Here is a 576716-nt window from a genome sequence, read left to right on the forward strand (position 1 = left end):
TTTGGAATATGCCTGTAAATGTATCTATACAGTTTCAAGCTTCCTGCATTTTACATGAAGTGGTATAATATTATTATTTGTTTCTATGTAATTCCATTGTGGTCGGAGGACATACTCTGCATGATTTCAGTCCTTTGTTAAAAATTTATTAAGATTTGTTTTAATGCTCAGCATCCAGTTTATCTTGGAGTAAATACCTTGTTTTCCCTCTAATATCAGGAATTAGACAAGGATGTCCATTCCCACTACTTGTATTAAACATTGTACTAGAGGCACTAGCTAATGCAATAAGGCAAGTAAAAGAAATAAAAGATATGCAGATCAGAAAGGAAGAATCAAACCTATCTCTTTTTTCAAATGACATGATTGTATTTTACATAGAAAATTCTTACCTAGAACTCTGTAAAACAATGACAAGGATTTAAAAGTTAATTTAGCAAGATCACACAATATAAGTCAGTGTGCAAAGAGTTGGAAATTTAAATGAAAATACATTCCAAGTATACCATCAAAAGGTGTATAATACTTAGGAGTGAATTTAACCAAAGATGTGCAAGACCTGGATCAGTGGAGAGACATATCAGTGTCATTAGGGAAAGACTCAATATTGTTAAAATGTCAGTTCTTAGATTTGTCTATAGATCCAATGTAGTCTCTATCTCATTAGGCTTTTTATTTTCTAGAAATTGACAAACTGATTCTAAAATCTGTATGAAAATCCCAAGGACCCAGCATATCTAAAACAGTCTTGAAAAAGAGGAACAAAATGGATGGACTTCATACTACCTGACCTCAAGATTCACCATATGCTTTAGTAACCAGGTCAATGAGATACAGGCATGAGGATCAGATGTCATGGAACCCAGACATAGACCCACATTTACTCAGTCACTTGATTTCCAACAAGCAGTATCCTCTTCTGTAACTATTCCCTTAAGAAACCAATTTTGCTCTGGTTAAGAGTGAATACCTAGGGGACACCAGATGACCGTGACCATGAAACTGAGCTGCCCAACATGAGCTGGAGGTTGTCAGATCATCCCACCATCAAATGGATAGAATTGGGCTCATGCAAGTCCTGGAAGCACAAGGAAGGCACACGAGCAGCTGGCTCACCCACCCACTAGCAATCTCTCCCTCAACCCACCCTAAGACCAGTTGAGGAAAGCACTGAAGCCCCGTTCAGATGGCCCTGAACAATATGTGGCAGCCAGCTGAAGATAAACCCCCGAGGAGCGACAGCCCAGCTCAGTGGTGTGCTGAAAGACAGTGGCAATGGGACATCCTCCCAAGGCCAAAACTCCAACCAGTACATCATTGCACGATCCTATAGATGATGTGAAGTGAGGATCCCTCCCGATTTGTAGGTGGTAGTTAAGGTCAGGGTAAGGAATTTGGAAGTAGCTAGATGAAAAACTGATAGCAAGGTTAGAGAAAGAATGGGCCCATCATGTGACAATATTTGTGTCTTATGTGAACGCTTCCCATTCTGAATACCCATTGCAGAGGAGGTTTTTAGTCATCCCTCTCTTTCCCCAGCCAGCACTTACTCATTGACAAAGTGGAACAGAGATGGCAGAGGTGGAGGTTGAATGTTGGCACAACAGCATGGAATTGATCACTCTAAAACTGTTTTATTTACAAAACAGAAACAGACTCACAAACTTAGAGAATGAATTTATGGTTACCAGGGGGAAGGGTGGTGGAGAGGGATAGATTGGGAGTTTGGGATTGACATGTACACACTGCTATATTTAAAATAGATAACCAGGGCTTCACTGGTGGCACAGTGGTTAAGAATCCGCCTGCCAATGCAAGGGACATGGCTTCGAGCCCTGGTCCAGGAAGATCCCACATGCCACAGAGCAACTTAAGCCCATGCGCCACAACAACTGAGCCTGTGCTCTAGAGCCTGTGAGCCACAACTACTGAGCCCACATGCTACAACTACTGAAGCCTGCGTGCCTAGAGCCCATGCTCTGCAACAAGAGAGGCCACCACAATAAGAAGCCCGCACACCGCAACGAAGAGTAGCCCCCGCTCGCTGCAACTAGAGAAAGCCCGCACGCAGCAACAAAGACCCAACACAGCCAAATAAATAAATAAAATAAATAAATTTTAAAAATAAATAAAATAGACAATCAACAAGGACCTACTGTATAGCACAGGGAACTCTGCTCAATATTATGTAATAACCTAAATGGGAAAAGAATTAGAAAAAGAATAGATATATGTATATATATAACTGAATCACTTTACTATACGCCTGAAACTAATATAACGTTAATCAGCTATACTCCAGGAAAAAATAAAAACTTAAAAAAAAGGGGCTTCCCTGGTGGCGCAGTGGTTGGGAGTCCGCCTGCCGATGCAGGGGACACGTGTTCATGCCCCGGTCTGGGAGGATCCCGCATGCCGTGGAGCGGCTGGGCCCATGAGCCATGGCCGCTGGGCCTGCGCGTCCGGAGCCTGTGCTCCACAACGGGAGAGGTCACAACGGTGGGAGGCCGCGTACTGAAAAAAAAAAAAAAAAAAACTTAAAAAAAAAGAGGATATATTAAAAAAATATATTTACTTAATTTATTTATTTGTTTGCACCAGGTCTTAGTTGCGGCAGGCAGTCTCCTTAGTTGTGGCATGTGTGCTCCTTAGCTGTGGCCATTGGCTCCTTAGTTGCAGCTTGCTGGCTCCTTAGTTGTGGCATGCTAACTCTTAGTTGCAGCAAGCATGTGGGATCTAGTTCCCTGACCAGGGATCAAACCCAGGTCCCCTACACTGGGAGCATGGAGTCTTAACCACTGTGCCACCAGGGAAGTCCCAAGAGGATAGATCTTAAATTGAATTTGCTCACACACAAAAAAACCCCTGATTTGGCTACTGTCATTCCCAATTCCTCAATATGGCTCCATACCCTCAGGGACCAGTCTTCCACCTGGTTGGTTGCATTGGTCGCCCTCCATCATGGTGGTGGCAGTGATTTTTCCTTATTAGGTTAGACAGTTCTTCAAAGGGATTTTTCTTCCCTATCTGCCTTGTTTCTACTGGCAGTATCATCTGTGGACTTACTGGAGCCCTTAGTCACTCAACATTGCTACTGATCAAGTAACTTATTTCACAACCTAAGAAAAGTAAGACAATGGGTTAATAATACCCATGGGATTCATGGGTTTTTACCATGTACCTGTTCACTCCAAAGCAGTTGACCTTATAGGACAGTGGGATGGCCTATTAAAGACCCCGTTATAGCACCAGATAAGAGACAACGCCTCACAAAAGTTTCTATTCTACACTGTACAATCGATGTCCTGAATCAGTTATCAATACATTGTCATGTTTCTTCCTCTTAGGCAGCATACCTGAGTCCAGGAGTTGAAGAGCTAGTCACCTCCCTCATAATGTTAATGACTAACACAGGTTTTTTGTCTTTATAACCCCATGATTTTGGGCTCCATTATTTAAGTAGTCTTGGTAACTCGAGGAAGGAAGGAATGTATCCACTAGAATAATTAAGCTAAATTAAATTAGAAGATGAGACCCTCACCTGGCTATCTGGGGATCCTCATGTCAATGAACAAACAAGAAAAAAGAGAGTTAAAATGTTGCATAGCACAGGGAGAGCAGCTTGGTGGTTTGTGACCACCTAGAGGGGTGGGATAGGGAGGGTGGGAGGGAGGGAGACGCAAGAGGGAAGAGATATGGGAACATATGTATATGTATAACTGATTCACTTTATTATAAAGCAGAAACTAACACACCATTGTAAAGCAATTATACTCCAATAAAGATGTTAAAAAAAAATGTTGACTAGTGAGATTGAGCTTAATTTTCAAGAGGAGATATCATTACTGCTACACAATGGGGGCAGGAAATCCTCAGGAACTGTCCCTGGTACAGCTATGTCCAAAGGTAAGATTAATGGATGACATAGTAATCCAACATAAACAAGATCACTAAGAGCTCAGATCCCTCAGGAATGGTTTTGGGTCACGTCATTGTGTAAAGAACCTTTTGGGGTGAGAATAAGAAGACCTTGGGTAAATGGCCAAGTGTCTGCTTTGGGGTCCATTTGAGGGGATGAATGGGGGTCACCCACTCTCTCCATTCCACATACCCCCCTCCACCAACGTTTTCATCCCCTCTCACGCTGCTGCCCCTTAGCACACACTGGTCCCCCTGTCTGGAGGGTCTGCGTAGATGTCAACATTCAGTTGAAGCCATACTCCAAGGAACGTTCCATCCTTGCCTCCCAACCTTCCTCACCCCCAGGTTGGATGGTGTTCCCTCCTCAGGGTCCTGGGTTCCTCTGGCCTTGTGCTCCTAATGCTGCAACATCACACCACAGATATGTCCGTGCTTGTCTCCTTCCAGAGGATAGGAACTTTTGACCTATCTCTCATGCCTGGTGCCTGCCCAGTGGCCAGCACCGCAAAGGAGCTCAGAAGCCAGCTGACAATGGAGCCCAGGAGGCAGAGGTGGCATGGGCATTGGCGGGGGAGATGGCATGGCCAAGGAACATGGTGGTCCCAGGGGAGGCTGTGAGGATTCTGCCAGAGCTGCAGCCCAGGGGCTCTAGCTGTCCACCAGGGAGGCCGACCGCAGCTGCATGGTGCTCTGATGCTACCAAACCCCCAACCCCCTTGTAGAACAAACAGAGATACTAGGTCCAAAGAGCAGCAGAAGAGCTGTAACCCGGAATCAGAGGCTAGGAGCCTGGTGGATACAGCTCCAAACGGGGACGGGTCAGGAGGGAAGCAAGCCTCTTTGTACTGAGAGGTAGGTAAGCAGCAATGACAGCGAAATATTGAATAATAACAATACAATTCCATGTTGAGTCCCCTGCCCAGAGCCACGCACTCTGCTGAACAATTCACATTTCCATTTTGCAAATGAGTCTGCGAAAGCCCTGAGGATGTGAGCGCTTTCCCAAGGAGGCACAGCTACTCAGTGGCCTCACCAATGTATGACGAACTGTATGCGTCTCCACTGCCTGTCCTCTTAGCTACCATGCCATCCTGTAACTACATAAGAACCAGAAAATATTTAGGGGAAGAAATCCACATTTGGGCTCTTGGATCAATGTTACAGGGTGTATAAATTATTGCTGCATCACAGATTGCTCCAAAACTTAAAAAATTAAAATAACCAACATCTTTATCCTCACACACACGTAGGTGATGCTGGCTCAGGGTCGCTCGTGATCTTGCAGGCTGGTGGTCAACATGGCTGTGGGCACTGAAGGCTGGGCTGGGGTTGGGGAGCTGCTTCCAAGATGGTGCACTCGTGTGGCTGTTGGCTGGGGGCCTCAGTCCTCACCATGTGACCTCTCCACAGGGCTGTCTGAGTGTCCTGTCAACGTGGCGGCTGACTCCTTCCAGAATGAGCGATCCGATAGAGCATAAGGAGGACGTTTCAGTGCTTTTTCTGATCTAGTCTCCGAAGTCCAACACGGTCACTTTCACTTTATTCTATTCATTAGGAGTGAGTCATTAGATCCAGCCCGTACCCAGGGGGAAGGGAATTAGGTTCCATCCCTCTCTTTTTTAATCCCAAAGGTTTTATTTTATTTTATTGAAGTCTAGTTGATTTACAATGTTGTGTTAATTTCTGCTGTATAGCAAAGCGATTCGGTTATACATATGCATATACATTCTTTTTCATATTCTTTCCCACTGTGGTTTATCACAGGATATTGAATATAGTTCCCTGTGCTATACAGTAGGACCTTGTTTTTTATCCATTCTCTATATAATAGTTTGCATCTGGTAATCCCAAACTCCCAATCCATCCCTCCCCTACCCAACTCTCCCTTGGCAACCACAAGTCTGTTCTCTATGTCTGTGAGTCTGTTTCTGTTTTGTGGATAGGTTCCTTTGTGTCGTATTTTAGATTCAACATATAAGTGATATCATACGGTATTTGTCTTTCTTTTCTGATTTACCTCACTTAGTATGATAATCTCTAGGTCCATCCATGTTGCTGCAAATGGCATTATTTCATTCTTTTTTATGGCTGAGTAATATTCCATTGTGTCTATGTACCACATCTTCTTTATCCATTCATCTGACATTTAGGTTGTTTCCATTTCTTGGCTATTGTAAACAGGCTCCATCTCTTAAAGGGAGGAATATCAATGATTTTATGGACATATATTAAAACCACAACAAAGGATGAGATTAAGTGTGTTTGTATTTCATCATGAGACTTTAATCCTGCCCTGACACCAATTCACTGACACCAACTGGGTGTCCTTCCATTTAATTTTGACACTACCCAAGTTAGCAGAGACCCCACAGATTAAGGGCAAAGTTCTCCATAAGACTGCTCCCACTTCAGATGTCCACTGCAAGTCTCAGGAGCCTCCTGCCCTTCTGACTGACCAGTTATACATTTAGGGGTCCCCAGGCTCCCTCAGCTTTGAGAATTCACAAGAACAACCCATTGAAACTCTCTGAAAGCGTTATACTTACGATTACAGGTTTATTGTAAAGGGTGCAACTAAGGAATGGCCAAATGGAAGAGACCCATAGGGCAAGGTCTAAAAAAGTCCCATATGTGGAGTCAGAGCATGACACTCGCCCAGCACATAAATGTGTTCACCCGCTAGGAAACTCCTTGAACTTTGGGTGTCCAGAGTTCTCCTGGCATCTTTTTACATCATTGGTCGTGTGACTGAGCTGTCTTGAGCTCCTGGAAGGTTGGGGGCTGAGGCTGGATATTCCAACCCTATAATCACGAGCTTGATCTTTCTGATGTAGCTAGCCCCTCCCTTGAAACTATCTAAAGGCCCACCTTAGCATAAAAACAGGTGTGGTGAAAGGGCTTGATACGAATAACAAAAGACCCTCCTATCACTCAGGAAATTCCCAGTGTTTTTTGGTTTTGTTTTGGTTTATTTATTTATTTTGCCACTCTGCAGGAGCTTGCAGTATCTTAGTTCCCCAGCCTGGAAGCGAATCCGGGCCCTGGGCAGTGAAAGTGCGGAGTCCTAACCACTGGACCTCCAGGGAATTCCCTCCAAGTGTTTTTGAACTCTGTGCCTAGAGCTGGAGGAAAAGACCTGATATATTTTTTATTATTTCACAGATCCATATACGTAGGTTTCACCATGGAATTTTAATCCTACACTTCCAATGCACCAATACTTCAGTGAAGGTACAGGGCATTCCTACCAGTAAACTAATAACTGGGTCCGAAACTGCCAAACTATCTTCCGAAGTACCGGTACCATTTTGCCATTCTAATAGATTTGTCGTGGTTTCTTGTTTTAATTTTTATTTCCCTGATGACATATGCCATGGAGCATCTTTTTATATGCTCACTTGCCATTTGTATACCTTCTTTGATGGGGTATCTGTTAAAGTCTTTGACCCACTTCTTTGTTTAAATATTTATGTATTTGGCTGCACCAGGTCTCCGTTGTGGCATGTGGGATCTTGTTCCCTGACCAGGGATCAAACCCATGCCCCCTGCATTGGGAACATGGAGTCTTAACTGCTGGACCACCAGGGAAGTCCCTGACCCATTTTTTCATTGGTTGTTTTCTTTTATTTATTTATTATTTATTTATGGCTGTGTTGGGTCTTTGTTTCTGTGCGAGGGCTTTCTCTAGTTGTGGCGAGCGGGGACCACTCTTCATCGCGGTGCGCGGGCCTCTCACTGTTGCGACCTCTCGTTGTGGAGCACAGGCTCCAGATGCACAGGCTCACTAGCTGTGGCTCACGGGCCTAGTTGCTCCGCGGCATGTGGGATCTTCCCAGACCAGGGCTCGAACCGATATCCCCTGCATTGGCAGGCAGATTCTCAACCACTGCGCCACCAGGAAAGCCCTAATTGGTTGTTTTCTTATTGTCATGTTTTAAGGGTTCTTTGTGTATTTTGGATAACATTCCTTTATCAGATGTGTCTTTTGCAAAATAGTTTCTCCCAATCTGTAGCTTGTTTTCTCATTCTCTTGACATTGTCTTTCACAGAGCAGAAGTTTTAAATTTTAATGGAGTCCAGCTTATCAATTATTTCTTTCATGGATTGTGCCTTTGGTGTTGTATTTAGAAAGTCATTGCCATAGGCAAGGTCATCTAGGTTTTCTTCTATGTTATCTTCTAGGTGTTTTATACTTTTAAGTTTTACTTTTAAGTGTGTGATCCATTCTGAGTTAATTTTTGTGAAAGGCATATGGTCTGTGTCTAGATTCATTTTTTTGCATGTAGATGTCCAATTGTTCCATCACCATTTGTTGAAATATTATCTTACGCCACTGTATTGCCTTTGCTCTTTTGTCAAAAGTCAGTTGATGATACTTATATAGGTCTGTTTCTGGGTTCTCTATTCTGTTCCACTAATCTATTTGTCTCTTCTTTCAACAATGCCATGTTATATTGGTTATTGTAGCTTTATAGTAAGTCTTAAAGTTGGGTAGCATCAGTCCTCCAACTCTGTTCTTCTCCTTCAATATTTTTTTGGCTATTCTGGATCTTTTGCCTCTCCATATAAACTTTTTTTTTTAACATCTTTATTGGAGTATAATTGCTGTACAATGTTGTGTTATTTTCTGCTGTATAACAGAGTGAATCAGCTATTTGCATACATATATCCCCATATCCCCTCCCTCTTGCGTCTCCCTCCCACGCTCCCTATCCCACCCCTCTAGGTCATCACAAAGCACCGAGCTGATCTTCCTGTGCTATGCAGCTGCTTCCCATTAGCTATCTATTTTACATTTGGTAGTGTATATATGCCAATGCTACTCTCTCACTTGTCCTAGCTTACCCTTCCCCCACTCCGTGCCCTCAAGTCCGTTCCCTATGTCTCTGTCTTTATTCCTGTCCTGCCTCTAGGTTCATCAGAACCATTTTCTTTAGATTCCATATATATGTGTTAGCATACAGTATTTGCTTTTCTCTTTTTGACTTACTTCACTCTGTATGACAGACTCTTGGTCCATCCACCTCACTACAAATAACTCAATTTCATTTCTTTTTATGGCCAAGTAATATTCCATTGTATATATGCACCACATCTTCTTTATCCATTCCTCTGTTGATGGACATTTAGGTCGCTTCCATGTCCTGGCTATTGTAAATAGTGCTGCAATGAACATTGTGGTACATGTCTCTTTTTGAATTATGGTTTTTTCAGGGTATATGCCCAGCAGTGAGATTGCTAGGTCATATGATAATTGTATTTTTAATTTTTAAGGAACCTCCATACTGTTCTCCATAGTGGCTGTATCAATATACATTCCCATCAACAGTGCAGGAGGGTCCCCTTTTCTCCACACACCCTCCAGCATTTATTGTTTGTCGATTTTTTGATGATGGCCATTCTGACCGGTGTGAGGTGATACCTCATTGTGGTTTTGATTTGCATTTCTCTAATTCCATATAAACTTTTGAATCAGTTTGTCAATATCTACAAAATAACTTGCTGGGCTTTTGATTGGAATTACATTGAATCTAAACACCACGTTGAGAAAAACGAACATCTTGACAATATTGAGCCTTCCTATCCATGAAAATGGAATGTATCGACTTAGTTCTCTTTGATTTCTTTCATCAGAGCTTTGCAGTTTTTCTCATATAGATCTTGTACGTATTTTGTTAGTATTTAATTTTGGCAGTGCTAATGTAAATGGTATTGTGTTTTTAATTTTAAATTCCACTTGTTCATTGCTGGTATATAGGAAAGTGATTGGCTTTTGTATATTAACCTTGTATCCTGCAACTTGTTATAATTGCTTATTGGTTCTAGGAGTTTTTTGGTCAAATCTTCCAAGTTTTCTACATAAATGATCATGTCATCTGTGAACAAAGACAGTTTTATTTCTTCCTTCTGAAGAAGCAGAAAAATCATCCAGGTTCCCACCCTTTGAAGGCAGCTGCACATTTCATTATGGTATCTTTCTTTATACATGTACATAATTTCATAGTTGAGATTATATAGTATATGCAGCTCATATCTTTTTAAAATGCACAGAACAGTGCATAGACCATAAGTGTTCAGCTTCATGAATCATTACAAAGTTAACATCCACGTAACTATCAAAGAACAAAAATAGGGCTTCCCTGGTGGCTCAGTGGTTGGGAGCCCCCCTGCCAATGCAGGGGACACGGGTTCAAGCCCTGCTCCGGGAGGATCCCACATGCCATGGAGCAGCTAAGTCCGTGCGCCACAACTACAGAGCCTGCGCTCTAGAGCCCACGAGCTACAGCTGCTGAGCCCATGTGCCGCAACTGCTGAAGCCTGTGCACCTGGAGCCCGTGCTCCACAACAGGAGGGGCCACCGCGGTGAGAGGCCTGCGCACCGCAGCAAGGAGTGGTCCCCGCTCGCCGCCGCTGGAGAGGGCCTTCACGCAGCAACGAAGACCCAACACGGCCAAAAATAAAAACAAATTAAAAAAAAAAAAGTAGAACCTACCAGCACCCTAGAGACAACCATAGTCCCTTCCCAGTCATGGCTCTCTTTGCCTGCCTAAAGATAATCATTGTCCTGATTGAATGGTAATCTCTCCCTTGATTTTCTCTACTTTTAAGTGTTTGTCAATAAACACTATAGGTTAGTTGCACCAATTATAGCACTTATATTTTTTGTGTCTGGATTCTTTGGCAAATTGATAGATGTAGTCTGTTTATTTTTATTGCTGTGAATTATTGCATTGCGAGAATACACCACAATTCATCCATTCTGCTGCTGATAGATATTTGTGTTGTTTACAGGGTTTTAGGTTTTTTGGGCGAGGGGGTGGAGAATATTATAAATAATGCTTCTTTTTTTTTTTGGCTACACCCTGCGGCATGTGGGATCTTAGTTCCCCTACCAGGGATTGAACCCATGCCCCCTGCTGTGGAAGCGTGGAGTCCCAACCACTGGACCCCCAGGGAAGTCCCTAAATATTGCTTCTATGAACATTGTTTTGTTTCCTAGCACCCCCAAACTTTTCTGTTGGGTGTAAAGATGGAGTGAAATTGCTGCATTGTAGAATGTGCCTTATTCAACCTCAGAAGTGCTGTCTGGGTTCCCAAATTCTTAACATGAGAATGCCCATTACTCCATTCTTGGCATTGTTTGTCTTTTTAATTTCAGCCATCTGGTGGGTATGTGTTGAAGCGTCTCACTGTGGTTTTAATCTGCATTTCCCTGACCACTAATGATGCTGAACACGTTTTCTTAACTCTCATTTGGATTTCTAGTTTTGCAAACTGCTAGCCTATCACCCACTTGTCTTCTAGGGTGTTTCTTTCTTATTGATTTACCAGAGTTTTCCTTTTTTACATTTTGATATTGAGCCCTTTAAATATATTGCAAATATGTTTGTACTCTCTAGCTTATCTTTTCACTCTTTTGATTATTCTTTTGAATCCATTACTTTATGATAATTTCTCTGTGTCCTGCTTAAGAAACCTTCCATATCTTGAAGTCATGAAGATATTCTCAATTATCTTCTCGAGGATTTATTGTTTTGCCTTTAATGCTTAGGCCTCCAATCCCCCTGGAATTAACTTTTGTGCATGGTGTGAGGTAGGGATCAAGCTTCTCTTCTTTTCCCCCCACATTTATGACCTAGTGTACTTATCGAAAATACTTTCCTTTTGCCACTGCTTGGCAGTGTCTGTCACCTTTGTCATAAACCAAGTGTCCAAATATGAATGGGTCTATTTCTGGGCTCTTTATTTGTTCTCATCATCTATTTGCAGTTTTTCTATTGCTGCAGAAAAATGAATTATTGTGGGCTTTGTAAAAATTCTTGATTCCTGGTAGAACAAATCTTCCCACCTTGTTTTTCTTCTTCAAGAATGTCTTGTCTATTTTTGTCCCTTTACATTTCCATATACAGTTTAAAATAAGCTTTCCAAGATACATAAAAACACTTATTGCAAATTTTATTAGAATTGTATTAACTACATAGATCATTTGGGAGAGAACTGATAACTTTACAATACTATGTCTTCTGCTGAACATCTGTTCATTTAGTTAAATTTTTCTTTCAATAATGTTCTTATAGTTTTCTTCAATGAGGTGTTGCCCATTTTTGTTGTTGTCAGATTTATTTCTAGGTATTCAAAATTTTTATTCTGTTGTAAACAGTACCTATTTAAAATTTTCGTTTTTTGTTTGTTGCTGACATATAGAAATACAGTTTATTTTTTTTTTAGTTTAATTTATTTGGCTGCATTGGGTCTTCGTTGCTGCACACGGGCTTTCTCTAGTTGCGGCGAGTGGGGGCTACTCTTCGTTGCGGTGCACAGGCTTCTCGCTGTGGTGGCTTCTCTTGTTGCAGAGCACGGGCTCTAGGCGTGTGGGCTTCAGTAGTTGTGGCTCACTGGCTCTAGAGCACAGGTTCAGTAGTTGCGGTGCACGGGCTTAGATGATCTGCGGCATGTGGGATCTTCCCGGACCAGGGATCGAACCTATGTCCCGTGCATTAGCAGGCAGATTCTCAACCACTGTACTACCAGGGAAGCCCCAATACCGTTTATTTTTACTGGGTTTTATCCAGCAACAGTGCTGAACTCATTATTTATTGGAATAATCTATCTGTAAATTCTCTGGATTTCCTATTTACATCATCATTTCTCCCATGAATTATGAGTTTTATTTCTTCTTTCCCAATCCTTATGAATTTAGTGGCTATTTTTCTTGCCCTTCTACACTGGCCAGGGCCTGTAGCACAACTTTCAGTAGAGTTAGCAATGATATGCATCCTTGCCTTGCTGCAGCTCTCAGAGGGAAAGCTTTCAATACCTCATCATTAAGTATGGTATTTTTCCCTAGCTTTTTTTAATAGGCAATCTTTATCAGATTAAGAAAATTTTCTTCTATTCTGAGTTTTCTAAAAGTATGTTTAAAATCATGAATAAATGTTGAATTTCATCAAATGCTGTTTCTAGATTTATTAAGATGATCATGTTTTTTCCCCTATACTCTGTTCATGTGTTGAATTACATTGACTTTCTAATGTTGAAACAACCTTGGAGTAAACACTACTTGACCTTATATGTTACAAGATTCCGTTTGCTAATATTTTGTTTAGGACTTTTGCATCTGTAATGAGTGAGATTGGCTTGTACTTTTCCTTTCTCATAAGGTCTTATCAGGTTTGGTATCAAGGTTATGTTGACCTGATCAGGTAGTGTTCCTTCTTATTCTATTCTCTGGAGGAGTTTGTGTGGGACTGATTTTTTTTTTTTTCTTCCATAAATGTTTGGTAAAATGCACAAGTGCAGCCATCTGAGTTTGGAGTTTTGTGCAAAGGTTTAAAATTATGTATTCAGATGGCCAAGAGACACATGAAAAGATGCTTGACATCACTAATTATTCTTTTTCATAAATTTATTTATTTTAGTTATTTATTTTTGGCTGTGTTGGGTCTTCGTTGCTGTGTACGGGCTTTCTCTAGTTGCAGCGAGCGGGGGCTACTCTTCATTGTGGTGCACGGGCTTCTCATTCCAGTGGCTTCTCTTGTTGTGGAACACAGGTTCTAGGTGCGTGGGCTTCAGTAGTTGTGGCATGTGGGCTCAGTAGTTGTGGCTCGCGAGCTCTAGAGCACAGGCTCAGTAGTTGTGACAGACGGGCTTAGTTGCTCTGCACCATGTTGGATCTTATTGGACCAGGGATTAAACCCATGTCCCCTGTATTGGCAGGCAGTTCTTAACCACTGAGCCACCAGGGAAGGCCCAACATCACTAATTATTAGAGAAATGCAAATCAAAAACACAATGAGGTATCACCTTACACCGGTCAAAATGACCATCATCAAAAAATCTACAAACAATAAATGCTGGAGAGGTTGTGGAGAAAAGGGAACCCTCTTGCACTGTTGGTGGGAATGTAAATTGTTACAGCCACTATGGAGGTTCCTTAAAAAACTAAAAATAGAATTACCATATGACCCAGCAATCCTACTACTGGCCATATACCCTGAGAAAACCATAATTCAAAAAGACGCAAGATGGGGGAGATATGGGGATATATGTATATGTATAGCTGATTCACTTTGTTATAAAGCAGAAACTAACACACCATTGTAAAGCAATTATACTCCAATAAAGATGTTAACAACAACAACAAAAAAAGACACGCACACCCCAATATTCACTGTAACACTATTTACAATATGCAGGTCATGGAAGCAACCTAAATGCCCATCGACAGACGAATGGATAAAGAAGATATGGTACATATAAACGATGGAATGTTAGCCATAAAAAGGAACGAAACTGGGTCATTTGTAGAGACATGAATGGACCTAGACACTATCATACAGAATGCAGTAAGTCAGAAAGAGAAAAAAAATCGTATATTAACGCATATATGTGGAATCTAGAAAAACAGTACAGATGAGCCTGTTTGCAAGGCAGAAATAGAGACACAGATATAGAGAACAAACGTATGGACACCAAGTGGGGAAAGGCGGGGGTGGGATGAACTGGGAGATTGGGATTGATATGTATACACTAATATGTATAAAATAGATAACTAATGAGAACCTACTGTATAACACATGGATCTCTACTCAGTGCTCCGTGGTGACTAAATGGGAAGGAAATCCAAAAAAGAGGGGATATATGTATATGTATAGCTGATTCACTTTGCTGTACAGAAGAAACTAATTGAACATTGTAAAACAACTATACCCCAATTAAAAAAATAAGTTAGAGGTCAAAATAAATAAAATTATCTATCCAATTTCATTAACAGCTCTAAGACTATTAACAATTTCTTTTTCTCTTGTATCAGTTTTGGATTGTTGGATTTTTTCTACGATTTGTCAATTTCATCTACGTTTTACCATAATATTGTTATCATTATATTGTATATACTCAGCCTTTTTGTTTATTTTTATTTGTTTATTATTTATCTACTCATCAGCTGATGGACATTAGTGTTTACACTTTGGGGTTATTACGAATAGTGTTGCTATAAACATTATTTCATAAGTTTCTGTGTGGACATGTATTTTCAATTCTCTTGGGTAAATATCCAGGTTTGAAATTACTGCGTCATTTGGTAACTATGTTTAGATTTTTGAAGCACTGTCAGACTTTTCCAAAGTGGCTGCACCATCTTGCATTCCTACCAACAATGTATAAGGTTCCAATTTCTCCACATCTTCCCCAGAACTGTTCTTGTCTGCTTTTTGATGCTAGCCATTCTAGTGGGTATGAAGTGATATCTCGTTGTGGTTTTAGTTTGCATTTCTTTAATGACTAAAAGTGTTGATCATTTTTATGTACTAGCTGGCCATATATTTTTTTTTCTGAGAAATGTCTATTCAGATTCTTTGCCCATTTTTAAATTGAGTTATTTGTCTTTTATTGTTGACTGTAAGATTTCTTTATATATTCTGAATATGTCTTTTATTAGATACATAATTTACAAATATTTTCTCCCATCCTCTGGGTGTTTTTTTGTTGTTGTTTTCTTTTCTTTTTTCTTTTTTTTTTTTTTTTGCGGTACGCGGGCCTCTCACTATTGTGGCCTCTGCCGTTGCAGAGCACAGGCTCCGGACGCTCAGGCTCAGCGGCCATGGCTCACGGGCCTAGCCGCTCCGCGGCATGTGGGATCTTCCCAGACCAGGGCACAAACCCGTGTCCCCTGCATCGGCAGGCGGACTCTCAACCACTGTGCCATGAGGGAAGCCCTTTTCTTTTTTTTTTTTTACTTTCTTGATGTTTTACTGAAACACAAAAAACTTTTTTTTTTTAAAGTTTTCACTTTGGTGAAGTTCAAGTTATCTATTTTTTTCTTTTGTTGCTTGTGTTTGCTGTCATATTGCCTAATAAAAGCTCATGAAGATTTAACATATGTTTTCTTCTAAGAGTTTTATAGTTTTAGCTCTTCCATCTGGACCTTTGATCCATTTTGAGTTAATTTTTTGTATATGGTGGAAGTAGAGATTCAGATTTATTCTCTTGCATGTGTTTTCCAGTTGTCTCTGATTATCTTTTTAACACCTATAAGATCTTTGATGATGTTCCTTTTTTCATTCCTGATATTAATAATTTGTGCCTTTTCCTTTTTATCTCAATTAATCTTGCCAAAGGTTTATCGATTTTGAGGTGTTGTTATGTATTAGTCTTTCCAAATAGTCAGCTTTTGGCTTTATTGATCCTCCCTATTACATATTGTTTTTTATTTAATTGATTTCAGCATTATATTATTTTTTCTTCTACTTCGTGTTTATTTTGCTATTCTTTTTCTAACATCTTGAGACAAATGGTTAAGTTATACATTTTCAGCTTTTCCTTTTTTCTAACATATGCATCCAAGGCTAAAATTTTCCTCTGAGCTTGGCTTTAGCTGCATTTCCAAAATATCAAAATAGTTGATATTTTCATTTAGTTCATATTTTTTCTAATTTTTGCAATAATTTCTCTTCAACCATTGGGTTATTTAGAAGTGTATTTTAAATATTGTGCTTGCATGGTATATCTTTTTCCTACCTGATTTTCAACTTACCTATATACTTATGTTTAGACGTGCCTCTTGGAAACAACATATACTTGTGGTTTTTTAAAATCCAGTCTAAAATTTTTGTCATTTCATCATCATATTCTGTCCATTTGTATTTAATGTAATTGGTAGGACATAGGCTTAAATCTAACATCTTACTATGTGCTTTCTATTTGTCCCTTCTGCTCTATTCTTTTTCTATTAGTTTTTGCCTTTTTTTTCAATGGATTGTTTTTATTATACAATTTCCCCCTTTTAGTAGTTTGAAAGGTACACGTTGTTGTAACTTTATTTTTAAGTTTTTCTTAGAGTTTCAAAATACATGTTTGACTTTTCAAAACCAAATATTAATCAGTACTTCTATTTTCTTCTGTACAACACTTAAACCTCATTTGGATCCCTATTTATTTATGCACCATTGTTGTTATGAATTTTAATTCCATATACATTTTAAACCCCATAGGACTTTTTTTGGGGGGGGGCCATGCCACGTGGCTTGTGCGATCTTAGTTTCCCAACCAGGGATTGAACCTGTGCCCCCAGCAGTGGAAGCATGGAGTCCCAACCACTGGACTGCCAGGGAAGTCCCTGTGGGACATTATTGTTGTTTTTTCCACACAGAATCTTTTGGATTTGCCTTCGAAATTACCATTTCAATCAATCTGTATTCCTTTCTGTAACAACAACCTAATATTTGGGATAATTTCTTTCTGCCTGGAGAAATCCCTTTGACACTTTTTTAAAATGCAGGTCTGCTCACAAAGAATTTTATTGTTTTTTGTTTGTCTGAAATTTTATTTATTTCATTTACTGCCTGACAGGATGTTTTTGTTAGGTACAGAATTCCATTATCTTGTTTTCTATTGTTTCTGCTGAAAAGTCAGCTGACAGTCTCATCATTGCTTCTTTGAAAATAATCTTTGTTTTTCTGTAGCTGCTTTCAAGATTTTCTCTTTGTCTTGTTTTAATGAAGTTTTATTATGATGTACCTACATTTGCTTATTTTATTTGCCCGAAATGGTAGGATCAGGGCTAGAGTGAGGCAATGAGATGCTTAGGGCACAAAATTTGAGGATGTACTCAATATCAGGGTCATGCAAGTGTACCTTCAACCCAACCTTGCTTACTGGACTTCATTAGACTTTGTAATTTGCAGTTTGATGTCTTTAGTCATTGAAAAATTCTCAGCCATTATTTTTCAACATATTCCTTCTGCTCAAATCTCTTTCTACTCCCCTCTAAGATTCTCATTACATGGATTTTTACATCTTTTATGGCTTCTTTGCTTCTTACTATTGCTTCTGTATCTTCCATTGTTTTATATTCCTGTGATTCATTCTTGATATTGTCTTCTGGTCTGCCTTCCAGTTCATTAATCATCTTTTAAGCTATGTCTAATCTTGTGTTATATTTACCTCTAGAGTTCTTAATTGCAGTTAATGTGTTTTTCAATTCAAGAATTTTTAAAAATTCTACTATATTCTTTTTAAAAATATGATATTGATTTTTTTTTAAGTTTCCAGTTCTCTGCAGAAATTCTCAATCTTGTCTTTTATCTCTCTGAACATGTTAAATAAGGTTATTTTAAAGTCTATGTTTGATAACTCAACTGTTGGAGGCCTTGTGGGTATTTATGCATTGTCTGTTGTTTCTGTTGGTCTTTGCCCATTCATGCGGCAGGTTACTATTTATTGTTATATTTGAAAAGTTGTATAAATATTTTTGTCCCCTAGATGATGTTATCTTCCTCCAGAGAAGTCTTATGTTTGTTTCTGCCAGGAACTTGGGGCATCTGCAGTTTGGATCATGTTACTTCTTTCTTTTTTAAAAAAATTTTATTTAATTTTTGGCTGTGTTGGGTCTTCGTTGCTGTGCACAGCTTTTTTTCTCTAGTTGTGGCGAGCGGGGGCTACTCTTCATTGCGGTGCACGAGGTTCTCATTGTGGTGGCTTCTCTTGTTGAGGAGCATGGGCTCTAGGTGTGCGGGCTTCAGTAGTTGTGGCACACGGGCTTAGTTGCTCCACAGCATGTGGGATCTTCCTGGACCAGGCCTCAAACCCGTGTCCCCTGCACTGGCAGGTGGACTCCTAACCACTGCACCACAGGGAAGCCCCGGGTCATGGTACTTCTGTCCACATCTCCATTGCCTCGGCTTTCCCTTCTGAATTGGGAAACACTCCCAGGACACAAGGGGCCCTAAACACAAGGCTCGTCTCTCCAGATTTCCATCACTTCCTGCTAATTCCAGGTAATTTTTCACTACTTTATTAAATCTCTGATGTCTTTAATCAGATTCTCAAACTATTTTGTCCAGATTTTTTTAGTTACCTTCTGCAGAAGGTAATACCAATTTGTCTGGTATACCATTATTAGATAAGGGAATCCTTCCTATCTTTTCCTTTTCCACTTAACTTTGTGGGCATTACTCCACATCTTTAAGCATTTTTTTGGACATACACTTTTACATGACTGGATAGTATTTCGTCAAAAGGCTGAACCGTGGGCTTCCCTGGTGGCGCAGTGGTTGAGAGTCCGCCTGCCGACGCAGGGGACACGGGTTCGTGCCCCGGTCCGGGAAGATCCCACATGCCGCAGAGCGGCTGGGCCTGTGAGCCATGGCCGCTGAGCCTGCGCGTCCGGAGCCTGTGCTCCGCAACGGGAGAGGCCACAACAGTAAGAGGCCCGCGTACCGCAAAAAAGAAAAAAAAAAGGCTGAACCGTAATTCACTTTGTTGTTTTGGCTTCAGCTGGACATTTGTCTGTCTCGCTATTGCTCAGGGCTCTCTGTTACAAGTGATGGAGTCCCCTCCAGTTACTTTAAGCAGAAGGGGATTTCTTACAGAGAGCTACGACGTAGTGGACATTATCTTTGGGAGAGCCAGGGGAACAGGTTGGGTGCCACTCAGCCAGGAACAAGAGCAGACAGGGAAAATTCCTTCCCAGATAAAGGGATAAACCTTGGTGGTCCAGCCGGCAGTTGGTAGCTATGACACTGGGGAGAATCTAGAACGTGTACCTGGTTTGCCCCTCTCCCCACCGGTGTGTCCATCCTCAGTGAAAGCTGCTTCCCTCCTTGACAAGGCACATCTCCTTGGCAGAGCCCAGGGACACGTGGAACCCAGCACCGAGGGAGTTTGGCCCAGCAGTAGAGGAAGGCATGCTAGGAGGGAAAGGCGTGAAGCACACCAGTCCTTCTCAGACTCAGCATCTCTCCTCTCTGGGTGTGTCCCTCTTGGAGCATGTCTCACACAGAGTAGAAGGCACCTCAGACTTGACTGAAGAAGCAGGCCCCTCTGTCATCCATAACAACTTGGACAACATCAGAACCATGTCTCCTTTTGGCTTTTATTAGGAGGTATAACCGGGCGGGAGAGGAGTGAGCTGAGGAGGGGGCCCAAGGGGCTGTGAGAAACTGGTGCTAAGAAGGAGATCTTCCATGCTTACCCCTCCCCCATTACCTTGTGAAGAGAGGATATTCTTTAGGGTGAGGATGTCCATATCCAGAGCCTCTGTTCAGACACAGGCCTGTTAGGACCATGGATGGTCCCATGTAGTATAGCATTCCTTGAATGGTGGTCTCTAGATGTATTCTCAAGGGTCTGCAAATTCTCTACGAGAATTTAAAATGGGGCCGTTTCCATCTCTATACTAATCCAAAGGATTAATAGACTCACCTCAATCACCTTATTTTTTAAAAAAATATTTCATTAATTTATTTATGTATTTGGTTGCACCGGGTCTTAGTTGTGGCACGTGGGCTCCTTCCTTGCGGCACGGCGGATCTAATTCTCTGACCAGGGATCGAGCCCGGGCCCCCTGCATTGGAAGCGCAGAGTCTTAACCACTGCGCCACCAGGGAAGTCCCCTCAGTCACCTTATAACTTAGTATGTTCACACATTTTTTGTTTTTAAATTATGCAATGTTTGATACTATGGAAGAAAACATATATAATATATAGGTTACTTACAAGCTATAAAAAGAAGACACCTGTGAACCCACCACCCAAATTGTGATCTAAAACATCATCACCACGAGCTACCCTGTGCTATGGAAAATGCCCTGAGCAGACAGAACAATGGAAGCTCCGTAAATCTAACTTATTTCATAAACATAAGTGAAACACTTAGCTGGTTTCTTATAAATGCCTCTGACAGTCATAAAAGAAATTTGTCCTCTTCCTAAAATGGTATAAGATAATCACTTTTAACCAGTTCCCTGCCGTCTGGAAACCCCCATTGTAATCGCCAATCTCTGTAAAGGTTAAACAATTTCCCTATTTTCACCTTAGAAACCGTCCTGTAACACGAGCATATCAGTCTGGGGTTTGAAAGCTCCCAGTTTGCGAACTGTTCTTTCCTGCACGATAAACCCTGACTAAATATGATTTTACTGGTCTGGTTTCCACTGTCGCTGTTCTAGATTTTTGACGCCTCCCAAATCACACAATGGTCTCATAAGCTTGTTTCATATCCACTTACTTTGTGGAATTTTATCACTGCCTATGTGTCTCTAAAAGATGTATGGTTATTTCGTTTTGGTTATTTTCACCTTAAAAAATTAAGACACTACGAATTCTTCTGCAACTTTCTGTTTTCCCTCAAAATGGTTTTCCTAAGAGTGGTCACGTTGATAAACCCCACCTGTCGTTCACTCATTTTCACTTCCGTATCAGATCCCATTACGTGAATGGCCCACTAATTCTTTAACGACCCCCCTCCGGGGCCCCCTTGGGCTGTGCCTTTTTAGGGCTTTAGGAACCCTGCCTGCCGGAGTCTTTGCTGGGCTCGTCCAGAGCCTGCCCCACGAGGGGGGCTGATGGGTTGTAAGGTATACGAACCTTCAGTCTTATCGGAGAATGTCAAACTGCTTTCCACATTGGCCGTGCTGCCTCGTAACGTTAGGGCTGATAGAAGCCAAGAGAGATCACAGTCGGCCCTCTGTCTCTGCAGGTTTCACATCCCTGGACACAGAGGGTCGACTACACAGAAATACGGATGACAACATGGGAACCCAGGCCCAGCTCTAAGGCCAAGTTCTCTCTCCCACTTAATTGGTCTAACTGACCACTGAATACAAAGTAATGGCCCATAAACAACAAGGTCCTACTGTAGAGCACAGGGAACGATATTCAATATCCTGTTATAAACCACAGTGGAAAAGAATATGAAAAAGAATACACACGTGTATAACGGAATCACTTTGCTGTACAGCAGAAATTAACACAACATTGTAAATCAACCATACTTCAATCAAAAAACCCCAAAAAACCCAAAGTAATGGCTTTGCAATGCCAGGCAGTGTCCAGGGTGCCTTTCTTTTTAAGGGATTTACAGATATCCTATGAGGAAGGTACAGCTGCCGACTGGCATTCTGTCCATTCAGAGGAAGAAACTGAGGCAGGAAGAGGTTAGAGCCCAAGGTCAAATGAGAGCTGGGATTTGAACCCAGGTGGTATAGCAGTGGCGGCTGCATTCTTAGGTACCATGGCAGGGCTCCTCTAGATCATGAGGCACGCCACTGAGATCGCATCCTACTTGGGGAACTGCAAACCAGCCATTCACTCATTTATTCATTCATTCATTTGGCACCAGCCACGGGCCAGGCACATGAGCCGAATGCTATGAACGCAGAGGGAAATGAGACAGGCCTGGTTCTTGCCCCAAGATCTAGGTAAATCAACCAAACAATTTCACAGATGGATATACAGTATGTGATGAGCGTTAGAAAGGAAAAGTGAAGGAACGGATTTAGATATTTCTCCAAAGAAGTAATGACCTGGCATTTAAGCTGAGACCTAGAACATCTACAGAAGTCAGCCAAGGGAAGTCCACATATAGGGGTGTGTGTGTGTGTGAGTGTGTGTGTGTCTGTGTGTGCAGAGGGGGTGAGGGGAGGGGTCAGACAGTGGGAGCAGAGATACAAAGGCCCCTGAGGCAGGGAAGGTTACTGGGGTGCAGCAACACAGAATGGGGTGAAAGAGGAAGGCGGGGCCGGGAGGGAGGGGGTGGCCTTGTGCGCCATGATCAAGAGTTTGGAACTGTGTCCTCGTGTGTCCGCGTGAGTGTGTGAAGCCACTGCAGGTTTGAAAGCAAAGGGATGATAGACCAGATGGGCATTTTCTTTTTTTTTTTTTTTGCGGTACGCGAGCCTCTCACTGTTGTGGCCTCGCCCGTTGCGGAGCACAGGCTCCGGACGCGCAGGCTCAGCGGCCATGGCTCACGGGCCCAGCCGTTCTGCGGCACGTGGGATCTTCCCGGACCGGGGCACGAACCCGTGTCCCCTGCATCGGCAGGCGGACTCTCAACCACTACGCCACCAGGGAAGCCCGATGGGCATATTTTTACAAAGCAGCCGTGAACTTTGAGGAGGGAGAATAGAAGCGGGAGGGTGAGGGGCAGAAGAGGGTCCAATCAGGCCCTCGTGGGCGGCAGTGCAGGTGCGAGCGGTGGGGAGGGCTGGGCCAGGGGGCAGCCGGGGGTCGGGGAGGGGGGAGGGCTCAGGGGGGTCGGAGGTGGGATGCAGAGGACTCGGGCAGGAGTGGAGGATGAGGGAAGGGACCCGGCGTCAGCATCTGGGAGGGTGAGCTCCCATCTTCCATACTGGAGAGTAGCAGGTCTGGGGGACCAGCTCACGCGTCGGTTGTGGAAAGACTCCATGTGAGCAGCCCTGAGACTCCCGCGTGGAGAAGTCGAGCAGGCCGGGGAGTGGGGTGGGGTGTGTGTGTGTGTGAATCTGGAGCCCAGAGGAGATAAACAAAGGTGAACAGTGCACAGTGGGTGTGGAGGATGCCCCGGGAGCAGCTGGAGGCCCGGGACGGGGTGGGGGTGGGGGCGGTCAATAGGCAGGACAGGGGACTTCCCTCGTGGTCCAGTGGTTACAACTCTGTGTTTCCACTGCTGGGGGCACAGGTTCCAGCCCTGGTTGGGGAACTGGATCCTGCATGCTGAGCGGCGCGGCCTAAAAATAAAATAAGCAGGACATTGGGGCAGCCCCCTTCTCTCCCGCCTCTTGCAACCTGCTCATCTCCCGTGGACGGAAGAGCACTGGTGAGCTCTCAGGGCGTGTGCTGAACTCTCCCACCGGGAAGGACCAGGGTCTTCAGGGGACAGACACTCATTCTCTCCATCGTTTGTCCAAACATTTATTGAGCGTCGCCTGTGTCAGAAATTGGGGTAGTCATCGTAATAGTAATAATATAAGAATTCCAAGAGCTGATGTTTGTTGAGTGTCGAAGAACTGTACGCTGATCCTTATGTGCTCCCACAACCCCTCCCAGGTCCCCACCCCTGGGCTTCTAGAGGAAGAAGCCAAGGTCATCCTAAGCTGGAGTCATTCGGCTAAAGTCATAGACCCTGAAACAGAGCGGGATTCAGGACCCAGACATCCTGCACCCAACTGAGCCCTTCCCCCCTTGCCAGGCCTGGGGAGCAGGACCCCAGAGGGGTCCCAGAAATGTTACCATGAGTGTAATGTCAAACAGCTCAGCAGGCCTGTGACCAGGGACCACCCGAACTTGCTAACATGAGTCGGGTGGATAGGATACAAAACAGAAGCTCAGAGAAGGGACAGAGACACAAGGCAAAACTCCGGTTCAGGCTAGAGCTGGACTTCCTGGGTGTGAATCTCCCCTATGACTCTTGTTGGCTCTGTGGCCCTAGGCAAGTTGCTCAGCCTCTCTGTGCCTCTACTTCCCATCTGCCAAAGGGGAATAATCATAGCACCTACCTCTCAGGGTGGTTACGAGGCTTCAAACAGACAACTCCGCAAAGCCTTCCAAGCTCTCCCAAGCAAAGGGGCCTGGCGGCCGCGGAGGCAAGAGCCTGAACCCGTTGCTGGGGAAGGTGGGATCCCGGAGCTGCGGGGAATCTGCCTGGAACGCTGCCCCTGGAGAGGGGCCCGGAGCCCCACCGAATCAACCTCCGGGGCCTCAGCGGGGGCAGCAGGCCCGGCGTCTGTGGAGAGCACTGTTGTGGAAGTATTGTAATGTTTTAAAAATACATAATCTGGGATTAGATGCCGATTCACATGACCTTTCTCCGATTTCGCCCGGAGCCACTGAAGCAGGAGTGAATAAATACCGGAGATGGAGAGGCCCGGCCCTGAGCAGGGAGATTTATGCCCTGAGGGGCCGTATGTCCCCTTTGCCCGAGACGCTCGGCTTTCCCTCTGCTCACGGCACCCCGTTTCCCTTTCAGAAGTCCTAGTCTGGATGCTAAACTGGAAACGGCAGGGATGGTCTGGCTGAGGTTCCCGAAGCCCAGCGCTGTTTACTGTAACAGCTTGCCTCAAGGAGCATCCCGAAGCTGAGGACCAAACCGCCTGTCGTACTTTACGGGGAATGTTCTACAATGGTTCTCCAGCGGCGCCCGCAGCCTGTCAGCATCTGCAGCACCCGGGAACTGGTTAGAAATGCCCATCCCCACGCCCCACCCCAGCCCTGCAGAATCAGCAACACCAGGGCGAGACTCCGCCTTCCGCTTCACCAGCTCCCCAGGGGATTCTGAGGTGCCCCCCGGAAAGTCAGGAAGGCTGTGTGAAGCGTGGGGAAGAGCCTGGGGTCTGGCCCCGAGTCCCTTCATCCCCATCTAGCTGGTGCTCTGCCCGGCTCTCAACTTCCCCACCTGGAAAGGCGACACGAGGGCAAGTTCCTCACCTGCATCTCAGGATTGGTATGAAAATCAGAAAGCTGCCACGGGGCTTCCCTGGTGGCGCAGTGGTTAAGAATCTGCCTGCCAATGCAGGGAACAGGCGTTCGAGCCCTGGTCCAGGAAGATCCCACATGCCGCGGAGCAAGTAAGCCCGTGCGCCACAACTACTGAGCCTGCGCTCTAGAGCCCGTGCTCCACAACAAGAGAAGCCACCGCAATGAGAAGCCCGCGCACCGCAGCAAAGAGTAGCCCCCACTCGCCGCAACTAGAGAAAGACCGTGTGGAGCAACGAAGACCCAACGCAGCCAAAAATAAAAATTAATTAAAAAAAAAAACTGCCACGGATGAGAGTACTTCAGAAGTCTAAGTGCGTCGCCCATGACGTTATTTAAGGCTGCCTGTCAGCCGCTGTCCCCACCCCCTCCCCCTCCACTCATGACCCAAGAACGTCAAGAGCATTGGTCCGTAGGCAGTTTTCACCTTGGAACCCCTGGACATCTGCAGGGAGTCCTGCAACCTTTACAACTGAGTGCAAAACTGTGAGTGGAAAGGGGCACCTTCCGGAGAGAAGACCGTTCAGATCCCCCCGAGTCAAGCTCCGCTGCTTGTGGTGGGCATCTCCCCCTCCCCCCAACACACACACAGCCATCAGCAGGGGCTTCCTGGCCGCCCTGGGATAAGGAGGATGGTGGCGGCAGGGGTTAGAGACCCCAATACAGAGAGTGCACCGCCAACCCCGCCTGAGCGCAGCACATCCACGGGGGCTTCCGCATCTGCTCCGGAGTAACGGTCGGACGGTGCGCCAGGCCCGGAGGTGGGGTGGGGTGGTGACAGCCTCGCACTTGTGTGTCGCCCTCACACACAGCAGGCGTCAGGGCCGCGGCCTCACCTACATCACCCGCGGCCCCTCCCAGCACCTCCACGAGGTCCGTCTCACTCTGGTGGTTTATCCGTGAGAACACTGGCCCGAGGGGGTGAGGGGGGAAGCCGGGATTTGAACCCAGCCTCTGTGATCACGCCGAGCTCACGTGTCAAACGGGCAGGAGGCGGTGGGCCATGGGGGAAAGGGGCTCAAGGTCACCAGTCAGGGATACTGAGATGCCTCATGGAACGCGATGTAAGAGTCAAAATCGTTCCAAAAGCAAAAGTAAGGCTCCAAAGAGACGGACCAGCACCCCTGGGGGCCGTGCACGGGTTCCTTGCAGACCAGCTCCACGGCTCCGCTCGCCAGGCCCTTCCCCTTCCCCCAGGTTCCATCCTGACACCCGCCTGATCCCGGCCCTGGGCCCTGGGCCCCCTGCAGTCCGACCTGCTGACCTCACGAGCTCCTCCATGTAGCCCCTCGATCCTTCAGAAATGTGGCCTCGTTCTGACGTCAGAGAGACGGGATAAGCTACCTACAAGCACTGTGACCAAAAAAAAAAAAAAAAAAAAAAAAAAAACCACTCGGACGTCAGAAACTGAATTAAGTCTCATTTATTCTAGAGCAAACTCAAAAGGATTTTTTTTCTTGTTTTCTTTTTTAGCAAATCCTAGCACATTATTAACAACAACAAAAAATCTGTACATTTGCCATGATACACTTGAAAGTGAAACAAATAAGATATAAATACAGATATGGATGTAACATGAAAAAGCCCAAAAAAACCAAAAACCAAAACCAAAAACCCAACCTGGGGGCGTGGGGACCATGCGTGTGAACAGTGCCGACAAAACTATTTTGGTGGCTGACATTTTTCAGAGCATTTTCATCATCTCCAAATATCATGGTTAGCAAAGTCCTGGTGGGATTCTACAGAGTTCTTATTCGCTGTTCTTTAACGTGTAATATTATGCTTGATAAATTAAGGGCGGTAGGGCAAGAAAAAGATTCAGGAGACAGGTCAGGTGCAGCTGCATGACTGAGAAGCTAGTGGGGCCGTGGCGGGCGGCCCGTGGCTGCAGTGGCTCCAGGAAGGCCGCGCGCCTCCCCCGGGGCCTCAGCAGCGGGAGGGGAAGCGGGAGCCCGGCGATCTGGCCCCGGCGGTGGCGTTGGGGCTTTTCGGGGCCCTGGACAGTCAGGCCAACGCGGGAGGCGGACCGAGTCTCGGGTGCTCTGCTCGCCTGTGTTCTACCGTTTCATCCAAACACGACGCCTGCAGGGAGGCGGCGAGGCAGGGCAGCTGCAGCTGTCGGTTGGGAGTGGGCGGGCCCCGCTGGGTCAGGACATCAAGGCTGGGCAAGTGACGTTCAAGGCTAGCCCTTTGTGAGCGCCAGGAGGACGCGCGCGGCCACGTTCAAGGTCCTTCCCGACTGCGGGCGGGGCTGCGGCCACCTGGGCGTCCACGAGCTGAAGGAGAGAGGCCTTTCCACACGCGCTCGCCAGGAAGGACTCGGAAATAACCCGGCGGAACACAGGTGCCGCTTCAGAGGAATCATCAGACGCTGACGATGGTAGAGGGCAAGAAAGCGACCCCGCGAGTGCCGTAAGAACAAACAGCAATGGCTGTTCTGAGCCGAAAAGAAGCCAATAACGTTCGACCACGTAAAACGCGCCCCTGACGTTCCCTCAACGGCAGCAGCGCGGCCCCTCACGCACGTGCAGGATACCCGCTACGTGCACGCACGCACTTAGCACACGCACGCAGTGAAGGCGCCCCGGCCTCTGCTCCCGGACCTCTGTCTTCAGTGCCTATTTCCGCATAAAGTATCTGAAGTCGATTCTGCATGAAAACAAGCTACGTTCGGGGCTGTGCAGCTCTGGGGTGAGAGCCACACAGCCTGGCAGCTGCAGGGACTGGACGCCAGAGCAGCAAACACCTCATTAACAATATGGAAAAGTCAGTTCCATTTACAGGGGCTACGGTGAAATCTAAGAGACGACAGACGCCTTCCTGACCGCATTAAGAACTTCCATTTGGCTTGAAGCCTTTTACTCCAAACTTCGTTAACCAGGGTCCTGATCCGGAGTTGCTTTCACTGAAGCAGTGCAACCCTCAAGAAGAAATTTTAAAGGGGTAAGTTTCTCACTGAAGAACTTGATTCTAAAACTCTGTTTCCAATCCTGTTTTTCTGCGATCCGCCACACACCACAATTACTTTTTCCTTAAAACCATGATTCTCTCAGCAGAGGATCAAGGAAGTACTTCAGTCCATAAAATTACAAAAAAAAAAAAAAAAAAAAAATCCTGATACCTGGTCTCTCTAGATTTTTCTTTGATCTCAATCCCAAATTAAACAGAGAATTCAAAACTGAGATGGTGGAGCTGCCATTGACCAGACTAACCGAGAACATCTTAGAATCGAGCCGCTCAGGCGCGGGTTCGGGAAGGGAAGCGAGGGGGCCCTAAATCTGCACCACCAGGGGCCAGGGTCACGGGGGAAGCGCTGTTAAATAGTGTTTCCCAGGATCTCGGCAGTAAAACGAGCAGCTTCTCCGGTATCTTCGACGCTGCACGAAGGGCCATTTCAAGCACACGCTAACCAAGGCTGTCGATTTACCTTGATTTTTGTGTTTGGATTTCATCTCTAAGAAGCCCCTCAAGTGGCAGCTCTGGGGCAGGGGCGGCATCGGTGGGGTTGTTCAGAGGGGCAGGAGCCCGTCCTGGAAGGAGACCGCGCAGGGCGTCAGCCTCCGGTCCGGAGACGGTGAGCACGATCACTACATGTTCGTTGAAAGACCATCTTCAGGCTTTTCTCCCACTTCTTGCCAAGACTTGATTCGTATTCTTAGCAGGTCTCAAAACACAACTTACAACGTACAAACCCTTCCATGGTGTCAGTTGTGGAAGGCGTGGGGCTTTGCCCCACACAGGCCACATCCAAAACCAAGGAGGCCGAGATGAAAGAGAAACACAACGTAACCCAACCTCCTCCAATCTTATTAACTGAAGAGAAAATGCTGCTTTCTACCAGGTATCGGCTAGAGAGCTCCGATTTTTAAAAACTGCAGCCCACACACACGGTTTTACGACCTCAGCAGGCGGGATGAGACGGTTTAAGTATGGCTCTTCTTTTCTTACTCCTTTTGTTTTGTTTTGTAGGAAGATGCAATGCAGGCCTTGCTTCCTTTACATTCAATACCAGTATGATTCTACACAAAAGCTGGAAGGGATCAAAATACTGATTGTAATAAATATTTGCGGGCCTCCTGGTACTGACTGGGCAGCCGATGGGGGGAGGGGGAGTTCTCTGAGAGGCACCACCGATTGCTTCCAGGGCTACACGGGGACTCTGGCGCCGCATTAGCTATGCGTGGAGACGTCGGATGAGGAGCTGCTGTTGCTGTTCGTGGTCTGCGCCCTCTTTATGTATAAGTTGAGCAGCTTCATCTGCAAGGAGAAGATACAAACGGGTGAGCAGGAGGAGAAAATCAGAGAGCAGGAAAGAAAACCCAGGTGACAACAAAACAGCACGTCCGGGCTTCCCTGGTGGCGCAGTGGTTGACAGTCCGCCTGCCGATGCAGGGGACACGGGTTCGTGCCCTGGTCCGGGAAGATCCCACATGCCGCGGAGCGGCTGGGCCCGTGAGCCATGGCCGCTGAGCCTGCGCGTCCGGAGCCTGTGCTCCGCAACGGGAGAGGCCACAACAGTGAGAGGCCCGCGTACCGCAAAAAAACCACACCAAAAAACAAAAAAACAGCACGTCCCTTAGTGGAGAAATTCACTGCACAGACATTTACTGAGTGCCCACCACTGGTCCAAGCCATCTGCCCGGGGCCAGGGCCACCGCGATTGGGAGGTCAGACTAGAGGAGGGGGCGCGAGGGGTTATCACGGAAAGAGGGAAACATGTGACCACGAGGCGGGCCTCAGGGCTGCAGATCCACACACTTCAGGGGCAAGGCAGCCACCGGCTCCACCCAACCCAGCGGGAAGAGAGGGTGCAAGCCACACTCCATCGGCATGAAGAAGCAAGCCAAGGTCAGAGGTCACGTTTTCTAACCCTCACATGTGTGCAGAAGCTGCTTCTTCCCCACTGCACACCTCCCGAGGCGCGTGGAATCTGAGGCCGCCCCCATGTGCCCCATGGCCTTCCCGCACCCCGGGCCCCAGCCCCGCCCACTGTGGCTCAGCACAGGCCACCTCCTGCTGCAGGGAGCAGTGGGCTGGATCTTTCCAGCAAGACTCAACTTCCCTGAGGCCAGACGCTGCGTCACTAAACAACGTGCCCTCAGTCAGGCACAGTGCTTGACGGCGAAAGGGCTTCCAAGCCTGACATCTCATTTAGTTCTAACTCAAGCCCCTTGGACTCTCAAAATACCTAAAGCACCATGTAACACGGTAGGTTCTTAAATATTTGCTGAATGCCGCTAACTTCGTATGTTGATAGTGTGCCTGATCATATTAAAAATTAAAAGAAACAGGTATTTGTAGAAGCAGAGTGCCCATAAAAATCTACGCAACACACGACTGGTAAGATTAAGGGAATATTTACTATCCACAGCTCTTCCACAGCTCTTTAGCTGCTGTCTCTGAACAGGCTGTGAGGCCAAGTATACGGCTGCCTAGGGAGGAGCGGCTGGTCCCCGGGGAACCCACGAAGAGATGCTCCGAGTGGAGCGTGTGGCACAGGAGAAAGCGGGGCCCTCGGATGATGGGTGGGAACAGGACCAGCAACCAGCAGAGCCCCCGTGAGGCAGTGTCTCCCTGACCCCCAGCAAGGCGCGCTCAGTCACATGGCTGTGGAGCCTGGGACGTGCAGCTGGCGGGAGGGCTCTGCCCGAGTGTCTTCACGCAGCAGCCCACCGGGGGTCCCCCCCCAGATCAGGACTTGTAATGCCTCTTACTCTTTTCAGCTGCAGGGAGTGTGTCGGGAATTCACGCTACGTATCCCAGTCTGTTTTCATCCCACACCTTTCAAAATCTGAAACCTTTCAATAGAACAGTCAGTGCGGTGATCAAAGTGCCATCACTGGACCTCCCTGGTGGCGCAGGGGTTAAGAGTCCGCCTGCCAATGCAGGGGCACGGGTTCGAGCCCTGGCCCGGGAAGATCCCACATGCCGCGGAGCAACCGAGCCCATGCGCCACAACTACTGAGACCGCCCACAGCTACTGAAGCCCACGCGCCTAGAGCCCGCGCTCTGCAACAAGAGAAGCCACCACAATGAGAAGCCCGTGTGCAACAACGAAGACCCAATGCAGCCAAAACTAAAATAAATTTATTAAACAGAAAAACAAAACCCCAAGTGCCATCATGTTACACAAGGTTCCTAAATGCTCTAAGGCTCAGGAGGATACGGCCAGGGCCAGCCAGGTGCAAGGGAAGCCGTGGCACATTCAACAGAGCACTGGCCTGAAGCTCAACAGGTCCAGCAGAACTCTAGCACCAACTCCAACACTAACTAGTTCTGCGACCTCAGGCAAACATTTCTTGAGCCTCGACTTTCCCATCTGCAAAATGCAGAGCAGTGACACTTGCAAGGTGCTTCCTGCAGCTCCCTGCTCGGAGAACGTGTCCTCTGAGCACCCCACTCCTACTCCTACCTGAGCTGTTCACACTGTTCCTCCCTGCAGTCCACTCCTTCCCTCCCTGTGCAGCTCCCCAATCCTGCCAAGCCCAGCCCAATCTGGTCCCACTTCCTCCAGGCCCCTGACCCAGCAATCAGAGCCCGTCCCACCATGTCCACTGGTCACTCCTGGGCAGCTGTACAAGTTTCCTCATGTGTCAGTCCTGTCAGGGCAGGACGAGTTCTTGCTCTTCCCATGTGCCTTAGCATAGTGTGCTGAAGATAGCAGGTTCCTAACATGTACTTGTTGAATCAGAGGTTGTTTTTTTTTTAAATACATCTTATTGGAGTATAATTGCTTTACAACGCTATGTTAGTTTCTGCTGTACACCAAAGTGAATCCGCCATATGCATACATATGTCCCCATATCTCCTCCCTCCTGAGCCTCCCTCCCACCCTCCCCAATCCCACCCCTCTAGGTCATTGCAAAGCACCGAGCTGATCTCCCTGTGCTATGCTGCTGCTTCCCACTAGAGTTTTTAAAGAAGAAAAAAGTGATCTAGAAAGCAGGATAGTTATATTTCTATGAAAGCCTGGTTAAAAATGAGCTGCTAAACATTGCTAATAGTTATTTACAACTCAGAACCCCTACTGTATCTACCTAGTCAAGTCTAGAACATAATTGCAAGTACAAGGAAAAGATGACGGTAATAGAGTGAACGATGTGTATATGTCCAATGGTTTACAAGCTTTACACTGATTATCACATTTGGGCCTCAAAACAATCCTTTGAGGTAGGCAGAACAGGTTCTCCTATTTTACAAATGAAAAGGCCAGGGTTCAGAAAGCTTGCTCAATGAGCTGGTATAAATTCAAATTAGAGGATTATAACTTTAGGATGTCAAATGTAATCCACAAAGAAAACAGGTATAGAATATACACAAAAGGAAATGAGAAGGGAATTAAAACGTTTCAGTACAAAAAGCAAACAAACACAAAAGAGTAGTGTAGAAAATGAGGGACAAAAAAGCTATAAGGCACATAGAAAACAAATACCACGATGACAGAAATCTCTTCCTTATCAGTAATTGCTTTAAATGTGAATGAGTTAAATTCTCCAATCAAAAGACAAAGATTGGCAAAATGGATAAAAAGAAAACCATGATTCAACTATATGTTGTCTACTAGAGACTCACTTTCGATCCAAAGACACAAATAGGTTGAAAGTGAAAGAATGGAAAAGGATATTCCATGCAAACAGTAACCAAGAGTATGGGGTAGCTACACTAATATCAGACAAAATAGAGTTTAAATCTAAAAAGGTTACAAGAAACAGATGGACATTACATATTAATAAAAGAGCAATACAGCAAGAAAATTTAATATTTATAATTACACATCTAAGAACATGCCATCAAAATATATGAAGCAAAAACTGACAGCATGGAAGGGAGAAACAGTTTTATAGTAATAGTTGGGAGACTTCAATATTCCACTCTAGAGGACTTGAACAACACAATAAATCAACTAGATCTAAAAGACATATGCAAAACATTCTACACAAGAATACACATTCTTCTCAAGTGCACATGAGACCTTCCCAAGATAGACCATATGTTAGGCCACAGATTAAACCTCAATACATTTTAAAAGATAAATATGATACAAAGTACCTTTTCTGACCAAAACAGATGAACTCAGAAATCAGTAACAGAAAGAAAACTGAAAAATTCACAAATCTGTGGAAATTGAACAGCACACTCTTAAACAACCATTGGGTTAAAGAAGAAATCACAAAGGAAATAGGAAAATACCTTGAGACAGACAAAAACAACATACCAAAACTTATGGGATGCAGCAAAAGCAGTGTAAAGAGAGAAATTCATAGCTATATAAAAAAGAAGGAAGATTTGTATCAACAACCTAACTTTATATATCTTAAGGAACTAGAAAAAGAATAATAAATTAAACCCCAAGCTAGCAGAAAGAAGATAATATAGATTAGAGCAGAGATAAATGAAACAAAAAATAGAGGTAACAAAACCAAAACTTGGTTCTTTGAAAAAGAATCAACAAAATTGACAAAGCTTTAGCTAAGTTAACTAACAAAAAAAGAGAGAAGACTCAAATTGTTAAAATCAGAAACAAACGTGGGGACATTATGACTGATTCTACAGAAATCAAAAAGATCATGAGAATACTATTAGTAACTGTACACCAACAAATTAGGTAACTTAGATGAAATGGACAAACTCCTAGAAACACAAAACCTATCAAGAAGAAAAGAGAAACCTGAACAGACCCATAACTAGTAAAGAGATTGAATCAGTAATCAAAAATCTGACAAAGAAAAGCCCCTGACCAGGTGGCTTCATTGGTGAATTCTACCAACATTTAGAGAACTAACACAATCCTTCTCAATTTTTTCTAGAAAACTGAAGAGGAAGGAACACTTCTGAATTCATGCTATGAGGTCAGCATTCTCCTGATATCTAAGCCAGTTGAAGACATAACAAGAAAACTACAGATCCATAGCCCTTATGAACACTGATGCAAAAAATCCTCAAGAAAAGACTGGCAAACCAGATTCAACAGCACATTAAGAGGCTTTAATACCATGACCAAGTGGGATTTATTCCTGAAATGCAAGGATGGTTCAACATACAAAAATTGATAAATATAATACACCACATTAACAGAATGAAGGAAAAAACAAAAACAAACAAACAAACCCCCAGGGACTTCCCTGGTGGCGCAGTGGTTAAGAATCCGCCTGCCAATGCAGGGGACATGGGTTTGAGCCCTGGTCCGGGAAGATCCCACATGCCGTGGAGCAGCTAAGCCTGTGAGCCATGGCCGTTGAGCCTGCGTGTCCGGAGCCTGTGCTCCGCAACGAGAGAGGCCACAACAGTGAGAGGCCCGCATGCCGCAAAAAGAAAAAAAAAAGTACAAAAAACTAAAAACAAACAACAACTCATCACAGTATGGAGGTTAAAAAAAAAAAAAAAGACATCCTGTGTTCATGGATTGGAAGTCAATACTGTTAGGATGTCAATACTACCCAAAGCTATCTATAGATTCAATGAAACCCCTATCAAAATTCCAATGAGGTTCTCTGAAGAAACAGAAGGTCTTTTCAACAAATGGTATTGGAAAAACAATATCCACACACAAAAGAATGAAGTTGGACCCTTACCTAACACCATACACAAAAATTAACTCAAAATGGATCAGAGACTTGCATTAAAAGCTAAAATTTTTAAATTGTTAGAAGAAAACACAGGGCAAAAGCTTCGCAACACTGGGTTTGGAAATGGTTATTGAATACGACACCACAAGCACAGGCAAAAAAATAATAGACAAATTGGATTTCACGAAAACTAAAACATTTTGTGCATCAAAGGTCAAGGGATTAATATCCAGAATATAGAGAGAACTTCTGTAACTCAACAATAACAAAAAAACAAACATAATTCAAAAATGGGCAAAGGACCTGAATAGACATTTCACTGAAGAAGATATACAACTGGCCAACAAGCATATGAAAAGATGCTCAACATTACCAATCATTAGGGAGATGCAAATCAAAACTACACTGAGATATCGCCTCACACCACCCATGAGGATGGCTATTATCAAAAAAGAAGAGAAAATAACAAGTGCTGGCGAGGATGTGGAGAAACTGAAACCCTTGTGCGTTGGTGGTGGGAATGTGAAATGGTGCAGCTGCTGTGGCAAACAGTTTGGCAGTTATCATATGATCCTGCAACTCCACTCCTGGATATATACGCAAGAGAATTGAAAGTGGGGTCTCAGAGAGGTATCTGTACCACCATGTTCATAGCAGCGTTACTCGTAATAGCCAACAAGTGGAAACAGCCCACAAGGCCATTACCAAGAAATGGATAAGCAAAATGCTGCATGTACATTCAATGAACTGTTATTCAGCCTTAAAAAGAAGGGAAGGGGCTTCCCTGGTGGCACAGTGGTTAAGAACCCTCCTGCCAATGCAGGGGACATGGGTTCGAGCCCTGGTCCGGGAAGATCCCACATGCCGCAGAGCAACTAAGCCCGTGAGCCACAACTACTGAGCCCGCGTGCCACAACTACTGAAGCCTGTGTGCCTGGAGCCTGCGCTCCGCAACAAGAGAAGCCACCGCAATGAGAAGCCCGCGCACCACAGCCAAGACTAGACCCCGCTCGCCTCAACTAAAGAAAGCCCATGTGCAGCAATGAAGACCCAACGCAGCCAAAAATAAATAAGTAGGAAATTCTGACACCTGCTACAACATGGGTGAACCTAGGAACATTATGCTCAGTGAAATAAGCCAGTCACGAATAGACAAATACTGTATGATTCCACTTATACACTCACAGAGACAGAAAGTAGAATGGTGGTTGCCAGGGGCCAGGGGGGAGGGGGAATATTACGGATTTCAGTTTTCCAAGGTGCAAAGAGCTCAGGAGGTGGATGGTGGTGATGAATATGCATAATATGAATGTACTTAGTGTCTGTGAACTGTACACTTACAAATGGTTAAGACAGTAAATTTTATGTTACTGTATTCTACAGAGAGAGAGAGAGAGAGAGAGAGCACGCGCAGAAAGGAAAGGTTGCTCAAAGTCATACAGCTAGTCAGCGGGGGACAGGTTTTCTGATCCTAAAGCCAGTACTGCTGCCATGGCAACAGGACACTTCTCAAAGGCACCTCACAGGTTCCTTGCACCAGCCTTTCTCTGCAGAACCTGATGTCATTTATTAACTTCATTTAAGTAGTGGAAGGAGAGTCTGATAGGCTTGGTGACACACAGAAACTGGAAGCCATGGCTTGATTCTCTGTTTCTAACTTAGCACCATGTGCTGTCAGCTACCCATTTTGGGGAGCTGGGTGGGAGGGTGTTTGTTTTAGGAGATGTGCGCTGGAGTCTACCAGGTTCACGTTAACACACCGGAGTTCTCACCTATAAAAACTGTAACGGCCGGAAGCTCTGCGCTGCCCCAGTGGACAGCTGTGCAGCCAGCCTCCCCAAGCCCTCCGAGCCGACTGACATCATCAGCGGGGAGATGGGAATACTGGCTCCAATGAGGACTGGGCTCCAGACCCGAGACCACCGCTGCAAGGGGCAGCAGGTCAACCGCAGGACAGGGACGAGAAGACACCTGCGTTTCCTCAGCCCCTTGCTGGAGGGGGCACATGAGATGGCAGGGCAGCTCCCTTACTCATGAGAGTAGAAAGTACCAGAAAACCGAGGTCTGGCTAATATTACTTCTGGGTGAATTTCCCATTTTACGAATCTAATTCCTTTTGTGAAGACTGTCTGTGCCATCCCCACCGCTGCCAGGGACCATCCACGGCCCCCGACGATGGCCACAGAGGGAGGGGGGCTCCCGGCCCAGCGCACTGCTCGGCACTCTCGGCTCAGGGTCCTGCAGGCCATGGCCAGGAGGGCTGGACGGGGACCTCGGGAAGTGGAATCAGGGGAAGTGGCCTCCACACCTGCCAGCCCCGCTGCTGGTTTCTGTCTGCGGGAAGAGTCAAGTGTCTCCTTCTGGACCAGTCGTTCTCCACCAGGGCTGATTCTGCCCCGAGAGGACACCTGGCCAGGTGTGGGGACATCAATTGAGGGTGGGGTGCGCTCCTGGGACCCCAGGGGTGGCGCCTCCACCAGGAAGTGGCCCGAGGTGTCGGCAGTGCTGAGGGTGCGAGCCCTGCTCGGGCGAAGGCAGCAGAGCCAGAACGCGGTGAGCGGTGATGCTCGCCAACTGTGTCAAAGGAACAGCCCTACTGAGAAGCCACGAGCATCACCTCTGCTCCCTTCTTTTCTAAGGAGGAAGGCCAGGCGCTGCAGGCTTCGCGCTCGCGGATCTGCACCCCTGCCCAGGGCCTCTGTAACTTCACGGTGACACGTTGGCCCCGCGGCCCAGGCCCTGGCCTCTCCAGCCAGAGCTCGAGGGTGGCCACCTGCTCTCCCCTGGCAGTTCATCAGATGTGAGTCTGTTTTTCAACCAACAAGCACTCCAGCCCCCGTCACCTTCCATGAGCCCATCGTCCTTTTGTCCCATTTTCTGGCCCTGAGTCTAGAAGGAAGGTGAGAGGCAGCCCAGGGAATAAAAAGCCCGGCTTCCAGAGTGAGATCACTGTGGGCCCCCGGGCGGGTCACGTGCAGGGTCACCGTCCTCACCCCACAGGGACCTGGAGCCCCCCAGCCTTGTGTGAAGCCAGCAGGTAAACGTCCTTAGTGTTTCGGGGGGAGAAAACAAGCTGGTTTCTAAAGACAGTCATCTTCCTTTTTGGGATAAACTAGAAGTTCAAAGCTATCGTTTCAAAAACTGGAGCGACGACAGACCACGTTGTACCTTAATGACTTCACTAAACGGCCGGTCATTTCGTCTTTAGAGAAACGCCTCTGGAGAATAAGGCCCAGCTAGAACGCACGTGCTGAGGAAGCCCGTGCGGAGCCCAGAGCTGCAGGGCAGCAAGTCTGCGATGCGCCAGCAGGCCCAGGTGTACGACCCGCCCGGGTAACGCTATACACACCTTGCTGCCTGTGAGCTGTGCCAGGTGAGGTTTCAACTCTTCTCCGATTACGGAATAAATCGCCACTAAGCAAAACACGCTGGCCTTACGCACGCTGCTCTCGGTGTTGTCGTAACCCTGCAGTCAGAGAGGGACACAGAAAGGAAACGAGATCAAAGCTTTGCCTGACTGTCAATATTTCATCAACGTTTCCACAAATGCCCTCTCGGTTCAACCTCGACCTTGTCAGGAGCGGCCTGGATACACCTGAGCTCTGCCTGTGAACCCCGAGAGCTCTCGCCCCAGAGAGGCCACATGTAAGAGTGCCAAAGAGTGAGCGGCTTCCGGGGTGGGAGGCTGGAGGCCGGCGAGCTGGTCTCCTCCACACAGATAGATGCTGTATCACGAGCTGCCAGGCAGCACCAGCCAAGAGACGTCACGAGAGAACAGAATGAGAAAAGGAAGTTAAGGGGAAAAATACCTGGCTTCTTTCCTACTTCTCGCCATGGTAAAGCAAACCTCACACGTGCAAACCCCTTTCAAGAAATGAGAACCACGTCGCTCACTCTTGTGGGCAAAACTCCACTGTCCACGGACTGCGGGGAACATCCGCCCGCAGCCAGACCTCCGCATCCTTCTCCAGCTGGACCACAACCTGCCTGTGGGCCTCCCCCCGCCCCACACCCAGGTGGGACTGTCTGCTCTCCTCCGAACAGCCCTCTGGACCTTTCTGCTTTTGTGTCTTTCCCTCTGCCTGGAATAAGCCAGTGCCCGGCTGTATGTGTTTAAATTTCTGAGCCCAGCACTCAGCAAACAGCAGCATTTATTAAGTGTAAAGCTGATGTCTCTCTACCCTTCCCCACTGAAATCTCTCCCTAGGGCCCAACTCTAAACCACTTCTTCTCTGAGCCCGTCTCTCTCTGACACCCCAACCCAGAGGTCAGCCCCCACCCCGATCTCAGAAACCCCTACCTGCACCCCCGTGGCAGCAACTCAGCACACGGCACCCGCCCTCACCCACGGCCGTCTGTACGGCTGTACCGGGTCCTGGAGCGGGCTGGAGACTCCGTGAGGTAGGGTCCCAACAGTGGAAAACACCTCGTCTTCCGTAGTCTACTTAATTCAACGCCTCATGCTCACGAGGGTTTTCAATTAATATTAGCTGGACGGATGAGAGCCAGGACCACTGTTTGATGCTGGGCTCCACGGCCCACCCTGCCCAGGGCTGGGCCCACTGCCGTGCAGTAAGGAAGGAACAACGAAGAAAGATCAAAACATGTTCACAGTAAAGTTCCTTCTGTGAGCCACAGGGCTGGGCTGCCAGGAAGATCTTCCTGTGCGTTCAGCAGAGGGTGGGCCAGAAGAGGCAGGGGCTGCACCGCCCGGTTGTCCCGCCCACCCCTCGGGGGCCCACCTGCAGCAGGCCCGGGATGATGTCCGCGAGGAGCTGCAGCAAGGCCTCCTTGGCGATCCTCTCGACGACTTTGGTCTGCATCTTGATGGCGGCCAGGTTGATGGGGTAGTCGGCCGTCTGGATGATGGGGCACAGCACTTTGATGCACTGCTCCGGGTGGATGGAGCTGGCCAGCGTGGAGGCGGCCTCCTCGGCAGCCCTCACCACCTGAAACACGGCCCGTGCGTGGGTGAGCTCCAGCCACGCCAGACAGCACTGCCGCCCGAGTTCACAGGCCCAGGGACAGGCTCGCGTCGCTCCGCGCTGGGCGGTCCCCGGCCCCGGCCCGGCTGCGCTTTCGCTCCAACAGCGTCAGCCGGGTGGGCTGGCCGTAGGGGGCAGCCGTACTCCAGAAGAGCCATGTCCTACCCTCCGGCTCCTAAGGACCTTAGAAACCTGACAGCCTGGGCCGTCTTCCCCTACTGCCCTCCCCCCGCTCCATCTGTGCTGTGTGTGTTCGCGCACTCCTGTGTGGCAGCAGCTGAGCTGAGCTCAGGGCCTGTCAGGGCCGGCTGGTCCACGTGGGGCGGGCACAGGAGGAGGCAAAGGCTCAGGAGGTGGCTGGTGAGGGACAGGAAGCAGGAGGCTTCTCTGGTGGCCCACGGGGCTCCTAAGGCTCCAGCCCCACCAGCAAGCGGTCACTAGTCACCAGTCATGCTCAGGGCCTCTCACTCCCCACACAGACACACACACGCAGACACACACACACACACACACACAGACACACACACACACAGACACAAAGACATACACACACAGACACAGACACACATATACACACTCAGACACACATACACATATATATACAGACACACATATCATACACACACATACACACACACACACACACATATACACACAGACACACGCACATATACATACACACAGACACACACACACATACCCAGACACACGCATACACATATATACACACACACATATATATACACACACAGACACACACACATATATACACACACAGACACACACATATACAGACACACATATACACACACAGACACACACAGAAACACATATACATACACATGCACACACTCACATGCACACATATACACACAGACAAGCATACACACATACACACACACATATATACATACACATACATATATACATACACACACATATACACACAGACATATACACAGACACAAACACACACCCACACACACACATATACACACACACACACATATACATACATATACATACACACACACATATATATACACACACAAACACACACAGATACACACACACATATACACAGACATAGATATACACACACAGATACACACACACATACAGACACAAACACAGCACACACACATATACACACAGATACACAGATATACACACATATACACACACATACACAAAGACACACAGATATACACAGACACACATACACAGATACACACACACATATACACAGACACAGATATACACACACATATACACAATACACACACACAGACACACACATATATAGACACACACATATACAGACACATATGCATACATACATATGCACACACACATATAAACACATACACGTATACAGACACAGATATACACAGACACACATAACACACACACATATACACACATATGTACACACATATATAAAGACACACATACATACACACATACATACACAAACATATATACACACACACATATACACACAGACACACAGACACACACACGGAAATGAGACTAAAGGAAGCCCATCGCGATGTTTCTCCTACCAACTCTGTCGCCTACGAACAGCGGTTTGTCCCACTCAGGTCCCCTGACAGCAGAGAGTCTGCTGTGCCTACATGACCTTTAACCTCTCACCCCAAGAAGGGCAGAGTCAGACAGACACACGCTCAGCCTCTTGAGAGCAGCGCAGCAGACGCACCTCAGTTCATTCCTCTACCAAGAGGAGCCTCAATTTTTAAAAATTCCATAGCGGGGATTAACAAAACACCTACTTTTACAGCTATCTGGATTAAGAAAGATGACACAGCAACGACTGTAGCTGCAGAGCCCGTGTGGCTCCGAGCTCGGCCTTGGTGGAGGAACAGCAGAGAGGTGGGGCTGGGCCACTGAGGTGCCCCGCAAGGCTCCAGGGCTCGGTCCAGAGGCCCAGGGCCTACGCCCAGGGGTCTGCCCGGTCCAATACTCACTCCAAAGGGCCACCCCGATGACCAGGCACGCAAGGAAACGAGGCCTGTGCAGGAACACTGGGCAAAGATGCACCCCGCCAGCCGCTGTGGGGCCCCGCCAGCTCCCTTCACTCTTCCTGAAAGTTGCTCACTTGCGCTAGTGACCTGGCCGGGCAGGTCCCCCTCACCCCCACGGAACCCCCGGGGCACCCTGATCACTGCACTTCATTGCTCTGCTGACACCGTCTCCCCACTAGACTCAGGGCTCCTTGAAGGCAAGCTCCCATGTTGGCCACTCTTCTGTCCCCATGCCCAGCAGTGTCCATCATCATGCACTAGGTGCTCAGAGTCTGTCCAACCCATTTCCCCACTCTGTGTGTGTGTGTGTGTGTGTGTGTGTGTGTGTGTGTGTGTGTGTGTGTGTGTGTGTGTGTGTGTGTGTGTGTGTGTGTGTTTAAATGCTCAGTGATCGGTCTGTTTGGAGAGCGACAGCATATTGCTTAGAAGGGCTCCATCACGCAACAATTACTAGATGAAGTGCTGTGCTTCCTCCTGAGCTCAGGCATGTCCCTGAGAGTGCGGTCAGTCCACGGCGGACCTGGCAGAGCCAGGCGTCTGGCGTGTTACACACGGCCAGGCAGACGGTGGAAGAGGGGGCCCGTCCCTTCTCCAATCGGGTCCCGCAGTGGGACACCAATGCCCTTCTACTGTAAGAAACCACTGTTTACAGGTGTCACAACATACTGGTCAGAAAGCTGAGTGATAGTAACTAACTGACGAAACCTGAGGTCTTAGTTTTTAAACATGGAAAAAAAAAATGAAATGAAATACTGGATGATTTCATAGACAATATTCAAGTTGGAAAACACTGATGTAGGGGAATTCAGGAGACCACCAGGAGGTGGGCACAGCTCAGTGGGCGGGAAGACACTGGCTTGGGAGACAGACTGGGGTTCAAGTCCCAGCAGCGCCACTTAAGTCTCGAGAGGAGCAAACTAGAAACCTCCCGGCACCTCTCAGGGAAATAAATGGCCAGGTTCACAGCGAGACTCTAACACGAGGGGTCCCCTCCTCCCCCCAACCTCCCCACTCTCTGCTATCATCCAGGTCACAGGAGTTACCCTGCAGGGAGCTGCTGGGAAACAGACCTTCTCAGGTCTGCTGAGCTGAAACCCAAACCCAAGGGGAACTTTGTCATATAAAACTCCACGAATTCTTGACGTCGCTTGCAGGAAGCATTTAATCAAATGTAGGTTTTCTGAAAATGCCTGAAAAGAAAATGCCAGAAGCTGCGCTTTAAGAAGGCCCATCTGAGGCCCCCTCTTTCACTGAGGTTAGAACAAGTTTCCCAAGACAGATGCTGTTTTTGGCAAGGCGGGTCGGCGTTCTCAACTTCCCTCTACATGCCAAGCTCCCAGCGGCTGGCCTGCTGCCTGATTCAGGGTGAACTTTAGGTTTTGCCCCTGTGTTCTGTGTAACATAAGAAGCAAAGATTATAAGTGTAAGCAAACAGAGAGCAAAAGTAAACACGGGCAGCAGAGAGGAAGGAGAACAGTACTGTCTAGCAGACAAGGTGGCCAGAGGCGGCAAAGATGTTTTCCAAGGGGGCAGGGATGCTGATGAGAGCAAGGGGGATCAGGCAGCCTTCCGGGCTGTCATCTACCCCAAGTGACCAAGACTGTTCTAGTTCTGCTGACTTTGCTGCAGTCTGGTAGGGAACACAGGAATTCTGCTTTTTCAAAGTTAGTGAAATAACAGTGTCTAGCTAGGAAAAGCATAATTTCCTTATCTAACTTTTTAAAAAATGAGATCATTACTCAGAATATTGATGAATGTTTGCTTAAAGATAAGGTTTCTTTGAGAGCACAGAGCCTGTCAAAATTTGGACTGCGTGTTTTAAGTTCACAGGGTTTGACTGGGCTCTGTCACCGATGCGGCAGCCTAACTGGCTGACTAAAAGCCAGCCAGCCAGCCAGCGGGTGCTCAGGAACCGTGCCTCCCGAAGGGAGAGGCTGGCGCCACCTTCTGGGGAAGGCCGGGGAGGCCTCACCAGACAGGCCAGGTGCCCGGCGTGTGCCCACCAGCGTGGTGCGCCCACCGTGGAGGGGCGGCTGTGTCTCTGGTGGGGCGGGGCAGGGGTGTGGGCAGCACTGCTCTGCCTGCTGCCAGCTCAGGCGGGCGCCACCGGGGACCTGAACCCAGCATGCGAGTCCCCTGTCTGCCGGACCCGGCACCACGGGACGGGGGGGGGAGGAAAGGAACAACCTTCAGGGTCCAAGTTCGGGGACCTGGCTCTGCCATCAACTAGTGAGGTGAACGTGGGAGGAGTTTCTTCTACTGTCTGGGCCTCAGTTTCCCTCATCAGTAAAATGAGGGGGGATGCGAATCTAGAATGCTTACATCAGTTTGGAGCGTGAAACCTTATCTCCCAGACCTCGCTGATGAGGACTTTCTCCCGGAAAACGCACACGTACAATTTCAGATGGTATAGCCTGCACGGATGGTCTCTAACCACACGGCCATCACAGCCCCCGCCCTGGAGAAGCGCATTCAGGGCAACACCGTCTCGAACGCGGAAAGGCTCCGAGGTGGGAGACTTATTCTGTCCCACCCCAAGGGGTAGAATCAGGGCCGATGGGGGACAATGCCACAGAGTCACAGGGTGGGCGCCCAGGAGGGGGCCGTGTCCCCACCCTGGAGGACGCCTCCGACGCCGGGATGGCTGGCCCCTCGGAAGAGCCTGGGAGGCGGAAGGTGGGCCGCGCACAGAACTCCTCTTCCGCGCCTCCCAAATCCATCAACTCCTGGTGTTCCCGGACTCAAGTGTGGGAGTGTGACGGCCCCTCCAGTGGAGATGCCGAGAGATTCAGCCGACGCGGGAGCCCAGAGACACAGCCCAAAGTTTATTCACCCAAATTTCGATAGCCTTCTGAGATATAGTTCGAGAAATGCGGTTATGTCTGCTTTACGTAAAACTGAAAAACCTCAGGCACAATTCTACTCAGAACCGGTCTATTTCTTCACTGGAAGAGGATAAAAGACAGTGTCTTCAGTGTTCACAGTGCCAGCCTCCTCGCCGCCCGACTCTGAGGCCAGCCCTGCAGGGCAGGCCTCGCAGGGCGTCCCAGGTCACCCCGGGTGCCAGCACTTCCGGCGTCCAGAGCTGCGTCCCGTCCCCAGCCACGTGACTGGCCAAAGTAGGATGAGGACCCAAGTTTCCAGACTCCAGGGTTCTGACATTAAACAAGGGCCCCCCGACTGCTTTCTGCAGACAGGGTTTCCTCTCTTAGTAAGACGCTCTGAGGCTACGGGAGCTAAAGGGCAGGTGTCACGTCTGGTCTTAGGAGGCTGGGCCCATCAGAGAGGAGGGGCCGTGTCCCCTCACCCTGAGTAACCGTGGGGCAGCGGCCGCCACCACTCAGGACTGGACACCATGCTTGGCATGTCCCAACCACCCAGCAGGGTGGGCAATGGGACCTCCACTTGTGGCGGGGTGGGTCCAGCCGGTCCAGCCCAGCTGTGTCCTCCCAGCCCACGGCCCTGGGCCTCGCTGCTTGGCTCACCGCCAGCATCCTCCCGAACTGCCCCAGACTCCCAGCGCACTTCTCTATGGACCCCACGTGGATTCCTCTGCTCTAACGTCACCTAAGCCATGTAAGTTCCTTTAGGTCTGAGCACCGCCCTGCGACCCGCCCAATAATGGGACATTTACCAGTTTGTGCTACGAGTGTCAGACTGTCTGGCTCAGCAACTTTGACCTTTTAAATGACTATACAGGTCTCTGGTTTTGTCTTTTTGTTAAAAGGCTGAAGGTTACAAAGGAAATAGGGCCTCTGGCTATATCCCAAGACTGGGCCCAAAGAAGACTGGAGACTTAGAATCTAGAAAAGTTGAGGTTTGTTACTCAGCAGCCTCCTCCATTATCCTGAGGCCGGATGACACACAGATAAGCATGCAGTCCACTCCCTGGGCTAACAGATTAGAAACCCAAGGTCCAGAGAGGTGAAATAATCTTTCTACGCTCACACAATGCACTGTTCTTCAGAACCCACTGACACACGGCCGCTGCCCCGAGAGGCTTCTCAGGGCCACTCCAGATGCACGGGGCCTGGGTGAGCCATGGTCAGAGAGTGATTCTAATTGGTATTTGAAGCACAACGTCAGCTCGCTAAAGTGCTTTCTCTCTGACACGCCGCTGCTTTGCTCAGGCTGTGATATTTGCCAAGAGGTCCCCGAAAAGTTCTATTGTAAAAATAAATTTAGTCTGGCTTTGCTTTTTTAATTCCTTGCAATCATAAAACTAATTAGAAATGATTTCAAAATAAAACCCCGGGAGACGTAACAGTGGTTGTTTCATATTTACCTGAGACTCAAACTTCCCCAAACAAGCCAAACCACCTGAGGCTGGATTCTGATGCCTTAAACACCAAGGCTGCTGTGGGGCAAGAAATGTCTGGTGACCTCCTGCAGTGACATAAAACGAAGCTGGTATTTTCCTCTTTTTAACAGGAAAATGTAATGGAATATTCATTAACGTGGCCGAGGTCAGCAAAAAGTCTCAAGTATAGAACATCTTCAAAGAAACAGAGTTGGTGCTCCTCTCAAGTTTAAACAGAACGGCGAGCAAGGACCCCAGCACTCTGGGTACCGCGTGTAAGCCGCAGTGCCTGGGAGCAGCAGCTACTGAAACGAGTGCCTCTGAGACGGTACGGATGTCTGAAGACGGCTTTACGTAGCAATACTGGTACAGTGCCTGACAGTGTTAGAAGCATGCTTCCATGTCCCGTGTCTGATTCTCGAGGCGGCCACGCTACACAGGCTTAGACAGAAGGGATCAAACCGACAGCTGGGCTGGAGGTCGGATGCTGGACCGAAAACCAGGCTTTCCCCCTCTAGATTCGCGCTCCCACTGACCCCAGAATCGCATGCGGAGTATCAGTGCTCTTCTTAGCTCTAAATCTTCTCATAATCATTGAAGGAGAGGTTCTGTACCAGCCCCAACAAACGGATTTCAAGTTCTCAGATAAAAAGTGTTAACATTAATGGAGTTGTTTCTTGAAAAACAGAAAAGGGGGCGTAAGATTTTAAAAGGTCACTATCAAGCCCTTCGCCCCTTCGGATGTTTGCTAAAAGCTAACACTATGGTATACCATAGTAACTTCATTAATGAGCTACTGAAACGCAAAAGCAAATTTTATTTACTAAAAAGATAAAAATAAGGAGCTAGACAATGAAAGAGATTTACTTATTCAAATAGGAAATATGAAAACTGTCTAACCGGACAAACACCAACTTTTAATTATTTATTTAATTACTTTTTGGGCCACGCTGCGAGGTTTATGGGATCTTAGTTCCCCACCAGGGATCAAACCCAGGCCCTCGGCAGTGAAAGCGCTGAGTCCGAACCACTGGACCACCAGGGAATTCCCAATACCAACTTTTAAAATAAAAACTTTAAACCGGTACCCGAATCCTCTATCTTGCTTATTGTAAAACACCTCTGTTAGCTTATGATGAACGATGCCTGAGACAGATGTAGTGCCCGGCACGTTTCAGCGTGTGACAAAAGTGTCTTGCACTCATAGCTCCTGTTAAAGACCCTGGGAACACAGTCCCTGGCTTATCGGTGACAAACAAGCCATCTTATCCTCAGCCCTGCTTTATGCATCTTCCCTAAGGGCCTTATGACACCTTTCAACTTATAGAAACTGCATTTCAAGAAGTGCTTCATTGCTACAGCCCCGCGGCCAGAACTACAGTGCGCACGCTGGCGGGGCCCCGGCCACAGCGGCCAAGGAGAGACATGTCTGGTGACAAGCGCTCTCACAGCCGCTCTGTGTCCACCTGCCGGTCCAACTCCTTCATCTGCCAAAGCCTGGGTTTTGCCTGTGGACACAAAACCAACTAGCTGTAACGAGAAGGAGGTGCCCAGAGCTGTCGCCGGGAGGAGCACACTTTGAGAGTGCCGATTTAGACGGGAAGAGAGACTGGCCCCTGTCTGACTAGTAACCGGGTCTAGAAACACTTCGGCTCCTTTCCAGTCAATAAATGTGGGAATGATGTTTGAATGTGCAGACGAGAAAACGTAGCAACCAGAGACATACTGTGTGGGATATGCCAGCACAACGGCTACCACACAGACCCTGTGCGTCTAACTATCCGGTCTAAAAACAAACGCGGATTGGCAAAGCCAGAGAAAGACCACATGGAAGAGTTTTAAAGGAAAAGAAAAACAAAAACGAAAACGATACCTAACACCAAAACATACAGGTGCCCAAGTTAGAAGCTTCGGGCAAAGTGACAGCGTGAAGTTTCATAAGGAAAACGACAAGGGCACCAAGTCAAGGTGAGTCTGAAAGCATGCAAAGCAGGGGAGGCCTGCCAGTAACCGCACTCATTTCAGAACACAGTGTTTCCTCAACCAGCTTATCAGGAAATCAGTGACAGCCGCGTGGAGACCCTTGGGTTACAAGAATTCCACGGCAACTGAGTGCTGCTACGTTTGCTTTAAGCAGCAGGTGTTTTCTGCTTGTGTCCCTTACGCAACCTAAAGGACTTCAAAGCGAAGAACGTTCTCTCCTCAGTCTCTCGCTTTGCAGGGGAAAACAACAAGATCTCTCACGTAAACAGTAAAGAGCAACTTCTGGTAACGTATACTTCTCCGGGTCCACCGTCCAAATCCTGGAGGTTACGATCAGGACGGCCACTGTAAAGACAGACGTCTGCCAAGGGGATGGCTAGTGACCGCCACACCGTGCAGGTGGCTTTGTTTCACCTCAGAGTCACAGTCTCAATATGTCCTCCCCTCTGAAAACAACTGACATCGTATGTATGTAAAAGAACGTCCATTTCATGTCATTTTTTTCATCATGCATTCTCATTAAGGAGAAGCTATTGTGGTTAAAAAAAAAAAAAAAAGAGTCAGCACAGACCAGTTGCCCCTTAAAAGACACACGACCTGGTTCACATCTTGGTTCTGCCAGGAACTGCCACGTGTGCACCACCTGACAAAGGATGGGACCTCCTGGACCTTCTTCCTCACCTGGGAATAATTACGGTGACTACTGTTAGCTTACCTGGTCCTCACATTTTTCAAATGAGTTATCTGAAGTGGAAAGCGTTTTGTTCAAACACGAGTAGGTGCTGTCGCCATCAGGCAACCAAGTTGGATCCCGGAAGTGTGAGTGAGTGGTTTGCACACACACCCATCATTCATGCACCTGTGTGGCACTAGGACTGCTGGGTGGAGAGATGCCCGGCCAGAGGGACGCCCTCAACCTCGCTGAGCCTGCAGTTGTGGTGGGAACCTGAGGGGGCCAGACCGGTCTCTGTTCAGTAGCCACGTAACTGCTGAACAGAGGAAAAAGCCATGATTCAGGGTCTGATTCTCGCTGTGAAGAGAAGAACTGCTCTAATCACAGTTCCTTTAATCCACAGCTGTGCTCGCGAGAGTCACACGGGAGCCAAAAGATTGAACTGACACATGCTTATGTCTCACTTCGGGGTCAGACCCACTGTTTCGCCAAGTTAAGTTTTCCAAACCTGGAATTAGACGGTTGTTTGCCACAGTGCCTTTCACTGGCAGGCGTCCCTGAAACCATCTCCCTTTAGGGCGCTCCACCCACCCCACCTCCCATCTCTCGATACGCAGAGGACTGTGGGCGGCAGGCCCCAGGACAGTCCAGCAAGCAACTGGACGAGGACGCACAGACTGGCCTCTGCGTGCACACGCGTCGGGCCCAGAACCGCGCCCTCCCTGCCCCGTGACGGGAGCCCGACGAGAGTGCGGATGCCTCACGCGTCTGGAGCCCACAGAGCGGGCGGGCCGCCTCCAGTCCTTCAAGCCTGTAGGGGGAGCCCGCCCGCACGCTCCGGCCTCACCTAGCTCTCCTGTGGGCGGCGGTGGGGTGACAGCCCCCCGAGGAGAGCGGGGCTCTGCGGGTGAGGGAGCCTGGCCGAGGGCCCAGAGCGAGGCTTGCACGTCTCCATCCCCACCCTGACCGCAGGGGCACTGGGCCCGCAGCGCTGCTCAGACCCCGCGGCGGCAGGGCTGTGCGCCAGAGGCTGGCTCACCTCCTTGTGGGAGTCTTTGTGGGCTTCCAGCGTCTTCATGATCGTCAGCTCCGCGTAGTGTTTAAACCTTGCTGGCTGGCTTCTCAAGGTCTCCCGCAGCACCCTGAGTGCCAGCGCGCGGATGGAGTGCTGGGACAGAGGAGAGACAGACATCAGCAAACGCCTCGCGGAGCCTCTCTGCGCACACGGCCAGCGGGGCCCCGAGACCGGCTCCCAGGCCTGGGTCCCTGGCGCCCTGCAGGCACTGCGACATGGACGCCAGGCTTCCTGGACGGAGGCTCCCAGATGGCCAGCTCCACGAGGGTGGGCGCTGTGCCTGCGGGGACATCCCGGGACCTGGCACCTGAGAGGGACCCCAGGAAGGCTTCCTGAACGAGACCAAATGAGGATGACTGCTAGGTTCACTATCAGTCTCCCGGGGGGCGGCTCCGGATTTTCTGAGGCTCAGGTGTGTATCTGTAAACTATGTAAAAGGACAGCCCTATGCCCTATGTAAAGGGCACCTACATGTTTCATCGACACGACCTGTCAGACAGTGGACTCTCTCAGGACAGTGGGAGACCTGCCGATATTCCTGACCTTCTACGTGAGCAGGTCATGGGGGAGGGGAACGTGTACAGAACTCCAGCTACTTGAGGCCTGGGTCATGAGTATGGAGGAAAGCCATTCCAAACAGACCCCTAATCTCAACAACAGAGAATGGGGTTTACACCAGACAGAACATTCTGATTCTCTGCCACTCACCTGCACCAGCCACAGGCTCACACACCACCCCCTGCCCTCTCCATGACATCGTTTCTCCTCCTGACAAAGCCAACCACTAGAAGCGCTTCAGGTGCCAACAGGTACTTTGTCTTAAGAAAAGCGAATACAGATCTTTCATCGCCGTTCTTCTACCTTGATTAACCCCACACCAAACCATGCGTCCCTAAGCACCAGACAGCAACTGGAGTCACCATGACATTTGCCAGCCTCTGCTCACCTGTCTTCCATTAAGATCACCATCAACGTGACCTGGGCACGACCTCTGCCCTGGGCCGTGCCCAACTTCCTCGAAATCTGTCTGGTCCTACCCCTTGAGCTGTTCACCACACTTACTGTACTTGTGCTTCTGCTGACCTACACGAAGCCCGGAGCACAGAGATGGAGTTTTACTTCTAGACTTTAATCCAGGGAAGTCCTAACATTTACTCCTGCTGCCACACACACAAGGGAGCGACTGCACAGCAGGCGGGGGGGTGGGGGTGGGGGGGGTGGGCCTCTGATCAGGGTGCTCACCCGTTGAAGAGTCACATTCAAGTGTCACCGCGTGGAGACAGCTTTCTACGTTAAAAATAATAATGGACGATAACAGAAAACAGTACTGATCTCTGCTTCTGGGATCTGTCGCTGGAACTGTTAACAGTGCAGGGGTGAACCAACACAGAGCCTCAGGGAAGGCGCCTTTAGTAGGGTTTAGTATGGTCTTCCAAAAGTGAGCCTCTGATCTCTCAACTGCATGTGAAGCATAAATAAAACTCCTAAGGAAGAAAACCCCATCATAAAACAACAAGCCACATTCCTACACTAGCAAAGTCTTAAGAAATTTTGTGAAAGGGACCAAAGAGGGAGCACGTCTCCCTCAACGACTACAAACCCAATTACAGAAAAAACTTGGGTAGAGGCCAGGGTGGGGCCTGTGTCCGCTAACTGACTGGGTCCAGAAAACCTGAAAGCTGTCTTGGTGCCAACAGGAAGCACAGCACAGGAGTGGAGGGGAGCTGTGGGCCCAGGCCTGGCCACCCAGGAGGGGAGGGGGGAGGGAGTGGGAGGGAGGGGGAGAGAGGGAGGGGAGGGGAGAGGGGGAGGGGAGGGGGATAGAGGGGATAGGGGGAAGGGAGGGGGAGGGGAGAGGGGGAGGGGGAGAGGAGGGAGGGGGAGGGGAGAGGGGGAGAGAGAGGGAGGGGAGGGAGGCGGGGGAGGGGAGAGGGAGGGAAGGGGAGGGAGAGAGCGGAGGGGGAGGGGAGGGAGGAGGGAGGGGAGGGGAGAGAGGGTGGAGGGGAGGGGGAGGGAGAGAGGGGAGTGAAAGGGAGGGAGAGGGGGGAGGGGGGAGGGGGGTCACTCACGTCCTTGTCCCCCAGCGTCTCCAGCAGCAGTAGCAGGACAGTCTTGAAGTGCTCCTCCCAGACACCCAGGCTGTCCTCGCGCGCGATCTTGAGCAGCTCCAGCAGGGCGCCCTTGCGCTCCTCCACCCGCTCGTTGTGGTTGGACAGCTCTTTCAGGAGGTCCGCCACCAGGTCCGAGTGGTCAATGGGCACTTGGGGGACACAAGACAGATGCTCAGCACCCCCGCCCTCCTGACTCCAGGAGGTGGGCCGCGCTGGGTGCTGGCCTCACGTCACACCCCCAGCAGGTCACCTAGCCAGGTTAACTGTGAGAACGGGTGAGAACAGGTGTCTAGTGCTCCGGGACCGACACGCAGCGCCCTTCCCGACCTGACCGGCCTCTTTCCCTCCTATTTCAGACAAAGAGGAGGAACCCCCCCAAGCCCCTCCTGCATCGTCTTCTTCCCAACTCCGCTCCCTGCAACCATCCTCAGCCAGGCCCTGCCAGGAACACCCTCACTACTCTCAGACCCACTGGGCACAGTTTCCTCCAGGCCCCCCACCACCGTGTCTGACCCACTCATCCCCATTCCCTTCTTGAGCGTCCAGAGTGTAAACAAACACGGATCGCGGCGTCTAGGCTACCCACGGACTGTCCATTCACCGACGGCCAGGCCTGCCAACATCACGTAGCATAACTGCTTGCAGGGACTTGGGTGTGGTTTATATGGAAGAGGGGCATATCCCTTCTCTTTCTGTGTTCTTTTAAGACAGTGGTCCCCAACCTTTTTGGAACTGGGGACCGGTTTCGTGGAAGACAATTTTTCCCCGGACCGGGGCTGGGGGTGGGGGATCGTCCAGGCGGTGACGTGAGCGACGGGAAGCAGATGAAGCCTCGCTCGCTCGCCCGTCGCTCACGTGTCCTACTGTGCGGCCCGGTTCCTAACAGGCCACGGACTGGTACCGGTCCACGGCCCAGGGGGTGTGGACCCCCGTTTTAAGAGACCTCAACTCTGAATATTCACTTTAAGTAGAAAGGATGAAAAAACAAAGACAAATCATTAGGAACCTAAATTTGTACTCACATATTTCTTTAGCTTCTAAGAATGAGAAAGTTGACGTCTTCAAGAACCCTCTCATCTCCGCCCCTGCCATCCTACCTTTTCCTTTACGCCTTTTAGCATATGGTTAGTGGATAAATTACAGCCAACATCCCAATCTCCAGTCTGTCTTAAACAAGACCAACAACTGGGTAAGTTAAACGCTGTGCCAGCTCTATGAGCAAAGAAAGGCAATGGTCCACAACTCCTAGGCAGCGCAAGTCCAAGTCAACCCTCCACCACCAGCCTCCTGCCCAGCAGACGGACGGCTGGGTACAGACCGACCTGCTCCCCACTGGCAAGTAGCAATCAACAGCCAAGGGGTCACGCTCTCAAGCCCCAAAGCTACTTGTGCTTTCAGACCGTGAAAGGCCTTCCCTTCTGTCTTAGGGTCCCATCACTGCCTGATCCACCGAGAGCGCAGTTTTCTTCCTTTCATGTTCCCCTGGATCCAGCAGCCACTGCTAACATGGCCCTCGCCTCTACGCCTGCCACCACGATGAGCCTGTTTCCCCTGACGGGGCCTTGCACACTGGGGCCGGGGGCTGTGTCTCGTTTCCCTGCACAGCCAGCCCTGGCAAGCCACAACCTTTGCGACACACAGTAGGCCTTCACTGAATGTTAACTGCTTAGAATTCTGATTTAAGGTCCTAATATAATTCTTCATTCAAAATTGAAAACAACATAAAATAGCAGACTTGGAAACAAAGTATACATATATAAGATTTTTTAAATTAATTATTAAGTTGAAATAAACCAAAACACATGAACACGCCAGTGAGGTGAAAAGAGAAAAAAATAACTTCCAGATAAAAATACTTCATAGCAATAGGTACTCACTCGTTACTCAGTAATGGGCACTGGTCTTAACACAAGTGTCAGAAAAAAACCCAGACCAGTTCTGCTCCATATCAAGTGTGTTATTATACCTGGGGCAGTAACTTCACCTTTCTGGACCTCAGTTTCCTAACCCGTATGATGGGAATGATCCCTGTCTCAGCAGCCAGCACACGCCACGCAGGTGCCCAGGGCAGGTTAGATCCCCTCCCCACCTACAGGACCGAAGGTGACATGAGCAGCTCGGGAGACCTGGCTCAAATGCTGCTGAGAGAGCAGAGGGAAGCCACCCAACAGGGCTCCGGGCCTCCCGGCCACAGAGCGGGACGGGGAAGCGCACACCAGAGGCTGCACCCGGGCGCCCCATTGCCCACGCCCCGCTCTTACCACCGCCCGGGTCGTGGTTCCTCACAAGGCCTTCCCCATGGATCCTCTGTGTGACCCCGCGCCCAGGCACACAGACGACTGAGCAGAGCAGGCCCCCAGTCCACCCTCGCGTGCCCGGAGCTGCCCTGGTTGGGGGGTGGGGGGTGGGAGTGGCACCAAGAGAGACAGACCGTCTCGCAGCTGCTCCATGTCATCGTCGAACACAGCCTCCTTCAGGGCCGTCTTGTCGTAGCTGCTGATGGTGTCCGAGTAGGGGTAGGGGCTGTAGTCCCGCGCCCGTGGCCCCGGGAAGGCACGCGGGGGCTGGGTGTTGAGGAGGGAGGTCTTGTTGTCCAGAGCCGTCCGGCCTCCTTCCACTGCGTCGCTGCCGCCCCGGCCCTCTGTGGCGGGGGAGGTGATGCCACCGTCGCGGGACACCTGGGGCACAACACACTGTCAGTTCCTTTTCAGTGCTTGTCTCAAACTTTTCCTTTAAATCTTCACAATTATTAGGAGAGCCAGAGATTTCTCACTTGAAGTCTGGCCACTGACAAAAGGACGGTTGTTAGTGCCTCCATTTGTAAATACCTAGCTCATAAGCTACCTCAGAGGGGACAGAACACGCTGATGTTCTCATCTATTCATTCATTAGTTTACAAGGAATGTCTGTTTTACTTTGCATTTGCTGACTAATTTGACTCATTTTTGACAGATTAGTGACATGAAATTCTGAGGAGCCCTTGAGAAGGCAGTCTGCACACCTGGCACCCCCAGTTCCCCAGGAACCTCAGGTGCCCACAACACCCCAGCCAACTTCCTTCACCACCGACAGGACGGGTTTTCTCACTGACACCCTGACACAACGCCATGGACAAACGCTCCCCCGATGACCCTCTCGAGACCTACAGTGGTCCCACCACCCACAAGTCCCCTGCTATATTCCCCTCAAGTGGTGAAACGTCTCACTATGGAGAACATGACATCCCCCAGGCAGATGGCTTTTCCTTTGGGGATTTCTGACTCTCAGAACTGGTCTTTACACTGGTCAAAGAACAGGTCTTTAATATTGTCTGAAAATGTTTTTCCTGATATGTGCTGAGTTTTGTCTTCAACTAGTGAAACCTCTGGGCCCCTGGCCCTTGTGTCATGTTTCTGACCCCCTTCTCTCCCCGAGGTCCTTTCTTCTGTGCACACTGGCCTGTCTGGCTCCCTTTGCAGGGAACAGAGCAAGTGTGGCTGACTGAAGGGGACAGAGCAAAACGGTCACTTCCCTCATCTCAGACGCGTGACTACAGGACAGTGGGGGAACCACTTCCAGGCAGCCAGACCACCCTGGTGAGCCCTGTGGCACCTTTTACTTGTGCTGCTGACAAGGTGCACCGCTGTCACCCACGCTTATGCCTTTGTGCGGTTTTTATTGTAGTTTTATATATGTATGTTAAAAAGTCAATCATGTAATTCATACGCGTATAATCCAGTGACATTAAACATGTTCACAATGTGGTGTAACCATTACCACTATGTTATACTTTGGGCAAAACTTTTTCATCTTCCCCAACCGAAACTCTGTACCTATTAAATAATAACTCCCTGCCCCTTCCAGCCCTGGAAACCTCTGTTCTACTTTCTGTCTCTATGAATTTGACTGTTCTAGGGACATCATATAAGTGGAATCACACAGTGTTTGTCTTTCTATGTCTGGCTTATTTCACTTAGCATAATGTTTTCAAGGTCCATTCACGTTGTAACATGTGTCAGTATTACATTCCTTTTTATGGCTGAATAATATTCTATTGCATGTGCACACTACGTTTTGTTTATCCGTTTATTTGTTGATGGACACTCGGGCTGCTTCCACCTTTGGGCTACTGTGCCTAACACCACTCTGAACACTGGTACACAAATATCTGTTCAAGTCCCTTCTTTCATTTCCTTTGGATATACACCTAGTGGAACTGCTGGGATGCGTTTGGTTCTTACACATCCCACCCAGAAGATTTTGTCCTAATATAACTGTTAGGATATAAAAGAATATATAATATGTGTACAGACATGAACAAAATGAGACTTAACAGGGGTTTTCTCTCGGTATAAGATGATTCATGGATGATTTTAATTTTTTTCTCTTTGTAACTCTCTTCTAAAAGTAAAACGTATATGATTAATATAATGAAAAGATTATTTATAAAAGGAGAAAGGGTTTAAAAACTTCAGACATTCAAAAAAGAAAGCTAGGGCTTCCCTGGTGGCGCAGTGGTTAAGAATCCGCCTGCCAATGCAGGGGACGTGGGTTGGAGCCCTGGTCCAGGAAGACCCCACAGGCCACGGAGCAACTAAGCCCGTGCGCCACAACTACTGAGCCTGAGCTCTAGAGCCCACAAGCCACAGCTACCGAGCCCACGTGCCACAACTACTGAGCCTGCACTCTAGGGCCCGAGAGCCACAACTACTGAAGCCCTTGTGCCTAGAGCCTGTGCTCCGCAACAAGAGAAGCCACCGCAGTGAGAGGAAGCCCGTGCACCGCAACCAGAAGGAGCCCCCGCTCGCCACAACTAGAGAAAGCCCACGCGCAGCAGCGAAAATCCAATGCAGCCAAAAATAAATAAAATAATTTATTTAAAAAAAGAAAAATAGAAAACTAAACTCCTAATACTAATCACTTTTAACAACAAAATCGTACTTTCTTAACTCGGTATATTATATTACCCCAGTCTTAGTCTGCATGCAGATTTTATAGAGTGGGAATCACAGTGCACAGAACAGCATATATTTTGCTTTCCTCAAAGGATCAGCACGTCCCACGTAAATAAAAACTTTGCAGCCATAATGTTTAATCACACCACTATTTCTTGTGTTTTAATAAGATTTACTGCCTGATTCCCCTTCTGTGTTTTCCTTAATGTTTTTGTTTCTTGCTATTATAAATAATGCTGAAATAAGCTACTTTGTGTAAATAACGTCTTTCTTCCCTTTTGTCAAGTTTGTTACTCGGCGCAGATTGCCAGAAGTTAGACTTTTGGATAAAGGATATGAAACTTAAAATCGCTTTTGCTGAATATGCCTTTTCACTGAGCTCCAAAAGAGCCGCATCAATTTTCCAGGCCATCAGTACTACACTCGTTCCCGATGTCCCTTCTGGCATCAAGTGCTCTAATTTCTACTTGAAACAAAGAAATGGAACCTCAGAATCTGCCTGTGGGATTTCTGTAACTGCCCGGAAGGCTGGACATGCACGCGTTTGTGTCTGTCTCTGCCTGTGTGACCCACCCTCCCCCTGGATGTGACCTGCGCCCTGACGGACTCTGTCTGACCAGACTGGGCCCGCTGGTCAAGCTTGAGCAGAGAGATGCGGGTGCCTGACTCTTCCACACTTAGTGCACTTTTATAGCGGCTTCTTAGCTAACATTTGGTGACGAGTGGCGAAGATGCTGACTTTGGACTTCCTCAACTCTTCCTTTTCCCCTCCCCGCCCCTCTGAGCCGAGACCCGTCAGCGCCCCGTCTGCCACCCCCTGCCAGTCCCGCAGCCCCTCCTGGCCCCCCGCTTCCCCATCCTGGTACGGGCCTGCTCTCTCCACCTTCCCCCCACTCCTTTCAACATCTGGCATGGTGTTTTTTCATACTTTGAAAAGTTGGAAACAACTTAAACGTTCCCAAATAGGGCACCGAGGACATCCTTACGCTGAACTATCATCCAGCCACAAGAAGGCACATGAAAGATGACACCACACAGGAGGCACCCTATGAAGTCAGCTTTACCTTAAAGAACACACTCCATACACCCCTGCACACACAGACATGTGCAGGTACACCTAAGGGGACAGAAAGATGCACACCCAAGTGTTAATGGTGGCTCTCTCTAAAGGTGTTTTTTCTTCCTTCTTTTCTTTACATGCTGGCTATACACCTCCGTCATCCAGCTTCTCCTGGGGCCTCTGCTGTTCCTGGCAGGACTTCTGTTTCCCTGATCAGAACCACACCCGACCCCAAGTTCCTCGCATGCACTTCAGAAGCCTTTCCCGTCTCCTCAGCACAAGCGCTGCCCGTGGACAGCAGAGCTGCCAGCGTGGACACCCTCCAAGTCCTGCTCCCACAGGCCCACTCCTCTCCCGGCTAAGGCCAACCCGCTCCCGGTTGGCTAAGGCCAACCCGCTCCCCCAGGGCCCCCGTCTCGCCACCTCCCCACGTCCTTAAGGACCCGTGTCCATGAATCGTCCACTGCCCCCACTGCAGAGCCAACACCTTTCTCGCCACACGGGCCAGGTCTCTCCCACTGCACACCCGCCGTCGGCCCCTCCTCGCTCCAGCCTGTGCTCGAGTCGGCCCTCGGCCCACTGTGACCTCGTGTCCACTCCCAGCTCTGCTCTCAGCTCTGCTCACAACACCCAATGGACTCCCGGAGAAACTAACCCTGGAAACTGCAGACTGTGATTAGGTCTAAAAGCTATTTAAGAAAAAGAAGATGGAAGTCCAGACGGGGGCCCAATCTCAAAGAAAAGGTCTTGGCCCTACATCCAAACACCGGTGAGTAACTGTGTGTGGTTTAAATATTCTAGATTAAAATAGACTATTTAATGCAGACAGTAAAAAAAAGATCCAGTGGAGCCCTTTCAGTCCACGTCTGACTCGAGACCCCTTTGGCTGGAACATCCTTCCCGACAGCCCCCCTCAAATTCCAGGACGCCACATTCTCCTCTGCTCTCCTTCTTGAGCCCGCTTCTTCTGTCTTTCCCTTCGTGGTGATGCTCCTGAGGATTCGGCCCTTACCCTCCTCCACTTGGCTGATTTCACTTACTTTTCTTCAGTTACCATCAAGCATCTAGTCAGTGTCCCTCAAACCTCCACCTGCAGCCCAAATCGCCAGCCTCAACTCCAGGCTGCGCACCCGAAGGCCCATGGCTGCGTCTGCTTGGATGTCTCACTGCGCTCCACAGGGGTCCACACCGCCTCTTCTCCCCGTGACATCACCTCACTGCGGTGCAGCAGCACTTCCTCAACAGTCCCTGCCGGACTCTCCGGCTCTCCCGCTTCTGCTCACGCGCTACACGACCCAGCTCCCTCCTGGGGCACTCCCCATCGCAGAGTGACAGCGACCCTCCTCAGACGTGCGTGGGACCATGGCTCTTCCCTGGTTAAAAACCCTTCAGATTCTTCAGGGACCCCAGAGTAGTCTGGACGATGGCTGTGCACCCCCTGGTGTGAGGGCCCTTCTCTTCCCAGGGCCTCCCCAACACCAGGGCACGCCCACCCTCTCCCTCCCCCCGTGCCCACTCCCATCCCTCTGCCTTCTCACAGGCCCCTCTCAGACGACAACCTCCTACTTGACCCGACAAGTGCCTCGTGACCTCGTGGCCTCCGTGCTCAGAGGGTGACATCGTCTCCTCTGCAGATCTGTCCTGCGCCACTCTGCCCCTCTGCAGGAGGCTGCAGCTCACGGAGAGCCACGCTGGCGTCGGGCGCAGGCTCACTGTTTTTATCATATCAGAGGAACAAAAACGTGTCCAGGACAAATGAAAGCCAGCTGAGAAAAAGGGCATTTAACATTCTTCACCAAGATAGCTGAGGGCTGCTGCAATTTCGTAAAGTTGCCTTGGGCCTCTTAAAATCATACCATTCTAACTACGAGATAAAAATAATGTTGGAGTTCAGTAATCCCCGCGGTCAGCGTTCAGGAGTATCCCTTAAGGGACACACAGCTCTCTACCGGCCTGGGTGGTGACCGCCCCCTCACTGATGAATGGCCCTGTTAGCCTGCGGGTACTCACGACATCACAGTCCTTCCTGCCGTCTCTTTTAATGGGCTCATTCAGATCCTCCTGGCTTCGAAAACTAAACTTTTCGATGGCTTCTGTCACTCCACGCAAAGAACTATAGATTTCTTCAGAGTTCAGGTTCTCGGTATCATAGTCCAGCATGCTAAAGAGCAAAAATATTTCATTTCTTAAATTAAGGCACATGCATAAAATTGAGGTATGGGTAAAAATGACTTCTAATCATTTACGGAGTAAGACATAATTATAGTTTCTTTAGGTGATTTGGAATGATAAGGAAGACATCTTTTGTTAAGAGTACCACCACTGGACAATTGAATCATACAGCTTCCTTGTCAGATCTGGTCCCAAACACATGACATCAGCACTCAATAAGAGCCAGTGGGAAACAAGAACCACGAGAATGCAGGAACTCAAAGAGTGACAACTGGTGACGATGCACGAGGTTAATGGACGTGGAAAAATAACTTTCGTATCTTGAAGATGGAAAAAAGCAGTTTGGTTGTTACTGGTCTCAAATGTACAAATAAATGAAAAGAAAGCTAGTTATTACACACAAATTTTAAAGGAGCAAAGTGCATGACCTCAGAAAGCTGGGTTATGCTCACCAGTATCAGAAACCTATGAAATAAAACCCCAGAGTAGAAAATGCCTCGAAGTCAGATCCACCAACGGACTCCTGAAAGCCTCTCAGGCCATCTAATCCAGGAATTGGCTTGAATAACCAAATTCTTCTAGACGCGGATAGTGGGAGTTTTACAGTGAAAGCAGATCTTATAAAGATGAGTCACACTTCCAGATGAATATCTAAAAGCACTCCAAAAAGCAAGAGATATTTGTCCCTTACAGAAAAGTGACGTCAACTGTCGTCCTTTCAGACATTTAGCGTACACAGCAAAACACAAAGTAAAGCAAAAATCCTCAACAGCCTTCTGGCGTAACGCAGTGTATCAACAAGTGACCTTTAGATGTTTGAAAAGTACAATGAAACAGACAGAAGATCCTAAGAACAAAAACCATTACCTTCCCTCAAAAAGAATAAACCGTCACTTGCTCCAAGAAAGTATTCAAGAAAAAATCGGATGAGTCGGTCTAATTTTATCTCCAGACAGTCCTGAGCTATACTGAGAACTGCCAAGGACATTAAAAGAATCCTTGGCTGTATATAAGTAAGCATTCAACAACATTCACTCTTAAGGACTAAAGAAGACCGATCTTTCTCTTCTTCCAAAGAGAAATAACTGAAACCAGTCACCCACTGGTGGGAACCCCGGCTAAGGGCAACCCAGCCAGGCCTGTGCATTCTGTTGAGAGGAAACTTCCCTGTAACTTAAAAACAAAAAATGTTTACCAACCTCCCCCTCAACACACACACTTTTTTTTTTTTTTTTTAAAGGTTTGGGCAGATGAACAAGACAAGATTTGAACAGCGCTCACTTGGAGTAGCCAGACCTCTACTGGCTGGAGGCTGTAACGACCCGAGTGTTTTCTAAGGCCGGATGGGTCCTGCCAGAGTACAAGATCTGAATTCATTCACCCTGCGAGATGAATTCACTCTCCTGTTGCAAACCTGGCCCAGGTAGAACCCATTCTTCTCTTCTGATGAATGAAAGAACACAGACACCCCAACTGCACTTGGAGAGCTCACAAAAACACACGCCAACTCAAAGACTGGCTCTGGCCATCAAACAAAAAGCAATGTGAGCTTCAACACGTTTACAGCTAAGACTCCGTGTATACGCTGGCAGGAAGCAGAATCAAAAAACCTGAACAGAATTCAAGATTTCAACCCCTTCTAAGTTCATAACATTATCTAATACTCCTTTGGCATGAAGAAAGCGTGACTGGGGAGCACTGGGGCCCCCTGACCGCTCCCCTCCCCGGCCCCTTCTAGAACAGCACAGCACCAGCTTATGTGTGAGCAAAGGCATTTATACATCTGGCCAGTACACCGTTTTTCATAAATAAAGGTTGAATGTGACTTAAACAAAAAATATGTATACGAGATGTAAAAAGATGCCTGAAAATACTATTAATCACAACAACCAAAAAGAGTAACATAGCCCATGCAAAAGGGAAAAAACCAAACAAAACAGGAAGGATGGAGGGACGGACAGGAGGAAGTCTGGGGGACGTTCAGCTTTTAAGGGATGTCACAATATTATTCTCCATGTCGCTTCAGAAGATGTTAGGTTTCATGTAGTTCATCCCATTATTCCTACCCTGAACTTTCTTAAAATACCTCATTTCGGTTCACATAACTTTAGCATGATAGCAGCCTCTCTTTAAAATAGGAAAATAAAGGATTCTGCCAGTTAATGTTCCTCCTTCTTACGTTCAATTAATAAACCAACTCAGACTTCCAATTTAGGAGAACGTGCGCACGGCCAGGCACAATCTATTGGGGACACTTCTTTTAGACTCACTAGCTTGAGCTTTGAAGCATCTCCTTGGTATGAAGTGGAAACTGTGAGCTCCAGGTGAGAGAGAGCATTATTTTCCTCTAAAGGGAAGCAGACAGTGTTGCTTTCCTTGCCATTTCACGTTCTGGCGTTTGCGTTTTTTCCAGTCAATACCCGTGAGCCCATATTTCATAGGGAAAAAGGGACACTCCCGTGGATGCCGTCATCAGGGAATCACAGGTGATGTGGTCCCGACAAGCAATACCCACAAGGGAACAGCAAGGGGGAGGCAGCAGCTCTGCTTAGAAGAGACCTGGTTGGGTGAACCCCAATCTGCCACCCGCCCTCACATTCTGTCTTGTTTTAGCTCGGAGGTATAATCCCTTAGGTTAAAGGCCAGGTCCTAGGCGTCTGTAAACACTGTGATTAGACTCCAGAAAGGTTTCCATAGGGTTCTTTAGATTAGGAAGAGTTGCTCAATCGGTCAATACTCACTGACCTGAGGTCAGGCCAGGGCACCCAATACCGGGGCAGAAGGCGGCTCTGGCCTCACCCTGCAGAAAGGCTGCACAGCGCAGGCGGGGAGATGCGTGAGGTCAGGTCACCAAGGAAAGAAAAGCCGGAGACAGGAAGTGTGCCTTCTGAGAGCGTCTTCTTTGTCATTTTGTAGGGAAAAGATACTAGGTGTGGAATGAGGATAATTGTTCCTTCTCATGAATCGATAGGGTTTTGGTGAAGAGCAAAGAGAAAAGATACAGATTTCCTCTTAGTTTTATGTAACCGATAGGTTCTCTAAGTGCAAAGGTCGCTGGGTCCACTCTCTCTCCCTCCGACAGTTAACAGAAGTGATAGTTGTTTGTGAAGCGCTAGCTGTAGCATTGTACACACGCGTAAAAGGTGATTCTGGGAACAGATGTCCTCTGGAGGGTGGTCTCAGTGGCCGGATGGGAAGACTGGCTGGGGGTGAAGCTTGGTGCCCAGTAAGGCACACAGGTCAGTGTACTGGGAGACGGTCAATCAACCGGTCTGATACGTTGAGGCATGACTAACCTTTAAGACAAATGCAGTGGCACGCTTTATTAACACTGAGGACGCAGCCGTGTCACTGTCGACGTGCCCGTGCCCCAACCTGCATCTGGACAGTCACCACAGGCGTCTCTGCACGCTTTAGAAGCTACTTTCAGAACTGGGAGAGTTTCCGAAGGAAGATGCTGTTAAAACACTTAGCTGGCTTGTTTACTACATACAGTCTCACTGTGTCGAGGACATAAAGTAAGAATGTAAATCTTCTGTGCAAAAGCTATCTCTGAGGCATTCAAAAGTAACAGACTTCTGTTTTTTGTTTTGTCTTTACCCTCGTCCTATCACAGAGGGTTCAAAGTCATCTCACACCGCAGAGGCAGCTGGACTGCTCCGTCCTCTGCTCATGTAATCACAGGGCTCCAGGGAAGGGATCCTCTGATCTTTGGACGTTTATAAAAAGCACCTAAGAGACCCTCAAACATGAATCCGTAGGAGCCCATGGAGCCTCCTTTGTAAAGCACTGTCGCATTCAGCCGGAAGCCTGTGGGGACCCCACGGCTCTCCCGCCCGGTGCTGGGCCCCCTATATGGGATGTCACAGGGAGGGCACCTCTCGGGGCTGCCTTTGTGGATCTGAGTCCTCAGACTATCAGCACATGCGGGACATCAGGACGGGACATCAGGAAGGACACTGGCCCACACCACTGACAGCCGGACTCAGGACCTCAGGTTCGGGAGGAAGCAGCCCTGTGCGGTCGAGCAGAAGGCTGGGGACACCGCGCCCGGTCGCGGCCCTGACGGCATGCGTCGCCCGAGCCCCTTCCAGGGCCCGAGCGCTGCAACCACAGATGTCGGTGGATGTGGCCAGTTGATGCAATGGTCCCCTCTCCTGGGGGCACCGTAGGAGCGTCCTCGAGAGGTCTGGCCGAGGCCACGCCCCTGGCTCACACTTCTCACCAAGGCTCTAGCCCCGCTGGTCTCAGCCGGAGGCGGCGGAGAGGCTTCCCCAGAGACCTGAGGCGACGTTGGAAGTGCAATAATATTGTGACACCTCAGAGAAGTGGAACAGGTAGCTCATTACCTGGGAGAGTAAGGGCGCCTGAGAGTCTTGTGGGAGGGAGCGGTGGGGATGGAGCTAGGCTGAGGAAAGGGAGCTGGCTGCTTCGACCACCCATCGGCACTGCAACCCCACAACCGACTGTGGTGATCAGAAGACGAGAGTCAGAGAAAGAGACAAGACAGGCAAGGGCGGCACTACACTCTGTGTCCTAGAGCCCCTCTCCCTGACAAAGCTCTACCCAGAGTCATGCTGTACCATCCGGGGGCAAGAACCAGTTCTGAGTCCTGCATTTATGTTTTTAAATCACATGAGATTCCAACTACAGGACTGTGTGTGTGTAAAGGAAATTACAAGCACTTACATGCAAAAAACACAGATGTACTTGCAGATAATGCAATCAGTTATTTCAGAAAGAACCAAAGAAGGATTCATGGGCCTTAATTCAAATGGGACCAAAGGGACGAGAGCAGGAAGCCTCAGGGAAGGTGCCACCCGGCCAGATCACTCAGGCAGGGGACAACGCGTCCCCCCACCAGGACGACCCTCAGATGGGTATTTCCTTCTGTGAAAACAACAGCACCACTGGGGGGGCGGGGGGCGGGCCATGGCCCACAGGCTGGCTCCGAGAGGGGGGAATGCTCACGTGACCTGATATGAGGACTAAAGTGCGCCTGAGAACACAGGCTCTCCTGACCTGGCAGGTGTCCCTAAGTGACCTGGGTGTGCAAAGGCCCCGCCAGAGTTCTAACAACTGTTGCAGTTCAACAGACCCAGAGACACGGGACGGGCGTGAACTGAGCTGACCGCAAATGGGACACCAGGCCAAGGGGTCCACAGGACCAGGGTCCCTACGGAGCAGCGCGCCTGCCCCGGCACTCATGGCGGTTCTGAGAGCAGTGGTCCAGAGCTGGTCTTCACCTGAGGACAGCGAAGGCCCCATTTTATAAGGAATACAAGGTGTGGAGGGGAGCAGTCACCGTGGCACAGAAGGGCCAAAGGCCTCCTCTAGGCCACACACTGAGTCAGCGGCACAAGAGGACACGGGAGACCCCCTCAACTGGGGCCCTGCCAGTAGGGGGAGGACCAAGAGGATGCGCCAGCACCTCCCTGTGGGAGGGGGTCTCCAGCTTGATCCCCACCTTGAGTCTGTGCACACGCTTGATCGTCTGGCGGGATGAGTGTAAAATCCACCTAAAATTGCCTTTTGTTGTTGGGTTACCAGAGGTTATCTGCTGAGCGCTCCACGGCATGTTTGTCAAGAATGCACAGCAGACCAGAGTGAGGACGGCCACGTGCTTTTCCTATCTTAAAGGGAACGGACTGCACGTAATTGCTGAAGCCCCTTGCAACTCTGTTTTTCAATTAGCATCGATCACACTCGGTAAGATGAGCTGAAAGGCAAATGTGTGTTTAATGATGGAACACTCCAGGCCATTCGTCTTCTCCCCGAAGACTTGGAGCATCTGTTTGCTCGCTGGGAAGAAGCAGGACTCCTCTCTCCCACAGAAATGATGACTGATGGATGGAACTTCCACAGAAGTCTAACTTGTTTGCTACGGCTTCTCTAATGTTACTGGGTGGACAAAAATGAATTCCTCACTAGCGATTTTTTTTAAACTATCAAATTAAATGTGTCCATCATGTTAGAGTATTTTCTTATTCCCAGCATAATCTGAGTGTAGAATTTTTGGACTAAAAAAAAAGTAACTGGTTTATTTTGATACTCAAAGTTAGATTAAAAACAAACAACTCAGTAACTCTTCCCCTTAAGGACAAAAAGCTAACATCCAATGGGAAAGATAAAATAGCGGGTCACAGAAAATAAATGTTTCAAGAGCACCGCTCAGAAAAATAGCTGAGATTATATCCTGTAGAATTGGTCTATCCCTACTTAGAATGTGGCAACCCAGTACATTCTCCTCTTTAGTGCAAGAGTTCATTCCTTTCATAAATTTCCTGGTAGAACGTTATGTAGCCCATTTGAATATTTCCCGTGATATGATGACATGCGGGCAGCTTTTCCCACTTCTGGACAGTTCTGGTTGTGAGAAAAATTATTTCTCCTGTTGAATTCAAGTTGGCTAAGGCCATTCTGGCTACTTATGCACTGACTGAAGGCATATTGTGTTTAAAAAGAAAGAAAGAAATTACACAACTAAATAATCCCTTTAAGAAGAATTGCTTGATAAGAAAATATTTAGGTCACACTTGGACTTTTTAAGATTGAAAATAAGTCTCCCCATTTCTTCCACTCACCTGTAACCCTAACAGTAAACATTTAGGCCAGGCTAGTTAAGAATGAATATGGTGACGTGGAAAACTAAATTAGAATTTTTAAATAATCTGGACATCCATGAAGCTTAATACCTAGCCAAGTCTTAGCTCTGCTGGATTATGCTAGCAGCTCCCACCAATCTTTTACTTAGACCATGAGCACATATAACAAAATACTTCATTTGAATTTTACCTTTTGTTTATTACCTAAAGAATGTGCCACCCTATTAATGAAATAACTAAAAAATAAGAAGTATGAACTGTGTGTTATGGAGGAAAAGATTTCCCAATGTTGCAGCAGTACCATTTCTAAACAAAGGCAACAATTTACAGAGAAGACAACTTCTCCATAAACTTCTCTCCTACCGAGGAGGAGAACTCCATGATTTTACTGCCAACACTGGGGTCACTTTAGACAAACCGTTTGTTTTGATACAGATGGTAACATTTAAAAAACAAGTGCGCTGAGCCACAGACACACTTGGGGAAAGTCAGACATGTTTCCATTAGTTTTTGGTCTCAAGCGTCTAATTATACCAGCCTGCTGAAACCATGACCACACAGACCAAATCTGGAAACATAACGCTATGCTTCATTCTACCTACGTACAGTACCAGGGGACCTTAGGAGGATGAAACATAAAGCAATATAAACACTAGGATACTCTAAGTATACAAAATATTTCGTTTCTCCAAGAGAAAAACACAAATTTGACATTTTCCAAAATATTTATATGATAACTTGAGAAACTGAAGACAACTTCAGTGGTAAGGATGGAGGAGTTTGGAAGAGTCTTGAGCATTAAAAAAATCTAAATTTGAAGGCACTTACATTTTGCTATCTTCCAGCTGAAGAGGTAACTCTTAAAAGGGTATGGCACACGGCATACTTGTGACATTTTCCTCCAATTTTAAGATTGTGGTGTCAGCAACCCTTAAGACACAGCCTCCTGATTCTTGTTAGTGATCTCAAAGCCCTGCATTTCTTGAAGCCAAACACACATGCATGACCCCTGCAGGTCCAGCCTCTGGCTCCTTCCTAAAAGCTGTGGCCTATAGGGTCACCACTCTGAGTGGGGCCATGAGAAACTCCAACACCTGCCAGGGGGTCATGAAAGCCGCCGTGCAGGGACTTCTAAGGGCTCTGGCCAGATGGGAAATGTTATCCAAAGATCTCAAGGCAAACTCTCTTCTCTTTCTAAGTCACTGCCCCAGACTCTGTTAGGCCAATGTTCACATGGTCCCAACAGGAGTCTGAAAATGCTGATCCAGTTTTAGTTCTCAGGTTCTCAATCCCTTCTCAGAGCAGCATTCGCCTTCAAACGTGAGTCCAGAATGGCCACTTGGGTGGAAACTACCCCAGACCATGTGTGGACTGATTATAAAGGGTTTAGTTAGACGATCCAATACCCGTAGGTGCTCCTATCGCTGACAGAGTAGGTGATGAGTTCCTAAATGCTTTCTACATGAAACAGGGCTCTAAACATAACTTTCAGTTTTAAAATCTTTAAGGTACTAGAAGAAAGCATTTAGAGCTAGAAGAACCTCAGAGACCATTCAGCAGAAACCGCTCATTTCACCATAGAAGCTAACCACTTTGCCCCAAGTGACACGGTTAAGATTTGTGTGAGGGCTATAGGAGCCGTGGGCTCCTGGTACCCATACACTTTCCGGTATTAAGCTTGGTCTAACAACCTAGAAGGAAACTAGACAGTCATCGGGGTGCCTTAGTGTCTTCACTTCTGTTGAAATGGCATTACCTTGGAGACAGGCCCCCATGGGAGCAGTTGGTAGGGGAGGTCAGGGGGCTGGTCCGGCTGCTGGGATGTCGAGAGGGAGTCCGGCCAATGGTGTTGCTCGGAGAGCCCTGGGGGAAGGCAGAAGAGCTCCATCATGCGAGGGATAAATACAGGACACAGTTCCGCTTGCCCCTCGGCCCTTGAACCCCCGTGCAAATAAATGGGCAGATTCTGCATAATCAGGGTGATTTTTTCCAGAATCATAAGGTCAATTTTAAGTGCATACAAACCCAAAATGGATAACTGTCCTGCAGGCATTCCCAAAGCTGAGTGACTGCTGTCAGCTGGAGCAGACAGAGTGGCAGACACAACTGAGCATCTGCTCTACACGGGGACGGGTAAGTGGAGGCCACCAACCGTGACCCAAGCGCTCACCACACTGGTGTTACTGGAGTTCTTGAGGTGGTTATGCAGGAGTTTGGTGGCACCATCCTGGAATGTTTTTGGCAAGGCACCAAGTAACATGGTAAATTCAGGAGTGTTCAATTCAAACAGAGAGATGAGCACAATCTGTGCTGCCTAGAAACGGAAGAGATGGTTAATTTACGTCACGTACAATGGCCTGTCTTGGTCAAAATGCTCGTTAAAGTTGTTTTACTTTATTTTATTTATTTATTTATTTTGGCCGCACCACGCGACTCGCGGGACCTTAGCTCCCTGACCAGGGATTGAACCCGGGCCCCCAGCAGTGAAAGCACAGAGTCCTAACCACTGGACCACCAGGGAATTCCCAAAATTGTTTTCAAAAGAAATCTGTTTTGTATGAGTAGAATAAATAATAAGAGGACATCTGTGCCATAAAAAAAACAAACAGCACTGAGAGGAAATACCATCATCAACTATAAACAGCCAAACTTCAATATGGGAAATCAGCCCTGGTTTCACTGAACACCCTGGCCTTGGAGTTTACAACAGCACATTAACAATAAATTCCGGAAACTTTTTTCCTCTGCTGTCCAACACTAGGGACAAAGCTGGTGAGTACATCAATGAAACAATCAGAACATTTGAAAAGGCTTAAGATTGTCCATTCTAGTAAGTCAGAACCGGACAAGCTCCTAGCACACCCTGGAAAGAACAAGTTTCTGAACAAGCTACCACTGTGTTATCTTGAAAAACCACTTTTCCTAGCGACTAAGAAACGTTAGAAATAGAGTTCAAATACATCTGAAAAACTCCTACTTTTACATCTATGAATTGAGGACAGAGACAGTCTTTGGGAAGCAAACTAGATTTACATGGTACGAATTAAAAAGTTATTACTCTTCTGCCTTTTGGAAAATGTTCTACTTTTCTTTATTAGAGACAACATATGCTCGTAGTGGCTATAGCAGCAGAGTGGGGAAGAGCAAGCAGCTAGAACACCAGCAGTGAGACCCAGGCTTCCCCGGAAAGCTACGTGCCTGCTATGGTGCTCGAGCTTCGAAAACAGTGCCCTCGGAGTTAGTTACAAGGGTTTTGATTTAGAAGAACTATTCCAAAAGAAAATTTTAGTTAGTACTAACAGGCATTTCTTACAAATTTCTAAGAGTCAAAAGAAAGGAAAACATATTATGAAAATCTTTCGACTAGAAGCAAACATTTATTTTTCCAAAGACTGTAATATTTAGGATTGCAGTAATTATCCTAAATTTTTTTCCACTATATAGAATATTACATAGAAACATGTTTGCTGAGAAATTTTTTGGAAAGAAACACCCACAAAAAATCCCACTTCAATGCTTTTATAATGTTAAAATTAATTCTAGGTCCAGTTAATATAAAATTACTATTTTGTACCTGCAGAAGGAAAAAAAACAAATCCAAAGACCCAAATGTATTTAACCAAAATGAAAACTTAATTACAAATTTTGAAATATCAGTAGAATAACATATTTTACACAATAAAAAATTATCTTTCATAATGTCATAAGCATTTATTAAGCACAGCATTGGGCAAAAGGATCTTACTTTTACCCTTGACTTCCAAATATGGTCATTAATAGCCTCTCTAACCAAATTAAATCATAAGGGCCAGTGTGCTTTCACAAGACAGGCAAAAAACATTATTATTGATTGTACTAAAACACACATTTCTACATGTCATTATTGGAACAGTTTTAACAAATTGTTATCTGAAGAAATCTATTTCACCATCAGTTTAACACACTGTTAATATGATTTGTATAAAAGCAAATTCCCCAAATCATGCAAAGTAACCTGTGCATTAAAAAAAATTTTATTAGATGTTGGAAAAAAATGCATGCAGAAAACACTGCACTTCAAAGAGAAGCAAAGAAGCAGACTTGAGTTTTGGCCAAGGGAAAAAAAAATCAGCATCACCAATTTAATAAGAAAGTTGAAAATGCTGAAAATGGCATTAGAAAACTATTAAATGTATTATCACATTTTGAATAGCATGTTTTTATGTGAAATGTGCCACTGTCTTTAGACCTAATTTCTTCCCAGAATGACAAGATACCTGATACTAAAAATTTACTTGGGGTTTTCCATGAAGCAAATTATAAAACTGGTAGGATCTTTTAAGAACAAGAGGGCTGCAAGGTGACAGGCCTAGAGACTGTGCTAATTCGTGGCTACTTAACATTAGTGACTTTTCGTCATATGGGAAAAGAAAGCGCAGCAGACTTCAACTTCTACCCACTGAAGAACCTTCTCTCAATAACCCTAAAGTTGAATTTTGATAAGAAATCAAATAGAAAGACAGGGAATTCTGAAAATAACTCGTTGGACAGATGGTATGTGTGTGACTTACGCATATAAGTGAATATAATTTGTTTTTGCATTTTCCAAAATATAAAATGTAAATGATTTTATTAGTTTTCAAAAGTAACCCTTTGGCCTAAAGCTGTTTTCAAAGTAAAATCTTTTTCTGAAACCCAAGCTCCAGAAATGGATGGAAAGTATCATTTAAGTATATTATTTTTAAAAGATTTCACATCAAAGTTTTAAAAGGAATGAGACTGTTATGATCCTGAAACATTTTATCTACAACTCTCTGTATCAGTGAGGAGTCTGAATACCAGAATGTCCAGGCAAGGATGACAACTGGGTTATATTTATCGTTACCATCAATATGCTCTCACTGCAGGAATAATTCCAAATATGGGCATGGGCTGGAGAGATTCATTTTAAAAAGCCTGGGGCAGAGCTCGTGTTCAATAATGAGCCCAAAACCAGAGGGTGTCGCTGTCCCAACTTGGAGCTCCTGCCCCACGTGAGGAAGGGCCATTGAAAAGCCAGACCAAACCAAAACCTCTGCTGCTGACGTTTTCTAACGGGCAACTCTGGGGCGACATACTTTAACGACCAAGTGGCGACCTAAAAGGAAATGACTCCCACTTGTGCCCCTACAGTAGAACTTGGGCGGTGAGGGTAAAAGGGCCTTCAAATCTCACTGCTAGTGTCTGAAAAGAACCTGCAGGCTATCGATGGCCTTGAATGCCATGTGCCTCACAGCAGAAAAGGATTCTTCCAGACAGGAGATCAATAAAACTTTGACAAATGTTTCAGTGTCAGTATTAATTATGGAGAACTTAAAATTTGGGGAGAGGACTTTTTAAATTTATTAAACAAATATTACTGCTCCCTTCAGACTGTGATTAAAATTGCTTTAGAAAAACCACCAAAGAGAAGGTATTTCAAAACCTTCAGACATTTTAAATTTAGTATCTCTCCATTGCTATTTTGTTAAAATATGGTAGAAGCCTGTCTGCAACGTGGCTATTTCTTTGGGAAGGCAGTTAATCATAAAACATACCAAAACACAACATTTACACAGGTGCACGCACGCACGCGCACGCACGCTCTGGCTCACGTAGTATTATGTTAATTTTAGGGTTCTTCAAAATCTTCTGTGTCTTCACAAGGGTAATCAGGATTAACAATCTCAATGCAAACACTGAAGTGTCTTTTTGCAAGTTAGCACACAGTTTTAAATCTACCTGTTTACAATTTTCTTCCAAGTTTCCTTCTCCAGGCCCAGAGCAGGTGGAGGCTGACCTAGTGGGGAAATCCTCACCTATTCGACTACGCTGAAGCGGGGACGGACAAACAGGAAAGGGGTAGGGTTTAATCAGAGACAAGAAGCACGCGCTCAAAACCATGGTTATTGGTAAGCTGTACAGGTATTTGGCTTCTTTTCTAAAGTCATATATATAGAGAGAGATTATACAATCTAAAAGTCTGTGAATAATAACGGAACAGTAACAGTATCCTTAAGAATAATAACAGGAACTGCCAATGTTAAACCACCATCATTGGCTAAGTCCTTCATAATCATCACAACGCCTCCTGGAAGTAACAGTGTTCTTGAAAACAGATCAAAATGAGACTTGAGCGAGGCAGTCATATTCAGCTGAAGTTCAAATCTTATTTGATGGTAAAACTCTGAGCTTTTAGATTAGGACATGCTGCCTATGTATAATCAGAGATTTAAAATTTTTTTCAAATAGAAATGTCGACTTTTGAAGGCTATTTATATATACTTTTCCTGCTCCAGGCAACAGCACCTTTATAATCTCTAATTTTCTTTGCCATGCCTTTACTTCTCGCCTTTCTCAAAACAACATTTGGGGGCTAATAAATCTGTTAGTTCACTTGACAAAGCAGGTGCTCAATGTTAGAGAATCACGTATGATAAGGAAACATACAGGGATTCTGAACCCTAAAATATAAACATACCATTAAAATTTCTATTGTCATTACCGCATTCCCTTTGCCTGATGGGAAAAAAAAATCTTCCTAACGCTGGAAAAAATTTGGACCAGCAGCAAAACCAAAGCAACCCTCAAGCAGTAATAGCTGAAGCTACAACAACAAACAGAGTAGTATCTATCTAGGTTTTTATATGCTTTATTGCAGTTGGTCCTCCCAACAGTGCCTAAAGCAAATATCATGATTCCCATTTCATGGATAATAAACAAGGATTCAGAGGTTAAACTACTTGTTCACACTGCTAAAAAGTAGCAGAGGCAGAAGTCAACAGAGGTCAACTCTAGAATACACTGTATTATCCTAATACAGACACAGTGCATTAAGAAAGGTCTAGTGATTTCTCCAGAGAAGATATACAGGCTGCCAACAAACACATGAAAGGATGCTCAACATCACTAATCATTAGAGAAACGCAAATCAACACTACAATGAGGTATCACCTCACACCAGTCAGAATGGCCATCATCAAACAGTCTACAAACAATAAATGCTGGAGAGGGTGTGGAGAAAAGGGAACCCTCTTGCACTCTTGGTGGGAATGTAAACTGATACAGTCACTATGGAGAACAGTATGGAGGTTCCTTAAAAAACTAAAAATAGAACTACCATATGACCCAGCAATCCTGCTACAGGGCATATACCTGAGAAAACCATAATTCAAGAAGAGTCAAGTACCACAACGTTCACTGCAGCTCTATTTTCAATACCCAGGACATGGAAGCAACCTAAGTGTCCATCAACAGATGAATGGATAAAGAAGATGTGGCACGTGTATACAATGGAATATTACTCAGCCATAAAAAGAAACGAAACTGAGTTATTTGTAGTGAGGTGGATGGACCTAGAGTCTGTCATACAGAGTGAAGTAAGTCAGAAAGAGAAAAACAAATACCATATGCTAACACACATATATGGAATCTAAAAAAAAAAAGATTCTGAAGAACCTAGGGGCAGGACAGGAATAAAGATGTAGACGTAGAGAATGGACTTGAGGACATGGGGAGGGGGAAGGGTAAGCCGGGATGAAGTGAGAGAGCAGGACGGACATATATACACTACCAAACATAAAATAGATAGCTAGTGGGAAGCAGCCGCATAGCACAGGGAGATCAGCTCAGTGCTTTGTGACCACCTAGAGGGGTGGGATAGGGAGGGTGGGAGGGAGACGCAAGAGGGAGGGGATATGGGGGTATATGTATATGTATATGTATAGCTGATTTACTTTGTTATACAGCAGAAACTAACACACCACTGTAAAGCAATTATACTCCAATAAAGATGTTAAAAAAAGAAAAAAGAAAGGTCCAGCGTATGTCTGTGTAGTTTGGTCAACACAACTCTCAGGACTCCCATACTTAAAAAATGGAAAAGGTTACTCTGGGAATAAAGCAGGCCAGTTAAAGCTGGGTGGGGCTTTTCCATCCATCCCAGTCAGTCCAAGCCAGGCAAGCGCGCCTCCTGACGACTGGGTCGTGTTTTGGTTTAGGTTGTGTTTCCTCCCTCCTCAACATCTTAAATATTCAAACACCCGACTCCCTCTGAGAGGAAACACCCCAGAACACTGACATAAAAAGAGAAACAAAATATCAAAAACACTGAAGTCAGTGAATCAAGAGTTTTGTCAGCTTAAAATGTGTCTAAAGTTGTTTCCCAAATAGGAGATATACCGAGGAGGCGCTGCACTGCCTGCAAACTTCCCGAGTACTGTTTGTATAAAATTAATATTCTCTAAGGATAGGGTCAATATGAGAGTTTACTGCATAGATTTCAGACTGTAGGGCTCTTCTAGTATTTAGAATGTAACCTTGCCCTACTCTTAGGAAATTAAGTCAGCACCAACAGGAGAACTTGGTTCATGATCAGAAAGTGCTTTTCTGATCATGAAAATCACCAAGACTTCCCTAGCACCTGATACAACCTTTTAATAACTCTGCAGATTACAGGCAAGGCAAAACATATGTCTACTTAGAAGAGATAAGCAAGCAAGTCTTTAGTGCACTAAATTATCCAGATGAAAATGCTGCCTGTTTTCTTTCCTTGCAGATTTAAAATAACAGTGATGACAATTTAAAATCTTAGCACAGAGTGATATATACCATATCACAATTTCTAAGCATTTTAATTTACTTAGGCACTATATTCATTTAGACAATCTTTAGAACACATCTCAAATTCTTGGATAAGGCGGGTGCATCACTGACAACAGCATGTACATTTATATAAATATCCAGTGGATGGAACCGCAAAACAGAGCATTTAAATAAAAGCGGCTCTATCTCCAGGAAGGATTCACCTGTATGGGGCAAAAGAACACGTATTTGAATACTGTGCTTTAACAAGCCTATCCTAGTGAGTGCTCGATGGATACAACTGAAAGCCAAACAATCAAATCCACGAATATCTTCGAGGATGAAAAAAAAATTTCACCGGGTGCTCAGAATGCAGAGATGCACCTGCTAACATGAACCTCATTACAATTTGCATAGTTAGGTAAAAAAGCTCCCTATTCAGGTAAGAGCTAAGGAACTACCGAATAACTAACTATGGAAGACTCATGCCAGGCCGCCGAAAACCAAAGCCTTGGTAGGCAGAGCGTAAGGTGGGCCCCAGGGTCCCCGTCTTCTGGTGGGTAAGCCTTACAGCCCTTCCCCAGGGTGAGCGGGACTTGCGCATGTGATGGACTTCACTCCCATAATTACGTTACATGGCAGAAGGGGTTCTGCAGGTATAATTAAAGTCCCTCCCTAATTGGCTGACTTAAAGGGCAGATTATCCTGTGTGGTGATAATCAGGTGAGCCCTTTTTAAAGAGGCAGAGAGGTTAAAATGAGAGTCTCCTGCTGGCTTCATTTTAATTTATCTTTCATTTTTGACGAATAGTTTTGCTGAATAGAGATTTTGGGTTTTTTTGTTTGTTTTTTTGCGGTACGCGGGCCTCTCGCTGTTGTGGCCTCTCCCGCTGCAGAGCACAGGCTCCGGACGCGCAGGCTCAGCGGCCATGGCTCACGGGCCCAGCCGCTCCGCGGCATGTGGGATCCTCCCGGACCGGGGCACGAACCCGCGTCCCCTGCATCGGCAGGCGGACCCTCAACCACCACGCCACCAGGGAAGCCCTCTCTTTGGGTATTTATCATTCATTAATTCACTGAAAATACTTACTAAATGCCTACTTTGTTTTACAGGTCTTGTGCTAGGTGCTGAGCATGCAGGGTGAACAAAAGCGGAGAGGTGGAGGAGGCACGGGGAACGGCAGGGCCAGGCCTCGCCCTGAAGACACCCAGGGCCCAGGCTGGGCCCCGAGAGAATTAGCGGCAACCAGGTCAAGACTACGTCAGCAGCCTGCGTGCCTGAGGTTCAGTCCCAGGGGAACGGTCTAAACTGATGGGCCTCAACACTGCATTAAAGATCAGCCAAGAGTGGAAGGAGCCCCGACCAGACACAGAGCAACGTCCACGCTCCACTCTGTACCAGTGAAGTCAGGTGACTGCGGGGAGAGCACAGCCATCTAGGTTAGTTTTCATTGCAGCCAGGACTGAGAACTACTGACGTAAAGCTTTTCAGCTACCTCTGAGGGGCCGGGATTACTGTCCCGGAGGCCAGGTTCGACCTCAGCCTGAAGGTGGGGTGTTTGGCAGTCCTCACAATGGGGAAGGGGAAGAGAAGACGTGCGGGCAGACACTGGAGGCAGTGTTTTGATGCCCCAGGCTAGATAACTCAAGGAAAAACATTCCTCTAGTGTCCTGATTAGAAAGGTTAGGACAATAAATCCGAGCTCAAATGTTTAATGTGCATGTCCAGAGAAAGTAGCCATAATGACCAAAGCTGGCTGTTCCCATACAGGCCCTAATCATGATAATAACGTGCATGTCTAAAACATCTTCCAGCCCCATGGGAAGGAACGCTTCAGTGACCTTCAATTACAAAAACACATACTCATATAGACACACGTACTCAACGTGTTATGACTAAAGATAGGAAGTTGTACTTGGGCTCTTGTATTTCTTGGTTGATCTGTGACTTTGAAAACTGTAACACAAATATCTTTCTGACGTTCCAATCAACCAAATCATGCCACCACCTCCCAAGTCCCAAAGAGGCTTAATGGTTAAATTAAAGGTTGCCAGTGAAATGCTCTTTCAATAAATATTGAAACATTTTACAAACAGATCATAAATCAAAAATATTATTTTACTATTTACTATTAGAACAGTAATTTTGAATGAGTGCTTTAATAAAATTCATCCTTGTTTCTTTGACCTTGGACAACTTAGTTTATTACTGTACAATGGCTGGAGAATTACACTGGCTGTGACCTTCCCAAAGAAACCCTGCAGGTGGTTCTTTGGTTCCCTTCCTTGGATTCCATTAGAGCAGGAGCTAGGTGTTCAGGGGCATTTGGAACCACAACAACCTCGCTAACTACCTCTTGGAATCATCCTTAACCCTGCCTCGACCCAAGTGGTCCACGTTACCAACTCTACCCCAAGGCCAAAGGACTATTTTGGCACGGATGGCGGTGGAAGGAGTATACTACGGGGAAAAAAGAAAAGAAAAAAAAAAAAAAGCAAGGTTCATGATTACATACAAATAACCAAAATCAAGTACTTTTAGTCTGAAACCAGAAATAAGAAATCTGGTTCTTATCAGTAACTTTGAAAGGCTAGCTTGTTTATATATAAAGTAAAAGAACAATGGCCATGTGTGAAACTCAAGTGTAGAAGAACAGGACACTGACAGGAAGAGAATAATAGAAACAACGAAGAGAGTGATAACTTACACTTCCTGTGTGCTTATAACCTGTCAGGAATGGATCATGCTTTTAACATATACGAATTCATGTTCATAGTAGTCCTAAGGCAGAATACTACCTAAGAATAGAAATAACAGGATCCCGTGCTCCCTCCACTGTGTTATATGCCTTTCAACGTGCCATTTCAGAAGAAAATAGCAAATATTTCTCTTCAGGTGATTGAAAAAAAAAAAAAAAAAAAGCAACAACACAACATCTTGGTATCAGGGTGTCTCCCATGATACAAGATTTCAGATTTTCATTTTGATCTTCAAAGGCTGCAACTAGACGGAGCTGGAGGGACAGGAGCAGAGCCTTGGTTTCCTAGAAAAGGAGCGATAGTGGTTTGCGTGTAGGCTTGTGGGTGGTTTACAAGTTCCCATAAATGCCTCTTCGTGACACGTGCCTAAGGACATACCTTTCTCACGTCTGAACTCTTTGGTTCTGTCGTCCAGGTTATAATTCTAGAAACAGCAAGCCTTGTCTCACTAGAGTTTATGAAATCTGTTGGGTCCATCTGCCTAGCGAGAGACTCGATGTACTTCAGGATTGCAACTTTGACCTGAAAGATCCAGCAATTATAAACAGTAGGTACACTTTATAAATCTTTGAACAGAACTCTTAACTGGTGCTCAGAGAAAAGAACACACTACTGAGGGGACACCACCTTTCTCCTGGATTTATGTTCCTACATGCAGGGGCCCTCCAGCAGTGAAAAAGCATGAGATGACTGACAGGGAAGCTTGGGAACAGAAGGGAGGCCTGCAGCCTAATCCCCTTCCCTCTGTGACTGCCGGGCCTGCAGAGAAGGCAGGCTCTGCTCCTCACAGACGCCGCAAGACACGTGCCGGGCAGGAGCCCCCGCTGGGGTGAGGGGTGGAGGCACCAGGGGGACCTCCAGCTCTGCCACCGACCGCGGGGCAAGTACAACTCTGTGTGAGTTTTATTTTTCAGCCACTCTAGGCCAGGTCTTGCAAGGCAGCACTGAAGGTAATTCAATAATTACCTTCAATAATTCAATACTTCTGCTCTAACTTCCCCACCAAGGTCTCACTTGGTTTTGACATCAGGAGAAAAGGGTTATTATTTATTGGGCCTCTCCTAAAAACCTCAGCAAAATTAGTGATCAAAGAACAGACAATGTACCTGATGTCATTCAAAGGAGCATATCCTCCTTCAAATACCATTAGTTCATTCTTATGGGTATGATGTTTATAAAACATGCCAATTCATTTTTCATGTGTTACGACGTTAATATTAAAAACATTCCAATAAGATACCTATTCTAACACACCAAAATTCTCTACATTAAATATTAATGTGAAACACTGTAATAATGCCCAAATGTTGGTAAGGATGTGGAGCAACTGGAGTTCTCAGACACCGCTGGTAGGAATATAATCTGATATAACCATTTCGGCAGTTTAAAATAAAGTTAAGCATGTCCCTACCCAATAAACCAGCAACTTCTCTACTATGTACTGAACCAAGAGAAATGGAAACATGTTGCTTACAGCAGATTTACTCACAATAGCCAAATATGAGTCATGTATAAACAAGTATATTTTAAGCAAATTTGACTTCTAGAGGTTGAATTATAACGACAAATAGTTACCGACCTTGAGGTTAGGAGTTTGGGTTTGATCCACAATAAATCTCATCAAAATGTTAAATTGCTGATCAAATGGAAAGGAGTCCCTAGGTTTAAAAAAAAAAAGGTATTTTAAAAGAAAGACTTATTACAAAAAACAATGTAAAATCATATAAGAAACAAAAATACACTATTATAGATTCCTCTAACATATGTAAAAAGCAAGCATGTTTATATTTTTTAAATATTACTTTTCATTTCATGTAAATACTAAAGTAATACACAGAAAACTTATTTCTTTGTTTTGTTTTTTGGTTTTTGTTTGGCTGCACCGCATGGCACACGGGATCTTAGTTCCCGGAACAGGGATGGAACCCGGGCCGAGCGCTTGAGAGCACCGAGTCCTAACCACCAGACCGCCAGGGAATTCCCTAGAAAATTTAGAAAAGGGGAAATCTTGTTAAAAGTCTTGAAACACATAAACTGAGCAATGAATGTCTGCTTGCCTTCTTGGCATCTGCTCGTCTTCTTTCCAGGTACCTTTCGGAATACTGCTCACATGAGAAACACTTCCATCGCCCAAATCTAACGTTTACATCCCGATGAGGCTGCTTGCAGCTGCCCTTGCTGAAGCTGCCTGCACAGCTCCTGGGGTCCTCGCTGGGTAACCGCCCGTAAGCTAGCTTTGTGCGGTCACCACAGAAGAGCGCCCGTGGGACACTCACCCAGAGACACCCCTCTCCAGCTACAGACACACACAGGAGCCTGGGACCCTAGGAGCCCCACTCCGGCTCCACTTCTCGCCTGTGACTCATCTCATTTCTCGTGGTCCTCTCACATTTTTGATCCAACTGAGTAACCCTGAGGGCTCTTGGCGAGCGAAAGTCAGCGCCCTCTCCCTTAAAAAGCCACAATTACTAGCATGAGTTTACAATTGCCTGAAGGAGCCCTTGTGCCTAACGCAGAGGTCCCTTCCATGCTAACAGGAAAGATAATGCAACGCAAAGATCTATTCCAATTGAGGCTGAGTGACTGCATCACTTTCTTTTAGACTCCCTCAGAGACGATTCTCAGTGTACGTAAGGATAGTAGAAAGAAAAGGGACGCAGGTTCAAATCTTTCAGGTTACAGAACTGATTTGAAATTTAAATGAAATAATACAAGAAAAACATAAAGTGTGTGGCACGTACTGTTACTAGTAGTACCACCATCATAATTACTAATAAAAAGTAAACCTGACCAACAGCACATCCTTTTCTCCCACATCTATTTGTATCCAGGAAGCTCTGAGGACCACCTCTGGAAGCAAAGCGCATCTTAGTATATATGATTTAAGTGACTCATACTGGCCACACATCAAAGAAACAAACCACACACAGAACACCTCTCCTTTCTTCTACAGCAAAGGGAGGATGGAGAATACATCTGAGCAATGGGTGTATTTAAGCTGGAGCTGCGCCCTGCTGTCGAGCGCAGCCAAAGGAAAGGAAACTGAGGCAGATTCACAATCAGTTCTATCACCTGAGGAACAGCTCTCAGCCACCACTGAGACGCCCTCGGTACTCACAATCCTAGATAAGCTGAAAGAGCTAAATATCCCAGCTGCCGAGAAAAAGGGACATATGCCTTAGGGACCTAGGCCAGGGAATTCCCCAGAAGAGGGTTCTTAAAGGAATGAGGCATCCGGAAAACTAATAGGAGGGCACAATTATTTCCCTTAATCACCAAAGATCAGAAATATAATCGTAATATTTCCATCATCCCTAAAAATCTGAAATGGATCTTCTGTCATTCATAAATTCACCTAAATTAAGGAAGCAATCTACAGGCTAAAGTCTGGCTTACAAATGTTTTCCTTGGCTTTCACAGTGTCATTTTAAAAAAATATATCTTGGAATATCTTGCCTTAATCCACATTTCTGACCTTTCTTGAAAAGCCTGGACCACTGGGCCCACATCCCCTGTGACCACAACTCACCGCAGCTCCCCAGCCTCTCGCGTAACAGCCCTGCTGTTTACATCGCTTGTGTATCATCAGCTGCGTCAGCTCAGCCTCTCTAGTCAACCTCTGGCCAAACTGTGAGGAATCCACTGGTGTAGAGGACTGTCCCCCAACTGCACTACACAGGAGGGATGGTGCCTGAAAGCCTTACTGCAAATACAGTACATTACACTGAGTCCACTGAAAATCTAAAGGGAAATCTACTTGGATAATAAAATTCTATAGCAGCACAAATTACACAGATCTCCAGGGTCGGGGACCAAAAGAAAAGCTGGCATCACAGTGTAGAGGAACAAATGTAGGCTTGGCAGCCAGAGACATCTAACAGATGCAAGCGCAGGGGACAATGACGGGGCAGTGTGATGCCCTCCACACTCCTGCAGGCCACACAACAGAGTGACAGCCGGCTCTCCTGGATGCTGGCTCTCGGTCTGCCACGCGCAGGAAGTGGGGCTCCGGGTGTGTCAAGGTGCTCTCTGTTTCCTAATTCTATAATGAAATGAGAAAGGTCCTTCCATTTTGACAATTCTATGATACCTACTCATATCCCAGTTTGCAGTAACGGGTCATATAAAAGTTACTATGCTGATGATGATTTTCTGAGTGACCTGGAGACATCTGTTTATTCTTTTAAAGATTCAGCAGTCTGACACATTCCCCTCCGTCATCCACCAAATCACAACCAAGACATTACTGCGAACCATCTTCTGAGATCCTTCAATTTCTATCACTCGTGTGTCGAGGATTTACTATTGCACAGGCAAAGGTCAGAAGTTTGTTTCCAAACAATAATGGCACAGAGTCAGCTTTTTTACACTTTTTCTGAGTCTCAGTAGCTTTTCTTTTCTCATAAAGGCCAGATGGGCTACAAATATTGTAAGTGTGTTATCATCTCTAGCCAATGAACTGTTAATAGAAACTATTCCTGGATGAACAGGAACCCTATACCACACATGAACAGAAATATTCCTCGTGTGCCTTACAAGAGGCTGAAGTCGTAAAAACACTAAGGTCTTCAGAAGGATGCTCATAAATATTCTAAAGTGTTTTTTAAAGAGAAGAGAACCAATTTTCAATGTTTTTTTTTCTTTGTTTTACATTTGTCTTAGGCATTCACAAAAATAATGTCAACTCGAGGAAGATATGGGCATTTCATCTCATGGATTGTTGGAATATTTCAACATATATGTTAATAAGAGAATGTGGGAATTAAGTAAGAAAGTAGATATTCAACTGGGTGACAAAAGCCACAGGTAACAAAATGACAAGAAACCACCTACAAAGACTCTCTTAGTATCAAAATGGTCTAGTGCCCCCGCCCCACCAGTAGACATTTTCCCAAAGAGGACATACAAATGGCCAACAAGTACATGAAAAGGTGCTCAACATCACTAATTACTAGAGAAATGCAAATAAAAACTACAATGAGGTATCACCTCACACCTGTTAGAATGGCCATCATCAAAAAGACAAGAGACAACAAATGCTGGTGGGAATGAAAATTGGTGCAGCCGCTATGGAAAACGGTATGGAGGTTCCACAAAAAAATTAGAACTAGCGAATTCCCTGGTGGCCTATCGGTTAGGACGCAGCACTTTCACTGCTGTGGCCCACGTTCAACCCCTGGTCAGGGAACTGAGATCCCGCAAGCCACGTGGCGCAGCCAAAAAAAAGAAAAAAAAAGAAAAAAAAAATAGAACGACCATATGAGCCAGCAACCCCACTGCTAGGTATATACCCAAAGGAAATGAAATCAGTATCTCAAAGAGATATCCGACCCCACGTTCACTGCAGCAAGTGAACCCCATATTCACAACAGCCAAGACATGGAAACAACCTAAGTGTGTTGATGGATGAACGGATAAAGAAAATGTGGTGTACATATAAATGGAATAGTATTCAGTCATAAAAGAGAAGGAAATCATGCCACTTGTGACAACATGGATGAAACTTGAGGGCATCGTGCTAAGTGAAACAAGCCAGATAGAGAAAGACAAATACTACATATCACTTATATGTGGAATCTTAAAAAAAAAAAAGTCAAACCCATGGAAACAAAGAGTAGAATGGTGGCTGCCAGAGCCTAGTGGGGTGAGGGAAATGGGGAGATGTTGGTCAAAGGGTACAAACTTCCCGTTACAGTTACAACACTTGCTAAGAGAACATATCTTGACTGCTTTTACCGCATAAGCAACAAAAAATGGTAATTATGTGAGGTGAAGGATGTGTTAACTGACACTGCAGTAATCATTTAGCAATATACACATGTATCAAATGCTCACATTATACACTTAAAACTTACACAATGTTGCATGTCAGTTTTACCTCAAAAGGTGGGAAAAAACGATCTTGCCCCCAAACACTTGCCTTGTGACATCGAGAGCCTTCTGAACTTTCGCTTGCACAGATCCAAGCAAATCTGCTCCCATTTTCTTAAGCAGTTGTGTGAGAAGAACAAAAAGCCAGTCTTGCAAGTCATCCTTATGAATTATTATAAAGTCCACAAGAGTCTCCAAAAACATACTGAAAACCTAGACACAAATGGAGACCAAGTATTTCACATACTTAATTCATGATTTCCTCCCACGTCTCCAACATGATAAAAATGCCCATCTTGGCTTTGTCCAGAATCATAACTGGGGTTGACACTGTCCACAACTGGACATGGCATAGGAGGCAGACGCAGTAACAAGAACAGATAAAGGAAAAGGGGTCGGAACTTACTCTCTGGTGTGAATTCCACCGCAAACCAGGCCATGCAACGAAACAGATTCCATGTTAGTCCACAGTGAAGTCATACAAGTTTCATGCAGTTTCTTAAAAGGCCTGAAAAGGCTACAAACTGACGAAATAACTCTCCCCTCCCTCTACATGCCTTTAAAATTCAGTACAGAGAGAAATTAACTTTGCTGAAAATATGAGTCTAATCCTGGAGGTCTTTCCTTCCTTTCCTTTCCTTTTTCCTTTCCTTCCTTCCTTCCTTCCTCCCTCTCTCCCTCTCTCTCTCTTTCCTTTTTCTCTCCCTCTTTTTCTTTAAAAAACCTTTCAACCATCATAATTCTATACTATTATTGCTCATCACCTAGCATTCAACAAAAACTATTACAGGATGAGGGGAAAAAAAACTTGCATATGTATTGCTTTTCATTTCAGTCATCTATTTTGATGTATGCCCGGTCAGATATTATAAAGTATTATCTTTATGAAAAGATATTACAAGAGCCATACCAATCCTTATAAAAGATTATGGCTTGGGATGAAAGACACCGACAGTTGACATAATCCTCACGCTGCTGTGTGATCACCACTGCTCCCTACGGTGAGACAGAGCTCACGGTGGATCACCCCTGAACCAGTCTCAGAGAGGTTAGCGGTGGCACTGCGCACCCTACTTGGTAAATGCGTCCTGCTCTCCTGGGACAACCCGGCTATCGCAGACCTACTCAGTTCTAGCTCAGCAACATTAACCACCAGGGGTCTCCCGTGAGACAGCTCAGAAAGAAGTCAATGAGCCCCAGCTGTGGGATTCCTGGCTTAGCACAAAGGCAGCTAGCAAATATTTACTAAACTGAGACCTGCAAACTCACTGTACAAGAGCCTTCTGATGGAAACAAATTTCCTTCTTTATCCTCACATTCTGGTTCTGAATCAGCAATCTAGAGGTGACAGGTAATAGAAATTTCATCAATGTCCAAATCCATCTAATATCCCTGATGCTATACATCTTACAAACCTTATGCTTATGCTTTAAATCTTACTGCTTTTAATACTATCTTAGAGAAAATCTTGATAATTATATCTTTGGATATCTACCTGGTCCTTAAACTTAACGTTTGTGAATGTCAACCTTGCTGTGAGGGTCATAACAGGAATTTTAAGACATGCTTTAAGACCAATATTGAGGAGAACTGTTGCCCCCGCCCCAAAAAGGAGCACCCCTGCATTCATTCTCCTATGCTCCCGTGAGCATTTCAAGAGGCAGGGAGGGGTCCTGTGTTGTTTTCTGTATCCCTAGCCCAGAGTGGGTGCTCAGTGAATGCTGAATGACTGCACGGATGGATGGATGATTGACACTTCACGGACAATTCCTGAGAGGACGAAAGTGTAGGAAAAGAAGGGGGATCACAGTAACTGGCTAGACTTTCTGGCCACCACAGATTTCTTTCTCCCAGGAGGATTTATTTAGAAGAGGCCATTTTTACTAGGAAAATGATAGTGTAAGACAGTTAAGTCTTGCACATCAAGCATTTAAGATTTGCTGGTGCTGATTTCTGGTTCCCTCAATTTCTACTTTAGTTTCTGTCCTTTACCCTTTAACTTTCCCGATATCTTCATTCCTCTGTTTTTTCTTTCTCTAAAACCATCGAACAGCAACAGCCTGCAAAGCCTTCCTCCCAAAAAATGGTATTTATTTACAATCTAAACTCCAAGTGAACTTTTGTCAAGGGTCCCGCTCTCAGCTCCACTCCTAGAAAGGGCCTGTCCCTCACTCCTGGGTGCTCTCCCCTCAGCAGGGAGTCCTTGTCAAAAGGCAGTCCTCCTCCGGTCCCCAGGAGGTGTAGGCACCAGCTAAGTGACCACCACCCAGCAAATTCTTAGAGGCGGCAATTCTATTGGTGTCTGGAGAAATACTTAATGTGGTTCTTCAGTAAATCCATTTTATAAATGCTTCCATTTGTCTATCTTGTCCCATATAGACAAATTCTACATGGGTACCCAAAAAAAAAAAAAAAATTACATAACTTGATTATTTTCTTCACTACTGTAACTTTTTTCAGGAAGGCATTATATTATAACACACTGTTACATCCTAGCACCCAGCCCACCATTTGGCTAAGTATGCAAAAATATTTGCTGAATAAGTAAAAGACTACATCTCATTCTCTCCACGGTAACCCTTACTTGAAACACACTTTATTTAACTTGATGTCGTATGGACATTGGAAGTTTCTAAGAATTCTGTTTTCAAAAGCCATAACAAACTATTGCTGAAATTGGGGTTCAGTCTGTAAGGTCTACACTGTGCTGCGGGTCTGGTATCCCACTCTGAAGTCGTGTATTATGCGGCCCACACAGACATGCAGAGAGGAACACAAGTGGGCAGGTTCCCCAGACCTTACCTTGCTGTGAGGGTCAGCAAACATTCGGGTGAAAATCTCACACAATCTTTTCAACTCCACCCGACTAGAGGAAACAAAATAGAAATAAATAAATTTAATATTTAATAAGCCTGTACTGAAATTAGTTACAGCTTCTCAAAATCCTTTTATTTCGTTCCACTACATAAATTTTATATAATTTTTATATAACAAAGTCCTTTCTTCACAAATCAATTATCTAAATTTTAATTTATGATGGAACTGCACAGGAGTAAAAAAATCACGATCATCTTCCTCTCATTCTAAAATGAAACTGACTCTCAGAGCGTGATCACCTGAGTTCACACATGTGGGCGTGGCAAAGCCATGAGCCACATCCCGCTCACCTCGTTGCAGGTGTGTTTCCACCACCACAAATGAAAGGCAATGGGATCAACTAGGAAAAGCATGTGCTTCGGGGTCAGACAGACCTGGATTTTAATCTCAGTTCTGCTAGAGCCAAAGTACTCTGATATCTTTGTATCCATTTCAGTGAACTGCTAAAAGGATTAAAGAACACACCCTACCTGCAACCGTGCCTGAGACAAAGCAAACACGCATTTCATGTCGGTGCCCCCGTGACTTTTCTTACCCTGAACTGTACTACTGAATCCCATTTCTGCTTCGAGGTTTCATTAGAAAGACTCACCTTCTTCCCCAAATCATCCCTCTCAGGTTGGGTGATCCTTTAACATTGCTAACAATGAAATCTAGATCAGACCAACGCTAATCAACAGATTTCGAGAGATTATTCAATGGATACTTGGTGAACACTAAGAATCAAGAAACTGGGGCCACGAGAATTGAGCAGATTCTTGACGAATGATGACAGCAAATCCTTTTTTCTGTTTTTTGACAGGTCACTAGAGCACCAGAGAGGACCTGCACTTCAGAGCGCACGTGGTGAAACTTCTCCTGACGCATGCACAGAAGAGAACAAGGGGGGCCAGGGGGTGGGGAGGGAAGGCGGCAGGAAGGAATAAGGCAGGGGCCAGACTGACTGGACAGCTGCGCTTGAAGCCCAGTGATTCATCAGTCAATGCTCCCGTGGCTTTGCGGAGCCATCCATGACCACAGACATTTATCCAGTCTCACCATACAGCTTTAAAAAAAGTTACCCGAAGAATATAATACAGTGTAGTTCAAACATCTCTGTAATTTTGAGATCCATCTTATAAGTAATGACCTATTAGTGCTGTCATGGTTTAATAAGCAGCATTTCTTCTCAGATATAAAATAATGGTGTGTCAGTGGTGCCTTAGATTTGAGGAAATATGGTCTAAACACATATTTTTGGTATATGTAATACACGCTCATTTTAGAAAATTTATGAAATATAGAAACAAAGAAAAAAGCAAAACTAATCAATTCTAAAGCTGAAGAGTGCTTCAGAGTACCCTATTGAGCACCTCTCTACTCTGCATGTTTATAAACTATACCTACGCCTGTGGATCAAAACACTCTAGACTGAGGCTGGTATCATTTTACCCGCGACTCTAAAGTGTAATAAACCGTCCCAACCTGCAGACCTGTTTTACTTTTGACCTAAATTGCAAACTGTACCGAGATTTCTCAAATAACACCTAATAGACAAGTGTAAGCCATAGGGGACCAAATGCTTTCTAAACCTAATCAGTAACAAAGTGTTTGCTGGATATTTCAAATTCTCCGGAAGGCAAGGACCACTGACTTAGCCCTCCCAGCACCTTTAGTGCCTGCCCCAGCGGCTGGAATTCCGTTAAGAACTCCCGAGATGACGGGAGCCCGGGTAAGGCCCCGGGGGGGCAACACGGGACTCAGCCTGAGCTCACAAGCCTGGCCTCCTGCCCTCACCTCAGTGTTCTCTGGCTCTTCAGCAGGTTCTGCAGGCCCAGGAGCCCCTCCTTCCGCTCGGACCAGTTGGAGCTGGCACAGTGGTTGAGTACCTCGGCCACATCCTCGGTCTGGCGCAGGTAGTGGGGGATGCCCCCGTTCCGGGAGCTATACGAGCGCTCGGAGCACACGCTGGACGCGTCGCTGTTGGCGTCGTCGTCGGAATACATCCCGTATGGCTCATACCTCCTCCTCACGGGCTTCTTCTGCCAGATCCAAGGACGGGTCGGGGGAGACACGGACAGGTGGCGTGAGTCTCACCAAACAAAACCAACGACAGAGAGCTAAACGTAGACACACACAGGCACATGCACCGCCCTTTCCCTGCGCTTACAGATGAGGGGAGTAAAAACAGAAAAGCAGACGTAGGGTGAGTAACAAGCAGAGCAGCCCACAGCACAGAGGAAAGAGCACGATCTCTAGCGCGGTGCATGGCCTTCTCAGTAAGACAGACTGGCTGTGTGACTTCAGAAAGCCTCCTCATCTGTCTGCTTCAGTTTCCCCATCTTTGAGATGACAACGATTATCCTTCTCACAGGCTTGTTGTCAGGATTAAGTGGAATTATATGTTAAACAGCCCGGCTCGGCACCTGACGCACTGTTAAGTGTGAGCGCCCACCAGCCCCTTCCCAGTCAAAAGCAATCTATCTTGAGCATGGTCTGTGAGTAAATTTGTTTGAATAGTCATGCTTCCTTAAGAACGTCTGACACTGCAATGTCAGTGGCAGAGTGTCCTACATAAAAGGATTCCTAAATGATCTAAACCATTTTTATTAAGGACTTAAAGTTTTACCACACTAATAGGCCTTCTGTAGACTAGAATACCCATGTCATTCATTTCTCTTACCTCTGAATATAAAACTGTAAGTTAAATCCCTATATAATGTAGCAACAGCTACATAAAATAGATAAAACTTATAAAATACGGTTTGTCCAAGAGAAAAACAAATAGCTACTGGCTTAAACTGTACTGATGTAATTTTCTAGGAATGTGACTTGTACGCCGGGACAGCTCTGCCTTCCACCTACTGTCCCAGCATAATTATTAACAGCACCCTCTCTCACTCTCAAAAGTATCCTTGGTAGGATGATAATTATATGGTCATCTCACTTACCCATCAACTAGGTTCCTAAGATAAGCAAAATGTTGAATGTATCCATTCATGAATCAATAACGACGTAAGAGGAGACACAAACTAGGTTAATAACTAAAATGAAACGCTAGTAGGAAAAGGGGCAGAGCTTGATATCGAAAACACTGAGGCAAATGTGAGAGATGACCAGTTCCATCACTAGCAACAGCATCACTAGTTTCTACAAAATCACAATTCAGAACAGAATTTCTACACTATGCTACTTTTTTTGTTGTTTTTACCAGCTCCTAAAGGAAATATACTCAACAGAAAAAAAAGAAAAAAAAAAACATAAAACAAAAGTTAAAGCACTGGTACCTTGCTCCTGGAGTCTCCTAACAGCTGTAGGCAGGAAAATATTGAAGGATGGGGAAAAAGCATAGAGAATTATGTCAGAAGCATATGTGGGGATCGTTCTTGCAACAAAAGTGTACAGCAGAACATATCTTAGCAAACCAAAAATACAGGTTAGCAAGCGATTCGTGTCAAGCGAATAACAAAGAATGCTTTCACAATGGCATTTCCTAACCCTCCTACACCTCTTATGAGAACTTCCGGTATCTGTTGGAATTCTTTGCTGAAACTCTCCACATAGCACTGAGGTATATCCCTAATGTCGCTATTATTAACTCTGTCGCCTGCTCCTAGGACAGATGCTGCCCCGGGACTTCTTTTCTGCGAGCAAGGACTGTGTACCATCCCGGCGCTATCTCTTCTGGAGCAGGTCACTTGGAAAGACCAAGCAGTTTGGACAAAACGTAGTAGTGAGAGCAGCAGGGGTGTACGGGGAGCCGGAGGTCAGAGAAGAGCCCAAGTTAGGTGAAGGCAAAGCCCAGACTCTCCAGTCCTGCTCTGCCCCCTGGCACTCTGGGCACTGTACCCCTCCCCCCCCCCCCACCACCGAAGTGCTGTCTCACCGAGCAAGGGCTTTGCGCATCCATCACTTCTTACCCCTCTGGCCCCCACTTCTTCAAGTCCCGAAATAAGTAAGAAACAGATTCCAAATGCTGCAACTTGGAAGGAAGAATCGCTTCACAGAATTGTGCGCCACCTCGTGACTCTTAAGTTAAAGTCCTGCTTAAAGCAATTATCCTGAACTGCAGTTATCTGCCAGAAAAAGCCCTCCTGCACACAAGACTGATGAACAGAGCTGGCCGGGCAGCCCTCACCATGAAACCATGAGGAGAGCGGAAAACTGCCTGCTCACAGATGCTTGCCAGAGAAATCTGGCTGAGCAGGAATAAATGAGGGAGGGCCAGGAGGGATGAGAGTTGGAATCACTGTGGCCACACGCTATAAAGTTTTGACTGGATGAAACACGGCTGGATTTAAAACCTCAGGGTCTGGTCCTATAGCCACACACTAGAAAGTTTTGATCGGATGAAACACGGCTGGATTTAAAACCTCAGGGGTCTGATCACTGTGGCCACACGCTATAAAGTTTTGATCAGATGAAACAGGGCTTGATTTAAAACCTCAGGGTCTGAAAGCGGGGTTATTACCTTTGTTCATTAGAAGAGAACAAGTCTTAAAACAGTACAAGCAAGACCAGAGATCGAGAAGTTCTAAAGAATGTCTATTTTAAATGCTGAGCACATAAACCAGAAAGTACAAGAGGCTGTGTTACTACCAGCTGCAATGCATCTTTAAAAGGCCATTTGACCACAAGCCGATTCTACTTAGGAATTCTTTGCTATAACCACAAGTTTAAGGACTTCTAATCACTTTACGTTGCTTTTTTAGATATTACATTGTAACAGTGCAAAAACATACTTCACTAGTGCTTCACATCCTCAGAGTTGACCTCAAAATCTGGGAAAGTTTCCGTAAATAATGACTTAAGGACTCATTTAAACAAACAAACATAAAATCATATGGAACAACTAGTGAGGGAAATGGAATAAACGCAAGATTTTCAAACCACAAACGCTATGACCTACTGTTATACAATGATATGCTTAGGCTATGCCATCAAAGCCTGTAAAGCAACAGAAGCAATAGAAGGGAATAAAGGAAATGCTGAAAAAAAAAAAGATAAAAAAGGAAAAGAAGAAGCCCAATGACATCAGAGAAGCCTGATGTCATCACAACTTCACTGATACTGCGGAGCACAGAAGACATACTTGATGCTACTGTGTCTTGTAAGGCCAGTTTTCACTTACGTACAGAGTTCACAGTTTAAGAAGAAAAGCATAATAATATAAATTTACACAGTTTAAAGAGTGTCATGATTTAGTGACCTGGTTTGGAGACTACTTCCTGTTAAGACAGAAAAACGCAGGTGAGTAATTCAAAGAGACTCCACACACGTCGTGCCTCTTACCAAAGCATCAGCAACAGCAGCTTCCAGATCTGCACTGGTGCTCAGAACCCGCATGGCATTCACAGAGCCAGGTATTCTTCCTGCCTGGCCGAGCCCAAACCGGTCTAGTTAAAAAACAAAAGCAAAAGATGTGTCACTTTAATTCACGTGTTTTCACTTCTTTGCGACGGCTCCTGCCTCGTCCCACTTACTGGACAGAGGACGGAAGCATCTCTAGTCAATTTTCACTGCACCTGACTTGTAGTTTCAACTACACCTGACCTGCTTATTATCAGTGGCAGAGGTTCACCCTGTTCACATTTAATACGATCGTGCCAAAAACATCCTGACAACTGAAACGGTTCTTTAATGACAGTCTATTTTTGAAAAGTGTTGAGACATGGGGGGGACCTTATTATAGAAGGTGGCTGGGCCATGAGGGTAGTCTTTTCATGTATACAGCATTCTCTCTAAAGGCTAGCGGCCCTGACATTTGGTCAAACTGATTAGAAAGCTTCATGGTTTGATCAATGAATTCTAATGCAATGTGTAATAAAAAGTTAAAATTTGAAACAAATGTATTAAATTGATCTCTGTGCAAATTTTCATTAGTGTCTCTACTGTTCAACTGTTATTAAGCTCAATTAATGTTAGGTATTTGTTCATCATGATGCCTGTGTCACCAAAGGCTATTTAAAAATCAGTTTATTAAAATTCTTTAAACTTCACCACAAAAAGCTAGTATCTTTGCTGCAAAACATTAATCATTCAGATAATATAAATTTCTCCTGAGTCCCTCAAAGGATTTTTAAATGATAATCCTTATACGTGTCAACCGAATGGACAGAATGCAAAACAATTTCCAACTTCAGCAGTTCAAACAACTATTCTAAGCCTGTTAACAAGCATGGACAATAAAGACTAACTTTTTAATTTTTTTTTGGCCACACAGCTTGCGGGATCTTAGTTCCCCAACCAGGGATTGAACCCTGGCCCACGGCAGTGAAAGCGCTGAGTCCAAAGAGACTAACTTTTAAAAGTCCCATTACGTAAGCTGACCAGCCTTCCTTAAGAAGTGCTGAGATTGCTTGGGACTCACTGCCCTTGTGAGGCCTTGCTGCTCACAGTTGTGGCAGCTCAAGACAAAGCAGTCCGGTAAAAGGCTCTTATAATGTATAATAAACCTCTGGAAGAAAAATGTTAAGATTAAAAATGCTTTCTCTTTGTTAACAAATAAGACACTGTTTGGACAAGGAAAGTCTCTGCATGTGCCATATTCTAGTAATGAAGCATTTAGGAAAAAAAAGAAATAAAAGAAAGCTAATGTCGGTTTTACATAATTGATCTTTCCTATAAAATGATATATTTAAAATTTTGGGTAGGTAACAAGACATCATCTACAAACTGGTGAGCTCTAAAAGGGAAGTGTTATTTAACTTTTTTGAATTGTCAGCTTCGAAACGTTATACCTTCCACTGCCACAGAAAGGGGGAAAAGATTTAAACACTGCTATCAAAAGCTATATAGTTATGAATTTTTAGAGGGAAACAAAAATTGTATGTTATACTATCCCCTTTTTTAATGCACTTGTTGCTCGTACTGAATTTCACCATTACGTGTATGTTTAAAAGGTGATTTAATGTGCCAAATAAACTAAAAACAGACCACAAAACAATTCTCTCTCTCTCTAGAATATAAATCATCACCTGAAATAACATTATAAATTTGAGATTTATTATGCACATAGTTTTATAAATGATCTTTGTTCAAGTCTCTTTTTTTTTTCCATTAAAAAAGGGTAGATAGTAAGGGATTTATGAGTAACAGAATGAAAGTAATTCAGTTATAAGCCATTTAAAAATTACCCAGCATAAACGTAAATAAAACAGAATCTTAAAAAAAAAAAAAAAAAAGTAGGTCTCATGCCAGCAATTCTTGCTCCAGGGATAATACTGATTTTTCAGACACAAAATTAAAACTGTAAGAACAAAGCAATTATTCTGTGCTTCCCAGATGCATACAGCTTTGCCATACACAGTGACTGCAGATCATTTGATATACATCGTAGATAACTGAATTTCAAATCTTAAGGGGAAATGTTTGTCTGGACCTAAGAAAATTTATAAGCCTTTTGTTTTCGCCAGACCAAAATCTGCTCTACGTTCTCTCTGGTACTGTCCAGTTTCCACGAGATGGATACATATGACTGTGCCCTCAGTCTGGCCCATAATCTTCAGGGGAATATCCTAATCAGAGAATACATAATCAAATGCATAGGTGGCTTCATTTAGAGGAAAAACAGAGACACTAACTCAGTAAATTGGTCACAGTTGTCACCATCAACAGTCTGATTTAACAGATTATGCCTTGTACTCAGTTGATAAAACTACAGTCATTAGGGATTATTAGCGTATCAAAATGATGCCAGTTAAATCCGGCAAACTGATGCATTATTGTATGCTCACTTTCTGCCCCAGAGGCTAACCAGGGCATTTGGGGTACTGTTACAATGAGGCTGAGATGGAGTGTTTCGGCTCTGCAGGCTGCAAAGGCTACCTTTGGCCTGACTTGATTATCCTAATCGTGATTTGTTTTTCCATAAATGCTTTAGGACAATCCATTTCCTTCAATACATATGAAATGAGGTTTGCTATAATCTGGGACATCTGGTCACTAAATAGTACCTCCAAGTAATTAGAACCGGATGGTAGTAACTAGCATTAACAGACACTTCATTGGGAGTTAAGACTGAGAGACGGAAGCCTCTGCTGGATGAGGTCCATACCCCACTTCCTCCGAGGGACCCTTCAGGACACCTATCTGGGGCTGCTGTTTTCCTGGGGGAGGGAGTGAAAGGAGGGCAGAAGTGCTTCCCTATCCTTTTGTTTTGTTTTGTTTTAACATAAATACGAACACTGGAAAAATGATGTCGTCAAACTGGCTACAAAGCATCTACGGCCTATTAACAGGACCATAAACATTCAACAACTTAAAAAAAAAAATAGAAGCACATCGTGGGGGGAAAGAAAATATGAGGTGCATACATGCCAAGTGCTAGCGGACACTGATGGGAACCAGATGTGACAATGAGCGTGTGACAATGAGCGTGGACAGGCATGGCATGCATGAGCGCGTGTTCACCTGACTGCCCAACAGAGTCAGCCGTGGCAAGAGCACTAGTGGACCTGGAATGACGTCGAGAGGCTGCAGGTAAAAGGAACGGCAACACCCACAGGGTTAACACACGAGAACCTGAGACAGCAGCGGCCACAGACCGGAGGGAACGCGGGGCTGCTCCCGACGCGGCCGTGTTTCCTCACAGAAAGAGATGATGTTGGGTACGAATGGACAGCGAGGGCCAACAACCCCCGGGCTGCATGCGGGGCGCTGGCGCAGGAGGAGGGCTGCCTGTGCACCCAGCGGCCCCCGCCCCCGGGTGCACGCTGCCCCCGGGTGCACGCTGCCCCCGGGTGCACGCTGCCCCCGGGTGCACGCTGCCCCCGGGAGCCACCGTCGCCACCACAGACTGGGCACGGGAAGGACGCCAGGGGCGCGCCGAGGGGGCGGAGCAGCAGGATGGGTCACGCCTCCCGTCAGGATGCGATGCACACGCGACCATGCACCAGAAACAGAAGCGAAGAAGTTCACACAACGTTCTCTCAACAGACACAGAATGAAGTCACAAAAAGGGGGCTTTCATATACAGGATGGATACACAACAAGGTCCCACTGTGGAGCACAGGGAACTCCATTCAATATACTGTGACAAACCACCATGGAAAAGAACATGAAAAAGAACGTTCGTATGTATAACTGAATCACTTTGCTGTACAGCAGAAATTAACACAATGTTGTACATCAACTATACTTCAATAAAAAAGAAATAAAAGACTTCATGCTTCACAGGTAAAATATAAATCAATTTAAAAAAAGAGAAAGGGGCTCAACAACTGTATTCCATTTTCCCTAGTCAACATGTGTGCTGTTCTGCTGCAGAAATATCCCAATGATTAATGAACTCACTGTTTTAACTGTTGGAAAGTTGGCTGTAATAAGTTTAACAGCCTTCCTTGGAGAGGCATTTGCAGGCCTCTGGTTATGAGCACCAGCTCCGTGACATATGGGGGGCAAGTCCTGGTCAGATCACAACTAGCTGTGTGGGCCCTGGGCAAAGTACTAAACCTCTCTGTGTCTCAGTTCCTCATCTGTGAAATGGGGCCAACAAGGGTACCCTCCTCTTGGGAGTTAAGAGAATTAGGAGAGACTATACATCAAACACTTGAAACGCTACCAGGCACAGAATAAACCGTGGTGGTTAACAGCAGCAGTGCTGGTTAATAAATGTTATTTTGCTAGCAAGTACTCATAATATTATATCGCATCAATTCATCAGTCTGAGAAAACATACACCAAACTCCATCCTCGTGTGGAGAGAATAACTTTTAGAAACAATTATGAAATACAGGCTTGGGTCCAAACCTGAATTTATTGACCCGAGTGCCACATAATATGTGGCTTTTTCTTTACCTCAAAAGAAGAAAAAAGAAAAAAAAACCACGCTTCTATCATTACTTGGAAAGAACACGGTGACTGTAGCACAGAGAGTTCATAGGTTTCACAGAGTGACACTAAGCAGTGCCAGAGTCCAGAATCCTCCCACGTTTACATGCTTAGTCATGAAATGGCAAAACCCCAAACTCTTCAACACAATTTTATTTACTTAAGCTCGTGTCACCTTGTGAAATGTGCATATCTGCGGGATAAGGGGTACTGAACAGCAAAGGTTACCTGGTCAGTAAGGACAAATTTTTACCAGCATGCAAAAGAAAAAGAAAATCCCTAATTCCTCGAGATACACAATAATAAGTCGGCAAGCTCTAAAACAGGTATTACAAAACAATCACTTTCCCTAAATAAGGAAACTGGCAAAACATTTTGTAAGACTGAAGCAAACTATTCATTCCTTGTACAAGCACAATGGTATTGTATCCTGACAGTTTAAACTGAAAACCATGTTTAAGCAACACCTGATCTGAAGGTTCCTTATAAAGTCGTCCTTTGGTTCTGTTTCAACAGAATATTCTACAGCAAATCTGTCACGTAACAAGTTCTCTGTCACGTTCTCAAGTGAACGTCCCACAATGGAATCCAAGGTGGACCCGCTTACATCAAAACCTCATTGACAGCAGAGTCCTAGAGCCTTAATCTCACCTAAAAGCTGTCACTGTCACTATGTATTCATACCATTAAAATGGTCCAAAATAACTTTTTAAGAAAAATGCAAGCTCAAACCCAATATGTAGTCACTGAAACAATTACTTCTGTCCTCTTCTTTTAAAAAGTGAAGGTTGGCTACATAAGTTGATTCAAAGGGGCACTAATACAAAATCTCACTGACTTATAAAGGGGGTAGGAAATGAACATTAAAGTGAATGAGAATAAGAAGGAAACATCACACTCTCCGAAGGGCGTAGGAGGCTCCCCAGGGGGCACAGCAACCTTTGGGACTTATCCATGAATTCCCAGGTGCCATTGCCACACCTGGAAATCCCGACTCAGAAACGTGGCCAAGCACTTTCTCTGTACCTGAGCCTGGAGAGGCCTCAGAAAGCAGTTAGTACATTTCAGAGGAACCAATGAAAGACACCTCAGGTGAGGCAGGGGAACAGCCACGCTTTGAAGTCAGACCCGTGTGATCTTGGGGAAGCGGCCTCCACTCCCCAGGTCTTGGTTTTGTCATCGAGACAAGAGGGACGACGATACCAGTCCCAGAGGCTGAACAGGACCCACAAGGGTTATATGCCCACTGATCACTCAGCATGGTGCCAGGGACATGTGGGCACTGGTGCTGTTCCTGCTGGATAGGAGTTTTATGAACAGATTTAACCCAACAAGAAAGAAAAAAAGTCATGGTCTAAAAACTGAGCTGAAATGATGTGAACTCCTGCCCTGACCACACAGAAGACCACGCTGGTGCCAGAGCTTGTGAGAAGGGGAGATGTCTGCAGCCACAGCTCCAGCTGTGGTAGCAGCAATGACACACGTCCACAACCCGGGCTATCACCAAAACACTTCAGTGGAAATCAGACTGGATCCCTCAGCTCCTCAGGGTCCAAGCAGGACCTCAAGAATCCAGCACACCTTGCCTGGTCCACAGACCACATGCTGGGTCACAAAGGCTGCTTCCATGGACAGGAACAAAAACAGCAGTGTACACGTGAAATAAAAACACTGAACTCTAAGAGACAAGATAATCAAGAACCAGACTGAACTGTTCACTTATAGAACAGGTTATTTCGAAGGTCAAATCGTGAACAAGGATGCATAGATACACAGCCTTAACTTAAAAGGAAACACCACCAGTTCACTCAGAAAAAAAATCATCCTTGCTGCCCTGGATTTTTGAGGATTCTGATCTAATGCTGTGAACTGCTGTGGAAGAGCTGACAGGGACCAGGTGAGCTGCCCCACTCAGGCCCTCATGCCCATCAGGTAGGACACCTCACACAGGTATCTCCTCACGAAGTCAGGTGATCGTCTAGAGGGCCCTGCATCCGTCCATCTGCTCTTTCTGAGAACTCCACGAGGGACAGTGGTCATGAAGAAATAGGTCTAGATTCTGAGTACTGATACTAATTGGGGGAAAAAAGATACTGGGAAGGAGTGTATGACTTAGAAGGAGATAGTGGCAAATATTAAAACCTTATGCTTTTGCTGTAACATCCATCTTCCAAAGTGACATTTTTATATTTGAAAGACCCGTTTCATAATTAGAGTCAAAGTAACAGGCTGCTACAGTCCACAGTTCCAGAGAATAACTTCAGGCCTAGGCCCTACCGGTATAAAGTGATTTCTACCTGTCATGCTTATCATGAGGAAAAAATACACAGCTGTACAGCACTTAATACGCCCAAGAACTGAAACACAATTACTGAAGAATACAAAACATTTTTCTTTTCTTTTTTTTGTGTGTGTGTGAAAGTATGTGTTGATAGACATCTTACAGGATTAATAATTTGCACTAGGTAAAAAGGTATATGTCCATTTTAGAGAAAGGCAAGACTATTAAAACGAAATAGAAAATGTAAATTCAATATTCTATAAAGCATAAATGTTTCTCTTTTGGTCTTGTTTTTCTTGAATACTAGAAATTGTTAAAGTACAAATTCTAGCTGTAAGGAAAACTGAAACGGGGGGCGTCTGTCAGACAAGCAGCCCCAACGGACACCGAACTGGTGATCAGAGGTACAATATTACCATGTACCATGGCCACCAAATGTTGTAAAGTTTTTGTCCTGGGGTGGCACCGGATCACAAACGTTAAACAGCCTGTTGAGCCCAGGAAGAATGAAAAGTATCTTAATAATTAACAGTGAACATAAAGATTTTGCATTGTGCTGTACACTGAGGCCGTTTATCCAAAAGCAATTTGCAGACTGCTTTAAAGAAAGCTTTGAAGTGACTCGTTTCACAGAAGCAGAGCTAATATTCATGCTGCTTTTTCGATTAATGTGCTCACCCCCAAACCGAGCACATGCTTAGTTTCCTAAATGTTATCATGATGATACTTTTTTTTTTTTTCCTTCTCTGAAGTGAATCACGCATGGGCTGATCCCTGGTAAAATTCAAAACAGGTTGCAGAGATTCAGCGAGTACGGAGACACTTTGGACGCGCTCAGCTTTTAAGCAGCAACGGTCTCTGGCTGAGCTGCGCCACACGCTGGCAACGACCTCGCAGACGGGCTTGCCCGGAGCAAGTGGTCCTAAACGACAACAGTACAGGGCGCATGGGTGCTTTCTTCCCCTGATATGTGAAAACTGGGAACTGCCAGAATCCGAGCATGCAGAGGGGACAGGAAGGGAGGCTCGGGAGGAGGACGGGAGCGGAGAGGCGCACGGGACAGCGGCGGGGGACAGAGGCAGGTGGCTGGGCCCGGCGGGGCGGGAGGAGCCCCAGGAGCCAGGCCGGCGGGTACTCACCGAGCGGAGGGAAGCCCCGAGCGGGGCTCGTATCGCGGCTGCTCTCACGGCTGGCATCGCGGCTGCACCCCTGACTCATGCTGGGTCGAGGGATACGGCTGCTCCGTGCTAGCGTGCAGCATGAGGGGTTTCAGAGAAGGGGAACAAGTTTAATGAAGACAGAGAAACTCACATATGGTCAGTCACATTCCGTTCACGTAATCGCGACACGGCCCGCGCCTGCCCCTGCTCGGGCCTCACTGACTGACGGGCCAACAACAGGAGGGGGTGGGCAAAGCTGGACTTGCCCACGGCCTCGCAAAGCTGGGCATTTCAGTAGGAAGGTGAAATAACACCTAAAGGTAAGAAATGGAAAAGAAAGCTCTCCAAAGAGCAAACTGGATCAGAATATACAAGATCCAAAGTCTTCTGGAAATGATCAGTTGCTATGGCTTCAGCACACTCCTCCCCGAGAGGATAATAAAAGGCCATAGTCATTTTCATATGCACTGGGTCCTTAGAAAGATACTTTAATTTGGATTAAAAACAGAATAAAGGCTCTGGTCACTGAACTCTATGAACTTACCTAATTAAAAGGAAGACTGTTCACTTCCCCCAGCCTGGCCTTTACAAAGAGAAGTCATGAGGACTGACCCTGCTAGAGAGCCTGCATGCTGCAAATCAGTGTGGGGATATAAAGAATCGGGACTGCTAACCCCTCATTCACTGGTCTCGACATTCATTCCGGTGTTTTCTATGGAATCCAAAAAGATCCGTCTGTCACCCCTACCCAAGCACCTCCACTCACCAGCCTCACACCTGAGTCCATCCCAGGTGGCCTGATAGTCCCAACAGTCATGGTTAAAGATCATGCACTGGCCTGAGAACAGCCAATTACTTTCTCACATCACAGGAGACTGAGACGACAGAACCCCACGAGCAGCCTAACGGCCAATATAACTTGGCCATAAACCTCATGAAAGACCATGATTTTCTTATTTTTCAGCTTGCTTTGAGAAAACAGAAATGCAGTACTGGCAAAATACTCAAAAACAACTTTGCAAACTGAAAGCACGTAGCCACCTACATGACAGCTGATGGGAACAACAAATATTTCCATCTTGAGAGGATCTACTAATTCTGGATTAGACAGAAATGCCTTTCTCAGAAGGTTTGGAAAATATAAACTTGATTCACTGATGTAAAAACCTCCATGCTTACTACATTGCAATGAGCAAAGCCTATAATTTCAGAGCAAAGGTAGATTTATTATATGGCCAAACCGTAACAAGAATGTCTTACAAACCAGAATCATAAAACTCCCTGAGTTAGAAGAACATGGAAGTGAAAAACCAAACCAACTTCCTATTGTGGTCTCTGCTCAGTGCCAGAGGTGAATGAGACCCTAAAGGTACCTAAGTGATGTGCAAAGGTTTATCAGGTCTGTGCTGGCGAGCAAGGCAAGGTCAAGCCCAGGAACGCAATCTCAGCCATCAGTCAAAATGGGGCTTCATCTGGAATTCTCTAGGAATTCCTAAACTCTCCTTCGTTTTGCTATAGTGACGTGGAAGCACTGAGTTTTCACTCAGAGTAGTAGTGACAATTTAATCAGCAATTCTTGATAACATTCTAAACACCTCCTGCTCCTACCATGAAGGCCAAAGCAACAGGTGTTAAATTAAACTTAAAAAACTAGGGAGTATCTACTGATCCCGTCAGTAAAGGAAAAGTTGCATAAAACCTACAAAAGAGTCCTTAGCGGGGCCACTACCACATCTAATGTAGAAATGCCCTCTCCAGCTCCATGCTAGCTCACTGGTCCAGCCACTCAGCCGCTCTAGATCTCAGCCTCCAGTTAGGAAGGTGAGAGAGAGAGAGAGTCCCCACTATTTAAATGAAAAGGGTACTGTGAGATAACGTACGTACGTAGGTATGTCTGCGGTCCCTGCTGAAAGGCATACGTGAAAACCTTGTCTTATTCCACTGGCCACTCCAAAACAATCATCAAAAAGCAGTAAGGCCAGTCCTGATAGGTCTTCACACGTGGGCATGCTTAGCTGACCATTTTCTTATAGCTCTTGCCCGATTACGTCTGAATTTTCACATAGTTCTCACTCCCTGCTTTAAGTGAGCAGATATATTACAACAATGGGGAAGCTCTGCTCTCTCCCCAGGCTGAGCTTGCTTTGTGAGGGCAATGAAGAACGTGAGAAGAAACAGGTAGATGCCATGTGAAATAACAACAATCATAATTCTTAACGAGGTCTACCGTCCTCGTATTTGGCCCAGAGAACGTCCATTCACCCATCTGTCCTGACCGCCTTCTTTACCATATGGCCGGTAAGAACATGGAGAAAAAGAATTCTGTTTACAATTCTGTGCATGGTTTGGCCCCAAACTTCATTCAAGTACACTTAGCAGTGAAATCAACAGTTCAAATGTTGGATAATTTAAAACACAAGAGGAAGAAGTTCCCCCTTACTTGCAACACCATTTCCAAAGACTAACCTACAGGGAGGATTTAAAGTAAGTATACACATAAACGATTTTTACAAAGACTAATTGATTAGGCGTCAAAGCTACACCACAACATACCGAATCACCCTGTGTACTGAGCACCGAGAGTAAGCGTTCTGTGTGGGAACAGGTTTTGGAGGAGGGGTGGCAGAGGAGGGAGAGATGATAAAACACATCTGCTGCGTGAGCCTCCTAAAAGCAGGCAGGCTTCTCAGGGAGTTCTGGAGTCCTGCACGGAACGCTGGGAAGCCTGGAAAACCCTCTGACTGGTTTTCATTCCTTGAGTGACACTCTACCTTTATAGCGTTTTAAGGGAACTCCTGACTTTTGTCTTTCAAGGAAGGATCCTACCAGAATTCCTATCAAAAGCAGAAGTACAAGAAGAACAATGAAAACTCCCGGAAGTTAAAGACATGAAACGTCTCTCTAGCCTAGACATTCTCATGTCTTGGTCTTGCACACAGTAGTCTAATCTAACAAAGAGCTAAAAGGAATTATTAATTTCAATTTTTTTCAAAACACATTTAACCAGAAAAGCATCTGAGAACACTTTAAATGCATATCCACAGACTGTTAGGGGCAGAAAGTCCAATGTGTTCATAGCCTTTTCAGTAGACAGTTGGGAGAACAAGGGAACCAAAGGCCAACTTCCAAAACGTGACTGCTGTAGAGGTCAGCAATTCGTGTGACTTTACCCTAAGTCACACGTAGAAGGAAACAATTGACACGCACACTCCTCCATTTGCTCAGTTTATGAAGGAATACATTTCAGAAAGAAGGGCGTGGGAGGGTTTTGTTTCTTAGTTATCCAACAGGAATTACATCCCGTTTTGCTTAAGAAACCTTAAATGCTAAAGAAAAAGAGCTCTGACATCATCTTTATCACAGGTGAAACTGGAAAATTTAGTTAAGAAATATTATTTCAAACCAAAAAAGGCGTAGTTGAACCAAATACAATTTGCAGATAACTAGAATTATTTCTCAGGGCAAATTCCAAGCTATGAGGAAAACTATTAACCGGTTTGGGGATTATAGAAAATATTCTTAAAAGATACTCCTACTTTTTTTTGAATATTTATATTTAAAGTTGCTATACAATGAACCAAATGTTTAGACACATAGACATATACCCAGTATATACTAAATGATCAAAGAAATATACACTCTATTACAGAAAAATGCTAACATATCTGACACCCCATAAAATGGAATCTCTAAGCAGTACTAGACGAAAAAAGTGGAAAGATGTATTTTACTCATATATATTTTATAACTGTGTATGTATATTCTCACAATGTGCAAAAATGTCTATAAAGTATCTTCTTTAATCAGAATTGTATGCATGACCTCAAAGCTCCATCCACAACTAATCCCCTTAACGAGCATCAAGGAAACAACTTTCTTCAAAATGATGTTTCAAATAAGAACGCTTGGGAAGGCTGACAGGCTCCTATTTAGTTCTTACTGATGGATGATGTTCCATAGGACTTCTTTCAAAGGCTTATTAAACGCTGTCTTTCCAGCTACCCACAGTGCAAACTTCATACTTAAGAGCATAGACTGCCAGGTCCTAGAGTCATGTTAGATAATCGAGGTTGGATTATTTCCCAATTTCAAGAAGGTAAAAATGGCATCTTTAATAAATTTAAAAAGTAAAATCCCAAAAAAGGGAAGAATTTTTGGGGCTTCCCTGGTGGCGCAGTGGTTGAGAGTCCACCTGCCGATGCAGGGGATGCGGGTTTGTGCCCCGGTCCGGGAGGATCCCACATGCCGCAGAGCGGCTGGGCCCGTGAGCCATGGCCGCTGAGGCTGCGCGTCTGGAGCCTGTGCTCCACAGCGGGAGAGGCCACAGTGGTGAGAGGCCCGCGTACCGCAAAACAAAAACAGAAACAAAAACAAAAGAAAAGAATTTTTAGCAGTATGAAACAAGTCAGGATCACCAAGAAACATCCTATAAACTTAACTAATTGTGGGAAAAGGACAGCTGAAACCTCAAGCCTAGGTTTGAAATCAAATGTATTTTCCAAACAAAACCAGATCCAAATACACGTATGTGACAACAACAAATCTGAAATTTATCAGTAGATATTGCAGTCATGATATTTTCTCTGGTTGTATCCACATTACTTGCTATTACTGGATGCAAATAACTGGTCAGCTCAGGGACCATGCTCCATAAAGCCCACAGAAGGTCAGCATCACGCAGCATTTTAACAAAACCACGGCTTGATTACATTTCTCACTTGCTTCGGAAATGTTGGTCAAACCAAATCCTTTCGATTCTACTTCTTAAATACCTGCCCCCCACCGCCTTCTCGAAGTTCAGGGAGCCTTCAAGGACATTCGTGAGCTGGACCCTACCAGTCCCTCTGCCCCCATCTCCCACCCACTCGGCATCTCCCACCCACTCTGACAAACATCCTCGGCTATCGTCAGATAAACCACTAGTGGTCCCAGGGCGCACAACGCTCCCTCTCGTCTGACCGCTTCTGCACAGGCTCCTCTCTGCCTCATCTCCCCACCCCGCCTGGTGCCACCTTATACACCGCATCGAAACAGGGCCGATTCTGGGAAGGCTCCCCTGGCAGGAAACCTAGGAGGACTGGGGCAGACATTCCTGTTCTGCGGTCCCAGAGCAGCTGCCAGGGTATCTGTCATACTGTCTTACATTTTCACCTCTAAGACCACAAGCTCTTTGAAGTCAGAAGCTAAATCTACTGCATTTATCTTCTAATCATAAGATCTAACAACATGTGCCTAGCACATCACAGTAAACGTTCCAGTATTCAATAAAAGTTATTGAGGAGATAAATGAATAAATGACAAAGGTAAGCCAACAGGACAAAAGAATACAGTATTCTGATTTCACATTAGTAGGTTTTTACCCTTAGAAAGCAGGTGAGACTATAAGAGTATGAACACAGATTTTTCACAGTAGATCACAAGACTTCTAACCGTTTTACTAAAAAGGGAGCATACAAATTAGATTTTAATAGAGTGAAAGACTGTTAAGCTGCTGAGAGTCATTCATATAAAATCCTACTACAAAGAAACTAAACACTACAACACAAAAATAAACACTATATATACCTAGTTTTCCTCTTCTTGGTTTTTATGTTTGAACAACATTATGTCAAAAGTAACAGCTACACATATTCTGTGATGATAATTTTCACCAATTGGGTTAGAGAAGAGCAAAATCAAAATAAATGTGGACCCTACAAATTGCTTCTGAATATTTATATAGGTTAATGGCTATTTATTGCTAATCAGTGAAAGACAAATGGAAAAAGCAACAGTGCTCCTGTGCAGGAAATTTTGCAGCAAAGAAGCCTGCCCATTCCCCCAGGTTAATGTTTTGCAAAATGACTCTAACCCACAGAAGCCCACAATGGTGTAGTTCTTTCCCATCAGTGTGAAGGTAAACCCCACATATTTGTTAGTCCTAACTGAAAACTGAACCTGCTATCATCTGTAAAAAGCACAAACTGAAATGTCTTTTTAACACAGGCAAAGTGACATCCTCGGTTCAAAAACAGCTATTTCCCACAGGAGACAAAGTCATTAGATTATAATCAAAATTATGACCAGGTTGGGAATGGTGTTTCAAGATCTTTGAGAATTCTCACCTAATCCTATGCGGTTTGGACTTGTTTCTCGGCTACATCCCTGACTCCTGGGAATCTTGCTTCGTTTTTCTGAAGAGGGTGTCGCAGGTGGGCCTCTCGAGGAACCCCCAGCAAGGCCACTATAACCACTTCCCAACAATTTCCCTGGGGAACTTGATCGGCTGCCAGCTAAAAATGAAGCGAAACAAAATTGAATAATGGATGTAAATCAAGAAATAAATTACAGTAACTTCAGAAGTCAGTTTACACATGAGTTTGGATCAAATATCAAGAGAATTTTATATAAAAATAGCTTTCTAGCTGGTAACATCACTAATTTTTCAAAAACTAAGGAGCATAAAGGAACATCAAATTTTCATAAAAGAGTATTTATACACAGGAGTTAATTAAAGATGGAGTTCTACAGAAATGACTGCAAAATTTCTGATTCAAAAGAGCAGGCTCAGGTTGAGTACAAAAAGCCTCTCAGTTGCACAGCAAATTTCTACAAATAATCACAAAGGCATTTATTTATTAACTGGTTTGGTTTCTGTAGGAGTGGGTATGTTAAAAAATGGCTGAAAGAGTAGAAATATAACAGAAATTTCTTAAACGCTAAAGGAAGACTCCATTAATCTAACAAATGGAAAAGGAGGCAGAAATATGGTAAACAGAAATCACAAGATAAAATGATAAGAATAAGCTCAAACATATCGGTAATCATAATAAATGTGGCTGGATTAAATTCAACTATTAAAAGACAGATTCCTGGATTGGTTTAAAAAAACTGAAATGAAATTCAACTGTATGTTGTTTATAAGAGACAAACAACATACATATAACAAAACAACAAAACAGAATAAAAAACAGCATTAAAAGAGAAAAAAGGATGTTTCATATTGATTAAAGAATAATTATCCTTAAAGATATAATAATCATGAAACTTTATGCTCCACGTAACATAGCTTTGAGATAGAAAACACAAAAACGATAAAAATACAGAGAGAGATTGAAAAGGCCGTAATTATTAATATATCTCTCAGAAAGACTAATACTAATGAAAGATTAATACACTACTCAGAAACTGGCAGAGCATGCAGTCAAAACTATACAGATATGTATAAACACACCTCCCGCATATACACACAGTGCATAGTCCAACAAACAGAATACACATTCCTTTCACATTTCCACACAGGAATAGTACAAACACTGACTCTGTACTAAGCCTCAAAGGAAATCTCAATAACCTTTTACAAAGGAAGAAATTATATAGAAAACATTCCCTGATGTGAATGCAATAAAATTAGAAATTAAAATCATAATATGGTTAGTTATTTTTATAAATGGCTAAGTGACTACATACCTATATAACCATTTCTTGTAAAACAAAATTCTTTCTTAGAGAAGGCAGCAAAATTTTAAGGATCGTACCAATACACTCAAATGGCAGTCATTAACTTAGATCATCTCCTTAAGCAGAGAAGGCAATAAAATTCGCAAATATCAAGTATTTGTTATCATGTAGCAGAATAGAATGATCCAGAGGGAAAAACCTTCAAAATAACACTTACCTGGAAATTAAACACACACACACACACACACACACACACCCCCCTCCATCATTCAAATAAATCACTCAGGTGGCTACTTACGAAACTTCGTACTTTATAATGATTTAACTACAGTTTAAGTGAAATTCATTATAAAATTATCAGTACACGTTCCCATGAAGAACATGTCTCAGGATCTATTAATTTTGCCCATAAAATCTGAGCACACAAATAAACGATTAAGCTGTATAAAAGGAGAAAAGAAATCCATTTCAAACTCTAGAATTTGAACATACAGAAAAAACGCAGCAAGATTAACTAAGCTCATAATAAAGAGAGAAATTAATATTGTGCAAGGAACATGGGGTGCGGGAGAATGCAAAACACAAAAAAAAAGCAAGAAGAGAAATGGCTTACCACCAGCAGGATTAGCAGATCTGGATCCTTGATTATGAGAGCAGACCAAAGGACAGGCAAAAAGTGGATTAAAAGACAATAACACAATACAGAAGGTCAGCATGCAACACAGCACAAATGTCTTTGTTCACAAACACATTAGCAAAAGGGCTGTTTTTCTAGGTCTTGTTCCTCCTAGCCTATTTTCGTACTTATTTTTACTTTATACACATCATACTGTATTAGCATTTATTTCAGATCTGCTCATGAAACACTTATGAACCTACCATGCGCCAGGCACAGTGCCAGGCGGACGAGATGCAGAGAAGATGCCGGGCCCTTTGGGGGCACCTGCCCTCTGGCTCTGAGCAGCCTGGCAGAAGTGACTGCATCTTACCATCTGTGTATCTCTACCCCTGCACACGGTGCTCACCACACAGGAGGTGCTCCAGAGACATCAACCAAGTGGAAGAAACCACTACTAGGTAGTTTCATCTGAATGTCTTATGCCAAATTCTCCAATATTTAAACATTAATCCTCACATATTTAAGTCCTCAACTATTCAAAAGATGCCAACTGTTAACTGTCCTAAATTTAATATTAACGAAATCTACTCTTAAATCAGAACTATGAATGCTAGTATAGCTACATTCGTAAAATATCTAGATGTGCTCCTATCTACCTATTAAAATAATTTTTAAAAGAATAGTTGGAGGGTGGGAGGGAGGGAGATGCAAGAGGGAAGAGATATGGGAACATATGTATAACTGATTCACCTTGTTATAAAGCAGAAACTAACACACCATTGTAAAGCAATTATACTCCAATAAAGATGTAAAAAAAAAAAAGAATATCTGATTTATATATATAAGTTTAAGGTCCAGGCTTGGTCGTTTGCTGGTGTTGTCTCTTTCCCTTGAGTGGAATTTGGTGAGTAAAATAAAACTGATGAGCTTTCCAAGTGGATCCCCAAGGCAAAGTGCAGTATTTTTATGACTGAAAAATTAAAGCTCTATCATCCCCCGCTACAGAAGAACTTTATTTCCACCACCTCTTAAGCAGAGGACCCAGCTAGGGGCAGGGATCCTTGCAGAGGCCAAGGTCAATAAACAGCAGACATAAAGAAATGGAAAATACTGTTCAGCCCTCACTCTCCAAGAAAGGAAACAACCCTATACAGCCTATACAACCCTATACAATTTTTTTATTCAACTCAATTTCAACGTATTGACTTATATTCTGAGTCTCGAACATTTTTGGCCAAGAAAAATTTTTTTTGCGATAAGACCCGACTCATATTTATGAGGTCATGACCAGAGTATTACATCTATCTGTGACTCCAGGTATCACTAGGGTTCACCAGAATAACCAGGGCCTGGACACTACTCCCCAGGCAGAAGCTTCTGGACTACACCTGCACAACCTATGCTGTGTGGTATGGTGTAATACACTAAAAGCATGGGCTTCTGCGTCAGACAAACAAGCCTGGGTGCTGTCGTCTCACAGCAGTATGTCTGACCTTGCACTTTCTTTTCAGAAAGGACATAAGCTTCTTTTAACATGAGGACTCTAGTTATCAAAGGGACATGGGGAAAGCATCTAAACTCAGGAGGAGCTGAGGAAGGCATTCTAAACACCTACGACAGAAGCTAACTAAGGTTTGGCCTCAGACTAGCCGCTCTCTACACAAGCCAGACAGCTCTTGGGGCCACGAAGGAGGCTGACTCCGGCAGCTGACAAGCACCTCCACCATGGTCGCCTGCCCAGGAGGGCCCTGACCCCCCGCCCCACTCCTAGTGCACAGACCGGGAAGCCGGGAAGTGAGACACCAGGCCTGAATCCTAAGAGAGATCAGAACACACTCATCCCGCCCACGGCTGCTTTCATGGCTGATGTTAACAAATCAGGTGACTCAACACATACAGAGAAGCAGCAATGGAAGCGAGCGAGGGCAGCCGAGCGAAGCGAGAGCCCACACTGGCAGGAGGAAAGGAGCAGAGTGGCGTGTTAGCGCAGCGGGTGATGGGGGGGGGCAGCTTCGAATGGATTTACTTATTGCCGCTGGGAAGAGACCTCAGCATGAAGTCATCTCCCCCCGGAGCTGCTCTTGAATGACATCAGGATCCCTCATCAACAGCAAAATGGGTCCCAGCCCAAGTACGATTCACCTTGGGAGGCTTGAGGGGAGGGAAACTGCATTTCAATGTTTCCTGCCTAGGGACACAAAGTGTAAATCACCTGGAAAGGGGACACAGGTACACTGGAATACCCCGTCTTGTAAGCATCCAACAAACATCAAGATTATTCACAGTGTCTTAGAGCCACAGAAATGTGTTTTTCCATTAAGTCGATGAAAATACTATAAATTTTCAGCTACAGAATGGCTGTTGGATAAAACTAAGAGAGAGGGAGCATAAAATATACTTCTTACGCTGGGACTGTGAGACCACTTTGGCGCGGCTGCGGCCCCGACTGTCGGAAGGCGTGGAGGTGACATTGGTGGCGCTCCCAGAGCTCTGCCGTCGCGTGCGGATCCGACCTGGAGGACACGGCAAAAACAGTGCTTCCGTAATGTTTCCAATACGTGCGATCACTCCTCGGGCAAGGGGCACGGGGCTGAGCCACCGCCGGGGGAGCTGGTCTCCCACGTGTGGTCCTGACACGCGTCCCTGTGTGCACACACAAATTCTACAGACACGTCAGAAACTCCTCAGAGGGACTCAGGAACCCATCAGGTGCTTTGCTTTCAATTGTTTTAGCATATTCTATTTTCAGATGGGGAGGTGATAGTCACTTGAGGGTTTTTTTCCACAATTTTTTTTCCAGATTAAATTCTCTCTCCTGTTCATTGCCGACATGTCTGTCGAATTTCCAAAAGCAGGAAAGAATATTAGCTGTCATCTTCAGAAAACTACTACAGGAAAAAAAAAAAAGAGTAAATGCAAAATAAAACAAAGAAACCTTAACTCAGCAATCAGCAAAAGTTAGATCACCCTGGAGAATAAATGTGTCTTGCTGTGTAGCATTAAACTTCTATTTTAAAGCATGTATGCCAGCAAGTTTCTAGGCTGCAAAAAGATGAAGTTTATAGAAAGAATCAATATTAGGAATACCTAGAGAAGTGACCTAAAAATAATGCAATGTCATAGGCATTTATGAAGAATATTTGCCATTATTAAGTAAAGCAATGTGTTAACTCCAATTATCAAAGCATGAAACCATAAAAATAAAAATGGATTCATAAATACAAAATCACTGATGGTAAGACTAGAATGATAAGGAATTAAACTTTTTAAAATACAGGGCTTCTTTGTTTTCAAAGGGGCACAAATGCCCCCATTTCCATAATTCAATCGGAAGAGCAATCTGATAGGGAAAACACAAAGCAATTTGAACTCCCACCGGCTTCTTACACTGTTCTAAAGCACATCTACCTCATCAACTGAGAAAGTTTGCAGAAAGGCAATACGGAAAAACAAATCCTAAGACTTGAAAAGGTTCAAGAAAGGAAGGTAAAGAGCAATAAAAGAAAGCACTGCACTTAATTAAAAATAAAAAAAAGGAAGAAAGAAAACTAGAAAGAATCAATGACTTTTATTAGCAGTTGAATGAAAGACCTACAAGTTCTAGAATCCAGACTAAAATTAGGAGCTATATCATATAGGATACTATGAGCTATATATGTGTGCACTCAAAATCCTCACACCGGGCTTCCCTGATGGCACAGTGGTTAAGAATCCGCCTGCCAATGCAGGGGACACGGGTTCGAGCCCTGGTCCGGGAAGATCCCACATGCCGCGGAGCAACTAAGCCCGTGCGCCACAACTACTGAGCCTGCGTGCTACAACTACCGAAGCCTGTGCACCTAGAGCCCGTGCTCCGCAACAAGAGCAGCCACTGCAATGAGAAGCCTGTGCACTGCAACGAAGAGTAGCCCCCGCTCACCACAACTAGAAAAAGCCCGCGTGCAGCAACAAAGACCCAACGCAGCCAAAAATAAAATAAATAAATAAAATTAAAAAAACAAAAATCCTCACACCAACATATAAGTACCCACTTTACACATGAGGAAACAGAGAAGCAAGGGGGTTACTTAATTTGTCCAAGGTCCCACCGCAGGTTCAGATGCCTGTGCCTGGCTAGGTCATTTTACTCTGCTAAGTCACCAAGAAAACTGAATGTGAAAAAAACAACTGAGTCTAATTTCTTAGGATTTTTTAAGTGACCATCCAAACCCTCTCAGCTAAGAAAATAAAAAAATCTTCTTTGCTATGTCCCTGTGTCCTCCACCTCCCCCCAACCCCCCGCTGGTCATCATTCCCTAGCATTTCTTTATGGTTTTAATATACATAGTTGCATAACCAAGAAATAGATGGCATTATTTTATATTTTTTTAATGTTTTTAATCGTATCATAGGGTATATATTTTTCCAAAACTTACTGTTTGGCTCAACATTTTATCTGTGAGCTCAGTTACGGAAGCGATTTTTTGTAGGACGTAAAGGAGAGACCCGTTTTACTTCTTCTGTGTGACTAACGAAGGTCCAAACAAATTTACTTAACCCCTTTCTTAACTAACCTACAAAGCCATCTCTGTCACTTACAAGTACTTGTATACATGCAAGGGTCCGTTTTCTCCACTGTGGTGTCTGCCCCATTAGTCCATGTGTCCATCCTGTACAACATACACTGTTGCGAGTAGCTTTTCAAAACTACCTTCCTAATTGGTAGGGCAAATCAAGCCACTTTTCCCTAAAGCCCTCTGCTCTCTTGCATATGCGCACGTGAAGATGTAATAAAAAGACGTGTTGAAATTCTGACTGGCAATGTGGAATTTGGGGTTAAGCTGGGGGCGGGGGGGGGCAGCCCTATGATATTGATCTTTCCATTCATTAGCATTTTCTCTTTTTCACCTTCTTCAGTGTCTTTCAATAAAGACTATAATTTTTCCAAAAGTTTTATTCAATTTTTATAGACTTATTCAAAGGTGCCTTATTTTTATTATACACAATACAGTTGATTAAATTATATTGTCTAACTTGCTGACAAATAAGAATATGACTGTTTTATATATATATATATTTTTTTTTTTTCGTGGTACACAGGTCTCTCACTGCTGTGGCCTCTCCCGCACAGGATCCGGACGCGCAGGCTCAGTGGCCATGGCCCATGGACCCAGCCGCTCCGTGGCACGTGGGATCCCCCCGGACCGGGGCACGAACCCGTGTCCCCTGCATCAGCAGGCAGACTCTCAACCACTGCGCCACCAGGGAAGCCCCGACTTAACTCTAGGGACCTTGCTAAACTTTTATTAATCCTACCAATTTACATGTAGATTATGTGGTGTTCTCTAAACAGAAAACCACCTGCAAATAAGACTTCAGTTTTCTCCCTTCAAACCCTACCCTTGATCACTTCATCTGCTGTCTTGGACACACAGCACAATGCTCAAGAGAAGCACGAGGTAGGCTTTGCTATCTTGAGCCACATGTAAAAAACTAATTCTGGAATTTCACAAACTATACTTCAACAAGTGAAGAAAACTCATTCCTAATTGCTAAGAATTTATCAGAAATGTTTCTGGAATGTTTTAATGCTTTGCTTCCATCTTCTGAGATAAAGAGGATTATTCTCCTAAACGTACTGAGCTGCATCAATAAGGTTTGAAAGTATCAAACCTCCGCTGTCATGACTCACGCAGTCACATACACAGAATGTCTGTATTGTACCTCATCTGATTCTGGTACCAAGGTCACAACAGCTACATGAAACCAGGGAGGGAAGCTTTCTCTCTTCCTGGTCTCTGAGTTTATGTAAGACGGGAACTGTCCCATGCTTCACAACTTGCAATGTATAGCCGTCTGAGCATGGTAGGGATTTTGGATGTCTTTTCTATTTTAATTAAGTAATTAGCTTTTGGTGGGGGCATGGAGTTTTAGGTACTGATTCAAATTATTTAATGAGTAGTCTTAAAACTACTTGGGTTTTTTCTTCTTCTTGAAGAAACAGGTTTTTTCCCTAGAAGTTCGTCCAATTTGCTTTAAAATTGTTAACATAAAATTGTCATAGTTTTCTACTACCCCTTTAAAGCTCTACTGATCCACACTTATACCTGCTTTATCACTGCCAATTCTCAAACTGATCTTTCCAAAAGTTTGCCTATTTTATTAGTGTTTTCAACGAATCACATTTTGTATTTCTTAATCCTCTAAAACGAATGTTTCATTCCTACTTCATTAACTTTTACTCATATCTTTGCTACTTCCTCCCTCCTTTTCTTTGGGTTTATTCTGTTCTTTCACTAACACACTGGAAACAGACTAATTCAGTCTCTCCTCTAATATAAACTTAGGGCTAGGAACTTCCCTCTAAGCACTGCTTTTGCTTCATTCCACAGGGATTAATATGTAGTTCAACATAATATGTTGCTTTTGAAAAAATGGATTATAGGATCTCATTTGTTAATGTTCTGCTTTGGAAAAATAAGTTGGATCCATACTTCACACTTTACACCAAGAAAAGCAGCAAATGGACCTAAGATTAAAATGTCAAATATGAAACCATCAAAGTTTTAGGGAACTTCCCTGGCAGTCCAGAGGTTAGGACTCCGTGCTTCCACTGCAGGGAGGACGGGTTCAGTCCCTGGTTGGGGAACTAAGATCCAACATGCCGCATAGTGCGGCCAAAAAAAAAAAGTTCTGAAAGAAAACATGGGAGAATTCCATGGTAACTTGTAGTGGAAAGTCCATTCTCACTATAACAAAATTAAAAGCCATTAGAAAAGATTGATAAATTTGACTAATTTTTTTTTTTTTAAATCTCAGGATGGCAGGAAGAAAACTATGAGCAAATTCGAGAAAATGACAAATGGGGGAAAATTATTTGCAACTCATGTCATAAGGTGCTAATTTCCTTATCACATAAAAGATTCCTAGGTATCAATAATAAGTTCAACAGCAAGTGTGCTGGTAAATGTTTAGCAGTTAGAGGGGAACTGTGGGGGGTGGGGTGGTTGGGGGAGTGTTCTGCTGACTTGTGGTGCTTTGCAATTCCCTGGTGTAAATAGTCCCACCGTGGCCTCTTTGAGGCCATTGATATAATGTAAACCAGCTTATAAAATTCCTGAAAATCTAACAACTGGAATCGGATGAACTGGTTCAAGCCAGCTTCAACACACCACTGTCACATCCCAATAAAGAATGGTCAAAGGCTAGGAATAGATATTTGACTGAAATAGAAATGGCCCCTAAATGTAGGAAACAGTGTGCAGCCCCCCAGTAAGAAAAAAATATTAAAATGACATTAAGAATGCTATTCATCACCGACAAGATTGGCAAAAATCTTAAAAGTCTGCTAACCTGCTGGCATGTAGGCAAACAGGCACGCTCATTCATTCTTTGTGGGAGTTAAAATTAATACAGCCCCTACAGAGGGTCATTCGGCAATGTCCGTCACAATCACAAATGTGTACGCTTTTCAACCCAACAATCCCACTCTGCGTAATTTAGCCTCCCAATACTCTTGTGTCCATGCGGAATGATGCACATAAAAGGGAATTCACGGCAGCACTGTTTGTAACAGCAAAACTCTGAAAACAATCCAAATGTCTATCAATATGGGTTTGGTTGGTTCAAGTTAATCCACACAGGGGAATGTACAGCAGTATTAATGAGTGAGGAGGTTCTGCAACCTAACATGGAAGAAGCTTAAGCTATAATTAAGTGAAAATAATGAAGATGCAGAATAGTGTATGTAAATATGCTACCTTTTATGTTTTAAAAAAGGGAAAAGTATGATTTTCATATTCTTTCTTTTTTTTGTTTGTTTTCTTCCTGCTGCGCCACGCGGCTTGTGGAATCTTAGTTCCCTGACCAGCGATTGAACCCAGGCCCCTGGCAGTGAAAGCGTGGAGTCCTAACCACTGGACCACCAGGGAATTCCCTATATTATTTTTTATGCAAACAAACTATGGATAAAAATGAAACTAAAAGCAGTAACATACTGAGGTTGAAGGAAAGAGGTGATAACTAGATAAATGAAAGACAAAGATGAGGGGAAACTGCATACCTCTTTATATTTTCTGAGTTTGGAACTATGTTAATGTATTAGTTATTCAAAATTTGTATTTTTATATACCACCCACTATGAATATTAATTTGCAAATACTTTTTTGTATATCTTGAGGCTGTTTTTATTAGATCCATAAAAATTTAGGTCTATTGCACCTTAGTGACTTATTGACTCTTTTATTACATAGAAGTCCTCTTTTTGCCTTTTTTGGGTCTGTTATTAATAAACCTTCAACAGCTTTCTTTTACTATGAATTTCTCATCCTTTGTCTTTTACTCTATCTGTAGCCTTAAAGGCTTAATCTCTTTAAGTATCATATTGCTAGATCTTTTTTAAAAGTTTAAGTCTAATAATCTTTCTATTTTAACTGGAAAGTTCAGTTCATTTGAGCTTGTTCTTACCACTTATAAGCATGCTTTTTTTGTCTTGATTTCTCATTTTCCTTTTACCTTCCTTTGTTTCCTCCTTTTGTCTTAATTTTTCTCAAGATATGCTTTGCTATCTCTAAGGTAACAGTCTTACAGATTAAAATATTAATATTAAAAGCACAACTTCTAGACCCCTTTCTTAAACTTTTTATTCTGAGATAATTGTAGACTCAGATTTGACTGTAAGATATAATACACAGAGATCCTATGTGCTCTTTACCCAGTTTCGTTCAATGGTAACATCTTACAAAACTATTGTAGAAAGTCAGAAACAGGACATGGACATTGATATGCTCCATCGATCTGATTCCAGGGTCCCCAGTTGTATTTAAACTCTGGCTTTCCTTTGTGGGTAGTCTCTTCTTCCCTCTGGCTATTTGTAATAGATATATATTTTTAATCTCTGGTGTTCTGCAGTTTCGTTATGATGTGTTTCACTGTGAATTTTCTTTTTGTCTTGGCTGGGATGCACCAGGTTTTCTGCATCTGTGGTTCAGTGTCCTTCAACAATCGTGAAGATTCCCAACCACGACCTCTTCATATACTGTCTCCCCCCCAGTCTCTCTTCTTAAAACTCAATTAGATAGGTTGAACTTCTTCACTACTTCCCGTGGGACGTAACACCCCATCCTGTTTTCTAACTCCGTCCCTTCTGCACATAACTCTGGACGATGTTTTCTTACCTTGAATTCGTGAGTTCACTCTTCAGTTTCATTGGTTCTGCAGCTCAATTTACCCATCGAGTTTTAAATTTTAATAACTTATTATATTTTCATTTCTAGAGGATCCATTTGTTCTTTTTCAAAGCCTGCTTGGTCATTCTTTATAGTTCCTTACTCCCCTGCTTGTCTTTCTCAATTTTTCTTTTTATTTCTTTAAATATTAAGACAACAAAATGGTTTATTTTCTTGGAACTTTATGGGAATTCTTTAAGACCTAGAGTGAAGGTGAGTTCTTCCAATGAGGACCTATGTTTGCTTCTTCTAGCGTCCTGTGGATACAAGCAATCCACAGCCACTTCAACATGATTTATCTGCTTGGGTTTCTCAGACCACAAAGGTAGCATGAATTCTGACCAGAAAGCTGCACGAAGGCCCGATTTATGGCTGCAACTTCTCAGGGAAGATGACGTTCCCTGCTCCACCCAGTACTTAAGATTAAAATGGGCAGACTCCCTCTTGTCCTCTTCTCTTCAGTAGAGTCAACCTCTTGTTCACCAGTGAGGACGCAGTGACTTCCTGTCACTCCATGTCCTGAGCAAATGCCCCAGGTCTCCAGGATTCAGCCCAAAACCTCAGGATGCAAACCAGCTCTGGCCCTCACTTCCTAGGGTTTCTGCTTTTGCTTAAGTCTGCAGATGAGTGGCTTTACTACGTTTATTCCAGAGGGGTGCTCTGCTCTCAATTGGGAGGATCACTCAGACTACTAAACTCTATATGCTGCTAAAAATACAAGTTTCTTATTTCCTTTAAACATTTAAATATAGCAATTTCATATTACATAAAAGACCCTCAAGTCCTGAAGGATTAATTATGTTTTTATTCTTTCTCTCGGCTGTTTCTCACTCACCATGGATGTAATTTTGGACTATGAGCTCGTATTTGCCAGAGTTTAATCTGTGGGGACCTTGAGAAACCAGATTTGACAGTGGCCTCCTCTGTAGAAGTTCACTGTCTTTCCCGTGGAGGCTGTAAACGCAGACTACTTATTCATCAGTTTGGGGGTTCCCAGATACCACAGATAACAAAAACTGAAAGCACAACTTGTGTGAGAAGAGAGTTTAGTTACAAATTAGGGGAGGCTGGTTTTCCTTTGCCTGGGACCAAGTCAAGAGAGCGATCATGTCAGTTTGATGTCTTCAAAGGTTTTTCTCCCCAAGCCCACCTTTTCATGGCTATACAGCACTTTTACAATGCTGGCTGAGTGCCAACTCTTAACTCTCACCTAGGGACTTAACATGAGTAACCTCAGAGCACCCTTAAAATCCGTTTTGGGGAGTTTAAAGGGCCTCTGTTGTATTGTACTCAGATGTATATTTCCCTTATTGGAAGAGGTATGGTTTGGTTTAGTCATCCTATTAATTTGGCAATATTACTGCAAGTGCCTGTATATGTTTTAAAGACATGATATAAAATACTCTGTGGTCTTTAGGAAAAAGAAAGCCTGCTCAATAAATGCAACAAACAGTAAAAATATACTTCAGTTCTACCCTATGACCTGTTAATGACATATTCACTCATACCGTGTTTTGACAGGGACAGAAAGAAGATGTGAAAAAGGAAAAAAAGTCAGCGTTAAGTCAAAGACATGGAAATGGGGTATTAGGGAATGCTACAGCAGAAAAAAAATTCTGGAGGGAGAGACAAGAGGCGCATCAACAAACACACACATCCAGAGAAAAGCAGACCCAGAGGACAACAGACCTGTAAGAGCAGTGCAGCCCTTGACTTTTGTGGAATAAAGACAGAACATCCGTATCTCGTGGCCCGTTAATAACAGCCAGTCACACTGCCATTCTTCTAGAAAAGCCCTCAGGACTGGAAACTAAACCTGTGAACTGGTTTAACCTGGAAGCACGGTTTTCCTACGTCCAGTTTAGCCTAAGACAGTTATACATCATTCGACAGCCTCTCCCCACTCGGGTCTTTGTCTCCATTTTGAGGCGTGACAATGAAAAGGTCTCCAGGTAAATCTCACTCTCCAGTTGGGACGTTTGGGTCCAGGAACCTGCTTTTACACCCACTGTCTGGGGCACAAAAAGCCCAACCTCTCGAGTCGCACGTGGCATTTTTGAAAGAAACAAAATTTGCAAAGTTGATCACCTGTAAATTTTGCTACCTACAGGTACCGCCCGCCGCTCCATAACTTCACTCATGTTTTTTAAAGATAAAAGTAAAAGAAGTTTATAACTTTTATTTTTTTATACATACATATTTTTTCATTGTGTAAAAAGGCCAAATTCTTAAAATTCAGAGCTCTTCGACAGACACACGGCAATACCAAATGTTTTATTTCCCAGTAAAAGAGAACTAAATCTAAGTTCCTTTTCCAGAAGAGCAGACAAGGCTACATAGTTTTTATTGTGTAACCTTAATTAAAATCACCAGTAGTTAAGCATGGCCTTTGACTACACTTAGTAACATATGATTACCTACACTCTGAACCCATCACTACGTTGTTGGTACCAACAGGTCACTGAAGTATTTTAACTCTTCATTTAAAATTATTTATTTGGGGGAAAAAAACACGAATAATACATTTCCTAAACCCAGCAGCTAAATTTAAAAGAAAAAAAAAAAGCATGAGATGAGAAGATGCGAGTCATTCGTTTCCACACAACTGGAGTATCTGCAGCCACCCCTGGTACCCGCAGAGACTGGCTGGTTCCAGGGCCGGCCGGGGATGCTTGAGGCCACAGATGCTCGAGTCCCACAGCTGCCCTGCACAGACTGTGCAGTTCTGTAAGTTTACTGACAACAATCCGCCTATAGTGGGCCCACACGCTTCAAACCCATGTTGCTCAAGGGTCCAGGGTAATCATAATAAACTCTCTCACGAGCAGCGTAACAGACACTATCAATGCTTCCTTTTCCAAATCCCCCAAATCACTGAACATAGTAACACACTGAAAGATAACCTGGAAATAAACTTTCGTCCAAAAGTTGAGCTTTGAGTCCTTCACAAAAAATATTTATCTGATTAGTCATAAACATCAGAGTGGCTACTTGGTATGTGAGATAGGTAACTCCCAAAGACTATTTGTTTTTCTCAATTACGATAATAAGGGAGTGGCCAGGTTTCAAATGTATTGCCTGAATTCTGAATTTAGAGCATCCAACCACTGATTCAAAGTCATATCTTTGCCTCGTGATGCAAGTGCCTAGCGCTTGCCTCAGGAGCTAGATAGTAAAATATTCAACAGACTTTATTAACAAATCTTCAAAAGGCCCATAATGATCCCTAAAATTCAGACAGAAAACTCATGACAAGATGCTAAGTGATACTCGCTGCATGTGTAGCTTTTCTAAGCAGGCCTGCTAAGTTTCAGAGCTGAAACAAACAGAAATGACGGCCTAGAGGGGCTCCAGTTCACAGGCCTCCCGGGGCCTCTGTATTCTGTCTTGTCATCACACAAAGCTGGAGGCTCTGAGCGGCCAGTTATGTGATAGCCTGGATGGCCCTGGGACTGAGGCCAAGGCGCACGGGGCTGCCCCGATAAGGTTCTCTTCTGGCTGATTCTGAACTCTATACGATTAAGGGCCCACAGATCAACCTCCACTTTCCTACAAGAAGGAGAACCAGAAAGAGACTTCTCATCCTCAGCCTCCTGCACCATAACTAAGTAAGCAACCTTCTGATCTTGCTCTGGACAGGTAAAAGAAAACTCACAGAAAGAAGAAAAAAAAAAAAGTTCAAAAACCCCACTGCTGCATGGAATCACAGGCTGATTTTGATTGTGCTATATAGGTATACGAAATCAAGCAGGGCATTCTGCAAAAAATGTATAACTTCCCACATCACTTCTTCACTTTTCATCTGATGAGACGAAATACATTATTGTATTCCGCCCTCCACTCCGCAACCGTCTAGGCTGAGGAAATACTTAGGATGGTTTCTTGGGGAAGGAGAGATATAAAATGACTCATATCAACGAAAAAAATGAAGAAAATCACACTCAGCCTCAGTCTCCTATCACAAATGACGCCCTCGTCGTGACATGGGCCTTTTGTCCATTTTTCATTTTGGAAACTTTTCATTTCAAAAACTTATCCGACCCCAAGAACCACCAGCGGGGCTTGGTGAATGTTCAGAGCCCCTGCTCCTTCCAAAGCTAGTCAGCATTTTCGGGGGCAGGGCCTAGGACTCTGCCCCTGCAGCAAGCACCCCGGTGATGTTTACGATGAGATGAGTTTGAAGAACACTGATCTTTTTTTTTTTTAACACAGAAAAGAACATTGATCTTGAGACTATGCTCCTCTTTTTTAAAAGTTCCGTTCCGATTTTTCCTTTGCAAGTCCCTCAGGAAGTAGTGCACATCTCGAGATAAAACCCAGTCTCCTCTGCTGGCTGGCCTTTTAGAGTGGCTAAATAATACAGGAAAGTTACCTAGCAGTTCCTAATTGTTAAATCATCCTGAGGGTTCATGGGTCTAAGCCATTCCCTTAAGCAGACGAGGTTAACTCTAAATTTCAATTATTTGAAACATCGTGCTTACTATCTAGAGACTTTGCAAGGTCGATCTTGTCTAGCATGTTCTAATCAAAGACCTGTACCAATGAGAACAGCTCCATCTAAAATTCAAAAGAATGAAACATCAGAAAGAGCCTCTTGAGAATGAGACAAAAAGAAAACAAAGTGGACATGGGTTTGTGTATTTCTTCCACCAGCTATGTTCCTGTGTGTCACAGAGGACGAGGCTGCTGAGTGGATGAACCAAGGTATATGAATGAATGGGGTATGCGTCAGTGAGACAAACAGAAATGGTATCACACAATTCAGCAGTTTTAGGGGAGAGGAAACAATTTTTTTCACGTCTAGAAATTACCTGCCGGAAAACCTTCACCAGCCTTGAACCTGAATTGACGATGGACACTTAAATTTATGTTTAAAAGAGGAAAGGCAAATCCTGAGAGGCCCACAAAAGCACAAAGTGAGGAGGACGAAACGGAAGCTGAGGTGGTGCTTCAGGGGTGACAGCAGCTGGGACCCACGAGGTCACGTGACCCCCCTCCCAGTGTGGGCTCAGAGCGACGCCACGTACAGCACACTCAGGGCCCAAATTCACAAGCACAACGACCACACAAGAAAGGAGAGGAGAGCTCAGGTTGGGGGAAGGCAAAACCCAGTGGAAACAGGATGAAGAAGAGTGGAGGGATGCACGTGCAACGTGTCATGCAGGGACCCCGGGGAGGGCGAGGGCGCCAGGCAACACTCGTGGGGACAGAGGACCAGTGAGAGGGAGACACAGCTCGGCCACAGAGACAAACTGCTTACCCTCCGCTTTGGTGGCAGTGCCATCTTTAAGCAAATTAAAAAACAAGGGAAGGGACAACAGGGAACAGTTAGTCGCATCAAAAAAATTAAAAAGCAGAATGTTATTATTGGCTACTAAAGAAGCAAAAGTACAGTTTAAAATAAAATTAAAAGGGAAACAAGTTCAACAGCAAAGCAGAGTCGGAAGCAAGTAAGTGGTGCACCTTCTACCGAAATCAGCTTAGGACAATGTGCTTCTGCCTGCAGAAGACAAAACACGAAAGGGCAGCCCAGGGTCGCGCCTCAGCTGACAGACTGACTGTGTTTCTGATGTGGCCCAACCTCATCCTCTGAAGAGTCCCCTGTTTTTTGGAACAAAGCACCAGCAGAATAAGGGGGGGCGGGGAACTAAAGGACACCCCAAGGACAGAGGCAGTCAGTGAGCAGCTCCGAGAAGCTGGCTACAGCAAGGCCTGTCCCAGCCACACAGCGAGCAGCAAGACCGTCCAGCTCGGTACCTGAGTCAGGGCCTAGGGGCTCCGTGTCTCCCCTCACGCGTCTGGACTCTAGAAATTTGGAAAAGGATCATGAGCTTTAACGCTACACTCCTCACAGACGTAACGTGTCAACCTCGGTAGTACTTGTAACTGCTCCTCCGAAGGGTTATGTTGTATCTGGGGGCTGATTTTTTTGGTTCTTGCTGACTTGGACATCAGGAAAGCAGAGGTCGAGCTCTCAGGAAATGCTGGGAGAATGGGGAATACTCCAGTCTTGTCATTCGAAGAGGTAACACTGGGCTGAAAATTTACCATCAGCGCTTCTAAAAGGTCATTTCTGTGTCATCAGACCAGAAGACCCAAGTGCCTTGACTAGCGCCAAGCGGAGTCCACAGGGTCCGTATTAAAATAGCTCAATCATGCACCGAAAAACAAGGACTGCTGTAACTTTACTCAGGTTTTCAAGCAATGAAACAAACACTGACTACAGATTCTCAAGGTGGATCAGACGGAACTAAAATGAACAGAAAGCCTTCCCACCTGACTTCTCTCTTGGTAAGCACACACCAACATGGGATCCTAAACACGCTTACGTGACTTTGTAAGAGTTAAATAAACCAGAGAAAAGGAGAGCCCTTACTGGGCATCTTCCCAATCTCAATGAGGCATTTCTGTAGAGAAAACAAGACCGACTTAACAATGTCCCACAACATACACCTTACCTTTTAAACTAATAACGTTCCTATCACGACCGCAGTTCCCTTCGCCGTACAGGATAATGGTTGACAAAGGACTTTTATATAATGTCACCTGTCCCTACCCCGTGTCTGAATTAGGTGGCTATTATTACAACTCATTTATGGGTAGAGGAAACACAGCCTGGTCAGGGTCACTGAGCGACTCAAGGTCGGGCCTGGTAACCTCCTCTCGGTGTTCTCTCGCTCTGCTTCCATGCTTTCAGAATATTAGCTGTAGGACTGACTTTGGAATTACTCTGTAAACCGCACAAGTAATAAGTCTCGATGTTTCATGAAGCTTGAATTGTATTCGTTTCCTTAAGATCCAAAATAAAATGGATCCAGCGAGGTCTCCAGACTTTGGCTTTGAACAACTCTGCTTTCACAAAAACAAACTCAAACTATCAGCCTTACCCCCAGTAGATGTGCAGCGTCTGCTGAAAAACTGACCTAGCATTCTGTCAGATATTCCTTTGAAAATAATCTTTTTACTCTTCCGGGCTTTCATCGGAGTAGGTACCCACTCCTCCCAAGGTGACACAGGGAAGGAAGACACCCTTCTGTACAACAGGCGATGCTGGTTGCTGAGTCCCTCCTGCTCCTCCGGAGCGCCCCCCCGCCCCCGCACTTCAGGCTCTCCACCCAGGTCAGGAGGGGAGGAAACCCAGCCCTGGCCACACAGGAGGAGTCTGGGCAGCTGGGAAGGGGCACAGGGTGCTGAGGCATGCGTCCCCGACCAGGGTGATGCCCCAGAAGCAGGGACACCCACCAAAGGGTGGCTGCAAACCAGTGGCCAGCACAGAGGTCAGCGCGCAGGTCAGCGCCCAGACGCACGTACTCTGAAAGGTCAGCCCTGCAACCGCCTCAACTCCGGTTCCTGGTAATTTGCTACACGGACGGATTGGAGCAGAGGTTAAGGGTTATCTCGAACGGCAGACTCGGGGGCAGGGTCGCAGGGCTGGTTACCTAAGGAGGCGTACGAGCCCGGAGGCAAGGCCGCTGCGGAGCTGAAGGGCGCTGCACCGGGAGCCGAGGGGACCTTGGATTTGGCGCTGGCGGCTGCGTTCACGTCTATGTCGCTTCGAGAGCGCTGCAGGGACCCCGTGGTGGACACGGATTTGCTGCTGACTGTGGAAGCTGCGGGGGGAGGAGGGAACCTTAGCAACGACGGTAAGGGCCACGTGAGAATGTTAGACCTGTATCGCTGACGCATGCCCTGCTTCTCCTGAGAACAGGAGTCAAGCTCTGACAAAGGCTGGAGCACACAGCGCCGGCCGACAGTGTCCCCTGCTCGCCGGACACAGCTCAGCCGATGCTGCAGGAAGTGACAAGTGGCCGCAGCTCCGCAAGCCCCCGTCATCAGAGACCATAAACCCCACAGAAATGGACCACGTTTCCAGTTCACGTGAGCACCGAAGTAATGAAAACTCGATCATGTCTGGCCAGGGTGGCAGGAAGGCGCACGCCAAGCTGGACGCTCCCCCTCTTGGGAACGTCCCCTCCTGTCCTCCCACAGCCATCAGCTGCCTGCTGCTCGGAACATCCCGAGCGGCCCCCGCTCCCCTGGCAAGTGCGCAGAGCACAGAGGCGCCCCCCACGGCAGCTCTGTGGGCGAGGACAGGTCTGCCGGCCCGGTGGGAGCACGGGGCACGGCGGGCCCTCCGCAGACCCTTCCAGCCGCTGCTCAGCCCGCCCCAGGCTCAGGGCCTCCCCCGCGGCGCCCGCCTTACCTCTGGAGGTGGCACTGCCAGTAGGGCTTCTCTTGGCGGAGAGCGGCCGACTGGAAATAAAGGGACACGTCTGTCTATTATCAAAGGTGCACTGTATCTGCATTGATACAAATACAATCTACAGCGGGAGAATATGATAATAAAGAACGGCTTCAGGCTTCCCAGAATTCTACAGGTACCTTGGACCACAACCTTATGAACCCCCGATTTCGGAAAAGCTTTAGCATTATATTTTGGACTATCTTTCAAACACACGGAGGGAAGTCTTAAACAGCAACAGGGATCAGAGGTACTGAGAGAAGATGGCAGCACGTTCAGTCCCAGGGTTTGAAAGCCCTCCCTTTCCAGAGCTGTCTCCAAGTTAACGCTTCTATTATCTTAGAAGACACCCTGAACAACTCGCTTGTGTTACTCCAAAACTGTGTTCCAGGACTGCCATGTAAATTTAAGTACAAACTACCTGCCTCAGGGACCAGGGACCAGGGACCAGGCCACTCGTTTCTCACCATCCCCACAGCATCTTCCCCAGCACCAGCCTCCACCTGAATTAAGGGGGAATGGCAACGGCACGCAGACAGACAAAAGCACAGGGAGAGTCTGCGTGCTCGTGCAGCCCATTCTTCACAGCCGGGCCCTTACTTGAGACTCTCCTGCGAGCTGGAGGATGAGCGGTCTGACTGGGGCAGCGACACCACGCTGTCCGAGCTCTTCAGGTGGCTTTGCAGAGCCCTCTGGTAGGAGGGCTCCAGAGTGTGGTACAGGTGCTCCGCTTCTCTGCTGAAGTGACTGTGGAAACCCCAGTAACACCTGGAAAACACGCAGCCTCCTGTCAACGGGTATGCACCCGGGACGCTGTCAGGGAGGGACCCCCCCCGCCCCCCACCGCCAGCTCCTGCGACCGGCGGCAGCTGCGGCCTGAGGAAGCGTGGGAACCGCGGAGGTCTGGTGGATCCTCACTCCCAGCTCCCGTTCTTGGTGACTCCGGCCCAGCTGTCTGACTCTCAGTCGCATTAATGAAATGGATAAAATGGAAATTAAAGAGCCTGACTCGCAAGACTGGGAGCCTCAGGGAAGATGGAGCCGAACCAACGAGAACGACACCCAGAACGCGAGGGGGACTCGGTCATGGACGCTTTTATCAATGCAATGTGACGCTCCCTGGTTCCAAGTACTTAAAACGGCTTTAGGTAACGAGAACAAAAGAAAACCAGGACGAGGCTCACAGCTACTTGAAACCTGTACTGTGTTACGATCAAAGGACAAGAAAAAACTGGGGTGGAGGCACCAAATACAAGATGAGGGTGAAGAGCAGCGTACGCAGACCGTTCACAAACCCGCTCCTCCTAGTTTTTACTTTTTAGCCACGGCTTGTCATGTCCCTTCTTTTGGTAGGAACTTCCCAGCACGAGATTGCAGTGAGCACTTGAGGGTCAAGCGGGAGTCCTCCACACACTCTGAAACCAGGGAACTACGGCTTAACTGAGAAAGCAGTCGGAGCAGGAAGTGCGAGGTCAGGGTGTGCTCGTGCAGCCGAGCAAGTCCGCAGTGTTCCAGGATGTAAGGACTGGCTTTAACCCGTGTCAATTAGAAGAGCCGGTCGACTACGAAAGCGCAGAGAAACAGCCACAGGGCAAAACGGGAAGCTCTTCTTCTCTCTGAGCTGCCCGAGAGGGAGGACATCTTGGCGTCAAGCTTCAGCTACTTACGGTCACGATGGCAGCTTCACCCGCAGGATGGCGCTGCACGTGGAGACCCAGCCTCACGACTGCAGCATAACCAGTCCTGATGGCCAGACGGCCCCAAACGTGAGCGGGGACAGCGAGCTGTGGTCTGCGACCAGCCCCCCTCCCTCCTGGAGGGGCTCACTGCCCCGGCATGCCACCCCGCCGATGCCTGCAGAGCTGTGATCCCAGGGAAAGGATCTCCGTGAGCGGGATTCTTCACGGCAAGTCAACAAGCCACTGGGACCCACAGAGCTTAGTGAGTGAGAGACAACACGGGGCACGCAGACAAGTGCTTTGCCAGCTCACGCAGCAATTTCTCATAAATTTAAAAATGGGCTTTCTGTGTCTACCTCAGTCCACTTTATGTTCAAATAGTACCAGCCTTTCAGGCCTGGACACTCAACTCAACAACCCTCGAAACAGAAAACTAGAGAGATATTTTGAAATGGCCTTTTGGGTCATATTTAAAGGTCCTGATTAACAAAACATGTCCATGTGACTTAATAAGCTTTCATGAGGCGATCTGGACAGGACACCTGAAACATAAAAGTAGTGAATCGGGAAAGTGGTGTTCAGCCAACACTTACTTTCTGGCTTCTATCCGTGCTTCCGAATCAGCGTCATGTATTCCCTTCTTTATTGTTTCCGCTAATACTGATATGTGTCTGGATGTTTAGAAGACAAAGCAGGAACAATCATCAATATATGGTCTTATGCAGATACAAACAGGTGTTGAGAAATAACTCCCAAACGGCAACGTGGAAGGTACAGGCCCTTTGTGCCCAGAGAGTCAACAAACATGCAGCCTAGAAAATCAGCACACTCCGCAGACCTGGTAACTCATTCACGATTCTGTCCCAGTACCTATTCCCACCCCTTCCCCACCTAAGCACCTGATAACCCTACTCTCCTGGGACTTTTTTTTTTTTTTTTTTTAATTAAGTAATGGCTGATGTATTTCGGGCCATGCTTACTTAGTTCAATCTTTTATGAACTCAAACAACAAAACCCTTCCTTCTCCATGGTCAGAACAAGTTTCCATGGAAATTATAATGGGCTAGTAATGATCCTAATACTGCAGAGACTCTCTGCATCAGGTTTCTGTAATTAAAGAATGTTTTTTCAAGTTCCACTACATACATAACATGAACAATTTTATGAAATTATGTCTCTGTTTTACACACAGGTGTTCTCTTAGTTACGTTCTACCCTAGCTGAGAAGAAATCGTTAAACTGTCTCGTTGAATACTGAACGGTTTTAAGAAAAGGGCGATGACTGGAGTGAAGAGTTTCACAGGCCAAAGGCGAGGCACCAGTCTTACCAGCACCCCACCTCAGTCCTCAGTCCTTCACTCACCCAGCAGGCATTTGGTGAGAACCTGCCAAGCGGCAAGGCTGAGCGGAAGTGAATAAACACATGAGGCCACATCTGAGTCAATCACGCTTTCCTGCCCTGCTCACCTGGCCCCGGTGCTCAATCCCTCATTCCACCTTCCCACTCTAAATTCCAAAACTATCACCAAATAAAGAGGATATAATACCCAAGAGATTAAAGAACAAGAAAGTATTTTTTAAATGTGTGACCATCTTCTCGATCCAAAGTATTTTCAGATGAACTTCCACCTCTGGGAGGCCTGGCTTTTTCGTCTCTGAGCACTGCAGGACTGAACTGGACTCCAGGCGTACTCATGTGTTAAACTCCCACTACTCGTAACCCGTTTAGTATGTTGTAAAGTTCTTCACAAACTATACAACACACCATGAAAAACCGGGTGGCACAGTATCATCATCTATCAGCTCCAAATATAACTCAGAAAGAATAACAGGCACCTAAAATGGACAGGAACTAAAAATGGCAAAGAAGGAACCTCAAAATAGAGACAAGCTTCTGTAAGAATTCTGCATCATGAGGATGTGAAACTTACCACACACCAGCCTGAATAAAGAGAAAACTGCTGACTTTCTGACACAGAGGGATCAAAAAGAAAACTTTCAAATGAGTGAAATTCCTTTAAGGATTTTCAAAGTTACCCCTCGCCTACTAAGAGCAGCTTTAAACCTTTTTTAACTCGTTGGGACTGACAGGATGCCAGGCAGCAGATCAGAGCCACTGCAGAGTGAGTCCTGGCCGTGCAGTGTCCCGGGGCACCCCGGGTCACACCTCAAGGCTAACGTGACAGTCAATGGAGCTCACTCCTCACATCAGCATCAGGAGAAATAACACCAGTAATCACGCAAATAAGCACTTGGATTCCTTCACTTCTTGTAAAAAGTGGGTTGGACCACTCGCTGAGATATTAAATCTCAAGATTCAGTTCAGAGGGAAAACCAGCAACTCAGATGCTCACCGTTCCAGTGAATGTGTCTGCCATTCTTGTAAAAGTAAATCTAAAAATTCAAAACAGCGCCTGAAAATTGTGAAGAGAAAAAGATGTAACTTAGTCATTTGTATGTTAATGAAAATAAAAGCTTTTTTCTTAAGTGACCCTACACTACTTTTTATAATTGATAAATTTCTTCTATTTTTTTCTTTTTTTTTCACGGTATGCAGGCCTCTCACTGTTGTGGCCTCTCCCGTTGCGGAGCACAGGCTCCGGACGCGCAGGCTCAGTGGCCATGGCTCACGGGCCTAGCCGCTCCGCGGCATGTGGGATCTTCCCGGACCGGGGCACGAACCCGCGTCCCCTGCATCGACAGGCGGACTCTCAACCACTGCGCCACCAGGGAAACCCTCTTCTATTTTTTTTTTTAAGATTTTTTTTTTTTTGGATGTGGACCATTTTTAAAGCCTTTATTGAATTTGTTACAGTGTTGCTTCTGTTTTATGGGGTTTTTTTTTGGTTTTTTGGCCACGAGGCATGTGGGATCTTAGCTGCTGGACCAGGGATCAAACCTGTACCTGGAAGTGCAGAGTCTTAACCACTGGACCACCAGGGAAGTCCCATCTTCTATTTTTTTTATGATTCAAAAAATGGAACATAAAGATGGAATCAGAACTGACTGAAAACCAAAGCAGATCGAAATAATTAAGCACCTATGGTGGTCCTGAAGAAAAATCACAAAGTTATAGGGACAGGATACAGGAGAGTTCCCTTCAAATCAGTAACTTGGGCTTCATGGCAAGGGTGTATCACTGTTGTTGGTTTTTATTCCACCTCAAATGATACATTAATACAGGAGCTACAGGTGCACAAAAGATCTGAGTGCATTACAGATTCAGGGAATTAGTCTTTGCATTAATTCCAAAGAATGCCTTGTACAAAGAAAGTAAAACATACCCTGGAAAACAAAGTGTTTACCCAATTTTCCTGCCAAGTATTTAAAACAGATTTTTCTCTAGCTACTTGGCATTTTCCTCTCTGCAACCTTTCAACATCCTTTCTTCTCACTTCTGTAACCTTTCTTGGTCTGATCTGTACACAAAAACAATGCTGGTCTCATCTCCTTTGGATTACATCACCACTTCGGGTCCTACCTCGTCATCATTTCCTTTTTCTAAATTCCAGGATAACTATCTTTGTAGGAATAAATATTATTAGACTTAAGGAACCCACTCAAGGAAATAAATCAGAAGGCAATCTTTCTCTAACGATCAGACTTTCTTTCCCATGATCTTCCCAACTCAAAACCTCATAATCCACACAATTAATCACTCAGTAAATCTTGAATAAACCCTTCCCCTATGCTAGATGCCAGACATACAATGGTAACCGAGACACAATCCACTGAGCAAGACAGACAAGGAACCGTTACCACGTGATGTGCCGGGAGCACAGGGGCTTCAGAGGGCTCAGGGGAGTTGCACAGCTCAGTCCCAGGGCTGCTGCTAATAGTGGGGGCCGGGGGAGCGGTCGGCGAAACAAATCTTCTCCAAGGAGAGACACTGACCTCTGCCCACACCCTTTCTCACCACCGCTGTCCCCCACCCCCCCGCCCCAGCCCAGGCCACGGTCACTCTACCTCTGCCCTTTGTCCATGTCATTTCCTGGTGTGGACTTCCCTTGTCTCTTTATGTGTGTATGCATATGTCTACGTTTACTTATTTCTTAGTGAATCCAGCCATCTTTAGTGCTAATTCTTGTCTTCAATGTGTTTCAGAACAATCTATTTCATCGAAAATATGCCATGTAAATTAGGTTTTGTCTTCAACTTTTTAGAAGGCTAAAATCATATACAGAAGTACATCGATGTTGGCATTATTTAAACCCTCTGCATTACTTAAGCACTTCGGTTAGAACTTCTACCTTTTCTTCACTGAGTCGTACTCCTCATTCATAGGGCAGCTCAGTCTTTTTTAACTTGTCTAGGAGGCTTCTAGGGAATATATCAGCTAGTTTTAATCACTGCCCTCTGAATTCCTAAATCCACAATACGTACGTTGCAACTCACTCTTACGTTGCTTTGCATTATTGTTTTTAATCTCCCCAACTAAATTATAAACTTCTTAAAGGCAGGGAGATTGGGCAATCCATTTCTTACAAGTTCTATGAAGTGAAGCTAGCGACAGGTTGAATACAGGACAGAAAGCGCACTGCCTTCGTTACACTGCCCCCTCTGGCTCTCTTTTCCTTCCTGAAGGCAGAGGGACTGGGCCCAGATGGTCCCTAGTACTCCTTTCAGCATTAAGACACATGGCTCCAACTAAACACAGGAATGCCAGTCTGGGTGTGCGGCTCGGAAACCGGTGAAGGGGGTGGCATGTCTGCTGTCACAGCGACTGCACGTTGCTACTCAAATTCAGCACCACAGGCTAGAACTGTTAAACGCTAGGGACCGAAGTGTTACCGCCTGAGCTTCTTATGTTGACGCCCTAACCCCCAGTATGATGGTATTTGGAGACGGGGCCCTGGGGAAGCAGTGGGGTTCACGGGGGGTCCTGAGAGTGATGCTCGCCTGACGGGATTAGTGGCCCTCTAAGGAGGGCGCTCCCCGGCCCCCACCGCCACGAAGACACAGCAAGAAAGCTGCACCTGCAAGCTGCTTCCATTAGAACCCAGCCCTGCCGGACCCTGACCTCAGAATTCCCGGCTCCAGGGCGGTGAGAAAATACCTGCCTGTTGTGTAAGCTGCCCTGCGCACGGTATTTCTGTTACAGCAGCCCAAGCTGGCTGATACGCTAAATATCCTGTAACGTTCCCCACAGAGATGTGTCGCTTCACCAGAGGAACCGCCTTGCCCAAAGCAAACATGCTCTCCAAACTGCTCATGGAAACCCAAATCAACAGTGACAATATAACTGCAGCAGAAAATTCTCAGGATGGCTGCCATTCACTGAGCTTCCACCAAGCGTCAAGCCCCTTCTACCGAAGTGACTGAGAACCTGCAGAACAGCTCCCTCCCCAGCACATGGGAAGTCCACCACCAGCCCGCACCTCGATGGCCAGGCGCTGGCCTTGGGGGGTTGGAGGGTGCCCGGAGCTGCTCTGCCCCCGAGGGCGGCTGGACTGTGGGTCAGCGACAGTCCACCGAGCCACGCTGCTGGAACAGTCAGCCTTTTCGGTGGAAGGAGAACGCGTCTTTCTCCCTGGCTTTACGTAGCTGGCTCATTCCCCTCTTTTCTCCCTTGCCTTCCATGTGGCTGGGAACACGACGGCGATTGGGGCCGCCTCATGCTTGGAAGGATCCCCCCGCCTGTGAAACCCTGGTGGGTCCAACGTGACAGCCCAGGAAAGGAGAGGAACAGCGGGCGGCCAAGGGGCGGCTGGGCTCGACGCCTTGGAGTGAAGGGCCCTCTCCTGGGCTGGATCAAGACACAGAACCGCAGGAACGGGGCCGAGAGGCTGCCTGCTGCCCAGGCCGGCCGTTCATTTACCCCACAAAGCTCCTGACCTAGTCTACTGAAGGCTTCAGTCCATGAATCCTCTGAAAACCTACACAAAACGTCTGTGTATCTACACTTTCCTGGGAAGAGGGTCCACAGATTTTAGGACTCGAAAGCCTCTGAGTCACCAGTCCAGACCCACAGATCCGAGCTGGAAGCACAGAGCCCTGATCCCACACGTGGGCTGGGGCAGCTCGGCAGGACCCAAGACAAAGCCCCCGCGGGCCACCCAGGCTGTACCTTCAGGGTCTACCTCCCCTCAACATAAGAAGCTCAGGGGGTAACACTTCGGTCCCTAGCATTTAACAGTTCTAGCCTGTGGTGATAAATCTGAGTAGCGACGTGCAGTCACTGTGACAGCAGCACAAGCATGGTCAGGATTCAGAGCGCCAGGAGTCACATCAGAAGCTGCAAACAACACACACCTCCCACGTATCTATGTTAATATAAAGAACAGCCGCTGATCTTCACAATGTTTCTTCCAGGCGGGCAGCCATGGCCTTCACTCGGGGAATGGGGCAGACCAATGACAGAGGCAGAGGCACCATCGCAGGAAGAAAATGCGCAGGGGGTACACGCCCCCTCCCCCCCGCCCCTCCCACATAACCCACACACACACTCGCTCTCACACTACACACACAGACAGAAGTAACAGGCCTTCCGAATTAGCTTTCCAGACAACTGAGATCGTGAGCCTTCAGTCCAAAGGCATCTGTCACGGCAATCGTAAATCATATTAACCATTTCAAACAAAGTTTTTTGCATGGAGGTAAATTTGAAATTTGTTTCGGTTTTTAAACAATTCAAAACTAATGAGAAAAATTCTTTAAAAACTTACCTTCTAACGGCGACAGACTTGGAGGTACAGTTGCTTGTTATGATGGGTATTAGCCTAGGGATGTGTGTGTGCTGCGGAAAAGAACAAAAAACAGGCGAACATTTGAAAATGCAGAGCTAAGACAACCACTTCTTTACTAACCTACCTAAAGCACCTGCATATTCAGATTAGAATTCACTGAGTTTAAAAAGGAGAAAGACTTTCATTGGATATTGCCAAAGGGCATGACAGAATTTACAGAGCCAAAACAGGCAACGTGATGACAAGTCAGTCAGTCTAAAATCAAAACAAATCACTGGTATGAAGTCTAAATTACCTGAGCAGTAGAGATCTGAATGAGTAAAAAGCAGTCAGCAGGCCAATATAGTTTAATACTATTTCAACAGAAATGTCTGATAACGGCTTTTGGTTTAATACCTGAAGTAGGCAGTGCAAACAGTAAGAACTACAAATAATATGAAGTAAGCAACCCACAGTAATCACGAATATTCTGGATAGATTTCAGTTAACATAAAGACCCAGTTTCAAGGGTTGCCTCTGGGGAAAAGGGACTTGACAGTGGGGAGAAGGTGATGCGCAGAACTTATTAAGCCTTTGTGAACTATTAGGTTTTACTGAAAATCTGCACGTAAATTACTTGGCTAATTACTTGGATTTAAGTAAATGAGTGTTTTGAAAACTTAACTGAAGATAACATTTTGTTTCTGGGCTTATGTACAATTATTTAAATAAAATGTCAGGCGAATAACAAACCACAAGCACAAATACCTAAAATGGAACAGCTGGGGAGAGAAGAACAGAAGTGATACCTGGACACATAAAGAACAGAGTATAAACTCAGAAGCAGACACCCGTGTTCAAATGTTTAAAACCAATGACGGTGGATGAGCAACACCTCAGTAACTATACATCACACCCACAGTTCACACTAGGGAACGTAAAAGGCTCATGTGCGATAGTTACGTGGGGTAAAAAGGCCAATGTTGTACGTACGGTATTATTCCATGTACATAATCACTCAAACGAAAAGTGTCTCTGATAAGTGCTTATCAACCAGCAATATTTACCACTTGCTTAGTCTATGTATGGCCCCAAAACATACTCACCCGAATGATTAACCTAACAGCTACAACACCAGAGGTGGCCATAATTTTGGCACTGTTCGGAATTAAATTAAAGATCGTTGGCATAATGGCTTCAGCTCCATGGTCAAACTTGTTCCCCAGCACTGATGACAGATGCCTATAACCAGAAATGAACACTGAACTGAAGTCATAGTTCTTTCCAACAGTGTAGCACATAACCCTCTTAACATTTTAGAGCCTTCATGTAAAGTTATCTAAGGATAAAGGTCTAAGTAAAATACTCTACAAATACTTCCAATGTGCATATAGAGGACTTCGCAAATAGCCACTAGCCCAAGAGTTTGCTATTTTTTTTTAAATAAATAAATCACTTCCAACTAATGACTCTTAAAATAGCAAAAAACAAGTTAGTCATATACTAATTAAACACAAATATGAAAAAGCTCTTTCACCCCCTTTTTTTCTTTATTTTTAACATACAACATTCACACTTCAGTGTCTCAGGTCAAAACTTTAAACAGCTGCAAAGCCACCTTACTATTGCTGCTGCTCTGATATTCTAACATATTTTCTAAGACAGAAGTTTTAGATACTGATACAGGTTTAGTGAGGATAAAAAAAAATTTCCCCGCAGTACATGCCTTTAACCTTATAGCTACAGTACTCTTCTAGAAACAAACATTCTAATAATTATGCTATCACCTGCCAGCAAAATCAGTGAAAAAGCTGAGGAAAACAGTTTACAAAATTTCATTTTTTCATATTATTAATAACTGCTTCAAGTTTAAAATAGAGGCTTCAGAGCTAAGTCACTGAATAAAATTTAAAATCTGTCAGACTTAACATAACTGGTCAGGAACTATTGTAAAAGTGTTAACAGAAGCGTAACTGGAATGGGTCTTGGAGACCAGTTGAAAGTTCCGTGAAAGAAACCCAGTGGGCGTATTCAATGAACCATCTCTGAAGCACCGTCATGAGGCTATTTTATGATGTGAGAATCGGGAGCATCGCAATCCTTACCCCAAGGTGATACAAGCCTCCCGCACTACCTGAGAGCGCAGATCCTTAGCCGATAGTTTAAAGGCTCCGTCCAAAAGACGCAAATGTTGGAAGAAGTTATCATACTCAGCAGCACCAGCCAAAAGTAAAGATCTAATCTTTTTTAGCTAAGGGGATGGAGAAAACGAAGAGACAGACAAAACAATGCTTAGAACAGAATATACAAAACAACAGAAGCCATCAAATATTAGAGATCAATATCAAAGTTAAATGATAGAGTTTTCCAAAAAGAATTCAGCCAACTAAATAGCTGCTGATATATCTAGGTATCATAAATAAGAACTAGTAATTTTTAAAATTAGTGTCTGTGATAAATGGATTACAATTCTTCTGTAAAGCGTACTTTTTAATGGGAAACAGTTTAGTGACTTACACATGCTGTGATGCTAAGGACAGAGTAACTAAACCCTCACTGTAGCCTGTAAAAGCTCCTTCCCTGAGCTCACCTTCCCCCGCACCCCACTCCAACCGCCATTCACTCAGTGAATCATAGGAAGAAGCGACGCTACAGCCTTTGCACAGTACGCGCCACTGTGTCTTTACTAAAGGGCCAGTGTGCATCCAAAACAGACACACAGCAGTGTTCCCAGCCCTCTCCCTGCCAGACAACCAACGCATGATCGCTCTCCTCAGAAAAGACACGCCTTCACGTAATGCCCCTGCACTTTAATGTTCGGCCCACTTCTTTTCATTAATCCACTTTTTTTTTTTTTTCTTTGCGGTACGCGGGCCTCTCACTGCTGTGGCCTCTCCCGTTGCGGAGCACAGGCTCCGGACGCGCAGGCTCAGCGGCCACGGCTCACGGGCCCAGCCGCTCCGCAGCATGTGGGATCTTCCCGGACTGGGGCACGAACCCGTGTCCCCTGCATCGGCAGGCGGACTCTCAACCACTGCGCCACTAGGGAAGCCCCATTAATCCACTTTTAAAAACAGAGGGAGCAGAAGTGCTGTGAAGAAAGCAAGGGATAGAGAGATACACACTGAAAATGTCACTAAAAAGCCGCTTTCCTGGCCAATGGTCACAGAACTACATCTTTACTGAGGTCGTAGGAGCGGCGGTCGTACCACAGGTAGGTCTCTGCTAAAAGTACAGGATACACAAAAAGATAGAAGCTGGCATGTTTGAAGAACAGAAGTGAAGTAATCTACTAAAAAGGCGACGTGTAAATATGGAAGCTTATATTTAAAATATTTACTACTTAAAATTCATCAGAGCTGCACCCCAGTTTCAAAACAAAGTATTCAGACCGTGTAAATATCGAATGCAAATGTAATCACACAGTCAGTGGCTTACAGCGGTTACTCTTTGCTCCCAATCATGCTTGTCATCAGATAATATTTCCCTAATCTTGTTTATGGACTCCTCAAGGTCTCGGCTGGAGTAAATCTGTAAGCAAAATTAATTTACAATCAATAGGAGAAAATTTACAGAATAAACAAAGATTATTCCTTAATTACCTGAAGTCAAGGGCACTTAGTAAACCCAGTAAAAGAAATTATTTCATTTTTCAGAAGGGCCTTCAAGATAACATCTAGTCAAGTTTGTCTTAGATTGAGCTTCTTTCCTGCTCTGAATGCATACCGACTAGATCCGATGCCCACGTATGGATAACCTTGCCTCAAATATGGCTTTACTATAAGTTAACAGATAATTTCATGTACAAAAGAGAAAAAAAGCCCACTGGGGAACCGGCAGTGATGCACAAGTCATTGATTACTCTTAGCGTTTTTTGTAACACCACATTATACAGGCAGACCTCGGAGACACTGCCGGGTCGCTTCCAGACCCCTGTCATAAAGTGAATACCGCAATGAAGCAAGTCACACGAATTCTTTTGGTCTCCTAGACTGTAGTCTATTAACTGTGCAATAGCATGATGTCTTAAAAAAAAAAGTGTGCGTACCTTAATTTAAAAATACTTTCTTGCTAAAAGATGCTAACCATCCTCTGAGTCTTCAGTGAACTGTAATCTTTTTGCTGATGGAGGGTTTGAAATATTGTGAGAATTACCAAAATGTGACACAGAGACACGAGGTGAGCAAATGCCGCTGGAAAAAGGGCACCAACAGACGTGCTCGACGCAGGGTGGCCACGGACCTTCAGTCTGTAAAACTGCAGTATCCGTGAAGCACAACAAAGCGAAGCGCAATACAGCAAGTACGTCTGTACTTGCAACTTTAAATACTTTCAGGTCTGCTCTCTCATTTATCCTCACATATTACTCATAAGACGGTGGGGGGGGGGGAAACCAAAAACAACCAAGAGTGAGGCATGCTGGGAAGGTCAAGGACGTAAGGATGGTCCTGAGCCTAAAACACCTGTTACCTGCTTTATACACACACACGGCAACGAAGCAGCAGGTGACAAGGGATTCACACAGACATTAAGCGCTGTAGGAATCCAGAGCACGGACACCTGATGTAGCACAAGCCCCGATCAACGAGAGACAGTGCTGAGGCACAAAGCAGTCTGAAAAGTGTGGCTGTACCCCAGCTTCTGTCAATCAACTCTGCCACATCTGTTAGGTGGTACTTAACAAGGGGAGCATCAAGATGGAATAAACTAAGATTTTATGAAACCATTTTTTGTAGTTTTCAGACACCCAAATTCTTCAACTTTACAAACTTTTCTTTCTGAGGAAAATCCCTACATAAGCATGCTTCTTTATTCTCTCTTCTAACCTAATCCCTCATTTCCCCCTCTTTTAGGTGACCTAACCCACACACTCACTGCAGGAGCAAGCTACTTCTCTCAGTTCTTACTGAAAGGTCATCCTGGGCCGTGACTTTCGCTCTTCTTTTCCTGGTCTGCAACCTCAGATCTCCTGTGGGCTTGACAGTCAGAATTACCCTACCTAGTAAGAAACTCCGCGCGTCGCACACTTGAAAAGTGAAACTTGAAGCATAAGCCCATCCTTGTTTTTAACCAAACGAAACATCTTCACTCACCTGGACTACAGGCACATCATCAAATGCTTTAATAAAGTCCTCTTCATCAACAGCACCAGCTCCCTCTTTTGCAGCTATAAAAAAGATCAATTTTTAAAATGTAAACAGTGTGCATCGGAGGAGTCTGAAGATACAAAATCAAAATTATATTTTGGAAGATTTGTAACTATGTTTTAAGTCTTAAGTTTAGAGTTTTTGTGGCATTGACAAGCATTATAGACTTTCAATATTACGATAAAGTATAGTAATTTTACAGTGTAACGTATGTTAGCTTAAAACCATTTAAAGACACTACTTGCTTAAGGAGGGCCAGTCTAGCCGTTAAAGGATTTAGATGGTTTATACTGTATTAATGTATAAGTCTTTTCAAAGATTCCAAATAAACATATAATAGAAATTTTAATTCTTCAGGGAATAAATGAAATTATGTCATTGTTAGGAATCTAGCAATTCTGTGAAACATTCAAATAAGTTCTAAAGAATTTAACAGTTTCATCTCAACTTCATATTGGTCTCCAAACATTATTTCGAAAGAAAAAAGGAAAAAAACATTTTCATTTCCTTTAACTCATGATAACTGTCAATTTTTCATGTACATGTCAGTTGCAAGTTGACCCCACGAAGTTGCTGTAAGATACTCCGTTACTTAAAAGTTGTTATAATTGCTATCATTTGGGAGGAAGCTTTTTCTGTTTGCTAATATGAGCGTCACTTCACGTATGAAAATCATGTGACATTTTATCATATGTTTTTTCTTCATAATAAAGGTTTCCAAATGGTTATATACAGTCATCCCTGTAACCCTCATTAATGATTTATATTGATTAGTCCAAGTGCTTTTCTAGAGCTTCTTACCAGACAAGTTATCTGGAGTTTGAGGTGCTCATGGACCACCTAGACAGAAAGGGCTTTAAAGACAACTCGTTACAGTGGTAAATACGTGTCATCACTCTTGATGACTATTACTCTGCATTCACAAGCAAACTACACACAGACAACAGTAACACACTGTGAGTGGTGCTCTGTGTCTGCTTTAGGTTAGGACTGCGTCCCACCGAGCAGATGGGTGCTGAGCTGAGCGCTCCTCTGTGTGAGGCCTGGCACCACATACCGAAGAGGACTCGTGGGCCAAGCACAGTCCCTGGGCCCGAGGCATCTGACGGGGAGCCAACAGGGAAACTCACGACTATGGCGTTAGACGAAATGGAAAAGGACAGGATCAGGTCTGAGGGGAAGACAGGGTTGGTACCGCTGCACAATCTACACAGGTCGGGTTTGTGCAAGGGGAACAGTGAGGGAAGGGAAGGAAAAGAAGTGGTCTGATGCCACAGAAAATTTCTAAGCCTCGTCTATGGAACGGATGCTACTCAAAAACGGATCAAAAAAACACATTAGGAAGATTGTTCAGGGCTTCCCTGGTGGCGCAGCCGTTAAGAATCCGCCTGCCAATGCAGGAGACACAGGCTCGAGCCCTGGTCCGGGAAGATCCCACATGCCGTGAAGCAACGAAGCCCGTGCACCACAACTACTGACCCTGCGCTCTAGAGCCCACGAGCCACAACTACTGAGCCCGCACGCCTAGAGTCCGTGCTGCGCATCAAGAGAAGCCACTGCAATCAGAAGCCCGCGCAACGCAATGAAGAGTAACCCCCGCTTGCCGCAACTAGAGAAAGCCCGTGCGCAGCAACGAAGACCCAACGCAGACAAAAATTAATTTTTTTTTAAAAAAAGTACTGATACATGCTCCAACAGAGATAAACCTCAAAAACATTATGCCAAGGGAAAGGAGCCAGACACAGGAGACTGCATATTGGATGCCTCCATTTCTATGAAATTTCTAGATAGCTAAATGCCTAAAGACAAAACATGGGCTGGGGAAGGAAGGAACGGGGAGGAACTGTTTAAAGGGGATAGGGTCTTCTTTTGAGGGATGAAACTGTGTTGCAACCAGGCAGAGGTGGTGGTTGCTCAACACTGTGAAGATAATAAATGCCACTGAATTGTTACCTTTAAAATGGTTGATTTCATGTTGTATGAATTTAAGCTCTTTAACAACAACAAAAAAAAATTTTAAGGAACCAAAAAGTAAAGGATTAGAAAGAACTAGGAAGAGCAACACAAACGTAAGAAACGAGCCCAGCTCTTCCCTCTGCCGCCAGCACAGCTCCCGCTGCGCAGAGACGCTGTGCAGAGGCTACGTGGGCGCTGAGCCGCTGAGTCAGGACACGCCGCCCGGGGCTGCTGCAGAGAGCAAGAAAGGCCAGCAGGAGGAGGTGGCGTCCTAACGCGGGTCCTCACTTCGGCGTTACCTCAGCTCAGCTGGCTGAGCCAAGAGCCCACTGCTGACAGTAAGCGCGGTTCTAAGAGCAGCAGCTATGTGAGTTTTTTGGAGGTAAAAAATTTACACAACTATAGTAAATCAACTATACTTCAATAGCATTTTTTTTAAAGTAGGTAATTTGCATGTAAATTTAAAATGTGACAGTCAAATGAAACCTGTCTATAACAAGGACTCAAAACTGCCTAAATTGGGGGATGGGATAGCAGGGGGATTAGGGAAGAAATCCTTATAAATCAATGTTCAAAGCCTCAGGGAGCTAATCCTTACCATTCACTAATTCGGCATCCCTACAGCAACAAAATACATTTTAAAGACATAAGGTACAATCTGACTTCTGGACGGTCTCAGTCTTTTCTTTTTTTTTAATTTTATTTATTTATTTTTGGCTGTGTTGGGTCTTTGCTGCTGCACGCTGGCTTTCTCTAGTTGCGGTGAGCAGGGGCTACTCTTTGTTACGGTGCACGGGCCTCTCATGGCGGTGGCTTCTCTTGTTGCGGAGCACGGGCTCTAGGCGTGCGGGCTCAGTAGTTGTGGCTCGTGGGCTTCAGCAGTTATGGTTCGTGGACTCTAGAGCGCAGGCTCAGCAGTTGTGGCGCTCGGGCTTAGCTGCTCCGTGCCATGTGGGATCTTCCTGGACCAGGGCTCGAACCCGTGTCCCCTGCACTGGCAGGCGGATTCTTAACCACTGCGCCACCAGGGAAGCCCGGACAGTCTCGTCTTGATACACAGCAACTGGCTGAAAGGCCCCCTGGTAGTGTCAGGCATGGCTGGAGCCCGAGGCCATCAGGGTACCACGGGCTCTACTCTGTATTGGGTTCACGTGCCCAGAGGCTCTGCCTCAGCAAATGTGGCAACACAGCAGCTCAGACTTACAGCCTACCAGCTTATCAGCATCCACAGCAGAGAACTAATTTAATTCAAGAAGAGCCAGTGGAAGTGTACTGCCAACAGGATTACTTCACCTCTTAAGGACGCACAAGGCAAGTATCACGCACGTCTGGTTTTAAACGTCGGCAGAGCTGACCCCGCGGTACCACACTGGGCTCGGTCCTACCTGAAGACTTGGATCCAAGAGTGGCTGAGCCGAGCCTGCGGGTAGTCCCCATTCCAACGTTTCTGCGGGAGCTTGCTGGAGCTTTGGATGACGTAGAGCTGGCAGAAGAAGGCCTATTACCATCCACAGAATCCTCATCATCAAAATTTTTATCTGAAGAATAAGCACAGACATCGTTTTTTGTTTTCATTTTTAAGTACTTTTTCACCTGAACTGAAAACAGCAACTAGTCTCAGAGATGAATGGCTTGCCAACTCTTTTGGAAACTGAGGTGCCCATCCAGGTCTAGAAAAAAGCCTTAGTTGAGTCCAGAATGCAGCTACAAACATCCTGTTTGCTTTCACACATCTGGAATGCTCTCCACCCCAATTCTGGAAAACCATAAAGAAGAAAATAATCTCTCATAAAACTACCACCTAGGAGTATACTTTAACAATTTGACATATTTATGACCATTCTCTCATGCATTTTTTTAATAGTTAACATTAAATATATTTCATTTTTGGATACTGTGTATTTCAAATACGTCCATTTTACCACATGATGAAACATTCTTCATAAACACCATTTTCACGGTTCCATGGTACTTTGCAATTGGAAAATGGCACAAATGAAAAATACTTTCATTGTTAGACATTTAGGGTGATTCTAATAACTTACCATTAGAAATAATATTGCAACAGATATCTTTCTACTTGCATCTTTGTTTGAACTTCTAATAATTTTAAGGAAAAAAAAAATTCCTGGAAGAAGGATTACTGGGTCAAAGAGTATAATAAAGTTTTTGATGGGTACAGCCAACCTTATTTTCAGAAACCTCATATAAATACATACTTTTCCTGGAAATACAAAGAAGGGCCTATCTTGCCACACCCTTGCCAATGCTGAATATAAAAAAAAAAAAAAAAAAAAGCAAGCCTCTTCTTTACTGTTGCATTCCTCTTATAGTGAAGTTGAGCATTTTTTCATAAGATCATTAACTTCTAAATGTTCTAAACAGCAGGAAATCCAACCAATATTCCTCAAGTTGCATTTAAAATTTAAAAAAAGAAAACCATCTTTGGGCTTATAAAAATGAACATACTTATGAACAGCATTCTGATGGCACAAAAATTAAAGCTCTCACGATACAGAGCACGTGTGGGTCATTCAGGGGGCTAAACAAAGAACTTAGGAGTCATTAAAAACAAAAAAAGAAAACTGACGTCCATAGCCGGCAATATTCATGATTTCTGAAAACGGGCATTAGATTTTTACCAGAAAGTCTGAAGTAAATAATTGCTGACCAAAAAACAGATACAAATAACCTGTTTTTCTTGCTCTAGTTGCTTCTCAGCTGAACTATCAACAGCCAAGTCTTGTGTCTACTCAGGACCCTAACGTTCCTTACACCTCACCAACAATCCCCTTCAAATCACAGGGCTTCTTTTATTCAACAGTCAGGGAGGGAGGAACCACATCCTCACAAATGCAGATCCCTGTGCAAACAGCTTCCCTCAACACGCCTTTACATTCCCCATCGCCTGGGCAAGCTGTGCTGTAATCCATACAGCAAGGTCTTGCTGATTCAGGCGTCCAGTGGTCTATTAGCACAGACTTCCCACGTGGATTCAGAAGTGATTCTTACACTGCAGAGCACACTGACAAGGCCGCTGCAAGAGTAAAACTTGGTCTGAAGTACAGGACGAGGTCACCCACTGGGCACTGACAGGAGCCCCGAGAGCATGTGGACCGCTGTCGTGACACGGCCACGCTGCGGGGCTGTGTCATTACTCCACTGAGAACAGTGACAGCCCCGGGCTGTGGGGAAGGTTAATAGTGAGTGGGGGACACGACCACGACTATGCTTCACTCAAAAACGCGTGTAAATTGTGTTTAGCTTTGTCTTTCTAACACGGGCAGGCAAGCCATGTAGAAGTGCGCTGTTATTGAGAAGTATTTTCAAGGGGCCGATTTCACTGGAATTCCTGGAATTTCCACTTGCAGCAATGATGCATTAGCAAGGACCTAACCTCTTAAGAGAAACCAGACAGAATATGTAAAACAACTACTTGCAGACAGGACGACAGGCAGTGCAGAGCTGAGATGCCTCAGAGAAGGGAAACAAACAAGGTGAGCTCTACAGTCACCCCAAGTTCCTGCCTGGAGACAATTCCCAGGCCACCCAGGCCAGGGAGCCTGACAGCCTTGCTAAGTGGAGAAAATGAAGACCAGACTCCAGGGGGGCCAGGTAGCTGGGAGAGGCAGGGCCGAGTGCTGGAAAAGAGAGAGCCACACTGAAAGAGAGCTCCAGGCATGGCTTAAGCTCTGGGCCACGCCGTGTGAGTGAGATGCCCTAAGGGAGGGCAAAAAATGGCCAGGAGACTGTAAACTGAACAACCCCCAAAGTCCACACAAAGTAGGAAGATGCTCGAGCACCAGAGCTGGGGTGCTCTCGGTGACTCACTGGAGGCATTCAGTAGAGACCCCAGAGAGAGCAAGCCTAGTAGTGGGGCCAGGTCTCAAGGACAGTAGACAGATCTGCAAGTAACTCAACTGCTTTGCCAAACAAAGCATGACATTCTTTAAAGGACTACGACAAAACGCAGACGCTCAACAACGTAACAGTCACAACACACATCATCTAAGCAAAACTTCATAAACAGATGAGAAGCAGGGAAATGTGGCTCATAATCAGGAGAGAAAAACGTCAAAAAATAGGGACCCACTAAGAAATGACAGAGATGATGGAACCTGCAGACAGGAACATTAAAACTGCTACACCTGTGGTCAAGGAGTAAAGGAACTCACAGACATAATGAGAGAAAAGGAAGGTGTTTTAAAAGGACCAAATGGAACTTCTAGAAATTAAAAAAACACAGTAGCTGAAATGAAAATATCGTTGAAATGGGATTCAAAGCAGATTAGACACTGCAAAAGAAGGGGAAAATGAGAGAATTTAAACACACAGCAATAAAATTTAACCCAAATTAAGCATAGAGACAAAAAAAAGAAAAGCCTGAAGAAGAAAAGAAATAAGAGGAATAGTCTCAGAGATCTGTAGGATGATACCCAGCAGTCTGACACACGTGAAATTGCACTGCCAGCAGAAGCCAGAGGAAAAAGACACATTAGATACTGAGGAACAAAATGACAACAGCTTTCATCAGAAACCATGTGTGCCAGAAGACAGCGGAATGACATCTTGAAAATGGTGAAAGGAGTATTAACCTAGAATTCTACATCCAGCAAAAATATCTTCTAAGAACAGAGGCTGAATTAAAACTTATTCAGACCAACAAAACCAGAATTTATCACCAGCAGACCAGCGCACTCCAGGGAATGCTGAAGATCTTCAGGCAAAAGGAAAATAATAACAAATGGAAACTTGGAATTACATTAAGAAATGAAGATCACTGGTGATAGTAAATATGTGGATAAATGTAAGACTTTCTTCTCATATTTTAACTACTGTAAAAGATAACTGATTATTTAAGGCAGAAATAAAATACTCAACATTTGGTCCCCATTCTTTTTATATTCTCATGTTACAGGAGGATAACCTCACGGCCAGAGAAAGCATCTATGTCGGCATGTGGATATCCAGGCGGTTAGGATATATGTTGCTGTAAGGGATGCCACACAGAAAACTGGGCAAGTATGAAGAGAATGGAAGCGGTTCAGACTCGTCCTCAAAGAGCTTGTAGTTTTAAAAGTTAATCACAACTTGTCCACGTTCACTGCAGATGCCACATTACGTCCGCTGCACCGAGGACGCAGCTGCTTCATCACCAGTGTCGGCGTGGAAACGGCCCCCAAGGAAGGGAAGGGGGAAAGGCAGCCAGTGGGAGGTTTTTTAAAACTGAGCTCCAACAGTCCCGACTCAGCCTCTTTACTTCCCCTTTGGAAACAAATCTAACGGGCTTACTTATTGAATTTTCTAAACAGATTAGAAGCAACTAAATATAGAAATAGCGAGAAAGGGGGATGGAACACAGGAGTTAAGCACAGTGATGTGAATGAAAAGTGACAGTTGAAAGCCCGACAGCTAAACAGAAACTATAAAAAGCAAACACGCACATAGAAAACACCCCGAACTCACAAGGCTTAGAACCCAGTGCAGGGGTCAAATCACGTGTCCCAACCTAAAAGCGCAGTACCGCGTGCCCATCACCACGACGCTGCACCAGCAGGATTACATGATTGTTCATGGGATCCATGTGCTAACAGAGAAAGTAATTCACGTTTTCTATCTGAGTTAGAAATTCAGGGGAACAGGAACGAGGGTGTAGTCATTTACCAGGTTAAATTTGCCCAGAGAGGTGTTTGGAGGATAAAGGTCAATTGAGCCTATTATTTGAAAACTAACACACCGTCTAAAAATAAGTTTGCCCTCTGGTTCCCAGCTTTTGGGACACCCAGAAATTAAAATCAAATCCAAAAGGGGGGTTAGGCTTTCAGAAAGGTACCCAGTTTCAGTTAACTGGGGTTAAATTTCTCTTATGTAGAAGGTGCCGTTCCCGACCCGGACAAATGAGCTGTGTTTGCCACCGCACTCGGTCACAGAGGAGACACACTCGGGATCCAGTCCAGGGTGAGGGGTCTCGTGGTCTCTGGGTCTAATATGTTTCAGTATCTTTCAACTAAATCAATCCATACTGAACTCTACGAGTCACTTAAATTCCCATTTTCTTTAGGCTTTTCAGCTAAGCAGACATCTGTTAGAATACAGCCTCTTTTTCTAGAGCTTTAACTAAGGCAAACACATGTGTGAGAATGAATATTTTTAGCTATGCAAGCTTTTGCTATTACATCAACTTAAAACTTTTCACACATTAAGAAAACATCTGTTACACAGAAAACGTTCTTAGAGAAGGATCGGTTCTCCCTGAGCCCAAAGAAATAATTAATTCTATCTCCTGGCACCACTGCAAAGACTGTCATTCTGAGGGTCACTTCTCTCATGTGACAGCCTGGGGTAGAAACCTGGCATAAGCTCATTGGCGCCTTCGGTTCCTTTAATCTCTTAAAAATCACCCCAGTTCCATTCCCCCTTTTACAGCATTGGGACAAGACATTTAAAAATAACGCGTGAAACTTCTACAGTGTGACACTAATTTTCATCCAACTCTCAATCACCCCACTCCTGGTAACCCAATTGGCAGGCAGTTATCGTGAAGTGAAAAACAGCAGTAAAACAGCATGCCCCAAAGAACTGTTGATACAATAGAGATTTTAAAACACAGAAGAGAACCTTTTGAAAAAATTAAAAGTCCAGAGAGCAAACACAGTCATTCGTGGACTTAGCAGCAAACCAGCCTAGTTCTCAAGGCTGAGTAAGTCTGTGAACTTGTGCTGAAGTCCTCAAATGTGGTCCAGATGCTGGACAGAGGCTGGCGAGCGGCCAGGGCCGGCACAGGCCGGGGCAGAAGCAGTCCCTCCATCGGCCTGAACTGACCCACATTCTGAACCCCCTAACGAAGGGCCGGCAGAGCCCCGGCAGTCTCAGGACTGAGCTGTAACCAGGCTGGATCGGGGGTGATACAAAGCAACAAGCCACACACAGACTCTAGGTCTAAAGTCACCACACAGACCATAGCACGGCACTGTGACTAGAGGTTCAGGTCCAGGAGTGGCAGAAAAACATATCAGTCTAAAGACTGACTTCAAGTTTGGTGTTTAGAACTTGGAATTACAAGTTTTGGATCATATTGTCCGTTTAGAAAATGTATACACTCATCTATGAGGACGAACAAAATGTCACAGAAACTAAGAGGAGGTGTCTGTCCCGTTGTCCATCTGCCAGGGAGGCCGGAACCTAAACCTCCAAGCTTTTCCTCTTTTTTCCCCTGAGGCAGGCTGTGACCCACGCAGGTCCAACGGGGAGAAAGTTCCTCGTTCGTTCTCTTTATAAAGACAACTAACTCCCTGTGTCAGGGTCACTTTGTGGAAGCTGATACCCCAACAGGCTTTCAGCTTCGCCCACTCCCTGTTACTGAAATTCTCCTCCAAGGGAATGAGAAATGTGGCAGCCTAGTAACTGGAGCATAATTAGCAATCCCAAGAGAAGGCTGCACGGAGACACGATAATAAGCCCAAAGGCAGGCTGCTTTCCGTAAATATCCCCGAATATCTTGTCTTGATCTGTCACAGCTCTAAGCCATGGCTGACGGCCCCATACACCAAACACACTCCTGTGTAATCCTGAACACACCATCCTCTGCGAGCCTCCCCGGCTCTGTCCTGCTCTGGGCTGCACAGCCATAAACGTCTTGCCTTTTACTCCGACTCCCCCTGTGATGAGCTGTGTACAGATCTGTTCTGTCTCTCTGTCCCTGGAGCAGACACATTCTTCTGGAATCCCTAACACCTACCACAGAGCCTGGGCCAACACACAGTAGGGCAATCAGATACTTAACTCTGGCAGTCCGCAGGAAAGAAGTCAAAACTTGTGAATGGATGCAAACCATTCTTCACGTATCTTTTTCAGAAGCTTTTACTGCTTTTAAAAATGTATAAGGCTTCATTAGATAATATAGTCAAACAAAGTCTGACAATATCTGAGGGAAAATGAAGAAAGTAAGGTAAATACAATCCTAAATGTTTTTTTAACCTTCCTGATGTCCTACCAGTCAGAAATCTTTATTCCTTTTTTCTGATAAAACATATACCTATTTAAAAATTACAAGTCAAAGCCCTCTTATATCAATCATAACCCCCCAAAATTAAACTGTTCACAACGATATATATGCATTTCCAGACTTCAATGCATGCATAAACCTACCATTATACACACACATATGCAACAAAAACTGTTTTGCCCACTACCGATATTTAGTAGATATTTTTTCTGTATCTGTCTAATCCATTTTGAAGACTACTATTACACTGCTCACATATGTAACATTTGATCCATCGCTTATAGACAGCTCGATTATTTCAAATCTTTCACCCTCATAACACCACTGCAGTCATGTGTTTAAAAGCAGCGACAGTGAATGCACACCTAGGTCTGCACACACCTGCGTGCCAGGCCGTGTTTGGGGCTGTGCCTATTCTCATCAAATGCTCCCGACCACCCTAAGAGGGAAGCACTATCGTGACTCGACGTTAAAGGCGGAAGATCTTAACGCAGCCAGGTACAAGTGCCTAGAGTCACACAGTTAATAACTAAGAGGGGGTGGAGCCAGGGTTCAAGTCTATGTGCATCTGACTCAAGATGCTAGGATCCGAGTTGTGATAACAAACGACCACCACACAAAAAGAGCAATTCATGTAAACCGGCCACTGTGTGCTACGCACGGTGCTCAGTACTTTCTGTGCGTTATTTAATTCTTACAACACGCCTTTGCTTACTTAAGAAAAGTACTTAATTAAGATAATTTCTTAAACATGGAATCATCAGTGACTCTTATGGCTGCAGACACAGAAATCCTCAACAAAGTATCAGCAAACCAAAGCTAGCAACATATAAAAAACTATCACCATGGCCAAGCAGGATTTATCCCAAGAATGGAATGTTGGTTTAATATATAAAACTTAATTTAATCATCATATTAATAAACTAAAAGACAAAAACACATGCTCAGTAGACACAATAAAAGTATTTGACAATACTGGGGCGGGGGGCGGGGGGGGAAGAAGCCTTTCATGCTAAAAACACCACAAACAGGGACTAGAAGGGAACTCCCTCAACCTGATGAAGACTAGCTACAAAACACAAAAAACACACTGTTAACATCTTATTTAATGGTGACAGACTAGATGTTTTCCCCCTAAGATGAGGAAAAAGACAAGAAGCCTACTCTCACCACTTCTATTCAACACTGTACTAGAGGTTCTAGCCAGGACAATTAGCAAATAGGAAGAACTAAAATTATCTCTATTCACAGATGACACAATCTTGTATATAGAAAGTTCTAAGGAATTCACTAAAAAAACTATTAGCACTAATAAATGAGTTCAGAAAGGTCGCAGAATATTAAACCAAAATAGAAAAATCCATTGTATTTTTATACATCAGCAATGAACAATCCAAAAATGAAATTAAGAAAGCAATTAACAAGAACATCAAGGAAAAAAAAATACTTAGGAGTAACTTTAACACAAGTTACGTTACAGCATGTTTGCTGAAAACTGCATAACATTATTGAGAGAAATTAAAGACGTAATAAATGGAAAGACAGCTCATGTTCATGGATCAGAAGACTTATGAAAAGTTACTTTGCTCATTATCCAAACTGTATTTCTCATCCATTTGTCCTCACCAGCTTTGACTTTTAACCAAAGTTGGATGGTGCCTAGAGAGGCATGAAGGTGCAAACCACACTGTCTGCAGCAGGTGGCTGGGTAAAAGGCTGTTTCTCTACAAAGTTCCTACACTCCTCTCCGTCAAAATATGGGGAGTGGGGTAAGTGTACCCCCCCAAATCCAGTCAGTATGGACCAGCAGTGAAACCAAGAAGGACCCTGAGGGGCTTCTGGGCATGAAAGCCTTTTTGTCGCCCGTTTCTTGTAGGCAAGACTCCAGCCTCCATGACCTTCCCTGAGTTCCAAAGGGCGGATTAGAACAGCAACCCCATCCTTGAACTACTGCTAAACAACTCCTCATCAAATTCTCCCAGCTTGGGACACACGGTTTTGAGGGCAGGTGCCCACGGTGTCCCCCTCTGCCTGGCAAAGCAATAAAGCTATTCTTTTCTGCTTCACCCAGAACTCTGTCGCTGGGATTGGATTCGGCACCGGTGCACAGAGAAGCTGAGCTTTTGGCATCAGTACTAACTAGGACCAGTCCTACTTAACAGTGCTCAGTGACGAACACCCTTCAATATCCATATTCTGAAACAAAACTTCCTCTGCCCTGTGTACAAAATTAAGAAATGCTTTTTAAGCATTTCAGAGCACAAGGCGTAGAAAAACTTTAACCTGGCGGGAAACACTGGCACATTTCACAGAACAAAACCGGACACGGCGCGACGGGAGTGACGAGGGTGCTGAGAGTGTGTTACGGCTGCAGTCACCCACTGTCCATCACAGAAAAGCAGAGCTGAAGCACAGGCAAGCTCAACGCCGAGGATGAGTTTCCACCCCCTCGGCCGTGCGCATGTCCACCCGACGCCTGCAGAGCAGATGAGCCAGCAGAGAGGGTGGGGGCCAAGATGGGACGACAAGAGGAAATTCAGTTCAGGCTTACTCATCCCCTAAGAAGGGAGCGAAAAGGGGAAGCAACTGGGGCAGACACGATCAGAAGCTGGAGAGGGACAGGAGAGGTGAGGGGACCCAGAGCAAAGTTGTGCCGACACCGGCACCGCCAGGGACAACTGATGAGCTCTCCCCGCTCAGGTCAGGGCGCGCTTCTTCCTCGGCGTCGGATGGAGAACTTGCTGGCCGCTGCTCTACAGCTACCAGCTCAGGAGAGACGCGGCAGAGCCCGCGGCCGGCCTCGTAGGGGAGGAACGCACAGCAGGCGCTGGGCAGTGAGCCTGTCCCCCCGCAGGGCCACCGGCCACCGGCCTACACCTCCATCAAGACCAACCTCGAAGCTGAAAATGGGGTTTAAAAACGGAGTCCGCCTTCTGCCTATGCAACGTGTATCTCTCTAAATAAACCTGCTTCCACTTTATTTAATTAATTAAAGTAAAATAAAAAGAAGTTTAATAGAATGAAAATTGGCTCCTGTTTCCCTGTCTGTGAAAAAAGGGTGATACTGCCCACCAACAGGGATCATCTGAAGGCAGCCCTCCTCCACTGCCAGCTCCGACAGACCTGGGGGACGCCCCCCTGTAACCACAGTCCTGCCTCGGGGCTGGGCGGGACCCAGAGGCTCTGCCCCACCTGCCACCTAAGTCACGGCAGAGCCTGTCTTTCTGCAGGATTGGGGCCAGGTGGAGGGCAGCCTAGCACTGCTGCAGCCCAAAGAAGGGCGGCCCCAGCCTAAGAGGGAAGCGGGAAGCCAGCAGAAGGCGGCAGAGCAGAGGTCGGGGTAGAGCGGAGGCCAACGCTGCGTCTGTGTGCCTGGGGACAAAACAAGACCCCTCGGTTACCCGAGCCAATTAATCCCCCTTTCTACTTATATACCTGGAGTGGAGGTGTACCATTTATAATCAAGGGGCTCTCTGTACCACTTGAAGGGGGTGTCACACAGATTAGAAAGAATATACGCAAAGGTAGGAAAACTCCAACTGCTCAACAAAGAGCAGCTGTTACACTCTGTCACTGTGTGATGCCCTGAGTACAAAAAAGCAACCTTTCAAAAATATGTGGATTGGGCTTCCCTGGTGGCGCAGTGGTTGAGAGTCCACCTGCCAATGCAGGGGACACGGGTTCGTGCCCCGGTCCGGGAGGATCCCACATGCCGCGGAGCGGCCGGGCCCGTGAGCCATGGCCTCTGAGCCTGCGCGTCCGGAGCCTGTGCTCCGCAACGGGAGAGGCCACGACAGTGAGAGGCCCGCGTACCGCAAAAAAAAAAAAAAAATGTGGATGGAGCTGAAGAATTAGGAATAGAATTCTTTTTTCTTTAGTTGAAGAACAGTTGATCTACAATGTTGAGTTAATTTCTCCTGTACAGCAAAGTGATTCAGTTATACATATACATTCTTCTTTTTAAATATTCTACCCCATTGTGGTTTTATCACAGGATACTGAATATAGTTCCCAGTGCTACACAGTAGGATCTTGTTGGTTTTTTGTCTTTTTATAAATTTATTTATTTATTTATTTTTGGCTGCATTGGGTCTTCGTTGTGGTGCAGGGGCTTCTCATTGTGGTGGCTTCTCTTGTTACAGAGCACAGGCTCTAGGTGCACGGGCTTCAGTAGTTGTCACACACGGGCTCAGTAGTCGTGGCTCGTGGGCTCTAAAGTGCAGGCTCAGTAGTTGTGGCACGGGGGCTCAGTAGTTGTGGCTCGTGGGCTCTAGAGCGCAGGCTCAGTAGTCATGGCGCACGAGCTTAGTTGCTCCGTGGCATGTGGGATCTTCCCGGACCAGGGCTTGAACCCGTGTCCCCTGCATTGGCAGGTGGACTCTTAACCACTGCGCCACCAGGGAAGTCCAGACCTTGTTGTTTATCCATCCTATATATAACAGTTTGCATCTGCTAATCCCAAACTTCCAACCCATCCCTCCCCCACCTCCCTCCCCATTGGCAACCACCAGTCTGTTCTCTATGTCTGTGGGTCCGTTCCTGTTTCATAGAAAAGTTCATTTGTGTCATATTTTAGAGGAACAGAATTCTTTTAATGCTCTTATAAAAGGCATAGAACTAATTCAGGTTATATAGTAAAAGAAATGTAGGGACATTTTTGAGAAACAGAAGAATGCCTCAAACTCCCTTCTGTAGAGCTGGTTCCAAAATGGAAGGAAGGATCCACCTGCCCCCTTGTCAAGAAGCCTTGGGATGGTCTCAATGACAATTTTCTCAGGGTCACAGGAAAGAAATGTGTCATTTATAAGGTAAAGGAAAAAAACTAAATTAGGAATCTGCTTCCACCAAGTGGCACCAACTTTTAAATTCTCCCTAAACCCTCCACGGCCTGCCTGTGACTTGGAAGTTCAAGTCCAAGGCACAGGGTCACCTGAAAGGTGATGTGGTCTCAGAATACCCACTTTGTTGCTTGTGTAACAAAACTGGATGGATGCCCAGAGGCAGTGGACTTGTCCCCTTGGGGGCGGGAGCGGGGGTTACTGGAGAGGACACCTCCTCAGAATACTAAGAGCACACCACGTGCAGCTTCCCTCCTTCGTCTCTTCTGCATTCATTTACCAAGGACACCTCTGTGCCCAGTACTCTGCTGGGAGGTGGGATGCAGACAGGAAGGCCTGGCTCTCATCCTGGAGTTCACGGTCCAGAGTGGGAAACAGACACACACAACCCGCAGCAGTTATGACTCAGTGTGACGCTTTGCTCAAGGCACGCACAGGATATGCCAAGTGGGTACAGAAGAGGGGCACATAGAACAGGGCTGAATCATCCAGAAAGGATTCCCTGTGCACCACCACCCCCGCCCCGACCCTCTGACGTGACTCACTCCATCACTTGTGTCCGATACCGGAGGACTTCATGTGAACTGGGACCATGAAATGCTTTAAATGGGTGCACAGCCTACACGCTTCAGGAACACAGTAGACCATCACGCTGAGTGAACACACGGTGAGAGATCACACATTCCAAAGACACCTCCCGGACAGATGGAGGAGGGGCCAGGGAAAGGGGACAAACTAGCCAGCGGCCCTCTGCACACAGACGGGTCCAGGAGCCCCACCGTTCTGGGACTATCCCCATCTTGGGCACCGGGGAGCAGAGGACACAGTCGCCAAGTCGTGCCCAGCGGTTTGAGTTACTAAAGTTGGCATCTCCTGACCAGTGTGAAGGCCCAACTAAAACTAACCCTGTTAATACGATGCCTTCCCCAAAGAAAAGAACCCACAGCGACACAGCAATCGTCAGGTACAGAAGATCAACCTTGAAGAAGAGTATCTCCCAACACACCTCAGAAAGACTATAAACTCATCCTTGGAACCAACCGAAAGGGAGGGACGCAAAGAGATGGCTACTTTATTATCCTGAGTATCTCAGGGGGTGAAGTAGGGAAGACGGGGATGGACCAGTCTTCCTGCCGGAAGAGCTGGCCACGGAGCTCGGGGAAGACTTGAACTCTCCCCGTATTAACATGGTCTGGTGAGCAACCACGAACTCCTGGCCAGACAGAAAACGTGGCTTTCCATTCTGCCAAGAATCGTCGTTCCCAGACATAGGTGTGTTAGTGCCTTAAAATCTGGACAGGTCCAGGGCGAGAGAAATGCAGGAGGAGCCTGCCCCAGGGGTGCCTCTTCCTCTCACGCTCCTACTGTCCACGAGGGTCACAGAGCGGGGACCTGGGACCGTCCTCCACGAGCCACCCAACCCCAGGTCACTCGGCCAGAGGAGGAGAGGGCACAGGAGGCTTAAATCAGCAGTCATTTGTGTGATTCTCTCTCTCTTCCAGATGCCACAGGTGCTCTGGGGCAGAAGACAGTTCCTCACACAACTTGGAATCCCTCCTGCTTCAGCCCCTGCACAGAGCCCCATAGAAAGTTTAAGTCAGTTCACTACTGACTCTTGTATTCTCTGGCCATGAATGTTTAGCTACCTTCAGGCTTCTCTCCTAGGAAACAAGATTATCAAAGGGATTACCAAGGGATTACACTAAATCCCATGAAACAGATCAGTCAAGCTCAGGACAGCTCAAAAAGAGATTCTAAGAAAGAATTAACCATTGTCATGAACAAAAATTCACAGTCTTGTGAATTTTAACAATCTGGTGATCCTTCCAAGTAAACATCCCTGAGTAACTGCAGCAAGAGTTTGGGTCTGTTTCATCTTCTCCAACTATTACTGGGCCGTGTTTCTCTAGTGCAATTTTCATTCACATCTGAACAATTCCAGTCTTACCATCTGAAAAGTTGAAAGTCACATTACAGTTGATGGTGTTCCATGGTGTTAAGAAGAATAGGGCCTTTGGATAACTGTAACACACACAGGCTAAAAACCAATTTGCTACCGCTAAGGCCTTAGTATCTTTTACTGAACTTACCCTCTTAGCTACTTGGGAGTTCACAATGCCACGATTATTTACATAATTACAAAGCAAACAGTAATAAAGCAAGAATAACTTGTTTGAAAATTTCCAAGTAGTTTGCTTTCTAAAATCCTTTTAATCTCGTCTGGGCCCATTAACTATTAAGGGCACTCAGATTTGTTGCTGTTATTTGTCTAGAGAATCATCCAGACTGAGTCCCTGCCGGCTCAGGGCTTCTAAGACAGACATTCTGATGCCTGGCCAGGTGTAGCTGCAGGCTACAAACAGGAAGCAAGCAAAGGAAAGCTCAAGGCAATATCAACACCACGGGAGGCTGTGAGCCTGTGTATTTTAAGGGGAGAAAGTACAAGTAAGTACAGTTATACTACATAAGGTGCAGGATATCCTCAGAGAGGCTTCTGGTGAATTGTAAGCCTACTGCTGAAGTTACTTGTCTGATAACTGTCCTTCACACTGATCATGTGCTTACTTTCTGGTCCTAAGAATAGGGCACGTGAGCACACAGACCACGTGGCTGCCAGCGGGGCCAGCTCACCGTTACCCTGAGCCCCACAGCCCTCCCCAGCTCCCAAGCCAATTCCCACGTAACAGCTTCCCAGTTACACCAAAGGAGACCGCCATGTGAGGGTGCTTATGAGAGCAGACACCCTCGCTCCCCTCTGGCCGCCGGTCAAAAGTCAGCCTCGCAGGCACCTCTGGGCAGACGGGGGGACCCCATCACAGCCCCTCAGCCCGGCTCAAAAATGTGCTCTGATAGCAGATTGCCTTCCAGTAGCTAATGGGCTCCTCCCAGCAGTGGGAGGGAAGAAAGCAAAGAGACGAAAAAGGAACCTGGTGGGGAAGAGGGAAGAAAAACGGAGGAGAGGAAAGGAATGAGGAGAGAATGGCAGGAGAGAACAGACCCTCTTTCTGAAGTTCTAATGCATGAGCAAAGCGTTGCTCTCCTTGAAGAAATTCACAAAAGGACCGCAGGCTGGCGGCTGCCTGACTTTGACCACCACCTCCCTCCTTTGTCCCTCCTGTCCCATCCGGTGACTGCGGGAGGGACCTTCTGGACACTCTGCCAGGCCCTGGGAAGACAGGAAGAACAAAAGCGCAGGCTCCCCTCCCGCCCCGCAGGCAACCTGCGCTATAAAGAGAGAGAATACATTTGCAAACACAAGTATGACATATAACCCGTGACAAGGGTGATGCAGGGGAAGACCAGAGTGTAGTGCAGCGGAGGAGGGAAAAGGCAGAGGGGGTCATGAGAGACATTTTGGACGGGGTGGCTTCCACCAAAGGTGGAAGCTCACCATCATCACAGGGGCGAGGATCACTCAGGCACCTCTGTCACGAGCAGAGAATTCAAGAGCAGGACGGGGAGAAAGGGTAGCGGCAAAGTTCCAATGTACCGTGAACAGCAAAGCAAAAAAGGGTAGAGAGCGTGCTCTCACAGGAAAGGGCCCTAGGGCACCACTGACTCACGACCCTGTGGCTCCAGCCTCGTGGCCACCAGCACGTGCAGGCAGCTGTTAGGACCGCCGCGACAGCCGCCCTAGCTGTGGGTGTCTGAACGCAGAGAGCCACACTCAAACCCGATTCTCATTTCTGTCGAAAGAAACCCAAGTAAACTAAAGACACCAAAAATGAACTTTAAGATAGAAAAGAGGGCCTTTCAATTGTTTTCTTTTCCAATTTCATTTTTATAAAAATCAAATGTACACACTTACTCAGCCCTGAACCTGGCTATAAGAAGAACCCACGAAGCCCATCCTAACTATTCTACTATTTTTCCTGCTTTGCTCAATCAGTTCTCCCAATTCCAAAGGTCAGTGATAGATCTGTTTTCAATGTCTGGGCATCCGGTGCACACAGATGGTACAGTCACATGTGCAGTCAGGTGATGGGCTGAGCCTAGAAGCAGCCTCTGTGCGCATGCCCACCAGAGAGGACGGGCCAAGGAAAGCGTTCCGACCTCAGCGCTACACGCTTTCATGCTGGATAAAGATTCTGGCATTTCTAGCATGGGGGTAAACCAGTTAGTGTGCGGTTCCACTGAGAAAAGATAACAATAACTGGAGTTCAATCCTCCCCACGTGACTGTAACCTTGGGAGGTGGTGTGGCGTGTGGTGAAAAGTACCCCGGTTTCATAGAGCTCTTCTCCAGACCTTGACATCCCTGGCGTTGTTTTAGTTTAGACAAGTTACTGGACTCCTCTGAGCCTGTCCCTCATCTGCAGAATGACCATCATTCACATATCCATTATCTGTGTACTCAGAAGGTTTAGGTGCCCACTCTGTGCCAGGCCCTTAACTGGATGCCAATAGTTCAGAGAAAAAAGTGCTTCCCACTCTCAGAGCTGACGGCCAGCAGCACGGGGAGGCTTCAGAGAGGAAATTCCTAGAGGTTACAGAGGCCCAGGGAAGGGACCCCGAGGCCTCCGCACCATGACGGTGGTGCCTGGAAGCTGAGCAGATGCTGAGCTGGGTGACGAGGAGTGTGAACTCCAGTGGGGTCCATGTGTACCAAGTCCCTGGGCTGAAGAAACCCAGGCAGCGATCAGGACTGACCCCAGGGCTGATCAGGCTGGTAATTATCAATAATAATAACCCCAATCATCTGCATGGTAATAAGTTAGAGTAGGGCACTTAAACCGGTACTTAAACTTCTCACAAAAGTACTCTAGGGCTTCCCTGGTGGCACAGTGGTTAAGAATCCACCTGCCAATGCAGGGGGCACGGGTTCGAGCCCTGGTCCGGGAAGATCCCACATGCCGCGAAGCGGGTAAACCCGTGCACCACAAATACGGAAGCCCGTGCACCACAACTACGGAAGCCCGCGCACCTAGAGCCCGCGCTCCCCAACAAGAGAAGCTACCGCAATGAGAAGCCCACGCACCGCAACAAGGAGCAGGCCTCGCTTACCGCAACTAGAGAAAGCCCACACGCAGCAAGGAAGACCCAACACAGCCATAAATAAATAAATAAATAAATAAATAAATTTTTTAAGTGCTCCAAAATTACACGAAGATATTTATTTATCTATTTTTGTGTTACGTGGGCCTCTCACTGTTGTGGCCTCTCCCGTTGCGGACCACAGGCTCCGGACGCGCAGGCTCAGCGGCCATGGCTCACGGGCCCAGCCGCTCCGCGGCACGTGGGATCTTCCCGGACCGGGGCACGAACTCGTGTCCCCTGCATCGGCAGGCGGACTCTCAACCACTGCGCCACCAGGGAAGCCCGAAGATATTTATTTTAAGTGAACATATTTGGACTTACATTTTTACTATTTCATGGAAAGGGGGGAGTTTTAAGCAACTTTAACTGCTGTGGACAAAATCTGCATATTGATGACTGAAAACTAATCTAGGAATCAGCAACTAATCTTTCAAAACCTTGAGTAATCTCTGAATGGCACAGTAACAAAAATCACAATGGATCCTTTCCCTGATTTAATCTTCTTTTCTCCTTTTGACCACAGGACTTATTTTACCTTTGAACTTGGCCAAAAGGGTATTGTGCTTAATTAATGTCAGAAACCAAATCCCACAAATATCAGATCTACATTTTGCATTCGTCTGGAAATGTCATTTTAATTATCACTGTACCAACCCTGACCCAATTCTTCCTGACAACCACTACACAGGAGCAAAAGCAAGTCAGCTGGAAAAATCCAGAGCCAACTGTGGGAGAGGGTCCCTACCAGAATGTCTTCTCATATTAAAGCCACTGCACCAAGAGCTAGCTGCCTCTTGTGCAATAATCCTTCAAATCCTCCATCCCTGCTTTAAGGACTTCATTCTCAAGAACCCAAGGGAGGCAAATAATCACACCTCTACGTAAGAAGAGAGAAATAAGATGACAATATAACTGTCAATAAACAGCTACATTCTGATAAATCTTAGTCCTCTAATGCCAGCCCCATCTCTGCTCCAAGACACAAACCCAACGTGAATCAAAGCCACATACAAATAAAATTCTAAGTTCAAGTGTCCAAAACTACAATCATCTCCCCACACTCAAACCTGCTCACTCTCCGAGTGCCCTGCTTCAGCTGGTCCCAGCACCACTCAGCCCGGCAGCCATCTCCCACCATGTCCCCCCCGCCCCCCTCCTCTCACATCATCCTGAGGTGCAGCTGGTATGGCTCTCACCTCCAACCCCTCCCCTTGTTCACACTTATTCGACCACTGATGTGCATCAGTACAGACTCATCAACACTTACACTCTGGGTCATAATCCGGTGCTACCTTATTGATCAAACTCTTCTCGCTCTAGTCTGTGAGAACCTTTCAGCTGCTCCCTGTGACAGCTGACATACCCCCGTCACAGTTTTGATCTGTTTTGGTCTGGTTTGGCACGACCCTACTGTCCGGCGCTGCAAGACGCCCAGGCTCACTGTGTACATTCCCTGCTCCAGGCCTCAAATCTGCCATCCCCATGGACCCTGGCAGTGGTAGAAACCAAGATCGGAGCACTAGTGGCAGCTTCTTTTTAAGAGACCTTATTCTGCATCGGATTCTGTACCTTGTTTCTCTTAAGGGAGCTTCCATATCTAAACAAAAAGCTCAACCACGTCATTTTCAAGCTAAATCCAACTTTCACCTCCCGTTAGACTGTGTCTCCACATCACACAGGTGCTACGTGCATCATCTCATTCACTCTCACAGCAGCTTGCCAACCTGAACACGAGGAACCGGGGCTGACGGACCAGCCGCCCGCCCAGGCCACACACCGTCCACGCAGACACAGATGCACACTCCAACGGAGGGGATCCGAAGTCCACACGCTTACGATCCAGTCAGCTAGACTCAAACACCATGTACAGGAACGATGACACTTTTTGGATGATTTAACCCGTCTGCACCAAACTGAGAACTTCAAGGAAAAACTTGTAAATTTCTCATAGAGCTAAATTTCTTTCATTTAAAAGACCAGGATTTATTCTAAATTACCTCATTTCATTTTCTTTCTTTCTCTCTCTCTTTTTTTTTTTTTTTTACTGGTGTTAAAGTCCCTTGTTTTCTGAAATAAGAGATACGGTGGGGGTTTTTGGTTGTTGCTATGTTATATTTGGTGAAATTAAAGTTGGTCACCCTGGGACTTCCCTGGTGGCACAGGGGTTAAGAATCTGCCTGCCAATGAGGGGGACACAGGTTTGATCCCTGGTCCGGGAAGATCCCACATGCCGCGGAGCAACTAAGCCCATGTGCCACAACTACTGAGCCTGCGCTCTAGAGCCCGCAAGCCACAACTATTGAGTCCGCGAGCCACAACTACTGAGCCTGTGCTCTTAGAGCCCGCGAGCCACAACTACTGAGCCTGCACTCTAGAGCCCGCAAGCCACAACTACTGAGCCCGTGAGCCACAACTACTGAGCCCGTGACCCACAACTGCTGGAGCCAACACACCTAGAGCCCGTGCTCCACAACAAGAGAAGCCACTGCAATGAGGAGCCCGCGCACCGCAACAAAGAGTGGCCCCGCTCTCTGTAACAAGAGAAAGCCCACATGTAACAATGAAGACCCAATGCAGCCAAAAATAAATAAATATTTTTTAAAATAAAATAAAATAAGAAAGTTGGTCACCCTGTATCAGTCTCTCCACTCAATTTTTAAAGGTTTAATTCTGAGGAGCAAATGGCCTACAATAAAAACCTCAGCTTCTCAGCACGGCCTACAAAGCCCCCGCCATCTCCCCTGCACTTTCTCCTCCAGGAATACCACACTGCTCTCAAAAACAAACTCGTCATGTTCGTAAGGTGATTTCCAATCCCAGAACTGCCCCCCTTGGCCTCCACCCGCCCATCACTGGGCAAACAACTGATTAGGGATGTCACATCTTCCAAGTGTCCAGATCACTATGTGTCTAAACAGGCCAATGCCTGTTTTAATAATATCTCTTTGAATGCTTACAGTTTTAAACTATTCCCTAAAGCATCTATACTGAAAATGGCACAATTTCAGAATCAAAGAAACAAAGCCAGGGTTTTATCACAACAGTAGGGGCGAAGCACTGAGCTGGGTGACAGTTTGCTGGAAGGAGGGCGGGTCGAGGATGGCAGAAGTCCGGGGCCACCAGCCCATTTAGAGAACTCAAACCTCCCGTCTCCCCGCCTACTCCTCCTGAGGCTGCTGTGAGAATCAGAAAACAAAAACAAACAAGAGACATTCGGGAAAGTGCTTTGAAAACACTAAAATACACAGAACCATAGTAGAAAATGGCTGGCATTATATTGTACAGACTGTTATGGGTCCCTTATTGACCATGGTTGACAGAGGAAGATTGAAATATGCCCCTGCTACAAGAAACAGCATTTAATCCTTGTTTCCTACTATACTTGCAGCTCCCTAGGGTAAAAAGTACCCTTTTAAATGCTTTTAAAGCCTGCATTTCGAGTAACAGTGACTAAGGAGACAGGTTATTGGAAAGGATTTATCAAGTGAGAGAACAGTCTTTATTTTAAAGTCAGAGCCACAAGGCTTTCTCCAAGGTCTTTAACATAAAATGGTCAACCCCATAATTATGTCTCCCTGTTGTTTTAAAAAAAAAAAATCTACAAGATGACAACGTAAGACAAATGCTACTTATAAGTAACACACTTTCAAATCCTCAAATGAAGGGTTCTGAAAAGAGGTCACTTCAGAACGTGAATTATTTAGCTGTCCTGCCCAGGTTTTGATTTCCTACAGCAACTTAAGCTGAATACAGAATACTGTTAAAAGGGGTGAAATAAAAATGACCACTAGCAGTATATGCTTTCAAGTCTCAACTTTAAAATATAATTAAGAAACATAATCCAGCATCTTCCAATATGTCCATTTTCGGCAAACTCAACCAAATTAAGACGACAGATATACACACCTTAACAATCTACGACAAAAGAACAGAGCCAATGAGCTGGACACATGCCAATTTCCCGGCAGGGAGACAAACGAACACTTGTTACTGTGCACAATTTATTCTGTGTAATACCTATTTTCAGCTGAAGGGCCTGGAAATATCCTTCAGAGACAACAAGTTAAAAGCCTGCCAGGAAGCCCATCCCACAGGAAACCTAGACAGGGATACAGGTAGTCCACAGCACGTCCAAGGCACTCTTCTTCCAACACAAACCTCCGTCACACAGAGCTCTTTCATATCCTTTCAGCAATGCCAAAACCTGGCAAAACCTCCGTGGAAAGACTGAAGGCTAATCAATAAGACCTTTGTAAACAATGCTTCTTTCATAGTTTTTCAGTTCCAGCTGCGCATTTTAAAAATGTAAATCTTTTAAAAGGAAAAAATATTATACAATGATTCTCAAGACAGAAGCGGCACCCCTGCACTATTCTGATTTATATGTGTTTTTAATCTGCCCACCGCTGGGAAAACCATAAAAATTTCCAACCAGTAGAGTCCTTTCAAGACAGCCGATACTTATTCACAAATGTCTTGTAATTGCAAAATAATTTATTTTCATGAGCCATATACTGTGAATACACGAGAGCAGAAAAAAAAAGTTGAAAGCACATAAAATAAACAGAGGCTGATGAAAACACAGCTAACCTTGGCTCCCTGTGCCTACTTGCTCTCTCCTGGTCCTTGAAGGTCAACACTAACCTTAATAGAGCTGCAGCTTTCACAATTTTTCCTGCCTAAATGCAAATACTCGTAACAATTATTTTCCTAAGTTTCATCCATGATCTTCAGTTCTCAAAGCAACGATAAAATACCTTAAATATCTTATTTCCTAGTTAAGCAGCAATAATTACAAACACTTTCCAGAATATATTAGAATAGCCTACCTTTCCCAGTGGTCATGACCGTCAGTGACCGCGGTACAAATAAAAACACTGCTCTGAAAGCTACACCTGCTCACAGGCACTGACGCCTCAGCAAACTCTCCACCCACAGGGCTTCTTCAGTGCGATCTGAGCACCAAGGACAGCGGCCGCCCTTATTCCAAAATGAAAGCCTACACTCTGCAGAACAGTGATTGTTCAAGGGGCGGGGGCACCTTTCCCATCTGACGCAAGTCAGGGAGCCCTCTTTAACACTGGTGTCGAAAAAAATGTTAACCAACTACCTGACTCCCCGCCCCCCGGAAAAACAGAGAATGCTCTTAACATAAACTTTAAATGAGAAGAAAGTCACAAAGCTATGGCATTCCCATACAGATGATAAAGAAAGCTGTCAGCTGCAGCCTAAGCTACTTAAGCTGGCGCCAGAGACAGTCCCTTCCAGGCTATTTTAGGGGCGGTCTCCTTGGTGCAGCACAGTGCCCTTGCCAGTCTTGGAGTACACCATCCCCGCGGCCGTGACTACGGAATCACTTGCCTAAGATACTGAGCCAGAATCCCAAACCTCCTAACATGCAGAGTCCAGTAAACAAGTGGGGGGAGGGCTGGGAACCCATTATCGGACCTGATCCACTTATTCACAACCACTGTTTTTAAAGACTGCACAATAACGGCGGCTTAGCTTCTTAATAAAGAAGACAATCAATTTGCCTTTCAATGAATGCTTTGTCCCAGCTATGCTGGGCAACAGTTCAGATCTTGCCTAACAATCCATCGTCACTCTATTCGTTTTCAGACTTGCAGTTCTCATTTCCAACAAACTTAGAGATGATATCTAACGTTCTTCAAATTATAAAATTTTTTAGTAAAACGACAGAGGGCAGGCTGCATTTTGCAGCAAAATGACGCCCTAGATACATTACAATTTTCTGATTATCTACTATCTAGCTTACAGTTTTGTTAGCAAATAAGTATTTTTCCTCTAGCTACAGATTTATTATGGAATTTTCAAGATTGAACCAGCATGATACTTTCATTCTTTCCTCATGAACATGTCAGCTTTGCTCAAGAAACTCAAAAGCATGCACATTTTTAACCAAATTAACAACCATGGGCCTCATTTCAATCAAATCCAATTAAAGAACATTAAGTGGCTGCAGATAAAGGACAAATGACTAGTCTATAATTACTGGCTCTTTCATGCTGAAAATTCGATTCTCCCATGAGCATAAGCACATCTGCATGATTTTTAAAACGTACACAGAAAATAATTGGCTTTTTAAAACCCATAGAAGGAAAAACTGTAATTTTTGCTTCAAGGGGTTTGCTAATTATACGGAGATGGAAAAAAAAAGAAAAAAGAAACATCTATAAAACAACATATTTTTAACTCCCATATTCTTGCCATTCAAAACTGAAAGGCCTTCAGGTAACCTAGCAACAAAAAAGAATCATACAAAGATGAAGTATTCTATTACAGACAGAACACCCATTTCCAGTTGCTGCTCAGATGCTTTTTCACTGCTGTTTAGTCACAAGTCTTACACTTCTAAAACATGAAGTCCGTGGCATTATATAAATATAATCGATTACACATCTTAGAACAATATAATTTTGAACATGTCAAGAAATGCAACCCACGACAAAACCCATTTCTTCCCTAAGAGTATTGCTATTACATTAATAGTTCCTTTCAACTTAGCTCAAATCCAGAGCTTTTCTTTCTTACTCAAAGGAGCATTATTGTGCACAAGTAACAAAAGAAAAAAACAGATAAATTAGAATTCATCAAAATTAAAAACTTAGATGCCAAGAAAGTGAAAAGACAACCCACAGATGGGGAAAAAATACTTGCAAATCAAATATCTGATAAGAGTCTTGTTATCTAGTATATATAAAGAACTCTTTTAGCTCAACGACAAAAAGACAAATAAACTAATTTAGAAACGGGCAAAGGACCTGAAGAGAGATTTTCCAAATAAGATCTACAGATGACCAACAAGCACATGAAAATATACGCAGCATCATCAGTCATGAGGGAAATGCAAATCAAAATAATGAGATACCACTTCACACCCACTAGGATGACTGTAATTTTTTAAAAAGAAAGGAAAAAATGGTGTTCTTTGTTTTGTCTTGTTGGAGAGGATGTGGAGAAAATAGAACCCTCACACATTGCTGGTGGAAATATAAAATGTGGAAACCATGGTGGGAAACAGTTTGACAGTTCCTCAAGAAGAGGAATATGCAATTCTTCAAACACAGAGTCACCATAGAATCCAGCAATTCCACTTCTAGGTATATACTCAAAAAGGATTGAAAACATGTTCAACAAAAATCTGTAAACTATTCACCATACCAAAAATGTAGCAACCATCGAAATGTTCATCACTGGATGAACGGACAGGATAAACAGAAGGTGGTCCAGCCATGCAGTGGAACAGAGGTGCTGATGCACCACGACACGCACGAACCTTGAAAACATCATGTTAAATGAAACAAGTCACACAGACATCAACACGTACTGTGTGGTTCCATTTACATGAAATGCCCAGAACAGGCACGTCTGTAGAGTAGATTCGCAGCTGCTGGGGCAGGGGTGGGGGTTAGGGAATTAGGAAGGTGACGGCTACGAACACCGGGTTTCTCTCTTGCGGTGACAAAAATGTTTTAAAACTGACTGTGGTGATGATTGCACATATCTGTAAATATGCTAAATATGACTGAAGTATATACTTTAAGTGGGTGAATTGTATGGTATGTGAATTACACCTCAAAAACACCATTTTTTAAAAAGTGCATTATCGTTAAAGAAAACGTGCATTAAATTAAAATGTATACTCCAAAATCACCCAAAACTCTACAAGAAACACAAGTATGAGAGTTATTCTCAAATGATGTTCTATTTATTTAAAAAAAAAAAAAAAGAATATATCCCTGAGATGGAGCAATGGAGGCGAAACCTATCGTTTTGAGCACCAACCCCATCCGGGCACGGCTGGGAGCTTTACACCTGACCTCATTTACCCTGCAGAGCACAGGAGTGAGCTGGCTCCCAGGAGGGAAGCGCGGTGCCCCGAGTCACACGGCCCGCGTGTGGGGGCAGAGAAGCCTTTCCTAAGGAAGAACGATGGCCACACTCGTCCACAGCAGCCCCTTTCGGCGTCTCCCTGACGCTCTGTCTACCTGTCCCGTGGGGGACTCGGGCACCCACACTCTAGAACGGACACCTGCTGTGGCCACACACAGTCACCACTCATTAAAGTGTTAGGTCCCTGTTGAGTCACTTGTTAAGTCCTCCTGCTGTGAACAGAGGCTGAATTTTCACAAATGGGGTTTGAGAGAGAGATCGCTCAACAGACGGCTTGTCGGGTCAGCCTAGGAAATATACACGTACGAATCAAACACGACGGCCTTCCATCCATCAGAACCCTGGCCCAAAGGCAGTTCAGGAACCTGGAAATGAGCCCCATGTTTCCATCCTCTCTTTGCCTTTGACTCATTTCTTCCTCAGGTCTAACTCTCATCTGGTACCCAAGAATCCACAGGGAAAAGCAGAAAACAAGAAGGACTGGGGTACCTCAGGTACGAAGTTTCCACATATGCACTCTGTGTTATCAATAATAAGAGATTACAGAGGAAAACACTGATGCCCCTCAAACGAGCCAACCCCAGGGGACTCACCAGGACTAAGAACAGAAGACAGACGGAGGTGTTTGGGGCCTAGAATGCCCTGTACTCAGGGGGCTAAGAGTCCAATGCAGAAGAGGGACATCAGTCAAATCACCAAATGCAGCAAAGTAGGGGATGCTTGGAAGTGTCCAACAGGGAGGTCAGGGAAAGCTTTCTAGAGCCAGAGGGAGGGAATACTGAGCTGGAAAGGATGAGGAACAGCGAGATAAGAAAGAGGAGACAGAAGAGACGTGCACCAGGGTCTCAGAGGATGGGTAATGAGGACAGGTGGCCCCAGGGGAGGGCCGGGCTGAGAAGGCTGCAGGGCCAGATGGAGCACGGCTGCAGCAGGCCGCTAAGGACTGGGGGGTATCTTGGGAGCAATGAATTGAAACAGGAAGAAGATTTTTTTTTAATCATGTGAGTAGTGAGGGCAGGAGGCAGAATCCACCTGCAACACAGAGCTGCTCGGAAAGCCTTCGTCTAACCCTATGGGACGGAAGCCCTCCCCACAGCCACCATCAGCACGCAGCTAACGTATGATGTTCACGCCTTTCCCTCCTCTTGAAACAAACAGGAGTCACAACTGTAATTTGTTTTCCTCTGTTCTTATAAATTTATTTATTTAATTTATTTTTGGCTGCGTTGGGTCTCCGTTGCTGCGTGGGGCTTTCTCTAGTTGCGGCGGGCGGGGGCTACTCTTCGTCGTGGTGCGTGGGCTTCTCATCGTGGTGGCTTCTCTTGTTGCGGAGCACGGGCTCTAGGCACACGGGCTTCAGTAGTTGTGGCTCACGGACTCTAGAGCGCAGGCTCAGTAGTTGTGGCACTCGGGCTTAGTTGCTCTGCGGCACATGGGATCTTCCTGGACGAGGGCTTGAACCCGTGTCCCCTGCATTGGCAGGTGGATTCTTAACCACTGCGCCACCAGGGAAGCCCCCCCGTTCTTAAAAGTAGACGATAACAACGGTGTGCTTATTTTTGGGAGATTAATGCTTGCAAAATTCCTAAGAAGAATATACCTAATCTGGAACTGATGCTCATTTTCTATATTAATGTTTCTACTAAAAAATACAGAAAGGGCCAGGCCCACGTCTTGAACCCAACTTGAATGACATAATGTGTTCCAGCTCTTCTTCACTTACAGCCCATTATTTCTGATGAATGGAGGTGAAACAAGGCCTGGTGAAGCTGGGTGGCGCCCACATGGGGCTCCATTATTCTCATCTATGCACTTTAGCATACATTTAACATTTTCCAAATAAAGAAATGAAAAGGGAAGGGGGTCAGAAGACCTTGCTCTGAGGCCGCCCCCAGGTGCACCCAGAGAGTTTGGCTACAGGCTGTGTCCACCTTCAAGGATCTGAGCAAGGATCCGACCTGCTCAGACTTCTGAAAAGTGAACATCTCTCAGGCTAACATCAAAGTGACAGTGCAGGTAATACTTATAAATGTTTTTAACACTGTCCTGGCTGAAGGAAAAAGGAGACAGGAGAAGACCTCCTGGCCTCAGTCTCTTCCACCACAGAGCAGTCTTCATCCAGAGCGAAGGATCGGTCCCCTCATTTCGGCGACGTCGCACAACAGACCAGACCGGGGGGAGGAGGCAGGGGGACCGCGAGCAGGTGGCTTCAACAGTGCGGGCAAAGGGGCTGGAGAAGAGCGCTGGGGCCACTGAGAGGCGTCCACAACCACAGGAGCCAGTGGCGAGGCACCAGGCGGGGAGGAAGGTGGGGCCTCCGGGGTGACAGGCAAGTCCTGATTCTCACGCCTGGGTGGACAGTGGAGCGGTCGTCCACGGGAGATGTACAGAGGGAAGCTAGGACAAGGTCATGTTGAGGTGTTCTGGGTTTTGTCTTTGGGACATGAGTCTGGGTACGTGTCTCCAATACATGAAGAAATGTCAGACAGGCAGCTCCTTCACATACGGTTAGCAGCATTGGACGCATTTATGGAAACATGTTATCTGGCTAGTAAACAGAGTTCCGGCCATGGAAAATTATAACCCAGAGGAGAGCACTGCCTGAGAAAGAGAAAGGCATAGAACCGAGCCAGCCTTAAGAATTTAGTGGCAAGTAGCAGAGAGCAAACCTAGAAACAACAGCCCAACAGCAGGAAAAAAACATCAAAAGGAGGTCAGGCCAGAGGAGGCAAGGAGGAAGGATGCTTCCAGGAGGGGGAGATGGGGCTCAGCAGTGTCCAGCATGGTGAGAGGCCGGGCAGGGTGAAGACTGGCAACGCCAGCGGGTGGAGTAGCGTGGCCATCACCCCGTAACAGCGCCGTCAGCTGTGTCGGTGACGTGAGCTGACCCCGAGCCTGGAGCAGTCTGAGGAGGTGACTAGGCGAAGAGACTGAGACAGGGAATACAGATGTTTAAAAAAGCAAACCACAGGACCAAGACGGAGTCACTTACACTAGGCCACACAACCAGAGTGGGGCTGAATACCTAACCCAACTGCTGCTTCAACCTCCCTACCAACTGCGGTCTCACGCCGTCAGTCAGGAATTTCCCAGTCGGCACCAGGGAGGTCACCCGTCTCATGGGCGTCCTCCAGCCCCAGTGAAGGTGAGGTCACTGCCACACAGACCCGTCCCGTCCCCCACAGGTGGGTTACTTTAGCCTGAAATAATCTTTTCTGTTTATGACTTCCTTGCCTTGCCTTTAAAAAACCTTTCCCTTTCTCTACTCCTTTTGGAGCAACCCCCAGACACACACACCCTCGCTAGATGGGATGCTCCCCAACTCAAGACTCGTTCAGTAAAGCCAAGTAGATCTTTAAAATTTACTCAGTTGAATTTTTTTTTTTTTTTTTTAACACAGACGTCTCAGGAGAAGTTTGCTGTACAGGGGAGGAGAGAAGCAGAGCAATGAGAATGGCTGGAGATATACGTATGCGTGTTTTAACCGAACGACACTCGGCATGCTTTAGAGTCAACAGTCCAGACAAAGGGGGGGCGAGGGGTGAGAACAAGTGCAGGCCAACCTCTCTCATGAAGTTAGGTGCAAAAAAACTCCTCGACAAGGTACTCGCAAACCGAACACAACACTGTATAAAAAGAACTGTACACTATGACCAAGTGGGATTTATTCCAGGTATGCAAGAGTGGATTATTACCGGAAAAAAATCCATCAATATAACGTCACAATATCATCAGGCTAAATAAAGAAAAACAATATCAACTGACATCAGAAAAAGCATTTGAAAACAAAAAAAGCAACACCCTAAAAGGAATCCAGATCGGAAAGAGAGAAGTAAAACAATCTCTATTCACAGATTAAATGACCTAGTATATAGAAAATCCTAAGGAATCCACTGGAGAGGAAAAATCTAGCTAAAAAATGGGTTAAGCAAGGTTGCCAAATACAAGATCAAGTATAAAATTCTACTTTATTTCTATATGCTGGCAAAGAACAATCCAAAAATAAAATGAAGAAAAGAATTATATTTCCAATATGACCAAAAAGAATAAAATACTTAGGAATAAATTTAACCGAAGTAGTGCAAGACTTATAAATTAAAAACTACAAAACATTGTTGAAAGAATTCCAAGACCTAAATAAATTGAAAGGTATCTTTACATTAATGGATTAGAAGGCTTAATGCTGTTAAGATGGTAATATTTCTCAAACTGGTCGACAGGTTCAACACAGTCCCTACCAAAATCCTGTAATTCATATGGAAATGCAAGGAACCCAGCAGAGTCAAAACAATCTTGAAAAGAAGAACAAAGTTGAAAAGCACAAACTTCAACCCAAATGTCCTTCAACTGTTGAGTGGATCAACAAAACATGGTGTATTTATAAAAAAAAAATGTTATTCAGCCATAAGAAGGAATGAAGTACTGACATATGCTACCAGGTGGATGAACCTTGAAAATATTAAGTGAAAGAAGCCATACACCATATGATTCCATTTATATAAAATGTCCAGAACAGGCAAATCCACAAAGACAAAAGACAGGTTGTCAGGGACTGGAAGGACAGGGAAACAGCTAGTGCTAATGGGCACAGGTTTTCTTGGGGCTGCTGACAATTTTCTAGAATTAGACAGTGGTGATAACTGCACAATTTTCTGAATATATGAAAAACCACTGAATTATGCACTTTCACAAAGTGAATTTTTTTTGGTATGAATTATATCTTAATATTTAAAATATGCTGATGATCAGGCTTCCCTGGTGGCGCAGTGGTTTAGAATCCGCCTGCCAATGCAGGGGACACGGGTTCGAGCCCTGGTCCGGGAAGATCCCACATGCCGTGGAGCAACAAAGCCCGTGCAGCACAACTACTGAGCCTGCGTCCTAGAGCTCGTGAGCCACAACTACTGAGCCCGTGAGCCACAACTACTGAAGCCTGTGAGCCTAGAGCCCGTGCTCCGCAACAAGAGAAGCCACCACAAAGAGAAGCCCGCGCACCGCAACAAAGAGTAGCCCCCGCGAGCCGCAACTAGAGAAAGCCTGCACGCAGCAATGAAGACCCAACACAGCCAAAAATAAATAAATAAAATATGCTGATGATTTCAGAAAAAAGTCCAACACCCATTTGTAATAAAAAGCCAGATAAGCAGGAATGAGGTAGTAGAACTACCTCATCTTGCTAATGAACACCTACAAAAAGACCTACAGTTAACATCAAACTTAGTTATGGAAAACCTAGGACTGGGAACCAGGCAAGGAGGTCCACTCTCACCATCCTTATTTTACATATGGCAGAAGTTCTAGCCAGTGCAATAAGGCAAGAAAAGGAAAGAAAAAGTATACACATCTGAAAGAGACAAAACTGTTCCTGCTTGTGGATGACATGACTGTCTACGCAGAAAATCCCAAGGAGCCAACAAAAACTCCTAGAACTAACAAGAAAGTTCAGAAAGGTTGTGATACAACCTTTCTCCTACAACTCTGCAGGAGAAAGCAGAGGGTGGATGGGTTGAAAAAAGTAGAAGACTCAATGGTCTGAAGTCCAGAAGAGTTCAAAGAATGCTTTTACACTGGAAGTCAGTGGGCAAATAAAAAGGAGAAGCTGGGTCGGGGGGGCGGGGACTTTTATTCTGCTGCTACTGCAGCTTCTCTATGCTACCTGCTACCTAAATGTTCAATGGCTCCAGCAAAGAAGAAAATGAGGTGGTTTATTTTTTGACAGCAATTAAACACCTTGCTGGTCTCCCAAAGTTACTGATGAGAGACCAAGCTATTTGGGTTAGGAATTCTAAAACCTTTATATATGCGCCTTTCTGTTATTCTATTCTGGCTCTAACAATTAAAACAGTAAGTCTATGCATCAACAGGCATACCTCGTTTCAGTGCACTTTTTCATTACTGTGCTTTGCAGGTACTGCGTTTTTTTGGTTTTGTTTTTTTTACAAATTGAAGGGTTTGTGGCAAACCTGCGTCAAGCAAATCTACTGAAGCCATTTTCCCAAACAGCACTTGCTCCCTTTGTGTCTCTGTGTCACATTTTGGTAATTCTCACAATATTTCCAACTTTTCCATTATTACTGTATTTGTCATAATGATCTGTGATCAGTGATCTTTGATGTTACTATTGTAAAAAGATTATGACTTGCTGAAGGGTCAGATGATGTTTATCATTTTTTTAGCAAATAAAGTATTTCTTAATTAAGGTATGTACACTGTATTTTTTTTCCAGATATAATGCTATCGCACCCTTAAAAGACTACAGTATGGTGTCAACGTAACTTTTATATGCACTGGGAAACCAAAAACTCCATGTGACCCATTTTTTCGCTTTACTGCAGGGGTCTGGAACCGAACCTGCAATGCCTCCTAAGTATGCCTCTACAGTAAAAAGCTGAACAGGTCTCTAAGAAATTTTGAGTTAAGGCTTTCTTACAATCTGTTATTTTTTAACACAGAGCCTAAGAGAACTGTTTCCATCCTCAACCCTACCCCTATAAGCACACACACACACACACACACACACACACACACACACACACGGACACACACGGACACGCACACATACATATGCACATTTCACAAAAATAAGGAAACGGGGGGCAATGTTCACACCTGGACAATTAGAATAAAACGTTGCTGGGATGCTCCCAATGCCACAGGGTTTTGGTATTCCTGATGATTAAATCATATTGTCAGTTCATTAAAACTCACAGAGTATTCAAGATATATGTGAATCAAGCCATCATGCTGTATCCCTTAAACTTATACAGTGACATAAGTCAATTATTTCTCAATAAAACTGGGGAAAAAATACTCATGGAGTGCATATATATAATCTTCTAGGCAAGGCCTCCAACATGGTGTGGTCTTTCTCCCCATTGCCAGCACCGTAATGAGATTCTGTCTCATATATAATAAAGGCATGAAGCACAAACTTGCTTTGCTGCCACCAATGCTACCTCCTCGCCCATTACTTTCCATCTTGGTGTCAACAAGTTTTAAACTGGAAAACCACACGAATACACACACACACAATTAAAAGCATGTGTCAAGCCGGTCTCTTCAATAAGTGATGCTGGGAAAACTGGACAGCTACATGTAAAAGAATGAAATTAGAACACTCCCTAACACCATACACAAAAATAAACTCAAAGTGAATTAAAGACCTAAATGTAAGGCCAGACACTATAAAACTCTTAGAGGAAAGCATAGAGCACTCTCTGACATAAATCGCAGCAAGATCTTTTTAGACCCACCTCCTACAGTAATGAAAATAAAAACAAAACAAAAAAAAACAAATGGGACACAATTAAACTTAAAAGCTTTTGCACAGCAAAGGAAACCATAAACAGAAAGAAAAGATAACCCTCAGAATGGGAGAAAATATTTGCAAATGAAGCAACTGACAAGGGATTAATCTCCAAAATATACAAACAGCTCATGCAGCTCAATATCAAAAAAACAACCCAGTGAAAAAAACGGGCGCAAGACCTAAATAGACATCCCTCCAAAGAAGATATACAGATGGCCAACAAACACATGAAAAGATGCTCAACATCACTAATTATTAGAGAAATGCAAATCAAAAGCACAATGAGGTATCACCTCACACCGGTCAGAACGGCCATCATCAAAAAATTTACAAACAATAAATGCTGGAGAGTGCGTGGAGAAAAGAGAACCCTCCTACACTGTTGGTGGGAATGTAAACTGGTGCAGCCACTGTGGAGAACAGTATGAGGTTCCTTAAAAAACTAAAAATAGAGCTGCCATATGATCCAGCAATCCCACTCCTGGGCATATATCCAGAGAAAACCATAATTCGAAAAGATACATGCACCCCAGTGTTCACTGCAGCACTATTTACAATAGCCAGGACATGGAAACAACCTAAATGCCCATCAACAGAGGAATGGATAAAGATGTGGTATATATATATATATATATATATATATATATATATATATATATACACACACACACAATGGAATATTCTCAGCCATAAAAAGGAATGAAATAGTGCCATTTGCAGGGACGTGGACAGACCTAGAAACTGTCATAACAGAGTGAAGTAAGTCAGAAAGAGAAAAACAAATATCATATAATATCGTTTATATGTGGAATCTAGAAAAATGATACAGATGAACTTATTTGCAAAGGAGAAACAGAGACACAGATGTAGAGAACAAACTTATGGATACCAAGAGGGGAAGGGGGGGGTGGGTGGAATGAACTGGGAGATTGGGCTTGACATATATACGCTACTGTGTATAAAACAGATAACTAATGAGAACCTGCTGTACAGCACAGGGATCTCTACTCAGTGCTCTGTGGTGACCTAAATGGGAAGGAAATCCAAAAAAGAGGGGATATATGTATACATATAGCTGATTCACTTTGCTGTACAGCAGAAACTAACACAACATTGTAGAGCAACTATACTCCAATAAAAAAATAATAAGCGTAAAACAAAACGAAATAAAAAACAAAAAAATAAATACAAAATAAAAGCACGCGTCTAGCAATTGGCTGGACAGCTCTGCCCACACACACTGTCAACCCCCCTCATCGCTGGTCTCAGCTCTACCAATGATACAGTTGAAAGCACATAGAAAAGTATATATAAAAGTAGAGGGTAATATGCAGAAATTATGCCATGGTTAAAACTGCAAACAAATTATACAGTTATAGGAAAATTACTTAGAAGATAATACAGAAAAATGAAAACTGATTTGCTGGTGATAGCAGAATCGTAATTAATCTTTCTTTTAATACTGTAACGATTTTACAAATGTATGAAAAAGAAATTTTAAAAAAGCATTTTATAAGAAACATGCTATTTAAAAACAAATTCCGTACTGGTAACGACGGGTACACAACTAGAGTGTGAGCTTAAAGACCTGGATTCTGTTTCCTGCTCTGCCCTCAAGTACTATGTCCCTTTGCAGGAAATCACTCAAACTTAACAGCCTCAAGATAGTCAAAATCTGAAGGCTACGCTATGATCTCAGATCACTAGCAATCCTGAAACAGCTATGATACAATGATGTATCCAACGTTAGAAAACTTCTTGTTGGCAACGGACTTTCTGATGACTTCCAAATGGCGTTAAGGATAGAGAAGAGAAAAAAAAACAAAGTTCTTACCCTCATGAATAAACAAAAAAACAGTTCTGCAGTAATATTCATTAAGGAGGAAAGTCACGCCAGGTGAGGGCAGAGAGCGTTCCCTTACAACACTGGGTGTGCTGTTCTGGACGCCTGTGTAATGAAGCGAGACTGCAGCCGAGCTCTGGGTGGGATAAGGAGGAGGTCCTAATGACAGCTGGGAACAAGAGCCTCAAGCAGAAGGAATCACAAGCACAGAGGCCCTGAAGCAGGAGAAACATGCTAAAAATTAGCAAGGAAGCCAACAGGCTGGAGCCAAGAGAACTTTCAGGAAGAACAATGGTAGATGACCTCAGAATGGGGGCTGCAGGTCAGGCAGGGCCCAGTGGGGCACCGTGAGTCACTGCGCTGGGAAACCTCTGGGGGATTCTGATGAACAAGGGATTAACGTTACTTGCACTACATTCTAAATGGATCAGTCTGGCTGCTGAGTGAAAAACAGACTTTAGGTGTGGGGAGAGAATAAAATCAGGAGTGCAGGCAAAACATCGTGATGGCTTGTACTAGGAGGAGAGGAGCAGGTACACAGGGAATCTTTGGGATTCTAGATGTATTTTTAAAAATAAAGGCAACAGGATTAGCTGATGGATTCAGTGTAGGTTATAAAAGAAAGTCAATGACAACTCCATAGTTTCGAGCTTGGGAAAGTAGGTAAATGGAGGTTAAATCTTGAGACCTAGAAACTCCTATCAAGGTATCAAATTCAGCTATTCAGGAATAGCATATAATGTAAGTAATACTTATGCTAAAAGTGGAAGTGAAGAAGCAAAAGTAGAATGGTTGCTTTTTCTACTCACCATTTGCAGACTGTATCATGTTTCCAGATTTTTGGACTTCATCAAATTTTGTAAAAATTACATTCAACCTGTATGAAAAATATATATATATATATTATACAAACTATTAACCATATTACAATTACATTAACATATTTACAATCATAGTATACACTGAAGGTGAGTCTCATTCATTGATAACAGACCCATCTAACAACAACAGTAGCTATGCTAACAGCATTATCAATAGCCAACAATGAGTGGGCACCTGCTTATTACAAGCCAAGCACCGACCTAAGCTCTACCTGAAAAATCTCCTTTGATTCTTGCAACAGCTGTATAAGGGGTTATCAGTATCCCCATACGACAGACGAGAAAATCAAAACCCCCTTACTTAAGGTAACACACTTGGTCAGAGTAGAGATGCCAGCCCTGAGAATAAGAACCCAGAGCCCAGGCTCTCAGACATTATACTAAGCTGACTGACGTCTCTACACAAAATGTATGCATCATGAAAACTGTTTATATCTCCTATTTCTGTCTAAGCACAGACTGCTGATTACTCAGGACAAAGATTTTCAAAATGCATTGATATTACAGTACAAAGGCTTTTCTGTGACTTTTGCTTATTTTAAAAATGCTGTAAATAATTTCTCTAGAAGCACATGTTGTGACTGGATAATCCTCAGCTTAAAAATCTGCATGACATGTATATTCTATTAGTGGATCATTTTCACCGTGACATTTTAAAAGAAGCAAAACTCTTTAACCACCAAATATTCCATCCTAGTGACGCCGAAAATGAGAGGAAAACTGGGGGTGGGGGTGGGGTTTACCTTGTAGGAAAACTCAAGAAAAAAGAGGCTTTCCGAACGAAACACAGATATATTGGAATAAGCCTAAAGGTTGAGATTCCAAAGTCACGCACTTTTGCGTTGAAACCTACGCCACCCACTTCCAGGACTAGACTAGAAACGTTAGCACTTTCCTACAAACCAGCCTGTCATACAAGCTCTAATCATTTCAAACATGTTTGATTTCCTTTCCAACCAGGATGGAAGCCCCTTGGGTATAGGAATGGGACCTATATTATCTTTGGTATTCCGTGTACACCACACATCACATCATGCAGGAGGGTGACATCACCGAATGAGAAGGCTGGTGCCTGGTCCCGCCCCCGCGCGCATGGTGGAAAACTAGGTAGTTCACACACTCCGGTCTCAGCTCATGCACTCGTTCATTGGCTGAGCCAGCACTGAGCTAGCTAGATGCTGAGTGTGGGAAGGTCCCACCCTCTAGAGCTCCTACTTACCTCTACTTCATTCTATTCTACTTAGACTGTGACATTCTAGGAAACAAGGGAGCCAAAAATACTCATAAGCAAACACGAGGTAAGTGAAGGGGATGAACCAGCCTGATAACACGGCCCCTCCCGCTTCCCGTCCCATGGCGGATATTGATCTTTTCAACCCATCTTTCCATCTAAGTCCAGATGTAGCCTCAGAATCCTTCCCAAAACTGCTCCAGGCAGCTACGACCAATGAATCAAAGTCGGCACTGAGTTAAAGTTCTATTTGTCATCCCAGGACCAGATGAGTAAAACTATTGCTCACTTGCAACTCCCGTGGTTACTAACAATCTGGAAAGATGCCTTAGAATCAAGTTCTTATGATGTTTCCATCACCTGCCCTTTGATAAGTAACAAAGATCCCCACTGGCTTAACAAGCCCATAAATAATATCCCTACACAGGTTGCCGGGGCCTGCCCTGACCAAGTTACCACTTTATTGCATCACAGCCACACCCTCTGACATGAGCATGTCTGCAAGGCTGCACATGGGGACAAAGGGCACCTCCAGCTGGTTGTCCCTGAAATCACTGGGAGGGGCGAGTATTTCCTCCGTTCCTGGGAGAGCGTTCACCATTATCGATGGCAACGGTGGAAGCACCTGTAGATTCTCTGTAGCTCGCAGGTAGGGTCTCCTCACAGCGGCCACGGGACCCACAACCGGTAGGCCCAGACGACTAGGTATGGGAAGGCTAAGATGATTACCGTTGTTGGCACCTGCACCATAATTCGGAATTACTTCAGGCAGCCGTGCTTTCCAGCTCCTGCCTCAACAGCTTCCTAGACAATGGCTCCTGTCCAGATGACCACCCCCGGATCGCAGGAGCCTGGCTTTATGACAGCCCAAGAGCAACAAAACCTCCCCTGGGAATGCCTTCTGTCTCCTAGCCCTGAGCACAGCAATACAAAATGCCTCTCCCAGGACCTACCAACTTGCACAAGTCTGAAAGGGTGAGTTTTACAGGTTCAAAGACGTTGAATACATAACTAAGGATTACCCTCTGAAGCCACCAATTTTTTTTGCACTTTCTAAATTTTAAATCTTTGGATCTCAAATATAAAATAAATTTCTTCACTAGTTTGACAAATAACCCAATACCATTTTCCTCTGATTTTTCTGAATTTAAATTTTATTTTCAACTCTTCAATGCAACTGGTGTTTATTTTACTGTAAGATTTAGATCTAATTACGCCTTCCTAGAATATTTTATAAGTTTAAAATAATCTCCTAAAAGCAAATACTAGTAATCTCATGGTAAACAAGCTCCAGTTCTACACTGTTTATAATTGGCTTTTCAGTCCACTACTCTTAAATATGAGTACGTACCAAGGATTATAAACTATATGAGCAAAGCTTGTAATATGAAAAAGAGAGACCAAAAGGAACACACACATACCCCACCCCCAAATCCCAATTTAGAGAAAAGACTACGAACAGATTGTTTGTTTGTTTGCGGTACGCGGGCCTCTCACTGTTGTGGCCTCTCCCATTGCGGAGCACAGGCTCCGGATGCACAGGCTCAGCAGCCATGGCTCACGGGCCTAGCCGCTCTGCGGCATGTGGGATCTTCCCGGACCCGGGCACGAACCCGTGTCCCCTGCATCAGCAGGCAGACTCTCAACCACTGCACCACCAGGGAAGCTCCAAACAGTTTTTAATATATTATTTATATTTCCAAAGAGATGAGAAAATATTTTAATTATAAAAGGACACAGGGGACTTCCCTGGTGGCACAGTGGTTGAGAGTCTGCCTGCCAGTGCGGGGGACACGGGTTCGAGCCCTGGTCTGGGAGGATACCACATGCTGCAGAGCGGCTGGGTCCGTGAGCCACAACTGCTGAGCCTGCGCGTCTGGAGCCTGTGCTCCGCAACAAGAGAAGCAGCGATAGTGAGAGGCCCGCGCACCGCGATGAAGAGTGGCCCCCGCTTGCCCCAGCTGGAGAAGGCCCTCACACAGAAACGAAAACCCAACACAACCATAAATAAATAAATAGATAAATAAATAAATAAATAAAATTTTTTTTTTAAAAAAAGAATGCAACACAATTCTTTAAAAAAAAAAAAAGCACACGGGGAGGAGCCCTTCAAAATGGAACCATAAGGACCTCTGAAAATTTGCTCCTCCAAAGAAGCAAAGAAAACATCAGCAAAATCAAGTTTTCCAAAACTGGAAATTAAACAAAGGCTTGCAACAATCCGAGCATTCTTCAAGCAAAAAGGCTGAATCTTGGTAAGAACAGTAAGTTTTCCATTGCTTTGCAAGTGCCCTATTTCCATCTCCACTCAGGCTGAAAACCAACAGCCTCACAACCACTAGAAAAAGTTGAACAAGTCTGGAGCCCCTAAGAATCCGCATTCCCAGGGAACTGTCATTATCTGACCTGCCTGGCATATCCCTGAACCCCCATTCACAGGGCTTGTCTTTATCGCACCTCACTCAGAGCATGCTCAGTGTGAGACCCTTTTCCCTGAGGCCACAATCAAAAAGAATTCACAATGACTATTTAACACGGCAATAACCGCTGGGGCACAGAAACTGACCAAAAAACTTATAAGGAAAAACTGGAGGATGAAATGTTCTCAGGAAACTTTGAAAAGCTCTGACACATTCCTGGGAATCTAGAAGATCACATATATGGACAAGGCTGTGTGCATGCCTGAGAATGACCCAAGGCACTAACGTCTCACCTCTGGCTGACCGTGAGATTCTGCACAAGCAGGCAGTAAAGAGACATAAAGGCAGTAACTTATAAACTGCCTGCCAGAACACTGAAAGCACGTCCCAACATACAGAGCCTTCAGCAAAGGGACTGAAGGAAACCCCTGTCCAATCATCAGCTGAACGCTAACCTAACCAAGGACAGATGACTACAGTAAACACACACAACCAAAAAATACAGACTTTACAGCATTAGTTCAGATAAGTCACTAAACAAGCAATGAGCAGCGAAAACAACACCAACAACAGCAAGCCTGGGGAAAATATAAGAACCAAGGTCTCACCAAATACAGAATATCAATGAAGAGATGGAAAACATAAGAATCATACAGAAATTCTCGAAATGAAATTAAACATTTATAAACAACTAAAATTAAAAATTCAGGGCTTCCCTGGTGGCGCAGTGGTTAAGAATCCGCCTGCCAATGCAGGGGACACGGGTTCGAGCCCTGGTCCAGGAAGATCCCACATACTACGGAGCAACTAAGCCCATGCGCCAGAACTACTGAGGCTGTGCTCTACAGCCCACGAGCCACAACTACTGAAGCCCGTGTGCCACAACTACTGAAGCCTGTGCGCCTAGAGCCCATGCTCTGCAACAAGAGAACCCACCGCAATGAGAAGCCTGCGCACCGCAACAAAGAGTAGTCCCTGCTCGTTGCAACTAGAGAAAGCCCGCACACAGCAACGAAGATCCAATGCAGCCAAAAAATAAATAAATAAAATAAATAATTTTTTTAAAAAAATAAAAATAAAAATTCACTAGAGAGGCTCAACAGTGACCTGGGAGAAAAAGCAGCAGCAAACTTGCAGATGAGTCAATTGACACTATCATGTCTGAGAAACAGAAGAAAAATGAACAGGAAAAATAAATAAATAAATAAACAGAGCCTCAGAGATTATCTTCTTACTATACCAACATACACTTAATTGGAATCCCAGAAGGAGAGGGGAAAGGAAAAAGGACAGAAAAAATATGTGAAGAAATAATGACCGAAAACGTTCTAAATTCATGAAGCTCAACAAACTCCCAATGGGATAAACTTAAAGAGATCCTAACCTAGACACATAATAAGCAAAGGATTAAAAGAAAAGACAAAGAGAACACCTTGAAAACAACAATAGAGAAGCCATTCATCACGTACAAGGGCTCCCCAATAAGATTAGTAACCGATTTTTCATTAAAAACAATGGAGGCAAATGTAAAATAGACAGCTAGTGGGAAGCAGCCGCATAGCACAGGGAGATCAGCTCAGTGCTTTGTGACCACCTAGAGGAGTGGGATAAGGAGGGTGGGAGGGAGATGCAAGAGGGAGGAGATATGGGGATATATGTATATGCATAGCTGATTCACTTTGTTATAAAGCAGAAACTAACACACCATTGTAAAGCAATTATACTCCAATAAAGATGTTTAAAAAAAAAAACAAAAAACAAAAAACAATGGAGGCCAGGCAGCTGTGGGATAATATATTCAAAGTCCTGAAACTAAAAATCTCAACCAAGAATTCTATATCCAACAAAATCAACCTTCAAAAATGAAGCGGAGAATCCTCTCTGGACCAAAGACACTTCAGTATTTACATGAAGCCATACTACCAATATAATAAAGTGCAGACTTGGGGCATGGTGGCGGGGGCCGGGGGGATGAAGGAGAATTTAGGACATTTCTTGATAAGCAAAAAATAAAATAAGACTCCGAATTGAAATGAAAGAACACAGTACAAGAGCCCAAATCCACATGGAGACATAAAGAACACCAATAAAAGTTCAGTCAGCCTTCCATATTCATGGGTTCCACATCTGGGGATTCAACCAACCGTGGACCAAAAAGATGTTTTTTTAATTTTAGAAAGTTCCAAAAAAGAAAACTTGAATTTGTCACATGCCAGCAACTATTTACATAGGATTTACATTGTGTTTAGGTATTTTAAGTAACCTAGAGATGGTTTAAAGCATACAAGAGGATAAGTTATATGCAAATACTACACCATTTTATATAAGAGAGTCGAGCAACCATGGATTTTTGGCATCCACAGGGGGTCCTGGAACCAATCCCCCACACATCACAAGAGGTGATGAAAAACTACAAAGGTAAATATAAAACACAGGTAAACATAAAAGACAGTACAAATGTTATTTTTTTGTTGTTAACTCTTCGCTGGTCCTACATGACTTAAAAGGACACTGAATAAAGCAATAATTATAAAACTGTATGTTGGCTAGCTTATAATGTACAAAGGTGTAATCTGTATAACAAGAATAGCAACAGAGAGGTGGGGAGAAAATAGGGCTATGTAGGAGTAAAGTTTTTAATACTAAAATTAAGAATAATAATTCAAACTAGACTGCTATAATTTAAGATGTTAATTGAAATCCCCAGAACAAACACACTAATAATTCCATAAAACAAACAGCAAGAAAATTAAACTGGCATACTAGAAAATATCTATTTATTACAAAATAAGGCAGTAATGAAAGGATAGAGGAATAAGAAAGTCATGACATACAGAACACAAAGAGCAAAATAAAATAGCAGTAATAGTGTACCTTATCAGTACTACATTAAATATGAATGGATTAAACACTTCAATTAAATGGCAAAGATTTTCAAGTTGAATAAACAAACAAGACCCAACTACATGCTATCTGCGAGAGATTCATTTTAGACACAAAGACACAAAGGTTGAAAGTAAAAGGATGTAAAAAGATAATCCATGCAAACAGTGTTCAAAACAGACCTAGGTTGTCTATAGTAATATCAGACAGTATAGACTTCAAGACAAAAATTGCTACCACGGACAAAGAAGGACATTTTTACAGTGATAAAAGTATCAGTGTATCAGAAAGACACAATTATAAGCACCTAAGAACAGAGCCCCAAAATATATGAAACAAAAAGTGACAGAACTGAAGAGAGAACTAGGTAATTCATCAGTATCAACAGAAGACTTCAATACTGCACATTTCAAATACAGATTCTTCTCAAGTGCACATGGAACATTCTCCAGGACAGACCACATGTTGGGCCATAAAACAAGCCGCAATAAACTTGAAAGAACCAAAACCACAGAACACAGAAATTATGATCTCTGACCACAATAGGAAAAAATTAGAAATGAATAACAAATAGAAATGGGAAAGTTACAAATAATGTAGGAATTTAACAAAACAACCCTAATAACAAACAGGTCAAAGATGAAAATAAAAGGGAAATTAGATACTACTTTGAGATGAATGAAAATGAAAGTACAACATACCGAGTGAAATAAGTCAGACAGAGAAAGACAAATGCTGTATGATATTACTTATATGTGGAATCTAAAAAAAAAAAAAAACTAGTGAATATAACAAACAAACAGACTCACAGATATAGAGAACAAACTAGTGGTTACCAGTGGGAAGAGGAAAGGGAGAGGGGCAAAATAGGGGCATTAAGAGGTACAAACTATTAGGTATAAAATAAGCTATAAAGATATATCGTACAACAAAGGAAATATAGCCAGCATTTTATAATAACTATAAATGGAGTATAACCTTTAAAAATTGTGAATCACTGTTTTGTACACCTGTAACTTATGTAACATTGTACAACAACTATACTTCAAAAAAAAAGCACAACGAACCAAAACTTCTGAAATGCAGCCAAACAAATGCCTATAAGAAAACAAAGACCCCAAATCAATAACTTAAACTTCACCTTAAAAAACTGAGAGAAAAAAAAAAAGCAAACCAAATCAAGCAAAAGGAAGGAAATAACAAAGATTAGAGTAGAAATATATGAAACAGGGAAGAGAGAAACAATAGAGAAAAATCAACAAACCAAAAGTCAGTTCTTTGATCAACAAATTTGAGAAACTTTTAGCTAGATAGATCAGAAGAAAGAAGACTCAAATTACTGAAATAAAAATATGAAAGAATGCACATTACTACTGTCCTTACAAAAATAAAAAGGATCACAGGAGAACACTATGAACAACAGTATGTGAAAAATCAGTTAACTTAGATAAAATGGACAAATTCCTGGACAGACACAAACTACCAAAACTGACACAAGAAGAAACAAAATCTGAATAGACCTATAACAAGTAAAGAAATTGAATTCAGGAATCAAAACTGCATCCCTAAAGCAAAGCCCAGGCCCAAATGGCTTCACCTGTGGTGAATTCTAACAAATGTTTAAAAAAGAATTAGCACCAATCCTTCACAAACTCTTTCAAAATAGAGACCAGAATGGGAGAAACTGTGAGCAGGGGAGGACAGAATAAGGGAACTCTCTTGTCCTTTCCAGTCAGTTTTTCTATAAAACGAAAACTGCTCTAAAAAATAAGTCTACTAATTAAACAAATATATATATACCCCTAAAAAACAGAAGAGGAGGGAATGCCTTCTATGAGGCTAATATTACAGTAACAACAAAACCAGAAAAGACATCACAATAAAAGTACAGACCGATACTCCTTGTGAATCCAGCAGAAATAAAAAGAGTGTACACCATAACCAAGTGATATTTGTCCTAGGAATGCAGAGTTGGTTTAATATCTCAAAATCAATTAATATAATACAACATATCAAGAGAATAAAAAACAAAGTTACATAATCCTCTCAGTAGATGTGGAAAAAGTATTTGAAAAAATCCAACATCCTTTCATGATAAAAACACTCAAGAAACAAGGAATAAACTTTATCAACCTCATAAAGTCATACAGAAAAAAACCCAAAGCGAACATTATAAAATATGGTGTGAGACTGAAAGCTTTTCTTCTAAGATCAGGACAGGACAATGCTGTCCCCTCTCAGCACTTCTATTCAACATCTTACTGGAAGTTCCAGCCAGGGCTTTTAGGCAAAAAAAGAGGAAATAAAAGGCACCTAGATTGGAAAGGAAGAAATAAACTCTCTCTACTGGCAGACGACATATCTTGTATTTAAAAATCCCAAGAAGTCCACGGCAAAACCTTTAGAACCAGGGAGTTCAGCAAGGTTGCAGGATTCAAGATCAATACAAAAAAATCAATTGCATTTCCCTACATTTACAATGAACCATCTGAAATTGAAATTTAAAAATTCTGCTTACAATAGCACCAAAAGAAAATACATAGGAATTAATTTAACAAAGGAAGTGTAAGACTTGTCTGTCCACTGGACACTACTAAGCAATTGCTGAAAGTAATTAAAGACTTTTAAAAATGGAAAGACATTCCACGTTCATGGACTGGAAGGCAATGTTGTTAAGATGGCACTATTCCCCAAACTCATTACAGATTCAGTTCCTACCAAAATCCCAGCTGTCCTTTTTTGCAGAAATTGACAAACACATCACATCATAAAATTCACACGGACACAAAAGGCACCCGGAACAGCCAAAACAATCTTTAAAAGAACAAACGTGGATTTCGAAAGTTACTACAAAGTTAAATTAATCAAGACAGTGTGCTACCAGTAGAAGGACAGGCATACAGATCAATGGAATAAGAACTGAGATTACAGAAAGAAATTTTTTTTTTTGGCCACCCCGCGTGGCTTATGGGATTTTGTTCCCTGAGCAGGTATTGAACCCGGGCTCTCTTAACCACTGGACCGCCAGGGAATTCCCAAGAAACCTTTATATTAGTGGTCAGCTGATTTTCAACAAAGGTCCCACAAAGATTCCATGAGGATCAAAAGCACAAAGAGAAACTCATTAGAATGGCTATTTAACAAAACAAAACAAAACAAAACAGGAGATAACAATTGTTGGCAGGATGTGTACTGCAGACAGGAATGCAGAATGGTGCAGCAGCTGCAGGACAGAATGGTGGTTCCTCAAAAAGCTTACATCCAGGGGCTTCCCTGGTGGCGCAGTGGTTGACAGTCCGCCTGCCGATGCAGGGGACACGGGTTCGTGCCCCGGTCTGGGAGAATCCCACATGCCGCGGAGCGGCTGGGCCCGTGAGCCATGGCCGCTGAGCCTGCGCGTCCGGAGCCTGTGCTCCGCAACGGGAGAGGCCACGACAGTGAGAGGCCCGTGTACCACAGAAAAAAAAAAAAAAAAGCTTACACCCTAAAGAACTGAAAGCAGGGGATGGGACAGATATTTGTACACCCATTTTCACAGGAGCATTACTCACAGGGCAAAACTGTGAAGCTATAAATGGGAGAGAAAAATAAGAAAATCAGAAGACCAACTAGTCCAAGGGGTCATTATATTTTTAAAGAAACTTGCCCAGATCTAGACAGCATGAGGTTCCAGCCTGAAAGGCCATCCAAGTGCACAACAAGACATGAAAAGAGTCTCATATAAGACCCATCATCATAAAGCTTCAGACAAACGGTGAGGACAAAGAGAACCGAAGTTATTGACATACAATGAAGAATCAGAATGACTTTGGGTTCTCACTAGAAACACTGAAAGCTGGGACACAAGCAGGGGAGCGGGGACATGAACTTCAACATTCTGGAGGAAAAAAAGGACTTCCAACCTAGATCTCTAAACCCTGACAAACTATCAATACCGAGATAGAATAAAAATATTCTCAGACTCAAAAAACTTTCCTTCTCCACATCTTTTCTCAGAAAGCTACTGGAAGATACTCACCATTATGATGAGGGACAAAACCAAGAAGGACGTCGTCTCCAAGAAACAGCAGGTGCACCTGCAGAGAAAGGTGCAGTGCAGTCCCCGGAGGATGATAAGGTAAGTGAGAGGCAGTGGAGGCGGCTGCTGTGGACTGCAAGGGCAGGCTCAAGGAGACGTACCTGACTCGTACATCAGTGGGTAGACAGCGCTGGTGCAAGAGGAGCATGCAGACAACTACACAGATGAAGGCAAGACACTAACCCAGGGAAACAGGGTGCACGGGGGTGGGGAGAGACAGTAGAGTCATCAAAGTTCACCAAACGTAAATAGGGAGCTGTGAACAGCCTACACAGCCAGAGAATAAACTAAATGTCGTCCTCATCAAAATGAAAACGTGACTACGTTTGGTGGACGAGGAGACGGTAAGTGCCCCTGAGGGAGGGTAGGAGGAAAGAGAGCTGAAATTCACCCTCCGTAATGTGAAGTAAAATTCTTAGATTGACACAAAACTAAGAAACAGCAGTGCATGCACAGTATTTAGAGGCAGAGCAACAGATACAACATAGTCAGTAAAAACAGTTGACGGTGTTTGCCTCTAAGGAAAAATGGCAGGAGAGATAAGGAATTGACGTTTTTCAATGTATCTTGTAAACCTAGTCAACTCTCTCTGTATGAATGACAGAAAATAAAATTTAAAAATGAGAGGGGGGGCTTCCCTGGTGGCGCAGTGGTTGAGAGTCCGTCTGCCGATGCAGGGGACATGGGTTCGTGCCCCGGTCCGGGAAGATCCCACATGCCGCGGAGCGGCTGGGCCCGTGAGCCATGGCCGCTGAGCCTGCGCGTCCGGAGCCTGTGCTCCGCAACGGGAGAGGCCACGACAGTGAGAGGCCCGCGTACCGCAAAAAAAAAAAAAATGAGAGGGGGTATTACAGAGCACCTTTCTCATCTGCTTTTGCCCTGGGCCCTCCCTATAACACCAAAGCTTTAGCAAGCAAATTAAAATTAAAAATAAGAAAGCCTCAATTCTCCCCTTAACAATACAATCATGAGATAATAATGGCTAGTGAATGTTTATACAATTTTTATGAACAAATATTATGAGAGCTATTCAAAACTGTAGGTTCACAGGAAGGAAAAGTTTAACAAATAGTTACAATGCATCCGCTGACATGCTTCAGTTCTATCTTCAGTTCTATCTTAAACCATCATCAGATTTCAAGCTGCTGCTGTTTCAGGAGCTTGGTTCCCAGGTGATGGTTCCAGAAGAAAGTTAACACCAGTGATCTTTTTACCAAAGCTTCGCAAACTAAAATACACCATATGGAATGGAAATATATTCTGCCACATACAGTGGGGTGACCGTGAGTGTGCACACAGGCTGACAGCACCTGTCTGTGAAGGGAAGCCTTGGGTAGTGAGTGACAGGGCACCTACCGACGTTTTCCTTAGTTCCAAGCACACCTCACAAATATCCTACGGCGTATGGCCTCGTATAACAGACAGCTAGAAGTGAATCCTGTAGTACTTGTTTTCAGAACACATCACGTGTGCGAACTGTGAAAACAATACGTGTAAAACAATGGAAAATGGCCAAATACTACGCTGATGAAGTTCGCAGCTCAGCTGTGCTGACACCCCACGGAGGGGAGACACCTCCTAAAATGAAGACTGGGCCAAACATCTCCACTCCCTTCTCGGGAGGAACATGACTTTAGCCAGCAGATGAAATACTCCAACAACTACTGAACACATGGCCCCAAAGCATGATTCCAGCTCCTCCAAAGTGAAACTGAGAGCGTACGAGTCTCTCTTCCCAACTGTGAAATGGGCAAAGAAAACTACTGCCAAAATCAGATCATTACTCTTATTCCCTAAGTCAGGTAGCTGACATTAGGAAGGCATTCTTTTTCATCACGTTATTTCCTAGAGATTCAATTAATCTTCTCAAATACAGCACTCGCTCAATGAACAAACTCGGAAGACGATAACGTTTTTATTCCAGGACTAAGCGCAAGTTTTAGAAAACATCAAGCAAATTCCACACTGTTTTGTTAGTGCTATGGAATCTTGCCAAGCTGAAGACTCCCCTATGCTCTCACACAGTTAACAAAAAAACCCTGTAATGACGTAAAAGAAGTCTAGAATATTCAAGTATTCCAGTCAGCCACTTGGAGCCACACATAGCAGATACTGAATTTCCCAAACAGTATCCCAAACAGTAGGAGATTCTTTCCATGTGTTGTTTCACTTGGACACGGTCCCCAACAAAATTAAGGTGGCGGCCGGAGCCTCTGGCCCTCACAGTGTGAGATCCCACGTAACTGTCTTGTCATAAATACAAAGAAACATGAAGTTTCCGATCCTTTCACTACAGTTTTTAAAGAACTAACAGCCTAGTTCTCCAAGCACTGTGTGTCTGCCAGAGTTTTACAATAATGGCTGTAAAAGATGTGGGTCCATTTCCCTAAGCTCACCCTCTCCTTTCGGTCCAGAATTTTGAGGAAGGATTTTAGCTAACATGAGATAATGGAAACTCTCATTCCTGTTCACAGAGGCTCTAACTCTTCTGTAGCTTCTTTTTAATATTTATTTAATATTTCCTTTTTAAAAGGGGGTGAGGGGTGATGGGGGGAAAGAAACCACATGACTGGGAATCTGGAAGAGAAGGTTCTAACCCCAGCTCCAGGAGGGATCTTACCCGAACCCATCTCCGTGCAGGGGTCCCCAAGACCACCCCAGGTTTCATGATTCACTAGGAGGACTCACAGGCCTCAGCACAGAGTTGCACTCCCAGCTGTGATCATTACGGTAAAAGCGCACAAGGAAAATCAGCAAAGAGAAAGGGCGTGTGGGGTGAAGTCCACGGAAAGCCCAGCAAGCTTCCCACTAGAGTCACAGGCTGAATTCCCCAGCCACAAGCTGTGACGCCGCGGGTGGAACGCCGGCCACTGGGAGAGCTCGCTGAGTCTGAGGGCAGGGCTTACGGGCGCTGGTCACCAGGCACCCCCTGCCTAAGGCTCCGCAATCGCCAGACCCCCGCAGGAGAGCAGGAGGGCAGCCACGCCCCGGCCGGGCTGCAGCAAGAGACCCCCCCACCCCCAGCCCACTCTGTGGAAATGGTGGAAGCCCCCCACATCCAAGCTCCCAGCCCGCAGCCCGGGCCACCCCTGCAAGCAGGCCTGCAGAGTGAGCTGCCTCCTGTGCTCATCTCTCTAGATCTCAGTTTCACCATGTCACCTCCCCGTCGTCGGCTGCTACAGCAACCATCGGACACGACCCCCGAATCCCACGGGGAAGACGGGGTGGGTCATGGCCTAGGCTCACCGTGAGCTACTCAGCACAGTGATGCCGTGTGGAAGCAGGAGAGGGTTTCGCTGCCCAAGGCCTGCTTCCCCGACAATGCTGGTGACGTCATCACTCAATAGCCACCCCTACAGCCACCGCTGCTCTCCTGCTCATCTGCACCCTCCAGTTTTCCCTAACAGCCTGGTCAGTACTTTCTAATGCAGCTCCCTCCTAAGCGTTCTCACCATCTATTCAAAGACCAGAAGGTCGAGGTTCATGAAACACAGGAATTAAAAACCCCCGTTCTCACAGATTGCCTCTTGTAAAAAACACGAAAAGTCGTTGTATTCTCATCTGCTGCCTCTGTCCCACTGAAAGGCTCTCGGTATAAACAGGCGGTCTCTGCCACACTCCCTGCCGACCCCTCCCCCAGGGCTCATGGATCACACTGTCTGCTAGCATGGACTATTTCCAGCACCATTATAAAGTCTTGTAGTGCTTAAAAAAAAAAAAAATTACAGGGGCCATGGTGAGAGCAGCACTGGGGTCAGATGTGACTCTCAACAAAGAAAGATGCTCCCCCTCCAGGAGCTCCAGGCACCCCGACTGCAGGGTAAGTCAGGTGGCCCACTTCCGTCACACCTGGCTAAGGGGCATCACGGCAGACGGCTCCTGTATATTTCAACATTCCATCCCACATCGAGATGCCCAAGAGTCTGTAAGCTCTTCTGTGGAACGGGGTGGAGAAAATGAAGAACAGGACTTCAGTCTGAGCCCTGACTTGCTAGCTGGGTGATCTCTCCAGCCACTTCCTGCCGCCGGGCCTCTGCTGTCCCCGTGGACACAGTGACAGGCCAGACAAGCCACTCTGTGAGTCCCATCCAGGCCTAACTTCCCAGAATTTTCATATCACTTTCTCCCACGATGGAATTGACGGGCAAAAGGCTTAGAATTCATTTGGTGTAAGGTTTCCCCGTCGTAGGTAAAATCATAGGTGAGTGATTTTTCATTACTTTTAAAATTCTGACTACGACAGAAACATCTGTGGACTCAAGTTGTCCTGGATGTGATAAGACACTGATCTCCTTGCACTGGAGACTTGGACATTGAGACTGGCATTGCTGACCAGAAAGCTATCATTTCAAAGATGTTTTCCAGAATTATTACTTATATGTTTCTATCCAGACTCATCCTGGAAAGGCTTCATTCAAACAAATATTCTCCAAGCCCCTACTATACTAGGTGTCGTGCGTATACAAAATGTAGAACCGTATGAACCGAGAGAATGCTGAATCTTCCAACACCAAACACTTTTAAATATGCTTCTAAAATCGGTATGTGGCAGGGGACCTGGCTAGACGTCTGAGTGAGAAAGTCTTACTTTTGAGCAAGTGGAATGAAAGGGGGCCCCTGACACGTGATCTGGGTGCGATCTCCATCCACCGATCCTCTCACAGTATATTCTTTCAGTAAAATTACCACAACAAAATAAGCAGTGCAAACCAAGATGTTAACTGAGAAAGAGTACAGGGGGAAAGAGCAGAAGAAAGGAAAAAAGTCTGAACTCACCGGGACTGTGGCAATCCTTTCTTACTGAGATCTGCCCTCACACGTTCTCCTACATGTCTGTAAATTTCCACTAAGCTGTTTATTGCTGCATCTCGAACCTAGATGTAAAAGAAGAGATCTTACAGCTGCTCTGTGTCATTCCCCAGCACTTCCTGCTGCGGACACAACAGGCTATACAACACCCCAAGTTTATCACCCACTCACCAGCGCGATTCTAAACACAACCCTTAAGGGGCATGGGACTAGACACAGCTGTGTTTGACAGCTTTGACTCTGGGGGCACAGTTCCAAAGAGGAGGAAAAAATTCAGATCCCATCCCTATGTACCTGCTAAAGTCCACACCCCTTAGTTCTTTCCATCCTTTAAGACGATGTCTGGAAACCAGACCGCCTTTCCGAAATAGAAAACACTACAAACAAATGAATTATTCTAAAAATAAAACACGATGTAAAACATTCTGGATGTAGGTCAAATAAATACTGAGGGAGCAACAAAAAAGGATGGTAGAGGCTACACGGAGACTGCGTTCAAGAAGCTCATAGTTCTAAAAGGGAGATGGGAAAAAAGTCCATAAATTCTACATTTAACACAGGGCAGGATGTAATAAATGTTATACAAAAGAGTACAAAGAGCTCACGTAGTTTAGGGAAGGGAGACAGCACACCAGAGGATACCAAGAAACAGTTTATGGAAGAGGAAGGAACCACTTAAAATGTATTTAGAAACACAGCATTTTACCAGGGAAAGATGGAATGAGACAGGCTCCAAACAAGGTAAGCAGCCTGCGCAGAGGCATGAAAGCAGAGAAGCAAGGCATACACTTCAGGAAGAGCAAGGCAGCGGTCTGGCCAAACACAGATAGGAAAAGAAAGGTCGCGATATGTAAGGCTCGAGAGACAGAACGGACTTAAAAAAAACACACACACAGGGCTTCCCTGGTGGCGCTAGGGCTTCCCTGGTGGCGCAGTGGTTGAAAGTCCACCTGCCGATGCAGGGGACACAGGTTCGTGCCCTGGTCCGGGAAGATCCCACATGCCGCGGAGCGGCTGGGCCCGTGAGCCACGGCCGCTGGGCCTGCGCGTCCGGAGCCTGTGCTCCGCAACGGGAGAGGCCACAACAGTGAGAGGCCCGCATACCGCAAAAAACAAAAACAAAACCAAAAAAAACACACACACAAAAAAAACAAAACAGGGAACTTTGAATATGGGCTGTGTGTATAGCAAACATTATAGCTGTATCAATGTTAAATTTCTTGGATGTGAAAACATGTGATTACACAAAAATATCCCTGTTGTTAGCAGACACACACTGAAGTACCTAGGAGTAAAAAGATCGTGTGCTAGATACTTCCGAATGGTTCAAGAAAAAAGGTCTATTTCTGTGTGTGTGTGTGTGTGTGTGTGTGTGTGTACACATGTGTGTATACACGTTGAGATATAAGACAAATGTGACAAAAGTTAAATGGTAAATATGGGTGTTCACTATACCCCCCTTTCCATTTTTCTATAGGTCTAAAATTTTGCCAATAGAAAGGTGGGAAGAAAAAAAGTTTATAAATCCAATGGACTCAAGGCCAGACTGTGGGGTGCCCAGGGGTGCCCAGGGGTGCCGAGGGGAGGACAGCCAGCAAAGACAAGAGAGCAACCACGATTGCAGATTTGGTCTCAAGCAATGAAATCAAAGAAACAGAGAGGAAAGAAGCAGGGGTACAAACAGTTTACAGCTCTGAACACTGCCAAGTTACCCTTTGATTTAACAGCGGTATACGATACGTAATTTTGTTTACAATTTTCCCCCTTGTGATAGAAAAAGGCAAATTCTAAGTTCTTATTACTTCTCACCCAAAACCTGATGCTATGCACCAAACTGTGTGTGTGACCCACCAGCCCCCAAAACAATTCATATGTTGATGATGGCAGTTAGAGACAGGCCCATAAGGAAGGTAGTTAAGGTTAAATGAGGTCGTAAGAGTGGGTCCTGATAATAATAGGAGGGGCGTCTTTATAAGAGAGACACCAGACAGCTCCATGTGTCTGCTAGCCAGGAAGAGAACGCTCAGTAGAGTGCGGCCACACCGACACCCTGTTCCAGGACTGCCGGCCTCCAGAACTGTGAGAGACAAACTTCCATGGTTTAGGCCTCCCAGTCTACGGTATTTTGTAATGGCAGCCTGAGCTGACTAACGGAGATTACCAGTTTATTTTGGAAAGGAAATAATTTCTGATGTTAGGGAACATTTCCCTATTGAAACATGCACATCTCACAAAAGCAGTCAATGCCCTGTCTTGAGAATCAGTGACAAGTGCATCGCCGTGGCTTACTTTCTAGTGATGACGTCTGCTCAGAGCCAGAGCAGATCACACCGGGGACCCCCTTTAAAGAGCAATCGATACCCTGTCTGCTACTTACAAAGTCTGGGCTATGAAGAGTTTAAGGGATTTAGTGGAGAAATGACTAGCCTTCTAAGTGAAATAAGTCAGACAGAGAAAGACAAATACTGTAACATATTGCTTATATGTGGAATCTAAACAACACAACAAACTAGTGAATAAAACAAAAAAGAGCGAGACTCCCATATATAGAGAACAAAGTAGTGGTTGCCAGTGGGGAGAGGGAAGGGGGAGGGGCAATATTGGGGTAGGAGAAATGGGGTTATTATGAGATTATATGAAATCATGTGTGAAACTTTTGAAATGGTAAAGGGCTATAGAATTTAAAGAATCTTTCACTCATTCATCCAATTAATTAATAAAATTACTAGCCTTAGAGTCAAAGTAGGCCTGAGGACTTACTTGGCCATTTGGAGGCTGCCATAACTTTGGACAAAGCATTTAAACTTTCATTCATTCATTCATTTATACATCCTTATTGGAGTACAACTGCTTTACAATGCTGTGTTTTAAACTCTTTTAGTCTCCATTTTCTCCTTCGTAAGTGGAAGGCTGCTTTGAGATTAAAAAAAATAATGGAAAGAGGGCTTTCCTGGTGGCGCAGTGGTTGAGAGTCCGCCTGCCGATGCAGGGGACACGGGTTTGTGCCCCGGTCCGGGAAGATCCCACATGCCGCAGAGCGGCTGGGCCCATGAGCCATGGCCGCTGAGCCTGTGCGTCCGGAGCCTGTGCTCCACAACGGGAGAGGCCACGGCAGTGAGAGGCCCGCGTACCACAAAAAAATAAGAAGAAGAATAATAGAAAGAAAAAAAATGGATTCAATTCAACAAATATTTGACTGCCTATTACGTGCCAAACTGGGGGCGCTACACGGCCCAGGCAGGTAACATGATGCGTGGAGCAAGGTGGGTGCACGATGACCAATGGCCCCGGCCCGGGACCCGCTGGCGGGGGAAGGGGGGATGCCCAGCCTCGGGCAGGCGGCCGCCAACATGTAGCCGTGGGGCACAGGTACAGCTCTGCCCCACCTTCACTCTTCTGCGGAAGCTCAGAAACGCTCCTCCCAAATGTCAACTTGCAAACCCAAACTCCACACGTGAAGTGAAGTCATCCTGCAGACAAGTGTATGTGCACAGACACAGGCCAGCGGTTTGTGCCCCGTGTTTATATGCATAAAGCACTCAGCACAGTGGCCGGTGGGACTGGTATCATCTACATCTCTCAGACCAGCAACCTTAGCCTTTAAATAGCTATTCCTCAGGCTTAGAAAGCTCCAGGGCCAGGGAGCATCTGAGGATCTAAACGACCCAAGAATCACAGAACAGATTGTCTGTGGCACTACAAAGTATCGCAGCCCAACTGAGGAGGGGCGTCCCCTCAAAGCAAGTCGGTTCGGGCTGAAGGGACCATGCAGTGCTCCCTCCACAGGCCGCCACGGGGGCCCCACACGCTTCTGCCCACCCGCAGGCTCGCCACGCAAATGACCCCAAGAGCTCAGGCCACCAGGACAGCAAAAGACCAGGGCCCCGTACATTAAGCTCCACCTGCCGGGCCCTGGCCGAAGGCTTTAGAGAGCCTGAGGCCTTCAAATCTACGACCTCGCTCACCGGGCCACCGCTGACTGTGACACAGAGGAGGGCGGAGCCTGGCGGGCTAGCCACCTGCTGGGGCCCACGGTCACCTCACTGCTCCACGCTGCACCCCAAGGTGGGCACCAGGAACGGGCTCCCTACACAGCGGAAACTCCAGGGGGAACTTCACCCCCAGGGACAGGGATGGCACCCGGAAACCCACTCGAGGCCAAAGCCACCCTGTCCCCGCAGCCACCCGCCCACAGAGAGGATGTCTCAGACCCGCCCACTCCTCAGGTACCAGTCAAACCCTCTGCGGGGGCTTCCTTCCCCTGCCCCTCCCTGCTAAGCCCAGCCAGCCAGCCAGCCCAGGGCCAGCTGCAGAGAGCTCTGAGATCAGTGCCGGCCCCTCAGCCACCCCAAGATGCTTCTAGACTCTGAAGATGCGGATCAAACTCCTCAGCAAAACAGACGGCAGGCAGCGGGGCGAGGCCCTGCGGAGGCGACCGCTGCCTGCCCTAGGCCAGCTGAGCAGCTATGAAGTCAGAGGTCTGCAGGCAGAACTGGAGTTCTCCTTATCTGACAAAGGGGCTCCCCATCGAGCAGGTGTCTCGGATGCCCCGGCGCCGTCCTCCCTGGCCCTGTTCTCGGCTCGGGAGATAAAGTCTCCCGAGTGTAAGGCCACCCCATAACCCTGGTCCCTTCCCTGACAGCGGGCTAACACCGCGGCACAGGATGCGGCTCTCGCGAGACACGACAGGGAACCTGAGCAAAGCTTCCGGAGGACGCCCGTCCACTCTGCGAAAGCAGGTAAACGCAGGGACACTCAGGGAAACGTGCACGTGGACTGGGCGCTTAATGACATGAGAGAATCAGGCATTCTTGAGGGACAGGAGGTGAAAATGGTGTTAAGGTTATGTGGGGGGCTTGCGGGGGTGGAGAGGCCTTACCCTTTAGAGTATTTAAGAATTAAATGAACCAATGTCTAAGATTTCCTTCAAAATAATCTACATTTTGCTTCCAAACAATGGGGTGGGGGAGGCAAAAAGATGAAAGTAAACTGGCCTCGTCTGGTCAGCTGCTGAGGCCGGAGGGCGGGCCCGAGGGGATGCTGTACGTCATTCTCTCCACTTCTACCTCCGTTTGAACCTTTCAATCTAGAAAAGCTGAAAACAGGAGAGGCACATAGGAGCACCGGGCTTTCATCTGCCAGGCACGCGGGACACGCGTGCAGCTGGGCTGTACCACACAGGGCCCGTGAGCAGAGCTGCAGAGGACAAAGCCCAGGGGGTGGGCAGCCCAGCAGAAGTGGAGCGGGACGCGCAGTCCTGGGAACATCACTGAGCCGATAACAGGCCCTGCGGCCTCCCTACCTCGGGCCCCCCCTACACACGGGATGATACATTTTCCCCACTGCTCTGGTGATTCTGAGTTGGATTTTGAGTTACTTTCAGCAGCCAAAAGCATCCTGAGCCACGCAAAGCCTGCGCATGGGCGCCCGCTCTGGGAAGCTGAGTCGCTCTGCACTCAGACCAGTACCAAAGGACTCACAGCCTCTGGGGCAGGAGTGTTTGCGGGGCTCAACACACACACACACACACACACACGCACACACACACACACTCACTCACCCCCGCAGAGGACTGAGAGCTGGATGCAAGCCGACCACAAGGTCAGGGGCCCAGGGCAGTGACAGCACCAGCAAAACACACGACTGTCCTCTCCGGCCTGAGGCATTCATGGCTAAGAGGCGAACACCGCCCAGGTAGCCATGGGGAGTCTACTCAGTCCTAAGGCCGCTGGAAGGCAGTCCTGGGACGATACAGAGGAGACAGGGGTAGTCCTGACCCTCAAGGTTCAGAGACCAGCAGGAAAGACTGACGAGAAAATGAAAATAAAGTCAGGAGCACAAGCACACGCGACATACACACGCACCCTGGAAGGAGGGATGAGTAAGTGGGTTATATAGCATCAGAGGAGCGGGCGTGGAGCCCCCGGGTGCTGGGAGGTGAGGACCGCGTGTCTGTGTCTGCACACGCGCGCACACGTGCGGGTAAACACTCCTAAGGACTCCTCCGATGCTCAGTGTGGGAAACTGGCTACAGGCGCTGCCACTCCGGACTGCTGACAGCCGCCCACTGAGCCTGGCCTCGTTCACCCCAGCACGCTGCTTCTCTGAGGCCGGCGGGGATACACATATCACCTGTCAGGCCGGTGCAGGCACCCGAGTGAGGAACAAAGAGCCTCGACCAGCCCAGCAGGCTCTCCTGCTCTACCGAAGGGGCCACGTGGTAGCAGTGACAGCCTCAAGGAGTGACCCCCATAAAGGACCTTTTTTCCACAGAAAGCAAAGTGGAGACAAGACGTTAAGGGGACAAAAAGGCAAAATAGTCCATCTGGTAATTCAGAATCTTTTTTAAAAGTAGCTTCAGTTAGGGACTCCCCTGGCGGTCCAGTGGTTAGGACTCCACGCTTCCAATGCAAGGGGTGCAGGTTCGGTCCCCGGTCCGGGAACTAAGAGCCCGCATGCCGCAGTGTGGCCAAAAAATTTAAAAATAAAAGTAGCTTCAGTTATTTTCCAATTGATGATGAACATAAAGTATGATCCAGGAAATAAAAGTATCTAAAACTCAAATTTCCAACGTCAGATATTTTCAGTGAAGGCTGGATAGAGGATGCACGGAAAGAAGCAAGTGGGTGCAGGTGAGGGAGAGCAGGGACACAGGCCGGCAGCGAGCAAGAAGGCAGGAGGAGCGGCCGGCGACGGGAAGGGGAGCGCAGCAGGGCACCAAAGAGGGAGCGGGAAACACAGCCGGGATCAAGGGCAGAGATGAGGAGGGAGAAAGGATGCGGAACAGGAGGCTCTGCGACCCAAGGGCCCTCGGAGCTGAGCTGGGGGCGGTGGAGGAAGGGCAGAGTCATCTATGGAGGGCACTGTAGCCATCGCCAGTCAAGACTGACAGATGCTGTCCACCACGTACCGTCGACCCCTGAACACTGCGCGGGGAGGGGGGCCACCAACCCTCCAGGCATCCACAGATCTGCCGGATCCAGACCACCGGGGGCCACACAGTACTGCGGTGTTTCCTACTGAACAGCCACCTACCGGTGCACCTGCGCACTCCGATCCCATGCCGTTCAACGGGCAGGTGTACATTTTTTTGTGAGTCACTGATCCTATTTTCAGCCCCTCATCTAACCAGGTGTGTGAGCCAACGTGACAGACAGGGCTCTGGGTGATAACCAGAACTGACCTGGGAGAGAACTGGCACTTCCGGGGCCCGGGCTGCCTGCTCACTGCTTAGCAAAGCCCCACCCACGCACCCTGACACCAGGGAAGTGGTGCTTTGACGTTTTTGGGGTTTTGTTTTACTTTATACAAAATAACGTGCATAGGTCAGTCTGAAGTGTTTCCACAGTTGTATGCACCAATGTGGCCACCGCTCAAAACAAAACGTGGGCCCTCTCTGTCACCTCCAAGAGGCCCCCGCAGGCCCTGTCCAGCCCACCTCTCCCACCCCAGAAGGGGGCCGCTGCTCCGCCATCACCGTCGCTCCCTCCCAACACCCACCCCTCTAGCTGCAGAGATGGTGACCAGAGTGCCTTCTCTTGGAGGCTGGTCTGATGACATCACTTTACAGGCTAGTGAGGGCCCATCCCAACGTGGAGAAGAGGGCAAAGCGGGCCCCCATCCACCAAAGACGCTGATAAATGCTACTGGGCACTAACACCCATCACCTCAACCAACACCCCGAGCTCTAGAGAGAGAAATAAAGTCCCACCCAGAACCAAAATGCACCCTCACCGTCTACAGCCAATGATTTCTTTCTCACTAAATACACTCACCTGGCTGTTTGGATCTCCGAGCAGGTTACATATATGTGGCACAATCTTGCTCAGTGTTAAGGTATGTGCTCCAGAGCTGAAAACAAAAGCAGTGCTTTACTGTTGGTGGGAAGAGAGGAAAGCACACTGCCTCTCCTCCCTCTCACCCCTTCCTTCCCTCCCTCCCTGGGCCCATCGCCACCGCCCACCAAGGCTCGCCCCTTCCCCTTCCCCCTCTGCTTCCAAACTAAACGCACACCCGCACGGCCCCTCCGCACAGTTCTAAACTATGAGTGCCTCTTAGGACAAGCGCCCCCACCCCCACCCCGGCTCGGGGTCCCTGCACCTGGCCCAGCCCTTCGCTGCCAGGCCGCGGCCGCAGCCTCGCCCACGTGGGGTCCTGTCGTCTTGACACTGCCATGCGTCATGCGGTGGTCCCTACTCTGGCCAACTCAGTGCACTCAGCCACCCGGCAGGTTCCGGGGTCCTCCCCTATTGCCCTGCTGTGTGGCTCTCTGCCACACCAGACATTCAGTTAATAACCGCTTGAAGACAGACTGCGATAAACGGCTGAGAGGACGCCAGTTGAATGATGCCCTGTTGGAGGACAGCTCAGCTATCTCCAGCTGTTCACCGCCATAAACTAAACGCTGTCACAGACACCCTCTGTCAACAACACTCTCCCCGATTCCTTCCTGAGTACTCTCTTAGGACAAATTCTTAGATGCGGAACTACAGTAAGCAAAGGCTAGAAACATTTTTTAGAAGCTTCAGAGACCAGGGACTTCCCTGGCAGTCCAGTGGTTAAGACTCCGTGCTTCCACTGCAGGCGGCACAGGGTTCGATCCCTGGCTGGGGAACTAAGATCCTGCATGCCACGTGGTGCAAACAAACAAAAAAAAGCTTCAGAGACCGAATTTAATGGTCCCGAGAAGTCTAGCACATTAAGAGAGAAAAACTTATAAGGTAATATAAACGTTACAATCTCCATTTTGTTTTTAAAAATAATAAAACTCTTAATGCTGGAACAAAATGCTACATGTTAACAGTGATTATCTGAAGGTGGCAGAATTATAGACAATAATCATTTTCTTTTTTATGTAAATTTTCTGTGATATACACAGTATTACTTTCGTAATCAGAAAAGGTGATTTGTAATTTTAAAAAAGGCTCTCCTGGGCTTCTCTGGTGGCGCAGTGGTTGAGAGTCCACCTGCCGATGCAGGGGACACGGGTTCGTGCTCCGGTCCGGGAAGATCCCACATACCACGGAGCGGCTAGGCCCGTGAGCCACGGCCACTGAGCCCGCGCATCCGGAGCAACGGGAGAGGCCACAACAGTGAGAGGCCCGCGTACCGCCAAAAAAAAAAGAAAAAAAAAAGGCTCTCCTGCAAATAAGCACTTAAAAAAATGTTCAACATCAACAGTTATTAGGGAAACACAAATTAAAACCGCAATGACACAGCACTACACGCATATCAAAATGGTTAAAATTAAAGAGAGTGGTAACATTCAATGCTAGCGAGGAAATGAAGAAATGAATCATTCGTACACTGCTGGTGGGAATGCAAAATGATGCAGACCACTCTGGAAAATAGTTTGGCAGTTTCTCTTAAAAGTAAAGATGAATCTACCAAACGACCCAGCAATTGTACTCTTGGGCGCTGACCCAAGAGAAATGAAAACTTCTGTTCATGCAGAAACTGGTACATGTGTGTTCACAACAGTATTATTTGAAATAACCAAAAACTGGAAATATTCAAATGTCCTTCAACGGGTGAACTGTTAAACACACTATGATACGTCTATACCAGGGAATTCTACTCATCAATAAAAAGGAACAAACTACTGTTCAGGCAACAACATGTATGCCATCTCAAGGGAATTACGCTGAGAGGGAAAAAAAGGTCAGTCTCAAACGGTCACATTCTGTGTGATTCCATTCATAAAATAACGAAATCGCAGAGCTGGAGAGTACATGAGTGGCAGCATGGGGGCGCCTGGGGCGAGGTACGGGTCTGCACCTTGAACATGGCAATGAGTTACCCAGAGCTGCACCCGTGTCACAGCTGCGCACACACGACATGCGTGCATCCTGGATGAACCTGAACAAGCTCTGTGGATCGTATCTACACCAACTTCCTGGTCTGGACCCTGCACTACAGACACGCAAGACGACAGGTGGGTGCGCGGCACCTCCCAGGACGTTTCCCTATAACTTCCAGTAGATTCGTGATGATTTCAGAATTAACAGTTACAGATACAAAAGCTCAGCCGAGGACACCCTGAGGCCCCACCAGACTTACGCGTTGAGTGTGGCGACCAGGCAGAGACACGTGCCTTCCCGGGTGCGGAAGTTCTTGTGCTTGAAGCCTCCCAGCATCCGGTCCCACACGTACTGCAGGCGCAGAGGACGGGGGGGAGAGGAGAGAGGGCAGCTTCTGCAGCCCCGTCCAACGCGGGGCCCACGGGGGTCGGGGGGGGGGGGGACACGTCGCAACAGGTGCCAAAGCCCTCCCCACCTCCACCAGCTCATTAAGCGCTCTCAAGAGCTTGCTGGAAAATGGTAACTTATGCTCGTATATCAAGTTCAAAACGGTCAAAACACATTCCTTTATACAATTTCGTTTAATTCTCCCGACAGCCCTGAAAGGGAGGTGAAACTGTCCCCATTTTATGGGTGAGGAAAATGAGGCCCAAGGTCACATACTGACACTGCTCTCTCAGCTTGAACAGCTGTGCCCACCCCATCCACAAGCCAAACAGCTGCTCAGCTTTTCAGGCCAATGCAGGCTTTACCTTTCCTGGGAAGGCTTTTCCTGACGCCTCCCCGCCCCGCCCCGCCCCACCCCACAACAATGGACAGCTGGACCCCTGGCAGCCCCAGCTCACCAGCAGACAGGGACCAGGGCTGCAGCCAGGCCTCTGAGTGCCCCGACACCACAGCTGCATCTTTTCAGAGACTCACAGAGTCAGTTATGTAAATGAGCTCAACTCTAATGGATCAAACCAAGCACTCGGTACCCATGTTAAGTCCACTAACTTATTCAAAGGTATACCTTCTGCTGTTTGTTGTTTAAATATCCTATGGGGAGAAGAGGGGCCAGATAAAACGCCATGAAACTTTTCCTCTGAAACCCACTGGCGCTCTGCAGCAACACCCCGAGCCCGCCCTGCCCCGCCTCACCTGGGGGTTAGCAGCCTGATCCATGATCTTCAGCAGCAGGGCCTGGTCTTGTTCCCTCACAGAGTCTTTAGCGTCGCCCAGTCTGTCTATTAAACTCGGCAGCACTGGAAATTAAAATGCAAACTGATCAAATGAAAACCTAGTCTAGTGGCCTGTGGTCACCAACTGTGGATATTTCAAAATCCTGGCCTAAATGATGCACATCACTCTAAATCCACCAACCCCTGTAATTCTACCCTTCCTGCTCAAATCCATCCACAGGAACTACTAGGCGAATCTGCAGAAATCCTTTGCATGGACACACTGTTTGTCTTCTTCCTTACCCCACCTTCCTCTAGGCAGCTTCCAGCATGTTTTTAAGCTGCTGAAATGCTATTAACATGGATGTCGATGGAAGACCGTGGCAAGAAAGAGTCAACACAAAAGGAAATCCAGGTTAGACAGAGGGGCTCCAGCACGTCTGCTCGGGGGGAGTGGGGAGGAGAGCGTGGGAGGAACAGGCATTATGGCTCAGTCTGTTTTTACTTTTACATCACATCCACCCAAGCTCATCAGACAGAATGCAGCTCTCTGCCCTTCCTCCGCCCTTCCTCCATATGGCTGGGGGCGGGCCATCACTACTGCTCCAAGGGCACCTGGGTATCAGAGGTCAATTTTCTTTGCTTCTTCTAAAAATCTATAAACATTTCTTTTACAAGACATAGCCCTGAACAATTCAGCTAATTTAGGGGGAAATGGAATGCTACTAAAACATCAAATTCCTCAGAGGGATTTTTTATTTGCAGATGGGCGGTTTGTACCAGAGTGGGAAGAGCTCATGACTTTATCGAAAGGTGCACACTGACCAGACGGTTAACAGAACAAATACACGTGAACCAATTGAAACCGAGAAATTCTACAAGGAAATGCCTGCACAGAGACGCTTAGTGTTTGTATTGTCATCATCAAAGCCCAGAGGTCGGGAATTAAATCATCTCTTAATCTACGGAACCTGGGGTTATTTTTATTTCATTTTTCTGACTTACTGCTCTCCCTTCAAAATAAGAATGATCATTTACCACACACTTGAAATGACATCTACAACCAAAGTGTAAACAGTCATAACAACAAAAATCTGTTAACAATACAGCTGAATCGGACCTGCAGGACTCTCAAAGAGAGAAAGCAATGCCTCTCAAAGGGAAGGGTCAGGGACAAGGAGGGCTTGGTTGGCACCACAGCCTGATGGCTAACTGGAAGAAACCAAAGTAATAGTTGGTACTAGAACAGGGAGGTGGAAGAAGCCAGCAGAAAGATATGGGAGTGGGGTGCCAGCAGGTGTGCGGAGGTGGCAGATCCGGCCACGCCCAGGAGGGGGGCGAGGGCAACGGGGCAGCCGTGGCATCTAAAGATGCAGGAGGGGGTGGGGGCGGGCTGGGGGGTGGGGGACTAGAGGGCAAGGGTGGAAGGCGGGTACAGCCAAGTGAAGCTTTGGCGAGACCCAGCGAAGGCCGGGGGCTGGAGGAGGAGAGAGCTCACCTGTGCCGATCTGTGCCTTGAACCGATCCTGCAGCCGGGTGACCAGCGAGGACAGGATGTCCATGCCCAGGAGAACCACCTGCAACGGCAAACAGTGGGCCCCCGTGAGCGGCCGGCGGGGGGCGCGGCGCCCTCGCCCGCCGGCTCCCGGGGCCCCACCGCATCTCTGGCTCAGACGCGGCCCGGGAGCCGGAGCGTGCGCCGACCCGCAGGGTTAAGCCGGGTGTCAGGAGGGGGGCCGCTTGCCGGAAAGGGCTGTTTACAGCGCTAACACGAAATAGTCGGTGGCGAGACACGAATCAACCCCCACCGCCTCGGCCTGAGTCCCGGGCGCCCGCCCTCTAGGGTGGGAGCGCGCGCTGAGGCCCCGCCCCCTGCAGGCCCCGCCCCGGCGGAGAGCACATATGCATATCAGCTCGCAGCTGGCGCGTGGCCTTCTGGGTAACACTGAGCGGCCCCTTTGCGACCTTCCGAAGCCTCCGAAAACGCAGAGTTCGTGGCGAGCTTCGGGAGCCGAGATCAGCAGAGGTGCGCCGGCTGCCGGGCGGCTGCGGTGGAATGCTCGGGTTAGTCGCCACAAGCCTACCCGGTGTTGGCGCCTGCTTCTCGCGGCGCGAAGAGCGCCGGCGCTAACCATCCTTTTCTTGGGGTTGCGCTACTGTCCGATGAGCGTTTAGCGAGGGCAGTACTGCTAACGCCTATGCAACACGCTCGCACCTGGTAAAGCTAAGCTTTACCTCGGTGCAATTTTTGGAAAAAAGAATTTTCTCTTTTCCACGAGGTCAAAGTTCAAAAGCAGTTTTTCCGAGTTGTGTAAAAACGGTTGTAAAGCTGTTTCTATTTTAAGGGGGTGCTAGCAGCTTCAAGAGAGCTCCGATTTCTTTGTCTCTTTTCCCGGGCGAACCCTCCGAAATTCACTGCCAGTAGATAACGCTTCTGCGTTGTGTAAGTTTATTTTGAGAGCTACTCTTAAGTTACTGGAGGAGATCTCAGATAATAACAATCATGAGTTTTTGTATCTCCCTGGCTCCTGCGTTTCGATAAAAGCGAAAACGTTAGGTTTTGCTGGTTCAGTTCTTAAATTCACCGCTTCGAAAACAAGTAATCCAAGTTTGTTCACTAGTCACCACAGTTCACGCACTATTCTTGCAAGGAATTGGCAACGTAAAAATCTTAAGACACACCTCTTAACGTTTCTTAAAGAAACAACTGTCGTTCGACAGGTTTTGTGTCTGTAATGGTACGGTGGAAAACACTTTAAAATAATGACTTATGAGCTACGGACGACTAGGTACCAGGTTTTAACTCTTCTTCCGAAGAATACTAACCGTACGATGAGAAAAGCCTCTGAAACGGTAGCTCAACCAGATGAGCAAAGTCAACACCAACAGCCACAAAATCACATCGGCAGGACCTATGCTGCGTATGTGATTAGAAGGTCTGTGATCCTTCGCATAAGAACTCACAAGCCCACATTCGATCCCAATAGACATCCTGCAAGATACCTAATCAGTACACTTCAAAACACTTGAAGTCGTCAAAGACAAGGAAAGTCAAATCGTCACAGCCAAAAGGAGGAGCCTAGGAGACACAATAATAAAGTGGAGCGTCATATCCTGGGATGATAAGGACGTCAGGTAAAACTTACTTAAGACCTGAACAAACTATGGACATTAAGTTAATAATAATCTGTCAGTATTTCTTTATTGGGTTTAAGAAATATACCCCACCAGTGTTAGAGGTGAATGATATATAATGGGATTTTTCTGTCAATGCGAAACTGTTCTAAAAATTTAAGTTTATTTTATAAAAAGAGTAGCCTCTCAATGATGTGGAACTGGCCTTTTCCTGATAAAATCCTAAGCATCGGTCTGGATGCACTACTGGTCGGAGGGGGGAGTGTTCCTCGTGGCAGAACTATTAATACCTGCCTTAAGTATAATCCCTCAAGACTTAGCTGCAAGAGGACTATGGCCTTTTCACATATGCCAGCCCATGTTGGTTTACCTACTCGTGGAATTTGGGGGAAACAGACTTTAAGCTTTTCCAGGATCAAGGTTTGCCAGCAGGTCCAACCACGGCAGCCCTGGCTAAATCCTAGACTGCAACGTTCCCCAACAGTCCCACCCAGAGACACTGGGGAATCCACAGACTGTCCGGGAAGATGAGGCTGACTGATGCAGCCGAGCTCCAGAGCACTAGGACCGCAGAGGCTGGAGCACAGTCCAGGCACCCTCACAGCAGAATCAACCACCGCACACACTTGTCCAGTTCTCCCTTAGTCATAGCCCCGCTGGGGCAGGAAAGGAACCACTACCATGCATGTTTATCTTCACAGCTCAGGCCCTTCTATGTTCCTGTTTCCCTAGTGAAGAGAGGGATAAATGAGTGAAGTCATTGCCTAGAAGACCACTCTAATTAGGAGCCGTGAAGCCTCTCTGTGCCTCAGTTTTCTGACCTGTTAAATGGGGGAAAGAGTAACAGCTACCTCGTAGGGGAAAGGGCCCGACCACTCCACCTGTTGGCTGTTAGCACCGCAGCACTGTCACTGCCCCTGCCAGAGGAAACAGGTACTGATTCAGGTCAGTGGAGGCCACGCCTATGAGTCCCGGGGACAGGGACTGGGGTCGATTCCCAGAGGCGGCTTCCCAGAAGGGCTTTCACTGCACCAGGCTCATAAGCTTTGAAGACCTAGCCTCACACCAAAGGAAGAGAAGACCTCCCTGCAAAGAGAGAAGAGCACATGGGGTGGGAGGAGGGGAACGGGTGCGGGGGAGGGGCCAGGGAGGAAGCTCCGGAAGGGCCGCAGCTAGGTCCCAAACACAGTGGGGGAGCCACCGCAGAGCTGGAATGTGAAGGGGGAGTGACAGGGCCCTGTGCCCACCATGGTGAAGATGGCCAGGACGGAGGGGACAGCGGCAGAGAGAGGGCCAGGCTCACACCACCACTCTGCCAGTAGTTTTCACTAAGCCATCAACTCTGTATGACGCTTGAGCACCTCCTCCAATACTCTATTTAATTTTCTGAGTTTACACTTGTGTCCCCAGCTAAACTCCTTGAATGTAAGAAATACCATGCCTTGTATTTCCTCAAAACTTCTGTAACATATAGCACAATACCGGGCTCATGGTAAGTGACCAATAAAGCCCTACTTTACTGACTAGTGATGAATTAGAACAGATGTGTTCTCAAGGTCCAACACAGTTCCTTTATAACTTTTAAAAGACACTTTTAAAAGGAGGTAATAATGGCTAAGTAACTCAGACCACCCCTCATGCTAAAAACAACTACAAATGCTGGATATCATATAAAAGAACATCTTCTTGGAAACATCAGAGAACTAAGGAGGCACAGAAGAACCACCGGCTCACAAAACATAAGAAAAGTAAAATCCAGAGAGATGAGCCTACAGCAAATGGTCTACTTTTGCCCTAGGGCCATTTATACACTGGGACGGGGCAACCAAGACACTGAGGATTGATTACTTGTGATAACCACATTATCTAGAACATGCACTCCAGAGCCCTCGAAGACTAGTGGCCCAGATAAACCCCTATACCTTGGGTTGGAAATCCAAATGGCTATACACTTGGAGAGTGAATTGGAAATAAAACAGCCTCCAGATGTACTGCAGGCCAGCTTCCAAGAATCTGGGTGACCCAGAAAAATGCCAATCCCTCACAGCAGATAGAAATGATCTTATTAGATTGCTGGTGCCCTAAAGCCCCTGGCAGATAAAAACACAAATCATTTCTGGATGGAGAGTATATAATCCTCGTCTAGTCCTCAATTTACTTCTGTAGACAATTCTCAAATACAATGTCCAAAACACAGCCAAAGACAACCAGGTACACAGGACAACTGTAAATGAAAACTAGCAGAAACAAAGATCCATATGAACTATGCGTATGAGAATAATTAGAAACAGATGTTAAAATAACAATTCTTACTATGTATAAGAAAACAAAACACATGATTTAAATTGGGGAGAGAGAAATCCAAAGTTAAGTACTCGATGGATGGGCTTAAAAACACACTAGATATAGACGAAGGGAAAAGTAAACAGGAAACTGAGTCTGCAGAAAAAAATCCAGAATGAAGCCCAGAGAGACAAAAGGATGGACAATTCAAAAGAGGAGGTAAGAGACCAAAGATAGAGAAAAACAGAACTAACGTAAGTTGAAAAGGAGTTCAAAAGGAGAGGTCAGCAACGCTAGGCAAGAAGCAATAGTGGACACACATCTGGGTCACTACTATCCCCCAAAAAACAGAAACAGAAAACAACTGTGGGTGAAGATGTGGGGAAACTGGGACTCTTGTGCATTCACTGCTGGTAGGAATACACAGTGGTGCAGTCCCCGTGGGAAACGGTGTGCAGGTCCCCCAAATTAAACACAGATTCACCGTATGATCCAGCAATTCTACTTCTGGCTATAAACCCAAAAGGAGTGAAAGCAGGGATTCCAACAGATACTTGTACACTCGCTCAGAGCGACATTATTCACAACAGCTAAAAGGTGGGAAGAGCCAAATTTTGATCCAAGTATCAAACCAAGCACCACACTTGATGAAATACTGCAAGTTTCCCCTTTGATATGGGGAACAGGACAAAAACATCCATTCTGCAATTGCTTTTCAACACTGGTCCTAGCTAAAGCTTTATGGCAAGAAAAAAATTAAAGGTATAAAACTCATAGAGAAGAAGCTAAACTGTCATTACTAATGGAAATTGTAAGTAGAAAATCCAGAAGATCTACAGGTATATTATAAAATAAGTGAGTTTAGCAAGACTGATTAATACAAAGTCAATGTACCCTCACCCGGCAAAAAACAATTACATTTCTATACCAACAACAAGCCAAAAAAGGAAATCTTAAGTTTCCATTCTTAATTGCATAAAAATTAACACCTAGGAATAAATCTAGCCAAAATAAATCTCTACCCCAAAAGCTATGGAATGATAAAAAAAAAAGAAAGAAAAATTAAAGATGACCAAAATAAACAGAGAGAAGCTACAGACTGAAATACTCAGTATTGCAAAATTTCCATTTTCCCCAAATTGATCTACACATAAAATTCCACTCAAAATCCCAACTATAATTTTTCTTTAGGAAGTTCACAAGTTGATTCCAAAATCTATGTGGAAATGCAAATGGCAGGACACAAGCTGGTGAAACTCGCTCCCATGGGATATCAAGATTTACTATAAAACAGCAAGAATGTGCTATCGGCTCAAGAAAAGACAAATATAGCAACAGAACAGAATAAAGAAACAGACTCATGCATATATGGGCACCTTCTTTATGACAAAGTGTGCACTATAGAGGAGTGAGAACCCTGGGCCCACTGAGTATCTATCTAGAATAAAACAGAAACTAACTCCTCTCTCACCCCATACGTCAAGATGAACTCCTGGTATAGATATAAGTGTGGAAAACAAAACAATAAAGCTTTTAGCAAATGACACAGGAAAACAGCTGCATGATCCCAGGATAGGAGAAAGTATCAGGACACAGTAAACATAAACCATTAAAAGAAAGAGCGATGCACTGGACCAAATTAAAATTAGGAACTGTGGTATACCAAAACACCCTAAGGAAGTTAAAAGGCAAGTCACATTGGAAAGAGATATTTATAAAACAAATAAGCAACAACAGGTTGATTCTAGAAAATATACAGATCACCTACAAGCCCAATCAACAAGCAACCCAGTAGAAAAATGGGCAAAATATTTGAACAGGCCCTTCACAAAAGATATCAATGTTCCTAAGTACATGAAAAGTTGTTCAACCTCCATTACTCATCAGAGAAACATAAACTAAAATACAATGACACACTACTGCATACTCCCTGAATGGCTAAAATTAAAGAACGACAAGACCAAGTGTTGACAAGAACGTGTTTCCATGGAAACTTGGCCTGGTAGAATGTAAACTGGTACAACCAACACTTCAGAAAACATCTTGGTATATCTCCCAAATTTGGAGATACAGCTATTCCACTGCTAGGAATATGCCCAACAGAAATGCATGCACGTGTACAACAGGAGAAATGCACAAAAATGCTCAGAGCAGCCCCATTCGTGATAGCCAAAAACTAGAAATCCATGTGTCCATCTACTGTAGAATGTGAAAGTTGTGGTTTTCATGCCAGGGAATACAATAATCAATCAAAATAAATGAATCAAAGCTATGCTCAACAGCAGAGATAAATCTATAATAATGAGTGAAAAGGCCTGTATATACACTTTTGTGTAAGTCCAACAACAAGCAAACATAAACTATAATTTTAAGGTACATATTTAGATGATAAAACCAAAAAAGAAAAGCAAGAGAGTGATACCATACAAGTCAGGAGAGTGGTAACTTCGGGGAGTGCTGGCAATGTTCCAGTTCTTGTCCCGAATGGCAATTAAAGAGCTGTTAGCTTTACAACTCATTAAACTGTGCATTTGCATTTTATGCACTTTCTAAATACAGCTCACAATTTTTTAAAAGGTTTTAAAAACTAGAAAAGTGGGAGTGACCCTGGACCACTTGACCTATATATAAAAGTCTGTGACAAGTGGCTTGGACCTCGTCTCTGCCTTACTTACTTTCTAAACTACAAGTCAAAGCACCAAAATGGAACCAACCACAGTTCTCTCTCCACGGTATAACATCTGCTCAATGATCAAAGAAAGAAATTCTAGGGCTTCCCTGGTGGGGCAGTGGTTGAAAGTCCACCTGCCAATGCAGGGGACACGGGTTCGTGCCCTGGTCCGGGAAGATCCCACATGCCGCGGAGCAGCTGGGCCCGTGAGCCACGGCCGCTGAGCCTACGCGTCCGGAGCCTGTGCTCCGCAATGGGAGAGGCCACAACAGTGAGAGGCCTGCGTACCGCAAAAAAATAAAAAAGAAAGAAATTCTAAATCCTTTTCCCCAAAAAATGTCCATAAGGGACAAGCTAGGCTGGATGAACAGGTCACTTCTTGAGCCTCGGAAGACCAGACTGGCTGGAATAAAAATAATATTTTGCATTCATATCGTATTTTATTGTTTTTAAGGCACTTCTGGATGAATCTGAATAATCTCACAATAACCTGAGATGTAGAACATACTGCCCTTATTTTGCAAGCGAGGAAAATTCAAAAAAGAGGTAGAGAGACTTAACCAAGGTCATAAAGTTTGGGTAGTGATGGAACTGGAGCGGGGTAGAGGGGGGGGCTTCCTGACTTGATCAAGGCTATTCTCAGCACAGCAAAATCACAGTATCACAAAACCCCACCTTTTAGCCCTCCTCACCTCTCTCTAGCTAGCTGAAGACCTTGGGCAGGTCACGTTTCTTCTCTGCCACTACCAGATAAAGTCAGTCTCAGTTCCAAACGTCTCTGATGCTCTGATAATGCCCAAAACAGGAAAAGTCCAAGGGTGCTGTGAGTACAGATCCAGGCTTGAATCCCAGCTCTGCCACGTCTACTGCCCAAATGAGCTGCTCCGTCTCCAGGATTCACGTGCTTCATCAGTAAAGTCAGAATAAAACACCTTTCCCTCAAAGAGTACACAGGAGGGTTAAGAGTTTTAACAAAATGGCTGGCATACAGTAGGCACTCAGTAAGTGTTTGTTCCCTTCTTTATGACAGCAGCACTTTCAAAAAATAAAAAACAAAAAAGCACAGCCTACTGAGCAAAGAGAGGAACAGTCCGAGGGGGAACAACCCCAAAGATGAAAGTGAGGGCGCCTGAAATCTCATCACCCAACTGTCAACATGCTGATGACTGTCCCTCAAGACATCTCGCATGTACACGTGTGCACATGTCTGTGCTGTGAGTTCTACAGAAACGGTTCGTATGCCATGGAAATCGCCCCAGATCTATACATACAGATCTCCACCCCATTTTCAGTGGCTGGATGATACCCCACTGTGTGCAGGCACCATAATCACTAAACCGAGCCGCCAAGCCCCTACCCATAGTCATTATCTTAATCAACACTGTGATGGGTACACACGTCCGCACACGTGCACTTATCTCCTCAGGACAGGTTCTGAAAAAGAACACACGCTGTACACCTGACTAGCATTATTTTTACCATAATGCACTAGGTGCCCTATGGGGCCACAGGCTGCTGACTCTATACATTTTGTTGTCATTTTAAGACTCTACACTGCAACCTTATTAAGTAAGGGGGAAATCAATTAGTACTCTTACAGTGCACTCACTTTCAATCCCAAGAATAAAAGCACAACACAGATACCCAAGAAGAGTGTGACAAAGTCGGTGACCCTGTGCGTTCATGCAAGACAGCAGAACTGTTCACACAAGCATGCTGTCCTTCACAGCTTCACCCAGCGACTCCTGGGACACTCGTGCCAGCCAGATGCCTCTGGGCCGCTGACTTTTTAAATCCCTCTTCTGGAATGGCCGCCGGAGACACTTTTTGAGCCACAAAAGTCTGTTAAAATATAAGTACTTAATGTGAGATTAATGGGTCTCACAAAGTGATAGGCTTGTTACCTGTTGTTGCCCATACACCAGGGTCTTACCATTAGAAAGGATCATCCATCATCAAACCACTTCACTTCACACACGAGCAGCAACAGGCCCAGCGAGCCCAGGAGGCCGGGGTTGAACACAGTGCGAGGCAGAGTCAGTAACCTTTGTTCAAAGATCTGGACCAGCCCCATACAATGTTCAGCAGTGACAGGAATGTCCCAGATTGGTGCTGTACAAATCAGCAGCCACTAACCACATATGGCTACTGAGCAAGTGAAATGTGGCTCGTGTGAATGGGAAAAAGAATCTTAAATTTTGCTTAAACCATCGAGCTCCTTAATGTAACTTTCAACAGCCGCACGGGGCTCAAGGCCACCGTGCCATCCAGCACAGCTCTAGACCCACGGCTGCAACTCAAGCAGGGAGAGATGAGGCGGCACCTAACCACGGAAACCCGGACTCCTCGGGAAGCCCTGCTCACATGACACCAGGTGGGAACTGAAGCCAGCGTGGCCAGATGGCCAGATTTTAAACACGGGCAACTTTCTGAATGAATTTAAAGGACTGGGGAGCCCAAAAACACATTTCGTGGGTGGAATCCGGCCAAAGGCCCCTAAATCTGCAACCTCCCTCCTCCAGACGCATCTCATAAATGTGAGATCAGGCACCAAAGCATTCATGGCTGCCCAAGGGATTAAACAAGGACCCAAGTCTTCCACGTGGGCTTTTAAAATTCTCCCAATATGCTTCTAAGCTGACCTCCCCACTCCTCTCCTCCAGCCAGCCAGTCAGCCAGGCCTACGGGGTCTCCTAAGAGCCCCCCACCCCGCTCCCCTCCCGGGAGCTCTTCCAGCCTCTGGGCTCCTCCCCAGCCCTCTACTTCACGGGCACTCCACACCTCTCTCCAAAGACCACAGACCACTCGAAGCGGGGCGGTCCTAACACAGCCCCTCTCATCCCCAAGCACTTCCCCAGGGGCAGCACACGGGTGGGTGTTGGCGGCTGGGGGGCTCATGGGGAAAATGAACCGTTACCTTGCACATATTCTCCCTATTATCTCACTGAATCCTCACGATACCCTGTACCAAGCACCGCACCTATAAGCATCCCCACCTCCCAGCTAAGGAAACAGGCAACTGGGCAAGGCCACTCAGCTACCACGTGGCTCCAGTAACATTCATTACTCCACCAGTCTTCCGAAAGGGCGAGGCAAGAACAGTTAAGTTTGTAAGGACACTCCCCAAACCGAAATCGCTCTCGTGTGCACCTTCCCCAGAGAACCCTCGGCTGACTGGACGCCCTTCTGGCAAAAAAGTGGGCATCACTCTTAAGAGCCAAGAAGTGCTAATAATCCAAACACCCGTCAACTGATGACTAGAGAAACAAAATGTGGTACATCCACACGATCAAATACCATTCACAGTGAAGAGGAACAAACTAGTACTGATGCACGCTATAATATCCATGAACCTGGAATACAGGATAAAGAAATCAGACATAAGAGACTACCTACTGTATGATCCCATTTACACGAAATGCTCAGAAAAGGCAAATCTACAGAGACAGGAAGTAGAGAAATGGTCACGTACAACTGCAGGTGGGGGTGGGGAATGCCTGCAGGCGGAGGCAAGGGATCTTTCCGAGGGATGGGCAAACGCTCTAACAGTGGATTGCGGTGATGGCTGTACAACTCCGTAAATTTACTAAAAAATAACTGAACTGTATGTATGATTAACAGGTAAATTATACCTCGATAGAGCTGTAAAAGAAAAATCAGTTACTTGTTTTAAAAGCACTCTACTCTGATCTTTCTGGTGATGGGACTGTGGAAGAAGAATTCATTACACCTGCCAAAGGTAGGTATTTGTTATCTATCAATCCGGAAATGATCCTGAAGTGGTGCCTGCGGCAGAAGGAAGCAAGGCCAACAGCTGGGTCAGGAGCTGAGTTGTGATGGGAAGCAGTGCAGCCTGCGTGGGCCAAGAGGCCCATCGGTGCTGCGGAGAACGCTCTGAAGAGCCCACAGTCCACACACCTCAATTCGCTCTGTGGGCCAGTCATCAACCACAGCTTTCCCGAATGTGCCAGCTCTCACTGACACGGGTCCCTGCCTGAAGCACTGTGCTTTCTCTCTGTGTCACTCTCGTGCCTCTCAAGGCTCACTTCAAGCATCACTTGCTCCAGCGCCCTCCCGCCTATACCCAGTAGCCCGGGACGGAAGGCGGTACGTCCCGCACACCCACCGCACACTGCTCTCGTAGCGGTTGCGACCTCTGGTTTGTTAAACCATCTGTTTCTCTAGTGCCTAAAGCCTAGCTTGAGCGCTCCCTAAAGACAGGTTCCGTATCTCCATCATTTCTGAATCACCAGCATCGACCATGATGCCAGCAAATTTGGAGGAAGTGGTTGGGGGTGCCTGGGTAAGACAGGGAATAATGTGAATGGTACGAGCTTCGCGCTCCAGTGAACAACCCCAAACACAATGGCCAACAGCAAAGCACCGTCACTCTACCCTGTTTGGATCCTTCCTTCCACCCCGGGCTCCCTTCCATCTATTCTCACCACGCGACCAGAATGTCCGTCTAAAAGTTAAGTCATAGCATGTCCTCTGTTGAAAACCCGCCAATGGCTCCATGTTGTGTAAGAACTGGTCTCCCCGATGCCCACCCCCTCCCCTCACTGGCCTCCCAGCTGCTTCCTCCCCATGCCAGACACTCTCTCTGCCTGGAATGCCCTTCCCCAAGGCTGCCACCCAGCCCGTCCCAACATCCCACCCAGTCTCTGTCCCAGTGCCATGTTCTCAGCCAGGCCCGCTCCAACCACCCTACTGAATACCATGGGTATGCGTGCACGCCCTCGGCCCACTCGGCTTCACTTTTCTCCAAAGCACTTCTCACTTCCCCGTAGTCTATGAAAACTCACTCAGCTGACTTGCTTGTGGGCTCTTTCCCTCAAGTGCGAAGTAAGCTCCATGAAGAAAGGAACTTGTATCTAGTTACTCGTTGCTATAGTCCAGAACCTTAGTTGTTGAGTAAATGAATGAATCCCATCAATTTGCTTTATTTCTCACTTGGAAAATACTGCAGTGCCAGGGCCCACCCTGTGCCCACTACGAAGCCCACTCGTCTAAAAAGTGAAGGTGGCCTCAACTGTGAGGAATTTTACCTCACCCTGATGGGAAATGAGGCAACAATAGAACAGAAAGAAACCCTCCGGGTCCCACTTTTTAGGACGCATCTTACTGCAATCAGGGGAAAAGTGACAGTTAACATGACATACTCCCAAGTCCCTCAGACTCCATTTCAGAGCTAGCCAGATTCCATCACACTCTGCTCAGGATGCTTCGTAAGAATGATCTGTGAATCAAAGCTTCCACAAGGCTAGGTATCTGAAGAACATTTTATGGAAAAATCCATTCACTGAACTGCACCAATCAGCAAAACTACTACCCACAGTAGCTGATGGCTATCCTGTCTGAACTCAAGGGGAAAGCTTTCAGGTCACTGTGATGGGGACAGGCAAGGTGTGAACCACACCCGGTAAGATGTGCAAGCCACACAGTTCAGGACAAGCCCAGCAGAATGCTCCACCATCAGAAACCCAGTATGGGGTGGGGGCGGGGTGGGCGCGGGGGTGGAGATCCAAGCAGCAGACAGAGAATACAATAAGTAGGCTTTGGAGTCAGACAAGACTGGGTTCAAAACATGGCACCACCACGGTTACTAGCCATGGGCCCTCAAGAATGTTAACGTCTCCAAGTCCATATATGCATCTGTAAAATGGGATACCTAATATCCCCTTCTGCCGGTGACTGGGAAAATTACTGAAGCAATCAATTTCAACGACATGCCACAGTGAACCACACATAGTAAACGTGGCCCTGTCCTCCCCTTCGTTCCCAGGTAAAAATCAAGTTCGAGAGTATTTGCAAACGTTAAGGCAAGTGAAATAAAGCAGACACAAAAGGACACATACTGTGTGACTCCAGATATAGGATGTGTCAAGAAACGGCAGATTCTTAGAGACAGAAAGGAGAACAGTGTATGCTGTACACCTAAAACTAATATTGTAAATCAACGATACTTCAATTAAAGAAAAACAGAAAGAAAGTAGTGGCTACCAGCGGCTGGTGGGAGGGGGAAATGGGAAGTTATTGTTTAATGGATGCAGTTTGGGATGATGAAAAGGTTCTGGAGATGGACAGTAGTGATGGTTGAACAACACCGTGAATATACTTACAGCCGCTAAGCTGTACAACTAAAAGCAGTTAAAATGGTTAAGTTTTATGTTATGTATATTTTAACACAATTTTTTTTTTTAATTTTAAGAGTATGTGCGGTATGTGAGCTGTAAAATGGTTTACGCCATCTGCAGTGTTTAATCTCCCCCCTGCAATTGTTTCCTCACTACAACACCGGGTCCAAAATAGCATCGTCTCTATTGGTGCCATGGCTGTGCCCACCACGGTCAAACCAGAAGAAACCATTTTTCCTTTCAACCCTGTTACAAGTGACATCTCCACCCACAAACATTCTAGCACTGAGAGGTAGAAGATTCCCAATTCATTCTAAAAGCTCGCAAAACTCTACAAAACTGGGCAAGGATCACATGCAAAGTTAAGGAAACTTATCCAATCCCACTAATAAGAGAGAAATCCAAAAACTTTATAGAGTCTGGAAGGAAACAAAGTTCAGAGCATCCTAAGAACTTAGAAATTTCACCCTGAGGTGCTGGGGAACCACTGAAAGATTTGAAAGTTTGGAAGAAAAAAGGGGATGGGATGGAAGGAGGACAGGGATAAGGATAGGGGAGTGTGAAATGATATATTTGCAGTTTTGAAAGCTCATTTTTGCAAAGATGGGGAGCACGAATTGGAGGCAGGGAGGACTTTGGGTGCAACAAGGACAGAGACTGCAGGTTTCTAGGCTGCGCAACAAAGCCGATGGTTGTGTCATACCCCGAGATGAGGCGGGGGGACTGGGGGCAGGTCTGTGTGACAGCAGAAGGAGCTGAACTGTTTCTGACACATTGAGCTCCGGGCCTGATGGGACATCAACACAGAAATATCCTGCAGGCACGTGTCTGCCACCTGAAGCCCAGGAGGGAAGTGTAGGGTGCAGATATGGGTCTGGGAACACGTACAGGAATGAGAGTCGCCAGTGAGAACGCGCAGCACGCAGAGGGAAGACTGAGGCTGGCATCCTGATGAACACCCACGTCTGCAAGGGCTGGAGGAGGCGGTATCCACGAAGTAGATGAAGAAGAGCTGCTGGAAAAAGAACTCACTCAGGTGGCATCAAAAGCCAGTGAAGAAGACAGCGTCACCAGTGGGGCCTGATCAGGTAAGAAGTCACGTAAGATCAGGGTGCAAAGAACTCTGGCTTTGGCAATTCCTTAGTCCATCCGCAAGTTCATGGGAGGAGAGATCAGACATGTGAAACGAAGAGTGACGGGGATATCGGGTCGAGACCGAATGTGGGAAAGTCCAAGCGCCGGCAAAACTCAGTATGGCAGCCTGAAGACTCTGCTGGTCAAGTAAAGGTGGTGGTTGTTTCTTCTTCAAATGGTAGACACGTGAGCCTATTTTATAGACTGAAGGAGGAGATTCAGAAGTTAAGGGAATGTGTCTATCATTGATAGGCGTTTCAGGTCACACCACAAAGGACAGCAGAGGAGGAGATAGAGGATGCTGGGAGAGGTACTAAAATGTGGTATCCAAAGCCTGACGATCCAAGGCCTGCCCGAGTGTGACGTGGCAGACAGAAACCCGGGGAATTAACCGCAGTCGGTGTCTTAAACCAGTTTTGACAGTTCTTTTTACTGGGCAGGTGTCAGGAGCTAGGGTATGCTGATGGCCACTCGCAACCAACCCCCAGAAATCTTAACACAACTGGAATGCTCTCATTGTCCATCACAAAATTTAAAAGGCTTCCTCATCATAAACACCCAAAATATGTGTAAAATAAATGGATGAGGATGGCCTGGATTGTTCTGGGGAATGGGAGAAGGGAAATTATAAACAATAAAGGTGTAGGTAGGAAAGGGCGCCGAGAAGAGGGAGAATCCCAGGAAGAAAAATGAGGCCACAAGGCCCAGCACCAGAGCAAAAACACCTCGCGGAAATGAAGAAGAATAAAGAGAAGCTTGAACTCTCATTTCTGCTTTTGATTATGATTATGACCTATTAGCAACTAAAGAACTGGAGGAAACGTCTTTCAACAAATCAAAAGTATCCGATTAGAAACCAACAGCAGGGACTTCCCTGGTGGCACAGTGGTTAAGAATTCGCCTGCCAATGCAGAGGACACGGGTTCGAACCCTGGTCCGGGAAGATCCCACATGCCGCGGAGCAGCTAAGCCCGTGTGCCACAACTACTGAGCCTGCGCTCTGGAGCCCACGAGCCACAACTACTGAGCCCGCACGCCTATAGCCCGTGCTCCACAACAAGAGAAGCCACCGCAATGAGAAGCCTGCGCACAGCAACAAAGAGTAGCCCCTGCTCGCCGCAACTAGAAGAAAGCCCCGCACAGCAACGAAGACCCAATGCAGCCAAAAATAAATAAATGAATTAATTTATTTTTTTTTAAATGGATAAACAACAAGGTCCTACAGCACAGGGAACTATGATAAATATCCTGTGATAAACCATAATGGAAAAGAATATGAAAAAGAATGTATATATATATATAAATATATATATGTATAACTGAATCACTTTGCTGTACAGCAGAAATTAACACAACATTGTAAATCAACTTTAAAAAAAAAAAAGGAAAACTTTACAGGTGGCTATGTCTTTGATCCTTGAGATCCATCTCTCCCGAGTTAGGAGTGAGACTCGTGACTAAGGCTCTGGGAAGAAGAATCCCTGGCTACACACCCCATCCTAAGGCCCTCCTCCCCCACCCTAAATACTGCAGTGACTTAAAAGGGAATCCTGAGGGGCACTGGTCTCGTACCACCAGCGTCAAAGGAAAACTCAGAGACAATAAGACAAGCACTTGCAGATGACATAAGGGCGAGTCCAGGCTTCCTAAATAAAGGATAATGCTGGTATCTAAAGGGTTTTCTAAAGCTATAATTAATATGTTCACTGTCCTCTCTTGTGGAAAATCACCCGTTTCTTCCCATGACTGGCACATCTACCCACGAGGGTCGGGGTCGCTACCTGTCTGCTGGCACAGGTATGCTAAAAGCAGAGGGGAAGTGGTTTTCATGAGGGAAGGTTTCATTTCTGTTAGGGCTTCACGTGAGACAAGGTGTTCTTGTGTCCTGGGGTTTCTCTCAGGGTGGAGCGTCTGTCCTCTGAATCCTAAGGTGTTCCTATGGGTTGCAATATAAAATAGATATTTTTTAAATAAATTTATTTATTTATTTGGCTGCGTTGGGTCTTCGCTGCTGCACGCAGGCTTTCTCTAGTTGCGGCGAGTAGGTGCTACTCTTCGTTGCGGTGCGCGCGCTTCTTGTTGCAGTGGCTTCTCTTGTTGCAGAGCACGGGCTCTAGGCATGCAGGCTTCAGTAGTTGTGGCTCATGGGCTTAGCTGCTCCGCAGCATGTGGAATCTTCCCGGAGCAGGGCTCGAACCCGTGTCCCCTGCTTTGGCAGGCAGAGTCTTAACCACTGCGCCACCAGGGAAGCCCCATAAAATAGATTGCTTTTCTACGGACTCTAGTGCAAGAGCCTGACAAGCTGGTGGCCTCCTCTCTCTCCTTAGAGCAAAGTCCAGGACTGGACACAGCCCAGGGACCTGGCCTGACTGTAACCATCTGCCCTCCTGCGCGGTTGAACATTTGCGGGAGATGTGCACCCTTCCCAGGACTGGAGGAGCTGACTCAGAGAACGTACTGATACTTAGCACACGACACTGAACCAGGCAGTCAGTACATTTGGTTCTCCCCACTACACCCCTCCTCCTTCTCCTATATTCTGCCTTTCACTAATTTATCTAGTCACCCAGCAAAGAACAAAAACTCCAAAGCCAGAGTCGGGCTAGAACATGACAGAGTTGCTACAACACTGAGTCCTTTTTTTCCCTCCACAAAAACTCAACTGGGTGGAATACTGAACAGCTCCTCCAAACACTCTCAGATGGATATGACTGGGAAACGTTTCCATTTTGGAACTGTCCCAAATTCTTCAATTATTTACTAAGGGATCAAACACGAGTGCAGAAACACAACAGGCAAGCTTCGCTTAAGCTGGGCTTTGTCCTCTGGGGTTTCACTGCTGTTTGGGTTTTGTTTTTAAGTGTTGGCTCTCAGTGACTCGGCTGGGTACAGGGAATCCTTCCTGCCTTTGTTTCATTTTGCGTTTTCAGAATCTGGAAAGGGAGTTACTAGTCCCTCCCGGGTGTCAGTTCCTTCCTCTGCTGTAAAACGACTGTCTGATGATTTGCTGGGAATGCCTACATCACCTTGGAAAAAAGAGGCAGGTAAGAGCCAGGTGATGTTATCAGAGGGCAAGTAACAGCGAAGAGAGAGAGCAGGCGGGAAGAACCAGCAGAAGCCGCCCCTGTGGGTCAAGCCCCTCCTCTTCCGCTCGGCAAGTTCATTCATGTTTTCAAACACAAGGCACGGCGGCCTTGCCGAAAAGTAAAAAAATATACACGCCTGCACACTTAATGAATTCATTTATGAAAAATAAGCTAACTTGTTCTAGTGTAGAAACCTTTAAGGCAGGACAGAGAAATCAAAAAAAAACTTGCTGCTCTAATTTCTTCTAACTTCCAGCCTCTTAGAAAACAAAAGGCCCTGGGAACTGGGGGTGAATTCTCAGCTCTGGGGAAGCCAGCTTCTGTACCACCTTCTACTCATATCTAATTGTGATTCCAAATTTCCAAAGTAGGCAGGACCACACCTGGGGGAAAATAAATCAAAAAGGGCGAGGGATGAAAATGAAAAGTTCACAATGGAATTATTTCAAATGAGGAATTCACTATCTGCTCAAAGGCAATGATGAAAAACAAAAGGAAGAGAGAAGCCAGCATGTATCCATTCTTCCACAAAGGCTCGTTTAGGATTCCCATTCTGTTCTAAGACGTTGTCAGTTCATCTCTAGCCCACCACCAGAGACCATCGCCTATCATGATCCTAAAGAGGTTTGGCTTCTACAATCAGGGCGTCTCCCTAACTCAAAATCACTGCGGAGCAATTATTGAAGGACGCGGGCAGAAGGGGCCTCGGACGCCATCCTGTGCTCGGCTTCCCCATCTCAGGGCAGCCTTACCGCCTGTCCTGACGCCCAGGTCTGGGGGGGCTCCACAGCCCAGCCCCTCCTATGGCACCGTGTCTCCTTCCCAGGGGTGGAGGCAAGTAGGAAGCGGGGCCCAGCAGCGTGCCGAGCTGAAGGCAGGACCCCAAGCACGCATGCGTATCCACCTCTCCTCCTGACAGCCCATCAAAATGACAGCATCGAAGCACAGAAGGCTCTTTCCAAAATACCCTAGAGAACTGGGGGACTAGGGGGCACTCAAGTGGCCATCGGTAAATGAAAATTCTCCCCAAAGACAATTCCAGAAGAAGAAAAGAGAGGGGAGGCCGTACCCCACAGTCTGCTCCAAAGGGGCTCCAGTGGGGATGCGTGCCCATCCTCCTGGACGCTGAGCAAGTTCTGGGCTCTGTGTGGGCAGCTATGAGGCAGGGAGGGTTCGGGACTGTGGGAGAGAAGCAGAAAGTAGGTAGACGAGGGGGGTGCCAGGGGTGGGGGCAGGCAGGGGAGGGGGTCTACCGACCGGCCAGACTAGGCCCCTTTGCACGTCAGGCTCATTGTGAGATGAGCAGTAGTAATGAGATAAATGTTTACAAATTAGCCTCTCGCCACCAGACTTGCAAGTAAGGCAAGCAAGTAATTTCTCCACACTGGGGCACTCTGGGTGTCAATGGGGTGCTGTTAACAGTGATACCAGGACAACAGGCATAAACGGGGATGGGCTCAGACGAAAAGGACAGATGGCCTCCTGAGGCAGGCGGCCCTCAAGGCCAGGGCGATGCCCTGTTCTGCTCCCGATGCCCCAAACCACGCGGCTCTCAGCAAATGCTAGCAACTGGTGTGACCGCCTTCTCCAGTCATCTACAGGTGTCGAAAGCACTCTGTGTTTAGCTGCTACCTGGGCCACCTTGTCGCAGACTCCAGGGGCACCGGCACAGCCACAGGCGCAGGTGTGCGCCTGCAGAAAGAGGCGCACTTTTTAAAATTAAATTTAAAAAACCTCTCTAAATGATCTTTGAAATAAGCTTCTCCACGTCCACAGCCAACTGACGCCCTGCCCTCAAGCCGCCTGCCCCCCACCCCCGAGCTCCCCTTGACCTTCCACGTCCCCCCTGTCCTGGCTGGGCCGGGCTGGCCTAGGGCCCCGTCTCCTGCAGGGCCATCCCCTCCCTGCGGCCGGCCCCCCGCTGAGTGACGCCCAACACAGCTCATGGGTCGTGGTCAGGAGGCCTGCCCGGTCTGGATGTTTACAGCAGTACTTAAGAGTCCTGATACACAGAGAGAAGGGGGGAGATTCTAAAACTTGTTCTAAGTCCTTGCTTTCCCTTTTGGGAAAGCCTGTCGCAAGTCACCCGCACGGAAGGCACTAAACAAGAGCCCTGGGGTCCGTTTCTTTCTTTTCTTTTCTTTTTTTTTTTAGTTGAAGTATAGTTGATTTACAATGTTGTGTTAGTTTCCGCTGTACAGCAAAGTGACTCAGTTATACATATATATTATTTTTCATATTGTTTTCCATTACGGTTTATTACAGGATATTGAATATAGTTATAGTTTCCTGTGCTATACAGTAGGACCTTGTTGTTCATCCGTTCTCTACATAATAGTTTGCATCTGCTAACCCCAAACTCTCCCACCCCGTTCCTTTCTTATCTGAGGAGAAAACTCCCAGAAAGCACAAGAGAAGATGGCCTGCAGGGGTGTTTCTGGGAAGGGAAGCTTGCAGGAAGAGTTATTAGCACCAGCTCTGACCTTGGCTTCTCTGAGATTGACAGCTGTGCGTCCTATTAATGGATCTCCAGCACCCTTCTCAGATTTCACTGGTTTAATCCCAGCTACCAAACAATTCTGATGAAACCGGCCCATCAATGGCTCAGGTGCCTGGGAAGCAACTGTTTCAAGGTTCTCCCACAGTGAAGGCGGGGGAGGGAGGGGGACAAGAAGAGAAATGGGGAGGAAATGAGGGGAGTCTTTGGCCCAACCTCAGAGGGCCATGCATTTCTTGGGCCCTATTATCAGATCACATGCTAGCTAGGGGTATAACCTGAATTCTCATTCTCGTAAATCCTGGAAGTACTTTATGAGCAACAGTTACAGTGTGTTGTAACGTGTTCTTTACTGCACTACACTCTGTGTTACAAGTACTAGTCTATCAAATATAAACATTAAATGGAAATGACCCGGGCCCCTCTCTTTTTCTGAAAGGCTCTGATTTCAAGGGGAGCTATGGGAGAGAACTAAAAAGATATCATTCACAGGCATAATGCCTTAGATGTCTGCACACAGGACATCCTTAGCTCAGGGAGAGTCAAAGTTCCAAACCAGTAGGCACTGTAGAGAAAATGAAATCAATTTATTATCTTAAGGACCTGTTGTGTGCAAAGCACAAGCTCAAGTTTAAATCACTCTTAGATGCCACTATGAAGTTTGGTGATAATATCTACATTCCAAGGCCAAGGGCTCAAATTATTACCCAACTTCCCCCAGCACGCCAGTAATCAATCCACTCCCAACCTCATTACTGCTCATCTCACTAAGCTATTTCCTAGTAACCTCCGAGTCGTTCCCAGGTCAGCTCAGACACCACCATAACATTTTAACTTTCCAAGGTGCAGCTCAGAACACCCTAGAAGCCTGCTCTAAACCCTTCACTGCTTCCTCACAGGCTGCTGCTGGAAACCCAGCTTAAGCGCCTGGGTGTGGCTTTCTCGCCCTCGGATCTAGCCCCAGCCTGTCCTTCTAGGAAGCACTGTTCCGGTGAAGAGTGTGGGTTCTGAGCCCAGCAGTCGGGTTTCCGAGGCCGGCTGTGCCACGTTCCTTCACCCACTGAAGGGGAATTACAACAGTGACTAACAAGGTGGCCATGTGATGGAGGGAAATGACTTGCCTACAAGAGCTCAGCACAAGCCTGGCACAGAGCACTGGCGAGTGAGCGTCAGCTTCTGCCATCACCGCCCGCCTCCTTCACGCTAACCAACAAATACTCGAGTGCGGCCGTGGGCCAGGCCCCATGTGAGTGCCCCGCTCTCCGGGTGAGCCCAGCGAGGCCTCTCGGAGCTCCACGTGACTGCGCAGGCAGCACCCATGGCCTCACAGACCAGCCCCATCCAGGCGGAATCTCCCCAGCCTGCTCCAGCCGCACCTGCCCAAATCCCGCCCATCTGTTGAGACCCAGCTCCCAGGCCACCACGGCAGGGGGCTTTTGCAGCCTCCTCCCACAGAAGGGAAGCTTGGGGCTGTCTGTGGGCACCTCTCCTAACTGGTCAGCTGTCCCGTCAAACACAAGGTCTGCGGATGCAACCACATCGACACTGCTATAATCGCTTGTTCAGAAGCCAGAGTATAATTTTCTCTCCTCAACAAGCGGCACATCTGCTGTTCTCAAAACAAATTTGTGAAATGGGCAAATAAATCTGTAACCCAATTATCCTCTCATCGTGCTATCATTAAGCCAAGGAACCCAAAGAGAAATCCAGATTGTAAAGAGGTTTAAGAAAGAAAAGAAATACCTACAGAGCCTACATAACACCAAGGGTTCAATGGTCTATCTCGGCTAAGACACTACAATGTCTTTCTGTATGTGACTACCTAAGTCTTCCTTAGATGGGATTGGTAGACTGGAAAAGTTTCGATGGACTAATGAACTTCTGAGAGTTGCACACTTTTACATCAGTGAAACAAAAAAGAGAGGAAGATTAAGGCCTTCCTTTTCTTACTATGAAATGTTCACTGAAAGCCAAGAGGGGGAAAGAGCCAGTACAGAACAGAAGGGTCTGCACACTTGCCCAGAGAAACTTTACAATGTGCAACAGGCTCTTAGGTTCATGGACGAATGGGGACAGGAGAGTGGGCTCATGAAGCCCAGCCGGAAGGGTTCAGGAGCTGTCTCTGCCCAGCAGGGTCAGGAAGCCCCGGGCTCCCTCCCTTGTGGACCCCTGGCGGCATTCGTGACCAAGGCACACAGACTTAAGAGCCTCCCGGCCCTCACACTGGGCCAGTCTAATCAGATTTTGTTAATGACCCTCAGAAAACTCAAAGTGCCTTTGAGGTCAGGTAAGGAACAAGCTGCATTCTAGACAGGTGGAAGGACAAATGCAAGAAACATTTCTTTAATAAGCACAGCAGCTTTGGCAAAGACGCCCCAGCACTAAGCAAGTCACAGGCCCACAGCTGAAAGAACAGGTTAGTCTACCGGAGAGAGGTCTCTCTAAGATAACAGGACTGTTCCCAAATGTCTGGACTTCCTATTTAGTTCATGGAAATCTCCTAAAATGTAGTAGACATGTCTACTACAGAAAATGTTCTGGAACTGAGCCTTTCTTGATGTCTCAGGGTCACCATTACAGACACAGTCACTGTGCTGAGCTGAAGTCCAGAGTTCCTTTCCAGGACCAGACAAGGCCCAGCATAATATCACAGGAAGCCTTCTATAACTGTCGGGTCCTGCCTTCACTTGCTGCTAACCCACTGGCGGACATAAACTCTCTCTGCAAGTTTTAGTTTGGGACGTGGCAGAGTTTGGAGGGACAGAGGTGATAAGTAGCAGCCTTTTAGTGTACTGAGTTGGTATCACATATCCTCTAAGACAGGATTCTAAGAGGCTGGTTCCGGGGTTGGGGGTGGGGGGATGGGCTGGGAGTGCGGGGTGAGCAGGTGCACACAGTTATATACAGGATGGGTTCACAACAAGGTCCCACTGTACAGCACAGGGAACTCCATTCAATATCCTGGGATAAACCATAATGGAAAGAATATGAAAAAGAACATTTATGTGTATAACGGAATCACTTTGCTGTCCAGCAGAAACTAAAACAACATTGCAAATCAACAGTATAGTTGATAAATATAAAATAAACTAAAAAAAAATAAAAAAAGTTTGGTTCATTCCAGGAAAGAAAGAAAAAGAAAGGTTGGTTCCAGGAACCATGGCCAAGCTTGTTTTTAAACTGATATCACAGTATTGCACAGGGGTTAAAAATGCAGACTTTGGACCTAGACTGTTCTACTCACTGGCTATGTAACTCTGGGCAAATTACTTCCTCTGTATGCCTCAATTTCCTCCTCTGTAAAATGGAGATAAACGTGAATATCTCAAAGTTGCTGATTTAGTTTCAGTTTTAACAGCAAAAGGAAAAGAAAAAAACCGGTATCCAAGCATATAAATATCACTAACAATGCAAGGGCTAGTCCCCAAGAAGCCTGTAGCGCACGCGTCCGTCTCTGCCTTCTTTCTCTCTCTCTCAGACAGGAAATGGACAGTTGACACCATCTCGTCAACAGAGTAAAGGGTCCCCCCTTTTCACTGCTGGCAGCTACGGCCATGGCAGCAGGCAGATGATGGCGGTTTACTGTTTCTTAAATTTGAGGGCAATCTCCTCCTCTTGGCTGGGAGAGGTTTTCCTTCTCTAAATGAAAAATACTCTGTGGCCCCACTTATTCACGCCGAGCGTCTGAGCAACGTGGTAGAGGCCCACATGCCGGACTGCTCGTTTTCTAACAGCTGCAGACGGAATCTAAGGCTCCACGGGCTCCCCGCCTGCAGGGCCTCCTCCAGCACAGAGCGGACACAGCGCTTCCCCTGCAAGAGGGGGTGGGGTGTGAAGGCGTCAGTATTTCTTTCACAGCGTCAAAACTACACTTCACGTTTCTACATTTCCTTCCGTGTGATCTTCTGGAACACTCATGATCCTTCTAGTCGGACTTTTCTGGCAATGAATTACAATAGAAAATCAAGTTCTTAAATTACTAACAAAGGTTAGGATGGATGCCAAGGAATTCATCCAACCAAAACTCATCTTCCAGATTTATTAGACTGGAAGGAAACAAGGGTTATTCCTGGCTGGTTCCCAGGTGTCCCCTCCCACTGGCTGCTCCCACTTTACTTCACCCTTGTGAGAAACAAATGCCACCCATGGGATCTGGAGGCCCATTAGAATCCTCCTGCCTTGCAGGGACCATTTCTACAAATCTGTCCCACAGCTGGTCCTTCTCATAAAACTATACTGTATTAGGATACGACCTCAAGAGAGGACGTCGTCTGAGTGATTTTTTTTTAATGACGAAGCAGATTAAACAAAAATACAGAGAAAAAGAAAAAGCCATCTGAAATACAGGCAAGCAGTTGAATATAATTAAATTTAATAAGCAATTACTATATGCAGGGTCCTCCTGGGCAAGCAAGGGGTTCAGAGACACAAAGATAAATGAAATGTGGCCCTCGGCTGCAAAACACTGATAATATAGCTGAAACAAGTATGCAGATGGCCACAGTTCCAGGCAAAGCCTGGTCTGGCAAAAATAAATTGGGGTCTACGAACCGTGGGCAGCAACCATTGAACAAAGTCACCTCAATTGGGAGAAATCAGCACCGGCTCTACAGACACCACAGCATTTAAGCTGAGCCTTCAACCATGTAAAGGAGTTTGACAAGGCCAGGAAGAGGCCATCCAGACAGAGGAAAGAGGAGGGGCGGGGAAGGATACCACTGCGGGTCGGGGTGGGGACACTGCAGTGTAGCTGAGGCGTACAGGCAACATGGTGGGAGAAAAATGTTAGAGGGCTTTGAAAACCACGGTCAGCTGTCCAGGCTTTCTTCTGCAAGCAGCAGAGAAGCCAAGAACTCCAAGCAGGGGTGGACGGAGCAGCCTGTGTTTTAGCAAGCTTACTTGCCCTGGAGCAGGAGAGCCGTCAGAGAGCTACTGCGACAGGCCAGGGAAGAAAAAAGCGGGGTCTGGGTCCTAGGTCGGAGGGAGGCTGGAATGAAAGGAAAGCTAAAAGTTTGGAAGATACTTCAGATGAAGGAATTGGTGCCATTTTCCTTGTGCTTTTCCACTCTTTTCAAATAGGTGCATATTCTTTTCCTTTTTATTTATTACTTTTTAATAAATTTATTTATTTATTCATTTTTGGCTGCATTGGGTCTCTGCTGCGTTGCGTGGGCTTCTCATTGCAGTGGCTTCTCCTGTTGCAGAGCACAGGCTCCAGGTGCGCGGGCTTCAGCAGTTGCGGCGCACAGGCCTAGCTGCTCTGCGGCACATGGGATCCTCCCAGACCAGGGATCGAACCCATGTCACCTGCATTGGCAGGCGGATTCTCAACCACTGTGCCACCAGGGAAGTCCCTATTTTTATTTTTTATTGACGTATAGTTGATTTACATGTTGTGTTAGTTTCACGTGTACAGCAAAGTGATTCAGTTATACATATATATGTATCTATTCTTTTTCAGATTCTTTTCAATTATGAGGTATTACAAAATATTGAGTATAGTTCCCTGTGCTACACTGCAGGTCCTTGTTGATTATCTATTTTATATACAGCAGTGTGTATATTAATCCCAAACTCCTGATTCATCCCTCCCCCCCTTTCCCCTTTGGTAACCATAAGTTTGCCTTCTATGTCTCTATTTTTGTTTTGTCAATAAGTTCATTTGTATCATTTTTCATATTCTTAAATATGGGGGAAATACAAAAAGAATTATTTCAGAAAAAAAAGCTACTAAAACATATGGACAGTTGGATTATGCATGTTTGGGGAATGGGGTATTTGAGACATAAAGAGTTAAAAATTAACCCCTATTACAGTGTTGGCCATGCCTCAAACCCAACGTGGAACAAAGGAGGAAAGCAAGCAATCTTCTAAGGCTCATCCACCAATTTCTTCTAATCAATTAAAAAAGGAAAAGGGAAAACCAAAGATATTAAATCTAATTCAGGTTCCACTAACCCAGAGCTGGACTGAATTACCCTGCAGTGCTCGAGAAACCACGGTTTTCTAAGCAAAAGACCAATGTAAACAAAGTGACAGGGGGATATAGTTATCAAACCGTTTTCAAGTATATGTTAAGTCATTTGTAAAGTGTCCTTGACAGGTCAAGAATGCATATGCAATAAATTAGTTCTCAATTCTTTAAAACATCTGTGAGATAATGTTACTACACTATTTGCCCCCAAATTATCATGGTCTGTACTACTACTTTCACTAGAATTAAAAGGAAAGATACCGGGCTTCCGTGGTGGTGCAGTGGTTGAGAATCCGCCTGCCAATGCAGGGGACACAGGTTCGAGCCCTGGTCCGGGAAGATCCCACATACCGCGGAGCAACCAAGCCAATGCGCCACAGCTACTAAGCCTGCACTCTAGAGCCCGTGCTCTGCAACAAGAGAAGCCACTGTAATGAGAAGCCCATGCACCGCATTGAAGAGTAGCCCCCACTCGCCACAACTAGAGAAAGCCCGCACACAGCAATGAAGACCCAACGCAGCCAAAAATAAATAAATAAAATAAATAAATTTATTTTTTAAAAAAAGGAAAGATACCATATTTCTTCTTGTAAGTTAATTACTTCATATTACGTGTGATATTATCCCTATGACCCTACCTGATCACCGTAAATCTGAAATGTCAGATTAGGAAACTTTTCGGTTCCAAAGCAATGGACACACATAAATGAATACAAATAAAATTAGATAAACCTGAGTAGGACTGTTGGGGTGTTATTAATGCCAATGCCCAATTATGGTATTGTACCACACTTTGGCAAAAGGTAACTATTTGTGAGAAATTAGGCATTGTACAAGGAATCCTGTTGTATTATTTCAGTTGCATGAATCTTTAATATCTCAGTTTTTTAAATAAGGGAATCCTTTGTAATTAAAACAAAACAAAACAAAACACACACACACACACACACACACACACACACACAATAGTGGGCAGCTCTGTCCTGTGAAACCCTATGTACTTTGGCCGCATCATAGACTAACAACAAAAAGGGAAGCTTTGGAGCTAAATACTTACAGGTAAAAGCACAGAAATGTTTCAGATTCTAAACCTCGGTGACCACAGAGTAAAAGGGAGAAAGTAAGAGAAAACCAGTGAACGATTCCTTGGTCTCCAGCTTTACATACAGTCTTGTGGGGAGGGAAGGCCCGCATCACTGCCAGGTAGCAGTCTCGCAGACAGAAGGAGGCTCAGAGTCAGGCAACCCGTCGAGTCCACAACCACGTGTTCACAACTCGGTGTAAACATTCATTCCTCCCACTAGAGGAGGTTGGGGGGATGTGCAAGGTCAAAGGCTCCCAAACTGATATCATTCAAGCAATAGCATTTCAGGGACGTTGAGATAATAAACCAAGGGTCACGACCTACGGGGCAGCTTCATGTTATGAACTACAGGAGACAGACACATCAAAACCCCGCCCAACACCAGAAGGTGCAAACTCCCACCTCCAGTGCAAGATGAGTGATGCTACTGAGAGCGTGACACAGGCCAAGGCCAACCCCAAAGCCCTGACAGCCAGGTCTCTGCAGGAAGACAGGACTCCAAGTTGCCAGAATCAACTCTCGGGACATCACTAAGAGCTCCTGGAAGACCGCTGGGGAAACCACCGCAGTTGAGAAAATGGCACCTCCCTTAAGTTCCAAGGGCACTTCTCAGCTGAGTTTTGTTTTCTTTCATGTTGGGGAGTGGCGGTGGGATGCAGAGCCTCCAGCAGGGATAGCTCTGGGTTATGAGACTCCAAAAGAAAACATAGTCCCTGCTGCCCAGAAGCTCATCTCTAGTGCGGAGCCACAAACAGACAGGTATCTTCCATAGAGTGTGAAACCTGATAAAAGCGCCTCCTTGCTTTTAAGTTTGACGAGGTGTCCCGGGCTCATCTTGAACAACTCCTGCCTAGACTGGAATCAGCCATCTCTCTAAGGCACCCCAATTCCTTTTACTGGAAAACAGCCCTTTCAAATTGGCTTTGTGCCCTTTTGACATGACTTAAAAGCACTCCTATGGCCAGATATAGGACACCAAGAAGATACTCAAATGCAATGGATTGAACACAACAAATATGTTTAAATTCATCAGTTATATTAATACTAAAAAGACCCTCTTTAGACATCTTTGGAGGCTGGTAGGCACCAGCTCGTGTTCTGAAAATTGATAAACTGAAGGAAAGAATAAGGCAAACTGCCTTTCCTATACTGACTGTATTTCAGAGTAACCAACTAGTTGATGAGGCAAAGTTCTTTACAGAAGAATCACAGTGAATAAATAATAGAATTAAAGAAAATGATAGAATTAGAAAACTGTCCTATTGCCATCTAATGAAATAATCTAGGCAGCAATCATCAATTGCTCCTAAAAACCATTACAAGTGAGAGATGATATAACAGAGGGATCCATGAGGACACCCAAACCCCCTGATCAATCTTGGCATCCCCAGAAGTAAGAATACCAGCCAGTATGGACCGGTGAATGGGATGCAGATGGATGAACACGCCAGCACCGAGGAAGCATTCGTTACTAAGAGAAACACTGAAGCTAATCGAGCCTCCAGAATCGGGTCTAGCTATCAGCTTTCCAGACACACATAGCAGAACATGCCACATGACACCATGACATAAAATGCAATCAGTCAAATCCAGAATAAGGGAGCTTCTACAAAACAAATACTACAGTTCCTTCAACAAATAAATTATATGAATAAAAAGTGGGAAGCGGGCTTCCCTGGTGGCGCAGTGGTTCAGAGTCCGCCTGCCGATGCAGGGGACACGGGTCGTGCCCCGGTCCGGGAAGGTCCCACATGCCGCGGAGCAGCTGGGCCCATGAGCCATGGCCGCTGAGCCTGCGCGTCCGGAGCCTGTGCTCCGCAACGGGAGAGGCCACAACAGTGAGAGGCCCGCGTACCGCAAAAAAAAAACAAAAACAAAAAGTGGGAAGCGGCTGCATAGCACAGGGAGATCAGCTCGGTGCTTTGTGACCACCTAGAGGGGTGGGATAGGGAGGGTGGTAGGGAGGGAGACGCAAGAGGGAAGAGATATGGGCATATATGTATACGTATAACTGATTCACTTTGTTGTACAACAGAAACTAACACAACATTGTAAAGCAATTATACTCCAATAAAGATGTTAAAAAAAAAAAGGTGAGGGGGTGGGGAGAGAAACATCAATTTTAACAAAAATTTAAATGTAACACAGGACATAATTTGGATATGATTCCAAAGAAATCAACTGTAAAAAGACAATTCTGAAACAGAGGATAACTGAACTTAGAGTAGTTACTAGATGATATTAAGGAATTTTGAGTAATTTTGTTGGGTGTGATAATGTCACTGTAGGTACTTTTTTTTTTTGGTACTTTTTTTAAGTCCTTATTTATTAGAGATATGTATTGAAATATTTACAGTTAAAATGATAATACTCGTGGAATGTGCTTTAAAATACTCCAGGGGGAGAAAAGTGGAGGAAGGACAGATGAAACAGGAATGGTAGAGCACTAATAGCTGTTGAACCTGGATGATGGGATGTGGGATTCACAGTTTTATTCTCTTTATTTTTATGCATATTGGAGGGAAACCCATGACAAAAGGCTGGGGGAAAATACAGCCCTTACGCATGAATACTCATCACAATGTTGTTTAAATGGTGAAAATGTGCAAACAACCTAAATCTCTATCAATAGGAGACTGACTGATTAGGTAAATCATTACACACACAAAAAAAGGAATTATCACAAGGCCATAGAAACAACCATATTTTATCTCCCCAAAAATTCTACTAACTTTTTACACTGAGTAAAACAAAGCAACAACACACAACAGGCCGTAGGACAGCATGTATAGCATAATCCTTTTTTTTTTGGCCACAACGTGTGGCTTACGGGATCTTATTTCCCTGACCAGGGATCGAACCCGGGGCCCCCCCGCAGTCAAAGTGCGGAGTCCTAACCACTAAACCGCCAGGGAATTCCCTGTATAATATAATTCTAATGTGATACATGCACAAGAAAATGCCCAGATGTTCAGCAAGATGTGGGCATCTCTGGGGGGTGATACACTGGGTGTCACTGTTCTTCGGGAACTTCTGAAGGCATTCACTCATACAACTGTAATTTTTTAAGGGGGAGGGGGCAGTGAATGTTATTTTATTTTATTTTTTATTTTTTTGTTTTATTTTGATGTGGACCATTTTTAAAGTCTTTATTGAATTTGTTACAGTGTTGCTTCTGTTTTATGTTTTGGTTTTTTGGCCGCAAGGCATGTGGCTCTTAGGTCCCCAACCAGGGATCAAACCTGCACCCCCTGCATTGGAAGGTGAAGTCTTAACCACTGCACCATCAGGGAAGTCCCTCTTTGTTTTATTTTTAGCTTCCCAAATTTAAAAGAGGGTTGAAAATATGGTTCTTATGGTGCTTAAATGGCATAAAATATGGAAAGCAATAATCACAAGATCTGGCACGTAACTAGACATTCAAAACTGTTAGAGCTCTTCTTTTTTCTTCCCCCATTTGAAAACCACAATAAAGCAACTGCTTCTTAAAACATACCAAAAAAAACCCCTCATTTTTTCAAGTCCAAAACCCACCTACTTCCCTTCTCTTCCTTCATTCAGTTATTTATTGACACCTAATACATGTTTGTTTCATTTTAAAGTTTAAAGCAGAGGCAGTCTTCACTAATACATCCCCATAATGGTCCTCCTGAAACAGATCTTTCAGGTATGGTATTATCCATGTCCATAGATTTTATCTTCTCATAGCAGCATTTTAGATGGGACTGATCATTTAATCACATGGATTTTTTTAAACTTGCATGTCAAATGCCTGTGAAAATTCAGCCTTAACCCAGGCTTCTCTGGGAGAACTAGGCTACTCTGTAATTTACTACTGAGAGGACTAAAGGGGTTGGTGGGACACAGATGGGACTCCTTCACATATGGAATCCCTTCTCTTTTAAAAATGGAGACACCACCTCAATGGTGAAAAACTGAAACCACTTCCACTAAGATCAGGAAAAGACAAGGTTGCCCACTCTCACCACTATTATTCAACATAGTTTTGGAAGTTTTAGCCACAGCAATCAGAGAAGAAAAAGAAATAAAAGGAATCCAAATCCGAAAAGAAGAAGTAAAGCTGTCACTGTTTGCAGACGACATGATACTATACATAGAGAATCCTAAGGATGCTACCAGAAAACTACTACAGCTAATCAATGAACTTGGTAAAGTAGCAGGATACAAAATTAATGCACAGAAATCTCTTGCATTCCTTTCATCATTAGTGTTAATGATGAAAAATCTGAAAGTGAAATTAAGAAAACAGGGGCTTGCTTGGTAGCGCAGTGGTTAAGAATCCGCCTGCCAATGCAGGGGACATGGGTTCAAGCCCTGGTCCGGGACGATCCCACATGCCATGGAGCAAGTAAGCCCGTGTGCCACAACTACTGAGCCTGTGGTCTAGAGCCCACGAGCCACAACTACTGAGCCTGAGTGCCACAACTACTGAAGCCTGCACGCCTAGAGCCCATGCTCCGCAACAAGAGAAGCCACTGCAATGAGCAGCCCGCACACCGCAATGAAGAGTAGCCCCCACTCACTGCAACTAAAGAAAGCCCACGTGCAGCAACAAAGACCCAATGCAGTCAAAAATAAATAAATAAAAAAATTTTTTAAAAAAGAAAACACTCCCCCACTTACCACTGCAACAAAAAGAATAAAATACCTAGGAATAAACCTACCTAAGGAGACAAAAGACCTGTATGCAGAAAATTATAACACACTGATGAAAGAAATTAAAGATGATACAAATAGATGGAGAGATATACCATGTTCTTGGATTGGAAGAATCAACATTGTTAAAATGACTCTACTACCCAAAGCAATCTACAGATTCAGTGCAATCCCTATCAAACTACCACTGCCATTTTTCACAGAACTAGGACAAAAAATTTCACAATTGGTATGGAAACACAAAAGACCCCAAATAGCCAAAGCAATCTTGAGGAAGAAAAATGGAGCTGGAGGAATCAGGCTCCCTGACTTCAGACTATACTACAAAGCTACAGTAATCAAGACAGTATGGTACTGGCACAAAAACAGAAATATAGATCAATGGAACAGGATAGAAAGCCCAGAGATAAACCCACGCAAATATGGTCACCTTATCTTTGATAAAGGAGGCAAGAATATACAGTGGAGAAAAGACAGCCTCTTCAATAAGTGGTGCTGGGAAAACTGGACAGCTGCTACATGTAAAAGAATGAAATTAGAACACTCCCTAACACCACACACAAAAATAAACTCGGAATGGATTAAAGACCTAAATGTAAGGCCAGACACCATCAAACTCTTAGAGGAAAACATAGGCAGAACACTCTATGACATAAATCACAGCAAGATCCTTTTTGACCCACCTCCTAGAGAAATGGAAATAAAAACAAAAATAAACAAACGGGACCTAATGAAACTTAAAAGCTTTTGCACAGCAGAGGAAACTATAAAAAAGACAGAAAAGACAACCCTCAGAATGGAAGAAAATATTCACAAATGTAGCAATGGACAAAGGATTAATCTCCAAAAAATACAAGCAACTCATGCAGCTCAATATCAAAAAAACAACCCAATCCAAAAATGGGCAGAAGACTTAAATAGACATTTCTTCAAAGAAGATATACAGACTGCCAACAAACACATGAAAGAATGTTCAACATCATTAATCATTAAAGAAATGCAAATCAAAACTACAATGAGAGGGGGCTTCCCTGGTGGCACAGTGGCTGAGAGTCCGCCTGCCGATGCAGGGGACGCGGGTTCGTGCCCCAGTCCAGGAAGATCTCACATGCCGCGGAGTAGCTGGGCCCGTGAGCCATGGCCGCTGAGCCTGCACATCCGGAGCCTGTGCTCCGCAACGGGAGAGGCCACAACAGTGAGAGGCCCGCGTACCGCAAAAAAAAAAAAAAAAAAAAAACTACAATGAGATATCATCTCACATCTATCAGAATGGCCATCACCAACAAATCTACAAACAATAAATGCTGGAGAGGGTGTGGAGAAAAAGGAACCCTCTTGCACTGTTGGTGGGAATGTAAATTCATACAGCCACTATGGGGAATAGTATGGAGTTTCCTTAAAAAACTAAAAATAGAACAACCATACGACCCAGCAATCCCACTACTGGGCATATACCCTGAGAAAACCATAATTCAAAAAGAGTCATGTACCAAAATGTGTATTGCAGCTCTATTTATAATAGCCCGGACATGGAAGCAACCTAAGTGTCCATCAACAGATGAATGGATAAAGAAGATGTAGCACATATATACAATGGAATATTACTCAGCCACAAAAAGGAACGAAGCTGAGTTATTTGTAGTGAGGTGGATGGACTTGGAGACTGTCATACAGAGTGAAGTAAGTCAGAAAGAGAAAAACAAACACCGTATGCCAACACATATATATGGAATCTAAAAAAAAACAAAAAAGTGGTTAGAAGAACCTAGAGACAAGATGGGAATAAAGATGCAGACCTACTAGAGAATGGACTTGAGGATACGGGGAGGGGGAAGGGTAAGCTGTGACAAAGCGAGAGAGAGGCATGGACATATATACACTACCAAACGTAAAACAGATAGCTAGTGGGAAGCAGCCGCATAGCACAGGGAGATCAGCTCAGTCCTTTGTGACCACCTAGAGGGGTGTGATAGGGAGGGTGGGAGGGAGGGAGATGAAAGAGGGAGGAGATATGGGGACATATGTCTATGTATAACTGATTCACTTTGTTATAAAGCAGAAACTAGCACACCATTGTAAAGCAATTATACTCCAATAAAGATGTTAAAAAAAAATAATGGAGACATCGGTCGCATACCATAGAATTCATCCTTTTAAAATGTACAATTCAGTGATTTTCAGTGTCTGCACAAGGCCGCACAGCCATCACCACTATCTAAGTCCAGAACACCCTCATCACACAGAAGAACCCCGTCACCCATCAGCACTCATTCCCCATTACCCCCACCCCACCTCCTCCCTCAGACCCTGGCAATCTCTAAAGGATTATAATTGTTACCAAGGCTGTTTTGTTAGGGAAGGGGACAGGAAGAGGCAATACATGCCTTCAGGGCAAAAGATCCCCACTCTAACGGCTTGAAATATACAAAGAACAAGCTTCAACTCCAGCGTATGCATTGGTGAAGATAAATCAGCATTTTCCTCTTGTATTAATCCTCCTTTTACTATAAAGCAGGAATCAAATCACACAGCCAGCATTGGCTTCCTCTGACTGCCCTGCTGATCACCTCTGAACATGTGGCCATGGCATATTTCACAATCTTCTGTCTCAAAATTCTGAGGCAAAAATGAAATAAAATCCAGCAATCACCACAAAAAGATAAATGTAAAAAAAAAGGGGGGGGAGGGGTAAACTAAATCATCAAGATAAGCTAAATTCATACCAATGTTTGCTCACTTAGCCATCAAACTTATCAAAACAGTTCCTGTGTTGAACGCATAACAGATTTTCTACAGATTTTTTTCATCTTTTTCAAGCAATTAGATGAAAATAGATGAGAAAAAAGTAGGGCTGACATAGTTGAATATGCTGAGTGGATTCGTGACCCTAACTGCAATACTGCTTGCATATCAGTCATATTTTAAAAGTTACTTTACTGTAACCATAATTCCAAGAGAGTAATTAAGGAACCGTTTTAAGCTACCAGGGACCCTCCTTAATTTCGGACGTGCAAATGTGCGCCTACCAAAGGCATTGCTTTTTTGCAACAAGTCTGACTTCTGCAGCAGACAGCATGCGTGGTATGTCATCCCTATCACTTCCTGACCAATATCGTCTCAAAAGCAGCTGAAGAAGAAAATTCTTTAATTTCTGTTTATAAAAATAACAAACACCTACTGTGAAACATTTAGAAACTACAGGACCATGGAAAGAAAACCCATCGTCTATAATTTCCCGATATAGATTAATACCATTCAGATTTTCACACAGCTCCTTCCAGATCATTTATTCTACACACTTGTGCACAGTTGAGACCTTGCTCTATATAAATTTTGCTCCTGCCTTTTTCACTTTACATCACCCCATCAGCGTTTCCCCACTGAAAAGTCTTTACAGACTACCCTTGAGCGGAGTACACCATCTTCCTGATAAACAGGTGGAAATACATACCTCTCATATTCTCCTAATGCTGCGTATTTGAGATTTTCCCAACTTGAAAGCCACTATTTCTAGTTTCAAATGACTTTTTATTCACCATGCACACATATCTTTCATGGGCACGCACATCCTGTGCACAGAGGTCACACATTTTCATTTCGGTTCCAAAGGACTGGGTTATTTTCAAGTTATCGTGATGCAGAGTCACTGCCAAAACCCACATTCCTGTCTGAGAAAAAATATCACCCATATCCTTAGGACTCTGGAATGAACAAACAATGGGCCGTAAATTCTTTAAACCACTTAGAAATGAAAGGCCATGCCCTCAATCAGTCAAAAAGCGTTCTCTTCTACTCTAAGCTTGCATCAGAGCCGTCCCCTGACCTCTAGCACCAAGAATGTGGGGAGGGAAGATTCATTTTGTCTGACTGTGTCACTTGGGCAACGGCTATCTTACAGAGCTGACCTTGAATTTCACCCTCAGACGCGCTCCTCAGGCAGACCAGCGTCTCACAAAGGTTACTGCAGAGTCAAGGGGCCACTTCAGGAAGAAGGTTGCTGCACCCCAAGCCGAGCCTGCTGGCAGCCAAGCCCTCAGGACAGCAGGACAGCAGGTCAGCACGTAAAGGAGAAGCAAGACACCAGGGCCCGCTTTCAACTACTGACCCAGCCAAATACATGCAAGCAGAAACTTCCAGTTCTTTATCGCAGTTCAAGCGCACATTACTTTTTAAAATTAATGTGACTTCCCTGGTGGCGCAGTGGTTAAGAATCCGCCTGCCAGTGCAGGGGACAAAGGTTCGAGCCCTGGCCCAGGAAGATCCCACATGCTGTGGAGCAACTAAGCCCGTGCTCCACAACTACTGAAGCCCGCGCACCTAGAGCCCGTGCTCTAGGCACTACCTGTGGACACCAAGCCGTTTCCCAGCCACCGTGACGAGACCCTGTGGTGCTCCCCTCCCTCCTGTCTCACAAGCATCTGCTGAACTTACCCCCTGAACAAGGTGGATTCAGCCTCAAAGCTTTCTGAGGCTGAAAGAGGGACGAAAAGGCCTTGCCACCCTACAAACGTCCAGTAAATTCCAGTCCTGTGCTCTGTGCCCTAGAGGACACTGCCTAAACTTGAGGAGTCTCTGGGCTAACCAACCTCTGGGAAGTGGGGTAAGAGCGACGCATAGGAAAACCTACTATTATCTGTGACACGTGGCAGGAGGTCGAATACCTGGTGACTCTGTTCACGACGTTCAGACAGTTCCTCTTCCACAACTTCCCTCACCAGTTATTCATTTCGACAAAATACGCACAGCAAACACCTCTAACGCACTTTTAACTTTACTCAAGCGAAACCATCTTCCTCTTCTAGAGCCCCAGCCAAGTGCCCATCAGGCTACTGTCTCCCCACCCAAGCCCTGTCCCTCTCCTGCTCACAGGTGTTCTCTTTTGTTCTTGACTGTGATCAGTTCTGTGCTGATCTGAGAAGGGAAAAAGGGAGAGAAGAAAGAAAGAGCCCACAACCCATCTTAGTACACATGTTAATGCACGGAGAGGCTGGAGCCAGTAAACTTGCACCCAGTGCCCTGTAGAGACACACGGCAAAGCTCCCTCAACCACAGTCTCCTGAAACGAGGCTGCTTTGCAACCAGACTTCTTCTGCCCCTGTGGCCTCTCTTTCTGCCGCTGTTTGGCTGTTCTGTGACCATTTAAACCCCTAACGGGTACCCAAAGGTAAGTGGTGACAGTGCTGGACCCACCACAGAGAAATTATCACAGCGGGTGCTGTAAAATCATCATAAAGCCAGCAAGCCTGCAGCACTGTGCACCCGTCAAGCACTGCCTGCGTACGAACTCTTTCGCCCTCACAACAACCCTGAGACGGATACTGTCCCCATTTACAGATGAAAAACTGAGACCGAGAGAGGTTAAGTAGCCTACCCAGGATCACACAGCCAGTGAGAGGGGGAGTAAAGGAAGGAGCATGTCCTCTAACCCTAGCGGTCTGGCCCCAGATTCCAGGCTCTGAAACTTTCCATTAGGAATTATGTATTTTACCAAACTGGAGCCGCCTTAGAAGAAAAAGGGGGGGAAAGTACCAACCAGGAACTGTTGAGTGGAAGCCGCAACATCACAAAGGGCTTCCTAAACATCTCTGCAGCCTGGAAGCATTTGCCGGCAAGTGACAAAAACAACAGCCAGAGCAGAGGCAGGCCATGGTCCCAGAGGATGTGAAAACAATCGCCAAAGCAGGGTTCTAGATCACGGCTCCACAGAGACTGAGCGCGGGAGCTCGCCTGTGTCGGTGTTCCATTCCTAGAGGTGCACCGCCGCCCTAAACCAGGAGGACCTCATCTGGGGGCTGGCAAAAGAAACAGACAAATTTTTTCTATAGAAAGGGATCAAGATCTCAGCCTGTAAAAATAAATCCTTCTAGCAGATGCAAACTATTATACAGAGAATGGATAAACAACAAGGTCCTACTGTAGAGCACAGGGTACTCTAGTCACTACCCTGTGATAGACCATAATGGAAAAGAATGTATATAACTGAGTCATTTTGCTGTACAGCAGAAACTAATACAACACTGTAAATCAACTATACTTGAATAAAATGAATTTTAAAAAATAAAATAAAATTTTTAACGATGGGCCTCAAAAAACAAATCCTTCTCCCAAGGCACTCGAGGTTTCTCTTCAGAGCGTCTTCTAGATGGCTTTCTGTCCCGCCACCTTCAACCTGTTGGCTCCACTTGCTCCGTTATTAATGAGAACACTGGCAGAAATGCATCTCGAATACGAATAAAGCTGACTTGTGTAGAGAACTAACAGTGTTGAGGGCCCGAAGTCTCCTTAAAAAAGAAAAGTTGTTTTTAACGCCAGATGTTACAAAAGAAATTTCCAACACTGAAATACTTAATGCAGTAGTAATGTGAACATTCTCTTTTCCCTTAAATGCTCCCCTCCCGCTTAAAAACACTCCATTAATAGTGGGACACATGCCATACCAGATTTTTCCTTGGCATTCTAGCACCAAATGCCAGTGTTTTTACGGTATTTTATGGTAGTCTTCCTGTATTTGAAAAACGTGAAGTCTGAATCATTTATGTACTGATGTACATGGAGAGTTAAAGCACAGATGTTAAAGCAAAATATAAGCCCCTATGTACATCAGTGATGCGTATACATAAGGTTTTCTTGAACTCAAGTATGTTCAATAAGCATTTAAAAAAAAAAAAGTCCCCGTATATCAGCTATCCTCGGTGTGTGGGCGTGTCCCCACTGTGCCCACGTCCCCCTGTGCTTTGGGGCCCTGGGAGTCTAAACCTCCTCATTCATTTTATATGTGGGCTGTGGCCCACACACAGCCAGCCAGGAGCAGCCCCCCGGGGCTGGGCTGGAAACACGTCTGCCACCGGCCCCCAAGCAACACTCACTGGGAAGCGCACTGGCTTTCGCCCACCTGCTCTGAACACACTTCTCTCAAAGTAGCATGACTAGGCAGGAAGGCTGACTCTGACTAAAGTAAGTCGTCCTAGGGAACAGAAGGTCTGGACGAGAAAACAGACCTGGAGCTGCAGGGAAGGAGAGCAGGAGTCTAGCCCCTGACACAGGGAAGCGGCCCAGACCCGGGAGGCTGGAAAGCAGGCCTGGAGCCAAATCAATCTCCTGAACATCACATCACCCCTCCCCTCCTAGTTGTAAAGCTACTCCATTTGGGAGCTCCGACAGAAGTGAAAGGCCCAAACTGGCTCTCAGAAAAATGTAAGTGATAAATCATAAACGTAAGAGGCTCAGTTTCACTCGTGTTAACTGCCGTTTCCTTAGTTACAACAAGACACCCAAGAATGGTTTCAACCGGACAGGCAAACGGTAAGCAAATGCACATCTGAAACGTTAAAAACCAGCCTGTGACTCTGTACGTCCATCGATACATAAGTGATCCAGACTTCAGATGTCTAAACTACGGAAAGAGTGGCATTATACCCCTAAAAACACCGGCATCTTGGTACTAGAATTACAAACACGAGTATAACAACCACCAAGAATAAATAAGTTCTCAGCTTAAAGGGGCTGGGAAAGACGGAAAAGCTCTCACCTGACGACACAGTGAAAAGCCCACATAATGCAGGGTCATCAGAGGAGAGAAGCAAGGCACAGGCACAGGTGGCAGGCCAGCCCTGGAGCGCGGGGCACCTCTGGGCGCCAACTCCTGAGTGTGCGGAGCAGAGGTCAACGGCACCCCAAATCCACGCCAGCGAGTACGACAGCTGCATTGCCAGCCTGGGCCTTCCACGGGGGCCCTGCAGCCTCTCAAGCAATCTGAGCCATGAGGTCCTCACTGCCCACAGTGCCCCCAGCCAAGCCCCCTTTCTCCTAGGGGAACGGTCCCACCTCCTCCAGCCCCCGACGTGCAGGGCTCTGAGAGAGGCCACCACTTCCTTGCGGTGCCACACCTGCCTGGCCACAGCGAGTGGGCCAAAGGCTTGGCGGCATGTCTCACTCCCAGCTGGGAGAATAGAGATTCTTGCCCCGGTGACGGGGCCGCAAGATGTGAGGTGGGACCATGGTGGCCACGAGGGCAGTGCTGAAGGGAAAGTCCAGAAGCCAATGGTCAGACAGAGCAGACGCCCTCCCCAAGGCCCCGCGCGCTCTCCACGGTAAACCACGGCCCCGGCCAGGGGTCTGCCCCAATGATGCCCTCTCTGTCTTGAACTGGTTTGAGCTGAGTTAACTGTTCAATACAAAGTCCATCCAAATTCCTCACCTCGAGCAGAAAGGTTAATATCAATCCTTTTCCTCTCAAAGCTGTTTTTTAAAAAACGCTCCTTATGTTAGGCTACAATTACATGAAGAATCAAGGAAGATCAGACACACACCCTCACTGTCCAACAAAAACAAAGTGACTTTTCAGTCTCTCCCATCTTAGTCCAGTTAAGATGCGCTGCTATTTAGGTTCTACTAGATGGAAAAAGGAAAGGAACATTCCAAAGAAATGGATTATGGTGGGTGTTTTCCTCACAACTCTCTTCTTCCTTCTGTGGGGTTTTTTTTTTAACAAAAGCTAATGGGAAAAAATAACAACAAATAGACCCCACTTCTTTAATCCACTTCAGGGTAGACTCTGTCAAGTTATCAGGCCTCCCTCCCCCTGACCACTGACATCCCCTACTCTGCTAACGTTTGAGATGGCCCAGACAGAACCTATTTGCATCAAGCATTTAAGGGGGAAATGAGATTTAAAAAAATTAAATTATTTACTTTATATCCTCTTAAGATTTGCTTTTATCTGAAAGGTCAGAAGCAGAAGAAACGTTCTCCAACACTGTGCCTGGCAACACAGAGACATCTTTTGCCCAGCAAAAAGGAAAAACATTCGGAGAAAAAGTAACACCCAGGACCCAGGAACGTACGAAAGCACTCCCACAGCACCGGTGGGTGGGCAATCCGGCCTGCTCGGACCCAACACTTCAACCCTTCAGAACTTCCAGCGCAGAGACACACAAGAGGGCAATACACGCGTATGTTGAAGGATGCTCAGTGCAAAAAACTAGAAACAGCCTAGATGTTGGCAACCAAGTATGGATAAAGAAATGACAGCTAAAAATTCACAGAAGAAAATAGTGCATTAAAGCTACATTAAATCACCCTAGTCCACACCACCCACATCAGCACCCAGAGCTGCTGGTCCTTCAACGGCTTCCATGGCCCCTCGGGTCAGTTCCCAGGTCCTACTAAGTTGCCAGAGGGCAGTCACTCCCTACGGCCCCCTCCAGGCTCCTCCACCCGGGACTCTAGCTCCGCCTCACTCATGAAGGACCCGCCTCACTCGTGTAGGACAGGCCGCTTACATCAAAACATCATCTCTATTGAGGCCTGCCACATGCTCCTCTGTGTAGTCACTGAGCCATCTCCCTTCTCTCATCCAGAAAAGGCCCAAAGGCCATCTCTTCCACAAAGCCTTTAATGAGCATGATTAAACACAGAAATCCCTACCCGCCATCAGGCCTGGCACCAAGCACTGCCTGCTCTTCCAGAACCCCATCCACACGGTCCACAATGGACAGCCCTCTTTGCCCCGACCCCAAATACCCTGTGAAAATCAGCTACAGCCAGATAATTCCTCTAGGCCAACCTCCCTTTCTCTATTTCAAGCCACTTTCATCCAATTTCTCTGGATTCTTTGCCGTGGTCCTTGTCACAGACTCTCCCTCTACTTAACCTGTTAAAAAGATAACTCAGGGACTTCCCTGGTGGTCCAGTGGGTAAGACTCCACGCTTGCAAGACGGGAGCCTGGGTTTGATCCCTGGTTGGGGAACTAGGTCCTGCATTTGTGCCGCAACTAAAGATCCCGTGTGCCACAACAAAGATCCTATACGTGGCAACGAAGAGCCCACGTGCCTCAACTAAGACCCGGCACAGCCAAATAAATAAATAATTTTTTTTTTTTTTTTTTTAAAGATAACTCAGTGGGGTCGGCTAGCTCTTGGTTATCTTTTCACCCTGGATGCCATCTGACAATTTCCCCTTAGCCCAAAACTCTAGCTGGTGAATTCTGTCTACAGGAACAGCTGAATAACCTGTGTCTCACTCAGTACCAAAACAGGACGGAAGGGGCAGGGCACAACCTTTGAAAGAATGACATAGCCCAAGGGCATGACATAAACTGATCAGAACCAAATGGGTCCAAGATGGCGGACAAGTCGACTTCCACTAGACCTTGAGCCTCAGTAAACGCTCACTGTAACACATCAGCCAGCTAAATGACATACCCACAGGCATCATGACAGTTTCAAGGCCCACCGGAAGGATCAAAAAATGGGCACTGGCCCAACTCCTAGAAATCCCCACCCCTTCCTGAAATACCTGGAATACTCCTCCCACCCATTAGCCTATGAAATTACCCAGCCCTATAAAAACTGACAACCCCATACCCTGGTGCCTTTCTCGCCTTCTGAGATGGCCCACACTCTGTCTGTGGAGTGTGTGTTTCTCTCTGAATAAATCCACTTGTTACCGATCACTTTGTCTCTCACTGAATTCTTCCTGCTACGAGACATCAAGAACCTGAGCTCCATGAAGTCCGGAAACCAGGTGTGTGATCTCAGTTGGAAGACCATGGGTTTTGGCCGGGTTCAAGTCCCGGCCACGTGGACTCAAGTGGGTTTAGGCTGGGTTAGAATCCCAGCACATGGGTTCAAGTCCCAGTCTGAGGTGCACGGTTTCAATACTGTCTTCTGTCTCATCTGTTTTTCAAGCTCTCCTTTTTTCCCCCTCATGCAAAGTGTCCTTTAATACCCTGCTACATCCAGGAAGGCATTTTGTTGTTATCTGCCTTTCCATATTCCTTTCACAGTTGTTAAAAAAGGGTATAGGTAACCATCTCTCCATTTCTATTTTGGCTGCTAGGAAGCCCAGAGCTCAAACCAAACTTCACCACATTATGTTCACAAATTATTAGGTTGCCTTAAATTCTTTACAAATATAAATGTACCTAAATAAGACTAAATTTAAACATTTTTTTCTTTCATCACAGTAGTTCCTTTTGGGAATAACTATCAAAATATACACTTAATTCCTGCTATACAAATAGACAAAGGTTATACATTTCAAAAATATATGAAGCCAACTAATAAATGGAGAAGAAATGATGGAATCAGAAAATCACCCTTTGGGGATTCCCTGGCGGTCCAGGGGTTAGGACTCTGCACTCTCACTGCTGAAGGCCCAGGTTTGATCCCTGGTCGGGTGGTCAGGGAACTAAGATCCCACAAGCCTCGCAGTGTGGCCAAAAAAAAAAGAAAGAAAAGAAAATCACCCTTTGGCATCCAAATAATTATTTTAGACAAGGATCATCAATGGATACTAAAGCTAGTAGGTGACAGTTTGATGACAAACAGGATATTTACAGTCTCAAAATATCTCCCCACAAGCTACCTACTAATTATAAAAGGAAAAAATATCAACTTTTGGAAGCAAGCTGGCAAACACCTCTTTCACCAAGTGGGACAAAGAGATACCACGTGCCTCCTGATGTGATACACCGATCACTTCCATGGTATTCTGCCAAAACGCATAACCTTAACCCAATCCTGAGAAGCAGCCACCGAGCTCAAATGGAGGGTCTATACGAAACAAACAGGCTAGCAGTAAGTCGAGAAAGACAAGGACAGACTGGTGATGAACTGCTGCAGACCAAAGGAGACTGTACAGGTGAGAACAAAATGTAGCCTGTGAGCTTGGACTGCATTTGCACCAGAAAATTTTTTTTTCTTTTGCTATAAAGGACATTTGTAGGACAACAGGCAAAATATGAATAAGGCTCACAGACTGGATATTAGTACTCTATCCATCCTAATCCTGCTCTAGATACCTGTGTAAGACTACGTAAGTGAACGCCCATGTTTTTAGTAAACATGAATATGTCTTAACAACTCACAAACGATAATAAAATGCACATACAGAGAAGATAAAACAAGTGGTGAAGTATTGCCACTGGGGTCTGAATGAAACACATGGAAATTTTTTGCACTGGTATGTTGGCTTTGGGTTTATTTGTTTTGTGAGGTATCATGACATTAGTTTCAGGTGTACAACATAATGATTCGATATTTGTACATGCTGCAAAATGATCATCGCAAGAAGTCTAGTTAACATCCATCATCATACATAGTTACAGGAAGTTTTTTTTGTGATGGGAACTTGTAAGATGTGCTCTCTCACCAACTTTCGACTAAGCGATACCCGCTGCATGTTACCCCCAGTACTTAATTTGGAGCTGGAAGTCTGTGCCTTTTGAGCCTCCACCCATCTCGCCCAACGAGGACCCTTCCCTGTGGCAACCAACCACCTGGGAGCTTCGTTTGTGTTCTGTTTTGTTTAGATTCCACATAGAAGATCATACAGGGTGTGTCTTTTCCTGTCTGACTTAGTTCACTTAGCATAATGTCCTCAAGGTCCAACCATGTCACAAATGGCATTATTTCATTCTTTTTCATGGCAGAATAATATTCCATTGTGTGCGTGCGTATAATATTCCATTGTGTGCATGCGTGTTTGTGTGTGTGTGTGTGTGTGTGTGTGTGTGTGTGTGTGTGTAGACACACCACATCTTCTTTGTCCATTCATTGACTGATGGACACTTAGGCTGCTTCCATATCTTGGCTATAGTAAATAATGCTTCTTTGCACTGTTTTGTGAAACTTCCCTGTAGGTCTGAGTATTTTCCAAAATAAAAACTTTAAAAAGTATATACTGTCATGATTCTATTAGGACCAGCCAAAGAACTGTTTTAAATACACTGATCTTAAATAATGTTGGTTTTTTATTAAAGTACAAAATGAGTTGCTTATCTCTCACTCAGGACCTGGCCTCCTAAAGTCATCACTGGTAGCTGTGAGGTATGTCCTTACACTCTTTTGCTCTGATAAATATGCTATAAATATTGTCGCAACGTTATAAAGGAAGCCGTACTGCATGGATGCGGGTGTGGGCTCCGAGGTCAGACTATCCAGATTAAAATAACTTTCTAGTTATATAACCCTGGGCAAGTTGCTTCACTGCTCTTCTCCCAGCTGTAGAACGGGACCAATCCCAGGGCTTGTCACGGGGTACCTGCCTCACAATTACAGGAGGCAATGACCGCCAAGCGCTTCAGGGATCCCGCACGCGAGTGCCTCATAAATGTGAGCCATGCGTACACATCAGCCTCATTGTCAGCTCCATGCTCTCACCCCAGCTGCTTCTTTTCCTTTTTGCTTCGACATCCAATTTATGACTTCTTTTATCATATGTATCCTTATTTCAATTTTAGCTTTCTGAAACCAGGCAAAGTATTAAAAAGAACAAGTGAAACCCTCCGAAAACGGGGGTCCTCGATCAGTGGACTGCCTTTGCCAGTAGGTTTTAAACTCACCCTCAGAATTTCCGGCCAGCGGCTGCTCTGCTCAGAGCCTCTGTTATCAACAGTGCAGGGTTCAAGGATTCTTATTGTATTACAAAAGATCCAGGCCTCTGCTCCAGGGCACAGGCTGACAAGGACTACAGGCAGGCACACTAACTCAGTCCCACCTAAAAGTTCACTTTCTATGGATCTTGTTATCATTGGGCCCAATAACTACATATCTTCATCTGCTTCTTTTACTGACCACGTGCTGCTACCAAGCAGTCCTGGCACCTTCGTACACTGGCTCACTGGACCCTTATAACAATGCTATGTACCAGGTATCATCAGACCCCCTGCACAGATGAGTAGAGTGACCTGCTCAAAAGTCTAAGTGGCAGAGCCAGGACGGGAATCCAGACTGTTCATGCTCCAACATGAATTATTCCCAAATACACTTTGCTGCCCTTGCATATACATAAACACATATTCAGGAAGAAATGCCATTAATCACATACATTAAGGACACCATTTTTATTTGACAAGCTGCATAAATTTTCTTGCAATAATTTTTCCTGGATTTTTTTTTTTTTTGCCTTTGCTTAGCACTGCTTACTGTAGCTTTCCTACTTGCGAGAGGCACCTGTCTTTTTAAACTACACCCAGAAAAATTCACCTCTTGCAACCCACAGGACAATGCTGCAGGGGAAACCTGGAAAGAATGAACAGCCTCTGGAAGGCCTCACCGCTAGGTCAGCACCAAGCCAAGAACAGAAACGGAAGTCACTTAATCTGAATCCAATCATCTTGTGGCTCTCCTCTCAAGGGCAAAGCGGGAAAATAAAAGCCTCAATGGGAGCCAAGGTTCTAGAGATAGGCAAGGGGAAACAGAGGGGCCTCCAGGTATCTGTCAGCACCTGCGCCTCCAGCCATAAAGGGCACTTGATCTGGGGCAGGGGTCACACTGCGCCCCGAAAAGCAGCTAAGGAGAGACTAAACCTTCTGCAGTCTGCTTCTGGGCACCACGGCATTTACAGACGCTCCTACGATGCAACTTAACAGTTGATTATTCCCTACCCTACACTGTGCCCTGTCCTCTCATCTGCCTTACCTGTCCCCCCTTTACACCATGAAGACCATTAGGGTGGGGAGGAAGGAAGCCCTCAGTTAAGAGGGAACCTACAAATTTCAAATACAAGTCAGCACGGCCTGGGCCTTGAGACAACAGGGCACAGGGCTGGAGTCCACATATATTAGATTTAGACAGAGCGAGACTGCCCAGCGCTGGCCAGACACTGTGAGGGAAGGGACCGGGCCTGTCTTTTCCCACGGTATACCCACCCCCAGGGCAGTACCCGCACAGGATAAGTATTTAATGTACTTCAGCCATTGCATGGACACCTGGGTTCAAGTCCCAGAAACCTTAATTACCAGCTCTGTCGCCTTAAACAAGTTACCTGATTTATGTGCACGTCAATGTCTTCATCTGTAAAATGAGGATAACAAGATCTACTTCATGTGGCAATGATACGTTAAAATGAACACATCTTTAGCACAACTTCCGGTACACAGGAAACGTCCCATAACCGTGGGTCATTATTATTATTCTACAATGTTAAATACGAGTCCACAGTCACTTATCTAAAACTCTGGAGGCCAAATGTGTTCTGGAACACAGAATTTTCACGTTTTAGAAAGGTAAAACGCTGCACACAGTTTTAGACAGATAGATAGACAGACAGGCAGGGACAGATGGATAGGTGGATAGATGGACAGATGGATAGCTGGATAGATAGGTATCCCCTTGAACAGAACCTGGGCCAGCACCCACCATCAAACGTGACTATTTCTACAGCACAACATGCCCTAAGCAGGTAAGTGAGGACCATAAGTAGTCTCACATGGGTTCACTCCACATCAAATGAAAAATGAAGAACACTAGGCCTTCAGAGATTTGGGGAATTTGTAACTGCAGAGAAGGGACTGCGGGACTATATTCACAAAAGCACGTGGTCCCCACTGGGATGCTCTGTTCCGATCAGCCCACTAGACACGCACGTTCCTGCCCTGTGAGAACCCGCCAGGCTGCACGCACGGAGCTGTTTGGCTCAGTACAAGTTGCTCAGATGACCTGGGAAAGCTGGGAAAGGCTCCCTCAATTCCCTCCAACTGCCATGGCCCAGGTGGCCTCCCCAGGTGAGCTCACTCTTACCTTCATCCCTTCTCACCTAAAGGGGCAGGGGGAGACAAGAAAAGTGGCTGGTGGTACATCAGGAATCTACTCCACCATCTTCCTCTTTCTTTGAGTTTTATTCAGGAAAAACAGGAAGAGGAGACCACATCAATGAGGGCAGCCATATTCAAATTTTTCGTTGTTTTTTTTATTTTTAATGTCAGACTAATCTAGAAAAGAAGCCCCATAATCAAGAAGAAGTCTCCCATCTCCTCCGTGTCTCCCACGGTCACGGTGACATCGAAGACTTACGAAGCTCTTCCAGCAACGGGGTGGGGTGGGGTGGTGAAAGGTGCCCCACAGTGTAGCCCCAGGGTGTGCCGCCTGTATGAGGACATTACTTAAAGAACCAACTACTCACTCCCCAAGGTGACCTAATAAAGTCCAAAGCTGAAACTGAGCAGGACCTGTAGGGGCTCCTGGGTACGGGGAGCCCTTCCGTTCAGCCTCCATGACCTTCCCTGAGTTCCGAGGGGCAGATTCCACCGGTTGCTAATCCAGGAAGGGAGGGGCTGGAGAGACATGGGAGGAGCAGCCAGGAAACAGTGCAGCCTTGGGGCAGGGTCCTGGTTCCTCCTCAAGGGACACTTAGTTTTCGAGGGCAGGAGCCTGCTGTAACCCCCCTCTGCCTGGCAAAGCAATAAAGTTACTCTTTTCTACTTCACCCAACACTCTGTCTCCGAGATTCAATTCAGCACCCCGTGTAGAGAGGCACCCGTGATCACAGCCAGCTCACAGCAGATAACCAGCAATAGGCTAGCAGATCGCATACTGACCCTAAAATGAGTCTGCACAAGAGAGCTAAAATGCTCCAAAAGCAAACTGCGTTCTATTTAACCTAAATGAATGCTCCGTTATTCCCAACTTATGTGCAAATTATAAGGCTCGCTCTTCCCCCAGCTGAATCACGAATGGTTCCCACCAGTAAAGGAGAAGCATTTACACATAGTAGGTGCTCAATGTTCTAGCTAGTGCCGGGGTTGGCAAACTACGGTCCAGGGGACCAACTGACCTTCTACCTGTTCCCGTAAGTTAAGTCTTGCTAGAACACAGCCACACCCATTCATGAACACATTCTCTGGGGCTGCTTTGCATCATAATGGCCCAAACTAGTTAAATATTTACAAGAAGACCACAGGGCCCACCAAGCCTGATATGTTTACCTCTATTCTTCAAGTTTGCTGACCTCTATTCTTCTGAAAGGAACACTGGCTAGGAAATCAGACAGACCTACATTTTTTTTTTTGCGGTACGCAGGCCTCTCACTGTTGTGGCCTCTTCCGTTACGGAGCACAGGCTCCGGACGCACAGGCTCAGCAGCCATGGCTCACAGGCCTAGCCGCTCCGCCGCATGTGGGATCCTCCCGGACCGGGGCACGAACCCGTGTCCCCTGCATCGGCAGGCGGACTCTCAACCACTGCGCCACCAGGGAAGCCTGACCTACATTTTTTTATTACTTATTTATTTATTTACTTGGCCACGCTGCGTGGTGTGTGGGATCTCAGTTCCCCAACCAGGGATCAAACCCATGCCCCCTGCAGTGCAAGCATGGAGTCTTAACCACTGGATCACCAGGGAGGTCCCCAGAGAGCCCTACATTTAAATCCCAGTTCCATAATCACAAGTAGAAATTACCTTGCAATTCTCAGTAATTTCAGTGACCTCATGTATAAAATTAGGATACCACTATCTACCTTGCAGGGGTGTTATGAAGATTAAATGAGATACTGAATGCATACGGTAAATAAGCAAGAAATGATAGCTATTAAACTTTAATCAAAACCAGGTACAAATTTGTCTACCATGTTAAGAAATACTCAAAGGTAAAGTGATTCAAGCTTCAGCCAACTATTTTTTTTAAATAAGACCTTGTGCTTGCATTCATCTACATTCCCTGCTAGGAAAAGGAATAACAATACCCAAGCACTACTGTTTTGGAAAGCCAAAAGTACTTCCCTTTTCCTCTCTTATCTTTTTAGTCCTGAATTTAAAAATAAAAAATTTCAAGAAGCCAAGCTTCAGAGAATTATTTAATACAAAGTGAATCCCTTCGAATAAAACTTAAAGTGTACTTCAGGCTCTGAAGGAGAAATCTTGCTCTACGATAAAGGAAAAACACAGGTATGGGTCCCTAAAAGGTACGTTTCCAGATTTCAGTAAAGCAACCAGGAACACTTGCCGAGAGTATGCCTAAGTTCCTGAGTTCACACAGGTAACCAGGATTCGTTGAGCACCTGCTATGTTCCGGGCTCTAGGCTCCAGGTGTGAACAAGGCCCATAGTCACCATACTTAGAGACCTTAGAGACCAGGGGGGTGCTCAGCACTGGGTCAGATCAGAACCACAAGACATGGCCTTGACTCCAAAGCCATCGGTATGAAGTCATACAAGATATTAGAGCTTGAGGGCCCTGAGAGAAGATGTAGTCAAACACCTGCCCTGCACAGACAGGTAAAGCGACTTGTCCATGACGGCACGCGAGTCAGCAGCAAACCCCTTCTTCCTGCTTTCCTTCCCACCGAGCTGTCTTTCTTAGAAAGTACTTCACAAAGGGTCAAGTCTTAACCTTTCATTCCTTTGTGACTCTGCAATTCCTATTACGAAGAAAAGACCCAGTCTTCAAACCTCTGGGCTCCTCCAGACAACGTTACTACTTTCTTCTTCTGTCTTCCCACCAAATTCTGTGCATCTCTATTACTGCACACTCAACACTGACTGGAGCCACTCCCTTATTTATTCATGCCCACTCCGCCCCCCCGCCCCCCAGACTACAAGCTCCTTGAAGACAGGAACCAAGTCTTAATACTGACTGATACTCCTATCCCTCACCTCCTCCTTCCTATCAGGAGTCCGATACCATCCGAGTACCCCGCCTCTTCCACAGGGCCACACGCTTCGCTCAGGGGAGGGTGGACCCCTTTGTAGGAACCGGAGGTTGAGCATGATGGCTGAAGGCCACCGTGGACACCTGTCCATTTCCAGCGATACTATGGTGGGCGCGCAAAGCCATTCTGGCCAATGCGATGTAAAAAAGTCTGCTGGGGAGCTTCAGAGAAGGTTTCCTCCCAAGTACCAAGTAAAAGACACAAGCAGACATTCTTCTTCCCTGGCCATTGCATTAACTATGCAGACTTAATGGAAATTACTCAATCTCCTTATGATAGATAACTTTAAGTCAACTAAGTCAGCATTCAGTTACTCTGAGCCAGAAGCATCCTGATTTGCACACAGAAAGGTTCGTGGAGCCGTGATTCAAACACAGACAAGGAGACTTCCCAGACCTCAAAAATGTAAGGGACTAGAGTCTCTATCACCCTCCCCTTTGTAACGCTCCCACCACCCAGCAGCCACCACTTGTTAATTTCAGCTAACTGAATAAAACAGATGAATGAAACAGGAAATTTAAGCTCGGCTTTCAAAGACTATTAGGGTAAATTTTATGTCGAGTTTTAAGTGAACTATTAGGGCCCGAGGTAACCAGTCTAAAGCCTGCTGACTCTTAGATAAGATCAAGGTTTAATGTAATTGGAAAACAGTCTATACTAGAGCAAACAAAGAAATCCTGTAAGCACCCTTTCCAAGTCCGAATCCATGTCAGAAGACTGGTTCAATGAAAAAATCACAAAAGGTTCTGTTTCTGGAAGCCCGACTGTCTATAATGTCTATAGCACCTATTAGCACATGTTCCACGCTGTCTTCCCCCTCAACCGGATCCAAAGGGGCCACCTTCTTAACAAACTAAAGGTGGGGAGGGCGAGGGGGGGGAAACGACACCTCTGCAGCACTTTGAGCCCAGCCCAGTTTTCATTCATGGGACCCCGCCTGGCCCTTCCCACCCGCCAAGGGCACCTGAAGAGCCTTGATCTTTGGAACCTAAAGGATATCCTCCAGGCCTTTACACACAAGTCACCGGAGGGCCCTTGGCTGAGTACCTGGGCCAACTTCAAAACAGCTAAAATGCAGGTAAAATGCCCACATCCTACTGCCAATTCCACCCCCAGAGAAAATCGGTGAAGCCACTTGCTCTTCATGAAGGGCCAGTCACTGCTAGACGCGATAGTCACTTTAACTTCAAGGCTGCAAATGCTTGCAACCTCTCCCACATAAAAGCCTCTCTTTATCCGGTCACTCGGCCTTCTCTCAGTGCGCTAAAGGACAAGGGGTTTTCTGAGCTCCAACAAAAATCAAAGAAAACTCTACTTGCTCTTACTGGAAAGCAAGGGATCATGCTGACGGCTCACAAAGGGTTCTCCTAGGACCCATTCTGATCCCCCACGGCTGCCCGGCCACCTAGAAGAGCGTCTTCCAGCGCATGGCTTACCTTGTAATTGCTGGAGTTCACCCAAAAGGTAGCGAGTCCGTCCACGAGTTTGTCTAATGTGGTCTGGTCATGCTCAAGGTCGGCAGACTTCTGTTTGTCTGAGAAATAGTCTATCAGTTCTTGGCCAACCTGCAGTCGCTTCCCCACATCCTTCTGCAGCACCTGTGCCAGGCAGGCCTCCATGCGAGGCTCCATGGTGGAATTCCAATCCAGAGCCAGCCGAAGCTAGAGGGCAGTCAGGGTGACACCCTCCCAGCAAGCGTCCCCGGGAGGCGGCCTCTTTGTTTGCTGAAGGTTACTAAGAGCCTGTGTTTCAGAGATGCAATCTGGGGAATGGCAACAATGCACCATGTGTGTCTGAAGAGCAGCTGGTAGGATATTAAAAGTCCAATTTAAATAACTAGTAGGGGAGAAGGGAGTGAGTGGCAGAGTGATGTTCTCCTCCTGGGTCTGGAATACTTCATAATTCAGCAGTCCATTCTGAAAAGTTAGAGAAGAGAACGACAAATCAGCACAGGTAACAAAACTCTCCAATGCTCGGAAACGTTCAATCACAGACAAAGCAGCTCACGCTGCAGCATCGTTTATAAGCACAAGTGGAGCGAGAAGCATGAACACTTGGCAACCATATCCGAATAACATAATTATTATTTTTATCAGGAAGAACACTGAAGCCCAAAGCAAAGAGCCAATGAGCTTGACAGTTGGTGGGTTGAGGTTTTTCACAATTTTCCAGTTTGTAAATGCACCAGTCAGGAGAGCAATCATCTGCTTCAGCTGGAAGATTTATTTGTAGCTTAAATTTTGCTTCCCACCAAAAACCTAACACCACTCTGTGTCTGAATCCTGTAGGTACTGTAGCTTACTGTTTCACTCTCAGTTTTCTAAAAATCCAAGTGCTGGAAGTGAGGCAGGCTCCACAGAAACACCACTGACCAAACTGGCCAGCCCGGTAACACTAACCAAAGCCGAAGGCAGCACCTGCACCAAACTTCTTGCTCAGCAGCTTCACAACAGGGTGAGCAGGTAGTGGTCCCTGCCTCTTCCTCCAAAGAGTGATGGAGGGAGAAAAGGAAATAGGCTCACATTCTGATCACATTCTATTGACACAGTGTTCTCCACTGACAATAGCACCAACTGGGCTGGGTGTTTTGTTACAAAATCAGGAGACCTCAAAATCGCGCTTGGGGTAGCGCAAAACACATGATATGGGGAAAGTACCAAAATAATTTTCATTAGACAAATTAAACAGGCCGACCATCTAATCTACAGCTGCTGGAACAACTGCACACATTTATATGTTACAATTTCTTCTCTCAATTCCTTCCATTCTAACCCAAGAAGACGCACAGAAAACCTGTCTTCAAGAGGCAGCATCCCCTCGACCCTGTACCAAATAGAAACGTTCTTCACGCCGACAGTAGACGCCGACTCTCAGGGGTTCAGCAGGTAGAGCTGACCTTATAAATCAAGTAACGTTAAAATTCGGTGCAGGGTGACTCTTCCAGTCTGAGCACAGGGAATCTCTCCCTTCCTGTCATCACCCCCACCCCATTCCTCCCCACAGCAAAAAAGCACAATGCTCTCTCTGAGTTCTAGAATGAGAAAGAAGCCAAGTCATTCAATGAGGAAAACCCTCCTGCAAAGTCCCTGGCACTTAATTACCCATCTTCTGCTTTACTTCCAATCAAGAAGACTCGCTGTCTCACGTGGCAATCCTTCCTTAAATGGAGGAAATACACGCTTTCCAGTCATTTCCACAGTCTGAAACTAGTCCCTCCTTCCCAAGAAAGAACTTCAAATACAGAAAAGGACCTATTACCCTTCACTCCAACTTTTAGTCCAAACAAAATATCCCCAGTTCCCTAATGAGCTCCTATGTCGGACTAATGAAGGGTTCAGTGATACAGGAAAAGTGGAGAAACCAACAGAACCTTTTCTTTCTGGGCCCAATTTTAGCCCAAGAAGGAGCTCTAATAAGGTCAAGCTTGTGATAGATTAAAAAGGGCCACAGATGCTTTGCTACTCCCTCTTCCACCGAGGTGGGGTCTCATCCCCGCACAGTGACCCTGGGATTGGTCTGAGCCTTGCTTTGGCCAGTGGGAAATCAGAGACTGCAGGAGCGAGCAGAGGTCACGTGGAGCTTGCGTGACTGCTGTGCTGTCAGAAAGCTGGTCTAGACTCCTGAACACGAGAGGCCATTAGAGGAGAACCAACATGCTTCAAAAACACCCGGCAGCACCTGCCAGACACGTGAGTGAGTCCACGGAGGGACCATTCAGCCTCTCCTGTCATCCTCTGACTGCGGCTACACAAATACATCTAAGGAGACAAAAACCACCAGGTTAAACCACAAAAGGGTAAGAAATAGTTCATTGTTGTTTTAAGCCACGAGATTTGTGGTGCTTTGTTACACAACAGTAGATAACTGATACACTCCTTCTTCCGCTAAACATCTATCTTTCATTCTCAATGAAAAGAATCTCATATCCTTTATTCCTTCAAGGGGCCTAAAATCAACAGACACTAACCAGCAATGATGATGATGATACCGTTTTTGAGCAACCACATGAGGTGTCAGGCTCTATGCTAGATGATCTGTACAGACTATCTCTAATTCTCCAACCCACTCTATAAAGGAGATACTAACATCCCTATTTTACAGAGGAAGAAACTGAGGCAAAGGTAAGTAATTTTCTAAGGTTGCATGGCCATAAGTTTCCCTTCCCCACCTTCAAACCCTTGTTACTACAAGTCTGGCCTAGTTTTGTTCTGACTCAGGGAAAGGAGGTCAGACTTCATGCTTAGCTGGGAAGCAACAGGCAAGAGAGTAAAGTCTCCACTCCCCAGGCAGGAAGGAGCCCTGCATTCAAGTCTCTTTCCTGTGATTTTTAAAACACATATTATATAAAAACGTCCTCTTCAGTTGGAATTCTATAAGATTTCTAACAAATAAGTATATGCTTCTTGATGGTAATTATGCAGTAAAGCTTTAGCACACTCAAAAGTAGGTCACAAACTCCTTATGGAGGAAACCCACAGAATGAGATACTAGAAGCCCTCACGCATTAAGCAGACTGGTCCTCTCTGTTCTCTCTTTTTCTCCTTAATTTAAAAAAAGAAGTAACGGATGATCCCCTCCTGCACAAAAGTACAAGACCTCCCTCCCACGCCTGTCCCCCAGCCACTGCGTTTCCCCACCTAAAAGTGAAGACTGTCGCTAGCTTCCTGTACCTCCTTGCACAGATATTTTTAGCTACCCAAGCAAATAAGTATATGTGTACCCCCAGGGAGAGTTTCCTAAGCATTTACAATTACATCACAAGAAGCAGCCCAACTCTGCTGCAGGCCAACAGGAAAAAGTTAAAAAATACCAGGTTCAGCAAGAATGAAGAAACACACAGCAGGACAGCCTGATGTAATGTACACATGTGAGACAGCCTCCAGTCTTGACTCTGCCCTTCCTGAGTGGCAATGGGAAGAATACTGGCTCCACATTCATTAAGTAAGATTAAGGGTGGGAAGGGCTTGCACAGGGCATTTTTGTTTGTTTTTTGTTTTGCGGTACGTGGGCCTCTCACTGCTGTGGCCTCTCCCATTGCAGAGCCCAGGTTCCGGACGTGCAGGCTCAGCGGCCATGGCTCACGGGCCCAGCCGCTCCGCAGCATGTGGGATCTTCCCGGACCGGGGCACGAACTCGTGTCCCCTGCATCGGCAGGCGGACTCTCAACCACGGCGCCACCAGGGAAGCCCTGCACAGGGCATTTTTAAAAAATAGCTCCAGGACTTCCCTGGAGGTCCAGTGGTTAACACTCTGCACTTCCCAGGCAGGGGGCCCGGGTTGGATCCCTGGTCGGGGAAATAAGATGCCACATGCCACGTGGTGTGGCCAAAAATAAAATAAAATAAAAAGTACTTTACATTAAAATAAATAAATAATAAAAAATAGATCCTCTCTCGATCCCTTACTTACGGTCCCTACTCTGTGGCACTTGGGCCACAACCATAGACGAGTGCCGAGGACAGGGGCAGAGATCAGAACCAGCTGTGAGCTCTGATCTTCTGCGTCTACTACAGGCTTCTCCATAAGAGAAGTTCAAGGTAGGACCATTTTCACTCGTGACCGAAAACAGCAATGAGTTAATATTTCTCCTAAGTGTCTAGACTGGCTGGGCTCAGCTGGCAGGTCCTTCTGCTAATCTTGCCTGGGATCACTCAGGCAGCTGCTGTCATCCGCCAGCCTGACTACAGCTGAAGAGTCTACAGTGGCATCACCCACATGTCTGAGGCACTGATGCTGGCTGTTGGCTGGACCTCTTGCCACACGTGACCTCTAACCACTCAGTAATATAGTCTGCAGTTCATTATACGTGGTTGGAACATTCCAAGATGGCGAAGGGAAGTGGCCAGGCCTCTCAAGGCCCAGGACACAGAACGTGCAAATCACTTCTGCAACATTCTATGGGTCAAAGCAAGTCACAAGGTCAGCCCAGAACAAAAATGTGAGCAAATGGATTCTACCAGTTAAAAGGAGCCACAAAATATTGTAGCCATGTGCTTCAACCTAACATATATGTAGTCATGTATGTAGTGGGTATCTGTAGAATGACTACATGGATGGGGTAAATACATTTGTCTTCTCTGTCTGCCCATTATCTTGATTACTTTTATTTAACCATCAATTTATCATATATCACATCTCACTACAGAAGATACAAAAGAAATGACTATAATCTATGACTTGACTTGAAAACGCTTCCAACTTACTTGGAGAGAACAAGAGATACGTACTCACAAAAAGCTTGTCAATGTGAGAATTCAGCACAAACACAGGGACTTCCCTGGTGGTCCAGTGGGTTAGACTCCACGCTCCCAAAGCAGGGTGCCGAGGTTCCATCCCTGGTCGGGGAACTAGATCCCACATGCCACAACTAAAAGGTCCCGTGTGCCGCAACGAAGATCTTGCATGCCACAACTAAGATCCAGTGCAGCCAAATACACAAATAAATAGTAAAAAAAAAAAAAACCCCACAAACACAGGATGCACAGTTAGCAGACTTCACAGATAGAATGCCACACCTGCCAAATAAGGGCTATGAATAAGTACTGTGGTTGTTTAGAGAAGGGATGGATCAAGAAGGCCTGGAATGACCAAGTCAAAACCAGTCAGACAAGGCTCAGTCTAAGCTTTGTCTCGAAACATGGACAGGATGTCCTACATCAGTTATGGCACTTAATAGGGGGAAAAAGCCTAAGCAAGTGAGGGATGTGGAAACTTGTGAACGGTTGAGGGAAGAAGTGTGGCAACAGAGACAGTGAGATACCTCTGAGATGGGCAAGCATTATTACTCCCACTTTTTTTTTTTTTTTTTTTGGCCGTGCAGCTTGCGGGATCTTAGTTCCCCGACCAGGGATTGAACCCAGGCCACGGCAGTGAATGTACTGAGTCCTAACCACTGGACCGCCAGGGCATTCCCATTACTCCCACTTTGAAGATAAAGAAATGAAGCTTAGAAAGGTTAGGCTAAAAAAATTTAAAAAAAAAACAGGGGCTTCCCTGGTGGCGCAGTGGTTGAGAGTCCGCCTGCTGATGCAGGGGACACGGGTTCGTGCCCCCGTCCGGGAAGATCCCACATGCCCGTGAGCCATGGCTGCTGAGCCTGCGTGTCTGGAGCCTGTGCTCCGCAACGGGAGAGGCCACAACAGTGAGAGGCCCGCGTACCGCAAAAAAAAAAAAAAACAACAACAACCCTGCCCAAGATTTTAAAGCTAATAACTGTCGGGTGGTAACTGAAAATCAGATCTGCCTGGCCCCAAAGTTAGTATTATTTTTGTTATACTACAATACTATATACCACTGCCTCACTGAAAGTTCAAAGTATGGGTACTTAATAACTCAAACATGAAAATGTTAAAGTTATATGGGGCATGAGAAGTAGAGGATTAAGAAACAAGAAATCAAATTACAAAGCACTCAGGAAGCTTCAATAAAATAATATTCCATATCACAGCATCAAGTAGTACAATTTAAATTACCAGCACCAGTGAATCAATAAGCACATCAAACATTTCCCTGGAAAATATGTAGAAAGCAGGCATCATAATGACAAGCCAACCCCGAAAACTAGAAACGAGCGGAACCAATCCACAGTAGGCAAAAGCAGCTGTTTCTATCAATAAGACAACTTTTCTGCCTTATTCTCATTTGTATAATTACGATATGGTGTGAACCTTTCAAGACGCCCGGCCGTGCCCCGCCAGCAGTGATTCTCTCTCCTCCTTGGACATCCCACAGCCCACTCACTGGTAGCCACACAGTCACTCAGTGACCAGACCCTGGGCCAGCGGTGTGACAAGTGCCCCAGGCTAACTCCTGGAAAGCACAAAAGGTAAGACTTGGTCAAGGCCCTCAAGGAGGTCATTGCCTGGAAGAAGGACGAGACAGAAAAGCAGGCGGTGGTGGCGGTACACGGACAGGCCCTAAGCCGGGGGCCTGGACATGGTGCTACAGTGGCAGAGAAAGGAGAAGCGGCTGCCTGAGGGAATTCAGCGGGGCACTTCAGGATGGGCCCCTGCCACGCACACCAGGCAGATGCAGCACCCGCCCCCCCCCTCCGGCTTTCACACGTCACTCCCCTAGTCACTCCTCACCCACTGCGGATGCGGCCTCCAGCCTCCCTGCCTCCTTCCCCAGCTCCTCTCATCTCCTGTAGTGGCTTCACCACCCCTCGGCTGACAACATCCGCTCCTTTCAGCCTTCTGTTCTAGGCCCCAGCAAGCCCTCCTGGCCTGGTCCTCAGTTCCCTGCCACGCCATCCTCCTTTCCCACCACAACTGCCCATCCCTCCAGCTCTTTTGTTCAAGTGCATTGCCTCAACCTCGTCGATTCCATGAACTCCTTCCCAGTCTCACCTTCCTTTGAGTCTGCATTAAATTCCACAGAGGTGTCAACAGCATGGAGCTACCCTCCACTCTCTCTCCCTCGGGAGTCATTGCCTAGTAATCCTGAACCCTGGGTGGACCAGACACACTGAAGCGGCTGCCTTCTCGGGCCTGCAGGGGTGACCGTGCGGAAGAGAAGACACACATACCCAACCAGGCTGGTTTTAAACTGATCTCAAACTTCAGAAAGCCCTTCGCCACCAGCAGCCTTCCAGCTCACGTTCTCTGGCAACTCTGCTTGCCTTTCTCTCCCAAAGAGCTTTCCCGGCTTCTCCGCAGACGCCCGTCTACCCGACCCTGCTGCTCCCTCCTGACCGGCTCACCTGCTGCTCGCTCAGTAAAGCAGGCAGGATGAGACACCTGGGACGGTCACCAGCGACCCGGGGCAGCCCCCTCCACCTGTTCAGCTGCCTGCTCTCCAGCATCTACCTGCAAGCTCCCCTCTGTTGGCTGACTCCCGGCAGCTGAGACACTTCCTCAAGGCCCCTGGAGCTCACAGGCCTTCCATCAGTGACACCAGGGACGGCTGAGCCCCTGTAAGCAGCTGTCTACACCCGCGAGCTGCACGGAGGCACTCCCTGTTCACCCTGCGGCCCTCCCCTCGGGCCCCCTGCCACCCATCCACTGCAGCCACCCTGGTCAGGAGCACGAGTGACGGCCCTGCTGGCAGACCTACTTCACTAACCCCGCCTCTCGGAGGCATCCCAAAACTGACCCCTCCTTCCTTCCCCAAAATTTCCCACAAACGAGCATGCCTTCCTGCTACTTCTCTGGCTGCACCTCCTCAAGTCTCTTTAACCATCTCTGCTCCTCTCCCAAAAATAATAAGCATGCATTTCCATGAATTTTTTAAATGCCTATAAAACCGATGCCTCCCAAATTTGAATGTCCGAGCCAAATATCTCTGAACACCAGTCACAGGCACGGGCCTCTTTTCGGTGCCAAACTCTTTACCACTTCGGGGCCTTATCTCTTGCTGTTCCTAATGCCTGAAACATTCTCCTTATGCCTGGGCTGGCCTGGCTGTCACTTCAGCTTCAAAGTCACCTCCTCAGCAAGCCCTTTAAAGACCACTCTAGGGGGTCGGTCCCTTGTCACTGCATCCTGTTCTCGTCAAAGCATTTATGACAAGTTGTAATTTATCACGTTTGTTTACCTATTTGCTGTCTGACTTTCCCACAGGACTGTCAGTCTTATGAAAGAGGGGACCTTGCTTATCTTGTTCACCTAATGCCTACAACCATGCCTTGTACAAACATGGCACTCGAGAAACAGCTTTTGAATGAATGAAGTTTGCTTGAGTTGAAAATCAGAAGAAAACAGTCATTGGCAGTCATTAGTAGAGTTCAATTTCTTCTTGGGGAGTGGGAGGAATGTGGGGATAGGAAAAATGCAAAAAAGCATTTCAGATAAAAGGAATGTGCAAATACATATGGACAAAACACAAAAAAGAACAGACTATGGCCTGTTCAAGGGAAAACAAGCCATTTGGAAAGGCCAGAGCACTGGTTCCCAACCTGCAAACACTATTGACCCCTGCCCCTGAGGTGAGAGGGTGGAGTGATTAAAGACTGTCTGAGAGGGACTTCCCTGGTGGCGCAGTGGTTAAGAATCTGCCTGCCAGTGCAGGGGACACGGGTTTGAGCCCTGGTCCAGGAAGATCCTGCATGCCGCGGAGCAACTAAGCCCACGCAACACAACTACTCAGCCTGTGCTCTAGAGCCTGCAAGCCACAACTACTGAGCTTGCGAGCTACAACTACTGAGCCCGTGTGCCACAACTACTGAAGCGCATGCACCTAGAGCCTGTGCTCCCCAACAAGAGAAGCCACCGCAATGAGAAGCCCGCATGCCACAACGAAGAGTAGCCCCCGCCTGCTGCAACTAGAGAAATTCCACGCACAGCAACGAAGACCCAACACAGCCAAAAGTTAATTAATTATTTATTTAAAAAGTCTGTCTGAGAATTAGTGCAGACACAAGTCATGCATTACCCATGACCTAAGTATTCCTAGCCATATTTTCATACTTATGCAATGCAGCTATGAATCTTTAAATGCAAAAATAATGTAAAAAGTATTTCTAAATTCTTATTTTGAGTTTGAAAATTTTTCTCAATTAACAGATACCAGAAATTCCACTTACATAGAGCCCTGTGATGCTGAACACTAAAAAGAGTTCTTGGGACTTCCCTGGTGGTCCAGTGGTTAAGAATCCGCCTTCCAATGCAGGGGATGCGGGTTCGATCCCTGGTCAGGGAACTAAGATCCCACATGCTGCGGGGCAGCTAAGCCTGTGCGCTCTACAGCCCATGCGCCACAACCAGAGAGCCTGCGGGCCATAACCACTGAGCCCGTGCATTCTAGAGCCTGCATGTCACAGCTAGAAAGAAGCCTGTGCACCGCAACGAAAGATCCTGCACGCCACAATGAAGATCCCTCGTGCCACAACTAAGACCTAACACAGACAAATAAACAAATAAATAATTTTTTTTTAAAAAAAGAGTTCTTATTCTCAGAAAGTCTGGCTCAGACCAGAAAGATTGAGCACAGACAAGGCCCAACAGTCAACTTCCAGCACCAAAGGCCAACAGTGCTGTGGTCTCCAGGGAGCTCTGTACATGTCATCTTTGAAATGCAGAATCACGAGACTTCGGGTGGGCATACAATTATTTACCTTGGAGAGAGCATTAAAATCTGCAGTTCCTCAAGTTATCATAAGAATATTCTGCAATAGGGGGAAAAAGATCAGTTGAACTCCCTCTTCTCTCTATCATTCGCCTCAGTGTGAATAATAATTAACTACAGTGAAGTCATGACAAAAAAAACAACCATAATGTATGATGTAAATGCCCAAAAGTGAGTAACAGAAGAAAGTTCACTATATTAGAAGTTCAGGTCATATGAACAGAAATAAATCATTAACGTTGGTTAATTTCTGGTACTAAGATTACATATTTTTCTTTGTACTTTTCTGTATTTTCTAAATTTTTTCTATGATGAATATAGAAAATGTTACTTTTATAATTACAAAGAGAAAAGCATTATTCAAAAACCAGGCATTACCATTTCATAATGGAGGAAAATCTCCCTTTCAGTATTATGGAATATAATGTATAACTATCAGTGAAGTGTAAAATAAGAAGAAAGACTTAAATTCCCAAAAAGATGGAATTGGTGGATTAGTTACTTCCACAAATTATGTGGTAGGAAACTACACAATGGAAAACACAAATAAGTACCAAAAAAAAAATACAGCTCCATATTACTGTATACATACTATAAAAAAATAATAGGAGAAAATAAATACACTGCATAAGTGCCAGATAAGTTATTCATTCATAATGGTTACTACTTGCCTTCACTAGTATTTTAATGAAGTAATTTCTTAAAAATCTTTCAGATATTTTAAATATTTTTTTCTTTGTGAACTATAAAAGTAGAACATAGTTTTAATTTTATTTTTGCTTCTCCTATGGCAGGTTTATAATAAGAAGAATTGCTTCTATTTTTATTCTACTCCTCAAAGATGAAACAACACGGACATACACTGAAAACTGCTGATGCATATTGATAGGTACATGAGAATTTGTTACACCATTCTCTTCACTTCTCTATGTGTTTAAAATTGTCTGGAACTTTTAAAAATCCAAAACACTTTTTAACTTCTTCAAAAGAATTGTAAAGCTTAAGTCTAGGTGGGGAAAAAAATACATAAAATACCTGCAAGAAAATTAGTAATTAACTAAACAAATAAGGATGTGAAACTGCATTAAATTGCATATACACAGTTACACATATAGCATATACAATGTATGACATTTATATACATATAGTATGATATAGCCCACATGTGAAAAAAATTACAGAAAAGAACAAAAATAGAGTATGTAAAAGATTAATAGGTAGCTTCTGAGTAACAGGTTTGAGAGCTTACCTCCTACTTCTTAATAATTTCCTCTACTCTTCATATTTTCTAAGAAGAAAAGAGACATTTTTAAAAGTCTTAAAAGAGAAGAGCAGTTACTTAATAACATTCATCTTATTCATTCAAGAACTGTGAAACCGGGGCTTCCCTGGTGGCGCAGTGGTTGAGAATCTGCCTGCTAATGCAGGTGACACGGGTTCGAGCCCTGGTCTGGGAGGATACCACATGCTGTGGTGCAACTGGCCCCGTGAGCCGCAACTACTAAGCCTGCGCGTCTGGAGCCTGTGCTCCGCAACAAGAGAGGCCACGATAGTGAGAGGCACGCGCACCGCGATGAAGAGTGGCCCCCTCTCGCCGCAATTAGAGAAAGCCCTCGCACAGAAACGAAGACCCAACACAGCCAAAAATAAATAAATAAAATTTTATATATATATATATAAAAGAACTGTGAAACCAAAACTAACTGACAACAAGGACACCTCCCTATTGACTGCTGACTTTTCTTCTCCTAATGATATACACAAGATGGATGTCAACGTCGGCATACCAAGCTGTTACATTTCCAAGGCAGTTACCCCAGACAGGAAAGAATAGTAATAATATAGATTATAGATTCCCAAGGAATGGTCTTAGGTAAAAACAGGAGACCTCAGCAGGGAGCCAGCTTATTGGAGAAACAAGGCTCATCACAAACACTAACCAATAGGCTGGCTCCTCTAGAAAGAGGGGACCTAAATTTCCACTCAGGCTAGCAACATTTACTTCTGTTGTATTTTTCAGAGAGCTTCATTTACAGTTTCATAGCTGTGACCAGCTTTTCTTTCCGTTTGTTTACTATACCAATGGAAAACAGATCCTTAAACTTGAATGCCTCCTTAGTGATTTTTAGTAAATATAGCACATATCAATAAATTCTCCCTTTTAAAGTGTACGTACTGCCCCTAGGTTCAGATGCAGACGTAGAGAGACTTGAGGACACGGGGAGGGGGAAGGGTAAGCTGGGACAAAGTGATAGAGTGGCATGGACATATATACACTACCAAATGTAAAATAGCTAGTGGGAAGCAGCCGCATAGCACAGGGAGATCAGCTCGGTGCTTTGTGACCACCTAGAGGGGTGGGATAGGGAGGGTGGGAGAGAGACGCAAGAGCAAGGGGATATGGGGACATATGTATACGTATAGCTGATTCACTTTGTTATAAAGCAGAAACTAACACACCATTGTAAAGCAATTATACTCCAATAAAGATGTTAAAAAATAATAAAGTGTATATAATTCAGCGATTTTAAATATGTTCACAAAGTTGTGCACCCATCAGCACTACTTAATTCCAGAACATTTTATCACCCCAGAATGAAGCCCCTATCATCCTTTAGCAGTCACTCTCCAACCCCCTCTCCCAAACCCATGAAAACCAATAATCTACTTTCTGATGGAATGGATCTGCCTACTCTGGACACTTCATATAAATGGTGTCATAAAATATGTGTCTTTCATATCTGGCTTCTTTCACTTAGCATACTATCTTCAAGGTTTACCCATCTCATAGCATGGATCAGTATTTCATTCCTTTTTATGGCTGAATAATATTCCATTGAATAGCTGTACCACAGTTTGTTCATACAGTTATCCGCTGATGGATATTTGGAATGTTTCTACTTTTTGGCTAGTATGAATAATGCTATAAACATTCCTGAACAAGTTTTGTGTGGGCAGGTTTCCAATTTTCTTTGATATACAAATAGGAGTGTTAACTAGAATACAGGATATAACTCTATGTTTAGGGTTTTGAAGAACTGCCAAACTGCTTTGCAAAGTGGCTACACCATTTTATATTCCCACAGCAGTATATGAGGGTTCCAATTTCTTTACATCTTCAGCAATACTTATGGTCCATCTTTTTTATCATAGCCATCCTAGAGGGTATGCAGTGGCATCTCACTGTGGCTTTGATGGGCATTTCCCTAACGACTCTGGGTGTTGGGCTTCTTTTCATGGACTTGTTGGCCAATTTGGACATCTTCTTTGGAGAAATGTCTAATCAAATTCTTTGCGGGACTTCCCTGGCAGACCAGTGGTTAAGACTTTGCGCTTCCAATGCAGGGGGTGCAGGTTCAATCCCTGTTCGGGGAACTAAGATCCCACATGCCACGTGGCGCGGCCAAAAAACAAAAAACACAAAAAAACCAAATTCTTTGCTTATGTTTTTAACTGGGTTGTCTTTATTGTTGATTGTATGAGTTTTTATATACTCTGGATAAAAGTTCTTTACCAGATAAATGATTTGCAAATATCTTCTCTCATTCTGTGGGGTGTGCTTTCATTTTCTTGATGGTGTCATTTGAAACATAAAGTTCTAAATTTTAATAAAGTCCAATTTGCCTATTTTTTTGTTGTTGTTGCTTGTGTTTTAGATGTCATACCTAAGGAACCACTGCCCATTTTACCACAATAAAAAAGAAAGAAAAGAAACTACTGCCTAATCTAAGGTCATGAAGATCGGCATCTACGTTTTCTTCTAAGAGTTTTACTGTTTCAGATCTTACATTTTGGTCTATGATTGAGTTCATTTATATATATGAGTGAGGAAAGGGTCCAAATTCATTCTTTTGCATGTGGATATCAACTTGTCCCAGCACCATTTGTTGAAAAGACTATTCCTCACTGAATTGTCTTTGCACTCTTGTCGAAAATCAATTGACTACAAATGTAAGGATTTATTTCTGGACTTACATTCTATTCCACTGATCTGTATGTCTACCCTACCCTTTGTGCCAGTACCAGACTGTCTTGATTACTGTAGCTTTGTAGTTAAGTTATTAAAGTCCTCCAACTTTGTTCTTCGTTTTCAAGATTGCTTTGACTGTTCAGGGTCCCTTGTATTTCCATATGAATATGAAGATCAGCCTGTCAACTTCTGCAGAATAGACAGCTGGGATTTTAATGGGGAGTATGTTGAATCAATTTGGGGAATAGTGCCATCTTAACAATACTAATACTAGGTCATTCGATCCAAGTACATAGGATGTCTTTCTATTTATTTAGATCTTTAATTTCTTTCAGTGATGTTGTATAGTTTCAGAATGTAAGTTTTACACTTCTTCGTTAACTTTATTCTAAGTTTTCTATTCTTATTGATGCTTTTATGAATGGAATTGTTTTCTTAGTTTCAATTTTGGATTATTCATTGCCAGTGTATAGGAATACAACTGATTTTTTTATATTGATCTTGTATCCTAAAACCTAGTTGAACTTATTAGCTCTAATTTTTTAAATTTATTTATTTATTTATTTTGGGGTGTGTTGGGTCTTCGTTTCTGTGTGAGGGCTTTCTCTAGTTGCGGCGAGCAGGGGCCACTCTTCATCACGGTGCGCGGGCCTCTCACCGTCGCGGCCTCTCTTGCTGCAGAGCACAGGCTCCATACGCGCAGGCTCAGTAGTTGTGGCTCACGGGCCTCATTGCTCCGCGGCATGTGGGATCTCCCCAGACCAGGGCTCGAACCCGTGTCCCCTGCATTGGCAAGCAGATTCTCAACCACTGCGCCACCAGGGAAGTCCCCTTGTGAGATGTTTCTTGATTGTTAATTAAATCTCTTTACTTGCTATTGGACTATTCAGATGTTTTATTTTTTCTTGAGTCAATCTCAGTAATGTCATTCTAGGAATGCATACACTTTATCTAGGTTGTCTAATTTGTTGGCATATAATTGTTCCTAGTATTCTCTCATATTCCTTTTTATTTCTGTAAGGTCAGTAGTAATGTCCTCTCTTTCATACCCTGATTTTATTAATTTGAGTCTTGTCCTTGTTTTTCTTGGTCAGACTAGCTTGACTAGCTTAAGGTTTGTCAATTTTGTTGATCTTTTCAATTTTTAATCTGTTGATTTTTGCTTTCTTCTCTATTTCATTTATTTCTAATTTAGTATTTATTTTTTCTTCCTTCTGCTTGCTTTTGGCTTAGTTTGCTCTCTTACCAGTTTCTTAAGATGGAAGTTTAGATTTACTGATTTAAGATCTTTCTTTTTTCATATAAGAATTTATAGCTATAAATTTCCCTCTGAGCACTGCTTTTACTGCATCCCCAAGGTTATGGTATGTTGTTTAATTTTGTGCATGGAGCATAATAGGTGCTAAATATTTATTGTTGAACAATGAATGAATGCCAGGGTTCTTCTTTTAATTGTGGGAAAACATACATAAAATTTACTATTTTAACCACTTTTAAGTGTACAGCTCAGTGGCATTAAATACATTCACATTACTGTGCAACCATTACCACCATGTTATGTTGTGTTTCTGTTTTCAGTCATCTCAGACTATTTTCTAATTTTCCTTGTGATTTCCTCTTTTACCCCGTTAGTGACTTAGGAGTGTGTTGGTTAATTTCCACATATTTGTGAATTTCCCAATTTCCCTCTGTTACTGATATCTAATTTCATTCCATTGTGGTCAGAGCACATTTGAATCATTTCCATCCTTTTAAATTTATTGAGTCTTGTTTTATGGCATAACATATAATCTATCCTAGAGAATGTTTCACATGCCCTTGAGAACAATGTGTATTCACTGTTATTGGCTGTGCTGTTCTATAGATATCTGTCCCTTAATGATTTAAAAGAGTCTATCTGCAACTAGATCACATTTAAGAAAAAAATTGCCAGTTATGGACATCTTAAATTTTTCATATTATCCCCCACTTTTATACTGACTACTTATTCCATATATATATTTATACATGTATATAAATAAAAATCAGGTCTCCCCTTTAAAAATAAAAATCTCAGTTTCTAGCACCATATTAAGGGCTGGTTTCTAAGAGTGAAATCTACTAAAAAGGTAAGCAGAAAAGAGCATATATACCCACACGAAAGATTTTCTAACAGGTTTCTGACACATAAAATCTCCAGACTTAGGTAAATAACAAGAGAGCAGAGCATTTGATATGTCATTTGATAGCATGACAGCTGACATGGCTATCCCAAATTTCCCAAGGGAGCTGGGTTACACCCAGTGGAAAAAAAGAAAACCTTATTAAGTACGGGTTATTCAATGTGAAGACAGAAGGTGTAAGAAGCTTGGGATATAAAAGCACAGAGTTTTTCTCTTTTACTGAATAAAGAAGTCAAGCTAAGAAGTACTGCAGCAGTGGTTTAAAATTTGGGTTTCATTTCAGCAATTTAAAATAAGCATAGGTACTTCACATTTGAAATAGCGCTTTCCAATGCACTAAGTGATTATAAAAATGCCACCTTCTTTATTCCCCAACAAAACCTCTGTAAGATCGTTACTTGTCATGCCTATTTCACAGATTCAGAAGCAAAGTAACTTCCAGCGTCCCACAACAAGTATGAAACAGAAGCAATATTTGAACCTGGGCTTCTAATTCCAAATCCAGGGCTATTTGCACCAAGTCACAGCTGCTGCTTCTCACTAAGAATACACACAAGTCTCAGTACTTTAGACCTGAGTATATATAACTTAGGAAAAAGACCTACACAGGAAGGATATATCCACCACGCTTAATGTTCCCAAAATAAGAGCAGAAGAGCCTGAACAGAGAGAAGCAACCTGTCCTGGCACAGCACACATACTAAGCAGGGGTTCCAGAAACAAGGAACAAAGGAAGAGGAAGAACCATATGCACCCCAGAAGTAAACCTAGGAGAGCAATCAGCAATCGTTAGCTCAGAGAGCTCAGTATTTCCCACAGATGCCAAAGGGCTGATCAAAAATAGGAAAGAGAGAGAAGAAAAAGGGTAACATATAACCACTGGAGGAAACTAGGTGAATGGTGAAGAGAAACTCTCTGTGCTATTTTTGCCTCTTCTTGTGAATCTATAATTATGCCAAAATGAAAAGAGGAAAAAAGTGAAAAGATGTACATGATGTGGATAGGCTCCTGGTCCTAGTTTCCTAAAGTTCCTTAAATTCCTAATGTGCCAGCCAATCTGTCAATGAATTCCAGGTCCACTGGGGAGGGAAACACAAGTGAAGGATCTATTCCAACAGTACATCAAGGTACTTTCCTGGAAGATTAGCTACTTTTCTGATGACTCCTTAGTAGACAGAGAAAAAGGAAAGACTACAACGATGAAATAAACATAAGGTCACCCCTGGGTAAAGCTCTGTCTTAGGCATGCACTGCCATGAAAACACATGCTCTGCTATTGTCTCTCACGCCCAAATCGTTTCCCTTGCTTCTATTCCTTGCTCCAGAAAGATTCAGACTGAAGACGCAGAATCTGATGGACTGGAAACACTGAAAGCACAACTTCACATACGGCTTCCTACCCACCCACCATTCAACCAGATTTCAAGCATATAGACTTTAAATCTGTACTCTACTAAGCTTACACGTAACAGCTAGGGAAATTTTGCTATATTTCTCAGATCAACTATAACAGAACACTGCTATTACTACAATAACCTTTTTACATTCATATTTTATGGATTCAGGAAAAAAAATCCAAAAGAAAAGCACAAAAAGAGATCTGTGCCTTGCCTACATTAGTATGTACTGAACTGTACATACAGATGCTCGATTTCCAAACTGAGTTGTGACTACCTCAATATTTTTCCAACACTGACTTATTCCTACTCATCACTAACATGTTTTCTTTAAAATGCCTAAAAACCTAACTCTAGTCCTACATTTAGACAAAAAAAATCACTTAAGAATGTAATTGAGGACTTCCCTGGTGGCGCAGTGGTTAAGGATCCACCTGCCAATGCAGGGGCACAGGTTCGAGCCCTGGTCTAGGAAGATCCCACATGCCACGGAGCAACTAAGCCCGTGTGCCACAACTACTGAGCCTGCACTCTAAAGCCCGCGAGCCACAACTACTGAGCCCACGTGCCACAACTACTGAAGCCCACGCACCTAGAGCCTGTGCTCCGCAACAAGAGGAGTCACCACAATGAGAAGCCCATGCACTGCAACGAAGAGCAGCCCCCGCTCGCCGCAACTAGAGAAAGCCCATGTGCAGCAACAAAGACCCAATGCAGCCAAAAATTAATTAATTTTTAAAAAAGAATGTAATTGAATATAATCAAATACACATCTTAATACACTGCTGATGAGAATAAAATTCATAACTATCTAGGGCAATTTGGAAACCTCTATCAATAACCTTTAAATATGTCTTGATCCAACAGGTACAAATCTAAGAATTCATCTAAGGAAATAATTTGTTAAGTATTCTAAAATGTATATATCAAGTTGTTCACTGCAGCTGTTCGTGAAAAAGACTTTTAAATGAAAATAAATGTTCAAGAACAGGAAATTCGGAAAGAAATTACAGTACATCCAAACAGTAGCATACCATTCAATCATTGAAAACCAAAGTAAAAATGTGTTCTTATTGCCCTGGAAAAATACCTACAATCAGTTTAGTGAAAAAAGCAAACTAGAAAACTCCATGTTTCTGATGTCCTTTTTGTTAAAATAAAAAGTAGTCACTTATATTCTTGATACATAGAAAAAGTATGGAAAGAAACATACCAAAGCATTAACACTCTATTTTCTACAATGAAAATGTACTATTTATATAATTTTTACAAATACATGTTAAACCCAGAAATAAACCCACACACCTATAGTTAATTAATCTTCGACAAAAGAGGTAAGAATATACAATGGAGAAAAGACAGTCTCTTCAGCAAGTGGTGCTGGGAAAGCTGGAGAGCCGCATGTAAATCAATGAACTTTGAACACTCCCTCACACCATACATACAAACTAAAAACGGATTAGAGACTTAAATATAAGACATGACATCATAAAGCTCCTAGAAGAGAACATGGCAAAACGTTTTCTGACATAAATCGTAGCAATGTTTTCATAGGTCAGGCTTCCAAGACAACAGAAATAAAAACAAAAATAAACAAATGGGACCTAATCAAACTTACAAGCTTTTGCACAGCAAAGGAAACCATAAACAAAATGAAAAGACAACCTACAGAATGCGAGGAAATATCTGCAAACAATACGACCGACCCGAAAGGGGTTAATATCCAAAATATACAAACAGCTCTTACAATAATAAAAAAACAAACAACCCAATCAAAAAACAGCCAGGGGCTTCCCTGGTGGCGCAGTGGTTGAGAGTCCGCCTAACGATGCAGGGGACGCGGGTTCGTGCCCCGGTCCGGGAAGATCCCACATGCCGCAGAGCGGCTGGGCCCGTGAGCCATGGCCGCTGAGCCTGCGCGTCCGGAGCCTGTGCTCCATAGCGGGAGAGGCCACGACAGTGAGAGGCCCGTGTACGGCAAAAAAAAAAAAAAAAAAAAAATCTGCCAGAAGACCTAAAGAGACATTTCTCCAGAGAAGACATAATGATGGCCAATAGGCACATGAAAAGATGCTCAATATCGCTAATTATTAGAGAAATGCAAATCAAAACTACAACGAGATATCACCTCACACCGGTCAGAATGACCATCACCAAAAAGTCTACAAATAATAAATGCTGGAGAGGGTGTGGAGAAAACGGAACCCTCTTACAGTGCTGCTGGAAACGTAAACTGGTGCAGCCACTGTGGAAAACAGTATGGACGTTCCCTTAAAAACTAAAAATAGGGGCTTCCCTGGTGGCGCATTGGTTGAGAGTCCGCCTGCCGATGCAGGGGACACGGGTTCGTGGCCCGGTCCGGGGGGATCCCACATGCCGCGGAGCGGCTGGGCCCATGCGCCATGGCTGCTGAGCCTGCGCGTCCAGAGCCTGTGCTCCGCGACGGGAGAGACCACAACAGTGAGAGGCCCGCGTACCGCAAAAAAAAAAAAAAAAAAACTAAAAATAGAGTTAACCATATGATCCAGCAATCCCACTCCTGGGCATATATTCAGAAAAGACAAAAACTCTAATTTGAAAAGACACATGCACCCCAATGTTCACAGCAGCACTGTTTACAATAGCCAAGGCGCGGAAGCAACCTAAATGTCCATCGACAGATGAATGGATAAAGAAGATGTGGTACATATATACAATGAAATACTACTCAGCCGAAAAAAGAATGAAATAATGCCATTTGCGGCAACACGGATGTACCTAGACATTCTCACACTAATTGAAGTAAGGCAGATAAAGAAAGACAAATATCATGATATCCCTTATATGTGGAATCTAAAATATGACACAAATGAACTTATTTACAAAACAGAAACAGACTCACAGACATAGAAAACAAACCTACGGTTACCAAAGGTGGGGTGGGGCAGGGATGAATTAGGAGTTTGGGATTAACAGACACACACTACTATATATAAAACAAACAGTAAGGACCTACTGTATAGCACAGGGAACTATATTAAATAGCCTGTAATAAACCATAATGAAAAGAATATGAAAAATATATGTGTAACTGTATCACTTTGCTGTACACCAGAAACTAACACAGCACTGTAAATCAACTATATTTCAATAAAAAATTTAAAAAGAAAAAAAAATGTTAAAAATAACAGTGTATAACTGATTCACTTTGTTATAAAGCAGAAACACACCACTGTAAAGCAATTATACTCCAATAAAGATGTTTAAAAAAATAAAATATAACAGTGGCCCTAACAGAGGAATGCTGCCAGCACGCACACGCACAGATTATCTGGAAGACCAGTCAAGAAGCTAGAAGCGGCGGCTGCCTCTGGGAATGGGATGTGGAGGAATGATAAAAAGGGTGGAGGAAGGCTTACATTTCACTCTCTATCCTTGGGCACCTTTTAAACTTTTTTAACCATGTACATACAGTATCTAGTCAAAGGAAATATACATTTCAAAACATTAAGATGTTCATATTCTTTCTAGTATAAGCATATTGCGTCCAATAAATACCAGAAAGTTATTTGTAAAGTCAAAAAGAACCATAATCCTGAAGCCACAGACTTCACCAGTTACTACAAAGAACCGAAAAACATTTTAAAAGCTAGTCATTCAGCAAATTGTCCGTCTCTAGTATACTCATCTCTAGCAGGCAGTGCTGGTAACACCTATAGGGAAGCAAAGTGTATTTCTGAAGCTCTTCCAGCCATGGAATTCCTGCAAAATCAAAGACAGGCAAAAAACAAAAACACACAAGTAATGAGAAGAAAAGTGCTCAATTAGTTTTTGATCACTGAACTACAGCCATGTTTTAATTCAAAAATAACACAAGACAGAGTCATACACGTCTACAAAGTTACTTTTAGGTCATACGCTTCTATAAAATTACATTTTTAAGTGTACTAACTACAGGATTCTCTTATCGCCGGCCGGGTTTTGTTAAAACCTCTAAGATGGGTAATTCGGCAATCTCTCAGAATTTTAATGACACATAACATTCAACCCAAAATGTCGACTTACAGGAATTCATTCATACACATGCAAAATAAATTATTATAGGATTATTCTTTATAGCATGGTTTTATAAATGCAAAAGACTGGAAAAAACTGAATGTTCCTTAGTAGAGGGCTGGGTAAATTATGGTATGCCATACAGCGGCATACTATTCAGCCATACTCTTCATTTTCAAAAAACTATGAAGAAGCCTTTAATGTATTGATACTGACATAGAGTGATTTCCAAGATATATTAAGTAAAAAAAAAAAAAGCAAAAAGCAAAATTCAGTAGTCTACCATCTGTGCAAGAAAGGAGAGTGGGGGAAGACATATATATATATATATGCACTTTTTCATACATATAATTAATAACATTAGTGTCTCCAGGGAAAGGTAGATGGCAGACAGCAGAGGAGGGAACCTAATCTTTAAATTATGTGTATGTATTAACTGTTCAAAAAATAAATATTTTAAAATTTTTAATGCATTTAACTAGCAGTTCTATCTCTCCTTTCTAGGTAACTTAAACAAGATGAAAGGAACCTTCAGGCCCACAATACCCCTGAGGTATGCTTTAAAAAAATTTTTACAGCCAATAATGCATGTAATAAGCTTGTGACTACAACAAAAATTACGCAAGTTTACTAATGCCATAACTATCCATACGCAATCTCAATAGCAACCAATTTCCCAAAAGCATAATGTCTAACCCCACCCCCAAAATTCCAAAACGGAATGACTGATCAGTTGATGATTCCAGTAAAATAGAAGAGTCTGGATTTTATTAAGGCCCAGGGTTCTCTGTGAGAGGTTAGTTTCAGCCTTCTCTCAGCTAGGGTGCTTTCTTGGCCCCTTCACAACATTAGACCGTGGGGTTAACATGGCCAAGAGTCAGGCTCCTTGTCCCCTGCCACAAGCTCGGTCTCCAGCCAACATAGCTCTCTCATAAATGGAAGGCAACAGCCAAGCCCCAGGGTGTACAGCCAGGGGGCTGTGGACCTGTTCAGGGCTTCACATCCTTCCGATGAAAACAGGAAGGGACACATCCTTCCCCACTGCCACATGAGAAGCCCTTCCCGCCTCAGCCTTCCACACTGAACTCAGCACACTCACCAGGGGACTCCTTGCTTGTCCCGCTTCCCTGGGGGCAGAGCTCTCTGGAAACAGGGCTGACAGCCCTGCTAGCTGTCCTCAGGCACACAGTGAAGTCTGTTGAAGATTCTCATCAGAGTACATAGTGCATTCTCTACTAATTACCCAGATACACCCCAGAAAAACTCTCTCATTTTAACAGCAGTGGTTTTCCTTAAGGGCTTTCAGTGTTTTGGGTCCATTTCTCATGAACACCTACGTACACACTTTCTGTGTCCCCTCCGGTCACCCACGCCACTCCAAAATAGATCTAGCAAGCAAATGACTACAAGGTGCGCCTCATCTTCCAGGGCTTAGTCACGCTTTCATGATTCCACAAAACCATTACTACACAGTTTGGCTAAACACTGTTACACTGTCTAAACAAATGCTTCTGTGGCAATTTCCGATTTCTACTCCAAATTCTGAAGTGAATGAGAGTAAGAAAAGCTTTTCCCATCGTGTTCCCTTTATAAACGCAGTCACAGGCCACAGGCAATGGCTACCAACAGGCGAGTTCAATCAGCAACAGGCTGAAGTAGCACCCCATCAGCCCGTATCACGAGCGTGGCAGGAGAGCATTTCCTTTGAAAGGGCCACCCTCCTCAGAATGGGATCCTGTGTCTGGAGGGGGATCTATTAAGTGATAAAAATACTTCGTAAGTCAAACTTTTTAGACAAAGATATAGCCTTAGATTTAGATACATACCAGGCCCAAATTCTCCATAAATAAGGCCAGAGGTAGCAAAAGAAAATAGCATCTCTCCTTCTTACCTGCCCCCCCCCACAATGAATAACCAGTATCTCATGATAAGTGTTTATAACAAGATGCTAAGGAATACCTACTTAGGAGTCAAAACCTACTGGAAAACAAAACACCAAAGGCCAACCTTTAAAATGAGCCTTCCCCTCCCTGATATCTGGATGGCAGATTACAAAATGGACTCCCAAGGGAGGTCTGATCACTTAGGACAAGTAACATTAGACCCTACTGAACACTAAAGAGTGTGATGGAGGGAAATCTGATAATACGGACCCAGAGAGAAAGATCAGATACTTGTCCACTAGTTAACTTTTCAGATTTCTAGGCAAAAGAAGATTTTCTAATGATACTTAATTCTCTCGTTAGAAAAGTAATATACACTCATTGTATACAAATTCAAAATAATTTTTGAAATTAAAAGCATTTGTCGGGACTTCCCTGGTGGCGCAGGGGTTAAGAATCCACCTGCCAATGCCGGGGACATGGGTTCGAGCCCTGGTCCGGGAAGATCCCACATGCCACAGAGCAACTAAGCCTGTGCACCACAACTACTGAGCCTGCACTCTACAGCCCGCGAGCCACAACGACTGAGCCCTTGTGCCACAACTACTGTAGCCCCCGCGCGCTAGAGCCCGTGCTCTGCAACAACGAGAAGCCACCACAATGAGAAACCCGTGCACTGCAACGAAGAGCAGCCCCCGCTCCCCGCAACTAGAGAAAGCCCACGCGCAGCAACGAAGACCCAACACAGCCAAAAATAAATAAATGAATTTATTTTTTTAAAAAGAGCATCTGTCAAAAATGAAAAGGCAGGGTCCAGATATACAAAATCACACCTAAAACGAGTAAAATTCCCAATTTAAAACTCATCATAATCTTTTTTTTTTTTTTTTTTTTTTGCGGTACGCGGGCCTCTCACTGTCGTGGCCTCTCCCGTTGCGGAGCAAAGGCTCCGGACGCGCAGGCTCAGCGGCCATGGCTCACGGGCCCAGCCGCTCCGCAGCATGTGGGATCTTCCCGGACCGGGCCACGAACCCGTGTCCCCTGCATCAGCAGGCAGACTCTCAACCACTGCGCCACCAGGGAAGCCCTCATCATAATCTTAAATAACAAGTTAAAAATGCTTTAATCATCCATGAAATGAACACCATATTATGCAGCCTAACTGACATTTATCCATATAGCTAATGTCACATACAAAAAAATTTCTAAGGCATTTGAAAGGCACAATACTACCATCAATCCCCACATTTGGGAAAATGACTTAAAAGGACCTGAACTTAAACCCTTAAAGAACTTTATAATATACTGATCATTATTCTTTTAAGAATAATTTTCTGGGAATTCCTGGGCAGTCCAGTAGTTAAGACTTGGCCCTTTCACTGCAGTGGGCCCTGGCTCAGTCCCTGGTTGGGGAACTAAGATCCCACAAGCTGCGTGGTACAGCCCCACCTGCCCAGAAAAAAAAGAATAATTTTCTGCAATTACCCAAATGTATTCACAAAGATCTATGTTCAACTTCACAATTCAGTCAATAAAAGTTAAGCACATCACTTAACACAGTACTGGACTGGGCACTAGAGTGAATGGGGGACAAAACAAGGTGGGAAATTGAAAAACAGAGATATATAGTCTACTCTGAAGGTCCTTATCTATATCCGAACACAGGAGATTTAAAAGTAACTATACAAAATCTAAAGAAAGGGAACTCACATTCACTAAGTGTATCTTACACATCAAGTAGCAAAGCTGCAATACACAGGCAACATCCATGAATCCTGTCTCAAGGGAAGAAAACAAGGCAGGGTGGGAGGGTGTTGAGGTTGAGGAGGGCAGGCGGTGAAGTCAAAAACCCAAAGCAGGGCTTCCCCGGTGGCACAGTGGTTGAGAGTCCGCCTGCCGATGCAGGGGACACGGGTTCGTGCCCCGGTCCGGGAGAATCCCGCGTGCCGCGGAGCGGCTGGGCCCGTGAGCCATGGCTGCTGGGCCTGCGCGTCCGGAGCTTGTGCTCCGCAACGGGAGAGGCCACAGCGGTGAGAGGCCCGCGTACCACACAAAAAAAAAAAAACCCAAAGCAAAACATAAACGCCAACTGAGTGATACAGAAGGTAAGTACAGTCGTCATTAGTCTTCCACAAATGGTGCTGGGACAACTGGACGTCCACAAGCAAAACAACGAAGTTAGAGCCCTATCTCACACTATTTATACAAACTAACTCAAAATGGGTCAACAACCTCAATGGAAGAGCTAGATCTACAAAACTCTAAGAAGAAAACACGAGAGTAAATCGCCAAGACCTTAGATTTGGCAATAGGTCCTTAGACACAACACTAAAAGCATAAGCAGCAAAAGAAAAAATACATTAATTGAACTTCATCAAAATTAAAAACTTTTGTGCAGCAAAGAACATATGTTATCAAGAAAGTGAAAAGACAACCTATAGAATGAATGGGAGAAAATATCTGCAAATCATATATCTGATAAGAGTTTAATATTCAGAATATGTAAGAACTCCTAAAACTCAAAAACAAAAAGACACACAATCCAATTTAAAAATGGGCAAAGGACAACAACAAGGTCCTACTGTATTGCATAGGGAACTATATTCAATATCTTGTAATAAGCGATAATGGAAAAGTATATGAAAATATATATATGTATAACTGAATCACTTTGTTGTATACCAGAAACTCACACAACATTGTAAATTAACTATACTTCAATCTAAAAAAATAAAACGGGCAAAGGACTTGCACAGATATATGGATATTTCTCCAAAGAAGATCTACAAATGGCCAATGAGCACAAGAAAAGATGCTCAACATCTTAGTCATTAGGGAAATGCAAATCAAAACCACAGTGAGGGGCTTCCCCAGTGGCGCAGTGGTTGAGAGTCTGCCTGCCGATGCAGGGGACACGGGTTCGTGCCCTGGTCCTGGAAGATCCCACATGGCACGGAGTGGCTGGGCCCGTGAGCCATGGCCACTAAGCCTGCGCATCCGGAGCTTGTGCTCCGCAGCGGGAGAGGCCACGACAGTGAGAGGCCCGCGTACAGCAAAAAAAAAAAAAAAAAAAATCTGCCAGAAGACCTAAAGAGACATTTCTCCAGAGAAGACATAAAGATGGCCAATAGGCACATGAAAAGATGCTCAATATCGCTAATTATTAGAGAAATGCAAATCAAAACCACAGTGAGATACTACTTCACATCTACTAGGATGGCTATAATTTTAAAAAACAGAAACAAAGAGAAGATAACAAGTGTTGACAAGGATATGGAGAAGCTGAAACCCTTGTGCGATGCTGTTGGGAATGTAAAAATGTACAGCCACTGTGGAAAAAGCCTGGCAGTTCCTCAAAAAGCTAAACATGGAATTACCACATGATCCAGTAATTCTACTCCTAGGTATACACCTAGAATTGAAAAAAAGACTCAAACAGAAATTTGTAAACCCACATACATTACAGCATTAGTCACAACAGTCAGAAAGTGGAAACAACCCAAGTTCCATCAGCAGATAAAGGATAAATAAAATGTACAATATCCATACAACAGAATATTATTCAGCAATTAAAAAGGAATAACATTCTGACACAGGCTACAACATAAATGAACCTTGAAAACATTACGTTAAGTGAAATAAACCAGTCATAAAAGGACATATATTATTCCATTTATATGAAATATCTAGAATAGGCAAATTCACAGAACTAGAATATTAGAAGTTACCAGGGGCTGAGGAAGAGGGACGAACAGGGATTTACTGCTTAATAGTTACAGAGTTTCTGTTTGGGGTGATGGGAAAGAGTTGCAAGCAGATTGTGGTGACTGTTACCCAATGTGAATGTCATTAATGCCACTGAATTATATACTTAAAAATGGTTACAATGGCATATTTTATATTATATATATTTTACTACAATAAAAAGAAAAAAAAAACAGTTTCTATAAAGTCTTTAGGAGTCTGGATTGCCCAAGGGTAAGATTTCAAATCAGGGACTCAAATCCAAAATGGACTGTAGGCCCCCAGATCTGACTAACCCTCATGGAAACCTTAGTGGGAAGCTTGCATCTCTACATCCTTCCTGACCAGTGAAGAGGCCTCTCCAGATGCTGCCGGATGCTGGAAGCAGACTTTCCCCCAAGGCAGCCCAGTGACCTTCCATGCAGGAAGAATAACCTGTGCTGGAAAAAAACAGAGATAAGTGGAAAGGAAGGTGAAGAATCCAAGAGGCAAACTCTGCTACTCTGCAGCTGTGTGACCACGGACACATTACTCAAGCGCTCTAACGAAGCTTCTGGCTTCCTCTCGTTATGAAATGAAAACAGCATCTACCTTTAAACGTTGACATAAGAACTGACAAAAGTACTCCTACAGCACCCAGCCTAGTGCCTGGCAGATGGTGGGTGTTCAGTCTATGACGGCTGTTGCTATCGGGACGGGAGGTCTGTTTGCCACCCCAGAGGCAACCAAAGGCTGAGCAGGACATGGCTTGGATCTGGAGAATTCTATGACTTACCAGAACTTAAATAAAACGCAGACTTCAGAGAAGGAGCTGTTTCTATGCAGTTCAAACTCTTAGAAAGACTGGCTTATTGTTCACAGAATGAACCCAGCTACTCCACGTTAGAAGGGCGCGGCTACACAATTCACTCTCTCTGTACAACAGGCCTCTGTTTACAACAGAGCCCTGCCTTTACCAGCAGGAGAGACGTGCTCTGTGGAGAAGCGGAGCAGGAAATCAGCTTGGAGGTGGACCTGAGGCAGCTCTCCAATGCTGGTGGCCTCAGAATCACTTGGGAAATCTGTTAGACACAGATGCCTCACCCCCACCGCCAGACACTCTGATTGCTAAATATTTCAGGCAGGGCCCTTGAGCACAACTGTGTAAAGAAACAGTTGAAAAGGGAAGGCACGGAGATGTTACAAGACTACCTTCTGATGTTGGCAAACAGACCAGTCCGCCCCACAAAGTAAGACCTGCGTTTTCCTCCATACCTGTCAAAAACACACTAGCTTTGGCAATGCAGAGAGATCACCTGCAGGTGATATCCAATTCAACCTGCACGTTCTGCACCTCTCACAGGAACAAAAAGAACAACAAAAAAAATGACTTAAATCGTATTACCAGAAGTTGGTAAAATTTTTGTCAAACACCCTTAAATTGCTTAGGAAGTTATTACCTTGTTCAACTTTTTGGTCAGCAATCAGGCAATATGTATCAAAAGTCACCCAATATTCTCACTTCTTAAAATTGATCTGAAGGAAACAACACAAAAGCAGCAAACTACATGCAAAAAAAAAAAAAGCCACCGTTGTAGTATATATAATATCAAAAAAATAAAAGATAACGTGCCTGTCAAGGATCCCAGTTTACCAAAATTTGCCATATCAACTCAAATACGACAAAGCTATTAAAAATTTAAATGATGTGTACTATGTCATTACACGGAAACTATTCAAAAAACACGCAAGACCTAAAATTACTTACTACAAAGCATGGACATATGGACAGCTTTAAAGGGTGACACATTAAGCAAAAACCTTGTGGGGGGGGATGGGTGAAGGGCATCAGAAGGTACAAACTTCCAGTTATAAATAAATAAGTCCTGGGGTTATAATGCACAGCATGATGACCACAGTTAATAGTACTGTGCTGCATATTTGAAAGGTGCTAAGAGAGTAGATCTTAGAAGTTCTCATCACAAGGAAAAAATTCTACAACTCTGTAGGGTGATGGATCTTGACTTAGCTGCGGTGATGACTTCACAATATACAAAAATATTGAATCATTACGTTGCAAACCTGGGAACTAATATACTGTTGTATGTCAATTCTACCTCAATAAATACAAAAAAAGGGACTTCCCTGGTGGAGCTGTGGTTAAGAATCCACCTGCCAATGCAGGGGACACCGGCTCGAGCCCCGGTCCAGGAGGATCCGACATGCCGCGGAGCAACTAAGCCCATGTACCACAACTACTGAGCCCGCGCTCTAGAGCCCACGAGCCACAACTACTGAAGCCCACACGCCTAGAGCCCGTGCTCCACAACAAGAGAAGCCACCGTGGGTTTCCCTGGTGGCGCAGTGGTTGAGAGTCCACCTGTCGATGCAGGGGAGACAGGTTCGTGCCCCGGTCCGGGAAGATCCCACATGCCGCAGAGCGGCTGGGCCCGCGAGCCATGGCCACTGAGCCTGCACATCCGGAGCCTGTGCTCCGCAACGGAAGAGGCCACAACAGTGAGGTCCGCGTACCGCAAAAAAAAAAAAAAGAGAGAGAAGCCACCGCAGTGAGAAGCCCATACACCACAACGAAGAGCAGCCCCCGCTCACTGCAACGAAGACCCAATGCAACCAAAAAGTACAAAATAGAAAAAAACTTTAATTTTTAAAATAGCGAGTCACATGAATGTTTAAAAATAAATGAAAAGACAAGACCTTGTGTTAGGACAGCTTGGCATGGGTTTTCCCCCTCTGGCCTCTCAACTTTTTGTATTATTGCCTATCACTGTAATAGGATTCTAAGTAAATTTAACTGATTCTGCTTGGAAAGTTAACTGGACAACCATTCTAGAGAGCTGCAAAGTGGATTCACTGACCTCAGCTATCCTGAACGAAGATAAACACACCCAAATGTGCCATGGTAACAAGATGGCCACGAGGCCAGTTCTAGGCTTTTTTTCAGAAAAAAATAAACCTTAACAGATATGGTAACTATTTTTTTATTTGAATTTTATTTTATTTTTTTATACAGCAGGTTCTTATTAGTTACCTATTTTATACCTATTAGTGTATAAATGTCAATCCGAATCTCCCAGTTCATCCCACCACCACCCGCCGCCCCCAGATATGGTAACTATTAATCTTAAATTTACATTTTTTAAAAGCAAGTATAAACACACTAAAAGAAAGGAGGAAATCTGGTTTGGCAGCTACTCATGTGGCAAAAGATCAGAGGACTTCGAACCACAACTTCAATATAAGGTAACAAACTCATGTAGCTAGGAGACAATTTACATGAAAACAACATTAGGAGAGAAACAGAAGGCCCAGTTCCCATCCTAGTTCTAGCATGTACTGGGATTTAACTTGCAGGTCTTGGGTTCTCATCTGTAAATTGATAGGATAATGATGGTATCTTCTCTGCCTACCTCACAGGATCTTGAAGGAAACAAAGATTATGAATGTACAAGTGCTTTGAAAATCCAGGGTTTGTTCCCTTGAATCTGGCTATTAGTATTATAAAGACGTTCATATACATGCAGCTACAAACAAGGGTAACCGTGTTTAGGAGGTACACTCCAAACCAGTAATAAGCAGATATGCCTCCCAAGGGGCCCAGGGTCTGGGGCCAGGCCTGTCCCTTTATCCTGATGTTCAAATCTTTCAGGAGAATCTATTTGTCTACTTCTTGGTCATTTATTTTAATTCGTAAAAGCAAATGTAATCACTGACAAAATTAATAGAGAATGTAGGATTCTCAAACTGGGTTTTTAAGAATTACCTGGGGATTGTTAAAACTATGGCTGCCCACAGGCTTCCCTGGTGGCACACTGGTTAAGAGTCCGCCTGCCAATGCAGGGGACACGGGTTCGAGCCCTGGTCCGAGAAGATCCCACGCGCCACAACTAGTGAGCCCGCACGCCTAGAGCCCGCGAGCCACAACTACTGAAGCCCGTGCGCCTAGAGCCCGTGCTCCGCAACAAGAGAAGCCACCACAATGAGAAGCCTGCGCACCGCCACGAAGAGTAGCCCCCGCTCGCCGCAACTAAAGAAAGCCTGCGTGTAGCGATGAAGACCCTACGCAGCCATAAATAAATAAACAAATAAATAAAAACTATGGCTGCCCAGACCCCATGCAGACTGAACTAACCAAAATCTCTGGGTGGCTGGGGATAAATAAGATCAGGCCATTTGTATTTTAAGAAGCTCTCCAAGTGATTCTGGTGACCTGATTACTGCTATTATTATTACGCTGTTATTAATATTAACCGCCACCATGAATACATGACAGGAATTCCATATACCCACTCAGTATACACGAGTCACTGTTCTCAGCATCTTACATATATTATCTCACTTAATCCTCACACAGTCCTATAAGTAGATACTACTATTAACACTGCCCTCCCTCCACCCTCCTTTTATAGAGGTAATCACTGAAATACAAAGAGATGATTTCACTGGCCCATGGCCCCAAGTCACAGGGCTAGTAAGTGGCAAAGCCAGAAAGCACAACAAAGTTTGAAAATCCCTGATACAGTTTCCTAACCTACAACAGTAACTGTATACTCTAGTCAGTATAAATAAATTCTGCTTTATTTCAAACATCGCATTTAAAGGACCCTAACAAAACCAAGTTGTCTCAAGAGAGAGTGGTGAAATCAGGTTAAACCATGAGGGGACAAAGGGTCTAGGGCTGTTTACATACTTCAGCACCAATTTGTAACTGTTTTGTCTGTCTTCTCTATTAGACGGTGAGTGAGCCCCTGAAGTGCAGGGACCAGGTATGTCTTTTCAGCTGTACCCTGGTGGTACAGTTGTACCCTGGTATCTAACTAAAGAAAGGGTTTAATAAATTAATCAATAAATCTAGAGAAGGCCTGATGACTGTCCTGGGAAATGAAAGGCTCTTTCATAGAAAAGAAACAGACGTGATTCATGTTGCTTCCGGGGGTACAACTAAGATCAACAGGTAAAAGGGGAGGGGCAGTTTTGGAGACAGTCTAAAATACCTTTCTAGCAACCAAGACCTGTCCAGAGACAGGAAAGTGTGCCTGCAGTTTGTGGCTAAAGACCAAAATATCGTAGATAAAAGGCAGGATGTGGGACTATGGGGCCTCTAAGAGCTCTTCCAAGGCTCAAGTTCTGTTACTCTAAGTTACGATACATTCCTTTATTCCTTCACACATTCTACAGTGACTAGTTACACCAGTGCAGTCGTCCAAGCACAGAGCTAGCACAAAGTGTTCTACAAACTCCCAGAACCCTGAAGGATCTAGAGAAAAGTAAATCACCGGAGTGAGTCTTCCAAGGAGGAAGATAATTGATACAACAGGGACGAGCAAGGAGGCAGGAGAATTCCAGGCAAGAAACAAGAGAAAAGTAAACAAAGGTGTTATGGAAGCAATGCTACCCTTTGAACACATCTGAGCTACGTCTTTAGGGATCCTTGTGGGGAAGTGGACTGTGGCTGCCCTAAGAATCTGGGGAGGAAATGCATTCAGCATGGCAGTAATGGTCTGAGCATAAGGGAGGCGGGAAAGCCCTGGGGTGACGAAGACCCGGCTAGAAACAGTCAGGAAATTCTGGTGCTAAAAAGAAAAGGTTTTCAGAGGTCAGTCAGCCAAACACACACACTCTTTATGGATGCCGACCTGGTTGCACTGGGTAAAGAAAGCTTAGTTTACTTTCTTAAATTACATTTCACAAACCAAAGACTGAATCATCAGTGATTCTGTCTTTAAACATTTGTTAGTTTCTGCTACTGTCTATTCTTTCCACTGTTTGACAACCAGACTTGCAGTTATCAAAACTCTTATCAAAACTCAGCTCTGAGCGTAACATTTATGATCCCTTAAATGATTAAACATTTACCAACAGTACTATGAAATAAAAAGTATTATCTACCAATCTAAAAAACTAAAACTTTATAAGTAGAAGACTTAAGAATAAATGGAGTCTGAAAAAATTAATTTATGTCTCAGGTCCAAAAAACTATCTCACCCAATTTATAAACTGTGAGATTAATCCACCTAAAAAAGAATTAACAAGGGACTGAAGGAAAAAAATCTAAGATCCCAGACCAATGAACAAAATATAACACATCTGAATGATAAACTTAATGGTCTTCTGGCCATTCACTTCTCAACATCCCTGTCAAACTATTTTAGGATCTGAAATCTTGCTCTATAAAAAGCAAGTTCCCATCATCTGAACTAAACTTAAGAGATTCTATCGCAGCAGTTACTGAAGCATAAAAAACCAAGCTTCAGATTTTTGCTTCCTGTTAGTATAAAAAAATGCCTACCTCTTTTACGTAAAGTTGAGTCTGTGGCCAAATTCCTGGCACACTAGGAGATCAAGGTTTTCAGTTCTAACACTGATTTAAGGTGCAAAGGCCTTTTCCCTACTTAATACCGCTTAAATTGTGACATGGAGATAAAATATATGACACCTCCACCACCAACAGTCTCTTCAAAGGATTTCTGACTCCGTTTAACCTTAGCTGGGAGAATATAAAACTACCGCTGAAAACTCCTCAACAAAAATTAAAACTTTAGAAATCTGAAACTGCTACATGTTAGCTGATAAACTATGAATTACAGAAACTGAGATCTGAGTAACAATTGCCAAAAAAGGTGCAATTACACAATCTTACAAAAATGGATAAACAAACAGCTCACCAAAATTTAAATCTTTCTTAGCAAATGGAGAAGATAAATAATGTTCAGTAACTCTGGAATACTGTGGTGTAGTTTTTCTTATCTGTATGGTCTCTGCAGCAATGTTACTACTCTCCACTGCTCCCTTTGCTTTGGATGAGCAAAGGGAGCCCACGGTCCAGGATTCCTCATATCAAGGGCACGGCAAATGTCACAATAATAGTAATAAAAGCAAAAATTTCTAAAGCCATCATTTATACCGGACTCTGGCCCCCGAATAGGGTGAAAGGCACATGGCAGCAGGCAACTATTTCTCGCTTCTGATTCTTCTGCATCACTGCCTCCCAAAGGACTAGAGAATCTAAAGCTCTGGACGCCACATCTACAAATCAAAGTACCATGTTTAAAGAGCTCACAGGTTCTACGGATGGTCAGCAGTTAATGAACGAACCCCAAGACAGAGAAACTCACCCAGATGCAACAAAACACGCTTCAAGTCTCCATCTAATTTTTGTTTTTAATTTTTGGAGTAAAAACAAGTATTAAAAATTATGTAATAAGTGAGACTCTGGAGAACCCCAGACTCATCCGAGCGGCTCGGAAAACGGGAAAGTAAGATGCGATTAGCTCCATTGTAGCCAACCAGGCTAACGTGCAAGAGCACACACTCCTCTCCGTCAGAGCGTCCCTGCCAATACCGAAGAACAACAAAGGCAAGTTGAGGAGGCTGCACAAGGCTTAACTCAGCACTTGTCCGCTTTGCCAGCCTCCGAAGAAGCTCGCTGCGGGCCCAGGAACCGCGGGCTCCCTGCGCATTCGGCCCGGCCAGCGCTCGGCTTTGTCTGGCCCGCCTGGACCCGTTTCGTTCCCCCCGGATCTTCCTCCACACCCATCACTCGCCCGTGACTATAGTTGTGGTGGGTTTCTCCCCCTCGCCCCCTCCCCTCGCGAAACCCGCTCTTTTCAAACGCGGCTTCGCCCACCCGGCCTGGGAGACTCGGGTCGGGAAGGGGGCCCGGGGTGGGGTCCGGGAGAGGAGAAGAGAGGGGGACACACAAAGCCGGACTCACCCCACAGCCGCCCCCCTCCCTCTGCAAAGCAGCCTGGGATCTGCGACCTGCGGGCTGGATAAACAGCCCTCCCCTCCCGCTCCCCGCCCGGCTCCCACCTAAGGGCCGCCCCCTCCCCCCAAAGTGCACCCAAGAGCGGATGACAGCGCTGGACCTCACCCCCACCCAGCCTCGGCGCTCACCACCGCGAGGGGGGGCTGGGGCCTGGAAGGGCTGGGGTCTACACATCCTCGCCCTAACCGGGAACTTACAGCCGTATTAGTCGCTCCTGTTGCCCCTGCAGACCAGACGGCCGCCGCCTTCTCCTCCACCCCAATGAGGTTAAGCGCTTGGTGCGGGGATTAAAAAAAAAAAAAAAAATTAGAAGCCCAGAGCGCCTGCGTAGTGCGGTCTCTCTTTTTTCCCCTTACCGCCACGACCCGGCTAGACCATAGAGAGTGTAAACCGAGACCAGAGAGGCGCCTGCTTCTCTATGGTAACGCCCCCGCGCAGGCGCTGCCCTGGCTGCGCCGGGCTTCGGGACCTGCGAGTCCTAGGAGCTTTTGCCTCCTTGGAGAACGTCAATTGGCCCTGATGGGGAACCGTAGGGAAAAGTTCTTTAAGGAAAGGGGGGCCAGAATGGAGTTGGGCCTCCCCACGAGGAGTTGCGGCAAAACTCAGGCAAGGCGGGGAGGGTCGGATCTAAGCGGCCATGGCAGTAGGGCACCAGAAAGCAGGGAGCGTAGAGCTCAGGAGGAACCAAGAAAGCCTGGGTAAAAGTCGTCCAGCCGGAACTTCCTCCGGTGGGGGCGGGGGGTGTCTAATACCTGAAGGAACCGGCCTTTCACTTCTGGGTTACGCGCGTCGCGCCCCGGCCGGGCGTCCGGGACGAAAGAAATTGTGCCTTGCGACTTCCCGTACCTCGGCTCACCCTTTCACTCTCGAGGAGGCGCGGGCGCTGGAGCCGGAAGCACACCTTTTTAACGGTTCTTTTCCCTTTTTGAAGCCGAGCCAGCTCCGTGGAGGCCTCGGAGACCCTTGAGACTTTCTTCCTCCAGCAGCTGCACAGATGAGGCTGCTTGTGACCACCCGTCGCGTTGCTTTTGGAAGACGTGTGGGAGAGTGTCTCGGAGCTTTTAAGCAAAAGCTGTGCAAGTTACAGGGCTCCCTTGGAGGACTCCGGAGGACCCACAGTCGTTCCGCCTCTGGCCCCTGCGCTCGCGAGTAATTTGACGTTGAAAGCTTTCGTGAGATTACACACTGCTCCGTGGAAACGACTCTTAAAGTGGGAATTGGCTTCCCTCCGTCTCGATTCTTGTATCGGAGCTCCTGCTAGTGGGGGTGTCGTGTGTTGAGGGACCTGTGAGATCCTACAGCTGATAGTCGGGGGCTTAGATGTTGTGGTTGGAGACACCCAGCTAAAACAAAGCCCCGTGTAGACTCCTCTGTGGAGTGCAGGGAAGGCAGCGGACTGTAGTCTGAAGGAGTAGCGATGACAAGGAGGATGTGGCTCCTGGTTGGATCTAGAAAAGGGGACATCTTTGGGGCGAAAGCACAAGCGGCCTTTTGAAAATGAATGGGTGATGATGAAAGAGCATTCCAGAGAAGATTGCGTGGAGCAAGGGCTCAAGAGGAAGTGGGTATCATACTGGGAGTACAATGAAGAGAGCAGTCTAACTGAAATGGGGAAAGAAAGAAAAAAAAAGGACAAGTGAAAAGTAAGGTTCAATAAATAGGATGGGGAATTGTAAATTTTTTTTTTTTTTTTTTTGCGGTACGCGGTCCTCTTAGTGTTGTGGCCTCTCCCGTTGCGGAGCACAGGCTCCAGACGCGCAGGTTCAGCGGCCATGGCTCACGGACTCAGCCGCTCCGCGGCATGTGGGATCTTCCCGGATCGGGGCACGAACCCATGTGCCCTGCATCGGCACGCGGACTCTCAACCACTGCGCCACCAGGGAAGCCCGAGCCACAGCTATTGAAGCCCACATGCCTAGAGCCCGTGCTCTGCAACAAGAGAAGCCACCGCATTGAGAAGCCCGCGCACCTCAACGAAGAGTAGGCTCCGCTCACCACAACTAGAGAAAGCCCGTGCACTGCAACGAAGTCCCAACACAGCCAAAAATAAATAAATAAATAAAAAGACAGTGGTAGGAACAGACGTGGAGAGAGGGGGCGATAGGTAATTTGGAGGAGGAGTTTGGTTCAAGGGTGGGGGGCAGAAAAGTGGGGTAAAACTTCAAGCAATAGGTAGGGTCAAAAGAGTAGTTTCTAATTATTTACATCCACAAATATTTTAGTATTTCTAAAAGATAATATTTTTTTAATAAATATAACCTCAAGGCCATTATCACACTTGAAAAATTAACAGTACAGTCGTCCCTCAGTATCCATGGGGGATTGGTTCCAGAACCTGCAGCAGATACCAAAATTCACATGTGCTCAAGTCCCACAGTCAGCCCTCTGAATCCAAGGTTCCACATCTGTGGATTTAACCAACCTCAGATCGTATACTACTGTATGTATTTACTGAAAAAAATCCACGTGTAAATGGACCCACGCAGTTCAACTGTAATAACTAGTATTATCACTACCCTGTCAATCTTCAAATTTCCCTAATTATCTCATAATTTTTTTGCTACCAGATGGATTGAGGTATAATTAGTATACCATACAGTTCACCCATTTAAAGTAATGCATTCAAAGGGTTACACAATCATCACCACAGTACAGTTTAGAACATTTTCATCACTCCAAAAAGAAACCCTATGCTCATTAGTAGTCACTACCCAGCCCTAGGCAACCACTGATCAACTTTTTGTCTATAGACTGGCCTATTCTGAACATTTTATGTAAATGGAATCATGCAGTATATGGCTGGCTTCTTAAGCATGTTTTGAAGGTTCATCTATACTGTAGCATGTAACATTACTTCATTCCTTTTTATCGTCAAATAAAATTCTATTTTTATATATATATATATATATGTGCCACATTTTGTTTATCCATTCATTAGCTGATGGACATTAAGTTGTTTCAAACCACTTTTTTGGCTATTATACATAATGGCATTCTGAACATTTTATTATAAGATTTTGTGTGGGCATGACAAATTGTAGCAATGTTTTCTTAGGTCAGTCTCCCAAGGCAACAGAAATAAAAGCAAAAATAAGCAAATGGGACCTAATCAAATGTAAAAGCCTTTTGCACAGCAAAGGAAACCATAAACAAAACAAGAAGACAACCTATGGAGTGGAGAAAATATTTGCAAACCATGCAGCCGACAAGGGCTTAATTTCCAAAATATACAAACACCTTATACAATTCAATAACAAACAAACAACCCGATCAAAAAATGAGCAGAAGACCTAAATAGACATTTCTCCAAAGAAGACCTACAGATGGCCAAGAGGTACATGATAAGATGCTCAATATCACTAATTATTAGGGAAATGCAAATCAAAACTACAATGAGGTACCACCTCACACTGGTCAGAATGGTCATCATAAAAAGTCTACAAATAATAAATGCTGGAGAGGGTATGGAGAAAAGGGAACCCTCCTACACTGTTAGCGGGAATGTGAATTGGTGCAGCCACTATGGAGAACAGTATGGAGGTTCCTCAGAAAACTAAAAATAGAACTACCATATGACTCAGCAATCCCACTCCTGGGCATATACCTGGAGAAAACTCTAATTCAAAAAGATACTTTCACCCCAATGTTCATTGCAGCACTATTTACAATAGCCAACATGGAAGCAACCTAAATGTCCATCAACAGATGAATAGATAAAGACGATAAAAAAGAATGAAAAAAAAAAGAATGAAATAATTCCATTTGCAGCAACATGGATGGGATGGACCTAGACATTCTCATACTAAGTAAAGCAAGTCAGACAGAGAAAGACAAATCACATATGATATCACCTATATGTGGAATCTAAAATATGATACAAATGAACTTATTTACAAAACAGAAACAGACTCACATAGAAAACAAACTTATGGTTACCAAAGGGGAAAGGGAGTTGGGGAGGGATAAGTTAGAAGTTTAAGATTATCAGATACAAACTACTGTATATAAAATATAAAAACAGCATGGCCCTATTGTATAGCACAGGGAATTATATTCAATATCCTGTAATAAACCATAATGGAAAAGAATATATATAAAACTAAATCAGTTTGCTGTACACTAGAAACTAACACAATGTCGTAAATCAACTATACTTCAATAAAAAACTAAAATGTTTCCCAACCAGTGATCGAACCCATGCCCCCTGCATAGGAAGCTCAGCGTCTTAACCACTGGACCGCCAGGGAAGTCCCCCACTGTGGTTTTGATTTTCATTTACCTAATGACTAGTGATGTCAAGCGTCTTTTCATATGCTTATTTGCCAACTTGGATCTCTCATCAGAGAAATGTCTATTCAGATCTTTGTCCATTTTTTAATTGTGTTGTCTTTTTTTGGCCAGGCAGCTTGCGGAATACTAGTTCCCCAGTCAGGGATTGAACCTGGGCCCCCTGCAGTGGCAGTGTGGAGTCCTAACCACTGGACCACCAGGGAATGTTTGTGTTGTCTTTTTTATTATTGAGTTGTAAAAGTTCTTTATATATTCTCAATTTAAGTCCTTTATCATATATATGATTTGCAAATATTTTCTCCCATTCAGTGGGTGGCCTTTTCACTTTCTTGATAATGCCCTTCAAAGCACAAAAGTTTTTAATTTTGATGTCCAATTTATCTATTTGTTTTCTTTGTCACTTTGTATTTGGTATCTAAGAAACCATTGTATAATCCTACATTTTCTTCCTAGAGTCTTACACTTTGGGCTCTTACATTTAGGCATTGACCCATTTTGAGTCAATTTTTATATATGGTATAAAGCAGGGGTCCAACTTCATTCTTTTGCATGTACCTATTCAGTTGTCCCAGCACCATTTGTTAAAAAACCTATTCTTCCTCCATTGAATTGTCTTGGCACCCTTATCAAAAACCAGTTGGCCATAAATGTGTGGGTTTATTTCTGGACTGTAAATTCTATTCCACTGACGTGTGTATTCTTATGCCAGTATTACACTGTTTTGATTACTGTAGGTTTGTAGTAATTTTTTGAAATTGGGCAATGTAAGCCCTTCAACTTTATTTTTCTTTGGATTGTTTTGGCTATTTGGGGGTTCCTTGATTTTCCATATGAATTTTGCTATCAGCCTGTCCATTTCTGAAAAACAAAAGGCAGTCATAATTTTGGTAAGAATTGCATTGACTCTGTAGAGCAGTTTGGAGAGTATTGCCACTTAATATTGAGTCTTCTGATTCATGAGCATGGACTATCTTTCCATTTATTTAGATCATTTTTATTACTTTCATCCATGTGTAGTTTTCATAGTACAACTTCTGCAATTCATTTGCAGAATATCTATTCCTGTATTTTTTGATGCTATTATAAATGGAATTGTTTTCTTAATTTCATTTTCAGAATGTTCATTGCAAGTGTATAGAAATATAATTAACTTTCGCATATCGATCTTGTATCCTGCAACCTTGCTGAACTCATTTATTAGTTTTGCAGTGGCTTCCTTGGCATTTTCTGTATACAAAATCATGTCATCTGCAAATAGGGATTCTTTCTGATTCTTCCTTTCCAAACTGGATCCCTTTTATTTCACTTTCTTGTCTAATTTTCCAGCTAGAACCTCTGGTACAATGTTGAACAGAAGTGGTGAGAGTGGACATCCTTGTCTTATTCACGAACCTAAGGGGAAAACATTCAGTCTTTCACTATTAAATATGATGTTAGCTGTGGGTTTTTCATATATGGCCATTATCAGATTGAGGATGGTCTCTTTTCTTCCTAGTTTGTCAAGTATTTTATCATTATCCTTAAAGACTTTTGGATCTTAACAAGTCCATTTTCTGTGTCTATTTTGATGATCATGTGGTTTTTGTCCTTTATTAAGTATTGTGTATTACATTGATTTTCAAATGTCAAAACAACCTAGGATAAATTCGTGGGATAAATCCCACTTGGTCATGGTATGTAATCCTTTTAATATGTTGCTGAATTTTTATTTGCTAGTATGTTGTTGAAGACTTTTGCATCTATATTCATAAGATGTATTGGTCTCTAATTTTCTTGTGATGTCTTTGTTTTGGGTACCAGGGTAACACTGGCCACACAGAATGAGTTGAGCTGGGAAGTATTCCCTCCTTATTTTTTTAGAAGAGTTTATAAAATATTGCTATTTATTCTTTTTTTAATGTTTCATAAAATTCACTAGTGAAGCTGTCTGGGCCTTAGCTTTTCTTTGCAGGTAGTTTTGTTTTGTTATTTTATTACTAATTCAATCTCTTTACTTGTTATGTCTGTTCAGATTTTCTATTTCCTCTTAAATTTCAATTTCAATAGTTTGTGTCCTTCTAGGAATGTATCTGTCTCATCTAAATTATCTAATTTGTTGGCATTCAGTTGTTCATAAAGTTCTCTTATGATCCTTTTTATTTCTGTAAGGTTGGTATTAATGTACCTGTGTCTTTTTTTTTTTCTTTTTAACAGTTTGTTCAAGTCAGGATCCAAAAACAATGCCAATACATCGCATTTGACTTATTTGTCTTCTCAGGTCTTTTTTATTTTTAAAATATTTATTTATTTATTTATTGGTCTTAGTTGCAGCATGCAGGATCTTTAGTTGGGGCATGTGAACTCTTAGTTGCAGCATGCATGCAGGATCTAGTTCCCTGACCAGGGATGGAACCTGGGCCGCCTGCATTTGGGCACTCAGAGTCTTACCCACTGGACCACCAGGGAAGTCCCTCTCAGGTCTTTTTAATATGTAGATTCCCCCCCCCAATCTTACTTTTTCTTGGTACTTATTTACTGAAGAAGCCAAGTTATTTGTCCTGTTGGTTTCCCACATTCTAGATTTTTCTGATTATATTCCTGGAAGTCTGTAACATATTCTTCTACCTCCTAGATATTTGATAGTGGTGTATGCTTTATTCTTTTTTTTTAATATTTATTTATTTATTTGGCTGCTCCAGATCTTATTTGCAGCATGTGGGATCTTGTTCCCCAACCAAGGATTGAACCCAGGCCCCCTGCTTTGGGAGCGCAGAGTCTTAACCACTGGACCACCAGGGAAGTCCCCTATGCTTTATCCTGATTCAGATTTGAATTTCTTGGTAACTACTTCATACATCCAAACCATGAGGCACATCACTGCCAATAGTCTCTTTTTGTGACGTTGGCAGTCATGGGTGACCATTGCCTAGGTTCGTTATCACATTTGGAATAGTCCGATAGAAGACAGACTAAGGAAGGCAAAATAAGGGAGCACCTGTTGATCCGGAGTATGTGGGATCATTTGGAAGTTCTCTTTTGATGTTCATGAGCACGACATTCTACACTGTTTTTAGAACCTTGGAGTCAGGAGATGAGATCTACTCCCAGCTCTGCCACAAACTGGCTGAGCTTTCTTAGCAAGTCATCTTACCTCTTCAGGCCTCAGTTTTCCTATCTATATAATGGGGCCATAAACTGTATAGGACCGCTCAAGTTTCTTGCTATTCTCACATTCTCTGACTAAACACTTAAGTAGTGGACTTAATCTCTACCAAATATCATTTGGGTGGGTTAAAAAGGATCTGCTGACATTATATTATTCTTCCCCTCTCATACCAAGCATGTTCATTTCAAAACCAGACTTCAGGGACTTCCCTGGCTGTCCAGTGGTTAAGACTCTGTGCTTCCACTGCAGGGGGCCTGCGTTCAATCCTCGGCTGGGGAACTAGGATCCCGCATGCCGCTCAGTGTAGCCAACAAAACAAAACAAAACAAAAAGCCAGTGTTCATTGGGACTTCCCTGGTGGTCCAGTGGTTAAGAATCCATCTTGCAATGCAGGGGACCCCAGTTCGAAATCTGGTCCATGAACTAAGATCCCACGTGCCACTAGGCAACTAAGCCCGTGCACCACAACGAAAGATCCGCGTGCCACAACTGATGAGCCGGAGTTCATCAATCATTAAATCCAGTCCTGTACCTAACAAAGATGGTTATAAGCGTTGTGAGAACAGGGAGATGATGCCGAAAGCCTCAGCTCCTGGATTTTAGTTCTGGCTCTCAGCTGGTCGCATTCTCTCTTAGGGTCCCATCACAGAGGAAAAGATTGCACTAGTGGTCTCTGAAGCCCTACAAGCTGTATGACTGCAAGTCTTCTCTTGATTTTTTTCCCCACAGTTTTGAGGATGATGTTTTTATTAATATCTTCAGCCCTACCTGTTTTTATCTGCTTTCTGGTATGTTTTACTTAGCAACTGGTTGATAGGTGCCTAGACATCAGCACATGTAGGCAGTTCAGCTTGGGCATAGAAAACTTTCTGGAAGCAAACACATCAAAATATTAGCAAGTGATTATCTCTGGGCAGTAAAATTACTGCTCGCTTTTTTAAACATATGACTGTATTCTTCATTTTATTGTATAAACATGTATTTTTGTAAATTTTAGAAAGTCATTCTTAAAGGATTTGATAGCATGCCCTAACAAACAGAAATCACTAAACTCTGGGTGAGAAGATTTCTTTCTCTTTCCTATGACTCAGTTAGGCAGTATCTTCCAGCCTAGGTTAGCCTAAATACTTTAGTAATAGCTACTTACATCTAATTAGATAGCTTTACTTAACCTTCTTCAATAATCTCAGTGAAAAAGAAAGTATCTCATGCCTCCAGAAATTAAAATTCAGGAAGAATAGCAGCAATATATACTATCCACACGGGTGTCGTATCCCATACAGAATCTGGATTTGCACTACTTGGGGAAGAGTAGTCTCTTTGCTAGAGAAGTGCTGTGTTTTATAGAAATGTGTAGGCGAAGGCGGGGTGTGTCTTTTGTATGGATGAAAACAGGAGATTGGAAACAACTTTGCTCAATCCTGTTGGTAACCCCTCCCTGGGGTGCAATTACGCTCATTACTTGACCTACCGGTAACGCATCACCCACTGAAGGAGGCAATGCCCGTGTCTGGCTTACCTCTCATGGGTTTCCTCACCTGGCAATGTGTTCTGCTGCCGGTGTCCCCTCTTGAAACACATAGTGGCAGTTACTGGAGAACTGGTAGAATCAGGGGTTCCCTCATAGCTGTCAGCTCACTGTGTGAGCCAGACAAGTCACGTAGCCTAGTCCCAAGCACCCAAGTCACTTCACCTTTAATGGAGAGGATACTTCTAGTTTCCAAAGTTGTCACAACTAGTGCAGCTGATATTACAAAAGCCCACTTCTCTGGGAATTCCCTGGCGTTCCAGAGGTTAGGACTCGGCGCTTTCACTGCAGGGGGCCAGGTTCGATCCCTGGTGGGGGAACTAAGATCCTGCAAGCTGTGTGACACAGCCACAAAACAAAGCAAAATAAAATAAAAACCCGCTTCTCAGTAACAAAGGCAGGATGAAAGTCTGTGTTCTAACCCTGACAAGCATGACAAATCCAGGTGGTCCTATGGGCAGCTCTGATGCAAAACAAATGATCGAATAGTCCTTTGAACATTCCCTGTCACCCAGTGTGTCAAAACCTGGATCTGTTTAGGCTTTTTGAAGATCATTCCTCACACCTTTGTAGGGACAAACAGCAAATTCCAAAAAGTAACCCGACATAGAGTTTTAGTTTTAGGATTTCCTTCTGAACTGCCATCCATGCAGTTTACAGATCGACTATTGTGCCAGTGCCCAATCTACCCACCCAAATGCAAAGAACCATGTAGAGGCATTCACAATCCAGTGAAAGGGCAATCTTCTTTCATTTATACATCATCCAATACCCTGTCCCTAGCCAGAACCTGACGTGCCCCCACGGGTAAGCATAGCTGGAAAGATACAATTTTTACACTCAAGGAAGTCAGATTAGTATGGAAAACAGAAATCACTAGACTATACAGTTATTACAATGATGAAACAAAAAGCAGAGCATTGGACTTCCCTGGTGGCACAGTGGTTAAGAATCCTCCTGCCAATGCAGGGGACACGGGTTCAAGCCCTGGTCCGGGAAGATCCCACATGCCACGGAAAAACTAAGCCTGTGTGCCACAACTACTGAGCCCGCACTCTAGAGCCCGTGAGCCACAACTGCTGAGCCTGTGTGCCTAGAGCCCGTGCTCCGCGACAAGAGAAGCCCCCGCTCACCGCAACTAGAGAAAAGCCCGTGCGCAGCAACGAAGACCCAGCACAGCCAAAAATAAATAAATTAATAATAAATAAATTTTTTTAAAAAAGCAGGGCACTTAGCAGGTATGGGTGGGTCAAAGCAAGATGAGGAGGAATAAGGGAAATGTTCTTGAGCCTAAACCAAATAAACACAACCTTGAAACACCATTATGACATCATCAGATTCTCAGAACTAGAATGATGATTTAGACTAGTTGCCATTTGGACAGGGTTTATTTATTCTCATAATTTTAAGCAACTCTAAATATTACCATTTTAACAAGTCATTTAGAGTTTTACAGATAATATTTCCAAAGATGGGCACATTTTGCTAAGTGGATCATCATGTACACACACACAAGCACACTTCACAGCCAGACAGCAAAGTGAGAAAAGAATACATTAGCTTGATCAGAATGTATAAACGAAACTGCCCTACTATGTCTGCTTTAGTAAAAATAACAGACCCCATCTTACTTGTTCACTTATAATAAGGATAAAATAATTCCAACTATCTATTATACATTTCAGGTTGGCATTCATGGTAAACTTTGACTTGAATGACATGATTGTGTTCCTTCTACTTTTGTTTTTGCCACATTGATTATACCATGTAGTACTTGAAAGAGAGGCGGAGTCTGTCAGTTTGCCAGCTTGCAGTTTAAAAAGTTAAACGATGACTTAAGAAATCAGCAAATTTTTAGGGAATTCCCTGGCAGTCCAGTGGTTATGACTCTGCACTTCCACTGCAGGGGGCTCAGGTTTGATCCCTGGTCAGGGAACTATGATCCCACAAGCCACAACCAAAAAAAAAAATCAGCAAATTTTTAAATTATTTGGAAGGTTTGTATTGGTATTTCCTACCTAGTCTTATTTATTTAGAGTTTCCCATTCCTGGATGAAATTTTCTTGCTTTCAGGGGCCTGCAGTAATTCAGGTCCCTTCTCTTCTTTTCAGATAATTACTCATATTCAGGCCATGTTTTCTAGTTTTCCTTTATTGCTTCATCTAATTTTTAAGTAAATGATAGCATACACAATATTAGTCTGTTCACTGTCACTAAACTAATATCGTCAAATGTATCTTGATTTTACGAATTCCCCAAATTTTCCTTTGCTCGTGCATGATTTAGCTACCTACCTTCCCTAGCACCATCTTCTCTCATGAACTTGGCTGCACTGCCTTTCCCTACATCACTTACCACACTGCACTGTCATTTTGAGTCAGCCGGGATTAGGCATCCTCCCTGCTTTTCACTGTGTGATAGGTCAACGCCACCTGCCCATCTCTTTCCTCTGAATTCAAACATCACGTGAATTCAACTGACCTTAGTTGCTTTCAACCTGTAATTCCTGACGGCAGCAGTTCGTGGCCAACTCTTGAAACTAACGGGTCTGACTAGAAGCTGACAGTCCTTACGCCCCATGAACTTAATATTTTACGTTTATAAAAAGTCAAAGGATGGGACTACCCTGGCGGCCCAGTGGTTAAGCCTCTGTGCTTCCAATGCAAGGAGCGCAGGTTCAGTCCCTGGTCAAGGAACTAAGATCCCACATGCCGTGCATCGCAGCCAACTTAAACAAAAAGTATGTGTACCATGCCTCAGAAAATAAATTAGATTCCTCTTAGTGCCAAGCAGGGGGAAAGTAGGAAATGTCTACTGCAAAGAGACTACCAACCACTTCAGGGGATTTACCAGACAACTGCTGGTATAAGTTACAAAGACAATGCTAGTCCATACCTAGGTGAGCAGTCAAGACATTTGCCCCATGGCAGGTGGGGTAACTTTTTGCCTCTTTGCACTTTCAACTTGGACATATGAAAAATATAGCATCCCTGAAAGTTGTCCAGAGGTTTGAGAGCACCAGTATTTATCCAACCAACTTGATGGAAATGACAGAAGAGAGAAATTTCAGAGCCAAGGAATTGTTTGAAAGCCCCTCAAATTCTGTCTTAGACTCATGGAATGTTAGATCAAGAAGGTACCTTAGGGATCGTTTAATCTACCACCCATATTTGACTGTGAGAAAACGGAAGCCAAAGCAGTGAAGAGATCACCTTAGGTCTTGCACTGCTAGTTAAGACAGAGATTCAGAACTGGGACTGAAGGATCCTGACTCCGTTTCAATCACGTTAAAGCTGGCTGATGAGCACATTTGACAACCCACACTTTGAACCCACATTCCAAAAGCTATCCTATACCCAGCTCATGAATGCCCGTTTCTCTGAGAATTAAGCAAACAGGTTGGAATATTTTGGAAGGAAAACACTGGCTGTAGAGTGGGGAGAAATTCCTGTATAGACTTGCTCACCGGAAGCGAGTCCTTGGCTTCCCCAAGTCAACGAACAGTCTTAGTCATGAGGTTAAAGTTAAAAACTGATTGTGTCACCTGACTGAGGGCAGACAACCTTTCTGCGAAGGAGTGGGCTGAAATGAGAACTAAATAAAGGAGTTGATGGAAAAATGAATTGGAGCTCTCTCACAACGCTGGGAGTTACTATGTTTCGGTTTACTTGCTTTGAATGAAGTATTTCAGGCAAACAAAAGGAATAGAAACTATGATGAACTCTTGGTAGAGCCCCACCTGATCCCATTTCCTTCTACCGAATTGTTGCTTGTATTTCCATAACCATTCTTGTGTTTTTCCTATTTATAAAGTGTCCATAAGTGATAGTATTTTTTAATTTGTTCATATTTTAGGTTATATATGAATGCTATCATACTGTATATATCTTTCTGCAACTTGTTTTTTCTCTCAGTACTATGGTTTCGAGATTGTTTTCTACAGATAAAGAAGATAGGTCCAGGTCATTTATTTTAACTACTCTGTGGTATTCCATTGTATGAATGTTTTCGCATGTATCTAATGTCCCATTAAATAGACATCTAGTGAGGTTTTTTGGGTTTGTTTTTGTTTTGTTTGTTTTTTGGCCTCGACTTGTGGGATCTTAGCTCCCCGAACAGGGATCAAACCCAGGACCCCAGCAGTGGAAGTGAGGGGTCCTAAGCACTGGACCACTGGGGAATTCCCATCTAGTGAGTTTTGAGGGGTTTGGTTTTGTTTGTTGGTTAACCTTGCTACTATAAACATTTTTATAAAACTCTCTTCTGATGCTTGAGTGCAAGTTTCCTAGTGATGTTTATGAAGCCTTAGTGTAGGCACATCCTCAACTCGACAAAAAGATCTCAAAAATAACCAGTAGAGGACTTCCCCGGCAGTCCAGTGGCTGGGACTCCATGCTGCTTCCAATGCAGGGGGCGTGGAATAATCCCCCATGCTGCTTGGAGGGGCCAAAAATAAATAAACAAAATTAAATGAAGAAAAAAATGCTTAAAAAAATGACCACCAGAATATGAGAGTGTTCAACACTAGCACTGTATATTTTCACTAATTGCTAATTTTTCACTAATTTTTTTAAGATTTTCCCTTTTTTTAAAATAAACCTGTAGATTACAGTTTTGTTTTCAATTTTATTTTTTTATTTTTGGCTGTGTTGGGTCTTCATTGCAGTGGCTTCTCTTGTTGCAGAGCTCGGGCTCTAGGCACACGAGCTTCAGTGGTTGTGGCACGAAGGCTCAGTAGTTGTGGCTCGCAGGCTCTAGAGCGCAGGCTCAGTAGTTGTGGCGCACGGGCTTAGTTGCCCCGCGGCATGTGGGATCTTCCCGGACCAGGGCTCGAACCCGTGTCCCCTGCATTGGCAGGTGGATTCTTAACCCCTGTGACACCAGGGAAGTCCCACTAATATTTCTTACTAATGTGAAGAATGTAAAATGGCATTTCTTCATGGTGTTAATTTGCATTTCCCTGGTTCCTCATGGGGCTGAGTGTCTTTCCATGTGTTCACTGGCGATCTGGATCTCCTTCTCTGCCTGGGCTACTTTTTCAGATGGGCTGCTTGTCTGTTTATTATTGATTTTTAGAAAATGTTCTATAGTCAGGATATCAGTCCTTCATTAGTTGTATACAGCCAATACCTTCTCCTAGTCTGGATCTTGATTTTCCACTTTTATAGAGGTGTGTTTTCCTGATCAGATTAATCAGTCTTTTCTTTTTTGATTTAGGCTTCTGGTTTCTTCTTTAAAGAAAAAAAAAAGTCCTTTCCCCACTTCAAGATCATAAAGATATTCTCCTATATTTCCCTCTAGCTTTTTAAGGTTTTGGTTTTTTTTTTACAAACTTTGTGCCTTTCATACACCTAGAATGTACTTTTGTGCATGGTGTGAGGTAGGAAACTAATTTTATTTTTTCCAAATCGACAATCAATTGTTCTGAAACCTTTTCTTGAAAGTGCCACATCCTTTTCCCAAAGGGGGTAATGCCACTTTTGACATATATTCTAAATTCTCTACTGATTCTATCAGGTTATTCTTCCTTTCCTGTGCCTTAGTGCACGATCTTAATTATTATATCTTTACAGTAAGTTGTAAGAGCTGGAAAGTCAGCCTCTACCTGTCAGGCGAACAGAGTGGGAGCTACTGCATTTGAGCTATTGCTCTTGAACTCTACCCAAGAGGATACACACTGCAGGGAGGAAAACCCAGAAAGTGGCTATGGGGGATGCCGTCAGGGCCGGAGCTGAGTGGTGAGGTTGGAATCCTGAAACTGGAGATCAGTATCCCGCAGCAGGGAAGTGTGCTCTGTGGAGACCTGCAGCTTCTTCAAAGAGCTCACACATGTGTCCCACGAGACATCCAGGCCTTGGACGCCTGCCTACACAAGGCCTCTGTCATCACTCAGCAACCCGGAGAGGATTCCAACGGATCCCAGTGAAGCAAAAAGACATTTGCTCTGAAAAGGAAGAAAAGGAAGAAAACAATTCCACTTCTAATAGCATCAAGAAGAATAAAATACTTAGGAATGGATCTAACAAAAGAAGTAGAAAATTTGTACAATGAACGTTGTTGAAAGAAATTAAGAAAGACCTAAATAAATGGAAGGACATCACGTGTTCACGGACCAAAATACTTTTAAGAGACTTTCCGAACTGATCCACAGATTTAATGCCTTGTGGGTGAGGGCCAAGGCCGGGGCTCGCCTGAAGAATGCCCCGCCGGCAGCCCGGCAGGACAGCTCCCAGAAGGCAGAGTCTGGGTTGGAGAAACCAGTGAGAACTGGAAAATACCGGGCAGCAACCAGGGACGGACAGTGGGACGGTCACTGCTGGGGGAGGGTCAGAGGGCTGGTGCTAAGGGGATGGCCCTGCCCTCGAGCTGGGAGGAGACATGCTCTCACTGCACAGTCCTCTGTATTGTGTGGGTTCTAAAACTGTGTGTGTTGGGGACTTCCCTCGGGGTCCAGTGGTTAAGATTCCACGCTCCCAATGCAGGGGGCCTGGGTTCGATCCCTGGTTGGGGAATTAAGGTCCTGCATGCCGAGGGGTGCGACCAATAAATAAATAAAATGGGTGATTTTAAAAAAAGCGCTTTGGAAAACTTAAAAAAACTCTCTGTGTTAATTTCCTTTCCAAAAACCCTTTAAAAAAACAGACCAAGGAAGGAATTCCCTGGCAGTCCAGTGGTTAGGACTTGGCACTCTCACTGCAGGGGATCGGGTTCAGTCCCTGGTCAGGGAACTAAGACTCCACAAGCCGTGCTGTGTGGCCAAAAGAGAAAAAAAAAATAGACCAATGATTGGATTTTTTTCAATGTGGTATATCCATACTATGAAATATTATTCAGCCTTAAAATGGGAGGGAAACCCTGACACAGGCTACAACCTGGATGAACTTTGAGGACATTATGCTCAGTGGAATAAACCAGTCACAAAATGGCAAATACTGTGTGATTCCACCTGTGTGAGGCACCTAGAATAGTCACATTCATAGAGACAGAAAGTATAAGGGTGGGTGCTGTGGCTGGTGGAGGGGTACAGGGAGTTAGTGTTTAATGGGGACAGAGTTTCAGCTGGAGAAGTCAGGAAGTTCTGGAGACGGACCATCACAGCACCACAGTGTGAACATATTCAATGCCACTGAACTGTACATTCAATAGTGGTTAAAACGGGGCTTCCCTGGTGGCGCAGTGGTTGAGAGTCCGCCTGCTGATGCAGGGGACGCAGGTTCGCGCCCCGGTCCGGGAGGTTACCGTATGCCGCGGAGCGGCTGGGCCCGTGAGTCATGGTCGCTGAGCCTGCGTGTCCGGAGTCTGTGCTCCGCTGCGGGAGAGGCCACAGCGGTGAGAGGCCCTAGTACCGCCAAAAAAAAAAAAAAAAGTGGTTAAAATGGTAAATTTCATGTTACGTATATTTTGCCACAAAAGGAAAACATGGGCTAATGAAAGCTGGACAAGACACCTGTTTTGTCATTCAGTCTGAGTGACTAAGAGAGCAGTGATGCTGTTGACTGAGACAGGACGTTGGGGGGGCAGCAGTTTTGTGGGGAAGATGCGGTCAGCTCTGAGCGTCCCTTAGGATGTGCCCGCTGTGTGTGCGTGTGGGCAGGGCTTTGCACCTGCTGTCACCCACCCTCACAAGGCGGGTGTTCGTGTTAGTTTCTTCACAGGGAGCTAACAGGCCTGGGGCCAGGAGGTGACCTCAGGCCCGCCCCTCCCCCGTGCTGTGCTGGGGATAGGGTACCAGCCAGCCACCTCTGGGGAGGTGGCAGACAGACAGGGGAGTGGTGTGGAGCTTGGAGGATGCAAGTCAGAGGGTCCAAATTTCCTGAGCTGAGAGCCTGGGAAGGCCACGGGCATGGCTGGGCCCCCAGGAGGGGTGGGAAGAAGAGGAGAAGGACAGAGGCAGCTCTGGAGGAAGACCTGTGTTACAACACTCCCCCTGCACGGGAGCTGCCGGCATGGCTTCCCCCATGTCCCCAGGTTGAGATCTGGGCCTTACTTAGCACCTACCCAAGCTGCCTCGGGGCCTCCACCAGCTGCAGGAGAGGAGCCGGCTCAAAGTGACCTTATTCTAAATCAGGCCGGCTCCACTGCTGGCAGTTGGATCCCTGTCAACACTCGGGCCTGCACTTAGCCGTGAAGAGCCAGCCTGGAGGAGAGGTACAGGCTGCACCGCTCTGCAGAGAGCTGGCCATCCCGGCGGAAGCAAAGACGCCAGCAGGCTGAGCCAGCTCGGGAAGACAGACAAGAGGGTGAGGCCTCCTGGTGGACTGGGTTTGTTGGGCTGGGGGCTGGGAGGGCGCTATGCAATTCCCAAGTCACGTAAAAAACTATACGCGTTTCAAGGAGGAGGCCACTTCCCAGCTCTAAATGATAGAAGCATCCAGAAGGGAGGAATCAGAGGCTTCTGCCAATTGATCTGGAGGCTGGGAAAAGGTCCCACAGTTATTAATAACCCCTGTGTTCTGGGAACTGATTTCATGCACCAGACAAAGGGACTAAAAAATTGCTCTTGAAGGCAAAGTGGTTTCAGCCAAAGCTCCACTTTCTGTTCTCCCAAGAAATGAGCATTTTTCTCCCCAGGAACGCTGAGAGCTGAGTGACCTCTTGATAAATCTGGGTGAGCCGTGAGCTGTGCCGTTGATTGGCATTGGTATACGTCTACAACCTCTGTCTTCCTAGTGTCTCTCTGGGGGCGACCCCCATCTCAGCCTGCTCAGGGTGGGATTGGGGCGAAACAGGTGCTTGGGTGGCTTCTGGGAACCAGAGCTGAGCGTGTACCCACTCAGGGCTGGAACCCTAGAAGATAGAAACTATGTTAATTCATCCTTGCAAAGTTAGTGCCTTGAACTTCACCTTGTTCGACAGGGATGGTGCAGGGATGTTCACTCCAGGGCTGTCCTTGGGCATGTCTGGGCCCACTCAGCAAGGGGTTACAAACGAATAGATGAGAGACCTGAGGAAACACTGTTAGAAGTGATGGTCAGCTCCCTTCACTCACTCACTAACCTGTGAGCAATTTTTTTTTTTTTTTTTTTGGTCACACCACACAGCTTGTGGGATCTTAGCTCCCCAACCAGGGGCCCCGGCAGTGGACCGCCAGGGAATTCCCCAAACCATGAGCAACTTGAAGGGACGTCTGTGCTCCCAGACAAGACACAGTGCCCGTCAAGTTCAGCCACTTTGAGAGTGAATATTGAATGAATCGAGTGCTGTTGGAATGATTTCTAAAGACAGCTAAGCACTACTTATAACTCCCTTCCTGTGAGGATTTACTTCATCATCTCAGCCAAGGACAGAAGAACTATGCCTTTACCTTGCCCCTGCCCTTCTACCGCTGGGGTCCCCAGTCTCCAAAGCAGGGTCAGGAGCAGGTATCCGCAGGAGAGTCACTTCCTTCTGGCCCTGCCACTCCCCGTTCAACGCTGGTCAGGTCCATGTTTCCTCTGTGAAATCAGTGTGCCCCGTACATTCAAAGGTAAATTCTTCTTCTTTAGGATTCCTTTCCCGCGGCCCCTCTGTCTGCTGATGAGAAAGTAGACAGTAGGTTTTCTAATTCTCTCAGAGCCTCCCACCTAGGCTCCTGCAAAAGCTACCCAGTGGGTCTTTTGTCCCTTCCAACTCATTTTCCTTCCTGCAGGAAGAGCGATTTTATTAAAACACAATCTGAAACGGGTAAAATTAAAAAGACTGATGTCAGAGAAAGACAAATATCATATGATATCACTTATATGTGGAATCTAAAATATGATAAAAATGAACTTATCCACAAAACAGAAACAGACTCACAGACATAGAGAACAAACTTACGGTTACCCGAGGGGATAGCGAGGGTGGGGGAGATAAATTAGGAGTCTGAGATTAACATACACACACGACTATATATAAAACAGATATCCAACAAGGACCTACTGTAGAGCACAGGGAACTATATTCAACGTCTTGTAATAACTTACAATGGAAAAGAACCTGAAGAAGAATATACATTCAGTATAACTGAATCACTTTTCTGTGCACTTGAAACTAACAAAATATTATAAATCAACTCTACTCCAATAAAATTTTTTTAAAAATTTCACAACAGACCAAGAGTTGACCTGGACGTGGAGGAACTGGAATGCTCACACATTTTAGGTGGGACACAAAATGACCACTTTGGAAAGCAGTTGGGCCGTTTCTTACAAAGTTAAACATACACTTACCGTGTGACCTGGCGATCCCTCTCCTGGGTATTTACTGGAGACAAATGAAAACACATTCATACAAAAACCCACATTATTTTTTTAATAGACTATTTATCCATAATAGGCAAACACTGGAAACAACCCACACGTCCATCCACTGGTGAACAACCGTGGTCATCCACACAACGGAATACGAATTAGCAACTAAAAGGAATGAACTACTGATCTGTACATCAAAATGATGAATCTCAAAAGTATTATACAAATGAAAGAACTTAGACATGGAACACCACATACTGTATGATTTCATTTATATGAAATTGTAGAAAAGGCAAAACTGTTCTTTCAGAAAACTGACTAGTGGTTGCCCAGGGCTGGGAATGGGGAAGGGAATGGACGGCAAAGGGCACAAAATAACTTTTTCGGGTGATGATGGTTTTACAACTGTATATATTTGTCAAAATTCATTGAATTTCTTACTTAAAATTGGTAAAATTTGTTGTCTATAAATTGTACCTGAACAAAGCTGATTTTTAAAATAAAGGCATAAAACTACTGTATATAAAACAGATAACAAGGTCCTACTGAATAGCATGGGGAACTATATTCAATATCTTGTGATAAATCATAATGGAAAAGAACATATACAAAAAGAACATATACATATATATACACACATATATATATGTATAACTGAATCACTTTGCTATACACCTGAAACTAACACAACATTGTAAGTCAACTATACATCAATTTAAAAAATAATAATAATAAATGAAGGCATATAATAATGAAAAACAAAAACCCCATAGTCTACAAAAAAATTGAAGAAGTGATAGAGGATTGCACAATGTGGAGACTTGACACAAGATCTGTTAGGAGGCAAGCAAGTTCCATCCGGTGAGGGGTGGTGTTTGGCCTGGTGTGGGAAACGGAGCCTCGTGTAGTACTCTTCTAAGGCCGTGGTTCTCGGGGCGTCAGGATAGCTTGGAGAACTTGGCAAAAACACAAAGTCCCAGGCCCTCCCCTACTGTAATGAGCTTGGGCGCCTGTGCTGCTTATGAGGCTCTAGCCTTATCGGACTTCACTTGTTTCATCAAGGTCACCCTGCTTGGCCCCTCAGAGCTTGGGTCACGTTCTTTCCTGGAATGCTTGAGCAACTTTCTGATTCCCGAGATTGGGTTAAGTCCACCTGCTATGCCCATGGCTTACTGTACTTGCCTTTCATCAGGTATACCACTTATTAAAAAATTTATTTTATTGAGGTATAGTCGATTTACAATGTGTGTTAGTTTCTGCTGTACAGAAGTCATTTGGTTATACGTAAATATACATTATTTTTCATTATATTTTCATCCTGTTTATCACAGGATATATATATATTTTTATAGTAATCTTTTATTTATTTATTTTTATATTTATTTTTGGCTGTGTTGGGTCTTCGTTGCAGCGAGAGGAGGCCACTCTTCGTTGCAGTGCGCAGGCTTCTTATTGCGGTGGCTTCTCTTTTGTGGAGCACGGGCTGTAGGTGCGTGGGCTTCAGAGTTGTGGCACGTGGGCTCAGTAATTGTGGCTCACAGGCTCTAAAGCACAGGCTCAGTAGTTGTGGTACACGGGCTTAGTTGCTCCACGGCATGTGAGATCTTCCCGGACCAGGGCTCGAACCCGTGTCCCATGCATTGGCAAGTGGATTCTTAACCACTGCGCCACCAGGGAAGTCCTATCACAGGATATTGAATATAGTTCCTTGTGCTCTACAGTAGGACCTTGTTGTTTACCCATTCTATATAATAGTTTGCATCTGCTAATCCCAAACTCCCAATCAAACTGTCCCCCGCCCCCCTCCCCCTTGGCAACCACAAGTCTACATATACCATTTTTATAATTGCCTGTTTGGTATCTGTCTTCTCCACTGGACAGTAAGCTCTGTGATGGCTGGAACCGGGTCACCAATGCCGGGAACCATGCCTGACACACTGGAAATACATCTGCTCTCTGATCAGGGTCCTGAAGGGATGTCCAGGGGGCCCAGTAGGTGGAGCTGAGTCAGCCCTCTCCTTTCAAAACCACATATAGACACATATAGACTAGTCTTCTCAGCAACAACACAGGTGGATAATGAGTTTTCCTAGTAAACTAAGTTTTGAAACAAATCCAGGTGTGGGGCTTGTCCTCCAAAGCATAAGCTTCTCTCCGTGTGTGTGTGTGGTTTTCTTTTAATTTAATTATAGTTGATTTACAATGTTGCGTTAATTAGAACAATGTTGTGCTAATCCCAAACTCCCATGTACGCTTAAAATTTTTTTAATAAAATTTTATTTTATGTAAATTGTATCTCAATAGAGCTGAGTTTTGAAAATGACAGAAAGACAGGAAGTGCTTTTTTTAAAAAAAAAAAATTATTTATTTAGGCTGCGCCGGGTCTTAGTTGCAGCACATGGGATCTTCCTTGCGGCATGCGGACTTCTTAGTTGCGGTGTGCCTGCGGGATCTAGTTCCCTGACCAGGGATCGAACCCGGGCCCCCTGCATTGGGAGCGTGGAGTCTTATCCACTGGACCACCAGAGAAGTCCCAGGAAGTGCTTTTGGAATACCAAGAAAGGGAAAATCAATTTACAGTTTTGATCCCTACTTAAATTTTTAAAAAAATTTTATTTATTTATTTATTTATTTATTTATTTACTTATCTTTGGCTGTGTTGGGTCTTCATTTCTGTGCGTGGGCTTTCTCTAGCTGCGGCGAGCGGGGGCCACTCTTCATCGCGGTGCGCGGGCCTCTCACTGTCGCGGCCTCTCTTGTTGCGGAGCACAAGCTCCAGACGCGCAGGCTCAGTAGTTGTGGCTCACGGGCCTAGTTGCTCCGCGGCATGTGGGATCTTCCCAGACCGGGGCTAGAACCCGTGTCCCCTGCATTGGCAGGCAGATTCTCAACCACTGCACCACCAGGGAAGCCCTAAATTTAAAATTTTGCCATTCTTTCATTTATAGATCGGAGGTGGCAAAAAGTGCACCGAATGTAGGATTTCGGGTCCAACAGACTCGGGGAATGTGCTCCCACCTGCAAAAAAGCTCTGTGGCCTGAGCCATTTGCCTTGTCTGTCTGTGTCTGAGTTGGCTTGCCTGTGTGATTTTGTTTTTCTTTTTAGCCTTTGTTTTCCTTTTCTTTTTTTCCTGTGTGATATTTTTGCATCAAAAAAAATAAATGAAACTCATATGCACATGTATATGCTTTATGGATCCTACATGAGTATGTTCAAAGCTTCTCCCAGGACCTGGTACGTATTCTAAGTAACATCAACCTCCCCGGCAATACGTGTCATAAATAAAGTGACATGAAAGTCTGTTGTTTATTTATTTACTTATTTATTTATAGTAATTGTTATTGGAGTAGAGCTGATTTACAATGTGGTGTTCGTTTCAGGTGTACAGCAAGGTGAATCAGGTATACATATACATGTGTCCACTCTTGTTTAGATTCTTTCCCCATGTAGGCCATTACAGAGTCCTGAGCAGAGTCCCCTGTGCTGTACAGCAGGTCCTTGTTAGTTGTCTTATTTATAGTGGTGTGTATGTGTCCGTCCCCGTCTGCCCGTTTGTCCCCCAACCCCTTCGGTAACCACAGGTTTCTGCCTTGTTTCTGAGGAACACGCGGGAAGCTACACAATGTACTGAAAAGCAGAACGTATTTTCAATTTTTTCTGAACACACAGCTTTTGGAAGGAAAAACAAAGACCTTAGCCCCAGGCCCGCGTTGCGCTGAACGTGTGCGAGGTCCTTACAGCGGCAGAGAAAAAAGCTCCGGCTCCTTGACCCCCAGAGCTCCTGGAGGGACAATGAACCGTCCCCCCGCCCTCTGCACAGGTGACCTTTACAGCCTCCACAAAGGGTCAGTGTCCCTGCTGGTGGGCGCGCGGGAAAGTCTTCACTGACACATACCTGCTCGGTGATTTGTTGGCCATTTTTTCCATGCAGCAGGCAGCTGTGGGTAATGTTTAACCAGAAAAAGAGGGGCGAAATTATTCAAGACATGTTTACAATGCAAACGGGAGGCGGGGGAGACTCCCCCATTGGCCACACTGGGGGGTGGCAAGAGTCTGTGTGGGCTTGCTCGCATTTTCCTAGCAAAAGCAGGTGTCAGGCACACACCCCCCGCCCCCCTGCAGGCTTCCTAGAGCTGTTGCCCTCAGTTTGCTGAGACTTTTGGAAGCCCCGTTTAAAGGCAGCAACACCTGCTCACAGGAGGACCGCAGGAGCAGCAGAGGGAGATTTCTATCTCCCGAGCTCCCTGGGGTGGGAGGGATGTTCTGCAGCTCCTGCGCAGGGCCACGTCAGCCCAGCAGGACCAGGTGGCTCCGGAAACCCGCTTCCTTCCCAGGCTCCTCTCTGACAGCATAATTTCCAATGCTCTTTGTTCTGATAAGACTTGACTCTTAAGCCTGTAGTCTCAAATCTGCCAGTTTTTAAAACTCTGTCACCTGTATCTGTCAGCCCATCTTTGGTTATCTGTCACAGAAGCTTAATTCAAACTGGTTTAAGAGGGGGAGAAAAGGAGATAATGGCACAACTTACGGAAGAGCTCAGGGGGCCAAGCACAGATCAAGGATGCATGGTTAAGAGCATGGACAAAGAGCATGGTTAAGGCCAAGGACTCACATGGGAGGAATTTATGTTACACAAGTTTGGATGCTACGAATCACAGGAGAAGTTTGACCGAGGCTCCCTAATCATCAACAACAATATTATGGTCTTCTCAAACTCATAATGATAGTTAGAGGCTTCCCTGGTGGCTCAGTGGTTAAGAATCCACCTGCCAATGCAGGGGACACGGGTTCAAGCCCTGGTCTGGGAAGATCCCACATGCCACGGAGCAACTAAGCCCATGCACCACAAATACTGAGCCTCCGTTCTAGAGATCGTGAGCCACAACTACTAAGCCCACGCGCCACAACTACCGAAGTCTGTGCGCCTAGAGCCCGTGCTCCGCAACAAGAGAAGCCACTGCAATGAGAAGCTCGCGCGCCACAACGAAGAGTAGCCCCCGCTCACCGCAACTAGAGAAAGCCTATGAACAGCAACGAAGACCCAACGCAGCCAAAATTAAAAAAAAACAACCAAAAAAACAAAAAACTGAGATTCAACACTCTTCTTTTGATAGTTGATAGAACAACTGGACAAAATTAGTAACACTAACACTATCAACTAACTCGACCTGGTTGGCACTTAGGGAACAGTTCTCTTAACAACAGCAGAATGCGTATTTCTGTCAAATGTACGTGGACTATTTACCCATATAAATAATATTATGAGCCATGAAACAGGTCTAAATAAATTTAGACAGGATTCAAATCAAAGTATGTTATCTTTATACAATGAAATTAATTTAAAAAATCAATAATGAAAAAAATCTGGAAAATTCTCAAATATTTGGAAACTTAATAACATACTTCTAAATAATCCAGGTCAAAAAATAAGGCATAGGGAAATTAGAAAATCTTTTGAACTGAATGAAAATGAAAAAACAACATATAAAATCCTACAATGCTATTAAAGCACTGCTTATATGAAAAAATTATGGTCTTCTATGAACCTGGGTCTTGTTGCCTCGTACCCTCTAGTGGGGTCCTCTGTCTTAACCTTGTCCCTGAATATCTCAAATATATAATTCTTTTTTTAAAATTAATTAATTAATTTATTTTTGGCTGCGTTGGGTCTTCGTTGCTGCACGCGGGCTTTCTCTAGTTGCGGCGAGCGGGGGCTACTCTTCGTTGTGGCGCACGGGCTTCTCATTGCGGTGGCTTCTCTTGCTGCAGAGCACGGGCTCTAGGTGCGCGGGCTTCAGTAGTAGTGACTCGCTGGCTCTAGAGCACAGGCTCAGTAGTTGTGGCGCGTGGGCTTAGTTGCTCCGCGGCATGTGGGATCTTCCTGGACCAGGGCTCGAACCCATGTCCCCTGCACTGGCAGGCGGATTCTTAACCACTGCCCCACCAGGGAAGTCGCCGGCGTTCTGATTAAAGGCAACTTTCCTTCCTACCAACATTTGTCTCTCTCTAGAGCATTGATTTTGAGCGGTGAGTAGCCGGACCTGAGTTCAGGGACATCTCCAGGCGGATGTCTGATAGGCACCTCTGACTTCTGCCTGACATGTAGCTCCTGGTCTCAGTCCTTCCTTGAAGCATCTTCCTCCCACAGGCTTCCTCATCTCAGTGCAGCTCTGTTCTTCCAGATGCTCTGCTCAAAATCCTTGGTGTCGTACTTGACCCCTCCTTCTCACTCTCACACCTGTGTCATCAGCAAATCTCGCTGCCACCTTCACAACATCTTCGAAAGGTAAGCGCTCCTTGCCTCCTCCGTTGTATCGCCCTGGTCCAGCCCACCATGGACGCCCACCGGACGATGGCTAGGGTGTCAGCTTCCTCCTTGGTGGCTTTTCAGTCTATTCTCAGTATAGCAGGGATCCTTTAAAAATGTAAACCCACCAAGAGTTCCCTGGCAGTGCAGTGGTTAGGACTTGGTGCTTTCACAGCCTAGGCCAGGGTTCAGTCCCTGGTTGGGGAACTTAAGATCCTGCAAGCCACGAGGTGCAGCCAAAAAAAAAAAAAAAAAAAGAAAATCCACCAATGCTCATCATGTCACACAGGGTCAAGGCCAAGAATGAACAATGTCCTCCAAGGACCGGCCCCGTATGGCATCTCTCTCCTCTCCCTCTTCACTGAAGACCTCATCTCCTCACACCACCCTCCTTGCCAACGCTGCTCCAGCTGCATTGGTCTCCTTGCTGTTGCTGGACTAGCCAGGGCTGCTCCCACCTCTGGGCCTTTGCACTTACGGTTCCCTCCACCTGGAAAGCTTTTTGGGCAAGATCTCTGCATGGCTCGCTCCCTTCCCACGTTAAGGGGTCTCTGCTCAGATGTCAACTTCAAAGTGAGGCCTTCCTGACCACCCCCTTAAAGGGGCAGCCCCACTTCCACCCCTAGAAGTCCCTGTACCCTTGTCTTATTTTTCTCCACAGCAGTGACCACTTTCTGCACAGTATATATTTCTCTTACTTCTTTGATAATTGCTCGTCTCACAGTACTAGAATGTAAGCTGCACGAGGACAGGAGTTTTTGCTGTTTGTTTTTTTTTAATAGTAGTTGCTTTACAATGTTGTGTTAGTTTCTACTGTACAGCAAAGTGAATCAGCTATACGTATACATATATCCACTCTTTTTTGGATTTCCTTCCCATTTAGGTCACCACAGACCACTGAGTAGAGTTCCCTGTGCTATACAGCAGGTTCTCATTAGTTATCTATTTTATACATAGCATCAATAGTGTATATATGTCAATCCCCATCTCCCAAGTCATCCCACCCCACTCCTTCCCCCTTGGTATCCATACGTTTTTTTCTCTACATCTGTGTCTCTATTTCTGCTTTGAAAATAAGATCATCTATTAGATTCCACATATATGCATTAGTATAAAATATTTGTTCTTCTCTTTCTGGCTTACTTCACTCTGTATGACAGTCTTTGAGGGCCATCCATGTCTCTACAAATGACCCAATTTCATTCCTTTTAATGGCTGAGTAATATTCCACTGAATATATGTACCACATCTTCCTTATCCGTTCCTCTGTCGATGGGCATTTAGGTTGTTTCCATGTCCTGGCTATTGTAAACAGTTTTTGCTGGTTTTTGTTCACTTTGAATCCCGAGTGCCTGACACATGGCTGGGACTCAGATATGTTTTGAGTGGGTTAGTTCATGTACCAGCATTGTCTCAATCACTGAGAATGCAACCAGAGCTGTAAGCTCTGTAAGACAGAGCTCCCATCCTTAGTAATGCGGGTACCTGGGGTGGGCTGGGGAGATAGAGAATTAGAATAGCAGTAAACAGACGATGAAGGAGAAGGAAAAAGGGCCTCTTTCTTCAAGGGGCTGGGGAGCTTCCTGGGGAGGCCGGTGGGCTGGAGCACAGTGAGCAGATTAACAGGACGGGACAGACTGGCTTTTCCCTCGGTACCTTTTGCATGTATTAACTACACAGGCAATGACTTAAATTGAAAAAAAAGGAAAAAGTCACCAGGAAATCATAAACAGTGAGCTGTTCAACTAACCTATGCCTTTATACGACTGGTTCTACATTAACATCAGTCAGGTAACGGGCTACGTTACATATTTGCAAGGTAGGAAACACTTATTCAATTTGCATTTACTAAACGACTTATTTGCATTTTTAATTTAATTAATTAATTTATTTATTTTTGGCCACACTGCGTGGCATTTGGGATCTTAGTTCCCAGACCAGGGATCGCGTCTGTACCCCCCGAAGTGGAAGTGGGCAGTCTTAACCACTGGACCATCAGGTAAGTCCCTGCAATTTTTATTATACAAGGCAAATGCATCGGCAGTGATTTTTTTAAAAGCCAATTAGAAGAAAGCCACAATATTTATCATCTAGCTAAGTGTTAAAGCAGAGATAGAAGAAAAACATGACACTACCCTCCTTCAGAAGAAAAAAAAATCATCAATGACGATCCTGTATCCCTGCCAAAAACCATCTGAATAGTTTCTCTCTTGGATGGGTAATTAGGATTGTTTCCTTAGTTCCTCTTGCAAAAGTTGTGCTCCTCCCCCCATGCCAAGGCTACAGTTCTTCCTTTTGGAGCTCAAATCACAGGAGAACCTGTGAATGGAGCTGCCAGAGACCAGCAGCATCGCTCAGGGCACATTTGCTACGGAAACTATGTTTGGAAAGTATCAAATGTCTGAGCTTCTTTTCCTGGGCACCGTAGGGTTGACAGCACTTATTTATAATGGGAGATTCTAAACTTGGCCACTTATCAGCACAGAAATGTAACTTCCATATCATGGCTACAGATTCATCTCCTTCTTTCTGTTAGCACACAGAAGCAGAGCAGGCCGCCCGGTTACTTGGTGAGCAATTTAATTCTAAACAGATTGGTTCCTGGGACAGGAGAAATTTGTAGATAAGCATGTGAAATATTGCCTAATTGGATCAATGGGACAGTAGCTCTCCACCCAAGTGAAAACCTAACTTCCCAAACAACTATGTTTTGTTTGTTTTTGCTCCGAGAGGAAAATGGCCAGAAATACAACACCTAGCTATAACTTGAAAATAATTCCAAACGTTGAGATTTACTAATTGAAATAGAAAAATGCACCAAATCTTAAGTCCAGTGTTTACTTCGTGCTTATAATTCAGGCCTCAGGAATAAAAAAATAAAACTAAATGAGCACAGAGAGTGCAGGATAGGAGATACTCTGAACACCATGGGCTAAAGATGTTTACAGTGATGATGACAGTAAAGCCAAGTTTTTGTATGAAATCTTTAAAATACAGCCACCAGGGCTTCCCTGGTGGCCCAGTGGTTGGGAATTCGCCTGCCAATGCAGAGGACACAGGTTAGAGCCCTGGTCCGGGAGGATCCCACATGTCGTGGAGTAGCTGGGCCCGTGTGCCACAACTACTGAGCCTGCGCTCTAGAGCCTGTGAGCCACAACTACTGAGCCGCGAGCCACAACTACTGAAGCCCATGCGCCTAGAGCCCACGTTCTGCAATAAGAGAAACCGCCGCAATGAGAAGCCCGCGCGCCACAACAAAGAGTAGCCCCCACTCACCACAACTACAGACAGCCCGCGCACAGCAACGAAGACCCAACACAGCCAAAAATAAATAAATTAAATAAATAAAATTTAAAAATCCTTAAAAAAAATACAGCCACCAAATTCTAATACACACTGGGGAACACCAAATTATAAAACCATTTACCTATAATTATTGCCCAATGACCCTAAGCTGTGCTTGTTCATAACTACATGCAAATTTATAAGCTAAAAACTTTCATGGTTCATGTCATCAGTATGTTGTATTACTGGTGATCTGAAATCCTTTGGCAAATTCATTTTTAACAATAACCAATTACCCAAAGGATGTTATTAAGCATTCAGTTGCTTAAGAGTCATTTCATAGTGGCAGTTTCTGTCTCTAGTTGTCTAGAAATTAGTGCTGTGTGTGTGTGTGCGTGTAAAATGATGCTTCCCAGGGAGGTTTTTTCTTTTAATATTTATTTTATTTATTTATTTGGTTGTGCCGCCTCATTAGTTGTGGCATGCAGACTCTTAGTCGCGGCATGCATGTGGGATCTAGTTCCAACCCAGGTCCCCTGCATTGGGAGTATGGAGTTTTAACCACTGCGCCACCAGGGAAGTCCTGAGATTTTTTTTTTAATTGAAGTACAGTTGATTTACAACGTTGTGTTAATTTCTGCTGTACAGCAAAGTCAGTTATACATATATTCTTTTTTTTAATATTCTTTCTCATTATGTTTTATTACAGGATATTGGATATAGTTCCCTGTGCTATACAGTAGGACCTTGTTTTCTTTTTTTTAAATTTTTATTGGAGTATTGTTGATATACAATGTTGTGTTAGTTTCTGCTGTACAGCAAAGTGAATCAGTTATACGTATACGTATATCCACTCTTTTTTAGATTCTTTCCCCATATAGGCCGTTACAGAGTATTGTGTAGAGTTCCCTGTGCTATTCAGTAGGTCCGGGCCTTCTTGTTAACCCATTCTGTATATAACAGTTTGTACAGGGATGTCTTTTTTTTTTTTAAAGTTACCATTAGGGTTAATCCCTTTAATAATTTTGCATTTTGCCAGGCTCCTTTTTTTAAAAAATTAGTTTATTTTTGGCTGCATTGGGTCTTCGTTGCCGCGTGTGGGCTTTCTCTAGTTGCGGCGAGCGGGGGCTACTCTTTGTTGCTGCACGCGGGCTTCTCATTGTGGTGGCTTCTCTTGTTGCGGAGCACGGGCTCTAGGCGCGTGGGCTTCAGTAGTTGTGGCGCTCAGGCTCAGTAGTTGTGGCTCGTGGGTTCTAGAGCGCAGGTTCAGTAGTTGTGGCACACGGGCTTAGTTGCTCCACGGCATGTGGGATCTTCCCGGACCAGGGCTCGAACCCGTGTCCCCTGAATTGGCAGGCGGATTCTTGTCTTAACCGCAGCGCGACCCGGGAAGCCCCGAGGCTCCTCAAGTGAATGGCGTAGATTGTGGATTTGAAGTGCCTGGGATCTACTGCCACCTAGCGTTCTGTTGCTGTCAGTTATTTCGAAGCCAAGCTCCTAAGAATGCATGCATCTCATTGGCCTCCTCCTCCCCAGCCTGCCCCAGTGCCCCATTTCTGCCTCCACTTCAATAAGTCACCAGGTCTTGTCAGCGCAAGGCTTTTGCGTCTCCTCTTTTTCCGAATGTCACTAACAATCTAGCTTGCATGCCCGTCCTTTTGGAGGGCATGAGTAATGGCTTGAGTAAGCTGAACTGGCTCACCATCTTTAAGCTCCCTGGGCTTCAGACTCCTCAGGATTCAGATGTATCTATTTCACAGGTTGTCCTGATTAAATTAGCTAATATGCTGAAAATGCTTACAGCAGTATTTGACACATGCGAGTATTTAATAAATTTTCCTTATTATCTCATATATCATGCCTGAGTCCTTAATGAGAATACAAGTATTGAAAATAGTCTGGGGGGAGGTCTGGTGGTCCAGTGGGTATGACTCCGTGCTCCCAATGCAGGGGGCGCAGGTTCGATCCCTAGTTGGGGAAATAGATCCTGCATGCCGCAACTAAGAAGTCCACATGCCGCAAGGAAGATCCCGTGTGCCGAAACTAAGACCCAGCACAGCCAAAATAAATAATAAAATTTGTTTAAATATTAAAAAAAAAAGAAGAAGAAAATAGTTTGGGGAATTCCCTGGTGGTCCAGTGGTTAGGACTCCGCTCTTCCACTGCAGTGGCCCAGGTTCAATTCCTGGTGGGGGAACTAAGATCCTGAAAGCCGCATGGTAAGGCAAAAAAAAGAAAACAGTCTGTATTACTTTCCATTTTATGGTCAGAAGGCAGAAATTGGGTTCCATAAGACAATTTGGGCTGCTTGTTTTGTTTCTATTCTGGAAAAAAGTCCTTCGCAGATATTTTCACCCAGCCATAGCTTATCTGTTTTTTAAATTGGAGTATAGTTGTTTTACAATATTTTGTTAGTTTCAGGTGTACAGCAAAGTGATTCAGTATTTTAGTTTATGTTTTACACTTAGGTCTTTCATACATTAAAAAAAAATAATTAAAATCCCGTGGGCTTTTCATTGCAGTGGCTTCTCTTGTTGCAGAGCATGAGCTCTAGGCACGCGGGCTCAGTAGCTGTGGTGCACGGGCTTAGCTGCTCCGTGGCATGTGGGATCTTCACGCACCAGGGAACCCACGTCCCCTACATTGGCAGGCGGATTCTTAACCGCTGCACCACCAGGGAAGTCCTTTGATACATTTTGAATTAGTTTTCACAGAAGGTGTCAAGTTACTGTTTCCTATGATCAAAGTCATCTGCAAATGTTCGTCTTTTAATGTTGATCTGTAATCATATTTTATGTATTTCATCTTCTGAAATGATTTTTCACACCGATAGGTACTGTCAAGTACTGAGATCAATCCCCAAACATTTGATTTTGAGTATATTCCTCACTTTGAAGCCATTTGTACAATTCTCTCCGCTTCGTGTTGACATGCGCCCTTTAGCACGTCATTCATTACATTGCAGGTAGTCACCTTCAGCTGAAAGACAGCTGCAGGCCATCCATCCCACAGAATTTAATCCAGTTAGGATTTTGGAATAGATTTCCTTTGCACTTGTATTGAGGTCTGAAAAACACTGCTGGAACTGTAATTTGAGGTTGGAAACTATATCTGCTGCAAATTTGTGTGGGTATGGGGATCTCACTTCATTTTAACTTTTGACAGCACAGCAAGTATATAAAGCAGCAGGACATTTCTTGTGTTTAAGTGTTAGTTGTGATCAAAGTGACTTTAGCACCAATAAGTTTTGAATATACATGGTGCTTTGACTTTTAATTCTTAGTTGAACTCAGACTTAAATTCATTAAGAAACATCAAGTCTCCAGCAAAAGTTAATTTCCAAAGCCATTCAGCGTTCCATGACGGTAGAAATTGGTTCTTTTCATTCGGGAATTTGCAATCTTGGTGGTGAAGTCAGAGAGTCTCAGTAAAACTTTACCACAGCTAAGCCATCAAACTGCTGTGTGTGAGGTCAAGTCAGGACTTTAGCCTCTATTTCTATCAAAAAACTCCCGGAATCGAGTGATGATGGCTAAGGCCATAACAAATGAAGTACACCAGTGACACTATTGGTTCAGCAACAGGATAGACTCACATATTTTTCTTTAATTTTAGAAATTTATATAGTTTTAAAAATTAACGTACAGTAAAATTAGCATCTTATGTTCACATACATATTTTCTAAGTACTTGCTGGTGAATAACACAATAATACAACAGGCTTTAAACACTTTGCTTTCACAAACTGTGTTTGTCTAACTAAGCCGTTTTGTTTCACACATATTTTTATACCACCACTGGTTGTGGCACATGGTGGAAGATTCCACTCCAGGTTGTACTGATTTTTTTCTCAACTGTGAAAATATTTTTGCTTATAGTTGTTCCACACAGACTACCCAGAGAGGCTAATGCTTCAGTCATTTCTAGAGTGGTAAACTCTCCATGTGAGCCCTGGACTGAGGGGGTTCTCACAACGTGGGACGTCCAGGGTTACACCCAGAAAGGTTCTGGGCAAACCAGGCCGAGTTAGTCACGCTTGCCCGTCAAACTTGGCGAGGACTTTTTGAATAATGACTTTTTGAATAATATTCGGTTGAGCAGTATTGGGAACATCTTTTAACTCATCAAGAGCCAAGGAGGAACATTTGAAATCATTTGCCTTGTTTTTAAACGGACTCATATTGCTTCCTCTATTCAAGCAACTGTTCTTGCTAAAAGGCCGCGTCTTTAAACGTTTATTTTACCTGGACCCATTTCTTCAGCTGCTGCAATCTGACACAATTACCTTGTCATTGGTAGAAGGCTTTCCTTGCTTGCCTATCAAATAAGCCGCTTGGAAACTTTAATTACAGTCTCATTCTCAGTTTTGGGGGGGATCGAGAAATCGTGTGCTGAGATACTCCATTTAAAAAATTCTATTTCTTCTAGCTGTTGCTTTCCTGAGTTGGGAATACTGTGATGGGTACTTGGCTGGGTAGTGTCAACATATATTGTATCTTTTAAGCACAGCTGGAGGGTCACTGCAAAACAGACACGATGCTTTGCCAATCTAATTTAATAAAATAACCCACACTCCACCGCAAGCTTAAGTATGATACTAGAAGTCCACCTTCTCTTCTTGTTTTGACATGATGGGTATGCAATGGTTAAAAATACACAAAATTCATGGTCACGATACATGTGGCAAAGTGTGTCAAGCTAAAACCACGGCACTGCAATTTGTAGTGCAGCCAGCAGGAGTACTAAGCACTGAGGGACCACTCAAGGCCTCTATCACAACGAAACTCTTCTAGCACAAACGCAGCCATACACAGGCAGTAGGTCCATAAACGTGGCTGTGACCCAATAAATCTTGATCCATGAACACTGAAATTCACATTTCATAGAATTCCCACATGCTATGAAATTTACTTTTTTTTTTTTTGGCTGGGGGCTTGTGGGATCTCGGTTCCCAGACCAAGGATTGAACCTGGGGTCACAGCAGTGAAAGCCCAGAATCCTAACCACTAGGCCACCAGGGAACTCTGTAACATTTACTTCTAGATTTTTTTCAACCATTTAAAAATGTAAAACAAAACTCTGCAGGTCGGGCTTCGACCCAGTATAGTCAATCGCCTTGTGGTCCACAGGATGACCTACGGCATAGTTAGGTTTAAGCCACATGATTATTTCCGCCTACAGAAAGTGCAAAATTATGTATATACGTGTATCACTCTTGTGGGTTAAGGAGATGCAGCCATCGGCATCACAGCCACTGCATGGGGACAGCTGCCCTATCTCGCCTACCTTGTATCAGTCTTTGAGCCACAGCCTTTGTTGTATCACACCGAGACTGGGGTTCATATTAGCATATGGTCAGCCAGGGTGACAATTTCCAGTCATAGCAATCAGTTGCCTTGGATATGGCCACAATGTATTCCAAATAATGCTAGCAAAAGGAGAAAACCTCTTTTCACACCATGTCAAGCATATGTTCCCTTGCTGCCCCGTCTCAGGGCAAATATGACACAGCATGGGAAATGTCTGGCTCCAGCTGGATCTCGTCTGTGGAATAATGCCTTTTTCCTCTAGTTTTTTGTAATGATTATATATAAAAGCAACAGATGCTTGTTTCCAAATTAGAACTTTGATGTTTAACTTCCTATTTAAAGAAGAATACCATTTTACATACTTGTGGTCATTCTGAATGTAGTTTTGAATTGTATCCTCTTCACCTTATTTACCCCACATACTGCAAAGTTTCATATTTTATTGGCCCATGGGGTTTCCGCTTGATTCATGATTTTCTCCCCACAAAATCTGAAAATCAAACCCACGCTACTTCTTCTGAAGATCCTAACCTAGTCCCCAGGAAAACATTCTTTAACTTCAACTCTGTTTCTTGTAGGAAATATCCATTGCCGCGATATATGCTCAAGATGGAATCACTGTCTCCCAGCTCCAGGGCACAGCACGCGTCAAGTGATGATAGGTAGTACCACGCCGCACTGGGGTGGCCGCGTTGTAGGTCGGGAACCGGGAACTATTCAAAACCCGACAGGCTGCACTGATGAGCTTACCTGCTGCTTTCCCAGAAGGGGACACCAGACGGACTTCCAGATCGACAAGTTCAGACACTGTTCAAAGAGGGAGGCAGTTCTGATACTCACGCAGCTCAGTGAACACAGGGCGAGCATACTCTTTGCGTCAGGGACTATCCCAGAGGTAGAACATGCCCTTTCTATATACTTAAACCCAACTCACCCAGCCCAGTATCTTATAAAAGTATATAACAAGTATTAGATGAAAAAAATGTTTGGTGGCAATGAATGTTTTTAATGAACCTGAATTAGCTGATACAAAAGCGTATTTCAAGAGCATCAGAAACTTAAAAGATAGTTGAAAAGGCGAAAACCAACAATTTTACTTCAAGAGAGCCAAGTCCCCCTTGCATACAAAAAAAATATAGAAAAAGTTTACCTGGCGGTCACTGCTTGAATCTTGAAGTCTAATTCCAGATTGATGATACTGATACAGGATGTAGTTGTTAATTAATCCATGCTAGCCCACCCCAAACTAACTTAACATTGGTAAAAATGATCACATATACATAAATGAATCCCTATTAATAGTGACGCTGCCTTCTCACCCTTCATACAATTTAATGTCCAGTTTCAGCCATCTGATGGGTCTAGCAGAGAAACACTTACATGGTCACTTAGTAAAGATTTTATTTTCTTTATTTGATGGTAACGACAAAGGCTACAGTCTAGTACTTAAGCTACCCAGGCAGAGCAACTAAAGGCAGCTATGAAAGCTGAAGAGAGCCGTAGAGACAGGGCACAGGCAGCGTGAGCCGGGCTGCTGTGAGCTGGTGCTCACCCCTGCATTTCTGCGAGGGCGGGGAAGCCAAAATCACTGACTGCTCTCCCTGTTGACTTGAATTGACAGTTTTTTCTCCAACCATCTTGGTACTGATTGCATTCCATCTTATCTAGTTAAATACAAAGAATCAGCCTCCATAATAAAATCACCTTTTTCAGAACAACCACCATACACAATACATTCAGAATTACTGGGTGCTTTTTTTTCGTCTTTTTTTCCTTGAACTTGTAGGCGTCTGAGTGTCTTTTGTTTCTTCTTTTACACCAGATATGGGCTGTTTGAAAACTATCTCATTATCTTTATCATCGTCATTCATTTTAGCCACTTCAGATTTTCGTTTCTCCAAAAACGTTGGTGTACAAACCGGTGTGGGGTCCTGGGTTCAACAAGTTAAAGATTATAATACATGAATGTGGGAAGATGTTAGGAATGACCCCCCCATCACCTCCCCTCTCTTATTAAAAGTTACGCATATTATTTTAGGCCTGTTTCCATCTTTTGGTGATACAGCTGCACATAATCAAGAGCTTAGGTGCTTATCACACTTACTATGAAAAGTCACAATTAATGGATATATGGTATGTTCCATGACAGAGTATTAGATGGAAGACTCTACTATGCCTGCTAAATCATCAGTAAGGATTTACCAAAAAGTCCCAAGATTAAATGAAATTTTAGCAAAGTGACAGTAGCAGCAACTGCTTTTCCTCTTTTAAATTGTAGTTTCTGATTCCCAAAATTCTGAAGACCATCTTACCTGGCTATCCACAGTCTTCTCAGGAGTGTTAGGAGTGACCAAAGCCGCTTTTTTCTTCTTCTTACGTAAAGCCTTAAATAAATTTAAGAGACTTCATCAATCTGCATATTTATCAGCTATAGTAGTCTTGAATATATTTCCCCATTTATCTTTCTCTAATATCTAGTAGTTAATATGATAAATTAAAGTTTTACCTGGTGCTTTCTGGAATTTCGAGGACCAGTGTTTGAAGCATTTTCCTCGTTTTTATGTAAGACCTTAACATAAGTAAACATAAAGAAGTTGTAAACTAGCAGTGTCACGTATGTACATTTTAAAACTTACCACTAGATCCTTATACATATTACGAATAAATTCTATGTGACAGAGCATTTCAATTTATTTATTTGTTTGTTTATATGGGGGTACCAATTTATATGTGGATCAGGGCAGACTTTATTTTTTTTATTTTAAAAAATATTTTATTTATTTATTTGTTTTTATTTATTTATGGTTGCATTGGGTCTTAGCTGCGGCATGCAGGATCTTTATCGCGGCATGCGGGATCTTTCACTGAGGCGTGCAGGCTTCTCTCTAGTCGTGGTGTGCAGGTTCTCTCTCTCTAGTTGTGGCATGCAGGCTCCAGAGCGCGTGGGCTCTGTAGCTTACGGAACACGGGCTCTCTAATTGAGGCATGCAGGATTAGTTGCCCCGCAGCATGTGGGATCTTAGTTCCTCGACCAGGGATCAAACCGGAGTCCTCTGCATTGAAAGCAGATTCTTTACCACTGGACCATCATGGAAGTCCCCGGAGCATTTCAATTTAAAAAGCAAAATCCACAAATACTGTGAATGATCTTAAGCAAAGGGCAAAACTACAAAAGGGGCCTAACTGAGGAGCAGGCAGAAGTTGCAGAGGCTGAAGTGAAGGCCTAGAACCTGGAGCTGGCCAGAGAATCCTGCGTCAGGAAGTGGGGAGCCAGGACGAATGTGAAAAGGCAGGCCCTAGAGGAGGTCTGTCCTGCTTAAGTCCAGGACAGTGAACGCAGCAATCTGCTTCCTACAAGGTAACAGACGGGGCACAGGAAAAGCAGTTCTCCAGCTCCTGAATGGATCACAAGAGTACCAAGGCCCAAACTGTGACATAGTGTTGTTTTAACATGTATCAATACAGGCTGTGTTTGGGATTTGGGCAAAGAATTAACCACCAGGCACAGTGAGGTATCACCTCATACCGGTCAGAATGGCCATCATAAAAAAGACCACAAACAGGGACTTCCCTGGCTGTCCAGTGGTTAAGAATCTGCGCTCCCAATGCAGGGGTCATGGGTTCAATCCCTGGTCGGGGAACTCAGATCCCATATGCTGCACAGCGTGAACAGAAAAAAAAAAGAAGACCACAAATAACAAATGCTGGAGAGGATGTGGAGAAAGGGGAATCCTTGTACACTGTCGGTGGGAATGTAAATTGGTGCAGCCACTATGGAGAACAGTATGGAGGTTCCTTAAAAAACTAAAAATAGAATTACCGTATGATCCAAAAACCCTACTCTTGTGCATACATTCAAAGAAAATGAAAACACTAATTCGAAAAGATACATGCACCCCAATGTTCACTGCAGCACTATTTATTACAGCCAAAATATGGAAGCAACTTAAGTGTCCATCGACAGATGAATGGATAAAGAAGATGTGGTACATATATACAATGGAATATTACTCAGCCATAAGAAAGAACGAAATTTTGCCATTTGATGGAATGGAGGGCATTGTGCTAAGTGAAACAAGACAGAGAAAGACAAATACTGTATGTTTTCACTTATATGTGGAATCTAAAAAATAAAACAAATAAACAGATATAACAAAACAGAAACAGACAGATATAGAAAACAAACTAGTGGTTACCAGTGGGGAGAGGGAAGGTGGGAGGGGCAAGATAGGGGTAGGGGATTAAGAGATACAAACTACTATGTATAAAATGGGACTTCCCTGGTGGCCCAGTGGTTAAGAATCCACCTGCCAATGCAGGGGAAACAGATTTGAGGCCTGGTCCGGGAAGATCCCACATGCCGCGGAGCAACTAAGCCCATGTGCCACAACTACTGAGCCTGTGCTCTAGAGCCCATGAGCCGCAACTACTGAGACCGTGAGCCACAACTACTGAAGCCTGCACGCCTGGAGCCCGTGCTCCGCAACAAGAGAAGCCACCGCAATGAGAAGCCCACTCACTGCAACTAGACAAAGCCTGCATGCAGCCACAAAGACCCAACGCAGCCAAAAATAAAAACAAATACATAAATTAATAAAATAAAATTAAAAAGCCACAAGGATATATTACAGCACAGGAAAATACAGCCAATGTTTTATACTTTAAATGGAGTATAACCGATAAAAATATTAAATCGCTGTTTTACACCTGAAACTAATATAATATTGTAAATCAACTATACTTCAATGAGAAAGAAAAGAAAAAAGGGGAAAAAAAAGCAACAACAACAGAAAGGAAAAAATAAACAGCCAGGAACTGGGCCCAAGGATAGCAACTTGGTCTTCCAGTTTCTGGATAAGGTTAAAAGACCTAATAAACTTGGTAATAGATACCATCTCTTACCAACTAATTAACTTTTTGGAAATAAGCCGACAGGGTCTATGGAAGAGCCAAAACAATCTCAAGATATAGTCAAGAAAAAAAATAAGATCTTTACCTATGCTATCCATACCCTAATGACCTGCATTCTTGTTTTTTAATTATAGATGTAGAACTCTCCTTACTATGAAAGAGGGAGGAGAGATTCAGCAAGGTCTCCTTGTTCAGCAAGCAATGAAGAACTGGATGAAAATCTGTTAACCCATGCATGTAAGGAGCCTTCCTGTATTTCAACTCCCACTCATTTAATCCACAGAATTCATGCTGACTGGTTAATTCTGACATACACTTTGGGAGTATTTCCAACTTAGAAGACCATGAAACAAAATTTTAACTAGAATGGCATAAAAAGGATGGTCAATTTACAGTCTTGATATTTACTGATAACATATAATAAACCAAACATTTAATTCTGGCAATGACACCTTTACTAGCAATCTACAAGCATTATGGTGTTGGGTCAAATAGGGTTTAACTTCAATAATCTAAAATTACTAAGTCAGGTAAATGTTGCAAATCAGCTAATCCCTTTCAGGAGTTTCCTTTTCTGTATAATGGAGATAATACGATTGCTATGACAAAATTTAGTCAAAACCTAGCATGGGATCAAAGTACTGGGTTAGATACTTTATACAAATAAATACCTACCAGTGAAGGGAAGTCATAATCAATTCCCTTCTTAGCCAATCTCTTCCTGAGTGATTTTTCCTTCTTTTTAAATCGCTCTTCCATCCGTAGCTTTTGAAGAAGTGTCCGATTCTGATTATACCGTTTCACTGCTGGATATGATGGCCTTTTAAATGGCATATGCCACTCCCTAAAAAGTTTTTCATGTACTTTTTCAGGTGGTATAAAATGACCTATAATAATAATAAAAAAGGTTTTCAACCATGTGGGAGGGGAAGGATTTTCACATTAACTGTAGAATTTCCCGTGTCATTCCTCACTGCACAATCAAAATGACACGTCCCCCACTTAGTGGAGAAGCCTGAAAGATAAAGCAGGTGCCCAAGGGAAAGTCATACAGCCCACAACTATTTATCAAACACTCACTGTGTGTGTGCCAAGAGCAATTCCAGGACTAGAGGTTCGTGAGTGAACAAAGACAAGTAGCACAGAGGAGAGTGTGGATGGTATCAAGTCTCAGGGTTCCTGAAGCTAAAAGGATCCCTACTTTTAGACTGTGTGACCCACGGTAGCAGAAGCGCTGATCCTCTGGGCACCCGCCCAGGACTAAGGCAGCTCACTGCTTATCTGCATCTCTCTGCTCACGGACGCACACTGGGCCCACATGCAAGGCAAGCCAAAACCCGTGGAATCCACCCTCCACCAGTGATGAATGGGGAGTTGGTACGCAAACATCTCAGTTCCCTTGCTTGTCAGGTGGGATAATTCTGTCTCCCAGTGTTACCAGCAGGACGGAGCCCAGCTGCCTAAGTGGTAACCTGCTTGCTAACATACCCTTTTCACTAACTGATTATCGACTTCCTCCCCCTGCCCCATGTCGCCACTCCTTACAGGTATTTTCCTGGGATCACCTCCAAGATAAACTGCTTCCATTAAAAGAAAAACAAAGGGGGGGGGTTGGGAATTCCCTGGCAGTCCAGCGGTTAAGACTCCACACTTCCACTGCACGGGGCGCAGGTTCCATCTCTGGTCGGGGAACCAAGAGCCACATGCTGAGCGGTGCAGCCAAAAAATAAAAAAAGAAACAAACAACTGGTGATGACGTGGCTAATCTCACTCGTATCCAAGTTCAGAGCCCTTTGTGCCATCTTTCAAAAGTCAGATACAGCACAGCACTGATCTGATACACGTGGTTACCCACTCAGCCCATTTCATCCTGGCAAGAGCCGCGTTTTTGTTTTTTTGTGTTTTTTTGCGGTACGCGGGCCTCTCACTGTTGTGGCCTCTCCCGTTGCGGAGCACAGGCTCCGGACGCGCAGGCTCAGCGGCCATGGCTCACGGGCCCAGTCGCTCCGCGGCATGTGGGATCCTCCCGGACCGGGGCACGAACCCGTGTCCCCGCATCAGCAGGCGGACTCTCAACCACTGCGCCACCAGGGAAGCCCAAGAGCCGCGTTTTTAATGTGTGAACGAACGCAGGACCTCAGGAGTTACTGGGACTCTCTTAGCAACAGGAGCCGAAGTAGAGGGGTTCTACTTGGGCACTGGGATGGGCGCCCTCCAGCCCGAGCACAGGGCGGCCGGAAGCTCGGCCCCACCTCCGGAGGGCACTGCTCTGGGAGGCTAGTCACTGGCGGCCCTACACCTGCAGGGTGAACTTCTAATCAGCGGCCATCCCGCCACTCCCGATGGCTTCTCTCGTGGAGGTGCTGCAGCCACTGCCATGCGGGCCAACTGAAATGTGACTCCTCACGCTAAAGGTCGTCCGGTCTAGAACCCATTAGTGGGTCCTGCTGTCCTCGGGGTACACTCTGGTCTCCCGCTTTACAAGGCCTCCAGTAACCTGACCTCCCTTCCTCTCATTCTCCTCCTGCACCTCTTGTGATTCTACTTGCAGGTGAATATGGTGAGTCAGTTTGGCTCTGCAGCTGCTGTCCCCTCAGCAAATCCTCACTCCCACTCAACTTCAGTGACTCCTTCTCAGGGAGCCCTTCCACATCCCACAAGGAAGCTCTTCCTATATACTCAAGAAACCTAACCAACCCCATCTCAGCCTAAAGCAGCTCTCACTCTGGAAGATTTAGAAGTTCCCATTAGACCTTGTCTGGAAAATGCACTTAAACCCTTGCACCACTGCTTAAGAGAATCACCCCGGTGCGGGGGGGAATCCAAGCAGCTAAGCAACCCGTCCTTCCCTCCCGTCAGCGGGAGGCGTCCCCGCAGCCCCACAGGTAAGACGGGTACTCACACTTCAAGAGTCTTTCGCCAAAAAGGTAGTTGTTCATCGTTTCAGCAGCTATTTTGGCAACATCCTCAGATTCAAACTCCACAAAGCCATAGCCTTTGCTATTTCCAGTCTGCAATGGAAAACCCACCACAGAAAGCAGAACAATTAAATTCTGATGTGCCATCCAACTCCCAAAATGTCATTAGTTTAAATAATGTACATTAGCCCCTCACTGAATAACATTAAGACACCTTTGATTCCAACTTCAAATCACATAGTCCGGGGACTGTTATGGGGAAAGAAAAGTTCAGAATAGTCTGAACTTGCCACTGATTTTGAGGCATTCCTGGGACTTTGATTACGTCTGATGAATACATTACTGTAGTTGGAATTCATCCAATAGCAACAGCCCAGCATAAAGGAAATGTGGGAGGCCCCCCAGCCCTTTACTCGTTATTGATCTCATGGGTGGTGGTCACGTCATCCATGTATTTATTAATACTACCCAGGAGATGGTATAATACTTCACAAAGAATGCAGGTGATATAATTCCCATTTTATATGGAAAAACTGAAAAGAAATGAACTCCTCAGTGTCTCTAAAGTTAATCAATAAAATACTGATTCACTGTCATGTTTACTAGTGACTGGGCTTCTCCACGGCTGGGGGCAAAGGACATCCTCTGACATGGACATCCGGAGTTCTTGGCCTCCACACTGCAACGTACAGTGGATTTTTCTCACTGAGCTCGGTAACAAGAGTTCTAGAGTCCGAATGCCCAGGTTTGGACCCTGGCTCTGACACTTAATCGGGTAAGGAATGTTCAAGCTTCAGTTTTTCCTTCTATAACCACTCTCACAGGGTTGCTAGGAAAATATGAAATAATCCGTAAGCGCTCCACAAGATGTCTGTCAAGTACTCAAAACATGGTACTGCAGGGTGGCAGGGTATGCCTGCCCAACATCCGCTCCTTTGGCATAGGATTATTTTGAGATGAAGGAACTGAGAAAGAGATACAAGAAAAACTCTCTGTCCTCCCCTTATTTACCTAAAAACAGGACATGAATTTACAAAGGTGTCTTCCTCCCTCTACCAGAAAGACAGAAGTTAGAGGACTCTACACAAAAAACTTTACGAAGTAAACCTCATCCATCATTAGTCTCCCGTATATTTGCCTTCCCACAATTTGCAGCCCTAAAAACTCAAAGCACTTTTCCTTCGTCTTGTCGCTCCTCCAAAAATGTTTTGCTCCTTTGCCAAGATGCTGTATAGGCCCAAGTTCTAACCAACCCTTTGAGTTATTCCTCTCCGAGCAGTCGCATGTGTAAGCATACATTTTAGGTGTTTGTTTTGGTCTTGTTAATCCCTTTTTGCAGTCCAATTTACAGGGTGCCAGCCAGGGACCTTAGGAGGGCAGTAGAAAAAGAACTTTTCCCCACTACAGATCCAGTTCTTAGTGACAACGACTAGAAATACTTTACAATCTTGCATTAAACAACATATTCTCAGATATGGCTCAGAACTGGTCATGTGATCCTGGAAATGAGAAACCATTTAAAGGGTGTGTGGCTCAACAGAGTTGGAGGCCAGGAGGCTCTCTCCTAGCACCACCTGCGCCAGTGACTAACAACTCAGGCACGGCCACAACCCAGAGTCTCAGTTCAGTTATCTGCAACAGGACGATTCTGGTAAAACTTTAAAAATCTGACAGTCCTTTTACAATCCCAACTCAGGAGAGGAAGGATGGTGGAGTGTAAAACACTGTGAAATCTAGCTCAATGTACCACACTGTGAACTAATAAATCTTTTGAAACCTGATGTGAAAATACATGTCAGGTGTCCAAAAAACCAAAAACTTAAAAGCCAACACCTCGACCTAGTAATCCCAGAATGCTGGCAATACCAAGCAAATAGTCAAAACCAGGGTGTGTGGGGAGGCAGTAGCTTTATTACTATGCAACAAAGCTGGAAATGATGCATTCCAGTGCATCTCAGCAAGGAGCACGCTTTCCAAGACAACTGGCCTAAACTCTCCAAAAAAGCCTATGTCAAGAAAAACCAAACAAGCAAAACAGGAGTAAAGAGACCGTTCAAGACAGGATGAAGAGCTAAACAAGCACGTGCAATGCACAAACCCTAACTGGATCCCAGGGTGGGCAGGGACCACGGGGGTATGTGACAATGGACAGTAAATGAGATTTTTACACTGGGATTACATGGCAGAATGTCCTCATTCTTAAATTGATGATTATGCATTTAGTATTAAAGCATTACAACTGCCACTTGCTTCAAAAGGTTCAACAAAACAAAGAGGTGTGTACCTTTTTATAGATATGGGAAGAGTTGAAGCTAATGTGTCAGGATATTAATAACGGTTGAATCCAGGGGAGGGACGTTCATTACACCATTCTTTCTACTTCCCTGTAGACCCGAACATTTTCAGAATACAAAGCTGGGGAACAGCTATACTCAATATGGAGAAACTCATTCTGCACTCAGTCATCCTGAGGATAGGCTGTAAAGCTCTATTTTTCAAACTCAGAGTCTGACCTTTTAGAGGGCAACAAAATGAATTTAGTAGGTCAGAAAAGTATTGTTACAAAACTGAATAGAAAGGTTAAGTATCATCTCCTGGGACTTGTTTTTCATTTATGTTTATGTACATGTGTGTTGCCTTGTGGATTTCTTATTGTGGATTGAAGGTCTGAAAAATACCGTTCTAGAGAAAGTTGCCTACACCTGCACCAAGAATGTTCCTAGCAGCTTCACCTACAAGACTGGAAAAAACCTAGGTTTCAACAGGAGAGTGGATAAATAAACAAGCAAAGGAACAGAGCAGTGACAACAAATAGTTAACTCTGATTTGCTATAACTCAAGTGGGAAAATGTGGAAAAACCGTATTGAGAAAAAAAGAGATTCCAATAACAAGAACTCTATGGTTACAACCAATCAAGTGTATGTGTGGGAAGAAAATAAAGTGGGCCACTCCTCTATTAACGAAACAAACCACATAAACCTTTCTTTATTAGGACGTAGGTATGATACAACAATAACGTTTATATAGTACTTTGTGTGTCAGGCGTTCTAAGAATCTTACACTTATTACCATATTTATCTTCGATTAGATAACTCCTAGGAGGTCGTATCTTACAAATATGAAAATCAGAAGACAGAAGCATGGAGAGGTTATAGAATTTGTACCTAGTCACACAACCACTAACATGTAGAGACAGGCCTCATACCTAGGTAGTCTGGCTCCAGTGTCCTTACCCAACTACCCACCATACAAACCTTTGCTGTCACAGTGATGCTACGTATCAGAGGCTGATACACGATGTATAAACCTGCTCCTCAAACTGAAGTTCATGTACCCCTGGCTTAGCAGTCATAAGACAAGCAAGACTCATTTACTGGGATTGTCAATTTAGTTTGAGAACTTGAAGCAATTACCTTTTCTTTCTTAAAAAGCAAAGCAAACATTTACAGGAATATTGATTTTGCTCTCATGGCTGCTTCAGGTTCTAGACCTTATCCAACCCCTTTCTGGAAGAGTAATAAGTGATAACATGCAAACATGCTCCATAAATTGTCAAGGATTATGCACTTTTGGAAAATAAAACAAACTAATTCAATATAAAAATCCTACCTTGGTACTCCTGGACAGTCTGAATCTTGTAACAGTGCCAAACTGGGAGAAATATGCTCGGATCTGGGTTTCATAAAGCGACGGAGGTAAGTGGCCCACATAGATCACTCCAGGAGTAAGTTTTTGTTTCTCCTGTTGCTGAAGACACAAAGACCAGGCAAATATTTTCTTTGTAATAAGAAGTCACAATGCAACAAAACTTGTGAAACTCCTTGCTCTCAGTCTAAGACAAGAGGTCAAGAACCTACTCTGTATTTCCACTTACCATAACACACTAAAGAATTAGCTGTTTAGACACAGAGAACAGACTAATGGTTGCCAAGGGTGGGGGAGGGATGCATTGGGAGGGTGGGGTTAGCATATGCAAACTATTATATAGAGAATGGATAAACAACAAGGTCCTCCTGTATAGCACAGGGAACTGCATTCAATATCCTGTGATAAACCATAGTGGAAAAAATATGGAAAAGAATATATATATATGTATATACACACATACACGTATACATATAACTGAATCACTTCGCTGTACAGCAGAAATTAACACAACACTGTAAATCAATTATACCTCAATAAAAATAAAGATTAAAAAAAAATTGGCTGTGTAATGTCTATCTCCCCAAGAGGACAACCATCAAGCAGTAGGCGGTCTTCTCAGCCTCCCACTCCCAGCCCGGAGTGCCAACTCCTAGGCAGCAAACGGAGCTTGGCAAATACTGTCTTTTAAGAATTCCAAAACCACTAACCGGGCAAACGAACCTCCCCAGTTCGGGGGCAAGGCGGAAGCAGGACGGCTCCGGGGTGAGGCTGATACGCGAGCGGGACGAGGGCCGACCCAGCGGCTGGCTCTCCTCTCCTCTCCTCGTGCACCCCTCCCCCATACCCACCCCCCGGAGGACCCTAAGGCCCACGGCCCAACCGCGTCTTTTCTCGGTCCTCCCGGGGAAACCTCGGCCTCCTACCTCATGAGGTCCGGGCCTGCCCGGGGTGACCCCAGACGAAGCACAGGCGTGGGGAGGCCGAGGCGCGCCGGGCAGGACCCCCAGACCCCGTCCCTCGCCTCCCCTCGCGGCCCGGGCCGCGCTGGCCGCTCACCTTGCTTGCGCGCCGGCGAACCTGTGCCACCTCCTTCTTAAACTTGATATCCTCCTGCGGGTTCAGGGACAGGAGCGGCTTGGCCGGGCCAGTGAAGGCCGCCATGTCACCAGCTCGCAGGCGAAAAAGACCCACGCGGCGCTCCCACAAGCGCCGGGCGCTCTGCTTCCCCAAAGCGGAAGTGACGGCAGGGGCCTGGGGCGGGGCTTGGGGCGCGGTGCAGGGGCGGGGCCTGGGGCGCCGCATTCTCAGCGCGGCCAGAGGGCGGGAGGGGCTGCTTGTTTGGCCGTTGCTGCAGGGCATGTCCAGGGTTGACGCCCTTTGGAGGTGTTCCCTCGGCCTGCTGCTCAGTATTTCGGCAGCCTGCCCGCCCGTGGTTCCACCCGTCCGCTGAGGTCAGCCCTGTGGCCAGGTGCTCGACTTGGAAGGGCCTTTGTACGCTGATCTCATCCTTTAGTAAGGACCTCATCTTCTCTTGTCTCTGTTGTAGGAGATGCTTTTTCCTCTTTGCATTGTTGCAGGGCAGGCATCTTGGCTGTTCTCAAAGTTAGATATTTGATGTATGAGTCAGATACTGGCCTCTGTGTCCCCCAGAGGGGGACTGACCAAGAGGATACAGACCAAGTTCTATGGTTCCCTGAAGGCCCCTCCCTTGGGTGTGTGTGTGAACAACCCTCTCTTTCCCAGGCTTGAATCCCTGACTTATCTCGGAGTTCCTATGGGGAGCGGAGGGGAGGAGCAAAGACGGGAAGAAGGCAAACTGGCAATTCTTTTCTGGGAGTTTCCCCTCTCGAATCTTCTCAGTCCCCTCCAGGAATTCCTGGCCCCCAAAGAATCAGGTGGTGACCCAAGGCTTTGCAAAATTGAAAGAGCATATGGACTGCCGATTCTGATTCCTAGGTCGGGGGCAGGGCCCTAGGTTTTGTGTCTCTCACAAGCTCCCAGGTGAGGCTGATGCTCCGAGGATTACACTTTGAGTATCAGGAGTAGAGATACGGGGAACTGCTCTCTGAACCGGGTTGAAATGCGTCCCCCCAAAAGATATGTTCAAGTCTTTACCCCAGTACCTGTGATGCGAGCAGGGTCTTTGCAGATGTAATCAAGTTCAGATGAGGTCGTGCTGGAGAAAGTTGGACCCTAATCCAATGACTAATGGCCTTATAGTAAGAAGGACGTTTGGGGACACACACACACACAGGGAGAATGCCGCGTGAGGACAGAGGCAGAGGTTGGAGTGATGCTGTTGGAAGCTAAGGAACGCCAAGGATTGCTGGCAACCACAGGAATCTGGGAAGAGGTAAAGGAGGATTCTTCCCTAGAGCCTTCAAGAGCATGGCCCTACCAGCATCTGGAACTTGGATTTCTAGCCTCCAGAACTGTGAGAGAAGACATTTCTGTTTTAAGCCATTCCGTTTGTGATCATTTGTAATGGCAGCCCTAGGAAGCGAATACAGTTACCATATTTGGTGCAGCCTGAAATGGTTTTCTGAGGAAAATACTTTGATTGGTCCTGGACCTGTCTTGGCCTGTTAGGGCCAGGTGCTGCAGGAGATCCTAGATGTTCACAGAAGGCTACCAGGCCACCCTCTCCATGGCCTTCACCAGACCACAGAAGTCAGCCCTTAACTGGGGACAGGGTCTCTCAGCCCCTGGATCACACCGCAGCCCAGACAGGACCTGTTTCATTTCCCCGCTTCTGAGTCTGGGTCATTTCACAGCACCTTCCAGTGACATACGCTTTGGCCCTGCTGGGGACCATCTTATTCTGCTGTTCCTCGGCTGCCCAGGGCCCAAGGGTCACTCTGGGACCTGGGCAGGTGGTCACGGGAGCTGATGTGGCATCCTGGTCAGAGAGTCCAGAAACCCCCCGGCCTTGTGCCTGGGGAGATTGTCCTCCTCTCAGGTGGGGCCTCAGTCTTCTCAGCCATGAAGAAGACTTTGGGTGAGATGATTGTTAAGTCTCCTGGGGTAGGGGTCGGGAAGTCTGCACTCTTTAGTGGCAGCAGCAACACTACTAACGATCAGGCGGGCAGCTGGCCTTCTGCGTGCCCTAGGTGATAGGCTAGTGTCGCTATGTTTGTCCTTCCACCCTCCCTCCCTCCCTCCGTTCCTTTCTTCCTTCTTTCTGATTTTGTATGTAGGCGGGGAGGCTGCTTGGGTGGGATGGCTCTCACTGAGCTGGACCGTCCCGTACACACTGCCTTTGCATCCTGTCCGCAGCACACGTTGCCAGGGCCACCCCAGCCCTCCCCGCCTGGGCACTTAACAACCCACATGCCTCCAGGCACTTCCGCAGACCCCTGATTGGACGGTTGAGTGTGCTCACTGCAGGTCTCTCCCCTCCTTTTCCCCCACTGCCCTCCCATATCTGCTGGGACAGAATAGCGGCATGTCTTTCCCATGGTGCCACCATCACCACCTATGGGCTGGGGTCCCAGCATGGCGAGGGCTGCTGCCTGGGATTTGAGGTGGGGCTGGCGGCAGAGTGGGACCAGCTGCAGAGCGAGGAGGGATGTGCTGAGTGTCCGGGCAGCTGGGCCTTGGGAGGAGAGGGCTCTGCGGGGCGGTCCTGAGAGGGGAGCCAGTGGGCACCGGCAGGGGCCGAGGTGCCTGCCCAGCCCTGCCCACTTTCCTCCTCCCCTGCTCTCCCCCCTTTCCATTGCTCTGCCTGGTCCCTGCAGGCCGTCCAACATGCCACCCCTGGGACGTGGGCCCAGCTACCAGAGTCAGCCTGCTTGGCCCTGCCCCTTGCCCCTTGCTCAGGCACAGGGCTTCTGGGCATGGAAATGAAAGGAACAATTTTAGGGGAAGAAGTGGGGAGCAGTTCTCATCTGTGTCACCCGGCTCAACAGTGGAGCCTCAATGCATGTCACCTGACAAACTAAAAATTCAGTCTGCAGACCATTTAGGGCCACATGACCTGAGGCTAGGAGGGACATTTTTTCCTCTGTCCTGTAGATGACTGTCACCTGGGCCACATCCTGCCCTGTGCTGGGTTTAACATCATGCACAGCCCCAAATCCAGACCCCGAGTGTGGCAGTGACCCTGGCAAAGCTGGGTGGACCGGCGGGGGGATGGGGGTGGGGAGAGTGGAGAGTGGGGCCTGCCTAGAGGGTCCAGGTTCCCTCTGAAAATCCATGGACTGACTCACCAATGCCCTCGTTCATCCCAGGATCCTTTCCTGCCTTCAGTGGGGCTGTGGGTCATGGTGTCCTGGGTCCTGCAGTCTGAATCCTGGTGCCCTCTTCCCAGCCTGTGTTAATCATGTTTGTATTTTCTGATGTTTTGACACCTTAAAAAGCTTGCTGACGGTTTGGGGTTAGCAGGTGCAAACTATTATATCTAGAATGCATAAACAACAAGGTCCTACTGTAGAGCACAGGGAACTCTATTCAATATCCTGCAATAAACCATAATGGAAAAGAATATATATATATATATATATATATACACACACACATATATGGATCACTTTACTATACACCAAAAACTAACACAACATTGTAAATCAATTACACTTCAATAAAGAAAAAAAAAAGCTTGCTGGCTGCAGAGAGACTGTCCTCCCAGTGCTAGCCAATTGCTAGAGACAGCAAAGGGCTCAGCCTGGAGCATCTCCTTACCTGACTCTCACACACCAAGCCAATATCCCCTCCCCTAAATCATGCCAAGGCGAGGTACCAGGCAACTTGAGACCACTCCTATAGCCTGAAGTCCACTAGAAGCATTCACATTGGCCAGTCCTGAGCTCATCGCCCTGCCCTGCCCCGCCCTGCCCCGCCCTGCCCTGCCCGTGGCCACAGGGACACAGGGACACAGGCTCTGGCTTGGCTTTCCCTCACTCCTGCTCCTCCTTCCTGACCAAACCTGGTGCTTCCCCGTGTGGCCCTGCCTGGCACGGTGTGCCCTGTCTTCTCAGGAGACGCAAGGAATAAATTCTTCTGTCAATGGCACTGGCCTCTCTAGCTGTCATTATGTCAGCTCTATAAATTAAAATCTCCTGCTTACACAGCCCAAGGCCCATCTCTTTTTTCTCTCTCTGCACTGACTCCCTAACCCCTTCTCCTGTTCTCAGACTGCAGGCCACAGCTCCCAACCAGACTTCTGTTTCTCCCCTCTTGCCCTTCAAGGAACCTTGCAGACGTGCACCACCCATGACCTTGTCTGCAGTACTATTAAATAAGGTATAATTTAACCCTTAAATTAGCCCAGAATGTCTACAGTGTTAATATTCACACTGCGGAGAGAGCAGCCAAGCTGGCTCCTTCAGGCCCTGGTGGGCAGGGGAATGAAAATGAAATCAAGCTCTTTGCAGAGGGATTTGGCAAAATACGTCAGGAACTTTAAAAACAGGACTTATCAAAAGAATGATCTTATTATCATTTTTAAATTTCTAACTTTAATTTTTTTAATTGAAGTATAGTTGACTTACAACATTGTATTAATTTCAGGTGTACAATTGGTAATTTGACATTTTAATAGGTTATACTCTGTATAGAGTTATTATAAAATTTTGGCTTTTTCACTGTCCTGTACATTACATCCCTGGTAACTTATCTATTTATTTAGTTTTAACTTACCTATTTCATATCTTGTAGTTTGTACCTCTTAATCCCCTTATCCATTTTGCCCCTCCCCCCACCTCTCTCCTCCCTGGCAACCACCAGTTGGTTCTCTGTATCTGTCTGATTGTCTGTTTCTGCCTTGCTATGTTTGATCATTTGTTTTATTTTTTAGATTCCACATATAAGTGATATTATATAGTATTTGTCTTTCTTTGCCTGACTTATTTCACTGAGCATAATACCCTCCAGGTCAACCAATGTTGTCACATTTGGTAAAATTTATTCTTTTTTTATGGCTGAGTAGTATGCCATTGCATCTACATACCACATCTTCTTTATCCATTCATCTGTTGATGGACACTTAGGTTGCTTCCATATTTTGGCTATTGTAACTAGTGCTGCTATGAACATTGGGATGCATGTATCTTTTCAAATTTGTGTTTTTGTTTTCTTTGGATAAATACCCAGGACTGGAATTGCTGGATTGTATGCTAGTTCTATTTTTAATTTTTGATAAATCTCCATAGTGTTCTCCATAGTGCCTCCACCAATTTACATTCCCACCACCAGCATGAGGTTCACTTTTCTCCACATCTTCACCAACACCTGTTATCTCGTCTTTTTTTAAAAAAAATTATTTATTTATTTATTTATTTTTGGCTGCGTTGGGTCTTTGTCGCTGTGCGGGCTTTCTCTAGTTCTCTAGTTGCGGCGAGCGGGGGCTACTCCTTGCTGTGGTGTGCCGCCTTCTCATTGTGGTGGCTTCTCTTGTTGCAGAGCAAGGGCTCTAGGCACGTGGGCTCAGTAGTTGTGGCTGGTGGACTCTAGAGTGCAGGCTCAGTAGTTGTGGCGCATGGGCTTAGTTGCTCTGTGGCATGTGGGATCTTCCCGGACCAGGGCTCAAACCTGTGTCCCCTGCATTGGCAAATGGATTCTTAACCACTGCGCCACCAGGGAAGTCCCTTTTTTCTTTTTCATATAGCCATTCTCACAGGTGTGAGGTGATATCTTATTGTGGTTTTGATTTGCATTTCCCTGATGATATCTTTTCATGTGCCTGTTGCCCATCTGTATATCAAAAGGAAATGATTTTACATACTGATAAGGGCTTATGAAGACTTTCATCACAATGCTATTTATAATAGAAAGAACCGAAATAGCCCATAAAAGACTGACTGTGTTAATAAACAGGACATGTCCATTCCACCAAAAACAAACAAAAAAATTCACATTAACAATGTCTGCATTTCAAAAATTATTTTTAAAAATGATAAAAAAATGAGAAAATGTTAATTTTTAAGTAATAAGGATTACTAGAATTGAATGAGAAAGATGAAAACTTTATAGTAAGATGTGCAAAAAGCACAGCAAATTCCCAAAAGAAATTTCAATATATATATGATGATAATAGCATGGTGATGAAAACAACTCATTTAGATTACAGCTTCATCTTGTAATAGCTGCATATGACCTTAGGCAAGTCAATTAATCTGTTAACATAGTAACATCATTTATAAGATAAAAATAGTATCAAATTCGCAGAAGTATATTGGAGATAAAATATGACCTTTCATGTAAAGTTTTAGAATAACGTCTGGCGCAAAGCAAACAACAAACTATCATTTAGTTGATATAAGTAATCATTTAAATTCATATGGAGTGTATCCATATACACACACATACACATTTGTATTTGTAGGGTAGATGTATGGAATAACTGCAAGGTTAAACAAGAAATCATTACAGCCCGTGCCTCAAGGAAGGGGAATGAGGGAAGGTAGTAGTAGTTAAAAAGGAGAGAAACTTCCCACCCGGCACGCTTAAAAATTCATATAATCTAAAAAAAGGCAACACAATCCTACAGAGAAGTTAAAATTTAAGAAAAATTTCACTTTCAATCCATCCCCTTAATTACAGTCCCGCATACACTTTTATTTTTCCCGAGTATTTTTTTGCAGAAACGAATGTACTGTTTCCCTTTTTACGAAGACTGCAATCTACATTCTTTTTATGCGTACCCTTCAGTATCGAAGCATCTTCCCGCCAACTGCTGTTGGATAAAACACCATGTACAGTAGTCAGCCCTCCGTATCTGCGGTTCCGCACCGCAAATTCGACCAACCCCAGGTAGAAATATTCAAAAACAAAATTCCAAAGCTCCGAAAAGCAAAGCTTGAATTTGCGTGCACCAGCAACTATGTACATATTATTCGCAGTGTATTTACAACTATTTTCTTAATGCATTTTATTAGGTATAACAACTAATACCTAATTACAAGTAAGCAAAGTATTACAGGAGGATGTGCGTAGGTTATACTCAAATGCTACGCCATTTCATATAAGGGACTTGAGGATCCTCAGATTTTGGCATCGTGCAGGGCTCCCGGCACCAAACACCCAACAAGACACGGGGGTGGACTTCACGAGCTAATAGCGGGATGCCCCACACCTCTAAACCCAAGCCCCAGCCCTCAGGCCCACGTGGTCCGAGGACCCCTTCCCGGGCTGTTTTCGGTGATGCCTGTCGGAAGAGCCCGGCCCACCTTGCTATGCCTTCCGGGCAGCGCCTCAGGCAGAGCGGCGGACAGCCCGGCCTTCTGCGCGCCGTGGGCCTGGGAGGACCCCAGCGACAGCCCCAGCTCAGGGCCCGGTGGACGCGGCCGCGGTGGTGGCGGGCGTTGTGACTGACGGCGCCGGTTGTCTCCCGAACGAACTCGGCTGGCCACCTTCGCCGCCCTGGCTGACACTCGTGCGGCCGGCGCCATGTCTGTGAGCGAGATCTTCGTGGAGCTGCAGGGCTTTTTGGCTGCCGAGCAGGACATCCGAGAGGCGAGCCCCCTCTCTCCCCATCCCCTTTCCCTCTCCTTGCCTAGCTGGGCCGCGACGCCCGGCCCTCCTCCGTCGCTCAGATTCGAGCGGTGGGGAAGCCTCCGGGGGTGGGTTGCTCCCGTCTTGTTTTGGCTCAGGGCACTTCCCTCCCCCGGCCCCCGATTCTGCTGCCAGGTCCTGGTTCCCTGTGTTCGGGGCTCGGTTCCTTGGCATCACCTACCTCATTTGGGTGTCAGTTTTCCTCCTTTTTAGCGTATGATTATGTCGAAGCCTCAGTTAGCGCTTGGGATTCAGACGACACGTGTTTGTTGTGTTTGTTTATTGGTGTCTTAAAAGCACGTGTGCCCTTCTCTTTAAAACTCTCCTATGGCTTCTCATTCCACGTAGGATAAAAATCCAGACTACTGTGGCTCACAGCTCTCTCTCTCCAGTCTCATTTTACGCCTTCTTCCGTTGTGTGTTATGCTCAGTTTACCTCCCTTTTATTCCTCTAGTTCCCCAAATAGCTTCCTGCCTCAGGACTTTTGCACGTACTGCTTGCTTTTCCCGGAATGCACTACTTTCCCACTCTTTTCCTGGTTATCTCGTGTTCACCTCCTTGATGTCAAAATGTAAATAATTTTTTACCCTGTTATGTTTACTTCTAGTAGTACGTTACCATTAAAAAAAATTGTGTGATGGTTATTTTTTAAACGCCTCCCCCGTTATACTCTAAAGGAAGGAAGGGACTGCCTGCTTGGTTCCTCAGTAGTTACACAGTGCCTAAAAATGTGCTCAGTGAATATTTGTAAAATGAATGAATGAAAAATACCCGATCCTTGTATTGCGTTTCATTCTTCTCTTGTTGGTTTACGTGTGGGTGCCTCATCTCCTTTAGTGTTGGAGTGGGATATTTTGGGCGAGTGGGTGGCAATTAGCCTTTGAAGTCTATATCAGGAATCTAAGGCTTTTTAGTGACTTCCTGAAGGTCTCACAGAGGAAGTAAGTGGAAAAGTCAGAATTCAAATCTGGATATTTTGTGCACCATTCATGTCCTTGTAAAGGTTGCTAGTGTTTTGAATCTACGTGAAGGTGTCATAGATCAAATATGCTATTTAGTATATTTGGTTTGAGGCTATGATAATATAATGATTATGTTGGATTTATTTGATATTTTCATCTTTAATTCTTTCTAGGAAATCCGAAAAGTTGTACAGAGTTTAGAACAAACAGCTCGAGAGATTTTAACGCTACTGCAAGGGGTCCATCAGGGTGCTGGGTTTCAGGACAGTAAGTTCTTTGTTTTGATTTTGAAGGTTTTTATCCAATTTATTGATCTCTCATTTAAAGAGTTAATTTACATCCAGAAGACATATCAAATCTGTATTATTTACTCTGAAAAATGTCTCTCATGCTTTATGGTGAGTAAAAATTGGTGAAGTGGGTGAGTTGATTATTTTACAGGTTTCCAGAATTCTGTGTATTTTGATATTCTAGTTTCACGTAGGTGGAAATAGGAATGTTTTCTCCTGTGATAGAGTTATACTGATGATAATTGTGGTAGTTTCATAGCTGTCTTGTGTATCTAGCAACTTTTATCTGGCTCTTTTTCTTAAACCCAGTCTTTCAGTCATTGAAAATAATTTAATATGCATTTGTAGATAATGAAATGGCCAGTGTAAAATGTTGTCAATGTGTTTACAGTCAGCTCTTCTTTGGGTATCAAGTACGAGAAGTTTAGACATGGAACCTCCATTGTAAGATGTAGTCAGCACAACTGAGAGACCTGAAATATAGTTTCAGAAACATAATGATATAATGATGTAATTAACAGGTGTCAGGGGCAAGTCATTTTTCTAGGTGATACAGAGTTGGTCAGCCTGATTGAGAATAATTATAAAGCTGCCTTTTGACCAAATATGGGAGAAGCAGTCCAATTTTAGGCATCCTTTGGGGACTGACTAGGAAAGGCAGCTTAAAGATGAGGTTATTTATGATAGTTTACCAGTATGTTACCCAACATATTCCCTTTTAGCAATTTTTGTTTGTTTATTTTTTAGTAGGGAAGCTAGATACGAAATTTTGAGAGCCAGATTGAAAGCAGAGCTGCATACCCTACATTTGGTCATGAGATTTTAAAAAAATTTCCAGGTAGACTACATAGATTGTTAAGCAAGAAGTGTATTTGAAATCTGCTCAGTCTGTCATTATTATGTTTGATTATCTTTTTGTGATCAGTTCCAAAGAGGTGTTTGAAAGCTCGAGAACATTTTGGTACAGTAAAAACACATCTGACGTCTTTGAAGACCAAGTTTCCTGCTGAACAGTATTACAGGTTTGTAAGACAACTAACATCTTTTATAACGTTAAGTAAAAAAAGGCAAGAGAAAAATTATATGTACTAAAATGATTGCTTCGGTAAAAATCCCTCTACTTAGGAGAAGCAACAGAAAGGAAAAGGAACTGTTAATAGTGGTGGTATTTTAATGGTGACAAAATTGTTGATTTTATTTTTTTCTCCCTTTTACTTTCAAAATTTTCTTAAGGAACATGTATAATTTTTGCAATGAAAAGGTAATTAAAAAGAAAATATGTATTGTGTGAAGGTCAAAATAGAGAATATCTTTTTAGTATATTCAAGTTACTTGTGAAGTTGGATGAACCCTATCTTTGCTGTTAAGGTTATGGGATTAAGTGGCAGTGTATGTGTGTGTGTATAAATATACTGAATATCGAATTTCACTGCCAAGTGACATATGTGGGTAATATGCCATATCTCCTTGAATGTACAACACTATTAATTTTAAGATACAATGTTATTTTTTATACCACTAGGGAAAAAATTTGTTGTTAATCATAATTGTGAAATGTAGATTGGACGATACATCATGATATCATAGATGTTAAACTGGGAAAAACTGAGTGTTGATGAAATATAGTAAATAGGAACCTAAACTTTTCTACTTACGCTTGCTTTCTCACTAGAGAAGATGTTCTTTTAAGACACGTGATAGGCAAGGAATAGTTAGGACATGTATATGGGGAGTGGATAGTATAACCTCACAAGATTCTTTAAAGGTAAGGGCCCGCAACTACTGTGGCCTTTTATATTTTATATAAATATATTTACATTTTAAAGAGTTGTTAAGAAAAAAAAACCAAATAAGAGTATGTGACAGAGACTGAAAGTGACCCACAAAGCCTCAATCACAGAAAAGGTTTGCTGACCCCTGCTGTAAGGTAATAACTGATGCTTAGAGAAGTAGGACAATAGAACTGGCAGGGTCTTTAGAGACCATGGTGTTTGGAGTTCACACACAGGCTGCCCTCTGGCTGATTTGGACCTCAGAATATTTTGTTTGGCCTGGGTTTTGTTGAAAGATGGTTTTGAATTTGTTGCCACATTTGAAAATCAGGAGGCATAGCATAAATATCTAGGGGTTGTAAAATTTCTATTTCTTTTTCAGGCTCCTAGCTCGGTTTAACTGCAGTATCCCAAGGTTTTAAATTCACTGTTTAGTGACTGCAAATGGTAGTTATTTCCTATGTGTGTGAATCAGGAGTTTCTTGATACCCTGCACTCAGTTCAGAGAATAACACAGTCAGGTGCTGAGGCTGATGTACAGTTGTGGCTCTCATCAATCTTCATTCGCCCACATTTATTTTTCTCAGAGCAGTGTTATTGTATTTACTGATTAAACTTCTAAAGCACAGTTGCTCTTGTCCATAGCCTTTGGTTGTAAAGTTTTGCATTCATCAAAATTGGACCATGCTTCTCATTCATTAAAATTATAGTAAGTAATTGTTATAAATTTGGACTGGCAAATCCAGTCCAGTGTACTTACGCTGAATCCATCTCATATACTTAAATGTCACATTGCTCTTACACGCTTTATAAGTTTTATTTGAAAATGGCCCCACTCCTCACGTGTCTGGCCATGGCTGCCCCCGTTCTGTCTTTCTGACGCTGGTGCCTCACGCTCGCTGCAGGTTTCACGAGCACTGGAGATTTGTGCTACAGCGCCTGGTCTTCTTGGCAGCCTTCGTCGTGTACTTGGAGTCGGAGACCCTGGTGACTCGAGAGGCGGTCACGGAGATCCTTGGCAGTGAGTGTCCACAGGCGTGTCTACCTGCAGGGCCAGCTGAGGTTTTGGCGGGGGGACTTTCTATTTATGGAAACAAATGAGAGCTAAATGGAAAACGGGTTACTTGGAAACAGAAAAACTAAAAATATGTAGTGGCTTGCTCTTTGTACTTGGGCGTTCCTTTGAGTTTTTAAAAACGTCAAGCCTACAGAGAAGTTGAAAGAACAGTGCAGTGAACCCCTGTGTACCCCTCACTTAGATCCTCTACTTGTTCACATTTTGGCCCATCTGCTTAGTCTCTTACTGTGTGTGCCTTGGGGGCACGTGTGAACCGTTTGAAAGCCGGGTGTAGAGACCATGACTTGTCATTTCAGTGCTTCAGCATGCACTTCTAAAAACAAAGGTATTCTCAGACATAACATATATTCTTGGTGGTATTATTATTATTATTTTTTTTGGTTGAAAATTTATTTATTATTTTTGGCTGCGTTGGGTCTTCATTGCTGCACATGGGCTTTCTCTAGTTGCGGCGAGCGGGGGCTACTCTTCATTGTGGTGCGCGGGCTTCTCATTGCGGTGGTTTCTCTTGTTGCAGAGCACGGGCTCTAGGCGCGGGGGCTCAGTAGTTGCGGCGCATGGGCTTAGTTGCTCCGCGGCATGGGGGATCTTCCTGGACCAGGGCTCGAACCCATGTCCCCTGCATTGGCAGGCAGATTCTTAGCCACTGTGACACCAGGGAAGCCCTTTGGTGGTATTATATTTTGAAAGAAGAATGGAAGGAAAAATTGAATTCTGCTTGAGAGCATGAAAAGTCCACAGTGCCAAGGATATGTCCACATTCAAAAGATAGTTTTGAAGGACTTGTTCCTTTTTCACTTTGAGAGAAATTACACGTGTGTGCATGTGTGTGTGTCTGTAGTTTAAAAAATTTTTAGGTGTAAGTTGTATTTCCATCACGACCTTGTCTTTGTTATATTTTCTAGTTGAGCCAGATCGGGAGAAGGGATTTCACCTGGATGTAGAAGATTATCTCTCAGGAGTTCTCATTCTTGCTAGTGAACTGGTAAGAAGCTTAGTGATTTGTCATTTGCTCTTTTGATTTTTCCACTTCATTGTCAGTTTTTTAAAATGGGTACAAAAATTCAGAAGCCTCGTTCTTTTCTAAGCCACCTGTCGGTCACAGGGTAGTCATTGACTGTGTACTGTGTGTGTTAGGTTTTGCTGGGATAGCGGTTCAGACGATGAGGTGGCTGTGCACACTTAACTATTGTGTGCATTTTTAGAAGATGAGAATACCTCCTTTCAAAGTAGTGGTGAGGCATATATTCCTGGTGACTGCATTAATTCATATAATTGTCTGGGGGAACAATTTAACTATATAACTGTATAAATTATTCTTGCCTTTATCTCCTTCATCTCCTGAGAAATTATCCTATAAAAGTAATTCAAAAGAAGAGAAAAAGCTGTTATAAAGGTGTTCACTATAACCTATTCATATTTATGAAAAGTTGGAGGCCACAGAAACTCCAACAAAAGGCCGATGATTTCTTAAGTTATTAAGTAAGTTAGTAAGATCAAGCAGTTGTCAGAACTGGAATTATGAGGGGCAGTATGGAGACGTGTTTCGGCCCACGGGCCTCGTGGCCGCGGCCAGGAGGAGGAGCCCTGCTGTGACATCCTTGCTTCTCTGTCCCGCAGTCGAGACTGTCGGTCAACAGCGTGACCGCTGGAGACTATTCCCGGCCCCTACACATCTCCACCTTCATCAACGAGCTGGATTCCGGCTTCCGCCTCCTCAACCTCAAAAACGACTCCCTGCGGAAGCGCTACGACGGCCTGAAGTATGACGTGAAGAAAGTGGAGGAGGTGGTCTACGACCTCTCCATCCGTGGCTTCAACAAGGAGACGGCGGCGGCCTGTGTGGAGAAGTAGGGGCTCTCCGCGCGCCCCGCTGACCCCAGCCCGGCGCCTCTCACGGTCGTTAGGATGCCCATCGCTAAACACCGCGCTTCATTTTCTTAACCGGTTGTGTGGTGTATCAGAGTTGAAACACGTTTTTTGGGGGTGAAAGAATAGCCTTTACAAGGACAGAGTTTTCTTTGTCGTTTCAGTGAATTTGCTCTGTAACTCAGTGTATTTCAGTTCTGTCAAAAAGTGTAAATGCCAACCTCTTGGTAAAGTTCTTTTCTTGCTTACCCTGATGCTGTCGATGTACTGATGGAGAGCTTTACTGTCTTGTTTGTGATTCTTCCAGGAGTGACCCTTGATGTTTTCTATATCCAAATTAGCCATCCATACCCAGGTATGCCCTGGATACCGTATACAAATAGTTAACTCAAAAGGATGGTTGCCAAGCGAAGGACAAGTTATTTTATATTTTCCTTCCTCATTTTAAACCTTCTGAGTAAATCAGATGTTGAATTTTTTTGCAAGGGAAGTATAGCCCCAGGGTTCTCTCTCACTGCCATCAAAATATCAAAGATTAAACTGCAAAGTCAAGTTCAGCAGATTATTTGGGGACATTTTTGTATTAAGGATTGAGTAACATCATCTGGCTCTGCTTACCAGGTGGGGAGTAGGGGTAGTGTTTTAAAACACCTCTGTGTTCTGATGTTGCCTTAACATTCTGCTGTTGCAGCAGGTAAACATTGCGTCCACACACATCTTGAACTAACATTTCATATGATGTACTTCTGAGCTATGAAACTTTTTACCTAATAGCCAGGTAGACTGCTAGGTCTGGGAGTGTAAAGCCACTCAGCGGAGTTAATTCTCAACACCCTGACTGGTGATGTTCTGACTGAAGAATGCTGTGCTTTGTCTGGAAGTAAGAGAAAACCTTGAATTAAAAAACAAACAAACAAAAAAATTAGCTGATTTGGTCATGTTTTTTCGAGTAAGCAATTCTCTCAGGTTGTTGATTATTCCAACAGTCAGGTTTTACAGTTTTGGGCAAGTCACATGTATCTCATTGGCACCGCCCCCCTCCTAATTTTCAGGTAGTACTTGCCATGTAATTTTGCTGTTGAGATATTATTAAAATGGTGACTTAATCCACAGCATCTTGGAGCTCACTGAAGGGAAGGTGCCAGTGTGTCCAGAATAATAGGAAGTATTTAGAAGTGTCACCCTCTCATGCCTAATACAGGTTTGGGCTTCCTGTTTGTACAGTAGGATATCTGGCATGGCCATCAGAGCTGTTATCAGGCTGAGTTAAGGACTGATCAAATTTTCCATCATGAGGAAAGAAGTAGAAATGAGACATAAATTGCTATGCATAGTTGCATTTTAGAACAATTTTCTTGACAGCTCTTTCTGCAGAAGAATTTGGAAAGAAAAATGTTATGGAGTCTTAAAGTGCCTAGGATGGTCACCTCAAATGTGCAGTAATAGCACTGCCTGGACTGAGCATAAAAGGCTTTGAATTCCATGATCAGACACATGCAGTAAGTTTGATCATAGCTTTCTTTGCCTCTTTAAGTATCAGTTCTGCTTGAGAACAGTAAAGTTCTCGGCAGAAGTTGTGGATTTCACTTTTCACAAATAACGTTTTACGTGGAGGAGCACATTCTGGTTTTATACTCCGTTCGGGGATGTACAAGTGTCACGTGTATGATTATTCTGTTGTGTGTGTTGCCGGCTTGTTGTAAAGCAATAAAAACAGTTTCTTTCTTTTCTTTTTTTTTTTTTGGTCTTTTTGTCACTTAGTGTGCCGCCGCGAGAACTCTTCTACATGGGCAGTAAGTTCTGAATGGTTTTGGGGCTGAAGAAGACCGGGGTGATGAGCCCACACTGCTGTGTGGCAGAGTAGCCAGAAGACAGCCGCCACCGAGCTGTGTACTGTAAAGCGTAGGTAGCGTGGCTGTGCTCTCCCCCGGTTGGGAAATAACTGGTATTTTCACCGAAGATGTTGAGAAGCCTTGGCTCTGGTTCCGGGACACCGATTGCTCTTTCCAACTTTAGAAAATCAAGCAGGTTAGAGAAAATAGAGATGAATTAGTGGATGCTTTCTTTATAGATACATTTATGAGGAGAAGATGAGAGCCCCATAAATGCTAGAAAAGATTTGCCCTGTCTTAAACTTGAACAACGAGTGATGCTTAAGAGAATTTAATAAAGAACAAAAGCTCCTTTGGCTGTGTTCTGAGACCTTGACTTGAGCAAGTGGCTACAGGGATGATTTGGATATGCAGGCTGCTCCTGCCATCGTTTCATGATTGTGCGCTCAGAAGTTGTAGCTTTCTTCTTTCGTGGTCTAGACCGAACTGTCTGTCCCAGGTAGCACATCACTGTCATGCCTCACACCAGAATAAGATTCTCCCTGAGCCTGAAACAGTTTCTTTTCTTAGTCACTGTAATAAGCATTAAACAAATAAAAACAAACCGTCCCCCTTTCCCCCATACAATAACATTTAAGGGAGGTGAACCTGACTGGGATGGTTGGCTGAATGAGGAAGGCATGAAGGAGACGGAGGCATCCGGCCTAACTGTCAGGTTTCTGGTCTGGAAGCCTCCAGGAGGCTCAGGTGCCGCTAGCCAAGCGGCGGCTGGGCAGACAGTGTGCTTGCTTTTGGACGTGTGGGACTGATGGTGCTTGCGGAGCTGCTGGCTGAGGTGCCCAGCAGGACTTCGGGTGTGAGGGAAATGGGGAGTCCTCGAGAGAGCTTCGGGTGGCGTTAGCGTATGTGTGGTAGATGAATCGGGAGAGCGGGTGGGATCTCCCTGGAGGGCGTGTGGATTGAGAAGCCTCTGGGCTGAGGACAGAGCCCTGGTTACCAGCAGGGGAGAGGGAGGGAGTGGAGCCACGAGGAGTGGTCAGAGAGGCTGACAGAACAGGGAGAGTGCCTCGGCACAGAAGCCAGGGGAATGAAGGGTCTTTGGAAGGTTTGTTAATTTATTTTTAGAATTTATTTTATTTATTTTTGGCTGCATCGGGTCTTAGTTGCAGCACGCAGGCGCTTTGTTGAGGCGTGCAGGATCTTTTGTTGTGGAGCGTGAGCTTTTCTCTAGTTGTGGCGTGAGGGTTTTTCTCTCTCTAGTTGTGGCGCTCAGGGTCCGGGGCGCGTGGGCTCTGTAGTTCGCGGCACGCGGGCTCTCTACTTGAGGCGGGCAAGCTCAACAGTTGTGGTGCACGGGCTTAGTTGCCCTGCGGCATGTGGGATGTTAGTTCCCTGACCAGGGCTTGAGCCCATGTCCCCTGCATTGGAAGTCAGATTCTTTACCATTGGACCACCAGGGAAGTCCCAGGAAGGTTTTTTTAGGTGAGAGATTTAAAATGTACAATTCCCTGGTGGCACAGAGGTTAAGAATCCGCCTGCCAATGCAGGGGACATGGGTTCGAGCCCTGGTCCGGGAAGATCCCACATGCCGCACAGCAACTAAGCCCATGTGCCACAACTACTGAGCCTGTGCTCTAGAGCCCGCGAGCCACAACAAGAGAAGCCACTGCAATGAGAAACCCACACACTGCACCAAAAAGTTGCCCCCACTCGCCACAACTCGAGAAAGCCCACGCGCAGCAATGAAGACCCAACGCAGCCAAAAATAAATAAATTAAAAAAGAAAACACTATAAAATGTACAGTTTCACAGCCTGAGAGCCTTGTGACTTTGTCAGGCGAGGCTGGGTGACGCAAAACGACATAGAGCAGGTTTATTTCCTGCTCATCCTCCCCGACCATTTCAGGTCCCCCACCCCATGTTGGCGTCACGTAGCTGACAGTGCAGCCGCAGCTGGGCCGCTTATTAGTTCCTCCGGGAGAGTCTTGTACAGACACATGCTCTGGTTTGGAAGTGACACGTCACTTCCTCTCAACGTTCGTTGGTTAGAACTGGATGTGTGGCCCTGCTCACACCGAGGGAGCCAGGAAGTGAAATCCCACCTTGTAGGATGAGAGAGGATGGAGAGTCAGACAAACTAAATGATGAAAATCGTGGGCACTGTCGAGTTCCTCCTGTTCGACGATTAATAGTATTTCTGGTCACAGATGAATTTCAGTGGGCTTGGAAGGGAGAAGAGACATCCCAGGGCCCCTCGCCTGGTAGATGAGAAGAAGAGGGGTGGGTCATCTGTAGTCGTACCCTCTGTTGTTGAAGGTTGTTTCCTGTTTAAAGAGATTCCTCTGGTGTGTGTGCATTTGTGGTTGGGTTTGTGTGTTTGAAGTCGATGTGCAATGAGCTGTTACATGTTCCAAGCACCGAGCTAAACGTTTTCTCCAGATCATCTCATGTCATCCTCAGAACAATCTTACGAGGTAGCTACCATAGTTTTTCCCATTTTGGGCCTGGAGAATGGGCTCGCAGCGGGCAGTGCCCTGAGTTCACAGCTAGGAAGCGGAGGAGCTGCTGGGATTCAGACACGGTTATTCTGCCTGTCTATCCACAGACACCATTTCTCTCCTGATGGCATCACCCACTCCATAGCCTGACAAGGCAAAAATCACATCCACAAGTGGTTGTGAACACAGTGTGTGTATAGGTTTGGGTTAGGTGCAACTTGTATTGAAAATCAGCACAGTACATGGGAGACTTGGTCTTGCCCTCAAGATTAGGGTCAAGTTGCAGGGGCGAGGGTGGTGAGAAAATACATAAACAAGTAAGGTTAGTTACTCTGCTAATATTTGAGCGCCTACTATAATTAAAAAAAAACTGTAACAGATTTATTGAAATACATTTTACATATAAAGTGGACTCATATCAAGTGTACAGTTCAGTGATTTGATTTACCAGGTGGTGCAAAAATCACATAAACCCATTTGAGAACGTTTTTATCTCCCCAGAAGATCCCTGTTCCCACTCCCAGCCCCAGACAACCACTAGTCTACTTTCCTTCTCTATAAATTTGCCTTTTCTGGATACTTCACACAAATGGGATGATACAGTATATGGTCCCTTGTGTCTTTTCACTTAGCATAATACTTTTAGGGCTCCTTCACGTTAGTAGCTTGTTCCTTTTTATTCCTGCATAATATTCCATTGTATGGATATTCCATGTTTTATCCATTCATCAGATGATGAAGATTTAAGTTTCTACTTTTTGGCTCTTAGGAACATTCTTGTGCAAGTCTGTGTGTGAGTGGAGTGGGTATTTCCATTTCTTTTGGATAGATACCTAGAAGTCTATGGTAAAAATGGTAATTTTATGTGTAGCTTTTTAAGGAACTGCCAGTATGTTCTCCCATCAGCAATCTATGAGGATTCCCTACTCCGAGCTAAAATTCAAGATGTTAGGGACTTCCCTGGCGATCCAGTCGTTAAGACTGCACTTCCAATGCAGGGGATCCCTGGTCAGGGAAATAAGATCCCACATGCTGTGCTGTGTGGCCTGAGGGGGGGAAAATATTCAAGATGATAATAGATAAGATGTCATAATAATAGTACTTAATTGCTAAATAACTTGTGAATGATTGCTGTGGGAATTTAGGAGGTATAATTGAACTGATTCATGAAAGAGATAGGATTTAGGTAAGCCTGGAACTAGAGAAGGTCATTGTTGGGTGGGCAGAATAATTGAAACCAAAGCAGAAATGTATCAGCCATTTAATGGGGGTGGGGATGTCACCGTTTGAATGGAGGGGACGGTCTGGCAAGGTTGGATTGGTAGACTTGGGACTTTGAATGGGGCATTGGAGGACGTTAGGGTTTTTTGAAGAGAGGGAGCGGCTTTGGGGTCAGCCAGCCATAGTTCTGAATCCTGGCTGTGTCATGTTACCAGTGGGGGGAGACCGAAGGCAGGCAGACCTGTGAGAGGCTCTTGCTGTCTTTGAGGTTATAAGGGTCAGTCAGCTTGGGTAGCTGATGACGAGCATGATGGGGTAAGATGCACGTGAAGTACCCTGCGGAGAAAGAATTGAGTACAGTTGCTCACTGATTGGAGTTGGGGGCAGAGGGCTGAATGTTTCTGTCTCCCCCCAGATTCGTATATTGAAGCCTAATCCCTGATTGAATGGTATTTGGAGGTGGGGCTGTGGGAGGTGATTAGGTCCTGAGGGTGGAGTTCTCATGAATGGGGAAGGAATAAAACCGTGAAAATAAGTAGAATCCTCAGACAAAGTTGGGCTTGTTAGTTACGTCCTTTGTCATTTTTTCCCTTGTTTACCCTGTCCCTTACATCAGTGACTATGATCGTCTGGTGTCATTTAATATGAATTAACATTTACCCATAGCCATCTGCTCTGGCTAGAGGCCTGCGTTCCTCCATTTCAGCTGTGTGTTTTGGTGACAGAACGCTGGCCTCGCAGTCTAGATGTGCCAGCTGGACCTGCCAGCCAGCTCTGGCCAGAGGTCAGGAAAGACTCTCCTTCAGCCTCCTCTGCGGCGTCCCTGTGGTCAGACCTTCCAGTGATGAACGTTTTGCTCACCCTGACCTTGAAGTGAAGCCAGAGTTTTTTCATTCCCATATTTTGGGAAATACAAAGGGTACAGTGTTTGTTTTTGCTTTCTGGGGGAAGACTGCAAGATTGTTTAAATCATTCAGGGGTTGTTTTGGGAGCAGTCTGTGGCCTGGGCCCTTCTACTTTAATCAGAAGCTATTTCATTAGACCTAGAGTTGACACAATTAAGACAAAGACCCATAGTCAGTATTAAAAAAGAGAAAGATCAATCAACTTTAAGGCTTCATATTTTTGCATCAAAAGTTAACCTTCGGCTTCCCTGGTGGCGCAGTGGTTGAGAGTCCGCCTGCCGATGCAGGGGACACGGGTTCGTGCCCCGGTCCGGGAAGATCCCACATGCCGCGGAGTGGCTGGGCCCGTGAGCCATGGCCGCTGAGCCTGCAAAAAAAAAGTTAACCTTCAAATCCCCAAAAGAAAGACGGGGATCAGAGGGATGGACCCAGGCTTTCTTCAATGGTGCCCAGCAGAGGTTGGCCGTCAGTCTTCCGGGACCGGTCCTGGAGGTGGGCATCAGCTGGGGGGTAGCAGGGTCGCCGGCAGGGAGGTTTGTGAGGCTGGTGAGCCTTCCACGCCTAACCTGCAGGGCCCCACTCCATCAAGGACAAGGCCACGCCTTCATCTTGCTTAACAGAACTGGCCACATGGGCACCGGGGTCACTGGCTGTGGCCTGCCTTGCGTCACCAAACAGTCTGGCATAATGAGTACTTCCCAAATACCCTCACTGAAGAAGGACAAAGAAAAGGGAATAGGACTGGCATGAGCATTTTTTGAGCTGATTCCAGAAGAACTTTGACTTTAATCCTCTTTTATTTTATACCCACTGGCAGGAGAGAATAGATCATATCACCTGGTGTGCAATCAAAGGTGTGACAGGGGTTATGTAAACACTTTGAGGAATATGTCAATATGCAGACCATTGCTTTTCGATATGTTTTTTATATTCTGCCCTTTTTTGACTTGTGTTCCTTCTGTGATTATAAAAGAAATATGGAATCAATTGTTGAAAATTGGGAAATTACAAAAAATTCTTAAAGATGCATATATATTTTTTGCATTGTTGGTTTTATCCTAAATGTATCACTGGCTTTTTTGGTTTTTTGGTTTTTGGTTTTGGCCACACTGCACGGCTTGTGGGATCGTTTCCCGACCAGGGATTGAACCCAGGGCCATGGCAGTGAAAGCACCGAGTCCTAACCACTGGACTGCCAGAGAACTCCCTCACTGACTTTTTAAAAACTTTATTTTGAGATAACTGTGAATTCTACTATTAACTTTTGATCAGAAGTATTATCCTTTAGCTAACCACTCATGCGAATGTCCGTTCTCTTTACTGAGCTCCTTCCACAGAGGTGCGATGGAAACAGTACGGTTCACTGCTTCTTGGTAAATAGGTAAGTTGGTCTCCAGTTCTCAGCAAACTCTGTGGAGACACTCCATGGAGTGTCTACAGTTAAGCTGCTTCTGACCAGCCCCCAGCCCTTCCCGTGCTTCCCACTGCCTCAGCCTTGAGGCCCCTTTTCCCTGGCCTCTCCACTCTCCACCTGTTCCTAGTAGGGTCTACCCCCTAGGTGCCTTGTAGGCCTTTTTTTGACTTCCAGCTCACTCTGCCACTTTCCTAGATCGGAATGCCATCACCTGTTGCCAGGCCTGTCCCCAAAGCCTGTTGGTTCCCTGCTTCCAAACTGTCATTCCTCTGATCTGTCCGATATTCTGCTGCCTTGGTATCATCCTGAAGTCTGATTCTGGTCACTTGCCTGCTCTAAAGCCCTCAGTGACTGCCTGTGTCCTGATGGTTTAAGTGGACGCTGCTTAGGCTGCATCGGAGCCTTTTTTTTTTTTTCTTTTAAATTTATTTATTTATTTTTCGGCTGCGTTGGGTCTTTGTTGCTGTGCGCAGGCTTTCTCTAGGTGTGGCGAGTGGGGGCTGTTCTTCATTGCAGTGCATGGGCTTCTTATTGCGGTGGCTTCTCTTGTTGTGGAGCACGGTCTCCAGGCGCGCCGGCTTCAGTAGTTGTGGCTCACTGCCTCAGTAGTTGTGGCTCGTGGGCTCTAGAGCGCAGGCTCTGTAGTTGCAGTGCACGGACTTAGTTGCTGCGTGGCATGTGGGATCTTCCCGGACCAGGGCTCGAACCCGTGTCCCCTGCATTGGCAGGTGGATTCTTAACCAGTGTGCCACCAGGGACGCCCCTGCATCGGAGGCTTTGATGATAGTGCGGCCCTTTCTTCTCACCCATTCCCTGCTGCATATTCCCTGAACACTGCTCTCTGTGCTTCTCGGAGCTTGGCCATAGCAGGTTGGGATTCACAAAATGCTTACTGACCACACCGGGGAGAAGCACACCTCTACACTCTAAGGGGAAATGTTCAGAGGCCTCCAGGGCTACTCAAATCTGTGAATAAACAAAGAGCAGTGATTTTCTGGGGGCCCAGGGGATACTGGGCAAGGTCTGGAAACATTTTTGGTTGTCACAACTGGGAGAAGGACGTGCCAACGGCATCTAGTGGGTAGAAGCCAGGGTTGCGGCTGAACATCCTACAATGCACAGGGCAGCCCCTGAGACCAAGAATTATCCAGTCCTAAAGGTCTGTAGTGCCCAGGTTGAGGAACTATGTGCAGAAGCAGAGCATTCTACTCTCAAAATGTGGGAACGAATAAATGAAAATACGAACTGACTTCAGATGTGTAATGAAAATTCCTGCGTATCAGTGATGAAAGCATCCAGTAAGACCTTATTGAGATGCGGGGCTGAGCAGAGGATGAGCTCAGTCACCAGCGGAGTGGTCCACACAGAAGGATCCACATGCAGGCCCACCTGCAGGCCCTGCCCCCCGCACCAGGGCTCCCTGGCACAGCTTGGATGATGCTGAGATTGCGCTGTACCCGCCCCTCTGCTTGTCTGCATTACCCCTCCATCTGACTGCTTTGCGGGCAGACTTGCATCTTGCTCATCATTGAATGCCAGCGTCTTGCACTAGTGCCCGGCATGGAAAAGAGGCTCAACAGATATTTTTGGATTGAATGAATACGTGAAGTACATCATTCAAATTTTATCTCAGCAAAGGGAAAAGAGTGTTATCCTTTGTGGACTTTTCTAGTCTTCGGAGAATAGATAAAATAGGATGCTAACCCCTTAAATGTCAAAAGCCTTTTCGTAAGCACAGGGAATAGAATCTAATACTGGTCTGGCTTATTGGGACCCTGATTTCTTGCTTCTCCCCCTCCTCTCAGCCTCTCATTATACTGTGGTTACAGTGGGCTGTAGCCTCTGTAGGAAGTTGGCTGGGAAGGAGCTGCAGAGGAGACCCTAGGGAGGAGCTGAGGGGTCCTGTGCCCTCAGAAAAGATGGGTAGGGGCTTCCCTGGTGGCGCAGTGGTTAAGAATCCGCCTGCCAAGGCAGGGGACATGGGTTCAAGCCCTGGTCTGGGGAGATCCCGCATGCCGCGGAGCTACGAAGCCAGGGCACCACAACTACTGAGTCAGCGTGCTGCAACTATTGAAGCCTGTGTGCCTAAGAGCCCGTGCTCTGCAACAAGAGAAGCCACCGCAGTGAGAAGCCCACGCACAGCAACGAAGAGTAGCCCTCGCTCACCGCAACTAAAGAAAGCCCACGCACAGCAACGAAGACCCAACGCAGCCACACAAAAAAAAAAGAAAAAAAAAAAGAAAAAAAAAAAGAAAAAAAAAAAGGAAAAATAAAGGATGGGTGGCAGATTCAGATCGGGGGTTGTGGCCATTTCAGTGTCTAGATGGAGTCAACCATGGCCCTGCACTAGGGCATTGGGAAGAAGTCATTCATATGCACTGGGGAGAGACTTGGAGAGAAAGAATGGGGGTGAGGCTTGACCGATATATCATCAGACTGCTTATTTATTTATAATTTTTTTTTTTTTTTTTTGCGGTACGTGGGCCTCTCACTGTTGTGGCCTCTCCTGTTGCGGAGCATAGGCTCCGGACGCGCAGCCTCAGCGGCCATGGCTCACAGGCCCAGCCGCTCCGCGACATGTGGGATCTTCCCGGACCGGGGCACGAACCCGTGTCCCCTCCATCGGCAGGTGGACTCTCAACCACTGCGCTACCAGGGAAGCCCTATTTATTTATAATTTTAATGTTTTATTTAACCTAATATATAAAAAATTATTTCAACAGAAAATCAAAATAATAATTATTAACAAAATATTTTACATCTTTTTTTTCATATCGTACCTCAGATTGCTTATTTATATTGGACAACTTGGAGCTGTCTTCGCTCGCACTAATTGGGAAACTGATAGGAAAAATCTGCATAAATTTTGTTCAAAGATTATTGATATCGTTGACATTTTGGGGTGGCTTTCTTCCTGGGTATGTCCTGCAGGTTGGGCACGTGGTAACTCATGATTAGTTAGAAGCCTTTAGGTACAAGAATGATAACAGATAGCATATGATTTCACTCATATGTAGAATATAAAAAACTAATAAACAAACAAAAACTCCCAAATAAGTGAACAAACCAAACCAAACAAAAACAAACACGTAGATACAGAGAACAGAGTCGTGGTTGAGGAGAGGGTGGGAAGGGTTGAGGGCAGTGAAATGGGGAAAGGGGTCAACTGTATGTTGATGGATGGAAACTAAATTTTCGGTCGTGAGCACACTGTAGGGTGTACAGAAGTAGAAATATAACGTTGTAAACATGAAACATATAATGTTATAAATCAGTGTGACCTCAACTGAAAACAAAAGAATTATAAACCCTGGAAAAAAAGGAATTTATCGGAAATGTCAATATATGGAACAGCGCATAGAAGCTATACAAAAGCTTATGGACTGCAAATTCTTTTTATTTATTCATTTATTTAACTGAAGTGTAGTTGATTTACAGTGTTGTGTTAGTTTCTATTGTACAGCTAAGTGATTCAGTCATACATATATATATTCTTTTTCATATTCTTTTCCATTACGGTTTATCACAGGATATTGACTATAGTTCCCTGTGCTCTACAGTAGGACCTTGTTGTGTATCCATTCTATATATTACAGTATCCTGACCATAAACCTGACTGCATTTGCACAGAACGGTAGAGTTGGTCTATCCCTTCCTGCCTTATATCCTAATGCTCACTTCTCTTCCTTACTAATAGATGTCATTTGTGGCATTTCCCCCCCTCCCCAGAATAAGGCACTTTTGTCTGCAGTTAAAAACCTGTTCAGGCACGTGTCCTTTCTTCTCAATGATTTTCTTTCTTTTTTTTTTTTTTGCGGTACGCGGGCCTCTCACTGTTGGGGCCTCTCCCGTTGCGGAACACAGGCTCCGGACGCGCAGGCTCAGCGGCCATGGCTCACGGGCCCAGCTGCTCTGCGGCATGTGGGATCTTCCCAGACCGGGGCACAAACCCGTGTCCCCTGCATCAACAGGCGGACTCTCAACCACTGCGCCACCAGGGAAGCCCCCTCAATGATTTTCTTAATGGCATCTGGGAACTTGTCTGCTGCCTCTTGGTTGCAGAAGCTGCTTCTGTTGTTTTCTTGACATTTAAAAAGCCAAACATCTTTCTAAAATTATCAAACCATCCTTTGCTAGCATTAAATCTCCAGCCTTGGATCCTTCACTTTCTTTTCGCTTTAAGTTGTCCTATAATGACTTCACTTTTTCTCCAATCATATTAGAGTCTATAGGTTTGCCCTTCTTATAGCAATCTTGCACTCATATAAAGGTGCATCTTCTTTTTTTGTTTTTAAAGTTTTTTTTTTTTAATGTGGACCATTTTTTAAAAGTCTTTATTGAGTTTGTTACAATATTGCTTCTGTTTTATGTCTTTTTGTTTGTTTGTTTGGCCATAAGTCATGTGGGATCTTAGCTCGCACCCCCTGCACTGGAAGGGATTGAGCTCGCACCCCCTGCACTGGAAGGCAAAGTCTTAACCACTGGACCGCCAGAGAAGTCCTAAGCTGCATTTTCTATATGAGATTTAAAAGTATTTTGCCAAAAGTGCAAGGTTTTCATGCTTGCCTGTGTAGCTGCAGCAATGGCTTCATGAATTTCCTTTTTTTAAAAAATATTTGCAGTGTGTGGCAAATTCAAGTTTTGATTTTTGGAACTTTCTGGAACTTTAAAAAAATTTATTTATTTCTTTTTGCTGTGTTGGGTCTTCACTTCTGTGCGAGGGCTTTCTCTAGCTGTGGCAAGCGGGGGCCACTTTTCATCGCGGTGCGCGGGCCTCTCACTATCGCGGCCTCTCGTTGCAGAGCACAGGCTCCAAACGCGCAGGCTCAGCAGTTGTGGCTCACGGGCCTAGCTGCTCCGCGGCATGTGGGATCCTCCCAGACCAGGGCTCGAACCCGTGTCCCCTGCATCAGCAGGCAGATTCTCAACCACTGCGCCACCAGGGTAGCCCTCCTTTTCATTTTTATAATGGTCCTTACATTGGACTCATTTATCTTGAAATGGCGGCAACTGCAACTGCAGACCTCAGTCTATGGTCCACACCAAGCAATTCAACTTTCTCTTGTAACATCATGACTTTTCTCTGCTCCTCGGGGGCACTTCCAGCATCACCGGTGGCACTTCGTATGGGTCTCATGGTTTTACTCAAGGTTTATGGTATTGCACTAAGCATGATGAAAAATACACAAGAACTGTGAGACATCACTTTTTACTGTGATATGCAATTTACTGGAGAGACGAACTGTTCACTTGGAGATGATTAGTGTCGCACAGAGTTTCAAGTGGATGCTCACAACACTTGAACTCACCCTCCAGAGCCACAGGAGATGGCTCCAAAAATGTTACGCCAGTACAGTATGTACTTCAGTTAATTGTATGCAGTTATGATTTTTTTTAAGGAAACATTGTTAATCTTACAGTACAGTACCTTGAAAAGTACAGTCGTACAGTACAACAGCTGGCATCCAGGGGCTGGCATCGAGTGAACAGGCAAGAAGAGTTACCGACTGGAGGAGGGAGAGGAGGTGGGAGATGGTAGAGCTGAAGGATCCTCAGCAATGGGAGACGGAGGGCAAGCTGCAGTGTCACTCACGCCTGACGCGGATGGCACAGGTTCTGGTTCCTTGCTGGATTCAATTCTATCTACCCTCTTGAAAAAACGATCCAGTGATGTCTAGGTTGTAGCTCTTTTTTTCTCATCATAGATGACATGGTAGCACTGGATTGCACTCTGAACGGCTGCTGCAACCTTAGTGTACTGTTTACGTTCAGGTCCTGTGCCTCAAAAACTAACAGTGCCTCCTCAAATAAAGAAAATCCCGTTGCCATTTCCTGTGTCATGCATCTCTTCGTTTCTTCAGTTACTTCTTCTTCCTCTTGTCTCTCTTCGTCCTTTCTCTGGGCCTCCAATTCCTTCAGGTCTGCCATCTTTTCACCTCCCTCCATTCTCTCAATTATGTTCACTTTTGATTCCATCGTTACTGCTTGATGCTTCTTAGCAGTACCAGCTACATCACTGCTGCTTTTATGCAGTTATGATTTAAGACTGCATTTTACATACATTTGTTTACATTTCTCTTGACTGCAAATGGTGTCATGTATGGTCTATAAGTGTTTGTGTAAGTTTTGATAAATTTTAACTTTTAATAATAGGTTTGTGTATATTTTATGATCATAAATGATACAATAGACTAGTATCTACACAAATTTTATGCATTCATAACATACCTCACTTTTTCTTTTGATATTTCTAGGCTGCATGGTTTGTCTGTGGGTTTTTGCAAACTTGTTGAAAATCTCCGAAATATTTTCCAATATGTTTATTGAAAAAAATCTGTGTATAAGTTCAAACCCATGTTGTTCAAGGGTGAACTGTATGTTAAAATTGATTGTGATGACGGATGCACAATTCTATGAATAAAAACCATTGAATTTTACACTTTAAGTGAGCAAATTCTATGGCATGTGAACTATAACTCAATAAAGCTGTTTAAAAAAAGAAAAAATGAAAATGTCAGCAGAGCATCTGGGCTTGACCCAGGAAGACTGATTGATCTCCACTTTGACCCCCTCCACTGACAGCCCTTCTTAAGGAGTTTTTTTTTTTTAATTAATTAATTAATTTTTGGCTGTGTTGGGTCTTCGTTTCTGCGTGCGGGCTTTCTCTAGTTGCAGCAAGCAGGGGCTAATCTTCGTTGCGGTGTGTGGGCTTCTTTCTCATTGCGGTGGCTTCTCTTGTTGCAGAGCACGGGCTCTAGGCGTGTGGGCTTCGGTAGTTGTGGCGCATGGGTTTAGTTGCTCCACGGCATGTGGGATCTTCCTGGACCAGGGATGGAACCATGTCCCCTTAACCACTGCGCCATCAGGGAAGTCCCTTAGGGAGGTCTTGAGGGCACCTGGGAAGTGATAGTCCAGGGATTCCTGTGTCTGTGCGTGGCCAGCAATCTGGAACCATCAACAGGTATGACCAGAGAAAGCTCTCCTAGGGAAGCCTGCTCACTCTAACCAGAGGTCTGAGAAAAGGGCAGCCTAGCAGCTAGCACCCACCCCATTCCAGCCAAACACCAAGGGAAAAACTCCCCCAAGTTCCTCCTGAATTCTCCCATTGCCTGTGGTGCTGGCAGAACTAAGTGGCCACCTGGACTTCTGGCCACACCTAGAGGCAGTGAGTTTCCACCCCAACCTGGGGGCAATGAGGTGGTATGAGTCTGTGCTCTACTTTTCCTGGGATGGTGTCAGTGGGGCCCAGCGGGGATCTTCCGCTCCACTTGGGCCTGCATACCACACCTAAACAGGGTGACTGTCTGCAAAAAAGGAAGGTTAAATAGGGTCCAGAGTGTTACAGGATAATACTCAAAATGGCCAGGATACAATTAAAGTCACTCCTCAAACTAAGAACCAGGAAAATGTCAATTTGAATGAGAAAAGGGGATCAATACACACCAACACAGAAATGATTCACAATTTAGATTCTAAAGCAACCACTATGAAAATGCGTCAATACGTAATAACAAACATGTCTGAAACAAAGGAAAAAATAGTCTCAGCAAAGAAACAGAAGATATAAAGAAGAACCAAATGGAAATTTTAGAATTGAAAAATACAAGAACTGAAATAAAAAGGTCACTGAATATGCTCAGTAGCAGAACAAATATAAAAGAAGAAAAAAAAATCAATGAACTTGAAGATAGAACAATAGAAATTACCTGAACAACATAGAGAAAATAGACTAAAAAAGAAATGAAAAGAGTCCCAGGGACCTGTGAGACAGTAACAAAGGATCTAACATTTGTATCATTGTAGTACTAGAAGGAGAGGATAAAATGTGGACCAAAAAAAGATTTGGAAAAATAATGGTTGAAAACACCTCAAATTTGGCAAAAAGACATAAACCTACAGATTCTAGAAGTCCAGTGTATCCAAATAGGATAACCCAAAGAAATCCATGTCAAGACACATCATAATCAAAAACTAAAGACAAAGAAAAAGAATCAAGACAAAGGAAAAAAAATCTTGAAAGCATCTGGAAAGATGAGGCATTATATATAAAGACAAAATGATTCAAATGACAGAGGATTCCTCATAAGAAACCATGGAGGCCAGAAGGAAGAGGCACACCATTTTTCAAGTTAAAGGCCAACTTGCTCCAAAATTTCTTCACTCCTTCCTTAAATTCACACCATTACTAATTCCCTTATTTAAGCATTCCTTCTTGAGCTTTACTCATAAAATGCCGTCTCATCTCCCTAATGAAAATTTTAACTTTTTTTCATTATAGGTATATCTCCATAATTAAAAAATTATTATTGTGATTAAATATCTTAACATCTAATTAGTTATTGCCACACTATGGAAAATCCATTATTTTGAATATTTGGCCTTTATTCTAGCAACTTGGCTGAATTCTTACTAATTCTATTAGTTTTAGAGCTTATTCTTTTGTAATTTGTAGATAAACAAAACATCTGCCAACAGATGATTTCTGCCTGATTTCTAAAAGTTCCAATTATTTCCATTTTCATATGTTATAGTATTGGCTAAAAAAATCTAGAAAAATCATAGTTAATAACTGTCGTAGGAGATTGTCTTGTTTTGCTTCTAAATGCAGTGTTTCCTAAAATGTGTTCCATGGGATTCTGGGTTTTCAGGATGTTTTGGGTAATGCTTGGTTAAATTTTTTAAAAGTGTGTTTTTCTCCTGCACAGCTTCTGAGCCTTAGGTATGATAGTGCTCACCGTGCATGTCTGGGAAATGGGTGCAGCCGACCCGCCTCTTCTCCTTCCTTTTTTGGTAGACACTTTCATGCATTGGTGGTCTAGGGACACACTTTGGAAAATGCTGCTTTAGAATTTCACTGTAATAGATGCTGTGAACAATTGGGTTGAAATAGACATTCTTTTTTTTTTTTTTTTGCGGTATACGGGCCTCTCCCCGCTGCGGCCTCTCCCGCTGCGGAGCACAGGCTCCGGACGCGCAGGCTCAGCGGCCATGGCTCACGGGCCCAGCCGCCCCGCAGCATGTGGGATCTTCCCGGACCAGGGCACGAACCTGTGTCCCCTGCATCGGCAGGCGGACTCTCAACCACTGCGCCACCAGGGAAGCCCCTGAAATGGACATTCTTTGTAATGCTGAAGAAGTATCTTCCCAGTCCTGAAATATTTACTGCAGTCTTCTTTGCTGATGGGATCGGGTTTGGGTGAGGGCAAGTGATTAAGTAAAATTATTTTTTAGTCTCATATTAACAAACTGTTTGTAATAAACATGTATTAGCTTTGTAATTAAACAAAACCCCATAAAATGCAAATACTTGCTCAGTGTGGGTTTGATCAGAATTGCTCTCCCCGTGAGGAAGGCAGGTGCCATAGGAGAGTCCCGTGTTTCGGGGGAATCCCCGGGCAGGGGCCCGAGACAGGTCTCCGGACGTGGGTGATGTCATCCGCTTCTTGACTGGCTGCCAGCTGGATGCCATCAGGGACCTGAGTTTTTGTCTGCGCATTTCAATTGTAGTCAAATTCACCGTCAACAACTTGAGTGAAAATCTTCCAGGCCAGTTGCTCCCGTTATTGCAGGAGAAAGTCAAATATTCTAATCACTTTTTCTGACATTTAAACAAACTCAGTCTTCATGTAAAATTATCTCCTAACCCTCCAGAAAGCTGTTTATTTTACTCCTAAGGAGGCACAATTTCAAAGCTCCTTTTCAAATCGATATAATTTCTTGAAAGCCATAAATTATAGCTTTTAATGGTGTTTTTCTTTCCTTGTGATTAAATCCCTCTGATGTTGGGTATTTGAATTTTCTTCCTCCCTCTCTTTGTCCTTCCTACCCTCCCTGGCTTCCTCCTTTTCTTCCCTCTTGCTTTCTTTCCTTTCTTCCTGGGAGAGGGGCACCAGGACAGGAGACTTTGTCGTCTGAAATGACTTTTTCAAAATGCCTTTATTAAAATCACCAAAAGGTGGGATTTAGGAGATCTGCCAAAGAAAAGGATAATAATAACATTATATATGATGACACCAATAATAACGGTTAATGTCAGTTTTTATTAAGCACTTGCTACATGGGAGCCACTATTCTAAGTTCTTTGTGTGTATTTAAGCCTCACAACATTCCTATGAGGAGGAATGATCTGTGTTTTAGGGCTGGGGAAACAGAGAGGTTAAGTAATTTGTTCAAAATCACACAGCTGGTAAATGACAGAGCAAAACCCAAATCCGTGTTTCTTCTACTATCTATTCAAACCAGCTAGACTTGTTGTGTAAATTAGAAATAATGAGTGTTTTCAAAGTAAAGAGCCTCCTTCGGGGGAAGGGAAAAAAAAAGATGAAATTTTTGGTGAGAGAGGGAGTAGGGGAAAGAGGAAGGTATTTCAGAAGAATTGAATCAATGATCTAATATCAGAAACTGGGGGGACCTCAGCCCCTTCACTTTACTGTTGAGGAAACTGAGGCCCTGCCAGGGGAGGGGTCCACCCTTGGTTACAAAAGATGTTGGTTCAGAGCATGGATGGGAGTCCAGGCCTGGTGGCTCCAAACCCAGTTCTCCCCTTTTTCTGTTTCACCGGGCTGTCTTCCAAATAGTAGACTTTTTCTTTTTTTTTTTTTCTTAGCAGCCACTCATTTTTTTTTAGACTGTCAAAACCATCAGAAATGCTAAATGATGGAATGAAATTAATGAGGGCCTATTTGCCCTTTCAAAACATGGGAGAAACTCCCCAACTTGCTATTAAAGCTTGAGGGCATGACTTGTGATTCTGTTTATGTTTACAGCTCAACTTCCCTTGTGCCCGGGGAAACATCTAGACCCTGATAAAAACTGAGAAGCCCAGTTCCTTCCATAATTCAGAGATCATGTCTGGCATTTTGTGTTATCTTATTGGTTGAGGTGGAAACCAACTGATTTGTAAATCCAAGGCACTTCCTAATCAAGAATCCAGACAGATGCTCCTGGGTCTGTTGCAGAATCAGGCAAAACTTTTTCCCCATCTGGGATTTTTCACTCCACTTTGGGATTTTATGGTTCCTATGACATCTGGGCTTTTCTTTGGCATGGGCTCGAATCTTGGCTACACCATGTCATCTGTGTGTTTGTGTGCGTGTGTGTGTGTGAGACTTTTATTAATAACAGCAACTAACACTTATATAGCATCATGCCAGATGGTGTTCTGTAGCCCTCCCTTTATGTTATCTCATTTATGCTTATAATAGCCTTCCTAGGCTGAATAATACCTCCCCCCAAAGACAGTCACATACTAGTTTCTGGAACCTGTGAATATGTTCCCTTACCTGGTAAAAGACTTTGCAGATGTGATTAAGGATCTTGAGGTGGGGGGATGATCCTGGAAGATCAAAGTAGGCTTGATGTAATCAGGAGGATCCTTTACAACAGGGGTCCCCAACCCCCGGGCTGCGGACCGGTACCGTTAGGAGCCAGGCCACAGAGCAGGAGGTGAGTGGCGGGCAAGCGAGTGAGCGAAGCTTCCCCTGCCACTTCCCTTCGCTCGCATTACCGCCTGAACCATCCTCTGCACCCACCTCCTTCCGTGGAAAAATTGTCTTCCATGAAACTGGGCCCTGGTGCCAAAAAGGTTGGGGATCCCTGCTTTACAAGAGGGAGGCAGGAGGTCAGGGAAAAGAGAAGATGCTGTAGCGCTGGCTTTGAAGATGGAGGGAGGGGCAGGAAGCAGCTTTTAGTAGGTCAAAGGGGTGAGGCATGGATTCCCCGCTGGAGTCTCCAGCAGGAAACAGCCCTCTAGAGGCCTTGAGCTCAGCTCCATAGGAGTCATTTTGGACTTCTGACCTTCAGAACTAAAAAAGAAAAAAATGTGTGATGATTTAAGCCAGTAAATTTGTGGCAATTTGTGACAACTGCAATAGGAAACGAATACAGGTAGGTACTATTAATGTCTCTTTTTTACATATGAAGAGACTGAGGCACAGTGAGATTAAGTACCTCGTCCAAGGTCACACAACCAGAAGTGGCAGAGCTGGGAATCAAACACCTGCTTCTCTGGCTCCAGAGACTGTGCACTTGACTACTATGCTATTTGACCTAAGGCAAGGCACTTCAATAATCCTCAGTTTTCTCATCTTTATATTTTTATTTTTATTTTTATTTTGCGGTATGCGGGCCTCTCACTGTTGTGGCCTCTCCCATTGTGGAGCACAGGCTCCGGAAGCGCAGGCCCAGCGGCCATGGCTCACGGGCCCAGCCGCTCCGCAGCATGTGGGATCTTCCCGGACCAGGGCACGAAGCCGTGTCCCCTGCATCAGCAGGCAGACTCTCAACCACTGCGCCACCCGGGAAGCCCCTCATCTTTAAAATGGAGCTAATAATCCGTATACAGCAGGTTGTTAGTGGGATTAAATGAGATAATGCTTAACATTCTAGGTGGGGTGGTGTTGGTAGTGGTGATGATAGTGGTGGTGGTGGTGGTGGTGATGATGGTGAAGATGGTGAAGATGATGAAGATATTTTGATGATAGTGGTGGTGTTGATGATGGTGATGGTGATGATGATGGTAATGTTGATGGTGATGATGGTGATGATGGTGATGATGATGATGGTGGTGGTGATGATGATGGTGATGATGGTGATGATAATGATTATGGTGATTATGGTGATGATGATGAGGTAATGATGGTGATTATGGTGATGATGATGGTGATGACAATGGTGGTGATGATGGTGTTGATGGTGGTGATTATGATGGTGATGATGGTGATGATGATGATGGTAATGATGATGGTGATGGTGATGATGGTGATGATGACGGTGATGATGATGATGGTAAATTATGATGGTGATGGTGATGATGATGATGGTGATGATGATGATGATGGTATTGATGGTGATGGTAATGATGATGGTGATGATGATGAGGTAATGATGGTGATTATGGTGATGATGATGGTGATGACAATGGTGGTGATGATGGTGTTGATGGTGGTGATTATGATGGTGATGATGGTGATGATGATGGTAATGATGATGGTGATGGTGATGATGATGGTAATGATGATGGTGATGGTGATGATGATGGTGATGATGATGGTGATGATGATGATAGTAAATTATGATGGTGATGGTGATGATGATGATGGTGATGATGATGGTATTGATGGTGATGGTAATGATGATGGTGATGATGATGATTGTGATTATGGTGATGATGATGGTGATGATGCTGGTGGTGGTGGTGACGATACTGATGATAGTAACGATGACAATAAAAGATGCCCATTGTGAGGTGCAGGAGGTCAGTGCACCTTTGAGAGGGAGAGTGTGGAGTGAGTGGATAGACTGGGAGAGTCTCCTACAGGATGTTTCTGCTGTTGCTTGTTCTTCTTCTGCCTTTGTTCTTAGTAGTCGAATGTCTTTTGTTCAAACTACTGCCTGAACAGCCCTCCTCACCATGGCAACCTCTCATTCCAGATGCCCTCCAGCCCCCCGACATGATCACAAGTAGCTCAACATTTTAACAAGCTCCTTTGTACCAATATCAAGCACCAGGGTGGAACCCAAACAGGAGACGCTGTCAGCCTAGGGAGGCCTTCACTTGCTGGCCCCTGGTTAAGCTGTCAAACTGGAGTCAACAGGGAAATGCTCTGTGGGAAATGGGAAAGCGGATTTGGAGAAGAGACCAAAGTAGATACATATGCATACATGGAAATTTTTCCTGACTATAAAAGGTCTCTCTGCTTATTGTACAAAATACAGGAATAGATAAAGAAGAAAAATCTCCTATAATCTTACCACTAGACACAGGGAGATCAGCTCGGTGCTTTGTGACCGCCTGGAGGGGTGGGATAGGGAGGGTGGGAGGGAGGGAGACGCAAGAGGGAAGAGATATGGGAACATATGTGTATGTATGACTGATTCACTTTGTTATAAAGCAGAAACTAACACACCATTGTAAAGCAATTATACTCCAATAAAGATGTAAAAAAAAAAATCTTACCACTAGAGAGAATCACTATAATATTTTCAGTGTCTTTTCCACTCATCTTTTTTTCCTCTGTGTTGGTAAATACTGTGGATAGTTTTGTTATCTTTTCTTTTTTAAATTTTAATTGGGGTATAGTTGATTTACAATGCTGTGTTACTGTATCTTTTCTTTTTTCAGTTAATAACCTATTGTGATGACCTCACATCACTAAATCTTGTTCAAAAGATGCTATTTTTAGGGCTTCCCTGGTGGCACAGTGGTTGAGAGTTCGCCTGCTGATGTAGGGGACACAGGTTCGTGCCCCGGTCCGGGAAGATCCCATGTGACGCGGAGCGGGTGGGCCCGTAAGCCATGGCCACTGAGCCTGTGCATCCGGAGCCTGTGCTCCACAGTGGGAGAGGCCACAACGGTGAGAGGCCTGCGTACCGCAAAAAAAAAAAAAAAACCAAAACCAAACAACAAAACAACAACAACAAAAAATGCTATTTTTATTAGTTTTGTAAGATATCCTATTTGTGTTCTATTCTCTTTACATCGTATGTAACTGATTGAAGATGAAGGATGAATCTCATCAGCATTTTAAAGATTTCATATAACTTCCTTGCTGATTATTTGGGTCCATTTTTGGATGAAGCAAGCCCAGTAGGGATGGTGGTCTTGTTTCAGGAGATGGGGGTTAGGGAGGAAGTTGAGAAAGCCTTTCCTTTTTCAGAGGATGTGTGTGAATCTGCGCTTTGTGGAGAGGAGACGGGGTGGTCTTGAGGACCCAGAGGTCCTCCCACGTGCCATAGCAGGGCTTCTTTGATTCTGCCTTGACATTCCAGAAGCTCCTCAGTTGTCAGCTAAATAAAGTTGTTTCCGGGATGTGTGGTTTTTTGTTTTTGTTTTTGACCATGTATCTCTCGAATGCAGTAAATGAGAAACAAGGCTTGCAATCTTTCTAATTGGTTTCCTCATTTTTCCAGGTTTGAAATTTGCATAATAACTCTCCAACAAGCCTTTTTTTCAAAAGCATGAAAGTGTTCCTCTGAGGATTAAGCTCTGGGACAGACATTCAATCAAGGTCAAGATCTGAGCTCCTATGGCACCCTGGACTTGTCTTATCTTAGCCTGTGGGGACCATTCTCCAAAGATGAACCCCCGATGAACCACGCCTGCCAGTGTTCATGACTTTATAGTCCTCTCCCCTTGACTCTGGGCTGGCCCGGTGACTCGCTTTTGACCAATGCAGCAGAAGAGAAGCTGCCTGACTCCTGAGGTTACGTCATAAGAAGCCCCACGGCCTCTGGGAGAAGCCATTTACCATCGTGATGGCCATGCTGTGAGGGAGTCAAACTAGCCCCATGGGGGGCTTCCACGGCCTTGGGCCAGCACTCAACATCCAGACCAGTCGAGCCTCCAGATGACTCCAACTCCATTACCGCAAGTCCAGACTGCAGCTCCATGAACGAGCCCAAATAGAAATCTCCCAGCGGTTCCAGTTAACCCATGAAACATAAGGAAGAGTGATAAATTATCGGGGTTTTTTTTCCGGCCACGTTATGCAGGATCTTGGTTCCCCCAACCGGGGATTGAGCCCGGGCCCCGGCAGTGAAAGCTCTGAGTCCTAACCACTGGACCGCCAGGGAATTCCCATACATTATTGTTTTAAGCCACTAAATTTGTGGTCGTTTGTTGCATAGCAATAGATAATCCAAATGTATTAATTGCAAGGTATTATAAGTGTTTCTTCGCCTCAAGAAACTGGGAACTCTTTGAAGGCAGAACCTATATCTTAGCAGTTTCGGTGTTGCTAGCTAAATCCCGCAGCATAATTGAAACAAGCCTGGAGTGTTCAAACAGTGCTTTACGGAAAGCCCTGGAATAACAAAAGAAGCAAATACAGAGAATGACCTAAAATTTACAATCTACCTACAAAATGTATCGTTCATTTTCTGCTTATGGCCCACCATGGAATGCTTCCCTGCCAGCTCCTGGTCAGCCTCCATGTGACAGGGGCCATTTTTTTTTCTTTATATACTTTTGAAAAAGTAAATATACTTATTTAAAATAAATTGTTTTAAAATTAAAAGGTCTTCCTCTCATACCTGTCTATAACCACTCAGTTCCCCTCCCTAAAGGCTCCAATATTATTGGTTTCTTGTATACTCTTCTAGAAATATTAGATTGCATACTCTATCTATTCATCCATCTATCCGTCCATCCATCCATCCGTCCATCCATCCATCCATCCATCCACACATACTCTCATGTATGCTAGCATACTATGTGCTCTGTTTTCATATAACAGTATATCTTGGAGCTCTTTCCATATTATTCTTTTTTTATGGTTACCTAGCTTTCTATTATATTGGAATCCACAATTTATTTTATATTCTCTTGGTGAGAGGAATGCAGATTATTGCCAGTATTTTGCCATTCCAAACACCATTAGGAAAACTTTATACAAATACCATTCCATGCTTGTGTACTTCTTTGGAGGATATTATTCTAGAAGTGGTATTGCTGGGTCTGGCTGTCTGAGTTCGTGATCCCCGTGGGAGGGGGGCGTTTGCAGGAGAAACCCCATCTGGTCACTAAATGGGGAGAGGCAACATTGGCACCTAGAGGTGCCTGCAGCCACAGCAGGATTAAACCCCCAAGGAATGCACGGCCTTGGGGAGATGCGATTTTTTCCAACAGCCCAAGGCAGGAAGGGCTGTATGGTGAGGGGCCTTGGAGGGGGCTGGCCTGGAGAGGTGGACCACTGAGCTTTCTTACGGGCAAAACACAGAGAGTTATTTTCACATGTAAAATGGATTATATGCAGGTATTGACTAAACTGAGGATGAGCTACTTGCTGATCCTTTAAGAACTGTTCCAGAGTTTCCTAGAAGAATGGCTCAGGCCCTGGCTCTGCCTCCCGGCCCAGCAATGGTTCCTAGAAGCGTCTGAAAGTTTTAAAACATCGCTTCACTCGGAAATGATCTCAAGCTCAGACTTTGCCAAGTTAGACTGGCTTTTTCCCTGAACTAGAAGTCGAGGAGGCTTTTCAGCATTGCAGGCAAGCGGGTCCTTTAGCTCCGTCAGGTGTAGTTCTCAGAAATGACCAGAAGATGGCACTAGACACAAATGATTCCACCTGCACGAAGGCCCCGGCAGTTCCCGAGATCCTCAAAGCCTAGATCCTGCCTGAGCTTCCTGGCCTTTTCCTAAGCTTCTGAAGCACCTAATCCTTAGTGGAACATGATGTTTATGAGGAAGCCAAAGCTGGGAAAAGAAAGAGAATGAAAGCAAGCCAGGAAGCAAACACTGAGCAAAGCAACAAAATGAGTGTCAGAGGGCTGGCTGGGTCCCATGGGTACCAAATCGGCACTGGGGAAGCTGGGTTTCCCTGCCTCCAGCCCAGACCAAGAGGCTCTTATCCAGACTTTGCAAAGTCTCAGCCCTGGAGGCGTCTTTGCTGGGCCTTCCCCATACCCTCTGTGGTCCTGCCCAGGACCACGGCTTCATCTTCTGCCCTGTGCCCCCGTTGGCCCTTCTGCTTGCTGCCCTTGATCTTGGGTGGCCTTAACCTGCAGCGGCTTGAAGAGAATTTCCGTTTCTGGCCAGAGATTGAAGTTGGGCCGAGGCAGTGAGAGTGCTGAATCCTAGCCACTAGACCATGATGGCCAGTGGCCAGTGATGAGGCACTGGCCCGTATGGCTTTGCAGAAAATGAATTTCCACAAAGAAACAAAGTAGTGAAACAAGTCAAGTGTTTATTAGCAGGAAAAAGAGTACGTATGGATAGACATATGGGTGGGCTCGGAGAGGGAGTTGTGCCCTTGTGGTAGTTTGACTCACTTATATGGAGCATTTCTTCTGGGTTTCCTTTGCCCCATCATCTTGCTTTGCCTGGTTCTGAGTCTATATTTGGTTTATCTCGGGGTCCTCCCATGTGTGCATGCGCATCTATTAGCCAAGATGGAGTCTAGTGAAGAGGCCTGTGGGTAGGTTGACATCACTCCCTTTTTGACCTCCAAGGAGCTTTTCTGCGCACGTAGAGTCGGGAAGGTCTCCTTGGCCTCAAGAATGAGAAATATGTGGGCTCTTATCTGGGCGGGGCTCAGCTTCTCCTCCTCTGCATCTTGGAGCATCTGTCCACAGGGGACAGACTCCAGCTGCGCAGCCTGGGGCCCATCAGCCTCCTGCCTCACCCTCACACTCAGGCCCAGGGCTCCCCTCCCATCTTCTGGAGGGCCAGCCAGCTCTGTTCCCGCCTGACTCTGGGGCTGGTGGGGATTGCATGAGCTTCCTGTGGACTTTTTACACTTGCTGCCTGGCCCTTCTCCCTCGGCCTCCCTCCCTCTCTCCTGAGTGAGGTCTCCACGGCCTTGCAGAGGTTGGAAAGACCGTGACTGTTGGGCACAGACCAGAACTGCCTTCTCCTGAGTGCATGTGTCGGGTGGGGCTGTGTCTGGACGGGTCTCCTTGTGGCCTGTGTCCTGTGTCCTGCGGGCTGCTTTTACTGAGACAGACCGGTGGGATGGGATGGGGAGGGCCTCCTGGCTAAACAGAAGTGACTGGGGCACAGACAATAGCAGCACCGTCCTCCTTTCTCAGGGGGTGTGTATTTGCCCTGAAGAGAGGGAAATTCCTTCCCCCAAGGAAGGGGATACTCCTGGAGAGATCTGGTTCTAGACAAAGGTCAGGGGGTGGTGGAACTATTTGGCTCCTGAAGTGGTAGCTGCCCCCTCCACCTTGGCAGGCACAGCGGGTCCTGAAACCAAGCAGGACCCCGTGGGGCCCCTGGGTACAAAAGTCTCTCCGTGCTCCCCCATGTCTTGATTACAGGAAATAAGCTTCATTCAGCCTCTATGACCTTCCTTGAGTTCCAAAGGGAATGTTCAAACAGTTGCTAATCAGGGAAGGGAGGGGATGCAGAGACAAGGGAGGAACAGGCAAGAAACAACAGGGTCTTGCCTGTTGGGGCAGGGTCCTGGTTCTGCCTCATGGGATACACACAACAATATCTTTGAGCTGTTCTGCAGATAATGAAACCTCCACCAGTTGGGAGAAGGTAACTGTCTGCTGCTCACAAGCACTAGACCCCAGACCTGTTGGAACCAGAAGGTTGATGACGCCGACTCCCAATTACCTCACCACCAACCAATCAGAAGAATGTCCACGAGCTGACCACACCCTCTTTGAACCATAACAATAACTCCTCACTACCAGCTCCAGGTCAGGACACATAGTTTTGAGGGCATGAGCCCACCGCGTACCCCTTCGCCTGGCAAAGCAATAGAGCTATTCTTTTCTACTTCACCCAAAACTCTGTCTCTGAGATTCAAATTCGGTGTCGGGGTGCAGAGGCTGGATTCAGCTTCAGTTCTCACCTTGCCTCCCACCGCCTGGGCACTCTCCTGATTACTGCTCAGCTCCTGCTGCTTCTGACTCTGCTCTGAGCTATCTGAATGATGCCTGACGCAGGGGGAAGGTTTGAGTGACACACAGGTTGTGATGTTCTGACACCCAAGTGCTCTGTGGAGGAGGTGAAGGGCCAGCAACGTTAATAAGACTCAAGTCTTTAGCTAGACACGAAAAGAGGAGCAGGATATGGGAAACAGAGAAGGAAGAGGCAAAGAAATAAAAAAAAAAAATGGAAATCTTGAGCTCTTTGGGGAGCCTGCTCTCCAGAACTGGACGAAACATTAAGGAAATAAATTGGGGAATGGCACAAAACCTGGCTTTCAAAGACCAGAAATTTCCTTGGGGCAAAGGAAGGGGCCAAAAAGGGCAGAGCTGTCCTGTAAGGCAAACCTTTTCTTTTTTTTTCTTTTTGCAGATGCCTGGACTATGAACCAAAGGGATCAGAAAAGAGTCCGGCTTCACACACAGCTTCTCCAGCTGCCAGTCCTGGTCCTTCAGCACTGCTGGGTGGTGCAGGCACTGGGCAGACTGGTCAAAGATGGGGAGACTGATGGAGCTCTTTGTCTGTCTCCTATCAAGTGGATAACGGCCGTCACTTACTGACTACTTAGTAAATGCCAGTTTCTGTGATAAGTTTTGTGAGTACACCTCTTCATTTAGAGCATGCATCAACTCTACACGCAAAGCCCTACTGTCTGCCCCATTTTACAGATGACGACACTGAGGCACCATCGGTGTGTCACCTGCTGGAGGATACCTCCCACTGGTACATGGGCCTAATGAGAAGCCCAGCTTCAGGTGCAGAAGCCCCACAGGATAATGCTCTCATCCTGAGTGATGTGGCATCTCGTTGCTCATGTTCCAACCCATGGGTGCAAGGGGCCAGAGCAAACCACGCTCTCAGGTTTGGGGAAAGCAAGTCAGAAAAATTGGACCACCATCACTCCCGGCCCTCACCACATTCCTTCTGGGCCTCTGTTCTTTCTGCTTTGTCATGGAACCCTCTCCCTGGGTCACCTGGCCACCACGGGGGAGAAGGCGTAGACATCTAGGATTGCGCAGAAACATCACCAAGTGTGAGAGGTTTGGGGGAGAGATGGGACGTGGACAGTGGGAATAATCAGACCCCTCCCTGCAGGCTGGGGGGCTTGGCTTTCAGTGGTCAGGGCTGGGCAAGTCATGGACTGGCAGTGTCAGGCAGCTGACATCTTTCTGTTGGTCTCTTTTCTTCTCTCAAAGCCTTCCCCCTGGCGGAGTCAAGATGGTGTACTAGGACGTGGAATTCATGTCTCCTCACAACTGGGGCACCTACCAGGCACTGGTGTGGGACCACGGACACCTAAGGAGACGGGAGGAACCCCCAGCGACCGGGTAGGATGTGGAGTGTGGGGGGAGTGAGGGGAGGAGAAGTGGAGGCGGGACGGGACTGGCGCCCCTGAGGGGTGGCTGGGGGAGGGGAAGGGATCCCACGCCTGAAGGGGGAAATTGGGGGACCACTGGGAGGACAGAGGATCAAAAGGGAGCGTGGCCAGGTTTCCCCTGACCACTTGGGCCCCCGGGAGCCTGCTGAGATCCCGGGCCTGACCCTCTGCCCACTGAGGCCCCCTCCAGCCATGGGGTCCTGAGGGTGAGGGAGGGAGGGAAGGGGGAGCAGAAGTAAAGGCCGGACCTCTGGGACCTGCACCCCTGAGGGGCGGCTGGGGGAGGGGAGGAGTTCCTACACACAGCAGGACCCACCCATGGTTAACAGTCCAGTGGTGATGGGGGAGAACCTGGGGGAGACGGTGGGGGAGGGGCATGGAGGAACAGAAGGGGACGGGCCCAGCTTAGGCACCGGGACACCTGTTGGGCTCCCGGGCCTGACCCTCTGTCCTCGGAGCCTCCCTCCTGCCGAGCAGAGCCCAAGCCCCGCCCCTGCAGCCCCAGCCAGGTCCCCACCTCTACAATCGGAGGCCCCCTCCAACGCGCTGGGCCTAAGCCCCACCCACACACCCTCAGTCAGGGCCCTACTGCCAAACTCCGGAGCTCCACACTCCACAAACCCTCCTTTCCGCGAGCTGCCTCTCTGCTTCCTTGCTGGTCCTAAGCAGAGGCCCCGCCCCAAGCTTGAACGTTGCCCCGCTTAGGCCCCGCCCCCACGCTCAAACATCACCCGCCCACCCGCCTAGGCCCCGCCCCACCCTAAACCCCGGCCCTGACTAAGTTCCACCCCCATCTAAACTCCACCCCTGTAGCCAAGGCTTTTTTTTTCTATTTTCCTCTTTTAGGTTGGGGTTCTGTTTTACCTTGTTGATCCATTGTTGTTGATTCATTTATATTTTTATTTCTCCTAATAAATCTTTTATTTTTCTAATTTTATTCTATTCTTTATACCTTGTTATTGTTCTCTCCTTTTGCTTCTCCCCCCCCGCCCCATTTTTTTTTTCTTTTTTCTGGTTCGGTTTTCTTTTACCTTGCTGCAGTTGCTTCAATTAGAGTTTTATTTTTCCTAATATATTCTTTTTTTTTTTTTTTTTTTTTGATGATAGCCATTCTAACAGGTGTGAGGTGATAGGTCATTGTGGTTTTTTTTTTAAACATCTTTATTGGAGCATAATTGCTTTACAATGGTATGTTAGTTTCAGCTTCACAACAAAATGAATCAGTTATATATATACATATGTTCCCATATCTCTTCCCGCTTGCATCACCTTCCCTCCCACCCTCCCTATCCCACCCCTCCAGGCGGTCACACAGCACCGAGCTGATCTCCCTGTGCTATGCGGCTGCTTCCCACTAGCTATCTACCTTACGTTTGGTAGTGTATACATGTCCATGCCTCTTTATTGCTTTGTCACCGTTTACCCTTCCCCCTCCCCATAGCCTCAAGTCCATTCTCTAGTAAGTCTGTGTCTTTATTCCTGTTTCACCCCTATATTTATCTTTCTAATTTTATTTTGTTTTTTATTCTTTGATATTGTACTGCTCTTTTTTTTTCTTTTATCTTTTACCATGCCACGCAGCTTGCGGGATCTTGGTTCCCAGGCCAGAGCTCCTGTGGTGGGAGCTCTGAGTCCAAACTACTGGACTGACAGAGAACCTCAGACCCCAGGGAATATTAATTGGAGTGAGGCCTCCCAGAGGTCCTCATCTCAGCACCAAGACCTGGCTCTCTCCAACTGCCTGCAGACTCCAGTGCTGGCTGTCTCAGGCCAAACAACTAGTAAGACAAGAATACAGCACCACCCATCCAAAAAAAAAAAAAAAAATGAAGCAACAAAAAAATATGTTACAGATGAAGGAGCAAGGTAAAAACTGACAAGACCAAATAAATGAAAATGAAATAGGCAACCTACCTGAAAAAGAATTCAGAGTAATGATAGTAAAGATGATCCAAAAATCTCGGAAAGAGAATGGAGAAAATACAAGAAAGATTTAACGAGGATCTTGAAGAACTAAAGAGAAAACAAACAGTGATGAACAACACAATTACTGAAATTAAAAATACCCTAGAAGGAAGCAATAGCAGATAACTGAGGTAGAAGAATGGATAAATGAGCTGGAAGATAAAATGGTGGAAATAACTGCCAGGGAGCAGAATAAAGAAAAAAGAATGAAAAGAACTGAGGACAGTCTTGGAGACCTCTGGGAGAACATTGAACACAACAACATTCAAATTATAGGGGCCCCAGAAGAAGAAGAGAAAAACAAAGGGTCTGAGAGAATATTTGAAGAGATTGTAGTTGAAAACTTCCCTAACATGGGAAAGGAAATAGTCAATCAAGTCCAGGAAGCACAGAGAGTCCCATATAGGATAAATCCAAGGAGAAATATGCCAAGACACATATTAATCAAACATCAAAAATTAAATACAAAGAAAAAATATTAAAAGCAGCAAGGGAAAAGCAACAAATAACATACAAGGGAATCCCCATAAGGTTAACAGCTGATCTTTCAGCAGAAACTCTGCAAGCCAGAAGTTAGTGGCAGGACATATTTAAAGTGATGAAAGGGAAAAATCTACAGCCAAGATTACTCTACCCAGCAAGGATCTCATTCAGATTCGATGGAGAAATTAAAACCTTTACAGGCAAGCAAAAGTTAAGAGAATTCAGCACCACCAAACCAACTTCACAACAAATGCTAAAGGAACTTCTCTAGGCAGGAAACACAAGAGAAGGAAAAGACCTACAATAACAAACCGAAAACAATTAAGAAAATAGTAATAGGAACATACATGTCAATAATTACCTTAAATGTAAATGGATTAAATGCTCCAACCAAAAGACATAGACTGGCTGAATCGATACAAAAACAAAACTTGTATATATGCTGTCTACAAGAGCCCCTCTTCAGACCTAGGGACACATACAGACTGAAAGTGAGGGGATGGAAAAAGATATTCCATGCAAATGGAAATCAAAAGAAAGCAGGAGTAGCAATTCTCATATAAGGCAAAATAGACTTTAAAGACTGTTACAGGAGGCAAAGAAGGACACTACATAATGATCAAGGGATCAATCCAAGAAGAAGATATAGCAATTGTAAATATTTATGCACCCAACATAGGACAACCTCAATACATAAGGCAAATGCTAATGACCATAAAAGGGGAAATTGACAGTAACACAGTAATAGTAGGGGACTTTAAAACCCCACTTACAACAATGGACAGATCATCCAATATGTAAATAAATAAGGAGACACAAGCTTTAAATGACACATTAGACCAGATGGACTTAATTGATATTTATAGGATATTCCATCCAAAAACAACAGAATACACTTTCTTCTCAAGTGCTTATGGAACATTCTCCAGGATAGATCATATCTTGGTCACAAATCAAGCCTTGGTAAATTTAAGAAAATTGAAATCGTATCAAGTATGTTTTCTGACCACAACACTATGAGACTAGATATCAATTACAGGAAGAAAACTATAAAAAATACAAACACATGGAGGCTAAACATTACACTAGTAAATAGCCAAGAGATCATTGAAGAAATCAAAGGGGAAATCAAAAAATCCCTAGAAACAAACGACAATGAAAACACGACGACCCAAAACCCATGGGATGCAGCAAAAGCAGTTTTAAGAGGGAAGTTTATAACAATACAATCCTACCTCAAGAAACAAGAAAAATCTCAAATAAACAACCTAACCTTACACCTAAAGCAATTAGAGAAAGAAGAACACAAAAAGCCCAGTTAGCAGAAGGAAAGAACTCATAAAGGTCAGACCAGAAATAAATGAAAAAAATGAAGGAAACGATAGCAGTGATCAATAAAACTAAAAGCTGGTTCTTTGAGAAGATAAACAAAATTGATAAACCATTAGCCAGACTCATCAAGAAAAAAAGGGAAAAGACTCAAATCAACAGAATTAGAAATGAAAAAGGAGAAGTAACAACTGACGCTGCAGAAATACAAAGGATCATGAGAGATTACTACAAGCAACTATATGCCAATAAAATGGACAACCTGGAAGAAATGGACAAATTCTTAGAAAAGCACAACCTTCCGAGACTGAGCCAGGATGAAACAGAAAATATAAACAGACCAGTCACAAGCACTGAAAGTGAAACTGTGATTAAAAAAATCTTCCAACAAACAAAAGCCCAGGACCAGATGGCTTCATAAGTGAATTCTATCAAACATTTAGAGAACAGCAAACACCTATCTTCTCAAAATCTTCCAAAATACAGCAGAGGGAGGAACACTCCCAAACTCATTTTACAAGGCCACCATCACCCTCATACCAAAACCAGACAAAGATGTCACAAAAAAAGAAAATTTCAGGCCAATATCTCTGATGAAGATAGATGCAAAAATTCTCAACAAAATACTAGCAAACAGAATCCAACAGCACATTAAAAGGATCATACACCATGATCAAGTGGGGTTTATCCCAGGAATGCAAGGATTCTTCAATATATGCAAATCAATCAATGTGATACACCATATTAACAAGTTGAAGGAGAAAAGCCATATGATCATCTCAATAGATGCAGAGAAAGCTTTCGACAAAATTCAACACCTATTTATGGTACTCTCCAGAAAGTAGGCATAGAGGGAACCTACCTCAACATAATAAAGGGCATATATGACAAACCCACAGCTAACATCGCTCTCAATGGTGAAAAACTGCAAACATTTCCTCTAAGATCAGGAACAAGACAAGGTTGCCCACTCTCACCACTCTTATTCAACATAGTTTTGGAAGTTTTAGCCACAGCAATCAGAGAAAAAAAGAAATAAAAGTAATCCAAATCAGAAAAGAAGAAGTAAAACTGTCACTGTTTGCAGATGACATGATACTATACATAGAGAATCCTAAAGATGCTACCAGAAAACTACTAGAGCTGATCAATGAATTTGGTAGAGTAGCAGGATACAAAATTAATGCACAGAAATCGCTAGCATTCCTATACACTAATGATGAAAAATCTGAAAGAGAAATTAAGGAAACACTCTCATTTACCATTGCAACAAAAAGAATAAAATACCTAGGAATAAACCTACCTAAGGAGACAAAAGACCTGTATGCAGAAAACTATAAGACCCTGATGAAAGAAATTAAAGATGATATAAACAGATGGAGAGATATACCATATTCTTGGATTGGAAGAATCAACATTGTGAAAATGACTCTACTACCCAAAGCAATCTACAGATTCAGTGCAATCCCTATCAAACTACCAATGGCATTTTTCACAGCAGGACAAAAAATTGCACAATTTATATGGAAACACAAAAGACCCTGAATAGCCAAAGCAATCTTGAGAAAGAAAAATGGAGCTGGAGGAATCAGGCTCTCTGACTTCAGACTATACTATAAAGCTACAGTAATCAAGACAGTATGGTACTGGCACAAAAACAGAAATATAGATCAATGGAACAGGATAGAGAGCCCAGAGATAAACCCATGCACATATGGTCACCTTATCTTTGATAAAGAAGGCAAGAGTACACAACGGAGAAAAGACAACCTCTTCAATAAGTGTTGCTAGGAAAACTGGACAGCTACATGTAAAAGAATGAAATTAGGACACTCCCTAACACCATACAGAAAAATAAACTCAAAAGGGATTAAAGACCTAAATGTAAGGCCTGACAATATAAAATTCTTAGAGGAAAACATAGGCAGAACACTCTATGACATAAATCACAGCAAGATCCTTTTTGACCCACCTCCTAGAGAAACATAAATAAAAACAAAAATAGACAATGGGACCTAATGAAACTTGAAAGCTTTTGCACAGCAAAGGAAACCATAAACAAGACCAAAAGACAACCCTCAGAATGGGAGAAAATATTTGCAAACAAAGCAACTGACAAACGATTAATCTCCAAAATATACAAGCAGCTCATGCAGCTCAATATTAAAAAAACAAACAACCGAGTACAAAAATGGGCTGAAGACCTAAATAGACATCTCTTCAAAGAAGATATACAGATGGCCAACAAACACATGAAGGTATGCTCAACATCACTAATCATCAGAGAAATGCAAATCAACACTACAATGAGGAATCACCTCACACCGCTCAGAATGGCCATCATCAAAAAATCTACAAACAATAAATGCTGGAGAGAGTGTGGAGAAAAGGGAACCCTCTTGCACTGTTGGTGAGAATGTAAATTGATACAGCCACTATGGAGAACAGTCTGGAGGTTCCTTAAAAAATTAAAAATTGAACTACCATATGACCCAGCAATCCCACTACTGGGCATATACCCTGAGAAAACCATAATTCAAAAAGAGTCATGTACCACAATGTTCATTGCAACACTATTTACAATAGCCAGGACATGGAAGCAACCTAAGTGTCCATCAACACATGAATGGATAAAGAAGACGTGGCACATGTATACAATGGAGTATTACTCAGCCTTATAAAGAAATGAAACTGAGTTATTTGTAGTGAGATGGATGGACCTAGAGTCTGTCATACACAGTGAAGTGAGTCAGAAATAGAAAAACAAGTACCGTATGCTAACACATATATATGGAATCTAAAAAAAAAAAAATGTTCTGAATAACCTAGGGGCAGGACAGGAATAAAGATGCAGATGTAGAGAATGGACTTGAGGACATGGGGAGGGGGAAGGGTAAGCTGGGACGAAGTGAGAGAGTGGCATGGACATATATACACTACCAAATGTAAAATAGGTAGCTAGTGGGAAGCAGCCACGTAGCACAGGGAGATCAGCTCAGTGCTTCGTGACCACCTAGAGGGATGGGATAGGGAGGGTGGGAAGGAGACACAAGAGGGAGGAGATATGGGGACATATGTATATGTATAGCTGATCCACTTTGTTATACAGCAGAAACTAACACAACAGTGTAAAGCAAGTATACTCCAATAGTGATCTTAAAAAAAAAGGCCTTCACCCATCATTCTGCGAGAAGCAGGAGGTGGTTTCTGCATTGCTGGGTGGAGACTGCTCAATACACACCCACTTTATTTGTCCCGTCAGGGATCCCTGAAAATCTGGGTGGTGTGTATGTGCCCCGTGAGCTGGAATTGGACAGCCTGCCTATTGTGAGGCCAGGGCTGGGGCCTGGGTGGGAAAGGGGTGCAGAGGCCACCCTTTCCCACGCAGAGGGAGTCACCAAGAGGGAGAGAAGGGGGTGGCTAGCAGAGTTATCAAAGATATTCTTCTCAGGCTTAGAATGTATATATATATATATTTTTTTTTTTTTAATTTTTTTTTTAATTTAATTTTTTTTTGCGGTATGCGGGCCTCTCACTGTTGTGGCCTCTCCTGTTGTGGAGCACAGGCTCCGGACGTGCAGGCTCAGCGGCCATGGCTCACAGGCCCAGCCGCTCCGCGGCATGTGGGATCCTCCCGGACCGGGGCACGAACCCGTGTCCCCTGCATCGGCAGGCGGACTCTCAACCACTGGGCAACCAGGGAAGCCCCAGGCAAGTCTTTATTGGGGACCCTGCTGTAGCAGGGGGGAGTGAAAACAAGTAACAGGTTCCCTTGCTCGCTCCCTGAGAGGAGGTGGCGAGCCAGTTCCTTATATGGGGTGAGGGTAGGGATGTGTCCAGGGGTGGGGCTGGTGGTGTGGTGCGCAGGGGGCATGCTCAGTACCCCGCTTTTTCTCCCAGCACGCTGCTTTTGCTCCCAGCTCTTCAGAAGCCACAGTTGGGTTTTTGGTCTTTTTGTCCAGAATTTGCCCCAACTGCTCATGCACACGGTTATTTTTAGTCCCTTATAGTTTCTGTGTATTTTGTTGCTCCAGGTGCAAGCACTGCAGCAAAGGGTCCCAGGTCTCAGCCTGTCTCAGTCTGAATTTCTTCTCAGGGAACAGAGGCGAATCAGGCCACAAGTATCGTGACCCAGGCCAGGGCGAGCACGTTTGGAGGAATGCTGGTCTCCAGACTTGACCAGCAAAAGCGGTGAGGACACGGGTCATGCTGTCCCCTGATCTGGTCAGCCCCGCACAGCTGGGACACTGATTCTGGGGATTGGGAGATCCAGGCTGGGTCCCACTGCTTCTAAGCAGAAACACCCGCCCTCCTTCTGCCTTCTTGCCTTCTGATACAAGACCCTCTGGGCCTGCCTTCCTGGCCAAGGTCCCTGGTGGGGTTGGGTGGTGTTGATGGAGACCAGTGAGCAGAAACGAAGGTCGCGGGGAATGACCCTCCAGTGTGAAAATGTGCTGGGGCTGTATTCAGTAGCTTCTCTTCTGTGTCTCCATATTTACAGCCCAGAGCTGTGGCCTCCCTCCTACGGTTTCCTCCTCGGCGAAGAGACCAGGCCTTTTCCATCTAGCGCAGTTGCTGCTGAGGCTGTCCTAGCGAGAGCAGGGCACGTGCCAGGAGAGCTTTGGCTGGGCAGGCAGCCACTGACAGCCTTTTCCTTCCACCTGGGAGAAGAGGGGGGCAGATGGGGCAGTCAAAGGCAGGCGGGCCAGCAGGCAGACGCTTTCTCCCCTCTGAGCAGAGTCCTGGACTACTGGGAATGCTGGGGTTGAGGTCAGCAAGGGTGTGGGCATTCGAGGAGCCCTTGTCCCCAGTGTGGACCTGCTTGGGGGGCACCCCTTCCTCGTATCAACATGGGCACCTGCAGCAGGGGACAAGGTGTTAGGGCTGAGCGCGGGCCTGACTGACCCTCCTGGGTCACAGCACAGAGGCCACCTCGTGTCCCTGCATCCCTGTGGGGGGTGGGGGTGTTGGCCGAACTGGGATCCGGGGAGCCGCCGGGCTGTGGCCAGGGTACCAATCACACGTGCAGGAAAACAGGCATCTGCTCTGCCCCTCCCACGTCTGTCCTCTGGCCACGATAAGTGAGGCTGGCCTGGTGATACTTGGGGGACAGCCTCTCCTCCCCGATTCCAGTCACAGTTTATCAAGACAATCCCCTTCCCTTGTCCGGCAGGGCTCCGAGGCCCCTGTGAGGAGGGTGTGGCTGTTTTTCCAGAACGTCAGCCTCCAAGAGTCAGGGATGTTCCTTAACAACCTGCTCTGGACTGACCGTGAATTTATTTAAGCCCTCCCTGAACCTGTTTATGTTTCATTAAACTCTTTTATTGATCCTCTTAATTTTCTCTGTGCTGATTTGCTCTGGGACCTGAACTCCACACGCCTTTCCCTGGCTCTCAGCCTGAAGGGTTTCCCAAGTGTGTCTGTGCCGCAGGCCTCAGCCATGGGCCAAAGCCTGTAGAACTGGCCTCGGTGACCCCCTGCTGTCTCTCACGGGGGTGGGGGTGGGGTGGGGCCGTCCCCCGCTCCTCTAGATCCAGGGGATGCTCAGACCTCCCCCTCCCCGGCCCCCATTTTCCATTTGCCTTTTTTTTTTAAAGTTTTATTTATTTATTATTTTTTAATGTTTGGCTGTGCTGGGTCTTCGTTGCTGTGCGCGGGTTCTCTCTAGCTGTGGCGAGGGGGGGCTACTCTTGATTGCAGTGCACAGGTTTCTCATTGTGGTGGCTTCTCTTGTTGTGGAGCACGGGCTCTAGGTGCACGGACTTCAGTAGTTGTGGCACATGGGCTCAGTAGTTGTGGCTCGTGGGCTCTAGAGCACAGGCTCAGTAGTTATGGCACACGGACTTAGTTCTGCGGCACGTGGGATCTTCCCGGACCAGGGATTGAACCCGTGTCCCCTGCATTGGCAGGTGGATTCTTAACCACTGTGCCACCAGGGAAGTCCCTCCATTTGCCTTTTGAGTGCTTAATCCCAAACAGGGAATCTCTGTTGGTGCAATTTTAGGCTGCCAGTGGCTAGTGGTAGAGACATTTTGGGGCAGGGAGGCTTTTAAGTCCACTTCGTATGCAGCTATCCATTTTGCTTTTGGAAAGAGATAATAGAAATCATGCTCATTAAAGCTGCATTCGGTGGCAGGGAGAGATGGGCAGTTTGCAGAATGACTGCTGGACCATCCTGGGAAATTTACAGATGGTCTGTTTCAATTCACTCTCCCTTTCTCACCCAAACTGAGTTCTGTTTACACATGGCCACTAAAAAAGAAGAGCCCTCCTTATGTGAGTGTAGTGGTCAGAAAGGAAATGGGCGCCAACCTCCCACCTCCACTCACTGGCAGATGTTTTTATCTGTGTTAGATCGGGGCCTAGCTCCCCTGGGGTGGCTACTTATCCCTCACTGGTTCTCCTTTATACACTCTCAAGCGTTGTTTGGGAGTGGCGTGTGTAATGACGGTTTTATCTGACTTATGGGAAAAAGTAAAAAATAGTTTATTAAATTAGGGGACTGGGATTAACACATACACACTACTATATATAAAACAGACAACCAACAACAACCTACTGCATAGCACAGGGAACTCTAGTCAGTATTTTGTAATAACCTATAAGGGAAAAGAATCTGAAAAAGAATGGATATATGTATCTATATAACTGATTCACTGTGCTGTACCCCTGAAACTAACACGGCATTGTAAATCGACCATACTTCAATAAAAATTTTAAAAATGAATTTTTATGTATCACGCAGGTGCGTGATAAACTGTGTGTGTGTGTGTATGTGTGTGTGTGTGTGTGTGTGTGTGTGTTGTGTTGGGGGGTAATAAGGATACTCTTTGTACTTTCCGCTCAATTTTTCTCTGAATCTAAAACTGCTCTAAAAAATAGTCTCTTAAAGAAAAGACATAACTAAATTAATTTCTAAAAAAACGCATTTTTACATTTTTATTTAATGGATCATCTAGAATCTCTGTGTATTGTGGTGGAAAGGTTTTGTGTTAGCTTATTTCACCATTTTTCCAGAACCAGAAATTCTCTGCTTCTATTTCCCAAGGAGAGACATCTATAAAATATTTGGTGAGAATATCCTGGACACACAGGCTGACATCTGCGTTTCCTTTTTTTCTTACTCTCATGGTTACATAATCCAAATAGAACAATGCAAAACCTTCTACAGAGAGGTGGCCTGACCCCTAATCAAGGCTAAGAGGCTGTCTTGACCGCTCTGTCTCTGTGTTCCCAGTTCAGTGGATGTGGTCCTGTGGGCTTGTAGGCTGCAGGCAGCACGGCTGGAGGTCGGCTCCCCAAGACCCTGACTTTGGTTTCCTGACCATGAACTTCCCCCCCGGCGGCCACCTACATACAGTATGCGGACTGTGCTTCACTGAGCACACCTCCAGGTGCTCTGGAAATGCAAGCATTGCAGGGCTGGGGAGTCACCATAACCATCTTTTAGCAGATGGCCACAAAGCGTCTCATGCGAAACGTTTTCTAATTTGCACCGAATCCACATTTGGAATAGTGTTCAAATATTTCCTTTCTATTAACTCTTTTTTTTAAAAAAATTAATTTTATTGAAGTATAGTTGATTTACAAGGTTGGGTTAATTTCTGCTGTACAGCAAAGTGACTCAGCTATACATAGATACATTCTTTTTCATATTCTTTTCCATGATGGTTTGTCACAGGATGTGGAATAGATTTCCCTGTGCTCTACAGTAGGACCTTGTTGTTTATATCGTTGCCTGATTTTCCATAGGCTTCTAGAAGGAGCTTTCAATCTTCACCACTTGACATCTGCTAACCTAGTTCTCAGACACTCCGAGTGCCTGGAAACAACACCTGCACTTTTCATCCCAAGGCTGTTAGCATATGTCCAGGCCCTGACTGCAGGAGGTGGCCTGCGTGTGCCCATTAACAGGTGGGAAGCAGGAGATGGTGGCCAGCGACCCCTCGGTGCTAATCTGGAGAACCTCACATCTCACATACACTCCCGCATCTCTCTCGACGGGGGTGCTCGAGGCCCCATGAGGATGCCTCTGTTATCGGGGGAAGGAATTTGTTCCCTGTTAGCCATTCACACCCTAGGTAGAAAGAGTCCCCTATGCTGGCCCACAAGGTCCAGTGGTTAAGACTCTGAGCTCCCAATGCAGGGAGCATGCGTTCAAATCCCTGGTTGGGGAACTAAGATCCTGCAAGATGCACAGCATGGCCAAAAAAAAAAAAAAGTTAATTACTCCCTCTGTGTCCTCCTTTTCAACCTGCAGTTTTTTGTTTTTTTTTTTTTGGCCATGCTGCATGGCTTGTGGGATCTTAGTACCCTGCCCAGGGGTTGAACCCCTGCCCTCGGCAGTGAAAGTGCAGAGTCCTAACCACTGGGTCGCCAGGGAATTTCCAACCTGCATATATTTTGAACGTTGCTACTTTTAAGCTGCACAGTAATTCATTATTTTTTTCCCCTCTTTTTTCTTTTTTATTGAAGTATAGTTGACATACAATATTATATTGGTTTCAGGTGTACAACATAGGGATTTGACATTTACATACATTATGAAATGATCACCATGATGTCTATTAACCATCTGTCACCATACAAAGTTATCACTACATAATTGACTATATTCTTTATGATGTACATTACAACCCTGTGACTTATTTAGCTTATAACTGGAAGTTGGAACCTCTTTTTTTAAAATTTCTCAGTGGGTGACCACTTTTTTCCTTTCTTTCCCCTTCTTTCTTTCTTTTCTTTTCTTTTCTTTCTTTCTTTTCTTTTTCTTTCTTTCTTTCTTCCTTTCTTTCTTTCTTCCTTCCTTCCTTCCTTTCTTTCTTTCTTTCTTTCTTTCTTTCTTTCTTTCTTTCTTTCTTTCTTTCTTTCTTTCTTTCTTCCTTCCTTCCTTCCTTTCTTTCTTTTCTTTCTTTTTATCTCTTTCTTCTTTCTTTCCAATTTGCTAATATTTTATTCAATAGTTTTACATTCATATTTATGTATGAGTATTCTGAAATGATGATTTTTAAATTGAAGTACAGTTGATTTACAATGTTGTGTTAGTTTCAGATGTACAGTAAAGTGATTCAGTTACATATATATATATATATTCTTTTTCAGATTATTTTCCATTATAGGTTATTACGAGATATTGAGTATAGTTCCCATGCTATACAGTAGGTTCTTGTTGGTTATTTATTTTATATATAGTAGTGTGTGTATATTAATCCCAAACTCCTAATTTACCCCTCCCCCAGTAATTCATTTTTATGTCTGTCTCTGCTATTCTCTTTGAGGGAGAGACAGGTCCCACGGCTTTAGGAGAACAGCCCAGGGAGCTTAACACATTCAGGAACCAAAGTTAAAAAAAAAAAGAGGTTAATGAAAATCTTCCTGAATTGGATTATATAAATCCCAGGCTTTTGAAACAGAATCTCTTTCCTGGGTTTCCAGCTTCTAGCACAGGGCCTGACACAGTAATTATTCAACAAACATGTGCTCAATTGACTTGACAATGAGGAGAGAGGGTTTTACAAAATGGAAATGGTCAAACAAATGGAAAAAAATCCTTGGAGAGCATGGGGGATTTTTCTTACTTCTTAAGGATTTAAAGTTTGGGTCTTTTTGTTTCGGATTTATGACTTTTCTTGGTCAGATGAAGACCTGGAGCTTTGGAAGGAGTGTGTGTGTGTGTGAAATGGTAAATGCGGACTAGTGGATCCTTTCTGGAAATGAATGACTCATTTCTCTTTCATTGATGTCAAGCAGGTACAGAGAAAGTGTTTACCCTGAAGGAATGTGCAACCCTAAACATAGGTTTGCTTAATAAGGGGTGCATCTTCCTAAGTAAAGAAGCTATGTTTTTGATTCCATAATTCCTGAAACCCTGACCCTTGTCTACCTGAGGTCTTGGTAGGAATCGTGGGGCTTTTTAGGGGAAGGAGAATGACTTTCACTCTGATTAACTATTTCTAAGCCACGGAGGAGGCGAGCTCTGCTTCAACACCTGTTTCTGTGATGTGAATTAATTCACATAAGCCTGGTAAATAGGGGCATGGCGTTAGTAACACATGTGGGCTTCTACTCACTTTTTCTCAGTAAGGGTTGAAGCCATGCGGAGGTGGGGGGAGGCAAGGTTTCCCACAATGAAAGAGAAAGCCTTGGCAATATAAAAAAAATCTTAAGAAAAAAAGCTGAAAATCCTGCATAAGGGTTTTTTTTGGTGCAAGCAATGGCTGGTTTGGGGGCTTCAAGAACCTATACTTATAAAGATGTTAAAAAAAAAGAGCCTATACTTAATATTAGCCATAAAAAAGAATGAAGTAATGCCATTTGCAGCAACACAGATGGACATAGAGATGATCATACTGAGTGAAGTAAGTCAGACAGAGAAAGACAAATACTATATGATATCACTTATACGTAGAATCTAAAAAATGATTCAAATCAACTTATTTACAAAACAGAAATAGTCTCACAGACACAGAAAACAAACTTACGGTTCCCAAGGGGGAAAAGTGGGGAGGGATAAATTAGGAACTTGGGATTAACAGATACACTATATATAAAATAGATAACCAATGAGGACCTACTGTATAGCACAGGGAATTCTACTCAATATTCTGTGATAACCTATACGGGTAAAGAATCTGAAAAAGAATGAATATATGTATGTGTATGACTGAATCACTTTGCTGGACACTTGAAACTAACACAACATTGTAAATCAACTATACTTCAACTAAAAAAAAAAAGAACCCACTCTGTCCACACCATTAAGCTGTCCCGGGAGGCTAGCACAGCTGTGGTGAAGCTGGGAAGACGTTTCCCATTGTGTTCAAACAGGATGGACAAGGCAGGATCACATTTTAAATTCTGATGCAAAGACCCGCCCCCAGGGAGGAGGCCAAGCCTGGGAGGTGTGGGCTACCTGGGATGCTGTGTGCACCCACGCAGGAGGCTGAGTTCCGTGGGTGTTTTTAGCAGGCTATTATTGTTTTATGAGTGCTCTGTCTACAATGCCTCTTAGATTTTGAGAGGCTTTTCTGCCCCGAATCCTATTTTTCTCATAAACTCTGTTTAAAAAATTTTTAGTGTGCAATTTTGCAGAACCCAAGATTTTTCCGGAGCGCGTTCTAGCAGAAGTGCTGGGATGCGCATAGCTGTTATGCATCACTCCAGCTGCTCCTTCACACAGCCCTGAAAGGGTTCCATCCCTGCTCAGGCAACTAAGCTCCCACAAGCTGAGCAGTGTGGCCAAAAATAAAAAGAAAAAAAAAAAGAAATATATGCATCTCTCCCCAGTTTTGCATCCTGAGCCATCAGGTCGGTACCCTGCCTTAATGGGAAAATTTACATCACAGAAAATGGCAAACAGACACATGGGGGCTTTCTCTCTCCTCTTCAGAGGGCTAGTTCTTGAACCTTCACCAGCACACCACTGGGAAGAGGCCCGGATACTTTGGGGACGGGATAACACAGTGGGAGAGGGAAGCCTGAAGGGTCAGCTAGGGCAGAAGGACTCTTGAGAGTGACCTTTCAGGGTAGTGAGAGTAGCTCACTGTTAAAAAGTTATGAAAAAGTTAAAAAAAGAAATGAAAAATATTTTCATGGCAATCTTTCTGGAGTGGGTGATACAAGGATATCTGAGCATAAGGAAACCCTTTCTGGATGATCCAGGGACCTTATCACAAACATCCATGCTTATGGAAAGTGGATACTATTTCTGGGGATTGGGAAACCCAAGAGGGCAGAACTCTGTGTGGTCACTGCTGCACCCCAGTGCTTACCCCAGAGCCTGACACGTAGCAGGCATTTCATGAATATTTGCAGAAAGAAGGAATCGTCTTTAGGGCTATTTGTTGTTTTATTTCCCTACAAAATGGCGCTATGGTCTTTGAGGATGGTCTGGGCTGAAACTATGACAGTTGGGATGAAGGAGGGGGAGAAATTTGAGAGCAGTTTAGAGAGTAGAATAAAATAGACAGGCCTGAGATGATGGGTTAGATATAGAAGGTGAAAAAGAGGAAGTTGTATATTAATTTCCTAATTTTTAATTAGGAAAATTTCAAACATCTAGTGATGAGGGTGATATAATGAAATACATCACCTAGACTTTACAATCATTCACATTTTACCATATTTGCTTCCTCTGCTTTCTTGAAGTATTTAAAGTGAATTACACTCATCACGACCTTTCAATCCTGAATAATTCAGCCCACATCTCCAACAAAGTTTCTAATATCACCTAACACAAGTTCCCAGTAAAAATTTCCTAATTATTCCCAAAGTATATTTTACAGACTGGTTGTCAAACCAGGATCCGATCAAGGATTACACACTATCCAGGAATGGTCCAACTTTTTCTGTAAAGGGCTACAGAGTAACGCTTGTAGGCTTTGCAGATCAAGAGACAAAATCAAGTAAGATTAAAGATTTTTACGTTTAAAAATCTGAAAACCATTCTTAGCTCATGGACCACATAATGCAGGTGGTGGGCCTTGGCTCCCCCAGCTGTACATTGCTGGCCCTAGAGCTTCACAAGATGAAACCAGACCCTCTCTTGGTTGTTCACCGTCCCTGCCTGGTCCCCCCACTCCCTAACAGGGCCCCCCAGGAGCATCCCTTCATAATTCATGTGCTCAAAAATCCTCCTTTCAGAGTCTGCTTCTGGGAAAGTTGACCCATGACAGCGTCTGGTGCTGCTGGACCACTGAGAAGAGAGCTTGGGACCCACAGGCAGCCGGTGGGTGGGGGGCAAAGACCACTCCCTCTGAATGCTAGGGAAACCCGGGAGCCGGAGCCTGCCCCTGCCTGTGGGCCCCACAGAGAGTGATGGAGCGTGCTTGGCTGGCCTGGACCTCTGTAGCAAAAGCCAGAGGCGTTGTTATCAGAGGAGGGTGGAGGGAGGCCCATGGCTGGGGTTCAGCTGGAAGGTGGGGCACCTTCCCGCAAGGGGCTCCACGCCTCGTTGCTGGGGCGGCGCCGGGCTCCAGCAGAGGACCGCAGCCTCCCCAGGCAGCCATGCAGGGGCCGTCTGCCTTCCTTCTTCTTCCCACCCCAACTCTAGAGGGTCCAACTTGGGGAAGGGGGTGAGAGAGGTCAGCACCTCTGTCCTGTCCTGTCCTCCCAGCTCCAAGGTCCGCGATCTTGGCTTCTGCTGGAGGGGTGGGCGGGAGTGCTTTGAATCGAAAATGAAACTCAAGTTCTAAGATGAATAGGACCGAGCCTTAAAAGCCAGAATGCCATTGCTTTAATTAACTGAAAATGACCGCAAAATTAGGGAATCCAACTGGGATGTCATTATGGGAGCTGTCCCCCAGCGGGAACGAGTGGGAGGTTGTGAGTGAGCCCAGCAGGTCTGGGGAAAATGAAAGATTCCTGTGTCTATCCTAACACGCTGAGATTCCTCCCTAAGCCAGTTCCAAAGTGTTGGGAAACTTCTCACTGTACTTCTCAGCAATACTCTAGTTGTGGAGAAGAGGGCAGAGCCTTCAAAACAAGGTTGCCCCGATAAAGATCAGATATATCACATGAGAACCTCACTAGGGTTGCCAGATAAACATTCAGGATGCCCAGCTGCCTTCGAATTTCAGATAAACAATGAATACTTTTAAAAATACACGTATGTCCCATGCAATACTTGGGATGTACTTAACACAAAAAATGTATTCACCATTTATCTGAAATTCAAAGGTAACTGGGTATCCTGTGTTCCGTCTGATGGACCTGGCAACCTAAGTTTCACGTACCTTCAGAATATCCATAAAGGTCTAACGTGTCCCTCAAGTTACTGGTCAGAGGGCTAAGGATTGAATTGTGTACATGGGTTGGGTGAGTGGATAGGCGGTTGCAGCCTGTGTATTCCGGGAGGAAATGAAGGTGACAACGATAAATGCCACTCACTGAGAATTTACTATGTGCCAGCTGCTGGGGTTGGTGTTTGGCGTGTTCTAGCCTCTTCTTGAGAGTTCTCGAAGACGGGCAGCCCTAACACTGTCCCCACTGTACAGATGAGAAAGCTGAGGCTCCCAGGCTCAGCGACTTGTCTCAGGCTTGAACCAGCTCTGTCTGTCCTCAAAGCCTTGCTGCCCTTTCTGGGGTGCTGCCGCGTCTGCAGTTGGATCCATGTAAGAACCAGCACCCAACTCTGTGCCGCCAGCAGGAAGCCCACCTGGGATGCAGGAGAAAACATTCCGGGGGCTGAGAACAGGGAAGGCCAAGAGCACGGTGCCCCCGAGACTCAGTTCCCACAGCATCGTTCGGGACGCCTGTTTGGAGCCGGGCGGTGTGGAGGGCTGGGGATCCAGGGGGAACATCCCAGGACCGACAGCAGCTGGGGTGAGGGATGGTGGGGGTGAAGAAGGTGTTAGACACGTGAACAGGACGATTAACGCACAGGACTGCAGAGGCGGGCGCCTGACCTAGTCAATGTGTGTATGCGGCTGTGTGTGTTTCCATGTGCAGCTGGGTGCCCTGGAGGTCCAGTCCTTGCACAGGGAGATGTCCTTTCTCCTCTCCCCTGGGACGTTGGCCTTGATTACACCTATTGTACTCAGGCTCCCCTAGACCCCCAAAGTTAGGAGGTTTCATATTTTGCAAACGCAAGTTGCAACAGGGCTGGGCGTGCTCGATACCTACTCATTTTCTTATAATCTGTGCCGCAGGGGGAGCTGCTGGTGGTTAGAGGGGGGCTCCCAGACCTGGATGTGAGATCCGGGGGACAGGCCTTGCTGTCGGCAGCTTTGCGACCACGTCGTGTAAGTAGACGGGAGCTTCAGGATGACATTGTTGCAGTCTAAGAGGCTCCTTAGGCCCCTCTTCCCCCCCCCCCCAACACCTTGGGCTTCCAGCCTTTGAGTAGGAGCTCACTCTGGGCAAGTGAGTGTCTCGGCCACTCCCTGGCGCATCTCCTGGAAGGAACTCCGGCAGCCCTGAGAAGTCCCCCTCTCTGAACACCCCTGCCCGGTATTCTTTGCTTACCTCTCCTGTGCTTTTTTTTTTTTTTTTTTTTTTTGCTGTACGCGGGCCTCTCACTGCTGTGGCCTCTCCCGTTGGGGAGCACAGGCTCCGACGCGCAGGCTCAGCGGCCATGGCTCACGGGCCCAGCCGCTCCGCGGCATGCGGGATCCTCCTGGACCGGCGCACAAACCCGTGTCCCCTGAATCTGCAGGCGGACTCTCAACCACTGCGCCACCGGGGAAGCCCCTCTCCTGTGCTCTTTGAGCTGCACCTTAAAATGTGACAGGTGCTGGGGAGGGATAAATTGAGAGATTGGGATCGACATATATACTACTATATATAAAATAGATAACCAACAAGGACCTGCCGTATAGCACAGGGAACTCTACTCAGTACTCTGTTATGGCCTATGTGGGAAAATAATCTTAAAAACAAAGAGTGGATATATGTATATGTATAACTGATTCATTTTGCTCTACACCTGAAACTAACACGACCTTTTAAATCAACTACACTCCAACAAAAATTTAAAGAAATAAAAATCTGTGACAGGTGTAAGGCTCGTGTGCCCCGGTTGCCATTCTTGCCGCCTCACACGCGGTCCTGTGTCACCTCGACCTGTCGGGTCTCGGGAGTGTCTGTCTCTGGTCCACGTAGCCACAGGCATCTCTCTGAAAGGCTGGGAGACCTATCACTCAGGCAGGGCTCAGGGGGTGTGGGTTCACTGCCAGATGAAGGGGGAGGAATGGAATGAGGCGTCTGTGCACGTGGCACACGGATTTCTCCAAACCAGCCAATCAGGGGCTGCAGTTTCATCCTGAGACGCTGGGGAGAAGGGCAGAGATGCTGCGGGGAAGATGGAGATGAGTGATGAGAGGTCTAGTGAGCACAGGTGCAGGAGGAAAGAGGTGCGGTGGGAAGGTGAACCTCTCCTCCAAGTGGCCTGGAAAATGACGGCTTCCGTTGGCTCCGTGGGACCACGCCGATGCAGTTTGGAAGTACAGAGGAGCGGCGACAAAGGGTGAAGACCGACAGCCATCCGTCACGTGGGGGCAGCCGTGGGATCCCGCTCCCCTAAGCAGCTTTATTAACGATCCGGGAGAGAGACCAGCCGTGCCTTCCTTAAAGTCACAAACGATTCTGGGCTGGGAAGCCTTGGGAACCACAGTAGGGAGAACTGACAAATTAATACCCAAATTAGAAGCTTGAAAATATATGGGCAGCAAATAAGAGGAACTTGCCCTGGAAAAAGGAAAACCCAGCAGAGATTTAATGACCGAGTCCTTTGCTTATTTAGGAGAAAAAAAATACCCCTAGCTGAATTCAGTGCTTTAAAAAGTTTGTGTGTTTTTAAAAATTGTTATGAATTTTTTTTAAAAAATTGATTTTTCCCCAAAATCAATCGAGTGCCCATTTTTTTTTTCTCTCTCCCTGAAATCACTGTGTTTAGACACTCAACTCATCGAATACAATCCTGGGAAGGAGTATTATTAACAATGACCTGGGTTCCAAGGCTTCATAAACTCATAGACTGGAACTAACCCATTTTAGATACGAAGGGGCCTCGGAGACGATGGGTCTCAATTCTTTATCGCAAAGGGGAGACACAGAGGGTTGATTGTTACCGAGTCCAAGCTCGCGCTGCTCGCCGCATGACAGGCCAGTAAATTGGGAGACGAGGTGTTAGGGCAAGGAATGATGACTCTTTTCGGAAAGCCGGCAGACGGAGAAGATGGTGGACAGGGGTCCCCCAAAGAACCATCTTACTGGGGTCTGGATGCCAGCCTCTTTTATAGAATCAGAGAGGGAAGGTGGGGAGGAAAGGCAGAATGGAGAGGGAGAGGCGAGGAGGAAGAAAAGTCAAAAGGGCCATCAGTCTTGCAAAACATCTCCTGGAATGGCCAGCCCGGGGAGGGGATGTGTTCATTCCTTCTTTCTTGAAGCCATCCACAGGTGGGCAAGGTTCCCTGAGGCAGGCCATGATGTATGATTAAACTAACCAAAGCAGTGAAAAAAGCAAAGGCTGAAAGTCAAAGACACAGATCCAGCCTGGAGTCAGAATTGGCTCTTCCCTGTCACAGGATGAGCTTGGCTTGGTGTGACAGCACCCACAGCGTCAGGCCAGGCTGTGCCCCGGCCCCCGCCGCACTGCCATGCCTCTTTCTTTGCTCTGCGTGGGGTGATTCCAGGCAGCACACAAAAGGGAGTGAGACCACTTCTGACACCAGCTGTGTGCTTCTTTCCCACGCGGATTCTGCCGTTCTCCAGCACCCCGTGGGTGTCCAGCCACGCATTTCAAGTCTGACACTACCTCCCGGAGTTAGTGCAGATCCCACAGATGAAGGGTCAGTCCCACAAGACGGTCCCAATTTCAGATGCCACCTGCAAGTCCCAGGGACCACCTGTACCTCTGTCTGATGATGCACTTGGGAGTTCCCACAGCTCCTTGTCAGGTTCAGTCATTTGCTAGAATGACTCACAGAGCTCAGGAAAACATTTTACTTACCTTTAATGGTTTATTATAAAGGATACAACACAGGAACAGCCAAACGGAAGAGATGTGTAGGGTGAGGAGGTATGGGGGGTGCACATGCAGGGCTCCCGTGCTCCCTCGGGATGCGCCATCCTCCCAGCACCTCCATGTGTTCACCAACCCGGAAGCTCTCTGAACCCCATTGTCTAGGGTTGTTGATGAAGGTTTCATATGGAGGCACGATTGACTAAATCATTGGCCATTGGTGATTGAACTCGATCTCCAGCTCCGCTCTCCTTCCCAGAGGTCTAGGTGGGATGGGAAGTTCTAACCCTCTAATCACTGGTTGGTTTTTCTGGCCACCAGCCTCCATTCTGAAACTATTTAACACCCTTCCCAACCCTGGCCATCTCATTAGCGCACCAAACCCGAAAACTCCTGAGGTTTTAGGAGCTCTGAGCCAGGAACTGTGCACAAAGACCGCACTATTTATTTTTAATTATACCACAGGCCCTTAAGGCAGCTGTGACCTAATAAGGACCGAAAGGCAGAGCTAAGAGTCCCAGGAGGGGCTGGGAGGGAGGGAGGCTGTTGGCAGGAAGCGGGGAAGGCTTCCTGGAGGAAGTGGTCCCAAAGTAGTGATTTGGGAGGGGAGGGCTGAGTCCCGTGGCAGTGGAGGGAGGGCATTTGTGATGGACGGGCGATGCCATCAAGGGAGGGGGGAAGAAAGGAAAAGGACCTGTGCTGGAAACAGCTGGGGTGCAGGGTCTCAGGAGGGGACAGTGGCCTGGCTCTTAGGGTGCTCTGTTGGGGTCAGACTGTGGTGACCCTGGACTATTAGGACTTTGGTATCAAGAGGGGACCGTTTAGGGGATTCCTTGGCGGTCCAGTGGTTAGGACTCTGCACTTCCACTTGACAGAGCTGAGCTCTCAGATGGCTTATCTGGCAGCACTGTAGGGGTGGCCCGAGGCTGGGTTACTGGTTGGGAAGTGGGGAGGCTGGAGCTGAAGTCCCCGCGGGGCCTGGTGATGGGATGGTTGAAACACGCAGCTCTCAGGGTGTCTGCAGCTTACAGGACCTCCTTCTCTGAGAAGTGCTTTTCTCCATCCCCATGGCCAAAGCCAAGGTGGGTCAGTGGGGTCATTTCTGAGCTGATGGAGGGCCCCTGAGCAGCCATTTATGTCTTGTACAGCAAAGAGGAATAGAGAAGGTGGGGCTGCAAGGAGGGAGGAGAGGCTGGTTTCCAAAGGGAAATCAAGACACAAGGCCCCTGGCCCCAGAAAGGGAGAAACCCAAGACAGGGCTGCCTTAGGCTCTGAGCACTGCTCAGTTCTGGAGCCCAGGTCCTCAGCCTGTTGCCTTCTGTCCTGTGATATTACTTTATGTTGTTATTAAGAATTACAGTTGTGCCTAAATGTCCATTGACAGAAGAATGGGCAAAGAAGATGTGGTACATATATGTACAATGGAGTATTACTCAGCCATAAAAAAGAACAAAATAATGCCATTTGCAGCAACATGGATGGACTTAGAGATGATCATACTAAGTGAAGTCAGACAAAGACATATAGCATATGATATCACTTATATGTGGAATCTAAAATAAGACACAAATGAATCTACGAAACAGACATAGAGAATAGACTGTTGCCAAGGGGGAGGGGGTTTGGGGGAGGGGTGGATTGGGAGATTGGAGTTAGCAGATGCAAGCTATTATATACAGGATGGACAAACAACAAGGTCCTACTATATAGCACAGGGAACTATATTCAATATCCTATGATAAACCATAACGGAAAAGAATATTTAAAAAAATGTATATGTATAACTGAGTCACTTTGCTGTACAGCACAAGTTAACACAACATTGTTAATCAATAAAAAGCATTGTTACTTCAATAAAAAAATAAAATTAAGAAATATTAAAAAAAATAAAATAAAGCCACACACACAAAATAATTAACTGTTTTGTTGTTTGCTCTTATTTAAGATGGGGCTCTCAGAAACTTTTGGTCTCAGGATTCCTGAACACTTAAAAAAAATTGTGGAGGACCCCCCCCCAAAGATTTTGTTTCTGTGGATTGTATTTATGGATATTTACTGAATTTAGAATTTAAAACCGAGACATTTAAAAAACATTCATTAATTCTCTGAAAAAACAGCAACAATAAACCTGGGCTTTAATGGCAGGCTTCCTAGAGGATGGTGGATTCTTCTCTCTGCTTCTACATTCAACCTGTTGCCATGTCACGTTCATACAGCCTCTGGAAAACACTGTATGCTTGTGAGCAAATGAGAGTAGTAAGGCAACATCCTGAGCGTGGACCACACTTTCAGAACCAGAGACTTAGACTCTTCTGAAATTGGTTAAGTGACTAACCACAGGGTCTTCTTCTTCTTTTTTTTTTTAGTTTTTTAAATTGAAGTATAGTTAATTTACAATGTTGTGTTAATTTCAAGTGTACAGCAAAGTGATTCAGATACACATATACATATATAAAATTATTCTTTTCAGATTCTTTTCCATTATAGGATATTGAGTACAGTTCCCTGTGCTATACCGTAGGTCCTTGTCAGTTGTCTATTTTATTTATAGTAGTGTGTATATGTTAATCCCAAAGGGTCTTAAATAACACAGTGATTGTCCTGTCAGCCTCAGGAATATTACTTTGATTTACTAACAGTTCCTGATGAAATTATTTATGAATAAATGAATAATCCTTTAGGTTAGGAATTAGTTGTCATCCCAAACACCATCTACTGATTTCCTGATATTTAGTAGACATTAGTTACTTAAGGAGACTTAACATATACACACACGTACATAGAGAAGCTGGTGAAATTGTCAAGGTGGCCATGGATGCAGGTGTAATGCCTTCTTTGTTTTTTGGCTGCGTTGGGTCTTTGTTGCTGCATGCAGGCTTTCTCTAGTTGTGGTGAGTGACGGCTACTCTTCAGTGTGCGGGCTTCTCATTGTGGTGGCTTCTCTTGTTGCGGAGCACGGGCTCTAGGTACATGGGCTTCAGGAGTTGTAGCAGGTGGGCTCAATAGTTGCAGCACATGGGCTTAGTTGCTCCTCAGCATGTGGGATCTTCCTGGACCAGGGATCGACCCTGTGTCCCCTGCTTTGGCGGGTGTATTCTAAACCACTGAACCACCAGGGAAGTCCTGGTGTAATACCTTCTTTTAAAAATATTTTTCACCAAACAAGTGACTCATACTCATGGTAGAAAAATTAGGAAATGCCAGTGGAGAAAGGACAAGGTTAGCTTAATCCCACTACCCCAAGGTAATCGTTGATAACATTTGGGCTACAACCTTCTGTATAGATATGTTTGTTTTAAAACAAAAGTAGAAACACACTGCACATAATTTTTATAGGCTTGCTTTTTAATATTTTACAATATATTAAAAATATCTAACCCTGTAAGTAATATAAACTTCAATAAAATTTTTTTTAAAGGCTGCTTTGTGTATTCTCTATTATAAATGTACCATAACTTATTTAACAAACCTCTTATTATTGTACGTTTATTTTGCATTTTGCTTTATTTTTAAATTTTGTTTATTTACAAAATTAAAAAAAGGATATTTAGCCATGCTGCGAGACATGCAGGATCTTAGTTCCCTGACCAAGGATCGGACCTGTGTCCCCTGCAGTGGAAGAGCAGAGTCCTAATCACTGGACCGCCAGGAATTCCCTAAACTTTTTATTTTTAAATGAAAAATTTCAAGCAAATACAAGAGTAGAGAATAGGGTGGCAAACTCCCAATCACCCGTCACTGAACTTTGGTAATTATCAAAATATCCAATTTTTTTTCCTCTCACCCCTGTTGCATTTATGCAAATTTCAACTCTCATATCATTTTGAAACAGGAAGGAAGGGGGCAGGGCACAACATTTGAAAGAATGACATAGCCCGAGGGCATGACATAAACTGATTAGAACCAAATGGGTCCAAGATGGCGGACGAGTAGACTTCCGCTAGACCTTGAGCCTCAGTTCACGCTCACCGTAACACATCAGCCAGCTAAATGACACACCCACAGGCGCCATGACAGTTCCATGGCCGAAGAGAAGGGTCAAAAAGTGGGCAGTGGCACAGTTCCTGGAAATCCCCACCCCATCCTGAAATAGCTGGAATACTCCTCCCAGCCATTAGCCTATGAAATTACCCAGCCCTGTAAAAACTGACAACCCCATACCCTGGTTCCTTTCTCGCCTTCTGAGGTGGCCCACACTCTGTCTGTGGAGTGTGTTTCTCTCTGAATAAATCCACTTGTTACCGATCACTTTGTCTCTCACTGAATTCTTTCTGCTACGAGACATCAAGAACCTGAGCTTCATTAAGTCCTGAAACCAGGTGTGTGATCTCAGTTGGTAGACCGTGGGTTTTGGCCGGGTTCAAGTCCCGGCCATGTGGCTTCAAGTCCCAATTAGGGTTTTGGCCACATTCGAGTCCTGGCACGTGGCTTCAAGTCCCAATCTGAGGTGCATGGTTTCAATTTCTTCCAAAAATACTTCAGAATGTATGTCTAAGAGATTAGGACTCTTTCTTGTTTTAGTAACATCTCCACAATTCCATTATCAAAATTAGTAATAATTCAAAAGAATTGAAAGCAGGATCTCAGAGAGATATTTACACACCCATGTTCACAGCAGCATTATTCACAGCTGTCAAGAGGTGGAAGCAGCCCAAGAGTCCACTGACGCATGGATGGGTAAATAAGATGTGGTGTATACATACTATGGAATATGTGATGTTGTGATTTATAATAACAAAATATATTTGGTCCTATTTCTGGCACAAAGCTTCCCAAACTCTTGAAATTTCCCAAGAGATGAGAGTGATAAAGCTGTCTTCTGTTATGTTAATGAGGTGACTTGGACCCATCTTGTTCGCCAGGAGAACCAACCACATGATAGGAGTGTTGGAACTTTCAGTCCCACCCCACTGACCTCCTGGGAGGAGAGAGGAGCTGAAGGTTGAATCAGTTACCAAGGGCCAATTGTTTAATCAATCATGCCTACATAATGAAGCCTCCATAAAAACCCTGAAAGGACTGGGTTCAGGTTGATGAACACATGGAGATTCGGAGAGAGTGGCATGCCTGGGGAAGGCATGGAAGCTCAGCCCCCTTTCCCCACACCTTGCCCCGTGCCTCTCCTCCATCTGGCTGTTCCTGAGTTATATCCTCTTATAATGAACTGGTAATCCAGTACGTAACATGTTCCTGTGAGTTCTGTGAGCTGCTCTAGCAAATTAATTGAATCCAAAGGGGGAGGGGGTCATGGGAACCTCTGATTGAAGCCAGTTGGTCAGAAGCACAGGCGATAGACTCGACTTGTGATTGGTGTCTGAAGCAGGAGGGAGGGCAGTCGCAAAGGACCGAGCCCTGGACCCGTGGAATCTGATGCCGTCTCCAGGTAGGTAATGGAGCTGAATTGTAGTGCTGTAGAAAAAATGGGGCCCAAGAGGATGGTCATGTCCCAGGTCTCGGGTGAGTCCCTGGGATGGGCTGCCAAGTGAGTGTCCTTGGCTTCTTGCAGGAAAGAATTCAAGATCGAACCATAGTAAAGTGAAAGCAGATTTATTTAGAGAGATACACACTTCATAGACAGAGTGTGGTGAGAGGTGGCCCCAGGGCATGGGGTCACCTGGGAAAGTGAGAGCAGCCCGAAGGTGTGAGGGTGGTTAGTTTTTATAGGGCTGGGTAATTTCATAGGCTAATGAGTGGGAGGAGTATTCCAACTATTTTGGGGAAGGAGTGGGGATTTCAAGGAATTGGGCCACCACCCACTTTTTGACCTTTTATGGTTGGCCTGGGAACTGTCATGGCTCCTGTGGGTGTGTCACTTAGACGTTAATGTATTACAATGAGTATACTGAGGCTATTGGAGGTTAAATCTTCTGCCATCTCGGGCCTAGTTTGTTCTAACCCATTTTTGTCTTGTCCTGTTCTTAATGATTAGGTCATTCTTTCTTTTAATGGCTGTTCTCTGCCCCTTCCTTCCTGTCTCAGTAGGACACACAGCTGGTGTCCTAAGAATGGCTCATTATTGGTGTGGAGGAAACTTCCCTCCCACACACTGGAATGGGGTCCAGGAATCCTAACTAGAATATTATTCAGCCTTAAAGAGCAGGGAAATTCTGGGACTTCCCTGGTGGCGCAGTGGTTAAGAATCCGCCTGCCGATGCAGGGGACATGGGTTCGAGCCCTGGTCTGGGAAGATGCCACATGCCGCGGAGTAACTAAGCCTGTGTGCCACGACTACTGAGCCTGCGCTCTAGAGGCCGCGAGCCACAACTACTGAAGCCCGCGCACCTAGAGCCCGTGCTCCGCAACAAGCGAAGCCACAGCAATGAGAAGCCTGTGCACCGCAACGAAGAGTAGCCCCTGCTCACCGCAACTAGAAAAAGCCTGCGAGCAGCAACAAAGACCCACCACGCCAAAAATTAAAAAAATATATATAAATAAATAAATTTAAAAAAAAAGAGCGAGGAAATTCTGACACATCCTACAATACGGATGAACCTTGAGGACATTATGCTAAGTGAAATAAGTTAGTCACAAAAGCCAAACACTGTAGGATTCTACTTAACATGAGGACCTAAAATAGCCACATTCATAGAGACAGAAAGTAGAATGTGGTTGCCTGGGGCTTGGGGGAGGGGGAATGAATGTTTAATGGGTCTAGAGTTTCAGTTTTGCAAGATGAAAAGAGTTCTGGAGAAGGATGGTGGTGATGATTGCACAACAGTGTAAGGTACTTGATGTCACGGAACTGCATACCTCGAAATGGTTAAGATGACACATTTTATGTTATATGTATTTTACCACAGTTAACAATAAAATAGAATACATTAAAAGAATGAGAAAAACCTAAGGCAATCTGAATAAAGTATGGACTTTAGTTAATGAAAAAATAATAATGATTTCTGAATATTATCAAATATCCAGCCAGAAGTCAAACTTTCTTGGTCATCTCACAAATGTCTTTTTAGTTAGTCTGTTTGAAGCGGAAGTCAGACAAGGTCCCTACATTGCATCTGGCATCACTATGTCTTTGGGATAAATTCTTGGAAGTGAAATTGCTGGGTCAAAGCACATACATATTTTAAAGGATTTTGCTGCATACGACAAAATTGCCCTTCATAAATTATGTAACATTAAACTCCTATGCTCACTTTTTTTAAAAGCTAAACTTTGGAGTTATTTCTGGAGAGAGTGCCTCTGAGGTGAACATTTGTTCTGAAGGATGCCCCTCTTCTTGCCCAAATCTGTGTGCACCTGCATCCACCTTCATGGCTATGACTCTCAAGTTCTCACTGTCACGTTATAACTCAAACTGGCAAAGTGGAGAAGTTTCCCAGCCCACCAGAACTCCCTTTTGCTCAATTCAAGGCCCACCTGCTGCCAGGCACCCTCTCCCTGGAACTCGAAGCAGGCACACCTCTGTGTGCTCAGATCCGGGGGGACCTGTGGTGAAAATCACCTGCTCAGATAGACACTTCTGCACCTTGAATGAGTTTACGTCTGTTTTGCGGCTTTGGCTGCATAGTTGGGGGATGGAGGTGGGGCCGTAAAAGAGGGAGGGAGATAACTTTCACTGAGCATTCATTAGGTATGGGGATGGCACTGTCATCTTGTTTAATCCACTCAAAACCCTGTGAAGTTGACATCACTTTCCAGTGAGGAAACTGAGGTCCAGAGAGTTCAAGCCATCTGGGCTAGCGGATCCAGGTCCATCCTGGAGCCTTCACCGCTCCTGCCCCAGAGGGCAACCCTTGCTTTCAGTCTGAGTGGAACCCAACTCAGCTTCAGCTGCTCACCGCTCAAAAGCCAGTAATCGAGAGGCAAGTGTCAGTAGACAGGAAAGGTGCTTTAATCAGAAAAGCTGGCAATCTGGGGAGAGGATGAACTTCTTTCCTAAGACCAACTCCCAAGATTCTGCTCAGCCATGACCGTTTTTAAAGAGAAAAAAGGGGAGAATCTCAGGGAATCATTGAGGCAGGAGGTTGGGTTTTGCATTCTTCTCCACTGTGTGCAGACTGGCTGACTCTCTCTTCAGATATTATTTTGCCAATATGATCTGCCTGCAGGACTGCTAAGGGAGCTGTTGCAGGGAGAGAGCTGGTCATTCTTTCTAGGAAAAGAATCAACAGGTTAGACTGGCATGCTGAGCATTCAGGAGAACCTAACTTAGGAGTTAGGTTAAATTGCCTAGTGATCTCATTCCTATAATTATGTTCTTTCAAGGTTAGAGGGGAACAGAAACGGGCAAACAGGAAAAGGGGCAGAAAAGCTGCTTTCACGACTGGGGCAGGCCAGCTGGGATGAAGAGTCATGAGTTTCCCCAGCAGAACAAAGCCATCCAATGACTCAGTTTACAAACCAAAGACACGAAAGAAAAGCAAAAGAAAGTCTCATATGCGGCTGTAGGATTCACAAGCTCCTTGAACTTTTCCTGAGCGTTCCACATTTTCCACCTAGAATTTCTTTTAGGAGAGAAATCTTTTAAAAATTTTAGGGAAAAAGGAAAAAAAAAGTCAGCAAAATAGGAAAGAAAGATTTTTCCCTCTGGAGCCAAGAGTAAGAGGAAGCGCTCCTCGGAAGGAACTATCTCCTGGCCTCTGCTTACTCACTGGGAGCCCAGAGGGGAGGCCAGATTCAAGGGTTAAGAAGGCAGGTGAGAGTCCTGGGGAGTGATAAGAGGCCGGGATGAATGTCTGTTTCATTGGCGAGGTCTCCAGTGATCTAATTACAGCGGGCAGATATACGGATGGCAGACTAAAGTCAGAGGTGGCAGCCCAGGCTGAGTGGCGGCGTTGTTGTCTTTGCCACTGGGGTCTGCGGGACCTGGTAAGAATTGGCTCCAACTGGGTTCTCACGCGGGGGCCCTGCTCACCTCTGCCCCCTGGCTGAGCGCGTGCTCGCTGGCCTGCAAATGTGTGTCTCCCCTGCTCTCATCTGAGGCTGCCCTCCTCCTCTTTGACATGACAAGTTCTATAAAATTCAGCACAAAAATGAAAATGGTGGCGAGGGAGAGAGTCCAAAGCCTGTGATCTGAGCTCAGGCTGTGAGCCTGACGCCGCTCTGGTTTCAGGAGATTGTGGCCGGCAGGGTAAAGGATGGGGAATTATAAACTCACAAATCTGACTTTGTGCACCAAGATCTGGGGGGCTAGACAGAGAGGTTTCCCAAAGCTTGAAACAGTTGGCGTTTTAGAATGAAAAACAAGAAGTTCTTTATACAACTGGTAGGAAATAGATGGGTTTGTTACAACTGAAAACAAAGCGGGGATACATTCGTGGTTTGGGAGCTCTGTTCCCTGAACTTGGTGTAAGCGAGCATCAATTGTTATTGGTACTACTGATGTCCAGGTGGCTCTGGGCTGTTTCTCTAGGTCACAAAGCCCATAGGAGGGTGAAACAGAGCCCAGGGAGCTTGTAGCTTGTCTCAGTAAGAGGGAGCCAGTGAGTTGCTCCTGGGAGGGACCCATACTGCTCCCTCTGTTCTAGGTGTTTCATTTCTCCTCTGAGCCTCTGCCCATTGGATTAGGTTGTTTTAGGAACGACATCACCCATCGTTTGCTCAGGATCTTGTTTGGACCTCTGTTGAAGAGATTATTACTTGGCAATTCAATACAATCACTCAGTAAATATTTATCAAGTGCCTTCTGGGAATAACCAAGTGAACAGAGGAGACCCAGTTCCTTGAGGAGTTGAGAGTCCAGTGGGGAAGATGGATGTTAAAATAATGATAGAAGTTGGTATATAATGACAAAGACGATGTATCTGTCCTTCCCATTAGACTGTGAGCCCTTCAAAGGTGAGGACCACCATGTATTCGTCTGTCTGTCTCAGCCCCTGGTGTAGGAGCGGTTGCTAGAAAATGATGACAAAGAGATCCTTTATTGTGTGGTTGACTGTTTCATGCTGGTTGCAGCCAAAGGAGGCTAAGGTGGGGAGGGAAGTGGAGATGCTCATTTAAAAAATTAATTAATTAATTTGGCTGCACAGGGTCTTAGTTGCAGCATACTAGATCTTTGATCTTTGTTGCAGCATGAGGGTTCTTTAGTTGCGGCATTTGGGATCTAGTTCCCTGATCAGGGATCGAACCTGGGGCCCCTGCAGTGGGAGCGCGGAGCCTTAGCCACTGGACCACAGCAAAGTCCCATGGAGATGCTCAATTTTTTTAAAATTCTTTTTTTGTTTTGGAGATGCTCATTGGCTCATGGGCAACAGTCCATGTCCTCGAGGGCTGACGAAGAGCTGGGTGGCAGGTATAGGAGGAATCCCCTCTGAGCAGGGGCTGGAGAACCTGCCATACCAGGTGCTGAGCGGAGTTTTGTCTGTGATGGACTTGGACATCCTGCCCCAGCCTCGAGGGCTCCAGTCAGCCCCCTCAGCAGACCTGTGGTTGCTACCTTGTTAGCAGCTGTAGCCTACCAACTGCAGGTCAGGAGTTTGAGGGGGACCCTGCAAGGACAGCTTGTTTCTCCACGATGTCTCGGTCATCAGCTGGGAAGATTCGAATGACTGGGGTCTGGAGTCTTCTGGAAAGGCTTCTTCACTTGAGCCTGGGTGGGGGTGACCTGCACGCTGGCTCAGCTGGGGTTGCTGCCTGGAGCACCTACTCTGGACCTCGTCCCAGCTTGGGGCCTCTGGGGAGGGTCCCAGAAAACAAGGCAGAGGTCACACAGTGTCACTGCCAGGTTCCTCTGCCAGTCGACGCCGTCAGAAACCTGCCCAGGTTAAAGGGGAAGGGACATAGAGCCCACCTCTCAATGAGAGAAACGTCGAAGAATTTTCTGCTATCTTTTATTTATTTTTATATTTTCCTTTATCCAATGCATAATAAAAAAATTATTTTATTGAAGTATAGTTGATTTCCAATGTTGTGTTAGTTTCAGGTGTACAGCAAAGTGACTCAGTTATATATATACATATAATATATATATTCTTATATATACATATATGTATAATATATATATATATTTTCAGTTTCTTTTATTATAGCTCATTACAGAGTATTGAGTAGAGTTCCCTGTGCTATACAGTTGGTTCTTGTTGGTTATCTATTTTATATACAGTAGTGTGTATACTTTAATCCCAAACCCCTAATTTATCCCTCCACCCCCTTTCCCCTTTGGTAACCATAAATTTATTTTCCATGTCTGTGAGTCTATTTCTGTTCTGTAAATAAGTTCATTTGTGTCATATTTTAGATTCCACATATAAGCGATATCATATGATATTTGTCTTTCTCTTTCTGACTTACTTCACTTAGTATGGTAATCTCTAATCTCTAGGTCCATCTATGTTGCTGAAAATGTTCTGCTATGGTTTTTTTTTTTTTTTTTTTTTTTTTGCGGTAGGCAGGCCTCTTACTGTTGTGGCCTCTCCTGTTGCGGAGCACAGGCTCCAGACGCGCAGGCCCAGCGGTCATGGCTCACGGGCCCAGCCGCTCTGTGGCATGTGGGATCCTCCCAGACCGGGGCACGAACCTGTGTCCCCTGCATTGGCAGGCGGACTCTCAACCACTGTGCCACCAGGGAAGCCCTCTGCCATGTTTTAAAACTGCCACCCCTGCCCCAAAATTTATCTTTTCATCTCATGCAAACTTAAAAAAAATAATTTCCAATGTCATAGAATTCACTCAATTTTTAGTAAATTTACTGAGTCGTGCAACCATTACCATAATCCGGTATCAATTTTTCATTCCTCCCCATGAGATCCCTTGTGCCTGTGTGCAGTTAATCCTTGTTCTCAGCCCCAGGCAACCACTCAGCTACTTCCTGTCTACGTGGATTTGCCCTTTCTTCCCCCACAAACTTTTACAGTGAAAGGAGAGCTTGAGCTTTGGGAAGACGTTTCTCTGCCGTGCCTCCCCTTCCAGTAATGACCAGCCCTCATCTCTCCCATACGTGGAAAGTTTCCTTTGCTCAGGGGCCCATAATCCAGACTCTGGGGACCTGTCTAGAGAGGAGTGACAGGGCTGTCCATATAAACTGATTTATTTCTGGTAAAATCAACTCTAACTGAACGTTTTGTTAGATGGCATACTGCAGTGAGTATTAAACTGTTGAGTCGCCTTCCTTTTCCTGGTGCTGGAATTCCTAGCACAGTGTGTACACTCATGTATACTGAGCCCCCATCAAGGGTGGGTTGCTGGGACCCTGAGAGTCAGCAGGAAGGGCTCACACACACCTCCTTTTAACCATGGCCTTTCTTCTGTGCCTTTGGGGTCAGATGCCCCGAAAAAGGGCCAGCAGTGAACCAAATCCTTCATTGCCCTCCACAGGCAGACCTCCTCTGGGAAAGCTCTTCTCTTCTTTCCAGGGTTAATGAACAAACACTTCTTGGAGGAATGGAAGCTGGCTGTGGAGAAGGGAGAGAGAAGAAAAGAACAGTATTCATATATGATATCACTTATATGTGGAATCTGAAGTCGTACACAAAGGAACCTGCCTATGAAACAGAAACAGACTCACAGACATAGAGAACAGACCGGTGGTTGCCAAGGGGGAGGGGGTCGAGGGAGGGAGGGAGTGGGAGTTTGGGGTTAGCAGATGCAAACTATTATATAGAGAATGGATAAACACCAAGGTCCTACTGTAGAGCACAGGGAACTATATTCAGTATCTTATGATAAACCATAATAATGGAAAAGAATATAAAAAGAGAATGTATATATATGTGTATCACTGAATCACTCTGCTGTACAGCAGAAACGAACACAACCTTGTAAATGAACTCTATTCCAGTTAAAAAAAAAAAGAAAGAAAAGAAGGTATTCCGTTTGTTTTGGGGAGCTGAATTCACACAACTCCACCCCGACTTCCCCACCCCCCCTTTGATAACTGGGGGTGTATCAGATTTGCCATTGATGGGGTACCTCAGCCTCTGGTGCCCTAGCTCCACATAAGGACTATGAAGGTTAGAGAGAAACACTCCGCTGTGTGAGGAACTGCAGTTCCCTCAGCTGCAGGATCTCCTGCGTGAGCTGTTCCCTTCAGGCCTCTGTTCAAACAGCACCTGGTCCAGGAGATGCCCTGACCACCTTGAGGAGGACGAGGCCACGCCCTCTTTGCCCCTCCCCCCTTGGCCTGATTTGTTTTTCTTCACCTTCCTTATCACCATCTCACAGTCGTGTTTCTTGTCCATGACTGCCTGCCTCCCCTGACACGGTGGAAGCTCCCCTGGCAGCACGGTGGTCTGCCCGGTTCACCGCTGCGTCCTCAGTGCCACATCAGTGCCTGGCACTTACGTGGGGCTTTATTTATATTTGTTGAAGGAACAAATGAATGACAAAACTCTTGGGTTTCATGGTAGCTGAGATCTGAGGAAAACTATCTTGAGTCCAGAGAGTGAGCTGGACCTTATTTTAAAGATCTCTCTCTCCCTCTCCTTTTTTTTTTTAGATGGCTTTATTGAGAAATAATTCGCACATCATACAATTCACTCATTTAAAGCGTACAGTTAAATGGTTTTTCGTATATTGGCTGAGTTGTGCAACCTGCCTCAGAGTCAATTTTAGAACATTTTCATCACCCATAAAGATACTCTTCGGTTGTGGGGAGGGATAAATTAGGAGTTTGGGATTAACATACACAAACTATTATATATAAAATAGATAATCTACAAGGACCTACTGTATAGCACAGGGGACTATACTCAATATTTTGTGATGACCTATAAGGGAAAATAATCTGAAAAAGAATATATATATAATGGAATCACTTTGCTGTACATCTGAAACGAACATGACATTGTAAACCAACTATATTTCAATTAAAAAAAATTAAAAATAAAAGATACTCTTCACCGTTCAGCCATCATCCTCCAACCCTCCCCTCCCTCCTATTCCCTGGAAGCCAGTGTGTGTCCATATCTGTGTAAATTTGCCTATTCCAGACATTTCATATAAGTGAATCATATGATACGTGGCCTTTTGTGTCTTGCTTCTGTCACTTAGCCTTATGTTTTCAAGGTTCGTCCACGTTGTAGCATGTGTCAGAACTTCATCCCTTTTTGTGGTTGAATAATATCCCATTATGTGGATGGACCACATTTTATTTATCCGTTCATCCTTTACTGGGCATTTGGGCTGTTTCCACTTTTCGGCTCATCAGAATAACACTGCTATGAGCATTCAGTTACAAATTTTTGGGTGAATTTATGTTTTAATTTCTTTTGGGTATATAACCTAGGAGTGGGTCATATGATAACCGTATATTTAACCTTCAGGGGTTCTGTCAGACTGCTTTCCAAAGTGCCACGCTAATGTTCTCTTATGATTGAATGGTCTTTAAATTCTACCTTTTGCTAAATACATGATTTTCTAAGATTAATATAATTTAGAGCAGTCTCAATCGTTCCTCTGAGATATAGGACTTTTTGAAGGGAATTTCATCAAAGAGATTAATTGGCCTGCCCCTCAGTGCTGGAGCTCAGTACCATGGAATTAATTTAGCCGCCAGGTGTATGGAACCCACATTCATCGGAAAGCTGAGTGGTACCCTCACCAGGGAAGGACTTTCACCCTCAGCAGCATTTGCTTATTGACTGTGAAAGTGCCGGGGGGAGAGGGCAGCATTCCTGGGGGCAAGTCTCTTTCCAGAGGGAGGAAGGGATTTGGCTTTCTGTAGTCTTCCACGCTGGCTGATTCTGAAAGTGGGCATGGGGTGGGGGGCTGCCGAGAGGGCCCAATTCCAACTGTGGGTGGTGGCGGTTCCTTGGCTCCTGCTTCTTCTTGGCAGGCACCTCCAGTCCTGATGCTGTGTGGTAGAGATGCACGGCACAGCAGTGCCCCGGTTACTACCGTGTCAGATTTCTCCCAGACTCAACTCTGCCCTAAGGAACGCTGCTGTGAACTCAGAGACACCTCAACGTTTAAGCCTTGCTTGGCTGGAATGGCCAGTACAGACTTACTGGAGAATGGACTTGAGGATATGGGGATGGGGAAGGGTAAGCTGTGACAAAGTGAGAGAGTGGCATGGACATATATACACTACCAAATGTAAAATAGATAGCTAGTGGGAAGCAGCCGCATAGCACAGGAAGATCAGCTCGGTGCTTTGTGACCACCTAGAGGGGTGGGATAGGGAGGGTGGGAGGGAGGGAGATGCAAGAGGGAAGAGATATGGGAACATATGTATATGTATAACTGATTCACTTTGTTATAAAGCAGAAACTAACACACCATTGTAAAGCAATTATACTCCAATAAAGATGTTAAAAAAAAAAAAAAAAGCTCAGCCTCTTAGAAGCCAGAGGACAGCCACGGAAGGACCCTGCAGCCTCCAATTTATTTTTTTATTAATTTTTTAAATTGAGGTACAATTGATTTACAATGGTGTGTTGGTTTCTGCTGTACAGCAAAGTGATTCTTTCACACATATACATACATCCACTTTCTTCTAGACTCCATTCCCATATCAGTCATTACAGAGCACTGAATAGAGTTCCCTGTGCTACACAGTAGGTTCTTATTAGTTGTCCTCTATATATAGTAGTGTATATATGTCAATCCCAATCTCCCACTTTTAGCCCCCCCTTCTTTCCTCCTTGCAGCCTCTGATTTATTGATTCAAATTTACCATATGCAGCAAAAGCCATGCAAGCAACCCATGCTCACATATTTGCGGTAACTCCTACAGCAATGTAAACATAGGATGAAGAGTGAAAGTTTCCTTCCTGGGCCCATCTCTACTTTCTTGTCCCAAACCTACTGCCCCACTGTGACCACTGTTAGTAGAGGACTGTGTGTCCTCTGTGTCCCTCCCTGAACCTTCCCATCTGAAGGTCATTTTTTGTGCCCTGTGCCTGGAGAGTGTGCATGTAGGCTATTGCCTGAAGGACCACAGGATTGCTGTTAGCTGATCCCTGACATCCAAGTCCAGAGGACGATGCAAAAGATTTCCTTGCTGTTCCCATTTGGGGGTCTTTCAGCTCAGCCAGCGAGGGGGAGTGTCCATCCATCCCGTCCCCCGCCCTCCTTCCTTTTCTGCTTCTCGGTCAGGATGCTTCATTTGCTACCAACTCTAAGTGCAAACCTGGGAGACCCATTCCTGCATCCTTGCCTGGCAATGGTGGGTGATGTCCTTCTGTCCTTCAGAGAAGAGCACCTACTGGCCAAGCAAATCTCTCCTGTGCTACTGATCACCTTTCATACACGACTTTGGCGTGCTGTTGAACTGAAAGACCCCTTTCCCACTTGGAGTGAGGATGGGACTGAGCAAAGGGGGTGGAGGGAGCAGAGAGTTGCTCTATCTCACACACGTACACACGCACAGATACACGGGCACACACACACACCTGTATAGGTATTTTTCTTAGCACATAAACATAACTATGCTTTAAGCGTTGTTTTGCAACTAGCTTTTCCCCCACATAATAATACGTCTTGGAGATCTTCCATGTGAGTCCTCATTCCCTGTAAGCACTGTTTAGTTGTCCATAGCATGGGTGTTAATAATTTTTGTAATCAGCGTGTTGAACAGCATGAATAAAGGGATGTAATCAGGATGCAGCTTCATTTTTTTTAAAGCAAAAATTATTTTATTATCTCTCATGTTTTCCTTGGGTCAGAAATTTGGTAAGGGCTCAGCTGGGCAATTTTGGATGGAGGTCTGTCCTGCTGTTCCAGTAAAACAGTGGCTGGATCTGGAAGAGTGAGGGAAGGAAAAGCTAGAGGCTGGCTGGGCATCTCTCCCTCTTCATTAGGTCTCTCTGAATACACTAGTTTGAGCTTCCTCACAGCATGGTGGACTTAGCGTAGCAGGATTTCTTACATGGCTGCTGAGGGCTTTAGTTTAGGTGTTCCAGCAAGCCAGGAGGGAAGCTTGGGCTTGTCTGTTCCTGAGTCCTGGCTGGATCCAGGGAGAGAGAGGGGCTAGGGTGGCACAATGAAGATGCAACTTCATTTTATTTTCCACTGCCTCTTAAAATGTTCTCAGTGGGGAGATCCTCTCCGTGGCTTAGATAAAAACTCAGGTGGTCCTGTGACTAGTCTACTTATTCCTAGGTCCCTTTAAGCAGCAAAGCACAGTCTTGATTCAGAAATGAGAATGTGTGGTCCAACGTATTTACTCTTTCTTTGTTTAACAATTAATTTTGTTGAAGCGTAGTTGGTTTACAGTGTTGTGTTAATTACTGCTGTACAGCAAAGTGACTCAGTTATGCATATATATATATATATATACATTCTTTTTCATATTCTTTTCCATTATGGTTTATCACAGGATATTGAATATAGTTCCCTGTGCTCTACAGTAGGACCTTGTTGCTTATCCATTCTCTGTAAATAGTTTCCATCTGCTGATTCCAAATTTCCTATCCAACCCTCTCCCACCCCCTTCCCTCTTGGCAACCACAAGTTTGTTTCTGTTTCGTAGATATGTTCATTTGTGTTCTATTTTAAATTCCACACGTAAGCGATATCATATGGTATTTGTCTTTGTCTTTCTGAGTTAGTTCACTTAGTATGACAGTCTCTAGTTGCATCCATGTAGTTGCAAATGTGATAGTTTGTCTTAATGTTATCTCCCCTTGCATGGTCTTCTAATTTGCTTTTCTCTGATTTGGTGTCTGGCGTTCAAGTTGGATTCTTTCCTCTGATGTCTGGTAATCCTTCATTTTTCACACAAAATCTGTAGTGAGGCTGCAAAACTGATAGGCAGTTTGGACACTGTGAATGGTATTCAACATAGGCTGATCTGGTTGGGCTATTCCACTGGGGAACCTCCAACGTCAGCATCTTTGGGAATTTCCCCGGAGAAGACCTTTCCAATCTCTGGCTTCGAGTATTTGCACGCAGCTGACAGTAATCTGTGAGCCTCAGAGTTCTATTTGCAAATGTGCACTTGAACCACTTCTTGGTTGGAAGTGCTTGGACTGTGCCTGGTATCTCTGACCCAGACACTGTATTATATTATCCTCTTCAAAGAACAAGCCTCCGGGTTTCTGCTGGGTGAGGGGCGGAGTGGTCCCAGACTGTGTGGAATTTGGGAGGGCATCCGGTTGTTTGCTTTCCTATGGACTTTCTATTAACCCTATTTTTAGTCCCACTTTTACGCCCAGTTCCAGAGGTATTGGACATCTCCAAATGTTTTAGGGGTTGTGCAGCGTAATTTGGGTGCTTCTTGACTCTCCCTACTGCTAGCTAAGGATTCAGTGTTCTTGAATGTTCTAAATCAGTTCTCACTCATTCATCTGCTTTCCAGTTTCTAAAATTTTGATCCGGAGATTTCTTTCTGTCTTCGTGGGTCGATGTCTTCAAAAATTCATTTATTGTTGTTTTCGGTGGGTTTCAGAGGGACCCAAAAATGAAAGCATATGTTTACTCTTCCACTTAGGATTTCAATGCATTTTAAAAAAAGTATTATTATTTATTTATTTATACATTTATATATTCATTTATTTTATTTTTGGCTGCGTTGTATCTTTGTTGTTCTGTGAGGGCTTTCTCTAGTTGCAGTGAGCAGGGGCTGCTCTTCGTTGTAGTGTGCGGGCTTCTTATTCTGGTGGCTTGTCTTTGTTGTGGGCTCTAGGCACATGGGCTTCAATAGTTGTGGGTCACAGGGGCTCAGTAGTTGTGGCTCGCAGGCTCTAGAGCACAGGCTCAGTAGTTGTGGTGCACGTGCTTAGCTGCTCCACGGCATATGGGATCTTCCTGGATCAGGGCTCAAACACGTGTCCCCTGCATTGGCAGGTGGGTTCTTAACCACTGCACCACCAGGGAAGCCCCTGCTATGCCCTTTATTTTCTGGAATTGCCTTTACAGCCCCGCCCCCCCTCCCCCACCACACACACACATACACACAGGTACTCTGTCTCTCTCTTGCTGTATTCTCTTTGGGTAGATGCATGGGAAGATTTCTATCAGGTATGAGTACCAGGAATAGCTGAGCTTCCCCTGAATATTTGGCTGAATTTTAGTGTTATAGGTATTTATGGATTACGTACTCTCTGTTTCCTTCTTTTATGGGCTGCCTGGAAGCTCAGAAAACATGTTTGACTTGACCCAAGCAAGCTCGTAGAACCAACAGTACGCACTTTGTACAACATCATCATCCTTAACTTCATCTCATTGTTCCCATCTTTATTTTTCTCAATGCTTATTTTCTCACAGATTAATTTTTTAAACTTATTTTCTAGGCATTTTTGGGTTATGCTACAGGACATCTTTGTAGAATGGGGTGAGATAGCAATGTACAAATGAAGAAACGAGCAGCATAAAACTTTTTGCCTGCAGGGGCAATGCAGCCCAGAAATAAATGCAGGTCCACAAGGCTGGGATAAATCTGCCAAGGAAAGCACCCCATGCTGGAGGGTTGAGAGAAATCAGGAGGTCTCTGGGACATCGCGCAAGTCCATGATGGAGATCGGTAAGAACATTTACAGCTTCCTGCAGCCCTGCGTGTTCCTTCCAGACACTAGATCCTCATTGGAGGGACCCATCTAGCAATTCTGATGGATTTAGAGCAGTTACCTTTCTGAATTCCACATGGGTCATGAACTTTGGAGAGACACAGACCAGTTCCAAGTCTGAGCTCTGTGGCTTAGAACAATATACTTTTTTTTTCTTTTAAATTTTATTTATTTATTTGGCTGTGTTGTGTCTTAGTTGCGGCATGCGAGATCTTTCGTTGCGGGTTGCGGGCTTCTCTCTAGTTGTGGTGCGCAGGCTCCAGAGTGTATGGACTCTGTAGTTGCAGCGTGTGGGCTTAGTTGCCCTGTGGCAGGTGGGATCTTAGTTTCCCAACCAGGGATTGAACCCACGTCCCCTGCATTGGAAGGCGGATTCTTAACCACTGGACCACCAAGGAACTCCCACAATATTCTTAACCTACTTGAGACACGTGGCAGTGACATTCAATGCTCACCAAATATCCAAGTGCTCTTACACCCATCCCAGTCTACTTCCTTGCATTTTGGTGGGAGTTAGTTCTTCTGTGCTGAAGCATAGAAGAATAGGTATGAGTTCACCGTGCTTGACTTTTGCTGCCCGATTATGAGGAAGGCTGTGTTCTAAATGGTGATTCTACAAGACGGCAGAATCTCCATCAACCCGGTTCCCTGAGTGAGTGAGTAGAGTGAAGCCTTGGCTAAGCCCTGTTGGATGTTAGGGTGAGTGAGGAATGATGTGGATTTTGTGAAGCTAGTGAGATTTTGTGCTCAGCCTTGCCTGACCTCGCTGATACAATCCTCCCTCTCCTTGGCAGTAACATGGGAATAGTGATTACTCCTTGACAAGTTTCTTTTTTGAAGTTTGACAATAATACAAGTGGAGTTTCTGGTATAGCATCTGGCCCAGAGCAAAATCGCTGGTGTTATAATAATAATAACGATCATTTTTATTGATTTCTTTGGCAGAGTCAGAAGATGAGGTCTGATGGGCTGTGACTCAGTGCAAGGCAGTGTAATAAAATGGAAAGAGCAGTGTTTGGGGGATCAGACAGACCTGCAGGCATAACTCAAATTCACAGATTCACCGGTGAATTACTCTAAGTTGGTTTCTACAACTATAAAATGTGAATAATTCTATCTAACTTGAAGGCTTATCAAGAAGGTTAAAAAAGCATGTGAAAGGGACTTCCCTGGTGGTGCAGTGGTTAAGAACCCACCCGCCAACGCAGGGGACACGGGTTCAAGCCCTGGTCGGGGAAGATCCCACATGCCGCAGAGCAACTAAGCCCGTGTGCCACAACTACCGAAGCCTGTGAGTCTAGAGCCCGTGCTCTGCAACAAGAGAAGCCACCGCAGTGAGAAGCTTGTGTGCCGCAACTAGAGAAAGCCCGTGTGCAGCAACAAAGACCCAACACAGCCAAAAAAAATGAATTAAAAAAAAAAATCATGTGAAAGTCCGAGCAGGTAATTCCTTTCCTTTGCTTCCCTGTGTGTCTCCCCAGTAGGCTGATTCAGACCCAGCCTCAGGCTCCCGGCCATGGGCGTGGCCTTCCTCCAGGGGTGTGAGGCTGGCCATTCAGCTAAGGACTAAGATAGCAGCGCTGCCTTCTCAAGGCCACCGGGCACTTCTCATTGCATTTTCCAGCAGGAATCTTGCAATGAGGCTAGGTTTTACCAATCTCATAAAGACTGATGGGGAGTCTGACTCAAGTCGCTAGGAGCTTGGCCAGCGTGGTGGGAAGTCAAAGGGATGCTAGCTTGGCCGTCCTGGGGGTCGGGGGGAGATGGACGATGGTGGGGAGACAGCAGTAAGCTTTGATGGGGGAGCGCTGGAACTCATACAAGTCCTTCTCCCCTTCAGCTCTTCCTCTCCCTGTCAAGAGGTGACCAGCTCACAAGTGACCAGAGAATCCAGGCTGCAAAATAGATCCCGGGGTCCACGAGAAGGAACTGAACCTGCAACGGGAAAGACAAGTTCAATTAAAAAGTATCAAACGGCAAAACGTTTCCAGGCCAGTCTTCTTTTTTAAAAAATATTTATTTATTTATTTATTTGGCTGCACCGGGTCTCAGCTGGAGTGTATGGGATCTTCAGTTGCGGCATGCATGCGGGATCTAATTCCCCTAGCAGGGATCGAACCCAGGCCCCCTGTATTGGGAGTGCAGAGTCTTAACCACTGCGCCACCAGGGAAGTCCCAGTCTCCTTTTTTTTAAAAACAATACTCTTTTTTAATTTTGTTAATCATTTCTCATGTTTAATGTCTTTTAAAATGTCCCTCTTTGTTTCCTCCCTGCTTTCTCTTTTTTTTAAACCATTAAAAAAAATTGAACCACAGTTGATTTACAATGTTGTGTTAGCTTCAGATGTGCGGTAAAAGGTGATTCAGTTACACACACACACACACACACACACATATTCTTTTTCAGATTCTTTTCCATTATAGGTTATTACAAGACGTTGAATATAGTTCCCTGTGCTACACATAGGTCATTGTTATTTACCTATTTTATATATAGTAGTGTGTGTCTGTTAACTCCATACTCCCAATTTATCCCCCCCTTTCCCCTTTGGTAACCATAAGTTTGCTTTCTATGTCTGTGAGTTTGTTTCCAATTTGTAAATAAGTTCATTTGTATCATTTTTTAAGATTCTGCTTATAAGTGATATCATGTATTTGTCTTTCCCCAGGCCAGTCTTCTTAAGGCCTCTTGCATTTGTCTTGTTCAAATGGCCTCTTCTTTCTGTGCAGGCCCTGCAATAACTTCTCCCACCTCAGAACTCCTCCAGCTGTATGCAGACACACAATTCATCGGGCAGTTAATCACATCCTGTCTTGTAACCTCTATTCTACTGCTCTCCTGGAGTCCTCTTTCTCCCTTCAATTCCTGTTTGAATTTTCTAGTGTTTGGGTCTCACATTACAGCTAAGGTTGCAAGTGCCTGGACGGCAGGGTGACCTGGATTTCCACAGGTCCTGCCATGCCTTGAACAGTGCCTGGCCTTGGGGAGACCCAGGGCACATGGTTTTCTTGTTGAGTTGTTGTTTTGCTAAGTCTCTGTGTCCCTGGTCTCCCAGTTTCTGCTTCTCTCAATTTATGTATTTCCATCAAAGCAGACCATGGTCATTTTGGAAATTTATGTCCTGAGACCTTTACCATTCCTTACAGGAAGGACCACTGTTAAAGCACCTACTTAAAAAAAATTTTTTTTAAATTGAAGTATAGTTGATTTACAATGTTGTGTTAGTTTATGGTGTACAGAAAAGTGATTCAGGTACACATACATATATTCTTTTTCATATTCTTTCCCACTGTGGTTTATCACAGGATATTGAATATAGTTCCCTGTGCTATACAGTAGGACCTTGTTGTTTATCCATCCTATAAATAATAGTTTGCATCTGTTAATCCCAAACTCTCAATCCATCCTCCCACCCCCACCCCCTTGGCAACCACAAGTTTGTTCTCTATGTCTGTGAGTCTGTTTCTGTTTCGTAGATAAGTTCATTTGTGTTGTATTTTAGACTCCATATATAAGCAATATCATATGGTATTTGTCTTTCTCTTTCAGACTTTGCTTATTATGATAATCTCTAGGTTCATCCATGTATTGCATCTACTTTTTTTTTTTTTTTTTTTTGCGGCATGCGGGCCTCTCACTGCTGTGGCCTCTCCCGTTGTGGAGCACAGGCTCCGGACGCGCAGGCTCAGTGGCCATGGCTCACGGGCCCAGCTGCTCCGCGGCATGTGGGATCTTCCCGGACTGGGGCATGAACCCGTGTCCCCTGCATCGGCAGGCGGACTCTCAACAACTGCGCCACCAGGGAAGCCCTGCATCTAATTTTTAATTAGACCTTTTCACATTTCTCTTCACTCCCTTCACCAGCACACACACTTGGCTTTCTTCTGGATGTCATTTTCTGCAAAGAAACAAGTGTTCATCGCTTATAAAAATGAATATGTTACAATGAAGGTAGAAGAACGGGGTCATTTTGGAGGAGCAGATATTGGTGGTCTGCTGTTCTCAGAAGCCTAGCAACTTCCTCCCTCAAGACACCCTTGAGGATGTGATGTTCCAATTTGTGACTCGGGAAAATGACAAAAGCTACTATGTCACGGACCTGCAAGCAGCAAAACTGTAAAGGTAGGAGCCATGAAAGCCCATGGTATGGGTATGTCTGGTATGTCTCTTAAGGTTGTTTTTTTTTTTTGGCCGCGTCTCACGTGGGATCTTAGTTCCCTGACCAGGTATCAAACCCCGGCCCGTGGCAGTGAGAGCACTGAGTCCTAACCACTGGACTGCCAGGGAAGTCCAGTTTTTAAGGTTCGCGTTAGCTAACTTGCTCTAAAACACAGCCTCAGAACCATCTGCTTCTTCATTCTCCTTTTCTTATATTCCTTTTTCTATTTTCAAGTACTTTACTGAAACATAATTCACCCACTTGAAGTGTAGAATTCAATGACTTCTAGTATATTTACAGAGCTGTGCAACCATCACCACCATCAATTCTACAACAATTTCAGTACAAAATAAACACTATCCATTAGTATTCACTCCCCATTTCAGCCCAATTTTCTCAGCTCTTGGCAACCACAGATCTACTTTCTGTCTCTATAGATTTGCCTATTTTGACACTTCATGAAAATGGAATCGTATAATATGTGGTCTTTTGTGACTGGCTTCTCAATATAATGTTTTCAAGGTTCATCCATGTTGTAGCACATATGAGTACTTTATTCCTTTTTATGGCCAAATAATATTCCATTGGATGAATACATATCTTATTTTATTTGTTCATTTATTAGTTGATGGACAATTGGATGGGTTCCATTTTTTTAAAAATCGAAGTCTAGTTAATTTACAATGTTGTGTTAGTTTCAAGTGTACAGCAAAGTGATTCAGTTGTCTGTATATATTCTTTTTCAGTTATACATATATTTCGTTATATATATCTCTTCTTTTTCAGATTCTTTTCCCTTATAGGTTATTACAAAATATTGAGTATAGATAGTTCCCTGTGCTCTACAGTAGGTTCTTATTGCTCACCTATTTTATATATAGTCATGTGTAACTGTTAATCCTAAACTCCTAATGTATCTCTTCTCCTTCTCCCCCACCCCCTTTGGTAACCATAAATTTGTTTTCTCTCCATTTTTGGTCTATTATGAATAATGCTGCTATGAATGCTCTTGCGCAGGTTTTCTTGGGGACCTATGCTTTCATTTCTCCTGGGTATATACCTAGGAGCGAAATTGTCACATCCCACAGTAACTCCGTGTTGGATATCTGAGAAGCTGCCACAGCAGCTGCACCATTTTACAACCCACCACAGTGTATGAAGGTGCCCACTTCTCACCATCCTCCCATCACTTATTCTTGGGCTGTCTGCTCAGTCTCCTTGGGTAAAATTGCCTGTGTCTCAAGATTCTCTGGTGTTCTGCTTCCTTCCTGGCTTCTCCCCAAGATGGAGTGGATGAGTGAGGGGCTGGGGTCCTGGGCGAGGTGTCCTCTGGCTCCTGAGGCCTGTGGCTGTTTCAGGGATGCTTACGCTGGGCTCTCCTTCCAGGGCTCCACATGGGGAGTCCCGTGGACCGCCTTATGCCCTCAGGGCTGCCCTCGCTGTCTGACCACCCCAGACTGGAGGAACGGGTGGGGAAGAACACCCCTCAGCTTTGTTCTGGTCCTCCCTCCCCACTTGTTAGGCTCTTCCAGGCTGGAAAGGGAGTGCGATTTACAGCTGCTCCTTCTTTACTGCAGCAGGGACCTCCATGACCTGTGTGTCATGTGTACAAGGACCATCTTCCCTCATCTGGGGGACCGTAGCGGGGACTCCACGCAACAACCCCCCCCCTCGCAAGGTTTTGCCCTTGATATCTACTACATCAGAGCTAAAGGAATTGGAAACGCTCGCTTCTCCGACAAACCTGTCTTTCAAGCATATTGCCTTGCTGAAAATCATATTTTGCATGCCAGGAGCAGAATAATAATTGCCTCATTCATTTCCTTTGCATTTTTTCTATAACAAATATGAGTGAGTGAATGAATCTGACTGACTAGGATGAAGACTATGTCGTCAGGAAGGCAAAAGAGGAAATAATTTTCAAAACTAGTTTCAAATTATTATTGCTGTTACATTGCTATCATCTCAGTGTTTGTCAAATTTTTTTAGCCCATGACCCCCTGCCTAAAAAAATTTTGTCAAGTTTTACTATTTTTATTTATTTATTGTTAAAATTTTTTTAATTAAAAAATTTTTTATTGAAGTATAAGTAGATTTACAGTGTTCTGTTTGTTTCAAGTATAAGGCAAAGTGATTCAGTTATATATATGTATATATGTGTTTATATATATGTATATATGTGTATATATATATATATGTGTGTGTATTCTTTTCCCTTATAGATTATCACAGAATATTGAGCAGAGTTCCCTGTGCTATACAGTAGGTCATTGTTGGTTATCTATTTTGTATATAGTAGTGTGTATATGTTAACCCCAATATCTAGCTCTAATATTGTACTTGTGTTATGATTACAAACACTTTTTTCCAAACATGAGATTATGTAATACTACCAAAAATATCTTGAACTGTGCAAGTATTTCTTGAATGCATTATTATTGTGGACAAAATTCCGACAAAGCTAAAGACGCTTCTAAGTACCATCTCCAATTCTAAGACCTCCAAGAGGTAACCATGCTTATCTCAGATGTGTATCTTTCCAGATCTTTTCCTTATGCGTTTATATACAGACACAACTATCTATAGAAATAAGTCGGTCTGTCTGCTTTCTTTCTACCTGAATACTACTATTCTTTGTGCATTGTTTTGCAGCTTCCTTGTTTTCACTTCTAAAATGTCTTGAAGGTCATACCACACCAGTGCAGGTAGCTTTACCTCATTTTCTTTTAAATGTTACATAGTATTCTATAGCACAGAAATACCACATGTGAATGAGCATACAAATTGATTCTTATTTTTTTATTGTTACAAATTATGTTTCAGGGAACACTCTGGTACATAGCATTTTCTGCACATATACAATAGTTTCTCTAGGGAGAGAGTCAGAAGAGGAATTGTTGGGTCAAAGGCATTTATATTTAACATTTTAATATGTGCCACCCAACTGCCCTCCTGAAGTTCTGAACCTAGAATAAGCTACAGAAGATGCTTTTAAAGGACTGCACGTGTCCCACATCCTCTACCCCGGGAGACTGTGATACACTCCTCCGCTCCCTTGAGCATCATCGATTTATACTTCAGTACGAGTGCAATCATTGTGTTTTCTCGACCAGAGAAATCTACGTTTAAAGGCTTACTTCTAATTGTGCAATAAAGCACGTTGTTTTCTGTGGAAGTAATTTCAGGCATCAGTGAGCAGGTAAGGGAGCAATTTTGGGGGATGCCAGCTTTTCCGTGCCCCTGAAATTACTCTCTCTTGGTTGCTGGCTACCCTGTGAGGCACACAGAAGACCCTGCTCTCCTCCTCTGGTCCTGCATTGCTTCAAGGAGCTGGGTCCACGCTCGAGGCTTGGTCCAGAATGGGAACATCCCAGAGACAAGCCCGGAGCTCTTATTTTCTGGTTTGTCTTTGCAGAGGGCCATGGTGGACCTGGCAGAACACAGCCACGCAAGACCCGCAGGGAGGAGCCCGGGGCAGCTGGATCACTTGAGAGTCCAAGCAGAGGAGGAGGCGGGGGGGGGGTGTGGGGGGGTGGGCGGGGGCGGTTCTGTCACACCCAGGAGGGAGGGGCAACATCAGGTGGCAGCCAGGAGACTGGCCAAGGGACAGAGGCTCAGCCCTCCTGGAGAGGAGGTGGGAAAGCAGAGTAAGAGGCTGGCCAAGGAGGAAGCGGGCCATGACCGGGGCTGCGGCTTCGGGCAGCCCTGTCCTTGTGGAGGCCTGGCCACGTGTGTCAGCTGGGGCAGGCTGGCTCAGAGGGCTCTAGAATTGTGCGTCTGGGTGGATGATGGGGGTGGGTGAGGGCTGTCGGAGAAGCTAGGATGCAGAGAAATCTCAGCAACTCTGAGATGGCTCTTAACATCTTCCCTCTGAGCAGATGAGAAAACGTGCTCAGAGACACTGCGGAGTTCCAGCAGGCAGAGGCATGGTCTGCATCCAGCCCTGTCTGACCCGGAGACACATGCTCAGCCCCAGGGAGACGCCCCTGCCCACATCTGCCCCCCTGGACTGTGCGGGGGTCTCCGGGGGCACACGGTGGGCACTCAGCATATGTTTGGTGAGTGGGTGACCCAATAAATGAACGAAGAACTGAAGATCTTCCCAGCCACGAGGAGGGGCCGCCTGAAAGGGTGACAGTTAAGGGATTGCCCTCATCCCTAAAAAGCTCATCTTTGAATTCTTCTCGCAGGGAGAGTGCTACTCATGGGAAGCCCACTCAGGAAGCCCCTGTGTCTCCTGCTGAGAGGGAGGAGAGGAGGGCAGCAGCGCCCGCCGTCCCGGGGGGGGGGCAGAGCTGCAGGGAAGGGGAGACAGTGCAGGGAAGTTCTGAGAACACATGATTACGTGTTTTGCGTTCGGAGAGGAAAGGGAGCCCTTCTGTGGAGCAGCCGTCTTCACCTGACCACGATGATGAAATATATCACCTGCGAGCATCTTGGCTGGACCTTGGCTCTAAATCAACGTACGGCCTCATGTCCAGTGACCCCAGGAAAAAATGGCAGCAGCAAAATGTCCATTATAAATCCCTTAGTGCATGCATTAGCTTCCGGAAAAGAAAGCTTGCTTTTCACTCAAGATGGGGTCCCAAAGGTCAAAACTGGGGAATTCCCTGCAAGAGACTAAGGATGACTCAGAACTCACCAGAACCATCTCAGGAGGGCAGGACACTGGGTTTGAAAGGGCCATTTGCTCTGTCCCTTTCAGGCCTGAAGAGACAACACTGGCTTTCGTTTTATAGGTGGTTTCCTCTAGGCTGGGTCTGACATACATACATTTTACGTCACCTTGACCAAACTCCTGCAAGACATATACTATTCATATATACTATTTATATGTATTCATACATATGATTCATATTTTCATTTTAGATACAAGAAAACTGAGTTTTAGAGATGTGTTATACAGCTAATCAGAGCAGAAGCCAAGATTTCACCAGGTCCCTTTGACTCTGACGTCTGAATTTTACGCGCCAAACCTTGAAGCTTCCCCGAAGTCCTGCTGCTGCTTTATGCCTTTAGGAAAAGTTTAAACTCTCCGTACAGGTTGGATACGAAGAGACTTCACATTTATTGTGTCCATTATGTACTTTCCATGTATTCTTCGTTTTTCCTTACAGCAGCCCTGGGAAGTAGATTATGGACTGACTTCACTATAAACCTAATTGCTTCAACGGGAAAAAGTGTTAGAAGTCAGGGAGCTTCAGACTTGCAATCACAAAGTTAATTTTTTAAATGTTTCTTTTATAATGAAGGTGAGTTTTTAAAAACATTTATTGAAGTATAGTTGATTTATGATGTATTAGTTTCTGCTATACAGCAAAGTGACTCAGTTATTTATATATATATGTGTGTGTGTGTGTGTGTGTGTGTGTATATATATATATATATATTTTTCATATTCTTTTCCATTATGGTTTACCACAAGATATTGAATGTAGTTCCCTGTGCTATGCAGTAGGACCTTGTTGTTCATCCATTCGGTATATAATAGTTTGCATCTGCTAATCCCAAACTCCCAATCCATCCCTCCCCCACTCTCCCTTCCCCCTGGCAACCACAAGTCTGTTCTCTATGTCTGTCTGTCTGTTTTTGTTTCATAGTTAAGTTCATCTGTGTCATATTTTGGATTCCACATATAAGTGATATCATATGGTATTTGTGTTTTTCTGATTTAATGAAGGCGAGTTTTAATCACGATAAGTACAAAAGCTATGAGTTGAAAGAAGTATCACCAGGGCAATCCTGAGTGGCACATTAACACCAAACCTAAATGAAAGGGTTTCTAGAACATTGAATTGCTGCGTAGTTCACAGCCTCTAACAGTAACAATAATCCTTACTGTCAGATGGGCAGATGGCTGCTCGGTAAACAGTCCACCAGCTCCTAAACTGCCCCCATGATTGATTTTCCCTTTTGTCCTGTTGTTGGCCTCTACCATGGAGAATGATAACGGTAGTCTTCAGGACACAACCTGTGCTTCCTAATCAATGCATTTCCCATGATCCAATTTCCGTGGGGATAACTGGGACATCTGCATTGCTCTGTGGGCCTCCCGTTGGACGGCTGGGTCTGAGGCCGGCCTTGGGCTTTTTCTGCAGAAACTTGACAGAAAACTCCACCTCCGCAGAGCAGAGGGGAGGGGAAGCTCGGGGGTCAGCCTGCCATTTCCTTCCCGGCCATAGACAGGTGGTTAATTCCATTCCATTACCCTTTGTCTGTATGAGTTCCAATTGAAAAAAAAAAACCCCAAAACAACCAAACAAAAAAACCCCAACTCTCTTGGCCTCTCTGCCCTCAAGATAATGTGGTTAAATGGGGCAGAACTGGTCAGTAGCTACACCAAGAACATCTTGAAATTTTGCTCTTAACCGGTTAGGAAACACAACGTCTCCGCAGAGAATGGCCTCATTTATCACAGCTCCCCAGAATCTTCTCATTGGACTGGGCCGATGAGAAGGCTCCCTGCAGAGGAAGGACCTCTGCAGGGTGAGGGAAGACCCAGCACACCTGTGGAAGCACAGATTCTGCTTTTTCCGCTCAGCAATTAATCTCCTTCGGCTCTGCTAAATTACAGTGGAGGCCGCTGACTCTGGAGTGAAAATCCGAGGTGGACGTGGGCCCTGGATCGGAACAGAGTAACCTGGCTGATGACAGCTAAACACCGGCAGCGCAGGGGTGGCAGCCAGCATGGGGCCCTTCAAGGACGGAAGGGGGTCCTATTTCCTCCTTGTCGACCATTTTTCCCTTTTTCCTTCCGGGTTAACACTGTTAAATGGTGGCTCCTGGTCCCTTTTCTTTCTGCCTTGGTCTCTGCCCCACCTCCCCACCTTGCTAAGCTCTGCTGCATTGACTTTCTTTCTGCACCGACCCACTGAGCCGGTTCCAGCCCCAGGGCCTTTGCCTCTGCTGTTTCCTCTGTCTGAAAATCTCTGTCCCCAGGTCATCACATTCTGGCTCCTTGTCATTCTGGATGCAACTCAAGTCACCTTCACAGAGACGCCTCTTAGTCTTTTTCTCTTTTTTCCTTCAGCTTTATTGAGGTATAACCAATGAACAAAAATTGTATATACTTAAGGTGTACAACTCATTGTTGTGGTATCTGTCTATGCTGTGAAATAATCAGCACAATGAAAGTAATTCACATAGCCATCACGTCACATAGTTATCATTTTCTTTTTTCTTCTTTTTTTGGTGAGGAGAACACTTAAGATTTACTCTCTTAGCAAATTTCAAGTATACAGTATTGTTTTTTTTTCCTAGTCAAATTTTTAAAAGATTGAAGTATTGTTGATTTATAAGATCATGTTAGTTTCAGGTATACAACGAAGTGATTCAGTTACACATACATATCTAACTATATATCATCTATCTATCATCATCTATGTTCCTTTTCAAATTCTTTTTCCTTATAGGTTATTAACGACAGTCACATTACTGAAAATTAGGTCTCCAGAACCAATTCATCTCGTGTAACCGAAATTTTCTACCCTTTGACCAACATCTCCCCATCCCCTCCCCCCGCTTCAAGCCCTGGCAATCGCCATTCAATTCTCTGCCTTCTTTCAGTGTGACTATTTTCTTTCTTCTTTTTTGCGGTACGCGGGCCTCTCACTGTTGTGGCCTCTCCCGTCGCGGAGCACAGGCTCCGGACGCGCAGGCTCAGCGGCCATGGCTCACGGGCCCAGCCGCTCTGCAGCATGTGTGATCTTCCCGGACCGGGGCATGAACCCGTGTCCCCTGCATCGGCAGGCGGACTCTCAACCACTGCGCCACCTGGGAAGCCCCAGTGTGACTATTTTCAATTCCATGTATAAGTGAGGTCATGCAGTATTTGTCTTTCTGTGCCTGGAGCATTTCACTTAGCTCAAAGTTCTCCTGGTCCATCCATGTTGCTGCAAATGGCATGATTTCCTTCTTTTTTATGGCTGAGTAATATTGCATTGTATATATGTACCACATCTTCTTTATACATCTACCGGTGGACATTTAGGTTGCTTCCATGCCTTGGCGACTGTGTGAATGCTACAATAACATGAGTGTACAGATATCTCTTCGAGATCCTGATTTAATTTCCTTTAGATATACACCCAGAAGTGAGATTACTGGAGCATATGGTGGTTCTACTTTTAATTTTTTGAGGACCCTCCATACTGTTCCCCATAGCGGCTGCACCAATTTACATTCCCACCAAGGGTGCATATGGGCTCCCTTCTCTCCACATCTCCAGCAACATTTACTTTTGTCTTTTGGATAATTGAGGCCCCTGGTCTTGGCCACTGATGTAATCAACACATCCCCACCCCCATCCCCCACCTCTGTCATGTCAATCTTTTCATCTTCTTTCCAGCACTTATAATTATCACTATCCAAGATTTTCTTGATTCATCTCTTGGTTGTTAGTCCCATCCTTCTAGAATCTAAACTCCCTGAGAGCGGGAGTTGTGACTGGTTTGCTCCACACATTCACGCAGCTTCTAGAACAGTGCCTGGCTTGTAGTTGAAGCTCAATGGGTATCTACTGAACGAATGTGTTCTGTGTCCCAGGCTGGACTGATTTGGGCTTGGAGCACTTCCCTCCTCGGTCTCCAGCGAGGCCCGAAGCTCCCTGTAAAGTTTTCCTTTTGTGCACCTGGGATGCCTTGTCTGACCACTGCTTCTCTTCCTGTCCTTGGCAGCCGGCTCCAGCTCGCCTCTGATTTGGTGTCTGATTTGAGTCTGGTTCTGCCACTGCTCCTCCATTCCTACCATGTCTGGGCCTATGTTGCTTATGAAATTGCCTGCGGTTCCCTTCTGCTCCCAGTGCTGTCCTGTCCGCTCTCCCGCTCAGCCCAGTCATGGCCTGGGAGGGAGTGTAGACTTCCTCTTGCTGGGAGCTCATGGTCTAGTGGGGAGGGGAGAGAAGTAAACAGAAAATGACCATTTAGAGGGCTGATTTTGATGACAGATCTAAGCCTGGGGTGCTGGGGGAGCAGACTGGCGGGGCCCTTAACCTGAACCGTGCAGGGAAGAGTCAGGAGAACTGCCTGGGGGAAGTGGCATATGAGCAGAGTTTTTTTTTTTTTTTTTTTAAGGCATGTGACTAAGCTATGTTTCTATTTTTAAAAAATTTTTTATTGGAGTATGGTTGTTTACAATGTTGTGTTAGTTTCTGCTATACAGCAAAGTGCATCAGCCACACGTATACATATATCTCCTCTTTTTTGTATTTCTTTCCCATTTAGGTCCCTGCAGAGCACTGAGCAGAGTTCCCTGTGCTCTACAGTAGGTTCTCATTAGTTACGTATTTTATATGGTATAGATGATCTTATTTGCAACGTGGCAATAGAGACACAGACATAGGAGCAGAGTTTTGAGGGACGGAAGACATTTCAAGGTGAAGATAGTCGAGAATTTGTGTTTCAGGCCAAGGAAATAAAACGTGGGAAGGTATGGAATTGAGAGAAAATGAAGCCCTAGAGAAATTCTTCAATGTGGCTGGAATTAAAGGAAAGAGGGAAGCTGAAGGGGCAGGATTTTGCTCTTAACTGATTAGAAAACACAATGGTTACAAAAAGATTTAACTTGTAATTATCAGAGACTGGGGAGTTTGCTGATAAATGAGGCTGGAGAGCTCAGCGGGGGTGAGTTTGGAGAGCACTGAGTGCCATGCTAAGGAGCAAGCAGCTCATCCTGAAGGGCCTGGGGGTCCCTGAAGAGTTTCTAAGAGCGGAGTGATACGGTTGAATGTTTTATCCATCAGGAACAACCCACAGAAACTGCAGTTCCAGGGGGTCTGCAGGTATTATGTAAAACGGGCTTTCAAGGTTATACAATTTTGGAAAAGGTAGACTAAAGAAGGTGAAACAGTTTTTTTTTTTTTTTTGGTAGGATTTTTCAGAGGCTTTAATATGCTAATAAGCCTTGCAAGGTTCTAAGAAGGGGATAGAACATGCAGAGCTTCTTAACTTTGCCATGCTGAATTATTTCCCTCTTCTCTCTAGGACATAATTAATCCAGGCTCAGGGATCTGCATTCATTTAAGGGTGCTGCTTGCTTGCTTTTTATTTGCTGATTCATTGTGTTAGCTTTCTATGGCTGCTGTGGCAAACCACCACAAATGTAGCGGTGTGAATCAATGCAGGTGCATTACCTCCGGGTCTGTAAGTCAGAAGTCTGGTGTAGGTCTAAAATCAAGTGTCTGCAGGGCTACCTTCCTTTCTGGAGGCTCCAGGTGAGGACCCGTCTCCTTGCTCTTTCGTGTTGTTGGCAGAATTTAGTTCCCCGTGGTTGTAGGACTGAGGTCTGTGTTTCTTTGCTGGCTGACAGCTTAGGCTGTTCCCAGCTTCCCAGGCCCCTACAGTCCTGGGCTCAGTGTCTTCTTCCTCCGTCTTCAAATCTAGCAATGGCGGGTGGAGTCCTTTTCACACTTTGAATCTCTTCTTCTTCCTCTCGTCTCTCTGACCACAGCCGGGAAAGGGTCTCCATTTTTAAGGACAAATGTGATTATGTTGCCCCCACCAGGTAATCCAGGATAATCTCCCCAACTCGAGGTCGTACCCTTACGTATATCTGCAAATTCCCTTTTGCTGAAAGGTAACATTCATGGATGCTGGAGATTAGGGTGTGGGCACCTTTGGTGGGGGGTGCTTACACTGCTTGTCTCCCCCCCACATCTTGCCCTTGATTTTCAGCATGATCAAGTTTCATGGTTGACAATTTTCCCAGGGAGGGAAAAGGAAGGCAAGGCTGAGTGTATATAGTTCTGCTTCCTTTCACCTTATAAATCTTACAGCATCCCTAAGCACTGGGACTCCCCTTTCACTGTCCATCATTTTGCTCTAAACATAGGCAAGTGGGACAGCCTTGTCTTCTCTTGGGTCATCAAGCCTAATTGTCACCTGAGCCCCTGCCTCTTAGAGATGTGGTTGAACCCCCTTCTTTGACCTCTGATGATCGAGAGCTGTCTCTGGGGTGTTGGCAGGGTCCCATGACTTCTGTCTGTCATTGGCAGGACACCCCTCTACCGGGCCCCCAACTCCCTGGATGTAGAACTCTGTTTCTTTATATTTTCTTTAGTTTTCTCTGCAGAATGTATCATTCCTAATAGAGATATTAGAGATAATGACTAAGAATATTGTAGAACTAGCAAGGTAAACATCCAAAAGAGATAAAAATGGCTGCATAGGAGATGCATCCCCTGAGCTCCCTTATGTAAGTGGATTCTCCACTGTTAGTCTCTATCTCTGGGCTGCCTGCTGCTCACATCAAGCCCTTCGTGACTTTTTGCAGACTTTTACCTACAGTTTTGGGGTGGCAAGGACTGCTGGGGCCTTCCCCCCACCTCACTTGCTCCACTTGCTTCCTTTTCTCCTCTTTACTTGGCTCCCCTCCACTGTTCCTTTACAACAAAGACACCTCCCTACTGGCCATACGTAAGACAGTTTTGGCCAACCTGGGAGGTCCCTTTTTGGATATGGGCTAATTTACCAAAAATCAATTCCTGGATAATCCAAGTTCAGAATTTTAAAGGGGCATGCAGGGGGTTTTGTGTGGTATTGGTGCAGGTAGATGGGTATCAGTGTTGTATGTTTCATGCCCCAGAGCTGATCCTTTTTTAAAAATAATTTTATTGAAGTATAGTTGATTTACAATGTTGTGTTAATTTCTGCCATACAGCAAAGTTATTCAGTTTTACATATCTATTCTTTTTCATATTTTCCATTATGGTTTATCACAGGATATTGAATATAGTTCCCTGTGCTCTACAGTAGGACCTTGCTGTTTATCTATTCTATATACAATAGTTTGCATCTGCTAATCCCAAGCTCCCAATCCATCCCTCCCCCACACACCCTCCCCCTTGGAAATTGCAGTCTGTTCTCTATGTCTGTGATTCTGTTTCTGTTTCGTAGGTAAGTTCATTTGTGTCATATTTGAGATTCCACATATAAGTGATACCACAGCTGATCTCGAGTCCAGTAGCCAATAGGTAGGATTCGAATGGGGTGGCTGACCCTTGGGGACAGGGCACCGTCCTCTCCATCTTTTCGTTTGTATGCCTGAATCAGCCTACACAGACTCTGTGTCTACGCTTACGTAGCACACCCACTTCTGTGTGGTAGGCTGAAAACACAGTCCATAAAACAGAGAAACCCTGAACTGGCATAAAATGGTAAAAGAGCAAAGCCATCCTTTCATGTCTGGACTGATAAACAGTTCTGTATGCATATGAACCGTACTTAAAATATTCATTTGATGTAGCTACTCTCTGGTTTATGTGATACGGTGAAAGCAGTGGAGTGAGTGAAGATATACTAGAAGACAGAGATCTTGTCCCATAGACACAGGAGGCATTGCACGACCCCTGAAAGCAGAGCACACAGATTAGTCTCATCCTGAAAGGTTAAGCCACACCGTGGAAAAAGCCACAATACACTTACCTTCGGCAGGACGTGTGGTGAAGCGGTGTGGCGACCTGGTAAGGACCCGTTTTACAGTCTTTGTCTGACAGTGTTTGTCAAATCGGTCATTCAGTGTATTAAAAATTCAGCCACGTGTGTTTTGGAGAATTAACTTCCTCTGAATTGGCTTTTGGCAAATGCGCTACAGCCCACAGCTTCTATCCCAAGTGGTTTATTAAGGAATTTCTTCTGAGCAAGTATGGTGCAATCCCCAGAAAGAATTCCTATGAAGACAAATTTTACCTCTTTCTTTAAAAAGCCAGTGTTACTGCCCTTATGTATTTTGGCAGTTCCCGATCATTCTGGGCTTTAGCCTTCCTGATGAGATTTCTTTGACATCACCCCCTGGGGACATTAGCCTCCTGCTCTCTAGGGGTGCTCCTCGGTGTTGCTAAGGCAGCATCCCCTTCTCTTCCCTAATAGGAGTCTTGATTTTTTTTTTTTTTTTTTTGCGGTACATGGGCCTCTCACTGTCGTGGCCTCTCCCGTTGCGGAGCACAGGCTCCGGACGCGCAGGCTCAGCAGCCATGGTTCACGGGCCCAACCGCTCCGCGGCATGTGGAATCTTCCCGGACCGGGGCATGAACTCGCGTCCCCTGCATCGGCAGGCGGACTCTCAACCACTGCGCCACCAGGGAAGCCCCAGGCGTCTTGAATTTTTATGATGTGAACTTAGTTTCTTTCTTTTTTTTTTTTGAAAAATATGAAATTGGATCGCTACCTTCTCTTTTTTTTTAAAATTTATTTTTTATTGACAATGCTGTGTTAGTTTCAGGTGTACAGCAAAGTGACTCAGTTATACAAGTATAGACATTCTTTTTTTAATAATCTTTTCCATTATGGTTTATCGTAGGATATTGAATATAGTTCCCTGTGCTCTACAGTAGGACTTGTTTATCCATCCTATATATGATAGTTGCTTACCACTTGTCCCGAGCCACAGGATCGTCTTGATCTTTTCATGGAATAAAAACATCTCTTTCTCCAAAGTCTGAAGCAGATGCTCTCTTGGACTGGCTTTCCAGTCCTCCCCTTTCAGGGGCTCCAGGACGATGCTGTCACTTCTCAAGGCTGCCCTCAGTTGGACATCACAGCCTGCTCTCTCGTCAGTGGGAACTGGTGGCCTCGCCTCTTGTGGGTTCCTGTCTTCATCAATACGGCTTCCGTGGCCCCCCCCCCCAGGACACTGCCAGCTTGTCTGACCCTGAGCAGTTTAGAGGACTGTGTTGGGAAAACCTTTGCTGGCGGTTCAGCCCGGGTGGGCCCTCCATCAGAGAGACTGCTTTGTTCCTCTCCTTCGTCCTCACTGCAGGCTTGGCCCGCATTTCCATACAGCTGCCTGCCTTTCGGAGCACAGAGCTACCCTGTCGCCCTCCTGTCAGACCCTATCCTTTATAACAACACCCAGGCTTCTGCTGTGACCCTCCCATCCTCAGCGCCATCCCACTGAGTTTTACTGATGAATAGAGTGTCTTAAAAAAAAAATCTACCTATAAATCCCCTGCACTTCATTCAATATTTATCGACTGTATATTGTGTGCCCAGCACCGTGCTCCATACTGTGAGAGACACAGACGGGGATAAGCTGGATTCAGTGGAGGAGGAATGGTGACCTTGGTGGGGACCTGAGATTAATGCACGGGGGATTCTGAGGTGCTTAGAAAGGGAATTGATTAAGAGCCCCAGGTACAGGTAGAATTAACACTGAGGGGTTCAGAGAAAATACAGCAGGGCTGGTTGGAGGGGGGGATTGGGTTTAAACCTGGGAGGTTGGGATTAACACGTACACACTGTATATATAAAATAGATTGCCAGCAAGGACCTGCTGTGTAGCACAGGGAGCTCTACTCAATATTCTGTAATAATCTATAGGGGAAAAGAATCTGAAAAAGAATAGGTATGTATATATGTATAACTGAATCACTCTCCTGTACCCCTGAAACTAACATGACTTCATAAATCAACTATACTTCAATCAAAAAAATCCACGAAAAACACAAAACAATACCCAAAAACAGGGCTTCCCTGGTGGTGCAGTGGTTGAGAGTCCGCCTGCCGATGCAGGGGACACGGGTTTGTGCCCCGGTCCGGGAAGATCCCACATGCTGCGGAGCGGCTGGGCCCGTGAGCCATGGCCGCTGAGCCTGCGCGTCCGGAGCCTGTGCTCCGCAACGGGAGAGGCCACAACAGTGAGAGGCCCACGTACCGCAAAACAAAAACAAAAACAAAAAACAACCCTGGCCTTGAATGACGGGAAGGATTGGGATAACCTGAAGAGGAGTGTGATATGTGTCTTGGAGATGCGTGACTGAGTCAGGTCAGTCCCACAGGAGGGACAGTGACGGGCGGCAGGTACCCCCAGATTGAGATCTCTCATTTGGCTAAACTGGTCAAGATGCTCTCCATAATGATGATTTCAGTAACAACATATGTCATTTGGGGGGTCATTTCTGGTAACATTTGAACACGATTCGAGTGGTTTTTCAAAAATGTGTGTGTCCTTGGGAATTTTTGGATAGTTTTTCAGAATTTTATTTTTTCTTACATTTTCCTCTTGTATTTAAAGTTAATTTTTAGCCATTTAGTCCCTCTTCTATGCTTCTTATAAAAGGGACAAATTGGCTGTAAATGCCTAATGGGATTAGCAGGAAAGATCTATTAGATAAAAAGATGCACATATCTGCATAAGAAAGGGTCTAGAAGGATATGGTCTAATGTGCTTTATTTATCTTCTTTGTGTGGTGGAATTACAGATACTCTTTACCTTTTTCTTTTTGCTTCTATGTGTTTTCCCATTTCTTTCATAGGAATCGATTGCTTTCGTAAAAGGAAATCAACAACAACAAAACTCAATCAGCAAAAGAAATTGCAAAAGAAAATTTTCTGGACTTTTTTGGGGTTTTGGAATTCCTTGTCTTAAAGTTCTGAATTCATTTAAAGCCAATTATGTCTGCTCCGCTGCTTTGGCTGCACTTTCAGTTTTGTCCACCGTCTGAAGGATTTAAAACGTGCATTCTGGCCAGCTTGCTTTCAGCCAAATTGTTTTCTGCCCAGTCACCAGGGTTTGTGACGGATAGCCCGAGCGGGCAGCCAGGCGTGGACACAGCTGGCGGTCACCTCTGTGATGCCATTTGAAAAGTGCCAGCCTTTTCTGTTCGGTCATAGCAATAGTCGACCCTGCCATACATCAGAATCACCAGGGGAGCTTTCAGAATCTACAGTTGCCCAGATATTCTGATCCATGAGGATTTTCGGGTGTTAGTATTTTTAAAGAGACCCAGAAGATTCTAATATGCAGCCAAGGATGAGACCCCCTGAGCTGAAATACTCCTTCCTGACTTACCGGCCAACCTCTCCACGGGATCAAACTTTTCTGCCTTTTCTAGGGCGTGGTCTCGAAGTGTGGCACAGAGACCTCTACGCAGAATCACCTGGAAAGCTGCTCTATTGGCAGATTGCTGGGCCGCACTCCAGACCCACTGACAACACCTCTGGGCATTCGATACCCAAATATGAATTTTAATAAGCTTCTCGGCAATTCTCTGGTACTGTATTTGAAAATTTGAGAGTTACTGTTGTCTTGGGTCTCTGGCTCTTCTTCCTTTCATTTTTATTCTTATCTTTTATATAATATATATTTTTTATTTTATTTAATTGTAATTGACTTCCAATAATATATTAGCTTCAGGTGTACAACACAGTGGTTCAAAATTTATATGCATTTTGAAACGGTCACCATGATAAGTCTAATTACCATCTGTCACTATACAAAGATATTACGTCATTATTGACTATATTCCTCACACTGTGCATTTCATCCCTGTGACTCATTTATTTTGAAACTGGAAGTTTGTACCTCTTAGTCTCCCTCACCTATTTCTCTCCTACCCCCATCACTCTCCTTTCTGGCAACCACTGGGTTGTTCTCTGTCTCTATGAGTCTGTTTCTGTTTTGTTTTGTTTGTTTTGCTTTTTAGATTCCACATATAATAAAATCACACAGTATTTGTCTTTCTCTGTCTGACTTACTTCACTTAGTATGATCATCTGTAGGTCCATCCATGTTGTTGCAAATGGCATTATTTCATCCTTTTTTTATGGCTGAGTAATACTCCACTGTGTATATGTACCATGTCTTCTTTATCTGTTCATTCATTTATCCATGGACACTTATGTTCCTCCCCTGCCAAAGACAGAGGGGGCATTTCTCAGCTCTTTCCTGTGAGAACCTGGTGGGGTTCCTGGAAGTAAAACCCGCATGAGTATGGGGCTCCCCCAGACTATGGCCCCAGGGGTGCCTCACTTCTAACCTCATCCACATGCCACCTTCAGCAGTGCATCACGGAAGTGCCTTCTAGTTGATGGCTGCAGCAGCCTCTGCTCAGGGTGAGGTGATCTCAGCAGAGACTCTCTGGATTCACCTGTCTCTCCAGATTTTGGGGTGATGACTTGCCCTATGACCTCAATTCTCTGACAGGTCCCAAAATAATAATCGATTTTCATTTTGTTCACTTTTTTTCACATGGTAAGGACAGAAGTGGGAACTTCCAAGCTCTTTCCATGTTGGAGTGGATACCACAAATCCCTTAAATACATTTTTCAGCAGAAAAGGAGAAAACAAAAAAATCTGCAGAAAAATATGTGGCACTACTTTATTTTTGCAGAAAAATAAATATATACAACAGATGTATGTATTTACATGTTTATATATTTGTAGATAAAGGTTGCACTGTTAGCAGTAGTTACCTCTGAGGACTGGGGTAGAGGAGGGATGGGGGATTTCCCTCTTTATACTTCACGATGGATGACTTAAAACAAACAGGGATGACCTCAATAAAGCCATTAACAAACAAAGACATTTGGCAACATGGGCGAAGAAAAGGCACATAAGCAAAGGAGACCAAACAGGACAGATTGGGTTACTGACTAGAATAAGTGAAGGTTACAGGTAAGGCTGAGCAGTGAATGGTGAGTAGCATTTACTGACTGCTCTATGAGGGATTTTTGTGTTCATTTTCAATTTAACCACTGCACCTATGGTCATTAGCCAATAGAGATCCTGACACTCACGCTGCTGAGGACACTTGTCCTGGGTCTTATAGCTGGAAGCTGGCTGAGCCAGGATGGGAACACAGTTCTGAGTCCTCCGGAGTCCCCTCCGTGGACAGCTGCCTGGTGATGAGCTGGGGAGAGGGAAGAAAAGGGAATGAAGAAAAATGGAGGCATCCAGTGAGCTGGGGCAATTGGTTCCTTTACCACAGGGGCTGAGCATTTCCTGACCTTAAGGAAAAGACCAGAGGGCTGAGAAGTACAAGGCAGGCTCCATCTCAGCACTAGCAGGATATCACTAAATCCTGGGATCTAAGTCCTCATGGGTCTTTGCTGAGGTGGTGTGGCTCGTCAACTAATTTAAAACTATACCAGATGCAAACTATTACACGTAGGGTGGATAAACAACAGGATAAACAACAGGGTCCTACTGTAGAGCACAGGGAACTATAGTCAATATCCTGTGATATTGACCATAGTGGAAAAGAATATGAAAAAGAATGTATATATATGTATAACTCAATCCCTTTGCTGTACAGCAGAAACTAACACAACATTGTAAATCAACTATATTTCAACAAAATAAAAAAATTTAGAGCTGTACAACATTGTTCTGCCAGTGAAACCAAAGGTAGTCATCAGTTAGATTCATTCAACTATAACTTGCTTAATAAATAATAAACTGTAACCTACCTTCACCGATCAAGCTTGCTTTAACTGTTTTCACAAAAACTTGCATGTCCTCCGAGTGCCACGTAGCCTAAACAATAAGTTACAATAGCCCTTCACTGCCCCTATAGATAGCATCTCTGATATAGGACTCTTATGATGTTTGCTCAAGTTATTTTTCAGGAACTTGGGATCAACCGTGTCCAGGTCAAGCTCGAGCTGGTTAAGACTGGTTAGGACTACCGACCCTCCAACTGGGCATGTGTGTTAAAAGGTCAGCTTGGGGTCTCAGTGTTTGGCTGGCTGGGTGTCAGGCAAACAAGCCTGGTCAGTAACATCAGTTGGGGAGGTGCCGTTAGGTGGGGCACCAAGAGGGGTACCTGGGGTGCAGGTCGATGCTTCTCAAAGTGCGGTTCAGGGACCAGCAGCATGCCCGGAAATTTGTGAGAAATGCACATTCTAGGGTCCCATCACAGACCTGTCAAAGCAGAAACTCTAGGGATGGGGCCTAGTGATCTGTGTTTTGATTGGCCTTCTGGGAGATTCTGATGCAGGCTCACATGTGAAGGAACCAGTCTGCAGGCATCTTCAGGCTCGGCAAGGGACACAGAAAGAGGCAAAGCTAGGCGCTGCTCCTGTAGAAGACATCAGTGTCAGTTTCCTCGGCACGGAGGAGAAAAGCCTTTGTCTTTGGTCTTTTCTCCACGTGAACTTCTTTCTTTAGTTTGGCAAGATGTGAATCTGTTATGATACATTATATATGTATATCTATACATTAAAAATATTAATTGATTATTTTATTTTTATTTTTGGCTGTGTTGGGTCTTCGTTGCTGCCCACGGGCTTTCTCTAGTTGCTGAGAGCGGAAGCTACTCTTTGTTGCGGTGCACGGGCTTCTCATTGTGGTGGCTTCTCTTGTTGCGGAGCATGGGCTCTAGGTGCGCGGGCTTCAGTAGTTGTGGCACGCAGGCTCAGTAGTTGTGGCTCGTGGGCTATAGAGTGCAGGCTCAGTAGTTGTGGTGCATGGGCTTAGCTGCCCTGTGGCATGTGGGATCTTCCCAGACCAGGGCTCAAACCCATATCCCCTGCAGTGGCAGGCAGATTCTTAACCGTTGTGCCACCAGGGAAGTCTCTATATCTATACATTTTATATATATATAGTCTAGTACATTATACATAGTATAGTTCTATAGATATGATACATAGTACATATTAATATATATTATATATTACAGTACATCATATAATATGCACGTATAATCATAAGAGATTCACATCCTACCAAAGCTAAGGAAAAGGCAAAAGACAAACACATACACACATATATATACACACATGCGCATACGTATCTCCACTTGCTTCCCAAGTGGAGATTAGTTTATGTTTCTGCTAGGAATGCATTCTATTGCTCATCTCATCACATCTTCATCAACAATGGGCATTTTATGCTAAGTGTTTATGCCCCAAAGAAGTTTTCTTCTGTTGTCTTAATTCATATTTATTTGATTCCCAGTGGAGTTGAAAATTTGCCCATATGTTTATAATTTATTAATTATAGTTTCTTTCTAAATGGTTTGCATTCTTTGTGCTTTTATCAGTTTGTATCAATTTTAGACATTAAAATTTAGCCATATGCATTTCATTTCAACTATGTATGTTTTTACTGAGATATGCTCATTTTTTTCCTTTGTGGGTTCTATTTCCTTTAAGCATAGACATTCTTTCTCTTTTGTATGTTTAAAAACATATTCAATTATGTTTTCTTTTAGCTTATTACAGTTTACATTTTTTAGTATTTAGTTTTTTAAATAGATCTTTATTGGAGTATAATTGCTTCACAATACCATGTTAGTTTCTGTCGCACAACAAAGCGAATCAGCCATATGCACACACATGTCCCCATATCCCCTCCCTCTTGAGCCTCCCCACCATCCTCCCTATCCCACCCCTCTAGGTCATTACAAAGCACCGAGCCGATCTCCCTGTGCTATGCTGCTGTTTCCAACAAGCCAACTATTTTACATTCGGTAGTGTACATATGTCGATGCTACTCTCACTTCGCCCCAGGTTTGTCCTCCCACCCCAGGTCCTCAAATCCATTTTCTATGTCTACCTCTTTATTCCTGCCCTGCAACTAGGTTCATCAGTATCTTTTTTTCTTTTTAGGTTCCATATATATGCGTTAGCATACAGTGTATGTTTTTCTCTCTTTGACTTACTTCACTGTGTATGACAGACTCTAGGTCCATCCATCTCACTACAAATAACTCAATTTCATTTCTTTTTATGGCTGAGTAATATTCCATTGTATATATGTGCCACATCTTCTTTATCCATTCATCTGTTGATGGACACTTAGGTTGCTTCCATCTCCTGGTTATTGTAAATAGTGCTGCAATGAACATTGTGGTACATGACTGTTTTTGAATTATGGTTTTCTCAGGGTATATGCCCAGTAGTGGGATTGCTGGGTCTATGGTAGTTCTATGTTTAGTTTTTTAAGGAACCTCCATACTGTTCTCCATAGTGGCTGCACCAATTCACATTCCCACCAAGAGTGCAGGAGGTGCCACCTCTTGAGAGCAGGTGGCCCTGGGAATTCTCTCTCCAGGACAAGCCCTGCTGACCTGGTATTTGTCATTCTTGCTTTTCCCCCAAGCCCCCTGGCCCCATCTGTTCAGGTGCCGGGGCCCACGTTCTTCCAGGTGGGTGTCCCAGCCGGGGTAAGGGCGATGGCCAGAAGCAGAGTCTGTAAGCAGTGAAGCGCAGGTCATCGGGGTACCCCTGCTTGGTGGTGCTGGTGGTGCTGGCTGAATTTATTTATTTTTTTCAAGTTCAAGTAGTTTATTTGGGAAGTCCAGGGAACACACTGCTAGACTAGATCAGTAAGGCAAGGAAAGGAACAGCTAATAAAAAGTGTACAACATCACTAATTATTAGAGAAATGCAAATCAAAACTACAGTGAGGTATCACCTCACACTGATCAGAATGGCCATCATCAAAAATTCTACAAACAATAAATGCTGGAGAGGGTGTGGAGAAAAGGGAACCCTCCTACACTGTTGGTGGGAAGATAAATTTGTACAGCTCCTATGGAAAACAGTACGGAGGTTCCTTAAAAAACTAAAAATAGAGCTACCATATCCAGCAATCCCACTCCTGGGCATATATTTGCAGAAAACCATGATTCGAAAGGATACATGCACCCCAGTATTCACTGCAGCACTATTCACAATAGCCAAGACATGGAAACAACTTAAATGTCCATTGACAGGTGAATGGATAAAGAAGATGTGGTATATATAGTGGAATATTACTCAGCCATTAAAAAGAATGAAATAATGCCTCCTCTAATAATATGGATGGACCTGAAGATTGTCATACTAAGTGAAGTAAGTCAGACGAAGACAAATATCATATGATATTGCTTATATGCGGAATCTAAAAAAATGATAGAAATGAACTTATTTACAAAACAGAAATGGACTCACAGACTTAGAAAACAAACTTATGGTTACCAAAGGGGAAAGGTGGGGGAGAGGGATAAATTGGGAGGTTGGGATTGACACATACACACTACTATATATAAAATAGATAAGCAAAAAGAGCCTACTATATAACACAGGGAACTATACTCCATATTCTGTAATGATCTAAATGGGAGAAGAATTTGAAAAAGAATAGATATATGTATATGTATAACTGAATCACTTTGCTGTACACCTGAAACTAACACAACATTGTTAATCAACTATACCCCAATATAAAATATTAAAAATATTAAATATATTTAATATAAAATATTAAAAATATTAAAAAAAAGAGTGTACCATTAAACCAGCTGTCACAGTGGAAACCTGGAGCGTCATCCTAGGGGGAAAGTCTGAGAAATGGTGCAAAATCTATTCTGAATCGCCCCACCTTGGGGGCAAGGAGGGAGAGCTGGGGTATTTATACACCAGCTCCTAAGTGAAAAGGCTGCTCCTGGCAGCTGTTAATTCCCTGCTACTTCTGACTTGCCTCATGGGCAGAGTGGCCTTCTGTGGTTCTGGGGAAACTTTCTCTCAGGCCCAGAGATGCAGGTTGTGGCCATATTTAAAAGGGGCTGGAGATCATCTTACACCCGTGACCTTGGGGCGCAGTCGTTTCCCACCTGTTCAGATTGTCAGCATCCTTCTCTCCCCTTGCTTCTGTCCTCCTGGTCTTAGTATCGCTGTCAGCAATGCTGGGCTCTGGGGAGGCGGCACACACTTCCTTGTTCCTCTCTCAGCCCCTTCCTGGTCAGCACAGTGAATGTTGTGATGGTGCCGGCTTTATCAACACACAGGGAGTTTTTCTACTAATTCTCAAGTTTTTCATTCATGCATTGAAATAAGTGACTCGTTATTGCTTAAGTACGAATTCCTTCTGAGGAAGCTGCATTGCTGCCAAAACTTAATGCTTCGTAGGTAAAACTTGCTCCCTGGGGTGCAAATTCCATCCCCATGTGCTGTCTGCGTGACAGTGGGAATTGTGAAATTGAGGGCAAGCTGGAGTTAGAGAGAGACCGTTAGGAAACCATGAACAGCTTAGACCCAGCTTGAGGCTGGGGATGAACCAAAGGTGCAGAAGATAGTCTCTGTCCTTATGGGATAATCTCCCCCCGAGAAGGGCTTGAATGACAGGGGAGTGATGAGTGGCATCCACAGGGAGCACCCCATGAGGCTGAGGGGAGAGCCTGGGTTTGGTGGCAGTGAAAGACCAGCCCTGTGGGCCTGAGCTGGACCCAGAGGTGACTGAGCCTCCAGGGGTGGGAGGGGGAGAGAGGCCCAGGGAGAGCTGAATGGGAGGAACAGAGGAGAGCACAGTGCATCCTGAGTGCCAGCACCCAGGGCCTCTTCTGGTTGGGTGACTTCCTCCAGGCCATTGCCTGGAAGCTTGGCTTCCTCTCATGTGAAGGTGGGCTCAGAGCGGTTATTCACAGGCTGTGTTGAGGGGCAGTGGGATAAGGCCTGTGAAAGCATGTGGTACCTAGGAAACCTATGGTTCCCAACACTTCAGAGGGCATCAGAATCACCTGGGGGGGCTGTTAAAACTTACCTGGCTGTGCTCCACCCCATTTCTGAGTGGGGAGGTCTGGCGTGGGAGTTGCGTTTCTTCTTTTTTTTTTTTTTTGCGTTATGCGGGCCTCTCACTGTTGTGGCCTCTCCCGTTGCGGAGCACAGGCTCCGGACGCGCAGGCTCAGCGGCCATGGCTCACGGGCCCAGCCGCTCCGTGGCATGTGGGATCTTCCCGGACCGGGGCACGAACCCGTGTCCCCTACATTGGCAGGCGGACTCTCAACAACAGCTCCACCAGGGAAGCCTGCGTTTCTTCTTTTTTAATTTAATTTTTAATTGAAGTATAGTTGATTTACAGTGTTGTGTTAGTGTCAGGTGTACAGCAAAGTGATTCAGTCATACATATATATGTCTTTTTCCTATTCTTTTCCATTATGCTTTATTACAGGATATTGAATATAGTTCCATGTGCTATATAGTAGGTCCTTGTTGATTATCTATTTTATATATAGTAGTATGTATATGTTAATCCCAAACTCGTAATTTATTCTTCACCCCTTTCCCCTTTTGTAACCATAAGTTTGTTTTCTATGACTGTAAATCTAGCTCTGTTTTGTAAATAAGTTCATTTATATAATATATTTAGATTCCACATATAAGTGATATCATATGATATTTGTCTTTCTCTGTCTGACTTAGTTCGCTTAGTATGGTCATCTCTAGGTCGATCCATGTTGCTGCAAATGGCACTATTGCATTCTTTTTTATGACTGAGTAATATTCCATTGTATAAATACACCACATCTTTTTTATCCACTCCTCTGTCAATGGACATTTAGGTTGCTTCCATGTCTTGGCTATTGTGAATATTGCCACGAACATTGGGAAGTTGCATCTCTAACAAGTTCTCAGATGGTGCTGATGTTGCTGGCCTGGGGACCATACCTGGAGTAGCACTGTTGTGAAGGTTGGTGGCTGCAGGGAGGGAAACTAGTATTTATTTAACATGTTTTCTGTTATTAAACAAATCAGGTTTAAATGCGTGAAAAGGCTTGAAGTGTAGCATCACACACTCTCTTTTCCTCTGTCTGCTTATGTACCTGGTAATTACACCCTTAGGAATAAACAAATATTGTGATGGATTCTGCATCTGTGATTAAATTTTCCTGAAATTTTTTTCCCCTATCAAGCGGAGACAAACTCTAATCGGGTGGCTAGTACTGAAATCCACTTGAGTTTGCTTCAGCATAAAAGGACAGTGTATTCCAAGATAGAGGGGAAGATTTGGAAGCTGGTGGGAGTGCAGCTGGCCCCCGCCTGGCCTTGAGATCAGGGAATTCACACACCTAAAAGCTGTCTGTCTGTCTCTCCTCTCTCCTTCTGCTCTGTAGACCGACTTTCCCTGCTTGCTTCCCAGGCTATATCATGGCTCCCGGCTCCCCTCAGCAGCCTGCTTTACATCCTTCCAAGATGCTAGAAGCTATTAGTTCCAAATTTCTGGGAGAGAGATTCTGATGGGCTTAGCTTGAGTCAGTTGTCCAACTTGGCCCAGTCACCTGTGACCATCGAGAGTGGATCACAGCATCACTAACGGGGCTCTCACAGTAGCCCTGCGGATACAAGCGGGGCTGGGGCCAGATGGAGGAATAGGAAGACAGATGCAGATGAAGAAGCCTCTGGATTCCCACAGAGCACAGAACTGGGTGCTAGGGATTTGTTAAATGTCAAGTAAATTGAATGGAGTTATTTCTAGAAAACTCCTGGAGCTATGTGTTGGGAATGTATTTGTGGAAAGATCAATGGTTTAACAACTGTTCTGAACGAACGCATAGATAGAAAACTCAGAGAGGCAGTCTCTTGACTTCTTGCTTTTTCCTGAGTCAATTAAGTGAACAGAAAATCCTTTTTTAAAAAGTATCTCGTGGGGCTTCCCTGGTGGTGCAGTGGTTAAGAATCCGCCTGCCAGTGCAGGGGACACCAGTTCGTGCCCTGGTCTGGGAAGATCCCACATGCCGCAGAGCAAGTAAGCCCGTGCGCCACAACTACTGAGCCTGTGCTCTAGAGCCTGTGAGCCACAACTACCGAAGCCCGCGTGCCTAGAGCCCGTGCTGTGCAACAAGAGAAGCCACCGCAGTGAGAAGCCCACACACCACAACGAAGAGTAGCCCCCGCTCGCCGCAACTAGAGAAAGCCCGCACGCAGCAACGAAGACCTGACGCAGCCAAAAATAAATAAATTAAAAACAAAAAAAACCAAGAAGAAGCTTAAAAAAAAAAAAGTATCTCGTTTTGGTCTTCGTAGCTGTTTGATTGACCAGTGAGTTCAGCCAAGCACAGGGTTAGTACCTGTAGGTCCAGTAAAATCCTAGAACCCACGTGTGCCTTTATAAATGGACCACAGCCAGAGCCACACAGCTCCTTACGGATCCTTTGCCCCGGTCCCCACAAGCAGAAGGATTCTGTGTGTGCAGCTCTGATTTGGACAACTTGCAATTCGCAAAGGATGCTTTTGGGGGTGCTACAAATTGTGATTTAAAAGTGTATAGGAGACTCTCTCCTGCTAAAAGAGATCTGGGAGCCCTCTGTAATAGTTTCCATCTGCTAGGGAATTTGTAAGGCCGAGTGCAGAGTGGGAATGTGGGCCCCTGGTCAAAAATAATTATTGAGAATTTCAAGGTGGTGACAGCAGAGCATGAAACCAAGGGCCGGGTCCTACTGAGTGTGGGCCTGGAGGCTGCATGGGTCACTCGCCAGGAAGTTGGCTCAGACGGACCAGGGCCATGGAGCCACGTGCCTCATCGTGACCCCGAGTCCGCTGCCTGTCTGCCTGCTCTAGGTGCTGTGGGCGAGCCTTGTCGCCATGGTCACCATGGTCACCATGGACCGGCAGATCCTCTGGGTGGGAGGGTCCAGGGTTGCTCCCAGGCCCTTTGGCTGGTGGAAGCAGCACCCTGCCCGAAGGCCTCCTGGGAGCTCTGATCGCCATAGAAATGAGGTGCTCCCGACCTGCCCTGGAATCTCCACCTAGAGCTTCAGTGACCCCTGGCGACCCGAGAAAGTCATCCTTCTGGTCCTTCCTGCAGCCCTGCGGGTGTTTGAGGATAGCCCTTCCGCTCCCACTGGTATTTCTCCTGCAGGCCAAACAGCTGCCGCTCTCCCTTGCCATGTGGTGTCTGGGCTGAATCTGAGCCTCTCCATGTGGTCGGAGTGGAAGGAGGATTCTTTCAGGACTCATTCAAGCACCAACGGGCACCCACTGTGCGCAGAACTGTGCTCCAAGTGGCAGGAACACAGGCGTGAGCGCGAGAGATGGTCCCTGACCTGCAGGCTGGGGCCTTGGGAAGACCTGGGCCCGAGATGCTCCCCGGTGCAGGTGGGACAGAGCGTGGACAGGGAACTGGGAGGGGTGGCGCTGGGAGGGTTGGGGGTGAGGCCCAGGGGGCTGGGGGACTGGCTCCTTCCAGTGAGTGCTTGAGTGAGATCCCCAGGGAGGAAGAGGAGGGGTTCATGGGGGCAGAGCCTTCCAGGCAGTGAGCAGGGGCCAGAAACTCAGAGCCATCCCTGGGCATGGGGTGTAGCTGAGCAGTGAGAGGCGGGGGCCCAGCGAGCAGCACGCTCCAGAGTGGTGACCCTGCAGCTGGTGGGGTGACTGCCCGGGAGGACTGGGGACTTTGCAGTGCCCACGCCCTGACCCAGGCCACCGAGACCGGAATCTCTGGGTGTATGCCAGGGATGAGAGGTTTGGAAAACTCTCCAGGCGCCTCCAATCTACGGCCAAGGTGAGATGCAAAGGTGGAGGACAGGTGTTCTCAGTGTGGCCTGTGGCCCCGCACTGTCAGCATGCCCGGAACTTGTCTTAAATGAAAGTTCTTGGGCCCTCCCTCAGACTGGGAAACAGAGACTCTGGGGTGGGTATCAGAACAGCCTTTTGGGTGGTTCTGATACCCTACTGGGTTTGAGGACCACTGTCCTAAGAAGTTAGACTTTTAGGACACAAAGTCCACGAAGACCTGCTGTCTCCTGTTCTCTGCCCTGGGGTGCGCCTTCTCTGAGGCGCCTGAGGACTTAATCAGCTACTCACTCTGGGGGGTGGGGAAGAAAGGGGAAAAATGCAGGGAGAAAGTAATTCTGTCCACGATTATCTCAAAATGTTATCCAGCCACAAACAAGCCTGAGGACCTGGCGAAGGTGGGCAAAGGAGCCCCTACAGCTCTGGAAGGGGTTGGGGTCCCTGCCAGACACTTGCTGGGAGGGCCTGTGGCTGCCGTTCTGACAGGGACTGGGGTGAGGGTGAGGGGTGCCCTCCGGCCCGTCCTTCTCGTGAGAGCTGCTGGGCCCAGGCCCCCCCAGGCCCGGTCGCTACCCCGGTCCAGTATCTGTGGGGCGGGTGTCGCTGGGTGTGCAATCCACCTATCCCTGGAGGCTGGGCCTCTGAGGGCAGGTCACATCTCTCCAAGGTCCTGGGGCCACGGGAGGGGAAGGGCCATCCCCGAGATGGCCAGGGTGTGGGCACCATGGGTAGGTGGGGACCCCTACACAGGGACAAGTGACCTCCAAACCCCTCACCCCATCTGCCCATCCAACACCAAGTGGTGCTGCTGAGAGATTGGCTGTGAGCACCTGAGACCTCAGGTCAGTTACCTGATGCTCCCAAACCTCAGTGTCCCGTCTACAAATCGGGTCTGTAACAGTGTCTGCATTTCAGGGTTGAGAAGCTTCAGAGAGAGAAAGCGGGAGAGCGTGCCGTAAACTCGGGTGATAAGTCCAGGTATATCAGCTCTCCCGGAAACCTCACTGACCCCAGGGGTCGGGCTAGGTGTCCCCTCGGGGCCCCCATGGCCCCTGGGTGCCCTCTGCGAGGGCAGTGGTCACGTGCGCGGCCGCTCTGTGTTTAGTGCTGGTCTTCTCTGGACCCAGAGCTCCCGATGCCAGAGATGCCTTTTCTCTCTCTCTTTTCTAAAAAAAGTATTTTTTTTTTTTATTGAAGTATAGTTGATTTACAATCTTGTGTTAGTTTCAGGTATACAGCAAGGTGATTCAGTTGTACATATACCTATATTTACAACTATATCTATTCTTTTTCAGATTCTTTTCCCTTATAGGTTATTACAAAATATTGAGTATAGGTCCCTGTGCTATACAGTAGGACCTTGTTGTTTATCTATTTTATATATAGTCATGTGTTTATGTTAAGCCAGGACTCTGAATTTATCCCTCCCCGCCCCCTTCCCCTTTGGGAGCCATAAGTTTATTTTCTACGTCTGTGAGTCTGTTTCTGTTGTGTAAATAAATTGAGATTTCTTTTCTCTCTGTCTCTGGGTGTCTGACATGGGATCCGGCCAGAGCAGGTGGCGCCCTGACAGCTGATGGGCTGTGAAATGACAGGACTAGATCTCACGGCCTTGGCCTTTCTGCCCTCCCAGCGGCAACATGCCTGCCCTCACACCGTGTTGGGCGCAGGGAGGCCCCTCTTTCCTCCAACCCCGCCCCCTTTGTCTAGTTCTCGCGTCTCCTCCATCACAGCTGACTCTGGTCCTTTTTTGGGGTGCAGGAAGGATTACATGGGTGGGGGGAGGGAAGACCAGGCACCCTCGGGCAGTGATTCCTATGCAGAGTGACAGAACCTGGACCACAGTGGCAGCAAGGGGATGGTGGAGGTGGTGGGGGGATGGGCAGCCAGGGGGATGGGCAGGGGGTTGGTGCTCAGCAGGGAGGATGGCCAGCAGAAAGGATGGGCAGCAAGTGACACCGATTACAACAGAACCTCTGGGGCTGAAGTTTAGGCATCGGTTTAAAAAACTTCCCGAGAGATTCGAACGTGCAACCAAGGCAGAAAACACTTAATGTATGATTCTCCTGCATCAGCTGCTAATGGAGCAAAGATCTCTGTGGCTTTTGGCTCCAGAGACTGGGGACTTCCTGTCACTCATGTGAATGAGCAGCCCATGGTCACCCTCTTGCTAAGTAATAGGGTGTCTTCACCGACTGCACAGAAAGTCCATCCTGGCAAAAGGGAATATTACTGTCTGTGATTACACCCCTAGCGGCACCTCAACACTATTTTCATGCTTATGAATGATTTATTTTTGATCTGAATGTTACAATAATGCTGCTGTGTACATCACTACCTTCTCTTTACTATAAGAAAAATATGGCAGGATGCTTGTGTTGTCGATTCTTGCAACTGGGGCTTCGGACAGGGAAGTTCTGGGGGAACAAATCTGGCTCCAGTGTCTTTATCTGGGAGGAGCTTGGGTGCTGGTGGGCAGGGAGAGACAAACAGTTAATTCAGGCAACACAAGGTTGATGAAGACAGTCCGTGAAACAAGGTTGAGTATATTTTGCAGAGTTTTACATACTTTTGAAATCTATGGTGTTGAGCCATCCAAGATATATTCATTCTCAGAATCTAGGCTTGATTGTGCCTTCAAGTTATAGAGGCCCTTCAGTTTGTGCTACTCCTCCCCTGCCGCCCCACCTTGTATTTGGTGTCCATTTGTCTATGATTGGCTCCTTAGACTCGGAGGGAGAACCCTCTGTTTTAGTGATTTTATGTGTAAGACACAGCCCTTAAGAAGTTGATAATCCTGTGCAGAGGAAAGCACAATTACAAAGTTAAAAGTGGGCAGACATAGAAAACAAACTTATGGTTACCAAAGGGGCAAGGGGGTAGAAGGGAGGGATAAATTAGGAGTTTGGGATTAACATATACACACTACTATATATAAAATAGATAAACAACAAGGTCCTACTGTATGGCACAGGGAACTCTGCTCAATATTTTGTAATAACCTATAAGGGAAAAGAATCTGAAAAATAATAGATATAGATACAGATGTAAATATAGATATAGATATATGTACAGATAGATATGTTATGTGCCTAACATAAAGAAGGAATATCTATTGAATTTAGCCTGAAGGGTGGGGGCATCTGTGAAGTTTTCTCACAGGTGGTCACATTTCATTTGGGTTTTGAAGGATAAATAGGAGTTTACCAGAAGAAGTAGGCAGGGGATAGTGATGGTGGGAGCAGTGAGGAAGAAAGACAGAGGAAAGCACTTGAGTTGTGTTTGCCCAGTGCCCAGGGAATGGGTGGGGCTGACAGGAGTGAGAAGCTAAGAAGACAGCTTAGTTCTAGTTGACCATGTTGGGAGGTATGGCCTTGAGTGAGACTGACTGGGTGCTAATTCCTCTTCCCTCTTGGGGTTAGAGCATGGCTGCTTAGTAGAAAGAACTTAGACTGTGGGGTAAGAGAGACCTGGCGTTGAATCCTGGCTCTGCCTTTGCCAGCCTTGAAGGGCAGGGTGTGATGTTTTTCTTCTCTGAGTCTGTTTTCTCATCCTGTTCACTGTGGTGGATAAGCAAGTTGGTGCCGGAGTCTGAGGAGTTATCTCGGAAACAAAGCTTGCCCTGGTGGGACTGCACATGTGAACGTAGTGGGCAAAGACAGTGGGTGGAGGATGGTGGGCGGAGGCATCCCGTGAGCTGAGCTGTCGTTTGGAGGAAGGAAAGGGGCTCAAGCCTGTGACTCTTTTTTTTAAAAACATTTTATTTTATATCAGAGTATAATTGATTAACAATGTTGTTAGTTTCAGGTGTATAGCAAAGTGATTCATTTATACATATATATATATTCATTCTTTTTCAAATTCTTTTCCCATTTAAGTTATTACAAAATATCGAGCAGAGTTCCCTGTGCCATACAGTAGGTCCTTGTTGGTTATCTATTTTATATATAGTAGTGTGTATATGTTAATACCAAACTCCCAATTTATCCCTCCCCGCAACATTTCCCCTTTGGTAACCGTATGATAATCTCAGGTCCATCCATGTTAAGCCTGTGACTCTTTTTTTTTTTTTTTTTTTTTGCGGTATGCGGGCCTCTCACTGTTGTGGCCTCTCCCGTTGCGGAGCACAGGCTCCGGACGCGCAGGCTCAGCGGCCATGGCTCACGGGCCCAGCCGCTCCACGGCATGTGGGATCCTGCCGGACCGGGGCACGAACCCGTGTCCCCTGCATCGGCAGGCGGACTCTCAACCACTGCGCCACCAGGGAAGCCCAAGCCTGTGACTCTTAACAGATTTCCTATCAGGGAGGCCATGGTCAGGGAGATAGCCAGGGGTCAGAACCCCAGAATCAAACAGGGAAAGGGCTATGATACTGATAGCTTGTGTACAATCAGCACTGCAGCAGTGCCAGGCAATATTCTAAACTCCACATAGATTATCTCATCACATCCTCACACTCATCCTATGAAATCAAAGCTATTTTTCTTTTGCGGTAAAATACATATAACACAAAATTTACCATTTTCACCATTTTAAAAATTAATTAATTAATTAAATTAATTAATTAAGTTATTTATTTTTGGCTGTGTTGGGTCTTCGTTGCTGCACGCGGGCTTTCTCTAGTTGTGGCGAGCAGGGGCTACTCTTCGTTGTGGTGTGTGGGCTTCTCATGGTGGTGGCTTCTCTTGTTGCAGAGCACGGGCTTTAGGCTTGTGGGCTTCAGTAGTTGCAGCACGTGGGCTCAGTAGTGGTGGCTCGCAGGCTCTAGAGCGCAGCCTCAGTAGCTGTGGCACTCGGGCTTAGTTGCTCCGGGGCATGTGGGATCTTCCCGGACCGGGGCACGAACCCGTGTCCCCTGCATTGGCAGGTAGGTTCTTAACCACTGCGCCACCAGGGAAGTCCCTTCACCATTTTTAAATGTACAATTCAGCGGCATTGAGTACATTCATATTGTGGTGCTACTACCATCATCTCTGAAACTCTGCCTGTTAAACACGAACTCCCCCTCCCTCTCCCGCAACCCCTGGCCACCTGCCTTCTACTTCCTGTCTCTGTGAATTTGACTCCTCTAGGGATAAATGGGATCCTATGGTATTTTCCCTTTTGTGACTGGTTTATTGCACTGAGCATAGTGCCTTCAAGGTTCATCCATGGAGGAGCTGTTTTAACCATTATACAGGGTGAGAACTTGACTCTCAAAGCGTTGCAATGACTTGTACAAGGTCTCCCAGGGACAAGAGGCAGGGGTGGGATTTGAACTGAGGCAGTCTGCAAGCTCATGCCTGGTAACTGGCAGGGGCGAGCGCACATCTCTGTTCCCTGATCGTCCTCAAGCCTCTCCATGGGCGACCTCGCTGGGACTGAATGTCCCTCAGGCCCCTCTGCTGTCTGTTCATGTAGATCTGTTAGGAAAGGGGTGTGTTCAGGCTTTGGCTGCTGTTCATGACTTTTCTTAGCAGACACTGTAAAGACAGGAGCTTTGACTGCATTGTTGCTCGTCTTGTATGATGTGTGGATGAGAGCCAGCTTGTTTTGGAGGCCATGTAAGAAACTGTAATCAGGGGCCTGAAGGATGCTGTATCAGGCAGGTCAGAGTCAAGAGGGGGTGATTGAGGCTGCAGGGTGAGAGGTCAGGGAAGGCTTCCTGGAGGAGGAGGTGAGGCCAGAGAGCAACTGTCAAGGGTGGGAGGACTTGAGAACAAGCTCTGAGTGTAATTATGCTAGGGAAAGATTTAAATTCCCCCAAGCAAAATGAAGCTAATTGAAATGTCAGCACCGTCACCTCTATTCTCACACAAAGCCGGGATCCTCCACGCCTCATAAGAGCCCTGCTGGAAGCTATTGCCGAGAAGTGTTCTCTTTAATTGGACAAGGCACTGATTTAGACAATGCTTCTCTGGCATGGATTAAAAAAATAAAAAGTGAATGACTTAATCTTGGAGTCTTGATGAAGCTAAGGCTTCTGAGGGGGCTGCTGGAAGAGATAGAATTTCTCTTCACCCCATTGGGCTCATCTAATAAAAAATCAAACCTCATCAAGGCCTTAACTTATTGTGGCTGAGGCTCCAGCAAGCTCCCAAGAGCTCCATGTGGCCAGAAAACCTCCCCGAGCTTCTAGAAGCAGAGAGGAGGGGAGGGACGGGGGGAGGGCTGGAGGAACTGTCAATCCTTGGGGGGAAGTGGGGTTGACCCTGAGCTCTGGGTCCCGCATCCTGATTGCCGGGACTTAGGAGACAGCTTCTGAGGCTCTGGGACCCTGGCCTGCACCCAAGCAGTGCACAGACTTGTAAGCATCTCTAATGGGCTCATGCTGGCTCAGCCTCTCACTTTGGGGCCTGTTTCCTCACTCAGAAAATAACAACCACCACCCACTTGGCATCTGCTCTCTGAGAGACATTTAACCTGTGTTATCACACCCTCACCACCATCTTATGAGGTAGTGAAGAATTATCTCCACGGATGGATGAGTACCTTGAGGTTTGGAAAGGTGATGTAACTTGACTGAGGTGAAGCAGCCAGTAGGCGGTGGAGCCAGTGTGCCCTTCGGACCATCTGTCTTCCCAAAGGTAGGCTTCCTCCTGTTTGTCGGTTGAACTGAATGATGCCTAAGGGCCCCTGGCGGATCCGCGCTCTACATAATCCTCTTGGTTTTGTAGGTCACACCCCTACGTGGCTTTGGGGGCTTCTGGGCACACAGCCACCCACAATAACACCGTGTCGAAAGGAACGTATGTTTTCACCGTCCCAGTGGTTCGTCAGCTAACATGCCATGAGGCCCCACCACGTGCCAGCAAGGGTGTCAGTTTCCATCACCAGTGAACTTTAAAATCCAACCTCCAGGGCTTTCCTGGTGGTGCGGCGGTTGAGAGTCCGCCTGCCGATGCAGGGGACACGGGTTCGTGCCCCGGTCCGGGAAGATACCACATGCCGCGGAGCGGCTGGGCCCGTGAGCCATGGCCGCTGAGCCTGCACGTCCGGAGCCTGTGCTCCGCAACGGGAGAGGCCACAACAGTGAGAGGCCCGCGTAATGCAAAAAAAAAAAAAAAAAAAATCCAACCTCCAAGACGTACAGACTGGACATTTAGGATTGTCTGAAACATTAGGATCCCAGACCCTGGGAACAGGGTTTGTATGGCAGAATTACTCAAAAGGTTTGATAACGATAATTCGACGATATTATAAACCAAGGCCCCATTTCCTACACTATTTTAGTACCATCAGGCTTGGCTAACATACCTGCGGGAGCTGGAATTAGCCTCCGAGAAGGATGCAGAATCATCTCAGAGTCAAGCCCCCTGAACCTGGTTGGCTGGGCTGCGTGGGTCCTGGAAGGAAGCAGGCAGCAAACACGATGGGACGCTCGCTCTGGACGTGCCCTGGGCCGGGCCTTGCAGAGCTCTTGGGGGAAGGGGACAAGGTGTCGCTCAGGAGCGGCTGGCCACAGGCTCACTCCGCTCCTGGCCTGGAGATGCTTCTTACGGGCATCCATTAGACCACCTCTGACTTAGCACCACCATGACCAAGGCCCTCTGCCTGGCCCGTGGTGTCCCCACATCTCCTTTGAGGGCGAGGTCATCATGTCCATTCAATCACTGGTCCGCTCATTCATTCAGCAGAAGTCACTGCGATTTACTGGGTTCCAGGCACTGTTCTAAGCTGGGGAGAATGTGGTGATGAAGAACAGTAGTCCCCTCTCTCACGGAGCTGGCATCTCTAGAGGACTCCTCCACTACTTAGAAAGTTCTGATTTCTGGAATGTTCTTTCTCAGGACAAGCAACCCAGCCTCTCTGTGGCTCCCCCGACAGGCCACCTTCTCTTCTCTGGTGCTGGACCAAGCTCCTGCAGCCCGACTCTGAGCCCCAGGCACCCCTCCCCATATTGTTGTTACATCGCACAATCTCAGCCTGTCCTTTCCTCTGGGCCCAGGGTCCTCCTGGGATGGCTGTCCATGGCTCTTCAAAGGGGTCCTGGCTGGGCAAAAGTAACCCCCTGTGAATGCCACAGCTGCTCTACGTTGACACGCTGCCTTTGGAAATGGTTCCTCCTGAACTGGTCAGAGTTTGAACTCACCAGAAAGGTTTCATTTAGAAACACCACTTCAGGATGGGGAAGATGGAGTGAGGGTGGAGGGTGGGGTTAGGGGCCACAGGGAGACAGGAAGGGGTTAGATGCTCTGCTAGGAGCCTGGCGCAGGGCCCCGCCAGCCACTCCGCCCACGTGAGCGTGTCACATTGGGAGGCTATCAAGCTTTTATGGAGGGAGTGTGGATGTGAAGTCCTCCACGGGATTTTCTATAAATGCATTTTATTAGCCAGCGCTTTACAATGTGAGCACTATTGAATTAAGCATCCATTAGCTTCCACTCCCTGGAGAAGGGAGGATGGCTCCCTGAGACCTCGTGCGGTAAAGCCAGGAGGAACATGAAATCCGGCCCACGGGGAGGCCTGGTTATCAGGAGGGCATTGACAGCCCTCGGAGGACATCTTCCTCAGGAAGGAGGATAAGACACAAGCCCTAACAGCAAAGACGTGTCCTTCCTAACATCAGTGCATTTAAAGCTACCTCCAAACAGACTTGTGGTTGCCAAGGGGGATGGATGTGGGTGAGTTGGGAGTTTGGGGTTAGCAGATGAAAACTACTATGTAGAGAATGGATAAACAACAAGGTCCTACTGTATAGCACAGGGAACTATATTCAATATCCTGTGATAAACCATAATGGAAAAGAATATGAAAAAGAATGTATATATATGGATAACTGAATCACGTTGCTGTACAGCAGCAATTAACACATTATCAATCAACTATATTATACCTCAATAAAATAATTTTTTTTTTTTTTTTGCGGTACGTGGGCCTCTCACTGCTGTGGCCTCTCCCGTTGCGGAGCACAGGCTCCAGACGCGCAGGCTCAGCGGCCATGGCTCACGGGCCCAGCCGCTCCGCGGCATGTGGGATCTTCCCGGACCGGGGCACGAACTCGTGTCCCCTGCATCGGCAGGCGGACCCCCAACCACTGCGCAACAAGGGAAGCCCTGTGCCTTACTTTTCTGTTTCTGTTACCCCCAACCGAAGGTGGGCTCCTTAAAGATGGGCCTGTCCCTTATTCTTCCTTGTAGTTCCAGGGTCACGCCCAGCCCTGCCAAGCTGGCCACAGCAAGGATGCCTTGTCTGACCACGTGAAAGCTGGTCTCATTTTATACCTTCTTGGTGTTGTGAACAGTGAACCCAGGTCTGGGGAAGCAGGACCCTCAAATCCAGAGGAGGTGGGTGTGCAGAAAGAATGGCTATGGAGACTGCTTTTTTTAAAATTGAAATATAGTTGATTTACAATGTTGTGTTAATTTCACGTATACAGCAAAGTGATTCAGATATATATATATATATTCTTTTTCATATTCTTTTCCATGATGGTTTATCACAGGATACTGAATAAAGTTCCCTGTGCTCTACAGTAGGACCTTGTTGTTTATCCATTCTCTATATAATAGTTTGCATCTGTGAACCCCAAACTCCCACTCCATCCCTCCCCCACCCCCTCCCCCTTGACAACCACCAGTCTGTTCTCTGTGTCCAGCCTCACTTTTCTTAAGTTTGCGCCCCACCCCTCCACCCCTGCTTCAGCTCATTCTCTTCCTCCCAACGCAGTGTCCAGATCCTGCCCGCAGCCATCCCCGAATGTGTAGAGCAGCTCCATACGCAGAATTTCTGCATCCTTATGTACCTATTTGTAGCACCTGAATCCCAGAATAGCCATTTCCCCATTAAGGAACACAAATAATGGAAGAAGAAAAAGGAAACCTCTTCCTGGAGCAGATCGCTTTGCTCGAAATAACCCTGTAACAAACGGGCTGCTGAAATACCTCTTGATCAAACCTATGAACATTTGTAGTATTTTACGTTGAGCTGAATAATTTATTAATGTTTAATATTTCACAAGAGTAAAGCAGCAAACCTGATGAAATTTTCATATCTGCTATTATAAGCTAAATGGATTGTGAGACGCAGCTGGGTGATGCTGAGTGCCTGAAGCCCGGTGTGCACTCCCTCTGTCCCGTCCGCAGGCCGAGGTGGCTGGGGTAACTTTCCTCTGCCTGTTACCCCAGAGGTGGCCGGTTAACCCACAGGTCCTGTGCGTTTGGGAGAGCCAGGCGCCTGAAGGTGTCATCAGTTTGGTTGAACAGCAGGCCCTGTTTAGGGGGTGATTTCAAGGGCCAAATCTCTCCCTTATCCTCCCAGTTTTCCTCACTCCTCTGTTTTTGATGCCTGAATTGTCCATCATTAAGACAGATTGTATTCTCTGTGAGAGAATCAACATCCATGGAAAATGTGGCTTATAATTAATAATACCATTATATTAAATAATAATATAATTAATAATCTGAAAAAGAATATATATATATATATGTATAACTGAATCTCTTTGCTCTACACCTAAAACTAACACAACATTGGATGAGATTCCAAATAACCAAAGCAGTCTTGAGAAAGAAGAACAAAACTGGAGGCATCATGCTCCCTGATTTCAAACTGTATTACAGAGCTATAGTAATCAAAACAGTATGGTATTGGCATAAAAACAGACACATAGATCGATGAAACAGAATGGAGAGCCCATATATAAACCCATAAACATATGGTTAATTAATTTATGACAAAGGAGCCAAGAATATATGAAGGGGAAAGGAGAGTCTCTTCGATAAATGGTGCTGGGAAAACTGGATGTCCACATGCAAAAGAATGGAACTGGACCCCTATCTTACACAAAACTTACAAACTTAACTTACAAAACTTAACTCAAAATGGATTAAAGATTTGAATGTAAGACTTGAAACCATAAAACTCTTAGAAGAAAACTTAGGTGGTAATATTACATCAGTCTTGGCAATGAATTGTTGGATTTGACACCAAAACAAAGGCAATAAAAGTAAAAATAAACAAGCGAGACTACCTCAAACTAAACAGCTTCTGCACAGCAAAGGAAAATCATTCAAAAAATGAAAGGGCAACCTACTGAATAGTAGAAAATACTTGCAAATCATGTATCTGATGAAGGTTAATATACAAAATACATAAAGAACTCAATAATCAATAGCAAAAATACAAACAATCTGATTAAAAAAAATGGGCAGAGGATCTGAACAGACATTTTTCCAAAGAAGACATACAGATGGCCGACAGGCATGTGAAAGGGTGCCTAATCATCATCCCTAGTCATCAGGGAAATGCAAATCAAAACTACAATGAGATATCACCTCACACCTGTCAGAATGGCTAATATCAAAAAGACAAGAACTAGCAAGTATTGGCGGGGATGTGGAGAAAAAGGAACCCTTGTGCACTGTTGATGGGAATGTAAGTTGGTATAGCTATTATGTAAAACAGTATGGATGTCTCTCAAAGTATTAAAAATACAACTGCCATGTGATCCCACAATTCTACTTCTGGTTGTATATTTATCCAAAGAAAATGAAAGCACTAACTTGAAAAGATATCTGCACCCCCATGTTTATTGCAGCATTATTTACAGTAGCTAAGACATGGAAGAAACCTAAGTGTCCATTGATGGATGAATAGATAAAAAGGTTGTGGTACATGTACCACATATACACAATGAGATGTTATTCAGTCATGAAAAAGAATGAAATCTTGACATTTGTGCCAACATGGATGAATGTTGAGGCCATTATGTTAAGTGAAATAAGTCAGACAGAGAAAGACAAATAACCTATGGTCTCAATTATATGTGGAATCTGAAACAAAACAAAACAAAAACAACCCAAGCTCATAGATACAGAAAATAGTTTGGTGGTTGCCAGTGGTGGGGGGTAGGTGGTGGGTGAAATGGGTGAAGGTGGTCAAATGGTACAAACTTCTAGTCGTAAGTAAGTCCTGGGGATGTAATGTACAGCCTGGTGACTATAGTTAATAATACTGTATTACATATTTGAAAGTTCCTAAGAGTAGATCTTAAAAGTTCTCATCACAAGAAAAAATTCTGTATGTTATGTATGGTGAACAGATGTTAACTAGACGTATAGTGGTAATCATTTCATAATATATACAAATATTGAATCATTATGTTGTGCACCTGAAACGAATATAATGTTATTTGTCAATTATACCTCAAAAAAACACCTGTGAATTATCATAAACTTAATAATAGGACGCTGGTTAGTCTCATCAGGATAATCAAAGTTAACACCCTATTTTTAAGATAGCGATGTACCCTTTGCCAGGTAAACGAACACATTCACAGTTTCCAGGATGAGGCCGTGGATGTCTTGGAGAGGCCATTATTCTGCCTGCCACACATGGAAATACGAGAAAGCACTATAAGGGCTAAATCAAAACCGAAATAAAAATGGAAAACAGCCCATCACTCTCAACCAAGTACAGAAAAGTTTCTTCTGATCAAACAACTCCTCTTTGGAACATCGTATTCCTGTTCTTTCTATTTGCCCAGTGACCTCACCGGGGTGGCTACTGTCTGGGAATTCTTGACCACAGTGTGAATATACTGCTGGTCCTTCACCCTCCCCCCTTCTCCAAAAGTGCCCACCGCCCCCACTTCCCACAGCGGGACCAGTGAGAGCACCACACTCAGGCCTGTTCTCTGCCAATGTCCCTCCCTCGAAGCTGGTGATGCTGAGAGCTGCACAAACCACCCCCAAACCTCACAGTCCCTCCAGAATCGGGCAGCTCTCTTCCAAGGGGTGACTCAGGGACCCAAGCTGCTTCCATGATATGACTTTGCCACCTTTTGCTATAACAAGACTGGCCTGATGTCACTCAGCTGGCAGGTGGGGGAAGGGTGTGGGAATAATGAACCTGATACTCAACCAGGTCAGTCCGAAGTGACACGTATCACTTCCACCCACATTCCAGTAGCAAGACATAAGGTGCCACCCAAACGCAAGGGGAGCTGGGAAATGTAGTCACCGTGCCACCCAAACGCAAGGGGAGCTGGGAAATATAGTCCCAGGCTGGCTCCCCAGCAACAACGTGGAACTTGGGTCCGTACGGGTAGGCAGGCATCTCTACTTCTATCTAATACCAAAACCTTCCCCAATAGCGTCTTTGACTCTCCACCTTGGGGAGAGAAACTGCATAAACGAATTCACCCTCTGACATTAATATATGATAACATTTTATTTTATGATCACTCCCAGAATATTTATTATTTTAAAAAGAAAAATAGGAAGATGTCTCAAAGCAGTAACTCTAAAGGTGGAGGACCACGACACCGTAAAGCAATCGTACTCCAATAAAGATATTAAAAAAAAAAAAGATGGAAGAGATATTTTGGAATTGGGGGCACGGTGGGGGAGGGCATTCCTGCTATCTTCAGATAATTTGTAGAGGAACACGCATTCAGTTGTGTGCTACGGGGATTCAGCTTCAAATCTCCAAGGCTGCCCATATCAGAGAGGGGACAGAATACACCCTTTTCATAGGTTTTCAAACAAATTCCATCCCAGTTGTGCCCTTATTGGCTCTGTAAGTCCAGAGGCAGAGCTGCTGGCATCCACCTGGCGAACAGCTTGATGGGCGACACTACCCAGCTCCAGTCGAGGTTGGGGGGAGATTGATTGGTGCCTCATCCACTTCCCAATGCTGATAGATTCACTTACTTGGGCCAGACATGTGTCTCCCGCTAGGCAGTAAAAATGTCAATAACCGCTCCCTTTTTACTCTTCTTTCCAAGCTGGAGACAAGCTTCCATTAAATCCTTAACCGATGCTTTTTTGATTAAATCAAATTTACAGCCACTGGAGAGGGACAGGCTTTCAGCCACATTCACTTTGCCTTCAGTGAAGTGCTCTGGACTTGGCTTTTCAACAACTCTCAGTATTTTCTGCCTTACAGATCAGTTTCCAGGCAAAGCCAAGGACAGGTCCTTGGCTAAACTTTGGATAAAGTGAAGTTTTTCACTTTCTCTGTGGACCCTGGGTCCCCAGACACAGGAGGGGGTGGTGACATTGCAGTGAGAATGGCTCCTTTGGACGGAGGGCAGGTGACATCTGCCTCAGCATGGTGACATTGGAGAGAAGGTGGATGACAACTGGGAGAGGCCAGGATCGCTGACATTTTTGTCATTTAATTTAAAACCAACCACGTCTAAATGTCTGTCATCCTCAAAGAAACAGAGCTTATAGACTAATTTATACTTGAGTATGAAGGGCTAATAATAGTTACTGTTATTTATTGGTTGCTTACTCCATGTCAGTCACTAGGCTAACCAACTTACACATGACCTCATCTAATACTTCCTGTAAGCCTCTGAAGAAAGTACTATGATTATGCTCATTTTACAGATGAGGAAATTGGGCTCGAGAAGAGGATAAATAACCTTCCCAAGGTCACACAACAGTGAGTGCCAGAGGAGCCACGCCGTCCTGCTGTGTAACTGCAAGAGCTTCTTTGGAAAAGAATCTGGAAAAAAATGTATATATGTATATATATGCATATATATATATATATATATATATATATGAAACTGAATAACTTTGCTATACACCTGAAACTAACACAACATTGTAAATCAACTATACTTCAATTAAAAAAAAAGTGAACTGAAATAAAAAAGCTTCTTACGTCATTGCTCCCAGGAATGGTTGCATTTTAAAAGGGTCAAGAATGAAGCCAAAGAAATAAAGCAATATTGGTGGTCGTGTGACCAGGGAGCTTTTTAGCTGGAAGGTCTTTACACACTTATCTTTCAAACCATACCAAGCTTTTGGTGCAGTTTGCTGTCTGTTGATAAGCCCAGTCTCTGATCATGTCCAAGATGGAGTATGTCACCCTCATTCTTTTTTTAACTGAAGTATAGTTGATTTACAATGTTGTGTTAGTTTCACATGTATAGTAAAGTGATTCATATACACACACACACACACACACACACACACACATTCTTTTTCATTATAGGTTATTACAGGATATTGAATATAGTTCCATGTGCTATACAGTAGGCCCTTGTTGTTATCTATTTTATATATAGTTATGTGTATATGTTCATCACAAACTCCTAATTTATCCCTCCTTGTCTTCCCCTTTGGTAACCATAATATTGTTTTCTACATCTGTGAGTCTGTTTCTGTTTTGTAAATAAGTTCGTGTCATTTTTTAAGATTCCACATATAAGTGATATCATATGGTATTTGTCTTTCTCTATCTGACTTACTTCACTTAGTATAACAATCTCTAGGTCCATCCATGTTGCTGCAAATGGCATTATTTAATTCTTTTTTATGGCTGAGTAATATTCCATTGTATATATATGTACCACATCTTCTTTATCCATTCACCTGTCGATGGACATTTATGTTACTTCCGTGTCCTGGCTATAGTGCTGCTATGAACATTGGGGTGCATGTATCTCTTTGAATTATGTTTTTCTCTGGATATATGCCCAGGAGTGGGATTGCAGGATCATATGGCAGCTCTATTTTTAGTTTTTAAAGGAATCTCCATACTGTTCTCCACAGTGGCTGCACCAACTTACATTCCCACCAACAGTGTAGGAGGGTTCCCTTTTCTCCACACCCTCTCCAGCATTTGTTATTTGCAGACTTTTGGATGATGGTGTCACCTTCATTCTTGATCCTCGGACGTGGAATCAGAGGAGTTGAGGTTAGTTTTGAGCTGGTCGTGAACACGGTGAAAGGAATGAGGAGAGATGAAGAGGAGCCCCGTCACCACCCTTCACTCTCTGAATGAACATTTTCCCCACGACAGATTGGTGCATTTTCATACTTTTAAAAAATCAGCATTGAGCCAGATTTTTCAATGTGTGATTACATGGGACATCCTTCTAAATGGGTATGACCACTAGGGTAAGAGTACAATGTTAGCTTTGCACAGTGGCCCTTTCTGGGAGAGTATTTAGAGCCCTCACTTGGACAGAGAGCCTTGGGTGTGGGGGCCACTGGGGAGCTGAGGCGCGATGGCCCCGCCCCTTCCCAACCGCATGGCAGCCTCTTAGCGGGAGTCTCTACCAGTAAGAATTAGCAAACAGATAACGTAAGAAGTTCCCTCCTAAGTACCTCTGAGGACATTAAGTCATTTGCCCCTACAGCCTTGTAGGGATGACAAAGTCCCAATGGTTAAAGGTGCTCAAGGAGGTCAGAGGAGGACCCAGACTTAGTCTGCGCTGAGGTGCCAGGGCTGGTGGTGAGTGTGGAACGTGGCTGCCTGTGGGAACAGGGCTGCAGCTGGTGGCAGGGACAGAAGGGGAGGAACCCAGGTGTTGACTGTCCTGGTGTCTACATCTGCTGCCACCTTCCTCTTGAAGTAGCCCTGGCCTGAGGTGAGCAGCCGGCCATGGAACAGGGGTGTCAAGGGTTTGGACTGGAGCTTGCAGACAGCCATCTCTCTGTGTGTGCTGATATGACCTTTCCTCTGTGAATGTACACTCCTGACATCTCTTCATCTTCTTGTAAGGACATGGGTCCATTGGATTAGGACCGACACTTATGACCTGTATAGGGTTGTGCACAAGGATGTCAGGCCAAGCAGCACGGTGGGGGGCTCTGCTGGCCTAGACTCGTACAGGCTGAGCCTGCGCAGAGCAAGGGGCCCCATTTTCTGATTTCCCTACAAGTCCTGTCCCCTCACCCTCCTGTGCCCCACCTCCCCCTCCCCCAGGGCAGCCTTGACTCAGAGGAGGGGACTTGATCTAATTTACCCAAAGGCTCTACCTAGACTAGCTCTGCTCCTGGTTTTGGGCACCCCAGACACTGTACATTTGGGATGGGATCCCAAGACGTGGTGGGGGGCAAGCAAGGGGAGTGTCCACAGCTGCCATTGGCCCCTAGATGGAATGGCCATTCCTGAAAAGGGAGCAAGATGTGTGGAAGTGAAAAATGTGAATTGCAGGTGTCTTGGTCTGCTAGGGCTGCCATAACAGTACACCATAGACTGGGGGGCTTAAGTGACAGAAATTTATGTTCTTACAGTTGTGGAGGCTGGAAGTCCAACGTCTGTGTACTGACAGGTTTGGTTTCTGGGGAGAGCTCTCTCCTTGCCTTGCAGACGGCCCCGTCTCCCTCTGTGTCTTGATATGACTTTTCTTCCATGAATGTACACTCCTGGCATCTCTTCCTCTTCTTATAAGGACACAGGTCCTATTGGATTAGGACCCCACCCTTGCGACCTTGATAACTTCCTTAAGGACCTGATCTTCAAATACAATCACATTGGGGGCTAAGGCTTCAACATATGATTTGGTTTGGGTAAATCGTATGTTTGATTTGCTTGATTTCGGGGGACACAATTCAGTCCATAACAGCAGAGAATGCCTGCAATTCTGTTAGTGTTTTTCTAGTATCAGTGATGTATGTGTGTGTGTGATTCCAACTAGACTGCAATCTTCCAAAGCAAGGCCTGTGTTTGAAAAGTCATTTTTTTTTTTTACCCCTGTCCTCTTAGCCCCCCAGCCTTCCACCAGAGGGCCAAACACAGGAGGCACTAAATAAATGTGTGTGAACCAACCCCCAGTGAAGCTTCCTGGTGGACACATGTTGCTAAGGCCAACTCTGACCACTCATCCATGACTTTCTCAAGATGGGATAGCAGAGGACTGGGCTGGAGAGAATGCTCTGATTGGTTCACTTTTTTAAAAAAAATTTTATTGGAGTATAGTTGATTTGCAATGTTGTGTTAGTTTCAGGTGTACAGCAAAGTGAATCAGTTATACATATACACATATCCACTTTGTTTTTTAGATTCTTTTCCTATATAGGCCATTACAGAGTATTGAGTAGAGTTCCCTGTGCTATACAGTAGGTCCTTATTATCTCTTTTATATATAGATCAGTTCACTCTTTGAAGGAAGGGATGGAACTTTCAGAAGGGAAATGAACTCTCATTTCAGTCAATTCATACTCCAATCTCACTTTGTTAAATAACAGTAGTTATTCAATAGCCTTTGGAATTCGCATGCTTCATATTTAGTGTGTCCAATTTTACTCTTCATGGCATGCCTGTGAAACTTGCCATTTTCACCATTTGAACGTTGCTTTGACATGATCTTGGATGTTATCTTACTCCATAGGGGAATGGGCCTTAATAGCCCCCAGACTCCAGTAATGAGAAGGATAAGATTTTATCCATCCACATAATTCTAGAATTGCTACCTACAAGAGATACTAGAGGCAGCAGACTCTTCACTTATTCAAAGGCTTTTCATTTTATTAAAAATGAAAGTATCTTATTTTTCCTGATGGTAAAAAAATTGATAGTCCTTAAAAAGTGTAAACAATGAAGAATGGTGTAAAAATTAGTGAGATGACTCATAATTCTGCCACCCAGGATCAGCCTCTGGAGGTTTGAATGTGTTACCATTTGATTTTCTTCCTAAGATCATGCATATGTATGTGTGCGTCCACCCCACTTTTTTCATAATAGAATTGTATTATATATGCTCTAAATGGTTTCCCTCCCCTCACTTTATAAATTTATTTATTTATTTTTGGCTGTGTTGGGTCTTTGTTGCTATGTGAGGGCTTTCTCTAGTTGTGGCAAGCGGGGGCTACTCTTCGTTGCGGTGTGCGGGTTTCTCATTGCGGTGGCTTCTCTTGTTGTGGAGCACGGGCTCTAGGTGTGCGGGCTTCAGTAGTTGTGGCACGTGGGCTCAGTAGTTGTGGTGCATGGGCTTAGTTGCTCTGAGGCATGTGGGATCTTCCTGGACCAGGACTTGAATGGATTCTTAACCACTGTGCCACCAGGGAAGTCCCCCATCCCCTCACTTTAAAAAATGTTTTTATTATGAAAAATTCCAAATATATACTAAAACAGACTGCATAATATATTGCGTCTCCATTTGTGACTAATCATTTTTTTAAAAAATTGAAGTATAGTTGATTTACAATATTATATAGTTTCAGGTGGATGACACAGTGATTCAATATTTATAGATTATACTCCATTTAAATTTATTACAAAATAGTGGCTATGTTTCTCTGTGCTGTATAATATATCCTTGTTGCTTATCTATTTTATACATAGTAGTTTGTATCTCTTAATCTCCTACTCGTATCTTGCCCTTCCCCCTTTCTCTCTCCCCACTGGTAACCACCAGTTTGTTTTCTACATCTGTGAGTCTGTTTCTGTTCTGCATATACATCCATTTGTATTATTTTTTTAGATTCTACATATAAGTGATATCATTCGGTATTTGTCTTTCTCTGTCTGACTTATTTCACTAAGCATAGTATTCTCTATGTTCATCCATGTTGCTGCAAACAGCAGAATTTCATTCTTTTTTATGGCTGAGTAATATTCATTTGTAGCTAATCTTGTTTCATCTGTATTTCAATCTACCCTCACCCCAGATTATTTTGAGGCAAATCCTAGCCATCATATTGTTTAATCAGTAATTGCTTTGGTTATGTCTCTTCAATCTTTTTAATCCATAGCTTCATCCTCGATGTTTTCTCCTTACAGTTTACTTGTTGAAGAAACTTGGTCATCTGTTCCACAGAGTTTCTTGTCTGGATTTTGCTGATTTCTTCCCCATGGTGTCATTTATAATGTTCCCCTAAATTGCTAGTTTGATCTCAAAACTTGATCAGATTCCATTCTTATTAGTCAAGTGTACTTCATAAATGGTATTGTGTACACCCCTCAGGAGGCACATAAAGTCTGGGGTCTCTCTTTTTGTAATGTCACCTAGATCTATTATTAGGGTCTGATTTATGTCCCCCACTCCTTTTCATATGTTGAAGTCCTAACCCACAGTACCTTAGACTGTGAATGTATTTGGAGACAAGGTGGTTAAGTTGAAATGAAGTCATTAGGTGTCCTTATACAAAGAGGAGGTATGGACACAGACACACACAGAAGGATGACCACGTGAGGACAGAAGGAGAAGACGGCCGTCTGCAAGCCAAGAAGAGAGACCTCAGAAGAAACCAGCCCTGCTGATGCCTTGATCTTCCTTCCAGCCTTCAGAATTGTGGGAAAATAAATTTCTGTTGTTTAAGCCACCCAGTCTGTGGTACGTTGTCAGGGCAGCCCTAGCAAACTAATACATCTATAAATTCATTAGACAATATAAAATGGTAATACTCTAATCCTACCATATCTTTTTTGTTTATCAGCTAAATAGTTCTGTAAAGATAAATTTTCCCCCAACCACTATTTTGTTACCCACGGCACAATTAGCACAGGAAGAGCAAGATAAATGCTTGATTCTTTTCCTTTATGTCCCAGTTTTCAAAATAATGGGTTGGTTCCTCATCGTCCTCCCAAAGTGAACCATGATATTTTTTCTTTTTTGTTTTTAGTATCAAATAAATTTAAAAGTATTTGGTGTGTTTCAGTATACCTTTCTGAACATAATATATCATAAACATCTTTCTATGTCAATACAATTCTAAATTATTAGTTTTAGAGACTACATGGCTTTCCCTTATAGGATAGTATTAGAATTTATATAACCATTTCTTACGTTGGACATTTACAATACAACACTCTTGATTTAGCATTTCCACTCAAGTTTAGTCTTGCCCTCACAAATAAATACATTTTTCCCTGAAGCAAGGTAATACTTTCCCTAATTTATTTGGAAAGATGAAATTAGTAGATTAATTTTTAATAATGACCATGATATGAAAGGCAGTCTGGTTAGTTGAGTGGCCTTTTTACTGAAGTTTGAAAGATGTTTTCTAGTCTGTCTATTTGAAATATCTATACCATGGGTGAGGGGAAAATCTCTTTTTTTTTTTTCTCAAGGTTTGAAGTTCTTCATCAAGGACAAAAGATAAAATAAGATTGGCAATTAAGCTCAAATAGTAATTAAGAGTAAAAACTGATGGTGGCAAGTTACTTTTTGATATATCCATCTTTGCTTGAATGGTCTCATTTTTGAAAATCAATGTTCTAGCTTTGAAAGAAACCATTGCTACCTTTGCTAGTCCTCCCTAGTGGTAGGGGCCATCAAGTCCATGGCCAACTTCGTCCATCAATGTGCAGATGAGGTCAGCTCTGGATCCATCCTGATGTGCCTGGATTGTTCCGTTCATGCCTGTTCTGAAGCAATTCCTCATAATGTCCCCTTTCACTCTCAAAAGAGTCCTGGTGTGGACAAGAAATTATATAATCACACTAGATATTAATGGTTCTGTTTCCTTCTACTTATTCGGATTTCTTGGTGTCCCAACTTCCTCAAAGACAAGAGAGGGCTATGGAAGAACAAGTTTCTTCCTGTCCACCCAGACCTCCCCTCTCCCCACAATTGCATGGCTATAGTTAGTTTCCTCTTTTCTTGTTCATTTTTTGTTTAGGCAAATTTCTGCTTCCCATACTTGTTTTATTGTAGTCTCTTCAGTAGTAAACAAAGCTGTCAGAACAGGGAGAAAATTGCTGTGTAACAGAAATCCGAATAGGATTTGGTCCAGATGGGGAAACTGAGGCTGAAGGGGCATGGTCTGAGCCAAGGCAACACAACTGGCTAGTGACAGAGCAGGGCAAGGACCAGGGTCTCTGAATTTCTCTGCCAACCGATCTTGGCTAATTTGTCCTTTTAATAATTGCCAGGGTCTTTGGCAAATTTGATGTTTTGAGGAAGGTGGGACCCTACCTGCCTTCTCTTCACTTTTGCCATCAGGTGGCAAATTAGAATGAAAAGAAGCCTCCCTTCTAGTTCTGTTACAGGTGGTACATTTATTACCAAGTCATATTTATTAGAAGCAGGCAAAGAAGAGTTCTACAGCTTCTTTTTGTCAGCTCAGGTCAAGTCTACACCCAATGCTTAGGCTCTTTGACAAGCACCTTGCATAAAAGGTCCACTTAGAGGCAGAGGCAACAGTATTCTGATGGTAGACTGAGAACTTTCTCATTGGGTCGGGTGACAGCATCTTATGTTGAGTGCAGTGGGAGAACATACTCTAGACCACAGGTGAAACCTGTTGGGTTTGACAGATTATTTCTTGCAAGGACACGAACTCCCATCAGCCTTCCTAGCCAAGCACGTTCGTTGAGCACCATATATTGAACAAGTGCAGATGTATTTCTAACAGTGGAGAGAGGATGGTTCACAGCAGGCCTGCAATCTAGTCCTTTCCTTTGGGCAGGGTGCTGGGATGCCTCTGGGAAAGAGGAAGGAAGGTAAAAGTTCTTGTGAACATGCTAATTACAAGTCACTCATGATAACATTAGTGGTAACTAACAGGGGAGTCCTTACCTGTGGAATGTTGTTAGCAGGATGTACCTGGTCTGTGTTAAAGTTGCTTATGGAATCTATGGATTTATGGTGCATGACTCCCTGGAAAGTGTTGAGTAGGCTACGTGACAATTTGAGTGTGAAAACAGAGATGTTTTCTAACCTAAACATCTCCCTTTTGCATGAGTGATGCAGCCACATGCCATACTTAGAGACCTCAACTTGCTTGTTAATGTAACAAGAAAGGATCTGGGGAGATTATGCTGTGGGGACCCCAGACCTCTCTTGGCTTTACTTATGCCTCACAATTACTTGTATTTTTGAAAGACAAAATCAAAATTTTTGATACTGGGTAAGATTTCTGATACTTGTGAGCCTTATTTGACAATTTGACACTTTATGCTCTCATTCTTTAGGCTAAATAATGCACCCTCTTGTATAGATACAGATAATTTCTGAGAGGCAAGACCTTACTCAGTTCTGGAGTGTGGATTGATTGATTGATTTTTATTGTGTATTTTTAAAAAATATGTTTTATTGAAGTATAGTTGACTTACAATGTTGTGTTAGTTTCAAGTGTACAGCAAAGTGATTCAGTTTATCTATCTATCTATCTATCTATCTATTTATCTATCTCTCCACTCTTTTTATATTGTTTTCCATTGTGGTTTATTCCCTGTTCTATACAGTAGGACCTTGTTGTTTATCCATTCTATACATAATAGTTTGCATCTGCTAACCCCAAACTCCCAGTCCATCCTTCCCTCACCCCCCTCACCCTTGGTAACCACAAGTCTGTTCTCAGTGTCTGTGAGTCTGTTTCTGTTTTGTAGATAAGTTCATTTGTGTCATATTTTAGATTCCACGTATAAGGGATATCATGTGGTATTTGTCTTTGCCTGACTTCACTTAGTGTGATAATTTCTAGGTCCATCCATGTTGCTGCAAATGACATTATTTCATTCTTTTAAACGGCTGAGTAATATTCCATTGCATATATGTATCACATGTTCTTTATCCATTCATCTGTCAGTGGCCATTTAGGTTGCTTCCATGTCTTGGCTGTTGTAAATAGTGCTGCTATGAATATCAGGGTGCATGTATTTTTTCAAAATATGGTTTTATCTGGATATATGCCCAGGTGTGGGTTTGCTGGATCATATGGCAACTCTATTTTCAGTTTTTTGTGGAACCTCCATACTGTTCTTCATAGTGGCTGCACCAATTTGCATTCCCACCAACACTGTAGGAAGGTTCCTTTTTCTTGGAGTGTGGATTTATAATTAGATGATTCAAATGTTCTTCAACCACCCCTGGGTATAGATTACAGTTAACTTGTGTACATATATACATCATGTTGTTCATACTGAGATATTTTAATGAATTTTACAGACAAAATAACATTACCAACGCAGGATTATGTCTCTTATGATCACTGGAGACGGTGATGAACAGGAATGTCAGTCGCATTAGCATTGGCAGTAAGTACCAATTGCTTTGTGATTGTTCTGCGCTGAGCACATTACATATATTAGCTCTAGTTCAATATACCTGCAAGGTCTCTGTTCTCATGTTACAGATGAAAAAACTAAATTTCAGAGAGCTTATGTCACTTGCCCAAGGTCACATCAGTGTAACCTCAAGTCTGTGCTACAACACTGAACTGCCCCCCACACTGATGTAAAGGGCTGGGGTGAATGGGACCTGCGGTCTTTGGTAGTTTTAGCATTGCAGTGGCTTTAAGGAAGTTAACTGTGCACTTCATTGCAGGGTCCATATAACAAATACTGCTTTCAAATCTGTGATGCTTAGCAACATTATCCTGCCAAGCCCTGTGTGACTGTGGACCTATCTACATGGAAATTTCATTCAGAATTTTGAGAGTTGAGATCAGAGCTGTTAGACAGCAAAGCTAGAGCAGTTGTAATGACAGGTGAGACAATCCACTAAAGGTTCTCCTTCCTGGCATCTCTGACCTTGACAACTTCCTTTCCCATGCCTGGCTAATACCGGAATGAGGAATAAAGGTGAAGCACTCCTACAGAGCCTACCAGGGAATGGTGTCTGATAGATACTATGATTTGGGGGGATTACCTTTGCATGTAAATTCATGAACACACTGGCAGCTGTATCATCTGGATGGTTTCCAACCCCTTCATTGGAAGAGATGTACTATGGGGACAGGGAGTTTCTTATAGTCACAGCTGCTGTATCTCCAGTGCTCAGAATACAGCCTGTCATGGGGCTGGTGCACAGTAAATATTTATCAAATGACTCATCTCCCCAGATAGGTGTTTTGTTCTGGGCTGAATATCTGTGTCCCTCCCAAATTCATATGTCAAAGCCCTCAGTCTCAATGTGATGGTATTAGGAGGTGGGGCCTCTGTAAGGTAATTAGATTTAGATGAGGTCATGAGGATGGGGCTCTTCTGATGATATTAGTGCCCTTATAAGAAGGGGGAGAGACATGAGAACTCTCTCTGCTCCATGCTCACACACCGAGGAAAGGTTGTACAAGCACATAGTGAGAAGGTGGCGGTCTGCAACCTAGTCAGACACCTGCTGGCACCTTGATCTTCAACTTCCAGCCTCCAAAACTGTGAGAAATAAGTGTTTGTTGTTTAAGCTGCCCAGTCTATGGAATTTGTATAAAGCCATCTAAGTGAGGACACATTTTGGACTGCAGAATATTTCCGCTCAACCCAGTAAAAGCCCTTGGGGACTGGACTTCTCTCCAGCCCCTTCAGGCATGTGTTAATCTTGTCTTCCAGCCTAGACAGCAGGTAGCTCAAGTGCAGGCTGCAGCCTTCTGAAGGATCCCCCAGCTGTGCCTGCATTTGGGGCACCCCCTGAGCACTTGGGGAATTTGCAAATGCCTTGACCAGGGGATGTGTGACTGTAGGCACAGACCTGGGCAGGCTGGCAGAGTCCGGCTGCACATGCAGGTCCCACGTTCCCAGCTGCCTCAACAGTATGGCTGGGGGAAGGCTTGTTTGGGGTGGTGATGCAATGACCTTGCTCTCAGCAAATAGCAATCCTGCTTCCCTTTCTCCATCCCCCTCTCATTTAATTTACAGCCTGTGAAATGGGGAGAGAGGGCTGTGGAAGTAAAACATTGGTAAATGTGCCTCACTTCCTTGAGGTGTCAGGGGATATAATAGAAAAGGCTTCATCTTCAGCCCAGGGTCCAGGCCAGTGTGTTTGAAGCAGTGTGTAATTTCATTTGATGACCTTTCCAGCTCACAAATGACAAGTGAGGTCGAGTGTATGTTTTGCACTTGTTTTTAAGGCTGCGAAGGGCAGAGGATTGGGAGGCGGATGAGACACTAGTCACACGTCTAAACTTCTCTCTTGTTGCCAGTGGACCCAGGCCCTTTCTTTCTGGGTGACATGCTCTGCTGTGACCTTGAAGGTCTGAGTGACTTGCTTTTGGATCCCAAACCTGGGTTGTCACCAGCTCTCATTTTGAACAGTGATAAAATGGCCATATGACTCATTTTTTTCCAAATGTGGACACTTTGGAGAATGAAACAGAGTGTTAAGGACATGGGACAACAGGTGAAACCAGGTCTGTCCTGGACAAGCTGGGATGGATGGCTACTTAACCTGTGACCTCTAACATTTAATATGTGCAATGAAAGCTTCAGGCCTTCTCCCTACTTTCAGAAATTTCCATAAACCCATGCAGCAAAGGAGAAAATCTTTCCTATGGGCTCGCCTAGGGGACATTGTTCTTCTCACAGATATGGACCTCTACAGTAGGACCTTATTGTTTATCCATTTTACACATAATAGTTTGCATCTGCTCATCCCAAACTCCCAATCCATCCCTCTCCCACTCCCCTCCCCCTTGGCAACCACAAGTCTGTTCTCTATGTCTGTGAGTCTGTTTCTGTTTCGTAGATAAGTTCAGTTGTGTCATAGTTTAGATTCCACATATAAGTGATATCATATGGTATTTGTCTTCCTCTGTCTGGCTTACTTCACTTAGTATGATAATCTCTAAGTCCATCCATGTTTCTGCAAATGGCATTATTTCATTCTTTTTAATGACTAAGTAATATTCCATGGTGTACCTCTGTGTGTGTGTGTGTAAAAACATATCTATGTATCTATATCTCACATCTTCTTAATGCAATTGTCTGTTGATGGGCACTCACGTTGCTTCCATGTCTTGGCTTGTCAATTGTTAGCTGGCTGAATATTGGAACATAGTAAAGGGAAGGTTCAGAGTGAGGAGAGCCGTCTGCCTGGTTGGGGGAGGGGCATTTTGGATGACTGGGCAACACACAACCAGCTGCTGCTGCTAGCAGGGCAAGGAGCCATCCTCCCATTGTCTTTAAACTCCATCTTTCCCGGCTGTAGGAGATGATCATGATCATTATTATTGGCGAGACACATGTTCAGTGTAATGAACGTGCAGTTTGCTGCAATCAGCAATGAGCAGCTCCTTGTAATTGGCTCATAAGAATGACAAGGTGTTGAAAGCGCAGTTAAGGCCTTTCCAATTCACATCTGCCATTAGCAGGAGCTCGTTAAAGTCATGAACGAAGAGAAAGTGTAAATAAAGAAGCCTGCTCTGTGTAATTACAGCTGTACATCTGACTGCCTCCTTCCAGTGCTCCAACGAGAAGGGCTCCGGGTGTCCGGACCTCCTGGGCCCCGCGTCTCTGCCTCTTTATTTATGCCATTTCTCGGGATGTGCATCTCTGTTGAGCTGTGGGAAGGCTGGGATGCAGCCTACAGAGCGGTGGTGACGCATGTGCACGGCCCAGCCAGGCAACACCGGCCGGGGCACGGGGTCGCAGCAGAACCCCTTTCCTGCTGCCTCCTGGGGGACACAGCCTGGAGCCTGAGCCCAGGCCCAGTGACCTTGCAGGTCATGCGATGTGGGGTTCCCTCGACCTGCCTCCCCTGTTGAAAAATAAAGGTAAGTGATAGCCAAGACTACAAAAAAAAAATGTGCTTCTACTGTAAATAAAATAGATAACTGACAAGGACCTACTGTATAGCATAGGGAACTATACTTAATACTTTGTAATAACCTATAAGGGAAAAAATCTGAAAAAGAATATATATATATATATGTATAACTGAATCACTTTGCTGGACACCTGAAACTAACAGAGTACTGTAAATCAACTATACTTCAATTTGAAAAAATGTGCTTAATGTACAGTCAAGAAACATCTGCTGAGTGATTCCTGCATGCCAGGCTCTGTTTTGGGCCATTCTGCTTTGATTTCAGCACTTTTCTAACAAGTGGTGTTCCCGAGGCCAGCTGTCTACAAAGGCAACTCAGTAAACCCAGCTGCATGGTATGATTCAAGGTGCAGAGAAAGGCATCTTCTTTTTACCAAACAACAACAACAAAAACAAAAACAAAACCAAACTCTCCTAAACAACAAAACATTCTAAAAACAACAGAAATGTCTCAGTGTGTCCTGAGGGGAAAGTGGGGAATTTTAAGGAATCCCTTGGGTCTGAGATGAGTTTTGTATGGACTCCACCCTTCTGGCTGGTGCTCACTGGCGGCTGGGTAGTCTCCTGGTCCAGGATATGCCTTTTTAAAATATTGTTTTCCATTATGGTTCACTACAGGATATTGAATATAGTTCCCGGTGCTATGCAACAGGACCTTGTTGTTTATCCATCCTATATATACTAGTTTGCATCCCAAACTCCCAATTCACCCCTCCCAAACTCCCAATTCACCCCTCCCAAACTCCCAATTCACCCCTCCCCCACAAGAGGGAACTTACATCTTACTCTTTTTGTGTATAAAACGCAAACATGTATACAGCACGTGAACAGACAGTGTACCTTTGCTGTTCAATGCCATGTCATGCCCTGTATATCTGGACAAAACCATAATCTGAAAAGATACCTGCACCCCAATCTTCATAGCAGCACTATAAGCAAGACATGGAAGCAACCTAAATGTCCAACAAAAGATGAATGGATAAAGAAGATGTGGTACATATATACAATGGAAAACTACTCAGCCATAAGAAAGAAGGAAATAATGCCATTTGCAGCAACATGGATGGACCTAGAGATTATCATACTAAGTGAAAAAAGTCAGAAAGAGAAAGATAAAAACCATATGGTTTCACTTACATGTGGAATCTAAAGTATGACACAAATGAACCTACCTATAAAACAGAAACGGACTCACAGACATAGAAAACAATCTTATGGTTACCAAAGGGGAAAGGTGGAGAGTGATAAGTTAGGACTTTGGGATGAACATATACACACTACTATATATAAAATAGATAACCGACAAGGACCTCCTGTATAGCACCGGGAACTCTACTCAGTATCTTGTAATACCCTATTATGGAAAAGAATCTGAAAAAGAATACATATATATATATATATATATATACACACATATATATATATGTGTATATATATATATATATATACACACACACACACACATATATATATGTATATATATAAACTGAATCACTTTGCTGTACACCTGAAGCTGTGTGGCTTGAGGGATTTCAGTTCCCTGACCAGGGATTGAACCTGGGCACTCGGCTGTGAGAGAGGGGAGTCCTAAGCACTGGACCACCAGGGAATTCCGGGATATATTTTGAATCAATAAGTGATACAATTTTTTTGGACAGATTGGATGGGAGCGTGAGGTAAAGATGGGTCAAGGATGACTCCAGGAAACTGACTGGGAAACTGGAAGGATGGAGCTGGGACAGATCAGGACACAGCATCAGGCATGGAATTTGAGGTGTCCACAGCACAGCCAAGTAGAGGTACTTTGCAGAGAGCTACAGAGGGGAGTCTGGAGTTGGGGGAGAGGGCACGGCGGGGGAGTGAGCTTGGAGGGCTTGTTTCAAGCCCTGAGTCTGGATGAGGACCCTCAGGAAGAGAAGAGGGCTGAGTCCCGGGTGCTCCGGCCTTGAGAGCCTGGAAGAGGAGAAACCGCAAAGCAAGCCGAGAGTGGATTGGGTAGGGGGGGACCGGAGGACTGACGTCCTACAAGTAGAGCAAAGAAAGAGCTTTCAGGAGGAAGGAGGGGGAAAGCGAGGTAAACACCGAGGAGAGCGCGGTTTAGGGAGGGGGCTGAGAATTGGCTCTCATGGAGACACAGGGTGCTCACGGGGGGGGGGGGGTTTGACGAGGGCTCTTTTGGTGGAAAGCTGATGGGAATGGCTGAAAGCAGACCCTCCAGTGAGGAATCTGGAGGCAGTGAGTGCTGCAACTTTCCCCAGGAATTTTAGCGTAAAAAAGGAGCAGAAAACTGGGAAGATAGAATTAACATTAGGCTATGCACCCAAATGTCAACAATTGCACCCCTGGGATGATGAATGTGCTTCTTAAAAAATTTGTTGTGACTTAAAAAATAATTCCTATATTAAACATGTTAATTTTGAACAAAAATCGTTCTAAAATCAACATTGGAGTTTGTACGATTTCTTGATAGCCAAACCCTCTAATCAGCTCAGTTCTTACACAGAGAACTGGGGGTTGGGAGCCCCCCCATGGATGTTTTCAAATTTCCCTTAAAAATGGGGTGGTCTTATCTTTTCACCTGGGCTGAGGCACAATATTGAATTTCTCCTTAAATTACTAGGATCCATTTTATGCTGACCTGTGTCTAGAACAGACCTGAACATATTGATCTTACCCCCTGTCAGGGAAGGGCTTTTAAAAGGATCTTCTTACCTTTCAGTCTTTTAGCATGAAAGTCAAGGGGAACTTCCCTATGTCAGGATTATTCCCATGTGACCTGTATTTAGGAAAGTATGTGGGCAGCCACTGGTTTTACTTGAGAGGTGATTATTAACAGTGATAAAATAGCAATAGCTACTATTCACTGAGTGTTCACGGGGCCCAGATACCATGTGAAGAGCTTTATCTACACTTGTTCATACAATCAGCACAGTAAACCTATGAGTTAGATATTCTTGTTATGCCCCTTTTCATGGCTAAGGCAGCTAAAACTCAGAGATCATATATCTGGTAGGGTCAGATTTGCCTGATCAAAGTTCAAGTCCCAACCCACTCTCAGAAGTGTACAAAACTGGATGAAAACTCCCTTCCCCTTGTCCAGACCCTGCTACCTATGGCTAGGTGGAAGCAGTGCAGTGGGTCCCCCATTGGGATAACCTCTTGGAAGTTTTCAATCAAGAGTTTGGAATGAACAAATATGGATTTTCTTACTGAAGGAAAAGTTTTTCTACCTTCTGAGCTTAAAAACTAGTCAAGAAAAGTGAGCAGTAATGTCTGTAACCCTGGCCTGTCATAGGGTTTCAGCAAATCCAGTCTCTGGTGTCACTGTGAGGGGGTCAAGCCCCCATTTATCTACGTCAGAGGGAGTTGCATCTTAGCAATGGGAGAAAATGTCTTAAAACAAACTCCTTCAAAAAAACAAAAAACCCAAAACACAACACACAAAAAAACAAACAAAAAATCCAAAAAACAAAACAAAAACAAACTAAAAACCAAAAACAAAAGAAAACAAACTCCTTCAGGTTGTGTATTCAAAAATTACTCCTCTGGTAATTTTATTCCCCAAATAAAAGACCCTCATACTGTTGAATTCCATTAAAAAATGTCCCTTGTGAACCCTCCTACACTGTTGGGAATGTAACTTGGTGCAGCCACTATGGAAAACAGTGTGGAGGTTCCTCAGAAAACTAAAAATAGAGCTACCATATGATCCAGCAATCCCACTCCTGGGCAAATATCCAGACAAAACTCTAATCCAAAAATATACCTGCACCTCTATGTTCATAGCAGCACTGTTCACAATAGCCAGGACATGGAAACAACCTAAATGTCCATCGACAGCTGAATGGATAAAGAAGACGTGGTACATATATACAATGGAATACTATTCAGCCATTAAAAAGTATGAAATAATGCCATTTGCAGCAACATGGATGGACATAGAGATTATCATACTAAGTGAAGTAAGTCAGACAAAGACAAATATCATATGATATTACTTATATGTGGAATCTAAAATATGACACAAATAAACTTATCTATGAAACAGAAACAGACTCACAGACATAGAGAACAGACTTGTGATTGCCAAGGAGAGGGATAGACTGGGAGTTTGGGATTAGCAGATGCAAATTATATATAGAATGGTTAAACAACAAGACTCTACTGTATCGCAGAGAGAACTATACTCAGTACCCTATGATAAACCATAATGGAAAAGAATATTAAAAAAAAGAATGCATATATATATATGTATAACTGAATCACTTTGCTGTACAGCAGAAATTAACACAACATTGTAAATCAACTATACTTCAATAAAAAAGAAAAAATGTCCCTTGTTATTACATGGGTTTGACTGTTTTGCCAGCCAGTGACATCCTTATAAAGTGTAAAAATTTTGTACAGTAAGTTCAATAAATAGAATAGATATTTCCCCTAGTCCCCCCTTTATGAAGCGGGATGATAGCATCCCTCACAATTTGGAGCTAATGTAAGCATTCAGCACATTGACTGGCCATAATAAAGGCTCGGGTAAATGTTAGCTGACATTAATAATAAATTCGTACTAGATGACTGATGTAATTAGCATATCAAACACTGGCCTAAGCATCACATGCTGCTTCTTGAGCTGAAATACCTTCTTTGTAGGCAAATTGTGCTTGGGAGATGCTTAATAGTTTTCTTCTCTTAAGTAGGTACATCTGTCCCCCATAATTTGATTTACTCTGTAAGATGAGCCCAGTCAGTTATTTGGTCCCTTCGATGGAGGCATCAGTTTTGTATACCTAAATTCATACGGATTCAACATTAGTGGAGAAAATCTGAGTTGACCAAAGGTGCTGTCGGTTGCAGACTGCACATATACTCAGGTGTAGAGAGGAAGCAGAGTTTCTTTATGTTGTCCATAAATGCAGTTTTCCTCTAAATTAACTTTTAAGTCCTTCTAGGTTTAAAATAGTCCAACCTGAGTAATTCATTAGATAACATATTCAAATCTTTAGTCTCCCATATTCTCTTCAAGGTGGCGTTTGGTATCCTGCGGTGAAGGAAGACATCTTGGATCCCCGCCCCTCATCTGAGACCCACATCCCTTCCACTCCCCACCATCGCCTGCCTGTAGGTCTCCTGTCCCCAGGATTCCCTGGGCCAGTAGGGGTGGTTTTCCCTTCTTTTCTGGTTGGATCTCCTTCCCTTACAGAAAAATGCTGGTCTGAAGTCTCCCAGGCCTGGTTCCTGAAGTGTCAAATAGATTCTAAAGAAATGTACTCAGCCATAAAAAAGAATGAAATAATGCCATTTGCAGTGACATGGATGGACCTAGAGATTGTCATACTGAGTGAAGTAAGTCAGAGGCAGACAAATGTCATATATCACCTATATGTGGAATCTAAAAAAATGGTACAAATGAACCTATTTACAAAATAGAAATAGAGTCACAGATGTAGAAAACAAACTTATGGTTACCAAAGGGGAAAGAAGGGGAGTGATAAATTGGGAGATTGGGATTGACATATACACACTACTATATATAAAATAGATAAATAATAAGAACATACTGTATAGCACAAAGAATTCTACTCAGTACTCTGTATTGACCTATATGGGAAAAGAATCTAAACAAGAGTGGATATATGTATACGTATAACTGATTCACCTTGCTGTACAGCAGAAATTAACACAACATTGTAAGTCAACTATACTCCAATAAAAATTAATTAAAACAAAAGAAATGTAGCAAATCCTTTCTCTCTTTTTTTTGGGGGGGGGTATTTTTTTAAATTCAAACAGAAAGTCACAAAACTTATAATCATCCTCATCAGTTCACTCAGTCCCATGTAATTATTTTTTTTTGTCATCTTGATCTTTTGTTAGCATTTTTATGAGTTCATCAGTTTTCCATTAGAGTTCTGAAAATGCTTATTCATTTAGTTCAGCAGTATAGTCAGTTACCAGAAACCTGTGCTTGTCAGAGTCTTTTCCATGAATTCCTTGAAGATGAAGCCCTTTTATAGGAACATTTTTGCAAAAGCATCAGAGTACACCCAGAACTGTCTGTAAATGACAAAAGACTTAAAACTGACCACGCTTAAAGATTTGATGAAAGTTCATAATAATGCAATTGACAAGGAAATTTAGTTATTTCTGAGATATACAGTTTAAAGTAATAACTAGAATTATGACTTATAACATTATACCAGAATATATAAGATTTTTAGAAATTTCGTGTAATGTCTGAAACATTTATGTTAACATATTTCCATACAAATAACCCAAAGAAAGTTTAGTATTAGTTTTTTTTGTTTGTTTGCATGTTTTCTTATACTTCAGGTTCTTATTAGTCATCAATTTTATACACAACAGTGTATTCATGTCAATCCCAATCGCCCAATTCAGCACACCACCATCCCCACCCCACTGCGGTTTTCCCCCCTTGGTGTCCATACGTTTGTTCTCTACAACTGTGTCTCAACTTCTGCCCTGCAAACCAGTTCATCTGTACCATTTTTCTAGGTTCCACATACATGTGTTAATATATGATATCTGTTTTTCTCTTTCTGACTTACTTCACTCTGACAGTCTCTAGGTCCATCCACGTCTCAACAAATGACTCCATTTCATTCCTTTGTATGGCTGAGTAATATTCCATTGTATATATGTACCACAACTTCTTTATCCATTCATCTGTTGATGGACACTTACCTTGCTTCCATGTCCTGGCTATTGTAAATAGTGCTGCAATGAACATTGTGGTAAATGTCTCTTTTTGAATTATGGTTTTCTCAGGGTATACGCCCAGTAGTGGGATTGCTGGGTCATATGGTAGTTCTCTTTTTAATTTTTTAAGGAACCTCCAGACTGTTCTCCATAGTGGCTGTATCAATTTACATTCCCACCGACAGTGCAAGAGGGTTCCCTTTTCTCCACACCCTCTCCAGCATTTGTGGTTTGTAGATTTTCTGATGATGCCCATTCTAACTGGTGTGAGGTGATACCTCATTGTAGTTTTGATTTGCATTTCTCTAATAATTAGTGATGTTGAGCAGCTTTTCATGTGCTTCTTGGCCATCTGTATGTCTTCTTTGGAGAAATGTCTATTTAGGTCTTCTGCCCATTTTTGGATTGGGTTTTTGTTTCTTTAATATTGAGCTGCATGAGGTGTTTATATATTTTGAAGATTAATCCTTTGTCCATTGATTCTTTTGCAAATATTTCCTCCCATCCTGAGGGTTGTCTTTTTGTCTTGTTTATGGTTTCCTTTGCTGTGCAAAAGCTTTGAAGTTTCATTAGGTCCCATTTGTTTAATTTTGTTTTTATTTCCATTACTCTAGGAGGTAGATCAAAAAAGATCTTGCTGAGATTTATGTAAAGAGTGTTCTTCCTAAGTTTTCCTCTAAGAGTTTTATAGCGTCTGGTCTTACATTTAGGTCTCGAATCCATTTTGAGTTTATTTTTGTATATGGTGTTAGAGAGTGTTCTAATTTCATTCTTTTACATGTAGCTGTCCAGTTGTCCCAGCACCGCTTATTGAAGAGACTGTCTTTTTTCCATTGTATATCTTTCCCTCCTTTGTCAGAGATTAGTTGACCACAGGTGCGTGGGTTTATCTCTGGGCGTTCTATCTTGTTCCATTGATCTATGTTTCTGTTTTTGTGCCAGTACCATATTGTCTTGATTACTGCAGCTTTGTAGTATAGTCTGAAGTCAGAGAGTCTGATTCCTCCAGCTCTGTTTTTTTCCCTCAAGACTGCTTTGGCTATTTGGGATCTTTCTGTCTCCATACAAATTTTAAGATGATTTGTTCTAGTTCCATAAAAAATGCCACTGGTAATTTGATAGGGATTGCATTGAATCTGTAGATTGCTTTGGGTAGTATAGTCATTTTCACAATATTGATTCTTCCAATCCAAGAACATAATATATCTCTCCATCTATTGGTATCATCTTTAATTTCTTTCATCAGTGCCATATAGTTTTCTGCATACAGTTCTTTTGTCTCCCTAGGTGGGTTTATTCCTAGGTATTTTATTCTTTTTGTTGCAATGGTAAATGGGAGTGTTTCCTTAATTTCTCTTTCAGATTTTTCATCATTAGTGTATAGGAATGCAAAAGATTTCTGTGCATTAATTTTGTATCCTGCAGCTTTACCAAATTCATTGACTAGCTCTAGTAGTTTTCTGGTGGCATTTTTTGGATTCTCTATGTATAGTATCATGTAATCTGCAAACAGTGAGTTTTACTTCTTTTCCAATTTGTATTCCTTTTATTTCTTTTTCTTCTCTGATTGCCATGGCTAGGACTTCCAAAACTATGTTGAATAATAGTGGTGAGAGTGGACATCCTTGTCTTGTTCCTGATCTTAGAGGAAATGTTTTCAGTTTTTCACCATTGAGAAAGATGTTTGCTGTGGGTTCCCTCTATGCCCACTTTCTGGAGAGTTTTTATCGTAAATGGGTGTTGAATTTTGTCTGCATCTATTGAGATGATTATATGGTTTTTATTCTTCAATATGTTAATATGGTGTATAACATTGATTGATTTGCATATATTGAAGAATCCTTGCATCCCTGGGATAAATCCCACTTGATCGTGGTGTATGATCCTTTTAATGTGCTGTTGGATTCTGTTTGCTAGTATTTTGTTGAAGATGTTTGCATCTATATTCATCAGTGATATTGGTCTGTAATTTTCTTTTTTTGTAGTATCTTTGTCTGGTTTTGGTATCAGGGTGATGGTGGCCTCATAGAATGAGTTTGGGAGTGTTCCTTCATCTGAAACTTTTTGGAAGAGTTTGAGAAGGATGGGTGTTAGCTCTTCTCTAGGTGTTTGATAGAATTCACCTGTGAAGCCACCTGGTCCTGGACTTTTGATTTTTGGAAGATTTTTAATCACAGTTTCAATTTCATTACTTGTGATTGGTCTGTTCATATTTTGTGTTTCTTCCTTGTTTGGTCTTGGAAGGTTATACCTTTCTAAGAATTTGTCCATTTCTTCCAGCTTGTCCATTTTATTGGCATAGAGTTGCTTGTAATAGTCTCTTAGGATGCATTGTATTTCTGCAGTGTCCCTTGTAACTTCCCTTTTTCATTTCTAATTTTATTGATTTGAGTCCTCTCCCTCTTTTTCTTGATGAGTCTGGCTAATGGTTTATCAACTTTGTTTATCTTCTCAAAGAACCAGCTTTTAGTTTTATTGATTTTTGCTATTGTTTTCTTTGTTTCTATTTATTTCTGCTCTAATCTTTATGATTTCTTTCCTTCTGCTAACTTTGGGTTTTGTTTGTTCTTCTTTCTCTAGTTCCTTTAGGTGTCGGGTTAGATTTTTTATTTGAGATTTTTCTTGTTTCTTGAGGTGAGATTGTATTGCTATAAGCTTCCCTCTTGGAACTGCTTTTGCTGCATCCCATAGGTTTTGGGTCATTGTGTGTTTTCATTGTCATTTGTCTCTAGGTATTTTTTGATTTCCTCTTTGGTTTCTTCAGTGATCTCTTGGTTATTTAGTAATATATTGTTTAGCTTCCATGTGTTTGTGTTTTTTACGTTTTTCCCCCTGTAATTCATTTCTAATCTCATAGTGTTGTGGTCAGAAAAGATGCTTGATATGATTTGAATTTTCTTAAATTTACTGAGGCTTGATTTGTGACTCAAGGTGTGATCTATCCTGGAGGATGTTCCGTGCGCACTTGAGAAGAAAGTATAATCTGATGTTTTTGGATGGAATGTTCTATAAATATCAATTAAATCTATCTGGTCTATTGTGTCATTTAAAGCTTCTGTTTCCTTATTTATTTTCATTTTGGATGATCTGTCCATTGGTGTAAGTGAGGTGTTAAAGTCTCCCACTATTATTGTGTTACTGTTGATTTCCTCTTTTATAGCAGCAGTTGCCTTATGTATTGACGTGCTCCTATGTTGGGTGCATATATATTGATAATTGTTATATCTTCTTCTTGGATTGATCCCTTGATCATTATGTAGTGTCCTTTCTTGTCTCTTGTAACATTCTTTATTTTAAAGTCTATTTTATCTGATATGAGTATAGCTACTCCAGCTTTCTTTTGATTTCCATTTGCATGGAATATCTTTTTCCATCCCCTCACTTTCACTCTGTATGTGTCCCTAGGTCTGAAGTGGGTCTCTTGCAGACAGCATATATATGGGTCTTGTTTTTGTATCCATTCAGCAAGCCTGTGTCTTTTGGTTGGAGCATTTAATCCATTCACATTTAAGGTAATTATTGATATGTATGTTCATATGACCATTTTCTTAATTGTTTTGGGTTTATTATTGTAAGTCTTTTCCTTCTCTTGTGTTTCATGCCTAGAGGAAATTCCTTTAGCATTTGTTGTAGAGCTGGTTTGGTGGTGCTGCATTCTCTTAGCTTTTGCTTGTCTGTAAAGCTTTTGATTTCTCCATCGAATGTGAATGAGATCCTTTCTGGTAGAGTAATCTTGGTTGTAGGTTCTTCCCTTTCATCACTTTAAGTATATCATGCCACTCCCTTCTGGCTTGTAGAGTTTCTTCTGAGAAATCAGCTGTTAACCTTATGGGAATTCCCTTGTATATTATTTGTCATTTTTCCCTTACTGCTTTCAGTAATTTTTCTTTGTCTTTAATTTTTGCCAGTTTGATTACTATGTGTCTCAGAATGTATCTCCTTGGGTTTATCCTGTTGGGACTCGTTGTGCTTCCTGGACTTGGGTGGCTATTTCCTTTCCCATGTTAGGGAAGTTTTCAACTATAATCTCTTCAAATATTTTCTCGGGTCCTTTCTCTCCCTCTTCTCCTTCTGGGACCCCTATAATGCGAATGTTGTTGCGCTTAATGTTGTCCCAGAGGTCTCTTAGGCTGTCTTCATTTCTTTTCATTCTTTTTTCTTTATTCTGTTCCACAGCAGTGAATTTCACCATTCTGTCTTCCAGGTCACTTATCCATTCTTCTGCCTCAGTTATTCTGCTATTGATTCCTTCTAGTGTAGTTTTCATTTCAGTTATTGTATTGTTCATCTCTGTTTGTTTGATCTTTAATTCTTCTAGGTCTTTGTTAAACATTTCTGGCATCTTCTCAATCTTTGCCTCCATTCTTTTTCCGAGGTCCTGGATCATCTTCACTATCATTATTCTGAATTCTTTTTCTGGAAGGTTGCCTATCTCCACTTCATTTAGTTGTTTTTCTGGGGTTTTATCTTGTTCCTTCATCTGGTATATAGCCCTCTGCCTTTTCATCTTGTCTCTCTTTCTGTGAATGTGGTTTTTGTTCCACAGGCCGCAGGATTGTAGTTCTTCTTGCTTCTGCTGTCTGCCCTCTGGTGGATGAGGCTATCTAAGAGGCTTGATGGGAGGGACTGGTGGTGGGTAGAGCTGGCTGTTGCTCTGATGGGAAGAGCTCAGTAAAACTTTAATCCGCTTGACGGCTGATGGGTGGGGCTGGGTTCCCTCCCTGTTGTTTGTTTGTCCTGAGGCAACCCAACACTGGAGACTACCCGGGCTCTTTGGTGGGGTTAATTGCGGACTCTGGGAGGGCTCACACCAAGGAGTACTTCTCAGAACTTCTGCTGCCAGTGTCCTTGTCCTCATGGTGAGCCACAGCCACCCACTGCCTCTGCAGGAGACCCTCCCTCACTAGCAGGTAGGTCTGGTTCAGTCTTCCCTGGAGGTCACTGCTCCTTCCCCTGGTTCCCGATGCGCACACTACTTTGTGTGTATCCTCCAAGAGTCTCTGTTTCCTCCAGTCCTGTCAAAGTCCTGCAATCAATTTCCACTAGGCTTCAAAGTCTGATTCTCTAGGAATTCGTCCTCCTGTTGCCAGACACCCAAGTTGGGAAGCCTGACATGGGGCTCAGAACCTTCACTCCAGTGAAGTGGACTTCTGTGGTATAAGTGTTCGCCAGTCTGTGAGTCACCCACCCACCAGTTATTGGATTTGATTTTACTGTGATTGAGCCCCTCCTACCGTCTCATTGTGACTTCTCCTTTGTCTTTGGATGTGGGGTATCTTTTTTGGTGAGTTCCAGTGTCTTCCTGTTGATGATTGTCTAGCAGCTAGCTTTGATTCTGGTGTTCTCACAAGAGGGAGTAGTGGCATTCCTTTAGTGTGTCCTATGGAATCCAAAGTGCAGAAATCAGGTCTGCAGAAGGTGCTGGAGCCTTACTCCCACAGCACCAGTGTTCTCCCCTATCTTTCTTCTCTTCTCCCTTTCTCCTTTTTTGCAATTCTTGACTTTTAAGCCTATTGTTTTGTTAAAGAGGTTGTGGCCTGGTCACCTTTTGCTCTGGAGCAGTGAGCCCCAGTCCAAGAAATGGGGGGTTGCAAATAGAAAAGGAGGAGATGGGGTTAAAATGCCTTGATGGAATATCGACAAGATATCATCCCTGTAACTGTGTCTTGGAAATGAGTGAGAACCTGGCCATCCAAATGGTCACATTAACTTGAGTAACTGCCATCTGTAAGTGACATGCGAAAATGGAAGGATGTACCAGATGGTTCATAACTGCTGTGGCGATGGTGTGCTCACAGAATTAATGGTGAACAATGATTAGAGTGCTGATGGATGGTACTTCGAACACCAGGAGCTGCAGTGAACAAACTCTGTCATCATTGGAAAAGAAAAAACAGCAAGAGGGGATGTCAAAGTTTGCGTTCACTGAAGTTCCCATATGGATCCAAGATTGTTGCCGTGATTATTTCTGCTCCATGAGAACCATCTGCTTTCTCATACTAGCATCATTTAACATCAAAAGGACAGGGCATCAGCCTTAAATTAGGAAAAAAATGAGTAGCTAGAACTAATGAGAAGGGGAATGTTGATCTTCATTTATTAGTTTCCATTCTCCCAGTTATTAAAATAGACCCATGTACTCTAACCCCCTACTCACCTTTGTCTATCCAACCCTGGTAATACGTCCCTCCCTCTCTCTCCCTCCCCACCTCCCTCGCTTCTGCTCTCTTTCCCTCTCTCCTTCCCTCCTGTTCTCTTTTCCATTCTTCTGTCATCCTGTTCCAAACCCTCTGACTGCTTCAGCTCCCTTTCCTTTGGTGTGCCTGTTACAAGTGATCATCACTATACAAATTAGCATTTAACTTAAAAAACAAAAACAAGAAAACAAAACTGATAGGAAACTGAAGCCCAGCAAGGCTGCCATTGAAGCCCCGCTGCCAGGCCATGCACTGACCTCCAGAAGGACACAGATGGCTGTCTTTCCTGTCATGATGACACGCCTAAAGCCCCAGTGGGCCTTGTGCATTTCTCCTTCTGTTGAGGGCTCACTCCTTCTCCACTTCAGTTCAAGTGGTTCTGGTGGGACTGAGCCCACTTTCCAGATGCAGGGCTGAGTCTATGACTTAAGTGACCCCATGGTCAACTTTGGGGAAAGGCTGAAAGGGACCTTGGCTCAGAGGAAAGGAGAGACAAGAGCCAGGAGAGTGACCTAGGGTCCAGATGCTACTGTTTGACATCCTGGATCCAGCTGTACCTGAACTCATCCTGTGAATTTCCCAGTTACATGAACCAATTAATAAAAACACAATGAATGGAAAACAAAATAGTGCTATACACTGTTTTATGTTATTTTAAAAATTATTTCTAATATTTTAAAGTCATCTTCTCTACAGGGTGACATATGCTTCCACTGAAAACAATCCAGTGTTCCTATTCTCTGACATTAGTAAATGTTAAATGAATATTTCATGACTGGCTAATAATTATGAGAATAACAATAATAGTTATTTAAAAATATTGTGGCCTAAATAGTGTTGAGGGCAGAGCTTTGGTTTTTGGCTCTTGTTTTTTTTTTTTTTTTTTGCGGTACGCGGGCCTCTCACCGCTGCAGCCTCTCCCGTTGCGGAGCACAGGCTCCAGACGCGCAGGCCCAGTGGCCATGGCTCACGGGCCCAGCTGCTCTGCAGCATGTGGGAGCCTCCCGGACCGGGGCATGAACCCGTGTCCCCTGCATCGGCAGGCGGACTCTCAACCACTGCGCCACCAGGGAAGCCCTTTGGCCCTTGTTTTGCTTTGTTTTTTCTTAGGCCCTTTCTAAGTGCTTCATGGTATCAGGAAGTAAGTGAAATGAGATGAGTTTGGGGTTAAGCTTGGAGTTTTGTCATTGTCATCATCGTCTCATGATCAACACGGTTACCACTCAACGACTGAACACTTAAATTTTTGTCAGATATGTTTTCCTACTCAGTCCTCAAAATAGTCTTAATGACATTTTGTAAATGAGAAAACAGTACTCCAGAGAGGTTACTAACTTTACTTTTAAGTCATCAAATAATAAAATTAATATTATGTGTCAAGAGTAATCTGAGGTTGTACGAATATGATCACGTATTATTCTCAAGACAATCTTCGTGAGGGAAGGTATCTTTGTCCCCATTTCACAGGTGAGAAAAATGAGGATCTCAGTGAGCTTATTAACTTCATTAGTCAAGTAATGACTGAGCTCAAATTTTGTGCCCAAATACTGTGCAGGATACTAAGGATACAGCAGTGGAAAAGTCAGACACGGTTGTCGGCTGTCTGGAATTTAGAGTCTAGCAGGAGAACAATCTAGTGGTGGGTCATAGCATCCCGGTTCATCCCAGTGTACACACTCAACCATGGTGGAGCTCAGCGAGTGGACCCAGGTGCAGGTGATTGACTTTGTATCCTGATGCTGCCCTAAGATTCTGGCAAGAGTGACCCAACTCTGGGCCCTATGCTTTAGAGAGTCCTGTGTATCACAGACACACAAAGTAAGTTTAATTGAGAACACATTGTGATTTCTGTCTCTTGGAGCTCAGGACTGGCATCTAGTGATTTATATCCTTTAAACATCCAGTCTCATGACTAACACCTTTCAGGCTCCAGGGAAACACTCCTTCATAACTTTTAGCTTCCATCTTCAACATAACAGTTGACTGTTGGAAGGTAACCAGGTCTGTAGGCTGTGCCACTGCAGATTTTGGAGATGAACACTGCTTTGGGAGACAAGGAGGATTTGAGTTGCAGAAGCACTTGGTAAAGGAAAAGAGAAGCTAATTAAGTTGTCAAATTTTCCCTTGAAGACAGAGTAATTAATTTGTCAGATTCTCTCTCTCAGAACACGTGAATACAGCAGAGTCTTGCAAAACAAAGTGTCATTTTCCCCTAGTGTCGACACCCATTTTCTTTCTTCTTTTCATGTTCCAATTAGAAGGACTCTCCAATTAGGCCATGATTCACAAACACTGCACACCATGGCTGAGGAACATTTTGCAATATTGTATGTATGTCTAGATATAACACTGTAACACACCATACTCTTCTTTGCATTGACATTTAGATAGATAATGAATGCCAGAATCATAAATAATTTTATATTTAGATGAATCATTTTAAAGATTTAATTAACTTTTGAAAAAGTTTAAAAAGAGCTTTATTTAAGTACATCTGATTTTAAAAATTGATATTGGTTACATATAATTTTACATTGCCTTAACTTTAATAGGTAATTTAATCTATTTTTTAAAAATTTAATCTATTTTTGAAGAAAAAGAACTTTTCGGAAAATTTAGGAAAACTAACTAAAATTTTTCATTGACATGTTTGAAGAAAATAGATTCAAATTTTCTTTACATTGAATACAATTCTGTTTTGTTTTTAAATTCCTTATATCATTACTGATAATAGAAGACAAATGATGTATAAACATTTAACATATGATATTTTTTAAAATTTTTATTTTATTTTTATTTTTGGCTGCGTTGGGTCTTTGTTGCTGCACGTGGGCTTTCTCTAGTTGCGGCGAGCAGGGGCTACTCTTCATTGCAGTGAGTGCTCATTGTGGTGGCTTCTCTTGTTGTGGAGCAAAGGATCTAGGTGTGCAAGCTTCAGTAGTTGCAGCATGCGGGCTCAGTAGTTGTGGCTCATGGGCTTAGTTACTCCGCGGCATGTGGGACCTTCCCGAACCAGGGCTTGAACCTGTGTCCCCTGCATTGGCAGGAGGATTCTTAACCACTGTGCCACCATGGAAGCCCTAACATATGATTTTAAAAAAATAAAATAAAGAGAATTAGGAAAGTAGAAAGGGGCAGGATTGGTGGTGAAGTGAAGAGTGGGGGCTTTGCATGTTCAATAAACCAGAGCTATTTGGAGATATGGGCTCACACAATAATTTTTTTAAAATGGAAATATACTTGATACACAATATTATGTTAGTTTCAGGTGTATTACATAGAGATTTGACATTTACATACATTATGAAGTGATCACCACGATAAGTCTATTAACCATCTGTCTCCATGCAAAGTTATTACAATATTATGAACCGTATTCCTTACACTGTATGTTACATCCCTGTGGCTCATTTATTTTATGACTGGAGGTTTGTACCTCTTAATCCCCTTCACCTATTTCACCTCCCCCTCCCCACGTTTGTTCTCTGTATCTTTTCATTTTATTTTTAAAAAATTTTATTTTTATTTATTTTTACTTTTTTGTGGGGGCAAAGAACAATGAGTTTTATTTTGGACATGCTCTCCTTCCTTCCCTGGGTGTCCCTGCCTCTTCTGATCTCAGGTCCAAGCTGTTTTTTTTTTTTTAATATCTTTATTGGAGTATAATTGCTTTACAATGTTGTTCTTGTTTTATTTTTAAGATTCCACATAGAAGTGAGATCATATGTCATTTGTCTTTCTCTGTCTGACTTACTTCACTGAGCATGATACCCTCTAGATCAATCCATTTGTAGCAAATGGCAAGTTCATTTTTTATGGCTAATATTCCATCATAGATATATACCACAAATTCTTTACCAATTGGAAATTTAGATTCCTTCCATATCTTGGCTATTGTAAATAATGCTGCAATAAACATTGATGTACATATATCTTTTTGAGTTAGTGTTTTTGTTTTCTTCATGTAAATACCCAGAAGTGAAATTGCTGGATCATATGGTAGTTCTAGTTTTAATTTTTTGAGGAACCTCTATACTGTTTTGCATAGTAGCTGAACCAATTTACATTCCCATCAACAGTGCACAGGGGTTTCCTTTTCTCTACATCCTGGCCAACACTTGCTTTTTCTTATCTTTTTGATAATAGTCATTCTGGCAGGTGTGAGGTGATATCTCGTTGTTTTTGATTTGCATTTCCCCAATGATTAGTGATGTGGAGCATCTTTTCATGTGTCTGTTGGCTATCTGTCTTCTATGGAAAAATATGTATTCAGGTCTTCTGCCCATTTTTTAATCAGTTTTTTTAAAAATTAAGTTTGTTTATTCAATATTGAGTTGTATGAGTTCTTTGTATATTTTGGATGTCAGCCCCTTATTGAATATATCATTTGCAAATATCTTCTCCCATTTAGTAGGCTGCCTTTTCATTTTGTTGATAGTTTCCTTTGCTGTTCAAAAGCGTTTTAGTTTGTTGTAGTCCCATTTATTTATTTTTGCTTTTATTTCCCTTGCCTGAGGAGACAGATACAAAAAAATTTTGCTAAGACCGATGTCAAAGAATGTAATGCTATGTTTTCTTCTAAGAGTTTTATGGTTTCAGGTCTTACATTTAAGTCTGATTCATTTTGAGTTTATTTTTGTGTATGGTGAAAGTAGTTCAATTAGATTCTTTTGCATGTAGCCGTTCAGTTTTCCCAGCACCATTTACTGGAGAGGTTATCTTTCCCCCATTGTATATTCTTGCCTCCTTTGTCATAGAATAATTGAACATAAAAGTGTGAGTTTATTTCTGAACTCTGTTCTGTTCTACTGATCTATGTGTCTGTTTTGGGGCTAGAACCATAGCGTTTTGATCACTGTAGCTTTGTATGATAGCTTGAAGCCAGGGAGTGTGATATCTCCAGCTCTGTTCTTTCTCAAGATGGAGATGATGAATTACGGATGCAGGGATGTTTCAATATCTGTAAGTCAATCAACGTGATACCACAATAACAAACTGAAGAATAAAAATTGTATGGTCTTCTCAGTAGATGCTGAAAAGATGCTGATGAAATTCAACATTCATTTATGATAAAAATTCTCAACAATGTCAGGATAGAGAGGACACACTTCAACGTTACAAAGGCCATATATGATAAACCCCCAGCTAATATCATAATCTGGTGAAAAGCTGAAAGCTTTTCCTCTAAGAACTAACTCTCTGTTGAAATTCTCTCTGTGTTCATCCATTCTTCTCCTGAGTTTGGTGAGCATCTTTGTAATAATTTCTTTGAACTCTTTATTGGGTAGACTGCTTATCTCCACTTTGGTTAACTCCCTTTCTTTCTTTCTTTCTTTCTTTCTTTCTTTCTTTCTTTCTTCCTTCCTTCCTTCCTCCCTCCCTTTCTTTCTTTCTTCTTTTTAAAAATATTGCACTCCTTTCTTTTTTAAAGAAACATTTATTTATTTGGCCATGCCATGTAGCTTGTGGGACCTTAATTCCCCGACCAGGGATTGAACCTGGGCCCCTGGTAGTGGAAGCACAGTGTCCTAACCACTGGTCCACCAGGGAATTCCCTGTTTAGTTTTTTTTTCTGAAGCTATGTCTTGTTACTTTGTTTGAAGCATATTTCTGTCTCCTCATTTTTCCCTGTTCTGTGTTTATTTCTATGTGTTAGATAGGTCAGTTATGTTTCCCAATCTCGGATGGGAGGGCTTATGTAGGAGATGTTCTCTGGGGCCCAGCAGCATGCTCCCCTCTGGTCACCAGACGTATATGCTCTAGGGGTGCGTCCTGTGTGGCTTGTGTGCCCGCTTCTCTTGGGGTGGGGTGGGCTGACTACTGTAGGTGTGCTGGTAGGCAGGGCTGGCTCCTGGCCTGGTTGGCTGTGAGACCAGGCCACATGCTATGGGGTCACTGGAAGGCAGGGTAGACTTCCTACATGGTTAGCTTTGTGGCCCACGGGGTCCTGGGGCTGGGGCTGGCCCCCTGGAGGGCAGAGCCGGGTCTCCAGCACTAACAGGCTAGAGGGAAGATTCGGAAATTGTGTTTGCCAGCACTGGTGTTATCATGGTAGAGTGAGCGCCCCCAGATGGCTGCCACCAACATCTATGTCCCCTGGGGGAGTCCCAGGTTCCTCCTGCCTCTCCAGGAGGCTCTTAAAGGTCAGCAAGTGTCTGACCCAGGCTCCTCTCAAGCTACCACCTCTGCACTGGGTCTCGGAGCGTGTGAGATTTTGTATGCACCCTTTAAGGGTGGATTATCTGTTTGATGTAGTCCTCCAGTTCTCCTGGACATAAGCCCTGCTGGATTTCCAAGCCAGATGTTCTGGGGGCTCCTATTCCCAGTGCAGGGCTGGGGAACCCAGGTGGGGCTTGGCCCCCTCACTCCTGGGGGAAGACCTCTGAGATTGCAATGCTCCTCCTTGTGTGGGTTGCCAACTCAGGGGTGTGGGTCCAAACTATACTGTGTCTCTGTCCCTCCTAACATCTCATTGTGGTGTGGTTCCTTTTTTATGTCTTTAATTGTGGAAAATCTTTTCTGCTAGTCTTCAGGTCGTTCTCATAGAAAGCTGCTCTGTAAGTCGTGTAATTTTGGCATACACTGATTTGTTGAGATCTTAGTAAGCTGCAAGATCTTTTCAGTGGTTTGAGTGTCTGAAGCAGAACTGACCAACAGAAACAGAAAGCAAGTCACAAATGTAATTTAAAATTTTATAGTAGCTACATTAAGAAAGTAAAAAGAAACAAGTGAAATCAATTCTAATAATGTATTTTATTTAACTTATCAAGTAGTGACTACAAATGATCATTAATGAGTTAATGAATTTTTCATCCTTAGTCTTAGAAATTTGGTGTGTATTTCACACAGACAGCACCTCTTCACATGGACTGGCCACATTGTGGACGCTCAGTGGCCATGTGGCCATGGCGATCAGGGTAGACAGTGTGGGTCTGGAGCCTCATTTGGAATTCTGTGTCTGAGGAGGCTTAGAGATTTATGACCCTCTGAAACCGGGATCCCATGAATGTAGTTCTCCCTGGCTTTCCTCCTGGGCTGCATGGTCAGTTAGCTCTCCTTTACGGCTGGCACGAAGTCAAATCCACAAGATGTGAGTGGCCACCCTGAATTTATTTCTCAGAGGATTTGCAGCTCCTACGAAGTAACAGACTAGGGGACCCGGAGTCCCAACCACAGAGGAGGTAAAAATGTATCCCGAAACCCTTGGCCCACAGATTTTTGCTGACAGACATTTCTCTATATCCCAGTAATGGCTATATGGGAGCCAAAAATTGGAAACACCTCATTTTCACAATGAGGTTGGTTATCTCAAAAAGATAACGTCCTGAAAGTGGGTCTTTAGCATCCTTTTGAGTTGGAGAAAACAGTGTTTTTGAAGTGACATTCCAGAACTAATCTTCTGGTTCTGAAGAAAATGAACATTTTCACAGTCAAAGAAGGTGTCAGGAATTTGAATTTCGAACTTGACTGCTTAGGAATAAAGATCAGAATTTCAACTAGGAATGTGCCCAATCCATCTGTATCTCTCAGCATTTGCTGTGACCACTTTCTTTTTATACATTTAAATCTTCCTTCCCTACCTTTACTCACGTTCTGCTGAATGATAATATTCCCTGGAGCCTGATTTAGAAATAAATGGAATGGTTACCAGCTAGCCTTTGGAGTCAGATAGATTTTTTTTTTTTTTTTTTTTTGTAGTGGGATGATCATGGCAAGGTATTTCCTCATGGCCAGGAAATAGATAAAAAGATATTTTCTCATATGTAAAGTGGACAATAATCATAGTTCTTATCTCCTAAGTTTTCATGAGGATTAAAAGAAATAATACACATAATGCATTTAGCACAGTTACTGCCCATATCAAGTTAAATAAATGTTGACTGCTATTAAAATCTCTTGAGCACTGGCATCTAACTCGTTGACTAACTGTAGGCTGATGTGAATCTACTTCTTTATATATGAAATTGGTTGATTCCTAAGTGAAAATCTTGACATCCTGACAATTTGATTCTCTCCCATTTGTATGGAGGCTGGGGGGGTAACACAGAGTGAACCAGCTCAAGGTTCACCACGTTTTGCCATGTATTTATTTTTTCCTCTCCATTTGCTTTCTCCTCCTTTTCTGTTCTTTGCTATTATCCTCTCACTTTCTTTCTCTTTTCTTCTTGGCTATAACTTAGGGATGTTGGTGCCCTGAATGGGCACGGCTTCACCTCCCGGGGCAATGGCTGGAGATGACCCTCTTAAGCGCTGCCTTTGCATGTTTGTTTATTTTCTTGTAGATGATGTCCATGCAGTAATCCTGAGATGAGAGCTGAACCCTTCGATCAATCCACTGGGCTCAGTGTGGGTTTTCCAGAAATAGTCTCTGATGATGGACTACATGATAATAATTGAAGAGAGAAACGCTCTATTTATAAAGTTGGTGCAGGGCTCGCCCATCCCATCATCCTGGGAAGTGGCTTGGCCCCCAGCCTCTTGGTGAGGCAGTGTAGATGCTCCTCCACAGGGACACCTGTGGCAGGTGTGACAGGGGACGGTGGAGTGGCTGCTCTGGGAAGAGAAACAGTGGGAAAGGACATCTAGACAAGTCATCTCAGTGAGACCACAGGTGGTTGGGAGGCTGACAAGTGGCACAGGCAAGAGGGCTGGGGATACTGAGGCCCAATGGGGACCAGAAGATCAAAGCCAAGCATGCGGACGGGACTCAAAGGCCAAATGTCAGGCTGCAGCCGAGTGTGAGGGAGCCCTAGGGATCAGAGGTCAAGGGGAGCTGGTGGTCAGAAGTCAGGAGTGTAACTAGACGTCAACCCTTCATCAGCCGTTTCCTTAGACAGGTGGCCTCCATCCTGCTTCCTGCTGGGCAAGGTGCTGCTTGCCACGTGGCAGATCAGGGCATGGGGGTGGGTGGAGGTATCGGATTGACTGGTAGAGGATTGGGTGAGGGCAGAGTTTGACATTTTGGTGAAAGAACTGGTATTAGATGTGGTTATAGACTGAATGTTTGTGTCCCCCCAGAATTCGTATGTTGAAGCCTCTAACCCCTTGATCTGATTGTATTTGAAGATAAGATCTTTATGGAGGTAATTAAGGTTAAGTGAGGGTATAAGGGTGGGGGGCTGATCTGATAGGATTAGTGTCCTTATAAGAAGAGAAAGATCTCTCTGTCTCTCTCTCCTCCATGTAAGCACATAGCCAGGAGGCAGCCATCTGCAAGTCAAGAACAGGGCTCTCACCAGATCCCATCATGCTGCCGTCCTGATCTCAGACTTCCAGGCTCCAGAGCTGTGAGCAATACATTTTTGCTGTTTATAAGCCATCCAGTCTATGGTATTTTGTTATGGCAGCCCTAGCCCTAGGCTAAGACAGATGTAAGGTTTAGTTTTGGGGTGCATGTAGAGAAGGGAAAGACCATGCACTTGGAGACTCAGGCAGTGAGGGCCAGCTCTCACAGAGGTCCGGTCAAGACTGGTATCTCCAGGAAGCGTATTTAGAAAAGCAAGATAGGGTCCCAGCACCTCAGAGATTTGGGAGACCACCAAAGGCAAAACAAAATCTCGCCCCAAAGGAACTGAGTTCTCAGCATTGGAGCAGAAGATACAAACAGCACAAGAGCAGGGAAAACTTGGGTCACTCACCGAGGCTGGTCACAGCTCTTTAAACTTGAACTAGAGGGCCTGAGTGGGAAGGGTAAGAGGGGAGAGGGTAAAGTGCACCCAGATACAGGGAAAGTAGGGTACAGAGGTTGAGGGTGAGCAAGGCCTGACAGCCAACATTTTTGCCTATAGATGAGTGAAGCACATAGGAAGGGCGTAAGAGAGAGAAGCTCAGATCTGTGAATGGCTGGATCCTTCCTTTCATTCATGTTTTGTTCAAATATCTCTTGATCATTGTTTGATAATATATAGTATCTGACTATGTGTATCTATGTATAATACAATTATAATATATGTATATGATATGTATGTATATATACACACATACAATGTACAGATGTATATATGTGTAGATACATATGTAGTGTTTATATAGAGTTATTTATTAACACATACATATTTCCCCATCAGAAGGCCTCTGGTCTGGGCTCGGAGAACACTGGTCAGCGGATTAGTCCTAGTATGGGAGGGAGAAGATGGCTGATAGCATCCTGTTGGATTTACAGGATGGGGGTCTGTTACTTTTTCTTTCTTTCTTTTTTTTTTTTTTGTAAAACATTATTTAATTAAAGAAAAATCACAAGATTATGTTCCCTTAAAGTTTCAATCTTTTATATCAACAAAACAGATTAATGCTCATTGTTAAAAAAAAATCAAATCCTATAAACGTATAGAGTATAAATCATCAGCAATCACAATCTCTATAGATAACACTGCCCTTAACATTTAGGAATCTCTACATAAAATCTTATATAGATCATACTTGCATTTTAAAAGTCAACATTAATATGCGCATCTTTCCAAATCAGTTAAACAACTTTCTGCCATTAATTTTTTTTTTTTTACATCTTTATTGGGGTACAATTGCTTTACAATGGTGTGTCAGTTTCTGCTTTATAACAAAGTGAATCAGTCACACATAAAGATATGTTCCCATATGTCTTCCCTGTTGCGTCTCCCTCCCTCCCACCCTCCCTATCCCACCCCTCCAGGCTGTCACAAAGCACCGAGCCAATATCCCTGTGCCATGCGGCTGCTTCCCACTAGCTATCTACCTTACTACGTTTGTTAGTGTGTATATGTCCATGACTCTCTCTTGCCCTGTCACAGCTCACCCTTCCCCCTCCCCATAGCCTCAAGTCTGTTCTCTAGGAGGTCTGCGTCTTTATTCCTGCCTTAACCCTAGGTTCTTCATGACATTTTTTTTTCTTAAATTCCATATATATGTGTTAGCATACGGTATTTGTCTTTTTCTTTCTGACTTACTTCACTCTGTATGACAGGCTCTAGGTCTATCCACCTCATTACAAATAGCTCAATTTCGTTTCTTTTTATGGCTGAGTAATATTCCATTGTATATATGTGCCACATCTTCTTTATCCATTCATCCGATGATGACTGCCATTAATTTTAATGGTTGCATATTTTTCTACTATATGGACTGTAAAAAAATTCATAAACAGAAACCTCAGTTAAATAGATTTGGGAGACTAGAATGGGGAGCTCTCATACCCAGCAACCGTAGCAGAACCCAACAGAAAAAAGAAAGACTCCTCTTATTTCCTGGCCAGGACTCAACCAATGGAAAGTCATGGATTCTCTGTTTATGATAGCACTCCCATTTTCCTTTTCTTCTCTATAAAAGCCTTCTCCTTCCCTTGCCGTGTGGGGACTTGCACATGGCCCACCGTGGTTGCAGACCTGAATTGCAATTTTCTGCTGATCCCGAATAAATCCAACTTTGCCGGAGAAATATCTGACAGTCTATTTGTTGTAGGCCAACAGGATATAAATGGCCATTTAACCAATGCTCATTCAAGGGGCATTATAGCATCTTACTTCTTTCCTTTTAGCTATTATAAACAATAGCATCGCCATGACTATTTATATGCATACAACTCTATACAGCTGCCTGATTAATATGTGTGGGTTACTGTATGTAAGAATCTTTTGAGGATAAATTCTGAAAAAGAAGTCAATATTGTTGAGTTAAAGTATAAGCATTTCTAAAAATTTAGATTTCATTTTTTCTGAGGGAGTAAAGTATAGCTTATTTTTAGTATTTTACTATCACTTTTAAAAAGAAAAAATCCATCACAGTGACCATGTTATTCACTTTCAAAGAAAGTGCAGGATTTAGGAAAATACCAATCCAATCACATCTTACTGGGCTTAAATTCCAGTTCTGCCACCTATTAACTGTATAACATGGGCAAGTTACTTAATCTGTCTTTGCCTTAGTTGTCTCAGCTATAAAACAGAGATAATAATAGCATCTATTTCATAGGGTTGTTAGGAGGGTTAACTATTACTACGATTACCCTGATACTGCTGGTTTCTTCTCTCATTTGTCATTCTATATGATCACAAATATGACGTTAAAAATTCATTCAAAAAGGATAAGCTGCTATAGGGCGTCCCTGGTGGCGCAGTGGTTGAGAGTCCGCCTGCCGATGCAGTGGACACGGGTTCGTGGCCCGGTCCGGGAAGATCCCACATGCCGTGGAGTGGCTGGGCCCGTGAACCATGGCCGCTGAGCCTGCGCGTCCAGAGCCTGTGCTCCGCAACGGGAGAGGCCACAGCACTGAGGCCCGCGTACAGCAAAAAAAAAAAAAAAAAAAAAAAGGATAGGCTGCTATAAAGCTACAAGAAGAATTTTCATGACTCAATTTAAGCCTCCCCCCCACTTTCTTCACTTATTTTTTTGAAAACTTCGCATGTTAACAGTTCCTTGAAATGGAGCACAGAGCTTTCAAACATTAAAACAACTATCAAAATAATTGTAAAATAAAAATTCCTGGAGGCCATGAGATTGGTATTTCTAATATCAGGACATTACATAAACAACACATACCACAAAAAAAGTAAGCGTTAAGGGACAGTTTTCTTAAACAGATTAAGTTTAAGAGGTTTTTAAAAAGCATCAGACTCCCCTTTACCAGGGAGTGTCTTTTGGAAAACATGTTCAACTTGTAGAACTTTTGGAAAAGAAGATGTAATGTTTCGATAACTGTGCAGTCAATAGTGAATATGACACACCCGATCTTAAAGGTTAGACGAATAGCCATATAATATAAAGCATTACTGCATTTCAAACTGTCAGACTGACAATGTAACAATGCGAACAAGCCCAATGTCAATTAGTACTTTCATTAAATGAGAATAGATACCTCATGGTAAAGTCTTGTGTCATTCATCCTAATAAGCACCCCATCAATTCTCAAGAAAAACCACAACAGCAAGAAAAAGCTAGAAGGCGTTACTCTAATTTTCACACTCAGGCTTGAAACTCCATGAAGTTCATCCTCAAATAGGAGAACTTCTTCAAAAAACTGAATCTGTTCTCTGGCTTTCAATTTCTCTGTATCTATATGGTCTGTTGTAGGTACAACCTTCAGCTGAAGTGGTTCTCCAAGTAATGTTCCCTTATAATCTGTGTATAGGTCCAATCATACGGTTTAATAACTTCCTTAGAGTGCTACCCTCCGTCCTGCTTTCCTGCCACTCTTCGGCACAGGCTAGTTTAAGCATTCCTTGGTAGTTGTTCACACATCTTAATGCATCTGTGGCATTGAACTCAATCCCAAAGCCGGAGACATGCTGGACTCTTAAAACGTTGTCTCCAAACATCATTTCAGGGAGAGATGGCGTATGCAATTCATCAGCTAACTTCTCCGCATCCGCTGACTTCACGATGTGGGTCTTGGACGCCGTCACCTTCCAGGGCCCGAAGGAGAAGTCCTGGTGGCCGCTCTGGAAGCCGTGGATCATCGTGGCCGCAGCGGGGCCCGCGTGGGCCACACGGAACAGGCTGGAGCATTGGCGGCAGTGGCAGCGGCGGCCGACCGGGTCTGTTACTTCTTAAAGGTCAGAGGGGGGACTTGGTATTCTCAGAGCCCTCATGTTCCCTGGCTGCTCTCCTAAAAGTCTGGGCTGGGGGAGGTGCTGGGAGGGCCTGACCTCCATGCAGAGGGTGCCTGTATGCACAGGTCGCCCCAAGTCCATCTTTTCTCCCAGAGATTGAGCAGGATTCCTTGGTCTGGAATGTCTCTGCCCGGCCATAGGGTCCCGCTTTCTCTGGGATCCTCCTGTCTGTGTGTCCAGGCCACGCTTCTGCTCCAGTTCTTGGTCCTCTCTCTGATGATACTGAAACTGAGCTCCTGTTGGGCTCCTGGGCATGGAAGCCTTTCAGACGCTTGTTAATCAGGGAAGGGAGGGTGTGCAGAGATAAGGGAGGAGCAGTCCAGAGAAACAACAGCATAGCTTTGGGGGCAGGGCCCTGGTTCCATCTCAGCTGACACACATAACAATATCTCTGAGCTCTTCTGCAGAGCTAAAACCCCCAACAAACGGAAGGTGTTAACTACTTGATGAAGCATTCTTCATTCCAGAGAGAAGTCATGGTTTGACAGCCTCGAGAACCAGAGAATCTCATCAGGAGACCACCTGAGGCCAGATTAAAGGAGCGCAGGCCCTGCACTGACCTTGATGCTTATCAGCAGCCTGGCGGCCCTTGAACCACTGCTGTAAAACTCCTCACCAAATCCTCCTGGGTTGGGACACAGTTTTGAGAGGCACGAGCCTGCTGTGCCCCTCTTTGCTTGGCAAAGCAATAAAGCTATTCTTTTCTACTTCACCCAACACTCTGTCTCCAAGATTCAGTTCGGCACCGGTGCACAGAGGCCGAGTTTTCTGCATCAATATTGCCGAGCTGAGTTTATTGTGAGCCCACCACGCGCTGGCCTCCGAGCACGCTATGCGTATCGGGGCGTTTAATCCTTGTAGCCACTCAAGGGGCAGCTCCTGATACCGCCATCTTTCCACTGAGGAGAAGCCTGGGACAGAGAGGTGCAGTGCCCTGGCCGAGGCTGTGCAGGTAGCCCAGTCTGTGCCCTTGGCACAGGCAGGATGGAGAAGCAGCCAGGCCCACGGCCCCTGTTGCTCAGCCCCTCCTGCCACCTCTCATCCCTGCTTTGTTCTCTGCCTCACTTTATGGGGACCAGGGATCTGCCTTCAGACTAAGTGGCTGCAGGGGGGATGATGAAGGGAGCAGAGATCATCAAATGGTCCCTTGGCTCTGAAGGGACGGAGGGAGACCTTAAGACAGTGAGTCCTTAATTTCTGTTGGAGTCATAAATAGGAATCACAAAGGAGGCATTGTCTTATGGCTCAAACTGGAATAACCTTAGTTGAACTGTGTGCGTGTGTGTGTGCGCGCGCGCGCGTGTTAATGCTTTCCATTAGCAGACACAGTGTATGAGCTGCTTTGTGCTGGGAGAGCCAGACTCTGCCACAGGCTGTGGAGTAGCTCACAGGCACAAGCACCACTGAGGAAGTTTTGTCCGTTTTGGGAAATAAGACTTGGTTTGAATCCAGCTTGACCCTGTACTTGCAGTGGAAATGTGGACAGGAGATTCAAGCACTCTAAGCTGTAGTTTTCTCATCTGGAAAATGACGATGAATACAATCTAGGGATGCTTTGAAGAGGGCTTGATCTGTGGCTGTAGAGCTCAGAGCCCCGTCCTGGCGCATGGCAGGTGACCACAGTGGACATCTGTAGTATCTGCCTGCCCAGAATGCATTCCCCCATCTATACTCCATCTGAATCCCCCTTTGGAACTCCCGCTCCCCTGCCTTCTGACACAGAGGTGGGTGAATGACTGGGCTGGCCAATCAGAGTCACAGAATCTGGTCCAGGGCTGGGCATGTGACCTAATCCAGGACAAATAACACTCAATCCCGAGACTTTCGCTGGAATGACTTGGACAGAGAAGGACTTGGGCAGAGATGAACTTGGCCAGGAGCTTCTGGTGGCCATCTGGGACCCACATAAATAGAGCTTTCCTGAGAACAAAGCTGACAGGCGAGAGAAGAGAGTTGGATGGATATAAATCCAACCAAAGAAAAAGAGACGAGCCTGATGGCATCCTTGGGTCCAGGATCCAGCTGTGCTGCAGTTAAGATGTGCCTCTGCGTTTCCCAGGGACACAACAAACTCCCATTTACTAGGTCAGCCCCTCACAGTGGAATGTGTCTTTGTCGAGTCAGTGCTCAGTACTATTGACAGGAGGACAGGGGTGCTCAGAGAATCCCTTCCCCACACCCCGCCCTCTGCACCTCTTCCATCTGGCTGTTCTTGAGTTATATCCTTTTATAATAAACCATTAATCTAGTAAATAAAATGTTTCTCTGAATTCTGTGAGCTGCTCTAGCAAATGAATTGAACCCAAGGAGGGGATTGTTGGAACCTCCCATCTGTAATCTGTTGGTCAGAAGCACAGGTGACAACCTGGACTTGTGATTGGCATCGGAGGGGGGCGGGAGGGGGGCAGTCTTGTAGGGCTGAGCCCTTAACCTGTGGAATCTGATGCATCGCCAGGTAGATAGTGTCAGAATTGAGTTGAATTGTAGGACACCCTACTGGTGCTGGAGCATTTCTTGTTGGTGTGGAAAAATACACACACACATATTGGAATTGGGTGCAGAACCCTTAGTAGCCAAGCTTGATCTGTTAAATGAAGCAACCCAGTCCAGTCTTAGTGTAATAGGGAAGAACAAATCTGCCTCCATATTAGAGCCGTTTCTTTTACTTTAACCTTTGTATTTCATTGCTTTTGCTTTGAATTAAGAATGTTGCCTCTAGCCTGAAATATACAGGAGAGCCCATTCTCAAGGCTCTGACCTTTAAGGGGATAACATTTTCCCATTCACATAGAGATAAGAAGTTGCAGAACAGAGAATAACATTTGTCTTGTTTTAGGTTTACCCGGACCAAGGAGTCCTGCACCAAGAAGTTGGTAACGACCAACCCCGGCCTTGCCTTTAAAAGTGCCTTGCTGAATCTCTTCGGGGAGTTCGGGGTATTTTGGGGCATGAGCCACCCATTCTTGCGTGGCCCTGCAGTAAACCCCTCCCTGCTCCAAACTCCGATGTTTCTGTTTGTTTAGATTCACCGCGCGTCGGGCCAGTGAGCCCGCATTGGGTAACATTTGTCCATCATTGATGCCTTGGATAGCCCTGGTCAAAATTTCTTTTTCTGGTCTCGTTTTCCCATCTGTAAAAGAGGTGGTTGTTCTAGGGAAATATCCAGGGCCTTTCAGGTGAAACATTCTTGCCTCAGTCGGGGGAATTTACGGCCCCAGTTACAGGCAGTGGAAATTATTCTGGCCGTGTCTCTAAAGACCTATTCTCTTCCTCCTTCTATCTGTCAGCGTCCGCCCCCCTCTTCTGCTTCCCTTTGCCTGCTGCCATGCACGTAGCCAAAGGGGTCACCAGCGCTGAGTGGGCAGGACATGACAATTCCGTTGCCCGTCCTTGATTAGCATGGCTGTGTCTCTTAATCCAGATGCCAGGCAGAGTATGTTTGATGGCTGGTCAGCCAGCAGGTTGGTTGGAGCTGTGTCAGGGATGACTCCAGCTTGAACCAGCGAAGGCTGGAAAGTGACATCCTTTGGTTCACTGCCTGCTTGGCGGGGATGGAGAACAGGACGTGGGGGGGCCACCCAGGCCGGGCCGACAAAGTGACTGACGTGTCCGTTACAGTGCCAGGCTTTCATGCTGGAGTGACCCGGACCTTGCTGTTGCCGTTGTTTATTTGTTTGGCCCGTGGAGACTGTGCAAACCAAATGGCATGACACCCGCGTCAGGGCTTCTCATGCCGATCGTGACAGCCATGGGAACGACTGGAGAGAAAAGGATTCTGGGGACAGACAGTTCGAGATGGAGAAGGCCTATTCCCCCCTCACTAATGACTAATTGATTCAGTGATCCAGAAACTCCAAAAGTAAAGCCATTAGTCACAATGTTGTCAGGGAGAAAAAAGAAAGAAAAAGCCGTGCGTATCATTTCGGAGCTGACTCCCCACAAGTGCCCATTCTGCGCGCCTGAGTGCCTGGGCCAAGCTGCCTGGTGTAATTATTGTTTGCCCTGCATGGGATTAAGGCAGGCACACGACCAGCGCCCCCGAGCGTTAGCCAAGGGCCAGTGCCCCGCCGAGGGAGCATGGGGGGAAGGACCGGCCCTCCTGGCAGTGGGCTGGCTCCTGTCTGGTCGAACCATTATCCCGTCAGCTTTGAGGGCTGCTGAGTACAGCCGCCAACAGTGGGGGAGAAAGAGCCCCAAAGTCACTTCTAGGACATCTCTAGGTTGAGAGGGAGAAAGAGAAGAAAATGTTAAAACAGGAATGGTGGGGCTCCAGCCATACCCCCCTACTTGGGGGTGGGAGCCTTTGTCCTTTACTCACTTGTCACCCCTAGGAGACTATAACTTCACAGAGGGCAAGGCTCTTGTTTTCACTTTGCAATACCAGTAACAATAACAAAAACAATGTTACACTAAGTACTAGATAAATATGTGTGCAATGAATGAAGAAATTGACAGGCCATTTTTTCTCTTTTCTAAGGCACTGCTATGGCTGAACACTGAATTACCTTCCTTCTGGTTTCCAACGGCAGGCAGGGTTCGCTGTTGGCAAAATGTGAAACCTCATCCTCTCCTTTTCCTGTGCCTTACTTCTTTTCTGAGTGGTCATTCCAGACTTAGGAGCAAGACCAAAGAATGGATAAAACAAAATAAAACTTTGGATCTCAACAGAAATGGATGTGAATCCTGGCTCCACCAAATGCTCTGTTGAGTGAGTTAACCTCGCTGAGCTTCAGTTTCCCCACCTATTTAATAAGAATAACAGACACTGCTATAGCGAGCCATGATGAAGATTTGGTGGTGAGAGTCTGGTGGCTTGGCCCATACACGTGGTATATGGGTGCTGGGCTCAGAGAGGAACCCACCACGTGGAAGTTCCTACCTTCCTTCCCTCTGACACCCCCATTTTTCTCTCTGTTTCCCTCTGGGCTTCAGGAGCACATGCTAGGGTCCTGGTTCTGGGAAGATGAAAGGTCACAAAAATGAAATTCTGCAAAATTGCAAAACTCAGCTGTCTGAACTTTAGTCATGTAAAATTTCACACACAAAGCTTGGGAGCTGTTCATTTAATCCAATTCAGTTCAGTTCCACAAACGTGGACCCCACGCCCCTGAACCTGGCACGGAGCTGGACTGGGGATGCAGAATTCCCAACTCAGGATGCTCACATTCAGGTACTGGCATAAGGGAGAGATATTTAAGTGAACAGTTTGAAGCCTGGTCCCCTTGAGTGCAACAGAGAAGTCTGTACGGAGCCCCACGGGGCACAGGGAAACCGTTGCCGAAATTCGGCCTCTGTACGCTGGTGCCGGATTAAATCTTGGAGACAGAGTTTTGGGTGAAGTAGAAAGAAATAGCTTTGCCAGGCAAAGGGGGCCACAGCAGGCTAATCCCTCCGGACTGTGTCCCTCCCTGGAGGAGGTAGTGAGGTGTCTTATAGTGTTCAAGGAACAGGGCGTGGTCAGCTCGTGGACATTCTTCTGATTGGCTGGTGGTGAGGTCATTGGGAGTCAGCATCATCAACCTTCTGGTCCCAGCTGGTCCGGGGTCAACGTGCTTGTGGGCAGCACGCAGTTAACTTCTCTCACCTGGTGGGGGGGGGGGGGGTTCAGTATCTGCAAAACACTCAAAGGACGTGGCTCAGAATATGATATGTAGCCCTTGAGGAGGAACTAAAGGTCCTTGACTTTGTTTAATGGCTAGAGTATTATTATATTGTCTTGCTTGACTGTTTTCCTTCCTTTCTGCATTTTCTCCCTTCTCTGGTTAAATTTGCCCTTTGACTAGTTTTTCTATAGACAAAAAGCAGGCAGAGATGGGTGGAGGTCTATTCTGGGAAGGCCCCATAGGGTCCTGCTCAGTTATAAAACTAGGGTGGGTGGAAGGGCAAGTGTCTGGGTGAGGCTTCTTAGAGGAAGTAATGAATAAAGTGACTTGGGAGGATGAATACGTGTGTGCCTGGGAGGGAAGAAGGTGGGAAAGGCTTTTTCAGCACAAGAACTAGGCAGTGAAAGAGACAGAGAGACGGTGCTTCTTGTTGAAAGGACTGGAGAATAATTTCATAGCATTATATGCAGAATTGTTGGATTGTTCTCCAAAATGTACCTAGCTTTAGGACAATTTGAGAACACCGTGGGCCAGAATGTAAAGCCTCTTGAATGATTTGAGCCTCTGCTAACTTAGAAGTCATTAATCCCACCCCCGCCCACAAGCGTCGCCAGTGGATGATGCTGGGATAAGGTTTACATAATTTTGCAAATCTTTTCCCCTACCCCCTTTTTTCCCCACAGATAGTATTGCAGGGTGATCCATTCTTTTATTCAAAAACCATTTTGTGATGGCTGTTGGGGTGTGCCAGGCTCTGTGTATGTGTTGGTTCCGCAGAGCAGAAACCCATAAATATTCTCCTTAGTGCAGCGGGAGAGTAGATGTTTATGATGCTTATTACAGATGTATTACGATGTTTAGTACAGATAATTATGATGCCAGTGGCACATGCTAGAACAGGGGGGCCCAGAGGGCTGGACACTAGTCTACTCTAGTGGTACCCACAAGACTGAGCAGAATCTTCAGTCCTTGGTGGAAATGTCTTTCTACGTGATTAAATGCAATTTGTATGCTAACTGCCTTACCTACTCACAAAAACAGTTTTTGGAAAAAGGAGGTGAGGAGGTTTCAGTGGGTGAGTGGGAGGTACCGTTTCTTAGGTGCAGACAGTGGGGGCCTCTTACAGCTAGGATTTTATTTAATGGTAAACAAGAGACTCAGAGAGGTGAAGTGGCTTGCCCAAGGTCACACAACCAGGAAGTGTGCCAGCCAGGTTTCAGTCTAGCTTGCACTGTCTGAGGCTGGAACCACTAACCCCATGTGGCCAGTGAGCAGTTGAACTGTAGCTAGTGTGATTGAACTAAACTTTTACTTTTGGAGGATTTAAATTAATTTAAATTAAAAATAAAAAACAGATCATTCCATTATTGAACTTGTATGTGAATCTACTCTTCCAGGTATAAATTTGAAAAACTATAAATACGGATCAAATATTTCTTTTTTTAAAATATTTAGTACCCAGTTATTTATTTATTTAGATTGAAAACTTTTTTTTAGAAAGAATTTTTAAACTTAATTGATTAATTAATTTGGTTGCGCCAGGTCTAAGTCGTGGCAGGTGAGCTCCTTAGTTGCAGTTCTTGGGCTCCTTAGCTGCGACTCGCTGGCTCCTCAGTTGTGGCATGTGCACTCTTAGTTGCGGCATGCATGTGGGAGCTAGTTCCCTGACCAGGGATCGAACCTGGGCCCCCTGCGTTGGGAGCGTGGAGTCTTAAACACTATGCCACCAGGGAAGTCCCATATTTAGGATTTTTAAAAAGTTGAACTATAGTTAATTTACAATGTTCTGAGGATCAAGTATTTCTGATGCAAATTTAGTGTCCCCATTGAGATGTCCCGTAAGTGTAAAATATACCCCACATTTTGGAGACATACTGGTTACATGTTGAAGTGATGATAATATTTTTAGATATATTGGATTAAATAAAAACTATTTTAAAGATTCATGTCATCTGTTTCTTTTCAGTTTCTTAATGTGGCTATTGGAAATCTTAAAGTATGCGACTTGAATTCTATTTCTCTTGGACAGTGCTGTTCTAGGTCAGAGTTTTAAATAAATGAATGAATGTTGTTAACTCATCAGGATTCCTGTATGTAGAACAAGATAGTAATAAAACACACTCCAAAACCTTTCTGATTTCTCTATGTTAGCTGACCTGGCTAGCCCTCAAGCCATCGGAATTGGGGAGGACTTTATTGTACACAGAAGGATAACACCACTTTACGTGGTACTTTTCAGACAGGCTTGTACAAGGCCAGGGGTCTATGGCATCAAATGTAGAACAAATTAGCGGGGTGGTCAGACTGGGAGGTGGGCAGGAAGAAAGGGAAATTGATGATGGCTCTTGTTGTGGTCCTTGAGATAGGTTTTGGCAGCAGCTTTCAAAAACCAGACACTTCAAGCCCGCATACACACAAAGCCCAAATCCAAAGCCTTGCGGCCCCGCAGCTCTGAGAGCATAACTGATTCCATAAACAATTTAGGGTTTGCTATTCCAGCTGATTTGAGGGGTTTTATTTTTGTCTGAGTCTCTTATTAGTCTTTATTTTTTGTCTGGGTCTTTATTTCTGTCTGACTTTTCCATTACTACTCTATTTGTGAAGCTCAGATTCAATATTTGAAGTCTGAATTTTCCTTTCATACCAAACTTTAGTGACAGAATAATGCAGATGGATTTGAGAGGAGAGAGGGAAATGAGAGGAGATACACTTTGAAGTCAATGAAGCAAACACCAATAATATTGGGTGAGCGTTGACTTATTTTGATAATTTGGGGGAAAAAAGAACTGTGGTTGGTATTCTGGTTTCTTTTCGAGGCTGTTTTTAGTACTTTTCTGAGGTGCTTGCCTCTACAGCATTATTAAAGCTATTGCTCAGGATTTTAATGTCTGCACTTTAATGGTGTTTTTCTTCTGAGGGTGGGGCAGGGAGGAGGGAGAGAGAGAGAGAGGAAGAGTGTGGTGCATTAATCTTGAAGTAAAGATGACTTTAGACCCTTAGCATTTGGCTGATTTAATAATTTGTGGTTTCAAATATTTACTTTCAAATTACCCTGAAAGGACCCTTCATACACAGTGAATGGTCATTTTCAGAAGCAAACTGTGAATACAGGGTGGTATGAAGCTAGCCTGGAGGAGCTCGTGAGTGAACCCAGACAAACCCATGGCAGCCCTGCTCTCTTTGGTCTTGGTGTTTTTGGAGGACATAATAAACTTCACTGAGGGTTTAAAAAGTCAAGTAACATTGCTAATTATTAGAGAAATGCAAATCAAAACTCCAGTGAAGTACCACCCCATGTGGGTCAGAATGGCCATCCTTAAAAAGTTTGCAAATAACAAATGCTGGAGAGGGTGTGGAGAAAAAGGAACCCTCCTACACTGTTGGCGGGAATGTAAATTGGTGCAGCCTCTATGGAGAACAGTATGGAGGTTCCTCAAAAAACTCAAATTAGAGCTGCCATATGATCCTGCAATCCCACTCCTGGGCATATATCTGGAGAAAACTATAATTTGAAAAGATACATGTACCCCAATGTTCATAGCAGCACTATTAACAATAGCTAAGACATGGAAGCAACCTAAATGTCCATCGACAGATGAATGGATAAAGAAGATGTGGTACATATATACAATGGAATATTACTCAGGTAAAAAACAATGCAATAATGCCATTTGCAGCAACATGGATGGACCCAGAGATTATCATACTAAGTGAAGAAATACCATATGATATCACTTATATGTGGAATCTAAAATATGATACAAATGAACTTATTTATGAAACAGAAACAGACTCACAGACATAGAAATAAGACTTGTGGTTGCCAAGGGCAGGGGGGATGGACTGAGAGTTTGGGGTTAGCAGATGCAACCTATTATATAGAGAATGGATAAACAACAAGGTCCTACTGCAGAGCACAGGGAACTATATTCAATATCCTGTGATAAACCATAATGGAAAAGAATATGAAAAAGAACATATATATATGTATAACTGAATGACTTTGCTGTACACCAGAAACTAACACAACATTGTAAATCAACTATACGTCAATAAAATAAAATAAAATAAAAAAAAGCCACTTAGTGTTTTAACTGCACTTTGTGCATTTGATGGGAACATTGCGTGCTGTGAGTGTTCAGAAATTTGGGGATCACCAACGTCTGTGGAGACCCTTGTGAACATCAACATCATTTCGAATTGGAAATTCTGGGAACCTCTGGACTGACAGTGTTGCCGAGACAACTCCTTACTTATTTGTCTATCTATGTATTTATTTTTTTAAATTGAAGTATAGTTGGTTTGCAATATTGTATTAGTTTCAGGTATGTAACACAGTGATTCACTATTTTTATAAATTATGCCTTATTTAAAGTTATTATAAAATAATGGCTATATTTCTCTGTGCTGTACAGTATACCCTTGCTGCTTCTCTGTTTTATACAGTGTAGTTTGTATCTCTTAATCCGGTAACCCATCTTGCCCCTCCTCGCTTCCTTGCCATTTGCAACAAATGGATCTAGAAAGCATTATGCTGAGTGAAATAAGTCAGACAGAGAAAGACAAATATTCTATGTTGTCACTTATATGTGGAATCTAAAAAATAAAACACACGGATATATACGTTGACGAAAAATTAATCCGTCCATCTAAGAAAGAATTGGAAAATTCTTCCGAGCCAAATTTGAGGATTATAACCTGGGAAGAGCATCTCAGAAAGCTCTGAGAACTGTGCCACTCATTAGAAGTCAAGATACAGTTTATATAAGTGTTTTGAGACAGAGGGCTGTACATCAAACGATGTATTATTGACAGTTTACATAATCCAGATCTAAGCATCATCCCGGTGGGTCATGAGACTTCTTACAAGATCCAGAAGAAATGTTATCTTTAAGGAGTTGTCTTGTTGGTGCTGGGAGAACGTTGCTGTTTATGGCTGAGCAGGTATTTCTGCTGATGGGAGAGGTTTGGTTGATGCATAATGTGGATACAACGGTACACAGTGAGGAGGCCAAAGAGCAGAGAAGAATGTTTATGTTTAAATTTTTCTTGTTTTGTCATAAAATATGAATTTGATTTCACATGTCTAACAAAATGCTACAAGTTTTGCATTGCTTCTCTAGAAGAATCCAGAGAAACTGTTGGCCAAATGCAGGGAAGGCAATGCCAGCGGGTGAAAACAGAACTGGGCGGGCTGTAAGGGGATGAGCACATGCTGGGTTGGATGTGGGTGGTCAAAGCCTCCGTCAAGCTTCTTTCTGCTGTTCTGGTCCCTCCCCCCGTGTCCGGTGGGGTGTGTGGCTGGGTGCTGCCTTTCCTGGGCTGGTCTTAACTAAATGTGTGCAAACTCTCTTCTGTCTCCTGGCCATTCCTCCTATGGGTTTACCTTTGTCATAGCGATGATGGAGCTACTTGCTGCTCTGTAAGCCTGCATAGTTCAGCCCACGCAGACCTTCCCCACCCTGCTTGTTCCTTTGTTCAGTTTGCTTCCTCATTCATCCCTTTATTCAACAAACATTTTATTGATTTCCTACGGTGTGCCAGATCATTCTGAGCATGGAGAGACATCTAAGACATTTCTTGCCATGTCTAGCTCTGAGGTTCACGTATTCACTCAATAAATAATGTAAAAAATTCAGTGGATGTACACTGAGCATGTACTGTGGTGCTAGGCCCTGTGCAAGGCCTCGGGGTTCTCCACTGAGTGTATATTAGGTTTTCCCACCTCCTTCTTCTTTTCCCAACTCCTCAGCCATTGTGTGTGTGTGTGTGTGTGTGTGTGTGTGTGTGTTTTGGCTGCACCTCGAAGCATGTGGGATCTTATTTTCCTGACCAGGGATCAAACCCTCGCCCCTTGCAGTGGAAGCAGCGAGTCTTGACCACTGGACCACCAGGGAAGTCCCCACTGTGTTCTTTTAATAGCTCCCAGGACATCAATTAGTTGGCTTGTCTTTATTTATTCTTTATTTTTTAGTTCACAGTAGCTTTATTTTTAAAATTCATTTATATTTTTATATATATTTATATATATAAAATGTAATATATAAATATATAAAAAATATATATTTATATATATAAAATTTATATTATATATTTATATATATAAAATTTATATATATATTATTTATATATTTATATATATTATAAAACATATTTATTTATATTTAAAATTTATTTCTTAATCAAAGTATAGTTGATTTACAATGTTGTGTTTGTTTCAGGTGTACAGCATAGTGATTCATATATATATATATGTGTGTGTGTATATATATGTATATATATAATATTCTGAAAAGGAATATATTCTTTTCCCTTATAGTTTATTACAAAATATTGAGTATAGTTCCCTGTGCTATACAGTAGGTCCTTGTTGGTTATCTATTTTGTATACAGTAGTGTGTATATGTTGATCCCAACCTCTTAATTTATCCCTCGCCCCATTTCCCCTTTGGAAACCATAAGTTTGTTTTCTATGTCTGTGGATCTAGTTACTTTTTTTAAAATTTCTTTTTTTTGTTTTTAATTTTTTTGGCCATGCCACGTGGTATGTGGGATCTTAGCTCCCCGACCTGGGATCTAACCCATGTCCCCTGCAATGGAAGCAAACAGTCCTAACCACTGGACTGCCAGGGAATTCCCTCTATTTCTGTTCTGTAAATAAGTTCATTTGTATCTTATTTTTCAGATTCCACATATAAGTGATATCATATGATATTTGTCTTTCTTTGTCTGGCTTACTTCACTTAGTATGATAATCTCTGGGTTCATCCATGTTGCTGCAAATGGCATTATTTCATTGTTTTTTATGGCTGAGTAGTATTCCATTGTATATATGTACTACATCTTCTTTATCCATTCATCTGAGTTGACTCTTCTTTAATATTATTGTCTTTAATTTACATTCTTTTAAAAGGTTTGATTAGAAAGATACATTGCAGTTCAAACCCATAAAAAATAATAAAAGTGAAAAACAATGAAAAGGAATGAAATTAGAGGAATAGTTCTTACCCAAACTACATCCATGGGGCTCAGATAGTTTTCTAGAGATGGACCAAAACTGTAGCTCTGTGTTTTTCTGAGGGCCAACCCAAGAGGGAAACACAATCATTGACCCTGTCAGCTTTACAGGATTTATGGAACTCCATGAGGACAGTCATTAACCAGGTGCCAAGGAGAGGCACAGACCCCCGGCACAAATGTCTCCCGTAGGTTCTGCTGAGAGGTCCTGGGGTCCTCACTCCAGGGACCACACCATCAAAGCCATCATCCTAAGAATACAGGGAGGAGTGTCTTTTGCAGGACCATCTGTCTTGCATCCCTTATGTTGGCTGAGGACACGCCATCTAAGCTCAGTTCAATAAAAGCAAATTGACATGGTACCAAATCAAGGACCCCCAGGTATAAAGGAGGCTGCTTTTGCACTTACTCTGAAGGTAATATACGAGCATATGGGAAACAGGAGAGATCTGAACACAGATGCCCTCAGGGTGTGGCAGGTAGCAACTGTGTCTGTGCCTCGTGTGTGACAACAGGGAGTGATGGGTAAGGACATTCTGGTCGTACTCCAATCTCATACTCTTCACAAAATACTGTAAAGGCCATCCTAAATACCCTTGAGGACCAACCTCAGCCTGTTTGTGGGTTCTGATCTAGAAAAGTAAGTGCACTGAAATTAGTCAGGCAAGTGTCCCTAAATATTGTTTTCTATAGCTGAGCTATTGATAAATATTGGGCAGAATGAATTCTTGCTCTTTGATGAGTACTGAGAAATCAGTGGGCACATGCAGCATTCTGACTGATAAGTCCTTGAAATAAATGTCACATACTGGGATCACATATTATGCCCTGGCGTTACAACTGAGATAAAATATAATCTCTGCTTCCATGAAGCTTCAAGACGTAAATGCAATAAATGCATAAAATGGAGGGTGATATATGCATAAGTACGTACCAGGGATGCAAAGAGGAGGGGGAGGCTGGCATCGAACTAGTGTGTCTGGAGGTCAGTGGGTCAGGAAATCAGAGGGTCAGAGGGTCAGGGATCAGGAAAGGTTTCATGTAGGAAGAAGGCGGGATGCAGCTGGGTCACTGTGAAGTAAACACCCACTGCTCCATAATTTGTTTCTAGTTGCCGCCCTGGGTGCCAAGAAGGTGTGATGTGATTGAGGAAAAGCCACTGGGTGGCTACCCAGGGCTCCTCCGTGTCAACCCTGCTTGAAGCGGGGGAGGGGCCTCTGCGGTCCTGGGTGAGGCTTTGGGTGGACTGAGGGTAGGGAACCTTGCGGTCCACTAAACTGAATTAATTCCCTGCTCGCGTCTGGGAGATTCTCCAACAGACGGGTCAGTGACCACTTTCCATAATCGAAGCTGGAGATGCAGATTCTCATGCTTCCTCCCTCCCTCACGCCTGGGCAGGACGTGGGACATAGGGTATTGTCAGTCAGGAGGTGGCCCAGGCTCTGATTGGCAAGTAGGGACCCCAAAGTCCCATCCGGCAGTGGGCGGAGGGGGGTGGGGCTATGGGTGATGTGGGCGGGGCCAGCCCAAGCTGCACAGTCTCCGAGTGGTTCTCTGTCCCCTCCTCAGTGTTGGTCAGTCATCCTATATACCTTTTTTTTTTTTTTTTTCCAAATGGGTTGCAAAATTCATTCAAAAAGTTGATAAAAGTGCTGCAGTTTGGAAAGGTGTTTTACAATATTCCAACAAAACAAGTGAGAGATTATAAACTAATTGGGAGATGTATGAACTGTGTCATTTTTGACAACTTTAAATTTATTAAATAAAAGAAAATTCAGATGAGACAACAATGAATACAAAAATATGATAAAAATGAGCTATGAAAGAAATAGATTTTTTTCTGACACCAAGAAGCCACTGGATCCAAACTCAATAACTTTTAGTAAATAAGCTCTCTGCCTAAAGTAGTGAGGGTCAGTTTCTGTCTGTTACAGCCAAGAACCATGGCTGATAGAGTCTCCTTCTTTGTGTAGAGGTTACGGTTGAATGGAAAGAAACTCAGTTTTCTCATTGTTAAATGGGCCTGATAAATAGTACCCACTTTAGGACAGGGTTGGGAAGATTAAGTGAGATCATATCTGGAAAGCTTGGGATGTGATTGTCCTATAGTAAATAATGCATGTTAACTATTATAAGTATTAACTTCTGAGTTGTAGTTTTACATTTAATCAACAAATATTCAAAAAAGCCATTTTACCTCTTTGGCCTCACATCTCTGATAAATGGAAATAATACCTGCTCCATCTAATTCATGATTAATGGGAATGCCCAACAAATTATGACATGGGAAAATACTTTGCAAAAGTATACAATTACATATGAATATAATACATTTCTATTAATTTTATTAAGCTCATCACCTGATTCCTCTACCCACCCTGATTCTTGGAGACCCTCAGCTCGTACTCATTTTATGTGATGGGTTAGTTGTGCTGAGAGGGAGAGAAGGAAAGACAGTCCAGAAAAATAATAGAAAAATTTAAAATCTTATGAAATTTAAAGTTTCACAGTGCTTTATTGTGCCTGTGAAGCCAAAAGGAAACCTAATATCCCATCTTGATCTAGACTTGCCCTGTTTTATGTGTCAAAAGTAGTTAGAGGGCTTCCCTGGTGGCGCAGTGGTTGAGAGTCTGCCTGCCGATGCAGGGGACGCAGGTTCGTGCCCCGGTCCGGGAGGATCCCCCATGCCGCGGAGCGGCTGGGTCCGTGAGCCATGGCTGCTGAGCCTGCGCGTCCGGAGCCTGTGCTCCGCCGCAACGGGAGAGGCCACAACAGTGAGAGGCCCGCGTACCGCAAGACAAACAAACAAACAAAAAAGTAGTTAGAACACTTAAATCCCCTACCACCCCGAGAGGGATGTGAGCAAAATTTTGAAGCTTGTCCATGTACCTCTCTCCCTCATTTCTTTTCATGGTCTTTTCTTTTCTTTCTTTAAAAAAAATTTTTTTTTATTGGGGTATAGTGATTTACAACGTTGTGTTAGTTTCAGGTGTACAGTAAAGTGAATCAGTTATACAGATACCTATCTGTAAGGTCGGATCTTAACAAACGGCACCGCGAAACAGAGGAAAGCTTCAAGTGAGCTTTACTAGGGAGCGCTCCCGGGAGAGGTTCACTGGTCCGAGAGAAAGGGGCCAGAGAAGTCGCACCCGGGCGAGGGTTGGGCAAGATTTTATAGGGGAAGAAGGGAAAGGGGTGTGGTGAATCTGGGAGGGCGCAGGGCATTCCTTATTTGGTGGTCTTTTCGGGTATCCTGGGGGACCGTTAGTCCCGCCCCTCGAAAGGCGGGAAGGCTGGGCCGGGTTCAAAGTCCTCAGGTCAGTTCCTGGAACTGGGTAGTCCGGAAAGTCTCCAGGTCAGTTTCTGGAACTGGGTGGTCCGGAGAGTTTCGGTCTGATGCAACCTGTGAATCTTATTGTGTTCCCCTGCCTCGGGCCAGTTGGCCTTACACTATCCCCACTCTTTGTTTTTCACCGTCTTTTCTTACCAGCCATGTGCCCAGCTCTAGAAATAGTTGTTAGCTTTTTCCGGTTGAGTTAGTTTCAAGATGTGCCCATGTAAGAAAGTTACCTTCAAGCTCAGAGGGCACATTGGAAGGCAATTAGGGCATCGCCAGGAGGTCGTGTCTGAGCTGGCGATTGGCCAGGGCACGAGGGGTCATTCCAGGGAGAGGGGACAGCTTGAGCTGAATACGGAGGTGTGAAGCCGGGGCCAGTCCTGGGAATAGAACTTACCGATGGAGACTTGCCAGGGGTTAAGTCGGACAAGGAGTGGGGGAGGGGCGATGAAGATGGCGGTGGAAGCAGAGTTCAGATAGTGCGAGGAAGGCGCTTACTTTTGAGGGTGATGGGGTCTCAGAGGAGTGCTGCGGTCACTTCTGTGTTCTAGAAAGAGTGACCCGCAGCATGGAGGATGCGCTGGAGGGGAGATCACGGGAAGCAGGAGGACGATAGGAGGCTGGTGCTCTCCTCCAGATTGCAGAGGGTGGAGGCTGGCAGCTGGGCGTGGCAGGGGAGCAGAGAGGCGGTGAAAGGTGTTTCAAGGTTATGCTGTTTGTGACTTCTTTTATAAAGTCTTCCCTACCTCAGAGTTAAAGGATAGCCTGTATTTATTTATTTATTTTTTCTGAAAGTTTAACATTTTGCTTTTCACATTTAGGTCTTTAATTCTTCTGGTTTTATTTTTGGGCAGTTTGAGACAGAAATCAGATTTCACTGTTTTCCTTTAAATTATCAAATGTCCCATCTGCTCAATACTATGTAACAACCTAAATGGGAAAAGAATTTGAAAAAGGATACACGTATACGTATAACTGAATCAGTTTGCCATTGTACCCCGGAAACACAACATCGTTAATCAACTATACTCCAATATAAAATAAAAAGCTGAAAAAAAAAAAAAAGAAAGATAGGGCCCTATCTCCCAGTCTCTGTGGGAGGGTAGGAGCCTAAGTTTTTCAATAAAGGCCAATTTGCAAGTGATAGCTTAATCGTATTGACCAACCTCATCCCAATGTCCTCCAATACTTTTCCACTAGCTCATTCCAGTGCTTAAAACTCCTTATTAGTTAAAACTCTCCTGCCTGTCATTTCCATGGAGTTGAGTTCAGTCTCTCTTGACTGTTTCAATAGTCTTGACCTCCACTGCAATACTCTTTTTTTTAGATGTTGGGGGTAGGATTTTTAATTAATTAATTAATTTATTTTTGCTGTGTTGGGTCTTCGTTTCTGTGCGAGGGCTTTCTCTAGTTGCGGCGAGCGGGGGCCACTTTTCATTGCGGTGCGCGGGCCTCTCACTATCGCGGCCTCTCTTGTTGCAGAGCACAGGCTCCAGACGCGCAGGCTCAGTAGTTGTGGCTCACGGACCTAGTTGCTCCACGGCATGTGGGATCCTCCCAAACCAGGGCTGGAACCCGTGTCCCCTGCGTTAGCAGGCAGACTCTCAACCACTGCGCCACCAGGGAAGCCCTACTGCAATACTCTTGAATAAAATTTTCCTTGCCTGTTTAAAAAAAAAAAAAAAAAAAAGCCTTTAATCCTACAATGTTACTCCCACAAAATCAAGTGATTCACATGCCAGAAGTCTTTTTGCCTTCTTCAAAGTACCGAATTCTAAAAAGAATAGATACATGTATATGTATAACTGAATCACTTTGCTGTACACCTGAAACTAACACAACATTGTTAATCAACTCTACTCCAACATTAAATAAAACATTTTAAAAAGTTAGCAAATGTTCCAGCACCACATATCGAGTGGTCTGTCCTTTCCCTGTTGATTTGCAAAGCCAGCTCTGTCCTAGGTCAAGTGTACACAGGCTTGCCTTCCCCATCCACCGTGCTGTAGTTGAAGAAACCGAGCCCTCCAGGAGGCCAGGAGGTTGCTCAGTCCCAGAGGAGGTGGCGGCAGGATGGAGCAGCAGAGTCGCATGGTCTGAGGTCCGTGGATTTCCCAACCACAGCAGCGAGAAGGGCACACGCACTCTGCTGGTATTTTCTTCCTGTCTTTCTCTTTTTTCCTCCCTTTCCCCTTCTCTCAACTTGTCTTCCTTCTTTCCTTCCCTTCTTTTTCTCTTTTATCCCAGTTAGGCTTATGCTTCAGGGTTGAGACCTATTTGCAGGCATGACATAGCCATCAGAACACAGCTAGTCTTCAAGCGAATGTTTTATCAAAAATATGGCTGGGTAGGTTACCTTTCCTCTTCATGAGGAGGGGCTGGCGGGGCTGACCTCTCTTCCATCTAGAAGAGATAGATGTTTGGGGCTATTAAAATCTACAGTTTGCCTTGGCTTCAGGTGATTCATGGCTACTAATCCCTGTGGATATATTTTTATTTTCTTGGATATACTGGATGTGCAGGTGGTATATATTGGAAAAGCCTGTTGTTTATTGACACGAGCCCAGTCAAGACTCTGATTAATCTCAAAAATAAACAGAGAAAAGTGGAAGGTCACACTCCGGATCAAGAGCTCTGATCATAGCCCCGATCCTTGAGTTATTTATCTCGTTGAGAGAAATCTTCCCAGCGGAGGTGTCAGGAGATGGATAGAGATGAACATGTGAAGTGTGTGCAGCACTCCTCTTGCCCTCTCTTCTCAACCTTTACTGTCCTTGCTGCTCAAACGCACATCCTCTAACTCAGCATTTTGGGGAGAAATTCAACATTTTCTTTTAGGACTCTCTTGTCATATAGATTGTGTCCAGTTGCTTGGAGACATTTTGTCCCTTCCCCTATACCCTTGAGGAACCCAGAGGCACACTTTCTAGGTTCCCCTGTGACCCCAAAGGATAGGATGTGCCTGGTGAGGTTCCTGTGATGGATTCAGGACCGTCTGCTGGGGATGTTCAGGGTGGTGTCTCATAGTCGCTGGTATCAGCAGGAGAGAAGTGCTGACTGTGGGGTGGTGCCGTCTCATGTGTGCTGAGACTGTGCGTGAGTGGATGGAGTGATGGAGGGAACATGAGACAAGAAGTTGTGTTTTGAGCTTGAAGGTTGGGTGACCTCCATCACCCAGGTCAGATGCTCACCCCTCCTCCTCTCATGCGGCATTTGGGCTCTGTCACTTTTGCCCCCTGGTGTCCCGCTGCTCCCTTCTCTTCCTCCATTAGGTGGAGTTCAGGATTTGAAGTAGAGTTAATTTACAATTTGTGTTAGTTTCAAGGGTACAGCACAGTGATTCAATTACACATATACATATATCTACATTCTTTTTCAGACTCTTTTCCATTATAGGTTATTATAAGATATTGAGTAGAGTTCCCTGTGCTGTACAGCAGGGCCTTGTTGTTTATCTATTTTATATACAGTCGTGTGTATCTGTTAACCCCAAACTCTTACACATTGCCTTTTTTTTTTAAACATCTTTATTGGAGTATAATTGCTTTACAATGGTGTGTTAGTTTCTGCTTTATAACAAAGTGAATCAGTTATACATATACATATATTGCCATATCTCCTCCCTCTTGCGTCTCCCTCCCACCCTCCCTATCCCACCCCTCTAGGTAGTCACAAAGCACCGAGCTGATCTCCCTGTGCTATGTGCCTACTTCCCACTAGCTAGCTATTTTACGTTTGGTAGTGTATATATGTCCATGCCTCTCTCTCGCTTTGTCACAGCTTACCCTTCCCCCTCCCCATATCCTCAAGTCCATGCTCTAGTAGGTCTGTGTCTTTATTCCCGTCTTACCCCTAGGTACTTCATGACCTTTTTTTTTTTTCCTTAGATTCCATATATATGTGTTAGCATACGGTATTTGTTTTTCTCTTTCTGACTTACTTCTGGAGGTTGGAAGGAAATTTCTCGCCAATTTCCCTGGCTCCTGTCTCTCTGACAATTCACCTGCCACACTGGCTGCCAGAGTAAACTTGAAAAAAAAAACACCAAGTGAATCGTATTACTTCTTTCGTTCAAACCCTTCCTGAAAACGGGCTGATCTCTTGAGTTGGAGATGACCAAGAAGTTGCACATGTTACTCCCGTTCACATCCTCCGACCTGAACTTGGCTCAGAGGGAAGCTGGGAAGTGTGGGGCTTCCCTATGCAGACACATGCCAGCAGCAGCGCTGCAGCTGGAGAAGGACACGATGCATTTGGTGGGCAGCTATCTGTCTCTGCCACAACACTGGTCTCCTTGACACTCCATCATTCTTTGGTGATGTCCCTTGCGTAGGGGGCTCTCCTCCCTTTCCCCTCGGCTCCGTTTTGAGACCATCTCAATATCACTTCCTCCATGAAGCCCTCCTTGACTTCTACCAGGGGTCCAAGCCCCCCTCCCCTTGGCACCCTGATGGCATCCCTCACCTGAGCACAAACCCACTGCGCGCTAATTCTGTCTCCTGTCTTTTGCCTCCTGGCTGGAAGCTGTATTTCTCCATCCTTTTATCTCCTGTTCAGAGCCTAGGGTGAGACACAAAATAGGGCATCAGTTGAGGGATTATGGGTAGATTGACACTGCAGTGTTGGGACCCCCTTAGCGATACTCATGACAAAATGTGTAAAACACTTAGAAATGGCAAAGGAAGGCTCGAAAAAGGCAGTCTTTATGATGACTTCTTGCCTTTTCCTGGTGCAGGCCTTCTGAAACCCGGTTGTGCATCTGAATCATACGGGACAGTGTGAGAAAGGCAGTATATGGGGCCCCAACCCCAGAAATCCTGTTGAGTAGGTGAGAGTGAAGGCCTGGGATGTCTGTTGGCAACGGAGATCCCCGTGGAATGGTGCTCCAGCCTGTCCTGGGGGAGGGAGACGTGAAATGTAGGAGCCCAAGGGAAGATGAATTATACAGGGACCTTGCTCACCTTCCATCCAGAAATCAGGGTGGGGACTAAATCATTGCCTGCCTGTCTTCTTCCCTCCCAATCTCCCTCCCTCCCTCCTTCTCTCTCCCCCTCATCCTTCCCCCTTTTCCCCCCAGTGCTGATTTTCTTTATACTCAGTAGCTCAGGGCTGAGAAATTCTAATCAGAAATGTATCCACTTCTCCTGAAGCTTCTTAACTCCATCCAGTCCCCATGGATACAATCTGTGGTAATTACATGTGATGAATTGCTAATGCCTTTGTGATCCCTGCTTCAGCAGCCCCTGTGGGATTTGAGGGGGCACCAGGCGCCCCAGCTCTCATCCCCCAAGGCTCTGTTGCTGAGAAAGCTGAGGGCTCCGAGCTGGTTGGAGAGCTGAGTCTCCCTGGAGTCTTCTGAGGACCCGCGAGGACCCTGCAGTTGGGGCTTCTCTTTTTCCTGTACTTCGAAGCCACTACGTCTTCCTACAAAGGGGGTAAATACAGGATAAGCCCCTCAGTTTTCCCTGTGACCTCCCCCAGGGCCACCCCTGGAGCCTCCAGGGGAAATGGGTAACTTTAGTGATAAAATACATTTAGGAACTTATGGTAAAAAGCCAGACTGCCAGAATGTAAAGTCATTGTTTTCCTGAATCCTAAGTAACTGGAAGGGGTTCTGCACTCTAAGGCTGAAGTGGCCAGACAGGTAACCTACATGAGTGGATTGAAGACATTAGGGAGGAGTGAGGACTGTGGCAAAGTAGAAAGTGCTACTGAATCAAGTCTGGCTGCTCACCATTCAAAAATCAACATGAGAGAAAGAGAGAGAGAGAGAGAGAGAGTGTGAGAAAATGTCTTTTCATTTAAAATTTTTTTTTCCTTTCCACATATTTATTTACGTAAAATTATACTTTTGAGAATTTACATAATAATTTACATGGGGAAATGTTCTGCAGAAGCTTTTGTCATCAATCCTTGTCCGAGCACTTTTTTTTGTTAATATTGGAGTAGAGTTGGTTAACAATGTTGTGTTAGTTTCATGTGTACAGCAGAGTGATTGAGTAATATGTATATAGGTATCTATTCTTTTTCAAATTCTTTTCCCATTTAGGTTGTTACCTAATATAGAGCAGAGTTCCCTGTGCTCTACAGTAGGTCCCTGTTGATTATCCATTTTAAATATAGCAGTGTGGACATGTCAGTCCCAAACTCCCAATCTATCCTTCCCCCACACCCTTCCCCACTGGTAACTGCAGGTTCATTCTCTAAGTCTGTGAGTCTGTTTCTGTGTTGTAAATAAGTTTACTTGTATCATGTTTTAAAATTTTATTATTTTATTTATTTATTTTCTCTATTTTTTGGGCTGTGTCGGGTCTTCGTTGCGGTATGTGGGCTTCTCTCTAGTTGTGGCATGCGGGTCTTCTCTCTCTAGTTGTGGTGCGCGGGCTCCAGCATGTGTGAGCTCTGCAGTTTGCAGCACGCGGGTTCTTTCGTTGAGGTGTGCGAGCTCAGTAGTTGTGGCGCGTGGGCTTTGTTGCCCCACGGCATGTGGGATCTTAGTTCCCCGACCAGGGATCAAACCTGCGTCCCCTGCATTGGAAGGCAGATTCTTTACCACTGTATCACCAGGGAAGTCCCTCACTTGTATCATTTTTTTTCAACATTCCGCATAAAAGAGATATATGATATTTATCTTTCTCTGTCTGACTTACTTCACTTAGTATGATAATCTCCAGGTCCATACCTGTTACTGCAAATGGCATGGTTTCATTCTTTTTAATGGCTGAGTAGTATTGCATTGTATATATGTACCATAAGAAGATGTCTTTTTAAAATAAGAGATTTAGTTGTAAATGCTTGTCAAATGCAAACCAGGCAGCTAGTGCAGCTAATGCTCAGAAAGAAATAAGACCAGGTCATGGCAAGTCAGATGTAAAAGGAGGGCTCTGTAGCTCCTGGAAGAGCCAGGAGGTCAGGGTGGGTACAGGGGGGCAGGTGGCAGGAGCCTACGTGGATTTGGAGAGAAGCCAGAGACAGGACAATGGAATTCCACAGTTCATTTGAAAACAGGCATTCGCCTGTTAAGTTGATTCCCGGCTGTTTTAAAATATAGTGTTTTAATAGAAGATCTGAGGTACAGTAAGGCCAGCAGATCAGGGGATGGCTGCCATTGAAAGACAGTTTGTTACTCATGGTTCCCAAGAGGATGGGCATGCTGCACCAGCAGGGCCACACAGGGAGGCACCAGGGTCAGCCAGGAGGGAGAGGAAGGGAGAGCAAAACACGGGCAGGAGACTTTATCATGATTTCCGTGGGAAGAAACGGACGAGCAGCTCAGCAGGCTAAGGATTTGCTCGTTTGAACAATATCAGTGGGCTCCGGGGCAGAGGGGCTGTCACTAGTCATCGGGCACCTGGCCCTGGGGTATTCAGGGCAGGGGGATAGTAGCCTAGGTGTGAAAGCCCTGGAGAGCCTGATAGAGGAGGTGGTGGGCTCTGGCTTGGTTGGCTTGTATTTGAAAAGTACACTCACAGGTAAGTTGTTTATTATCTTTAGGAATTGGCCATCCCTAAGAGGGGCAGTCCTTCCAGAGTGGGCTGCAGATGTCGAACCATCAGAATACAGAAAATAAAAGACATGGTTAATATCTGGGCCTGGTCTGACTTCTTTTTTTTGTTTTTTTTTAATAGTTTTGTAAATTGAAGTATCGTTGATTTACAATGTTGTGTTAGTTTCTGCTGTACAGCAAAGTGACTCAGTTATACATATATATATACATTCTTTTTCATATTCTTTTCCATTATGGTTTATCACAGGATACTTAATATAGTTCCTTGTGGTCTACAATAAGACCTTATTGTTTATCCATTCTCTATATAATAGTTTGCATCTGCCCATCCCAAACTCCCAATCCATCGTTCCCCCCACTCCCCATTCCGGCAGCCACAAGTCTGTTCTCTATGTCTGTAAGTCTGTTTCTGTTTCATAGGTATGTTCATTTGTGTCGTACTTTAGATTCCACATATAAGTGATATCGCATGGTGTTTGTCTTTCTCTGACTTCACTTAGTATGATAAGTTCTAGGTGCATCCATGTTGCAGCAAATGGCATTATTTCATTCTTTTTCATGGGTGAGTAATATTCCATTGTGTGTGTGTGAGTGTGTGTGTGTGTATACACACACATATATACACACTCACACACACATATATATGTGTATATATGTATATATATCTATATATCTATCTATCTCACTTCTTTATCCATTCCTCTATGGTCTGACTTCTCTCTAGTATATAGTATAATTGCAGTTTTATGATCTCAATCTATTTAAAGTTAATTTTTCCAGGACTTTTTTTTTTTTGAAAAGGCTGTATCATGAAGACCGCCCTCCCCCCACCACCCATGTCATTATTGTTCTTGGACTTAGCAAGGATCTGGATACATGGTAAGGGGGTGCGTGGCTTTGCTGTGACAATCGTCAGGTGCTGTGCTGTGCACATGGGCCCTCCTGGTGTCTGCAGTGCTTGTGACTAGAGCCTGTCCTTTGGCATAAGTACGGGTTGTTATGCTATAGCTCCACACCTAAGGAGGTGCCATTCATTTGGTAGGTTTGTATGTTTATTATAAATTTCCAGCAGATGGCAGTAAAGCGTCTTAATCTAACAAAGTCTACTAGGACAATTTTTCCGACAAGTGGAAATAAAGTGGTTCTAAGTTGCACATCGGTCCTGAAAGGGCCCACTGCCTAGCAGTCCTGGCCTCACAGGCCACCCTGCTTTATCTCACTCTGCAGGGGCTGCAATCACACCTCATCACCCGGCAATACACGGGCTTCTCAGCTTAGTTCCCAGGGAAGCTCCTTGTAGTTTTAAAGCAGTCTAACTTAAAAATATTAAAAAAAGTTTCTTTCACTTTTAAAAACTCTTTTCCATTGTGGTTTATTATGGGATATTGAATATAGTTCCCTGTGCTCTACAGTAGGACCTTGTTGGCTATCTATTTTATATATAGTGGCATGTATCTGTTAGTCCCAAACTCCTAATCTAGCCCTCCCCTACCTCCTTTCCCCTTTGGGAACCATAAGATTTTCCTCTATGTCTGTGAGTCTCTTTCCATTTTGTAAATAAGTTCGTTTGTATCTTTTTTTATATTACACATATAAGTGATATCATATGATATTTGTCTTTCTCTGACTTACTTCACTTAGTATGAAAACCTCTAGGACCGTCCATGTTGCTGCAAATGGCATTATTTCATTCTTTTTTATGGCTAATATTCCATTGTATATATGTACCACATCTTCTTTATCCATAATGGAAAAGACTATAAAAAAGAATGTATATATTCAATATGTGTATAACTGAGTCACTTTGCTGTACACCTGCAACTAACACAACATTGTAAATCAACTCTACTTCAATTAAAAAAAATGATTTTCCCTCCATTTGTCCATCAGAAGAATTTATTTTTCTCATTGTGTCCTCAGCCACAGCTACGCTGGGAAGACCCATTCGACAAATACATTCTGTTCTTTAATAGATATATTTTTAAAGAAATGAATTTAGAATGGCTTTATATTTGTTTGTTCATCCATTTACTAATTCAGCCTCTATTTATTTGCAGCCTAAGATGTGCTGGAATCTGCCCTGGTCACTGGGGAGCCATGGAGAAGGTAGCTGCCCTTAGCAGATTTCAGGCTGCAAGAGGGCTTCATCAGAGTCTCAAGTATATAGCAGCAGAGGGTTGCATTTTTAGCAGCTACTTTTAAAACAAAATTATTTTTTATTGAAGTATAGTTGAATTACAATGTTGTGTTAATTACTGCTATACAGCAAAGTGACTCAGTTATACATATATATACATTCTTTTCCATATACTTTTCCACTGTGGTTTATCACAGGATATTGAATATAGTTCCCTGTGCTATACAGTAGGACCTTGTTGTTTATCCATTCTATATATACTAGTTTGCATCTGCTGATTCCAAATTCCCAATCCAAACCTCTCCCACCCGCTTCCCCCTTGGCAACTACTAGTCTGTTCTCTATGTCTCTGATTCTATTTCTGTTTCATAGACAGGTTTATTTGTGTCATATTTTAGATTCCACATGTAAGTGATATCATATGGTATTTGTCTTTCTCTTTAGTAGCTACTTTTAATTTGCTTGACAAATGAATTTGCTAGACAAACTGCTGCAGAAATATCCCTGGGTAGAAATTACTCTATGCAAGAGAAAATACAGTTCTCCTTTCAAGCACTGGTCTGATACCAGAATTTTTGTTGAGAGCACAGAAGGTGGGCAAAAGATGAGGGTGAACCTGACCTAAAGTAAATTTTGGTGAGGAGTCTCAGGGCTGTTTGGCCTCACCCACTCTGCTTTCCCATTACTGTGACTGTATGCATTCTCATGCTCGTTCTATAAAAGGATGGCAAAACTGTTGTGGAAACCGAAGATAAGATTGCTTTGGAGAGCTCTCATTTTGGTCTCCTGGTGGGTTGTAAGCAAACACATTCTTGGAAGCTGAACAATGAAACCCTGCTGTTTCAGGCCAGGAGGTTTACACAGCTGCCAAGCTTGTGCTGCCCTGGGAGCCCCCGCAGTCTAGGGGTCTACAGGGATGTCCTGCATTGGGTGCGAATGCCAGAGCTGGGGAAATCACGTGCCCATCTGGGGCATGGTGAGGGCTCAGAGCATGCGCGGTACAGCAACAGAAGAGGGATTGATGCACAGGGCCAGATCGTCCCCCACCCTTTTCCTCCTAGACACACTGTGCGTGTTTTCCCACTTTAAAACTTAAGTAAACACCACCCATTTTAGTGTATAATTCTGAAAAATTTGAAAGAAGTATAGAGCTGAGTAGTCACAACCAGGATATGGGATAATTCTGCAACCCCCAAAGTTTCCCCATATCCCAGCTCCTGACAAACAGTGATCTATTGGATGTCCCTATATTTCTGTCTTTGCAAAAATGTCATATAAATGGAGTTGTACAGTACATACCCTTTTGAGTCTGCCTTCTTTCCCTTAGCATGATGCACTTGCCACTCATCCACGTTGTATCAGTAGTTTGTTCCTTTTTTATTGCTGTGTAGTATTCCACCATATGGTTGTAGCATAGTTTGCTTCTCCATTCACCCACTGAGAGACCTTTGGGCTGTTTTCCATTTTTGGCAGTTATGGAAAAGTTGCAATACACCTTTGTGTATAGGTTTTTGTGTGAACATAGATTTTCATTTCACTTCGGTAAATACCGAGGAGTGGGATATCTGGCTTGTATGATAAGTGTATGTTTAACTTCATGAAAGACAGAAATTGTCAGAATGGATAATAAAAGCAATTACCATAGATAAAAAGACACATTATATAATGACAAAAGGGTCAGTTCACCATGAAGATGTCCCAGATGAATAAGTACCTAACAACAGAACTTCAAAATACATGTCTTTTTATCTGTGGTTATTTTCTTTGCCCTGAAGTATGTTTTGATATTATTATAGCCATCCCAGTTTTCTTTATAGGAGTGTTTACGTGAAATACCTTTTCCTGTACTTTTGCTTTTAATTTACCTATATCTTTATATTTCAAGTCAGTTTCTTATGGGTAGCATGTAGTTTGGTCATTGTGTTTTTATTATCCATTCTGATAATTTCTATCTTTTATTTGATGTGTTTAGACCAGAGGTTGGCAAACTGTGACCTGTGGGACAACTCTGGCCTGCCTATGGATTTATGTATAGTTTATGGCTTTTTTCATGTTACAATGGCCTAGTAGACTGGTTGAAACAGAAAATATATGGTCCAAAAAGCCAAAAATATTTATTGTCTGCCCCTTTTACAGAAAAACTTTGCTAACCCTTGGTTAAAACCATTTACATTTAATGTAATTATTGATATGTTTGGATATAGATTTACTATCTTATTATTTGTTTTCTGTTTGTTTCCTCTTTTTTTTTTTGTTTCTCTGCTTGCCCTTTTCTGCCTTCTTTTGGGTTATTTGAATTTTTTTTTTTTTTTTTTTTTTGCTGTACGTGGGCCTCTCACTGTGTGGTCTCTTGCGTTGCGGAACACAGGCTCCAGACGCGCAGGCTCAGCAGCCATGGCTCACGGGCCCAGCTGCTTCGCGGCATGTGGGATCTTCCTGGACCGGGGCATGAACCCATGTCCCCTGCTTCGGCAGGTGGACTCTCAACCACTGCGCCACCAGGGAAGCCCTGAATATTTTTTTTAATATTGTAGTTTATCTATTTTGTTTTTGACTATCCTTCTATCTACATATACATATACATACATATAAATATAAATATATATATATATATATTTGCTCCAGAGATTACAATATACATAGTTAACTTTTCAGAGTTTATTTAGCATCACTATTTTGTCACTTCAAATGGACTGCATTAATCTTACCACCATATAACTCCCTTTACCCTCCCTACTTTGTGTTATAGTTGTGTTATGTATTATATTTATTCACACTGAAAACTCATCAGATAATATTCAAATTTTTTTCATTCAACCCTGCAATGTGTTTTCAAGTACTCAAGAGGACAGAATAGTCTACTATATTTACCCCGATATTTATCATTTCTTTCTTTTTCTTCATTCTTGGTGCTCTAAGTTGACTTCTGGTAGCATTTCCCTTCTGCTTGAATAACTTCCTTCAGCAATTCAAAAATTTTTAGTTTAGGTGTAATTGGCATGTGACATATGTTAGTTTCAGGTGTACAACATCATGATTTGATATGTGTATATATTACGACATGATCACCATGATATGTCTAGTTAACATCTATCACTATACATAATTAAAAGCTTTTTTTTTCTTGTGATGAGAACTTGTAAGATCTATACTCTTAGCAACTTTCAAATATGCAGTACAGTATTATTACTAACTTTGGCCATCATGCTGTACATTACGTGCTGTGACTTATTTATTTTATAACCAGAAGCTTATACCTTTTGATCCCCTTCACCCATTTCCACCCCTGTAAACCCCATCGCTGGTGACCACCAATCTCTTCTCTATATGTATGAGCTCGGTTTTTATGTGTTTTGGGTTTTTTTTGGTTTCACTTATAAATGGGATCATACATGTCTTTTATCTGTATGACTTATTTCACTTAACATAATGCCCTCAAGTTCCATTCATGTTGTCACAAATGGCAAGATTTCTCTATTATGGCTGAATCATAACAATTCTTTTAAAGAAGTTCTGTTGGCAACTGATTCTCTCACTTTCCCTTTATCTTAAGATGTCTTTATTTCACCTTCATTCCTAAAGTATATTTTTATGTGTACAGAATTCTGGCTTGGCAGTTCTTTTATTTTCTCATGTTAAAAATGACTCTCTACTTCTCTGGCTTTCATGGATTCTGATGAGAAATTTGCAGTCATTTGAATATTATTCCCCCATAATTAACATGTCATTTTTCTCTATCTGCTTTCATATTTTTTTCTTAGTTTTAGTTTTAAAAAGTTTGATGATGATGTATTTGGACATGGATTCTTTTAGGTTTGCTGAGCTTCTTGAATCTGTGTATTTATGCCTTTTACCAAATTTGGAAAGTTTTCAGCCATTATTTCTTCATATATTTAACTACTTCTTGGAGCATTTTCTAATAGTTGTTTTAAAATCTGTATCATCTTGGTGTTGGTGTCTGTTTGTCTTTCCCATGCAAATTGAGATTTCCCTGTTTTTTTTTTAATTGGAGTATATTTGCTTTATAATGTTGTGTTAGTTTCTACTGTACAGCCAAGTGAATCAGCTATACGTATACATATATCCCCTCTTTTTTGGATTTCCTTCCCATTTAGGTCACAACAGAACACTGAGTAGAGTTCCCTGTGCTATACAATAGGTTCTCATTAGTTGTCTTTTTCATACATAGTATCAGTAGCGTATATATGTCAATCCCAATCTCCCAATTCCTCCCATGCCCCCCTTCCCCCTTGGTATCCATATGTTTGATCTTTATGTCTTTGTCTCTGTTTCTGCTTTGCAGATAAGATCATCTGTACCATTTTTCTAGATTCCGCGTATATGTGTTAATATACGATATCTGTTTTTCTCTTTCTGACTTACTTCACTCTGTATGACAGTCTCTAGGTCCATGAACATCTCTACAACCTGGTTCTTTATATGCTGAGTAATTTTGGTTTATGGGCTTAATGCTTTGAATTTTCTGTTATGAAATTCTGAGCTGTAATTAATCCTATGGAGAATTTTGCTAGTTTTATTTTAGGGGGCAAAAACCTGGTTGGATTTAGGCTGCAAGTGCTGACCAGGCTTCTGGGAAATGTGGTTTCAATTTCAGGTTCACCTTTGGAGGCTTTGTAGTGCAGTTCACATCTGTCCCATGTGTGTGCTGTGCACTTGCTGGTCTGGGATGGCAGTGGTGGTCTATTTCTTAACGCAGTCTCTAAGTCTTTGGTTTGCTAGTTAAGATCCTATACAGACATGTGCAGCTCAATTGTGGGCCTATCTTGAGCTTTCCTGGGCATTTCCCTCTTTGTACATCATCTCTCTGGTACATTCTGGTTCCCTGGGCCTCTTCTATATAGTCTTCTGGTCAGAAAGCTGTGGCTTTAGTCAGCAACTCTGCTGTGTACTTCCTATAACTGCCATTGCTCCTGGGGTCAAGCAGTAGGACGACAGAGAGTGAAAAAGCAAAGGAGATTTTCCCCACCTTCTTGGGTCCCTAGCTCCTCTGATCAGAGAGGAGAGTTCTCTTATTGGAGAACTTTGGGTTCTTGTGTGACCTCGGTGCCATACCTGTGGCTGCCTCTGCTGCCATGAGATTCCCTTGTGGTTGGGACATGGGAGATTGGAGAATGAAAAAGAGAGGAAAAAAAGAAAAAAACCCTGGGAGATTCACCCCCACTCTCTCTGAGCATGAGAAGACCTATTTCCCACTCTTTCATCTAGGAGTAGAGGGCTTTGCCTGGCCCTCTCTCTGTCCATGTCCCAGTGTCCACCTCTAGACTTTTTGAGTGTAGTCTGGGGGAAACTAGAGGAAAAATAGGGAACTCACCACCAATGTGGTGGTATTTTGAATTCTGGTCTTCCCTAATTCCCCTGCTACTATTTAGTTTTTTACCGTCCTCACATAACTGCTCTGTGCATTCTGTTTAGGTTTTATAACTTTATTCAACAGAAGAGACATGGCTGAATGGGTTTGCTCCACCTTGCTCTGAACTGGAATGGGCACCATTGGCTTTTAACACCCTTATTGCATCATTTCATATGCATATGATTTAAAAGGATGAGGTAAACCTTTCCCTAATAAGATGGAAAGATAATGACACATTGAAAAAAGAAACAAAGGGCACTTTATGTGTTATGTTCCCACTTATGCATAATTTGTCTGTATTTATGCATAGAAACTTTAGTGCTTTAGGATGCTCGCTGCTTCCAGTAAGACAATACCCTATCAAAAGTGCCTTGAACATTAGGGAAAATTTATTATGTTGCATAACAGAAAGTCTGAGCATGGTTGGTTCCAAGGTTGGTTAATTTGTCCACTCAAGAATGTCAGGGCTCTTAGTTTCCTGTTCAATAATCCTTCCGACTTCCTCTAAAGGTTATAAGATGACTACAGCCACCCCAGTCTTCCTTCCTTGTATGACAATGTTCAAAGTCAGGGAGAACCATCTCTTCTTTTGTTTGTCTTGTATGAAGAAGGGAAACTTTTCCTTAAAATAGCCTAGCATACTTCCCTTAAGCTAATTGACATGAATCATACTTGAGCTTAACCAGTCTCTAACACAAATAATGAAATTACCAGGTTGAACTATACTAGTCTGTATTTATCCCATGGAGCTGGGAAGGGAACTCTGAAATCTGCTGGGCTCCCAATGCCAAATCAAAATCAAATTTATCATCACAGGATAGAAAGAAGGGAAACTAAAGAAGACACAAATAAATGGAAAAATACCTTGTGTTCATGGATTAGAAGACTTAATATTGTTAAAATGTTCATACTCCCCAAGATGATCTACAGAGTCAATGCAATCCCTGTTAAGATTCCAGTGGCATTTTTTACAGAAATGGAAAAAACTATCCCGAAATTCATATGGAATCACAAAGGACCCCGAATAACAAAACAATTCTTGAGAAAGAAGAACAAATGTGGAGGCCTCAAACTTCCTGATTTAAAAACATAATTACAATTAAGAAACAATCTCACTTACAATTGCATCAAAAATAATAAAATACCTAGGAATAAATTTAACCAAGTTGGTGAAAGACATGTACACTGAAAACTATAGGAAGTTGATGAAAAAAATTAAAGAAAACATAAGTAAATAGAAACATGTCCTGTGTTCATGGATTGGAAGAATTAATATTGTTAAAATGTACATTCTACCTAAAGCAATCTACAGATTCAATGCAATCCCTATTAAATTTCAAATGGCATTTTTTACAGAAATAGAACAAACAATCCTAAAATTTGTACAGAACCACAAAAGACCCTGAATAACCAAAACATTTTTGAAAAAGAAGAACAAAGCAGGAAGCATCATGGTACCTGATTTCAAACTATATTACAAAACTATATTAATCAAAACAGTGTGGTACTGGCATAAAAAATGTTTTATAGCTCAATGGAACAGAATAGAGAGCCTATAAATGAAACCATGCATATATGGTCAATTGATTTACAACAAAGGAGCCAAGACTCTACAATGTGGAAAGAACAATCTCTTCAATAAATGATGCTGAGAAAACTGAACAGTCACATGCAACAAAATGAAACCAGAACACTTTCTTACACCATACACAAAAACTAACTTAAAATGGATTAAAACTTGAATGTAAGACCTGAAACTATAAAACTCCTAGAAGAAAATATAGGTGGTAAACTCCGTGGTATCAATTTTGGCAATGATCTTTTTAGATTGGACTCCCAAAGCAAAGGTAACAAAAGAAAAAAATAAACAAGTTGGACTACATCCAACTAAAAAGCCTCTGCTCAGCAGAGGAAACCATCAACAAAGTGAAAATCAAATGGGATAAAATATTTGCAAATCATATACCTGATAAAGGGTTAATATGCAAAATATATAAAGAACTCATACAACTCAATAGCAAGAAAACCCCAAACAATCCAATTTAAAAATAGGCAGATCTGAATACACATTTTTCCAAAGAAGACATACAAATGGCCAATATGTGATGAAAAGTTGCTCAACATCACTAATCATCAGCGACATGCAAATTAAAACCACAGTGAGACACCTCACCCCTGTTAGGATAGCCACTATTAAAAAAAAAGAAATTAATAAGTGTTGGTGAAGATGTGGAGAAACTGGAAGCCTTGTGCACTGTTGATAGGGGTGTAAAATGATGCAGCTACAATGGAGAATGGTGTGAAATTTCCACAAGAAAATTAAAAGTTGAATTATCATATGATCCAACAATCCCACTTCCAGGTATTTACCCATAACAATTGAAATCAGTATCCGGAAGAGATATCTACACTCCCATATTCACTGAAGCATTGTTCACAGTGGACAAGAAGTAGAAACAATCTAAATGTCAAACGTGGATGAATGGATGAACAAAAGGTAATATACAAGGGAACATTACTTAGCCATAAAAAAGAATGAAATCTTGTTATTTGCTACAACATGGATGAAACTTGAGAATTTTATGTTCAGTGAAAAAAGACAGTCACAGAAGGGCAAATACTGCATGATTCCACTTATATGAGGTGAATGGTGGTGACCTGGGACTGGAGTTGGGGCTGGGAAAAGGGGGAGATATTGTTCAACGGGTATAAAGTTACAGTCACAAAAGATGATTTAAGTTCTAGAGGTCTGCTGTACAATATTGTGGATACAGTTAACAATACTGTAATGTATACTTAAACTTTTTTAAGAGAATAGATTTCATGTTATGTGTTTTTTAATATGTGTGTGCATGCACACACACATGCATGATAAAAAAGAGTAGGAGTTTTCTTGGTGGGGCTAGTGGTGGACTCAAGGAGGGCTCATGTCAAGGGGTGCTTCCCAGAACTTATGCTGCCAATGTACTTGTCCCCATGGTGAGCCACAGCCAACCCCACACCTCTACAGGAGACCCTCCAGCACTAGTAGCCGTGCAACTGACAGGGTCTAGGTGCTCTGGCCGGGTGTCAGGCATGAGCCTCTGAGGTGGGAGAGCTGAGTTTGGGGCATTGGTCCACCAGAGACCTCCCAGCCTCATGTAACATCCATTGGTGAGAGCTCTCCCAGAGATCTCTGTCTCAATGCTAAGACCCAGCTCCACTCAATGACCAGCAAGTGCCAGTGCTGGAAACCCCATGCCAAACAATTAGAAAGACAGGAACACAGCCCAACCCATTAGCATAGAGGCTGCCTAAAATCATAATAAGTTCACAGACATCTCAAAACACACCACCAGATGCGGTACTGCCCACCAGAAAGACAGGATCCAGCCTCATCCACCAGAACACATGCACCAGTCCCTTCCACCAGGAAGCCTACACAACCCACTGAACCAACCTTACCCACTGGGAGCAGACACCAAAAACAATGAGAACTACGAACCTGGAGCCTGTGAAAAGAAGACCCCCAAAACAGTAAGTTAAGCAAAATGAGAAGACAGAGAAATACACAGCAGATGAAGGAGCAATGTAAAAACCCACCATACCAAACAAATGAAGAGGAAATAGGCAGTCTACCTGAAAAATAACTCAGAGTAATGATAGTAAAGATGATCCAAAATCTTGGAAATGGAATGGAGAAAATACAAGAAACGTTTAACAGGATCTAGAAGAACTAAAGAGCAAACAAACAATATGAACAACACAATAAACGAAATTAAAAATTCTCTAGAAGGAATCAATAGCAGAATAACTGAGGTAGAAGAACGGATAAGTGACCTGGAAGATAAAATAGTGGAAATAACTACCGCAGAGAAGAATAAAGAAAAAAAAAGGAAAAAAATTGAGGACAGTCTCAGAGACCTCTGGGACAACATTAAACACACCAACATTCAAATTATAGGGGTCCCAGAAGAAGAAGAGAAAAAAAAGGGACTGAGAAAATATTTGAAGAGATTATAGTTGGAAACCACCATAATATGGGACAGGATATAGTCAATCAAGTTCAGGAAGTGCAGAGAGTCCCATACAGAATAAATCCAAGAAGAAACATGCCAAGACACATATTAATCAAACTATCAAAAATTAAATACAAAGAAAAAATATTAAAGTCAGCGAGGGAAAAGCAACCAATAACATACAAGGGAATCCCCATAAGGTCAACAGCTGATCTTTCAGCAGAAACTGCAAGCCAGAGGGAGTGGCAGGGCATATTTAAAGTGATGAAAGGGAAAAACCTACAACCAAGATTTCTCTACCCAGCAAGGATCTCATTTAGATTCGATGGAGAAATTAAAAACTTTACAGAAAAGCAAAAGTGAAGAGAATTCACACAACCAAACCAGCTTTACAACAAATGCTAAAGGAACTTCTCTAGACAAGAAACACAAGAGAAGGAAAAGACCTATGACAACAAACCCAAAACAATCAAGAAAATGGTAATAGGAACATACATATCGATAACTGCCTTAAATGTAAATGGATTAAATTCTCCAACCAAAAGACATAGTCTGGCTGAATGGATACAAAAACAAGACCCATATATATGCTGTCTACAAGAGACCCACTTCAGACCTAGGGACACATACAGACTGAAAGTGAGGGGATGGAAAAAGATATTCCATGCAAATGGAAATCAAAAGAAAGCTGGAGTAGCAATTCTCATATCAGACAAAATAGACTTTAAAATAAAGACTATTACAAGAGAAAAAGAAGGACACTACAGAATGATCAAGGGATCAATCCAAGAAGAAGATATAACAATTGTAAATATTTATGCACCTAACATAGGATCACCACAATACATAAGGCAAATGCTAACAGCCATGAAAGGGGAAATCGACAGTAACACAATCATAGTAGGGGACTTAACACCCCACTTTAACCAATGGACAGATCATTCAAAATGAAAATAAATAAGGAAACACAAGCTTTAAATGATACATTAAACAAGATGGACTTAATTGATATTGATAGGACATTCCATCCAAAACCAACAGAATACACTTTCTTCTGAAGTGCTCATGGAACATTCTCCAGGATAAATCATATCTTGGGTCACAAAGCAAGCCTTGGTAAATGTAATAAAATTGAAATCATATCAAGTATCTTCTCCAACCACAATGCTATGAGACTAGATGTCAATTACAGGAAAAAAAATCTGTAAAAAATACAAACACATGGAGGTAAACAATACACTACTAAATAACCAAGAGATCACTGAAGAAATCAAAGAGGAAATCAAAAAATACCTAGAAACAAATGACAATGAAAGCACGATGACCCAAAACCTATGGGATGCAGCAAAAGCAGTTCTAAGAGGGAAGTTTATAGCAATACAATCATACCTCGAGAAACGAGAAACATCTCAAATAAACAACCTAGCCTTACACTTAAGACAATTAAAGAAAGGAGAACAAAAATCACCAACGTAAGCAGAAGGAAAGAAATCATAAAGTTCAGATCAGAAATAAATGAAAAAGAAACAATAGCAAAGATGAATAAACTAAAAGCAGGATCTTTGAGAGGATAAACAAAATTGATAAACCATTAGTCAGACTCATCAAGAAAAAAAGGGAGAAGACACAAATCAACAGAATTAGAATGAAAAAGGAGAAGTAACAACTGACACTGAAGAAAAAAGAAAGGATCATGAGAGATTACTACAAGCAACTATATGCCAATAAACTGGACAACCTGGAAGAAATGGACAAATTCTTAGAAAAGCACAATCTTCCGAGGTTGAACCAGGAAGAAATAGAAAATATAAACAGACCAATCACAAGCACTGAAATTGAGACTGTGACTAAAATCTTCCAACAGACAAAAGCCCAGGACCAGATAGCTTCACTGGCAAATTCTATCAAACATTTAGAGAAGAGCTAACACCTAACCTTCTCAAACTCTTCCAAAATATAGCAGAGGGAGGAACATACCCCAACTCATTCCATGAGGCCACCATCACCCTGATAGCAAAACCAGACAAAGATGTCACAAAAAAAGAAAACTACAGGCCTATATCACTGATGAACATAGATGCAGAAATCCTCAACAAGATATTAGCAAACAGAATCCAACAGCACATTAAAAGGATCATACACCATGATCAAGTGGGGTTGATTCCAGGAATGCAAGAATTCTTCAATATGGGCAAATCAATCAATGTGATAAACCATATTAACAGATTGCAGGAGAAGAAGGAGAAAAACCATATGATCATCTCAATAGATGCAGAAGAAGCTTTCAACAAAATTTAACACCAATTTATGATAAAAACTCTCCAGAAAGTAGGCATAAAGGGAACTTACCTCAACATAATAAAAGCCATATATGACAAACCCACAGCCAACATCATTCTCAATGGTGAAAAACTGAAACCATTTCCACTAAGATCAGGAACAAGACAAGACTGCCCACTCTCACCTCTATTATTCAACAGTTTTGGAAGTTTTAGCCACTGCAATCAGAGAAGAAAAAGAAATAAAAGGAATCCAAATCTGAAAAGAAGAAATAAAACAGTCACTGTTTGCAGATGATATACTATACATAGAGAAACCTAAAGATGCTACCAGAAAACTACTAGAGCTAATCAATGAATTTGGTAAAGTAGCAGGATACAAAATTAATGCACAGAAATCTCTTGCATTCCTATACACTAATGATGAAAAATCTGAAAGAGAAATTAAGGAAACACTCCCATTTACAACTGCAACAAAAAAATAAAATACCTAGGAATAAACCTACATAAGGAGACAAAAGACCTGTATGCAGAGAACTATAAGACCCTGATGAAAGAAATTAAAGGTGATACAAACAGATGGAGAGATATCCCATGTTCTTGGATTGGAAGAATCAACATTGTGAAAATGACTATACTACCCAAAGCAATCTACAGATTCAGTGCAATCCCTATCAAACTACCAATGACATTTTTCATAGAACTAGAACAAAAAATTGCACAATTTGTGTGGAAGCACAAAAGACCCCGAATAGCCAAAGCAATCTTGAGGGAAAAATATGGAGCTGGAAGAATCAGGCTCCTGGACTTCAGACCATACTACAAAGCTACAGTAATCAAAATAGTATGGTACTGGCTAAAAAAACTAGAAATATAGGTCAATAGAACAGGATAGAAATCCCAGAGATAAACCCACGCACATATGGTTACCTTATTATTATTATTATTATTTGGTGGTACACGGGCCTCTCACTGCTGTGGCCTCTCCCGTTGTGGATCACAGGCTCCGGACGTGCAGGCTTAGCGGCCATGGCTCACAGGCTCAGCTGCTCCACAGCATGTGGGATACTCCCGGACCGCGGCACGAACCCATGTCCCCTGCATCGGCAGGCGGACTCTCAACCACTGCGCCACCAGGGAAGCCCTGGCTACCTTATTTTTGATAAAGGAGGCAAGAATATACAATGGAGAAAAGACAGTGACTTCAATAAGTGGTGCTGGAAAAACTGGATAGCTACATGTAAAAGAATGAAATGAGAACAGTCCCTAACACCATACACAAAAATAAACTCAAAATGGATTAAAGACCTAAACGTAAGGCCAGACACTATAAAACTTTTAGGGAAAAACATAGGCAGAACACTCTATGACATAAATCACAGCAAGATCCTTTTTTGATCCACCTCCTAGAGAAATGGAAATAAAAACAAAAATAAACAAATGGGACCTAATGAAACTTAAAAGCTTTTGCACAGCAAAGGAAACCATAAACAAGATGAAAAGACAACCATCAGAGTGGGAGAAAATATTTGCAAACAAAGCAACTGACAAAGCATTAATCTCCAAAATATACAAGCAGTTCAATATCAAAAAAACAAACAACCAAATCTAAAAATGGGCAGAAGGCCTAAATAGACATTTCTCCAAAGAAGCTATACAGATTGCCAACAAACACATGAAAGGATGCTCAACATTACTAATCAACAGAGAAATGCAAATCAAAACTACAATGGGGTTATCATCTCACACCGGTCAGAATGGCCATCATCAAAAAATCTACAAACAATAAATGCTGGAGAGGGTGTGGAGAAAAGGGAACCCTCTTGCACTGTTGCTGGGAATGTAAATTGATACAGCCACTATGGAGAACAGTATGGAGGTTCCTCAGGAAACTCAAAATAGAACTACCATAAACCCAGCAATCCCACTACTGGGCATATACCCTGAGAAAACCATAATTCAAAAAGAGTCATGTACCACAATGTTCATTGCAGCACTATTTACAATAGCCAGGACATGGAAGCAACCTAAGTGTCCATCAACAGATGAATGGATAAAGAAGATGTGGCACATATATACAATGGAATATTACTCAGCCATAAAAAGAAACGAAGTTGAGTTATTTGTAACGAGGTGGATAGTCCTAGAGTCTGTCATACGGAGTGAAGTAAGGCAGAAAGAGAAAAACAACTGCCGTATGCTAACACATATATATGGAATCTATAAAACAAAAATAGTTCTGAAGAACCTAGAGGCAGGACAGGAATATAGAGGTAGACGTAGAGAATGGACTTGAGGATGGGGGGAGGGGGAATTGTAAGCTGAAACGAAGTGATAGAGTGGCTTGGACATATATACACTATCAAATGTAAAATAGATAGCTAGTGGGAAGCAGCTGCATAGCACAGGGAGGTCAGCTCGGTGCTTTGCGACCACCTAGAGGGGTGGAATAGGGAGGATGGGAGGGAGATGCAAGAAGGAGGAGATATGCAGATGTATGTATACGTATAGCTGATTCACCTTGTTATAAAGCAGAAACTGACACACCATTGTAAAGCAATTATACTCCAATAAAGATGTTAAAAAAAAAAGAATGACAAGTTGAAATAATCAAATGGAAAACTCAGGAAACAAAAATTAAAAAAAAACTTTTGCTCTTGAATTAAAGATGTTACAAAATTAGATATTGGCGATGGATGGACAACTCTGTAAATACCATTGAACTGAACCCTTAAAATGAGTGAACTCTATGGTATGTAAATTATATCTCAATAAACTTCTTAAAAAAAAATAGAGTAAGATTAAATTTACAGCCAGGCTGGTAAACGAATGTTGGTCCCAGGATTTTGGGCAGGTATTAGAGGTTGGTACAAATTTGGTTCTGAACTTCCTAGTAGCCAAAGCAAAGAAACACTATCCACCCAACTCACAGTGTCATTAGAAAAATAAAATCTAACTTCTTAGCAAAATCTGAGTTTCCTATTACTGAAAGCCTATAAATTTTCATGAAAGGGTGGAGTATCCCACTATCCTTGACATAGCCACAGTAAAACCAAGACGGGTTTGTGCTAGGGAGTCATGCTTGGGGTGTGTGTGCGCGCCTTGTGTTTGTGTGTTGGGGTAGGTGCAGGCTGGAGGGGTCCGCAGGGAGCCGAGTCTCTGTGGGAAGGGGAGTGGGTTCCCTTGCTGTACCTGGTTCTCCAAACCTTGAAAGAGGACCTTGGACACCACGTCCCTGTTCAGGGCAACTTGGATATCTGAGCAGACTCAGAAAAGGGCTCCGTGCCCACAGGGACCCCTGAGAGACCATACATGTCAGGGCTGGGTATGAGCCCTATCTGTAATAGGAAGAACAAATCAGATCTGTTTCTTTTACTTTAACCTTTGTATTCTATGGCCTTTGCTTCCAGTTAAGAATGTTGCCTCTAGCCTGAAATATACAGCATAGCCCATTCTCAAGACTCTGACCTTCAAGGGTATAATACTTTCCCATTTATACAGAGATTAAAAGTTGCAGAAGAGAAAATACCATTTGTCCTGTTGGAGGATTACAGGAACATCGTGACCTGACCTGCGTGGACGGCTGCAAGAACAACAGATTCTGACACCAAGAAGTTTGCCACAAATGGCCACGCCCCTCCCTCACCTGGCCTTTAAAAATGCTTTGCTGAAACCCTTCGAGGAGTTTGGGGCTTTTGGGGCCTGAGCCCCCTGTTTCCTTGCATGGCTCTGCAATAAACTGTTCTCTGCTCCAAACTCCGTCATTTTGGTGTTGTTTGGCCTCACTGTGCATTGGACACACGATCTTCCATTTGGTAACATATCTTGGCTACCGCAGGCTCCCCTGGTCTTCTGCTCCAGCCGTGTATGGCCTGGAGCAGCTGTAGAACTTCCCCTGCACTTGGATTTCCTAGAACAAGGGCAGTCTGGGCCGTCCTCACTGCTGTGCAGCCTCTGATCTGCTGTGTAAGGAGCAAAGCAGATGCCAGGCACCTCAGGGAGGCTGTGCTCTCCTAATACACAAGGATGCCGTTTTCTCAGAATCAAATGTGTCAACTTGTTGATAAGATTTGTTTGGAGATGCATCCCGAACATGAGATAACAATGTGGATGGGGTCTTCTTTTCAGCCAGAGAGATGGATTCCCGTGCTTTGACAATCACTCGTGATGCAAATAGACATAAATATCTTTGAAATTCTGTCCCCCAAAGGCAAGAGTGCCGTGTATGCTCTCTGATGGCCATCCCTCCACCAACAGTCTCGCCCTCACTCTGATGACTGACCTGGGATTCTTTTCAGTTTCCAGGAGCGGTGTCCTGAGGTTAAGCGCTGCTCCTGGCACTGCAGATAAGCACGTCCTTTCCATCTGGGGCTTAGGAACCTTCACAGTCGTGTGAACGCTGGGATGCCCACGGCTCTGACTTGCATGATTCCTGTGGTGTCTGGTAGCTTTCAACACGACTGTTACAGAAACTTCTGGTTCAAAGGGACACTTCACACTCGGAGATAATTTCTCTGCAGGGGTGATCAGGCCTTAAGATACAAAAAGTGTTTATTGGGTGCTGCTGAGTACTTTCTGCCACATGACACTACCTGGCGCGTGGAGAGCTTTTTGTTCGCTTCAGAGTGTTTTTCCTCACTTCATTCTCACCACGCCTCTGTGAGGAAGTACATCTGTTAGCTTGTGTCTGGTTGTAATTGACATAAAATACTCCAACTGGCTTGATCTATAAAGGGGATTTACAGGCTGGTTCTTGTAACCGATACGCTCAGAGGTAGTCAGTCTTCAGGGCAAGACTGATCTGGGCTCCGAAGGGCTCCCTGAGAGCTGGGACTTCTCCTGTTCCTGCTCTGCCTTCCTGGCCCAGGCTTATCCTCAAGATTATGCTGAAGGCTCCTGGCAGCTCAGGATACCTTACAGTTTCAAAACAGTTGCTGGAGTGTTATAATCCTCACCACCTCTTATTATGTCATCCAGTTGTCAACTGAAAACAAATGCACAACCTAGGACTACCCTGGTGATCCTGTGATTAAGGCTCTGCACGTCCAGTGAAGGGGACATGGGTTCAATTCCTGGTCAGGGAACTAAGATCCCATATGCTGCATGGTGTGGCCAAAAAAATAAAGCACAACCTAAAAGTTGAGAATTATGTTTTACTCGGCAGACTTGCTGAGGACTTAAGCCCAGAAGGCAACCTCTCAGAGAGCTCCGAGGGACAGCTCCAAAAAGGTAAGGGAAGAGCCAGGATATATAGGAGTTTTGCAACGAAGACCAGGTAGTCAGAACATCAAGAGATAACTGTTGGCACTTCCCTGGCGGTCCAGTGGTTAAGACTCTGCGCTCCCACTGCAGGGGGCGTGGGTTCAATCCCTGGCCGGGGAACTAAGATCCCGAATGCCTTGCAGCGAGGCCAAAAAAAAAAAAAAAAAAAAAAAGAAAAGAAAAGAAAAAAATGATAGCTTAATTAAAGAAAACCAGACATCTCAAGTTAATGAATTTAGCTAGGCACCTCAGGGAGGCTGTGCTCTCCTAACACACAGGGATGCCGTTTCTATGTATGGGAAAATGTAAGAGTCTAGGCTCATTGAAATCATTCCCTTGATGTGCACCTTAGCTGTCTAGGGCCCCAGTCCTGCTTTTCTCCCTCCTGAATCCCCACAGGGTGCCCAGTGTGGTGGTGGCTGCAGTGGCTACTGGCTTGATGGCTGCAACTTTGTTTGTTTACTGATATGGCAGGTGACATTTTTCATTCACACAGTGAAAGAGAAAAGGTTTCTTATAACAGATTTACAAGAACAAGGAGAGATTTTTGTATTTCCCACGAGCCCCAGCTCCTTGCCTCTGACTAAGTTATGTGTCCATTCTTGTAGGCCAGAGGCATGGGATTCCATGACTGACCCAAGAACACTTTCTGGGACCTGGGGATGGGTTTCAACCTCATCAAGTCACATGGCTAAGAATGGGGAGGGAAACAAAGCATTCTCTTCCTGAAAGGAGGGGGATTTGTATGCAGGTGGGTAAGGACGAGGCTTGTACCAGTTAACAGAGGAGAACTCGGGGCTTTTCTAGGGTTGGATAAAAATGTGATGACACGTATGGGGTTATTTTTCCTCTCCACTATTACCTGTGAGTTCATGGAGGGCCTGGGTCCACAAATTTCTTTTCTCTGTTTCTCCAAGACCTAGGACAATGCAATGTCCTTAAAGGGTGCTTACTAAGTATTTGCTGAGGGTAGTTAGGGATGTATGAGACAGAGAGATGGAACTGGTTTGATGCAAGTTGGGGATTAAAACGGAGCCTAAGGAAGTAATTCCGAACCAACTTTGAAACTCCAAGCAGCTGAGAGTCTGGGCTTGATCAACAGGAAGTGAGACATTCTGTAGCAGAAGAGGGGGGTGACTTCATGAGAGGAAGGGAGAAGAATATGAGCTGAGCTGGTGAGAAAGCCAGGGAGGAGGTGGTGACAGCCAGCCCCAGCCGGTGGGATGAGAGAGGCTGCACCAGAGCCCGTACTACCTCCCCCCACCATCCCCTCTCCCTTATCCTCTGCTGTAGCTCCTCTCTGAAGTACCCAGATAATAGTATCTCAGGCATATTTCCTAAGTTCTTCAGATGCTGAAAACCACCACCAAATGGAAGAAATTAACTACTTGATGATCATGAGCCTGTAGCCCCCAGACCTTCTGGTGCCTAAGGATTGATTCACCAACGATCAGTCCGAGAATTGTGCATGAGCTGATCCCATACCCTGGGACTCCCCTCCCTTACCTGACCTTTCAACATGTTTTGCCGAAACTCTTTGAGGTGTTCAGGGTTTCTGGGGGGCGTGAGCCACCCATTCTTCTTGCATGGCCCTGCAATAAGCCTTTCTCTGATCCAGACTCCGATGGTTTGGGTATTGTTTGGCTTCGCTCGGCCTGAGGCACACAAACTCGCGTTTGGTAACACATTCACTTCAAGAAAGAAGTGACTGTCTTGGAATTTAGGGCATAATGGGTAGAAGACATTGACAGCAGAGCCACACAATTCATTTTTCCCTCCTGTAGGATTGGAAGTACTTGGAGCTAAACAGTGAAACTTGGGTGGAACTTTGGGTCCTGAGTTTTGAACCAAGGATGTCAATGTTGGCATCGACTTGTTTGCTTGGAGTTGGATGGGGAGGTTCAGCCACGTGGACTCCAAGGGCCTCCCACAGGCACGAACAGGCGGCTAAGGGACGCATTTAGCAGGTCTTCTAGAAACGTGACCTCCCTCAATGTGCTTTGCGTCCTGGCCCTGCTGCGGAGCCACTGCAAGCTTCCCAGACCTGTCTGCTGGTCTGCACCTCCTGCAGGGTGAGGGGTGAGAGATCTCCCTGGGTTCCCAGCCTCGTGGTGCTGGATCTTCTAGACCCCTGGTGGGGTGTCCTCTCAAGGACGCCTTGGCAACGCTCGCAGGCCACGTCTCCAGGCTAATTCTGACTTCCTGATACACCACGTTGTCGCCGGGCAGCCTCTATCAAGCTTAACTCAGCTGAGAGCCACAGGAGGGAATAAACCAGGCGTGATCTACCAACCGATGCCCACCCTCCGGGGAGTACAGGACACTTGGGATAACTATTCAGCCTCAGACTTGGATGTGTGAGGACACAGCCCTGGTGTTTTCTCTTTTCTGCCCTTAAAGGATGCAGAATGATTTTGCAGGTGACACACATTCTGGGGATTAGGGTAATAAAGTTCTCTTTAAACCTAGAATTCTATCAAAGCAAAAAGAATATTAGTCATCTTTGAGATCAAATTGGTTGTCTTTCATTGGTCCTCTGAGCCCCCAGAGGAAAGTTGCAGCCTGGCAGGCAGTGGGCAAGGGCCCTCTTTTAGTTTCATAAGACTCTTTAATTATATAGTTACTCTTTCTACAAAGGCCCAGAGACCATTTAAAACAGGAACACATAAAAGAAAACAATGTAACTAGAACAGCAAAGATTTAGGTCCAAGCAAAAGAAGAATAAGCAACATACATTCAGCCTGGAGAAGGCAGGAAGAGCACCCGTGGAAGAACCTGCCTTGTTGCTTTCAATCTGACTCTGAACTCCCTGGCAGCCAATGTGAAGAAGGAGACAGGTGGGGCTGTACTTCTCAGAAAGAAAAGGACAGCTAAACACATGATCTCATTTAATCTTCGTAACAGTTCAACAAACTTACATCCACTTTCTAGAGGAAGAAATTGAGTCCTATTGAGTTTCAGGGACCTTGGAATTACATGGTTGTCAAGTGGTGGAGAGGGGATGTGAACGCATGTCTGTCTGGTTCTGTATTCTATGCTCTTGATCACTAGGCTCTGCATTTCTGAGATGAAGGGGGCAAGCAGATAGTGATGCTGGTGTTGTCTGATGCTCTCAAAGGACCCATTCTGACCCTCTGGCCCTCAGTGATCTGTAGCCACAGGTAAATCAGTGATGCTCATGTGACCACAGGGAAAGGTTGGTCAAGACCCTTCTTCCCCGGCCCCCCTCCTCCTGGGTTACCAAGTTCTCATTCTGCATTTTCAAATGCCCCTGATGCGAATGTCCCTGAGGCAAATGCCCCTGATGTCCATAATCCCACTTCCCTAGAGAGGATTTTGATCTTTTTTTCTTTTGGGAGGGGTGGATGGTGTCATTATGGGCTACCTACCTAGAGGGCAAGGGACAGGTTCAACAGGGACTGGTTGAAAATCCACTTGCTCAGTGAACCAACTAGTAAAAGTAAACCGAGAACAAAGTCTCCATCAGTCTCCTACCATTTTCCCATGTGCAAAGAGCTTTCCCTTCCTCTTGTTGCTGAAATTTGGCCTCTGTACACAGGTACCAGATTAAATCTCAGAGACAGAGCTTTCGGTAAAGTAGAAAGACATAGCTTTATTGCTTTGGCAGGCACAGTGGTCTAATGCCCTCAAGACTGTGTGTCCCTCCCTGGAGTGGGTAGTGAGGAGTCTTACGGGGTTCAAGGAGCAGGGCGTGGTCAGCTCGTGGACATTCTTCTGATTGGTTGGTGGTGAGGTAATTGGGAGTCGGCATCATCAACCTTCTGCTTCCAACCAGTCTGGGGTCTACGTGCTTGTGGGCAGCAGACAGTTAACTTTTCCCACTGGTGTGCGTTTCAGTATCTGCAAAACAGGTCAAAGAACGTGGCTCAGAATATTATCGATAGCCCTTGAGGAGGAACTAAAGTCGTTGACTTTGTGTAATGGCTAAAATATGATTATTTTGTCTTGCTTGACTGTTTTCCTTTCTTTTTGCATTTTCTCACTTCTCAGATTAAATTTATTTTTCAACTAAAGTTTTTCTACAGACAAAAGGCAGGTGGAGGACATGGGCGGGGGTCCATTCTGGGAAGGCCTTGCAGGGTCCTGCTCGGTTACACTCTAAGCAGGAGAAAGACTTAGCAGAGTGAGGATAAGATCTCGGGGCAGGGTCTCCCAAAGGGCTTTTGGAGAGAAAAGGGACTCATGGGGGCAGAAGCTGGTCCAGAGGAGAGCGTGGCCTTGGGAATAGCAGGCACGTACTCAGCAGGAGCTGGATCGGGAAAGGTTCCCTCCATCCAAGCTATAGATTCTCTGGACCCTCCACCTTTTTTTTTTTTTTTTCGCCGTATGCGGGCCTCTCACTGTTGTGGCCTCTCCCGTTGCGGAGCACCGGCTCCAGACGCGCAGGATCAGCGGCCATGGCTCATGGGCCCAGCCACTCCACGGCACGTGGGATCCTCCCGGACCAGGGCGTGAACCCGTGTCCCCTGCATCGGCAGGTGGATTCTCAACCACTGCACCACCAGGGAAGCCCCTGGACCCTGCACTTTGACCTACCAGAGGCAGGAAGAAAGCATGGGCACCTGGAGGGGAGCCGTCACTGGTTTAGCCATCATCTGCTCTCTTGCTTCTGGTAGGGATTCACCAACTGGGTGTGTCCTTTGCTTTCCCTGCGTCCTCCTGGTTTTCATCAGAGTGTATTTGGACCAGTCATTAGGTCATGTCCTGTCTGACCCAGGGAAGTAAGCTCACCACTGCCTGCTGCAAGGATGTGGATGAGAAGACAAAGGCGGCGAGGCAGAACAGGAAAGGGGAAGAGAGGGGTGGAAACACATTCCTGGAGTTATTCTAAACGTAAATAGCCAAATCACGGCTGACCCAGTGTGCGCTATTTGAAGAGCACGCAGGGAAACTTGTAAGCTGAAGGAGGCTTTGAGTTGTGTTAATGCTCCTTTTAGAGGTGTTACCAGCTGAACAGATGGTAGACGCCCAACAGAACTGGAGGAGATCAAGTATCCTTCATAGCTTGCTTAAGGTGCCGTGGAGGGTGCTTTATTACTTATAGAGTCACAGAAACAAGCTCTACTACACCGCAGTGTGTTGTTACATAACTCCTTCCTCTTCCTGAATGCAGCGTTGGGGCACCCCATATGGTATTACAGGTAAATTTGTTTTACTTTGGGTATATATTTATTTCTGGAGGAACTAGCTTTTGGCAGCTCAGAGTGGAAATTAATTCAAAGCACTAAAGAGAGGTATCGGGAAGGAGGAGCTCCATTCAGACCTAGAAGAGATACGTTCAATTTCGATAGACTCTCCTTCTGTGGGCCATGCAAAGGGATGTGAAATTGCGGAAGGAACTTCCCAGGGTACCTTGATCTAGGCGAGCCTGGGTGTATGAAAACCCAGACAAAGGAACATTTACTGCACAGGGACACTTGGAACACTTGCTGGAATTTTAGAGAGATTTTTGCTTTATGAAAACATCCCTAGAAATGAAAACTTCCTTTATGCTGAAAAGTCACTGAGGATGCTAAAATCACACAAAGACAGCAGAGAAAATCAAGGTCCGGGTTAAGAACCTCCGAATTTTAAGATGATCAAGGAGGGAAGATAATGGGAAATAACGGGGCTCTGTAACAGGGTGTTAATGAACTTGTTTTGGGATCCCTTATTAAACAATTATTTTTGGAAAATAGTTTGCAATATTAAGAATGTAATACATATTCATGGCTTAATTCAAACTGTCTAGAAGGGTCTAAAGTGAAAAGCATGTCTCCCTCCACCCCGCTCCCTGTGAAGCTACCATGATGAATCGCTTATTGTTTACCTGTTTGGAAATATCCTATGCCAATGAAAGGATATATATTGTATCATTAAAACAATCACCCATGGAATCACATTGCATGGATCATTCTGCAACTTACATTTTCACTTTATATTCTACATTGGAGAACTTCCCACATCTGTGTAAGGATCAATATTGGTCTCTGAAATGGCCATACAGTATTTCATTGTGTGGATGGATTATAATTTTTCTAACTTGTTCTCTGATGACAAATATGTATACTGTTTCTTGGCTTTTGCCATTACCAGAAATGCTGCCAGCAGCATCTTCTTTCACGTATCTTTGTGCATGTCTGCAAGTATAGCTAATAGATATGTTCATTCTGTTAGGTACCACTTAAGTTGGCCTTCAAAAATTATTTTTGCCAGTAGTGTACATGCACGCTTGATTCTCTCTGCACCTTTTTAGTATTTGCCAAAATCACAGGACAGAAGAATTCTTTCATTTATTCAACCACTGAAAAATATTTCTTGAACACCTACTATACGCCAAGCATGTGTGTTAGGGTCTGGGAAAACACGGAGGGCAAAAAGCAAAATGGCAGGACCCTTTCCCAGTGGAGCTCACGGTCCAGATGAGGAGACAATACTGAATGTAAATGATGTAAATGTAAATGATCACTTTTAGAAGTGCCATAAGAGAGAAATACATAATAGTTAGAAGAACATATAAAAGAGAGAGCTGATGTAATTAGGGGCTAGGCTGGGTAGTCAGGACTAGCTTGCCCCAGGAATGGACAATTGAGTTGCAAAATGAGTAGACTCATTAGGTGGAGAAGGAAGGGAGAGAGAGGGAATACACCATGGACGAAGGTCCTGAAAAGAATCCAGGTGGGGAGAAGTTAGAAAGGAGAGGTGGGTTCAGGGCCAGACCACACAGGACCCACTCAGGGTTTAGATCCTTTCATAAGAGAAAAGAATCCTTTCCTTTCCTAACCTTTGAAAAGGTTGAAACAGGGGAGATACATAATCATATTTGTGTTTTGAAAAGATTGTCGTGTTTGCTCCTAGAGGGAGATAACAGTAGAAGATAACTCCTGTTTGCATTTATGTAATTTTGAGTGAGGTTGATTGTTTGCTCTTATGTGATTGATGATCAACTGCATTTAATGTTCCTTGAATTGTTTGCTAAGTTGTCAAGGTACAACTCTCTTTTTTCTATTGGGTTTGTCTTCTTATTGATTTATAAGAGCTCTTTGTATATTAAGGACATTAGTACTTCATATGCCAAAACACTTTCCCGGTTTTGCCTTTTGGCTATTTTTAGATGCTCTTTAATATATACATGGTCAGATTTATCAATATTTCCTTTATGTCTTCTCAATTTTGTGTCATGCTCATAAAGACCTTCTCTAAAATTATAAATATATTTCCTTATTTTTCTAGTGCTCTTATGTTTTTATTTCCTACGTTTTAAATGATTTATCTGGAATTTATTTTTGATAGGAATTGAGGTAGGTTTACTTATTACTTTTGCTGATTGCTGGTCAGTTGTATATCACCATTTAATAAATCTCAATTTTTCTTGCCAATTTGAAATGCTACCTTTATCACTTACTCAATTTCCATCTGTCAGTTATGCATTTAGATGTAACTTTATTCTTTTTTGTTTCATTTGATTAATTATTGTCTATTCCTGAACAAGTACTAATTTAAAAAATTACAGTAGCTTTGGGATATATTTTAATATCTGCTAGGGTTCAACCTCATTTTTCTCTCCCCCCCCGCCTTCACACACAATTTTCTTGGCAATGCTGACATGTTTCTCGGCAAAGCCTCACTCAGAGAAATGAGCAGCCAATGTGACCTCCATCACAATGTGAAGGTGCTTGTTATTCGTGGTCTCATCCTGTGGGTGACATTCAGTGACCATTCTAGAACATTCCTTTGTTTGCAGTGTGATCCAGTGCTCCCCACTTCTTGGCATCAAGATGCCACTGGCTTCACATGTTTCCTCCCCTCTGTTCAGCATCAGTAGAACAGGCAGGTTTCAGAAGCATCTAAACTGTGCACCATCTTGGACATAGAGAATGCTGGCAAGCCTTACCTCTCTCTTTTTTACCTAAAGATACAAAAAGCAAATATTGTCAGGAGCAGCAAAACTTCAGCTGCAGAACACAGGGGAGAAAAATACCACCCAGGTAGGCTGAACTGCAGACCACTGTCCCCTCCTCTCGTGCCCAAGCCTGCTTTCTCTCAGCGGGGTCCAGAGAACTTGTTTTTAAGTCTCCTTCAACAGACAGAACATGAACTTAAGAGTCAGGCCCAGGGACAAACTCACCCACTTGCTCTGTGACCTTGGACCTCTTAACTTCTCGGGACCGCATGTCCTTCTTGGGACAGAAGAGGCCCTGATGCTTGCTTTGAAGAGTTGTTCTGAGAAAAAAAGAAATAATATCTGGATCGCACATGGCACAATGGAGCTGCTAAACGGAAACCGTGGTTATGCAGCACATCCCACATTTGTCTCATAAAAAACTATTGTCCTCATCATAACCAATCCTTCCAAATGTTGATGTAAATCAGACACCAGACTGGAATTGTCAAGGCTCCTTCAGTCATTGCTGGGTCATTTACGGGCAGTATTTAATAAAAAGATAAGGGGTAGGGATTCTAAAATGTGAAAGCAAGCCGTGAAGAATCATGTCCCAGATAGCAGACTTTCCCCCAGGAGATGTCGCGGTCCTGGCCTCCATCCCCATGCTCCCAGGGCTGTGCCAGGCAGGTGATAACGAGAAAGCAGCAGGCAGCCTGCAGCATCTGTCTTCTGTGAGGGCTCAATTAGCACGCAGCATTTCATCGCCCTGTACCTCTGGAATGAACTTTTACCCACTCCTTCGTCTCATAAGTTTAATTAGCTAAAACCGAGCCAGTGGTCTGGCGTAGATGGAAATGCTTTCCGAATAAAAATATCAGTTACCCTGAAAGGTTTTATGAAAAGTCAGGAAATGAAGTGAACGAACAACAAAAAAAGTGAGCTAACAAAACAAAACCCGAAGCCCAAAGCCTACTCTCTTGGCCACACTCCTTCTAAGAAAAAAAAAAAAAAGAAAAAAAATCAGGCCTGGGCCAAAAGGAAATTCTCCCAAGTGATGGAGCTTTCCAGGCAGTTTGTCAAGTGTGCTCTCTAAAAAGCCACCGATACTTTCAAACATCAAGCCTGACGGAGGTTTTAATCACCACAGCATTTCATTAACAGGGAGGGTCACCAGGCAGTCTGGTCAAGGGTAGATAGTGTAACTTTGACAGGAATATGGAAATGCAGGGTTGACTTTAGTCAGATGGTTGCCCTTGGATTTGAGAGGCTGCAGACCTCATTAGGTGATAAATACCAAGTGATGGGGATTCGTGACGGGGATTCAGTGATGCGGCTAGAGGGGCAGCAGGTGGCATGGCCTGGGGAAACCCAGGGCACACTCGGAGGACGGTGCTGTCAGAGGGACTTCAGGTGGAGGTCAGGCCAGGCTCTCCTCACCCTCCCCACTGCTCAGCTCAGAGATGAGGGATGGAGATTCCAGACCCACTGCGAGGAAGGGACAGAACGATGGGGCGTGTGCAGCCCAGTGCCCTCTCTGACCTTCCAGTGGATGTAGGTCCGGGGTTCAGGATGCCTCTCACGTCCAGCCGTCTAGCTGTATCTCCTCCTCCCCTGTGGACCCTGCATCCTGTTCCCTTGGGTCCTCCCCTCTGTGTCTGCCTCACCTGGTCCCTGCTCACCTTTCCAGCTTTGTCTCTCTGCCTTATACATTCATGCCCTGTCCCCAGTGGTCCTGACTTACTCTCACCTGTTCCTTTTCACTGAACTTAGGCAGCTTTTTCTTCAGGAAGTTTCTCTGGTGCTTCTGCTTGACTGGGTCCCTCCAGGGACCGTGAAGGCTGTGTATGGCTGTGTACCTTCCTTCCCTGTAGCTCCATTGTAGCGCTGTACCTGGGGGCTGGTTCATCACCTGTCTCCCCAGTGTGAACACCTGCCTTTGCGTCGCTGGGATGGGCTCCTGCCACGGTTCTGAGTACCAGAAGGGGCTTCGTGCAAGGTGGGTTCCCCAGGAGGCAGACTCAGGAACGAGTTTAGCTGTCAAAGAGGTTTGTGATGGGAGTGCCCTTGGGAACTGCCTCTGTGGACAGGAGGGGAAGGGAGCAGGAAGTGAGCTGTGTTTCCCAAAATTATAGAAACGGAGACCTGATTGAAATAAAAGGTGTTTTTTAAAAAATTAATTATTTTTTATTATTTTATTGAAGTATAGTTGAGTTACAATGTTGTGTTAATTTCTGCTATACAGCAAAGTGATCCAGCTATATATATATATATGTATATATAAATCTATTCTTTTTCAGATTCTCTTCCCTTATAGGTTATTACAGGATATTGAATATAATTCCCTGTGCTATATAGTAGGTCCTTGTTGGTTATCTATCTTTCTCACTTCTTTTTTGTAATTTAATTTTTATTTTATTTTGGAGTATAGTTGATTTACAATGTTGCGTTAGTTTCAGGTGTATAACACAGTGATTCAGTTATACATATACATATATGCATCTTTTTCAGATTCTTTTCCCATTTAGGTTATTACAGAATATTGAGTAGAGTTCCCTGTGCTATGCAGTAGGTCCTTGCTGGTTATCTATTTTATATTTAGTAGTGTGAACATGTTAATCCCAAACTCCTAATTTACCCCTCCTCCCCCCCTTTCCCATTTGGTAACCATAAGTTTGTCTTCTATGTCTGTGAGTCTGTTTCTGTTTCATAAATAAGTTATTTGTGTCATGTTTTAGAATTCACATATAAGTGATATCATATGATATTTGTCTGTTTTTGTCTGACTTACTTCACTTAGTATTATAATCTCTAGGTCCATCTATGTTGCTGCAAATGGCAGTATTTCATTCTTTTTGATGGCTGAATAATATTCCATTATATATATATATATATATATATATATATATATATATATACGGACCACTTCTTATTTATCCATTCATATGTTAATGGACATTTAGGTTGCTTCCATGTCTTGGCCATAGTGCTGCTATGAACATTGGGGTGCATGTATCTTTTCGAATTAGAGTTTAAAAAAGATGCTTATTTGCAGTTTGTTAGGACTGCAGCCCAGGAGACACACGTTTAAGAAGCACTATGTTCCAATGGACTACAACATGAGGGAGACTTATAAAGGCAAAAACCTCCCGGTGACAGTTAGTTACTCGAGTTGTTTCTCAAGAGTAATGGTTGGAGCTGACAAGAAGTAAGGGTGCTTGCTAAGTAAGGATTGGTTGGGGTCTGAAGTGGTTGCATAGTTACCAGCAGAGACTTTGAGACCATAAGGCTGCAGCTGGCAGGTGCTGTTCTGAAGACAGCTGGTGGTGTCCTTGGACCTGGTACAGTTCAAAGACAGTTCAGGTTCTCAGTGGGGCAGAGACCTGTCTGAGACCAGATCACCTGAACTGAGATCATTCCCACTATAATTTTAATTTGTCATCAGCTGGGAGGCAAGTCCGACAGCAGCCCAGCCCAGCCCTGTGGGGCGCACTGGGGGCTAGAATAACCCCTTAGAGATGTACCTCCTTGGCCCCAATGTCTGGGCCTTTGTACCCTCACCTCAGTTGGTCTTTGGATGAGCGTCACTCCGAGAAGGGTGTAACCCGCGGTGAGGCTCGGTAGTGACCCTGGAGAGGCTGACAGCTGTTTGGCTTGCTGACAGCATCCCCAGCAGCTGGAGGTCCCCACTGGAGTGGGACCTGGATGGCATGTCCCCCTGTTCACACAGAACCTGAGAATATCAGGATGAGTTAATGCACAGACATGTCCATCAGGCCGGCCGTTTTGGGATCCTCAGCCAGGACTTGTCTTCCGCAGACACCCTCTGTGGTCATTCATTTTCATCTCGCAAGTATCTGGGCACTGGGACGAGTGGGGAACTAGATAGACACAGTCTCTGCTGTTCCGGAGCCCAGATTCTAGTGGGGAGACCGACAGTAAACACGTCAATATATAAGTAATGCAGCTTCCCTGACTCACTGGGGCCTGGCAGAAAATAAAGAGGGTGATGTGAGCGTGTCAGGGAGCAGATCGAGGAAGCTGGCTATTCTAGACGGGGCATTTGGGCAGTCACCATGCGGAAGTGACATGACTCACCGCCTAAAGTCGAGGAGGAGTTGGCCAGGAGCATTTGCAACAGAGGCAGGAGCAAGTGCCAAGGCCCTGGGGCACACCAAGCTTGACGTGTGGGAGCAAAGAAGGCTCATCTGTCTGGAGAGCAGTGATGCAGGGGAGGAAGGGCAGCAGATGAGATCAGACACCGAGGGGAGACCAGACCTTTGATTTGCACACCAAACAGGGCTTTGATTTTATGGTAGGAACGATGAGAACTTTTTAGTGTTGAAGCAGGAAGTGTGGATTCATCTGATTTATGTTTTGAATAGATCACTCTTCTCGCTATTAGAGTGTGAGATGGAAGCAAGGAGATGAGTCAGGAGGTAACACTAAGCAAGAGGTGACTTGGGTCCCGGCGGAGGATGGAGAGAGTGGATGGAGAGGGGATGGGAGGAGGGCATCGACTGGAATTGCCCATGGGCCGAACGCATCCTGTGAAGGGCGTGGGGAGGGGAGCTTCCAGAGCTGGTTATCAGCCACTGGACGTCCAGTGGTGCCATTTCCTGAAGTGAAGTGGGTCTGCTTTTTCCTCCTTTTCCCCATTGTTCATTTCCTCTTTTATATCCCATTTCCTTGCAGTCAGAGTTTCTTACTGAGAAGATAGATTAACCAAGTCATTCATACTGATTGCTACCAAACGCAAGTTCGTGTGCTCAATGCACAGTGAGGCCAAACAACCCAAAACGTTGGAGTTTGAAGCAGAGAAAGGTTTATTGCAGGGCCATGCAAGGAGACGTGTGTTTGGAATCCAAAAAGCCTCAGACTCCTCGAAGGGTTTCAGCAAAGCACTTTTAAAGGCAAGCTGAGGGAGGAGCGTGGTTAGTTGTTGCAAACTTCTTGGTGTTGGAATCCTTTGTTCTTGCAGCTGTCCATGTAGGTAGGTCACAATGTTCCTGTAAACCTCCAAGAGGACAAATGTTATTTTCTGTTCTGCAACTTTTAATCTCTATATGAATGGGAAAAGTGTTACACCCTTAAAGGTCAGAGACTTGAGAATGGGCTATCCTGTATATTTCAAGGTATAGGAAACATTCTTTTTTTTAATGTCTATTTTATTTTATTTATTTTTTATTTTTGGCCATGCCACATGGCTTGTGGGATCTTAGTTCCCAGACCAGGGATTGAACCCAGGCCCTTGGCAGTGAAAGTGTGGCATCCTAGCCCCTGGACCGCCAGGGAATTCCCTTGCTTTTAACTTGAAGCAAAACCAGTAGAATACAAAGGTTAAAGTAAAAGAAACATCTAATAGGGAGTTAGATTTGTTCTTCCCTATTACATGTTTCAACTGACTGACAAGTGATTTCTCCAGAAAATCCATCTACAATGGTGGAATTTGTGCAGAGCAGTGGTTTTCTGGCCCTTTTTTTACACACAAGTTTGTGTTTTCACTGCATTTTATCTCTTGCCTCTGTGGAAATAAAAGTAAAGCAGACAAATGCCTAAGAACTGGGAATCTAAAGTCAATTTCATAGACCTTTCTTAATGGGTGAGCTGTAAAAAGGAAGGTTGAATTCTTTTCAGGCAAAGAATTGTTAGCATTTCACAGCCTCTCCAGTGCCGGGGATGTTGGTAGTTGCTGTTTCCGAGGTTTCCAGTCTCAGGGCCCATCTCCAAAAAAAGCATTAGCTGACAGAATGGTCTGGGGGTGGTGCAGGAGGTCTGGTCCTCTGTGGAGCTGGTGGAGATCACTGTTGGGGGCCAGTGGATGTGTCTGCTCTCCTGCTTATCTCTGTGCCCTTAGCTACACAATGAGCTGCCTGTCAGGGTAGGTGATGGATAAAGTGTCTCAGGGCCACGGGTGCTTCACAGGGCTGACCTCTAGGGCATCCAAAGTCTGAACCTGGGGTTCAGAACCAAGATGCAGAGGAGCCAAGGTTATAACTACAGCAACGATGCTGAGAAATCTCATGTGAGAAGCGATTTGAGGATGAGAATGGAAGACTGAGTAGCTAGGATGGTGCAGGACCAGATGGATGAGTCCCAGGCTGAATGGGGAGCATCAGAGCCAAGTATAAGCTTGCAAAGTGTGTGACCTTGGGAGGGGGCGGAGGTGGGCTTGCAAGGAGATTGCAGGCAGGACAACAAAGGAGGCTCTATGCCTTTCAACAAATAAAGAGGTGATGCCAGATGACCCTCCCTAGCTGTGGGGTGTTTAGGAAGAACTCTGTGGGATAGAGGTGGTCTTTTAGGCCTGTGAGATCCCATGAGGGTCTCCCAGTGTGTGACTAAGCTTCAGAAACAGAGAATGATGGCAGTTGATGGTGGGGGAGTCACCTTGCTTCCTCAGGCTGGGAGTCAGTGCTGAGTGCCCCCGTGGAGGCATGAGGTTTGGGTCAAACCTTCATTCTCAGGGGCCTGAGGCTGACCCAGCCTGTGGCTGGCATGAGCCTGTGGCTAACCAGTCCTGCAGTGAAAAACAACATTCTTTAAATGGTAGCTGTAAAGAGGCTAGTATTGGGTAGTGGTCAGGGCCTGGAGTCTGGAACCAGGCTGTGGGGTTCGAGCTCAGCTGCCTTGCAAGAGCTGCACAAACTTAGGCAAGACGAGGAATCTTGTGGAGCCTCTATTTCCTCATCAGAAAAATAGAGGATAATGACTGCCCTCTCCTTGCAGGGTTGTTGCATGGATTCAATGAGTTGATATTTGCAAAGCACTTAGAATGATTTCTGGCACATAGTAAACACTCAGCAGGTTATTTCTTATCATTGTTACCATTTATTGAGTACAGACTATGCCAAGAACGATGCTAAGTGGTACATACACACAGAATTATTTCAGCCTCATGATAGCCCTGAGGGTAATCTTCCCATTTACACATGAGGAAACTGAGTTGCAGTTATGTCAAGCCCTGGGATCAGGCTGCTGATGAGTAACAGAGTTACCCAGTTACCCAGTAACTGGAAGGATGTGCAAGAAATAGGGTTAGTATCATTTGAAGTCCATAAGGATTATTATTTCAGGACTTAACACTAGGCTCAGACATTGTCTCTGATGCCTGTTGCTGGAGCAGGTGCCAACCCTAGGGGTGACCTGTTCTGGTCTTCAGGTGGTGGGCAGGTGGGTCACCTGCAGCTGGCAGTGACAGAATCTGTGTGGCTGCAGGGAACAGAATGGGGTTGGAGCCAAAGGCAGGTTTTGACCTCAGTGGGGGAAATGTGAGCTCAAGCCAACTCAGAAAATTAAGACCGCTGTTTTTCCATCGGAGGATCTTTTATTTAAAAGCACCATGGCAGCACTGAGGATTGGGGATGTGCTAAGTTTGTCCTGTAAAGGATAAACGGCGGAACTCGGCCAGGTTCCAGGGTCCACCATGGGCTTCTTCCTGGGTCTTGGAACCTTGGCAGGTACACACGGGCTCCTTGAGGCTTGCCCCTGGCCCTTGGCTGTCTCCCTGATAACTAGGCTGTGCAGCTGCTGCATGTGAGGTTTTAGTTAAAGAGTAACTGGAGAGAAAGAGGAGGACTCAGCTCATAAACTTTTATTTAAAGGAGATTGAAGACTTCTCAGATGACTGTTTTGTAGCCCAGAAATCTGTTAAGTAGCATCGGAATGGTGCTGCAAGTTAGCTTCCTGCCAACATGACCATTTACGAAGTGCCCACTGCATCCTGCATTATGTGAAGTGCTTTGCAGACACCATCTCCACTCCTTAGCCCAGTGGGCAAGGTCAGCTTCATACAGGAGGACTTGAAGGCTCAGAGAGGCTCCAGGACTTTGCCAAGACCCCACCATGAGAAGCTGGTAGGCTGGAATGTCATCACTAGGATTCACATTTGTCTAGACTCTGGCAGTGTCCAAAACTTGCTGATAGCACATCTCTCTCACTTTGATCAAATTTGGTTCAGATGGGACTGAAATGTCCCTTTCATGAAATTTCCAAGCATGAAATGAGCTGATCTGAACTGCAGCACAGAAGGATCCTTCTTTAAGAAATGACACAGGAGATGGGGGGAGGTGTGGGGGACAAATTAGGAGCTTGGGATTTACATACACACACACGACTGTATATAAAATACGTAAACAGCAAGGACTTATGGTAGAGCATGGGGAACTCTACTCAATATCTTGTAATAACCTATAATGAAAAGAATCTGAAAAAGAATATACGTATAAATGAATCACTTTACTGTATACCTGAAACTAACACAACATTGTAAATTAGCTATACTTCAATTTAAAAAAGAGCAAAAAAATAAAAGGATATGATACAGGTCACAGGTTTATAACTGACGTTTATAAATTGGAAGATGGGTGGACTGGCCTTGCAAAAGCTTCTACAGTGTTTCCATTTAATTAAATGCTCCTCTCATCCATTATGACGTGGACCTGATGAATCGAGCTTCTTGTCTGAGACAGAATCACACAATTTAGGCAACATTCCACAGCCTCTGTCATCTGCTCCCTCTGTGTTTGCCGCTTTAAGGTGTTGCATCGGACCAAAGTTTTGTGTCCCCGCAAAATTCATATGTTGAAAGCCCAACCCCCAAGGTGATGATATTGGGAGGTGGAGCCTTTGTCAGAGGCTCAATAGAATTAGTGCCCTTATAAAAGTGGCCTGAGAAATTTCCTTTGTCCTTTTGGCCACCATGTGAGGTTACAGAGAAAAGATGGCCAACTGTAAACCAGGAAGGCCTCACTAAACACCAAATCTGCTGGCACCTTGATCTTGGACTTCCCAGCCTTTAGAACTGTGAGAAAGAAATTTCTCTTGTCTCTAAGTCACTCAGTCTATGGTATTCTGTTATAGCAGCCCAAACAGACTAAGACAGGTGCTGTAGCAGAGCCCAGCCACTGGCCCATCCTGAACTTTTCTCATGAATTCCTGTAACATCCTTCCCCTTGAATGTACTAGTTCACTGACATCTCATCTCCTAGCAGAAGATTGGCCGTATTTCATCAACCAGATAAAATATAGGATGCCTAGTTATATTTGAATTTCAGATAAAACAATGAATAATTTTTTGAGTATAAATGTGTCCCAAACATTTTGTGTATCCTATATTTTTGTTTGCTAAATCTGGGAAGAGCTATGGGCTCTTTTCCCTCTGACTCTTAAAGCACTGAACTGTCTGAACGACTCTGTCCTGTGCTGGGTTACTGTCTGTCTTCTCTCCCTTGGTAGGTCATCAGCACTCAGAGACTGGGGACAGCTTTTGCATGGGACCCTTCACAATGCCTGGTGCACAGTACATGCTCAAAACATTTTAAAGGAGTAAATAGTCTCCTCATGGTTTCATATGTGTTAGGACTGTAGCCTGAGTTGGACTGGGGACTTCTGAGTAGGCCTTTACATCCTAAGGTTTGGGTGGCTGGGGTGGGCATGGAGTAGAGCATAGGAAACGCTCTGTGTACTTCTATTTTCAAGAACACACCACACATCCAATATCCATTCTTAAAATGTTGATCTTTCTGAGTGGTTTTGGATCACTCCTCTTTGTCCCTTACCCACAAAACAAAACAAAGTAAAGCAAAGCCAAGCCAAGCAAAAAAACCCAAAATGAAACAAAATGAAAGTGAAACTAAACTAAACCAAACCAAACCACACCAAAGTCAACAACTGGGAGGGCTATTCTGGCCAGTCCTTGTGGGTCCTGGAATGCCCTAGGCATGTGTTTGGGACAATGTGGTCCAGAGAGCCTGAGTTTAGTTTGTACCCTCTTTGCTCAAGTTTATTGTTCTGTAAAATGGGTAGATGAAGGACAACCACACTATGGAATTTTTCATAGTTAGGGAAGACTTATTTAAAAATTTTAAATTCAGAACTGATGATCATTCCCCTCAACAGGAGGGCAAGGGCTTATTGTATTCTTTCGAATGAAACATCTGTTAAACAAATTAAGAGTATAAACAAGATTTTAGTGGTGTCCTTAACCTACTGAAAAGAACAAATTGTTTTTGCATTTAATCAAACCAATGCGGCTAATGCAGGATGTGTTTTAACTCATTAAAGCTGGGTCAACTGATTTGTTTCTGATTTTTATATTTACCTTAGTTTAGTTTTTAGTGCTTGTTATCATTGCTGTATTTGTTTATTGGTTTGGTTACTCTCTTACTTTCTTTTTAATTTTTAAAATTTTATAGATTAAAAAATTTATTTTATTTTATTTTTCTTCCTTTTCTTCTGAGCTGTGTGGCTGACAGAGTCTTGGTGCTCTGGCCAGGTGTCAGGCCTGAGCCTCCAAGGTGGGAGAGCCAAGTTCAAGAAACTGGACCACCAGAGACCTCCCAGCCCCACATAATATAAATCAATGAGAGCTCTCCCAGGGATTTCCATCTCAACACTAAGACCCAGTTCCAACCAATGGCCAGCAAGCTCCAGTGCTGTACGCCCCATGCCAAACAATTAGCAAGAAAGGAACACAACCCCACCCATTAGCAGAGAGATTGCCTAAAATCATAATAAGGTCACAGACACACCAAAACACATCACTGGATGACACACCAGAAAGCCAAGAGGCAGTCCCACCCACCAGAACACAGGCACAAGTCCCCTCCACCAGGAAGCCTACACAAGCCACTGAAACAGGTTCACCTACTGGGGGCAGAAACCAAAAATAACAGGAACTATGAACCCGCAGCCTGCAAAAAGGAGACTCCAAACACAGTAAATTAAACAAAATGAGAAGACAGAGAAATATGCAGCAGATGAAGGAGCAAGGTAAAAACCCACCAGACCAAACAAATGAAGAGGAAATAGGCAGTCTAACTGAAAAAGAATTCAGAGTAATGATAGTAAAGATGATCCAAAATCTTGGAAATAGAATGGAAAAAATACAAGAAATGTTTAACAAAGATCTAGGAGAACTAAAGAGCAAACAATGATGAACAACACAATAAGTGAAATAAGAAATTCTCTAGAAGGAATCAATAGCAGAATAACTGAGGCAGAAGAACGGATAAATGACCTGGAAGATAAAATAGTGGAAAAAACTGCCACAGAGCACAATAAGGAAAAAAAAATGAAAAGAATGAGGACAGTCTCAGAGACCTCTGGGACAACATTAAATACACCAACATTCGAATTATAAGGGTCCCAGAAGAAGAAGAGAAAAAGAAATGGTCTAAGAAAATATTTGAAGAGATTATAGTTGAAAACTTCCCTAACATGGGAAAGGAAATAATCAATCAAGTCCAGGAAGTGCAGAGAATCCCATACAGGATAAATCCAAGGAGAAACATGCCAAGACAAATATTAATCAAACTATCAAAAATTAAATACAAAGAAAAAATATTAAAAGCAGCAAGGGAAAAGCAACCAATAACAAACAAGGGAATCCCCATAAGGTTAACAGTTGATCTTTCAGCAGAAACTCTGCAAGCCAGAAGGGAGTGGCAGGATATATTTAAAGGGATGAAAGGGAAAAACCTACAACCAAGATTACTCTACCCAGCAAGGATCTCATTCAGATTCGATGGAGAAATTAAAAACTTTACAGACAAGCAAAAGTAAAGAGAATTCACACCACCAAACCAGCTTTACAACAAATGCTAAAGGAACTTCTCTAGGCAGGAAACACAAGAGAAGGAAAAGACCTACAAAAACAAACCCCAAACAATTAAGAAAATAGTATTAGGAACATACATGTCAATAATTACCTTAAATGTAAATGGATAAAATGCTCCAACCAAAAGACATAGACTGGCTGAATGGATACAAAAGCAAGACCTGTATATATGCTGTCTACAAGAGCTCCTCTTCAGACCTAGGGACACATACAGACTGAAAGTGAGGGGATGGAAAAAGATATTCCATGAAAATGGAAATCAAAAGAAAGCTGGAGTAGCAATTCTCATATAAGGCAAAATAGACTTTAAAGACTGTTACAAGAGACGAAGAAGGACAAGAGATCAATTCAAGGAGAAGATACAACAATTGTAAATATTTATGCACCCAGTGTAGGAGCACCTCAATACATAGGCAAATGCTAACAGCCATGAAAGGGGAAATAGACAGTAACACAACAATAGTAGGGAACTTTAACACCCCACTTTCACCAATGGACAGATCATCCAAAATGAAAATAAATTGGGAAACACAAGCTTTAAATAACACATTAGACAAGATGGACTTAATTGACATTTATAGGACATTCCATCCAAAAACAACAGAATACACTTCTCAAGTGCACTTGGAACATTCTCCAGGATAGATTACATCTTGGGTCACAAATCAAGCCTTGGTAAACTTAAGAAAGTTGAAATCGTATCAGGTATCTTTTTTGATCACAACACTATGAGACTAGATATCAATTACAGGAAAACCACTGTAAAAAATACAAACACATGGAGGCTAAACAAAATGCTAGTAAATAACCAAGAGATCACTGAAGAAATCAGAGAGGAATTCAAAAATACCTAGAAACAAATGACAACGAAAACACGAGGACCCAAAACCTATGGGGTGTGGCAAAAGCAGTTCTAAGAGGGAAGTTTATAGCAATACAATCCTACCTCAAGAACCGAGAAAAATCTCAAATAAACAACCTAAACTTACACCTAAAGCAATTAGAGAAAGAAGAACAAAAAAACCCAAGATAGCAGAAGGAAAGAAATCAAAAGATCAGATCAGAAATAAATGAAAAATAAATGAAGAAAATGATAGCAAAGCTCAATAAAACTAAAAGCTGGTTCTTTGAAAAGGTAAACAAAATTGATAAACCATTAGTCAGACTCATCAAGAAAAAAAGGGAGAAGACTCAAATCAACAGAATTAGAAATGAAAAAGGAGAAGTAACAACTGACCCTGCAGAAATACAAAGGATCATGAGAGATGACTACAGGCAACTATGTGCCAATAAAATGGACAACCTGGAAGAAATGGACAAATTCTTAGAAATGAACAACCTGCCAAGACTGAACCAGGAAGAAATAGAAAATATAAACAGACCAATCACAAGCACTGAAATTGAAACTGTGATTAAAAATCTTCTAACAAACAAAATCCCAGGACCAGATGGCTTCACAGGTGAATTCTATCAAACATTTAGAGAAGAGCTAACACCTAACCTTCTCAAACTCTTCCAAAATGTAGCAGAGGGAGGAACACTCCCCAACTCATTCTACAAGGCCACCATCATCCTGATACCCAAAGCAGACAAAGATGTCACAAAGAAAGAAAACTACAGGCCAATATCACTGATGAACATAGATGCAAAAATCCTCAGTAAAATACTAGCAAACAGAATCCAACAGCACATTAAAAGGATCATACACCATGATCAAGTGGGGTTTATCCCAGGAACACAAGGACACTTCAATATATGCAAATCAATCAATGTGATACAAAACCATATGATAATCTCAATAGATGCAGAAAAAGTTTTTGACAAAATTCAACACCCATTTATGATAAAAACTATCCAGAAAGTAGGCATAGAAGGAACCTACCTCAACATAATAAAGGCCATATATGATAAACCCACAGCCAACATTGTTCTCAGTGGTGAAAAACTGAAAGCATTTCCTCTAATATCAGGAACAAGACAAGGTTGCCCACTCTCACCACTGTTATTCAACATAGTTTTGGAAGTTTGAGCTGTGGCAATCAGAGAAGAAAAAGAAATAATAGGAATCCAAATCAGAAAAGAAAAAGTGAAACAGTCACTGTTTGAAGATATTATACTATACATAAAGAATCCTAAAGATGCTACCAAAAAACTACCAGAGCTAATCAATGAATTTGGTAATGTTGCAGGATACCAAATTATTGCACAGAAATCTCTTGCATTCCTATACACTAATGATGGAAGATCAGCCATTTTAAGGACTAGCATAGATCTTACCTTACCTATGCCATTGCTACAATCACAAGGTGATTGTGTGGGAGGATGAAAAGGAGACCTGCAACTAAGGCCATGTTTACTATTATATCTTTTGCAGAATTAGTATTGTTGGCCTTCCCCCCCCACCCCATTTTTCTAAAGCAGCCTATAAGATTGAAGGAATATAAGAGGAACCAATGAATAGGCATCAAGGATTAGTAGAGAAGAAACTGTTCAATATACTGAGCTAGAAAAAGTGGATCCTGCCTGTTCAGAGCTTTGCTCTGAGGTCCATCTTTGAACAGGAAGGTTTAAAAATAAATGTATTTATTTAAAAATAAATTTTTTCTCTGATTGTGGGGGAAAAAAAAGGTCAGAAAGAGAAATTATGGAAATAATCTCTTTCACCACTGCAAGAAAAAGAATAAAATACCTAAGAATAAACCTACCTAAGGAGGCAAAATACCTGTACTCAGAAAACTCTAAGACACTGATGAAAGAAATCAAAGAAGACACAAACAGATGGAGAGCTATACCATGCTCTTGGATTAGAAGAATCAACATTGTGAAAATGACTATACTACCCAAAGTAATCTACAGATTCAATGCAATCCCTATCAAACTACAAATGGCATTTTTCGCAGAACTAGAACAAACAGTTTCACAATTTGTATGGAAACACAAAGACCCCGAATAGCCAAAGCAATCTTGAGAAAGAAAAGTGGAGCCAGAGGATTCAGGCTCCCTGACTTCAGACTATACTACAAAGCTACAGTAATCAAGACAGTATGGTACTGGCACAAAAACAGAAATATAGATCAATGGAACAGGATAGAAAGCCCAGAGATAAACCCACACACATATGGTCACCTTATCATTGATAAAGGAGGCAAGAATATACAATGGAGAAAAGACAGTCTCTTCAATAAGTGGTGCTGGGAAAACTGGATAGCGACATGTAAAAGAATGAAATGAGAACCCTCCCTAACACCATACGAAAAATAAATGCAAAATGGATTAAAGACCTAAATGCAAGGCCAGACACTATAAAACTCTTAGAGGGAAACATAGGCAGAATACTCTATGACATAAATCACACCAAGATCCTTTTTGACTCACTTCCTAGAGAAATGGAAATAAAAACAAAAATAAACAAATGGGACCTAATGAAACTTAAAAGCTTTGGCACAGCAAAGGAAACTGTAAACAAGAAGAAAAGACAACCTCAGAATGGGAGAAAATATTTGCGAATGAAGCAACTGACAAAGGATTAATCTCCAAAATATACAAGCAGCTCATGCAGCTCAATATCAAAAAACAAACAACCAAATCCAGAAATGAGCGGAAGACCTAAACAGACATTTCTCCAAAGAAGATATGCAGATTGCCAACAAACACATGAAAGGATGGTCAACATCACTAATCATCAGAGAAATGCAAATCAAAACTACAATGAGGTACCACCCCACACCAGTCAGAATGGCCATCATAAAAATTCTACAAACAATAAATGCTGGAGAGGGTGTGGAGAAAAGGAAACCCTGTTGCACTGTTGATGGGAATGTAAATTGATACAGCCACTATGGAGAACAGTATGGAGGTTCCTTTAAAAACTAAAAATAGAACTACTATATGACCCAGCAATCCCACTACTGGGCATATACCCTGAGAAAACCGTAATTCAAAAAGAGTCATGCATCACAATGTTCATTGCAGCACTATTTACAATAACCCGGACATGGAAGCCACCTAAGTGTCCATCAACAGATGAATGGATAAAGAAGATGTGGCACATATATACAATGGAATATTACTCAGCCAGAGAAAGAAACGAAATTGAGATTTTTGTAGTGAGGTGGATGGACTTAGAGTCTGTCATACAGAGTGAAGTAAGGCAGAAGGAGAAAAACAAGTACCGTATGCTAACACATATATATGGAATCTAAAAAAAAAATGGTTCTGATGAACCTACGGGCAGGACTGGAATAAAGAGGTAGACATAGAGAATGGAGTTGAGGACAAGGGGAGGGGGAAGGGTAAGCTGGGATGAAGTGTGAGAGTGGAATGGACATATATACACTACCATATGTAAAACAGATAGCTAGTGGGAAGCAGCCACATAGCACAGGTAGGTCAGCTAGGTGCTTTGTGTCCACCTAGAGGGGTGGGATAGGGAGGGTGAGAGGGAGAAGCAAGAGGGAGGGGATATGGGGACATATGTATACGTATAGCTGATTCACTTTGTTATACAGCAGAAACTAACACAACATTGTAAAGCAATTATACTCCAATAAAGATGTTTAAAATAAAAAAAAAGCTGACTCAGCCAACGTCTCCTCTGTAAGACAATGTCAGAGGTGTGGTCAGGAGGTGATGTGGGTGTGTGGAGCTATGAAGCACTTTTACAGGATCAGCATGCATGGTGGCCTCTCTGTTTTGAAGACCGAACTGTGAGGATCGAGTGTCTTAGACCTTTGGAGGGAGAAGTTGGAAGTTCATCCAATTCCCCCTTCTGTCCAAGGCTGGGCCTCACCACATGGTCCTGGGGGCTCTGCCAACACCTCGGACTGGTGTGGAGTGCACCACCCTGCAGGTGCCTGGTCTGTGGTGGGACAGCTCCCTTGACAAGAAAGATCTGTTCCCTCCTGAGTCACGACGCCCATCCTTTGTGCCGTTTGCACATATACACCACACACAGCAAGTCTATTCCCTCTGGCCAAGACAGTCCCTTGGAGAGCTGTCAGCCGCTCTCAGGGACCATACGAGCCTTTCATGTGTAGCCAAAGCGAAGTCTACAGAGAGAGGGGCTGTGCCTTTCTCATTCTTCCTCCTCTCCCCATCTCCACGGATGCCATGAAGGGAATATGGAATCAGGTGGGAAGGACTTCTTTCACCCTAATTCTTCCTGGTCAAGTACAATTTGTGTTTAAGATGACTTGGTGGGCTGTTTGGGGTAGAGTTTGGGAGTGAGATGTGGTTAGTAACTAAAGATGGTTGATAAACTCTCTTCTATAAGGGGGTCTCTTGTTTGGATTGTTGACTAAAAAAAGGCACAACCTAAAAGTTGAGAATTATGTTTTATTCGGTGGACTTACTGAGGACTTAAGCCTGGGATACAGCCTCTCAGAGAGCTCTGAGGACAGTTCCGAAGTGAGGAACCAGGATACATATGAATTTTTGTGAAAAAACCCAAGTAGTTGAACATCAAAAGGTTATTGCTAATTAAGGAAAATCTCAACTTAATGAATTTATTGCTTTTCTATTTTTGGAAAGATGCAGAATCTGGGTTCATTGAAATCATTCCTTTGATATTCACCTTAACTATCCTGAGCCAGTGTCCTGCTTTTCTCCATCCTGAATCTCCTCAGCGTGCAGAGTCAGGGGTGGCTGCAGTGGCTGAAGTCTTGATGGCAGCAATACCCTTTGTTAACTGATATGGCAGGTGACATTCTTTGTGCACAGGATGCACTGAGAGCACAAGTGCAGAGGGAGGTGCTGGGAGGGGAGAATTTCTCTGAACTACACAGGGAGAGGAGTTTGAAATCCAGGATCAAGGAGCCAGGGAAGCCAGGATTCCTATGGGAGCAGACAACCAGCCCCCTGGGGGAAGGAGGGGCCCAAGAGGGACTTTGAGAACTGAAATAACAAAGGAAGAACTTAGAGCTGTTTGCTATGGAAGGTGTGATGTAAACCCCCTCCTCATCTCCCCTCGGCTCCTTCAGTAAAGTCTACATAAGGTAGCTCATGAGCTGCTTTGGAACGAGGCGATTCTTGGTGGGGAACATCTGGGTTGTCATAGGATCAGTCTAGGGGAAGCAAATGTGGGTGTGTCCGGACAGGAGATGGTGTATAAAGAGAAAGAAGCCCCTCCATCAGATAATTCCAAATTGCTCTAGAAACCAACAGTTTCAACTAATTGGTCTGAGCTGGTGGTGATCAAGGCTGATGATGGAAAAGAAAGGTCTTCTCATCACCACCATGTTAGGCTACTACTAACTGGTGAGTAGATGTTGGGATATTGGGGGGTTTGTTGTCATGGACCAGAATGCCAGAGTCCTGGTTGGGGGAGTCACTTAGATGCTGAAACTCTGGTGGGGAGAGCTGTTGCAGCCACCCCTCTTGTGAGAATGTTTGCCCATTGTGCAGTGCAAGGGTTCTGGTCCTGGTCCAGCCCCGCATTCTTGACCTGGAGATCAGCATGATGGTCCCCACCCCGGAACTGCCTGAGGAAGTTCCTCTCCTGGGCCTTGTGCCTTAGGAAACCCTTAAGTGAAGTAAGAGAAGTGATGTACCTGATTAAGTTGTATCCTCTTCAGTAGATGTAATTGTCAAAGCTGTTAGTATCATTGTTGTCATCAGTATCACTTCTCTTCCATTCTCTTCCTTTGCTCTTTAATTTCATGACCCTGGACCAAATTGCTTAACTTTTCTGCTTTGTTTTTTCCCCATTAGATAGGAATGTTAATTCCTTTCTCTCAGGGTTGTGGGGAGTATTAAGTAAAACTGGGAAAAGGATGTCAAAAAGCTACACCCAGCATCTGGTGCAAAGATGATGCTTAAGAACAGTGAGTCTTTTTTGCTCCTTCCTTGAAGATTATGATGGATTCACTCCCTCCCACTCATGAGCTTCATGCTTGTTTACAGCTTCCTTCTCTTCCCTGACTCAGGAAGGAGAGGGTCGGAAGCTAGTCAACATGTTGTAGAAGGTTCTAATTACTTTAAAGCTGTGAGGTCCACCCTGGTAACGGGGCTCCCCTTCCTTGTGGGTGGCGAGCTTCACCCCCTCCAAAAACCCTGCTGGAGACTGAGTCTTAGCAGAGTGCTCTTCTTCAACCCTTTCCCTCCCTTGTCCTCCTGAAGGAGAGCAGTTCTTGCTAAAGGATTTTGGCTGCATCACTTGGCATTTACTGCCCACCCTTGTTATTTTCAAGTCAAGCAATTTTTCAACTGTGAGCAAGTATGCAGATCATACTAAACGGAAGACTTTCATATGCTTTATATTCATGGCAACTTCAGAGCAATTGTTTAAAAGCCAAGCCATCTTAGAGTAATTTGCATTTTAATTAATACTTCAAATAAATTGCCCTTTAAAAAAGAATGTCTGTTTTTGGCTTTGGGAATCTTTAAGAGCAAAGACCAGGTATGAAAGTACCTGCTCCAGCCGGCCTGTAGTTGCCTTGGGGCCCTGCTTTGGCTGGCTAGGAAGCTGGGAGAGAGCCCTGAGATCTGGTTGCCTGCCAATTGTTCTTTTGGGAGGGGGCTGAAAATTCTTACTTAATTCCTTTCTTAGAAGAATAATGTGTTAGAGTTGCTGTCTAATTGAAGACAATTAGAACTGTCTAGGAGAAAAGAGGTCATGCATAAAAGAAACAGTTGTCAAAATTCCTCAAACTGTTATCTGAAGGTGGCCTTATGATGCTATTATTTTTATAACCCTTCAGGACTTTCTATAAATGCATGTATACGCATAGTAAAGAACATATACAGATGAATATGATTTTCTTTTTATATAAATGGAGGTAGATTTACATAAATGGGGGTAGACTTGTGCATATTGATTCGGAATTTGCTTTTTTTTTTTTTTTTTTTTTTGCTGTACGAGGGCCTCTCACTGTTGTGGCCTCTCCCGTTGCGGAGCACAGGCTCCGGACGCGCAGGCTCAGCGGCCATGGCTCACGGGCCCAGCCGCTCCGCGGCATGTGGGATCTTCCCGGACCGGGGCACAAACGCGTGTCCCCTGCATCGGGAGGCGGACTCTCAACCACTGCGCCACCAGGGAAGCCCCGGAATTTGCTTTTTTTGTAAAACTCAGGTCTTGGCAAACTATGGTCTCTGGGCCAAATCTGGCCCCAAGCTTGTTTTTGTAAATAAAGTTTTATTGGAACACAGCCATATTTTTTTGTTTATTTATCTTCTTGGGCTGCTTTTGCACTACAGTGGCAGAATTGAGTAGTTGGAACAGATACAGAATGGCCTGCAAAGACTAAAATATTGACCCTTTTTGGAAAAAGTTTGTTAATCCTTGTTTTAACACAATTTGCATTAAGATCTTTTTCTGAACATCCAGATCATCATTTTCTTTAACTTCAGCATAGTGTGGCGAAATAATCTGGTCATTCTTCTAGGGATGGGTGGCTTCCAGCTTTTTGCTATTATAAATAATAAATGCCAAGAATGATTCTAAATATAACTTTCTGTACACACATGCAAAGATTTCCTGGATAGATAGCTGGAAGGGGAGTTACCAGGTGGAAGGACAGACCTATTTCAGATTTGGATACAGATAAATTGCCCTCCCCAAAGGCTGTACCTATTTATACATTTGCCAACAACAGTGGCTGAAGGAATGAATTACCTGAATTAAAAAAAATTACCCTCTGTGGAGAAAAGGGAACCCTCCTAAATTGTTGGTGGGAATGTAAATTGGTGCAGCCACTGTGGAGAACAGTATAGAGGTTCCTTAAAAAATTAAATATACAGTTGCTGTATGACCCTACAATCCCACTCCTGGGCATATATCTGGACAAAACTATAATTCAAAAAGACACATGCACCCCTATGTTCATAGCAGCACTATTTACAATAGCCAAGACATGGAGCAACCTAAATGTCCATCGACAGATGATGGATAAAGAAGATGTGGTACATATATGCAATGGAATATTACTCAGCTATAAAAACGAATGAAATAATGCCATTTGCAGCAAACTATATTCAGTATCCTGTGATAAATCATAATAGAAAAGAATATGAAAAAGAATGTTTATATATGTATAACTGAATCACTTTGCTGTACAGCAGAAATTAACACAGCATTGTAAATCAACTATACTTGAATAAAATAAAATTTAAAAAATTACCGTCAATGTCTGAATTTTGGAAATCCTTTCCAACCACAGCTAGTCCAGCCCATCCCCTTCCGTGAAGATGGACCTCGACCCCAAATGCTCAGAGGAGAACGGAAGGCAAAGACCAGTCGAGAAGTTAAGGTGATTCAGAAACATGGGTGCCAACATGACAAAAGTCTCCTAGGATTCAGAGACGGGAGAATGCACGTAGGTCCCAGTGGGCAGGGAAGGCTTGGAGGAGAGGACAGGCTTAGTCTGGGTTGGAGAAAGTCGTAGGGTTAAAAGAAGAGGGGACAGCCATGTGGGTGAGATAGGTACTGGCTTCTGTCTCCTCTGCATCCCAGATGCTGCCCACAAGCTCCGCAAGACATGAGGAGTGCAGGCTTCCCTGGTGGTGCAGTGGTTAAGAATCCACCTGCCAACACAGGGGACATGGGTTCGAGCCCTGGTCCGGGAAGATCCCACATGTCACGGAGCAACTAAGCCCGTGTGCCACAACTACTGAGCCTGCCCTCTAGAGCCCCCGAGCCACAACTACTGAAGCCCGCGCACTACAACGAAGAGTAGCCCCCGCTCACTGCAACTAGAGAAAGCCCATGCACAGCAACAAAGACCCAACGCGGCCAAAAATAAATAAATAAATTTTTTTAAAAAAAAGATTAAAAAAAGAAGATACGAGGAAAGCAAACTCAGTCTTTATAAGTAGTTCCTGTACCAAACGCTTTCTTTTCATCACATGCAGAGCAGTGTGGGTGGGAGGGTGAGGGCAGGCAAATGGATATGAGGGTGAATCCCCTGCTGTAGGTGGGGATGTTTAACAGACATAGACAGGAAGTGGGGCTGCAGCTGTGTTTCTGTGCAGTGGAGGAAGGCGGAATGTACCTTCCATTCTTGGTGCCACCAAGGAGGCACTGCACCCACCAAGCCAGTAGGACCTCCCTTCTCATTGTCCCTGGGTGGACAAGATGTGGCACGAAGGGGAGGGAGAGAGGAGGTGGTCCAGTACTGGGTGGCGCAGTGGGGGGCCGGGTGCTCAGACACTCAGGCTGGAGCCTGTGCCGGGGCCCTGGACGCACAGGGAAAGGGACGCTACTCCACGGGGGTAGGTTATTTGCACAGACGTGTCACAGAGCATGGGAGGGGACAACTTCCTTTGGAATACTGTACCACAGCAATGACATCTATTGATTGCCTATCATGCATGCAGTGCTGTAACGGTTTTGCAAGTTAACTCAACCAGC

At 44.6% G+C, this 576716-nt stretch overlaps 3 protein-coding genes, 2 non-coding genes and 1 pseudogene across 35 annotated transcripts; 2 read left to right on the forward strand and 4 right to left on the reverse strand.

Moving 5' to 3' along the window:
* Positions 1 to 26559: 26559 nt before the first annotated feature.
* CLASP1 (cytoplasmic linker associated protein 1) lies at positions 26560 to 290587 on the reverse strand. Of its 30 annotated transcripts, XM_060302543.1 has the most exons (42): positions 290487 to 290587; positions 255706 to 256185; positions 204659 to 204737; positions 203141 to 203244; positions 202260 to 202351; positions 199976 to 200051; positions 192168 to 192265; positions 176708 to 176775; positions 142339 to 142491; positions 138944 to 139017; positions 137289 to 137381; positions 135956 to 136101; positions 134957 to 135092; positions 133851 to 133921; positions 129540 to 129599; positions 127779 to 127856; positions 126107 to 126274; positions 125468 to 125517; positions 124704 to 124874; positions 122525 to 122548; positions 110464 to 110571; positions 108053 to 108079; positions 106104 to 106271; positions 99979 to 100086; positions 95140 to 95202; positions 92020 to 92123; positions 90015 to 90038; positions 88525 to 88769; positions 86674 to 86737; positions 83921 to 84084; positions 79580 to 79658; positions 78379 to 78522; positions 68832 to 68975; positions 68418 to 68524; positions 64406 to 64522; positions 59895 to 60045; positions 54322 to 54568; positions 51849 to 52039; positions 49744 to 49872; positions 39461 to 39667; positions 38068 to 38184; positions 26560 to 29409 (listed from the first exon to the last, which is right to left on the reverse strand). In XM_060302543.1, the coding sequence occupies exons 2-42, from the start codon at positions 255898 to 255900 to the stop codon at positions 29323 to 29325; spliced, it is 4731 nt and encodes a 1576-aa protein (XP_060158526.1). In that variant the 5' UTR covers positions 255901 to 256185; positions 290487 to 290587; the 3' UTR covers positions 26560 to 29322. The 30 variants fall into 30 exon arrangements, with proteins under 30 accessions (XP_060158526.1, XP_060158527.1, XP_060158529.1 ...); XM_060302544.1 differs by lacking the exon at positions 122525 to 122548; XM_060302546.1 differs by lacking the exon at positions 108053 to 108079.
* Positions 205291 to 205416, forward strand: LOC115843930 (U4atac minor spliceosomal RNA). Its single transcript, XR_004035925.1, has one exon. It is a non-coding gene; the product is annotated as a U4atac minor spliceosomal RNA (small nuclear RNA).
* A 4122-nt stretch (positions 290588 to 294709) lies between the features above and the next one.
* Positions 294710 to 294782, reverse strand: TRNAG-GCC (transfer RNA glycine (anticodon GCC)). Its single transcript has one exon. It is a non-coding gene; the product is annotated as a tRNA-Gly (tRNA).
* A 30489-nt stretch (positions 294783 to 325271) lies between these two features.
* On the reverse strand, positions 325272 to 337079 carry NIFK (nucleolar protein interacting with the FHA domain of MKI67). Its single transcript, XM_030840322.3, has 7 exons — positions 336899 to 337079; positions 335804 to 335941; positions 332178 to 332286; positions 329951 to 330162; positions 326871 to 326933; positions 326677 to 326748; positions 325272 to 326295 (listed from the first exon to the last, which is right to left on the reverse strand). The coding sequence occupies exons 1-7, from the start codon at positions 337001 to 337003 to the stop codon at positions 326107 to 326109; spliced, it is 888 nt and encodes a 295-aa protein (XP_030696182.1). The 5' UTR covers positions 337004 to 337079; the 3' UTR covers positions 325272 to 326106.
* Positions 337080 to 344093: 7014 nt separating this feature from the next.
* TSN (translin) lies at positions 344094 to 352032 on the forward strand. Of its 2 annotated transcripts, XM_030840317.3 has the most exons (6): positions 344094 to 344293; positions 345469 to 345562; positions 346511 to 346607; positions 348263 to 348378; positions 349341 to 349420; positions 350056 to 352032. In XM_030840317.3, the coding sequence occupies exons 1-6, from the start codon at positions 344228 to 344230 to the stop codon at positions 350287 to 350289; spliced, it is 687 nt and encodes a 228-aa protein (XP_030696177.1). In that variant the 5' UTR covers positions 344094 to 344227; the 3' UTR covers positions 350290 to 352032. The 2 variants fall into 2 exon arrangements, with proteins under 2 accessions (XP_030696177.1, XP_030696178.1); XM_030840318.3 differs by lacking the exon at positions 349341 to 349420.
* A 151554-nt stretch (positions 352033 to 503586) lies between these two features.
* Positions 503587 to 504205, reverse strand: LOC115843879 (TIP41-like protein; annotated as a pseudogene).
* Positions 504206 to 576716: the final 72511 nt, after the last annotated feature.

Source organism: Globicephala melas, chromosome 7 (assembly GCF_963455315.2).
Source record: "Globicephala melas chromosome 7, mGloMel1.2, whole genome shotgun sequence".
NCBI lineage: Eukaryota > Metazoa > Chordata > Mammalia > Artiodactyla > Delphinidae > Globicephala > Globicephala melas.

Coding starts and splice junctions, on each gene's coding strand:
- CLASP1 (XM_060302543.1), bottom strand. CDS start 255,900: ATGGAGCCTCGCATGGAGGCCTGCCTGGCACAGGTGCTGCAGAAGGAT. Junction 139,018..142,338: donor TCTTGGATCCAAGTCTTCAG/GTAGGACCGAGC, acceptor TCTTTTTTATAG/CTGCAAAAGAGGGAGCTGGT. Junction 122,549..124,703: donor GGGCTCGTACGCCTCCTTAG/GTAACCAGCCCT, acceptor ATTTGCTTAAAG/ATGGCACTGCCACCAAAGCG.
- NIFK (XM_030840322.3), bottom strand. CDS start 337,003: ATGGCGGCCTTCACTGGCCCGGCCAAGCCGCTCCTGTCCCTGAACCCG. Junction 335,942..336,898: donor TTCGCCGGCGCGCAAGCAAG/GTGAGCGGCCAG, acceptor TTGTGTCTTCAG/CAACAGGAGAAACAAAAACT. Junction 326,934..329,950: donor ATTATGACTTCCCTTCACTG/GTAGGTATTTAT, acceptor ACTTATGTTAAG/GTCTTACATAAAAACGAGGA.
- TSN (XM_030840317.3), top strand. CDS start 344,228: ATGTCTGTGAGCGAGATCTTCGTGGAGCTGCAGGGCTTTTTGGCTGCC. Junction 344,294..345,468: donor CCGAGCAGGACATCCGAGAG/GCGAGCCCCCTC, acceptor AATTCTTTCTAG/GAAATCCGAAAAGTTGTACA. Junction 345,563..346,510: donor GGGTGCTGGGTTTCAGGACA/GTAAGTTCTTTG, acceptor TTTTGTGATCAG/TTCCAAAGAGGTGTTTGAAA.